Below are 556,325 nucleotides of genomic sequence, written 5' to 3' on the forward strand. Positions count from 1 at the left end.
ACTTCCAACTCAATTAATTTCTCAAGCAAAGGTTAAAATATTATCTATTGTAACCGATTTGGAATTGGAAGCATCTAACTCATTAAACAATAGTTTTAATCCATTAACACAAAGCTTGTATACTATATAATAATCCTGGGAATTATGCAACACCATCAACACAATTATCTTCTAGCTTAGAGCATTTTAATCCGTACACATATAAAACTTATACTCCATATACCGCACAAAGACAGTCTGTACAAAATGTTATGATAGAAAATAGATAGGTACCAAGAACTAAGAAGTAAGACCAATACATAATTTTCTTTCCCCTGAAAGTCATAGACAATCAAGTTGGACTACTAATCAATAATATAATTTATATCAAGTATTAGGTATAATATTATTGTTAAAAGGTATTATGATTTTTTTTTGTTCAATTAATTGTTTTATTTTACATAAAGGATAATAATATTTATTTAATTTTTTTGATAATACTGTTATTTTTTACAAAGGAGTCAACTATAATTTTATACTATTAAAGAAAATTTAAATATATAGTTCTACCTAATATTTTGTTCTCATATCTAAGTACAAGTAATGTATTATTTATTAATACCTACTGCATTACTATAGGTATATCCAAATCAGTTACAAATATTAGAATTTATACTACTTACCTATATGTAAATTAAATATTTTATGAGGCAAGTGTATATATATTTATAGTGTTCATAATAATATGTATATCAGTATATCCTATGTGTAACGATTAATATTTAACAAATTATTTTAAATTATTTAAATAGAATAATTTACAAAGGTAAGTGGTAAATACAGAATCTACATTAATATAGTATCTAGTAACTATTATTCATTTGATTATATGAATATAGGCATAATATTATAATAATTAATAGGTGCCTACCTCAAAGTAGAAAAATTTTCCCAAACTATTTCAAATTTCACATGAAAAAACTTAATTTCAATATATCCCAACATCAAAATAGCACTCAGAATATAATATATTGTATAATGTATATTATACATCTACTGCCGAGACTAACTGTTCAACTGAACATACTTTTTCTTGCTTGAAAAGAATAAAAAATTATCTCTGATTTACGATGTCACAGGATAGATTAAATGCACGTCTTGTTATACTAATAAGTATTGAACATGAATTAACTAATCAGTTATCATAAAACGGCATCATTGAAGACTTTGCGAAAAAAAAAATCAAGACGTAAAACTATAATCTAAAGAATGAAGAATATGAAAAATTTTTGTATTTTTTTTTTTTTTAATACGCTTAAGGAGTTTTCATTCATTAATAAAAGTATAAATAAAGAATTGATTTTATGTTTTTATTTTATTAATGATAATTTTTTTAATATGGGGTGTGTATGATTTTTACGTATCACTTATAGAAGTAAAATATCAAATGTAAATTAGGACAATTAGGTGGTAAATTTATATCAATCTATGGGTGGCGAAAACCTTAATCCGGCATTGTAGTGACCACAAACTCTTCCACTAGGGTATAGGAACTGGTATTCTATTGCAGTATTATCGTACTCACTTAATTGGTATCCGTGTCAAATACAAACACCATCGGCGGCCTGACGGTGACAGCTGCTCCATCCTCGAGCAGATTTTTATATTAACTATTTATATATTAATAATACGTAACACACATATTCAGCGCCTACAGCACGCCGCCATTGTCCAAGTGCATGTATACCACGTTAACCATGGTCCAGTCACCGGTCTCAGAGTCGGGCCGTGTGGCGGTAGGCATCTGAGTCCGGGTTACAGCGACCCGAGTGGATCGGTAGTGCAAAATACTAATGCACGTTACGGCCAAGCAGATGACGCCGTCGTGTCTCATCGCCATCCGGGCAGTCACCACGTTACGGGCCACGTACTCACCCGACTCGCAGAATTTTGTCCACTTTAGGAGTGTCCCGCTCATAATGTGCGTAAACCGGGACACCGTCAACAGAAACCGAAGCGATATCATCATCACCGTTGCTGCGGTCATCACCAGTAGTACAGTAGCGGATCTGAAGATCATTTGAGGAGGGGCGAATTGGTCTCATAGATTGATAGGTAATAACTACAAAGACATAACCGAATACACATTTACGATTTTCATATTAAAAAAAATACATTTTTTGTATCATTTATTCATAAGTTTAATGTTATAGCTATGACTTATGAATTTCATATTCTTTTTATCATACGGCGCTATAGTTTAAGTAAAAAAATTTCCTAGGGAGGGGTCATCGCCACGTCGCCCCCCCCCCTCAAATCCGCCACTGCAGTAGTATTTATACAATATAATAAATGAGATAATACCTATAATGTGGACGATGTTTTTAAAATTACGATGATGATTTTCATCAATATACAATATAAAATACGTATGCGGTATGCGACTATGCGAGTCAATCTGCTGTTACAAAAAGTCTAATTTTATAGTGCAGGGATCATCAATAATTTTTAATGAAACTGAAGAATACGCAGCCCTGATGGTAACCTTGCAAAGTGTTGTGTCGCAATGGGTGATCGCATATGTTTGATGGTATGTCGTTAAAAATGATCGTCTGTAGGCTGTCGTCACTTTTCAGTTGTTGATTTATGCGAAATCGCGATGACGTTTCCGATGACTTGAGAAATCTAATACAGCTGAAATATTTAGACCCGCTTGCACGGGCCGAGTTTGTGCATTATTGAGTTTCGTTTTAAATATTGTACGAACTTTATTGCGCAGGCATAAGGTGGAGGGCTGAATAAGCAGATCGTGTATGAAGAACACTTTAAAACATAGTACCTACCTAATATTAATTCATGATAATTATTTAATTTGTTATACAAATCTGAAGTGCAGTCGCAAAATGACATATATGCAACAGCGAACTATATTTTACGACTGTTAAGCGATCGACATGAACGATTATATTTTACGTTTTGTACTTACGCTGGTTTCGATTTTTATTACCTGATTGGAAAAATTCTTCAAGAAAATTTTATTCAGAGCCCGAGAAAGCAGGCAGCAATAGGTAACTCGCGTGCCTCGTGCAATCGGTACTTTAAAACACCCTAGGTGAGATGAGAAGCCCTAGATAATAATGTTAGTAATGTTACCTTTAATTTTTATAAGAGGTCAATTTACTCTAAATTTTAAACTAACGGAGCTAAATTGGTTACCAAAACGTAGTTTATAATTTAAAGTTAAACGTTATTTTCTAAGATAGTTGACGTCGGGTACACTCAAGATTCTTAATTTTAAAACATGGTTTACGGTATCGCATTCGTATATTTTACATCGTTGCATTGAAAAAATAAAAGCTCAAAAATACTTAAAAAATTGAGACACAGAAAATATTATAATATTTGAGGGCGTCATTATAAAGTATGATATGTATATTATATAAAATTATAAATTAAAAATTAAATAAAAAAATTAAATCATAGACAATATTAACTCTGAGCTATTCGTTTTTATTTTTTTATTAATAAGTTAAATAAAAATATTACATTCAACTATTTTTAGATTCTGAACGGAGTGATGAATGTATTGATTTTACAATGATGTGTGTGTGTGTTTTTTTGTGTGTCTGTCATCACGATTTTGGGGCAGTAAAAGTGCTTCGATTTTTGACTTCAGTACCTCGTTAGATCTCGTTCCAGTCCTGTATATCTTATATCGAGGTCACAATATTATTATTAACAAGTTATAAATGTATGTTATAAAAATAAAAGACAGAGATTTATGACTGAATAATTAACAATACATTTACATAGAAGGTCATACATAGGTCACAATTTTTTTTTATAAGCATTAAAATTTCGAATTTTGACAAAATACGTAAAAATCACAAAAATTCGCAAATTGTTTTAAGCTAGAAATTCATAAAAAATTTTCTTTTTAAATCTAGGATTTGAAAATTTAATACAAGATTCCTTACAAATTTGTCAATCATCTTTATCACAAAAAAAAGGTCCACCGGAAATTAACCTAGCTTCAAAATATTTTGACTTTTTTGGAGATATTTATAGACAGCTGAAATTTTTGTTATGAAATGTCGATTAAATTTTTGGCCCAATCAAAATACTTGAAAATTTAATACAAAATGTATCATAAGTTATTCTTATTGTGATTAAAAAATTGTAAGAATACATAGGCACAATTTTTTTTTATTAGCATTTGAAGTTCAAATATTGACAAAAATTCGTCAAAACCATGAATATTTGCAAATTATTTTGTAGTTCAAAATTCATAAAATTGTCCATATTTATATCTAAGCTTAAAAAATTTAACACTAAGTTTTCCATAAGTTTTGCTTCAAATAGCTTTAGAGAAAATTTGAAGTGTAATTATAGCAAAAATGTTTTGAGCGTTTGAGTTTTAATTTTTTTTGAAAATGCGTAACGATAACGATTTATCCTCAAACCAGGTACGTATATGGCTATATGTATATCTATGATAATAATATAAGGTATTATGAATTATGATAACTACATGCAATGGTTTTGGAAAAATTGATAAACCACGCCTTATGCAAAATGCGTCCTAATTGAAAAATAAAATATTTGTTTCAAAATAGAAAATATGACAATATTTAAATATAATATATCCTGGACTGACAAATCATCTCCGTTCAGAATCGTTTTTCGTATACAATAATACCTATCATTGCATTCAAATTTAACCTACCCTAGTCAGAGGTCCATCCCACTCCCTAATGTACAGCAGAGCGACATCCACTTACCCGATTTTTGAATTCTATACTTATTAACTAATATATAGATCATATATTGGACTATATTTGAGTGCAAACTGCCAGGCTAGGTTTGGTTGACGTTGTGAAAGTAAATACTTATTTTTTTTTTTTTTTTATTATAAAGAACAAGGCCTCGACAACATAGGTCATTGGCCGCGAATGATGATTACACATAAATACTTATTATATGAGAGCCCCTGGTTAAATAATATTTTACAGTTTAGGGAGCTAATTAAATTATACATTTTTCAGGAGGTAATTCAAGGGTCGACTTCAAATGTATCTAAAATGAGAGCCAATTTAATAGTAGCCATTTTGCCTTGGTCGAACAATCACCTACTATAATAATTATTATTATACACTGAAATAAGTTTAAATTCATCTTGAATGATATTATTGTGTATAATTATTAATTTAATAATAATTTAATGTGTATAATAATACGGCGAAACGACCACTGATATCTGTCCCATTTCGAATGTATAAATAGGTTATAAATATTAATGATTTTATTATTGGACATATAGACATAGACTAATCTGTGATATAGTGTCATATAATGGTGTTTATTGGTAGTACTTTAATTAAACCATTCTAAATAGTTTCATCTGATCTTAAATAATTAGAAAATTAAACTTTTTGTATAGATGTTTAGGTAACTATATAAAATGAAAACGAGTATATCATGCAACCATATTAGATATCAATAGGTAATTAACTTTAATATTGGAAAATCAATAGTAGGTACATAAAATAATAGCTATATATAGTCTACAGGTACATAGAACGATATGTTGTTGAATAATATATAATATTTAAAATTATAATTAATTAATTATTTATGTAACTCTTTATTTTACAAACTATTATCAAATATTATGCGTACCCAACATATCATTGATTCCTTCTGCAAGATATGTACATATGACTTTACTCCTGGGCAGTGGCGTGTATAGGCATTTTCAATAGAGGTATTGGGTATTATAATTATTTATACATTTAAATGAATAGTAGTGGTGTTAATTCCAAAGTCACAAATAAAGTGATTTATATTTATCTAACAATAGTGGCGAGGTGGTTAACCCCTTCATACCCCTCCACGGGTACGCCATTACTCCCAGAGCTTTTAGAATAAGATAAAATACAAATCCAAGAAATGGTACGTTCTATATCTTCAATCTATAAAAACATAAAATATGTTCACAACTTTTCTTATAGTGTATCCTAATCATAAAATATTTTACGAGTTAACAATTTAAACATAAGCTACACTAAGCTCGAGTATTATAAAATAGCATTAGTTTTTATCGTTGTATTTTTATTTGTTAGTTAAATACAGGTATGTAATATCCGTAATATTAATATATCATTTTAATATGATATAGAAATTTATAATTTATAATTTAAATAAAAATATTATAACCATAATATTAAAAAATAAAAGGTAGTATAATTTTTAATATTATTACGTACGTTTTACATTGAAAGAAAAATTAATTTCGATAGCCTAATTTTTATCTTTTTAGATAAAAGAATATTATATTTACCCTTCCGTTAAATACCTATTTAGCGTTGTAAAAGAAACAAAACTAATAAATAATCGTTTTTTGTGACGATAAATATTGCTTCTTTGTTTCCTATATTAAATCAAAATTAATTAAAAGTTAAAAATTCAATTATTGATTAAGAATATTATTTTAGTTAGGGACCAAACAGAAAAAAATTTAACACTTCCAGTCATTTATTCAGCCGAAAAATAAATATTTATGTATAACGTTAATTTATCATTAATTCTATTATTATAAATTTGTATCAGTTCTATGTACCTATATACTACCAACTAACAATGATAATAATAATTACAATAATAGTATAATAATGATTTCAAACAAAACTATAATTCAAACGATCCACAAATAAATACTTAAACAAATAATATTATAATTGATACTATAATATATAATCTTATATAATATAAATTTATCATGATTTCTAAGTTTTATCACATTAACACATTTATAAAATTTAGATTGTCTGTAGATTCATGACAAGATAAGATGTAGATTTTTAAAACAAGCTACTGATTGTCAATTTCATTTTAATAGTACTAAACTTAATTAAGTGGACTACAAATGAATAAGTACTAAAGTACATATAATATACAGGTTGTTCCGCGAGGATTTACCTATTGTGCTATCTCATGAAATAATGGAGATATCAAAATTCTGGTTTTATAATAAGATTCACAGGGATAAGAACTACAATTATTTCATTTTTAAATTTATTTTAATGTTTTTGTAAAAAAATTAAAAAATATATTTTTTTATTTAATTATTTCCAAAAAATTAAAGATAGTCATTTTGTAGAGTTTATTTTTCTGAAAATATTGACGTTTAAACATTTTATTTTCATTAATTTCCTGAGTTTTGATATTTTTTTCTAGTTTTGAAGAAATAAAATATGATTATAAATTTTTAACTATTAGGAACACCGAAAGTATTTGTCCGACCGTATGGGAATGCTCGCGGCGCGGCGGGTCACATGTTTGATGTGGTGTTAAATAATTCACAATTTTTCTCGAAACTAAAAAAAATATTTAAAATCAGGAAATCAATGAAAATAAAATTTTGAAACGTCAATATTTTCAGGAAAATAAACTCTACAAAATGGTTATCTTTATTTTTTTTTGGAAATGATTAAATATAAAAATATAAAAATATATTTTTTAACTTTTTTACCAGAACATGAAAATAAATTAAAATATGAAACAATTGTAGTTCTTATCCCTGTGAGTTTTATTACAAAACCAGAATTTCGATATCATAATTCTTTCGGGAGATATCGCAATGGGTAAATTCTCACGGGACACCCTGTATGGTTACTTAATGTGTGCGCATGTATCTGAAATCTGAATAGGCTTATAAATATATTATTTTAATTGATATTTATATATTAAATAACTAAGATAGAAAATGCTTTGAGCAAAAAGTATTAAATTATTAAAATGAAGATATGTGTAAAAAACCAAGTGATAGTCTGCAGGTTATATCGTTCTACGCAATAATGACGACGATACAAAAAAAAAACTAAACAAAAGAAAATTATTAGATAGTGATACTTATCATCATATATGGGATATACAAACGTATTATTTTCATTTTTCTTTAATATACACAATTATATAATATCAAATATTCAAACATTGTTATTATGCGACGATTATTTTATAGATACTTAAAAATTAGAGTTATTAAAATGATTAGCATGAATATTTACAAATAATCGTACATATATTCTATACAGTGTGCTCCAGCAGCCTTTTTTTTGAGGGGGAGGGGTGAGTGTTTTGAAACTTTTCATTAAGTATCTGTTAATTGACTTAAATAATTTGCAAGGGATGTTGATATTAAGATCAATAATTTATGACAATTATAAGCAGTAAATATGATAAATATTTTATAAATATAACAAGAAACGTAACCAACTATACTTGGATAGATTTCAGCATGAGGATAAAACAATTTTTATTATCTTGTAGTTTGTCCAAACAGTCATTTGTGTGGTATTTTTTAATTAAGTAGTTACCCTATCACTGAGTTTTGACATTACGTTGAATCGAATTGAGAAATTTCTTAGAAGCTATTAGTGTATAAATATAAACATATTTATATAGGAATAAAATTTATATTTTTAAAATTTTTTTTTTTAACTGTACAATGCACAGTCACATAGTATTTTTATAAATATAACCATCTATTTTCGAAATAATATATAACCATGTGAAAAAATGGCGTTTTGGCTTATAAAAAAGTAAATTGTACTGCGCATGTACGTACCAATAGTTTAAAAATGTCCAGTTGTCTCATGCAATTTGATACTTCCTTTTAGCTCAAGAAATCTACATTAAAATTTAAGGTCACCGGGCTAAAATGTTTTGGGCTATTCTTAACTTGAACACACTGTATAATATTATCTAATATAATAATAATATAATATAATAAACCTATAACATGGTTCGTTGAGAAGACCGATAAAAACAACAACAAACAATTCACACTTTACGAACAAGAATAAATTATGTATAATACAATGAAACTTAAAAATTATGACATTGATAATATAGTAGTTATAATAATTATTGACGATTTCCAACTGTATTGCATGATGTTGTTAGATGTAAAATATAATTGCTCATACAGTTTCATGTTTGGCGGAATAGATTTATATAAAACAAAGTCTTAAACGGAACTTAGGACCGTTTATTAGATTTAAGAAATAATTAATATTATGTAGTTATATTATAACAGCTTTGTTGATCAGTTGAGTACGACTTTTTACTTGTTGCCGCTAAACAGTTGGTACTGAAAAGAACAATGAAAACAGTGAGTCAATAATTTTGTATAACATTGTGTAACGTTATACGCGTCATGATTATACATTATTTTGAAAACTTATACTAGAGATTTTGAAATAATATTATTTTAAGTATATTAAACATCATAGCAGTATATTAATTTAATAGTATTCTTACCGGATTTTGCAAAGTGGATAACTGTTTCACTACTCCAGAACCTAGTTGCTGTAGAATACCAGTACTAGAATTATTCGAACATGTACTTTGTCTCCTGGACCGGAGACTGTTCATACTGGAGCTGAGCAAGTATGGAACGCTGCTGCTCGTGTTTGGCATACTACCACCCTTAAAAGGTACAAAATATCATTCGTTTTAGTATGTACCTGATATTCTGACACACATACACATAGGCACACACACACTTAAGTACGTTTTGCAAAACGTTATTCTGTTTATAGAATATTAATACAAATTAATAAAAATGTACATCAACAAAGTTTCACATTTATATAGCAAATAAAGCATAATATAGATAGTAGGTAATATTTAGATAACATATTTTTTAAATTTTTATGGGAAAGACTGTTGAATATTTATGTTAATCTTGAAATTTATAATATCCCATTATTTCAATTTAATTAGACATTAGAAAATTAATTTAATATTGTGTACGTATTTGAATTGGTAACTGTAAAAATATAGTACGTATAATAATAATAAATATAATATTATAATTTAATATATTAAATGCACAGCTCAAAGTAATTGTTTAAACTCTATTTGTATCTACTCTATTGTTTTTTAAAGAGAAAAAGCTTTTAATTATATTTTGATGTTCTAAAAATTTCTAAGAAATGTATATGATTACCTAGTATAAAAATTGTGATTTAAAGCCGATGTACAAAACGACATAACCTACATTGCCACATTGGTAACGAAAAGATTTATTGGATGCATCGTTATTTACCTTTTGAAGGCGTAGGTGTAGGTACGTGATTTGTTTCTATAGTGAAAGGTTATTTATTTTAAACTGTCTAAAAGCCGCGATTCCTAGTTTATTTTTTATATTTATACATTTTATTTGTAGACTAAACATTACGAACTAAATATTTTTTACTTGTATCAAAATATAAATAATTTTTCAACTCAATACATTTAAAATATTTTTATCCAGTTTCTAAAAATTAGCAGTTATAATGATAACGTAGATGTTTTGATAATTGTTTATAATTGCCTTACCACCAGTCATCACCAGGTAACCTTATATGTTATACTAGTCTTTAATCTTAAATGTCGATATTCATGATCGATATATCTTATAAGTATACATCAGCCTACTACGTGATCTATCTATGGAAAAAAATGTTTAATAATTTTTATGAGTGGCGTATAAATGTGTAACGAGATGCAGGTTAATCCGTTCCAACCCAAGGACAAAAAAAAAAAAAAAAATAGTAAAAAATCGGATTCGAAATGGATAGAATGTAAAATTTATACGCCACTACCTTTATACACGGACTCTGAATATTTTAATGATTGCCTATGATTAAACTTATTGTTTCGAGTGAAGCACTCTCGTATAGCTTACATGTTTATAATTTAATGCACTTATGTAAAAAAAAATTAAATGTATGCTACCTACTTCTAATTAAAATATTTGAAATGATTGTACTCCATACATTATATTTAAATCTTGTTATTATGTTTGTCATCTATTGCATATGTGCACTTAGTGCGTAGGTACTTATACCTTATACAAACGTTATTAGTGTATTTTAAAATATTGAAATTAATTGAATTTAATGAGTTAGGTAGATATTTCCAGCAATATTTAATAATGCTATCCTATATTTCCAACAAAAACATATAGTTAAAATAAATACAACTTGCAATACCTTCATGATCATGTACTATAAAATATTAATTATTGACTATGCTGTACTATTAAGAGGACGTTTCACCCGCATGTGTTGTCTCCGTCTTACAAGTGCGTAACATTGCAAAAACTGTTTTGCGCGGGAAAGAACCGAGAAAGATACAGTTATAACTAAGAAACGAAATTTTCACCACATAAAAAGGAGATTTTTTTCTGTGCAATATCGTTTTTATTTTTTCGATATCACTTATACAAAAAAAATTCTTAATGTTTTATAATACATTAATTTTGCGTTTTTTAAGCACGAATAACTTTTTTTGTAGTTCTGATATCGAAAAAATAAAAACGATATTGCACAGACAAAATTCTCCTTTTTATGTGATGAAAATTTCATTTCTTAGTTATAACTGTATCATTCTCGGTTCTTTCCCGCGCGAAACAGTTTTTGCAATGTTACGCACTTGTAAGACGGAGACAACACATGTGGGTGAAACGTCCTCTTAACTGTAAGCAATTTGGTCATTTTTATTATATTTAGTTTGATTTAAAAGTATTATAATAAAAATAATGTCATATAGTACAACGGATACGGTTATCCGGTGGCAGGGTGTTACATATTATTACGATTTGATGGCGAGGACAAACAAGTATCGATAAAATTACAATTTAGTTGATTATTTAGTATATGCCTAACTAGAAAGGAATTGATACATAAACACATTAACTAAATGAAAAAATTTAATATTTTAAACATTTTTGGATTAATAAAATATAATTCTGTTTGAGAGTTTTAAAAAATTAAAACAAGTGTCTGGTGTAAACAAAAAATATTATATCCTATATATTAATTATTATATTTCAACAAATGTGACAGGAAATATATAAGCTCTTAATTTATATTTTGTAAAAGGTTTATAATCGATATTTTTTTTTTAGAATATAAAATCAAAATTAAAATAGGTACATAAATGTTCATATTTCAATTATCCAAGTTTGATGAAAATTGCGATAAAATATTTAAACATAATAATTATTCCCGTATTATTAAAAGAAATTATTATTATAATATTTATATTATTTTAATTAAAGCCGAAAATATGATCTCATTAGTGTAATAAATATATTATGTAATATAAAATACATTTATTCAGTTTTTTACATATATTTTTTTTTAAACCTACTTGATATTAAATTATTATTGCTACCTACTTTGCATACATTATGTATTTTATAATTAATTTTTATTTCAATAATCATATAGTTTTAATTTGAAATACTCATAAATTTAATGGATAATTATTCATGGTTGGCAAATTCTGCTCAAGAGGTTGGTAAATTCCGATCTGAATATTCCAGGTTAATTTTTAGCAAATGTTTTTAGCAATTACGCGCTTGAAACGAACAAGTGAAAAATAGTTAATATTCATAAATCATAATAGTTATAACTTGTGTGATTATTGATAATTCAATATTTATTAAAATAAAGTTATATTATTATATTATTTGTGCAATATATACCAACTTGAATAATTAATATACCTATTTTTTATTATACATTAGCTCGTTAATTGTATCACTACAATATACATTGTATATTATATATATATTTATAAATTGTTATTATATTTTAACATTAAAATTTAACATCGTTAATTTCTTCCGACTTTTAATTCAATCATTTACTAGGATAAAACTTAATTAATTTGGGAGCTATTTTAGATCATCATTGTTATGGAAAAATGTCACTTCAAACGCTTCTCTCCCCCACAAAATCGCGCATGAATTAATTGTTATGTATTTTAATTTGTATAAAAATATATATAACATTAAAGCAAAATTGGGATGATTAGTAAAATTAGAGATAATAATATTAAAGATTGATAAGTATGCTGACGTTTGATGCTTTGTATGATACTATATGATACTGTATGATACTGTATGATTTCGATGAATTTAAGTAATAATGTGATATAACTGATAGAAGGTACAGTAAAATATCGAAAGTCGATAGTGCATAGTTATATTTGATGCTATTACCTTTATTAATATTCTTAGAGCAGAAGTCAATCGAACTTCACATAAAATATTACAACCTTACTAAATATTTAAAACGTACGCAACACATTTTCCAACAAAACATAAACACTTAGGTGAGATTTAAAATGATGACTTTTTCTAGATTTAATTTTAAGTTTTTGTTGAATTTATAATGCGGTTTTTTGTTGCTTATTCATTTTTGCGGAATAAAAATAATATTATGCATTTAAGGATAAATATTAAAGATTTAAATAAATGCAATTTATAAACTAAATATAAAATATCTATCTACGAGTAACGACTCAAATATAAAATTGTCCTGCCTTCTGCGTATAACATTAAATTAATTTAAAAAATTATTCTAGAATATTTAATAATTATTATTTGTGCCAATTATCTATTTAATTTACCAATTATTATAAACGTCAGTTTTTCTTAAATAATAACCTATACGTTACACGTAAAATTTGTAGTAGAAACTAATAATGTAACATGTTATTATGATAGTAATAATAATAATAATAATAATATGTATATTATAATTCACAAGTTCTGTGAGTTATAAGTAAAATATTATTTTAGATTTTATAGCAGAATATTTCTACGAGTAATGCGTAGGTATTAATACAAATTGTATTACTTTTCATACAATCCAAATAACATTATAAAAATCAGTGAAATTGATCACATATTTACATTCAGGCATACATAATATATATTATAAAGTACAATATATATGTGTGTGTGTTTGTGTGTACACTTATTATCAGCACTTTAAATTGAATTCCATTTGGTGTGAAAAATGATCTTGGGTCGGCAGAAACTATTATTATTGTAGATAACCGTGCTGAACATTTATGTAACTTGGAAGCCCACTGGGTTAAAAATTGTATTTTGTTATCGAATTGTTCGAGGTCCGTTACACAGTGCCACAGTAGTTTATGGACATCTGCTATTAGGTGTTGGTAATTTCATTACATTTTGGATTTCCCAAATTCCCGAGGATATAAAATCAATGTTTAGACATTTTCACAAAACCTATTTGATTTAAATGTCACACATAAACTACTGACTTATCAACATAATATTCAGATCACATAAACGTATATTGTTCCAAATATTATTAGAAGCTTAATTACTAATATTAATGTTTCAGATAGATAAAAATAAAATTTTTAAAAGCAAAAAAAATTTAAATTTATATTTTATTAAAACTGTTTGCAACCCAGTAAACGTTGTTTACATTTTTTATGATTTAATTACGTTATTTTTTTTTAAGTACAACGTTTAGTATAAGATATTATATTTTTATGTAATTTATAACTACTCTGTTTTAAGGTATAATTTCTAGTTATAGCATAATAAAACTTAAATAGTGGCAAAATGCATACAATATTCCATATATCAGTAACTAAATTATGTGGTTAAATTGTAAGCTGTACACTTTTTCCTAAATGTTTAAAGAATATAATATGATGATACGTTATTTTATAGACTCTAAAATGTAAGAATACTTCACATTGGTTTTCATGTTTAGCGGTTACAACTAACTATCAATTAATATATTCGTATTATAACTTGTACCTACTCTAAAATGTTATTAAAAAAAATTGATATGATAAGAAAAAAACAGACTATTTTAAAATTATTTTTATTCTAAACTATCATAATTTTACTTGAAATATCAATTAAATAACAAAAAATACATTTATATTTTTAATTTAATGTTAGCTTTTGTATTTATTTAAGGTCATATTTTTAATATGTATAAAAATAAAAAAAAATATTATAAGTAATGATTTCAACGTTTAACTAAATGTACCAACATAAGAGAAGATGCTATCCATTTACATTAATACATTACTTCAAAATTATTATGAACTTATAAAATAAGGTTGAATATAATTAGATATTTTAAGGGTTATTTAGATATTAACTGCTAAGTACGTAGGTACGTAATGACAATGGACAATGTTAAAAGAAAATGGCCAAGATTTATCTTATTTTGTATTTCGTGAAACTTAAGTACTTAGGTAGATTGAGATTGGTTAGAGAATATTGCTTGGTATATTTACCATGATAAAACTATGTATACAGTATTACCTCTATGTCTTATATTTGTGGACATATTTTAGGTACTTTTGATTCTATAATAATTAGTTCTAAGTCTTCTAGTTGTAATTAAAAAATAAAAAATAAATGTATATATTAAATATTGGTGATTATAATATACTTAATATGTATTATAGTTATATTATAAACGATAAAAATATTGCTAGACAGATAAAAGCCAGATAAATTGATAAAAAAAATAGAAATTAAATATTACGCATCAATTTAGTATTAGAATTATTTATAAGTAAGCATAAGTCAATTATAAATATTTTATAATTTCTAATTTTTTTAAATTTTTTTATTTTGAAATTCTCGTAAAAACTATGATAGTTCGACGATTACAATATTAAAATTAAAATGTTGATACTTATTTAAGAATAAAGAGAACAAAAATACACAGTCTAAGATATTATGTTAAAATTTAAAATGTATTGCGAAAAATACGTTGTTCTCAGCACATATTGTAATAGTGTATTATTATTATTATTTTTAAATTAACTACACTCAATAATTATTTAGGTAAGTTATAGGTCTTAAGGTTAACTAAAAAATGATTAAGTTGTTGTTAATTTACCACTCTCATTTTGACAAAAGTGTATAAACACTTTTTTAATTTAATTTTCTAAATAAAACCAAATTTGATAAGTTGTTTTTTTTAAATATCATTGTATGTATTTTTTTATAAGCTATAATGGTTTTTAAACTTATGTATTCTATAAAGTTTGTAGACTTTTCAACCTTTTTAAAACATTATTTTTATTTTTTATTTTTATTAGAAATAAACAATCTATACTGTTTATGTGGTAAAAGTAATTACATAGACATGAAATGTTAAATAAGAAGCATTCAGTTTGATTTATAATTATTATAATTATTATTTTTTTAAATTATTTAAATTTTTAAAACTAAGCTTAAAGAGATTTCTAGAAAAAAAAACATAATCTAAAACAGTTAAAACAAATAGTAAGTACCCATTCCACTTAGAATCTTAAAATTGAGTCAATAGTCTATACGACGCTATAAATATTTAATTACGATAAACTTTTAGTCATTTACCCATTGACTACAATAAAAAAGTTTTTTATAATTTTTTTTTTTTAAAGCAGATTCCTTTTTTAGTGATGCAATTAATTATTTTATTGAAAATCAACTTAATAATACTCACAATCATGCTCCGTGCAAGCTGTACTCCGCGTAAGTTGCAATCAAACAATAAAATAAAATATAAAAAAAAATAACTCAAAATTGTAATTACATTTTAAAAGCATTATTAATATTGTTAAGATTAAAAAATATTTATCATAGTACTATTTTGTTGTAAAATATTATAATATTTAATAATAATATTTTACATCACTGGCTATAAGTGTAACACGACGTTACATGCTGACAATATAAATACATTGATGTTTTTAATATTTTATGAAAATATGGACTATTTGTCTACGGACTTTCTAAGTTTTGTATTTTTCTTTCTTAAGAAATTCGAAATACAAACAGTTGTCTAATTCTTTAAAAGAATATTATACTTATTGCATGTATGTATACAATAACTTAGTAAAATAGTTTCTCCTAAAATGGATTTATTCTATTGCTAAAGAAAAGAATAAAAACGTTTGCGTGTTTAAAATTATTTTAGAAATATTATGTATCAATTTTTATTGTATATATTTAAATGCTTAATGTTAAAACTAACTTATGCGAACACACACATTTTTGTAAAGGAAATGTTGAGTAAAATATTACGTATGATAATAAGATTATAAATTATTGAAAAAAAATCAGATGCATAATATTGTTGATACCTATATGGAAAATGTATTAACGTGCACCATTTGTTATATTCATCAATATTATTCACTCCACTGCAAATTTAAGAATCATTAATTTTCTAAAAATGGAATAAGTATAATATATATGTAAAAAATTAATTTAAAGTTCAATATTTTAATTTAATATTTATTAAAAATAATTAATATATATCAAGTATTTAGAAAGAATGTCTGATTTTCTCATTTTTTATTTCTAGTCTTAAGTACAATTCTTTTAGTGAATAATTAATAGTATAGTGTAAATAAAATAACTATCGATCATCAATTGTACTTTAGTACAGTAGTATCTACTGATTATAGTGCACCTAATTTAATTTACAATAATTGTAAATCTAATTGAATTTAAGAATAACCATTAGCCATTAAACACTCATTATTTTTGTTTTTATATAAACATTTAGATTTTATAAAAAAATTCAAATATCAAAATAATGCAATATTATGTAGTTAATAATTGCGATTCAACATTTAATTTTTATTTAAATCTAAAATAATGTCAAATAGAAGAAAAATCAAATAACTATAGTATTGAGAAGACACTTGTCTACGAATGAATGATGATTATTGATTAATATTGATGATGATCAAATAATAATATTTTAAATATTACACAATAATACATTTTTATTTTTTAAATATAATTAATTATTGCGATTTTAATGTTATAAACCACTTTAAGAACCTGTAACGCTGCAAGCTGTTGATTATCATGTTAATAAATTGCTTACATTCGTTAATTAAGTTATTTTACCAGTATGAGTATAATATGATGTATAAAATGTAATTATTTTAATATTATAAAAACAAAGTGTTTTTGGTGTATATTATTGACAGACTCGAAGAAAACTTTAAAAATATCATTTTGTAAAATTAATTAGATTAATTAAAGAATGTAAACGTATCAGGAACTTTATTTATAGAACTATGAATAATTGTAGTATTGATACAATAAGTGAATATAATTAATTGTATTGCATAGGTGTGTCATACACGGTTAATTAAATGTATTAAATTAATAACACATTAAAACATAACGATTGTTATATGTTTAGGAAATTTGGTTAACACAATAGAATACTATTATAAATACATTGGTTTTCAAATTTTAAATTTGTATCTCGCATGTTATAATAAAAGTATATGTATTTTAAATGTGTGGACATAAGAGATTTGAATGACAAAGTACTCGTATGTATTAATTGTTAGCCAATAGGTACATATATTTTTAATTATATAAAACAAAAAGTTCAATATGTATAATAATTTAAGCGTAAAAAGCTTCTTACCAATAATATAAAATCAATACAAAGCAATATGATATTTAAAGAAAGTCATTATTTTTAAAATGAAAAGACCAAAAATTCAATAGAAAAACATTTCTTAAAAAACGAGGTAATTCTTGAATGTTTCACTAGGTTTATGTTAATGTTCTTGAAAATGTTTGTTATAAATAATATTATTTCATTTCATCCGACGTAATCATTGAAATTCATTGAAAAATTACTATTTATTACTTAGTACGCACAACTGGCTAAAAAGCAGTACATATACATCGAATAAAAGTAGAAAAAACCAGTGTAATCAAGTTGTACGTACTTATTACCGGTAAGTTCTAACTAACGTCAAAAGCGAAAAAAAAACAATAGTAAAATAAAAAAGTAAAATAAATAACCCATCATGGATTATTTTTTTAAGTAAACAGTGTGGCATATCAAAAAAGTGTTTGGTTAAATTCTTCAACATTCTATCCTCTGTTGAATTAAGGTAAATGACGGATGATAACTATAACTGATGACTTACGCTGTATATTAATTATATATTTTATTATTATGATCAAATATCATGGTTAAAATATATATATTTGTATAGCATCATTATTAGAATAATAATTTTTTCAATTGTAAAATTTAATTATCGATAAGAAAATAATTATTTTAATTTCTGAATACTTGTTCTAGTTATAATATTATATTTTTCAATAAATTAAAATATGATAGTAGATACTTTTTTTAATAATTTGTATTTGATAATTTATTGTTTTTCTTCTTTTCAAAGTAAAATAACGAATAATCTAAACGTGGGTAGACATTATGATTAGAGTGTGCATTTAATGCAAATAACATTTCTTTTACTAAACGTCTTAAAACATTGATTTCCAGGCATGAATTCTGTAGAACTTAAAATTAAATTTTAATTATGATTTTTTTTAAATCAAATAGGTATATTTTAAAAAAAAGTTTTAAAAATGAATTAAATTTGATAAGAATTCAGATTAAATTATACCCTCCCCCATCTTCTAAATGTAACAGAAAAGATACCGAGAACAAAATTAAATATTATTCATTTTGTTTTTATTACGTATTATGCATAATCTATTTATGTACCAGAAACAACGGTATGACAAACGAAATTGTTGTCACATTCAGGCAGAATATTGCATATTATAATATAATAAACAAATCGGTCATTTTATTAATGTCTTGCTTCAAAACCAAAACGTGCGTAATTATATAATTTAAATAATATAAATATTATATATATTTAATTTTTGACTTTTTTTATTAAAAGTTATGGAATTATTCTTGAAAAAAAAAATTCTAATGAATTTTTTAATATTATGGAATATTATTAGTATCTACATTAAATTTAGTTTTTAAAAGGTATTTTAAAGAATTTAAAGAATTCAAATTAACGCTCTAGTACGTAATATATATGCATGTTTATAATCTATAGTTAGATACTAAGTTATATACATAGTTTCTAATTCGTAATTGTATTTATTTTGCGAGAGTGAGGCCATCATCATAACTACTACACTAGCAATGATATAAGAAATACACCATCCGTCATTTATCTCAAATTCGTCTCATCCTCGTTATATAATATAAATTAAACAAATTATAAAATAGAAATATCAATTTTAATCATGCTGAGTGAACGCATATAGGCCTAGCGTTCAAAATAAAGTATACACTGACAGCGGACACCGTTTAATGCAACACTCATCGGCTTTCTCATTCGTTATAATGACTTACATATGTCGATGATGGCACCGACAATGTGGACCCATCGTGTCCGTTAATCGGTCTGAAGTACTGATAGCCCTGCGCAAAAAATCAATTTAAAAGCTCGCCTGACACATATAATCAAATATCATCCACAGAAAGCACGTCATCAAAAAAAAAAAAAAAAATTCAAGACGCTGAAAATATAATAATGTTACCTATATAAAAATAATATCATCATTTTTTGGAGAAATAGATTCAGGCCAGCATATAAGATTGAATAATAACTCGCAGCGTTATTGGTTCGTTAATGCATATTACGACGACCCGTCATTCTATACAGTAGCTATACATGTATATTATATTATAATAATATATGTATTATATATACATGATATTAAATGTATATTTTTATACTTAAAATGCAACGAAAAGGCACTTGCACATAATCAAAATAAATACAAACAAGTGATAATAACATAATATAACACTTAGTATATATTATATAATATAACAAAAATATAATAATTGTAATATTATATTATAATAAAAACTAATAACAATATGATGATGATGTATCGTATAATAACGTGTGGTAAGACGCGCATTATTGACTAATATATATCTACACTTTTTTTTGTTGCATTTTTGATAATGATAACATTAAAGTCGTTAAATATAATAATAATAATATGATTATTGATTTTTATAAATATTATGTAATATCGATATTCTACTACTACTATTATACTACTACTATCACTACTACTATTATTATCGAATAATAACAATAAAAATGACAATAATAATTACCGATGGTGGGGACAGGTTGATGGTGGACCCACGGCGTTCGACGTTCGAATGTCTCCGGATTGGCAGACCGGTGCCTACCGGGGTGCTGCCGGGCGAAGAGGCACATGACGGCGCTACACGGATTTTCGGCGTATTCAACATGTTGTCAGACAGCCGACGATTCGGAAATGAACTGACTACACGCAAGAAGTTGCTGTCAGAACCGGAAGGTGATCCGCCAAACCACCAGCTACCTGTTGGACATTAAAACGAAAAACAGTGGTTGTCTTTATTAAAATAAATTTTTTTTAAGCTTCAACATCTATGGTAGCCTAATTTTAAATTAAATACAATTATTACAAAATTTTAACTTATACTCCATTTTTACATTTATTTATTTATGGATTAAATTGATATAAATAGAAATTGTATAAACTCGTATAGTCGTATACAAAGGCAAATAGGATGTAAGTGTGACATGTTTTTGGGTAATATTCTTTCATAAACAGGAAAATCTGAAACATTATTCACCTTATTATTATATCTTAAAGGATGGACATGGATATTTTTAATTTAGATCATAATATTACCTGCTTCTTGGTATCAAATTCAATTAGGATTACGTACAAAATATGACGGCGTGTCATAATATGTGAGTAAGATGTGACGCTTAATTATATATACAGAGGTAAATAAGTACCTTCAAGTAAGTTCAAATAATTGAAATAAAAAGGATAATATTAATGGTGTAGGTAAATCTTTTAAAAATAATATTATTGGTGTCACATAATATGTGTTTCTGATTTTGATAATACAATATTTTATTTCTAAAATATCTGTATAATTCTATAATTGGAAGCCGATGGATGATGAGCAACAAGCTACTTGAAAATTATGAAATTAAGACGTTTAAAAATTATTCAGAAGTTCTTGAACAGCTTATTCGTCTGAAGGAGTTTTATTCGAATAAAGGCGATAAAAAAAGGTTTTCATACGTGAGTGAATTAATTATCTTTTTTTTTTTTCCGTTAGTATCGAGAACCGGAGGAGGAAACATGGTGCCAATACTTCTCCTCCGGCCACCGTCGTTTAAGTGAATTAATTATCTATCACGAGTTGGAAATGACCAAATCAGAGTTTAAAAAATAAACACCAATACTATCATTTTTTTAAAAATAATTAAATATTAAATTTATAATGTATCACGATTTATGTATAATATAAAAATAACAATTATAATGCATATGTATAATATATAGATTTGTAGATTAATTTTATTTTTAAAACACTGAAACCTGTTTACAACGGACACCTGTCTATAACGGACAATTATTTTGGTCCCGTGACTGTCCGTTATATACAGGTTTCACTGTAAAACGAATAGTTTAATATTTCCATAACGAAAATTTATGGAGATCAATCAGCCAATTCCATTGTAATCCAAACAAGTCATAATATTCACAAAATACAAGGTTAAATATCTTTGTATAGACCAGACTCCCATACATGCACACCTACTATTATTAATGAAATTGATCACTACCAACTAATTTTTTTTTTTAAATATCCCATTGAGTTGTATGAGTACGTGCATTCATTGTGGATTCCAAAAATATGTAATTAAAAATAATAAGTGTTTTTACTACAAATTTATTTCCGGTCAAATTCAAATCTTCATTATTACAAGTGTATAGTATCAGATAATAATATACGGTAGTATACATACCGTAAAATACAATTGGATATTTAAAAACATTTATTACAACTAATTCATCATGAATAGTATGGTATACCACAAATTTGTGGTGATACTAAATTGTTATTTTAACAATGCATTCTACCTTCAAGGTTAGCATCATAATATTGTAGAAATTTTATTTTTGTTTTTACAGATATAATATTCGTACAGATTGAGCATAATTTTTAAAAAAGCGTCGACGGTGGAATTCACCCTTAAAAATAACCAATTAACCAGAAGAACATTTAACACTAAGAAAGTATAAATATTTTAAAGACATTCAATACTTAATGATGTACAAAAATAATTTTAATTATTTAAATTCAGCAGTATGTCTTGAACCTTATCAAATCATTTAACTGGTAAAATATAAGGTAAATGTCAGATGATTCCGCACTGATAGTGAAATCATTTATTCTGTTTTTATCAATAAAGGATTAACTAATATTAAACACTAAGGAAAAAAAGGTAAGTACCAAGAGAAAAAAATTTCCCAGCTAAGTTATTTTAATTTTTCTCTGTAACAATTTTTATTTCTGAGTAGTGAAAAAAATAACATTTGATGTCTTAAAAAATATTATCCTTCCTATACAGGCTTATTGCTATGTGACATGACTATGAGGTATAATAAACCAGACCTCTTAATGTTTTTATTTCAGTATGATATTGTAATAATGTGATGTCATTAGTCTAGAGACTATCTACTCAGATAATCTCTGCAGCTCTAAAAATATTATAACGGTTAAATTGTTATAGCCAATAAAATAAATAAAAAAATTAATTAACTCAAGTATTTGATGGATGCGGAAAATTGTGGTAAATTTTCTATAACAACTCGACTTGTCATTTAGGAAGCGGGATTCAATATGTTAGCACGATATCACGTTGAAATTATTAAACTAAACGTCATTACAGTCGAATGGATTTTTCATACCGAGGAAATTTGATATAATTTTGTTTCATTTGACATTTTCTTATTCGACGCTCTATTATTTGTGTCTTATTTAAGACTTAAAGCCGGATGAATCAAACCATAGGTTTAAGCAAAAATTTAATTTAAAAATGAAAATACATATGAGGCACAAATTATGTTATAGAAACTATTATAGGTACCTAGTAAACAATAACAATAATAATAACAATATATATTATTGATGCTTATGTATTTTTAAATACTTTTTTATGTTTTTAACGATTGCCATTATATTATTTTTTTGATATAACTTACCCGCTGAATTTTTTCTAACCATATCTTCAGCACTTGACGTTTTACGCGTTTCAATTTTCAAGTTTGGTATGTTGAAGTTTTGTGCATGCATGTTGTCAGAACTGTACAAATGTCTCAAAGGTCTATGTCTGTCTGGACTCTGCATGGATATTGTATCCAATTTTAGTTTATTCCGTTGGTTTCTAAAAAAAATTGTAATTGTATTTCACGTTTATAGCTCATAAGCATAATATGGGGCATAATTTATACATTATACACGTATACAATTTAAAAAATTAAAAATTAAAGGAAAAGGTTCATTCAAATTTTGTTCAAAATTAATTTTCCGAATTAAAATATTAAAAAATAGATATATTATAATCATTTTGTTTAAAATAGTTTAATATAAGAATTATAATGTATTATGTAATAACTTGCCCATTTAAACAATTAAATCTTGACTAATAAATTATAAATGCCTATATTCATTATTCACCTGTCAATCTGTTCCAACATGTCTTGTAGAACTTCAATGAGGGTTTGAAATTGTTCTAAATTCAAACCAGGATTCATTGTATGTGGAATCAGTGTTGGCATTATTTTCGTTGCTATCATATTTACTGATAGGCCGTATTTCTTGTCACGTAGAATTATACTATATATAACTGAAAAATATTTTGGGGCTTTATCGTTTACCTATATTTGCATAAAATGTAATTATAAGAGTTCTACGGTGGGTTATCCACGAAACAAAATATTTAAAATCAATAATACGGAATTGGGTTGAGTAGATGAGATTAAAATCACGAAGCGCATATTTTTATTTTTTATACGTTAACTCTAAATAATAACAATTCATATTTAGGGGCGGATCCAGCCAAAAATAACGGGGGGGGGGCAGTAGTATTTCATAGACGTAAATATAGTGGCTAGTGGTTGGGGGTATCTACTGAGGCTGTTTCCAAAAATTAATAATTAATATACACAATACATTTTATATGGATATGAAGTTTTTAGAGAACGGGGGTAGGGGCGATCGTCGGTTTATCTTACACTAACGCAAAAAAAAAATCATAAAAAATCACACTACCAAAGTGTGGTATCTATACATATTGATAAAAACCAACGACTAAACTTAACAAAATCAAAATGTCGTTACTCTTATGGCTTCCACTGTCAGATTTTTCCAGAAGACAAGAAACAATTATTAATCATCTCAAAATAGGCTACACCTCACTAACATATCACCATCTAATGACGAGAGACGACCCATCCAAATGCTCTACCAATGGTGTTCAACTAACTGTTAAGCAAATCCTAACCGAATGTACGTAGAAATCATCAAATATATCGAGAGGGCATCTCTGCCTAAATTTAAAACTCCATTCCGTGTAAGTAATTATTAAGACTATAATAAACAATCCAAAAATATATTATAAAAACATTTTTTTTTTTTTTATATAGTTACTCTAAGTCCAAATTTGGACGAAATTATGTATTATTAAATAACTAAGAATAACGATTTTAGTTATATCGTTGTAATTTAAAAATATTATTCGTTGGTACTTGAAACTTCCAAAACATATTATTTTATAGTAAAATATATTATATGCAAATAATATTAATTTAATCCATCGGTTATCGTGTTAATAATAACGACATTAATATAACATACAATATCCTATATAAACCAACAAATCGTCTCCGCTCAGAATCGATTATCATATACATTGATATTATAGTATCGTTGAATTCAAATTTGACATCACCCATTACTGGGATCCACTTGTAACCTGCTGAACAGTAGAGCGTCACCCACTTATCCATTATTTTATTATTATTATTCTTATTTTATCGTTCTAAAATTAGAATTGTCTCGGAAAATAAACTGACGGTAAAACATTACACTGAATAGTTAGGATTAAGCCTATAAGAACGTGCTTTTGTAATTATTATTTATTCGGAAAAATTGTTTATAATTGTTTCGATCCCAGAGGCATTAGCTTTCAACATCAATTTATAAAATCATTAATACCAAAAAGAAAAACGAGTGAATTTTCTTTAGAAGAGTGATAATTTAATTACTATACTTTGTTTTAACATTCACTCAACAATACAAGAAATACTCGGAAAAAGAAAAATACAATTTTCGAGTTCATAAGACTTAGAAAAAAATTATATTATATATATATACAAATAATATAAGTTTTATCATCGTTTTATAAATTTGGAATATAAACAAGTATTATAACTGACGAATTAGGTGCATGTTATCAAGAAATTGTTTATTTCGAGCTATTAAAACTTCAATATTCAAGATTTTAATTTGAAAGAGTAATATATCAATAAAATGTAACCATATATTATGTGAATATGTGTCATATGGTGAGAAGACTGGTGCAAAATACTAATATTATATATCGGTTGTAAATTGTAATAGAAAGACCTGCAAATATAAATTAATACTAGTTTAAAGTAAGTGATATAGCCACCTCCCTTTACTCAATGTTCACTTTTGACATCTCTAAGACCTTCTATATAATATCTCTAGGTACATATGCTGATACGACATACTGATAACCGACTCTCACGAAAACCACGTCACAGCCGGCAGAGCCGTCGTTAGGTTTTGCGAGGCTCTGGAAAAATCTTTAAAACTGACCACAATCACGTTTAATAAATTGTTTACTAATCAATTCAAATTAAATGTTATACTTTTATTTTTGCATACGAATTAAATATTTAAGAATTAATTTCTAAAAACTATTAAATATTTTTAGCTTACACTGTTTAGTAACTAATATTACTAATATTATTGATTTTATTGATTTTATTACAATTAAATATCATAATATTATTATTATAACAAATATTGTTTAATAAATTATTATATTAGATTTTAAACATATTATAGTTTACAAAAAATATGGTTAAAAGAGCGAGGCCCCAAAAAACTATGAAGACCGCGAGGCCCCGGCAAATGTCCAATTTGCCGGGTTCACGCGACGGCGCTGACAGCCGGTGATATGATACAAAACCGTTTAAATATGAATAACTTGTGGGAAAACAGGTGGAAAATAGAAATAAACGAATCTAAATCTGTTCAAATAAATTTTTCACTTAGAAATCTCGATTAACTATCAGTTAAGTCAAATAATCAAATAATTCCAACATCAAATTATAATCTTGGGATAACTTTAGATAAACGCTTAATCTGGAGCCCACGCATAAAACTTTAGCGTAAAACTGTTAACTTTAGACTTCACCCCCTAAGACTACTATAGAAATCCAATCTCTCTCTATTCAATAAACTAACCATATACAAGTCAATAATTTGACCAGTTTGGACATACAGTATTAAGTAAGTTATGGGGTTCTGCAAAGTCACCTAATACCAAAATGCTTCAAGCGTTTCAATTCATTTGCTTACAACTATTAACGTCCTTGGTATTTCACAAATAATAATCTTCACAAAGACTTATAAATTCCTATCCTTAATTAACTGGCAAAATTGTATTCAAAATTAAACTCTCACAGTTACTCATTAAAATAACTATCCTCCATTTCACTTCTCGGTAATGTATGCGAAAAAATTCAAAAAACAGTGGTCTAGAGACCTACTCCAATAATTATTATAATACATTTTTTTTTTTTTTAAAACGATGGATAATATCTAAAAAATATCTGGTCGGGTGGGACTGCTGATTGCTTGCTCATCCCGGTATTAATCTTGTATCGAATTTACACATTGTACTAATTGTATTTTATAGATTGCAAATACAATGTTTAATTAAATAATAATAATAATAAAAAAAAAAACTTAATGCCACCAATTTGAGATAGAAAAACGGAAAGCAGGAGCAGGAGTATCATCCATTCTCGCCGAAGCCCTTCCAACATCCAGAACACGGTTTTATTCATAATCAATTTTAATTTAATCAACCATCTATAAAATAATTGTATATTAATATTAAGCAACTTCATTCCAATGTAACTCCATAAATCTGTAGTAGCCAATGGCCTAGATGCTGAAGCTTTTATTAATAAAAAAAAAAAAAAAAAAAAAAAAAAAAAAAAAATACTTAGCGTTTGACAAAAATATGAAAACTAAATGGATGGTAAATAATTTAAGAAATTTATTAATGTTAGGATGTAAGGAAATTGCCAAAAAAAATATTTTTGAAAAAAAGTTTTTATGTTTCAAAGAATATTGATATTTAAAATAAATGAACTACACAATTAAATAAATGATTTTACCTAAAAGAATTGTTAAATTTTTTACGAGAATTCATCAACAGGACTAAAATTTGAGTATTTTTTTTTAAGCACCAATTTTCAAATTAATTAGACTTAAAATTTCAAAAAATGTTGAAATTTTAAAAATTATAGAAAATAAAATACTTTACTTCAAGAAACATTTTTACCATCAAAATTTGTCTAAAAATTAGTTTCTCAAATTCGCTTTTTTGAAAAGATTTAATACAATTTAAAATTGTTTATTTTCTCGATAAAAAAAAAAATTTATGTATATACAATTGTCATATATTGCAATTGTTGAGAAATAAATGTCTATAAATTATAAATAAAAATGTATGAATATATTCATATTAGAACAAAGGTTATTTCATTGATCAGAATTTTCTGCAGAAATCATGTGACACCTTAATAAATATTTTTTATGAATAATTATAATAATATGTTGTGATCGGTCACGCCTTCGAGGTACTATATTATCTTATATTATTTTCCAACACCATACAATTCTGCTGGCTAACATTTACAACAGATGTACGGTTTTCTTTCCTTTATTCCTTTATTTTAGAACTTATGATAATTGGTTACTATATACATAGATCCAATGTTTATAATCCATAATAATAGCTAGACCTTTTTTTTTTCGGTTTAACCAAGAGCCGGAGAAGGCACTGTTGCTCGGGGACTTATCGATTCCGCCAGTATCGACTCCACCAGTTTAGGTAGTCTAAAAACAACCTATCGATTCCGCCACCTTCCAATTTTTACCTCAGCCTAGCAAATGCTTAAAAAAATAATTAAATAATTAATTTTAATATAAATTAATTTAATCAAATATATTTTTTATAATGTGATGATGAAAAACTAATGCAATGTGAATATATATATATATTATATATATTAAATAATACAATATACATAGTTAAATAAATAAAATCGGTAGGTTGTTTTTAGACTACCTGCACTGGCAGAATCGATAAACCTTATCCCCAAGTATAAAAAGGTCTGGCGGAATCGATGAAACCCACTGTTGCTCCCATTGTCTCTCCTCCGGCCCAAATATTAGTTAGACCTAGAAGCACTAGTAAGTCATTACTTCATTGAAGTCTCAAAAAAGCCGTTTTTAAAGACGTAGAACTTTAACTTTGGAAATAGCTGATCCTTGACGGGGATGTTAATAAATTGCCTACCTAACATACCGTGTAATCGTAATATTATTGTAAACACAACAATACAGTACTTAATTAATACCAGGCCCTATTTTTTAGTGAACCCCGACACAAAGTGTGTAATCCGAAATTGAAAGTGTTCAGTTAGGATTCGAGAATTGTGTACCTACTAAATACTAATAAATAAGACTACTTGCTAGATAGTAATAGGTAGTACTGAATACATTATTTTTTTAGCCCCCCACGGTTCTGTATTATTTCATGGTACCTAGGTACATTATAAGATGTGTAGTACGAATTTTTGTGAAAAATAGGGACTGATTAATACCTATAGTTTTTAGTTCATTAGTATAAACTATAATATTATTAAATATTTTATGAAATTCAACAATTAAACAGAGTATTATTAAATGATTATGATGAATTTCAGATAATTTAACAATGGTAATATAATCAGTTTTGTTACCTGCTATTCTTGCTATCACTTCGGGATCTGTCTGATTTACTATCCAAATCAGTGGTAATACATCCTCGATAATTTGTTGTTTTTCAAGTCTGTTTAATATAATTTCTAGACACGCCAATATGTTTAAGACTATTTTCAAATCGTTAGGATTGGTTTCGTACACCATTTTGAGTTTAGGCAATACCATTCTTCTTATAGCTGTATCATCCATGTATTGAGAAACGTTGGTTACAGCCAATACAGCAGCACTCTAGTAAAGATATAATGGTTAAGACATTAATACGGATGATATAAATATTTATGAGAATAAAATATAACTGTAAGATACGTAAAAATTACACCAAACCTATCATTATTTTAAGTATTACGAGATCAGAATCAAACATTTATATACATTATGTTTTTCAACAACTTTAAACATATTATATATTTTAATATTTTCAACGAAAATAATTTTAAGTTAACTTGGTTGATTAACTATTTATATTTTATTAACACTTTATAAAATACTACAAATATGATCCTCTTATTTAGAGTAATTTTGCTGATTGTTTCGTTATATTGTACCTCTGTTAAAGAAAACATTTAAGTATGGAAACGTTTCCTTTGAAAATAATATTATTTTCAAAATAAGTAATATGAATAACACTTAAATAAATAAGTTATAATAGTTTATATTCTTGTGAGAACTATTATTTTAATATCATCGTGGACTGTGTTTTTAAATGAGCATTAGCCATTAATAAACATTTAAAACAATACTTTTAACAAAATAATATCTGACCTAAAAAAACTGAAATAAAATGCTTATTTTATAATAACCAAATAAATTAAACATTATTTCATCACAATTTTACCAAGTATCAAGTTTTTATCATGGGTTTGATAATAGAATCATTCTTTATTCCCATTCGTTATAATGTTTGCTCTCCCTTCCCTTTCCCCCTCCTCCGGAATATCAGATAAATATTAACTGAACGATTCATAGAATATCTTGGGATATATCTAGATAGACGACTCACTTGGGAAACACACATACAAATAAAAATAAGATCTTTAAACCATAGGCTTCAACAATAATTATGATTTTTAGTAAAATATAAACTATCACTACAAAAAAAAAAAAATAAATAAATAAATAAATAAATAATAATAATATGATATAATTTATAAATTTTAAAATATTAGCCTTCGGGTCTTATCTTCGATTCCTTCGATAGATTACCTGCAAGGTAAAATGTGCCTCAACAGTAAACCACTTGCTACATCTTTATTACACATTTTGACAACTTTTAATTCGATCAGATTGTATACATCATAATTCGTATTATACGATTTATTATTATTATAAAGTTAACATTTTATTTCGTCGTCTTATACTATGTAATTATCTCTAACTTTATGACACGGTTATTTAAATAATACTGTGGAAATGAACGTTTATGCAAAGATACTCAATAATAAATCGTGATGATGATGCATAATAATAATGACATGGAATCACCAGATACATAGTAATAACGTAATATTATCATAAATTCCATATAGATAAATCATAAAAATGTGTAATTTTTTCTTGCGTGAGTGTGAAATTGTTACATTATAATATTATTGTGAATATGATGCAATTTTTACCTTATGTCACAATGTTCACATTATAATATTTACTTGTTTTAATACGTTCACTGAGGCTCCATTTTGTATCCACGTAATTCATTGCTGGTCAAATTTACAGTATATATATATAGTTGAGACTTATGCTATTTAATAACCACTAAAAATCATGTTATTTTCACACGCAACAAACTGCGACATCATTATGAGTGACTCTCTGAGTTCCCTCGTATAAATCTTAAAACATTACCCAAAAAATGAGCTTGTCCAACATATACAGAAATAAGTATCCAAAATTAAAAACTCTACATGTTTTATATAGATACCCCTCACAAATCGGAATAATCGTAAACGAGAAAGTAGACACGATCGCCAACGAAGCCACCACATATATATAATCAACACATAATTTTCATTCGAATATTTTATTATAATCCATCAGAAAATAATGGAAAAATCGCAGAATTTTTTAGGAAAATCTACCTTCCTCCAAAAAATTAAGAAACGTAAAGTTATATATATAAAAAAGTAAGTTTATAAATATCAAAACAAGACTTTTTTACTGTACTCATTAATATTAATTGGTAGAAACCAAATTTAATTATTGAATTTATCAACGAGTAAATATTTAATGACATTTAAAATAAAATTACAAAAATATGTAACAATGAACGAGATTTAAACTTTCGAGATAATTTAATTCTGAATATTTTATAATATAGTTATAGAAAACAATTAAATTTCTTTTTTTTTATACAATATATTAATTCTATAAAAAAAATAGTTGCAAGCTTATACCTAAACACTTATTTTCAAATTGACACTTTATGACTTTAATCTAGTTCTCAATAATTTTCCTTCAGAAGACGAGATTGAATAAACTAATTTAATTGTTAGAATAATACTGTCCAAAATTTGAGCTCATGATTATGTAATATTTGCATATAATCTTAAAAAGAAACTGCCACGTTGCCAAGGGTTACATTAAAATATAATCATTATAACAATACAAATATATACATATATATTTAATTTAAAAAAAAATAAATTCTCAATCTATACGTCTATACCCCATTAATAGGTAGTAAGTAAATTAGAGAATAAAAGCAAAAATAATAATACGTTAATGATAACATGACAAAGGAGGTCATCCAGTGATAGAACCCAATAATATAATTTTTTTTTTATACACCATTAATAGATCAATAAATCTCGACACCATTTTCTCTTTAGACGACGTATGGGATTGCCAGAAAGTGAGTTGGATGTTCAGCGATTAAGGGGTTATAGTAAGTCTGAACGTCTGAAGTTAAGAATTCATTTATTTTTTTATAATGTCTAGTGGCTAATTAGTTTATTACTATTTCTATTTTAAAGTAATTTTGAAGCGTGGAATGGGGTATGTATTTTGGAGCAGAAAAAATAATGCATAGAATGATGGATTTGAATGCTTTAAAAGTACCTATGTAATTGGTAACCCCCAGTTTTGGATTTCGTTCGTCTTAATGAGTCTTAATAGGGATTTAATAGGGAACCTAACCTTTGTGGATTTAATATTATTGATTATAAATCAATCATGAAGATGTCCTGTTAAATACCATAATTCACAATACATAATAATATTATACATTAATATCTACTGTCGTTGTCACAAAATCTAATAAATTTAATTTCTAATTTATACATATTATGACATTATTACAGTGCTGTTGGAGGATTTAATAATTCCATATAATACAAAGGTATCTATTTCTTTGTTAGTTGTACAGAAAACAGATTGAAGCATACAGTAAGAATCCTGGGTAAAAGGCCCCGCTGTTGGTGAAAATCCCTCAGGGCTCTAAGAAACGTGAATTGAACATACAAATGCTCAAACTTGTTGTTCGCCAAATCACGGTGACGTAGAAAAGTATTTATTTTTTTCTCTTATTTTCCATTTTATTTGAAATATGCAATTATATATATATTACTTCTACGAGTTGTAGGTTCAAAATAATTTAAACACTTTAAATTACAATCTTACACACAAATAAACGACACTAAAAATTACACGATAAAAATTTAATATTATAGTTGTTAATAATCTTAGATTCAGAAGTCTTATAGTTATTTTTTATTGTTATTATACTTTTTTATAATTATTTATTTGGTACATATGTTATCATAATTTTTTGGATTGAAAAAGCCTTTCTGTGGTTCATTATATTATAGCACTAGCAATCGACGAGAAACTGAATTAACATTCCTAGATAGTTGATGAAAAGTATTTTTTCGTTTAAAATGTTCCTCAATGTATATGAATATGTTAATTTTTTACCTAGTAATGTTCCAAACGATCGACTTTGACGTTTAAAATGTCAGAAATGTGGTAGTATCCAATTGAGTTTAGGTAAAATCATCATGTAAATACATTATTGTATTACGTAGTTACAACATTATGATAATATCATATTAATATATTTAACAAACGAAATATTTAGATATTCGATGTAGGTACCTATATTATTATTTAGTGGATATTCAATGTTGTTTCTAGTTAACTACGTGAAACTAATTAATATTTGTACAATGTTTCTTGGTATTTGATTATAATCTGAAGTAAAGTAGGTTGGCAGTTCAATTCGTATTTTAGGTAAGTATGTTAATCATTTAAATTACTTTAATTTGATGTTTTTTTTTTAAAAATATTAGCAGAAATTTATAGATTATTTAAATAATAGACAGCTTTTAGACATAATATATTGAATTTTTTTTTAACTTTTTATAGTATCATAATATTTATAATAAATAAGTTTATTCAATAAAAAGAAAATTTAGCTATTCTATATTTGTATTTAGTACTTAAAATTATTACTTGTTAACTATGTGGAATTAATTACCATTTATTAAAAATGTTTCTTGATATTTTATCATCTAAATCATGGTAAAATTGTAGTTTGTGGCTTATTTATTTACATTACCTAAATCGGTATGGCCATAATATAGATTTAAGTCTAAATATAAACACTTTACACCAACTTGTGCTGCTGGAACAGAAATTTCTATTTTAGTGAGTTCATAATATTTTAATTTTATTGACTTCTACCACCTAAAGTAGGATATTACCCAAAATATTTATAAACAAATTGTTATAACTTTCTGAAATAATAAAAATGTTATTGGCTTCCTCAACGGTATAGTATCTACAATATACCTACATATATATATTTTAATACAATAATAGTTACCTAATATCCGTACAGAGATTAGGTATTATTGATAACATTGAAATTGGAATTTATATTATTTTATCATGTGATACGACCAAAGCACTATTGTGGTACTATTAAAGGTTTCGGTCCAAATTTTCCAAAACGTTTTGGTCCAAAACTTGTATTTTTTGGTACAATTCCAGTCTTTGAATTTAAGTTTGTTTTGACGAAATGTATTATGTATTAAAAAATGCTATTTTTTACAGTTGGTTATTTTGTTTTAAATCTAAGAATGTTAGTAAAATTTTGTTCTAAACTTATTATAAAAATATAAAATGATACAATTACACTATTCACATTGTGATCACTGCTGTGTTACATCGGTAGCGACTTATAATTTCGTAACAATAAATATTATTATATTATGTGGGACCGCATTTGAATGAAAATACATTTAGTTTTTTGGAAGTATCAGCAAATTTTTTAATTTACAACATCCGTTTCTTACATTATTATGATAATTAAAAACAAACTTTTTACTTTGCGTTAAAAAAAAAAAATATTAGGTAATTTTATTCTTTTATAGTTCACAATTTTTACTGATATAATTAAACTTAATTGGAAATTTAAAAAACTTTATTCAGGTTATTTATCATTTCAAGGGCGATTAACGATTAATGACTGTTGTGCATCATGGGCTCAAACCAGTAGCAATTAATTGGCGCTGTTACATCGTATTCACGTTTATTTCATTATGAACGTATTTATACAGGTCAAAAATTGTTAAAACAATATTTTGGTAATTTTCAGGACATAATTGTGATTAAAGTTAATATTTCTATTTTTTTGGTGCAGTTTTGAACAGTTTTTATGGTATTTAAATCCAGAACCTAATTATAATATGCTATGCTTCTGCAAAATAAGTTTGGCATATGATAATACATTTTTTTTTTAAATTAAAAAGTAAATTAGCAATAGTAATATTATATATAAAAATATAAATTATTAAATATTGTTTGAAATACTGGCAGACAAAACTTTTTTTTCAGAATTAAATTTTTTATAAGCAATGATTTAACCCATTTAATGACAGTGACCTTATTCAGTGACATATTCAATGGATGATGGTCATTCTGAATAAATGGTTTTCCATTGTTTTTTTATATTATTTACCAAAATGTATAGATATAAACGAGACATAGGTAATATAACATTGGCATAAGTGGAAAATATAAATCTTGTTAATTGGTTAAGTTTATTTGACAGTATTTTCAATAGTTTTATTTTATGTGAAGTGTATTGTTCGGTGCACCATTTGTAACATCGTCAATCCATTTTATAAAATCGTTTTCAGACCTATATTATGATCTTTTATACTTATTGGTTACATATCATTAATTGATACGATCATTAAGATGATATTATTTTCAGTTTTTTGGTTGACCTCAACAACTGTTAGGTAAAACGTAAAATTTGACATTTAATATTGAATTTGACATAAAAAATTGTGATTGTAGACAATTATTTATCTCATCATTAATATAAAAAGTCTCAGATTAATATTATCTAAGATATAATTAATTATTTGATATCAAAAAATCGTAATTCTGAACTAATAATATATCATTATTGTGTGCATTGGCGTGGGTCGGCTTTGCTATATCCCATATGTAGAAGACTACTCGGAATTTTCAGCAACAAAATCCTATCCACGCCACACATGCAATATGTGTTCCAAACCAATCATTTCTCATACAAACAGACAATGGCCATAGATGCTGGGATTAAAATAAATAAAAAAATAAAATAAACTTATTGTCTTTTTTCATCTACTCTTTTATTTTGAAATTCAATTAGTTAGATCAATATTCTTGTAATATTCGATATATATATATATATATATATATATATATATGTATGTATAAATAAACAACATAGGATATATTATATAAATAATGTAATCAGTTATGAAAGTGCATTATACTGTATTTCTACGTCGAAAGCAACAATGTTTTTTTTTCATTTATTGACAGGGAGCTGGTAAATATTTTTATTTTGTATAATTTTCTAATAAAATATTGTTTGTGTTTTTTTTTCTGTACAATTGGTATTATTTTTAAGTTAAAAATATATTTAGTCAGAGTTTAACGTATTTCGTTTCCATAGAATATTATGCTTAAAATATTCATATTATTATGTACATTATGTTAGATATAGATGTGCTGTCTCCTTTTTGAACTTTATCTGATTAATTAAAAAAATGTGCCAATATACTAAAATTTTATTTCAAATAATGATTTTAAATTTATTTTTTTTAGTGCATCTAACTAGTTATTAACTTCAAAAACAAAGTTATGGATTTGCAACATATTCGATCATTTTTTTGAGTAGATTATCAACTTCTTAGAGATGTATTGGAGTTGTTTACATTTAGAATTTTGTCACAATATTTCTCTACAAAAGTACATATTTAACTAATATTATAATGTTTTTATTAGTGAAATTTTTCGTTTAATTTTTTTTGGGATAAAATGTCAGGATTTTGTACTTAATTGAAAAAAAAAATGTGATCAAACATATATTGTATTCTTCTTCTCAAAAAACTTATATAAGCTATAATATTCCTAATAATAAATAAAATTATTAGTGTTTATAGCAAATTAACCATTTAATCGAAAAATATAATTGTCTGATTAAATTAATGTATAATAATATTATAATAATTGTAAATAGTATCTAACACATTTTAACTAATGACCTTTGCTGCTGATTCTTATATAAGATAAAAAAAAATATACAATATATGTATATAAATGTGCAAGCAATGAATACAATACTTAAAAATATCTAAATTAATATAACAAAAAGAAAAACATAATAATATATACAATATACAAATTATATAATATTGGTTTTTTTTTTTTTGTTAAATATTTAATCAAATTTATCGAACTTTAATTTTCTTTGTTTCTTTTTTTTTTAAATATTATCTTTTCATTATTTATAATAATATTCATCTGAATATAATATTAGTTTTTAGAACAAAAAATAATTATAATACAAATAAACTTTGCAAAACACATTAAAATTATTAAAAATTATCACAATTTCTCACAACTTTTACAATAAATTTAACAAAAATAAAAAATAAATATGAAAAGCAAGATATAGAATACCGAAACCAAATATGTATTAGGAACTCGTCTTAATCTACTCACTACTTCAAAATAAACTACTCATTGAAGTATTTTTAATTATTAGACTATTAAGTAAAATAATAAATCTCAGTAATTTAAAGTTCCTTAAAGTATTAATTTAAATTTATTTATTATCTTAGGTATGTATTAAATAATATATGATGTTCGTGTTTTTTTATACATAAATAAAATCATTTAAAATACCAATTAATTCGACATTGATTCTAAACAAAATTAATAGAATTTGATCAGTCATATATATATTATAGCATACTATTTTGTGCCACAGATTTGATTAAAAATAGTTTGCATTTTCTAACATTGCAACAATGGTGGATGAAGGTAAGTCATATTTTCCAGTTATTTATACAAAGTTCTCTCTTCAATAATCATGAGTGAAATAATTCATTTTGAAATACCACATTATTATTATAATCACCCAATATCGTCTCTTTGTACATTTTCTCTCTCAAAAAAATATACAACGTTTAATTACATCGTAATTAAAAATAATCTGTTAATCTCAGGTAGGTGTATACAAACATAATCATAGAATTCTACGTTATTAACTCCAATTTCAGTTTAAAAAAAAAAAAAAAACTGAATATTTTTTATTTGTAACATGATGCGTAACTTAAATTGTTGTTCTTTGATAATTTGACACCGACTTATATGATGACCAGCAAAATGTTGATCAAACAAATATCATTGATAATTTATTATATTTTCCTTTTAAGTGATCATAAATAGGTTTATTGAATTGTTAAACTATAGTTAAACTACACAGCAAAATCCACATTAAAAATAACGTATTATACTCCATTTTTATAGTTAACTTTACCATAATATTATAATTAGGTAGTTAACTTGTTTTTGAATACCTAACCAGTTGGCTTAGTATTTATTAAAAACAATTTTTAAATAATAATATTTAACTCTTAGGTTTTAATTTCATGCATCATATAATCACAATTAAAACTTACCTGTACTTCTATATCTGAGAAGTCAAATGCTGTGTACAATAATGGAAGTACTTCTTTTCTGATGTCGTCTCTTGGTGTCTTTTCTAATATCACATGCAAGTTTTCCAATAATATCACTTGCACAGGGACATGTTTTGGACCATTGAATATTTTGCTAAAAATTATGGCTAAATAATTATATATATAAAAATAAATCTAACTGAATAACAAATATTAATATAATACCTCATAGCAGGTAACATGAGTGTTTCGTAGTCCTCAAGACTGGACTCTTGTATTAAGAATATTACTGGATGTAGGACAGCTGCCGATACGTCTGGTTTTAACATTTCATGTTGTAAGAACGGCCAAACTCTTTGATACCAAATTTTCTGTGAACACAGATATATAATTATATTAGGTCTGCGTATTAAAATTAATTATATTTTATTTTTTACAGAGTGAGTATAAAATGTAATATTTTATTTTAAAGAAAGAAATATCCAAATTTATCCAGTAAATTTATCTCGTTTCGATATTTAAAGTTTAATTTTCAAGTGCTAAAAATATAAAACGTTAAAGAGAAAAATATTTAAAAAATGAGGAAAAATACATTATACAAACAAGATCTCTGTAAAAACATAAAGATGGTACTAATTTTACTTCATATGAATATTCACAAGATATTGTGTAATTTAGCAACTCATGCATCATGACATTAAGAAAACAAAAAACATGATTATAATTTTATCAACAAATCAAATTAAATTTATGAAGCTAGTATAAAACTTATAAATCAATTTCACAGTTCTTTTTAATTATATGTTATAATGTTTGTTATTGGTAAGTAAGTCTGAATATTTTGTATTAAGCCTTCAAGTTATTAAACCAAGAAATTCATGACAAAGAATTCGTTTTTTTTTATATTTATAGTATTTTAGTAAAGGATACAATTATTAGTAAGATTATTATACGTATGTTCTGATATTTCTTAATAAATATAAACATTTTTTAATATTCATTGAAAACCATTAAAACACGTTTATATAACAATAATTATTATTAAAAATGATGTTATCACATTTTTCTACTCTAATATAATATGTTTTTCAAAAAAATAAAAATGAGTATAGGTATATTAAACCAGGTTATTAATTGTACCTAATATAATTTATATGTGTGTTTCTTATCACACATTTTTAAATCTACATTCGTCCACGTCTCATTAAAAGACGTTATAACATCATTATTATACAATAAACATTTAATTCACACACACATATATTATATATATATATATATATATAATTTAGAGATGTTACGAACCATAATATTTAAGATCGAACCGAACCCGAACCGAACTTTTCTTTAAATGAACGAACTCGAACAGATCCAAACCTACACACTTTTAATCGAACCCGAACCGAACTCTTTAAATATTTTATCGAACTCGAACCAAACATTAAAAGTTAAATTGGATATTATTTTATTTAATATTTATTTATTTATTTATTTATCATTTAGCCACCATACCTCAGAATTATTGAATAAAGATTTTACTACTATTTACTTAAATACTTTTAATACTTTAATACCTACCTAGTTAATAATTATTATGCATGAGATTTTTAATTTTTAATTATTAATATGATGATAACTTATAAGAAAAAGCGAAAAACATCAATATTTAAAACAAGAAAACATTAAACAACTAATATATATTAATCTATTAATTATTAATTATTTAATAATAATTTATAATTTTAGCCGTTACTCCATCGACTTTCATTTTTATTTCTCTGGTTCGATAATCGAACGGAACTATTAGATATTTGGTTCGGTTCAATTATTTGGAATTTCCAGTTCGGTTTTCGAACCAAACCGAACACTCAGAGTTCGGTTCGGTTTGAAAATCGAACAGTTCGTAACATCTCTAATGTATATATATATATATAAAGCTCGTTGTAATTCATTAGTGGTGGTCAAGTTATTTTGTTAGGTAGGTAGGTAGGAGGATTATGGCTGATTTTTAAAAGGCACTATTTGATTATTAAAAATATAATTGATAGTTGTCTTATTCAAGTTCTATCCAGCTTAATAGTACTCATTTTACTAACGATGAAGTATATTTAGTTCAATTTCATTTAAATGGTATAAATATAGAATAATGTTGATCAAATAAAAAAAAAATAATGATAATAATAATAACAAAATATAAAGATATGTGAAGTTTTGTGATCACTCCCAAGGGACATGCAGTTTTTATCTCATTATCCAAGTTTTTAATATAATTTGTGTCATCGTTATATTAACAAGCACTATCTGAATCTTATTTCATAGGACGTTTTAAAACTTTTAGTGACAATTAAAATAATATAATGGTAGGTACATTGTTAAACAATTCAACAAAAGGTGGAAAGTAGGTATCTAACCTATATCTGTTTTGCTGTACAGTAATTGCTGAGTTTACTTTCATCATTGAATAAATCGTTGTAATATATGCGTGAAGTTTGAATTTAATGATACATCGTTGCATAAGTATAAAAAGTGATTTTGACCAAAGGCTGTATATTCAGTCTAAATTATCAAGAATGTTTTTATTATATATTTAATTATTTATTTATTTATTTAATATAAACAAACGTCAGTCTTAAAACATAATAATATTACATTGTGTGTGAAAAATGTATTTATACGTAAAACATAATTTATAGTTAAATATATACTTAAAATTAGAGAATGAGTAAAATAATAATGCTAAAGTAGATATAGAATACAAATCAAATATACAAATTAATATTCAAATATAATCAAAGACAAAAGTATTACCTGCAGTCATAAGAAGGTTAGCAGGAGAGTTCAGATATAATTTTTTGTTGAAAGAAGTGGATAAAAGGGTTTTGGATCTCTAGTATTAAGGTAATTCATTTTAAAACGGATTAAAGAGAGAATTTCAGGACAATCTATTGAACCTAATGTTAATTTTTGTAAATATTTTGAGAGTAAAGTGTACGACGGTCAGAGAGTAGAGAAATATTAAAAAATTTAAAACATTATTATATGTGCCGTGGGTAGGTCTGTTTATGTTAAATTTAAATGAGATAAAACGTAAAAAAATATTTTGGACAGATTCTAGCGTAAGAGCTTGTTTCGACGTACTATTTATCCAGATGAGGGGGCAGTACTCTAGATTAGAACGGACAAGAGAGATGTAGAGGAATTTTAAGGGAATAGTATCTGAAAATGCAGCACAAGAACGTTTAATAAACCCCAAGTTACGAAAATCTTTATTTTTAATCATTTCAGTATGTAGAGAAAAATTTTATTTACGATCAAAAATTATACCCAAATCTTTAAATTGATTAACCAGCTCGATATTTGTGCTAGAAATTGAGTACTGAGAGTTAACGAGATTTTTAATTAGGTAAAATTTCATAAATTTACATTTTTGTATATTTAATAATAGATTATTCTCATTACACCACAAAATAAGGTTATTAATGTCTAATTGCAAATTAAAAGCGTCTTGTTCTGATTTAATAATTTTTACTAATTTTGCATCATTAGCAAATAGAAGGATATTAGAATTAGTGATGACATTAGGTAGATCATTAATAAATATATAAAAAAGAATAGTTGACAAGTTGAGGTACACCAGAAGGCATATTAAACTGTGTAGAGGTAAAATTTAGATATTTAATGATTTGGTGGCGTCCGGATAGGAATGATTGAAACCAATTTAGTAGAGAACCTGAAAAACCAAATATTTGTAATTTTCTAATAAGTAATGCATGATTGACCTGGTCAAATGCCTTAGAAAAATCAGTATAAATAATATCAGTTTGCGCATTTAATTCAAAAGTATTAAGGATTATGTTTTTTACCACAGCTAAATTATTACAGGAAGATCGTTTGATCTATATTGATGATATTTTGATAGTAAGAAGGAACAGTATCTTGATAATTTTGAGGAGATAAAGTGTGCAAATAATTTCGGGATAATAGATAACTTAGAGATAGGGCGATAATTCGAAATTAATGAAGGGTCACCTTTTTTTTAAAATTGGGTAAATAAAAGAAGTTTTCCAAATTGATGGGAATATACCTTTTTTGAGAGACAACTTAAAGATATTTGTTAATACTGGAGTTAAGATAAATCTACAGTTATATAGAAATAAAGAGGGTATACCATCCGGGCCTACATTAGAGTTAAGTTTGATATTAGAGATTAAATTAAGGACATCTAATTCTGTGAAGGAGATAGAATTTAGATTTATATCGGAATTTAAATTAATTTATTGATAAGTAGAATAAAATTTTGCCCAAAACATTGAATATTAAAATGTTATTGTATAAATAAAATGTATGCCAAAAATCACATGTGACTATTTAGGATTAATATTATTAAATTAGAACAAAATAAACTAAAATCAGTAAAAGGTATCCGTTTAGATATATAATTTCGTCCAAATTTTAATTTAAAATGTCTATAAAATTGTAGTTGTATTTATATTTATTTTTATTAGTTACATGGTTTAGGAATTGTGAGGAATTTTGTACTACATTTTCAAGCTATTTGACTGAACAATTTTTTTTTTTATTAATATTCATAGAAAATCAAAACTAAAAAAATTATAATGTCAAATATCTAATATCTTAAAAATAGTCAACATTTAATTGAAATTATACTGCGCAAATAATAATATTATTTTAGTCCGAATTTCAATTATAAAGGGTTATTTGTTTTCTAGTCACACCAGAAAACGAAATTGAGTTTGCGTCAAAATTTCCGTTTTTCCGTTTTCCCTTATTTTTTTTTTTTTGTTGATCTTCTTTATTTTGTTAAAAGTAAAACCTATTTGATATAATTTACCGGAAACCAGAAAACACCATCAGGGTTTAAAATCAAAACTTTAATGTCCTAAAAGGAGATTACTGATTACAGATAAAAAAAAAGTACATCATTATGTACATATCATCAATGTGTTCAATTCATTTGTCGCTTTATTTGAAATTAAAAGTAATAATCAATCAATTTAATGTTTTTATTATTATTATTTTATATGGAAGTGAATAATGGCATAAAAATGCCGAAGTTTGTTAATGTTTATACGAATGTTTGTAAAATATTACAGTTATTACAAATGTTATCAATTAAATAAAATGTTAATAAAAACCTTTAATTTGCATGTTAAGCATTAATAATTATTGTGTCTTGCGGTGTTGGTATTATTGTATAATTGCACATACAAATATATTTTATATTTAGTATTTTAGTATAATATTACGTATAATTCATCAATATTTTACGGCATTGTTCAAGCCGTTCAAGGAGTATTTATCTAAGTATAAAACACATTGGTTGTATCATTACATTTTATCTGTTATTGTTATCAAACCGCATAATATACATGGACTTTGAAGAACAAACAAAGTCTATACATAACGCTTATTTTCTATAATTATACATAATATTATGAATTATATTACTTATAAAGATATTTATTATGAATTGGATACCATTATAATATGTGTTACACGCGTATCAGTGTGCATTAATTAATTGATATTTGATATATATTAACATATAATAATATATTTTATAATAAATCTCATCATGAAAAATATTTTTAAATAATTCAATTTTAAAAACATATAACTTAAGAACTAAAGTAACCGAGAGTTTATATTGAATAGCGATTATTCAATGAGAATTTTTATCTTTACATTGTGCGGATCATTCAAATGAATTTCAAACACAAGCTTCTAGCAATTTAATATATGAAATAAAATAATGAAAATCACTATGCATGAATTCGAAGAAAAATAATATTTTATCTATTTTAATTTAAAAGTTATATTATATGTCATATTATATTTTTTAATGGAATGATTTATAGTGAATATTTCGTTATAATCTACTAATGTTTTTAATATACAGTTGTGTTCACGGTAAAACGTTAATTCGATAAAAATACAAGGATTTTATAATAATAATTTAAAGCCTATGATAATATTCTTTTATATAGGTATCTACTTTGGTAATACCCTCATGACCTCATGTTATAGTTAGATTTTCACAACCATTATACAATACATATTACAATACATTTGGTATGGAAAAAAATATTGATTTCATATAGTGTAATAACTTGTATTTTATTTTTATAAAATATGAAGCTAACATATTAAAAAATATTTAATTTAATTTTTTTTCAAAAAAAAACATTAATAACTGTATACATATACCTACATAACACAATTTATCTTAGCTGTTATGAAAAAAAGGACTACAATACTTTTTGGCTTTTGCTGTTAAATGGTTATTGTAATAAAAATATATTTTGTACCATGATGTAGTAGAGTAATAATTACTTTTAAAATGTTTAGTAAGTAAGAAAAACAATGGGTTGATTGTAGGTACTACGTGGTGTTTATTCTAGCATTTAATACCTTTGTGTTCTTAGACTACCTGGTATAAATATTAGTCTTTGTTAACATTAAAACGAGATTCGTATTTGGCTGATTTATTTTACTGACGATGATAATATTTTATGAAAAATATAATACAAATAAAATATTAATTTAATTAACTTACAATTATTTTGAAAGTAGTTAGATATATATGATGTATAATAAATAACCATAATAATAATATGTGGTTAAACAATTTTTTATGCATCGGTAAACATAGTAAGTTGGAAGCGAGTTGAATAATATTATGATTAGCTATATCTATAAGGTTGACGATATTTAATAATATTTAATGTTATATTGCATTCAAAAATTGAATAATAATTTAACTGGAACATTATTCATAATACCCATAACGCATAATAAGTAGGTATGTGGTTTTATTACAGTATTTAACAATTTTGTTCTTCTTAAACACCACATACATTGGCGGATTGGACTTATTTCTTTTGTCTCACGTTTAATATGTTCCACTACCCACCCTAATCATTTTTTTCACTACCTTTAAAATAGCTCATTTATAGGTCTTTATAATGGATAAGTAATCTTTGAAAAATCGTTCAAACTACATTTTTAAATCATTGTCAAGATATCCTTTTAAATATTTGTGTGATTAAAATAATGGCTGGTACCGAAATGGTTCCCGAGCCTACGTCTCACATGCCGAATTGGTTCCTATTTGAAAAAGGTAATTTATTAAGTTGAACCGAATTAGTTCCCATTTAAGAATAGGTGTTTTATTAGGTAGTGCCAAATTGGTTCCCGGAAAATAAGAATTTATCATTTTAAATGTATGTTAAAATTATAAATGCATTACATCAGATTTGTATTACCCCTATGGAAGGGGGTTAGAATACTTCCACGGCTCTTCAGTCTTTCGTAAAAAGCGACAAATGAGGTTGTGTCTGGTTGACAGTCGGTGTAAAATAGGTAGTATAGGAGTGGCTCCAATAGTTGAAAAATTGTGTGAGAATAGGTTAAGATGGCTAGGACATGTTTTAAGAAGAGAAAAAACTGAGGCAGTTTCAGTGGCAAAGAACATGAAAAAGAGGAAGAAGAATACCGAAAAAGAGATGGTTTGAAGTTATAGAGTGCGATATGAAAATGACTGGCGTTTGTGAGGAGGATGCTAAGGATCGTAGTAAGTGGAAATTGAAGACGAGGGTGGCTGATCCAAATAGTTGGGAGAGAAGGTAAAGAAAAAGAAGAAGACTCTAGACTGGGTTTATTCGAATACTTGCCGTTTAAAATTTATTACACTTTATGAACCTTTTCTATAAGTTATAAGATACCTAGGATTATTTATTTAGTAGAACATCACACCTCGTCGTCTAAATTGTAATAAATATTATCATTAAAAATTTTTTACATTTTTGTTGATAATAATCTGTTGATTTTTCCATTTGGTCCATTTTATCAAAATAGACAAAAGGTAATATTTATCATACAACTATTGCGTATACTTAATAATGATAACTATAAATTATACTTTTTAACATTATTATACCCACGCGTTATTTTATATCTTTTTTTTTTAGACTTGAAACTATTACAGTTCCAAATTAATTATCTCATTGAAATTATTAGTAGATTATTATTATTGTTATACTTTTTAGGGATTAATAAAGCCTATAGGTATTGCGTTACACGGCAGCTCCATTTCATATTTTTGACGTGACGTCACGGCATTTGACGTGCGAATATACGACGTATTTTGTTATTGATAAAACCTCTTAATCTACTGCTTCTATATTTAGTGTACAGCCTAAAACTAGAGCAACTTCGGAAGACAGTATATAATTATGCATATCTCAAGCAATATTGTTACGAAATAATATAATTCGGCGAAATTAATGAGATTATATTATCTTGTTGCTAGTTATCTACTAAGCCACGCATAAGGAGACTTCCTAAATAATGATAATAGTAATAATAATAATCATAAATTATAATTACAATTGATCGTTTTCAACGTCATCGTCGTTGTCTGCTGATCTGTGATCATCGCATAAACTGATATTCGTCATATTATTAATAATAATAATAATATATCGTAATGGGTTATATTATACTACAAGAGGATTAAGTCATATAAAGTATTTATATTCACATAATTATTATATGTTTTATTTTAATATTGCTTTTTATAATGCTGACTTTTTACTAAAACACGATTATTATTAAATTAATAAAATTGTCTAATAATAATATTCTGCACAGTCTAAATTAATTGAGATACAAGAAAAAAAATTGTGAAATTTATTTTTAGTGTGATGTTAGGAGTGTGATAATTTTTAACATAATTTTTAACGATACAGATATTAATAGTTAGGTACATAAGTAGATTCCGATTTATAAATTATATTTTCTCTATTGAGTAAAAATGAAAAATTCATTTATAATTTTCAGATTATTTTTATCCTTCCTTTTATTCATTTTTTCTTCACCATATTCTGGGTAGGTTCACTTTAAATCCGAATTCTAACCAAATGTCTGATCCTTCCATAATATTAAATATTAATATCTTATAGTATTATTCTTATTCACGCACAACCCTTCGTTTTCTTTATGTTAAAAAGTAAATACGCATTATGTAAAATTATTTTTTACATTTCGTATACAAACGACAAACCTAACCATAATATTATGGAGATTTTTATTTTATCATTAAAATATATTTATTTTTTTCTTTGCCCACCGACATGGTTAGATATAATTATTTCACTTCAATCGATGTACGCGTAGACATAATATAAGAATATTATCCAACAATAAAATGAAATGAAATATAATATTGTTGGTTTAGATGACGTCATTTTAAAATTGTTAAAATAAAACTGATTATAAATAATTGTAATGGGCATGTGTACATATACCTTAAGTGTGTGCTACAAATCCAACAATTCGCAAATAATTTCTATATTATATGAAATCTATCAAATGAAAATAACAATTTATTTTGTATACAACAATTAAAAATTCAATAGATACTGTATAAAATATTCAATCACGAACAGTTTTTTAAAAGTGTGTGAGTATGTTTTAGTACACAAAACCATAATAAAATTACTTGAAATCGTCTTACACTTTCTACATTAGCAGTCTCATTATCCTTTTCACACCTGATATTTATTAGGTTTTAGGTTGGTTGGTAGATCATCAATATATGTATACATATGATATAAGACGTAATATATGATATATTTTTATTTTTAGGAATTTGTTAAGTTATAACTGATAAAAATAATTTAAATGAATACTTGTATTTACATGTAATGTGTAGGCATCAACTCTATTAGGTCTAAATAAATCAATTCACAAATAATTTCTTTAGTATATTAGATCTATCAAGAATTAATTGAAAATAGTAATTTATTTTGTTTACCACGATACCGTATAAAATATTATACAAACGCAAGCAGTTTGTTAAAAGTACGCAACCATATAATAAACTGTCCCAAAATTATCTAACACTTATTACGTGCGCAGTCCTACGCTTTTTAGCCCACTGATATTTATTGGGTAGGTCAATAGGTTACCTATATACGTGCATAATACATATTAGATAGGTACAGCAAGTTCATCTGCATTCGATTTCACACATGCAGTGAGTAAATAACGTAAGTATCCGCCAATGGCATCACACGTAAGTAAAAATTGAAATAGCCAACTACTCAAAATTATATATTTTTTATTTTAAAATGTATTATATATTGGAAATTTTCAAATTTTCAGTTTTATATACCTATACCCTTTTCATAAAAAATACAACATCACAATTTTTTACATTAAGGACCGATAGCCGATATTTTAATAACATAGTGATTTGTACAAGTAGGTACCTACTTATATCTGAACCGTACCTATCATAATATCATATCCTTCATTCATTTCTACGTACGGTTAGCGTGAATAACAATATTATGCTGTACAGGCTCATACTGAACTACAGTGTTCATATAGCCTTTGTCGTTTTTATATTTAGTCAATAAAAGTTTATTTTGATCTCATATTTTAAAAATAAATGTATGAAAAATCAGAAGTCATTGAACACATTTTTAATCATGACACAAATTTTACATTTATACGGTGATCTACGGCGGATCTTTCTAAAAATTTAATATTACATATTAATGAAAAATTATGAGTTGAGTATTAAAAATATTTATAAATATGAATGTTTTATGTACCTACTTAAGTTATTTTTGATATATGAAATAATTATTAAAATACTGATTATAAAAACATGAGAAAAAATGTATTCAAAAGAAAAGAAAATTAATAGGAATTCTGTGATTTCTAAGTACTCCATCATCAAGCGGTCTGTATTTAATAAAAGTTTAAGAATCACTGCATTAATAAATTATAATAAAAAATAAGGATCTATTACAGAGTTTGTAATATAGTATCTTTCACGACTTATGTACTACTTCTAGCAACGTAGATAATAAATATTTACATATTTACATACTTAACTGTAAGTATATGTAGCAACTATTATGTGGCTAAAATTGTTATCAAATATTCAAATTCAAAAACACTCTACACAAATAATATAAAAGTATACAACATTTGTAAGAAACACAGAATGACGTAATTTGAAAATTAAAATCGATATAGTGAACGTGCACAAGAATTTAATTGTTCATTTTTTATACTCATGTTTCTTGTCCTGAAAAAAATATTGGGTACGGCATCACTTTTACATAATGAACCATCAACAACCGATCATTGGCCATCATCTACCGACATTAAAATACTATATCTAACTAAAAATTCCCAATACTCTGAACTTAAAGGACAAATTAAGAACCGCACAGTAGCAAATAGAACAATTGGATGAATGGAAACTCATCTAGAAACAATAGTGACGTTTACTGAACTTGAAAAACAAACATGTATTTGCAAAATTTAAATACTAAACAGTATACTATTCAGGACTTTTGATTTAAAAAATATAATACGTATACATTCAAAACTTTATAATCTTGGGAAACTTCAATTGCCAATGTATATCTTGGAGATGTGTAACCTCTCTGATGCCTGAGGTATAATTGTAAAATAAATACTTTCATCGCTCCACTCAGAATTTAAAATATTTTATCATCGAATTATATTTATAATACCTAATTTAATTTTGGTGTCTTTATGACAAAATATAATATTTTTATACTTAGATCAGAACTTTATTTCTAACTTTTATTATACGTTAATAATTGGTATTTTAGATACTTTTGATCGTCGAACTTATAATATAACTAAATTATTATATTTCTTAATTGACATGAGTACATAACTAATTAATTATTTTGTTTTTATATTCTGATTGTGACCAGTTAGAAATAATTATCACCAACTTGCCCAGGCTTACTAAACGTGACATAATATTATTATGTTCTACGTAGTCTAATGCATATATAGTATACGTAGTGTGTATGCACGTGGCATTTGACGTTTTTGCATTTTGTCAGTTTGTTCCAGGCGGATAGTCGTCGTAGTAATTCTCTAGACAGCCAACACGCACAGTGCACACGCAATCGGCCGGACAAAGTCGCAGCTGGGTTTGTAATCTGCGAGTCTACGGTACGGACTGCCGCCGTACGGTATCCACGTATTTCTGCTCCATTCTCGCAAAGCAACATAATAATTTAATAATATAACAAATTATGCCCGAACACGATATCGCGTAACCGTGAAGATGGCCGACTAAGTTATCTGCTACGTAATAACAAAATTAATGCTGCTTCCAAGGTCAACCAGGATGATGTGAAAAACTATTTTAACAATTTTATTTATAACTTATATAACATTATGTATAATAATGATAACAATAATAATAAATTATACAAGATATTCGTTCACATTTTCCGAAAATTGTTGATGATTTAGTGGTTAATTTTAAAACAACTCTAACTAGGAAGAAATATCCGAAATAAAATGTTCGGGGTACCTAAATAGTAAAATGTATTATCTGAAATAAAAAATGTCCGTGGAAAAATTGTTCAAAAGAAACTATTTACTGTTCTCCATTAGAATCAAAAATGAAAATAATATGATAAAATGTATAAAAATGAGATAGATTGGTAAGTAAATGCCAGCTATTTAAAACTTAAGTTGTATTTACAACATTGAAAATAAAACAATAGATAAATATATACATATTTATTAATAAAAAATTTTCCTTATCTACTACTTTATTATTATATATTTAATTAAAATACAATTTGATTTCAATTTTTTTCTATAAATTTACAACTAAACTTTTAACAAATGAAAGTTTTCAAATTATTCTTTGACCTAATTTAATTTTGCAAATATAATATACTAAATATTATGTTCTTTTTTAATTCCATTTGAAACTCTCATTTAATTTTAGATATTTTTAAGATCGGACAGTTTTAATATTTTTACCATAAACATTTTACTTGGCATAATTTCACTGCGTATACATTCTTCTGGATATTTTAACCATAGAAATAAAAATAGAAAATTTTTTCGAATATTTTTATCGTCGGTAATTTTTACTTGAAATCTTTTGTTGACCGATTGACCACCATCCCATACAAATATTTAAAACATTTTGAATTGATTTAGCATTACTAATAGAACCTAGGATAACTCACCGTAGAAAATGTTTTGATACTATTTTGTACATTTTTAATCAATTAATAAATAAATGTGTTGTAAAATTCCTATTTGATGTAGGAATATGAAATAAAAACTCATGGTATATTAAAATCTCTAACTATGCTGTGTAGATCAATTTAACTTTGAATGCTTACTAATGACAAAGTAACAACTTGAAGTACTGAAATTATTTTTGACTCAATTAAATTAATAAATTACATAATCAAGAAAAATCACGGGTAACACAGTGACAGCTTTAAAAATAAATCAAACTTAGTTCTAAATAAAATTGCTAGTTTCAAAATGATAAGCGAAATTGTTAATTATTATGACGTGGTGAAAGAGGATAATTTAGTTATCAGTTGGTACTCGTAGTGGTTAGACGTGTGTTTCTGGTTTCATGTGTTTCGTGCGATTAATTTTCAATTTTCAATTACTTGTTTACAGCTTTTTTTGATAACTTCAATTTAAATTTATAAGATATCTGCTGATACCGAGTGTATATTTTTAGATACTTGATTCGATGAATTGGATTTACTTATAAAATGTGACGGATGTGCTACTCTTGTTCATAATAAATGTTCGGGACTTACTACATAGGAAATCAAATGTATGTCTTTAAAAAATAGAATTTTATAGTATTTCTGCGCTGGTTGTGAAAATGGTCTTAAAGAAATGCCTAAATTAAAATTATTAATAAGTACCAAAATTACTTGTTGAAGTTGAAGGTTTGAAAATTCTCACTCATTTAATTCTAATCATTAATTTTATAGTGAGTTTATTATTAATGAAATTAATGATCATAGTCGAGCAACTAATCTCTCATTTTTTATAATATTGAAGAATGTGACTCTAATCAATCAGATGAACGTATTGCTCATGATTTTAATCAGATTAAAAATACTATTAAATTTATTGGTGTGGACTCTGAAATTGTACCGTTGAATGTTATTCATTTGGGTCGTTATCAAAGTGGAAAATTGCGCCCAATTAAAGCTGTATTTTCGATGTTATTAAATACTTTAGATATTTTAAAAAATAAACGAAAACTCTCTACTTATGTCCCTCCTTTTTTGATTAATATTATTTCGGATGGTATTCTGCTTCAAAGAGATTCCATGAGGAAGATGCGTGAAGAGCTGGCTGCCCGTTCATCCAATGGCGAAAGTGGATTAATAATCAAATTTATTATAGGAATCCCACAAATTGTAAAAGATGCAGAAGTTTCAATATCTAATCCCTAGAATTTTTTAAACTCCAAGTAATGTACCAACATTTTACAGGTGTTAGAACTAAATTTCCCTTTTCCGTGATTCGATTAGTAATTTATGTTGTGATTTATTATAATTATCTGAAATTTGGTTTAATTAGTAACATGGAATTAGGGCTTTGAAATTATAACGTGTTTAGAGACAATAGAGACAATATGTTAAATAGTAGAGATAGTGGTGTTTTATTCACAGTTAAGAATAATTTTGATTGCTCTTTAATAAATGTTTATTATGTTTTTGGAATTCAACACATTTTTGTGCTATTTAAGTACAATAAAATTAGGTAATATATTATTAGATTGTGTGTACATTTGTACATACCTCCATATTCACACAGGGATATATATATATATATATATATATATATATATAAAGCACAGTGAGATAGTTGAAAATATTATTTATTATTACTCTATTTTAAATGTCCTAATTATCGGTGATTTTAATTTGTTTGGCTTCCCTTGGTCGGAATATGCTTTGTATAATAATCCGGTTGCTAATGTGTTTATACAATCTTATTTATGTTATTTAGGTCTAAAACAAGTTAATAATGGATACAATTTCCGTAATGAAATTTTAGATTAAGTTTAACTAATACAAATATTGATAACATACGAGCGGGTTGTACACTTACATTTAGAATTTCTAGTACGTATACACGAAATTCTGATTTGTTTCATATACCTAATTTTAAAACAAATAGTGGAAAAATTCTTTTTTTTTCAAGAGACATTTGTAACGTCAATAGAATCTCCACAGGATTTTTTCGCTTTGTCTCGTCAAGTATTTAAAACTAAAACTTTGTTATTTTTAAAACATGGTACCTAATTATTTAGTTTAGTTTTGTTTTATAGACATATTATATTTTGTCTTTTTATTTCTTGCCATTTTTATTTTTATTATTATCACTTATCTATTAGTATTCATATTGTGCCAATTCATATGTATTGTTTTTCTTTCTTTGTTAAAGGGATTAGGCCCGTTGATTTTAAATAAATAAATAAATATCAGAAGTTGATGGATTTTTTTTCGAAATTTTTAGACGATGGTTTCCTGGCCAAGAATATGTGAAATATTTTTCATTAGCAAACACCGATAGTGCAATTTCTTAGAATTCCTTAGATTAATTTAAATTATTCCATTGAATATATTATTCAAAATTGTATTAATTAATTTGTATTATAGTTTCTGAGTTAAATCGAATGACTAATAGATGCATACAAATAAGTAATACAAAAGTACTAGTACCATTTAAGTTAAAAGTAATTTCAAAAATTTACAATAATCAATAATAATAAGTTACCATATTTGATATTTTGTTTTTATTGTAAATTAAATTTCTTTTTTAATTTTTAGGAGTTTATTAGCATATTTTAAATTATTTTTGACACCATGTTCAAGTATTTTTTGCGGTATAGGTAATAGTTATAATAGTACGGTAATTTATAAGATTCTTAATGTATTTTCACACACGGGCCCTGATAATAACTACGATAGATTATTCATGAATCATGACACTTGATAGATTGAATGTAAAACAATGTGTGTTAAGAACAGGATGTTCTATTTAGAGATTGTCATACTGTGATACTAATTTTCACCTAAGTGTTTGCCGATAAAACATGAATACAATTGTAAATTTGTAAAACAATATCCACGATAGACCGTGATTGATATAAATTATTACTGACTTGTCTAGTACAAATATGAAATATTTAATATTTCCAGGAAGTCAAACTTAAAACTAATTGAATATTACTACATGAAAAATATGCTACTCAGCTGTTTTGTATAACAGGTATAAAAAGTAAGGTAAATATTTAAAATCTGTTTCCAAAAATACCTATTTTTTAAATACTTTTTCTGAGGTACAGCAATATTTGGTTGATAAAATTATACTTGTGTACCACGATTAAAGATATATCAGCTTTTTAATCGTGTTGTATACTACAGTGATACAGTAATATAAATTATCAACAATTATTTAGGTATGTCCATGTCAGGTTTCATCGAACATATTTTAATGACAGGATTATAATCTATAAACAGTTGTGTTGTTTTTATTTATTTTACAAATAACTACCTATGTTATTGTTCATCTATATTAATATTTGTATGGTTACAATTGGACTTGTATATGTAATATAATTATTTTGTCAATTCATAATTATATTAAAACGTCTCTTTTATTCAAACTATTTCAAGTTGTAAAACCATTTAATTATAAACTTGGTAGCAAACTGATTAACGATAAAAAATGGTACGTGCCATAGCTACATGAATCAGAACATCATTTTATTTAAGAGTTAGGACACGTGTCCGATAATCATACTAATCATATTATAGTTTAAATATATATATATAATATTGTATTATAAAGGTACTTTTAAAAGATTGACCTGTCGTAGAACGTACCTTTGGAATGAATGGTAATGACTCTTTCAGCGTTATCTTGTAGAACTGACATTTCTGTACTAAATCTTTCATATTTATAATATCCAGTGTTTGAATAGTTTCCACAAAACGATCGCTGTAAAAAATAGAATATTTATGTTAGTATTATACAAGGGATAAGGATATACCATCCTTGTGTTTATACAAGGCAGTACAATTAATATTGTTTAAACAATACGTGTAAAAATATTTTTGATTTACCATTTTTGTACGAAAAACTTCACGTAACATACGAGTAGGTACTACTAATATAAAGTCGTATTTGAGGGGGTTCGGGAGAAAATGTATTTAACTTAATAATTTATATTAATTTATCATATTTCCCTAATCATATTATGTTAGTTGTAAATTATGTTTGAATTGCTATACACTTACTGTATTATACATAATTATATAAATATATGATTGCGTGAATTTAAATTTTGTTGGAATTTATTTTGCTACTCGTATAAACATGTAACAAACGATATTTTATTCACGGGTGGCATTATCAGGTTTTACTTCAACATCAGAAACCACTTTTTCTACTATTAAAATATAAAAAAATATTGTATTACATTATTAAATCAGATCTAGTTATTAGTTTTTTTATTAGAAATTATCAATACTTATTAATATTATCAGGAAACCTCGACAAAACAACGTCATCGCACAAATTGCTCCCTAGGGCACCAAACCAAGCATAAAACTGCAAATTGGCGTTCTGTAGACCCAATAATTTTTATTATTTCAGTGATTTTACTTATCATCAATCATAATTTTAAAACATTATTTGTGTTTGTACATTAATTGTATTTTTTACGATATTTTAATTTGTTTTTTTTTAATATTAATATAATCTTAAAATGTTTAGCACACATGGCGCTATTGCAAGTAATAGTTTTTTTTTTTATTTGTGTGTAAGTGAGAGTGCCTATGGGAAATATTTAAAAAAGGTACCCATAAAAAGAAATATTTAAATATTGTAAATTTAACATCGATATTCACAGATAATAAGTATATTTGCTCGAATATCAACGCTAAAAATAACAGATTGATTCAGCTAATCGTGAATTTGGTATCTTGATTGTTTCAGAGTGAAAACAATCGTGTGCTGATATAATCTCTACAAGTAAAATATCAATATAATTTAGAACAAATTGTTTTGTAATAGGACATTATAAAAATTTCAAGCCGGCATTCAAAAATATGCTACCTATTTAAATATACTTAAGAATTCGAACAATTAAAATGTGAATAAATACATAATTAAATAATAAAGTTAGATTGTTAAAATTGTTAAATCATCCTGGATACATTATGTACGGTATCAACACATATTATATAAAACAAATTTAATCTGTGGTATCAAGTTGTTTAATTAAATCAATGATGATATTTAAATAATTAAGTTATTAATTATTTCTACTGAGTTATAATATTTAAAAAAATTGGTGAAATATAAGTCACTTAAATTTTCCAGCAGTATTTGTAGTTAAAATACTCTGTTGGATTATGATTTGATTTTTGATTCAGATTCTTACTATGGAGATTAATGTTAAATATATACATTCTGCAGTTGAAATTAATATTATATTTCACATTTTTTTGCTTTTAAATGGAAAAAATAACTACTGCAACTAAAAAACTTTTTTTGCTCATTTGAGTTTCAAGAGGAATTCATAATTGAAAATAATTCATTGTAACAGATGCATTAGATATGAACTCAAGGTAAAACATTATAATATATGAAAATGATTTTGAGCCATGCATATTCTGAATGAATCAGCATCTATTTCTAAGAAAAGTTGGAGAATTTTTAAGTTTACATTATAGTATCTTTATATTAATACTATTTTTTTTTTTTTTAAAGTTGAACTAATTTAAGTAGAAAAAAGAATATATATTGTTGTGAACCCAATACATTCCTACCAGAATCTAAACAATATAGAAAAAAGATACATGTCTATCTTTATATATAATATTAAAATAAGGTTTAATTATTTCATTTGGGATACAGAATTAACATTTTTAAGTTACCAAAAATTTATCTTTTTCATCGCAATATAGGTCTCTCTTTCTTTTTGTATATTTATGATTTTTCTTTTGTAGTAAATTAAGTTTTTCATCCCTTATTTTAAAAAGATTGATTCACAATATTATGTGACTACAATAGTACCAAAATCTAAATAAATTAAATGAAACGAGTGACAAGGAGAAAAAGTATACATTCTTTGAAACTGTAGTTTTGAACAGTTTTTTTAAGGAAGTAATGCTCAAGCTATTCCAACCACCATTAGAGATTTCGCAATAATAATGAAAAATAATATAATACACATTTTTCTTTTGTAAAATTAAAGCTATATAATGCAACATGACAATATTATTTACGATTTTATAATAAATAAACGTCATTATATATTTATCATATTCGTACTTATTATTGAATTTATAAATAAAAATTACTTGGTATAGTTTATAATACATTTTAATAAATAGTTTAAAAGAAAAAAGAACAATCATTTTGAATTACTTGTAGTAGAATAAGGAATGCGATTATTGATCCCTCACTAAGTTGGGTCGTTTGGTACTTTTAGATTAGCTGAGGACTTTCATACAGGGACAGGTATTTCAACAGTAATTTTAAAAGGGACGCTAGCGTTTACTTTACAGGTCCGTTTAAATTTTACCATCCTTCTCTTTAAAACTGTGTCAAAAGGTCACCTTTACTTTTTTCAAAAAATTATATTTTTATACATAATGGTATGCATGTACTGTACTTGTATCTAATTAATATTTGTTCACAGAGTACACAATATATTCAACATGATATATTTTTTACTGAAAATTGGCAACCAATGAACTGTAACTATATTATTTCAATTGGTTATTATACTGTAATACATATTAGTTGCAAAAAAAAAAAATTGGTTTACGTTTTAAAATTGTAAGTACGTGGTTTTGTTGAAAATTATAGAATTTTTTTCATATTGAAAAACGACGTCGAATTAAAATAATTCTTAAATATTCTAATATAATTACACAAAACAAAATATAATAATACTCAAAATATTTAGCTATAAATTTCAATATTTCATTATATTATTATAATAATTAAAAATACCGAATAATACGTGATGATTATCGTTTTAAATCATATATAGGAAATTCGTGAAAATATAGTTTCCAAAAACAAAATAATTGTACATTAAAAATCGTAATTTAATCAATAAATAATAATCTTGGTATACAATTATTATTTAATTTTCTTAACGCCATAACCTCTGTTGATATATACAAGTATTGCAATTTGACAATGAATATTCAGAAAATGTACTTAAAAAAATAATTATAATAATAAATCTTCATTAGACCATCATCATTATAAGCTAAACCATAATTATTAATATCGTGTACCGACCTACCAAAATTTGTGGCTTTATTTTATTTTTGATATTATAAGTATTAAATCAACGTATGTAGTATTAGTATTACGGTAACCACCCATAATACTACAAATTTTCAAAATCAAGTTGGTCACTGGTCAGTCCTATATTATTATAATTTTATATATAATTTTTTATTCAAAATAATCTATTTATTTTGTTTGTGATTTTGAGTAGTTATTGAACTAATTGTTTTAAATCGTATAATTATAATACATAGTTTTAAATTAATCTTTAACTCCGTTACTGGCTTAATATTTAAACATTATCGTCATACCAATTAATTATTGTTTATTTGTGAAGAAAAATAAAATTTATTTCTTAATTAATACCTATTAATTGTTATTAGTAATTTATTTTTAGAATACTTGATTGTACGTAGTAGGTGTTTCAATAAATAAATAATGGTATTATATTTATTTTAGTTTCTGAGTGGAACAAGGAGTTATCGATTTTACTATGACTATTTAAATTTTTAATTTTAACTGTGCTTGGAACCACTTTCTCAGTACAAAAATGCTTTAACCATTAACTTCATAAGAAGTATTAAATTGGATCTTATTTGAACTTTGGGAAAATCAAAAGTTGAAATTTCCCAGTAGGTACTTATTGAGATAACTGATAAAACACAAATAAAACTATAAAAGTATAAATAAATTAAATAAATAAATAATATAATATATACATTTATTTTGAAATTATTTTAATACGATTATTAAAACAATTGTGTGGTAAATATTGGTACCAGAATAGGTAAGAAATATATCTGCTCAAAATTTTTTTCTTCGTATAAATTAGGTACAGATTTATTATTGAATTGACATAATTGAAGACATCTACTATAGTTACTTAATTGTTGAAGAAGAACACTTGACACTGATAACTGAACACCCAAGTGAAAAAAAAGAATAACTGAACACCTACTGAATGGCTGTTTAATTTTGGTATTGAAATATTAATTAGAAATGTAGCTTGGTGTGGCTCGGTGTCTACACTCAGTTGCGTACGTCTCTGCCAGACTTTTATAAAGTATTTTTTGAACACAATCATATGAATCATAAATGTCGTTCTTAAAACACTAAGTAATACTTATGGTTTCCCTGACATTATGTAACCAATGGCTATTCGAAATAAACGGTAGCAGTTTTAATTTTGTAACTTGGATCTCAGAGTCCATATTAGGTCCCTTTTCAAAAATTGTATTCTGTTCATTTATTATTCACGAGTTTAGAAACTAAACCGATTTACTCTAGTGAAGTTAATGCAATTAAACCGAAAAACTTCAAGCACAAGCAAATTGCTCATCTCAATTGGATATGTCCACAAAGCAAGGCACAGTAACACCATGGATTGCCTGTGAATTTAGCTACACTTAAAACAAAATACACCGTAGAGCACCTTGTTCGTTTAATTTCTAGATAATTCGGCTATGTACAGCTAGTGTAATTTAAAAAAAAAAAACAGATTTAAAAGTTAAAATCTTTTAGGGAGTGTAATAATTATTAATACTAATTAATAATGGCTAGGTATGAAAAAAAAAAATACGACTGAATATTCATGTCAGCGACGGTTGTCAACGTTCTTGTATGTGTATTAATAAATTGAATATTATAACATATTATTTTCCGACCATCCGATCTGTTCCTTTTAGGACATAACTCAGATTTTTGAGTGAAGATGTTTTCAGTTACAATATTAGGTCTGCTTTTTGGCGTATTTTTAGAATCAATGTGTAAGATTGTGTTTTTGAATCACGTACCCCCTGATCCACAGTTGAAATTGAACTATGTAACGGAAAATTGGAGGGGAATGACGTATATGGCTGATTCAAAAGTTCGATCGTCACGGCCATCGATTTGTGACTGTTTACGTGTCGTCAGTTCACACGTATCTGAATACCCTCATCCACTCGTTGGTTCGCAGGTAACCAGATGCCGTCCACCGTACCTCGACGATTCGAAAGTAACCGGTTACTTCCCATCACACATCGACTGTCCACAAGTTACCGTATTCCGCCCGTCATCGTCAACTATCTATTCAACGACATGTCCGTCTCGGCGCACTATGACTCCATGGCTGAACCACCGGACATCACTAGCGTGCACTACAAGCCGGATTTTACCGTCATACACCGGATACCGGAATTTTTCGTCACCTACCACTTGCCGGACTACACTTCCACCGTACACGACTTATCGGACTACGCTATCACCGTGCTTGACATGTCGATCTATGTCACCATCTTGTACCACGTCTTGTAGGACGCTGCCACCGTTTACCACGTGTCGTACGTTGCCACTTTGTACCACTTGTAAGACACTGCCACTCTGTACCACGTGTCAGACGATGTCAACGTGTATAGCATGTGGGACGACACGAATTCCGCCGCTATTAGTTTTAAATGTCGAAATTCCTCAAAGGCCTTATCACACGCCTCCACCAGCATAATGATGATTTGAATACAAAGTTGAATCAATTAATTATGCATTGTATATAATATAATAATTAATAATTTTCAGACATTAGTAAAAGTTAATGCTAATTAAGAATTCATTTACGATAAGCGTTAACCGAAAAAATATATATAAATACTTTAATTTATACAGTTCTATAACTATTTATAATCATTGATAATAGGCAAGTAAGCAATAAATATGATTTTTTTCTGTAATTTATTATTATGTGTTATATTTGGACATTTGGTTATGACGAAGCTTACACGTGTTACCGTTCGGTCATTAAACTATAATTAAATTTATTATCCATAGACGTAAGACATTCTATGCATAATACATAATAAGGTTTGATTTGGTATGATGTTTAATTGATTGGATTTAATTTTTTTTTTATCAATACAAATATTTTTTGAATATTACTGGTCAAGTGGTCAAACATATTATTCCGCTGTAAAAAACTTAAACATGATGTGCAAAAACAAATACTACTACAACACAACTATTTTTATTTTTAACTCCAGTTTTTTTTTTATTTTGTTACTTTAAAAAAAACATACAATATCAATAAATAATAATCGATTTGACAAAACTATCATGTTTAAAGTGCAATTTGACAATGAATATTCAGAAAATGTACTTAAAAAAATAATTATAATAATAAATCTTCATTAGACCACCACCATCATCATCAATTGCAATACGAACTAATTTTATCAAACTGTACCCACATTAGAAAAACCATTTCTAAAACTAAATTAATTTAAAGTATTTACTAGTTATAACTATTAAATTATTATTAATAACGTTAAATATATGAATATAGTGTTTTACCAGAAATAAGGAGTATGCAATAAATTTTTGACAAACGGTCTTGCATCCACGTCCTTGCTCAGCATTTTGGTTGCCATTTCTTGTAATTGTGCTGGGAGTTTAGGCAATACATTATGGATTTGATTTTCTAACTAAAATAAAAATAAAAATATAAACACAATTTATACGCATTTAAAAACAATTTTCTCTTTTAAAGTAAATAAAATGACTGGAAAATATTTTGAGTTCATGGTTACAGTATAGTAAATTTATAGCAATGTAAATTCACACATTTCTACGAATTATAAAGTTGATGTGATGTTTATTGATTATGAATAAATTAATATTATTAAAAGTCAGTTTATTGTGTATGTTTTGATTTATAAAAAAAAATCCAAACTCTGCAAACTAACCTAACCGTAATATTATATGTTAAATAAGATAACTTACTGCAAGGTTAATATTTTTAATTTATTTTTTTTGACCTAGATTCTCCCCAACAGCCTTTAAGTTGTTGAGCGTTGCTGAAAAAGGTATTCTAATTCAATTCAATTGTTATTCTAATAATATATTAGAACATTTTTTATAATTTTATTTAAAATACGATTGTAGATTTTATATAAATTATATAAAGTATTAAGTAACTACTCAGCAGTAATTTTTATTATCTATTTACGAATTTTCGTACCATAATGATTTTGACTAAGTCACTTTAAAAAATATATAAGCATAAAAAAATGTTATGTTAATATGATAAATATTTATTTCATTGAATATATTATTTTTCATTATTTGTGTGATACTAAAAGTAGTCTACATTTAAATTCCAAATTGCAGTGCAGATTTAATTAATTATTACGGGTTTCTTATTGTATTAACTGAAATTAATCTTTTGTAAACGTATGAGTATTTAAGTTTTGAATATTGGATCAACTGCGTTAATTTTAAGACCCTAATTTTTGAATTTTTGTTTTGAATTAAAAAAAATGTATGACACCATACGCTCAATACAAAATAAAATCCCAATGTCACAATTATAAAAGTTTATTCAACTGCTAAAGGTTATTGTAATTATGAATATAATTATTAATTTAATTATGAATGTATTACATTGTATTAAAATAATAATAATTAGTTCTATGAAACTACAAGAACATTGTCGCATGACATAATCGATTAAAATTTGAATTATATTATAAAGTAGATTAATTAAAAGATTTTACATATATTATATTTTTAGTCAAACTGTGGAATCCTTAAATATTGGATTTTTTTTGTTTTTACCTCTGAGATGAATAAATAGAAAAACTGACACATTTTATCACACATAATTTATCATTCATCAGAAGTCATTCATACAATTTATATAAAGAACAAAGAGTCAACATTTGGACACTCGTAAATTTTAACGAAAGTACCAAAATTGATTAAATGGTTATATTTAATAATATTATTACACTGTTACGTATTAAATAATGTTTATATATATATATATATATATATATATATATATATGGTGGGGGATTGTCCTACCATACGCAACGTATGTGCCTCGCATGACATTTAGTTTACGCATGTTGTTTCTACAATAAACACGTTATAATCATTCATACCTAATAACTGTAGTTATACTGATTAACGTTTAATTGCTGCATTCATATTAATGCAACGATTCAACAGCACAATAATTATTATAACCAAAGTGCGATGAACATCATTGTGTACAGTAAGAAATTAAAACTTAATAATCAAAACTATTGTTCATGTAATTTGTAATACACTGCAAGTGTAACACTGGGATGCAAAGTGCTAATGGTTTTATACATCAGTTACCAGTAACAACGCTCAGCATAAATATACTAAAGAAGTTAAATCTGAGTTAAAATAAAATTTAAATAAAGGAAGTAAACGACCTTAAAAATTAGACTAAATTAAAAAAACACCGAGTTTATGTTTATTCAAGAGGCAACGATAACACTTTGAAATATCTATTGATTTATTTTAACGAGTTTTTTATACGAAATAATAATATGATTTTAAAACCCTAAAACTTTTCATTTTTTAATTAAAGTCAAAATAATGTTTTTATTACTATAAAATAATCTTTAAATATAAAAGGTTTTCGAAAATATTGATAAAGTAACTATATTTTACCACCCTGTCTTGATTCAAAAAAAAAAAAAAAATGTGTATAATTAAATTTTAAATTTCAAATTTGCATTATTATGTTACTTTATATTTATTTATATTCCATCGATGATTATCAAACATACATTATTATGAATAACAATAAAACACGTTTTATATTATTTTTCATTTCGTAATTAACTGTTACATTATGCTTTCGACCATTTGAGAATCTTAGTTGGTAAATTTATTATAATTTAATATGTTTATATAAGTATAAGTTGCAAAAAATACTGCATACCTATATTTTATTGTATATTCGAATGATTAATGATATAAGTTGTATTTGCGTATTTTTAGAGGTACGCTTCCTTTTCAGGTCACATAATTATTGTGAACTCCATGCAATAATCTGTTTAACCTATATCAATGAGCCAAGTATATTACATCCAGATTATTTTTTAAATTTATTTTGTCTGTAAATATTATATTTGGGTTAAAAATATTAAATTTCTTAACAAATCTTATTGTTTATATAGCTGAATTTTATAAGTAGTGCGTTATATTATTTATTTCATTATTCAACGCATTTATTTGCCATAAATAAAAAAAGTTTTTTCTTTACACATTTTGTCTGTGTTATACAACTGATATTTTGAATGCACATACATTTTACATCGATTTTATTATTATTCCAAAAGAAAATTGTTTGGTAATTAAAAATTGTAAAATCTTGTTTTAAAATTAATTTGACAATAATATCAAACAGTAATCGTAATTTGTTTTCTTCATACCAGTTATTATCACTATTAGCATTTACATTTTTAATTACAACTCACCACGTCTAATTGTTTCATGTACGTTGAGCTGCTGTGATTCGCTTGTATCAGTGGTCGACCGTTATTGAATATCGCAAATATAACCATTCCCAACGAGAACATATCGCTGTGAGAACTACAATATGAAGACAATTGGACTTCTGGAGCTAGAGAAAGCATACATTAAAAAAAAGAATTAGGGACAAATATATTATTTTATAAATTACGGCATAAAATGATTTTTTAAGCATAGTTTACCACATGATTCTCTTTAATAGAACATTTATTCAAATATTGATTTTTAGAATTGTTAAGTATACTTAAATTCCATAGTTTCAAATTTTTTAAATTTTTTATTACTACTTTACCTACAATAATATAAACTTCTATTTTTTTAAATGAAAATCTCTCTTTTCTACTTCAAGTTGTTATGTTTTTCTGAATGATTTTATTGTATTTTAATCAAAATTCTATTGAGTAGTTTCTGAATTATTTTCAAATTAATACGAAGGATAATAATTATTGTTAAAAATTGTTTTACAAGGGTATAGATATATATTGTAATATTAGATGTATTATTTAATATACTTGTATAATTTTTAAGAAATAGTTTTATTGATAGATCAATAGTAATAACTAACAATGTAAAATCATCTAAGCTCTCAATCTACTAATAATATTACCAAAAAATATATTATCCTTAGTACACAATGTTGTATAATTCAACAATTATTTGCTCAAATTTTGATTTTGATCCATAAAACGGTACTTTAAATCAATTAAAACTTGTAGTGTCACGTAGAATCCATAACCGTACTAATTTAAGTTATTTGATTTATAATATAATACAGCATCCCTATAATATTATTATGAATAATTTATATAATACCATCAGACTCACCTATATAATCCAAATCGGGTTGCGCCATTTTTGGTAGCCTAGACGTCCACGGAGTACAAGTAATCCGCTCTCTAGCCTCAGTCTGAACTGAAAAACAATTATTTTTATAATGAAAATAATAATAGTAAATGCATTGTTAACTTTAAATATAAGTACGTTTTAAATAATTTTTAGTGTTATGTATATATTCGTTTTGTTGATATTGTTTGAGTAATTCTTTTTCAACGTTAGACAAACGTGAAAAACGCTGTTCAAACATATATTTTATAAATTATAGTTAAATATTTAAAATAATGTAAAATTATTTCACTTCAAAACGTTTATAGAACACTCAATATACTAAAATCTCAATAAAAATTAAAATAATCGTATATATGAATCAATAATTGATTTATCCTAAGTATAATATGTTATAGTCTGTACTTTAAATTTAATTTAAGCTTTTAAAAAATGATATGACTGTAAAGTCATTCAAAAATGACAATTAGGGAAACGATGCATGTATTACTTTACACTCAAGGGATAGTGTTTCTTATACTCGTCCAAAGGATGACATTTAAAAAGCCTATACTTAGCGTTGACATTTGTTGAACTTTGTTAATTTTATAAATATACAATTAAGTTTTGATGAAACGACAAATTATCAAATTAACAAGAACTAACTTAAACTAACAAGGTACAAAATTTTTACCATTTTAGAGAGGAGTCTCTATGAAAATAATATTCTAGAGCCAAAAATATCACAAAATTAATTGATTTCATTAATAATGTATTATGCGCTATGAAATATCAGTGGTTTTAAGTAGGTACTCGTGATGCAGAATAAAAAAGTGACTGATTAAGTTATATCGAGTAAACATATATTATGCTTTTGTAAATGTTCGTTTGAAATATTATGCTTTTTTGTGTGAATTTGATATTATTCACAAATATTTTACCGACAAAAATGTATAATTTTATGATTCAATGTTGATAGAATTACGATTCAACAACAGATAGAACTGACAAATATATGTGATAATTAATTCAAATTCTAGTTGCAAACTCTCCGTTGTTATCCTTTTGTAACCAACTGTGACAAATAATTAAAATGAACATGTTTCTATTACGACAGTAAAAGTTTTAACGACAAAAGTATTCCGTCCTTTTTCCACCCTTTACTCTCCACGGGGAAAAGTTATAAAAACTTTTATTAAGAAGTCTATGGATATCAGCAGTGTTGATATTTGGCAGTAAACGGCTTAGGTGCAACCAATATCCAACTAAATAATATTTTTTATTATTATTATTATACAGTTATAAATAAACAACAGGAAATGTATTCAATAATAAAACGCATTAAATGCCAAGCTATCTTTGGGGATTTTAGTGTTACTTTGAACAATTCATTGCTTCCGAATACAATAATAATTTTAAACAGTATGAAAAAACACACCCTCCGAGTTATGTTCCTTGTGTCTGAACGTAATTTATAATCCTATTATAAAATATAATCAATATTGTTAATGTTTTACTGCCTAATCAAATTATTTAAGTTCCAATTGTCATTATTGTAATATGACTACTTGTATATGAATACCTACTTGCCTAATATCTCATAGCTAAACATGTATTATATTAAATATAATATTTACTTTATGATATTATGAAGTTCAATCATTTTCACTTCATAGGTAAATGATAGAATTTAAAAAAAGATGTTAAATCAATATTGTTAGTGTCGAAAAGTTTTAGTAAACAATGACAATGGTCAACGGCAGCATCATAAAGATTTTTTTTTCTCACAGATTTGTTTTTTTTATTTAGAAGAATATATTTACAATCTATTTTTACAATAATCAGTAAGTATGACGAAACAATTTTATTTATATGACATTAAGAATATTATAAAAGGAAGGCCCTCAGTAGTGCCACCTAACAAGAAACATTAAGTTAATTATTAGGTATAGTTTTAATTGTTTTTTTTTTTTTTGTATTTTATGCTTTGAGCATGTCTCGGGGCCACAGCCTTTTTAGTATTTTGGGAGCGTGTGTTGCAGAGGATAATTTTTGGATTAAAGGGTTGTAATGAGTGTGGAGTTTGGAAAAGAATTTGGTATAATGGGTTTTGGCTAAATCGTTAAGGGTAGGTAGATTTAAATCTTTGTGGAGATTTTTATTTGTTACGTACCAGGGGACGGAGGTTATTAGGCGTAGGCATATTGATTGAAAAGCTTGTAGAGTTCTAGTGTTGGAAGGCTTTGAAGACCCCCATAGCTGAATGCCATAGAGCCAGACCGGGCGGATTATCGCTTTATATACATATTGTCACCTTGTTTGTTAGGGATAGTTTAGATTTTAAAAGGGATCTAAGGAGGTGCAGCCTGGAGTAAACTTGTTTCCGCTTTAGTTTTAGGTGTGGACCCCACGTAAGACGTTTGTCAAATGTGAGCCCTAAGTACTTAACTTCGTTTGCTGAAGGAAGGACTTTGTTGTTGAGTGTAACTGGAGGGTAGTCAGAGTTTCGTAAAGTGAATTTTACGTGAATTTATTTGGTTTCGTTTATTTTTATTTTCCAACGATTTGCCCATAAGTTAATCATGTTAAGGTGGTTTTGGATCCTTAATCTAGCAATTTCAGGATTGTGATGTGACGCCGATATTAGAGTATCGTCAGCGTATGTGCCAATGAACGTGTAAATCATATAAGATTAAATTATCAGCAGTATTGGCATTTATAGCAATGTAAGTTATGAATATTGCACTGGCAGATATAACGAACACAAAAATATTATCTATATATTATAAGCATACGATTCTAAAACAAGACCAACAAAAACAAATTTAAAAAAAAGTTATTTGATAAAAAAATATATAATTATGCGTAACATTTATTCATGAAAAAATTATTTCTATTAAATTTTCATCGAACATTAAATTATTTTTATGTTAACTGAAAGCTACCAAGAAGTTTTAAATAGGGGACTGAAGTAAAAAACATAAATTCAATTTTCAATATAATCATTAATTATATTATAAAGGGTTCCACAACGGTACTATTTTTGGTGGTTACAATAATTATGAAATTAGTTTTATGTTTAAAGATTCCATATCTTTGAAACATCAAATTCTTTTTCTTATATGTGCAAAAACTTTTGGATAATTGCTGTTATTAAAAATAATGTATTACTTTTGTCAACTAAATAATAGTTATATAATTAGACCTTATATTGCGTAGATTAATCTAAAAATAGGTATCTAATCAACTACATGATCCATCTAGTTGTTGTTTTATTATTATTAAGTATACAAACTTTTGGCGTAGGGAAAGTAGCGCGCCCGTCGCCCAATGTACCTTAGTACATTTCAATAGCCCTACCCTGACCTTAATTGGTTGGGGTAGTCTGGTGCTCCAGGTTGGGGGACAACCCTACATCAGAAAAAAAAGTATGTTAAGAAACCACAAAATAAGCCTCGGAATTGGATTAATGGACAACGACCGGAACTGGAAAATGGAATAAAAATTGGTACATGGAATGTTAGGACCTTAAACAAACCTGGAGCGTTACAGTACTTACTGGACGCTATTAAAAAATATAATACGAACATATTAGCTCTGCAAGAAATTAGATGGCCAAATGACGGAAATATGAAAAAAGATGATAAAACCATATTCTATAGCGGAAGAAAGGATGGAAGACATGAAAATGGTGTGGGATTTGTAGTGAGCGATGATACGCTACCACAAGTAAAAGAATTCACGGCAGTAAGTGACTGAATATGCTATATCCGACTCACAGGTCACATTTTTGATAGCATTATCGTAAACGCATATGCACCAACTGAAGAGAAAGAAAAAAATATTAAGAATGAGTTTTACGATGAACTAGGACACATACTTGACACAACACCAAATAGCTGTATAAAAATATTAATAGGTGACTTTAATGCAAAAATAGGAAAAGAAGATATATATAGACCAACGATTGGACCAAATAGCTTACATGACGTAAGTAACGATAATGGAACCAGATTGATCAACCTATGTATAACGAACGGTTTTACCCTTAGTAGTACATACTTTCCAAGGAAAGATATATACAAACAAACTTGGATAGCACCTAATAGAATAACAAAAAACCAAAATTGATCACGTTATGATACAAAATAAGCATAAAGGATGCATAAAAAGTGTCAGGAGCTATAGAGGTGCAGACGCCGACTCGGATCATTACCTGGTAATTACAAAACTTAAAATTAGGCTATCTGAAAGATGGAAAAAGGTAAAATATGTAAAATTCGTAAAATACGATATAGAAAAACTGTCAGAAAAGAAGGTTCTAGAGGAATACATCTGTAAAACTCAACAAGAATTACAAAAATCCAACAGTAATGTAGATGAAGATGCAGAACGGATATGGGACAGAATCAAGACGGCGGTAGTCAATAGTGCTAATTATTGCCTAGGAATAAGAAAACAAGAAAAAAGAAAAGAATGGTTTAATGATAGGTGCAAGGAAGCAATAGACAGAAGAAACCGCATACGAGAAAAAACTATCAAGGACCCAAGTGACATAAATATGGAAAGATATAAATATACTAAAAAAGAAACCAATAAAGTACTAAGATGTGAAAAAAGATTAGCGGAAAAAAGAAAGATTGAGGAAATTGAAGAAAATAAAAATAACTCCAGAAGATTCTTTAGCAAAACTGCCAACATTAAATAGGGATATAAACCGCAGACTAGGATCCTAAGGAATGAACTAGGTGAGTTAGTAACAAAAGAAGAATCTGTAGTAGAAGAATTTAAAAAACATTTCGAAAGATTACTAAATAAAACACCACCAATACCAACACATGAAGATATATCTATGCAATATAGTACAGCGGAACCATATATTAAAACTCCAACAAAACAGGAAATCTATAACATCATAAAAAAACTTAAAAACAACAAATCATCTGGAGAAAACAACGTAGTTGCGGAATTATTAAAAAATGGAGGAAATACGATTAAAGATGAAATTTGGAAAATGATTAAGGAAATTTGGGAAACCGAAGTAATGCCAGGAGAGTAGAACACGGCAATACTATGCCCAATATTTAAAAAAGGAGACACCTTAGACCCAAAAAATTACAGAAGAATCTCATTATTGGATACTTGTTTCAAGATATTGTCAACGCTCCTTTTGGAAAGAATAACGCCATATGCAGAGGGTACCATCGGAAGATACTAGTGTGGCTTTATAAAGGGGAAATTCACTATCGACCACATTTTTACCTTAAGACAAACAATGGAGAAATACTACGAATTTGACATGGACTTATATATGATATTTGTTGACTACAAACAAGCTTATGATAGTGTGAACAGACAGGAATTATGGAAAGCAATGTTACATTTTGGAATTCCCAAAAAATATGGAAATTTAGTAAAGATGTGTAATGACAAGACCTGTACTGAAAGTACGTTTTCTTCAGACACTATCACCAGCCTTTGAGGTTAATTCTGGATTACGACAAGGAGATGCCATATCCCCAACATTGTTCAATCTGGGACTAGAAAAAGTTATTAGAGAAGCTTATGAAGACAGAAGAATGGAAGTTATTGGTGAAGAAACTATCTTAGCATATGCTGATGATATAGTTCTTTTAGGGAATACGCGAGAAGAAATTTCCCACTCACTCTCTAAACTAATAGAAGCCAGCAAAAACATGGGTTTATGTATCAACGAAGAAAAAACTAAACTTATGATACTATCCAGAAGAAACGTAGATCAATCAAACCTGAAAGTGGGAAGTATGAATTTTGAAAAGGTGGATAATTTCAAATACTTGGGTGTTAATATAAACAACAGCAACAACATGCATAAGGAGATAAAAGAAAGAATGTCAAATGGAAATAGGTGTTACTTCAGCATAAACAAACTATTGAGATCAAAACTGCTATCAAGAAAGTCTAAAACCACTTTGTACACAAGCTACCTTAGACCAGTAGTAACCTATGGGTGTGAGACCTGGTCCACAACAAAAGATAATAATAAAAAACTTGCTATATGGGAAAGAATAATACTAAGAAATATATATGGACCAGTGTCCAACGACAACCTAGGAATATATGAAAAAAGACACAATGAAGAACTGTATAACCTGTATGAAAAACCAAATATACTCACATATATAAGATGTAAACGCCTAGAGTGGTTAGGACATGTATGGAGAGCGGATGGAGATTTATTAAAGAATGTTCTGATACGAAAAATAAATAAAAAACGTCCACTTGGAAGACCAAGAACAAGATGGAAAGACACAGTGGAAAAGGATATGAGACTAATAGATGAGGATGCAACGTTAGACTGGACTTTGAACAGAGAAAAATGGAGAGGCTTACTAGTGGCAGCGCAGGTCCTTAATGGACCGTTAAGCTGTTGAACAACAAACAAGTATACAAACTCCTTCTTGTTTTACTTAACTTGAACCATTGATAATATTTAATAGCAACAATATTGTATTCGTATTTTTGTTTTGATATCACGTTGTTATGTGAATTTGAAATAAAAATAATAATTATATATTATTAAAAGTAAACTTTAATTATTTTAAATAGAAAATTTATATGCGTGTTTTTATAATTCCCTAAATTAAACATCTAAATAGGTGAAAATCAAAATGGCTAAATATTAAATACAATATGTGCAGCAAGGGATTTAACTCGTTCTATAGTGGTTATGGCTTCAATGATTCTAAGAACAGCCATTGCTGAAGTTTACATATTGAGAAACTTTAAACTGTTATAACGTGCGCAATACGCGTTAGATTTATACCATTACATTGTATATAAATTAAACTATACCAAGTACCAACGAGGTTATTTTGAAACATTATTTTGTCAAGGAAATACAATTTAATTATTTCTCTTATACCTACTTATATAAATAATACTGTTTGATGGTCAATAATTATTAATAGAATACCTTGTGTTGACAAAGACCAATATACTACCCACACAAACTTTAACTCTAATATGGTATTAATTAATAGCATTTTACGTCAACCAATCATGTTTGTTTTAAGAAACTATAAATACTTTGGAATATAATATTATAGGTGTGATACACGTGAGTCACAGAAAATATTATATAGTTAGTACATTCAACATTTATTCATGTTGTGTTCAAATTAAATGACAAAATATTAAGACACTAGGAAATATTAATTATGATGATTGTGTTTATCTTTAACAGGTAAATTAATTATTTTAATATAACAGATTTTATGAAAAAAATTCATAGCTAAATGATTTTATGGATGTGAAAGTGAGGAGGGTTATTTGAATTATCACGACATAGCTCGTGTATATATTTTTTAGTCCAAAACCTATTTTTATGGAACTAATAATCACACTTTCATAATTAGAGAGTTTATACCTATATCTCTTGTATATTATTATGTTAGGTAACCTTAATAACGGTTAAATAGACTCCAGATTTAACACTTGGGATTAATTCCGGTGCTGTTTCCACACATACGCAATTCTCTTGTTCTCGGACCAGAGTATCAATCACCATTACATCATGATGGCTTAATATCGCACATATATAATATAGTAGCTCAAATGATAATAGTTATGTATTTGTGCGTATTAAAACTTAATCCCCATCTACTTAATAATTCAAATGGTGGTCAGAGCACAAAACAAACAGTGTTGGTTAAGATGGTTAAGTTGTTGGATAAAGTGAAACCGGCTAAGCAATGACTGTTTTAGTAGGTAAGTAAAAGATAATAATTAAACAATCCACATTAGATGAATTATAGAACAATATTTAAAGAAATAATTATTATTTAAGTTAATAACAAAAAAAAAACTTATTATAAGTTAGTTTTATATTATAGGTTTTGAAACACCAACAATAATTTATAACTACATATTTTATAAACAATATATTTATATTTGCATAAGCTGCAGTATTCGTGAAAATACATAATTCATAATAATTGAGAATATGGTTGTAAAAATATTAGATTGTTTTTGTTGTCTTTTGATTAGTTATTGAACTAACAGCATGAGATGGGATCCATTATACGACTAACTTAAATTTGATAACATAACATAACTTCAAATATCATCCAATATGATTTTTTTTTTATTGATGTTGTAGAAATTTTGTATTAAAAATACTACTGTATAGCTGTCAAACTATTACCAAGTAAAATTTTAATATTAGAAAAATTCATACAAAAAAATACCAAGCAGTTATTATAGATGTATAAGATTAAGTATTTACAATGTTTTTTTTGTTTCTCATTTCTATTACATATTATTATATGACGTCAAACTTATATGTATTTACTAAATTTTTAGTTAGTTTTATTAGTTTTGGGGTAGTATATGAGTGAATAATGTTATTGTATTAATTAAATTATTAATTTACTAACAAAGAATACTTAATTAATATAATAGTAAATGTTGGCATTTTTAATTCTTAACTTATTTTAGTTTGTACACATAACTAGTTAAAAAAGTAAGTTATAATTATTTATTTAACGGTATTATTAGATCTGAGCTACTTAATTTTGAATATTTTGCAAAAGTTAAAAACATCTTAATAAAATGCCGATAAAAATGTGGGTAAATTTTTAGTTTATGCTTTTTTGGATGCTTGGTTATAGATTTTAAGTCTACTTTAAGATGTAGCGATAGCTTTTAAAGACTTATTTGTGACCAATGCTACAACTCATTATGACGTATTAACGTATATTTGACGTTTTGATTTTACAGTAGGTCAGGTACTAACTGTAGGAGCAAAAATTAGGTGTCATTTGTTGGAAAATGGTGCTTAGCCTGACTCAGTACACTTATATTCTGGGCATATAATAGTATAAACTATTTGTATCATATAGTTTATTAATATTATTAACTTTTAAAACGATACCGTATTTCATGGTATAAGTAGACAATAGCTCAAAATATTTTTTAAATGACAACTTTAAGGTATAAAAATATACCTATGTAGGTAGCAGTTGTAAGTCTCGCAAATAAAATGTTTGAATATTAAAATAATCGTAATAAATATTAGATAAAATACATTTTAATTCCCACCAATTTTGAATTTTAATTGAATTTAAAATGTTTATAGATAAAAATAGTGTTTTAATATTTTTTAGATGTTTAGGTTTTAGTAATAATTACGAAAAATTCAATTTCAAAAATGAATACAAGGTTTATCAGTTTTTCTTGATAGAGAATATTAATTTTGTACATCTAATAAAACATTAAAATTTGATACAACATTCTTCATGACTTTATTTAATGGATATGATTAAAAAAATAGTTCCAAGATCGACGCGAGAAAATCGAAAAATAAACAAATCATTTCGTTACACGATCAAGATAGTTTATTACATTTCATTTTTCTTTACGATAATATTATTGTTATTATATTATTATACCCATAGGCCATATCCTGTTATATGAGCTTTCATTCAGAATGTCGATTGTAAAAAATTTTAGCCAAATATCAAGCAAGGTACTTTTATTTTACATTCACAGTTTTTATCCGAAATGATAACAAATATTTTGTGGAATGTTTTTTTATGTGTAACTGTATACCTACAGAAACGTATATTTATGTTGTATTGTTATTATGTAAAAACTATATAAAAATATTAAGTTATTATAGGATCTTCATAAATTGCAATAAAAGTAAACAAAATATTTTACCATGATGAAATCTTAACTTTTTTTTGTACTATTGATTTATTTAATCATTTGAATATATTACAATTATGTTTGTATTTTTAACAATGTATCTTAAATTCATTAATATTAATGTAAACAAAATTATTACCAATAAAAATATTTAAATTATGAATGTGAATGTAAATATACACAATTATATGAAATTAAGTTTAAGACAAAGGTGATATATTTAGAAAATCATAATTAATGAGGAAGTGGGTTTAATATAGGCTGTTATTCATTTTTACCTAATTTAATTGTGGAAAATTCCCTTGAGTTAAGTAGAATCATATATTAATTTTTTGAATTTGACTTTGATTCAAAGTCTAAGAAAAGTAGAGTCACTTGTTATGCATAAACTAGTAAGAGGGTTTTAAAGATATTTTGAGAAGTTTATTTAGTGCTGTCTTAAGATTTTAAATTTTAAATTGAGATTTAATGATCTAAATTTGACTTACATATGCTAAGAGTACCTATCATTATTGATTTATGTACAATTTTCTTTACCGGAACTACTGTGTTTCCAGAAAAAAATGTTAATTTATATTTTTCATGTGCGAAGTATAAATATTTAAGACATTATTATGGTGTTATATGATGTGTTTGTAATAACTACAGATAAGAAAAACAATTTTGAATATAGGCTGATCTCAAAATAAGTAAATGTTATAATATGCAATTACAAAATAATATGCATCAATTTGTATTAAGTACAGCTCCATTTTTATGAATCAAAATTAAGTCATCGTCGTAGAAAAAGGTTGAGAAACACTATCTAGTATTTTAGACTATAAATTGTAAAGTTTAGTAGTTAGTAATATGTATTATGTGCAATATATTTTAATGTTGAATTCTTTGAACTAGGAGGATATAATATTTTTATTCTTCTATTGGTATGGGTTTATTGTGTTTTTTATGTATTTTTTTCAAGTTATTCTTGTATCAAGAATGACTATTACTATAGTTACAGCATTTAAATTTTAAATGATACAATAAGGGAAAAAGATGCTATAATATTACTATCATTTCATAATATTATAGTATAATTGAATATAATTTATTATATATTTAGTACGTTTTATCTGTAAATAAATAATTCATTTATCGCTCGCGATATTTGCTTTAGACTATAATTGATTGACTATTTGACTAAGTTAGACTCAGCACACGTAATTTTATAGGTAAAAATAAGATCGTTTATGTTAAAATAAATAAAACTTAGCCTTGGAAGTCATTTTAGAAATTAATCTATCTTTATGATTGAGAATTCAATACCTAATAATTCATGATTAAAATTTCGTTTAATTTATTTTTTAGATATACGTGTTAAAATAATTTATATAAGTATGCTGTTAAGGTGGATTCAGATGATTGACGCATGCAACGATTATACTATATTTATTGAAACTCATGAATTTTAAATTATGTAACCTGTGTACATTTATTAATCACTTAATCATAGATTAATCGTTTAATATTGTTAAGTAGTTTAATATACGTAAAGCAATTTGTATTTATGTCTAGCAGAAAACATATATATAAATTTAAAAATAGTAATTAATATAAATTATACCTGCCAAAAACGTTTTAGTTTATACTAAAAAAAAAAAACATGTGATAGTATATTTGCAAAAAAAAAAAGATAATACTACAGGAAACAATGGGCTTACGTTGCATGTGTAAAAAAACGTTGAATTCAGGAAAAACTACCAGGATTTCTCGACATATATACACAATAAAATAAAAACCAACCTTGTAGGTAGTTACTTTTTTCCAGAAACAATTACGTGGTTTCCATAACGGGTGGAACAGAAGAAACAGTTCACACGCGTTATTTGAAAAAATTCGTTTCGAATGTGCACATCAAACGAATATTGTATAATACAAACATTGTACAATATAATAACGAAAAAAATAACATGCAGTGAAGTAGTAAATCAACGTAGTTTACTGGCAATTAATGTTATAACATTCTAATAACACCACATCGATACAGAAATTCATTTTATAATATAATATTATTATGTTTGCGTACGAATAAATCGTTTGAGGACCATATAATTATAATTTATACGACTGATAAAGTTTTGGCTATATGCTAGCGTTCAAACTTTATGCGTGTCATTGAATTGACGAATCACAATTTAAAATTTAAATCCTCTTGTATTGATACGCAGAGCAACTAAATGACAATAGAATACATTTTACACATATTTTCAAAACCAAAAACCAGTAAAATATAAGTATTAATATAATATATTATTTATCAGACTAAAGGAAATATTATGTTAAGCACATAGGTAACTATATTATTGTTATATATCAAACAAATAACAATATCACGGTTAATATAATTTGATAACATTATAGCGAACAAATGCTGTTTCACCAGTCTATAAGAATTAAATATTATGACACATTATATTACTACTAGTTTGCAAATCGTGAATTGTTATTTTGCCTTAATATTATTTAAATTTATTGTATTTTTTTATTGGTAGGAAAAGTAATTCTACTCAATTCTAATCGAATTGATCCATACCACTCGATGGCTGATGTTATGTAAATAATAAAAAAATGTGCCCAATGAGAATTGATAAAAACAATGATGAAAAAATCACAATTATTTTTTAATAAAAAAAAAATATCCGTCTACTAGACCCTAGGTCAGACTTTTGGACAATGTTCTTACGATGGCTGTGATGTAGTATAAAGAAGATAACAGCCATCTCTTCATGTATAACAATTTTAAAATTAAATATGTGTGTATTATTTTGATAAAACAATATCAACACTTATAACTTATCATTGATAACAATTGTTTTTCAAGGGAATTATAGATATTATGATTAGGCCACTACCAACATGTGTTCAAAATTAAATCGAGTGAAACTATAATATAAATTCTACATAGATAGTCCTTTACCGACGTAAAGATGACTTAACACCTCTCTACTTACTGTTCTTTTGCGTGCGTCGAGTAGATTGACAACGTAAACACGCATAGTAACACTTTGCTAACATTTTTTGAATAAATTTTGACACAAACTTTGACGACCCAGTGAAAAGACCATTTTACGGGATACTTTATGTTATGCTCCTTCATAAAATTCGATTTTGCTTTTTGAATGAAAAAAAAACTTAATTTTAAGTATATTAGCTAGGTGTGTAGACGTGTAGTGATTTATACATATCTACCATATTTGTACTAAATAAATCATAAACAGTGGTAAATTGTGTAACATAATAATATCACAGATTATATAAAACCAGATGGTGCACTTCTTCGATTTACTGATAACACGAACCTACCTCAAATCAGTAGGGTCACATAAGAGAAATAAATTAATGTACAACAACTTTTACCATAATTTTTAATTATTGTATCAAATAATATTTAATACATCATAATATAATATTATATCATATATAATTTATATGTACTTTGAGCGTCAATGGCTCAATGCTAATGGAATTCCAAAAATCATATAAAATTTTGCGTAGCTTTAATTCAATATAATATGGATTAGTCTGTTATAATCTTGGGGCTTATGTTTATCAAATCTACTTGTATTTTTTAAAACTTTTAAGAGATATTCATGTTAAGCACACAAATACTTCCCCAACATTTTTTGAGAAGTGTTTTTTAAATATTTAAAATATTTTTTTGTGCATATTATTCCAGAATACTAAATTTGTTTTCTCTTTTTCGATATTTTTATTTACACTTCAAGAAATAGTGACTCTGTTACACAATTTAAAAATATTTTACTGTCTACATCACAAAGACAAGGAGGAAATACATTATTTTTAAAATAAAAACAAATTTTGGTCTGTGGCAGGAGTATTAGCTTATTTATTATAATGTTCTTCACAAGTTCAATACACAAAACATAAATAAATAAAAAAAATTATAGGTAGAGAAGATTAAAATCAGATTCCGTAAAAGAAGCCCGACTTTTAATTTTTAAATTTTACGTCCAAAAAATAATTCGAAAAGCTAACTAAATGGGCATGGTTTAACATGAAATATTATACTAAGTTTTACAGATATAAAAAATCGGGTATCTTACAGAATCAAATATGAAAAATATTTTCTTTATTATTAAATAAATATAAAATAATTGGTGCAAAAATAAATTATGAAGATTAAATAAAAAAGTTTAATAAATAAAAAAATTCACACTCGGCATACCGCGTGCGTTGAGCAATGAGCAGCAAAACAATAACAGTAATTCGGTACAGTATATTTAAATATATATTTATATAATCTGTGGTACAAAGGCTGAATAGTGTCAAAAAAGTCAGTGATGTGTAGTTAATAAACAATAATTTCATATAAAGCCTTATTTTCCCTATCCGTGGTGACACTGATTTGAGGTAGGTTTTGATTTTTCGCATTTTTGAGAATTACATGGGCCGAATAGGGAGTGCACCATCCGGTTTTATATAATCTGTGATAATATTATGTATGTAGTGTAATACATGCCCACAATATTTATTTTGTATGGTGTTTAATATTTTGTTTATTCTGAACTAATATTACCTATATAATGGTATTATTTTTTTCCCTTTTTTAAAAGTTAATTTAAACTTAAACTTACTAGAATAAAGCTGAAAATTTTACTAACATCGTTGTATTAATATCTTGATAAAAGGTTTTATATACACGTTTATTTATATAAAATATAATATTAACGGTCTATTATTGTGAGTTCATATTATTTCGTAGTTTTTTTCATGATCATGGTATTTTTTTTTTCACTCAAATTCCACCAAATATGTAGATTGTAGATATATGTTCAATATTATATTTCTGAGTCTATGCGAATTTTTATGAGAAGTGCCATGCCAGCTCACATGCATTTGAATTCACTTTAATGTGTTTGAAAATGCTCAAAAACACTAAACTATTACGTGACATAATTTTTTTGGTAAAACGCTTTGATATTCAAAATCATTCTAAAAATACAATTAATAGTTTAAGTTGTATAATTTGTATGCTATTATAATATTATAATAATGTTCAATACGGTTTTATGTTCAATGCTATTCTCAAACCATGTATTTAATTATTTTATATCAACCTATTATTTGTTGAATGCATACTTATAATAGCTTTATTAAATAGATAAATATAGATATATACATACATATATATATATATGTATTTTTTAAAAGTAAAATGGTAAATATTAGTTATTACTGACCTGTGGGAAACGTTCAGTGAAACCACTAAATTCCCCATATGGGACCATGCAAATTAAATCCAGGTATATTATATTACCCACCTGTTCGTTGATGGAGGGTGGTGGATATGTTACTAGAAAGTAGAAAAGTCAAAACGTATTAAATATTCCCAATTTAAGGCATTTACTTTCATTAAATATTAATTAGGTATTTAATACTATTCAGAAAATGCAATGATATCAAAGTCACTATATTCGTACACTGTAAAAATGTATACATGGAAAATTATATAATATGTTAGCGTAATGTATGTAATACGTTATTTCATTAAATAATTAGTTATTCTATAAAATTCCTAAATATGTTCGTTCATATATAAATTACACGGTTTTACTAGTTAATATATAAAATATCGATTGGGTTTTCGTTAATGAGTGAAATTTATATTATTAGGTAGATGACCGGGACTGGATTAGATAACATACAGGATTTGTTACCATTGTCATTTTATTAATAACAATAATAAGATAAGATAGTATTGAACTACACCATTCGGCATAGACTAGACTTATTTGTGTGACAGTGTAGATATCGCGAGTTTAGCTTAGTTAGTTTGATAATTTTTATTTTTGTATAGTGTAATAACTAATAAATGTGCTTTAAAATGAAAAACAAATTTAATGCAATTATAAAAATACAACAACAGAACGTAATAACAGCACATTTTTGCTGAAAAGAAAATATGATTTCTTAATAAGTGAAGTGAAATGTATTAAAACAGGAAAAAAATAATTGTCACGTGATTATTGGTTAGTACAACATTATGATGTGATAGAAGTGCAAGGTAATGAAAAACTTTTACGTCCAATAAAAGAAAATTCTGGTATTATATTTTACGCCCATGACGAAGAATTATATTATGATATTTTACTTAACATTAACCTATCTACTGGATATGATGATAGAGATATAATGATGTATGAACTGAAAAAAAAATATAAAAATATTACTCAATCAAACGTCAATTTTTTTTAAATTTATGTGAATCATGTGTAAAAAAATAAAAAAAGTGAAAAAAGAGGTATCATGATAAATCCTATGATTTTTTTTCTGAATTTAATTGTAGATGTCAATTAGATCTTATTGATTATCAAAGTCAAGCTGATGGTGAATATAAATTTGTGTTAATGTATCAAGATCGTTTGACTACATTTTGTATTTTAAAACCATTAAAATCGAAAAGAGCTGAAGAAGTATTGTATTATTTCATAGATATTTTTACGGTGTTCGATGCTCTAAGTGTACTACAAAGTGACAACGGTCGTGAATTCAGAAACCAAACAATAGATTCATTAAAAGAAACGTAGCCTGAATTATCTATTATTCAATGCAAACCTAGCCACAGTCAATCCCAAGGATCAGTGGAGAGGGCAAATCAAGATATAATGAATATGATAATTACCTGGACGAAGGATAACAACATAACAAAATGGAGTGAAGGTCTAAGGTGTATTCAATTTATGAAAAATAAAGCTTTTCATAGGGGGATAGGACAACATCCTTATGAAGCAATGTTCAGATGTTTCCCAAAAGTAGGAATTTCTTCAAATACACCAGACAATATTTTGAAAGTATTGAATACTGACAAAAGTTTAAATAATAACATTAACGAAGATTTAGAGAAAAATAAATGTAAAATATGCAAACATATATTTATGGGAAATTAAGAAAATTCCAAGGAAAAATTGTGTCAACTTTGCAAAAATAAAGAAAATATTTCCAATAAAAGAGAAGAAGCAAAGGAATGCTTAGAACGTTAAGCTAAAAGAATGAAACTCCAATCAGATATGTCTCATCCACATGCTCTTCAATGATGTAACGTACGAGTAAAAATTCCAGATGTAGACAGATCAAAATGTGGTCCACAATCTATAATTGCAATTGTATTAGAACAAACAACCGACGGATTTTATCGCTTAGGTAATTTTTTTTTATTAATGAATTTTTTTATTTATTTACTAATAATTCAAACAATTTTGTTTTAGGAACTAAATACGGTATACTAAAACAACTTTACGTGAGGTAACAATTTAATTTATGCACGGAAAAGTTTATTACGCTTCGTGACGTTCCAGATGTAGATATTTGCCTTCCAATAACAACCGAATCCCAATCACTAGGACAAGGGTTCTTTAAATATATATGCCAACAAAAGGGCACCACAAAACGGTGCATATGTTTAAAAAATAATTTACTATGTAATTTTAAATGTCACCCAAAAATTTGGCTGCATCCGAGTTCCGTCTCAATTATAAAAATTGAATTTTTAGATATACTAGTTCCGTCCAGGGTTTTTTTGACGGATATACCAATTCCGTCCCGTGGAAAAATCGAATTCAACAATATCACATTATTTAGATATAAAGATAATATGATATCAGTTATCGCACAAAATAATCGACTTTAATAATATCATATTATTAAATTATTTATTATTATTATTTTATTATAATATTTAATTTATTAGAAATAAAGATAATATGATTTCAGTTATTGAACCAAATAAACTTTTCAGTCGTTATTTTTTGTGCGTATCCGTGCTTCGTTAATATATATTAAAAATGGATAGTCTACAATATATGTACAATGAAAAAGGTAAAATGTTAATTATTAAAAATGAATTTAAATTTTGTTTTCACAAAGAGTTGAATAACGATATTGAACGATGGAAGTGCATTCGAAAACAATACAAAGCATATATAAAAATTGGAAAGATAACTAAATTTATAATAATTAAAGAGCGGTTATTTAAGTTCTTTAATGCTTAAAATATAATGCTAATATGTTCTTAAAAACGCTAAAATATATATATACGACTAAATTATAAAAATTATTAAGGACGGAATTAGTATATACCTTTTTTTAACTGGGACGGAATTGGTATATACCTTTTTTTAACAGGGACGGAATTGGTATAAAAAAAGGTTCTCGGGACGGAACTCGGATGCAGCCAAAAATTTCCTGTAATAAATAAATTGTAAATTGTAAAAAAAAGAAGTGGATGTCGCTCTGCTGTACATTAGGTGGTGGGGTGGACCTCTGACTAGGGTAGGTTAGATTTGAATGCAATGATAGGTATCATTGTATACGAAAAACGATTCTGAACGGAGATGAGATGATTTGTCAGTCTAGGATATATTATAGATAGTTAAAAATTTTCAAATCTTTGATTTAAAAAAAAAATTTTGTATAAATTTCTAGCTTAAAATAATTTGCAAATTTTCGTAATTTTTACGTATTTAGTCAATATTTGAACTTCAAATGTTAATAAAAAAAAATTGTGCATACGTATTTTTATAATTTCTTAATTACTATAACTTATAAGAATAACTTATGAGGAACTTTGTATTCAATTTTCAAGTATTTTGATAGGGCCAAAAAAATTTTATCAACACTTAAAAAAAAATTTTTCAGAAAAATTGAAAATTTCAGTTGTCTATTTATACCTCAAAAACAGTCAAAATATTTTGAAAATAAAATCATGTAAAGAAAATGCCGATCTAAATAACTGGTAAAATTTTCAAGTATCTACGACTTATACTTTTTTAATAATAACAAATGTTTAAAATAGTTTGAGGATATATCGTTATCTTTACGCTATTTGGAAAAAATTTAAAATTCAAACGCACTTAAAATTTTTCCTATAACGACGCTTCGAGTTTTCTCTATAGCTATTTGAAGGAAAACTTATGGAAAACTTAGTGTTATATTTTTAATTCTTAGTTATAAACAAAAAAATTTTATAATTTTTCAGCTTCAAAATTAGGTACTTGCAAATTTTCGCGTTTTCGACATATTTCGTAAAAATTTGAACTATAAACGCTTATAAAAAAAAATTGTGACTAACGATTTTTAATTTTTTTTAGCTACAATAAGAAAAACTTATAAGGAACCTTGTATTAAATTTTCAAGTTTTTTTGGTCGTCTAACATTTTTTTACCGACATTTCAAAAAAAAATTCTCAAAAAAATTGAAAATTTTATTGGTCTATAAATAACTCAAAAAAGTCAAAACTTTTTGATAATTTAACTGTATATATATAACACTAACATATACATTTTGTGAAAATTTCAAGTATTTACAGTGATTAGTTTTTGAATTACAACCATACAAAAATATCGATTTGGTCGAAAACTGGTTTTGCGTAAAAATTCTAATTTTTCTGCCATTTTTTTTTTTGTTTTTCTCTATTTTTTTGAAAACTGTTGGAAAATGTTTACTTTTGACCTCTATAATGCACCAAGGATCTTCAATTTTACATCGGAAACCACCCCAAAGTTTGAAATCGAAGCATTTTTTCGACTAGTTATGCTGTACACAGATACAAAAAAAAAAAACACACATCTTTGTAAAATCAATACATTCATCACTTTGTTCAGAATCTAAAATAATTTAATAATTATAACTATAATAATAGATTTTTTTATTTTAATTTGTAAATTGATTAAGATTTTATTATTATTCTAATAAATTGATGTGAAATAAATTAACATTAATATTTTATATATTAATGTAAGTCGTTTGACTTAATACTATAACATTTGATTTTTTTTGTAATTTGTAATTTGATTAAAACTTTTGTTCAATAGTAATTTTAAATACATTAACTAAAACGTTTACTGTTAGTTTATAAAATATCTAGTTAGTGTGTAGAATAACTAGTTGAAGTATGTATTTATGGATTCATTTAATACATTAACTGAAAGTACCCGTAATTCTATAGAATAACTAGTTATTTTATAGAATTACGGAATTTCATAGATTAACGCTACCATACACAAAAAAATACAATTGAAATATTGGTTTGTCTAAGATAATATTTGAATTTTCTTATGGCTGAATAAATTTTGAAGAGGCTTTTGCGGTCATATAGAGAATTTTTTGGAAAGACAGAAACATAGGCTACTTTTTATCCCATAATTTATAACTCTTAAATGTAGGTTAACGGATGAACTGTGTTACTAAAATACGAAGGTAGTGGTTGCTATAGGTTACGAAGAATAAGAAAAACAATTTGCTAATGTAATTATTATTGTTTAGTTGTCACAGGCAAAAAAAAATCTACCTTTAAAAATATAATTTTGTTGAAATATACCAGGCGCAGCTTAGATCTGTTACATCGACACCTACTTTTGTGAACTATGTTGCTCAAACAGAAGTACACCAAGCCGAACACGTTTAATTGATTTTTTTCTAGGTAAAGGCAAGTTATATATTTCCAGTAAATAATATGATGTATTTTGAACAAAAAAAATAATAAATTATGCGTAATTCAATAAAAATAGTTGTTTTATTTTATCAAAACTTAACAATTAAAGACTAACATTTATTTATGGTGATTTTAAGTTTATCTAAATATTATATTATTATGTTAAATGTTGTCTATTATAATACTAGGTAAGTAGGTACTTAGCTCATGCAAACTATTATTTTATGTTTTGAATTCCTGTTGATGTTTGTTGAATTCCTTAGACAAAGCATTAGAATGTCTATCAAAAAACATTAATTTCTGAACTGAAAAACATTTGTAACACAAATACAAATCATAGCTTATTATAATTTAATATTGTGTATATGGACCAAAAATAGGATAATTATAAATTACTATATTTAAGCATTTTGGGAAAATATTATTAGGAAATTACATTTTATTTAATTAATCAAAGTAGGTAATTCAATTAATGTCTAGAGAGGCTGAATTATCACATGCATCCTAATCTTAATTTAATCCATACAATTTTTTTGTCCACATTAATTTGAATTAAATTGAAAAAGAGTCAAAATATTGATAAATTAATAATAAATAACTAAAAATAAAAAATTGATATTCTTGACTTTGTTCTGATGTATGAATCTAAAATACATTAAAAAATGTTTTTGAATATGTATAATATATATATATATATATATATATATATATATATTTTACTTTTATTTGGTGTGAGCAATAAACGTATACAACTACATTTAGTTAAATAATATAATACCAAGTTTGATTAGTTTTAGTAACTATCTTATTTTTATTACATATATATATACATCAAGATTCATCAAGCATACTTACCCCTAGTTTTCCTTTAATAATACATTTATTCAAATTCTGACGTCTGTAATCTCTTTGCAATCTTAAGATCCAGGCTTTCAATTATTTACATGATAAAATAATACAACTTATGAGTCACACTATGAAGATTTGGGAAAAGGTAATTGAAGTGAGACATCTGTTTTAAAAAATCAGATTGGTTTTATGCCTGGCAAGTCGTCAATAAATCCAATATTTTGTATAAGACAAGTGATGGAAAAGTAGAGAAAGAAAAAAGGATGTTATGTATGATTTTTATTGATCTAGAGAAGGCCTACGACTTAGTTTCTAGAGAGGTTTTGAAATGAGCGTTGATGAAGAAAAGGTTGCCAAAGGCGTATGTAAATATAATTGAAGAAATGTATGAAGAGGCGAACACAAGGGTTAAAAGTCTTGTTGATGAGACTGAGGAGTTTAGAGTTGGAATTGGAGTGCATCAAGGTTAAGCATTGAGTCCGTACTTGTTTTCTTTAGTAATAGACGAAATTACAAAGTATACAATGTGAGGTATCATGGTGCATGTTGTTTGTGGATAAAGTAGTATTGGTTGGAGAGAGTCTGGAGGAGGTGAAATATAGACTGGGAGAATGGAGGGTAGCGCTTGTGAGTAAAGGGTTAAAAATTAGTAGAAATAAAAATTTGTATATCGAGTTTAATTTCCATCTTGATAGAGTTCAAAGAGTAAATTAGAATAGACATGTAGTGAATATAGTGGGCTAGGTAGTGGGACGATGTTGATAGTTTCAAGTACTTAGGATCCGTATTGCAAAATAATGGTTGTTTTGACGAAGTTATTATGTAGAGGATTAAGTGTGAATGGATGAAGTTGAGAGGAGCATCAAGTTAAAAGGTAAATTTTATATGGCAGTTGTAAGGCTGACCATGATGTATGGATCAGAATGCTGGGCTAAAATAAAACAATGAAGAGGAAAATGAGTGTATTATGGAGATTATAATGTTAAGGTAGATGATTGGAGTGACGAGAGAGGAGAGAATAAGAAATGAGTTTATAAGAGGAAGTATAGGAGTGGCTCCAATTGTTGAAAAATTTCGTGAAAATAGATTGAGATGGCTAGGACATGTTTTAAGAAGAGAAAAGAGTGAGGCAGGTTCAGTGATAAAGAACAAGAGTGTGTATGGAAAAAGAGGAAGAGGAAGACCAAAAAAGAGATGGTTTGAAGTTATAGAGTGCGATATGAGAATGACTGGTGTTTGTGAGGTGGATGCTAATGATCGTAGTAAGTGGAAATTGAGGACGAGAGTGGCCGTACCTAAATAGTTGGGAGGGTAAAATAAAAGTAGAAGATGGCATTACATTTTTATCAAATTTTTTGTTGGCACACCAAGTCTTGGTAATATAAAATTCGAAAATTATGGTTAAATGTCCGTGAATGAGTTCCGTGCATTTTTAACATTTAATGACGATAATATTATTTATAATTTTACAAATATCATCGTTGTTAATTATCATAGATGCATATAAAGACTAAAGAGACATTTTGGGGTACCCTTGGGGGAGCCAATTGACAAAATACAAAATAATTGTATAATTTTCATCGTACATTACGATGACAGAATTAAATATTGTAACTATTCAAACTCAAAATAATACATACTCTCTATAAAGTTATGTATTATTAGAACATCTAATTTTTTTCCTCACGTGTTCAGCTTATTAGATTTTATTAAATTCGATGATGTATATAATATTGCGGATTGATGAATAATGTTGTTTTTTATTGAAAAAGATCCTATTACAATATTTAAATTTGCGTTTTCAAAAAATTATAATTTATATTGAATACTATTAAGTACCTAGATACAATATGTACGTGTTACAAAAATTGGAAATGGATATTATTATTTACCTATCAAAGCATCTGCGCTGTTACGTTATCACCGCTTTGTGATTACAACTCGAATGAAATACGCGTGGGTGATTCGTACACCCATGCCAATCACTAAATAATTAGGTTTTTAATAATTTGTTTTGGGCTTTATTGCATGAAACATAAAATCATTTTAACGGGTAATGAGATCTGTAAAACGGTTACATAATAAGACTTGAAATTATGCATTCATCCGGTAGTTCCCATTATTAATATGCAAGAGTCCAATACATTTTACCGAGAACTTACTCGGTTTCTCGTCAAATAATAATACTGAAATCAATTTTCTTTTTTGTCATTAATGAGATAAAATATTCAGTAGGTATGTAAAATATAATCGATGATGGCAGATGTCATTGGTTCGGATTGATGAGCAGATTTGACAAACGAACTAACGGTACATCCGTGGAATTGTGTGTTTTTATTTTTCAATATCAATCCACTGAACAATAATAAAGGCATTTATATATATATATATATATATATATATATATATATGTATTTATATTTAAACATATTTTTGCAATAAATATAAACAACATTGTTATAGGCGTATACAATTATTGTATATTTATTGTAATTAATAATCTGTTTTAAATTTTAATTATATTAGTCGATTGAGTTCTGTTTCATTGATATCAACATACTTCACTATTAGTTTGTTAACTTTACTGAGGTGTCTATTATTAAACATGCAACAATCAGTTGTATGTAATAATAAATACATTATTAGATAACCAGATTATAATTTATAATTAATTATACATTACAATTTATACCGAATTATATTATTCATAAATCACAGGTAATTTTTTTTTTCATTTTTTTCATTTTTTAAATATCGTATATAGGTAAATTTCAAGAAAGAATAATAATCTAAAACTCATAAAATCTATTATACATGCATAATATTATATGTCTTTTAGACTATTTATCTATTGTACATATAATAAAATAGTTTTATAGAAATTCCCTAAATTAATCTTTATGTGTTTTAAATTAATTTAGTTCACTTAAAACTAATATATGTATAAAATATGCAATAAAATAGTATTGGTTTTATCAAAAAATTGATAAACATTTTCTAACATTTACTAATAAAATTCATTGAAATTATCAGAAAGTTTTTATAAAGTCCTAGAAAAGTAAGAAACAACAGATAAATATAATAATTGTATACATACCTAAAGATTTTTATGTAGATTAAATACTCAAGTATTATTTTTAGTTTTTTCTATTGTAATTTTGCAGGAAAGCGATTAATAGGTTTTACAATAAATCTTATTAATAATATTTAGAGTTATTATCAGTAAAAATAGTCAATAATTTCGAAAGTTGTCCAACAGAGTCTAACAAATTAAGAATTAAGGTCAACAAAATTATAAAAGGTTTTGAATATTATTTCAGAATATCAGTGGTATAGAATATAATTTAATTGTATCGCAAAATAATATTTCACTACCTACTAAACTTTGTATGTATTATTAGACTTATCGTTAAGAAGCTTTTTTTAGGAAGAGAACTCTCACGTATACACCAACTCTAACTGCAATTTATAGAATAGCAGAATGTGTGTTTTTGACATTCACACATATCGTACCTATTGAATAACTCCAATTTATCTCCACGTTACGGTGCGTAAGTACATCGATTAAAATTTACTACCAACAGTGCTTAACAGCATCGAAAAGTAATAGAGGATACAATAAAGTCATGAGGTTTATTTGATATTCCGTAACAATATCATTAGCGTACTTTCAGCTGCATAGTAAATTTCATTCATATTCATTTTAAAATGCGATCCGTTGAAAGAGAGCTTGTTAGAAAATATTAAATATGCTGTGCTCTACATATTAAATGTGTGATTCATGTGCATGTGTAAGTATATCATTAAGACATAGCAAAGATCTATTAGGTTTATTGACAGCTGGTATAAGCAATTTTGTGTCGATATCTTCAGGCAAATTTATTTAAATAGTGCAATAATTGTTAATCATTTGATTTCAGCTATCGTGCGTAAACGGAGAAAACATTTTTACTCGTATTTTAATTACGCACGTGCTTGACACGACTGAGTGGGTCATGATTTAATGTGATCTAAATCACATGAATAGATGTAGTTGAGATGGCATACTCGTATTTTATCGTTATCCTCAATTTATAGATAGGGCGGCGTTTCCGAAGAGAAAGACCCAAGGGTTTGTCCGCGTATGAGTATGATATAATATAATAACAATATAAATTTTAGAAATTCGTATTTACACATTTTGGTTTAGAATGTAGACCTTGACACATGTCTTAAACTGCCAAATTGTGTTAAAACATCGTACAAAATAAATTGATTATATGTTCCCATTATTAATTAAATGCATGATAGTGATAAGTAGTACGTTTCAGCTATAAGCGGAGTTATCCTACACGTTCAGTGGGTGCAAATATTTTTGTCCCTCCCCCCTACAAAAAATAAAATAAAATACAAAATTAATACTATGCTTTATTATATTAATAATATTACATCACAATAATAATTTATTATATCAATGACGATCACAATATCATACAACGTTCGAATTCCACACTTATTATATTTGCATTTAGGAGGTGCCACCGCATACCCTGCACACCCCCTGGCTCCTCCAACAGTTCTAGCATATATATATATATATATTTTTTAAATAAAAGAGAATCATGTACAAATTTCCATGCAAAACGAAAATATTGGTGCTTAAGGATATTATAATATTTTATCATTCATTTTATTTTTACAAGCATTTTAATAGTAGTATCGCTAGTTATAACTTCGCCTTTAAATTGTTCGATTACAGATATTTACCATATTATGATAAAATTAAACGCTGTATAGAATACATTTAGTCTACTAAATAATCATTAAAATCACATTCAATGCGTGTTTGGACACCGTTGAAGCTACATGTGTATTTAGTTATCTCGCTTCAATTTACAGCTCACAGCATTACAGTATTACATTACAGCGGAACTGCTGTGCCACTGCTTATCGGTAACGTATATTTCTTAGTATACTACATACGAGTATATTATCGATATAATTTGGCCACAAACGACAGCAATGGGTAGTCAAACTGCTAACTCAAAAGTATTGAGCCTGATGACATACCGTATTCATTTATCCAAAATCTCCCACCAAATAGAAAAACACAATTACTAAAAATATACAACTTTATCTAAAACAACGGTGTATTCCGAGACCAGTTGCGAAATGCTATTGTTATACCTATTCCAAAACCTAAAAAATAATAAATTTGACATAGCTAATTTTCGACCTAACTCACTCATAAACACAATGGGAAAAATAATGGAAAAAATGGTTAATAAACGTCTTATTTGGCATTTAGATATATATATATATATATATAATTTTTTTTTACTGAAGTACAATATGATTTCTACCGAAATCACTCCATACTAGACACTCTCTTAAAACTACAAGCCGAAATAAGAAATGCAAAATGTAACAAACAACATCTAACATCTTTGTTTGATTGGCCTAGATATAGAAAAATCATACGAAATGGCATGGCATGACAGAATCCTCAATATAATCTAAAGGGCAAATATAAATGGTAAAATGTTCCTCTTTTTGAAAAATTTTCTAAACAATTACACAATACAGGTCAAAGCACTTTCAAAGTATCAAACATAATATAAACAACTGAAAACGATATTTCACAAGGATCAGTCATAAGTTTCACAATGTTTCTAAGAGCTATAAACGATATTTTCTGCAAAATACCAAATCCTACAAAAAAAATTATCTTCGCCTACATCTGTTACATATATTGAAATGGTAATAACATAGAAACTACCTACACTAAAAATCTTACAATTCACATACTCGAAACTGGATTTAAATTTTCCCCTACTAAAAGTCAATATATCGTATTTAACTATAAAGCTGGATTAAATCAACAACTATACCTAAATAATCAACCAATTGCTAAATGTAAAAACATTAAAATACTTGGGAATAATTTTTTATGACAATCTCAAATGGACATCTCATCTAAAATAATTTAAAAGTTCCTGAAAAAATAAAATTAATGTAATCAAAATTTAGTATTATCACATATGGGAAGCAAATCAAAAGCCACTTCTAAGTATATACAATTTGTTAATCTTATCCAAAATAAAATATGGCCCACTTATATACAACACATACAAACCTAACCTAAGATACTGGACCCAATTCTCAACGAAGGAATTTGTCTGGCAATTGGAACCTTTAGGACAAGTCCAATCAACAGCATTCTCAACTACGCTAGCGAATTACCCCTTTGACTCCAAAGAGACTAAGACACACTAACATACATTATAAAAAGGAAAAGCAAAACCAACTACATAGGATACAAAAACATTTTCAATAATCATACTGCATTTCTGACAAACGTGGAACACAAAAAAAACCCTCGGTACAAGATTTATTCATCAACTTACAATAATCAATGGATGCACACGTCTCAGTTGTAAATAGAATTTCGTTTCAAGTTTCTCCTATCTAGAAATGGGAATTTAAAACTTAATTCAAAACTTCTCAACTTCAATAAAAATGAAACAAATCATGTCATAATTTATTTTCTGTTCATTCAGTTCAAAAACACAATCCAACAATCGTTCCCTAATCGCATCAAAGTATGCATTTAAATCTGAAGATGGTGTAGGCTTTGCAGTAGTTGATACAATCATCCAATACAAACTCCCGAAAATAACCAGCATACGAGTATATTCAGCTGAAAACGAGGCTATTTTTGAAAGAGTATTCTCGTAAATACTTAAGAAACGAACGATATACTAATAATCAGCGACTCCCTTAACTCCTTACTAGCACTTAAAAACACACCCTCAAAAAAAGAAATAACCTCAAATATTTAAGCATCCTTAATCTAAAAAAAAACATTGAATTCATGTGGATCCCATCTCACATTGGTATTGCAGGAAATGAAACAACAGGTAAATATGCCAACTAAGCAACAAAAACCATTCCTAACCCTACAATAACCAACATGCCTACAATTGACATTAAAAACTTTATCAAACAAAGAATCCTTTCATCTTGAAAAAATTACTGGAACTCAAATACTCAATACCATCGTCTAATAAACTAAGAAATATTTAAAAAAACAATTAAAAAAATGGAATACACCCTCTAATTTTAACCACCGCCAAGACATCGCAATCACCTGCACTAGAATCGGACACACTTCCTTATCCACTCATATCTAATTAGTAAAGATCCCCAATCAATATGCGAAATTTGCAACACTTCATTAACTATCAAACACATAGTAGAGGAGTGCTCTCAATATTCTACAACTCACACCGACCTCAATTTGGCACCTACCATAGCAGAAGTGCTTTGCAAAGTCAAACTCCAAAAATAATAGAATTTTTAGTACAACTAACATAATTAAAAAATTGTAACCTCAAAACTTGTATATATATATATATATATAAAGTAACACTAATCTTAAGAAAAACACCATGTAAAAATTAATGTCAGGATAATAAACTAAGTTGTTGAAGCCTTATTTTTTTTGAAAAAAAATCTAATCATTAATATTAGATTGAAATCCATAGAGTGAATTATCAAGTTTTTTTAAACTAAAATATTAATTCATTTTTGTGGACATGATGATTTAAAAATTATTATTATTTATGAGTTATAACACTAGATATTATTCTTAATCAGTATACATATTGAACACAATTTCTTAATATTTTTTGTGTTTCAATACTTAACATGCTTTATATCTTTAACTTTAATATTAAGTTAATGAAATGAATATATTATTAATATATCATTAATAGATTATGTTTTTTCTAATAAAATTAATTTTGAGGATCTAGTAATTTAAGAAATATTACTTCCTCTATAACATTGGGCATTCCCACCTAGTAAAAATAATTGAGCATGTTTTTCCAATATTATTTGTTTGTGTTGTTTAAACAACATGTTATATTTTTTAAATGTTTTATATTAAGTGCATGAATTTAATACATAATTGTTGTATATGAAATTTCACTGAATAGCAGCTTATTAAAGTATACGATTGAAACATTTTTTCACACTTGATTACTTTCAGAACTATGATACTTAACTTAATAATTTAGGTATTAAATTGTTATGAATAATCTTATAATACTAGTATGTTTAGGTTTTAAATTATTGTATTTGGTTTGTGTAAAAAATCAAGCATAATGGATTATTAATGGAGAGTTTATACAAAATAGTTTAAGTTAGAAACTGGTCTACTATTCACTAATATTTGAAACACATTTGAACGACATTCTGATGTATAGGTATGAATTCATTATGTCATACAAAACGGCTGTTTGATTAATTGAAAAAAATATTTTTTTCCGATATAAATATGACCTTTAATTTGTCATTTAAACGAAATGCATAAAATAACGATACCTATTATTTACAAATATGTGACAATTATAAAGTCCCATACGTCACAATGAATTATGCTGATAATTCTCTTATACAAATTATTAATTATTTACCAAACTTCTGTCTAATAAAATAAAAATGACGAAAATGAACTGTAACAAAACAATTTAATTTGACATGTAGGTACGAGAAAGATTTAAAATATTCATTAGTGGCTTAGCGTGGCATAGTTGCTGTGTACACTAATGAAACGCCCGCTGCCACTTGTTTCCAGATGGGTGACCACCCGTCTTAAGACCCAAGTTCTTAATGGCGAGAAACTTTATTACACATACACATGTTCCATAACAACTATATCATCCCTCACATAATTTAAAAAAATATTCTAAAAATAACCACCCAATAGCCTATGTTGCCGTGGGTTAATGAATAATATAAATAAATAAAAAAATGTATATACTTGTTGATATAATATTGTATAATGTGAAATATTAATATTATTTATATTATATTATTGTACTTTCACATAAGAGATCTATTTATTTCATGAACATAATATAGTATGCCTTGCAATAGTACTATGTATGTATATTATTATACATTGTATTTTGACATTGTTTTGTTCCTGGATATAACATAGTACTATTAATGGTTGGTTAATGGTATTTTCATCACTCTTATCTCTTTAAAAAAGTTTATGACCGAGGAAAATTCAGTACATAAAATAATGTTAATTATTGTTTATAGGTTGAAAATTATGTGAAATGAAAAAAAAAGTGTAAATGCTACCTAAATTATGATTTTATATTTTATGTAGCTATTTATATACATTTTTGCTTGCTGTTTTAGCCTTAAAAGCTTCACGAAGGTTATACTTTATATATTATATAAGGTTCACTACATAATTTTTGTAGTCCACAGTGATATGTTTTTAAATATTTTAGAAGAACATTTTGCGATTGTAAGTTTTTAAACTTGTAAGCCCAAAACACATTTGAAAACTATGATTAGAGATATTTTATATCCTAATGGCCTCTCCATCTGTGGCTGAATAGTGATGTAATTATTCTAAAGAGGTACACTTAAAGTGAGTACTTATTTAATAGTTAAGCACAGTTAACAACACTAATACGTGAACATGGGTTCAGAGACATATATAAACTATAATATTCTAAAATAAAAATTTATGAGCTTGTAATTATTTAAACAATTATACAATACCATTCAATGCGAAGAATGAATTTTTTGTTAATTGAAAATAAAAATTTTAATATAATGCATAAAATATCAAAAGATAATTTGTTTTATCAATAGAAAACTCATGTTTATTTTGCATATACCTACATAACTGCCAATTGACGTTGTAAGATTAAATAAACAATCATGTTTATACATATAAAATATTACAATATACTACTAATGCATATATATGCTAAATAAATAATAGATACATACCAATGAATTCGAGACCACTAAGTTTCCAGGTTCCAGTTTTTGTTACCAATATACTGCTCGGACAAACATTATGGTGGTGGACTTGAGGTGATAAGAAATCAAGGGCTTCAGCAATCTGAAAATCGTTTGATTACAATTGTATTTATACATGGAAAATAATTTAAATTCTTGATACTAGTTGGATATTATATAACGACGAAATAATATATTATATATTTTTTTGGGCTATAATAGTTAATAAGAAATTTCAGTTTCTATAATAATCAAAGTAATTTTATTTATTTGTGTTCGATGAACCTCTTCTCACTGTAGAAAAGTATAAAATCACAAATTTGTATAGAGTAATGGATTCATTCTTAATTTTACAGTTTTTGAAAATTCTTTTAGAATATCATATAGAAAAATAGCAACAAATTTATTTTTATTTTTATTGATCTTTTGACAAACTCGGCAGCAGGGGCATTTAGTTACAAATTTTAATTATTTACAATTTTCATATAATTTACATTATATGTTACATGATTTACAATTACAATTATATTTTTTCAAAAGCTTAGTAAGTTTTAAAAAAGTTTAGATTTTCTTATTTAGATTCGGATTTAGTCCGAGAATTTCATCAAATCGACATCTGTTTGCCCCTGTTAGACAGATGAAATTCTGTAATGACGTGTTTCACTGTAATCTGTGTGAGTTTTTATTGCAAGCTTCACAGATAGGAGGTTCATCTTTTGACATAAGGAATGTTTGAGTTAGTCTGGTGAGTGCAATTCTTAGAAGATTTATTGTAATTTCCTCTTTTCGGTTTCAGTTAAAACTATTCATATTTCAGTGTACTGTTTTCATTAATTTTTGATTTTTTTATGTTTTTATATAGCTCTTTCTAAAATAAGGTTTATTATTGAGTATGTTTTTATCGTGTGTTATATCAAGTAATGAATTAAAGAATCTAGTGAGTCTGATTTTTATGCTTAAGAACTTGATCTTAGGCCCGATTGAGTCCAGTATGTCAATAATTTTCATTGGTGTTAGGTTAAATGATTTTAGAACATTTTAAGTGTCCTCTACGCCTGTCGTTAGCGAAACCAGCTTTTATAAAAGTAATCAGTGATGGTATTTTAATTGACAAATTAGCAATAGCGTTTGATATTTTTAAGGTATAAACGGCTGTACTATGGTTAATATTATTCATTTGGGAGGATTTATTAGATGGTGAAATGTTATATTTGAGTTATTTTATGACAATGAATGACTGTTGAGTATTGTTCTATGTATTTTTATTTGCGAAGTAGATGCAAAGTCTATTATCGGATATTCGAGAGGCGAATCTTATATTGATTGCCGAAGTCAATTAGCTAAATGCTTTAATATATTGGTTACGCACGTACTGAATTTTTATTTTATAATAATGTTATTAAGATATTTGTTTAGATTTAATTTATAATTTTTGATTTTATCTTTTATTAGGTATCAGACTAATAAATATATTCACAACATTAAAGAAATAATCGTTTTTTTTTTTGTAACTTACTGTTCAATGTTTAAATTATAAAATTGTAAAAACATCTTAATTAAACAAATTTTGGTGAACTAAAATCTACTTAAAAAAGGTATTTCAGTTGCAATAATATATTATTTCTTTTATTTAAAATTGAAATTAATAATACATTTAATTTCACAGACGTAAAAACAGAAATAGTAGAATATTTACTTGATCATATTTTTTAGAAGTTTTATGTATAAATTATTAATTCTTGAATAAGCATTGATTAATGATATTTATTTTGATTATATTTGTTAACCTTTTTTATAATTAGTTTTTTTAGGAATCTATTTACAATGACTTACTCATTTAAATAATAATTAAAATAAGTAATTTAAGTCCGGGGTAGGTACTTTTGTGTTTGCATTCAGAAGTAAATAAATCTGTAAGTAATATTTCTTATTATTATATACCATAATTATACTACAAAAGGGTTTCCAAAAATAGATTATGAGTTTAAGAAAATATTATATAAGCACTTAATTTATATACATAACTTATGCTGTTACTCGTATAATAAAGCACGAAAATCTGAAAATACTAACTGCATAATAATTACAAACATTTACTAGAAATTTTTCAATTAATAACATTTAACTTATATGTACAGTACTTATAAAATTAAACAAATTTTTTTAACTTTTTTTTGCTAGAAAAGTATTAAACTTTTAAACCAATGAATTCATTTTTTTTTTGCTGTGCTCTTTTCTGTATATTCAACACTAAAATTTAACCAAACAAACAAGTTAAAACATTTTGATACACGTTCTGTATTTTATTTTTATTTTATCAAACTCCGGTCTGTGGTGGATACTATATTACTAACATCATCTTTTTAGATAAATATTTTCTTAATTTCCACTTAAAGATACATTATAGTTTTCAAAATGCTGAAAGTTGTATCGTTACTAATATTTTCATAAATATGAAAAATAATTTTTGTTCTTTGTTTTGATGTTTTAGAAATATACGATTTCTGGCAAAAACAAAGAAGTTACTTCTAAAGCGAATGATTTATTTTTGTAATGGAAAAAATCTGATTTTAGAAGCTTAAAAGTTTTCAATATTTTTTTGTAATACTCTCAGGCTTAATAATTTTAAAATAGATTAAATAGATACATAATATCGTTGCACCAAAATAAAAATTATAATAACTTTATACATTTAGCATTCAATTATTTTTATAACGTAATATTAATACCTAATGCAATACACGTCGTAATCAATTATCAAAAATCTATATCCTTAGGTTTAATCAAAATAAGTTTAATACATATTTTTTTGCGTTTGAACCATCATCATATTTACTACATTATTGAGTAATAAAAACAAAAATAAAACTTAAATATCTGAAAAAATATTATTTTTCTATTAAAAATAAAGCTCTGAATATAAATAATTACATTATATTAGTGACAGTAAAAAAATCATTCAGTCAAGGGGAATTAAGAATTTCTTTTTTATATGAAAAATATAAATTTTTTTAAATCTTTTAAAATAAAAATTACCTACGTAATATATAAGTCAAATGTTGGCCATTTGTTAAAATATGATATCTATTACTAGTGACCACGGTTATCTACTCAAAGTTTAGATAACCGTGCTAGTGACTAATGCAGTTTTTTAACTTAATTAATCATAACTTCATTTTATATGATGTTATAATTTCCAGGACCATTATAAACCAAGTTATACTCGACTAACATTTTTTTTTCTTCAAATATTTCGATTGATGATATTTTATATCAATATCAAAGTATACAGTGATTGATGCTTAAGTATTATATTGAACAAATTTAAAATTATTTGTTCAAACACTACTTTCTAAAAAGGATTTACAGTAAAAGAAAAAGCTTTGTAAGACCTAACGAAAAGAATTCGTTTTACCAAAAAAAAAAATCATCGCAGAAGGAGATAAAGATAAATCAGAAACACTTTGAATCTAATACGATAACTATTGACGTTTCTTATATCTTTCAGTATTCGTGATAGAAACTAGAAAACGTCACGTTATAAGAATAAAGAAAACATTTTGCGTATGTAATAGCTTAAGATTACCAAAGTTATGTTTAGGTTGCGTATTCCCTAAGGGCCAAACTTGTTGAGCTATCAATTTAAATTACAATATCTAGAAAAGCAAGCTTTTGTCGTTTGTCAATATAGTTTAGAAGTGAATTTAATGAGCATAATCTGTGATACGTGGGTAAACACGATATTATTTACTGCACTAATACCAAATACAAATACATAAAGTTTAATATATTATGATAATCGGTGTTCTATTTTATTTATAAATATATATTTATGACAAGTTATTAAAATATTAAATTTTTCATTTAAAAAATATTGTTCATAATATGTAAAATCAGAAGTCGAGCGAAAATGAAAAAATAAAACATAGTATACAACAGTTAGGAAATCTAAATTTATAATCTTTACATTATACTTGTACGTCTAACACAAACATTTTAATGTTAAATGACTAGAAGGCCCTGCCGCTTGTTTGCTGCGCTTGCTAACCTCCACCAACCGTTATCAAGTAACCACACTCTGAACATCAAAAGAAGGGAAAGCAAATAGATTATTATAAACTTTGATGTTTTGCCTGTATTGATTTCGCCATCAACGTGATACAGTAAATCTCTCAAATCTTGCGAATACGCATTGTGTTCAAAGAGTTTAACTTTTCCATGATGAAAACGAGTGTTTGTAGATCTACTCTTTAAATTTTTAAAAGGGAGAGCACTACAATATTGATATTTTTCTGTCATATCACTGATATATTAATATTCAGGCTCATCTGTTTGCTCATTCTCTAATTTTTATCTCTTTGATTTCATGTAGAAATACTTGTCTCGTTTTCTTTTCGCTTATTTTTTATTATATTTTTAATTTTGTTCTTTTTTTTATATAATGCGTGTGCATTACATTTGATATCTGAAGCCCTTTTTACCCAACTTAAAATAAAAATTTTAATGGAACTCTAATACTGGTATTTGGTTGTCTTGGTAATTTTTTGACGAAATTATTTTTAAAAACTTTGTGTTTCAAGACATAAGGGATACTGCTGCAGACAACAGTGAATAAGACATATATAAACACAAAGTTTATGTAATGATATTTTTTTAACGATTTATGACGTACCGACGTACCATTATAAATTATAAAAACATTTTTTTAATGATATTTTGAATAATTTAGTAAAAATATTCTGTTTAACTATTACTATGAAAATTATTTACATCAAATTCCGTATTTAACCATATAAATATTTTTTTTATTATCATTGATAATAATTGCCTTGGAGACCAGTGGCTACAAAAATGTTTATATAATTATTACATTAAGAAATACATTTTTACATATTGGACTGTTGGGATATATTTTCTTTTTAAATTTTTATTTAAGGATTGGAACGAAAATACTTGTATATTTTCCAAGCTTCGTTCCTCTTAAAATAATAAATACCTCATATATACAAGCGAATACAAATACAATATATTATAATACAATAATTATAAACAAATAAATTTCGCCTCAGAAACTGTCTGATAATTCATAGTCTCTAGATCTTTAGATGTCAGAATATATTTATTAAACTTCAAATATAGAAGATAACAATTAATAGGAACCACAATAAAATAAATAAATCTATATAATTGACAGATAAATAGTCTTAAAAAGACCACTCGTATGAGCATACTTTGCAACAATACATATATATATATATATATATATACGTACACATTCATTTGCACAAATTCTAATCTTTAAAAAATATTATATAATATAATCCTAATCTTTGATGAAATCCATGCTGTCAGATCCTTATAAAGTACCAACATAAATTATATTCACTTACGGATACAGCTGAACCAATAGTTAATAACAAAAATAATGTCTACTCAATTGCGATAGGGTATTAACTATTATGATATAAGTCTCTCATAAAATATTAATGTGCATCAATAAACACCAATCAGAGACGTGTCTATTTCAGAGAAGGTCCACGTACATCATTCGCAGCCATACGAAGTAAGTGAGCACAAGTATTTATTTTAACAGTGAAAGACGAGGTTATTATCCAACTCGCAACCAATAATATTTACCAGTAGAATAATAACTTGGAAAATAGGTGTTTTGTAGGCTACTGTGTCATCCGTTTATACATCATGATCTGGTCTATCTCATAAAATAATTACCCACTTATTTTTACTTCCTATCTTAATTTTCACCCCATATCTTATACTACTACACTAAATTGAAACATATAATTTGAGTAATACAAAAAATATATCAATCATATATTATAGTTTAATATATTATACATTTATGAATCATATGATATGGATATATTTTTTAATTGTATTATGATGTTCTGTATCCTTAGGAATTTGAGAACACTAATGATACCCGCAGTGTTAAAATTTTCAGGTAGATAGAGTTTATTGTACTTCAGTCGTACTAGTAGATATTTTATGCATTCAGTTAGAAAGCGTTTGAGCATCAGAGGATAGTGGCAGGTTAGAAATATAGGTGGTTCTACTTTCTTCATCAGGAAAGCATGTGTTAATCTGGTATGAAATATGCCAAGCCTATATTTATGGCCAGATATTTTTTAGTGAATGTGTTGTTATCCGATGGAACGATATGATTTTTGATTTGATCTAATTTGTGTTAGATATTTTCCATTCATTTTACCAGAAATTGAGGTTTGGTTTATTTAACCGAAAAATATAGAAACTCTTATGTTCATAATTCATAGTACATTTTTATTCTTAAGTACAAAAGTATACTGTGGTTAATTAATTTCATTGGGTTATTAATAAATTGATAAATAATTTTAAAAACTACGATTAACTTACATATTATATTATCAAGGGATAGAAAATAATTTTAATTTGAAATATGAATATCCGTTTACTATGTTGAGCCTTATTGAGTATCAATCATCGTTCAATTAAAAGATACCAACAATTTAAGTATAGAAACAACAAAAATTAGATAAAAAAACAAATTTTGTTATTTAAAACTTTATAATTCACTAAAATGGTTTGTAGTTCTTGCTTCCCAATACAGGATACGCAGACCTATATTTAATTTATATTTAAGGCTTTTGTTTACAATATAGACAAATGTGCCGTATGAATGAATTCCCACACAGATTTATGTAGAGATTTATCAGTACTTAAATAACTCGTAAATTCTTGACGTAAACATAAAAATAATCATCAACTTTAATCCTAGCCAAACCAGTGAATAACAGCAAAATGGTTGTAATAATCCTAAGCCCTGAAGTTCATACGAAAGTGTTACAGTGGATCATCTCGTGTCAGATCCATTTCCATCACAGTCTAAGATCTAAGAAGACTTAAGTCCAATATAAATCTCCTGTTCGCACTTTTTAGTTGAATTTTCATATACTCAATTCTAAATTAAACCTCGATTCTTATTGAATCGTAACCATTCACATTTATTTTGATTTAATTTGTTCATAGGCTTACTCTGTCATCTTTGACATTTCTTATTTTTGATATACGCTGTAGTTTTTAAGTTATAATGCTGCACTACAATGAAACATAATAAAAATTTCTGGACCGTCCATGACTATAGAATATATTAGTTACTTCATGTTAAACCAATTTGGTTATCAACAACGACAATAATGTACTACTCAACTATCACAGTGTTCGATGTAAACTCGGAGGATAATGTGTTATGAATTGTCTTGTTATTTATCATATAAAATAATATTGTCGAGATAAAAAAATTTCAGTTATTTCCTACCACTTTTTTAACGTTTTGAAGTAGTAGATCATTAACAACAGTTCAATATTCTAAACATAACTATAATTAATATATATATATATACATATATAATTGAATGTGTTCTAATTGACCAATTACAGTGTAAACTATGACAGCCAGATACTTGAAATATTCATTATACATTCGTATGTAAGTCATAAATGTGTACTAAGAAAGTATTTTCTGAAATTTGAATTGTAAAGAGATGTTTACATAAAGGTTTTTATATTTATGATTAAAAAAGAAAATATTTGTTATATACGAAAAGTTGCCATTTGTTAATCGGGTAAGTCAGATAAAATCATACATCAAATCGTCACGTTCATTAGGTTATTATATTTCAGAACAAATTTGATAGCATGTATTTATATAATGAATTTTTCTATGTTTGTTACGTATAGACAAAAAAGATAGCTGGCCATTTTTTATTAAAAAAATCAGAGATTATTCTTAGAGGTTTCAGAAAAGGTTAGAATCTAGTTTGTACCACAGTATATATTATGAGCTAAAATATTTGAACTGAGGTGCACTGAAATTGAGATACACCAACATCATGACACCGTAATTTATATTTAATGATTTTTATCAGGGCTTTTAGTCAAATTACACAGCTAGTATATATAGCGGCTGAATAGTATAATAATAAGATCTGAAAAAAAAATGTATAAATTATATAATTTATATGGAAAATAAATAGTAAAATTTAAAAAAATTAATTACGTTTTAATTAAATTTAGGTACTCCAAAAAACTGTTGATATTTTAAACAATACTAAAAATCAAACTAAAATATTTAGATAATTTTTTTACCATCAAAATTGTTTTTATATTAAGATTTAAAAATTAGCAATTTTTAAAATATTATAAATATAGTTTAATTAATTGTTTGGTCAATAAAATCAGTAGAATGCAAACAAACAAAAATACAATCATACCTTTGAAATTGTAAAAATAAATGTGTGTTTACAGCCGCGATGTATGCTGTAGACACATGGGTTTTCACAAATGTAATGAAATCGTTTTATCGCAGTTATACATTTAAAAAAAATTATGACGAATATTTTTTGAATATAAATTACACAAATAATTTGCAAATATTTGATCAATATCTAAAATAAATGGGATATTATGTATTAAATTTATATATTATACGTATTTGATTTAAAAGGAACATTTTAAATCACTTTGAGATTAAAATAAACAATATATATATATATATATATTTATATATATATATATATATATATATATATATATATATAATATATATATAATATATATATAATATATATACATATTGAGGTCCTTTTTATGACTTTTTATTTTAACAAAATTCTATTGAGTATAATTTAGTTGAACAAAAGCAAAACAAAATTAGGTATCTAATGTTAAAATTGTGTTGTCTTTTTTATGCTAAAATACAAGAACATATTTTTTCCAAAAACTTTGTAAAAATGGATAATATTAGAACTTAAATATGTTTTATTGATACAAAAAAAATTATACCAAAAATATTCGGATATCGGATATAATATTTGTTATGAATGTTATAATTAGGTTTAGGCATTTAATATTAAATTTTTATTCATACGATAAAAAAAAAGGTCGGAATAAACTACATTCAGGGTTTATATATAGCACGAATTCTTGGACTTGATAGTTTACAAAGTATTTGATGTTTTTCAACCTGAAGGTTGATTTACAACTCCAATTCTCCATTTTGACCATCAGCTTACTTTTTCTTTAAATTCCTTAAAGGTTTTTATATTTGTATCACATTTTATTTGTCCTATATAAAGTTTCATGGACGTCCTGCAGTTTTATTTTCTCCATCATACACTCTAATATAATATTATGCATCTCTTCCAGTTGTCTCATGGCATGTTCAACCATTTTCTAGCGCCTTTAATAAAATTTAATAAAACCTCTAATTGCAACCACGAGTGTTTTTTTCTCTTGCAGTGCTAAGTACTTCTTCTTTTGTTTTCCACTCTATCCTACTTAATACTTTCATACGTCTCCAACACCACATCTCAAACGCTTTTAGTTTTTTTTCTTTTCAGCACTATTTATTAACCATGTTTCACATTCATATGTTGCAACACGCCATCCATATGTTATAAGACATCTCACCTTGATATTGAGTGTAACTTTTTTGAAGTGAGTAATTTGTGTTTTTACTAAAAGCAGTTTTTGTCTTTTTGATGATACTATACGTTGTTTTATCACTCATACACATTTACCATAAGATGTGATTTTGCTCCTTATAGTTATACCATTTCATCTACTTCTCTAGTTTTTGACTATCTATGTATACATCGGTTTTTATTTTCAGGTAACTGACGATAGCGCAGTCTTAGACTTTTATTTTTTCACTATTTATTTTAACTTTTGATGTTGTAATTCATTGATTTCTTTAACTGCAAACTGAATGTTCCCCTTCACTCTCTGCTATTACCACAACGTCATCTGAAAATCGTATCATTAGAACAATTTCTCCACCAAATTTAAATACCAATATCTTATCTTGTTAACTTTGCGTTTACTGTGTTTATAAATGTTTTTACGTAGCAATTAAAAATTGAGGGTGATAACGTACGTCGTACACCCTTGTCGGACTCTTTTTTTTATTTGAACGCTTGCAGTGATTTCTCCTTTTTTAATGCAAGCTCATTGATTTTTTAGAGACTGTAAATAATTTATAAGTCATGTTGTTCAACGCCTATTTCTTGTAATGTGAGCAGCATTTTATTCCAATTTATTTTTTCTTTTGATCTGTTTTTCAATTAACACTTGCAGTCTTAGAACTGCTAGTTATGTACCTTTTTGTTTTCATAATCCATATTGATTATTTTTTAAGTACTTTTCAACTTTTCCTTCTATTCTTCGATTTATTATTTTTGTTAGGATTTTTGAGATATGTATCAGAAAACTCAGTGTTCTAGACTCTTCACAGAAATTTGCTTCACTTTGCTCTGATACAGTTACAATTATGCTGTTATAGTAATCATTCGACACCTCTTCTTTATCATATATATCCCGAGTTAGGTGATATAAACTCCTCTTATCTTCGTGCTAGCATACATTCTGCTGTTATATTATCGATCCCAGGTGATTTATTTTGTTTCAAGTCATGGAGCACTAGTTCAAATTTTGATATTAAAATGTGTAATTTCATTTCTTTTTAATTTGTTATTATTTCTTCTAACTGTTCATCGTTATAAAGCTCATCAATATACCTTCTCCATAGTTTTACTATGGTCGCAACTTCAACCAATACCTGGTTATTTTTACATGTACATATTTTACAGCTGGGGTCATTCTATAAATTCGTGTGACACCGATAACATTACCATTACATCATCGTGTTATATCTATATCCATCAATATAATTATATTAATTAATCAATACTTCCTATGTCGAATTAAATCAAAGTCACATGACGTATAAATGTACCGATATTACATAGAGCGTGGATTTATCTCTAGTATTAGTGCAATTTCATTTTCTTTTTCCGACAAATTGTTGGATTTTGTGGTACGCATAATCTATTTTGTTAACTTTCAATAGCTTATCAATTTTACCGAACTGTTGTTCCAACCACTCGTCTTTGGCTTTTCAATTAATATTATTCCTTAGTTGGCGATACTTTCGTTGACATTCTCTTGTTTTATTGTTTTATATTTTAGTCTTTCTAATGGTCTCTACGATTAATTCATACTCTATTCTAAAAGTTTAATTTCGTTTTTCCTTATAATTTGTTATTATAATACTTTATTAATATCATTGTTAACTGTGCACTTCATAGTCCGTAAAAAATTCTACCTCTTAAATTATGCCTTCCAAAAAAAGATCGATCAGTAGCTGTACACTTCAAGCACAAAAGAAAATGGCAATACGAGCTTCAGAAGCAATTGAACAAAAAGATACAAGATCGGAAACCGACAGACTGTGGTTATATTTTACAATTTTTATAAAAAAACGTATACCATATCATTTATCATGGCATGGTGTTTCGTCGCTTACTATAGACGCGTAGGTATTGATTATATTTTAAACGCAGTCGACTGGTACACGAAAACCGACTTACCTGTCTGATTCCGTACTTAATTTCAAAGTCCAAAAAGTTGTACTCTCTCGCATGTGCAGGCCGTGGCATGGCAGTAGTGGTGATGATAGACGCTCCAGTGGACGGTGGCCCATTGACGGCTCGACCACCAATGGACGCCTGGTACGCGAGTATGTTGGCAAGACTGGCTATCACAGGCTCGGCGGCAAATGCGAGAGTGTCGTTGCAGTCCTCCACGGAATGCACCACCTTGAGGATGAGTTTTGGCTGTCTGAGCATCTCCAAGTAGTGCACGCTCTTCTTCAATATCTCCGTCACAGTCTCCTTCCGTCTGGGTTTGTGCAGCTTATCAGCCAACTTTTTTTCGAAAACAAATATCGATACTTCCTGTAATCAAAATACCGCGATGCTTAAATTAGAATAATTTATTATACTACGTGGTCAGGTACGAGCGCACTCATTAAGTAGTCGATGGTAGTGGTTTTTGGGTGGTTTCACATGGAATAATATTTTGGTTTATACAAATCGATGGATTTTATTGGGTTATAATTATGGGGGAGGTATTATACAAAAACGATTTTACTCGGTGACTTTTACAGCTCAACAATTATGTTGATAATACACAATCATATTGATAACTATTATAGTTATGTTTATGTTTTATTTAATATGTGTATAATAATATTTATTTTTCTTATTAAACACATACAATATTATAATAACCAATAAATAAGTAAGTAATACTTTCAAATATAGTTAACTGTTTTACATTAAATTTAGATGATTTAAAAATGTATTATATATATATACATATTATGAGTAGTACCTATATCATTTGCATGTAAATTAATACAAAAAATTATCTATAACTTTTTATTTTCTGATCTTTCTGATGAAAGTACATATTTGTTTTGTTTTTGATTATCCTGTCGACATTCGATGAAATTCATCTAGAAAAATAGTGGACACAATGTTATATACAGAGTGTCCCAAAGAGATCTGACATTCTGACAAATAAAATAACTTTTGTTCTAATCAATATTTTTTAAAAATTTCTTTTAAATATAATCCATAGACACTTGCGTTACATTTTTAGAATACATTTTTTATTTTTTGTTTTTTAATACTGAAAATAAAAAACTTGAAAATTGATAAATTTTTTTTCAAAATATTCAATATAGCCAATTTGTAAATCTGATTTTTAGAAAAATGTATAAGGTAAAAACACTTATTTAAGTCAAATGGCTGATTTTTAAAATATTAATATTTTCGTTAAGTAAATTACGATCTAGTTTATGTTAGAAACCTTGTAATTTCAAATAATAATAAAGTTTTTTTTAAATATTTTATAAGAACATTTTTAAATAAGTGCATGTTAAACTCTAATTATTTTTTTATTGTATTTATTTTAATAATATGTGATGTATAAACTATAAATTACTATAATTTACCTAACAAAAATATTGATATTAAAAAAAATTGTAAAAAATCAGCTTTTTGACTTAAATAAGTGTTTTTACCATATACATTTTTCTGAAAATCAAATTTACAAATTGGCTATATTGAATATTTCAAAAAAAAATTATCAATTTTTAAGTTTTTTATTTTCAGCATTAAAAAATAAAAAATGTAGCGCAAGTTTCTATGGATTATATTTAAAAGAAATTTTTAAAAAATATTGATTAGAACAAAAGATATTTCATTTGTCAGAATGTCAGATCTCTTTGGGACACTCTGTATTATTAATTTTGATAAACTCCGCACTGTAGTGAGTACTGTATTTTCTAAATATACAGTTCAATACTTCACAATACATTATTATATTTAGCATTTTTATAGTTTTATCGTTAATACTATTTTCAGGAGCATGAAAAACACATTTTTTTATCCTGATTATGATATTGTTATTTTTTTATGTGATTTCTGGCAAAAATAATGAAGTAATTTCTCATAATGAATAATTTTTTTTGTGTGTTAAAAACTAAATTTGCTTTTCAAAGTATGATATTTTTCAATGTTAGTTTGAATTTTTCTTTGCATAAAAATTTTTAAAAACAATTAAATAACCTATACAATAATGCGATTCAAGTAGTTGATGAGAGTATCGAAAAGAAATATTTAAACGCAATTTTGTAAAATATGGAATTATCGTAAACTCTCTGGAAGTGTATTTCCGCCCACTGCTTGAGTTTAAAATTACTGGTATTGATAATTCTTCGAAAATGATAAAAATATTTGATCTAGAATCAACTATTAAAAATAAACAATAGCTATTTCCGGTAATATTAATTTAAAAAAAATATGTATCTGAATAACAACAAGCGTATTCTCAATACTTTTAAATTTAAATACAGCACAAAAAAACAGGTGCAATATAGTGTACTCGATCATATTATTTCTATAATACGTTGTTTTGATAAATATAAATAACATACAATATGTCAATAATAACAAATAAATATAAAGCGGGTGTAACTTTTAAGTACTCATCAAAAAAAATATTACAATAATTGTGAGTTGGACTGCATTGGAGTAGATTTAAGCTTTATTATTATTGTTCGAAACAATTTAATATCGATGATGAATATCAATAAATTTGAAGTACTTAACCTATAGAAATATGATTAATTTGCTATTTGTAACATAAAATATAATTATACAGTGTGTTTAATTAACTATTTTTAAGGTGAATTTAATATTATTAAATTGGTAAGTGTTTTTTTTTCCTTTAAATGTGAATATCTAGAATTGTCTTTAAATGTCACAAATTGTTTTCAATAAGTGTTTATATTTTCCCACTGAATCACAAGGTACATAAAATTAATAGGTATTCAAAAACCACGAAAAACAAGAGACAATATTTTTGACTAAGAAGAAGATTGTTTGCAAACTAACTTGTATTATTGATATTTATGAGTTTTTTAGCGCAAAGTTTTATTGTGAAACAACAAACAAACAAAAAGTCAAATTTATTTTAAACGTAAGTTTTTCACACACCCTTCATTTATATAAAATGTTTTTTATTATTCAATATTTGCATGGTCATTTGTTATATGAGGTTGTCAACTTACGCTTGAATGTATAATGTAGATTTATGTTAACTTTGAAACATAAGAGACAAATAAATGCATTAAAATGTAGTTTTAATTGTAATGGTTATCTTATGCTTATCATATTTAATAAAGAAAAACTTAAAGTATTTTAAAAATTAAAATTATTAAAATAATCTTATACCAATTATTAAATGCAACATAAAATAATATATTTGATAGTTTAATCACACGATACATATTATTGAATAAGTAAACAAAGTGAGAGGGTAAATTTTAAATTGTTACTAAATACTTTCATCCATTAAAAAGTGAATCTTTTTCGACTTGATTCTAACTCACAACAAAATATGTAAATATATAACTACTTTCATTAATAATTTAGTTTTAAGGGTTTTATTAATAAGATACTAATTAGATTTATATAATGGTAGAGCCATTAATGAGTTTATAATATTTAAAAATTAAAATACTTTAATTTATTAACATAACTTACTAGGTTAATGATTCATTAGCTTAATTTTATGTCAACTAATTTATCTCTATCTTAATTTAAAAATATCAATTCATATTATATTATATTTTTTTGTTTAAGTTTCAAATTACTTTAATTATTAATTTTTATATTACTAAAATACTTATGATTATCGCCGTATATAATTTCGAGTTCATCAAATGTAAAAAGGCTATTAGAAAAATAAATATGCTACGCATTTTTAATAATGAAGTATTTCGTGTTTTTATTTGTATTTTGAAGATAAAAACTAGCCTATCATAACTAACTAGTTAATTATTAAACATATAAATTGATATAATATATTGAAAAGTACTATAATATTATACACTTTTTTTCGTTCATTCCTCACTCATTACACTGCTGTAGTATCATTTAAGCAATAGCTACTTAGTATTTACTCTGAATGGAAAATTTAAACTAGTAAGTGATGAACAGTGTAATAGGCAAATTTACATTTGAATTTAAATTTAAATGTAATGAGAGTTTCATAAGATCTACAGTCATTAAAATAGATCCATATAATAATATGTTCATCAACATTCATAATGTTTATTAAAAAAATACTATCTTAGTGATCATCGTTTATTTTAAAAGACGCTTAATGAAATACTTATTTTAAATTAACCTTATTTATTAGCTCAATATGTTATGTTAAAGTAATCGCATTTTTTTTTAAACAAAATTGTAAACATAATTAATATACTTACTCAACAAATTTAATAACTAATTTTTTTATTTAATTGAATAAAAAATCGTGGGATTTATATGACATCAGAGGGTGATTCCCAAAATCATACAGTTTCAGACCTTCGTATTGTACTCGTATATGATTTATGCTTAAACAATATCAATTTTGGAAAATATAATAAAGAATTGTAAGTGTGACAAATAAATGGAGCTTATAATCTAAAATTATAATATTCTTACGCACGGGTCTCTGGTACTTTTAAAGAAGGGCTGTGACAATACAATACGACTGTTTTTACATTTGCTTTTACAATTGTCTTCCGTGTAGAATCTTCTCGTTATTATGATAAGTTTTCTATTAAAAATGTCATCTTAATATTGACTTTCCACGAATTGTACGTGGGTAGAACTGTTTACAACATAATATCATATTGTATAAGTAGAAATACGGAATCTGGTTCGATCGAATACGTAGTGGTGATGCACATTTGTGTCTTGTGGTTAAAAAATAATTGACATTATTATATAATAAAGTGTTATTACGTAGGTATTATGAATTGGAGCCAAATTAATGAATAATAACTATTAGATACCATACATAAGGGTCCCGCAGCTGGTTTTTAAATGTTACGCAATTTTATAAAATTTTAAAATTACATTTCTTACAGCTGAACTTGGTTAACATTTGACTTGAAGCATATTACCTACGGTTTATTAATTTAAAAAAAAATTGGTTGATTGTAAGGTACATGATCATTATTTCCGTTGGGTATAGAGTATATTTCTGTGAACAAAACGAAGATGGTACCGGGTGTGGGTGTCTTAACGGTACTCGTCCACGTAACTATAATAATGGCATTGTCCTATCACTGACGACGGTTCGTATATGCGACAGTCACATAATATAACCAGATATCGAATACTTACGGTATAGGTACGCTAATGAATCCTGAAGTGATATCATCAGTCACCGATTTATTATTGTTGTACGTGGAAAATTATTTTACCTACATTATACGGTATCTAATTGAAATAAGCAGATCAATTAATAATATCTAGTTTACTTACAATTAATGTACGAATTGGTCAATTATCATTGTTACCCTTAGATTTGATTACCTCAAATGTTCTATGCACCCAAATGAGTTAAATATTATTATAAAGATAATGATTAATAATGTTGGTGTATGATGAACGACAATATATTTATTATATTAACAAGTGAATTTATTGGCCTACGTTGAGTTCGTACTGTTATATATAATATAATATATATATAATGACATCAAGTAAAAAAAAATTTTAATTAATCACTTAAATTAATGAACTTGACATTTTAAAGTTAATGTTTATATAGGTAAATTATTTTTTTTTTATACAAACTAAAATTCAACTTTTCATTATTTAACTCCGCAGAGAATTGTGTTTATAAACATTTTTACACAGTTTTTTCAGTTCAAGTATGCTCACCTCGTGACATTTTTTACTACCTTTCATATTTTTTTTTTTTTGATTTTTTAAGAACAGCAATATCATCTATTGATCAATAATTAAGCAAATTGTTTTTATGACTAAGGTCTTAATTATTTTGAAAGGATATACAACTTATTTTGAAATTGTTGATTTATATAATTTATTATATTATAAACCAATAATACAATTTAATCATTAAAATATTGTCTAATTATATCTATATTAAAGATATTTGCTGTGGCAATAATGAATATAAATTGTTCTTATTTCAACTTTTTAGTTTCTTTGTTATTAAGATATCTATAAAAAATTACTATTTTGTCCATATAATTGGTAAGTAGGATAGGTATTGTAGTCAATTAATAATTTATTTAGCATACAAAAGGAAAGCTTAAAAAAATATTGTTTGTTTGCTTAAAATGTTTATAAGCATAAAAGTCCTTAATTTTATTTTTATTTACTTACAATGGCAATTTTATTTATTTCAAATGATATCATAATAAGATAGATTAATAGAAATTTCAAATATTTAATTTAAACTAATATGTATTTATTTAACTAATAATTATGAAATTAAAATCTTCAGTACTATGAATGTTATACTACATTAATTTAATTTTGCGAAGTAAAATACAAAATTTCATTTTTGTGTTTTCGTGACTTCTAAATTTGCAACTTGTCTAAAATAGCTAACATGTTTTTGATTTTGTTTACATAATTTATTCTTCAATTACAGATATTAATGTTGTACATAATTATTACAATAATAACATGTTACTATACTTCCATATTAAATTAATTTACATTACACGAAAAGGAATTCCTAATTTAGTATTACATGCATGACATAGACGGTCTTTAATATGTAAACAAACTGATCAATATTTATGTTGAATAATTCAAAATTAGACATGTGTACCTATTATGTATACTTAAAAGTAAAGTGTTTAAAAAATAATGTTCTAATAAAAAAAATTTTTAAAGATGAAATATCGTTCATACAAATTATTATTATACCTATAAAACAATAATAAAACCAATTAAATTTAACCTTAAATTATAATTCGTTAATTAATTTAAAAATATGTACTTAACTATATAATATAGTATGTGTATTCAATAATGTCCATCTCCACATTATTTCATAGTTCTCACTATGTATTTTTTCCATACACAGCTTCATCAATAGTTTTAGAAAAAATGTAATAAAAATCACATAGCATTAATATTGTTTCAATTTTATATTTTATGGTTATATTGTTTTTAGTTCATACCATTTGGTAGTAGAATACAAATTGCATTATACATATTATGGTGGCCCATCAGAAGCGCACATATTAAAGACGCTGGAATTTTTTTATTTTTGGGTTGGCAGCACTGTGTCAATGTTTTTTTTATCTTATAACATCCCTAATTTGCTATCGCAAAGCAGTTTTTGGCATTCGTCGTCATGGAGAAGTTTAAAGTTGAACAACGTGTAACAATGGTAAAAATGCATTACAAGTGCGGAGAGTGTATCGCGGAAACGTTGCAAAAGCTTCGAATGAAACAATGTGCCTTCGAGAGCGGCCATAACTCGTTTGTTAGAAAAATTCGAGAAAACTGGATCAGTTGTGGACAAGAAGATCGTTGGAAGTTTTCGCAATGTTTCTACGACACACACTCTGCAATTGAATTGTATTTTCACTATTGTTACGCGTTGCTCAACTGTGCTCTCCATGACGACGAATGTAAAAAACTGTTTTGCGATGACAAATGGGGGATTTTATATGATATAAAAAACATTGGAACAGTGCTGCTAACCAAAAACAAAAAATCCGGCCTCATTATAAAATGAGCACTTCTGCTAGGACATCCTATAGTTGAAGAAATATTGGTGGGAACAAAGATAATATTTTTTGTTATTAGTATTATTTCATAATATTTCCTACCAGTATTATTTATAATCAAACAAAAGCTATAAGATAATTTTTTGAAAATCTAAAATAGTTTAGTTCAGAAGAATTAAAAATATTTAGTTTGACTTTTTAATAAACTCTTCCGTAAAAACTTTTTACACGAATTGAATGATGTTGTATAAATATGTATAACGGCGCATTATATAGGCAATTCTGAGACACTTAATATTGTCATGCTTTGGTGATATTAATATTATTATAATGTGGTTGCCTGAACGATTTTGAAATCTTTATAAAATAAACAGGTAGTTAATTAAACTTAATTATAGCGTAAACATTTTTAAAACTTAAAATTATAAGCACGTATAATCTAAAATAAAAATTACTTTTTCAGTAATCACTCGTTGTTATGACAACCAACAACAGTCATTCTATTTTTAATAATACATTAATACTATATTTAATGTAAAATAATGTTGTATTCAGACTTCCTACACTTTTAGAAAACGTATAGTCACGTGTATAGTTTTATATATATTTAGTTTTACATGGGATTATAAAATAAAAAAAAAACATAATCAACTATTAATAAAACTGTTATTGAGGAAATATTATAATATCAATGCATAAATTACGATGAAAAAAATAAAAAAATGTATTTACTATACCTACATAGATATTAAAACATTATTTCATTATAATTTTTCAATTAGAAATCATCAATACATTTTAGTTTTTGTAGCAGGGTAAAACACGATATGGGATTAATTGTATTGATTTTTGTGCATTTTTATTTATAAAACAACATTTTATTTTTCAAAATGGTTATAAAATTGTCATTTTAAAATTAAATTTCAAACTCGAAAAATAATTATATGTTATCGTTAAATAATTATTATGTAAGAAGACAAGTGGTTTTTTTTAGTATGGTTCGAAATTATATTTGGTTAAAATTTTCAGTAGTAGAGAAATAAACACTGTTCACAAAATAAAAAATATTATTTTATGCTTGGTGTCATGGATATAATATACGAATCGTTTGAAAATATTATATTCTACAACAACTTTATATGTAATTGAAGTAATTAATGAGGTAGCTCTTGGTTACTACACTGCACTTGTATAATAATTACCATTATTATTTTGCGAAAGCGAATGATTAAGATCGTATAATAATGTATGCGTGCGAGTTGGAGTACATAAAGAGACGGCGCGTGGAGGACCACCATCTGAGCGTCATAGTTCATTGTGAGGTCGTGAAGGGGGTGTGCAACCCCTTGCGTCTGACGGTAGTGGGTAGTGGTGGTGGTGGTGGTGGTGGTTGGTGATTATTATTCGGAAATATAGAAAGGTGGTGGTAGCACGACGTCGACGGTGGTGGCGACGACCACGATGACTTAGACTTACGGTCCTTTGCGTGCCACAGTGCATTTTGCGTATATACAATGGAGGCGCGGCGGTCACCATGTTTTGCATTGCTAACACGGAATAACGTAATGGGTTATAAATCTTGTTAGATCGCGTCAAAAGTCACGGATGGTGGCGATGGGGTGGATCGTTGTGCTGCGGGGTGGTGAACGTTGTGAGTTTCCGTACGACGATTATACCGTGGGACCGGAGGAATTTAATTTCGCGTCCGGACGCCCTCCTATCAACCCCACGCCATGCCACCCTTACACTACCAAGGTATATACACTATATACACAAATAGCGCTCACACTGATAGTCGGGTGCCGAGTTATTATCCCTTCGCCTATTAATACTGTGGTTTCCCCGTACACGCTGTGTTATTGTATTCAGAGGGTGAAACGACAAAAACCCCAGCCGGTTTTGCGACGACCGCCTATTCGTTGAAATATAATGAAAACCACATACAAACACTTTTCCAAGGACATATAAATATAATATGATAGATGAAATGTAAAATCGGAGAAGTGACGTCATAGTGTATGTACCTTCTACACGATAGTCGACTGTTTAAGCTTCCAAACACACACGCGCTGCAGGTTTGTTGGTATCTGACAATGTAATATTTATTTATGAGACGATAGCAAAATGTATTTACAAAAATATCCAAAACCTACCTAGGTGCTCAGCACTTTTTGTTTGGGTACAAGTGATTCGTAAAAAGTGTGCGTGAAATTGTTCGATTCTATACTATTGTAGATTATTGTAATATTATTCATAATATGTTTCTATACAGGTGAAACTGGCGAGCATATTCTTTGACTCCAAAAACAAAATCTGTTTAACGCTTTAAATAATTTACAATCATTCCATGCACATTTCAACAAACAGTATTCTGCATATCCCATACTAATTTTAATATAATTGTAAAAATTTTAATTTCGAGTGTTTAAATTTTAATTAATGATGAAACTAGGTACCTATCTGTTTACAAATCATTAGTTCTAAATCGCACATAAGAAACCAATAAGATACATCATTTAAAATCAGGTTACTTAACACGTAATATATACAATAACAAATTACCTATCTGTTATACTAAAAGCATTATTCATACAAATTTCTAAAAACCCTACGTATATACCAGCTACATTATAGTGAGGTACGGTACGCCAAGATTTGGTGGAAATGGAAATTGTTGTATTAGAGAAACGAAAAATTTTCAGTGACATGATTATAACTTAATTATTATATTTTCTTTTCTATGTTTGATGAGATTTTATAAAAATATACACAATAAGATATGCTAAAAAAATTTATATATGTTACTTATAAGTTACAATTCTAAATATTGTTCGTAATCCCGTATTCTATTTAATATTTTACTAAAATTGAATAACGAATACAATTCGTATGTGATTAATATTTATGTAACTAGGCAGAAATAACCTCTAAATATGCGTGGATATGAATATAGTAAAACGGTAATTTGGAATAAAATTTTATTACAATCATAACATAATATTAAATATACAATATGAATGTAAAACCACTTAATTTCTAAAAAAATTCTTACCTAACCTAACTAACTGAAAGCCAAATGCCATAAGTAAGAAGATTATTATATTGTGGAATTTTTATTTTGCTCTCATGAAAAGTAGTAAGACTATCACTAAGTGTCATTCGTCTTTTAATTACAATAATCGTTTGTGTATATGCCTAAATAATATAATTTATAATTTATATTATGTATAAATTCGTAATATTATACTTGCTGGTCAACAGTGTTTTCCTATTTTTTCATTAATTAATCAACCCTAAAAACTGGTAAACTACAGTGGCCATCCCTGCACACTAATACTAACAATTTTTTGTACAATATTACGCTACTATTGATTCCAATTTGTAGGAATCGCAGGGTTATTATTATAGTGCAACGATGGTCAAATTACGTCTCGCGTTTAATAGCAAGACCTAAAACATTTTTACTAACACAATAATTAATAATAGGCAGGTATTATATGGAAACAAAATTATCACAATATACAACATTTAATCTGAAATTAATGCACGTTATTGTATTGTTTAGCATTTTTCATATCTTAATGTATTTGATATTGCCTTATCTCATTTACGAGAATTTAGAACCTTTTTTTTTTCTACAGCACTCTCCTCTTACATAGTTTTCATTTTACTGTACGTCTTGTGACACCCTTATCATCCCATATACACTTCTTTGCCCATGAAAATTGTGACCCTAATATGATTCAAAATGTACATTATTCATTATTTTATGTTCAATGTAACGGTGTTGAAAAAAAAATAAAAAAAGGAAAGATATAATTTTAAATCAGCAAACAGTAATAAGTTATTTTTTTCTTACGGGTAACCAATGTTGTAAGCAGAAATAAATAAAAATGTAGTTATCATCATTTACAAAACTAAATAATAGTAATTACAATTTTATTTCATTCGAATAGTAGTACCTAACCTAACCATTTATATAATATATAATTAATATAAAAATACTTATTTATTTCTACTAAATAATTTCAATAATTTATATTACGAGTATAATCTGTAACTAGTGGTTAAAATTTATAAACAAAAGCAAAATTTTAATCTTTTATCATAAATCTTAAAATCCTTATGTAAGCTCTTGTATAAAATGCGAATAATATTGCATAACTCTTTTCCAGCTGATAGAAAGGTACCGTTAAAATTTTGAGTCCTTAGCTATTGCATACTTTAGGCTCTATATTGATAAGTCAGACAGTTAGGACACGTTTAATGACCTATATACATAGAGCATAGTTGATTAGCAAACACATGCAGCGTTAGGTACAAATTTCCGCCAAAAATGTGTTTAAGTCACGCATATTATGTCCAACCGTCTCCTTAGTAAACCTTTATAATAAGACTACGCCCATCATCATTAGTTACTGAAACTGTTAAATTTTCGATATACCGATCGGTATTTCTTGTCTTATAATCTCGTTAATTAAAAATAAACACCATCATCTATCTAAGTTTCATTAACTTTACAGTAAAAAATCGGTTTCTAGGTAGTTAATGGTTAGGGTTTATTTTACAATTTGTTGGGGCCGGAAACATATAATGCTAATATGCGCACTCCGGACACCTTTGTTGCTCACCACTAACACCTAGGCAATAAAAATATGGAGTACTAGCTGGGTGTGTGGTGATGTAATAGCTGGAACAGCAGTGGTCGGGAACGCCAGGCAAATACTGTCGAGCTATGTAGTACGTGTTAAGGATTGTGTGTATTTGTGTATGAATGTGTGTATATTAAGACAAATAATAATAAAATGGTAACAAGGTTTTTGGTAATAGTTGCTGTTGCTGTTTAATACACAATAATAATAATAATAATAATAATAATACAAATATGTAATAAAGCCACAGCAACACAAATGTATAAAAATATAATAGGTATGTATAATAAATTAAAGCCCTTATGGGCTATGGCTATAACAGTATATAATATATGACGGCCCTTCTGGCCAAGCAAATTACAATAATATGACGGCAGCTATTAGAGCTGTAGCCCATATAATTCAATATATTATCAAGTATAAATGATACTAAATAATATATATGTATAATAAAATTCACAGCAAAATTAATAGTAAAAATAAAAGTATAACTCACGGTAGATATTAGATCTACGTGAAAATATAAAAATGTTAGCCCTTCTGGCTCAACAGAATAATACAAAATATACAGCCCTTATGGCGCAATGGAATATAACAATAAATAGTAATATAAGTTGTGTACGGCCCTTGTGGCATGGTAGAATGTAATATAATAATAAGTGTAACGAATATAATGATAATATAAAATAAATAACTCACAGGTTGTCGGTGCACTGCTGGCCAGCCGCTACCTAGCTATATAATACAAAAATAATACACACGACAACAGAAACACAATTCTTTAAAAGGTTAGAGAAAATAGGTAACTATTGATGATGCTCGTATGAGTATAATATAAAACTGGCGTCTTCACCAATTACAATAATAATAGGGGGTGGAGTGGCCGAGCGGACTAAGGCGCCGGTTCAAATCTCGGTCACGGGCGGCATCGCTATTTGGGCATTTCGCAATGTCTGGAGAGAGAGACCGCCGGCCCCCAACCGGGCATGGCAGAAACCCACGGGTGCCCATTCAAAATTCTGCCAAAAACCCACGAGTTAAAACCTTAAAGTTCCTTCCCCTACAGTTCCCCAGGCTAATGACCTCAGTTGTCGAAGCCTTAACCATAAAAAAAAAAAATAATAATAATAATAATATATAACGTCGCTCCAACAATTTAATACTATAATTTAATTTGTAATACGATTGAGCCCTTCTGGCGCGAACAATTATGATAAAAAACAATGTTTGACAATATTATAGAAGATAATAAAATAATATTTTTGCACACAACAGTGCTAACGCGACGACGTTTGATACGAGACAAAAAGTCGCGGCGGCCGTGTTAATTAATATCCGCGTAGCCGGTGCGGCGGCATACGATAACGGGGATATCTACATATTATATAATTCACACGGGACAGAAATAAGAACATACAAAAATAAAACAATAATTACAACGGTGATTATGTGTGTGTGTGTGTGTGTGTGTGTGTGTGTGCGACCAGCTATTCTCCGTGCCCGATATATTAATTTAAATGATATTGCTCGTAAATTACGTTGCGGCTGCAACACAATTATTTAAACATTTTTACATAAATTATGTAGTTTTTTTGTGATTCTAACTGAAAAAAAAACGATGAACTTACCAAAATATTCGATATAATGCATGCCAACAAGGGCTATCTTATATTATAATTCAAACTAAAATACAAGTTATCTCAATAAGTGATGAACCAAAACTATAACCAAGTCATTTGCAGTCTTTTTCTTGGTCTTGCAAAACTATTGGATTTTAAGTCTGCGAGACTGCAATTCCAAGACAAATTTGTTTATCATTAATTTCAATAAACAAATACACAAACAACAGTATCTATATCATGTATTCAAAAAGACAACACAGCCTATATCGATATAGTATAAAAACCCGTAATGAACATTTAGATGTGAATTAATTATCTTAAAATACGAAATCAACTATAAATTAATTCAATGACTAATAAGTAAAACTAAAAGTATTACGATGAATTACATGTTTTCATAAAAGCTTAACGCCGATTTCAAATTATATGACATAATGTAATTTGTGCAGAGATAAGTGGTGTAAATAAGTAAACAACAGTTTTAAGATTTTATGTATAAAATACATTACTGTATTCGATATTTTTTTGATTAGAGTGTTATATATAGACTCTATCTTAAATCTGATACTACCAATAAGATTCCATGCGAAATTTTGAATAATCTGTTGATGGATACTCATTTCGACCAAAATGTAAAAATAATGGTTTTGTTTCTTAATTAAGTGGCAAGATTAGGTCAAATTAACAAAATCTGTACAATGTCTGTAAGTAATTTCGAGTAATTACACCACAGTAATCATGCCTTTAATTCTAAATAGAACCTTGTCGTTTCAATTAAACTTTATCCGTTTGTCTATCGTATTCTCGTCAGGTTTTTAAAAAAAAGCATCTCGTGGCTTAATGGCCATCGATAAGTACAAATAACCGTTATAATATCATAACGTAGTACAGTTTTTTTTTCCAGAAGGTTTCTACGAGTATGCTATATGGCATGACAAATATGAGCACTGTTGTTCGTCGATAGATCCGTCACTATAGCCACCAGATATTTTATATAAACTATAATTACATATTTCAGAATTCATTGGTGGCCTTTACTTTACTGCAACGATTATATTAAGACTTCAATTTATTATTGGTCTACATCACAAAAAATAAAAATGAATTATTGCTTATACTATTTATAATTCATATTGTATTAATTGTAAAACGAATTTCAACATAGCACTGTGCTACTTTCTATACTTGTCATTTTGTTATGAATAAATTATAAAAATAATAATTTAAAAAAATAATCTAATTTTACAATATCACGTTAGTTAATGTAATTTGTTGACAATACAAATATATAATGTTCAAATATCTGATGTAAAATATTTTTTTGTAGAATTACACATACAATAAACTTTTATCGATTTGTTATTTATTTCGTGTTTATTTAAAAACCAACAAAAATACATTTTATTTATTAGTATTTTACACGAATAAATAGTACACTTCATTAAATGTGATTTTATTTTTTTATAATACTTCAACTGAAACGCAATTTAAAATTACTAAATCAAATTATACATAATATAGGATATAATAAAACGTATCTTAATAGAAGTATATTTTAAATATAAAATATAAATTATAGATCACCCCATCAATAGTTGATGAACATTCAAAACTCATTTTCAATATTGTCAGTTTTTATATTTGCAAGATATTTCATGTAGGTGAAACATTGTTTTAATTTATTATTTTAACTAGATTTATTATGAATTCGATTTGTGTAGAGATTAATTAGTATAATTTAATAGTAGTTACCAATCATTGAAATATTTCAATTAATTGGATTTTTGTTGTAAAAAAAAACAACATTCCAATGAGTATATACAATTTAAAGAAAATAATACGATTTTTTTAGTAATTTTTCTTCATTTCTTGTATCAAAATCAACGTATCGCAGAAATACAATCAGAATTCAATTTATTTGAGTGGTTTAAGTGTATTACCGTACACAACAGAATTTATCTTTAAAAATGATTGGTAATATATCCTTTAGCTCTTTAAATATTATAACTATACCATCGACTTTCATGCCTTTTTAAATTTATTACTTATCATAATAATTATAACACAATATATTGTGAATAAGAATGTTACCACTTTAAAATCACATATTGATGTCAACTCATATATTTTTAAAACAGTCACTTTTAAATTTGAATTTAATGAAATTATATGTCAGTTAGCCATTTACAAATTATTCATTTATTCTGATTTATCAGATTTAGTTTTGATCATGGTACAAATTAAAATATTATAATTGCAATCATAATTATTTTTTCATTAATGATTCAGCGATACGCATATTTTAATATTTTAGTTTAATTTTTGGCAACATTTTCAGAAACAGTGAATTTCATTTTCACAGTAAACTATATGTGTAGGATATAATATAGATTCTGTATTACATATGATTTCTAAAATAAGTTTGAACATATTTTCGAACACTTGTATATATGACACAATATCGTTATCATAATATTATTATAGATATTCATGCAATAAATTAAGTGCTTTGCAATGTACAACTTTTCAAAAATCGGTTGAAGTAGAAAACAATATACTAACTAATTGAAAATAAACAATTTATTTTGACATAATTTAAATAGTGCGCATAGTATGTGGAAGTAAAATTGTACACTAATATGCATGAAAACATAAAATCTTAGTGATGGATTTCATGTAACTTTACCTTGTTATATATCTTCATAATAATATTCAAGGCACCTAATTATACTAAAAAAAACACGATTTTGGTTCATCATCCTAAAAATTGAACATATTGTGTTAAAATAGTATATTTTAGATTGAATTATGTGAAAAATAATTCAAGCGATATATGTACATAATCATAATTCTGAAAATAATAATTGTTAACTGCAATTAATGTATTAATTCTGTAGTAAATCGAAAATAATGTGGTTGCACAATATACATTAAATATTATATATTATTATTATTGTATTTATCTTCTTTTCATTTCTATGTGATTAACCAACCATATATATTGCGCACACAGTCTAAATTATTACCCTCTCATGTGCATACGAACGCAAATACACATATACGTATAAGGAATCCTATTATATAGTAGATTAAATTACCCTAGTTTGACCGTTAATTTGTCAGGTATTCAATGAATGGAGAAGTAAGAAGTAGATGTAATGTTAATTCATTTATAATATAATAATGTTAATCAAAACCGCAATAGTGATATATTATTGATATTAAGTTAACACATTTATTATTTTCTAACACAATGCTACTTTAAATATACATTAATTAGCTTTCCACGTATGACCATCATCAAAATTGCACGCAAGGGGAGTGGCGTTGTGTCCAAGAGCCCGATGGCGTATTTCGAACCGTAACTGAATTCAGCCATACAGGTATGCACATCACCCAACACGTATATGCACGACAAAACAGGCTTTAGGTACGTTATCATAATTTACAAATTTTTTGAAAATTTGACTTTGTTTAAGTTTTATTGTCCTGTATCTACTGTTTTATTGTTTCTTTCGAGTTTTGTTAGGATGTCCAAGACAATTAATTGTAATTTTGATGTATTTCCTAAAGTAATCAGTACCAGTTTAAATGATTCTATAATTCTTACAAAATTTACTTTAGACGAAAATATTACATTCAGTGAGCTATGTAACAATTAGTTTCAGCATTTCTCTACAGAAACCAAAACTAACTGGGTTGTGTATAAAACTTATCCTAATAAACAGTGACACGCGTATATGAAGGATTATGTCTGTGAATATGCGTCAAAATATTTTGTCTTTCCGTGGGGTGTGACAAAAATAGAACTATGAATAAGAACTGAATAAACAATAGATCCGTTTAAAAAAAAATTGCTTGAGTTTAGATATAAAAAATAACGTGACCAATGCGAGATCTCATTCATTTTTATTAGTATTTTATTTTACATCAAATTATTATTGACTTATGTGTTTGTCTAAAGATTATTGCGCGTAGGATGGTGCATACCAATGTGTATGTCCGAATTCAGTTACGGTTCGTAAATACGCAGCCCGATAGTCGATGGGTGTTCTCTAAGCCGATGGGGTAATTTATTTAGATAGGGTCAAAGGACATAATAATATCTGACCGCAGATGTCTATTATCGTACGAACATATGTGTGACTGTATATATAATAGTATAGGTATAGACATGCGTTGAGTTTGTATTAGGTATTATGATGATGCCACTATCATAGTTAAGAGTGGCCATCATTATAATTTTAAATGTAATTCATCAAAAAATATAACATAGTAACTTACTAACTTATTTGAATCATTAAAGATGTTATGAAAATGAATCCGTGATTAATCTTAACCAACGCAGTCAAAATAAATCATGGTTCAATTTCATCTGTTCAATGTTATAATTATTGGTTTAATATACCAGCACCATCAAAGCAGACATAAAACTGTCTTAATATCTACCACAGCTTAAAAATGTATTATTGTGCGTACCTCTTGAACGTTAAAATGTTTAAAATTATATTGATATATTCACTATAGTAAATAGTTTTATCGTGTGACATAAACACTGACACTTTGACTTTAGACTTAAAAATATATCAGCGCACTATTAATATATTTTTATGTAATTTTGAATAATAATATTATCATTCATTATAAAAATCATTAAGAATACAATTGTTTTGTAGGATCAATTTGTCAAAAATTTGATTCATTGTTTCAAAAGAATACAATGTGCATTTAAATTTACAAACATTTTGTTGATATTTTCATTTTCGAATATAATACTATGTAGGTACTGTAATAATTTAACAGTGATAAAATATAAAATCGATATGCCCAACGACAAAAAAATATTATTACTCTCTATAATTTTTGCAATAAGTGATTTAACTCGAGATTACATAAATGTCATGAAAACGATTTTAAGTTACGATTTTTATCTATCTACGTTACGAGTGGGTCGCCCCGAATATTATCGCGCTGACATCCTCTTAATCGATTTGGATAGAAGATATCAATAATTAGAAGCTGATCACGACTAAAAACACAATGAACGGAAGTCGTTATGGGATCATTAATTAGTGTATGTTGTTTTGAATTATTATTATTATCTGTGGTAAGCGAACACGCTGTCCTTCGTCACGATGGCATAAAGGTCATACCTTATACCATGACCAAAGGTATAGGTATAAGTGAGGTGTAGCCGTGTAGGCGTGACATCTACGAGCAGGGATAACCCGACTAAATGGTTATTTTTCACACACGCTTACTTAAACTAAAAAATGTAATTGTACACACTGGATGTTTACTATGCAGGTTATTACGACGTGACGAGAATAACGTTACCTACGTTAAGCTCATAGTAGTTATAGTATCAACCTATAAAATAATATGCCCACTCAGAAATTTTTCAAAAGCTTCTCTTTGGCGTTATAAATAGGGAAATTTGTATATAGTTAGAATATCTCCAGGTATAACGCTAAATATTTTGTTAAAACCTTTTTAGATATTATTGATATTCATAATGATTATAACAATAAAACGTAATATTATTATTACGATCAGTTGGTGTTGGTTATCTTGAGGACTATCATCTCATACAATACGTGTCTGTGCTTATCGTCTATAACTTTATTAATATATCAATAAAAGTTTGTATTCTTCTTCTTCTTAATATTATTTTTTAATTTAGTTGTAATCTCCGCACCGCTTTGTGTTCGGAATAATTAGTTTCAAGATTATTCCTGAGGGTTTTTACTTTATTATTATTATTATTATAATTTCCATTACATGGATATTATATCAGCTGCCTTTGATGTCTTCATTCGATGTACATATTATAGTTGCTAGATTGGGAAATCGAAATCTTGTGTAGTCGCGCGAGATAGAATTTGAACAGCCCGCAGAGTAGTAAAACGATATAATTTAACCGTAAACCAAACCATCGTTTTATCGATAGATATACTTATCGCCAACGTCCATACCCACAGTAAGTGTATTTTATAATACTATTATAAAATACTATTATAAACAGTATTATGTTGGTTTATACTATTATAAAATAAAATAAAATTTGTATTATATCGACACAGACAGCTTAACTCAAAACCTATAATATAATCTTGATGATTTACTGAAACTTTTTTTATTTTTATATATTTTAGTTTTACTGTAATCGTAAAATAGACAAGAAATGTTCAAATATGTTAGTCACATAAATCAGATTATGAAACTGGTAGGAAGTTCTTTTTTTATTGATTAAAACTTTATGGCACACAAACTTATTTAGTTAGTCAGTAGATTAGTTAACGAAACGGTAACAATGGCGTATTCAGGGTTTTTCTTGAGAGGAAGGGAAGCTGATCATTTTTTACGCAACGGTTGTTCACCTAGGTTTTCCCATAAATTTAACATACAGATGCCAAAGTTTTATTTTAGATTTTGGTTTAGCACAGCTATAGATAACTGTAAAATGTAAATACAAATATATTTATGTCCACGAACAAAGCTACTTAACAAAATAAGATGATAATTAAAAATCAGTAAACTATGATTTAAAAATTTTGAAACAATTTTCATAGACCATAAATTATAAATATAATTTTAAATTTTATTAACATCTGTTGCAGACTCTCACATCCTCTAGTAACGTAGGTAGTAATAAAATCAAAAACACTCATTATTTATAGTTTATACACATCTTGACTCTTGAGCAACCCGTATATTAAATTGAATTTGTATTGACCATTTTTTTGGGGTTAACGGATGATTGAACAATTTATCGTGACTAAATCGAACATTGAATATTGAAATTCTAAGACGAATACTGTAATTTATTGCATTTTAGATTTTAATTGGATTGATGAATGGAGTATGTATGTTTCTTTTGTGTCTGGATTTTTTAGTAGGAAAAAATTGCTTTAATTTTCAATATTGGTCAGATTTCTGGTAATTTTTTCTATATAATATTATGATCTTGTAGGATCGTCATATGGGGGTGAACCATTTCCAAAATACTTATAATATTTATTAAACAAAAAAAAAATTCAAATGAGATAAGAACGGGAATTTTTACGCAAAACCAGTTTTCGACCAAATCAATTTTTTTATATGGTTGTAATTCAAAAACTAATCACTGTAAATACTTGAAATTTTCACAAAATGTATATGTTAGTGTTATATATATACAGTTAAATTATCAAAAAGTTTTAACTTTTTTGAGTTATTTATAGACCACTGATATTTTCAATTTTTTTGAGAATTTTTTTTTGAAGTGTCGGTAAAAAAATGTTGGACGACCAAAAAAATTTGAAAATTTAATACAAGGTTCCTTATAAGTTTTTCTTATTGTAGCTAAAAAAAATTAAAAATCGTTAGTCACAATTTTTTTTTATAAGCGTTTATAGTTCAAATTTTTACGAAATATGTCGAAAACGCGAAAATTTGCAAGTAATTTTGAAGCTGAAAAATCATAAAATTTTTTCTGTTTATAACTAAGGATTAAAAATATAACACTAAGTTTTCCATAAGTTTTCCTTCAAATAGCTATATAGAAAACTCGAAGCATCGTTATAGGAAAAATTTTAAGTGCGTTTGAATTTTAAATTTTTATGAAATAGCGTAACGATAACGATTTATCCTCAAACGATTTTAAACATTTGTTATTATTCAAAAATTATAAGTCGTAGATACTTGAAAATTTTAGCAGTTATTTAGATTAGTATTTTATTTACATGATTTAACTTTCAAAATATTATGACTATTTTTGAGGTATTTATAGACAACTGAAATTTTCAATTTTTCTGAAAAATTTTTTTGAAGTGTCGATAAAATTTTTTCGGCCCCATCAAAATATTTGAAAATTTAATAAAAAGTTTCTTATAAGTAATTTGTATAGTGATTAAAGAATTATAAAAATACATGTGCACAATTTTTTTTTATTAGCATTTGAAGTTCAAATATCGACAAAAATTCGTCAAAACCATGAATATTTGCAAATTATTTTGTAGTTTAAAATTCATAAAATTGTTTGTATTTATATCTAAGGTTAAAATATTCAACACTAAGTTTTACATAAGTTTTTCTTCAAATAGCTATAGAGAATATTTGAAGCGTCATTATAGGAAAAATGTTTTAAATTTTTATGAAATCAGGTATATGTATCTATGATAATATATAAGGTATTATGGATTATGATAACTACGTGCAATGTTTTTGGAAAAATTGATTAACCATGCCTTATTCAAAATGCGTACTAATTGAAAAATAAAATATTCGTTTCAAAATAGAATATATGACAATATTTATATATAATATATCCTAGACTGACAAATCATCTCCGTTCAGAATCGTTTTTCGTATACAATGATACCTATCATTTCATTCAAATCTAACATACCCTTGTCAGAGGTCCACCCCACCACCTAATGTACAGCAGAGCGACATCCACTTACCCGCTTTTTTAGCTTTAAGTAGGTACATTAAAAACCATAAGCCATATAACACAAGTATAGTGCCAATTCACATTTAATTTTTACTTATTTTAATAAAAAAATAAAAAAATAATGAATTATGATTACTATTAAGGTAAATAAATTGTATATTTGATGCAAATACTTCCATAATACTTTCAAATGAGCATTATGTACATATTTATCATTGTTTTATGCCTAAGACTTATGATAATACAAATTAATTAATTTATGTAAACAGTATTCATATTCCTGGAAACCATAGATATTGTTATTAAAATAGGTAGTATAAATATGAATTATCTTAAAACTGATTACTTAATACACTGATTTTTTCTTTCAAATAATGGTGGAAATGTTATCATTATTTATTTGCGTAATTTAATTTTTAGCACCATTTGACCATTTGTCTATTTGCTCCATAATAATAATTATAATAGTATCCAATTTAACGGAAAAGTAAAATTATTCTTTATTTTTTGAATTACTATTATTAGGAAAAAAGTGATAAATTTTCATCAAGTTTATTTACAAGATTATATATAAATATTTCATTAAAAAATGGTGAGCAAGTACGTACCATATACATAAAGTAAAGCTTAGTTGTCGAGTTGGTCATTGTAATGAATGTATTAAATTTAAAATGAAAAACCATCATATACAATAAAATGAATCTGAACTATCTCGGCCCAGCATACATTTCTAAATATAGTTAATTATTTAAATTATTATTGTTTTAAAATAATTTATTTTTAATTTAATTAAATTTTTTCTGAAAGCATTTTAAAATGACATAACATCTAAATTAATTTAACAATATACTTAAATGCCTACTTTAAAATCACTCTTTTTTAAATAAAAATAATAACTAAAATTGTGGTGAAATATTGTAAAAATTAGAACTTTTAAGTTTTCATAAAAAAATCGTACTTATTACTATTATATTATAACAACTTATGAGGAACGTTGTATTACATTTTCCTGACGATTTGAAACGTTTTATATTTTTAAATTGATGTTCATAAAGTACAATTTTAAACATCTACTTATATAAATAGCTAAAAAAGAGACAAAATATTTTTTAAACTATTTGTATGTAAAAAGTTATTATAAATATTTGGTGAAAATTTCAAATACTTATTTATGGTTATTCGTTTTTGATTTACAACAAAATAAGGAATGGTTTCAAGAAAAATTGTTGGCTTACTCGTGAATTTATATCTAAAAATTTGAACTTCAAATACTCATAAAAAATTAATTTGACTTTCCAGTAAACTTTCACAATGTTGATATTAAAAAAAGCTTATGAGAAATTCTATACTTTGCATTTTAAATCATAGACACAAATCAATTTGATTTTAGTGGCTATTTTAATGACGACTGGCAAATTTCAATAATATGATATTTCAAAAATATTAAATTCCCTTTATCATCACAAAAGATATATTGACGATGAAAACGTATGCACTATTTCATCTATTCGTCGTATACGCAGACACAAAAAAAAAAATAAAAATAAAAATTGTAAATAGCTGGAGATAAAAAATTTAAATTAGCTGGAAATAGCGTTGTGAAATGTTTGGATAATATTATACAAGTAGAGTCCATTTAAACAAAGTTAGAATAATTATGATTAAGATTATTAAATTTATTTTTATTTTAGCTAGTTTTACAAATAAAAATGTTTGTATTATGGATTGAATACACTTAGTTTTAAATTTTAAGAAACTGTTTAAGAAATATAACCAGCTATCAATATATAAAAATAAAAACATTATCCAATATATTATTATAATTTATTATTGCATGCACTAGACTAAATAAAAATAAATATCATTGTATTTGTGCTATCTTATAAAAATCATTTTGGTAGCAATATTTTCCCGAATCTTACAACTGTGCGCTATAGAAACTTTGAAATGAAAATCACTATACTATATTTACACATATTTATTTTTAATATTCTATTTAAACGTTATGTATTAAGTATGATTTGAGCGCTAACTATTAAAGTATAAATATTAAGTACCTAAATTTTAAATATTTATAAAGTTAACCTAATTAATTTATTGTTAATATGTAACTATTTTATTCCAACCTGGTAAATTAAAGAGACTTCTCAGCTTCATATAGTAGAGGATTCAATCTTCCGACTTTTTCTTAAATTTTATTCATTTTTTTGTCTTTAAGATTAAATCTAAAATAATTTTGTCCTTCGGCTTTGAAGAAACAGCGAAAATGCAATAGAAAAATAAGTGTACGTTTAAATTATATTTAAATCACGTTGTCTATAGTGTAAGTTTATTTAGAAATTTAAAGTTCTTATATTGTTCATTTTTATGACGTTTACTGAGCACGGAGATCCAGAAAGTCTCAAACCGTATACACTTTTTTGCGTTTTATCAGAACAGCATCTAAAAATATGAGTATAATTGGATTGATAGACATTTTTTATAATATCGAATACACTGAACTACAGCTAGTTCGTTTTATACAAGAAATCCTCACCAATTACTTGCCATAATTTTATATGCTCTCAGGAATCAAGACTTCAAAGGAAGCTGTTACTTAACCAGTTGGTCTGTTTGGAAAGTCCTTATGATACAAATAAAAATACTTAAGTAACAAGTTAAAACTTAAAAATAATAAATAAATCGGGTAAGTGGGTATCGCTCTGCTGTACAGTAGGTAACAAGTTAGTTCACTGTAAATTGTAATGTATAATATTAAATTTGAATTCGTGGATATAGCATCATTGTACACCAAAAATGATTCTTAACGAGGCGATTCGTAAGCTTAGCATATTTTATATTATATTTATATTATTATGCATTTTTTCATTTATAGTAGTTTATTTTTTTTATGCTCAAGGAGATCAATATACAATGATTTTACTAAATATTTTTAACAAGTAAAAAGTAATATCCTTACTAGGATCTTATCTAACTATGATTTCGGTGAACCAATTCATTTATGGCTAACATCGTATTTAATAAATCGAAAACAATTTGATAGATTACATGATAATATTATATCTGACATCATTGACCCTTCATCTGGTGTATCCCAGGGTGCTATTCTTTTACCGTTATTGTTTTCTGTATTTTTAAATAGTGCAGCCTCTGTTTTACGTCACACACGCCGTTTTATACTTTTAGATGACATGAAACTTTTTTTACGTATTCACAATGAAAATTGTGCTAGTCTCTTCCAATCTGGCCTCAACAATTTAGTTCGTTGGGTGAATCCTTAGGTCTGTCATTCAATATTTCTAAATGCTTCAAAATGTCTTGTTTTCGTACACCCTCTTCCATTACTGTCAATTACACTATCCATGACATACCAATCCCAAATAAATTCTCAGTTTGTAACCGGGGCTTTAATTTTTTCTCAAATCTATCCCCTAGGCTATACATATAAGAGATCTGCAGTAAACCTCTGAAAATTCTTTAATTAGTTACACATATTTACTCTGAATTCAAATGAAAAATTGAAAAATTGGAACGATTATTAAAGATTCTCTTTTGCACCTAAGTCCAACCTACTTTAGAATATGGATCTGTTATTTGGGACCCTCAATTACTTATAGGGCTATAGACGCTTTAATGATAGAAAGGGATCAACGGAAATTTCTATCATTTGCTTCCATTTTACTAAAAGTACCATGGCCTCCTCATGATTATGATTATAGCCTGTCCATATTGCTTCAAATTTATCTAGTCTTACTGATCGTAGACGTGATGCTAATATTTCATTAAAAAAAAAAAAAAAAAAACTATTATCTAACGCAATCAACTGCCCTATTCTATTCTCTCAAGTAAATTTTTACGTTCCACTGAATTCCACTAAAAACACTCCTTCATTTTTAATTCCATTTTCCTCTTCTAATTATTTATCTAACTACCTTATTAACCATCATATGCTAATTACTAATGAAGACCCCAATTATCCTTAAAATATTGTTCAACTGGGTATTTGCTAATATTATTTTAAACATTATAACTCTTGGTTATTAATGGTAGATTGTTAATTTTCTCATGTTTGTAACTACTTAACATTTAATTTATTGTTAATACCTATTATATTACATCTCATTTGTTTTGGGCTCAAGCCTGTGTCTTATTAAAATAAATTAAAATATAAGTAATATAAAGGTTCAATAAAAATTTCATGTATATGCATGATCATTTGTTTTAGATTATCCCCGAATCTATAGTTGATTTTGTCAAAACTAATTTTGTGTAGTTAATTACCATTTATATTTTTTTTTCTACTTTCCTTATTTTCATCATTTTTTTTTTTTTGTTTTGTTTTGTTCTTTTTCTTCTCGACACTTACAAACTTCTGAGAATTTTAAATGTTGACCTCCTGTTTGCAACAAATGGATTTATTTTTCCATCAGAAAAGATATTGAAGTTGAAATTCAAAGCATTATTTCAACTACTTATCGTGTACACAAATACAAAAAAAAAAAAAAATACAAAACACATAACATCGTAAAATCAATACATTCATCGCAACGCTCAAAATCTGAAAATGAAAAAAAATTTGTAACCAGTAAGATATCAAATACAATTTTTTTATAAACTGGTTTAGTTGGAACAATTATAATATCAGTTTTTATATTATATTAAATAAATTATATTACGTTTTATATATTATATAATTTTCATATCAGTAATTAATTAGAAATTAAATGCACTTTACTTTACAACAATGTTTATAAACTAAAGTTTACTCAAAGAAAATTAGTTAGGTACAGAGTTTTAAAAATAATTTTAGAATTAATTTGTTTTTTACAGGTTCGTTATATGTATACATTCACGCTCGTGAATAAATATAAGCAGTTTAAATGTTTGACATTTACTTCCCACGTATAAACTCATAAACCCACACACTCGTCTGCGTACACGTCAAACAACGTATCTTCCTCAATTTTGTCTGAGACTCGTAAAATTATTTAAAATGATTTACGACAACCTTTGGTTTTACAATATATAACTGGAGTAAATTGTTTTTAACGAAATTACGTTTGTTATTTTAAGTAATTTATTTCTTAAGACGTATATCAACCTACCAAAAAATTAGCTTAAAGATAATATTATTTAAACGTCATGTTATAGTATGCAATATTCAGTCTTTAAAATTATATTATATTAATATTTAATTGTACCGTGCAGCCGATATAATCTTTAAAGGATATTTTGTCAATAGTAATTACGTCAAAATCCGGATACACTAATGTAGATGAGTTTTAAAGATGTAACGACATGCCCAAAACCATGAAATATTATATTGATGATACAAATTATTAATTAAATATACCAATTTTAGACATTTATGCAATTCTTAATAAATGTGTTTATTCAACATACATAATATACATTAGGTACGCAAATCTTCTTGGTTTAAAAAATGTTTTGATTACATTAATAATTAATCAATATATTTTGCTGAAATGTATTCTAATTTTAGATATTTAAATTATTAACTACCCCGTTAAGATATTTTTAGTTTGTCCAATTTTTATGTTTTCACAGCATTTTGAAATAAGTTATTCAACAAACTATAAAATATTATTATAAAAGCGCAGGATTGGCATTACTAAAGACATTATATAACAATTTTCTGTTGTAGATTACATATATAATTAAATATACCTTACTTTAATTGTATAGTTGATAATGATTATTAAATACCTATACCATAATTCTATGTATTTAATATAATTATGGTTTAAATATAGGTTATACACTTCATGAGTTATCGCTTCAATATTCAGATGCTTATAATTTATCTATACAATATTTGTTTTTCAAACAAATTTTATTGTTAATCTCAAATATTCTAGCTTTGAGCTTTTTAACATGCAAATTAAAAAATACAATAAATTTCATTTTTAGAGCGAACAAAATGTTAAAATTTTGCATACATTTATTTTTAGTTTTAAAAGCAATTATTAAGATTATTGTTTTAAAGCAGTTAAAGGTAAATTTGAAATAACAGTATTATGTTTACAAAATTAAATTAAATCATTTAAATATACAGTCATAGAAAATTTGAAGTTAATTTATATTGGTATGAAAAATAAGTGAGTTATAAAATGAAGATAGTTCAGTAAAATAATAGCTACTTGTTTACTTCTAATATTCTCTTTTTATATTAACAATACATATAATAGTTAAATACGTTTCAAGCAAAATAAAAATATATGATATATTATTATTGTTCTGAAATTTATTTTATAAGCTTTATCGTATATTTTATATAATTTATAAAAAAAAACACTGTCCAAAGTTGGAGAATATAGCTACAGTCAGTGGTAGAGTCATCTATTTTTATAAAAATGTCGTTTCTTGTCACATTATTTAAGGTTAGCGAAAGTGACGAAAACATACTATAGTTATCTTATAAATTCTTATTTAGACATATCACCTTTTGGCATTTTTCTGTTTGCTAGATTACCAGATGCCTGGGGGAGAATTCCCATTTTTATTAAAGTAATGAATTTGAACAAAACAAATGGTGTTTTTGTATTCTCACTGCTTCAGAGAAATCTGAGCAGTGATATGATTACTAAATAGAAAGGAATCAAGATATATTTTATATTCTCATCAACTACTCCAAAAGTAATAGTGTAAGTATACAACTATTAATTCATTGTAGTATTTAAAATCTTCTAAATATTTCGTGTGTTTTGTTAAATTAAATGTATTTGTATTTGTATAAGCTAGTTTTATCTAAAAATAAAAATAAAATAATATATTATTGTGAAATTACATTCATGGGATGAGCAAATTGATTATTTTTTCTATGCATACATTAGAAATATAACACTAGCTAAAACAATTCTAATAGACTTTGGATTTTAACACAAAACATCTAATCCAGCTATAAATCTAGATATAATAGTTTTTCTGGTTTAATTTACATATACATGAGTGTCACAGTTCACTATAATATTCTAATCCTTCTAACCTCGGGGCTTTAATTTTCTGAATAATTAATGAGATAAAAATATACATAATACGTAGTATGTACAATGGTATATATATTTTAGATTTCATAAAAAAATCAGGAAAAATCATTATTAAAATTTGTATTTTATGATAAGCTGCAATTTATTTGCTCATCAATATACGCAAATACTATGACAATCTAATACCTAACTAGGTATTAGATTATGATTGTCATAATAACTTTTGAATTTCACCTTTATCATATCATAACTTCTGATAACATTTTCAGTTATTATTATTATTATTATTGTTAATATTGCAATAATGTAATAAAAATACTACTTAGGTGAACATGAAGACTTTTATTACGACAATCATGTTTGAAATAAAGACAGTTTATCATAATAATATTCGTCAACTGATGCCAATAAATTTACGTTTTGGTCTATAGCAGATAATTTTTGAAATGTATGATTTATTATATTTTCTAAACAGGTATGTATAATATGATACCACTCAATAAAATATCTCGTGGGAGTGTTTTTATTGTACATTATTTCCAAGGGTGTAGATAACATATATAGATTGACAAAATATATCTTTAGGCATTCCGTAAATTGCATTTATAATATTAAATATTATTGTGTGACAAGTAAATATTTAATAATAAAACATTTAGACAAGTATATATTGGATGTATTTGAGAAGAAAATATAACATTAACTTATAATATAATAGTACCAAACTTAGTTTTTATTTCAAATGTAAATTTTTATCTTTCAGTTTTAATTTGTTTCAATTTGTCAATGACTTTTATATTTTAAATATTATATTACGCGTAAATAATTTTTGTTATTCATTTATTTTCATTTATTTTATGTTTATATTGTAACATGCAATATTTATCAGTCTTTACAATTATTGCATTTAATATAAGTACTTACGATTTTGAATTTTAAAATGTATCAAGATCTTTATTTTAAGTATTTATAATGTAATTTGATTACGTTTTATTAATATTAAACTTACTACAAAATTTGATGTCTTAAAGTATCTATAAAAATATAAAAATTAAATATTTGAATGATAAAGATAGTATAAATCAAATTGTAACAAAATATTCCGAACAAATCAATGTTACAATTACTTTGGGAACTTGTTCAATATATTACTGTTAGAATTGTTTTAATTCAATTTCGAGAGTTTATTATGGAAACCGGACAAAGGACAAATAGTCCAATTTATCTACTTGACCCTTTAGAGGTATTTCGAATTAAATTAAATTTTCACGTTGGTAAATTTAACATTTAGGTGATGAACATTTTCCTCATTAATGTACCTATTATTGAAAAAGCACATTATGTACGTCCAGTCAATTCATTGTGTTAATTTAAGTAAAAGTAAAATGTTTCGATTCATATGAATAATATTTTTTAAGCTACAACAAAATAACCAAAGTGTATTATTTGTTTTATTTTTGAATAACAACCACTCATAAAAAAATTATATGAAATAACTAGGTTAAACATTTTTTTATCAGAACGTCAATAATACATTAAGCTAATAATATTAACAGTTTAATTGTATACTGTTTGGTTTAAAATAATGTACCTACATGAATGAGAAGCGTAAATTGTTTAAAAAAAACAAAATGTATTATACCTAACACAACCCATTCATGGAGAATCTTCATATTTTATTTTATTCAAAAACTATAGATACCCATGTTCAATACTATAACCAAGGTCTAATATTATCGGTTTATTTCAAAATATGGCATAATTACTAATGAAATACTAGTGAATACGGTTATCTTCATTTTAATAGAATTTAATGCGAATGTTTCTGAGAAACTATATTAATAAATGACACTGTGATTTAATTTAGAATTCATTATGTTACGTTAGACACAAGTTTAATTAACCTTACATAAAACAAAATACCAATTATTACAGAAATAATAACAACCAATTCAATCACAACTTACATAGATGCTAATAAACAACAATATAAATAGATCAACTACCACTGTATACAGTACATGTGTACGCCGATTGATGTGGTCTTGGAGTGAAGGAGGCCTACATTTTATTCGTGAGATAGAATCTTATTTAATCATAAGATTCATTTCATAAGTAGGGTGAATAGGAATATTTATGATCGACGTAATTGGATTTGATGGAATAAAAATATGGCTATATTTATGCAATTTGGTGAAAAATGTTTCGACTTTGAAGTTAACACTTGAAGAAAAATCTGATGGTAAATTATATTAAAATGTCTAACATTAAAAAAAATAATATTGAAAGCTGTGGTTCTCTATTTTCTTACGAAAATTTAGATGACACATCCAAACGAATCTCTCATATTATTTGGGTAATCTTTCCGACATCTCACTCGAATATGTTCAGCGTGTATCCATTATCTTCTTGAAGAATAAATTTAAAAAAAAAAATATTAAGATTAACTTTTCCATATTTTATTTTTATCTAAAATTTAAAACATAATAATATGAAATCTTCTACTCTTTAAAAAAAATGTTTTTGATGATTTTGTCCTAAGACGGTCAAAATCAAGAAATTTTGAAATTTTATCTTCTGTGGACTTCACTATAAATTCAAATCTGTTTTCTGAATTCTTTTCGGTGCATTAAAATATATCAGTAAATTGGTAAATACGGTATGGAGCTTTTAAAAAAACTTTTTTTGATATTGTATTATTAATTTCTTGAAAATGCATTTTGATCTCTTCTTCCACACTGTGTGGGCCATGTGCCAAACAAGCTATTTGCAGAATTTTTGTAAAGTACTTGAATAGACTTTCTTGATTTCACCATACATGGTGTTGCATTAGACATAAAAAGTATAAAACGTTGTCATGAAGTATGCCTTCAGGCCATAATATAAAAGAGATCTGTCAAATAATTCAGCTATAATAGAGTGGTTGACTTTGTCTAAAACCTTTGAATCGAGTAGAAATAAAATATTTTTCCAGGGTTGTCTACTTCCAATGTACCATTATAACATTGGATATATATTGCCCCTCGATGTCAGTAGTCTCATTTATTGACATCCATCATTTTTGTTTCTGACGTAATGTCTAATTTTATTAATAGTATTTGTATAGCATTGATAGATTTTGTTTTTTAGAAGCACAGATTCGTCAGGAATAATTCGTTTTGTATATCGATGCAGAAAATAGAGAAATATTGGTATATTTAATTTAGTGAAAGAGATATTTGCGGACAAAAAAACATTACATAGTTCTTCGTTAAATGATGACTTCACTAACATACCTGTAACTAAAAGCTGAGATTTTGGCTTTTCTTGTTGATTTCTAAGATTAAGTTTCTGAATACATATGTTTATTTCTAGTGATATGTTGTTGAACATTTGTATTTTTTCGGAACAAACTTTAACACTACATACCTTCACAAATAAGTATAGCATTATCATAAGAAAAAATGTTTTCACCAAATTCTATTACAAAATTGTGAAGACGAGCATTATACAATAAATAATTTTTGGCATTTTGTAAGTCACAATAATTGGTAAGAATACTAAAATATACGGTGTTACAATGAAAACCAAATTGTAATTCAGAGTACCTAGTTTATTTCGAGAGCAAATGCATATTTTTGTGTTTGTTTTCGGCACAACATTACAAGATAAACTAACATACTAATCTAATACATACCATATGGTACATGACAAACTTAACACACAAGGAAAGATTTTCAAGAAATGATTTAACGATTATCTAGGTAATTTTAGAACATGCTATATCATTATCTAAATTAGACCGATAAATATATCCATAAATGAAATATGTACATTTGAGTTAAATATTTTACGATATTTCATGGTATTCAGTAGAAAATTCATTAATCAATTTTAAATGATATTTATTTTTTATTCAAAAACCAATGACTATAGACACTTGAAATTCTCACAACCTATTTATATAAGCATTTTACATACGTGATGAAATTTTCAAAATATTTTAATTTTTTTGTGTTATCAATAACAATGGAAAAGTTTTACAATTATTATTTTCCAGTTAGAAGTTCATAAAAATTATTCTTTTCATAACTAAATTTAGAAATTTCAATAGAAAATTCCCACTAAATTTTTCTACTTCTATCAAAACAAAAAGCGTATTACAAAGTTATGATATTTATAGCTATGAATATTTTGATTTTGATTTTTTTTAAACTTCTATATTATATAATTTTTACAAGTATGCTAGGATTAAACGGAATCGCTTTCAAATATAACTATTTATTACTGAATTCAAATATAACTAATCAATTACAATGACATGTTCAACTACAATAGAGCTGAAGCTGCAGTACCAAATTTTTTACCTTCAAATTTTATTATTTTTATTTTCAGTATTAAACAGTGGACCATTGGTTAATACAATACTATTCTCCTATATTGTCATAAAAACACAAGAAGTAATTATCTGAATGATCTCAACATTGCTCTTGTTAGTGATCGATACGAAAAAAAATTGGACGAATAAGAAATTATAATAATCAGTAGTTATTTCCTTTTTGTATCGTTACAATAAATAATAATACACGTGTTCGGTACCGACTCTGGCGGCCACAATATTTTAATTTTTGTCCCGGGTATACATCGATAATTCGATCAAAGCTTCTGGAAGAACCCCACCACCCCACCAACGGACAGCTCTCCAGCCAGCCACTGCGAGCCGAGGCCTGTCGCCATGTGACTTTTGTCCAATCGTCTGTCGTCGTATGACATGTGCCTTGCCGACTGTGCCGAGTCCGTTTTCCTTTATTTTCAAGTGTCGGAATAATATTAACATGCCATCGGTGGCATACTACGTGGACGGAGATTAGTCACCGGAATTCATCTCCTTCATTATTTGTATTATACTCACGCGGGTGCATCTGGCGTCAATAAAGCGATATATACCACGCGCGGGCGTAGAGCAGTTTCCTTCGAAATTGCGTTTACAGTTACGTATTTTTAGTTTATATTTTTTTTTCCTCAATCGGACTGTTGGCTAACGAGTAACCAAACACTTTTTTGAAACGAAGTTAAAAATACCAAACACGTTTTAAGGTTTGGTGCACATCTGTGTATATGATGTAGCGTGATGGTGTTTTTTTCCCTTTTTTTTTATTCATCCGCACTATATTTTATACTAAGCATACTGTATATTAAATTATACGATATTAATTTTTCGTAATTTAAAAATACATAGGTAAGTACTAATTTTTAGGTACATAATTTATAAACAAAATATTTATGTGTAAATGAAAAAAATGCATATCTATATACGTCTCTGACATTTTTTCACATTTACCATTTTCGTTCTTTAAATCATTTATATAAGTGACATAAAATAATGTATCAAATTATATAACAGGGCGTATCGCCGAGTTTTGTCTTCATACCACTCACCCACCTATAGTGAGCATATAATTATATTATAATAAACTTCTCTAGCAACTGCCTGTGGTTACTTTAATTTATATAAATATTTTAATTTTTTGATGGTGAATAAAAAAGTTTATAAAATATTTACATAAATTAGCCGTTTTAAAGTTGTATAAAGCGTGAAAATAAAACTTTTAATTATTGATTTGACTTAAACAAGTCATAAAAATACTTCATTGGCTCTCTAATATACAGTCATAAACTTACAAATACTGTTCAAAACCATTTTAACTAGAATTATAAAGTTCATCATGTGAAACCCATGAACATAATATTATAATATATATTTATATTATATGTATGCATATAAACTATAATTTGTACCTACCTTTAAAGATGAAATAGATAATAGATTACATATATTTTGATTAGTATTTTAGTTTGGTAAAGCTATACGTATACCTACACTTTGCTTACTCCGTTACTCGTAACGATACTCATAACAGCGATGAATCGTACAAGTTTCCAATCTAACAGTAATGTACACAAAGCGTATTAAGAATAATCCTGTAGTCTTCATTAATGGCTATAATTTGATACTAAATAATATATAAACATTGTTTCCTATATTATCAAACACTTCCTCCCATTCTTTCGTTTTTTTAAGCATTCCACACGATTGATGAAAATGTTATGGTAACTTTTACCATTAAATCTTATCGTTTTTTATTAAATGTTGAAAACTTGTTTTCCGTTATAAATTAATAATACGAGTATAAATATTGTTTTTACTCATTATCCATTATACTAATCGACGCTTTCGTTGCACGTTGGTCAGAATTATCTAAGACGACAATGCGCATAACAATTATTAATTTTTAGTGTAGTCAAAATTCTCTATATATATTGTATTTAGAACCTGTTAGTCAATTATTTAGCTGACACAAGAACCAACCAATAAATTGTATATTTCCACTAACCACATATCGTTAGCTTAATAATGGTATAGCTTCCTATTGTCGATATTACCATTTATTTTTATCCGATACAGCTTTCGAAAATCAATTATCCGAAATACCATTATTCTGGTTAAAATTAAACGATATGGAAATATAAGAGTTCTGCATTGGAATAAATACGAGTCCAACGACATTCGAATAATAATAATTATGCTATAGCTATTATTATATTTCTTACTTTATAATACAATAATATTTATATTATGCAAACAGGATACATCTGAAACGTTTTGTTATTTATTGTTGTATTGTAATAATTAAAGGACATTTCATAAAATGAAATATTTTGCGTATACCTATACTCGGCACGGAATAAGATCATGACCAGTCGCGCATTCAAAACAACTTTCTCCACCGCACCGCCCACCATAGTGGCAGTTACCGGCTTTGTATATGGAACCAATGAGAAATCGGCTGCGCGTAACGGACGCTAACCGGTCCGCCGCCTGGTCATGATCTTATTCCGCGCCGAGTATAAGTATTTCATTATTTTTATAATAATTGGTATATTTTTTTTCTGAAATCTTAACATAAAAACTGTTGTTTTCGATCTAAATTAAATAAAGCTCTTTAACTCGCATACACAACTTAAAAAAATAAATAGTTATCATCTTGACCAGCCTAACTAATTGTATTCAAATGTATTTCACTACAAGAGATACAATGAAAAATCAATATTAATCATAATATCGTATTTTTTCCAAAGCAAATAAAAATTCACTCTCAATAATTTTAGATTCTAAGCGAACTAATAAAAATATTGATTTTACAATGATCCGTGTTTCTTATTTATATATTTTTTTCGTATATCTGTGTACACGATAAGTAGTCGAAACAATGTGTTTCAACTTCAGTGGCTTTCTCGATGAGAAAGTTAATCTAGTTGGTGTATTGGGAGGTGAAAATTCTTAGTAATTTACAAACGCGCTGAGAAAACAACATAAGAAAAAATTGACATTTTTACACAAAATCGGTTTTTAACTAAACAATTGATGGTATAGCAATATCAGAAAACCTATCATAAGGTGTATAAATTGTATATGATATAATTAAATATTTCACCGACGATATTTTGTAATCAAATACCTATATTATCACACTGTTACATCATTAAACAAGGATACATATTAAATTCCTTCTTACCTATCTACATCAAAGTTTATGTCATGGTGAGATATTTTTCTTCGTGTGTGCGAATAGGTTAATAGGATACTTTAAATAGGATATCTGAATTGCTGGTAGTAAATATGTAACTAGATGCTGATTGCTACAAATCTCATTAAAAAATTCTTAGAAAATGGTGTTGTGTTCGTAATAATAGCAGGAAATGGAAACTTCAGCATATTATAAATCCTACTCATTATTTTAAATGATTTATCCTCAAGTTCATTATAATTCATCAATCATCAGTAATAAACAATTTAACAATTTAATAGAAACTAGTAAAAATAATGCTCATAATAACATTGAAAAACAATCCTTTGAAGTCAAATAATTATTAATTTAAAGGTTACCATTGAGTTTAATATTTTATTTATGTGGTTCAACAATAATTTTCACAGTATATACCTTTTGGTCCACTATTAATTAATTATTTAGATCTTTAGTGTAAGTTTCAGAATTTTAAATTTAAGGGTTTAAACTTAAACGGTGGCATGATTTTATAATTAACGGTTGATTGAAATAATAAAATGTTTCCAAATCCAAATAATAATGCCATCATGTTCTTGTTATTAAACATTTATGAAATAAGTCAAAATAAATAAATATAAAAATAGATTATTATAAGAACATTTATATTTTAAGTTCTGCGGTTAAGTGCAGCAATATATATATCATGACAACTAGTTTTCAAAAATAAAATTTTCAATAAATCATTTAACGAGTATAAAACTAATCATCATAGGTCGAAACAGCATAGTACCTACAAAATAAAATAAATTGTAGGCATATTTTTAGTTTAACATTGCATACTTGATACAGTTGATACTAAAAAAATTGAATGCTGAATATAATAAAATTGTTTCATTAAATTTTTTTAAATGATACCATACAATTATTTTAAAATATTTTATCGCAAAACAATTTAAACTGGAGAACAATTAAAATCAAATGTATTATTTTTAGTAGCATGATATTATGATATGATTAAAATCATAATAAATTATTTTTTAACTCTGCAATTGAAATTATCACCATTATATATTTTTTATGTTCAGTGCATCCAAATTGCATGTCAAAAAATTAACATTAAATTCAAGTGTATGAACCACCAAACGAACAAATAATCAATACAAATCGTTAATATTTTTTTATATTCTAAGCAGAGCGATGAGGAATGTATTGGTTTTACAATGATGTTTATTTATTTTTATTTTTTATTCCGTAAACACTTTTCCCCCCTCTAAACTTGCTCAAAATTATCAAGTGTAACATCTTTTCTGAAAGTTAATGTTCTTGATTTGGTACTTTAGAAAAGTCATTTTTCGATTTTCGAAACGGTACTCGAAATAATAGCAGTTAAAGAAAAAAATGTACGATTTCACGATGTTATAATATTAAATAATTACGGACGACGTTTTCTACTAAAAATATTGCTTTAAATTTAAAAATGACAAGAGATATTTTTTGTTTTATTTTGAATTTTGTTCCTTACGGTTTAAAGCTCGGAAAATTTTAGCAATTTTTGTGCTATTTATAGACATTTTAATTATGGGAGATTTCTGTTGTAATTTGGTTAAAAACATTTGTAAAAACTTGAAATTTTGGTTGTTTCCCTATATTAGCCTTACATAGACATGGTAAAATTTTCAAAACATTTGAGCAACTTTTTAAATCTAAGATTTTAATTTTTTTAATAATCTATAATATATCCTAGACAGATAAACCATCTCCACTCAGAATCGCTTTTCATATACAATGATATAATATCATTGGATTAAAATTTAATTCCATCCATTACCCGCTTTTTTATATTTTGGGTGGTTTTTTTATAAAAATAAGTAAATTTTACTTAGTTATATTATCACTTGATTAGAGTAAGGTTTTTTTTCAGTTCAGGTAAATACAAATTAATATACGTAAATACAGAAAATCTATAAAATCGATATTCTCTAAAAAGAATTACGGGTAAAAAAATTTTTTTCATCTTTAATAATAAAAACTCGTAAGAAACCTTGTATTAAATTTTCAAGTATTTTTGGTGATCCAACATCTTTTTACCGACACTTCCAAAAAAAAAAATTCTCAAAACAATTGAAAATTTTAGTGGTATATAAAGAACTCAAAAAAAGTCAAGATTAAATGATAATTAAACTGTATATAGATAATACTAATATAAACATTTGGTGAAAATTTCAAGTATTTACAGTGATTAGTTTTTGAATTACAATCACATAAAAAAATCGACTTGGTCGAAAACTGGTTTTGCGTAAAAATTCCCGCTTTTCTGTCATTTTTTTTGTTTTTCTCGATTTTTTTTTAAACTGTTGGAAAATGCTTACTTTTGACCTCTATAATTCAATAAGGATATTCACTTTTCCATCAGAAACCACCCCCAAAGTTTGAAATTGAAACATTATTTCCACTAGTTATGCTGTACACAGACACATACAAAAAAAAAACACACATCACTGTAAAATCAATACATTTATCACTCCGTTCTGAATCTAATATTCAAGTAAAGTTTTTCTGAAATAAGTAATTATTATTTTTATTATTTTTATTGATGTATAATATAGTCATATACTCATATAGGCCATCAGACAGTTACATTACATTTTTACAAGAATAATTAATTTTTTGATCTAGTTAAAGTGTGGTATCTAGGTGGTGTTAAATTATGTAGATTTGAACTTTAAGAATATTATATATATGGCATTTAGTTATATCATATTTGTCCGTCATCCTAACACCAAAATATACCTACTTATTCCCTTGCCACAAGAGAGTAAACTTGGTTTTGTCACTGCGTAGAAGATTTAATACAATTCTTTATTTTCTGTTTAAACTCATGTTTTTTATTTGGTGGTTTTATTTCATGTAATATTTTATCCATAATTATTGACATTTGCCAAACATGCTGTTTTTATATAACATATTCTGTGTCAAAAAATTATAATTAATGAATTAAAGGTTTCCTATTATTAGCTAATAGCTCTATGGCTATTTAATTTTTTCTTTAAGTAAAATCAATTTTTTTAGTTTTAATAGTTCTATTATTTTGCTGTGGATTTTCGACCCAATCATAGAAGATACCTGTAATAATATTGCAGAAAAACTATTTAAAGTATACTTTGTGATTCATTAATTGCTGAATATTTTATATGTTTCTCATCAATTATGGTATGTATATTATCTTAAGGATAGGTGATAGGTGAAGATCGATCATCTATCGGAGTTTGAAAAGAATAGTTTTATTGGAGAATATAAACGAGTATACTTTTGAAGTAATTTATTATGTGTTAGTATATAAGGAGTTTCCTGTTGTTAGATTACAACGCATAGTTCTAGGTTTATTTCGTATACAATTTTCTATATAGCTTCTGAAATTTATTCTCTGGTTACTATATAATGCGAATGTATTGGATTTTCATTCATTAGTATTTTTAGCTCATCGTTTAATAATTATGATGAATAAACTATTTCAAAATTCTAGCTCAAATTATGTTAGTAGATTCTCAGCATTGTTCACTAAAAACGTTTGTTATTTATAATAAGTATTATATATTTTTTGTTCTCCTTAAACAACATTAATAGTACACATTTTTTTCAATAGGAAAATATTTTTTGATTACATAAATTATGAGTACTACAACATAATATTTTATAAAAAAAAAAAAAAATAGCAAAATGAGTTTTTAAAGAGTTTTGTGAACTTGATCAAAAGTTTTATTGCACAACTATAACAAATAATACTGTCCCATATTTATTGTTTGATTTATTTTTGCATTTCCTCAAAAATGTCAAAAATAAATAACTAATATTTTAATAAAGATTAATTGTCATATATTTATGTATAGATATTTTTTTTTTAATGCATAATATTCAATAATAATTAATAGGGCAATGAATTGTATGCATTTGCAAATTATTATTTTCTAAATTAAAAAGTAACTAGGTAAGACATCAATTCAAGTCTTAACTTAATGTGTTGGTATCCAAAATTAAATGTTGCATATTTTAACATTTTTCTAAAATATAATGCATATTTATGAAAAAAATAGTATTAAGTTATTAATATTAATACTTTAAGCTATGTCCTACCCACGAATGTGAAAAGAAAAATCTTTGCGGAAAATCGACGTACATTTTTATTTGAAAATGCATTCAAGTCTTTAGTAGTTAACTGTGACTCTTCATGTAACTTTGAAATATTATAAAAATATATCAAATTTGTTTTAATTGATTTTTGATCATGCATTTTTATTTATATGAGTGAATGTTCAAAATGCAAGATACAATTGAATACATCATACAAAATACAATTGATTTATATAAACTAGGCACTTAATATATGCTAAATAAATTTGATTAAAAAATGTATTTTTGTTTACATGTTTTTGCATATTTGAATGAAAATCAGTGCATATATGCATGCTCAATATTTCGTATATATTTAGTGCATATAATTCCAGGCCCTATAATAATTAATATTCAAGTGTTTTTATAATATAGCAAGTATTATTTCATAGATATATTATTACGGTACTTAAATCTTTCATCTCAATAATTGTAATTTTAAGGTGATACTTGATTCCATGATACCGTTAATTAGATTGTTGTAAAATGCATTTTGCCAATTTTATTTCTAAAAAGTCATTAAGTTAAAATATTTACAACACAGGTATTTATTATTAGGAAATATATAGTTTACCATCTATCATAAGTACCTACTGTTATAACATAAATATATAATAATATGATAATATAACCTGAGATACTTCATAATCGTATTCTGTTTAGAGTTTGTGTCGATAATGATTTTATTGACCTATATAAGTAGTACGCGTTACTTAATCGTTATGTTCACTAGTAATAATGGGTGACTTACTTTTCCGTCCGGTTTTCGGAACCCTTCGTACACCTTCCATATGAGCTCTGGACCAGCCGAGCATACAAATTTACCAACCTCGAACAGATTGAGGATATTGTTGGTGGACAACACTTGAGCGCCCTGGCTAACAGACGACGTGCCCGACTTGAGTTTGGAAAACATTGTGCCAGCAGTTGATGGCACCGATGGCAGACTGCTGCCTCGCCGGAAGTCTGACCAACCTATCTTGTCGGATATTTGGTTTAGCTCAAGAAATAGCCTAACACTGACTTGAAGAATTTTGTTGAACGTTAAACGCCGTTTGGTGTCGATACGTATTTGTCACTGAAACATCAAAAAAATTGTGGCCCATGAATATAATTTGAATTTTGAATGGAAATAAATTGATTATAACAAATGAGATGAACGGTTTTACAAAAAAATAACAACGATTTCTATATTTCAAATACAGTATCATGCCTCGTACTTCTGCCAATATAAATGTAACCACTGTGATTGAAAGCTGTGTTTGATTTAAATAATTAATCTAGAAAGTGAGATTTATAATATAATATAGTATACAGATAAAGTAATAATATAATGAAACAAAAGGTTGTTCTAAACAGATAACATATAATGTATTAAGTGACCGTTTATTTTGACGCTAGAATTCATAATATATCGAACGGCATCAAGATTATAGAGTTGATATTTACGGTATAAATTTGAATTCAGTCTTGTGGACATAGGACCGTTTTAACTCGCTCAAATTGAAAGTTTAAGAGGTGGACGTGCTGTGACGCTGTGTTATACATAGTTGATCCCGCAGATCAAAAAGCAACACAAGTTTGTCTCTGGAATATTCTATATTCAAATATCATTAGCATATCTAATGTAGGGGAGATGTATTTTCATCGAGTAATACTTTCAACAATTCAGCATCATTTGTAAACATCTGAAATGAAAATGTGTAAATACACAAACATTCTGACAGTTTAATTTCCGGTAGACATTGGTAACTTACACTATTTGCAATTTATTGTGGTTATTAGTAATGTTCATCGATTATTAGCTTAGTTATTACCTTTTTAGATTAGGAGTGATGTGAGATATATGCATTAGTTTTAAAATAGTGTATTAATATTTACTTCCGCAGAATATGTATAAGGTAAAAATAAATTTAACAATATATCTTCAACATTAAATTGTTTAGAAAAATCATAATTTTCCCACATTAAATGTACATATTTCGTTAGCTTTTGATACAATTTTAAGAACAACAAAGAGAGATTACAGAATGATAATTTTTAACTATAATTTTAAAAAATAAATTATACCATGTGGTTTTTTTTATTATTAGGTTGCACTTCGAATTACTTTTCAAATGGTTTGATTCATAATTATTCACCACCATCCTTACCTAAGACAATTAATGAAAAATGTATATTGAAAGTAACGCCTGGTAATTGCTAACACTTTATCAATGAATATTCATCATTGATCATTGTAACCCTTTAATTAAAAATTAAAAGAATAAATAAAATTGTTTTTTTTTTTTTTAGTAGTAAAGTATTTCAATAACTTGAAATACTTACCAATAGTATTTTTATTTGAATAAAAATATATTAAGGTAAAGTACTGAACGGTTATTTCAAATAAATTTAAAAAAAGCGGGTAACTTAGTATCGCTCTGCTGTACATTAGGTGGTGGGGTGGACCTCTGACTAGGGTAGGTTAGATTTGAATTCAATGATAGGTATCATTGTATACGAAAAACGATTCTGAACGGAGATGATTTGTCAGTCTAGGATATATTAAATTTAAATATTGTCATATATTCTATTTTGAAACGAATATTTTATTTTTCAATTAAGACGCATTTTGCATAAGGCATGGTTAATCAATTTTTCCAAAAACATTGCACGTAGTTCTCATAATTCATAATACCTTATCTTATGTTATCATAGATATACATATAGGTACCTGTTTTGAGGATAAATCGTTATCATTACGCGATTTCATAAAAATTTAAAACTCAAACGCTCAAAACATTTTTGCTATAATGACGCATCAAATTTTCTCTATAGCTATTTGAAGCAAAACTTATGGAAAATTTAGTGTTGAATTTTATAACCTTAGATATAAATACGGACAATTTTATGAATTTTTAACTACAAAATAATTTGCAAATATTCATGGTTTTGACGAATGTTTGTCAATATTTGAAATTCAAATGCTAATAAAAAATTAATTTGAATTTCCTGTGGACATTTTTTTGTGATAAAGTTTGAAAAATTTGTAAGTAATCTTGTATTAAATTTTCAAATCTTAGATTTAAAAATAAAATTTTTTATGAATTTCTAGCTTAAAACAATTTGCGAATTTTTGTGATTTTTACGTATTATGTCAAAATTAAAAATTTTAATGCTTATAAAAAAAAAATAGTGACTATGAATTTATTTTATTTTTCAACTGCTATCGTAACAATATGTTAAGAGCCTTGTAATAAATTTTCAAGATTTTCTACCTAAAAAATATTTTTTTATCGATTTAAAATTAAAAATAAGGAATTATGATCGAAAATTACATATACCTATGAATAGTTTAACTTAAATCAAAAATTTTTGAAAATTTCATGGTGGATAGAATATTCTTATATAAACATTCAGTGAAAATTTCATGTATCAATGGCCATTTGTTTTAAAGTTACATCAAAAATCAAAATCGATTTTGTCGAAAACTGATTGTACGTAAAATTTCCTGTTTTTCCCTTAATTTTTAGTTTGTTTAACCCAATTATTTAGAAAAATATTAAGAATTTTTTACTTTTGACCTCTCAAATTACTAACTAGATTAACTTTCTGATCGAATAAGGCACTGAAGTCAAAAATCGAAGCACTTTTACTTCCCCAAAACGTGATGACAGACACAAAAAAAAATTCATGGTTTTGACGAATTTTTGTAAATATTTGAACTTCAAATGCTAATCAAAAAAAATTGTACCTATGTATTCTTATAAGTTTTTAATCCCTATAAGGATAACTTATGAGAAACTTTTTATTAAATTTTCAAGTATTTTGATGGGGCCAAAAAAAATTTTATTGACACTTCTAAAAAAAATTTAAAATTTCAATTGTCTATAAATACCTAAAAAAGTCAATATATTTTGAAAATTGAATCCTGGTGTCAAAATTGGAAAGTCAAAATAAACGAAACCAAATCCTGCCACATCACTTTTACCCTTAAACAGCAAATTTGCCCTCAAATTTCTTTTAATAACATCACAATTCCAACCTCACCAAACACAAAATACCTAGGTATATATTTTGACAAAAAACTAAACTGGGCCCACCATACTCATAACATCAAAATTAAACTAAACTCTCGTCTTCGTTCCCTTAAATTCTTCTTTAACGCAAAATCAAAACTTACACTTCACACTAAACTAAACCTATATAAAACCCTCCTTAAACCCATTTGGATGTATGGCATCCAAATATGGGGCTCTGCAAAAAAGTCACATATAAATAAAATTCAAATAACCCAAAATAAATTATTTCGTTTAATAACAAAGGCTCCTTTCTATGTATCCAATCAAACTTTACACTCAGACCTAAAAATGAACACAGTGTCAGAAACCGCTACCAAGTCTTACTCTCGTTACCACAACTCTCTCTTCGACCACCCTAACATCCTAGCTAAAAATTTAACCAATCCAATGCCTGGCAACCCTCCCAAAAGATTGAAAAGAAAGTGGTGCCGGGACCTACTTTTATAATTTAACCTTACGACTCTGACCTGGAGTGTCACCAGTGGGTGGCTTCTCTTTCATATTTTTCTGGCTGTAATCTTAATTTGTTAACACTTAAGCTTATTATACATAACTTGTATAGATTGTTTAACTCAAATAAAAAATAAAAAATAAAAAAAAAAAAAATATTTTGAAAATTAAATCATGTAAATAAAATACCAATCTAAATAACTGCTAAAATTTTCAAGTATCTACGACTTATACTTTTTGAATAATAACAAATGTTTAAAATCGTTATCGTTACGCTATTTTGTAAATATTTAAAATTCAAACGCACTTAAAATTTTTCCTATAATGATGTTTCGAGTTTTCTCTATAGCTACTTAAAGGAAAACTAATGGAAAACTTAGTGTTGTATTTTTAATCCTTAGTTATAAAAACAAAAATTTTTATGATTTTTCAACTTCAAAATTACTTGCAAATTTTCGTGTTTTCAAAAATTTTTTAAAATTAAACTGCGAAAATTTCAAGTATTTATAGTGATTAGGTTTTGAATTACAAGTTACAACCATATAAAAAAATGACAAGCGGAGTAGTGGACAAAAATTTTGCGGGGTTACCGCGTACCACTCCACTCTGCCAATCTAAACTTTCATATATGTAAAAAAATATTTTGAAAAAAGTCAATAATTTTTTAAATAATAAGTGTTGTTTGATAAAAGAATCACCCTGTATAACGATATGCTCGTATATTTTGATCTTAGCCTGTCAGTGTATGTGATCCTTTAACTTGATAGTATATATTTCATGGTACCTATTCTCTACACATAGTAGTTAGTGAAACCGTTTTACTATACCGTTTCTATTGGTCGAAATGAGAACATTAAGTGTTAGCTGTATTCAATATTTAATAAAATATCGTTCTCTTAATAACATTGAGCACCTGCCAAAATAAAATACACTTTGATGAATTAAAAACATTAAAATTCACTTTTTTAGGAATTAATATTTGTATTTCTAATTCATATATTACCTTACCTACCTAACCTATATCTTTGTAATTGACATTGATAATTGCACGTTAAAACACAAAATATATATTTTATATATCTACACCAAATCAATGTAAATTAAATATGAAACCCACCTTATTATTATAACTGATAATCTCATTATACTACATTTATACAATAATTAAATCATCCATAATTTCTTTGTATAAAACATTTATTATACCAATTCTGAATTTATCATTCTATAACATCTACATTTATAATGTCTGTAATATTACGTATATAATGTTATGTATTTAATATACATTTCTTGATAAAATTTGACGTTATATAACATTTCTAAGAATTCCATTGAAACCTTGATTCAGAACACTATTTCAGTAACATACATTGTTACTTCTGCTTTATAAAGTGTTTGTGTGTGTATATATTGTATTATATACAATATAGACTTCAAAATAAGTTGAATTTATCCATTACGATTAGAATTCAATTTCAAAACATTTCTATTCCCAGTTTGTCAGTTTCCAATACCATATTTTCTATACACCTAACTATCTATATTTTGTCGCCACTACAATGGTTTTATTATTAAAAATATTACAGAAAATAATGAACGCTCTAAAACAAAAATTTAATAAAATCTATTGTGTATATATTTCCGAAATCTTATAAAAACTAGCAATTATTTTTAATTAGGGTATTATAGAAAAAGGATTCATTTAGTTCAAGACACTAATGTTTTCAGTTAATGTATTTTGTATTTATTTTTTAATGTTTAGAATACAAATAATGCGTATTTATACGCGTTATTAATACTGCTATTATGTTTATTAATATAAACAATCAGAGTACATCATTTTTTTATAAATTTATTTAATAGTACAAATATTTTTCTGTTATAATAAGAAATCAAACATATAGGTTTTCCATATCCATATATACAAAAAATATGCCATTAAAAAATAATAATCTTTTTTTCCATGATTGAATGTTTTATGAAAAATAATAACTATACTCAAATATTATAACCCAATACTTTTTTCAACATTATTTTTATAAAAACTTAAAGATTTTTTCATGTTATAAAATAACACTATTTACTAAAAATGATTTTTTATATCTATTAATTTTTTTTTTAATAATTAATCTTATATCGTTTATATAATATTAAATATCATTGATGTTTTTAAAATGTTATGTTTGAAAGATTTCATACTGTGATACATACATATAAGTTTTGTGAAACACAATTTATTATATAACAGTATAATAATGCTAACACAATAAATGTTTTTGTGTGAGTGACAAATTACCGGTAAATGTCCACATCATTTCTTTGTAATGTTTACATGTTAAAATAATGGTCTTCAAAAAGAGAATTGCACGTGTTGTAATTACCGTGATTAAACCCAAACATACAATGAAGGGACAAATATATTATTTTTAAACAGCTACAATGACTGCAACTACATATAATATAATAAAATAATTTATACACGCAATATGTTTTGGTTAGTATGTAGTCATATATGTAACATATAGTTAATAATAGTTTCATGGTTCAATAATATTTAATTTTTTATCGTTGTTGGGACGTTGCTGATTGTTAAAAAAGTATATGTAAAGATTTAAAAAAGTTTACTCGCTGTGTCCTTCTTAAAATTTAAATTGTTTTGTTAAAACCTTTTGGTGTTAAGCCCTACAACAGTGGAAATCCCTTTTCATCAAATCCCTGACATAAAAATATATAAACTGAATACTCACACAAAATACCACAGCTGAACTTGGTCTCATGATACTCATGTAGGTACCACCTAAACTTATAATATTAGATTATGCGTAATACTCTTGTCTTGTTTGGTTGGAGTTTTTACAACTTAAAATTTTCATCTTAAAATATTTTTTCATAATATTATTATTGTCTGTTATAATTGAATAATTTTAACAAGAGTCGTATAATTTGGTATACCTACAATAATATAATAATTATGCGTGATGTATATTATTATGTATCACTATATAAATGGCTCTCCAAGGCATGTCAATTCGTATTTAAAAGCTTATACTTGTTGAAATCACTACAGTAACCAAAATGTTTTTGACATATTATTGGTAAAATTTTCTAATTTTATTTTAAATTCATGGTTTACTTTTGCAGACAATAGTTTTAAAAAGTTTCCAAGGTTTCAGGTTTATATATTTTTATTTGGAAACAACTTTCATGAGTTGTTCTAATAATGTTATTATTGTTTTGATTAAATGATTAAATTTATTATTTTTTATTATTTTTTGTTTATTAAATTTTTTATTTAATCTGTTACAAAAATAGCAATAAGAACAATTGAGGAAGTATTAGAAAGTAGTAGAAAAAAAACTAAAAATAAAATAACAAGGTTGTTAACTACATTAACAACATTAACAAAAAAACATGAGTATTAAAATTTAATTATTCAGTAGGTTTCTACTCCATTTGCGCTTTAGCCGATAGGGAGGATTTCCAGAGATAGTCAAGGAAGATATGTCGTGCATGAGTGGGTTTCTATGATTTAAAAGACGGTTATGGAATCTTTTGTAGTGTGTTTTAGCCACGTCTGCAACAAGGGGTATGGAGAGGTCGTGATGGAATGTGTGATTGGAAACGTAGTATGGTGCTTTAGTAATTTGTCTTAGAATTTTGGATTGATAGGTTTGTATTATATTGATATTAGTAGGTTTTGCTGATCCCAATAGCTTTATACCATAGACCCATGTTGGTTTAAGTAGCACTTTGTAAATAAGGGGCTTGTTATTCAGATGAACATGTTTGGAGGTCAGTAGGAGTCTTAGTTGGCGGCAACGATCATTGAGCGTTAACCGTTTGGAGCGTATATGAAGTGCCCAGTTGAGCCGGCGGTCTAGGGTTAGTTCAAGATATTTGACGTTTTAAGAGTAAGGTAGAGGTTGATTATTTAGGAATAGTTGTGGACATTCTCTGGGGCGTAGTGTAAAGGTAGAGTGGAGCGACTTTGTTTGGTTTAATTTTAGGCCCAATTCTGTGTACCACGAGGCTAGTAGGTCAAGAAGGGTTTGCATAATGGAGGCAGCTATGTCTGGGTCAGAGTGGTATGCAGTGCTTTATCGTCCGCAAAGTCGGCTACTTTTGTGTTTTGAGTAGTGAGTTAATTCGTGGTCTAGATATTAAAAAGGAGTGGTGCCATAACTGCACCTTGCGGGACACCAGCTTCTATTTTAGAAATATTTGAAAGAATTGTTCTTGAGCGCACAGAGAAGTGGCGATTGCTAAGATATGATTTAATAAATAAATACAAGTATGGAGGTGAAAATGCTTTAATTTTGTGGAAGAGCCCTTGGAGCTCTTAGTGCCAAACACGATCAAATGCCAATTCAACGTCCAGGAACACTCCTGTGCATATGAGCTTTTCTTCAAGAGAAAAGGAGAGCTTATCTACAAGACGGTGAATCTGATGTATTATTGAATGATTATGCTTAATCCCGAATTGAGTATTGGGAAGGATTTTTTCTATAATCGGTAGGAGACGTTTAAGAATCAGTTTTTCGGAAATTTTTGAGAAGTAGGGTAAGAGGCTGATTGGTCTGAACGATTGAGGCATATCTGCTGGCTTTCCTGGCTTATGGATCATTATTATTATTGAATATTTCCAGAGTAAAGGAAAGTAGATCAGCCTTATCATAGAATTGTAAATAAAATTGAGGAACAGTAACGCTTTTTTTGGGAGATGAATTGTAATTTCAGATGTGATTAAATCATACCCGGGAGATTCGTGTTTGTGATTTATTAATTAGGTATAATGAGGAGATATATGTTTGAGTGGCATTGTCATAGGCAGAGGAGAGTCAAGAGATGCGTTTATTTCATCAACTTTGATGGGGCTGAGTAATGCGTAGTATGGTTTAAAAGTCGATGAGAGGTATTCGTGGAAAATTTCTGCCTTCTCTTCATCGCTTGTTGTCCAGGTACCGTTTGGATTTTTAAGGATATAGATTTGTTGTGGAGTTCTTTATATTTTTTTCTTAGCTTTCCATATCGAGTTGTATTTTGTGGTAAGAGAGGAGAGATGTTTATTAAAACTCTCTGTTCGAATTTTAGAGAGGGTGCGTTTTAGTTTTTGCATTAGTCAATTATGGCGTTTGTCAGAGAGTTACTGAGTTCTTTTCCAGATAGCTTTGGCACGACGCTTGATAGCAATTAGATGTCTAACGTAGGTAGAGAGGTTTTGATTTGTTGATTTTGGTGGTATTGGAGTAGACGACGGCCAAGCGGCTGTTTGGATGGAAGTGGAAAACGAGTTAATTACATCATCAATATTAGACGGAGATTTAAGACGAGTTTTTAGGTTTATTTGTTTATCTAGAATAAGTTGAAAGTGTTCCCAATCCATATGGCCATTCGTGAGGGATGGAGGGAGATGTTTAATGGGGGGGGGGGGGTAATATGTCAATTGTCAGAAGAACAGGAGTGGTCTGAGCAGGGTTCATTTATGCTTGTTATATGACAGTTAATACTATTTGAGATTTTCGTTATGTAAATATCAAGTATGTCGGGTCTTTTTCTTGGTGAATTGGGCCAATACGCAGGAGAAGAGGGTGAGAGTATTTGATATTGCTGGAGTGTTATGATGTGATGTAGGAGGTTGCCACGAAGGTTGTTTGTATGGCATCCCCATTGATTTTGCTTAACATTTATCCCCCTATTATAAATTTTTATCTGAGATAATTAAAATAGTCGTTAAATTGATGATTTGGTGTTATATTGTAACGTGGTTGACAGTATGCTGCTGATATTGTAATAGGTTGATGGTTCAGTGTTAAAGATATGGTACAAGCTTTTTGGTAATTAGGTAAAGGGTAGAATTGGAGTGTGGATCTGACAATTCTTTTGTTTTGTAATGTGGCTAGTAATTCATTTTTATGTCTATTAAGCCCGTTTACGTTCCAAGTGAATATGAGGTGAGAGTTGGAAATATATGAATTAGGGATTTTGTTGGGTGGCAAGAAATTTAGTTATTAAGGAGGTAAGGAGAGTGATCAGGGGATTAATGATGGACTTGAATTCGTTTATAAAATTTGAAGGAGCATTATTCTCAATGGGAGGTGGATTTGTTGGCGAGCTATGTGTGGTGTAGTTACCTGAAACATTTACATAACATGTACCCTGTGGATTTGGTAGTGGATGGTTGACTGTTGGGCTGTTTGGCTGGGATGGATGTGGAGTGGGCTGGTGTTGTTGATAATTTTGATTGAGTTTGGTAGTGGTGGATGGTTGACGGTGACGGCTTTTAAGTTCTCTATGCACGGTGCAGCCTTTGTAGTTGGCTGGATGATTCCCGCTCCATACGGCGCAGATAGCAGGAGTGTCTGGTGATTTTTGCATGTTAAGGTATACGGCGCATTTTACGCAGCATGGAGCATAAGCACAGTATGCCCTAGTATGGCCGTATGATTGTCAGTTTAAACACTGGGGGATTTCCCGGCGTTTGTGTGGTTCTTCGACGTTGATTTTTGTGTGCAAGAGTGACGTGACTTTGTAGAAATCTTGGTTGCTTGAATCCAGTTCAAGATCAACAAAAAACAAAGGGAGAGGGTTTTTAGTTAGATTGTGTCTAATGTTTGTGACTTGTTTAATTGCGAAACCGATTTCCTCAATTTCTGAAGAGATTTTAGATACTGAAGTAGTGGGGTGGAGGTTCCTTATAACAACTCTATACGGTTTTTCAGATCGGAGCTGATAAGTGTTGAACGCTGCATTGTTTTCCTTTAGGAAATAGATTAGAGCTCTGTAGTCTTCAGGTTTTTCCGTTTGGATCTTTAGGTGGGTGGATGACGATTTGTATACAAAACTTTTACGTCCAATTAGGTTTGTGATTTCGGTAAGTACATCTGTGAAATTTTTTACCTCTTTAATAAATATGGGTGGTGGCAATATTTCCTTCACAACGGATGTGTGTGCGATACTATCCGTGGATTCCTGACTGGGTGACCAGTGTACGTCGTTGTTCTCAAGATTATCGTCAAGGTCGGCGAGTACATTGTAGCGTTTATGTAATAATTTTGGTTTTTTTATAGAAACACTTCGCAATGTAGGTGTTGTAGCCTTGTAGACGAGGTGAGTAGGGATCTTTTGTTGGGATAGGTTGTTATCGAATTTCCACTGTTTCTAGATATAACTTGATTATTTTTAATTTTAATTGGTGTAACAGTTTTATCTGGCTTTGTGCGCGAGACGGCCGACATGGTGCTAACCGAACTTTTTAATTAGAGTTCAAAGGTCACCGCAGCGACGGTGCCTTGGAGGTACGTGATAAGAGTTAATTGGTATTTTATTTTATTTTGATAGTAGAGAAGAGTGAATTCTAGTAAGGTGTGTGCGTAAAATAATATAAAATAATATTTACTATCCTCTGGAGGAGTTTGAAAGTGGTAGCAGCTACGAGTCAGCCGTCATTTTTGTAACTGAGATTTTATATGAATAGATAGAAAGAAGCACGGAGAGAATCCGTTAGGATTTGGTAACTTATTCTACGCAGCACGGGAGTTAGCGTAAAATGCGTGTGCACTGAACGTCTGCGATGTCGTGACTGAAATGTATAATTAATTATTATTCCGTTGATTAATAGTTCTAGTATATACTTAATATAATAAACCCCCTTTGTATAAAACATTTGTAAAACGACTATAATATATAATATGAACAGCGACCATAAGTAGTTAGACTTAGGTACTAAAATTATACTATTAAAAATGTATAAAATAACATAATTATTGTGAGAATAACTTAAAAATTTTAGAAAGACAGTTTTCATAAAAAATAATTTCCATTAATACAAGTTACATAAAATAATATTATATATACTATCTTTATAGTAGATTATAGTTAATTTTAAGTTAATTTGAAAAAATCAAACTTTTATAATAGTATAATACATATAATATTATCTTTCACAATATTTTGAATACATAAAAAAATCATGCTTAAATAATCAATAAACAATTATTATTTTGAAAATTTTTTAATGAGAAAAATAAAATTTATATTTAAGTACTACTTTGTCATAAACATTCATTGAACATATTAAACGATAAATGATAGTTATACTTATCAATAAAATATGCGAATTGAATTACAAGGGAAATTTTAATTTCAAGTAATTCACGTATAATCGATAATTATTATTATGAAACAATTTTAATCGAAAATTTTCCATATAGTAATAACATGCAATAGGTACTGAATTTGATTATGATTCCTGTATATTGGACCGTAATGGATTTTTAATTTTTCTCTCACAAGAGATATTTTTATGTACGTAAAAATTAAAATAAACATAGGTAACTATAAAATTTACCGAGAAGAATAAATTAAAAAATATGTATTTTAATAACGATTTACCAAAGTATAATTTACATACAAAACAGATAATTTAACTATCTGAAATGGACATCATTATACATTACATTACATAGATTTATGTATAATATAAAAAATGACATGTATCATTGAATACGTAAACGGTTCTGAATGGAGATGATTTGTCAGTCTAGGATATATTATATTACCTATATTTAAATTATAATATATTTATATACACTCACAAGTATTTTCTATATTGACTTTGGAGTTTTTTGCTTACTTAAAGAAAAAGTTATTGAGAACCTTGTGTTAGGATTTTAATCATAGATATAAATCACAACAATTTTATGAATTTTAAACTTCATAGTTCCATGCAAATTTTTATGATTTTGACATACTTCGTAAATATTTGAACTTAAAATGCTTATAAACTAAAATTGTGACAAACGATTTTTGATTTTTTTTTTTTTTGCTACGATAAGTACAACTTAACATAAACTTTATATTAAATTTTAAAGATTTTTTAGATGACCAGATTTTTTTTATAGACATTTCAAAAAAAAAAAAACCTTAGAAATTTGAAAATTTCAACTGTCTATGTCTTTGAAAAGTTCAAAATATTTTGAAAATTTAATTGTAAATAGATGAGACTAATATAAACATTTGGTAAAAAATTCAAGTATTTACAATGATTCATTTTTGAGTTACAACAAAATAAAAAAATTGATTTGGTCAAAAACTGATTATGCGTAAAAATTTCCGTTTTTTCGTTGCTTTTCTAAGGTTTTTCTTGATGCTTTAAAAAACTACTGGAAGTACCAACTCGATAAATTTTCAATTTCAAAGAGAAACTGAAGTCAAAAATCAAAGCATTATTTCTACTCCAAAACATGATGACAGACAAAAAAAAATTTTTTAAAAACATACATCATTGTAAAATCTTTGTTTGAAATATAAAAGTGATTATAATTTTGGTATTGGATTATTTTTTTATGATTAATATTATTATTATCATAATAATTATTTTAATTGAATCAATAGGATGAACATCAGCACACTGAATTTTTTCACAATATTATATAAGATTTTAAAACATCACAATATATATTCATAACCATGGAAAATTAAATTTAAAATATAGGTACCTAAGTTAACGTCGATATTCAATTTCCATGTAAGTATATAATTTCTTGTTTTTATGAACGTATAACTAAAGTAAAGCAAAATCTACAATGAAAAACGGGAAAAGATATAAAGTATAAACCTAAAACTATACACCATAAATTGTATTTGACATTATTTGTGAGTTGACCAACCAGAATTGTCACATTCAAGATAAAATTATACATGGTTAGATAATTTTTATATTTAATTTGACTGTATTTTTTTTTTTATGTCATAACCAGCTGTTTCATGGTTCCAACAGTTATTTTATTTATTGCAGAATAATAATTGAAAATTACAAATTTTGGATTTTAAGTCCGACGAGCTACAGTTTAGTACACAACTAATGACACTGCAATTATCATTAATATTATAATTTTCTATGTTTATATTAATTCGTAATTTGACACAACAGTCGATGTTAATGTCATTATATATATATATATATATATCTGTCTTATTTATTTTATTTTTATAAATGTAAATAATATGTTATAAATTCAAGCAATAAATAATTTAAACATAACACCTACTATAAAATCTTAACAGCTAAAAAATAGAATAATTACATACATTTATTTTCTAGTATATCCTTATACTATAAAAATATTTTTTTTCCAAGAATTTAAGGTGATTACATTTAAAAAAAATTCCAAAATCACACTATCATAAATTATTTTGTAGTTAAAAATGCATAGCAAATTTTTAAGTTTAGTTCGTGCGACTCCATTGCACGTACAATTCCATGTATGCTGTTCTTAATGAAATAAATAAAAAAAAGTTAAATGTAAATACTCCATAGTTTTGGATCTATATATAATTAAAATATTCTCACAATTTTATAATACGTAATATTATTATCATAACCTAACTAAATACGAGATTATAGCTCAGTCGATATAAGTATTAGCTGTCATTAATTCAATTGCTTTAACTAATTTGGCTGAAATAAATAAATAATAATAACTTGAATAATAAACTATATCATCTAATATAATAAAATATGTAAAATTAAAATTCAATTTTATGCTAATTTTGTTATGAAATATTAATGTACCCTTTTTATTTTTTTCTATATTTAAAATAAGGAATAATGTGTTATAAAAAAACAATCTATAAAACGTTCAACCTTAAGGCTATAAATATAATTTGACAGTAACTATATAAAATAAAAGATTAAATTTGTTTTAGATGAAAAAAATGCTACCTTCTGTCACTGTTTATGATTAAAAATTAAGCTATAGAGCTATTAAATTTAAATATTGAACTAAATCATATTATAGTAAGCAATTTTTATAACATTTAAGGTTCAAATTTGAATTGGGTAGGCACTTAGTTGTGTCACCCAACTATAAAAAATAAATAAAATTAAAATTACCTGAATTTAAAAAAAATGTATTCAAATAAAAAATATGTAATGTTTTATCGAGCTCAATAAATGGCATGTAAAAAATTCCTGTCGAAAAAAAAGTTCTATTGTTAAACATTTGATTTGATTGTTTAAAATTTTTTACCTATTTATTGTAATATTTAATTATTATATCATATATTTTATATTATGCCTTGTGTTTTTGTACTCGTATATTATTAGAGCGTAAACAAGATTTAACATAGCTTTCATTTAATACATTTTTCTATAATAATTGTGTAAGTGAAAATAATAACAACTATATATTTTAATTCTCAATAAAATAAAAAATAAAAATACTTTTAAAAGATAATTAACTATAAATAATAGTTACACGGCGTCTTGTATAGACAAAAGTGGTACATGACCATTGACCATCATGGGTGTCTACTATCTGAATATAACCTCATAAATATTATCATGCTCGTCATAATATTATTAAAATAATGTGCTGTTCTTTGAAAAAAATATCAAATTGCATTTTAATACTAAATATATTTTGGTTGAATCATTTAAAGTATCTTGCAATGGACTGAATAGTAAAGGGCATAATCCAATGGAAATCGATTGTCCGTAATACGATGGCCACTTTTATCCAATGCTCTAGGAGCCATATTTGTAATATCCATAGGGACGGGTATTTACGAAGTCTTTGACAAACTTGAACACCAAAATATTATATTGATACTGTACTAAATTGAAAAATAATAATATTTAAACGTCAACTGTGATGTTGAAGAAAAATAGACAAGTCAACTTTTTAGGCATATATAAAAGATAATATGTATTTTATTTATTTTTACATGATATTTTTTGGACTTGATACCCTATAATAGTACAGTGAAATCTCCTTTAACGGACAGTTCCCAAAAGCGGACACCTCCAAATAACGAACGGAATTTTGGGAACGGTGAAATGTGTACTCACTGTACTTCCCCTCTTAATAGCGGAGACCTCCAAATAGCGGACGACATTTAAGCGACCGAGAGTGTCCAGTATTTAGAAGTTTCACTGTATTTTAAAGATTAATAAATATCATTCTATACCTACTTATAATGTGTATTATATAGATTTTTGACTACGAAATAATTTATCAGAAATTCTTACTTTAAAATTGAAATGTCCTTAAAAATTATCGTATATTTAGGTACCCTCTAATAATTTTTTTCTTGAAGAAATTACGAATTACGAAAAACCTTGAATTTATATTCAAGTTTTTTGATCTTATTTGTTTTTTATTGTTATAAATATAAAAATAAGTCTCAAATTTAAAATTTATGTATGCGAATCAGAAAAAAAATCTTTTTAAATTTATATCATGTATAGAAAATAATAATCATTTGGTGAAATATCAAGTATAATATCTGGTTATTTTGTATTGAACTACAGCCGAGTGTAAAAATATAGTTTTGTATAAAATTTTTCATTTTCTTTACTTTTTACTGGGCTTTTTTTGATTTTGATGCCTTCAAATAACAGCTATATTGTTTTTCCTACCAGAAAAGGTATTTGAGTAAAATATCAGATTTTTTTACAAAAGTTTATTCAGATAGTTTATAAAAATACGCATGCAAAATTATGAAATCAGTACATTCATCACTCCACAGTCTAAAATGTAAATATTTTATATTATTTTAATGATTGGAATAATTTTAATATTTTATTCGCTGCATTGGAGTTGAGGAAACAACATAGAAAGTAGTAATCATGTGAATCGTTAAGTTTAAACCTAACGTTGAACAAGTTCCAATAACATTTAAATATTTAATATAGATAACCTTTTTCTTTCAAAAAAGGTTAAATAATTTAATTTCCAGTAACATTACATAATATGATTTGACTGTAGAAACATTATGTGAGATTTATCATTATAATTGTCATAGTAATATAACTGAATACCTCGTACACATTTTTCATGTTTTTTTTTAAACCATAGTTAAAATAATATATGAAATTTGTTTGAAAGATAATACATACTATATGTATTATATATAAATAAAATATCAAAACAAACAGTTTTTTTTTTTTTTGAAACAGAGATTTATTAATACAATTATTACCTATAAAATGTATACTAAATACATTTCTAATAACCATTGAGGTATTTTTTTTAATTTTTCTTATGTGTAATATGTAAAAATAGATAAAAATATTATGAAATAAAAAATAATTCATAACATTTTAACTCTAAACGAACTGATAAAAATGTGTATTTTTATGTCCATTTTCACTTTTTGTGGCAGAAAAAATATGATTACACTTTTATACTTATACTTTGTTTTGTAACAACTTGAAACGATGTATAAAATACATATTATGACTTATGATAAGACACCCTCTTAGTATTATATTATAGGGCTTGTTAACTAAATGTTAATTTACTAAAATCTATACAATATTATAGAGATTGTAGGTAAAATTTGACTACAAAAGGCAAAAAGGCAATGAGTATTTCAATATCGGTGTAATGCGCCAATTATAGCATATTATGTGTATATACGGAGCAGATTATTTCCACTCGGTTGCTCAATGACGAGTGTAACATGACGATACTTACGTTTTTACTTTGTTGTTTGTTTCGTCGTCAAGATTTTACGATTTATAAAGTTTTTTTCACCTATAGCACCTATATGCATGACGTTGATATTTTTTGTAGATAAAAAAAATATATACAACATATGCAGGTATAATTTGTATTTTGTAATAATAATTGAAACGAAAATTGGTAAAGCCAAATACGTTTAAATAATATAAAAGGATACTTATCACTTATAAATAACTTCGATACACATAGAATTTTTTGAATGTTCAATATTTATCAAGTAAATTGAATCAATTTGTGGAGATATTGAAATACAACAATAATATTTTGTATTGGATAAAATATTTTACATTTCATGGTTTAAAAATGAAGTTTTTAGAGTTTGAGTATTATTATAAAATTAACGAGACAAACTTTTATAATCTATCATTATAAAATGTTAATATTTTAAAATTCCCTTACAAAATTTGTCAGTAAAATCTGTCTGCACGTATTTTACGTATCTACCTATATATTATAATTGATCTACTTGATTAAATATTTTGCACACAATCTGCACAGTCATTAAATATGAAATAAATAAAAATAAGACGTTAAATTTAGAATGTCGTGAAACCAAACCAGTATTGAAGTATTAAATAAAATGTATTTGTATTAAGTATAAACAGATAGTATTACGAAGCACACATCAAAATGTACTTGTGTTGGATAATAAATAAATAAGTATTATTATCATTATTGCTTAATTTGTGCTTCATATTATAATTATGTCACTCAGAAAGCACAAATTGAGACGATAACCAGAATAGTCAGTTTGTATGATCTACTTAACGATCTACACAAATCTTTTATAATTAGCAAATATTTTTCCACCGCTTTATTTCATTTCTATTCTCAATATAAATTAATTTATTAAAATTACATTGAGTATTTGACTAAGCTTTTTATTTGCTTTCCATTTGTATCGCGTTTATTTAGTACGACCAAATCGTTGGAAAGTTTTTATTTAAAAAAAATTGCTAATTCAATAATTAATAGCTTCCAAAAAAGAAATAACTAGTGACCCAATAGTAGATTAAAATTGGGGGATAGTAGCATCGATTTCCAAAATGGAAATAACAGTTATACGAACATGTAAGTTTTTCTTATTTTATTACGAACCAAATCCATGTGTGTAATATGTTTTCTCCGCAGATACAAGCACCCAAAACATCATGAAGTTAATTTTGCGTTATGAATTTGTAATACTAATATTATTTTTATTATCATGTTCCATGTTCACTGGCAATGCATTGACTATTTTATTAAGTTATTTATGTCTGTATTTAGAACACAATTAAAATTATAGTTATTAATTACTATAGTTATACATTTAAGAATTTCAATAAAACTTTTTTGTCCATCAAAAAACATTGCATATGATTATTTATTAATTTTTCTCTCGTCCCTATTGTTCCAAATACTATTTCTTCTATCTTAAAATAACAATAAATAAAATAAAAATCCATGAGCATTACGAAGCCTTAACTTACCATAAGGTTGGGGTGACTATTCAAAAAGCCGATCCAGAAACGTGCTCACGGTGAGTTCAGCCTTATATTTTTTATGGACGTACAATGACAAGTACAAATATAAACAAAAACTCCAATCACGTAATTTTCTCCAACACTTCCGCAACATACATCGTCAACAACAACTGAATAACTTACCGCACAAAGTCTAAAATCCCATTTTTCTATTACTCACGCTATGTATTATTGACAAAAAATATACAAACGTACGTAACCATCCACCTTTTTTATTCTCTTGTTTTTAGAAACCAAGTTGTACGGTTGAAACAACTTTTGCCTTCAGTGTGTAGACACATTCAGTTACAGCTTTAACACAAATTCCAATGGCGTAACATATATTATATTTTTCCAATAGCATCACCTCTTTGATTTCAACTAAGTAATGCATACATTTTATATATTATATTATATGTATATTGTCTCTTATCATTTTTAATAATTGATTTTCTATGAAATCCAACACCAAAACTTTTTTATTCATTAGATATTATTATTAGGTATTCGTGCTTAAGATAAAAAAACAATTTATAATTTACAAAAATCCACTTTCATGTTTTTTCACCCACTTAAGTATATCGTTAGTAATTAACTAATTTATAGCTTATTTACATTATTATTACAGCTGGTGTTATAAAACTATATTTACCTGTTTATTTAAAATAACTGCATGTTTAGCACATTATTAAGTTTTAATTTTAGTGACTTAGATAAAATAGGTAACTGTGAAAAACTTATCTAAATGAAATCAGTTTTTATACACAGTGTATATTGAAGAATGTTATCTTTATAAAGTATCCATAAAATATATAATCTTATTACAAGATGTTGGAAAATACATTTAAAAAAACATACCAATGTGATTTAAATGGGTTTTGATATTTGTTGGTAAAACGCGTAAAAAAACTTACATGAATGACATATGTAGCCTGAGTTTTTATTCATACATTCCTTATATTTGTTATTTGAAAACCATCAACTTCCTTTTTGGATATTTATTGAAAATCTGACATTTAGATTTGAATGAATTTTTTTATTTATAATACAGCTTTGAGGTTCACATAAAACCAAATAGTAATATTTAATAATTAAATAAGTAGTATAATATGTATACTGGAGTTATCGAAGAATTAATTTTTGTGACGAATTTGTATCTACTAATTTAAACATATTAACTGCAGTTTAAATTTCAAAATCATTTGTTTTTTGTCTAGTTTTATAGAAATTCTGATGTTTTTTGAATCAAAAAGTTTTACGACCTTAATAAAATATTTACTCTAACACTCATACTATGAAATCCATTAAAGATAAAAAAAAAGCATTTATAAATGAATAGAAATGTATCCACTGTGTAATCAAATTCCAAACGTATCATGATAATCAACCAAATTAATGTTATAAAAACTATTTATTATTAAATGAACAAAACACATTTAAATATGATGGTTAATATACTTGTGTACCTATGTGGTGGTGTGCATCAAAATATAACCCAAACTATAATGTATGTATTATTGTAATCTCTAAAATACTTGTATAAGCATTACATGAAAAGAAACAATAAATGAAAAGAAAGCTGAAGCTCTGAAGCTAAACGAACGATCCATCAAAATGACGTATTATAATAATAATTTATGAGAAGCAGTATGGTTTGAAAACGTTCTAGTTCAAAAAAATGAATACTTTTTAATATCATGAAAATAATGTAGAAAATACAAAGATGAGGTTAAAAAAAACCATCAAAGCGTTAAGCCTGTTACCTGAAATGTAATTATCAACGAACAGTCGGTAATCAAATAAACCGAAATCAAAGAATTCACACAATAAAGATTTTCCAACCATCTAAAACGTTATAAAATAAAATAACACGTATTTGTTATGCCAAGCTTGATTGGTCAGTAAAGCTGTCTATCAAGCGCAACAGGTGATAATCAATTTCGAGATACTTAAACTACAAAATATACATCAAATAAACTTCCAAGTGTTTAATTATTGTAATATAATAGTTACCTATTACAATGATTTTAGAATATTCGATTATTTAATTTATTATGTCTCAAAAGTAAATAAATAAAACAATGATACATCATACATGACGTAGTTTGCATTATATTTTGACGAACACGACTATAACGAAACCACAATTTGAATAATAATGATTAATTATGGCTCATTTTAGGATTCCATGCAATAAGTCAAGAATACTTCCGGCTCTCGTTGTGTGCGTTTATTTGTCTGTGGTAGTCTGTCGTGACTTTTGTCGACATGGTTACCGTCACAGTTATTGATTTTTATAAAACTATTTTTATTTTTTATTTGGTAAACAAACCTAGACCCGATATTATTTTCATTGCTATTATTGTGGTCTTTAAATCATATTATCTTAATTATGATCTCGTACACCAATAATGATTATAAATGATCACCTAACCTAACCTAACCTGCAAAATACCTGCAATTGGTATATTTTAAATTTTATTTTTGTATTTGAGAGTTAAACTTCTGCAAAATATTAAATATAAATAAATAAATATTAGTATAAGTTTTTAATTACAAAAAATTAAACAAGCATTAATAATTTCTAGATCCTTATCAAATTAATCCTCAAAAATCACATATAAATCAAAAATTTTTAGAAATTGTAAAATAATTCTGTAGTGATAGTGCGTTATTAATCATGAACTAGTCATAATTGGCATCAATTTATTATTGATTATCTGCTTCCGTCGATAATTTATTTTCAAAATAATCTTAATTTAGATTTAAAGAAGATCAAAGAATGTGTAAGTTAGGTTTTAATGTGACGTAAAGTTTATGTGTGACAATACTTTTTTAATCAGTATAAATATTGTTTCAAGTATTGCGTTTATTTAGGCTTCTGTTAAACAATTTGATCCAGCTAGTATATTTTAATTAGGTAGTTAAGCATGATACAAGTTTGGTTTATACTAGAGCAAAAATATCATATTATATTTATACAAAAGAGTTTATGCATAAGAGCATATCCAACGGCTGCCAAAGGGGAAACTTTCCCCCTACATAGTTAACAAACATATTAATGTTTAACAATATTTTAAATTTTGGTAAAAAATGTTGAAATACACTTGGTTGATTCCCTGATGAAATATCTAGATAGATCCTTGCTTATACAGATTGTAATCGAACATTATTAAAATTTCAGATAATATAATTATAGTTTTATACAGTAAGTTAATTCTTGCTTTTCAGTTTTCTATAGCACGAATTAAAGGAATTGGAAACCAACCGTTTCTAATATAGGAGCTAAAAACAAGCGATTTTTCAGTAAATGTATGCGCATTGTATTAATTTGTACATAATGAGTAATCATTATTTGTTGAGGGGACGAAGTGGCCGAGTGGTCTAACGCGTGGCAAATAAAGACGTGTGGCAAATAACGTAGGTATGACTATTTTCGTGGGTTTTTGTCAGTCCTGCCGATATAGACCCACCTAACCATGCGATGAGACTTCTGAAAATTAATTTGAATTCTATAATAATAATTATATTATGTCATTATAGATTATAATAAGCAAACACTATTTAATAAAACAAGCGCACGCGCACACACATATATACACTCATCTTTATCTGATCATGGTGAGCTCACACAGACTCACTTTTCGGTGAACGACTGACAACGCAGGCTAGAGACACCTCTCCTGTTATCCTATCAATAATTTTAATCAAGTTTTATCAAATCAAAATTTAAATTATTTTGACTGATTATAGCACAAAATGTTTAAACAGACCTAAATCTATAATAAATGTAAAGTATTTTTTATTTAATTAAACTGAGATTTCCAAAAATTGGTTAAATTAATATGTGTATACAATAATATAGGTATGTTAGTGCAAAAAAAAACATACTTTGCAGCACTCAAAATGCCACAATGGAGATAAACCTCTTAAATTGTAACCTTAAATAATTATGATGATTGTTAATAAATTCTCTTCGGAGCGTATAGTTATCAAATAAATAAATTATAAATGATGATAATAAATCTTTATTGGTCCTGCATGATTAGGTAAGCACCTATGATATTAGCTTAGTTTGCTTTCATAAAGTGTGAACTATAACATTTGGGATTGCTAGTCTATTCTAGTCTAAACTAGCTGATGCTAAAACATTTCAAATAATCTAACTTAGCTTACGTATAGGACAGACTCATAATTTATTCATTCCGGAATCGGATTTCACGGGTAACGTGGTATTATTATATGGATATACAATAATATGATCCGTTTAGTTTTAAAATATAATTCAGTGCCCAGTTAATTTACTAAATTTGATATAAATTTGTTTAACTGGCATTCAAACCATTTATTTTCTAATAATATTATTTTACCTAATGAACATAAATTTTATCTATTATCAAAGAAATTAATTCAATTTTGTTCCATTCACATAGACATAATATGTATATATGTATGATCAGGAAATAGGTGAATAATATATATTATGTACACGCATATATATGTAATATGTACATAATACATATAGTATAGATATGCACATGCATCTTTAAATTTGGGTTTTGTTGTGCGATACAATAGCAGCTGCCTGCGAATGATTAATGAATAATCCTATTTTTGAATTTATATGAAAATATCATTGGACCATTTTTTTTGTGATCTGAAAATGCGATTCGTTTCATGTTCGATATAAATATTCGCCTCATTACGTTTAAAGAGCTTAACAATTTTATACACCGATAGCCACAAAGTCAATTTGCTTTTAAACTGGTCTTTCCTGTTATTCCCACTACAACGTAGGTACCATTCACAAACTTATATTATGATTAATGACTAATTTTTAGGGAATTATTCATTGTCAAACCATTAAAATATAGCAGTTAATATATTTAATTAAATGTGTTAATACTAAACAAATTATAATAAATATATTTTTTATTGTTTTATTTATAATGAAAAATTATAACGTTTAATCAACTCGCACAAATGATATTTAGATACGTAGTATAATGCAGTATGCTTCACAGTTCACGCCTTCAGATTGGGGCGTTTGTTAGTAATGTTAGTATAGATGGTTTAACAAAAAGGCCTGTCCAAAAAAAAAAAATGCTAATTCAACCTATGACAAAACTTTTTAGTATTATATGATAAGTAAATAATTAAAAAAATATATTCATGTCAGAAAATACTCAAAAATCATATTTTTTTTAAAGTTATTACGTTCCAAATTAATTTAACCAAAAAAATTCTAAAAAATAAGCTACTTGTCTTATTTAAATATTTTTAACAATAAAATGTTTATTATAACCAGATTCATACATAGGCTATTTTGAATTTATCCAAACATTTTTTATTAAATTAAAATTTTTTTATTCTCAGTGCTAAAAATAAACATAAAAAATGATTATACATGTAGCGCTAAGGTCATTTAATGAACGAAAATAAAATAAATAAAAAATATTAATTTGAACAAAAGTTATTCCAAAATTCGGTTTTATCTATTACACTTAGTATATAATACCAATTATTCACTTTTTTATTCGGTTTTTTTTATATATTATTTTGAGCTACCTACTCAAGTATTCAAATAATGCCCCAGAACCTGCATCAATTTCCAATTCATTGAAGTGTTGCACGACACTTGCACATATTTTTACATCTCTAAAATATGGTTTCGTACAAAAAAACTCACTTTAAAACAAAATTGTTCACTCAATCAAAATCTGAAATAAACAATTCTTCTCACGTAGCTACTAATTTAATTTAATTTACTACACATATTTTTTTATGTTATTCTACGTAGACTTAGTAGATATATTTTATATTCCTAACGATTGAATAATGGTTTTATAATAATGTGTGCGGATGTTTTTTTTTACTTTTATCAGAGTAACTTAACTCATCACTTAACTACGGAAATAATATTATTAATTTATAAATAATTTATTTAAAAAATATCATTGTTATTTAGTAGGTATTAAAATTTTCCACACACACAGTATATTTTTATATTGGTAAAAGTTTAAAAAAGTAAAAGTTTTTGTTCGAAAGTATGGTCGATAATAGTAATTAAATGAGTATTGTGTTTCAATAAAAGTAATAAACGCATGTGTTGGACGTTGGATTTTTTTATCGAGTTTAGCTTATAATATAATTTTCAGTGAATAATGGAAATATTTTTACCATGGCATGAGCAAAATACGGAAGTCAATACAATATAATCTATTTAAAATACATACATATTTATAATTATGATTGAAAACTTAATATAAACTTTATAATTTAATGCTATTTAGTTTATCTGTAATTCGTAGATAATCAATCACGATGACATATAAAAAAATTGATAAATATTAAATAATATAAATTTACGCGTTTAATTTAAAATTATAAAAAATTAGAACGCACTATAATAATATTATTAATAAACAAAATGAATTAAATCCAATGAATCAAAGAGACATAAATGATCTTAAAAGCATCATTATTTATTGAATTTGAACCTAAGGGGTAAGGTTCCTCGATTTATTGAACGTTCGCTGTATTTTCAGTATCATAATTTTAAAACTTATAGTGGTCGAGAGATAGGATCGTTATAATTTTACCGACATACGTATTAGGTATATTTATTTTATCGATTTTTTTTATTTTCACTGAAATCTCTAAAGGTAAATATGTCAAAGTACAAAAATTCTATGTTTTTACGATAATAATACCAAAGCAGTACTAAATTAAATCAGTTTAAAATATGAATTATCGTCCCCGGAAAATTATTTTTTATTTAAATTCAAATTTCAAAGATTTAATTTTTACTTTCCGTACAAATTATATGTAAGTTACCTACCTATACACCTCTTTAGTTTCTTAGTAATTTAATTTAATACAACAATTAGATATTTATTATGTGAAAATATGACAAACCACCTCGGATTCTAAAAAAATGTGATATTGTAATAAAAACGTTTCTGAAATAATTATAATAATAATAGTATTTGTATAACCATAGTAACTCATATTACTTCGGGTGTCGAGTCATTGGGAATAGGTATTAGCGGAAATGAAAAATCAGATTAAGGGCTGAAAATCCAATTATGAAAACGATCATAATATTATTACAAAATACGTAACGTCCACAGCTCTTATTGCGAAATATGGTTCAATTAACTTGGTTCGAGAAAAAAAAAACTAAAACTCAACTTTATCTTTTTTGTTCCTATTTAGGGTTCATCGGAATTCATGCAATTGCTCTAAAATTAATAGTAATTTAAAATTTATTTCAATAAAAATTACAGTGATCCAATTGATACAAAATCATTACGCCAAGACTGAGTTATAGTCGACAACAATGGACGAAATGAGCAAGGATTTTTTTTTTTAACAGAATCCGGAGACAACTCACTTATCCGCGTTCCAATATAATTACAAAACGAGGAAATAATGTGTAATGATGAAGCGTGAAACGTGAAACGTTCGTTGACAAACAAAAGAAAGTTTTTATAAAATTTACACCTACTGTATTTTTTCAACGTAAAAATAATTGTCTAAATAATGCTTGTCTTAGGTACATATCAAATTATATATAATTCTTGTAATTACTCGTTTTATAATAATTAATGATGAAAGACTAAAACAAACTATTTAAACCACAACAGTTTTAAAATATAAGAAACGTCCAGATGAGTGATCAATTGCGGCGAAAGAGTGCAATCCGATTATAAAAGACGCGCGTCATGCTTTCATTTATATTCTTATATACCTATTCATTAGAATTCGTGACTGTGTCTCAAATCAATCGTAATTTAAAATTAATTTAAATCAAAATTACAGTGGCTCAATCAATGCATAATCTTTTTTTTATTAACTTCCAATAACAACCCAGTCACCCTCGTCTCAATATAATAATATTATAACGTAGTACAATTTATTATTATATGTGTGTATCATACGCTTGCGTAAATATCAGTAAGGGAACAATGACGTTTTATTTGGTGTGGTTTTATGACTGATGTCATCACTAAAATGTTATAATACTCTTGGTGACATCTAAAAATTATGTTATTCTGTAATTATAATGACCTAACATTCACGAAACATGAGGTGATTTACAACGACAAAACAACATAATATCTCGGCTTGTTATTATTTTTTCGATTTATGCATCTTATAACTCTCGAAGGATGATGATGATTACGATGATAATATTATAATCAATATAATTAATTATCATAACAACGACGTCAATGTTTAAACAATATTCAATTTATACAAGCACCCAATACTGCATAATACAATATTATAGGTACCTTAATATTTATCAATGTGAATAAAGAATATATACAAAAAAATGTTACATTTGTTGTTTTTGTTATTTTCTTTATACACTAAAACCTCCTTTAACGGACAGAATATTTTGAACGATGACATATGCATTAATTTTATTTCCCCTCTTAATAGTGGATACCTCCGAATACTGGAAGAAATTTTGGTGACCAACAGTGCCCGGTATTTAAAAATTTCAGTATAGTTATATTTGTTATTATCGTATACAACTTGGTAGTTACATTTTCTATAAAAAATATTAATTTTTTTAGTCGCTTATTTATTGGATTTATTAAAATAAAACAAATATTGAATACTGAATACTGAATCACCAATACCTACTCCATTATTTAAAACAATTTAAAGTTTGAATGAGCAGAAAAGTAGTGTGAAAATGCAAGGTGCTTTGCCACTCCACTTATCAATAAATTTAAAATACTTTTAAAAAATAAAATATTGGATGAATCAATAATTTTTTAATAGTTCAATATTTTCTTAAAAGTATTGTAGTTTAAAATCTAAAAAATAAAGCAAAGTAATATAAAAAAATTAATAAATAATGAATATTCTTAGGTAGTTATTAAATCAATATTCATCACATCATTTTAAATCTTGAAAAAATTCAAAAAACTAAAAATTCGTATAATATCTTTTAAAATTAAAATTAAAATTAAAGATTTTTTTTTTTATCACTTAAGAATAATTATCTAAAAGCATGTATTTTGATATGAACTATAAACTATAATTATTGTTGTAATGATTATCATAATGATAAACGACTAAAAAAATGTATAAACGAACGACAACAATTAATTTTAAATCTAAAAAAATGTTCAGGTATACGGTTGATTGCGACATTTACTTTACCCATTTCTTTACATCACATGCGTCATGAGAGCTTCGTTATTCAGGATTATTTATTTGATTCGTTATTGTTGTTATTATACACTTGCTTTACACTTTATCAGAAAACGTACATAATTGTTTTTGTCGCCACGTGCATTTAACTACCAACTAGTTTATATAGCTAGTTGTGGTAGTTACCTCTCAAATTATAACGGTATTGCCTTGATCAAATTGCCTATATATTATTTTCTTTATATAGATAAATTAATTATGTTGACGGCAAAATTAACAGTCATTATTCCGTGACGGATACTCATGACTAAATTCGATAACCAAACAAAATACAGCAAACAGCAAGCTATACAATTATTATCTAGTTATAACCACTACAATAACACAAATATAATTGATATAATTACTTCAAATAAATAAAATTTAGATACACTAATATCGTAGATATTATATTATATTTAATTTTGTTGTAACGACTAACGAGTAAATAGCTTCAACCACTTTAAAACGTTGAAATAATAATAATAATAATTCTAGTTTAAGAAAGGTTAAATTAGGACTTACTAGTGGAATCAATTCAAATTCGATTTGCAACATTTTAAAATATTAAAATATGACATAAAAGCTCATTTACCCTAATGGGTTTCGTTATTGAAATTAAAATAAAACTAAGAAAATGTGAATTACATTTATTATTATAACTTAATTATTAGATAAAATAAAGACTATAAATGTTGATAAATTTCAATCAATGTCAAATATTTTTTATTATAGATTGTGGTATAACTTTTATTATTCCAATATAATGTCATAACCTGTCATAAGTGAGTTCAGGACAAATTTTAGTTTCAAGAGAGACACATTATTTCCTCATTAAGAGTCTTTTAAACATTTAAATTAACATTTAAAAAAACTGATATACTTATATGTTAACTGTGTTTTCAACCAATTTCAAATAACTTGGTTAAATATGTTGTAAAATAAAACAAAATGTAGAAACGCAATGTTATGAACTTATGAATGTTTCAATAATTATTGTAATTAGATTAAATATTTAAATATTAATCAGTCAAAGTATTTAATTTTATAAGTATGTTTATTTATTTTTCTTTTATAATTAAAATAAATATAATATAATATGCAAGTCTAAACTTCTTCGTACAATACTGGACTCAATTACTGCGAGCGAAAAAGTTATTTAAATGAAAATATACAACAATCTTAATTGTGTGCAAGAATATAAACCGTTGTTATTTTGAATGTTTAGTTATTAAATATTTGAAATTTAATACTATAAAATATATTTTATCAGTTTTTGTAATTTTATAAAATGTGAAGTGAGATATTCATCAACTCTAACAATTGAATTCGATCATTTATGATTAAAGCACATTTATTCGATTCAAAGTCATCATTCAAATATTTAACAAAATGTATATAATGACATAATTTAAATAATACATCAACAAATAAGTATATTTTGTAATTCTTATAGATTATTAAAGCATCTGTTACAGTAAACTTACCACAAATATAATTTATATTGTTTACTTTATCTACCTACAGTTAATAGCTTCATAATATAATTTTATTTAAGTCTAAGAACTTAAAATCCAACTTAATTTTGAAGATATCTATTAGTGCTAACTATTATATTATAATATGACGTTATAATATTTCTTTAATTTGTAAATGCACTGTAGAACTTTATTTTTTGTTGTTATTTGAAACTAGTCAACATCATTCAAACTTAGTCTTCACATTAGTTATACGATTTAATTTTTGAGTAAAATTTCATATTTGTTAATTTAAAAAATTGAATTTTTCATGTGAGTACTTGGTGGAAATTATGTTTGATTTTCCATTGCACTCGATAGCGCCAATGGAACTTGCTATTTCCGTTTCCTATTATATGCCAGTAACCGGAAAATATGTCTCGAATTAGAATTAATCATTTATAGTACTTCGTTCTCATCAAAAAAAAAAATGCGATCATTCTATAATAATATATACTAACCAAAACAATTACTAATTAACAATGATTATTAGATTATGACATCCTAACGGTATAAAGAATGTCGTAAGAAATTGTTCATTTTTAATTTAAGTTTACTATTATTAAAAAATCTCGTCGTAAAATATTATTATTTTTAAATATTCAAAGAGAGGTAAATTTATTATCTTTTAGAAGATGGAAAACTTACACGACGTTTATTTTTTTTTATTGTACATGCCTTATCGAATAATTATGTTACCCTTTTTGTATCAACGAACCGGAAAATAGTAAAAGTTCATGTCGCGGTAATTATGTTGCTAATATTGCATCGACCTGAATAAATACATTTTGGACCTTCGGGCCGGATGGTGTTGTGTATTAAAAAGAATCAATTATTATGTCGATTGCAAGTAATCTTGATTATGAATTGTCTAATGAAAAGTCGTCTCAGCTACGTTAGTACGTCGTCGTGAGCAAATTAAAGCGTCTCTTACGAGGGTGTCCACGTTCGTCGATCGGTTTGTTGAATCGGTTTCTAATGTTGCCGAGGCAGTATCTAGGCTTGCTATGCTCCCGAGAATCATGACCCTGCAGTTCGAAGACGTTCAAGGGTGGATCGAAGAGCTGGATACCAAACACGACGAAGAACATATTGTTACCCGTGACGAATTCGAGTCGCGGTACCACCACATTGCCGGCCAGTTGCCAGTTATCCCGTTGTGTGAAATCATCGTCTACAGTTCAACACGGCAGCGATTCGCTTAACGCGTCGTTACAAAGTACGTCTATATTGTCGCGTACGCGATCGCTTTTACCTGCGTTACCATTAGAATCATTCGACGGCGATTATGCAACATGGTAACGGTTTTTAAATTGTTTTATGTCACGTGTCGGAGGAGGCTCGTCCGTGTCAGAATCGGACAAGTTTCACTATCTTAGATCGTGTTTACGTGGCGCGCCTTTGGATTTAATCGACGCACTGGAAATCAATGACACTTCATACGAGGAAGCGATTCGAGTGCTTAAGGAATGGTACGAGAGAAAAAGATTAATTACGGAGTCCCACGTTAGGTCACTGTTGGATATGCCAAAAATAACGGGTTCAACGTCATTAGAACTTCGGTAGCTTTTATCTAAGTTCACCAAGCACATCGAAGCTCTCCGCTCGCTAAAGCGTCCAGTTCAGCACTGGGACGACTTATTGATCGGTATAATACGTAGTAAATTGGATCTACGTACATTGGAACAATGGGACTTATCAATCAAGGTAACTGATGAAGTGCGGATGCATTCATGGCGTGTTTACGTAGATTTATTTCTAGAAGCGGACTACCATCACATATTTGGTCCGATAATGGTACTAATTTCGTCGGTACTCAACGAATATTGCGTCAATATTATACAGCGCAACGTACTGGTCATACAGTACATGAAGATTTAGCGTCCGAAGGTTTACAATGGATTTTTATACCACCAGGAGCGCCCTATTTCAGCGGTCTACGGGAAGCGGCAGTAAAATCTTGTAAGTACAGTCGCCGGCATTAATCTAAACTTTGAAGAGTTATGTACAATACTTACTCAAATTGAAGCATGCCTCAATTCAAGACCTCTTACTGCCTTATCTCCTGATCCATCCGAGTATCGAGTGTTGACACCCAATCATTTTCTACTTGGAGGGTCTTCAGAACTTTTACCAGAGCCTGACGTGACCGATGTTCCTAGCAATCGTCTTAAGAAGTGGATAATGCTTCAAAAGCTCCAACAAGGGTTCTGGCGAAGATGGCGATGAGTATTTATCCTCACTTCAAGGGCAAACCAAATGGCTGAAGAAATCTGCTAACATCCAAATTGGTACTTTGGCTATCCTCGTAGAAGATAACGTTCCGTCCCTAAACTGGCGAATGGTCCGAATCCAAGCAGTCCACCCAGGTTAGGACGGAGTCGTGCGGGTTGTAACAGTGATAACGGCTAACGGATTCCTGATGAAGAGACCTGTGACTAAATTATGTCCACTACCCGATGACGTCTGATCGGATTGAACACAGTGCTTCAAGGGTGCCGGGATGTCGCGGCAATTATGTGCTGCAATCTACCTTTTGTTTATTATTATTATTATTATTATTATTATGTGTAATTGTATAGGTACGCGATTTTGCATATCAGCTGATTGCTGAATTATTTATAATTATTATGATTTAATCATACTGTTACGGTTAATTTTTGGTGTGGTTAGGTATTATCGTATCGCGTGTGTCGTGTGATATGTTTGTTTTTTTTTGTATTCGTCATTGTATTGGATTTTTATACGTAGTTTTTGTTGTAGTAACATTTTTTTTTTGGTTTTTCATATATGTACTTGTTCGTCGCACGGGACGACAAGATCACTTGTAGTAATTTATTTATATTTATAATTTATAGTGTTCCAAGTGTCAATACAACACCGTTTATGGTTTGTTAATTATTATAGACACATATTTTTATACAGTCCACTAGTTATTATTTTATTAATACGAAAGGTGTCGGTTGCTAATATTGCATCGACCTGAGTAAATACAGTTCATAACACGAGCATAGTGAATAGAGACGAGGTACAAAAGTATAAATGATGACTAAGAACTTTTCACACCTTCAGAACAATTCGTCTTTTTAATGTTTTATTATATTCACTCCAAAAAGGTTTGCCTTTCGGCTTTCTATAGAACGCGTACAGTAAGTTAGACTATAGTTTATTTCTCGTATTCACAGTGTATAACTTTTATAGTATTTTAAAATAAATTAAGCACTAAAGTGCATTACTTAGGTAATTATTTATTTTTTTTTTTTCAGATAAAATCACAAAAAACAACTGTATATCAGTATTTTATGAGTCAGTAAAATTTCATTGTGTACATTTAACAATAATTTCGATAATTTTAAAATACAGTTTGAAAATAGTAATTACATAGCAGACATTTTAAGACAGTTTAAGGTACTTAATTTAGTTTATGCGAACAAACATTCTGGAATATTACAATAAAGTTAATTTAAGCAATGTGAAAAAAATTATGGAGCCTAAATGTAATCATAATCCTAAACTACATATAGTACTCAAACTGTTTAAGCCAAATGTGATTTCAAAATTAAATAAAAAAAGTCTCATGAGTGTATGATACGGAGTTTAGACATTTAGACGTTTACGTGTGCGCACCAAGAAATCTTGTAGAATTTAATTTTAAAGTATTCTAGCTTTTCTTGCAGGACATGAAGTGGGTATGTAATAATAAATAAAAATATATTTTAATCGGTTTCCCAAATTTTAACTTAAGTTTTTATTACCCATAACGAGTTTTTTTAAATTCGCCTATTTTTACCCAAACAAACTGGATGAACAATGATTTTCTTACCCTCGCAAGACACTCGAATCACAGGCTGTATTATTGTTTTCTTGTATGCCTGTGTCTCTTTAATGTGTTCATCCATTGTTCTAAACAAAGCTCGAACGCTTAAAATTTGTGCTCTGGATTTCCATTTGATTTAAATGTCCCGATAACCGAAACCAACTTAGGTGATGATCAATTCAAACAGTTATAAGATCTGGTTTACAAGATGATATCATTATTTCAATCGCTGTCATTATATAATATCTCTTTGGAATGTTTCTTTGAGGGTAATTATTTTTTTCTTGCTTACGTGACCTCGAAAATCGGTAAACTTTATTAAAACTGTTAGAGTCGTTAACATAATTTCGGAACTGTTGTATCGACTATGAATATTGGGTAGGTTCAGATAACTTAGCGGGAAATTATAGTTAGGTTAGGTAGGTTAGTATTATAGTGAATGTGTTTGTGCGTGGGTTTGTGGGTATGAATGAATTCGATGATTTGTGCCCGATCACTTTAAGGTATAAACGTGGTAAGACGCAATGTAATATGTAGGTAGCAATAATACTAATGTTAAAATACGTCTTTCGTCGGGCGAGACAACAACTGATGATCGTGCATCGCTACTATTATTGTATCCACCTACGATTGTGATACACCAGACATGGTGACGATAAAGATGACACTAATGAAAATGAGTGGGATGAATATAATTAAATCAGTTACGACTTTTCACGGATCATACATGAAATGGACCATTGAAAAAAGAGGTTCACATTTAATTGACATGAAGCTACACGACTACGGAATACGTGACGTACCTACCTACTATACATGATGTACTAATCTGGAGGAGTATATTATACGCTGCACAGTTCATCAGTCAACAAGACCGTAATAAAATTCAAATATAAAATATTGTATAACATTAGGTATTATTATTAATATTATTTTTGTTATCAAGTACCTACACGCACCGGGGTGTATGGTTATTTTATTCGTACGCGATGACACATTTTTTATGGTGTCGTGATAATTTTGTTTTACAAACTTTATAATTATTAATAATAATTTTGTACAATAACTTTTATAAAGTAATTTTGACGCAATAATATTTTATTAATATTTTAAGTGTTCAAATATATAATTTATCTCGTTATTTGTGATCTAAATTTGGTAACTTAGATCGCCATTATTTAGGATCAGAGTGGCTTATTTATTTTTATTATAAATGTACTTAGCCTACAAATTCAACATCGTCGGTAAGTCATTATAAAGTTTTTTGAAAATATTAAGAATAAATTTCACTATTCAAAATAGATTTAAATTCATTGGATGTGGATTTTTTTTTACTCTCCCTGGATAAATATTAGTTTTCAAATACAGCAAACAAATTTTTTTGTTTATATGAATGCGTTTCAAGTGTCTATTAAAATTTAGATAAACAAAAATACATAATGCATAATTATTATGACAGTTCATACTTTTTGAGCATATTTTATACAAAAAATGTTTAATATAATAACCAACGATATCGATTTAATGCAGTTATTCGATTACTTTATAGTTTTGGTACAATTTTTATTTCGTAAAATTAATTTTTTCGAACAAATTTGAAAAATACTGATAAATACCTTTATTATTGTAATTATATATCAATTGCTATCATTATTTTATATGTTAGCGTTAGTCACGCACATATAGTATAAAAGTACAGTAGTACACGTTATTAAAATTTCAACGTGTCGTGTTTTTATCCAGTTTTGAGCATTCGTTTACAACCCAAAATATGAACAAAATAGTTTTTTATAACACCCTTGTGTAACTTTTTTTTTTCATTTCCAAGCTTCTTTATTACTTTTAAGTTACAGTACGTCTATGACGTCATTATATGTCAAAAACTAAAAATCCGTAAACGCCCTAAGGAATTATTATTATGAACTTGTTGATGTGATTTAATCATTTAAATAAACTACAACGAAAAAAAAATACCAAATAACAATAAAATGACACAGCACAATCAGTGTAATAATAATGAAAAACATATTTGATGTATTTGAAAAATGAAATAGCATTTAAATAGAAATCTATGGTAAATAATGAATTAACAATTAACCATTATAACACACTGACTAATATAATTATAGTATACGACACGGTGAAAGTTTGGTTTACTCCTAATTTAAACGCTTCAAAGTAAACTCTGGTATTGGGTTTAATGTTATTATAAGGCATGTGCGGTATGTTGTCTCGCCAATAGAAAATACTTAATAAAATTAACACTCATCATTCATTTTAAATTCAAAATATTTCACTCAAAGAAGACACCTCAGATTCAGACACGGATCTGGGCATATAATTAACCAAAAATTAGTAAAAATTTTAAAAAATTGATAGTTAAAAATTTTAAATACTATGTAAACACATGATCAAAATTGTAAATTTATGACATTGTAAAAATACTAGGTGAATTGACACAATAAATTTAATGAATTAAAAAAAAAAATTCAAAATACCTAAAAAATCAAAATACTTAAAAATCAAACATGCTGTGCAAAAACATAAGTTTATAATATTCATTAACAAAAATAAATCTCATCCCCGTGAAAAATATTAACCAAAATCTCGTATTTCAATTGCAGAGAAAATTATTTAATTTTAAATTCACTAAAGAGAAGTACGTAGGCTATATTATTATATTGTTGTATAACCTCATTAACAGTATGTTACCACTACCTGACTACTTAATAATTATGACTATCACAATCTTTTATGTAGTTGTAGATTTTTACCAGTGTAATAATTATAAAATGTTAAACACGAAATTCTTCTATCATAATTTAATTCTGATCGATTTCTGGCATGATAATTTTAGTATACGAGTTTTTATCGTAACTGTATTCTCCTGACACAAGTTGCATATAAAAATATTCTATAATATTAAAAACTAACACTCAACATTCTACTTACGAGAACATGATTTAAGCGATAGTATGAAAATATTCTAATTTTAAAATTAAATGAATAAAATTTATATGATTTTTGTATAGAAAAATGAAAACTACATTATCTTAGTGAAATATAATTATAATATGAATTGCATTTCAATTATTACCAAGTGTTGATTTTTTCAAAATATATAATACATAATTATTACATGTATGTATATATATATATATGAACAAGCGAAATATTTTTCTCTCTACTAAACGGAATTGACTATTTCAATTAGTATTATATTAATATGTTAATCACACGCATATTACTATGTTATTTCTTCAAATACTTATTGAGGTATATGTAAGATTATACCTATCAAAATATCATGGCATAGTGGATTATTGTACAATATGTTAAAATTAACTTAAATTGTAATAAATAACCCAATCATGCATATTTTCAACCTTATGTCATCCAAACTTATATTAACCTCAACCGTGGACTAAAATGAAAATCCGTGTTTTATCAAGAAAACAGTTCGTATTTCCTAATATCAATATTATCGACTATCGTAAGACTTAATAGTAAAACGTTAAGTTTTTTTGTGTTGCAAAAGAGGCTGGGATGCCCAAAAATAATTTTCTAGGAAAATCAACAAAATCAATTAAGGTAGAGTAACAAAACCTTTTACAAAACTTTCTACCGCTCACTGGTTGGTGTAATCGTGTCGTCCTTTTCTAAGTGCTTGTGTAGTGTGGACCACGAGTGCGTACGCACGACTCGTCTCATAAACGAATCTCCGAAGCGATTTCTATGACCAATAATTGTTGGCATTACATTTGTGTGTGTGTGTGTGTGTGTGTGATGTTTTCTGATGAAAATGGGAAAGTGAATCTACTTTTAAAATTCTCAATAGTTTTCAAAAGCACCGGAAGAACAAAAGAAAAATTAAGGAAAAACAGGAATTTTTAAGCAAAATCAATTTATGAGAAAATCAATTTTAAAAATTGGAATATTGGTGTAATTCAAATTACCGTAGACATATTCAGTTTTCAGAGGATATATTATAATATTGACATTAATTTCCAATACTTCAAATCGTTTTATATTATTCATAGACATTTTCAATTTTTCAATTTTTTTTCTATAAATGACTATACAATTTTGTTCGTTTGTTGTATATATAACGAAATTATAAAATATTAAAATAACATACGAAGCAGAAATCTGCAATCAAGCAGAGTCATCATAATTGCTACCACTACATAAGGCGACGTCTGCGGCGGGAACGAGGCTTTTTGTTTTGTTTCGCTTATTGTCGTAGTCAACGAGCAGTATTTTTAAAGTTTCATTTGATTATTTGTTTTTTGATATATTTTATTATATTTAATTCCTTTTTTTTTTAAAACCAAGTGTCACTGTTTTTCTTTACTCCTTTTTTAGAATATTTTATCTTACGAGTGGATACGGAAATGTTGTGATGAATAACACTTTTAAAAACAGGCAGTAAGACACTGTAGTACTTATTTTCTCGTCCAGCACTCGTTATCGTGGTCAGTCGAGAAAGAGTAAAACTTTGTCTAGGTTTAAGATATCTCACCCTCGAACATCCAGTACTCGTTATCGTGGTCAGTTGTTCGGGAGTAAAGTAACCTTAAAGTTGTATAGTGTAAATTATGTTGGACTTCTATTTAATTATCTTTTGCGCAGCACTTGTTATCGTGGTCACCAAAAGAACTTAAATAAAACTCATACAGCAGGTGTCGATAATTTACTTGTTCGAAGGTTAGAGAATTGGAAACCGAAAATATATCTGTTATATACGTCAAGCCTTTGCGTGGCGTATACGACAGTTGGGTAAAAAAGCTTAAACATTTAATTCCAGGAGCCTAATATATTGTTATAATTGTAATTAAAAAACATCAAAAATACATAGTAATCATTTACAGTAATAACTAATGACCTACGTTTAACCTACTGTATAGTAGAGCGACATTCTCTTACCCGATTTTTTCGTTGTTGTGTAAAATGCTCAACAAGAAATATATTTACATTGACAAATTGTATGTGATATGTGTGACAAATTAATTTGAATTTGTTCACTTTTTATTTAATGTTATTAATTTTGGTGTTCAAACAAGTTTTAAAAAAAATTGTTTCTATCTCACTTTCACTCTCGTGTTTTCTTAAACTCACTCATCAATTAGTGGCCAGTAGTTAGTATAGCTTATTATTTATATTATTTCTTCCAAGAAACATTTTAATTGAATCACATTATTTAAAAATTTAAATTTATCTTCTAATTGGCATATAATTCGTAGTAATATGTTTATTAATAATCAAAAACTAGAAAAAAGTTACCCCAAAAAATACGCCAAAATATACCTTTTTTATTTATATATACTTAATTTAGTCAAGTTTAAAGTTAGAAATTATGTTTATACATTTATTTTCAAATTGATTTTAATTATTGCACTTTTAATTTGTTTTATTTAGAGAGGTCATAATATTACATTCAAGTTTTTTCAGTATTTAGTTGATTTCCTTACATTTTATCCGATTATACAAATTATAGTGATGGACTTTCTAACGTATTAAAATTAATATCATAACTAGAAAAATAATGGGTACTCGGATTTTATAATTTAAAATTTTATTTTAATCGAAATTGTAGTAAATTGTCGCTATTTTTAATATACACAAGTTCAAAAGTTAAAATAATTATTTCTATATATTTTTTATTAGGTTTCTTTTTATTCCAAGTTACGGTATCGCAAAAAAAAAATATGAACAATCTTAATATTGAAAAATTTTTGAAATGGGTTCTATATTTAATGTTTTTGTAAATATTCGATGTTATTGTATAATCATGATATTCTAATGATACATAATTAAAAATATTGTATTCGTGAATTGATTCGAAATAATTATTTCCTAATTAAATCCTTGGTTGAGACTAATGTATTTTTTTTATCACCATTCATTATGATTATTATCATTAACATGATATTTACACAAATTATTCATACCTATTGTGATAAATTATTTTAGTAAAATTTATTAAAGTATTAAAGAGAAAATGTTCTTTCATTAATTTTAATTACTTTTATCAAAATGCATACTTATTATCAGTTTTGATTGAACTTTTTAATTCTTCAATATTCTTAATATAGATTATTTACTACTTAAAATATTTTATTAACGGTCACAAAATTATTATTAAAACATTAGTGTTACTTATTAAATAGTTATTTTTTGATAAAAAATATCTAACGACATGCAAAAAAAATAAGAGCTACAGTTTATTTTCAATTTAAAATAAAGTGCACTTTAAATAATTAGTATAACTAAAACAATATTTTGATTATGTTAATATATTAAAATGAAATATTATAAAAAGAAAATTTTTCAATTTCCTATTTCTATTTTATTCTGTATAATTTTTATGAAATATCTTCAAATATTGTCATATCTATTTTAATGAAGGTGGTAAAGTATACACCGATGTGAATACTAAATACGATTTGCACAGTATTAAATTGAAATTTATATCAGACTAACTTTGAAAAAAATAAAATTTTCAACTTTCTTGAATTTTAATAACGTTAAAATAAAAGATATATTGTAGCACATATTTTTCATGATAAATTATCCCTATATCTGACATTTAAACCGTTATCTTATTTAAAATTTTTATAACTATATTCATATATATATTATTTAATTTTATAATTATATTGTGAAATTATAGCTAATACAATATTTATTTCACATATGGATAAGTAAAATAAAATGAATGAGAACGTTTTTCTCATCATAATATAATGACGTTTTTTGCGTCGTTTGTGTTTTAACCATACCGAAAACTAACAAATATGTTACAACTAGATACTAAAATTTGATTCTAGCATGTGCCTCATCATTGAATAAGTCATTCTAATATATTAGTTAAATAGTAATTCGATATTGTATTAACAATAAAACACATAATAGCTGACTGCATAATCTACAACCAAGAACGAGCCGAACATAAGATATCATACAACCTTGACTCCACACTCGGGCCTATTCATGAAAAAAACCTAGACATAATTAATTTTTTAAGAAAAACAAAATTTTTCAATCTTATATAATAAAAAAAAGTGTAATACATATGTAAAAATGTAATAAGTGTAACTAATGGCCTTTGCTGTCAATGTTGCATATGTTCAATAAAAAAAAATTTTAAAAAAATAGTAATTCAAATAGGATTTAAAATTTTACCTAAATCGTTAAAGACAAAAACGATTCTGCGCACATATCGTCGATAAGTCTACATTTCCCAATAAACCGTCCTTAAAGTTGTCGACTCCTTGAAGAAAAATATTACTAAACAAACCTTGGCATATAACATAATACTTTTGTTACCTTAAAATGAAAAACAAGAGAGCAAAAATCAAAAAGTAACAAACAGAAATAACAATTTATTTTTAATTTAGTTTCTGGCATAAAAAAAAAAAAAACAAATATTTTATTGAATAATTTAATCCAAATGAAATTACTGTATTAATTTTATCATTTCAGAAAGTATAATCACATAGTGTTATTAAATATGTAGTATCAATTAATATTGACAAAACATACTATACATAAAAAAATTAATTAAAACTTTTAATAATAATACTTACCTACCTACATACCACGAACACTTCAAATTTTAATTATTGGATCCCTAGTTTAATTTTTCCTATCAATCATATAATATGACTATTCACCGTCGCTAAGTTGTTCCATTATGTTTTATTTAATACCATAATATTATCCTTTGTTCTAAGTGCGTCACGTAATTTATGAACGGAAACCAAAGTTTTTTTTTGTGGTGGAAAAATGGACAGTGGAGGAAAACGCTATCTTGATTTTGGAAGAAAATGGAACCGCCCAAATTTTCCTTCTCATTTTAACAGAATATGAGTTAGGACTATCTATAATCTATTTAACCAAAGGTGTAATTAAAAACATTTTTTATAGTTCTTTTTTTTTTAGTTTCATTATTATGAAAAATATAATTTATCAGAATTTTACAAGTAAGATAATACAAATAAAAAAAAATACAAATACAAATATAAGTACGATATCACGAATTATTATTATTTTTTTTTTTTTTTTAAATATTTGTTCTTATTCAACCTCAAATAATTGTTGACCCGGCTAGTATAGTACCTAAAATAATTCCCAGCCCTTCTCGGATGAAGTTAAAACAATTTTAGATTCGGAACCTCTACTAGGATGCAGCCAGAACAACACAAGGACAGGTATATACGATCAGGAGTTTTAGGCATCAAAGTCAAAACATTCTGGATCGCTGATAGATTAAAGACGCGATTCGGGGCCTGCACGGTCAATATATACATGCCAATCAACTTGACGATCATCATACGACGTGTAAGCAATACTCATAATATTGACTTTTTTAAATTGTGTTAAATTTATGAAACCCTACTTTTATTTATGTATTTTTATAAAAAACATAATTCTCAAGATAATACATATAGGTGTACTATGCTTTTATTCCAGTTATTATAGTAACTATAACATTTTTTTTTACCATACATTCATAACACGCTATTAATCTATTCAACTAAACTGAATGATTAAGTATCAGAAGTGGGTATAATCAGTGCGGGAGTTACCCCTTTCCGCCAAAAGTATACCTTTTCTTTTCTCCCAATTCTCTTTTCCGCCAAATCATAAATTTTTCGATTCCCTCTTCCGGTTTTTGCCACCCATAGGCTGAAAAAATTTACGGTTGCGGTTTATTTTGAACATTTAATAGATATCGGATATTGTTTCACGTCATACTTTGCTCAAATAGTATGTTTTTATATTTTAAGTTTGAAAATAATATTTCAACGTAATTTTCGCGTCATACCATAAAAAAATTTGTTATTTCATTTCGATCTTTTAAATTTTCCGCCCAACCTAAGCGGTAATAAAGCCCTGGGTATAATAGTAGTTAAGATATAACATTATTTATTGCTTAGAATAAACGAAAATATTAATTTTATACACTTTATAAAACAAATACAAACTAAGTATAATCGATAACTGCAGTCTTTTTTTAAATGTTTGCATCTAATATATATAATTTTATGTTTATAAATATAGGTATTATAATATAATAAATGAGATAATTGAGTTTGAAATTAAGATATATAAATTAGTATTTTTGGTTTATTATTTGTTTACCCAAAATTATGATAACATAATAAATAAATATTATTATCACAGTTATACCGTTGTATAACAACGAATACAACCACTGGATATTTTCTAATAAAGTAATATCGTGTTTGGCTATCGTAAATCGTGTATAAATATTTTATACACGCTATAAAGAATATTGTGTTTTTCAATTTATAAACATCAATAATTCTAAATAATTTTTCAATATTTAACAGAATAAATCGTTTAAAATAAATATGACTACTGATAAACACGTGTAAATTAAAATTAAAAAAACTGCAATATCCTAAATACTTATAAAATTATCTAAAATAGTTATCACAAATAAATTATCTATATAAATATCCATTGTTATTTTACTGCAGCTATTTTGTTTTGTTTAAAAAACTTTCCATAAATTATATGGTTATTACTCGTATAAGGGTAGTGGGTACATTATGTTATACACCGTACCTATATCTGATACGTTTAAATTTATTTTGTTTTTTTTTTTAATCATTTGATTATTAAAGCTTAGGTAAGTAATATAATATATAATATATTATGTTGTACCAACATTATACATGACTTTTTCCCCGTTTAATCTGACAGCAGAAGAGGCTCCGTGTGAACAATACTGCTCCTCTGCTGCCATCTTTTATTAATATTTACAATACATTTATAGAGTCACTTACTCAACACATTATACGTACAATCACGGTTTCATCACTTAACAAAATAAAAAATATAAATACAATAATGAATAAATAAATAAAAAACAATTTTGGATAGTCCGTCAGTCTTTTCACCGTCCGCTATCGTGTGCATCTGCATTTGAGGGCTCTGTAAATAGGAGCGGCTGCCAATAAATTGACCTTTCTTTCGGCCCCAGCTATCATATTATATATGATTTAAATAAATTAGATTTAAACATCGTATTTCATTGAATTGCATTGACAAATTATAAATTGTCAATTGATAAACGGCCTTATTTTCCCTGCTATTGTATTTACATTTTTTTTATTTTGATACGGCGCGACTTTCTAATGTGCTGGTCATGAAAAGAATAATCAACAATTATTAGTGGTATTACAGTATATTTATTATATGCAAGAATAAATAATATATTTACGATGGATGGGGACAGTGAGTGTCAAACGGTTGCGTCGACCGGCCAAGCCAAGCGATTTAGCACAGTGATCACTCGTGTCGACTAGCAAGAAATGCTAGTCCTAGATATAAAATTATGACCTATGAGTATGCCGTTCGCTCGGGGATGTTACAAGAGTGTAGCTAAGCCTCTGACCGGCAAAGCGGCTACTGATCGGTAAGAAAAAAACCCATGACTGCAGTACTTCAACAAATGGCCGAAAGGAATGATGGACGATATAGCGGTGGTGATCGTACGGTTGTCGGCTGCACGACGGCTATGTCGTTTCGTCCAACCGGCCTAGTCCTCTGGTTTCTCTTGCGGTCTGGTGACGTTGCGTTTGATGTCCTTCGTGCTCCCCGGTGACTCGGGTTCACAACATTCGTCGACCGGTGGACTGTATCCCCGATGTTCTGATGAAATCACGGACTTCAGAGATGATGTTTTAGTCAGTGGGTCGGTAGTCCGATGTGGAGTCGGTGCGTGTGACCGGATGTTACAAGCCCGCGACAACACTAATAAGGAATTGATTGCCGGTCACAGCTGTCTGCGTCGCTCGTCCGGACGATTAACTTCGCTCATTAAAACTGTTTCGGTAGGTATTCTGTTCTTCGAGTATTTACTGTAGTCTTGAATGTTTGACGATTAAAAGAATACTGATAGTGAAGATCATCCTCATGTTGAAAACGTCCGATGCATTACTATTCTATTCTCCGTACCGACTAGTAAACTATGTATGTACGGTTGTGTGTGGATGTGTTTACTATCGATACGGATTGCTCTGGTATTTGGATAGTTTTTAAGCTAGCTATTATTGAGGGATTGGTCTTATTATTTTTGTTGCTGTCTTCCCTACCCGATGGGATAATTACTGTAGTCGTTCGGTGTCCTTGTGGGTTGTAATGTATCCCCTAATTCGACACTGTGGTGTGTTTTGTGAATGGTGATGAACTCTGATTCGTAATCCTGAAAAGGACTGTTTTCACTATGCGTGGTCACGCCGTTAGAATTTCTAAATGCAAATAAGACACTAATAGCAATATTATTACATATTAGTTTATATGTTTATATGAATATATAAATAAATAACAAATTACTATTGACAATTTGACAATATTGTCTAAAAAAATCCAATTATAATTTGACAAACTTGCGAATCATAAATCGAAGGATTCGTTGGCAGTGTTGGCACTGCATTTCAAAATGGACGACATATTATTTTTCTCAACAAAAACATATAGTTAATCTTTATTAATGGGCATACATTAATTGTAAAAGTGTGACAATATGACACCATATATTATTATATATATTATATTTAATATATGAGCATATAGGTGATGGAAAATAACTGCATGTAAGCAAAGCGTTTTTGTCCTAGCTGCTGATCCCATCACTCGTTGATTACAATAAAAACTGCTTATAATCTCACTGATTAATTATAACACTATATTCGCAACAAATCGATGTGAAATGCATGTTCTAGTCTTAAAATAATTTCCTTTTAGAATTTTTATGTTTATCCTCTCAAAAAGTAGGAATATACCTACATTTTATATACACTGTAGGTAATATAAAGTTAATAATATGTTGAAAATTGAAAGAAAAAATTATTTTATACTCACATGAACGTAAGCCATTCTATTAGTTGTATTTTGATTTTGTAAACGCAATAACTTGTGTTTATTTTTATTTTTCTATATGTACGTTTTATAGTACAAAAAATGATTTAATCTTCATCATTTGTGATACAAAATTTGATCTTATTGGTTTTTTTGTGACCATTTTATTTTCTGTATAACTGACAACAAAAAAGGCTCTGTGTAAAAATACTACTCTTGTGCTGCTCATTGACTCATTGCTTCCTATTTAATTAAAACATCATAATATATAAATATGCATTCCTAAGGATTAAAAGTAATACAATGTATGTCATTTATTTTCCTTGCAAAAATTATAAAAAAAAGTTGAATTTAATTGTGTAACTTTTTTGTGTCCGTCTGAATTTAAAATATAGACCAAATTGAATATTCGTACTCAACATAATGATTATAATATTTTGTTTAAACCAAAAAATATTACAGAATATTATTACATAGGTTATATTACATTCTAATATAATTTAAATTATTGTTCTCAAATATTATACCTACTCAATGATATTTTAAAAATATTTAGACTAAATTTTAATTTTTTTGTAGACATTTAAAATTTTCGATTTTTTTTTAGTTTACATAATATTAAATTAAAAATAAATTACTTGTGTCTGAATCACCGTGGGTATCCAAAATAAAATAAATACAAAACTTAGCTCTCTTTGGAAATAATATATCCAACCTATAATGTATAAAAGTTACCTTTTTAACTTTTTAGAAGATTACAAAAACTCTCATGAAGTGTACGCTTGCGCATCTAAAACACAAGACAGAGTAGAGATATCTATAATACTTACAAGCCTATATAATATACATCATATTAACGACTGAAGCAAAAGAGATTCTTGAGGTGATAAAAACTGTTATAAAGTAAGAACACTAAAAATGTTTAATACTCGGAGTAACTACCTGAGCTTCATCAATAGTATTAAAAACAAAATTCAAACCAGAAGACATAATATCTATAATTTTACAGAACAAATTAAACAAAGCCCATTCAAATAATAATAAAAAATTACTTTCATTTGGATCCCCGGGCACATGGACATCAAGATAAATGAGATAGCTGACCAACAGGCTGAAAATTCTACAAATAATATGACTATTTAACATTCTCGACACCTACTTTCCGACTTTTTTATGATAATATTAGTAAATCTTGTAAATCGCTATGTTGAAATTTATAAGCAAAGATGATTATAGTTTTCGTATCGTATTTTGTTATTATTTTATTTCAAAATGTATTTTGATTTTGTGTCTGTCCGTTCACTTCTTTACGCTGTAGTGTACTTGAAAGTAACATGAATATAATAATTTTAGTACTTTATTATAAATTTATAACATCTTATTAAATATGTCTTAAATTATATTTAAATATAAATACACAGGTCAGTTAATACTCCAATGTGATCATATGGGGTGTAGAATAATACAATATATAATATAATCTACATAGGTTACCTTACACATAAAAACACTCCAAACTATCCACAAAACAACAGACATGCTCTAATGGAAATATTTTCCTATACGTTACACCATCATGTCCGTCATGAATAAAATTACGAGAGCATCATCTTTTTTTGACATTTCGTTCAACCAATTTTTATTGAAAGTATAAAAAGAAAACATATTACAATAATCCTGTTCAAAAGTAGGTAAAACAAAAATAGAGTCTCTTATTAAAACTTCAAGACACGTTGTCCACACCAGAATTTACTACGAATGTCAACGATATCACATATTATACAGGTTGTTATATTATGTTTATTGGTTATTCAAATATCCAGTGATATAATTGTATATCTTTTACCTTCTATATAATTAACCAAACTCACTTGTTAATTTATTTCATCTTCAAACATATTATTACTATCCGTATTTATTTTTTAAATTCAAAATTGAAGTATCCAAATTAAAATAATGCAATTTAAGCATTTATTATATCCTGGTTACTTAATTACTTATCAATAATAATAACATAATATTATATACCTACTAAAGTACTAACACATATAAGCAATGTGCGATCAACCTTAACCTCGTCTACAACAATAAAATGTGTGAAAATAAGCAAATCTCAATAGGTATTTTATTTATTTTGTAATAGATGTATAATACACAATAATACGTCAACACAATGTAACGACAAACGCTAAACAAATTTAATTTAGAAATAATACATTATAGTAATACGACCGAACATCTATCTCAACCTCGAAGAGATGTCATCCTAACCTACGTGGTAGGTATACATCAACAACTTCTTATCGTATTGCACTATACTTATTTCGAGAAAAGTAAGTGAATTAAAACATATTATTCATCTGAAGTTTGTACAATATAATACACATATTAAACACTAATATTATGTAGCACATATAGTAGTATAATCTGACACATATTTTACAAAATAACACAACAAACCACTAAACAACATTTAAATGACACCAGGACGTGAAAACACTAGCGAAAACCCGTGATAGTCCACCATATCGTATTACACACAACATACACTCTTCCGTTTTGAAATTTACATTGCATTATTAAATGTTAGTTATTAGACAAAACTATATTTCGTATAACGTAAATTAACTTACGATAAATCGGTTATCAAGTTTGATTTAGTATAAAAGTTGTGTACACATTTTCATTTAGTTTAAATACCTAAATGTCAAATTAAACTAAGGACAATACTATCGGCGGTGCTCATGCAATAATAAACAGTAAACGAAAACAACCACATGGATGCAAATATCGACACAGATCGCGTACTTATTTGAATTACCAGCTTGTTGGCGTACAAAACCTAGGTTGTAATTTAAACGAATTAAATCATTTATCCATTACTACACTGAATAAAGTATACGCAACTAAATTCCATCATTTTTTGTCGAAAATTGAAGGTAAGTTGTTAGCGCAACATAGTTTTTAATCCATTGACGACCAACATTTACAAGACGTAGAACAAGTAGGCTAATATTGAGTGGTGTGTTTATAAAGTCAGAGTAATATTTTCGTTAAAAAAGTACATATTATTTCGTTCTAAAATTAATTTAAGAACTGAACCGTTGCAAATAGCGTTTTTGTTGTTACAAGTTACAATAGATCATTTGAAATTGTTTTTTAACTGTGATCTACTTTTTAATGATGATATTATGTGTGTCGAAAAGTGGTGAGCAAGTAAATAATAAATTACGTTTGTTTATATATAGACTGTACTCCAAATTTGTGTATATTATATTACTAATAAATAATAATAATAAGAAACTACGGAAACGACACGGGAGATGCGTTGCACACTACAACTGTTGTATGCTTTCCATGGTCAGTTATAAGCCACTGTATAATCTACGTACGTTCACGCGTCGATAGCAAATCGATCATGATAACTGACGATCGTCGCTATAATATTATTGATCATAATAAAATATATTTATTCGAAGTTGCACACCACTCGGTACATAACAATGTGAAAATTAATAAATCTTGTAAATCGTGAAGTTGTTTGTTGAAAATGAAAATGAGTCTTTTAATCTGCGTTTTAGTGTACAACAACGTTGGTAAGTTATCATTGGTTATATTAATTAATATATAATTTATAGTTTATTTTTGTCTTGATCTTCCTATATTTTAATTTTTTATTAATATACTTATATAGTCTATATTCATTCATTCGTTGTTGGTATAGTACTTTGGTGTGCACTTGAATGTAAAACGAATAAAATACCTAATATACCTTTTAACTAAATGTATTGGTTATTGTATTTATTATAAAATATTAAAATATAGAAAGAAAAAATGGATTACACAGAAAAATAAAACAGCTATAATTGAGCTTATGTATGTAACCACACTACAAGGATTTTACCAACTCTATTGATTTCGTTCAAGTAAAAGGTAATAAAACGTGTATAGTAAGTAATAATATTATTATATTTTATAGGTACATATTAGGGTGCTCTCAAAGTTTATCAAAGAGTGGATAAACATATATATTCCCGTTGGTTGCTTAAGTTTTTAAAATAAAAAACTTCGCTTTATATAGTTGGTAAGTTAAATTATTTGGTTGCTCCCATAGTGATTACTTAACCCAAACGTTTGCTTAACACTACTCCGACCTACTAGAAACTTTTTAAGTATAAATAATAATTTATCTTTTCGTCGGAAAAAGAGAAGAGTGCACACACACTCAAGCACATACCTACATACACACGACACACATTTAAACCAAATGCGGAAGTCACACTATACTATGATAATTAATAATGCTTAGAATACACCTAATATTCGCAGTGACTTAGTGCAATATAAATATAAAATATGTTCACATTATATCTAATATAAATAATTACGTTACATAAGACACAGTTAAACTAACGGGCATAGAGCAATTCCATATAACGTCTCAAGCAAACGATACACATCAAAATGTATAGAGACGATGACATAATTCACATTCGTATTATTATAACCATTGAACGAAAACAAAAGTTTCCCACTATCGCCTAGTAAAATCTCTAGACACTTCGTTCGCAACTGCAGTTTGTATACCGTGTTTATTTTGCTAAACAAACGAGAACTCGCATTCAATGGACATATGTATATGATAACAAACGTTGAACATGTGCACATTGTCATTTCCTTAATTTATGACAGTTCACAGAATCAGTTTTAAATTCAATTATCATGGTAATATTATGTCAAGGAAATTCTTAACAGCACAATCACAACACCTACAACTAGAGACTATAGTCTCTATCAAAAACCTCCCAATCTCTCGACTTTTCGTCGCCATTTCTAATTCCAGTATTTTCTACTACAGTAGGTACCTCGGTAGATTTTTATCTGATTAAAATGAGTTTTTGTTTACGCGGTTTATACAATGATGCGTATTTTTGTTTTATATGCAAAATAAAATCGTTTTAACATCCTGACAAATACATACGAAAGTAATAGAGATATAACATATATTTTATTTATCGAAACCGACAAATATGATAAACGTGGTGACGTTGTCAGTAGTTTAACCAATGGTTAACGATTAACTACATTAACGTTATTAGCATCATCGCATTATAGTATTGGAAATTTAATATTAAAGGTTCCTTAATAACCTTATAATACAATCAATAATCGTAATTCTTATTGCATCAAGGACAATTCGTATATTTCTAATCATACAATGTCCTTCCTATTGCTCTTTTAGAGTTGTAAATGAAAATATTATGTTAAACTGTGAGGTTATATTATATTACGTATGCTAAATTAAATTTTATATTCAGAAACCGAATATTTCCACTATAGTTTTGACACATAAAATCGAATATTTAATAAACTTTTTATTAATACTATCATTATTTATAATATTGTTTAATGTTTCGATAAGATGAGTCATCATGATTATTGGCTTCACTACTAACATCAATTAAACTTGAATTGCTTATGAATGAATAACTATTGAATTTCATAGATTAAGTTGATTATAATCATAAATATTTTATAGCCAACTAAGACTATTATCGTAACGGAAAAACAATTAATTACAAAACTGAGGTGTTTACTTGAAATAGGATCTAAATTATGTAAATACAATGATGTCCATGATCATTTATACTATATTTATATAATATATAATAGTTAGATAACTATAATGTAGATAAATGCGATATATTACTCTTGTGTGGTGACTGGTGAATTATCAACTGTTAGTGTAATTATTGTTATTGCATTATAGGATTTATCATTATTTTTTATCTGAAAACCAACCCCACAGAAAAAACTCGTTACACTTCTAACATACGAAAAATCATATTTATTAAACGTGTAATTATAAAAGTCACTCTAAAGCATAGTAGATTCAGAATGTTCCTTCTCGTTCTGCTGGTCACGTTAATGATAACGCATATCATAAAAGAACATAGTCCTGATAATTTTGAAATGTTCAATGAGTTTTAGAACACCAAAAGCCTTGAATCTAATATGTTACCATAAAGATTAGGTTTGGCATAAACCAAACTCGATTATGAAGATTGATAATATATTTACAGCTCTAAAAAGTGACTTAAATTTTCCACAAATCAGAATTTGAAAAATTTCGTTATTAAGGGAAAATAAAGGCAAGTATACTTGATTAGAATCACACTGCACTATTCCATTTATCAATGTTTAAAAATTCTACCATAGCAAAAATAGGTAGTGTTGTGTTTAAAAGTGCGAAAACCCAAAAAATATTTCAAAAAAAATAGTATGAAAATAATCAAATTTTCAATAAATATGAAAAAATATAGAGTGTGATTCACAAAAACCACTCAGATTCCAAAGCTATTTATCATTAGTTTTTTTTAAATATAGGTATTTAATATATAAGTATATATAGTAATGCAATATATGTATAATGCCACTTATATTAAGCGTTCCATCTATCTGATGGCTTCTTCACAACAAACTAGTAAAATCGATTTATGTACATTATATTTCACCACTTTTAACTAGTTGTAAGTCTAAAAAAAGTTTATATAAATATTAGATTTGTTGTATTGTCCCTAAAATTACGTATGAAAATAAATGATATTACCTATTGGCTATTATGTATATTGTATTAATGGTCAATAAAATATTATGTGCATTTAAAATACATTATTTGTTCAATTGCTAAAAGTGCTCTATTTTGATGGTATATTTTAATTTATTGTCTAATTTGAAATTCATGAACTGTTTACATATTATATAGGTAGCATTTATTTGTAGCTCAGCTCAACATAAGTATGCTTGTAATTAATTTACGATTCTAAATAAAACTTTTGGAGAATTTTTATTTAATCTTGTCAATAAAATTAAAAAAAAAAAACAACAACAATAGAATCAACTACAATAGAAATATATATTCAAACAGACACTTTAGAAAAATGAACGTTCGAGTGCACTAACAATTAGAAATTACATCCTTAGTAATAATTAATTGTATCTATAATTGTGTTATAGTACCTATAGCTATAGTGAATACAATTTAGGTTAAAATGACAATAATTTATTGATGAACGTTGTGAATGGTTTTCGATACTAAACTCACGTGTTGGTCAAGTTCAGTCTTGGCTTGTCAATAAGTATAAGTTAATTTAGTAAATTACTTTTATATATAATGTCTTGATAGTAGATTTACTTTGGTTAAGAAGGAGGGCAGTGAAATATTATCATCCAATAAGTAAAACATACAGACATGATCGTCAACAATGCACTTAGATGATGGAGCCTTGTATAAACTCTTCCCCACCAAAAACAAAAATACGTATCAGTTATTGTTACAAAAGTTATATATTTGAATATGGCATGTCGTATACGCGTGCTATATGACATATTTAAATGCTACTATTGAAAACTGTACATTATTAGTATTTTATCGCTTCAAGCTAAATAAAGATAACTAAAAAAGTCATCTCGTCTATTAATAAGTTTATATTAAAATGTATAAAAATGTTTCATACAATGTACCTATCTTAATATTCTACTCAGTGAACTAGGGGATTATATTTTAATATATTTACATTTTCCGTACACGATTTACATATTATTAGAACAGTTTATATTATTATTTATTAATATTATCATCATCACTAAATTATTATTCAATTATATTATTACTACACATGAATTATATTTTATGATAACATACAAAACTCAGTATGAAAATAGTTGGAGGATAATGACCACGTCATTGGATTACATTTTTATAAGATTAATGCGTTTAATATCGCGTAGGTATCAATATAATACTTGTTGGACCACTCACCTGTTGCCGGGCCAAGTGGAAAGCGTGACGATCGGTACGAACGAGAGCACGTACGCTCGCAGACGATGGCAAATTACGAGAATACGGCGAGATCGACAAAAGTATGAACTAAAGGTGGAGGAGCGAATCTAAAATCAACGAACACAGCGCACTAGGTGGAAGGGTAGACTAAATATGTAGAGACGTACCATAAGGATTCGATCGAGGGGATATACGTATTTCCGTTCCGGTGTTCAACCGGTGACTGACTGGCAATTACGATGCGGCATGAACATCACGGTTCAAAGGCTGGCTGGTTGGCTGCCGGGCGGGACTGTCGACTGGCTGGCTGGCTGACGAACCGTTGCGCGCGCCTAATTTTAGAGTACTAACAACAAGTTGACCTGTGGCGCTGTTCGCGGCGGTGAGAGAAAGCCCTTCGACGGATTTTTATATTTCATCCCTTTACTACTCCACACTCTCCGGTTAGACTCCCGTCTCTTCCCAACACCACCTACACCATTACCGTCGACACTCCCCACCCTGCTCCAAACTCACCTACTCTCTGTGGTTCGCCATCACACACACAATGCGTACCGTCGAAGAGCTACACCTACCCTCTCTCTCCACTCTTTTTCCATCATCGTTTACCTGGCCGAGAGAGACATGTTAATCAATATACGATCCTACCATAACCTCCACCCCTATGTCGTCTTACTGCAGTCCCATAACAATCGAAAACTACCTTTATTATTGTTATTATTACCGTTTTTATTTTATTTTCTTACCCCTTCCTGGACAATTTACATTATGAATTGGAATTTACTTGTACAGTAGTAACAGAATATTAAATTTTATGTTTAATTTAAATTTTTAAATATTTAATTTAACCTTTTTATCGTCAAACATAATTATAACACATTTTGTACGTATTTATCACGGTCGTTTTAATTGTAATTTATTATCGTGTGTACAATAATATCCAGAAATGTACGACATTTTGATGCAAAAATGCTTACGGTCGATACTCGATAGTCAATACTGACTTTAATGTATTTAAATTTTAATCTATACTATAGTATTATTTGTAGGTATATATTATAAATATGTAATGTTCACTTAATTTACTCGAAAAGTGAAAATTTACGAAATACGTTTGAAATAATTATCTAATTTCTTACCGACAGATAATAATTACTCTATTAATCAGTCCAATTACCTATGTGCAATTTGTTAAAATATTAAAGCCCCGGAGTGGGAGATGGCGGCACTTGTTCTCCGGACACCGTGAATTTCCCGGAGAAAAATGTCGCCCGATATTCGAGGATCGAACCCGGTCCGGCTGAGCCACAGCCGACGCGTTAGACCGCTCGGCCACCTCGTCCCCCAATACAATAATTTGTTAAAAATTTTAAAATATTGATATCGGTAACATAACGATTATTCATACTTCAGCCCAATATCATCGACGCAATTAATATATATATAACCTTTTTTGGACCTCAATATCGTCCGGCGCAGTTTATGTATTACCTTAATGAATTCCAATTTTTTTTTTCTTTACTTGTGATTTCTGGCACAATTCGCACAATATTACTTATATGTTGGAATAATTTATAAAATAATAAATAATTCCATGTTTTTTTTTCAATTGGATATATATTATTAGTTGAATTTGGATTAAAATAGATATTACGAGTACATTTTGAACATAACATGATTATTTTTACCGAAAATATGTCATTAATTTTAGTATGAACTATGAATACACTTTGAATATAATATAATTATAGTTAAAGTGGTATATATAAAACTGGTCGATCACCTCAGTGATGCCTCTGAGAGGAACAGTTTTCAGGATACCAAACCTATAACTCGGGGTTCGAGGCTACCGCGTTGGCAGTGAACGCCGCCCGGTGAGGGCACACCATAAGCTCGCGACACATGGCCCAAATCTCGGTAAGACCATAGCTGAGGCTTACTACTGACTAATTATTACTGACTTGTGCACTCACACGGTGGTCGCGCACCGGCTCCAGTCGTTGCGCGGTCGACGGCGGATTGGTTTCGAAGTAGTGGTAGCAGAAGATACTGGTTAAAAGACCTTCGCTTGGTCTAGGGGAAGGCTGCCGAGTGAGTATCTCCTTAGCGCACACCCAGCCTACCGGCGGCGTTATATGCAGATGAGATTAGGTTAAGCTGTATATAGGTTGCCCGAGACCAAAAACGGTAAGCAGTGAGGATAGTTCAGTACCCAATCAGGGTGGCGAAGGGCATGTTCACACCTCAGCCTACAGTACGAGCGCGCTCTCTCCCGACTTCGATGTAACGGGGATGCGCCCCGTGATGTGGTCCTTAGACGACGTGCAGCCGACGGACGGCGGATAAGACTGTCGTATGGTGATCGTAAACCTCCGTGGCTCTGACTAGCACACAGTGTTAATGTAAGGTCTGTAGTTGTAGCCGCAAGGCACAAAACCTGGGGATCTTGGTTTCCAAGATAATTTTTGGGATTTGGAAAACGGTCGGGTATATTACATGTATAGTAAGTTTTAAATGTTAAAAGTGTTTACTCGACTTGAGACTTCATATTGCTTAGACTGCATACTATATATACTATTAGGTAATCTCAGTATTTAGTTCAAGAAAGAAGCCTCCAGTTAAACACTTGAGGTTGTTCGCAGTAGAATTTCCACCATAACTATAGTATATATACATGTTTTGATATCTGCAGAATCCGTTATGAATATTTTGAAAGTGTGATACCAGCAAAAAAGAGCTGATGAATTTTAAATCAAGTAAAACTTTACAATCACATAAATGTATGACCTGAATTGGTGCATCAAATTATGCAACATTTATGTGATGCTCTTCCCATATTTTAAATATTAAACAACACTTAAAATATCCGTACATAACTTGATAATTATATCATAGACTTGTATAATTGTTGATAAGAGATGTGTTAAGTCACAACTAAATGTGTATGAGTATAGATGTGTTTACAAATAATTGATAATACAAAATAGTAACACGATTACAGGTAAAAATAAGTTGCTGACTTGTTATATAATACACAAATTAAATAATATTTAGGGATACAAAAAATATATATAAATCACAGTAACATCAAGGTATAAGTATAATTATATTATTGTCCTTATGGCCAAAAAAATAGCAATATAATATAACGACAGCTATTAGAGCTGTAGTTTTAGTTATACATAATATACCATTACATTTAATATATTTATAATATATTATGAATTATTACTTATAGATATACAAATGCATACAGTTATAATTTAACTACCGATGTAGTTATGTTTTTTCCAAATATGATGCTAAATAATATCAATTTTAAGGTGAATTAATTAGTTAAATCATTTATGTAGTACACATAGATAAAGTAATATTTACCATTGCGTGTTAAGTTTATAGCTTACATACTGCTATAAAAATATTAAAATTTATATCAATATTTTGAAAACTGTATTGAAATACTTTACAACGCGAAATACTTTCAAAAAATTTAAAAAAGAAATAATTATAAATTTCTAAATTTAAGGAAATATATCTATGTAAAAATCAATTGGGCACAGCTCTGCTGTAGAGTTGTGCATTCACATTATAAGGAATATAATATCGTTCTCGACAGGAAGTTTAAGTTTTTATCATAATATATGTTTAAAATATTTTTATTTTTATTTATAATGTTTAACATGCTTTAATAATATTGTATTACTTGACTGTAATATGTCTATGTGATAATTGATGTCAACTAATTTACAGCTTATGTTACAGGGTCGTCATATAGTGAGTATGATCAACTTTATTGTATATGCATACATTGCATAGCAAAATCTTCGTTTTTAAACATTAAGAGTAGACTGTACAAAGGAAGGATAATGATTTATGGTACTGATACGAATACTCAACGAAATTATATAGTACTATAGTACTATCAATTATACTGTGTGGACAATTTATTCATCTTCTGTAACAATTAAATTTAAACAACCAAGTGCAAACGTTTTACATGAAACTGATTTTAAAACGAATATTGTGACTAGGTGAATATATTATATATATGTATAAATGAATTACTATCTGTCTGTCCTTTATACATTCCTAAACGGCTAGACGGATTGGGACGAAATTTGGTACAGAGACATATTAGACCTATGTGCAGAAGATAGGCTAAATAAAATAGTGATAAGCCCAACTCCGGGAGATGCCTAAACAGACATTTTGAGATTGACGATGGAAATTTTTGTATATTTATAAGTAGTTTCTATTATTGAGGATTGATGTTAGTGCGAAAGGAATTACTATCTCTAAATTTGTAATTATTTGTTTCCATATAGCACGTCATGCGTCTATGATATTATAAGTTTTTATTGATATTTTTTTATTTTTGTTTCTTTTTTGTTATAATAACGTCATTTCTATGCAGTTATGCCTCTTAAAAAGAGATTTTTGAATATTATGAATTTTATTATGATAAATAAAAGTTGCCAAGATCTGGTTTCCATGGGAAATTATAAATTATGTTAAATATATATTGGTTTATAATATTTATCTCATTGTACATTATTGGGAAAACAGATTAGCACTGGGAGCGCTGGTTTAACTATGGATGGGTGGTTACCCCACTGCATCGATTCGGGACTCCTTATCAGTTTGTCGTTTTGGTGTTATTTTCAATTTAAAAATTATTTTGTATTTTTTGAATTTTTTCTTTCCTTATTTAATTGCATCAATATTTCAGTTTACAATAATTGGTTTGATGTCTCTGTCATTGGTTGATGTATTTACTTATGCCAAATGTGATGTTAGCTCTTGAAGTGCCATTGAAGGTGAGCAAATATGAATGGGTCGTCAAATTATTGTATGTGGCAAAATTGAAATGGTAATTTAATAATTTTGAAAAATAAATTGATTTTTCTTATTATTATGTATTTATTGTTATAATAATAAAGTTAAACTTTTAGAAGAACACTATACAAATTAAAGCCTTAATTTTACAAACATCACATTTAAATGATTTGCCACATGAAGTGTATGGTGAATTGGTAAATCATTCTTTAAGTATTATGCCATTTACTTGTAGTTGCATAGCTTGCGCTTCAGAATACTGTAAGCATATAGTGGCTGTACTTCTGTTTTTGAACAGGTGAATAATTATATAAATATTAATCATACCTAAGTATATTATACTCAAATCTGTTTGAGTTTTATTGGGTTTTAAATAAAAACATTTCAAAAGTTCTTTATTAAGCTCTTTTCTCCTCAAATCAATTGAAGAGTAATATTATCAATAGTCTATATGTTTTATTAGATAAGATTCAAACATTTAAAGAATCTTATACTTTTTTTAGATTTTATAGGTTCTTGTAAAAGCTATTATAAAATGATAAAAATCATTTATATAACATTTTGTTTGTTTCAAAATTTATTATTTATGTTTTACTTATGATATTAGAAATAAAATTGCTGATATGAAAAGTTTGTCATCAACTGACATAAAATGTCAATGGTCAAAACTAAGGCAGCCAACATTAACCAAGTAAAAACCATTACCCGTGGATACATTTGATTGTTGCTACAAAAAAACTAAAAAAATAAATATTGATATTGATGCAGAAACAGTTAGGTTGGTGTATTAATACTAATAAATTATAATATAATTCATTTTCAATAAAATACTGCACACATATCACTATATCAGTATTTGGCAGGATAAATCATCTATCCCGAATCGGTTAGTTAAGATTCTCTCCACCAGAATGCGTTTCGTTAATCTGTTTTCCCAATTGTTGGGTGGAAAATTCTGTCAAAAATACTGAACATTAGGTACATAATAATAAACTAAATTGAATAGCGTTGTAAAATTATTACTTAGTATTTTTTAACCGTTATCTATCCATATATATATATAAATATACTGCTAGTATAATCACAGGTAACGAATTTAACATACAATTTGAGGCATAACAGAATTAAGATTTTTAACGGGCTACGAAGTGCACGGGTTCAGCTAGTTACTGATAAAATTTAATATCAGTAGTTCAAATATACGATGTAATAACTAATCTGTACAATCATTTTTACAAACTCTTAATTGGTCACGGATGTGATGAATTTCACTGTGCCGTTCAACCGACTTTTAACGTTTTAACCTCCGTTAAAGATACATTTAACACGTTTAAAATGCGACTCCTTTAACGAACTGCTAAGTGAAATAACGATTCGTTTAAAGTTTATTGTGACCGTTGACAAACGTGATGGTATCGGTATGGTAGTTTATCATTTTTTAACTAAATATGAGATATAGGTACCACTATTATATTAAATACGTATTGCATTATTTTATCATAATGACTATCTGTTTACTAGTATAATATTTGTATCTCTATTTGTATGCAACAGTTATATAAGTCGAATAACTTAAAGATTTTAAAATGTTTGACGTTAATATTTTAGTTTAAACAAGAAAAAATGAGGAATAAATGAGATGAGTAGGTCACTAGAAAAAAGTACTTGAATTTGAAAAGATGAATATTAATCATGAACCATTTAAAAAACGATTTTTAACGGAATTTGGTGTATAATAGGTGGATACTGGGTACTAATGTCAAATGTGTACAAGTTACACTACAGTACTTAAACTGTTTATAGGATGTATTAAACTTTAAAGTGCTCAAATAATGAATCTCGTATTTTATTGAACACAACAATGAATAACCGCCATTCGTATTCAAATTTAAAGTCATACATTCTTTAAAAAACGAATTCAATTGAATTAAATAAAAAAAAATTACAAATTACAGTTCAAAAATATAAGTACTTGTATCATATAAAATAAACTAGTTAGGTACTGGGCGTGTTTGAAATATTGTTTATTTTATACTTATACAACCTATAAGTACTATGATTATATTATGAAAATCACTTGTTTCAGGAAGAAACCGAGGTTAGTACATGCCAAGTATTACAATAGGAAATTACAATATCAAGATACACTGGCAATTATATAGTTTTAAATAATGATAGTAAAATAACAAAAATTATTTATAGTATTATAATGATATTATAATTGTAACTCGATACCTAGATCATTCGACACCAAAAACCAAATATTTAATAAATTATACAAAATATAAAATCCTATAAATATATTATTATATATGACAATATTACAATTTATAATGGTCTATAATTTGTTATAATAACGTAGTTGAGCAGAAAATTCAAAATTCAAAATTCATTTATTATTGGATATGCGTTATTTATCACGCCTCATGATATTTTTTTCCGATTAAAATCTAACACAATATCTACTATAAAATTTCGGTAACAAAAAAAATCGATCAGAATTATTAAAAGTGAAATTTACTATGAAGGATTAAATTTAAAAACATATCAAAGTCTTGTAACTCATGCGATTTATTCATACGGAATGTTTGAATCACGAATTTCGTTTGATGTGATAAAATATTTCACACGTATCGAATACTTGTTCAAAATCATGTAATATGACCCACAAATAAAATATAGGCCTTGAAAAAATATTATGGGATATAATAAACGAAAAAAGTGCGTGATATGACTAAATTATATAAAAAAACTATAAGTATGTTCTAAAAATATCGAATTTCGATTATCTACCGTCAATCAGTGAAGTGAGTGTTGATTTTTCTACCAATACCATCCTATACGTTATAAAAATGAGTACCTCGATTGAGCAAGAAGATTTTTCATTATGCGTCCGGCTGTTTTTTTAACATCGTATGACACGGCGTGTTGTATAGGCAATAATGATACACCATCACATTTGTATCGCGATTATGATAAATACGTACATATAAATATGCATTATAATATTACCAGTTATGAGTGGATGACTGCCGCAACGAAATCAAAATGTATAGGTAATTACAAAATATTTTATGAATAATAATAATAAAAAAAAATTTAACCATAATTTTACTTAATACGAAACATAACGCTGTATAAACTATAAAAATCATTGGTTTTAATATTTTACAAGTATTTCAAATTTCAATGATTAATTAATATCATGGAAAATATTATTAACTTGGCGCTAAAAAAAAAAATCACTTTAGAATAATATGCGATTTGTATAAAAATAATATTATTATGATCTTATATTATTATATTAAAGTTTTATAGCAAAAGTGCAAATGTTATGAATGAAAAAAAATTATATTTTCAGCCATAAAGCCATTTTTCACATATACAATATACATTGTATATATTATAATACTAAAACCAGAGAAAATTTCAAGTTGTCGAAGGGTTATTTCTTTCTGGATTTATTAAAACAAAATAACCAAATTCAATGTTGTTTAAAAAATTTTTTGCGTAAGATAACACTACTCTTACCAATGGTTTTTTGGGAAATTCCAAAAACACCCACTCTATAATACCATTAGTGTTCGATATTCACAATCTATATACAAGCTGCTCACAACTTTTTGAGTACTCCTTTTATATGGGTTCAGCATGATCACACAAAGTTCGTTTTTAATTTTAATGGATCCCCAAGTAAAGCCCATCACTGGACTTTATTTGTAATGAATAGTATAAATTGTAAATAAAATATATTCTCTACTGATATTTTAATTAAAGTTAAACACAACAGGTAAAAAATACAAAATATTGTTAAACATATCAGTTTATTGTTTTCATCATATTACACTTAATAATATAATATAAACCTATAGGCTACAGCATATTTATTTATTGGATTGAAAGTAAAATATTTCTAAGGTATATTCACTAGATATAATAGGAACTAATTTAGCATGTAGCTAAATAAAACTCGGCTTAAAATATATTAATGTTAATTATATGTTTACATGTTGGGTCTCAAGGAAGTAGGTAAGTGATGATTATATTAAGTGGGAATCGGTTTAGAATCAAGAATTTGATTTACATTTTAATTTTTATCATGGTTTGTAAAGCAATATATCAAATAATCGAATATTCCGATCAATAATTTACCGAAAATATATTTTGCAATTAATACAAGTTAAACACATTATAAAAATTTATATTTTTATTTTATAAGTTCTTAAGAGTCATGCGCCAAGTACCAAAATCGATTTTGTCGAAGCCAATTTTGTGTAAAAATTACAATTTTTCCTTATTTTATTTTTTATTTTCCGAAAGCTTTTGAAAACTACGGGGAATTTTAAATTTTTACCTCCTGAATACACCAAATAGATTCACTTTCCTACCGGAAAATATACCAAAGTTGAAATTCGAAGCATTATCGACTACTTATCATATACACAAGCACAAAAAAATAAAAATAAAACACGCATCTCTGTAAAATCTTTATGTACTTATTGTATTATGTATTTCAATATTTGTTCTTTTTTCCCTTCTTCTATGTTTAAGTGCTTAAACCTACTAATAAGTAATATATTATATATTTGTATCTGTACTCTTTTCACTTTGGGATGTTAAGAGTTTAAAAATTTAAAACTTTAAATAAATAGAAAAAAATCCTTTTTTAAATCCACAAAATATTGAAAATGATTTTACCAAAGACATTATGGCAATACAACTACAAGATGCTCAAATATTAGAATTTACAGACTACCTATGTGTTAGAATCAGACATAAAAGGTGACACTGACTTTCCACCATAAATATAAGTAAAATATTTATCAACGGTATTACGCACGACTAACAATTGTAAATAATTCCATTGAAAATTACAGGATGCTTCATTTAATTCTTCACATCCAAATATTTTTGATTTCATTAAAATTTTAAAAAACATTCAAAATTACGCTTATATAGTTAATTACAGTGCCAGGGCATCAGAAACAGAAGATTGATTGAAAAAAAAGGATATATATTTATTTTTTTAATGGAAGAATTAGAAACTAAAAAAATAACCCAAATTAAATTTGTGAGGCAACTGTCATTCAAATTTCTATATCTACTTCAATATAGACTTATAATAAATATTAAATGAATAACATCTCAAACTGGATTTACTTTCGTTCAAATTTTAATCTACATCAATATAAAGTCATTTTTTTAGCGAACCAATATTTTTAATCATACCTTCAATATTATAGGTTATAACAATAATATCGACAATTCTAAGTCTGAGAAAATAGGAAAGGAAATATTAGCATACGTTTTAATATAAAAATAAAAGGGCGCAATTTACATATGAAAAAAAATACCCGAAACGCAATTTACATCATAAAAGTACATTGAGACGCTATTTACAGTCAGGCACCCAGAAAATAATAGTTCAAACGCAGGACAGCCTAGCGCACCGGGATACTGGTAAGTTTCCGGTAGCCTAACGGCCCTGACTTATTGGAACTTGCCATTGGCCTATGACGACTACGTTACATCATTTTTTAAAAATAATTAATATACATTTTTAAATTAATTTATACATAATACATATTACTATATTTAATAACCATTTCTTTATATTAAATAAAATATACCTCTTACTTATTAATATTAATTGTAACAATATTGCAAAAAGAAATTCCCACAGCAGCATAATATATCGACTATATAGAGTATATAAAATAGCGATATTTGAAAATGCTCATAACTATTGCTTAGAAATTGAACTATCGTAAAAACCAAAATACGGTCACAGATAATGTTCAGCATTAAATGTCATAATAGGTTGATTCTAATTTTTAAACTAACAAAGCTAAACTTGAACAGCTAAGTGGTCATTTTGCGAACCGTAAGATGGTGATGAGTGATGACTATATAGGGTTCGGAAGTTATAGGAGTTGCATATTGTTCTGTATGCTGTTGAATTATAGTAGATCAAGCTAAAAGTCCGAGCTATACAATATTGAGTTTAAAAATTGAAAATTAAAAATGCATATTTTGCATATTTCGATAATTTTAGAAAACAAGTGCATATAGGTATCGTCGATTTTCATTGATTTTCGCATATTTGATATTTTCTACGAAAATAATTTTTTTTTTCATTCTTAACCAATTTATTTTAAATAATTTTACATTTTTTCAGTTTCAATTAAATCTCAAACGCCAACCGGTATTTTGCCTTATTTTGCTCCTATAACTTCCGAACCCTAATGATAATCATACAATCACTGATGACAAATTTGGGTATGGCCTTCTATTAAGAGATTCTTATAAATAGTCGATTAATTTTTTTGTAATCCTCTTACATAATATAATATTAACTAAAAGGTTAGATAAATATTCACTGTGATTGTCGAGTTTTAATATTTTATACTAAGAAGCTCTAAAATAAAAAGTATGAATATGTTTGTGATTTGAGGCGGAGGGGGTGTGCTCAGCTTTTTCACCGCCATTCAATATGTCAAAATAACGGTTTTGGATCTTGATAAACATACTGAGGCAGCTACCCAGTTATAAACAAACTTAAGCCATTAAGTTAAATTAATTTAGTTTATTGTGAATAAATATAGGTACTCCAAGATAACCTTACAGGTTCTGATAGAAAAGCTCTAAAATATATCAAATTTATTTATTTTCAAGAAAAACGGGGATATAGGTATGCATAATTTGTATGTAGGTAATCAAAAACAGATCTCTAAGTGTTATATGCAGTTAAATAGTCTAAACAATGGCTAATTATTTGGAAGAACGCTTAATATATATTGATGAATATTTTTAAGTACCTACCTTCTATTAAAGATGTATTGCTAACCATTACTACGTTTATAATATGATGGTATTAAGCCATTAAAACGGTTTAAATAAAAATTAAAATTAAATCGGTTTTAAATTCTTAAACTACATAGTGCGAGCGTACGAGCGTTTAGACTTTTTAAACTGTTTTAACGCCATCATATGCACGTAGTACATGATTTTAACGCTAACATTAGAAATGAATTTGAAGTTTTGGGCAATGATTTAGATTTAGCTGATCTAAATATAGAATATACATGTTTGATGGGACATAATAGATTAGCAGGGATACGACAAATGCCATTACCTAGATTAGTGCAGTATATAGTCTGGGTCAAACAAGTTTAAAAGTATTAATATTCTACTTGCTCGCGTTACAGCTGCAAAATGTTAATGGTTTAGAGTCCAGGCATGTCAAACTCAAAGTATCAAATTTGCCAAATATATTGAAAAGCTTGGCTATACGGGCCGCACATATCTACATATTTAACAAAAAGAAATATTAAAAAAAATTCTTACCTATTCGTTATTTCGATTACAGTTTAACAGATGATAATAAGACATTATAATAATGTAAATACAAAATTAACTATTCTCTAAAAATCTAAGATAGTTGTAACACGACGTTAATATTTTATTATTTTTATTATTATATTATGCTTTTGTTCATTAATATTGGTAGCCGCTGGCCACAAAAATTAAGCTAAGGGCCATGTGTTCAACATGCCTGGTTTAAACGTTGAACAATTAATAAGTAAAAGCATTATTCTTAAATCAATAAATCGTCAATTTTTGCGTGTAGAAGCGGAAAATTTTTAAATCCATTTTATCATTATGCTCTTCAAAATTAGGACCCAAGACCAGCAATAGAGATAGCCGAAATAGGTATTACCTATATCATCGTCTAATAACAAATTTTTATCAAAAAAAATTTGAAAACCTCAAATTTAAAATAAAATTATATCAATCTACATTGTTACCATGATACCAATGATAATCACGGCCACAGATATCTATACTATAGATTAGTAATATTAGTATACTTATATAATATATTCTGTGATCACGGCGCGTAGGAATTGTTACCTTAGATAATACAACAATAGATAGGCCAATTAAGCGATTAAGCGATTCCTATATTAACAACGCATGCCGTATGGGTTTGCGAGCGAGAATGTGGATGAAAGGCAGCTCTTATAATATATTTATATTATAATTTATAGTGCTCTAGTTCTATAGTCGCTTTAGAAAAGGGTTTAATCATTATTATTTTTTCATTATTATGTAATTGTTCAGACCTCTTCGAAATCTCAAAATATAAAAATGTGAATTCTTTTGTAATGAGAACTTAATATTAAATAATGGTCTATCCATTCTTAATTTTTATATTACTCGTATTATCTATGATTGTTACCCACATTATAATATAGTCATATAATTATAATAGGTATATAAACAATACATATATATTATCTATAAACCTTGTGTGGTTGTTACCTTTGCGTAGATAACGATTAATTGATAAGCAAACGATTTCGCTCCGAACTTCATGTATGACACGCAATTATAAAATCTTGTGAACTGGTAAAATCTTAAAATAATAATAATATGATATTATAATTATTATATAGTGATATTACATTAATGATAACTGATAACATGCCGATGTGTCTACTTACGACGTGTTCGTTAGTCTGTTGACTTTGATCAGTTTGATCTACGTGAAAGTAATTCGTTGGGAAAAAACGGCGAAATGTCTTCGAACGTACAACTGTGAGCATCATTTTTTACCCCAAACTAGATTGCAGTGTTTAAAAGGAGATTTGCACCGCTGCCGCCACAGTTATGATTGTTGGACGCCAGAAGAGAACAGCCGTCTATCGGTTGTGGCCGCCGACGTTTGGTCTATGTTGTGTCGTCGTTCTGTTTTTCACAATATTAGACGATGCTAATGGACAAGCACAGCCAATACCGGCTCAAGAACAACAGCCACCACCGGCTCAACCTACTGCGCCATGGTATGAGACATTGCCAGCCGTCGCGATGGACTACAAAGTGATCATCGACCCGGGCAAAGAGGATTGTTATTTTCAATTTGTCAACCCTGGAGCAACATTCTACGCGAGCGCTCAGGTGTGGATAATAAGCATTTAAATGATTTTTGACTGCTTTGGTACTAATTAAATACATTGTTTTTAACAGGTGCTAAGAGGCGGTGATGGAATGGCTGGTTTTGCAGTCAGACATCCCAATGGCCAGATCGTTCATCCATACCAGTGGAAAGCCAGTTCAGATTACCAAGACCAAGAGTCCACAGGAGGTTATTACAGTGTTTGTATAGATAATCAGTTTTCCAAATTTGCTGCCAAATTAGTAAATTTGTACATCACTGTCATTAGGTTAGTATGATTAACATTAACATTACAATTTATCAAAGATTCCTGTAATTTTCAGGTATGATAAATGGGATGAATACCATAAAGAAATAGAAGACATGAATGTCGGTGTTGAAAATTTTACAGTAAGTCTTAAAATGAACATCTTAGTATTTTAATCAATTGCTAAAAAATTAATTTTGTAAACCATAAGCAATATTATTTACATATCAATGCTATTAAAGATCCTCAAAAACTATAATAATAAAAATGTATAAAAAAATATAACCATAATGTTATCAAATTGTGTATAATCCGTTTAAACCTATTGAATTCATCAATAGTTTTAAAATTATGAATTATACTTAATATTAAATTTGGTAGGTATGTGATAAAACATACTTAATCTACTCACTCCTATAAGAATAATAAAAATAATATTAAAATATTAAATTAACAAAATCTTTGAGTGGTATCATTACTGACTTCCAAATTATAACCAATACTTACGAGCAGTATAAGACCTATCTCTAAAATGCTATTTCTAGCTAAAAAAATTATCTAAAACTGACTGATGAGATTCTTTGATGGGTTCCTTTATGTAACGCCCTTTAAAAATTGGTGGTTGTGCAAAAATGATTGTTGTTATATTGTGTCCTTAGTATTTGATTTTAATGCTGTTTATATTTGCACAATGGGCTTATACTTTAAGTTTGAAATGGAAATATACGTAAATAAAGGTTGGATAGAGATGTACAAAAAAAGTTCTCTTCGTTTCTTTGCTATTGTGAGAACATACATTTTAAAAACTGGACCTATGATTACAATAACTCCTGAAAATTCAGTTTAATCAATTAAAATTGAGCGCAAAATACAGTTGTCACAGTCAGCACAATGTTTTATAAATAATCAGCTTTATGTTAACCTAAAATAGTAAAATATACTTAACACTTAAAACCACCACTCTCAACAAGACAACTTACAAATAGATACACAGATCTCCTCAGACAGTTCTGTTGACTAAGAATAATTAAAATAGGTCATATTTTAATTCATGTAGGTGGTTCAGTGGTTGTAACAGAACTCAATAATTATAATAAATAATAATATTATGTGCACTTTATTATATAATAATTTATATTTTATTTTGTTCTTGTTGAAGTGGTTTTAGTTTTTTTTCCATTTTCATCTAGTAACATTGTAAATGAAATATTGGTGTTTCTGATATTTAGTATACTTTGTGAAAAAATTTTATTATTTTAGTACTTTCCTGTTATAAGAGACTACAGACTACAGTCTGTTATTATTGAAACCACCACCCTAGACTACCTCTGTTATCATGACTATCACAATATCTAAACATTCCAGACACAATGAGTCACAAACCAAATTTTATGTCTACCACTTAACCACAATCATTTAAAATCTATTTATTTGCTGTTATATTATAACAATACTTTTAACTTATAGAATAGTTTAGTCATATTATGCATACCTCTACCTTCCCACCTGCCAATCTTCAAATAGTTGTCATAACTGCTTGATATACACTATATAGGGTGTCCCGCGATGATTTACCAATTACAATACCTCACAAAATAATAGAGATATCAAAATTCTGGTCTTATAATAAGATTCACAAGGATAATATCTACAATTATTTCATTTTTTAATTTATTTTATTGTTTTTGTAAAAAATATATTTTTTTATTTAATAATTTCAAAAAAAAAAAAGATAGCCATTTTGCAGAGTTTATTTTTCTGAAAATATTGACGTTTCAAAATTTTATTTTCATTAATTTCCTGATTTTAAATATTTTTTCTAATTTTGAAAAAATAAAATATGATTATAACTATTAGGAACATGGAATTCGGTCAGCCGTATGGGAATGCACACAGTGCGGCGGATTACATATTATTACAGTGTTAAAAAATAATTCACAATTTTTCTCGAAACTAAAAAAAAATATATAAACAGGAAATTAATGAAAATAAAATTTTGAAACGTCAATATTTTCAGAAAAATAAACTGCAAAATGGCTTTCTTTTTTTTTTTTTTTGAAATTATTAAATAAAAAAATATATTTTTTACAAAAACAATAAAATAAATTTAAAAAAATGAAATAATTGTAGATCTTATCCTTGTGAATCTTATTATAAGACCAGAATTTTGATATACTTATTTATTTGATGTATAAAACTTTTGAAAACATGTCCATCTATTAAATATTTGTTATTATATATTTCAGTCTACCGTGAAATCAGTTGAAAATAACATAAATCACATGTTGCAACATCAACACCATGTCCGTAGTCAAGAAAATCGTGATTATAATTTATTAGTTGATAACAAAACATATGTGAACAGATGGTCTATAATGCAAATTTTGTTAATAATGGGAACAACAACTTTACAAGTTTATTTTGTCCGTAAATTATTTGAAACTAAAACTGGAAAGTCAAAAACAAGGGCTTAAAAAAATAATATCATATTTGTGTGTATTATATTAATTATATTATTTTTTTGTAATGTCATTCCTTTTTTTTTCTAAGAATAATGTATCTTTTTATAAAGTAAAAAACATCAAATTATAATATGTGATGAATAAAAATGGTAAAATAGAAGTTTAATTTTTTTAAATACATATTTTTTATTTTTTCATTTTTAACTACAATATTTTATTATGAAATTGACAAAAAATAAAATAAAATTTAATATTTTTAAAATTGTTCAGTATTTATAAAATTAATTAATAAGGACTACTGATTAGAAATAAAGTAACAACTATGACATATTGAAAATAGTATCAGCAAATAACATAATGCATTTCTTAAGTTATTGGCATTAACATTCAAATAAGAATCATTTTATGTGATTTTAATTTTGTTGAAAGTGAATATTTACAATGTATACGTTATACTAGGTTTACAAATTTATAAATTTAACCAAGAACCTAATATATTCCAATAAACTGCGATAAATTATTAACTAACTAAACATTTTTAATATTGCTTCGATACAAAGCATTTGAAAAGAAATCAAATATTTTAATAATATCAATTAATTTAATAGAAGTTCAACATAATTTTGATGTAGGCATTTGGAATATTACTATTATATTATTATAATAGGTTTACTTAACATTTTTAAAAGAATTTCAAAAATTAATTAAAATACTTAATATAAAATGTAATAATACTAATGGTATTAATCATGATAAATGTTATTTTTTCAATTGTAAATATTCTAAAATTTCTTCCCCAATATTTATGAAGTTGGTATTTCATTATTTAAAAAAAAAAAAACAATTTACAATCCTATCATTTATTTTTTATATTTTGTTTTGTTTCATTTTATTTCATTCGTTGTGCTAATTTTTGATTTTTTTATCTACATAAATATTATTGTGACTATCATTTGATTGGTTGTCGTCAGTCACACTGTTCTGAATGTCAGTTCTCTCGCTAAAATCATTATATTCTGCAAAGTCTTCAACAACCTCTGAAGGCGGTATCACTTCATCAACATAATAATCTGTCCACTTGTTTGTTTTGTACTCTTCATCAACATTTTCAAAACCATCATAGTGTAATGACTGTTTTGTTAACCGTGATGATTGTTTGGAAAAAATCAATTTCTTCGGTTCTACATTAAACTCCATGTTGTAAGTAAGTTGTTCATCGTTGATTGTCCATGACTCCTCGCTCTCCTCTTGTGGGGTAATAGTTGTTGTAGCTAAGGACCTGTCATTGACTGCCTGACTTTGCATTGATTTTGTGCACGATTGTTTTACTATCGGAGGGAACATTTTACCTTTGCATTTATACATGTATATTTTCTCACTAATGTCTTCCTTCCGTTTTAATAATGTATCATATGTATGTTTAATGGTTGTGAGTTCCGTAGTAAATGATGTATCCATTTTCAGACTTTGAAGTTTTATCTATGTATTAAAAAATAAATATTTATTATATGATGGGTAGGTATAATATGATAATACTTATTGTTGAATTTTGAACATAAACCCTATCTTTCTATGTGCAAGTATATAGGCCATAGGGTGATTCTTTTAACATAAGATAAATATTCACTATCTGTATCTAAGTATTAACATCAAAAATATTTTCAAGCTTTATTTGTTAGCACATTTTTTACTGTTTACATTTAATAGAACCATGAGCTTGAGCTAGTTTATAGTTCTATGAATGGTACTAAATTTTAATTAACTAATAATCTTAATATCTTAAGATGAGAGGTTAATTTATGTACTAGCTTATTAGAAAATAATATTAATTTAATATTTACATTGATCTTCTGTTGTTCCATCAAATACTGTCGAATTTTATTAATGTTTGCACAAACATCTTTTAAGATTTGTATTTTGAAAGTATTCCATTTTAATAAATCAATTATTGATTCTGTTTTAGAGCTGATTTTATTCTGAAATAAAAAAAAATCATAAAACAGTACATACTACATAGTATCTAAAATGGTTGTTTCTTTATCCTATATTATAATATTTTAATAGGTATATAGGTACTTCTAATAGTCTTATTTCTTGAATAAAACTTTCCTTTGTATCTTTGGCCTTGGACTTTGATTTAATAATCATATAGTTGATTATAGTCATTTCCATCTCATCTAAAAAATTCCAATCTGTTTCAATTTTAAATTTCTTTATCATCTCATCCTTAATGGCTATCTTATAGCTTTTTAGAATGTTCTCCATTTTAATTATTTCTGTACGAAACTGTTTAGCAACTAATTTTTCATTTTTGAATGTATATATTATATCTTTTTCTTCTTTTTTTAAATCCATCACTCTATTTGTTAAATCTTGCATAACATTTCCATATAATAAGATACAACTTTTCAATAATTTATCTTTAGTAATTTGAGATTTATTTAATACAATTGTGGTTTTAATATCATTTAGTTTCAATTGTTTTTTTACCTATTATTCAAACATATAATATGTAAAAATCAATACATATACTATGATAAATAGGAGGTTAAACCAAATTATTATTTTAAAAATTGATTAAAATTAACTCCAATTCAGGTAAAATTACAGAGTACAAATTGGGAATCTAAAAAAATAGTTCTTAAACAATAATACAGAACTAAAAAAAATGTATTCATTGAATTATTTTTATGAAAATACTATAACCCAAAATGTCATTTCTATTTTGAATAAAATTGTTTAATAAGCACGAATAAAAGTTACATAACTAAAATTTGATATTATTATTGCTGCCTACTAAAATTATGTGTTGGCATTTTAAGAGGACGTCACACCCTCTGTCTCCGTCTTACAAACATAGAACATAGCAAAAACTGTACTTGCGCAGGACAACTGTTCTCCCTCAGCACTTATAGTAGACTTATCAAAAGTCTACAACACATAGTTAAGAACTTTATCTGTGTCTTAGTGCCGTTGTTTTTTTTATGATACAAACCAATAATTTTTCATAACTAAATATAAAAATAAAAACAATTTTTTTTTCTTAAGCTAATAACTTAAATTATATTTATGCCATCAAAAAGACAACGGCACTAAAACACAGATAAAGTTCTTACCTATCTGTTGTAGAATTTTGATAATTCTAGGGAGAACAGTTATCCCACGCAAGTTGCTATGTTCTACGTTTATGTTAGCACATGCGAATGTGGCGTCCTCTTAAAGATTTAATGATTAAATCAATTCACCAAAAAATTAAAAATTAAAAATTATACAAATCAATATTATAATAATAGCTAGGTATATAACCAAATTTTTCAATAATTAAATACAAATATTGATTTTGATATCTACTAAATTATTGACCTTACTCTGGTATAATAAACTTTAAAAAATGTTGAATTTCTACTGTAAGTTGTTTATGTCACTGAGATGATATTCTTTCAAAGAAGTAATTAATGTAAAGTTAATGAGCTTACATTTAAAGTCACCCAAAACTAAAAATTTAATAATTATTAAAGTAAAATTCTAACCCGATATGCTTCTAGTTCATTTATATTTTGTTTTAATTCATTCTCAATGGCATCAAATTCTTCATATATTAAACTTAAATGTGTATTAAGAACATCAATTTTTTTTTTACTGTCCTCTATAGTTTGTTCAATTTCATATCGTTTTGACCTCAACTCTAATGTAATATTAAATAATTTTGGATCGCACCCTAATGGTAATACTTTTTCGTCAAACACTACTTCTCGACATATTGCTGTAAATGATTCTGCATTTTCATTTATGAATTCAGAATCAGATTCATCACTTCCGTCAGATGAAGATGATGATAGTGTATCTAAAACATAAATAGGTATATTGCAGCAATATACATTTTTTATGGAAAATGTGAAACTTTTTTAAACAACTATTTGGGGGAAGAATTATAAAATAAATAAATAATAATATACCATCAGCATCATCAGATTTGAGTTTAGGTACTTTCAATTTCTTTTTAAAAATTTTTTTAAGATGTTTAGCAAAACCATCATTCCTAATTTCCATATCAAAAGTATGTTGAATGTCTATTAGCATATTTGATTTATTATTGATAACATCATTCAAATATTTGATTTCTTCTCGAATGCTTTGTATCTAGTAATATTTAAATGTATAGTTAGCATATTATTAATTGGTAGCAGCTAATAAAAATACATTACTTGGTTAATTTTATCGTTTTTTAAACCTGTTTTAAGGTAAACACTGTGTAAACATTCATCTTCAACTAAGTCAAAATCATTTAAAATTATTAATTCTTCTTCAAATGTTAAAGCTAATAAATCAAGAAATTTAATTCTGAGCTTGACATCTTTTCGCATTTTATTCAATTCCGTTAAATCATCATCAAACTTATTAATTTTTGTTAACATAGTTTCATGCAAATGCTTATGTCTATATTTTAATTGTTCTTTTCTCATATTTTGCATAATGATTTCTAAATGAGTAAGCTCATCAAATATTGCATTCTTATACAGAAAATGACTTTTCCCGGGCTTTAAAACCAAATCTGTCGGATCCCAATGACCAATAGGTTCAAATGAATCAATTAAACTAGACTGGAATGTAATTAGATCAAATAAATAAGCAATTAGGAACTTAGATAGTACTTACCTATTTCTTACAATACACATAGGTACAAAAAAAATTATTTGATTTTATTATTTATTTTATAAACAGTATATGAGCTAGTGTGTGCTAAATGATAGTATATAGCCTAATGATTACATAACAATAATAATATTTATATAAAAAGTTTTGCATAATTTATTACCAAATTTCCTAATAAAAATAATGAAATTTACGAAATAATAGGTAGGTGCCTAGAGTTAAGTATGAAGAGAAAGATGGCTCTATATATTGACTATCTGTATCATCCTCGTAAGAGGCCAGTGTCAGACTACAAATTAGGTAAAGTAACCAGTAGGCTTATAGGCTTTATAGGGAACCTGTAAAAATGGAAAACCATTTTTTTATTGTATGCAATAGACATTTTGATTTTGGATATTATCAAATATATTTTATATTATCAGACAACAAAAATTAACATTGTATGTTTCAAGCTTCCATCGACCGCCGGAAATATTTGACAATCAAATTGTTTTGAACCAAGTATTATAATTTTATTTACTTTATGTTAATCTATTTTTTATAGTTTATTGAGAATCATTTTTTTTTAGTTAGTAAATTTAATTAAAATATAATTAATTAATTAATTTTTTCTGTAAATAAATAAGTTAAAAAAAAAAAAAAAAATTGAGTAAACATTTCCATTAAAATTAGTTGGTGATTAATTATTATCTAAACTACTTATTTTAATTATTGAGGAGTAAAATTAAAGATGTGAGTACTGAGTAGTTAATAATATTCTAGGAGGCTTAGAAATTTCAACCTCTACTTTGTTAAATCTGGCACTGTAAAGGGCTCATAGAAAGGATAGTTGTTACGTTATAAAAAAGAAAGAACTATGTATATAATAAATTACATTAACATAACTACTGTATATAGTACACAAAAATAATAAATGTTAATATACTAGAGATGTTTGTCTGTTATTATTAATAAGAGACTATGTCATGTTCAAAAGTAATTTAGGTAGGCACCTACTTCATATTCAAAATGTATAATTAATAAAATTATAAAATTAATTTAGTTTTATATTGTATCTTACATCAATCAATTTATCCATTATAACTTCAGGGAAATTTGATGGAGTTGTTAATTCTGAATCATTAAATTCTTTTTGTATCATACAAATATCAAATTTAAATTGTTTATAATCATGTATTAAACTTATTTTACGTGGTTTAAGACATATCACTTTTTCATTAAAAGTTGTTTTCAAATTGAATGCCTATTAAATAAATGCATAATTATGTACTTAAATTTATAAGAAATGTATTTTGAAATATTTTGAAAAATGTATAAATAACCTCTTTTTTTATTTTAATGTATTGTTTAAATTTATCTTCCATTGTAATAATTTCATTTTCTTTTAGTTTAAAGTCTGGTCCGGTTTTTAAGTTCAAATAGCCAATAGTATCCCAGGCATTATCTAGCAATTCTTCTTCCTCAATATTATTATTATCTGGCTTATTATTATACATGTTTTGAATTTTAAGAATTTCTTGATTTTCAAAATGTCTTCTAGCAGCAAACCTATCAATAGCACTCTGAATTTTCTTTGGTAACGAAGAATACTCTTCAAATACATTTCGAAGAAATATTTCTGATTCAGATACATTATGTATTTGATTGAGAGCTTCTTTGGTTAGTACTATCGATCCACGTCTTCTACAAATACTGCAATGAGAGTAAGTACTAATATTAACATAATAATGATTATTTTTTCAATTTGCTAGGTAGCATAGTTAATTTAAAGTTATACTGACCTTACACTCTCTGGATCTTTTATTTCCTCAAGCCTAAGTAGAGTAGGTATAATTTATAAATTGATTAAAATGTTGAATATATTTTAGATATAATTATTAAAATTAATTACTTAGGCCGTTTTGGAAGTTTCTTGGATAAAAATTCTTCAACTAAATTACTAAATAAATTATCACGCATTTCATGGTATAACGTTTTGACTTCTACATCACTCCTGTAAATATTTAATTTAAAACATAGTTATAAGCAAAAATTATACCTATATAAAAAATTATGCATGTATAATAATAATTACACATACAAAATTGCTTTAACTGCAAACTTATTAATCACAATTGGATCGATGAAATAATTTTTTAAATACTTAAGACCTAATGAACTCTTTTCATAATCTAACGCTAGCTTCAAATGTAACTTATCCATTTCACATTGTGCTTCTTTAATAAGTGAACTATTAATCCGATTATCTAATTGAAAATATTCATCAGATAATTGCAGTGTTTCAGGTAATAACTTGTTGCTGATTAAAACTTGTTTGAACTTATCTCTCAAATCATACAATAAACAACTAATTTTATCCTTTTCTGTATTAGCTAAGTTTAAAGCTCTAAGGTTTTTTTTATGAATCTTTCTCTCTTCCAAACTTAGTTTTAGGTCTTCTTTAATAATTAAAATGTCTTTTCCCTAATTTATAAATAAATATAATTTACATTTAAGATAATTAGATAAGTAGGTAATACTATTATGTATTACTTACAACAAATACAGATGACTGAGGCAATTCTGAAATAGAAATCATATGCTCAATGACTTCATTATCACATTGAAACATAAAGCTAAAAATGTTCCCATCATCGCCACAAGTGTATAACATACAGTTATCGTGACTGAAACACATCATATTTACTGTTCCTTTTTTGTTATCGTGAATAGAATATTCAATGTAGTCACCAAAATCTGATAAATTTTTTAGTTGAACGTTTGTAAGGCGTATTCTACCATCAGCAAATCCCATCAAAATTTTTAATGGATCAGTCCCACTTGAAATTATAATTAGAATAATAATAATTAGAATATGGAGAGTTACTTATATCATAAGGTAAAAACATTGTAATTAAATAAAAATGAGAGATTCTTACAAAAATTAATAGGGTTAACTAATTTTAAGATAGCAGTAGGTATACATATGTATATTTGTGTGTATAATACTACTACAGTAAAATCCGCTTAATAGAAACACTTTGGGTCCAAGGGGAAATGTGTCAATTAATCGATTGTTTCTAATAAGCAATTTATTTCAATAACGTGCAATTGTATCAATTATCCGTGTTCCTAACAAGCGGCTTCTATACTAGCTGTAGGTATATCATTTATAAATACATTTATTACTCATGCAATAATTTATAGGTACTCTTTATGAATTACAAAATATTAAAAATGTATAACTTATAACTTATAAGTATAGATACCTATCTAAGTGTAATTATAAAAAAATTAGAAAGGGATTCAAAAAAATATAACAGAAAATTCCTCACCTCTAAATTAGGATATAATTAGAAGAGATATAAATAAAGTAAGTATTTTTGATAAATAATAGGTACTCTACCCACCCTCTCACCTACTTTTAAACATGATTCGAGTAATCAAGTCGCCTCAAAAGTCGAAAATTCAATCAAAGCCACGCCTTATTAATTTAGCACTCACTTAAAATATCAAATGCTGCCTGTATTTTGGTTTTAAGTCCTGAAGATAAACAGATGGATCTGTATAAACCACTTAAACATCCAAAAATATTAGACGTCTTAATATAGTTCAATTTTGTTAATACATTTTATTTTATTTTCCATTTAGTTAATACAGTTGACGAAATATTATACACTAAAAATAATGTTCAATTATTTCATACTTGTTTTATTATTTCCAGTGGTTATAAATGAAAATTTCATTAAACATGAATTATGCATAAATCCAAATTTTACCTTACCTACTCTAACTTGGTCAGTTTTGTAAATAAAAAAAAAAATTAAACAAAAAATGTTAAAAAAAATAATCTATCGAATATGTAGAAACAATTGTGTTTTCATTAAAAAAAAAATGTAAGTTATATTGCGCATGCGCACACCAAGTGTTAAAAATTTTAAGTTTATCCGAAAATATGTAGATGTAAGATGTTCCCTGTTACCTCCCGAAAACCTCATTTCAATACAAGGCCATCCACTTGAGACCTGACATATTTAGTGTTACCTTATATCATGATCACTAATCACACTATATACAATTTAAAATATTTTATTTTCAGTATTCAAAAATAAAAATAAAAAATATTACTATTCCGTATTCGTGTAGGTAGCACAACCATTTTTAAATGATATAAAAAAAAAATAAAAATAATGTTAAAAATTATTGATTAGCATTTGGTACAAAGGTTATTTAATTTGTCGAGCCTTCCTGTTACTACCTGCATTGAGTATACAGAATAACAGAATATATTATATATTATTTATTATTAGAAACCTGCAGATATTTATAGGATTTTACATATTCTCACTGGCTTTATGCAACTTTACGATTTCGAGGATAAAGAATCAAACAACGTAAAATGCGTTTTACAACTTCAAATTTCGGAAAAATTGCAAAACTAAGATCTACTTCCTCTAGGGCAAATACTGTCAAATAAATATTGGATGAGCTATTTTGCGGCAATGTTGCTACAAGGTTATTTATTTTTTATTAAATTTATGAATTATAAATACGAATACATGATAGAAAAAAAATAAAGTTCGATATCATTTACTTATTCACTTATTATTTAGTTCGAAATAATAATAATCAATTGATACCTATAGCTTTTTCGTTTGGATATGGAATTGAAAATTAGCCGATTGCGAAAAAATATTTAGAAATTTAACTAGGTGTAAATATTCAGTCTAGTGGTCTTTTATACATCAAAAATTAAGATTTTTGGCAGCTAACCCCGACGGTTTAATTGATATATAATGACGGAATAGTTGAGATTAAATGTCCAGCGTTCGTTACAGAAATAACACCCGAAAAAGCTTTTGAAAATAAAAAATTAAATTTATGAGTTTTAAAGATGGAATATTGATATTGAAAACCACACATAGTTATTATTTTCAAGTACAATTGGAAATATCTGAAAGAAACTACTGTTACTTTGTTGTGTGGACACCAAAAGGTATGATTTTAATAAATTTATTATTTCTAATAGGTAAATAATATTTTATTTATATTGATGGTTCTTATTTTGATATAGGGATGGTAGGTAACTGATAAAATATACAAAAATTACGATTTCTGGAAAAAATTAAGCCTTGGTTAGAGAAACTTTACATGGAATGTTTATTTCCTGAACTTATCGACTCTCGGTTTGATCGAAGACTAAAGAATAAAAGAATTGATCTAAGAACTGGACTGAATTTATAAAGATGTTATTTTATTATTTTAGTTTTATATTATAACTTTTATTTGACTCCAGTCTTACTACAAGATTATTCACTCCTCGTGCGGCACTCATCGTAACAGGTAGTGCTTACACGTATCCCGCTCGCTTATCTTTACTGTCGCGCGTGTTTATAAATCAAAGTTCAGTGTATGGTGCAATCATGCCAAAATCCAATACTTCCCAACATTCGGGCCATAAACGTACCAGCAGCGCGGCCCTGTCTCCGCGGCTAACCAACAAGAATAGATTCACCCCAATCGCAAACTATGAAGATCAAAATGATGATAACTTTGAAGAAGAGGACACGGATCTCGAAGAGGTAAAACAAAAAATTCCTCCACTGTATATATATGACATCGACGATTACATTGCGTTTCTAGATAAGATCACTCCTATGATAGTAGAAAATTTTAACATTAATAATAAAAATGTATTTTTAAAATTGAATTTATCAACTGTTAACGACTATCGTACAATTACCAAATACCTATCTGAAATTAAAATAAAATACCACACCTACCAACTTCCCGAAGAAAGAAATCTATCAGTAATAATCAGAAACATGCCAACTTCTATTCCTGAAGAAACAATATTCAAGGCCCTGGTCGAGCTAAAATACAATGTCACATCGGTCACTCGTCTCCAAAACCGTCACAAATCTCCCATCCCAATAGTCGCAGTCTTACTTGACAAATCGGAAAAAAATATTTTTTCACTTGATCGCCTCCTGCATTGCGTTATCACAGTTGAGAGTCGCAAAAGCGATTCGTCCATACCACAATGCAAAAACTGCCAACGCTTCCAACACACAAAAAATTTTTGTAATCTTCCCCCAAGATGCGTCAAATGTCTAGAAAACCACCATTATTCCGATTGCACCAAAGACATAAACACCCCACCTATTTGCGTCAATTGCAATGAAAATCATCCTGCTAATTACAGAGGTTGTAAGATATACAAGCAAATTAAAACTAAAAATACATCCAATCGTTTCAGGAACGCTCCCAAACACATAACGCAATCGTGCAATTTAAACGATAACAATAATATCAAAACCCTAGCCTATACTGTTGATCACATAATTCCCCAAAATCAAGATCCAATTCATATAACTCCAAACTCAAGCAACGCTCCAACCTATGCCGAAAAACTTAAAAAAAAAAACATTCATCATCAAAAAGAAGAAATTAACAACTCTAATATCACCAATGAGCTTATAAAGTCATTAATGCCATTAATTAGCTCACTCATCTCACAGATTATTAAAAAAGTTATCGAAAATCTACCTGCTCTACTAAACAGTATTAATGTCGTCTAATATTATAAATAATTCTAAGCTAGTCATCATAAATTGGAATGCCAATGGAATTAAACATAATCGTAACACATTCGCAGCGTTCTTATCAGCACATAATGTCGATATCGCGTGTGTAAGCGAAACACACCTAATTACTAGTGATAAAATTAAATTTAATGGGTACACCACTTATCGCAAAGATAGGCTAGCAGTACGTCCTTCAGGCGGTGTCGCTATAATAATTAAAACTAAAATTAAACATCAACAATCATATCTACCCTCATTACAAACTCTTGAAGCAGTAGCAATATCTATTTCAATTAATCACTCAATCACAACAATAATTAGCGCATACCAATCGCCGAGCTTTCAAATGTACACTAATGACTTTGAAAAAATTTTAAATAGCTATCAAAGAATTTTGTTAATAGGCGACCTAAACTGCAAACACACAACGTGGAACTGCAAAGCTACAAATGCAAACGGACGTAAATTATTCAAATATCTCTCAAATAGCTCCACGATCATGTGTGCTCCAGATACACCTACCTACTTCCCATATGATCAAAACAGAAGTTCTGATATTTTAGACGTAATTTTACAAAAATCGATCCGTTTTTCTATTAACCAAAAACCACTATTTGAACTCGATTCAGACCATTTACCTGTAAAAATTACAATAGATGCGTCTGTATCATTTTCAATACCAACCCGCAAACTCATCACTGGGAAACCAAATTGGGAAAAATTCAAACAACATATTACTCAAAACCTAATTATTCCTAAAAACATTTTAAACATTTCCAACGCAGATAATGCAGTAAAACATCTTCGCGAAATCATCTGTCAAGCGGCCAATACATGCTCAGCAAAACCAAACACGGAAACCAATTATAGCCCTAATCAACTTCCCCATTCAATATTAAAATTAATCAAATCAAAACATCAAACGAGGAGACTCTGGCAACTACATAGACTACCACAAGATCGAGTAAAATTAAATTACCTAACAAAAAAGGTCAAAAACTCACTCGAAGAACACAGAATTAACTGTTATCAACAATATTTATCTACTATACACCCAGCAGACTCCAACTTATGGATTGCAACCAAAAGATTAATAAAACCGAATTCCAATGAAATCCCCCCCTTGAAAGCGGGAGATGCTTATCTAAATACAGAAGCCGATAAATGCGAATTGTTTGCTCATACTCTTGAAAATTCTTTTACATTAAACAGCTCACTAGATAACTCTACAAACTATCTAGTTCAACAAAAACTAAGCGAGCACGATATTCATCCCCAAAATATGCTGCCATACTCAAGCCCCAATGAAATCTTAGATATAATCAAAAAATTACCAAAAAGAAAAACACCCGGACACGATTTAATCACTAATACTATTCTAAAAAATCTACCCAGAAAAGCAATAACATACTTATCCATCTTATTCAATTCCCTAATAAAAATCGGGTACTTTCCTGCTGAATGGAAATTGGCTACAATAATATTGTTCAAAAAACCAGGTAAAGATAACTCAAACCCCATAAATTACAGACCTATAAGCCTTCTGTCCTCAGTATCAAAAATATTTGAAAAAATTATTCACTCAAGGCTTACCAGTTATTTAAATGCAATAAATGCTATTCCGCATTTCCAATTTGGATTTAAATCTCACCACTCCACTACCCAACAACTTTTACGACTAACGGAGCATATAAATGATGGATTTGAAAAAAAACTACACACAGGTGCTGCCTTCTTAGACGTAGCCCAAGCCTTTGATCGCGTATGGCATGACGGACTCTTATATAAATTAAAAACATTAAACACTCCCACTGCAATATATTATCTAATTAAATCCTACCTCTCTGATCGCTACTTCAAAGTTCGAATCAATGATACTACTTCGGAAACAAAACAAATCAACGCAGGTGTACCACAAGGTTCAAAAATTTCACCATTACTTTTTAATCTATACGTTTCGGACTTCCCTACAACGAATAATACTGAAGTAGCACTATACGCTGATGATAGTGCTATATACTCAAGCGCTAAGGACGTTGAAACATTAACACAAAATATTCAAGCCCACTTGGATGAAATCCAAAAATGGGGAGAAAAATGGAAAATTGCATTAAACCCTCAAAAGAGTACAGCGGTACTCTTCTCCAACCGGCGCCCCAAAACTCCTGAAAATTTGAAATTGAACGGTAATAGTATTCCTTGGTCACCAAATATCAAATACCTCGGTGTAATCTTGGACAGGAAATTAACCTGGAATCCTCATATCACCTCCAAATTACAACAAGGCTACCAAAGACTAAAAGTTCTATACCCGTTGATTAACCGTCAAACTGCATTAAGCTGGAGATGCTCTCTTATGCTATATAAGCAAATACTACGACCATTACTTCTTTACGCATCCCCTGTGTGGGGAAATTGTGCAAAAACCCACATACATAAAATACAAATCTTTCAATCAAAAGTTCTGAGAACCATTTCTAATGCCCCATGGTTTGTACGCAACGATGCACTTCATCAAGACTTCCAGCTACCCACAATAGTTGAGTTCATAAAAAAATCAGCAATCAACTTCTTCGGCCACATCAACTCTGCTCACAGTGCGAAATATTACAAACTAAGTGTCCCTCCTTCTGTACGCCGACTCAAGCGTGGACGTCCCCACGACTTGTTGCTATAACGCCTATAACCAATTTATTTAATTTAATTTAATTTAATAAGAAATTATAATATTATTATAATATTACATATATGTAGTCATTTGTATCTTATATCACTAATGTATTTTTTTTTTTAATTGTTATTTATTTTCTAAATGTTAAAAAAAATAATGTTATTAACAGTAAGTTAAGATGACATTCGTCAGTAAAACTTTATGAATAAAAAAAAAAAAAAAAAAAAAAAACAAGATTATTATTTTAGATTCTGAACGAAGTGATGAATGTATTGATTTCACAATGATGTGTGTTTTTTTGTTTTTGTGTCTGTGTCTAGTCGAAATAATGCTTCAATTTCAAACTTTGGGGGTGGTTTCTGATGTAAAAGTGAATATCCTTGGTGCATTATAGAGATCAAAAGCAAACATTTTTCAACAGTTTTCAAAAAAATTGAGAAAAACAAATAAAAAAATGACAGAAAAACCGGAATTTTTACGCAAAACCAGTTTTCGACCAAATCGATTTTTTTATGTGGTTGTAATTCAAAAACTAATCACTGTTAATACTTGAAATTTTCACCAAATGATTATATTAGTAATATCTATATACAGTTTAATTTTCAAAAAAATTTGACTTTTTTGAGTTCTTTATATAGGCAACACTGAAATTTTCAATTTTTATGAGAACTTTTTTTTGAAGTGTCGGTAAAAAATGTCGGATCACCAAAAATACTTGAAAATTTAATATAAGGTTCCTTATGATTTGTTATTATTGAAGATAAAAAAAAATTAAAAATCGTCACAATTAGTCACAATTTTTTTTATAAGCGTTTAAAGTTCAAATTTTTACGAAATCTGTCGAAAACGCGAAAATTTGCAAGTAATTTTGAAGTTGAAAAATCATAAAATTGTTTGTGTTTATAACTAAGGATTAGAAATACTAAGTTTTCCATAAGTTTTCCTTCAATTAGCTATAAAGAAAACTCAAACATCATTATAGGAAAAGTTTTAAGTGCGTTTGAATTTTAAATTTTTACGAAAATAGCGTAACGATAACGATTTTAAATATTTGTTATTATTCAAAAATTATAAGTCTAAGATACTTGAAAATTTTACCAGTTATTTAATTTGGCATTTTCTTTACATGATATTATTTTCAAAATATATTGACTTTTTTTGAGATATTTATAGACAACTGACATTTTCCATTTTTCTGAAAATTTTTTTTTGAATTGTCGATAAAATTTTTTTGGCCCAATAAAAATACTTTAAAATTTAATACAAAGTTCCTCATAAGTTATTCTTATAGTGATTAAAAAATTATAAGAATACATATGCACAACTTTTTTTAATTAGCATTTGAAGTTCAAATTTTAACTAAATACGTAAAAATTACGGCAATTTTCAAATTATCTTAGATAGAAATTCATAAAAGTTTTTCTTTTTAGATCTAAGATTTGAAAATTTAATACAAGGCTTCTTACACAATTTAACAATAGCAGTTAAAAAATATTAAAAATACATAGGCACGATTTTTTTTTATAAGCATTTACAGTTCAAATTTTTACTAAATACATAAAAATTACTGCAATGTTCAAATTATCTTAGATAGAAATTCATAAAAGTTTTTCTTTTTAATTCTAAGATTTGAGAATTTAGTACAAGGCTCATAATATAATTTTACAATAGCAGTTGAAAAATAAAAGAAATATATAGCCACAATTTTTTTTTACATTCATTCAAATTTTAATTTTGACAACATACGTAAAAATCACGAAAATTCGTAAATTATTTTATCCTAGAAATTCATAAAAAAAAATTTTTTTAAATCTAAGATTTGAAAATGTTTAATAATCTATAATATATCCCAGACAGATAAACCGTCTCCGTTTAGAATCGTTTTTCGTATACAATGATACCTATCATTGCATTCAAATTTAACCTACCCTAGTCAGAGGTCCACCCCACCACCAATGTACAGCAGAGTGACACCCACTTTCCCGCTTTTTTTTTATTTTATATATATACTATATTTAAATGTAAAATAAAGAATGTATTTGTTTTATAATAATTAGCTTTTTTATTATAGGTACCATGTCACCGATAATAACCACTGTCCACTCGTAACTATCTGCATACATGATACACTTAATAATTAGGCGAGTAATTGAAATTGCACCACTGGGTGAATGATGGTGGGGCGGGAGTCACTCACACTGTCTAGTCTCTAGTAATCAGTTACTACACACACGTAACCATGTCTTGCACGCACGTAGCCACGTAGGTACTATAGAAATTACCTATATTTATCTCCTTAAAACCGGTCGGCATCGAATCCCCTTAACATTTTTATGATCCACAAATTTTTTTGTAGAGGAAAACTATCGAGTAGCGTTCTATGTTTTTTTTTTTTTTTTTAATAGGTACCTCATTCCTACTATAGTCAATACTATAGTAGGTACGAGATACCGAGCTATTGTACTATATATAGTAGGTATGCGTAGTATTAGTGTAGGTATATAATATACTTACAACATTGTGATCGCAGTTAGAGAAATATTATTTTTATGTGGTATTAATATGTGTGAATTCATGACTGGTCTAGACGTGTTAAATTCATATTCGTATAAATAACCAGCATCATATCCATCAATCGACACCCATATACCTTTCTCTGATGGGGTGTAAATTGCAAATAATACGGGATTTGGAAATGGGGGAATATAGATTTTTGGTGGTTCTTCGTTTTCTTCTGTAAAATCTTCAAGATATGACACTTCGTCAATTTCGGCATCGGGATTTTTCTCTCTGATAATTTTCAATTCCTCCATTTTTTTATTGAGTTTATCTTTTTTTTTCTGCTCCAAATCAAAAAAATAACGTTGACGACATATTTCTGACTTAACGCTCACTGTTTGTATTACACTCGATTCAAGTTTCAACAAAAATGATTCTGTAGTGTACGAAGGACGAGTTGTAGGAACTTTTACTTCTACAATATGTCCACTAGCGCAACTTATTAATACCATCTGTTTCTGAAATCAATATAAACATTGAAAACAATAATACATTACAGTGATTAGTGATTATTATCCCGATTAACACATAAAAACATATTTACTTCTGAAAATTCCCTCCAACGGATAAAAATGTTTTCTAGGTAATGGAATCATTTCAATAGTATACTTATATGATCTAGGAGCTAGGACTATGCACTTGCAGGAAAATACATTTTTTAAATAATATGTAAGAACATATTAAGTAGCTTCAAAGTATAAGTCTAATCTACATAACGTATTAACGTAGTACGCATCTTTAAATACATTTACCTACAAGTTTATGGTCTTTAACCTTTATTCTATGAATTTTTGTAACTTATGTTCCATAATCTACGTAGAAGTTAAACATATTGGCCATTAAAAGGGGGCTCCAGCGTATCATGTTTTAAGGAGTAATATTTAGGCAATTCACATAACATGAACATTTGGGCTATGTCTATGTGTGAGTAGTAAATGAACATTAGTGTGTGTAATCCATTATCGCGTGCCATGGACATTCGGTCGTCGACAGTATTACGAATTCCCAGAACTACGTATACCTAATTAAAATGGCAATATATCATGTTCAATTGCGCACGTTATCTTTTACTATTATATTACCTACTAAAGTACTAACTACTCGGCTTTCGCTGCAATTCGCAAAAATGTACAATTACATTATACTACACAAGAGAATCACTTTGTTATTTCATAGTTATTAACTATTACATTGCTTAACATTTTTATATACAAATACAATTATTTAAAAAAGTAGTGTTAAAAACCATCCCCGATAGGAAAAGGAAACTCACGTTCATTTACTAAATCAATTAATTCTAAAACCATATAAAAAAAAATAAAAAATAAAAAACTTAAAAATTGATAAATTTTTTTTTCGAAATATTCAATATAGCCAATATGTAAATTTGATTTTCAGAAAAATGTATATGGTTAAAACACTTATTTAAGTCAAAAGGCTGATTTTTTAAAAAATTTTTAAATATAAATATTTTCGTTAGGTAAATTATAATATAATTTATAGTTTATACATCAAAAATTATTAAAATAAATACAATAAAAAATTAATAAAATTTAACATGCACTTATTTAAAAATGTTCTTTTAAAATATTTTTTTTAAACTTTATTATTATTTGAAATTACAAGGTTTCTAACATAATCTAGATCGTAATTTACATAACGAAAATATTGATAGTGTTATTATACTTTGTATTTCCTTGAAATTTAAATATATGTGGGTTGTATTAAATTTGGAAAAATATAATTATTATTGTCGCCCATTAGTAATGTTCTATACCTATCCAATAATCTTTATCGGCTAATTGTTTCCGACTTCCGAGAATCTATGACGGCCGGTCGGCAGCCGCGAGCCGCCGCAGAAATAAACTCTCGCACGCGCAGGAACATGTCAATACTTTACGAAAAGTGAAATATAATATTCATGTTTGCAATGCTATAAAAACTACTAAAAGCGGTAGTAAATTAAACATACTTCCTGAAGGCCGATTGTAATTTTGAAAAAATGGTTGAATTTATAAACTTCTAGACTATGCTCTTTAGGAATCACTTTTTCGATTTAAAATTAGATGTGCCAAAAATAAATACAAATGTAACGTAATTATTTCATGGAATTTTTGAAAAAAAAATCGTTATTTTAAGGTCTTTTAAAATTGAAAATTGAAAATCGACTTCCTAAATAACCTAGATATTTTGTCAAAGAGTTCATACATGTATAAAAAATTAAAATCGGACATTCCAAAGTATGTGTAATTTACTACCGCTTATTGGTCTAAAACGCTTGAAAAATTCGTCTGCTGCGACCCCCTTAATTAAGATCATATTAATTAGAGTAATTTTTTATGGAACATTAAAATTGAAAATATTTTTTGAGAACTTTTTTTGTAAATAATTTATTTTATGCTATTTTTTAGGACATGGCAGGCAGGTTTCCTTTTTTTATACACAATTTATGGATTCATTTCCAATTTTGATCATAATATACATTTTTGTATATATTTACGAAAAGTACCCGTAATTTTTTACTTTTCAATAAAACTCTATAGGTATTATACATTATATTATACTTTTAAACATTAATTTATAAAAACATTAATACTAAACATTTTGAGATTCAAATGCATTTCTTAAAGTTTTTAGGGTACCATTTTCGTGTTTTATATTAGGTACATTCAATCGCGTAATATTCTAGTGATTTCTATAGGTAGATTGGTACATATAGGTAAATACATAAAAATATTTTTACTTCTGAAGGTTTCCAATGAATAAAAGTGACTTTGCCAGGTAATATGAACAATCCAATAGGACTCAACTTGATTGGTCCAGTTTCTATTTTGAAAATAAATATTGTGTTATCATCACTTCCAGATATTAGAGTTTTGGTGTTAAGGTTTATAGCTAAATGTCTGATAGAACTAGTATGAGGTTTTGAACTCTAAAAAAAGAATACGATTGTTTTTAATTTATTTGCAATCATAAATATATTAGTTTAAATGCATTAAATTATTTTAAGTTAGTACCTACAATTACTTACTTGTATTTCCACTAATTTGGTAAGATTTTGTGTTTTTTCTTCAATACATTTTTTTAATGGTACAGCGACTATTTTCAAAATTCCAGTTTGAAAACCAATAACGAAAATATCTCCTGAACTAACTATCTACACAGATTATTAGTTGAATTTTATTTAGATATTATACCATGAATTATATAATCATTATAGGTATATGTAATTATTATTTAGCAATGTTCAGTGACACATTAAAGGGTATTGGTTATAGCTATAGAGTGGCAAAAAATAGAACTGTGGAGGCATCAATGTATTGCATATTATGTCTCTGGCTATGATAACAAATGAGTATAAAGACAATGTTACAAATTACAAAATACAAAATACAATTTGACGTTCATATACCTTCAGCGGTAACCAAATTGATGAAGTGATTGGTACTTTAAAATCGTGAGTGAATACCAATTTTTTGTTTATGACATCATGCAAATGGAGCCAACCATCCAACGAAGTGGTAGCGATATAATAACCGAACGGCGATGATTGCAAAGAAGTTATTTTATTACCGTGGAACTTGGCTAGCCGTCTAAGTGGTTTCGCGTCAGCAGCCATTTCGATGTCAGCGAGCCACATTCCTCCATTACCGTCCTACAATATTATACGAATTGGACAATGAAGCCGTTAAGAGTTAAAATTCATAATTCAAATCAAAAAGTTTACGATAAACAATTAGTATAAATATTATGACGATGTAATTAAAAAAAAAAATATTTTAGAACCAAAGTTATTTTCCATTCGTCAGATCATTCTGTTACACCATGTATATAATATATAGTATAATATAGACACATATAGGTAATTGTATAATATTTGCATATCATGTATAGATACAACATAGTACATACATATAACATATCATAATAATCAATTAATTATATAGCTAAATTGTTTAAGCGTTAATTACTTACCTGAATGAAATAGTCATTCGATTCGTGGTCACTGTCATCGATCTTACACATACCCATGATTTTCGCGCTACCCACAGAATCTTGGACGTTGATCGTAAACGACGGTTCCATTTCCAGTACACGATCATTTTCAGGTGGGTCCGCTGTGTCCACTGTAGGGTAGTACCAGAATTTGATCGTACCGTCCATGCTGATGCTCGTCAACAGAGCGTCATTTTCAGAGTACAAAAACATGATGATCGGCGCTGAATGACATGGTTTCCTAAATTTCCTAGTCACTTCGATGTCAATGAGTTCTTCATCCCACACCAAAATATTACCCCAATCGCAGCCGGATACTACCTTATGTTTAATTTACAAAATCCACGGGTATATGAGTATACGTTTAAAAAACCATATTATTACTTATATGTATAGTTATATTTACATAATAAACTATTATTATGTATATTGTATATGTATAGTCGTATAAGTATTATATAGGTACTACCTAGTATGTAGTCGTATATTGGGAGTGGTTGATTATGGTTACAATCATTTTAAGGGCTTTCTTTTTCTTAGCCTTTCACTTCTATATGGGATCGATCATCGGAAAACATGCTCCTACCTATATCTCTATATAGACCTATGTCCCTCCAGTCTCCAGATATTTTTAACTTACACCAGCCGTTTTCATGTCATTCTCTATTCTATTTATCTGTCTCTTCTTCAATCTACCTCTCCTTTATTTATCTTCTCAATCATTTATATAGCCACTCTTGCTGCCTTCGAGTCACTTCTCTTCATGGCATGACCCTCATTTTATCTAAAATTGGGGACATTCCTATACACAACCCCTAATTAATCTCTTATTCTATTCTCTCTAGTCATTCCACGCATGCACCTCAGAATTCTATTTCTGAAAAATCTTTTACACGGCTCACATGAAAACACAGTTGTAAATTAAAGCACTATAACTGATAACGAATTTTAAAAAAAAGAAGGAATTTTAAATAAAACCAAAGTTTATTTGTTCTGGATTCCTACATGGTAATATTTCCTCTTATTTATTGCCAATAGGTTATATTTTATAGTGATTATATGTTCATGACTGAAATTATTTTACTTTTTCATCGGGCATCGAGAATATTCCAATGACGTTTGATATTTCTGTTTTTCCAAAGCGTCCCAGATGACCTTGAAGCTTTAATCCGGTAAATGTTTTTTCCATTTTCCAAAATTTCAAGTGCCCTGACCCTGCAGTTATCAAATGGTCAGGTATAAAGTTTGAAAATCTACAAACGTATACATCCTGATTGTGAGACTTTGTCCTCAAAATTATTTTCGATTTTTTCCAATCCCAAATTGTTAGAGTATTATCCGGTTCCCCTGCTTGTGAACACAAATATTCACCATTTTGGCTGAAAATAAAAATTTAATTTAAATTATTATACTCGAACGAGGTAAAAAATGTACTGGTTTTAAAAAGAATTGTCTATATTATAAAACAGTGATTCCCAACGTGGGCGTTACCGCCCCCTTGTGGGCATTTTTTATTTTGAGGGGAGCGCTCATCTATCATTTAAATTTTTTTTGTTTATAACTGATTGTAATGAAATGTATAACTACGTAGAATAAAATACTTAATGTAATCCACAGAATTATGTAGGTATAATATTTATAGACACTTAAATAATATCAAAATAATTATCTTGACAGGTACTTGACGTTAGGTTAGGTTTTAAATTTAAAATTAAAATTAACTAAATTGTAGCGTTAAAATGTTAAATGATATTTTGTCTTAAATTAAATAGCTTATTAAAAAATAAAACGTTTATCATTTTAAAAAATTGATGGGGGGGGGGGGGGGGTGTAAGATTTTTAAAATCTAAAAGGGGCGTTGAGTAAAAAAAGGTTGGAAAACACTGTTATAAAACATAAAAACATAGGTAGGTACACATATGTTTTCATCTGTCATTACTCATTAGGTATCAGTTCATCACCTTTTGGAGCATTCTTACTGCTTTAGTTTTCATCGAGAATTAAGATAGATGGTTTCAGGTATCTCTATTGAGGGGTTAAATCTCAAATTTAAAGTTAGAAATTCACACTAATAATTTTTTAAATGATCAGAAAAAAAATTTCACGAAAAACTAGTTTTAACAAAATCAATTTTGTTTTTGTTATGTAGGTGATTAAAAAGTGAAAAACTCTAAATAAAAATTTGAAAGTTTTTAAAATATTTATCAGCATATTTATTGCTAGTTGCTACTAAATAAAATATGTAGACAAATTCATTAAAATCACAATAATTTCAAAATTGTCTGAAATTGTTAGAAATTCATAAAAACATTTTTATTTGAAATACGATCATTTATACAAGATTTCTCATATGTTATTATTATCCAACTTATCCAAGGTATTTTAAATAAAACAAAAATGTTACCTACTATTTAGAAATTTCACTCTATTTTTCATAAAATAATTTTCTTATTTTGTTGTATTTAAAAAAACAAATTATCGTAGATACTTTAGGAATTTCAACCAAAATTTATTTTATGAATTTTTATAGGTAACAAATACACAATACAATATTTAAAATATTTTGACTCGTTTTGAGCTATACACAATACCAATTTTTAGTTTTTTTTTTCAATGAATAACAATAAAAAATGTTTGTCAAAAACCTTTAAAAATAATACAAGGATCTTGACAAGTTGATGTAGGTAATAGCAATTGAAAAATATCAAAGATACATATAATATATAAATGATTTTTTTTTGAAAGCATTTAAAGTTGAAATTTTTAGGAAGTCATAAAAATCTCGAAAAATTGTGAATAACTTTGTAGGTAAGTGTATAGTTATTAATTTATTAAAATCTTCAATTTTTATAGCTAAGAATTCAAAATGTTAAACAAGGTTGTTTATAAGTACCTAGTTTATAGGTACAGTACCCATATCATAAGCGCAATTTGGGGGGGGGGGTGCTTGGGGATGCTATGTTATACTATTATTGGTTATAAACTTATGATTTTATGTCATAGACATTAGGAGATAATTTTATCACTTTGGTCAACTTAAATCTAGCACTCCCATAAATCTAACCCAAATTGCGCCTATGAATGGTACCTATATAAACATAAATTCTTTTTTATAGATACCTAGTTTAAATTTTAAGATTTTAGTTATACCTACCTATAAGACAACCAATTGTTTTGTTGTTCGGCACTACCTTTGAGAACATTAACTATTTCAAATGTTGGCCATTCATACACAATAATCAGAGGATTACTGCAATTTTCTCCTACTGCAATGTGACTCAAAACTGGATTTTTCTAATTCAACAAAAATTAATTATTGTTAACCATTTTTTTCACAAAAACTTTAAATAGGTATAAACTTACAGCTATATGTCCTATTCCTCCATTTCCAGCACATTTTCTAAAATTCAATTTTTCTTCATTGATATCAAACATAATTATATAACTACCAGCTGCATACACAATCGTATGCTTGTCTGCAGCACATATATTAAACATTTTAGAACAGCAATCATAGCCAAAAGAATGACTTATTTATAATGCTTAAGGATTTTTAACTTTTGAAATAGTGTTACTGCACACCATTGCAGTTCCTGTAATCACTCTACAAATGTATTTAAAAAATATACACATATATAATATAATTAATTTTTTATAGAAAAAAGTAATTTGTTTTTAATTATAGACAATAACCACAATTACACATTAAAATCTATATTATGTGCAAAAATACTATTTCTAATTTCTATTAAATAAAGGATACTGAAGTTGTAATATATTGTCATCCATTGTACATCTTATACTTCTAATTGGTTTGGATATTAAATCACTACTTTCTAACAAACAATCTCGATCATTATTAATTGTTTTTTTAGTGATGATGTGTTCATCATATTCTTCATGATAAAACATTTTTTGTTTTTAAATTTAATGTCAGTGTAATTTTAAATACAGCAAAGAAATCAAATATAATAATAACAACAGTTCTGTTGCCTAGCAAATAATCCTGCTTGAGTAAACATTAAGTTTGATCAATAGGATGTGGAGGATTAAATATAAAATTATTAAGTTAAAATTATTCATCTAGAATTGTAGAATCTAGGTAATATTATAAAAAGTTATTTGCTAAATTATGCATATATATATATCATTATATTATGACACAATATAGTTCATTGAAACACAGACTCGAAGATTTTAAAAATTGTAGATATTAATGCACGACTGAGATTTTCAATTATTGGCACATTCAAAAGCAGCCCGATAATTAGTTTGTGATCTCTGATGGGAGAACTCCCATTTCAGTTCTGCAGAACTAAATTAATACCTTCTTAATAATAAAGCTCGTAACATATTTACATACACTTGATACTTCAACCACAGCATATTATATGAAATATATTTATATATATAGTCTGTGATTCAACCTTTCGCCTTTTAAATAAAAAAGCAATTTTTCAATATATACAAACACAATTCTAAACTGAGAAACCATTAAGGCTAAGACTACAGAAAGAGATGATGGATATCAATATTGCATTTAATGAAATATATCAAAGGGAAAATAGCCCAATACCTACTTGGAAACAACCAAATTACATAGTTGATACAAGCTTAACAGAATACTTGAAAAAAGAAACACCAAATACTATTTATAACAATTTATTTAATGAACTTATACACAGTTCTAAATAACAGTAGTCAGATTTACACTGATGTATCTAAAAGTGAAACGGGTATAGGACTTGCAGTAGTCCACCTCAATGTAATTAAACAGTTCAAACTTAATAATTTAAGCAGTATTTATACAGTTAAATACCTAGCACTATATATAATAGTATTTATCAACCTTTTTGATGCCACGGAACATCGAACAATAATATTTTTTTCATGCAGAACCCCTTTGAAAATTATCTTTAGAGTCCGGCCGCCGACGATTTTTCTCTCTTGCGATTTTAAACTTTTGCTGAACACAGATTAAGAAACACTGATTTAAAAGAAACCAATTAGCTCTAGAAATCAATGATACAAAATAGATATATGTTCCGACTCACTCAGTGCCTTAACTAATCTCCAATTTAAAATACTATAACTGAGCCATTGCTCTAAAAATAACCTTCTTTTCTCATCAAACAAGAACATTAGATTCGCTTGGAACTCAGGTGATTGCAACATAAAAGGAAATAGTCCCACCAATTAAATAATTACTTTTTCATCACTTTTTGACATAAATAGAAATATAAACAAAGATTGCATTGATTTGTGGTACACCAAATAGCACATCACCACAGAAAATAAGTTAAAAGAAATTAAGCACTCTGTTCAACTCTAGCTGAAATACACTGACCTAAATAAAAAAAATAGGTACTTCTTAATCAACTTAGAATAGGCCACACAAAATTCACACATGGACACCTAATGTCAAAAATAGATCCATCCCTATGCCCAACATGCAATGAACACTACTCCATCAAATACATCATCGTCCACTGTCCAAACTTCAATGAAGCTAGGAAAGACTTCCACATCCCTGACAACCTGTACAAGGCAATTGGTCTATTTTCTATAACTATCAAAACATAATTTATATCTAACGAAAATTGAGTTGTACAATGACATATAACAATGTAAAAATGTAATACTTTTGTTAAAGCTAATAACCTATGTAGTTGATGCTTAACCGATAGAAAAAAAAAAATATATATAGTTTATTGCATTCAGATTTTTAACAAAATTATATAATTTTTACATAGAAATATTATTTTTATACATTTTAAATTATAACATACAAAAGTAACAATATAATACAATTTTCTGAATATATGTGTATTTACATATAAATATACTACATATTAAAATTAAAACTTATTAAGTAAGCATGAAGTACATAAATTGTTAAACTTAACACCATGTTTAAAAATATTAACATCACATATTTAATTTGGAATCCACATACATTGCATAATTATTAATGTATAAAAACATCTACAAAAATAGACAAGATCCAATACAAGTAAACTACACTAAAAAGCATATAATTCATATTGATAGAGTATGTATTGTACATTTTGTCACTATATAGCAACTTAGTAAATTATTGTAATGTATAAATATTTCATCATATTATTTATTTATAATAAACCTATTTAGACCATAACTCAATAGTTATAAATTATAACCATAACAATTTACACTAGGTACTGAATCAAAAATTTAAAAAACCCAGTTTTAATTTTATACACTTAAGCATTTTTTTTAGTTAAAAGTCTAACTAATTGTATATTAATAGTATACACTGTGCACGTAGTCATAAAATACATTTTTAGATATTTTACGATTATTTTTATTTTTAATATTGTATTAAACAATTTGTTCTATTTGACTTTAAGGATTTCTTAATATAGTTGATATTTAGTAATATGTTATTGTATGACTATATTATTATAATCTAGCACTGTTTTACTCAAAATCTTAAAATAAAAAATAAAATATTAATACATACAATTTAAGGTTTATGCTAAAGTTAAATTTACACATAATATCATGTTAATGAATATAATTCTTAAAAATAAATTTAAAAAAAAAAAAACATCATATAATACAGGAACCGGATGTTAGACACTAGTATTGCTACACTTGCCATTAGAAAAGTAATTTATAATAATTTATTATAAAGTTGAATATAATGACAAATTGTAACATTTTTTTTAAGAATTTAAAACTATATTTAAAAGATTTATATTGTATATACTATCAAAAAGCATAAAATATTTATTGTAATATATTTTCAATGGTACTATGCATGGCATTTGTTCAACAATTAAAGACAGAGAATGTACATTAATAAAGTTAGGGAAGAATTTATAACAATTAACATTCAAATTGAGAAGCAAGCATTTATGACAAAATCAGTGAATACATTTTTTGATAATTGGAAATTAATAGAAAAAAATTAAATGATGAAAGGAATAAAGGTGAGAAAAAATTATAATATGAGAGACGAAATAGTGTGCGTAAACAGTATGCATCAAAATTGACAAAATATAATTATAATTTGTACCATAACAAAACAAGAAGAAAAAACATGAAATTGTAAAATCAAACAACAATTTTTGCTTTGTATTTTTTTCGGATTAAAATATTTTATCATTTTGTATTTTTCATCAATTTTTAAAATACAAAGTTATAACTATTTTGCATATATAATATGCCTATTTCCTAATATGAATTCAAATATTTAATGGTTTAATTAGTACCTAAATTAATAAATTAAAAAAAGTAACAATAAATAAATTATACAGATCGAATATTAAGTTTAGATGTAGATCTAGATATTTTTGGCCATCGGCAAATAACTGAAAATATATATCTATGTAATGGATTTGGACGTTTGTAGACTGTTTGTTCAATTGTTGTCTGATCATTATAAATAGCATCCATTTGATCATATAAAATTGCAATAACAAACATACCAAAGAGAGCACTTTCCATTATTAAAATTACTGAATGTAAGCTAAAATAAAACAAATAAAAATCATGTTTTGTAATTAATTATAAAATAAATATTTAGCCAAAAAATTATGAATTCAATTAAGATGTCATATTAAAAAGTAATATATACTTATTATTAAGTATAAAATATTTTATATTAAACATGCAATGTAGAAGAGCAGTGAAATTACTAAACATTTTTATTTTATTATAGTATATAGCAGGGGTTTCTTAACTTTTTTTATACTAGTCCAAACATGTGATAAGCTTTAGCACCACAGGACAAACATTTTTAGATAAGGATAGAGAAGAAATAAAATTAAAGATTAATAAGAACTATTTTTAGGAATTCATGTATCAAATACATATATTTAAAAAAAAATCAATTAACTTAAAGGTAGGTCAGTTCAAAAAGCTTATCGGGACGGAACTGAGCCGCTGTTCGTAGGTTTTAGACCCCTAGTATACATGGTGATTCTTTTAAGTGGGTACACTAATTATCTCGAAAAGTATTTACTTTTTCAAAATATTTTTTTACATGGTTTCAAGTTGTTAAAAAACCAACATTTTTATTAAAAAATTATATTTTTAAATATTTTTTAACCTTATCATTTCTTAAGTTTTTTACTTTTTTGAATGACAACATAGAGTTTTAATTTCATATTCCAAAGCAGAATATTTTTCTAACTATTTTGATTCATAAAAATCGAATTTAGAGCTAGTAGTTTTTGAGTTATAAGTATTTAAAGTTTAGATTGGCAGAGTGGAGTGGTACGGGGTTACCCCACAAAATGTTTGTCCACTACTCCGCTTGTCTAAACTTTAAATACATATAACTCATAAACTAATCGTCCTAAATTCGATTTTTATGAATCAAAATACTTAGAAAAATATTCTGCTTTGGAATATAAAATTAAAACTCTATGTTGTCATTCAAAAAAGTAAAAACTTAAATAATGATAAGAATAAAAAATATTTAAAAATATAATTTTTTAATAAAAACGTTGGTTTTTTAACAACTTGAAACCATGTAAAAAAATATTTTGAAAAAAGTAAATACTTTTCGAGATAATTAGTGTACCCACTTAAAAGAATCACCCTGTATATTGAAACAAGTATACAATAGATTACAGTATTTATATCAATTATAAAAAAAAACTTACACTTGTGTTTGTCTTGTATCCATATCATACAGTTTACACTGACGGCATTCACGCACCCATGACATTATAACTAACATGATAGTATATGCAGAAATAATACAAACAAAAAAAAGAAATTGGACAAAATACTTTTGATTTTTTTCCCCAACACAATTGTTAATCCTATGTAAAAACAAAAAAAAAAATTACAACATAAATAATATAAGTAATAAAAAAGTTACATTTTTGTTTGTTTTTAATTAACAATTACCTACCATGGACAATGATGATCCATTCGTCTAATGCAGCGCTTACAAATTCGACAGTGATGAGCTCTGGGTGGTCGGTATGCTTCACACCTTGTACACATAGTCCAATCTTCTCTTTTCACTAAAGGTTCATTAACTATATAGGTAGGTATGATCACAAACGACATACAAAGGGTCATAGATATTTGTCAACTAATAATTTACAACTATAAAATAATTGTATCTAATAAAATATTAAAATACCTTGCCGTAAGTCTGATAATGAAACATTAGTATGAGACAGAGGTACAGTTCCAGGATCAGAAAACATTGCTCGCAAATGTGATACTGTCAATAGCAAAAGAAATGTATTAAAAAGCACTATGTGAAATGGAGCCCATAAACTGAAAAATATACAAAAAATTAGTATATAATTAGTATAAAATACAAATAATAATTAAAAAAAAAATAGGTATACCTATACATAAATTATTTATTCATAGAAAAAATAAAATATTAAATTTCAAACGTAATGGAATTGGTGTAACCTATAATTTTTATCTATAAAACATCCTATGAGTAAAAACCAAATATTTATAAATGTTTTTGGTTTGGTAGACAAATTATTTTCTTAAGTTGATAAAATAATGTAACTAAAATGGTTTTATTATACTTTTAAAGTTCTATACATTACATAATCTCATTAGAATAACTTATATCTAAGTACAGAGATTTTAAAATTAATTATTTTTATGTAAAATACATTTGTTTTCCTGTTTGAACCGAAGACACCACAGGGACTACTTTCGCATTACTTCCGCGGCGCCACCATCATTTATTAACAAAAAATAGGTAAAAATAAATTTCATTTAATAATTTACATCACCTTTGTCCCTTGTGAGATACACATTTAAAATTATTTTATACATGAGTATGAAAAATAATAAACAAAAATAACATCGTCAGCTTGTAAAATACCTAAATAATTAGAAAATAATCCTAGGTTGAAATTAAGTTAAAAGAATGCAAATTTTGCACTATATTATAACGCATGCTAGTGCAGTAACAGCTCTAAAATGTAATAAATAGGTTTAAAATTAAAATGTTACCTGTCTTGCATAGTGTGCAAAACAACCCATTGTATCACTACATAGTCAGCGTATATGATTGAAGTATATGTGAATAATATACAAAAAATACCACAAGGATCATTAACTAATTTCATCATCACTGTAGTCTGTAGATTTTGAACCAGACAAATTTGAATCACATTACTTTTAAAATACTATTTTTGATTACAACCTTAAACTTTGTTCCCTTCATATATAATGATAACCAAGTTTACCTACTTAAGGATAATATGCTTATTGCCTAGTGCTACAATAGGTACATAGTACATACTATTAAAAATTAATAATTACTGATAAATTAACAAAACAATAAAACGAACTGAAGTGTTCCTTGAAATATTCATGTTTCATATAAACTATAAAGGTAAACTATGTATAATAATAATAAAAATAATTGTTATGTATTATGTAATAAATGATAATCTATGATATAATATAGATGAGTATCTTTATAGTATCAACATTGAATTTGTTTTATTTGGTGATAAGCGTTTTGAGATAATGATAACAAATGGAAATAATAAAAATTATTTTACCTCCAAGGCTCCAAAAGAAATTATAAAATGTACATTTGGTACACAATACATACAAGCATTACAAGCATTCAACAAACTGAACAAATCTGAAATCACTACCACAGTACCACATTAATAAATAACAGCGGCCGCTCCAGGCACAAAGCCCGTGGCCAAGCCTATATTTCTGGACTATCGAAAGTTGTATTATGTATGATGCGCCATTAATGTGTAATAGTTTATAAATTATAATACTTGAGTTGGTGTCAAATTATCAGTATAGTCACTATACTGTAAGATTGTGCTCACTCAATGGCTGGCCGCTGTTTATATGGCTGCATGTTACTTGCGTCCCCAAAAAAATAAATATTTTTCAGGTAGTAAATTTGACCGGTAAGTTGCGTCCCGTTTTGGGGGACGCAAGTCAGCCATATTATTATCATCGATATTATCTTCAAAAATCATTAAAATCAATAGTTCATAAATTGTACTGTATACATGTATACGATATATACATGTGTGCGAGTGCGTGCGTTACTTACAATATATAGATACAATTTATCTATGATAGGTACTTTATGATAGTATATTATATTAATAACTTATGTGGGTACCCACTATGCACTTAATTGCTCTTATCTATATGATAGTTTATTATTTAATTAATTTATTAGGGAATAAATAATAGGTAATTGTTAATTGTCAGTACGGGTACCTGGCTGCATCCGAGTTGCCGAGTTGGGTCCGGGATTTTTACAGGTACTACACTAGTTAGTAGTTGGGTTTTAATTTTTAATTTTTTTTTTGGTGAGTACTACATACTATTATTTTATGATTATGATCACGATATGATCAGAAAATTAAATGGAAAAGAGGGGATTATGATAAGAGAGGCAAATGCATTTCGAGGAGCAAAAAAAAAATGTATACCGTAGGAATACACATTGAAGACTGCAGTATGTAAACTCCAGCTCATTGTAGAATGATTATTTAGAAGGCAAATGATTATTAAAGTTTAAAATTTGTGTACACAAAAATCAACTAGAGTTTATGAATTACGAAAACAAATATGTATCGATTTCATTATGTTGTATATAGGACATGGGTAGTAAATAGTAAATAGTGAATGTCTAGTTAAAAATGAAGTTTATTTATAACTAGACATTTTATTAAAATTTAAAGGTTATTGACTTAGGTACAGAAGTAATGAACGAATATTTTACATAATTATGAATATTATTGAATTAAGTCTTGTATGGATTTTTTGATTGAGGAGGTTTTCGTTCATCGTGTATTTTGTGCATTTTAGTTGCTTCATAATTTGAAAAATTGTCACACCTTTCGAATCACTTCTGCACCAACTACTGTTATTACTTATTCTATCTATAAATATTTTTATTGTGATTATTAAATAAATAAATTACAATCGACATTGCATTGCAGATATTTTAACAATCATTAAATCCTGAAAGTTATTTTGGTTATAATTATATGTATTATAAATGATACATAATATTGAAATACTTATGTATAGATTTTAAATGATATAATTATTGCCAACATAGTTTCATTATAATTTAATACGGTAAGTGATTCTGTATTCTTTCTACAATAACTACAGTAGTATTACGTTTGTACTCAAAACGATTTTACTCGTATATAGTCATATTTTCGTATTAGCTTTCTAAAACCATATAGAATACATATTTTATAGATAGGAACGCATAATTACGCATATATTCATTATTCATATGTACAGGTTGATTCACCAAGCATTCACCACCTAACATTTCCGACAAATTACCCACTAAATAATTATTTATTATAAAATAGAGTGATTCTCGTAAAAATAATAGAAGTTTGTATCGCCACAGGAGTGCAGGATTAGGAGACTGTCTGACATTCCTTAAGTAGGTACCTATTACCAAATGGAGAAGGACTACCCTCTAGTAGCACCGTGGTTCAGCAATAAAAAAAAAGTAGGTATTATCAAAAATCTCAATAATTTTAAAATATGATTCTATAGGTAGTAAATTAAAATTTCTAAAAATCAGAATCATTTGGATAAATTCATTATCAAATGAAAAAATGGGGAGGATGTAGTGAGCATGTGAATCCTCTATAAGTACTTATAATCTGTGCGCGGTAGTTGACAGTAATAATGTTATAATAGACAGAAATCGGTAGAATATCAAGAATATTGAATATAACAAAAATAAAAACTTATATAATATTACTAGGTAGATACATAACTTTAAGTAAAGAGATAAAACTATGTGAAACAAAATATTTTGTAAAAGGTTTAGTAAAAATTATATATTGGTAGAACTTACTATAAACTATTTGGGTAATAAAAGAAGAAAATGAGCAATTATTAGGATAATAACTAGCCACTAGGGGCTAGGGCTAGGATTTATGTGCAATAAAAAATGATTAAATATCCATATGGTTTATTAAAAATATGCAATAAAAATATGCAAATAAACCAAATAAATATTATTTAAAAAACACATTTTCTATAAATTTTTTCAAATAGATACCAATTAATAAAAATAAATATGTTAAACACTTAAAATATAAAACATTAAAATAATGCTAAGATTTTAAAATCTCTAATATATTAATTGATATAAAATTGATAAAGCTACTCAAATGAATTACATGAAACAATCACATGATGTTTTAAATTTTCAAAAATGATCGATCTTCTGTTTGACCTTAGTATGTTTTTATATTTGCTAAAACTCAGTTCGATATCACATGACGTAATTTTTGCTTATTTAAATTTTGTAACTTTCCTAATAGTTAGATTTGGAAAATCTTCATCTACATCGTTGCCATTTAAAATATTACGTATCGTAGACATAGCTTTTAGCCCGGTATTTTTTTCTAACACATTTTTATATTTTTTGTCGATGTTTTCAGAGATCGGTCCTTTGTTTTGGCCAAGTTTAGATTTGGTGTTTTCAACGATTTCCAAATTGTAATGAAATATAATATAAAACATGCACTTTTGTGTTTTTGTAGTCGAAATGTACAAAAAAATTCATTTTGTTCAAAATATGCAAAAATATGCATTTTATCTCAAATATGTAAAAATATGACAAATAAAAATATCACCATTTACCTCAGCAAAGGCTAATTCGTGAGCATTATTTACAAAATAAGTAATCAGAAGTTGCAAAAAAACATACCAATGCGGCAATTCCTAGCCCTAATAATAACTGATAAATGGCCTGCAGCCATGTAGGTACCTACCATTGAATATTCTATAATCAATGGTACCTACATAGTACATACTTGTGAATTTGAATGGTTTCAGTTACAATGGCATGGTATCGTATTATCGTAAACAAGTCTTCAGTAATCAGGGCTTACAGAATTCATTTTTACCAAAAAAACAATTGAATTAGCATATACCTACCTATTTTCCTATAATTATGAGTGCTTTTTTGGTAACAATTAAAGGTATAACTATTATACTACTATATAGCCATATAGGTGTCTTTTTTTTTCCTGTTAAAAAACCAGGAACTAGTGGGAACTGTTCAGCACAATACTGCCACCACTATAGGTGTCTATAGGTAAACTTGTGTCAGCTATGAGGAATCTTGTATTGAATGTTCATGAATCATGACTATATTAGTTATATAAATTTAACATTTTATACATTTTTAATCAGTGGTTGAGTTGAGGGAGGACGCAGGGAGACTGAGTTACTGTTCATTTTTCTTCATATTATAGCGTACCCCTTTATTATATTCATCAAGGAATAGGGTTACTATTAGATTAATTTGTTTTGGACCGCTAGTTGTTCAATTTCATTTAGAGTCCATCTTTATTGTTTTACAATAATAATATAGGTAATAATAACAATAATAACAATAATAATTTATTGTAACTGTCTTTTTACGCTATCTCACATTCTCACCCCATTCAATACCTATATTAATTAATCCTGGCTATCCGTCGGTTAGTATCTTGATAAGTGGAAGAATAGTTATGTTTGGTCTATATTTAAAGCAAGTAATCGAATCCCGTCCGAGTACACAATCTAAAATTTTAGAAAAATTATAGCAACTAAATTGGCATCGATATTTAGTAATATTATTTCTGATAAGCAACACGGTTTTCGCTTTTATTCTAAATTAACCATGATTAATTTGCTAGTATATTTACCAACCTTGTGTCATTAGTTAATAAAGGAATTTAGGTAGATGCAGTAAACATGGATATAAGGAAAGCTGTTGATAGTGTAGACCTGTCTATTTTGGTAAAAAAAATTGAATATAGAGGCATATCTGGACCAATGTTAAGATGGTTCAATTCATAGTTATGTGGTAGATTTCAACAAATTAAATTGAGTAGTTCTATCTCAGTGAGTATTAAATATTAATGTTACATCTGGTGTTTCTCAAGGAGCCAAGGAGGTCATTTATCACCTTTACTTTTTTAAATATTTATTAATATTACGTTTCCAATATCTTTAAAAACTGTAAATTCTTAATTTTTGCCGACGATCTAAAACTATATCTAAGTACCAATTTATTCAACTGATGACTGTGTTAAACTGCTGTTTGATCTGAATCAGTTTTATTCATGGTGCATAACAAACGGCCTTAATGTAAATGCTGAAGTCTACAGATAACTTTTTCACGCCGAAAACAACTCTTAAAATTTAATTATAAAATTAATAGCTCTGAACTAATGGCAGTTATGCAAATAAAAGACTTAGGCATATTGGTATCAAATTATTCAAATTACACGTCTTTCAATAACCATATAAACATGGTATTTAATAAGGCATTGCGGATTTATACGCCGAAACTGTTCAGAATTTAAAAATCCAAAGTGCATTAAAGTTTTATATTTTTCTCTGGTTCGTTCGATCCTAGAACATGGCTCAGTCATTTGGAACCCTCGCCAATCTAATCTAATATCCAAAATGGAACGTATTCGGAACAGGTTATTACGGATACTTGGACACAAAACAAATAAAGTAAACTTAGGTATCTATTGAACAATTAGCATTGGAATTTGATATTGAGTCCTTAGTTAATCGTAGGAAACTAAATGATGTATTTAGCTCCATAAATTATTAAATACTAAAAATTAAAATTGACTGTCCTGAATTACTGAGCCTCATTCCTTTTAACTTCCTTTATGTTAATACTAGTGTATCACACACTTTTTACTGCCCTGCCTACTGTCAAAATTACAGTATTTTTGCTTCAAATAATAGAATGCTGGAAACAGGAAACTAATTAAATAATTTTGATTTTTTTTATGATGACTCAACCAAAGTTAAAGCGTCTAGTTTAATTTAATTTGTCACATAATACACTCTTTAATTTAATTTAATTTATTATTATCAATTAGGTAGGTATAGTTAATAAGTATAAGTGTATCATTATAACATGTAGGTACTGTACTGAGCCCGACAGGACGTATAATTATATAACTATATAAAATATAAAAATATAATAATTTAAAAAATATATTATACAGATGTCACTGGCGCACGACGATAACGAATTGCTCTTATATAACGTAACAATTTATATCATTTACCTTCCACTTAAGTTATTTACGACTGCGACGTTTACGTAATCACCGTAGTATCGTCGCGTGTGTTAACAAAATTAACTACTATATAGTGCTGCATATAATAGTATTCGGTAGACGTGTAGAACCACTGTAGAAGGTAAAATCGTTCAACCTTAGCAACTTCTATAGCCCGTAGAATATGTTCCTAATGTTCCTATGATGGAATCGTCAGGTATTTTAGTTATCTTACCTAAGTGGTTACGTATACTTTCGGTATCCGCGGACCGCAGATTCGCCGACCACCGTAACTGTTGTGAGGGGGAGATGCGACACGTGTGGTGCACTGACCCGAAAACGGAAAAATCAGCTGTGCCGTCGCGCCATTCGCCAATTGCCATTTGCCGCTAGTCCAATAGTCCATCGTATCGTCTGTTGATAACGATAACCCGTTCGCCCAAAACACCAACAGTCAACACTCGATCGTCATGTTACTGTTGTGTTGTGCGTGCCGTTAACTGTCGTCGCGCTAAACACCGTATTTTTGTAAACACGTCTATCTCAGACGCGTTACGTTGTATCGAGAAGTTCGCCTGACCGCAATACTTTGGCCGGTGCAGTGCTAGAGTGTCGTCCGAAACAGCAACGTAGCCCGGGCAATATTGTCACATCGATTTTCCGTTTTGTCCACGTCGTCAAATATGAATTCCTTTGTGATGAACAACTACAAGTAAGTTTTGTTTGCATTAGATAATATTATGTTATGTTGTGATGACTATGTAACTGTGGTGCCAATCAGTCTGGCTTGTGACCGGACTACCGGAGACATAAAAAGTTCAGTTTGGGTTCAAATTCTCAGGCCATCCCCGGGTAGGAGCTTCAGGTTAAGCCCGTTGTATTATTATGTTGTTTGCCGTCATGGCATACCGATTGACAAGGATTGAAACTACTACTGGGTATTGCCTGGACATGTTGATGGCAACTTGGATACGGGCCTGGCTTATAAGTTACAAATTATAATCAAAATAAATATATTACTTGTGATAGTGTGATCATGTTTACAAACACTTAAATCGATTTGTATTGATAAAATATTTTAATTACACTTTTGCACAGTGTGGAGTTAACATTACCTAACTATATTTTATTTCCTACACAGAATGTTGTAGGTATGATAAAGTCATATAGATACCTAGCATTATATCACATTTTCTCATATTAACTACAATTAATGTATATTTCTAGATGATTTTGTGTAGTTAGTTGGCAAGTTTCTTCACATAGATAAGTTAATAGGTATAGTTAACCTTACCTAACCTAACCTCCCTCTCCCTTGTGTATGCCTATGGCACCTACATAATTTATATATTATTTATTTATTTATGTACAATATTGATGTGCTAAAATGTAAGTACATGTTAATACAATTAAAAACATTATTAAATTTGAAAAATCATCATTAATAATATTAATATAACAAAGATTAAAAAGTTGTGTCTTTATTTACTAATAGTATGCACCTATTTAGAGAGAATATGCTCATAAATTCATAATATAGGTGGGTACACAGGTGCAGGAAGAAATGGCAACATTATATCTATGTTTAGGTATTTAGATATATTTATTAAATCTGCTTCGAAACATACATTACTTAAACTTTTATTTAGTAATCCCTAATCAATAACCTTAAAAAATTTATCTTACCTGCTTCTAAAAATATTTTTTATAAGAAAGGTTTATAAAATATGGGATAAAATATATATCATGAAAATAAATATTGACTGTAATTAACTATAATTTATAAAGTACTTGCCTACCTATAAAATTAAAAATAATTGTATTATTATATATATATATATATATATATATATATATATATATATATATATATATATAATTGTACTGATCATTACCATACAAGTCTTACAATAAGTCTATTGTTTTTAGTTAAGTTGAACTGGATTTTATTTTTAATAAAAAATGTGTATGTAATTTATATTGTATAGTATTTATTTTTTTCAGCGCATGTTTTAATCGAGGTTTTAATAGAAATTACGATTCAATCACTGTATACTCAACCAATATAGTCTACTCTCACTATGATTTTTAGTCTTATATATTGTTATAACCTAATGTGTGCATAGATTTAGTTTGTTGAGAATCTTATAAATTAAATCTTCAGTTTCACTTTCACTTTTCTTCAAACTAACAACTGCTGAAACTGTACTACCTGTTTTTTTGCTCTCTAAATCTATAGTGCTAGATAGTATCAGTGATGTTAGAGAAATTTATTTAAAAACACATGACTAATATTATTAAACATGACTTAACAATTATACATAAAACAAAATCTTAGTTTTTGTCTCGGTTTTTGTACAAAACTTATTTAGTTTTAATTTTACAAATCACTAAAATTCTAAGATTTCAGAATTGTTTTAATTGTTTTGAATAAATCAGAACTTAGAATATTTGTTCCATGGTTTGTTGTAATATTCATTTTTTTTTTTGTCAATAAATTGATCTCAAGAAAATATTAGCTATTTACTCAATGTTTATACAAATCATATGATTAGGTCAAGGTAGTTGGAAGTTACTTTCTCTCTAGAAGAAGAATTGTGTAATTATTTGAAAAGAGAATTTGTTGATGCAACTATACACTGAAACTCACTATGCATGAAAGTTAGCTATATGAAACAATCTTATAGTTTATAAGAAACAATTCTAGTAACATTTTTTCCGGAATTTTTTCTATGTACCTAACTCTTTTGTATACCAAAGCTGAAAAAAAAACCTAACATTAAAAATGTTAAAATATGTATAGACCTCGGTATAGACTGAGTAATACATTTTTGTTTCGATTCATTATATTTGGCCATTTGGGTTTTTGATTTTATTTCCAAGGTACCTATATCTGTTGTGTGTATATAGTTCAGAATTCTGCAGACTGAAAATTGCTTAAAATAATGAAAGACAATTTTTTCTGTTTAACATTTTTGTTTGATTATTTCAATGTTCTCAGTGTTTAAAAAATATAAAAGTAATTTTTTTTTACATTATGATAACTGTACCTATATATCATAGGTACCTGCTGGCTGCTGGTATAATATTTGTTTGATTTAAAAAAAAGGTTTGAAACATAAAATAGGACATGCTGATCACTAATTATATTCTTTCATTCATAGCAGTGATTCTCAAGCTTTTTTGGTTCACGGCACACTATTAAACATCACAAGTTTTTGCGGCACACTCAACACAAATGTAATGGAATAAATTACTGTTTTCAATATTTTTTACCAGCATAATTACAAATATCAGACATTTTTTGCGGCACACCAATCAAAACTAATGATTCATAAGAATATTACACTGAATATTATTTTTAAGTTATAGACAGCTGTATGGTTGAACAAATACGTCTTATCTAATGTGACCCACATAATGAGTGTACTTCATATCGTAATATTGTATATGTTTGAAACTGTTTGTGTTATATATACCAATAGTTTCCATACCAAAAAAACAGGGGCAAATTACCGACTTTTTTGAAATAACCTAAGTTGTAAATTTCTTATGTATGTATATTTTCCTTATTAATTTTTAAATTTAAATATAATTAATACTACTGTATTTTGATATTTTGCACAGTCTTTTTAATATTTTATACAAAATAAAATATGTATTTAAAAAAAAGTTTTGTTATTTTTTCTATATTTTTTATCACCACTTATACTGATTTCCGGTTATAGTGATCAAAATACTCTCGGACGGATGTGATCATTATAAGCAGCCACCACTGTAATTCATAAATTAAGTTTAAGTCTAAACATTTAAGTATTGCAATAAAATTGTCATAATTAATTGTTTTTATAAAACTATTGTCTATTTCTAATTGATAGCTGTATAATCAATATGTATGGAGTACTGTCTGATTTAATCTATTCTGTGGTACTGTTATTTATTTTTGTTTTGGTTCCTTATATTTTGATTATTGATTAATCAATAAATATTATGTGCATACAGAAATCATAACTCATAACTCAATTAATAAGTATACTGCATACAACATCTAGAGAAGACACTTCAATCATACATATGTTAAAAATATTTTAAAACATCATGACAAAATAGGTATAATATATAAATAGTTATAAATAGGTATAATTATAAATTCATAACGGCACGCATATTGTTGAAACACATTTCGTTTAAGAGGACACTATACTCGTATGTGTTGCTCCGTTTAACAAATATGCAATAGTGTTTTGCGTGGGATCAGCGTTCAGGCTGTAGTGATAGCTCCAAATTGATATAGGTATGTATAAAATAGTTGAGAACATTATCTGTGAAATATAATTTTTATTTTTTTGATATCACTTACGAAAAAAGTTCTTGTTGTTTCAAAATCCTTTTTTTTTGTGTTTTTCAAACTAGAATGACTTTCTTGTAATTTTAATGTCGAAAAAAACGATTTTTCATGGCCAAATTTCTCTTTTTTATGTGGTGGAAATTTCATTTTTTATTATGTTTATAGTCTTATCAGTTCTTCCCCGCGCAAAACAGTTTTTACTGTTTATTTATTATTATTTATTACATTTGCAAATATAGTTCTTAAAACATATTATATTAGCAATAAAACTATCATATACACGTTTTCAAATATCATTATTATTTATAACATTCCTAATACATTTACGTTTATTTATTAATTATTTTAAAGTATTAGGTACTTTGAAATAATTTTAGAGTTTATAGCACATCCCTCTATGATTTTAAAATTTTAAAATATTCCATAAAGATAGGTAATTGTTGAATTAAAATAAAATAGTTATGCGTACTAATATTTTTTCAGTATTTCTTCATTTGCCATACTAGTTTACATACTTATCTAATAGATAAATATTTTATATCAATTATCATTTTTTTATTTATTGTAATATTCTTACAACCTATTATCCTTGTTGCTTTACTTTTGTAGTTCTGCAAATGCAAAAAATTAAATTGATTTTATAGTATTAAAATAGTTATATTAATGTTAATAGAAAGTTGTTACATAATGAGTTACTCGGTAATACATAACTTCCACAATATGATCGAAAGGTTTCAAAAAGAATTGTTAAACATATACTTATACATTTTTGGGTAAATAGCTATGGTTTTTTTTTGTAATTTTAATTGAAATCGAATATTGAAATTGTTATGATTTTATCAAAATCCGGGGTTTATCGTATGATAAATGTACCTAATTTTTTTTAGATTTATTAAAACCCATCGTAATTTATATTTGATTTATGTGTATGTTGGTACTTTAAATTAATTTAGAATATTACATTAACAGACAATGCATTTAAAATTTGGGAATGAAATTCTATAATTGTAATTGATTGAAAGTCGGTGTCAGCATCTTTTTAATGTTGATGGTGACGAAGAATGTCTTTTCACGAGATGAGTGTGTTATGAAGTTAAATGTTTATGGTACTCTTTTTATAGTATTTTTGTATGTGTTTACACCATTAATATAAATTATATTATTATAACAGTAGGAATTAAAAAAACAGAACCTATTAGAGACGTAGCAGTTACATAACGCAGTACAAATGGCACACGTGTATTTTGTTTTGCATTATACGTTTATTTTAAGGCTTTCTCATAATATGTTCATATTTAAATTATTTATGTTTGGTATTCAACAAGTTTACCGTGTATATCTCCTATATACTGTAAACACCGATTCTTAACCCGGGGGTCATGAAGTCTGTAGACGCATTATAGTACCTACATACCTATAATATATATTATAAGTACTTTAATCACATTTAATGATTCCGATATTTTATTATTTTAAATAAATCACAATTCATGTTAGAAAATTCATAATAATTGGTATGAATAATGGATAATTATTTTATCGACTTCAACTTATATCTAATATTCAAACGCGTATAAAATTATTCAATAGCATAAGATGATTAAGAAATGTATAGTTTCTAATATTAAATTGCTTATTTTGTTTCATATAATTTATTTGATTTAAATAATACCATGTTAAACAAAGCATATTCAGTATTTTAATTTCATTTTAAGAAATGTTTTAATACCTAATAGGTTATAATATTCATGAATATTATACATATGCATATTGCATATACATTTCAAACCTAGTTAGTTGGTGCAATTCATTTGCCTGAAAAATTTGTTTAAGCAACATGCTATCAACTATTAATGTTTTATTTTATTTTATTTATATAAATTTGTTTCATCAATCGATATAACAATGTTCATAAACATACTGAAATCTCTAGGTGCTTATCGAAGGCTGTATCATAATAGTTGTTATAAGTATTTCAAAATATACATGTATGAGTGTGATGAGAATTACAATAAATATACCTCTGTAATACCTGTAACGTACAATTTACGGAGTGTACCGTATTATTATTTTATAGTACGACCTATATACCAATTTGTAATTATATGAAATATATATAGCAATATAGGCGATGGTGTGAATACTGCAGCGTATGCACATCTAGTCTTAGTAACATTAATTTCACCATGTATACCTAGATAGTAGATGTCTGTAATAATTAGATATGATGATTGATGACTTATAACTTACGAGTTATGAGTATACTTAATAAATTACAAAGTACTTACATACTATAAGTCATGAAAATAAGAACAAAATATATTATTCTAGCATTCAAGCCTGGGTCATTTAATTTAATATGACGTACGCTGTATGCGGATTTTATGATAATGTAATACCTTATATCTATTTCAAACACTATGAAATGTTTGCTATAAATTTGAGCAAATGTATTTGTTATTCTATTAATTTTAGGTATTATGCAAGTCCTTTAGCTGTGAAAGGTTAACTGAAGTATATATAAAAAAAAAAACACAATTATTTATTAAACTATTAATATTTCTACCTATCATATCATGTTTAAAAACACTGCTATAACATTTTATTTATTATAAATCTATATACGTCTAGGTTTAAAAATAATACAGAATCATGATACATTGGTGCCTATGTTTTAACACAACTTCAATATGGACATAGCCCAGGTGATCTCCCCTTCTTTACACGCTAATCTTGGTAGCCTGGTAAATTTGAATTCTACTATAGATAGTCTGTAACTTATATTGTTGTTCCAATTTATAGAGTATTACGTGCCTTATTTAATATATAATACTTGTTAATCTAATTTGTATGATTATTAAATCGTATTTAAGGTTAATCTAAAAAGAAAAGATAAATATATATTATATTCGGTCTATTAAATTAATAGCGTTTAACATACTATCACAGTACCACTTATTCTTTATTATTGTGACCTGCAATGAGATAATATTTAAGAAAACCGTATTAATTATTCTCTTCGACGGAGTTGTTAAAATATGTTTGAATTTTAGATATAGGAACATGTCATACGAGTGAAAATGCTATCGTGAGGTCTATATTATATACAATTTTATATACATGCATGATGTATACATGAATTTATTACACATATCGTCATATCCAAACGTTATATACGAAACAAAATATTGTAAAATCGGTAGCAATGATAAGTATTCTCGTTAGTATTTATTTGTTTGTAGAGTAATCCAGAATTTCCAGATACTATTATTTAAAACTCTAGTTTGTACCCGTTATAATATATTATAGTGCTTATATTTACAATGCCTTTTGCTTATAATAAATTTATAAACAAGTTTTATATTACTATTATTTTATATTGTTTGTTAGATTACTTGTCAACAAGAGTAGGTACTTATTATGTATAAGCAAATTTTGGTCCCCGAATAAAATTATAATGTCATACATTTATATTCTTATGAAATTGGTATAATTATTACTGATTATATTAAATGCCTATATGCGAATAAATATGAAAATCTATGTATATAAATTATATTAATATTCAGACACCTATGAATAATGAATACGTGATTCTACTATAAATCTAGTCCTTGAATTAGGAAATTTAGACCCATCGATCACATAAACGTATTCTAATACAATTTACCTAATAATTATCATCTTCAAATCTTAAATAAAATTGGTAACTAAAACATTTCAAGTTGTTTAATCTATAGAAAATGTTGTTTCTTCTTTTGACACAAAATAAAATTACCTAAAAAAATACATATTAAGCACTGAAAAAAATAACTTTTAATATTATTTTTAAATGATCTGAAACTTCCACCCCATTTCGATATATTATGTATATAATAGAATTGGGTCAAAATACAAGTATTTAACGATACTGTCAATTTTCTAGAAAGTAAAAATATTTAGTTATACTTACATATTAATACGAATTTGTTCTCCTTTTATTTAGTATCACATAATATAATCACATTGCCTATTTGCCTGAATACTTCAAAAGTTTGTTACATACGCGAAGATATTTATACGTTTAAAACATACTTTTATTTGAATTATGTTATTGTTTTAGTATTCAATTATTAAATATTCGTACCTATAGTGTGAACGTTTGTGTTGGATAATATATATATATAAACATTTAGTTTAGTATTTTTATTGAATAAATTAGCAGCAAATTAATATAGTACAGTTGTATACCAGTATACCAAATACTTATGAAAAATTTATCAATTAACCTGTACAATCATTTTATGTAAACTGTAAAGTACTTATATTGTATTTACTTTTAGATACGACATCATGGCTTATGTTTAAATATACGTTTATCCAGATTATTTTTTATTATATTTCGAAGTTTATTTTAAGTATAATGTTAATAAATAGACAATAGTAAATTATGAGTAGTAAATTTATAATATAGTAAACCATAATATTGTATTATAATAGGAAATAGTAGGTTTAGCAATAAAATAAAATACGTTGACGCCCATAAGTTGATGAGCGCGGTTATTGATTGCGTTCGATTACACGATTATATCTTATATTATTATGTTGCTTAATAAATTATTTTAAAGTACGATAAATTATAGGAAATACGAAAAAAGAGATACAGAGACATGTATCGTTGTAAAAATTCCATGTCAATACGGGGGTTTGTATAGTAACATTTTGGTAACTTTCGACTTTAGTTGTGGAACCTGCCTGTGCGTGACGTTATTCGAAAAAAACCGAATTATTGATTCATATTCAGCTCCACGTAGTGTTTAAAACGAATTAAGAACCTATACTATCATGCACATTTTATGAATAGATACTACTATCATACTCATACTGTAGTCGTATATTTTAACTTGTAAAGCGCAGACAAATTATCCTTCATAGTACATGTTTAAATTCACGACGGATACGGTACTACTAACTCTACACGGTCATATACTGCTGCAATACGTACGTCATAAAAATGATTACACATTCAGGATAATATTTATTTTTTGATTTTACTATTTTACCGGGCTATCGAATACAGTGTGCGTATATAAGCTCGTCATTTTACTAAGTATATATACATAGCCATAGAGTCGGTACTAGAAGTGGGGAATGACGACGGCATCTTTCAAGGCAAACAAAGGTTATTTCCTTGTCCCTACTATTAAAATATTCAGTCGCCAACTGTTATTATATATTATTATATATACTCGATTGCCGCGCTACTACGGCGCGCAGGCAAATACGTAGTCAAGTCCAACATAATAATATTATGCAGCTAGTACTTCTAGTAGTGGTTGCGATGAACTGTAGGCAAACGGTCCTCGTACGTTCCCGACGGATTATGCGTGATATTTAAAATCGGTTTTTATTCTTGTCGAATTCAATTCGTACAGAAACCGGACGGCTGATATACGTACAACTATAATTTATAAATACTTAGACGTATTATCGAACAACGTGCGTAAAAGTGTTCATCCTGTTGCTGCTGCAGCGATAATTCATCATGACTATAATCGATGAATCCATCGTCGTTCCCATGGACGAGCTGTCCACCGTTAAACAAGATGGCCGTTTAATGATCGATCCCGTGTCTGTTGACAGGAAATCCGGCGCGGTCAAAGTGACGATCACGCCATGCCAACCCAAGACCCTGAGTCACCTACCCAAAAGGCCACCCGTGGACATCGCCTTCTCCGATCTCATGTACACCGTGACCGAAGGCACCAAAAACAGTGAGTATATATTCAAACATTACATTTTCATACATTATAATATTTTATTCATATTTATATCCTGCGCAAATTATATGTTGTAAATCTTAAAAAACATATATATCGTATAAAATCAGCTAGTTGAGTTGGTGGATAATAAGTATGTTAGTTATATTATTGCTTATTATTGTATTTGTGTCGGCGAGGCCATTGCAGACAATTATTATTACGTTCGATACCTACTTAACCGTTTTGGCTGTTCTACCATCGATCTTTGTCACTATAATTTAGGCGCATGTTTTATTTACCTATCAACTAATACGAATCGATGGGCTTTAGAAGTTGATAGGAATGTGTTGAACGCGACACGCGTCCTTCCCAAAATGTTTCCGATTTTTTGTTTTCATTAACACGCTTATTTATAAATAATTATAACTCATTACTCTTGTGTCCTCCTTCTTATTCATTCCTCGTTACTTTATAAAACTTATTATCCTGATTATACGGTTCATATAAGAATGAAAGGCGGTAGAAATTTCGGAATAAGGTTAATTTGGTCAATTTAACTTTTATAATAATTCGATAATGACGGTGTGAGTAATAATAGTTATGTATAAATATTTAACGTAAGTGGATATAGCAAATTTGCGGTGGACATAAGGTCACACAACTGAGAATCTGAAACATGATGTTTATGACACAACGTACAATTAATTTATTTAGCGTCTGAAGTCCATCTTGATCATGTGTATGTCAGACACTCATTATATTATTGCAGTAGGTAAATTATTATTATGGCGAAGGCCGACGAATCAGCGTTTCTCATTGTTTTCTTATTAGGTAGTTGTTATTGTTTTTGAGTTCAAGTCCATTATAATATTAGTTAAACAGTAAGAAATAATGTCTCGCGTACCTACTTATACCATTGACGTATGTTATGCTAGTTCAATTTCTTTTGTTATTATTTTTTCCCCGCTGATTTTAAAATTTTAAAATAATATTAGGTACTTTAGCTATAGACCTATAGTGTACCTTAGGCTATACGTCTACTGCAGCAACATCTCTTCATTCTCTTAATTATAATTTCAAATATATTATTACCCAGTGGCAATTAATAAGTGGGAAAGGGTAGAAGGTCGAGTATCCCCTCTACTACTTGTAGCTATATCCCATTGGTAAAGTCCGTGAAAAGTATTGGATCTCTCAAACAGTGTTTTCCAAACTGTGTATTGAACGATGAAACTTAAATAAAAACATTACGCTTTTAATTACTTCCATTCATCTGTAGTTAGATATAAAATGAAGCTACGATATCAGTATTATACCTACTTCGTTAGTATGCAAATTCGATATATGTTAGTTTCTTTACGTTTTGAATTAAGTTATCAAATAAGGTTATACCTATACATAACATTAAGAACTTGAAGGTTACATATTTTAATTTGAATATCAATATATCAATTTATATATCTATAAATCAAAGTATTAGTGACTCAAATTCTTTCGTTCATACCTATAATAAATTGTAAACAAGATTTTTTCAAGAGCAAGAATTATAAAATGTTCCTCGCCAAATTTAAATTAACGTTGCGTTTCACGACCCCATTATCAATTAATATTGAATATGCAACTAAAAAAATCTGTGAATAATAGAAAAATGTATGGCTTAATAAAATAATTCTTGGACATATTTTGTAGAGGAGAGGCAATGTCTCCGTAACTATCTTCTTCAAACGACACTGCATTGTCATAATTTTTTGAAAAACTATATAGCAATATCTATATAGGTACCTATATAGAATAATAATACTAACATTTTAATTACCTTTTTATATCTTATATGTAATGGATACACGGTTTAAATATGAATTTAATTACAAACACACATACGCGTCATATATTATATATTACTAAATTATACCTACTTAACTATTCTATCATTACATTATTCATCCGAAGGCTGTAAAAGAAAATGCTTGTTTCGAATAAATTTGAAAATTTTAGAGATTGATATTGTATTTATATTCGTTTAGTTTATTAATATTTATGTAACTAAGAACTTATATTCATTATTTTATATTAATTGCCCACCTTAACAAAAAAGACAAGACGAATGTTCAGTTATAATTAAATAAGCAATATCACAACTTTGCACTTAAAGTTTAACTATATCGTCTGTATCGCAATTGGGTGATGGCCATTCTAATTGATCCATATACGTGATTTCACATACTGAATTCCGTAGTGAATTTTTATTAATAGTGATATTCAGCAAATAAATATGTTATGCAACACATTAATAATAATGATAAAATGATTTTACAAAAAATAATGGAATTTAACCCATTAGATATTGAACTGTTGATACATTTATTATACATATACCTATTTCTATTGTTTATTATGAAATTAATAATTTGATTTTTTACCCATCTGTCAATATTATTTATTATATTTATAAATTGTTTTATCATTTAATTTCAGTATAGGTAGTTAGACTTTGTATTAAAGTCTATGTATATAATGTATAATACATAATATCTCAATATCACTCAATAATACTTTAATATTTCCCATTGCTCGCAATTATCCATAATTACCGGATATGTCTCGATTTATCCATGACCAAAACTCGTTTGTGTATTTTAATAACAAATGTATAGCTCTCATTTAATATTATGTTCTAAAGACAATTTACTATTTGTGCTGTTTCTAAAAATGTAAATTAAAAATATTGAATTGTTGTAATTATTATATGAATAATATTAACATTTTTCGATGTATTTATAATTATAGGATTGTTAAAAAAAAATGTTTGATTGACTATTGCTAATTTACATACTAACACATATAGTTGTATTAAAATAGATTAAATGTAGTAGGTATAAATGATACCTAATTATTATTTTACAGTTTCAAAAAAATCTATTTCTCTTTTTTTTTTCGGAGGACAGCTTAGGTTGTTTTTTAAATCCTGAGATTAAATTATAAAATATTATTTAAAGCGTTCCCTACACCAGATTTTTTTCTAGTGTTGTACCTAATTTTAAAAAGCTTTATATTCATTTGTTTTTATTATTTTCTTAAATTATTTTTTGAAAACTTACAATTCTACCACCTTAACAGTTTTTTAAGCACCTAATACCTACAAAGATTTAATATTTTAACATTCTAGCTTTACTTAATAGTTTATAGCAACATTGAGAAAAACAAAAATAAACGGTTAAGAAACCACGCGCGAACTCAAAACAATATATTGATAACTTGTGGTAGAGATTCGTTCTGAATTGATTTTGTTATGCAGTGATAATCATATTGTTACATACTATACTGATAATTATTTGAAAGCCTGTAAATTAAGAAGTGTTTTTGTTTGTTATTCATTCAAAATCTATGTAGTATAGTAGCTAAAATTATATTTATTTTTATTTTTTACTTGTGACATCTAAAAAACGAAATTAGCATTGTTTTTAAAGCACATTAAAATAATGAGGATTATCAAGTATTAAATAACATGAGCATGGGGAATTCTTAGAGAAAATTTAGCGACTATTAATGTGTACATTATAACCACTGACTTAAACGTTGACTATTAGTTTTTTGCTTACCGAAGGAATCTTTGTCAGGCTTTAAATGCAAGGTCATGATTTGTATAGTGTCCTCGAGCAGACCGGTTGTTCTCACTGGATAATAATATTATAGCATAAAACTTTTCAGACATAAGGAGAACCCCTAATCATGTTGTCTTCTAATTCGTATTTATGCAACGGGAAGTATTTATATTTCATATTGTTTTTGTAATTTAAAGTTATTTTTTGATTACCTATTTTTGGATATGAAAATATCTAATCATAATACATGGCATGTGATAACATTATTATTCCTTCGTACATTCTTTATTAATACAAGTTTTTGTGTACAAAATATATCCATTATTTTTGAAGGTCCTACATAGCGGATGAAATACGTTCATGATATTTAATTTAAATTATTTTATGCATTTCTACTGGCGAATACCTTCTATAAAGTATATTATATAACCTCTTTTATAGAATACGTATAATCATATGCTGTTTACAACGTTATCTGATTTCAAATCATGATGCCAGTCACAATAATTATCATCGATATTCTTATAAAGTTATAACCTATATAATTCAAGTAAACATATACAATTTTTTGAACTTGGATTTTATATTAAAAAAATAGTATCGACAATCGTATGCTTATTTTTTTACTGCTGCCCTCTCCGTAAGTTACAGTTGTTAAATAATATGGCTTTTGAAATATCAACTCATTATTTAGCCTTTACCTGTTTTTTTAAATGTGTTTCATAATATGATATTTTTATTCGTAACTCACTGTACGCGGAAATGATGAAAAACTTGTTATGGCTGACCTTACTTTAACATTCACTTACTTAGTTAAATAATACGTAGTTGATAATTTTTTTTTTAAATTTAAAGCTACATAATATACATAATTAAATACTTATTCGATTTTGTTGATTACGATTAAAACAACGCTTACACTCTTGCGTTATTGGATTATGTTGAGTTTCCCGTCATGTTAGCTTTTTTCAAAATACTCTGTAATGATATTTCAGAACAAAACAAAAATTATTTGAAATTACTTAGTCAGATTTTTCAGTTTCATAATTTCAATATGTGTTGAGGTCGTTGATAATATTGAAAGGATTAGGGATCAGCAGTATCACAGTTACAAAATTTCATATGATGGGAAAGTTCTTAAAACACTCGGTAATTTTTTTAACAGTTATTATAAAAGTTGCTTAAAAAGAGATCATCTTTTAATCGACTAAAATTTAAAATGTTGATTTTTATATGTATCTATATAGTATATGTATATAGAAAATGATTCAAACAAAATCACTAGATGGTGTGACATTTCTTACGGTGTTTGGTGTATATCTTGATACATATACACTCTTACCCAATATTTTGGCTTTTAATCGCTTTAGGATTGCAAAAATCAAAAAAATGTTCAGAAAATGACTGCGTGTATGACGTGTTTTAATATTTTTAGATATTTCTTTAAAACACATTTTGATCTATGAGATGATATCGTTTACTTTAAACTGAAATATTTTGTGTTTTAATGTATATTATTTCTTTCTTTCAGCTTCCAAAAATATCTTAAAATCCGTAAGTGGCCGCCTGAGATCAGGTGAGTTGACGGCCATCATGGGACCGTCTGGTGCCGGAAAATCCACACTGCTGAACATACTCACAGGATACAAGTAAAATGATTTTATATGATAATCTTACTATTATAATTGATCATGGTTAAGTCGTTGTCTCTCATTATTTGTATTGCTTTGAATTTTACCATCGGAGAAGTAGCAGACGATTAGAGAATCCTTTTATAGTGTGTATGAATATGGTTTTTTTCACCTAGTGTTAAATTCTTTTGTTTGAAATATAGAAACTGATAATAAATATTTAGGACATATCAACTGGACATAAGGTCATACGCATGCCTGTATGCTATGTATACAGTGTTTTTAGACTATAGTTCATTACGATAATAAGTTCATTGGTTATTATTCCATATTCCTTTGTTGTTAATTCATATTTTATCACATGAGATATACATATTTTTTCTGTACTATGGCATTTGTACGTTTTGTTCAATATTGACCCATACATCCATTTATCACTGTATGTAATACAAAACATGTGCTATACAATTTCGTAATCATAATATTATATAATATTAATTAATAATTAAATGTGGGTTAACACCATGTTCCGCTTTACTTTTCAGATGTTCCGGAGTTAAAGGTTCCATCACGATTAACGGGCACGAAAGAAATTTGAGTCAATTCAGAAAATTATCATGTTATATTATGCAGGACAATCAGCTCCATGCCAATTTATCTGTAGAAGAAGCTATGCAAGTAGCTTCTTCGTTAAAGTTAGGATCAGACATATCGAAAGACAGCAAATATCAAGTGGTAAGTTGCAGTACACGTACTTTTATTATTTATTTTTCAATTATTGCCGTCTCCTACAAGCAACGAAGACAAATATAAGCACGAAACAAATATTGCTATTTTTCATATATCTAACTTTGTTTACAGATTCAAGAAATATTAGAAACATTAGGTTTACAAGAACACCGAAGGACAATGACAAGCAATTTGTCAGGTGGACAAAAAAAACGTTTGTCCATTGCTCTTGAACTTGTAAACAATCCTCCCATTATGTTTTTCGACGAGCCAACTAGGTTAGACACATTACCAGCTCCAAGATAAATGTCCGAACATTTACAAATATTAATGCATGTTAATTTATACAATTTTAGTGGCTTAGACAGTAGTTCTTGTTTCCAATGTATTTCCTTGCTGAAATCGCTGAGTCGTGGTGGCCGTACAATCATCTGTACGATTCATCAACCCAGTGCTCGGTTATTCGAGATGTTTGATCATCTTTACACCCTTGCTGAAGGACAATGTGTCTACCAAGGATCCACGAAACAACTCGTTCCTTTCCTCGGCACCCTCGGACTCGAATGTCCTAGTTACCATAACCCTGCGTCTTACTGTGAGTCAAATTCACAGTTGGGTCCTTGAATTAATAAACTCGATATGTACTAATTATATTCCTTGTGCAGTAATTGAGGTGTCATGCGGCGAATATGGTGATAATGTCCGCAAATTGGTGACGGCCATTAACAATGGAAAATACGATATTCAAGTTGGCAAACCATTCCCACAACCAGAAAATTTGAATAATGTCAACCAGAAAGAAATAATGAAAAGTAAATATTTCTGTACAATCTGTCATCGAATCAACATTTTTCAAAATTCGTTTTTTTAATTTTATTCGTTTTCGTGTTTCAGGTAGCAACTTATCTTCAAACTTTATCGAAATAGATAAATTATCAAAATCCATGGATTCTGATAGTTTATTGCAGTACTCAGGAAATCAATTTTCTAAACCTGGTAAGTGCTCATTTAATCTCGTATAAACTTTTCATGAACAGAATTCGTCATTATAATGTATGTAATTAACTTATTTTTATATTGTAGATGATGGCTCTGCTATTAATTCAGAATTGAGTTCGATTAAAACTGGAAATCTAAATAATTCAGATGAAGCAACTGATACCTTACTAAAGAACGGTTTACCAAGTAGTCAACAGCGATATGCTACATCTGAGTTTGCTCAATTTTGGATTGTTCTCAAGCGAACATTACTTTTTAGCAGAAGAGATTGGGTATGCTTTTATAAAATTTGTTAAATTACGAAAATGATTATAAATTTATTTATCATACTGTACTTATATTAATATTAACTGGTTAATCTAATTTCAGACTCTTATGTACTTACGTTTGTTTGCTCACATTTTGGTCGGATTTTTAATTGGTTCATTGTATTATGATATTGGTAATGATGGTGCCAAAGTACTTAGTAACCTTGGATTTCTATTTTTCAACATGTTGTTCCTTATGTACACATCAATGACAATCACCATTTTATCATGTAAGTTTAGTAATTCATTATTTAATAAGAAAATCACATATTAATCAAAATTTAAACCTTTTTTTCAGTCCCTCTAGAGTTACCCGTTTTGATCAAAGAAAATTTTAATAGATGGTATTCTCTCAGATCATATTATTTGGCTATTACATTATCAGATATTCCGTTCCAGGTTAGGTTATATTATATTATATCCAATCAATTTTAAAATTTTCCATACTTTTATAAATAACTATTAAATATTTCACCTTATTAAATTATTCTCATTTTTGTTTTCGGTTTAGGCAATATTTTGCGTCATGTATGTTGGTATTGTATACTACATGACTTCACAACCACTTGAAATGTTCAGATTTGGTATGTTCTTATCAGCCTGTCTTCTTATATCATTTGTTGCTCAAAGTGTTGGACTCGTAGTTGGAGCTGCAATGAATGTACAAGTAAGTAAACTAAAATTTATAGTAATAATTACATTGTTTTATTGATTTAAATCACTATTTTTTACAGAATGGAGTGTTCTTAGCACCAGTCATGTCTGTACCTTTCTTGCTTTTCTCTGGTTTCTTTGTGAGCTTTGATGCTATACCTATTTATTTGAGATGGATCACATATTTAAGTTATATCCGCTATGGCTTTGAAGGTACAGCATTGGCTACTTATGGTTATAATCGAACAATCCTTCAATGTCACCAGGTATATATACAGCATTTTATATAATGTCATAAACATGATTTAAAATCTTTTAAATTTTAGATTTATTGCCACTTCAAAAAACCGAGTACCACACTTAGAGAATTAGATATGATGGATGCAAGCTTTTCTTTGGATATTGTTGCTTTGATTATAATATTCTTTGTGCTACGTATATCTGCGTTCATATTTCTCCGATGGAAGCTCAAGTCATCGCGTTAATTAATACAAATTATTGAAAAGCTCTTCTATTATGAACAATTATACGTTAATAGTTTATTAAGATAATAAATTTATCTGTGAATGTATGTATAGTATATATACAAATCTCTTATTATTATTGCTCGGTTTTGGTTTATACAGATTTTATAATAATTAAATGTAATATTGTGATATAAACATTTTTAAGCAATATATGTATTTTGACGAAAAAAGAAAACTACAAGGCATTTGTTTTAGTAGATATAACATATCGTTTCGTTAAGTAATTGGTTACTAGTTTTCATTTGTTTATTTATTCATTTTTTTTATTTTTTTTAAATGTATTTTTTTTTTTTAATCTTTAGAACTATGACCAAATTTTAATAGATTATTTAATAACTTATTATTATCGTTTGTATTTCTTTTCTTATATATGTATACACCCATTATATACATTGTTAAATCAATTGTATTATGAAATATACTTTGATCTGATTCCTTTTATTGTCTTCAAGTACTTCATTTGTCTAATAATTATTGAATTGTATAAAAGTTTTTGATACAAAATGCAATGTGAACAATATAAAACTGTACTTGCAATAATGATATTTGTATCATTTACGGTTTTTAATATTTTATTCATTACTTAATGATATTTATATCCTTATAATTAAAATCTTATATTATTGTTCCTGAATCTAAATGTTCTATTTTATTTTTAGACTTTTATATACTTACACAATCAGTTATTATTTTAATTAAATCATTTTGCAAAATGAACAATTTTTTAATCTAATGAGGACCATAAATTTATGGTATATTTATAATTATTTTTTTTTGAAGTGTGAAAAGTTTTAGTCTCCTGATGGCATGCTGTGCTAGAGATTGGCATCAAAAGTAGTCTGTGCAGACTGTAGAGGTAGGTACAATATTGTCTTCTATAATACACTTTGTAATGTATGTACTATATAGCATAAAGTAAAAATAATGTTTTATTTTTTGAGATATACTAAAAAACTTATTTGAGTAATAATTATAAATCAAATAATATTTATACAAACATTAAGTACATGCGCATCATGGTATGTACTCAAATTGGTCCAGTGACATTGGGAAACTTTCATTTTGATGAAAAATTAGAATAAAACTAATTTAAAACTATAGCATGAAATATAGTAACACCTCTACTTGGTTAAATAATATAGAAATATTGCTTACATTGTACATAGTATAAATTGCATAATAACTATCTATCCTATAATATAATATATCTCTACATTGTGATTGAGAATTAAATATTGATTATCACTAATCAGGTATGAAAACAGTCTGACCATCTAGTAATGATTATGAAAATAAGCAATCGAATATTTTATAGGAAATAAACCCTAGGTTTATGCAATGAGTAATGTGGTGAAAATAGGAAAACGGTAATTAATATTTTTTAGCGTTTTCTCTGTTAGTGGTTTTATTTGTTAGATATGCCATGCAAGCAACAAATACATCTAGGATTGTTGTGTACATTCTAAAAATTCACCCATAAAATATACTGTTACGTCTGTAACTGTACCATATTAGACGTCCCAGAAGGAATATGTGCAATCTAAAATGCACGTGTCAACACCAAATACCGTCTAAACATCATCTATATAGGTAGTATATAATTTAAAAGGAATCTGCACGGAAATAAAAATCAGCGAGAAATGAGAATCAAGCATTAAGAATTGTCTGATGCTGAATAACATTCTAATTTAAGTAGATATAATTATTAATAAGTGTATGTCTTAGTTGCATCATCTCATTAAGTTATCGTAACTCATGATTTTTAGGTATTTATTATTTAATTGTTTTAAATTAATTAAAAGTTATTAGGTAGCTTTAAAGTGTTATTGTCGCACTCTCAGAAAACGATTTTTAAATCTTTATTGTTCTGTCGGGGTTAATTTTTCTAGTAGTTTCATCGATGTATTAGATATATACTTAAATTTATGTTAAAGTTCTATCACTTTACAAGTACCTATGTATCTATACTATCTACATAATATTTGTTAAAATTATAACTATTAATTGATTTTAATTAGTACTTAACTGAGTTATCGTTATTCGTTTGTAATATTAGTTGTGGATGTGTTAATATTATAAAACATGTCATAATTAATAATTATTTATTAATTATACGCTTAACCAACGATTTTGTTTTTTTTTTTAACTTTTTGATGATAAAGAAGATGGTTGTTTTAAAACGTTAATTTTTTTAAACAATAAGTCAAAAACTTATAATATTAGATAACTGAACAAGTGATGAATCTGACCTTAAAAACTGAGTACGAGCGATCTACGTCCTTATAGCTATTATTGTAGACAACAAGGACTAAAGAGGATAATTTCTTCCGAAGGTATCAATAATAATACTTCCGAATAAAAATTATATGGTTACAATTTATTATTGTATTTATTGATTTTAAAATAGTAACGCAGAAGTCGTATGATACGAAGACCTTCAAAACACAAAATTTTATTTTTCTGCGCTAAAAACAATAAAATTATGGTTTCAAAATGTAAATAACATGCTAAATGCATATTATGAGATGACTAAAAGATAAAATATTATTGATTTTGTTCATATTTTCTCAAAATCTTTTTGAATTATTCGACCTACGAATTATTACCACCCAGTAAATACTTATTGAGTAAATAATGTCCCCAGGGTACATCTGCAATTTTATTATTTATTAGGTATGTATAGAAAATTAAAGGCTATCAGTAAACTTACTTGAAAATTTAATGCGTCAAATTATTTTGTTTTTTTTTTTTGAACCAAAACTAAAAATAACATTTACTTTTACACTGTTATTAATTTATAACGCCCAATTTTATTAATATACTGGCAACTTAAATTAAAATTTAGGCAGGGTCGACTCTAGATTTTTCAATGCCCGGTGTAGGTAAGTTTCTATTATTTCGGCGTTCTTTACCCTCTTTTTAAATATATAAATGGACAACCACGTCCACGTGCCCTCCTGATTTGTGCCGTCGCACTCGTCGATCTAATCTAAAGCCGGACCTGATTGTAGGTATCAATCTGCGATTGCAGTGGTTCTTATATAGGCAGTGGCATATTATTATCAATTTTTATATAAGGGGGGCAAATATGATAATGTATAATAATAGAATAGTAAAATTACCTACCTGTATATTTTACTTTGAATAAGGTAGGTACTTATATATTTATTTATTCAAATGGTTTTAAAAATCTATAGATATATAATCATAATAATGAATTTATAATTAATATTTATAATAATTACTTACTGATATTTTAAATTTTTTTAAAGATTTAAAGATTTTTAGATAAAAAATTATAACAATTGTTCGGTGATTTAAAATATTGGGAGATCAAACGACCTATCTTAATAATTATTGACGGGGACTGGTGAGCAATCCGCGGGATAAAAAATTCACGATTAGGTACACGTACTCGTATTTGGTATTTATGTGTTTAGCGTATATTGTACAAGTCACAAAGTAAGTATTATGGTACCTAATTATACCTATTATCCACCTTATTAGAACACAAATATAATTTTTGTATAGTCAGAAGAATACAAAAATGTCACTGCAACACTTAGTCCAATATTTACTTATTAAATACAAATTTTAAAATGTTGAAAGGTATAATAGTTACAGACAATTCAATGCATCGAGCTATTATATGAACATAATTGAAAAGTCTTGACCGTACAATACACTCGTCCTGAGATATTACTTAGGATAATATTAACTATAGGTAAACTACTATAGGGTATATTACAATAAGACATCGCAATCAAATATTTGACCGAGAATCGTCTAGTCATTTCGGCGATATTTGCGATATTGAGCGCAGTGCCGCAGTTGGCACGATAATGGAAAATTTCGTACCTACGTCAGAAAAGGTTGTTTGTGAAAACAGTTCTAAGCGAGCACCATAAAATGTTAATAGACTTTTCCTATGACCGAGCCGTTAGAGTACAATGTACTTTGCTCGAAATTTTCTCAAGTCAATTATCCATTCAAAAAATGACGTCAAACATTTAACATGTACGAGTTTACTCTTCCAATATATTACATTAATTAAACACAGTGCTATTCACGTATAGGTAATTGGTCATTGACCCCGTTGAATAAATTATTATTTTAATTTTTAAACGATATTTATTGGCGTCCGCAATTATTAACTTGTACCCATGGTAGTTGGGTAAATATTACTATGCAGTATGCACCTATAAATAGGATGACTATACCGTCGACGTCGCTGTTTGAATACTTGTATCTGACACCTGTTGAAGGGTTTTTCGCGGCAGGTAGGTAACAAATATGCGTCATGACGTATTATTGTAGTAAACGATTGAATGATTTGAAAAATGGAAATTTGTATACCAACTTGTTGCTATTTAGGAAAAACCGTGATGGTAGATGCGTTTGTTCGTTAGTCATTTCTAATGATTCATTCGTGTATTGAGAATTTATTATAAAATAATCGTTGCTGTTAAATATTTTTTTAATTATTTTTTTAAAGTTTATTAAGGCTTCAACAACACAGGTTTTTAGCCTACTTTAATCAAAATTTATATAAGAAAAAGAAAGGAAAATATATATATGTGTACATTAAATTTTGGAATACATTTTACTACATTATTATAGACTAAATTTATAGTTATTATTTACAATGGGTAATATTTAGTGTTTAATGTTTATATTATGGAAAAATGTACTGATTGCAGCTGTGTTTTCATTTTTGAAGGCTTGATAGAGTGATGCAGGATTTTGGAGTATCTTGATTTTTATTTATTTATTTATCGTATGGCAAAAACACCACATCGTTAACAACTAACACATAAATACAAAACACACTCACAAGTAACTTCACACAAAAACACAAAACATAAATCAGTCACAAGTTAGAGTACCTATAGAATAATGGAATAACAATAACAAAGGATAATGGTCCCAATACACATATTTAATTCCATATTTATAAATTTGTATAATTTGGCGTAGATAGAGATTTTGTATTCTTAAATTTGGATATCCAATTTCGAGATCCACTCAACTGTTTCTTATATATAGTATCTTGATGTTAAATATATGCAGAATAGTGTACACACAAATATAATATATTCAATTACAATAATTAATGTAAATGTATTAAACACTCTCTAGTCTCATTTGACAATAAGCCAGAGTATTCAAACTTCAAACTGTGCGTGGCGGGCTTGCGACTCCTAGGGGCGTCACGGAAGTTGAGAAGGGAGCCGCGTTAAAGAACCGGAAACTAAAATGAATACAAAATTACAACGACGAACGCGATTGCCACGACGATTGATCGAAATTTCATGACTAACAATAATCACTTTAATGGTAATTTATATAATATGGTGAGATATGCAACAGTTATAATGCTGAAAAAATCATAGACATACGTCTATAGAAAAAATACTTTTATGCACCTAAAAAAAAATAAAAATCCATTACATTCTTTTAAATTTTTAATAATTTTACATAAATTCTAATGTAAATTTTTACGGTAGTGTACATTTAAAAGGATTGTAAAAAAGCTTTATTAATTTTTTTTATAGGTTTAGATTATAATAGGGTATAGCATTTATTTGAATATTTTATTCAAGTATACTTGTCACTACTCACCTGTGCATAATTATTGAAGTTTATTAAAAAAAAATCATGTAAAAAGATGTAAACATTTTAAAATAATATTTGAACTTCACAAATAATAATATTTGGACTCACAAATGAACCAAAATTTGAAAAAATATAAAAAATGACATTGAAATTCAAAATTGTAAAGAAATACAAAAAATTAAAAAATTAAAACTTTTGTTTTTATATACCTAGGGTAAATTTTAAGAGAGCGATAAAAACTGAGTGTCAAAAATAGTTTGTTGATGAATTTCTCGTCAAAGTGTTGGCAGGGGGATGGGTATCGAAAAGTTTAGGTACATGCCTCTCGTAATATTTGACTTTATTACACTACCCTGTATACCAGTTTCTGAGAAAATACCGTGATGATTGACGCGTTTGTTTCTTAGTCATTTTTTCCTGATTCATCCGAATACTAAGAATGTATAATATGCTCTATTAAATTTCGTGCAACATAATGGACTTACAAATATATACTAAATTATAGTATTAATGTATGTAAATTCAATACTTATTAAACGCTCACTAATAGTAGCTGGTATAAGCATACCGTCAAGCGTCAGCATAAATCACAGTTCAACGACTTTTGAACGTTTTATTCCCCTTTCAGCACACACTTAACCATTTATGAAAGAGTTGGTAGTCATGCTGTTGCCATAAATAGTTACAATATAAGTAGTTAAGAACAATAAATTGAGTAACAAAAGGAGTCCTATCTCGTCTGGGATCATATAGGTGTGCTCAAATTTCCTCTAAAGTGGGGTCCAAACATAAAAAAAAGTCATGATATCTACATTGTGAAAACAAATGATAACTCGGTGGTAATCACGGTTTTGGCGTTTTGCTTACCGTGAAAATAATAATGATACAAAATAATCACCATACCTTATACTATTGTATATAAAAATAGAAACAGGTCTCATTTCATAAAATGCCATCTGAATATTAAATTAACAGATCGATGATAATTAATAAAAGTTTGTGAATTGTAGACAGAATTTTGTGTGTTTTATTTACTTATAACTCTTTTACAATCACTGTTATCATGACGACTCTAATAAATTAAATATAAAAAAAAAATTCAACCCGATTGCAAATGTATATAATGTAAATGTATAGACGATAGATGACAGATGTTATGTTAAAATTACATTTACATTTACGTAGATATATGGTAAACCAATATATACATTAATTATATTTAAAAAAAAAAACACGTACCGCAAGGGGAACGTAGCTACCCCCATTCTCATCATCTATGTCCAGGATCAATAATTTGTTATAATTGAGAAAATATTTTTTTTTCAAGGTTCAACCAATGTAAAAATTATTTTCAAGTATTTATAACTTACTCAACCTTATAATAAACATTCTTATATAAATAATAAAGTTATAGTGTAAAGTATAACATTTAAATAAATAAAGTATAGTTTTCTATAAATTAGCGTTTCACATTAAATTTCTAAATAATTTCAAAACAAATTAAAATTATACTGTTGGTGTACATGCGTGTCATTGTATATCATAAGTTATAGCCAGTTATTTGAAATTTAGGAATAGTCCTTAGTTGGTATAACTGTAGCACTATACGAAAACACTGTTCTAAATTATCATTAGCAAATGAAGTTTAGTATTTAGTTTTTATAACTATTGTGTGAAACATAATTTTTTCACATAAATAGGATATATAGGGTAATCTGAAGTATGTTTATAACTATATAATATACTAAATATAACAATAAGTTTTAACAAATAGAGAAATCAACTTTTAAATCATTCAAGATGAACGTTTGGTGGGCTATGCTATACCTATCTACTAAGATACTAAATAATGAGTATTCTTATTATTAATTTATTCTTTACTGTGGCATAATCAATGGTTTTTTTATAACTACAATTATTATTTATTAATTAATTTTATTAATTTTATTTATGAATTATTAGGATAATACCGTGCAATAAGGGAACGATGATAAAAAAAGCTGGTAAGTCGTGGATGTTGCTCTACTGTAGTTGCTGTTCAGTAGGTTACAAATTAAATTTGAATCGAATGATATTATATCATTGTATATGAAAAACGATTCTGAGCGAAGACGGTTTATCTGTCTAGGATATTATATCATAGATTATTAGAAATTTTGAAATCTTAAATAGTTAAATTTAAAAAGTCACTCAAATGTTTTGAAAATTTTACCATGTCTAGGTAAGGCTAATACGAGTAAACAACCCAAATTTCAAGTTTTTAAGAATGTTTTTAACCGAATTACAACAAAAAACTCCCAAAGTTAAGATGTCAATAAATAGCTGAAAAATAGCTAAAAATTACTGAACTTTAAATCGTAAAAAACAAAATCCAAAATACAACAAAAAAGATCTCTTATCATTTTTCATTTGAAGCAATATTTCAGGTAGAAAACGTCGCCTATTATAAAATCGTGAAATCGTACTTTTTTCTCCTTTAACCGCTTTTATTTCCACTATCGTTTAGAAAATCGAAAAATGACCTTTCTAAAGTACCAGCTCAAGATCAGAAAAAATGTTATACTTGATACTTTTGAGCAAGTTTAAAGGGAGAAAAAGTGTTTACAGACTAAAAAGAAAAAGAAAAAGAAAAGAAATAAACATCATTGTAAAACCCATACATTCCTCCAGGCCCGTAAGCAGGGGGGGATTTAGGGGACCCCCCCCCCCCCCCCCGAAAATTGATCCTGGATACGTGCTTGCATTCCTCGCTCCACTCAGAATCTAAAATTTGTTCTTTATACCTAATTATGAAATCGTTAAATTTTGAGTTATTATATATGGACACACGATTCCCAAACAATATTTAAATATTTTAAATTTATCAAAAACATCTCTTCACATTTCACAAAATTATATTTTGACAGAAAACAGAATCGAACTTGATGGGAACTCTATCTGAGACCAATAGCTAATCCCATCAACTATTACTTGTATACAAAATGTAGGTATTAATTTATTATTATATCATTATTTCTCTTGAATATGAGTGACATAAAATCGGTATAATAAAAGGTCGGAGAGCGTAGGTACGTATTTCCATATTAGGTATATATATATTATATAGAGGCATTGTTTAAACGAGAGTTGGTTCACCTTTCCATACATTTTTTAGGTCATTTACTTTGAAGCTTACACCTTTTGATGATTTATTGTCATACCACATGGAATAATATTACTGCTTACATACTAGGTTGTTCCTTTTTATTTAATAGAATTTAGGACTGCATAGTATGACATGCATTTCCTACTTCTAATAATGTTATTTCTGAGAACAATAGATGGTATAGGCACCCCTTGCCCACTCTGTACATTATTCTTAATTTAAATAATATAATACATTCACAATTTAATACAATTATTATAGTAAACTTTTATCCTTATTATGTATGAAAAGCTAATATATAACACACTTATAACAGCCAATGACTAATACAATCAAGGCCTTGTATTTAAAATAAAAAAATAGCTAAAAAAGTAGGTATACAATTTTATATTTTTTTAAATAATAAATGATTTAATGTAAGTAAATAATTTAGATCATCGACATCTCTGGAATATAAATAACTGAGACAATGATAAAAAAAAAATTATTATCTTCAATAACCGATTACATAAAATTTGCAAAATGAATGGTTAAAAATCAACACTAAATTAAATAAAAAGAACAACAGAAAAATGTTTCTCCAACAAAGTGATGAAATATTTCAATTATTTCCATTTTTTATGAACAATATTAAATTGTGTAGTTTAGATTCATTAATTTGAGTATGTAATACAACCATTGGATCCTGTTATTGGGGCTTCAACTTTAATAACTCTAAAATAAATAGATATTCTAATGTCATTTTAAGTTTAAAAGAAATAGTAAATGGATGAAATATCAAAAAATAAAAAATAATTTGAATATTTTTGTATGATATTTTATATAGTTTACTTAAATCATTTAAATTTAAATGATGAAAATTATATTGTGTAATATGATATAATAATAAATATAAATTTAGTAATTATCCTGATATGAATAAGACATTTCTTAATAAGAATTTAAAAAAAAATAGCAATTTAAATTAGACTGATTTAAAATCTGGAGGACCAATTAATGTTCTATGGTTAAATAATGTGTTATAATTCTGGGGGTCTAAATCTTCTACCTTAATAATTGATAGGGATGAAACATACAGGTCTCACACAGTACAATGATTCTTTTCACTGATTGTTTTCTGACAGTTAAAAAATACTTATGTTAGGTACTGAGAACATCGAACGTTGTGACTCGAAACTGACTTGTTGTTTAATATGATATTATTATATTTACGGAAAAAACATTTTTCCATTTCACTATCAAACTTACACTAGTGTTTGATAGAACTTTAAGAAACTAATTAAAATTATATTGTTTTTCACGTGATAAAAATTCTTATTTATCTGCAGTTAAAATATATTGGTAGGTGTTTTATGTGTGAAGTCTAAGCCTCATGAAATGTGAAAAGAAATTTTGGATGAGTTTAATAACTTTTCGTCATCGGTAATAATTAGTAATTCGAAAATTTGGAGTTACGCAGATTAGGTACACCTATATAGGTACGCGGTTGAATTTCTTTGAGAAAATGTTTCTATTGTTTGTAGCCTTGTATAGGCTTGTACACAAATTAGCTGTAACCCACTAACCAGCAAACTCCAACCGTCTTATACGCAGTAGATACCTACCTATCCTCTGTTATCTATTTGAGCAGATATAACCGTGACATCTATATACATTATGTGCCGGCCGAATTACTATCGCGTAAAACGCTTTTATACGAGTTATACGCAAGTAATATCTATAGTAATTTATACGCGAGGACGATGGCTTTTAAAATGTTTTTTTATGTAATATTGTTTTAGCTCACGACCGAGGTGGAATGACACAATAACATAATAACTTATGGTATAAAAAAAATAGGCAACAACAAAATAATTAGTAAAAAAAATAAAACGAATTAACCTCCGACGCCACTGTTCTTTGTAGATTACTATATTATATTATATTTTTAACTACCGTAACAATCGTTACGTCATCTTCATCGACCACTTGTAGTGCGCCGTCGACCATAATAATTATAACAATATTATTATTATTATTTTAATAGTACATTATAGAAACGGATTTTCGTTGTAATATACTCGTACTTATATACGTCCTGTGAGCTATGCATAATAATAATAATATTATAGCTACAGCTATTACGCGTGCATAGTGTACCTATACCCGTAAACCGATCGTATCTGGAATCCAGTAAAAGGATAATACAATAATAATCGCGCATAAAAATCGCTCCGAAAACGAACTTTCCTGTTTGTGCATACGTAATAATACACAGCTGGATGTATAATATATAATAATAATGATTTAACAACACTGGACTTGCTATGCAATGTACCTGCCACATTATTATCTATATGGGTGTTATACGACATTATGACCATTATAACCGACCGGCTCGCACGAAAAAATAATAATGATGTTTCATGTAATAACAACACTATACACGCACACGATTGGCATATATCGTACCTATATATTATTATTTTTATAATATATACCTACGTTTCGGTTTCGCAACACTATCATTCGGTTGCACAAACCGCAGGACATGACGATGTGATGGTGGAAATTCTACTTGCACGGTTCTGAACTGCATTTGGCGTCATTTAAGGGGAGGGGGGTATTTAGCATTCGTCCGAGGTCCAATTGTAGAAGTGATGAAACTGTTGAGTTGGTTGTTGCGGTGAAAATAACATAACTATAATTTTTCTAATTTTGAGGAAATACGTGTAGTATCTATTCTGCAAGTCACTAGAAAACTCTATTGTAACAACAATCATTAATTTGGTTCAAAATATATATAGTGATTACCAAGCATGCTCTTACCTACTTTTTTATTCAATACCTAATACAATTGTTCAAAATATAATTTTTGGAATTTTTAAATGTAAACATTTTAAGGAAATTAAATTATACAATGGATAATTTTTCTGAAAATGTTGACTTAGTAGAATCAAAATTAGTACGAGTAGTTTTTGAGTTTTTCCACTTTGTGTTATAAAAATAAAAGTACACTGGTAATGGACTTATGTAAGATATGGGGACTATGACGATTTGAACATTTTAGTAATTAATATGAACCTATTAATTAATATATTAATAAAAAAAATAAATTAATATTAATCATTCATAAAAATGGTCCAAATATAATAGATAATAAATTAAATTATACATCCATTTTATATTTTTGTAAAACCATTTTGAAGGAGTATTATCCTTAGAAAGTGCAAACATTTTATAACTTCGAAAAAATGTCGGTGAGCATGCTTGGTGAATATAGACGCTGATACCATAGAAATTCTAAAAAACAATACGATTACTCTTGAATATTCATCCATGATTAAGAAAAAAACTTTTGTTTAACACTTAGATTTTCCTAAAATTTCTAGAGAAACATATAAAATTACCCCACTGAGGAAAGTACCATTATTATATAACTCCTCCGTGTCTTTTTTTGCTATAAACGTGGCTATTTTTGCGTAAAGCTCATGTATGAAGTTATGCTTTTATTATATCGGTATAATAATGTGAGTGACGCAATCTATGTACCTACCAGAGGTCTAAGACCAACCTCAATCAGACGAATCGGACGTCTGAAATGCCATAGACAAGAATTCATTCAATATTCCTATCTTCATGGCACCACAGGAAGTCTAGGTGACTACGACGGCTGTTATAATGACCACATTTCATAATATTTATAACGTAATTTGAACTTTTTGTCCAATAAATATGATGTTTCACGGGGGTTTAAGTACTTTGCAAACGGTTCACTACCATTTGGCGATACGCAATGAAAATGAAATCAAAAACGATAATAATAAGATACCACTAACCGAAAAAATATAAGTACGAAATCGAAAATAAATTAAACCACGATAAATAAAAAAATAATTCTGTTATCGAACAATTATTGGTAATTTTCTAATCCTAATACTTAATTGTCAGTAAATATCCATGCGTAAGATCAATTCTTTATGTTTTAGATGTAACTTGTACGTAATATTGTATGTTAACTTACGAATTCAGGATTATTATTTTTTCTCTAAACTAGCATGCTGCTAGTGCTTCACTTTACTAATGCACTTAAAAAACATAAAAGCATTTTAATTTTCATATGAATTATTATTAGATATCATAATAATTTTCTTAAATTGAAATATTTAGAATGTTTCATTTAAACTTTCAAGTACCTACCTTGTATATTACGCGTTTAGTATTATCAGAATTCAAAAAATGAGAAGCTATCTGTGATTTTTCTTTTTTTTCAGTTATGTATAATAATTATGTGGTTTATTTAAAGCTTTTGGCTCCCTAATATTAAAAACTGAAATTACGCCACTAGTGCTCCTGTACAGCGTGAGTTGTAGGCACCATAGTTCAGTGGGATACGACAGTGGCGAATCTAGAATGTTGATATTTTTTTAGATGTTTTTATTATGTTATTTTAGTACTCATTTTATTACTCATCTAATTGCTCCCCCATGGGCAGTCGCCCCTGGTCCCCTATTAAATCCAACACTGGTACATGCGGATAGAATAATAATTTAAATTATAGTACCATGTTCATTGTTCACGATAAACAATAATAATGATGGCCATCGTTGATTGGAAAAAAAAAATTATGAGCAGCGATAATCAGTATTATTATTTTCGCGCGCACAAAATTCTGTCGGCGTGATAGGGTTCGGTAAAAAAAAAAAAAAAACGACGGTGATACGTCACCTAACCTAACCTACGTCATAGGTATAACCATTGGTTTTGGAATTCTAATATCAATGGTATAACTACAATTTATAGTTACGACTATTATAATACAGCTGCCTAGCGCGCTATGGCCTATGGTATAATTATTGTATTATTATATGTTATATGAAGCACCAGCTATGCGTATATTATATATTATTAATAACAGGTAATATTATGATCATCGATCGTCGGTTATATTATATGACGAGTTACAGACTTCCAGTAATAATAATTCCTCAGCGAGCGTCGTATCCTCTATAATTTGTGGCCCCCGAGCGCGCGTAACTTTATTACGTTACGCATGTACCTACGCGCTGAATAATTGCGATAACACATAGTCGGTCGACGATTTCGACGTGATATTTTATTATAATAATAATAATTGTTGTTGACCAATCCGAGAACGATTATATTATTATTTATCCTCGGATATCGACCGCCATAGATCGAACCTGCGTCATTCGTGTCCGAAACTTACGTGTAATATTATAATAATTATCACCTAGCTATTATTATTATTGTTACTACGACTGGGATACCTTAAGTTGTGCGTCCGCGTAAAAATATACACGAGTGTATTATAATAGCAGGTAAATATATTATATTATACACACAGTTTTACAAGTGGATTGTGTTCTAACTCTTGAATATTTATCATCTTAAAGTTCGTGGCCAAAAATGCAAACGTAGCAGGGATCAGTTCTTTTGAAATAATTATTGTCCACCCTTCTAGCATCACTGTCTAACATGTCCATTTATATGGCCTACCACCAATTTTATTCTATTTTATTCTATTTTTTAATCTTCCCATTTTTTCTGCAAAAACGATTTGCTCAAACTGAATTTTAGGAGGGAGAGGGGGTCGTTGAAAGTATAAATAGACCCACTGTTTGATCTTAGATCAAAGAAAAATATAATTTTAGAAAACGCGTTTTTACAATCATAAATATTGAATACATTTCTCGTCTCGATTCACTCAGATCCTAAAATAATAATTATATTCGTTTAATTTTATTCGTTTTTCGTAATCAAGATATTATAAAAATATTACCTATCCAATCAAAACGTTGCATTTAAAAAAAATAAAAAAGACGTTAATACAAATACAAATATGAAGTTAATAACAATGATCAAACAAAAAACCGTAAAAAGAATCACTCTGTAATAGTCTGTAAATATATAATGTTGTTTATAATTGTTTTTTGTTACGTATAACATCACATGGATCAACTGAGTAGGTACTCGACGTAATGTGAATGATTGCGTAACAATCATGTTTTTACTATGAACATTACAACGTCGTCAAAGTGTATCTTTTCGACGTTTTTCAATTGAAAAAAAATCTAAATATTGTGTTACTGCCGGATTACGAGCTGGCGATGACGGTGGCAGTTTGTCTGCGGTGATTTTATTATTATTTAACTTTTAAACGATACATATCAACTTATTTTACGATTGTTAAGGTTTAACAGGGATAACTCAACCACGTCGTTGTAGTGTTGTACAGTAGTCAGTAAATTATACGAAAACTGGTACCTACTGTAGGATAGTACATAGTACCTATATATTATTAATCTCAACAATTAGTAATAATAAATAACAATATTTATTTAAATAGATATGCATCGGTATACGTTAGTATGCAATTAGACGATTAATTCGATGGTATAATCGTTAATTATCAACGTATTTGGAAATTTACTAAACGAATTTTTGAAAAATAACATTTTTTCTAACGATTATTTTTAATTCTTGAAATATTTTTATAAAACGTAGATTACTTCTCTAAAAAATATTTTTATCTTTAAAATAATCACACATTGTTTTAATATTTATTTTAATATCGAATCGATTATTTTATATGTTGTTAATCATAAACAAATAGTATAAAACTACTGCTGTGCAAACACATACGTATACGTTTGGGCTATTATGAATACTAACAATAGCTAATTAGTTACACCATTAAACAAATTTTATTTAATGACATACCTACCTTATTATGTTAATATATCTACGACTTAATATTTTAATTTGTCTTTTTATTTGACTTAGTAGGTCCTTTATTATGGTGTATAACGTATTTATAATGTACATTTGACAGAGGGAAAGAATTACACAAAATATACACCACTTCATAACCACGACTATTCTATATACACAACTAATTCGCCCCGGACAAATCGAATTAACCCATCAGCCTTACTCCACTCAGTCAAAACGAATTTTATTTGGTATAATAACTGTAGTTGCTATTGGTAATTACTAAGTATAATATAAAAAAAGCGAGTAAGTGGATATCGCTCTGCTGTACGTTAGATGGTGGGGTGGACCTCTGACTAGGGTAGGTTAAATTTGAACGAAATTAAAGGTATCATTGTATACGAAAAACGATTCTGAACGAAGATGATTTATCAGTATATTATATTTAAATATTGTCATATTATATTATATTTTGAAACAAATATTTTATTTTTCAATTAGGACGCATTTTGCATAAGGCATGGTTAATCAATTTTTCCTAAAACATTCCATGTAGTTATCATAATTCATAATACCTTATATTATCATAGATATACGTCATATACCTGGTTTCAGGATAAATCGTTATCGTTACGCGATTTCATAAAAATTTAAAACTCAAACGCTCAAAACATTTTTCCTATAATAACGCTTCAAATTTTCTCTATAGTTATTTGAAGCAAAACTTAGTGTTGAATTTTATAACCTTAAATATAAATACAAACAATTTTATGAATTTTGAACTTCAAAAGTACTTGCAAATTTTAGCGTTTTCGACAGCTTTCGTATAAATTTGAACTATAAACGCTTATAAAAAAAAATTGTGCCTTTGTATTCTTATAATTTTTTAATCACTATAAGAATAACTTATGAGGAACTTTGTATTACATTTTCAAGTATATTGATAGGGCCAAAAAAATTTTATCGACACTTCAAAAAATTTTTTTCAGAAAAATTAAAAATTTCAGTTGTCTATAAATATCTAAAACAAGTCAAAATACTTTTAAAATTAAATCATGTAAAGAAAATGCCAATCTAAATCACTGGTAAAAATTTCAAGTATCTACGACTTATATTTTTTGAATAATAACAAATATTTAAAATCGTTTCAGGATAATTCGTTATCGTTACGCTATTTCGTAAAAATTTAAAGTTCAAACGCACTTAAAATTTTTCCTATAATGATGATTTGAGTTTTCTCTATAGCTACTTGAAGGAAAACTAAGTGTTGTATTTTTAATCTTAAGTTATAAACACAAACAATTTTAAGATTTTTCAACTTAAAAATTACCTGCAAATTTTCGCGTTGTCGACAGAATTCGTAAAAATTTGAACTATAAACGCTTATAAAAAAAAATTGTGACAAACGATTTTAATTTTTTTTAGCTACAATAAGAACTACTTATAAGGAACCTTGCATTACATTTTCAAGTTTTTTTGGTCATCCAACATTTTTTAACCGACACTTCAAAAAAATAGAAAATTTTGGTGGTCTATAAATAACTCAAAAAAAGTCAAACATTTTTGAAAATTAAACTGTATATAGATATCACTAACATAAACATTTGGTGAAAATTTCAAGTTTTTGTAAAGTGATTAGTTTTTGAATTACAACCATATAAAAAAATCGATTTGGCGGAAAACTGGTTATGCGTAAAAATTCCCGTTTTCTGTCATATTTTTTTTTGTGTTTCTCTATTTTTTTTGAAAACTGTTGGTAAATGTTTACTTTTGACCTCTAAATAGTAAAAAGCTATAAAAAAAATTATATTCTTCACCTAATCACTATAAAAATAAAATACATAAGTATATGAATTCGAACAAACTACTCTTTATAGAGCAAAGCCAAAAAAGTAATTACCTACACGATAATAAAAGATTACTTAAATATAGATATAATTAATAATAATATAGATAGTAATAATTATCTCAATTTAATACACGAGTATGGCTTTATTAGTATCGTTAACTGTACTACTAGAGCAAAAGAAATATAAAGATCTTGTTTGGATCATGTACTTTTAAAATCTAATACATTAACGAATGTTAAAGCATTTGTTGTTCATACATCTATAACTAATCATTACTTAATACTTACAAATATAAGCAACCTTGTCTTCAATATAGGAACAACCCACCAAATCCAAAAATCATCATAAAACAAGTCGATCACTCCAAGTTATCATGCTTGTTAATGAACTACGATTGGTCACCGATATTCAGTGACTTTAATGTAAATTAGTCGGCAAGCGAATTTATTGAAATTTAAAAAAAATAAGAAAATAATTGTTCTTCAGAAAAAAAAGAATATCATCAAAACCCTAAAAAATTAAGTCCTGGGCAATTAATATATTGATTCACATTAGAGATAAACTACACCAGACCTTTAAAAATATATACATTAAATGATAAACTTAAGCAGCATTATTTAAAATATTGGAATACATTAACAAACAAAATAAAAGACGTTAAAATGAAATATTATAAATCAGAACTAGAAAAAGCTCAACATTATTCTAAACAGTCTAAACTAAACTGGAAAATTATTAAAAATGTGACAAACCGTTCTAAAATAAATTCCCATATTAAAACAAATTTGGCGAAACCCTGCACACATCAGATAAATCAAAAGAAATATTGAATTGCTTTAACGAGTACTTTAAAAATGCAGCACAAAACGTGTATAGCAAAATAAAACATACAAGATAAACTATAAACAACATAGACTATATTGATACTGAACAACTACCACAAATACTACAGAAATTTCATTTAATTGATTATGAAAAAATTATAAAAGCAATAAAAACCTTGATTCTTCTCCAGGATTAGATAGAATTTCGATAAGAATGCTCAAATAAAATATACATTCAATATACATTCATTGATTAAATCAAAATCACACATTTTTTATTTAGCCATAATAACATCTACAATTCTAGAGTGCTTTAAAATTTCAGGAATAACTAATATCACCAATACATAATAAAGGTGACAAATCCAATGTTGAAAATTATCGACCAATATCACAAATATCAAATATTGCTAAATCTTTTGAAAAACTTACTAAAAAATACTTAATCACTAGGTACCTTAAATATAATATACTGTTATCGTGTACTCAATTCGGCTTTAAACCTGGCAAAAGTACTGGACATGAAATTGGTACAGTATCAAGCTAAAATTACAATTCATTCGAAAAAAAAACTGTGCAACTGTTTATTATTGGATCTAACAAGAACATTTGATACTATAAAATATAAATCATAAAATATTACAACGACATGTTAACACTATTAGTATCAATGGACAGGCGTACAATTTATCGAGTTTATATTTAAAAAATAGAAAACAACACGTTCGAATAAACAACAAATTAAGTGAAGAAATTTCACTAACATTTGGCGTTTCTATTGTATACTCTATCGCCCACACTGTTTAATATACATATAAACCAAATTAATTATTTGAATACACACGGCCGGAAAACTAGTTTGCTACAGTACTTTTTGTTGAAGGCCAGTCTTGGGATGAAGTATTCTCTAATATAAATTCGGACTTAAGTAAAATTCAAAAATGGCTCTGTAAAAATAATGTATTCTTAAATTTAGAAAAAAATCTACATATTACCTCATTAAATAGTTAATTCGAATCAACAAAACAAAACAAGTCAATGTATACACACAAGAATGTGTGTATAAATCGAAATGTATGTAAATGCCTTTATTAAAACATGTAAATAAAAAAAAAACCTTTATTAAAAACTGTAAATACTTTTAGGTACAGAAATGTGTCATAATCTTAAATGGAATGACCACAAAAAAATTGTATCATATAAATTAAGAAAAATAATGTATGCATGCAAAAATTTACAATTTATTGCCGTTAGAAATTAAACAAAGCAACTCTCTAAAGACTATTTAAAAAAAAAATCATATACTGTCTAGTGTCTACTACATGAACAAACTAGACAATCTTATAACAAATGTATAGTATTATTGCATTATTTACTTATATTAAGTTAGATTATTATAGTATTTATTTATAATTTTAGTTTTTTATAATAATATTTATATTGTATAATATTATATTACAAAATTGTAATTATTTCATTTATTATAACCGTTTAATGCATTTATATTTAAAATTGTGAACTCACGGGCCCCCACACGAACATGATCAGTGGGGCGCATTATCTTTTTGAAGAATAAAAAAGATAGAAACAAATATACTGTTATTACTGTGAACCTGTAATAAAAGTGAGGACAAGTACCCACCGTAAGTACCCAGCAACCGTACCATCTGCACCTCTACGAAAATACCACCAACAATCATGAAGGCCAAGACGTCGAACACCGGAAACACATTTAAAGACTTAGGTAACATTAATGTTTTTAAGCAATACAAACTTGTAATTAACTTAATAGGTATTATATTGTAACGTCAGCTTATTTATTTATTAACATTTTTACAAAATAAGCCCTTTAACAAAGAAGATATAATAATAATCTAAACATCCAAAAATAGAAAGATAAAAAATAATATATAGGTACAATATAAGTTTTGCAACAAAATGCATGTGTGGTATAAACCTTTTGTACTAAAATAAAAAATAAAGATAACGCAAAATAATTTGTAAAATGAAAGCTTTTTAAATAACAAAAAAATTTGAAAAATCATCGGACAAGTCCTCAATGGATGTTTTTACCATGAGGCATGAATTATATTTATTTGTGCTCAATCAATTTCCAAATATTCAGCACTTTACCTATATACTCGTATAATAATTAATAGGTGACATCAGAGACATACTATAGATAAAGCTCTGAAATAATATGAATCATACCTATACCAGGTTCTATGCAAGATTGGATGGTAGACGATACAAGGAAGATAGTAAAACATAGTGCTTATTGACGTAAAATAATATACTCGTATAAGTAGTAAGTACCTAGCTATACATTAATAATAAAATTATTATTGTGAAAACAAAACCTTGAGTTAGGTATTCTAATAAAAATGTTTACAATAAAGTATATGTGTTTTAAATCTAAGTCCATGCAATATATTAATTGTGTTTACCACCTATAATAATACTATCCACTTAAATTGTTTTTACAATTTATAGTTAATGATCAACATGCTTTTATTAGGTATATAATATTATAGAAGTGCTTAAATTACACTTTGGTTTTATAGAATAGAAAATAAACTTCATACTTATTCTTGTATAATATGAATGTATGAATTTGATTTCATGTCGAATAACTTTTATATTATTATTGACCTATAAAGCATCACATGCAGGTATTTTTACGGGGGAGGCAGGGTTGGCAGCTGTCTTCATAACGAGATTTGTAACATGCGATGTGTTATATTTTAAGAGCTCTCGTGTACTAAAGCTTCCTATAAATATAAATTGGTACCACTCACCTCCCCTAACATAAAAATTTGGAAGCATCTATATGCATAGTATCTTAAAGGAGATATAATAACTTATAGTAATTGTCTACAGACATATTAGCTGTTGTTTCGTAAAATAAGACGAATCGAATACATTTTCTTATTAAGACGGATAAAATTGTTTACCCATAATTTGGCGACTATGTGCGATTTATTGATGAAAATTTAAATAAATTAATTATAGTGGTTCAAAAGTTAATACAAAAAATTATTAGAAGAATAGGCGGTTGTATAGCGCATGCTGGTGGCCTCAATCATATTATCCATATAATTATATGTATTTGGTAAAAATATATCTAAAATCTAAATTACTTAAGTTACAATTTAGATAATATTTTTAAAGCGAGTTTGAAATAAATTCGAATGATTTACAATGTGCACTCTGTAGTTTAATATTGTGCACTTATATATAACAGGGCTTCAAAACGTTATTTATAATATTAAAAAAGTTAAAAAATAAATAAAATGTTCATATATTATGTTGTATTTATAAGACTGTTGACTAGAGGACCGATGATAATAAAATATGCAGACACTACCTGCTTTTAGAGTCTGCGCATGTCTGTGATAAAATCCAATTTTTACTTCTGTATTTCAATTGAAATGGCTTATAACTTACTTATATATAGGTAGATATCTATATACTATATATATATATATATATATATATATATATATATATATATATATATATATATATATATACATATATATAGATATACTCGTAGATATAGGTACTTATAATACAGTATTATAATCTACTCGACACTTGTAATGATATATAATCTAAAAAAGATTTGTTAAATATAACGTCGGCTTGTTTATTACGTATTTGTCATTGACACAATAATATGATAATATTTATTATTTATCTACTAAACATACCTAAATACCACATTGAATAATATAATATTAATTACACATCATATAGGTATATAATATATCAAACACAACAACAATTCCAATCGATTGGTTTTACAGTTTTTATATTATGTAGATTTATCTATTGCGCTGTACAATAACAATTAGAATATAATATGACGAATAGGTACAATATACCTATGTATATTATATATATTTTATACATAGGCAACACCAATTTACAATGTATTGTTCCAGAACGCATTGAGTGTCAATAAGAAATTATTGTTATTATTAAGACTAGAAAGGTTATATTATATCATATATATATATATATATATACGAGTCATCATAAAATTTCTTGGACAAAAAATTGCACTTACGGTGCAGCGTGTATTATTATAAAATAGCCTAGTGTGTCACTGCCACGCATGAGAAGGTTACTCACAGCAAAGAGTATATTCGTTGACTCGTAATAATGCTCATCTGTTATATTATTGTGCAGATTTTTTTTTTTACTGAAGACGCTAACAAATATTACAATCTCAATTTTTAAATTTCGGAATAAAATTGTATTATTGTTACCAGACGTAAATATATTTTATTTTCTACGCTCTTGAAATCTCTATAGGCTAGCCAGCTCTTATCGCTGTTCAACATTTACTGTCAGCAGTGTACACTTTATACCTCCTAATTGTTTAGGGCCGCGGAAACGAACAAAACCGTTATAATAGAACATGCGCAGATAAACATAAATGTTTGTGTCGTAAATATTATAAGCTCTACTACAATATAAAATGTATAATATTATATAAACAGATATTATCATTCTTATGTTGAGCATTGCGGTGTTCACAGTCACCAAGTTCATTAAAAAAATAATATTTTTATGTTTTTTATCGTTTTATCTAATTGCCGCGGCGGCTTGAAATACAGGTATATTTACCTTCATAATATTTTGTATAACATACTTATCTACAATTCCATGAACTGCTTAAAGTATATTCCTATATAGAAATATAGGATATTTTTGTCCGAATATACGCTTGTCCTTTACCTTGTAATTTTTCATTGCAAAAATATATTATTATTATTATTATATTCAGTCTTTATTTATTATATGCATGTATTATACATAATAATATTAGCTTTTGTTTATTTATTTAAGCCTCAACAACTAAGGTTATTGGCTAACATTAACATTAATAAAGATACATCGATACATTATATAAGGTTGTACAGTATGGCTTTTTGTAGAAATGTTATAAATTTATAATGTTGCTGTAATTTTCAAGACTGGGCCCAAGTGCTTCATATTATAGATGATCCGGAATGTTTAGAGATGTTCTGACATCGGCGTAGTTGCGGCAGTGTAAAAGGATGTGTTTAACGGTAAGATCTTCCCCACAGGTTAAGCAATGGGCAGGGTCTTAACGTCTCACGAGAAAGCTAAATTAGATTTTATTATTTCGTTTCTTATACTCACGTGGTTAATATCTATATCATACCACACTCTGCATGGTTTTTAATCACAACCAGTCTCACTGTCAATAGATATAATATAATATACCTAATAATATTACGCATCTATAATCTTAAACTCGTTTAATTATCACTCTTCTTGTAATAATATTTTGTATAATGGTTAAACGGTAATTTATCTACCGTACATGAATTACGTATTAGACGTCTCGTTCATCGAAAAAGTCTATAATGTCTTTCAAATAGATAATTTTTTTTTTCATTGATATTTTTGGCAGTTTGGCACATATATGAAAGTCAATTTTAATTTATTTCTAAGCTACCTATATAATTCATATAATTATATAGGTTACTGAAATATTGAAAACCGAAATCAGGTATAGTAAACTCATTTTATAATAATCATTAAGAACATTTTCAGTTAATTCTTATAACATTGAAGTATATTTTATACATTTATACTAGGGAAATATAAATATTAAATTATTTATATTATTTTTTATCATTTTTCAAAACATATTATTAAGCACGGTTTGTAGAAATATCCTCACATAATATATTAATAATTATAATATAATGACATAAATTATAATAATGTCCATAATATATCAATATACGTGACAATTTTTGACATTGAGTCAAGTAGGTATAGCGAGGTACAGTGGTATTATAGGTTAGATAATAAGTTAATGGTAGCAAAAATCTCATTACTCAGACACAGAGACTGCTTACATTAGTGTTGCTGTGTACTTTAGAAATTACATAGGATTATATTATTTTTAATAAACTATTTTCTAGAAAAAATTCAATTATTTAAATAAAATTTGTATTCATTATTATATCGAGTTTACAGTTAAGTTATGTACTCATGTATTTTTTGTTTTCTTATTTTAAATTGTATTGTGATAATAGGTTTTCTTTTTTTATGATATCATAATGACTCATTATAATATGTTAAATTTTTATGTTTTAGATATATTTAATATGTTCCTATGAAAAATTATACAAGAAAAATAAATATTAGACCTACACAAATTATAATTTATGCATAATATGTATAAATCAATGGTAATAACCATTACATGCATGGAAATTCAAAGAGCGAAAAAACGATTTTTTTTGTACGTATAGATCATAGGGTCTAGGTATAACGGATTGTTACAGTTGTAAATCCTGACCAAATTGAAAAATATATTTACATTATTATTATCAAACACTAAATACAAAGTTATAGCAATTCAAATTTCAAATATTAACTCCTTAGTCGGTGGTCCTTACTATTTTTATTTTATTAAGGCTACCCAGTAGGTAGGTACTATAATAGTTGGTTGATAGTCGATGGTAATATAATAATAACAATTTAAAACTAATTGTGTAGATAAGTCTGAATAACAACCTTGTGGATCTTAGGAAGTCATTAGAATACAATTTTGTCTAAAAATAAAAGCGCAATGTTTATAAGTTAATAAAAAGTGACATTTATATTTTTTAAGAGCTTGGTGTATTTGTTGTTTAATACGAATATCCACAAAATATCAAGGTTTTTAGATGTTGTTTTTGATTATAAAATACATACTATTCAGAAAGATGATCCAAAGCAAAACACATATAGTTTAAATTTCATTCCTTTTTTCTGATAGTTGGTATATTACTATGTTATGTAAACACCTGAATTATTTTAGCTACTACTAATAGCTATTTAAATAGTTATTAAATAATTTTAATAATATAGATATTGCAGGAGTGCAGGATATAAGATATTATAATGTACCAGAATACTAATTATTTATAGTTAGATAATGTACTTTTATGTACTTTTGAAGAATATACGACTCCTAACTCCTAAGAACTGAAGGTAATAACTGCAGTCACACAATGTTACCATAGGTAGGTATATAGTTACATGCTGCGTGACCATAACCGTGGACATCTGCAAAAACTAACTAATCCATAGTTACCTCGTAAAATCTCGCATTGTTCGAAGGTATATTATTACGTATGTTACCTTGTTGAGGTACGCTTTAAAATCAACAATTGCATGTAAATATTTGAGCCGAAAATCAATATGCAGTATGCATGTTTAATATTGAATAATATGCATGTATCAAATAACTACTTTCAAGTTTCAATATGAAAAACAACATTGTAATGGGGAATTATTATTGTGGGATTCAGTGTTTCATTGAATAACAGTCCAACGAAAAGTATAGGTAAAGTGCATTAGTTCCGCATGCTTAGTTGTTCAAAACGGCTATAATTTTTAAGTAGGTACACAAGTAGATATTTAATTACAAGAATTAAAAAAAAAAAATTTAGATAAATAGTAAAAATTAAGAATTATTGTATAAGAGAGTCCACCAAACAACCGTTCAATGAAAAAGTATAGTGCCATGATATATTAATCACAATTTTCAAGTATTTAAAAAAAAATTGTAAAATAAATACCTTATTAAAAGTATTTAAATAAATATTCAAAATACATTTTTCTATTTTCCAGTTCTCCATGAGGTAGATATAAAACTTTGGCTGATTGAAGAATAAGCAGCAACATAAGATTCCTATATAACTTCATTGACGGGTTTTCTGATGCCCCATCGATTTTTTCCCGTATCAACTTTCGTGTCTCTCAACGTGCAACCAGCGATATCACGCCATTTGACATTTCTAAACGCTTTGTTATTATTTACAGCTAGCATAATCCAATTGACCGATTTTCGCGGTCTAGTCAACAGTGAACACCCGATTTTCATTTCTGTTGTAATCTGGTTACCTAGCTCTGCCTCAGTTCTATTGAACTCATACTGTTTGTAAATATCTACTTCTGTTATTCGACCTATTACCAAATGAAAAATACGTATTGAATTAATAAATAATATTAAAAACAAATATCTACGAAAAGTGGAATATTTGAAATAAAATATAGTTTATACTTCATACAATACGCGTATTTGTGCAACGTTTATGCCCAATGCGTATTATAATCCAGAAGTATTAAAGCTGTGCTGCGTCTCAAGTATTTGTTAAGGGACCCGTGACATAGAATAAAAAAGAACAAATGACTGCGATGACGTTAATGTATGAGCACTGAGCAGGTTCTGTTTTATTCAAAACGTACAACATTTCTCACAGTTTCCTATGTATTATAATTATTAAATTTATTCCATCCCATTTTCAACATGTTAATTAAAATAGTAAATATCATCCTACCGTTGCCTACAATATTATAAAGCAATATAAATTATTTATGATTACCAAACAGACAACGATAATATCATGTTAATTAAATTTAAATACTTACAAATGGTTATATATAAAAATACTTTGGTTGTGAAATCAGAGTAACTAATGAAAAATAATAATATATAATTCAGAATAAATTAGGTAATTGATAATTGGTTTAAATGAAAATGTATAATATAATATTGTTAACAAAGTATGCGAAGAAAATTAAAACTACTGAAGAATTCGTTAATATGTATGAATAATTATTTTTAAAATATGAACTTCATATTAAAAGTGATTTAATGTTTATTTAATTAATAGTCTTAGATTCATATGATAACAATGTAACATTTTTTTTTTTTTTTTTAATTAAGGGGAACCCGCGGCAACATAGGCCATTGGGTGTGGGGTGGTACGTTAGGGGATATTTTTGTATATTTGTTTGTAGGTTTTTAAGTGGGTAGGGTTGTAACACGTGTTTGTGTATGTGTGGCAAGGATGTTTTGCTAAAAATCCCGGGTGGTCACCCATCCGGGAGCTAACAATTTCGGCCGGTACGTACGCTCAGTGCGTTTTCGCAGATTGAGCATACGACCGCGCCTTACCAAGCCATATAACATTTTAGTGCGAAATAGAACAAGATACGCGTTTGAACAATACTGAATAATGAAATACAGTTTCGTATATTTTCAAGTTTAAATGACCCCCTATTGTCAAGTAGAATGTTAAATAGAATATTAAACATTATATTATCTAATGTAGGTTCCCATGTACCCACTTCCGGGGATATAATCCGAGTATATATACAAATGATTTATTTACACTTCTTATATTTTCAGGTTAATTGTTTATATTATATTATTGTTTTTCCAGTTTTGAGTAATGAATAAGCACTAATGAGTATGATTCTGTTTAGCTTGAAACCACTTTGCTGTAAAATCGGTCTTTCACGCATCCCAGCGCGCAACATCTTCAAGACCGGATCCACCAATGACAGTGTCCCATAGAGATGTGCAGAATCGGTGCGATTTCTCGTTGTAAATAATTTGATAGTATACTATTTTCAAGGAAATAATTTTTTATCAAACACGTTTTCAAAATGTTAAATAATCACTTTACTTCGAGTGTGACAAATAACTGTTATATGTTTTGTATTAAGTTCTATGAAAAACAACTTTATGGAACATTGGAGCTAAGTGTTTGATTTAGCTTCCAAAAAAAGAAGTTTATTATAATATATAGAGCTTGGATTTTAAAGCATAATAAATAATAAAAAAAGCACAACATTTATCAAAAAAAGCAAATGAAGCATATTCATTAAAAATTAAAGCAAAAAAAAGCATGACCAAAAATTAACAGGGATTAATTGTAAAACTGATTAAAAAAATTGAAAAATTAATTTAAATGAAAAAAAGGAATTTACTGCCATATATTTGGCAAGATTTTCAGTAGTGAAACTGATTCTATTGTCTGACATAATATTTTATACATATAGAAAACCATGCAATATAATCATTTAGTTCGTAGGTACTGCGTAATCTAGATTTTTTTATTAATTAATTAAATTAATTTTAGATTCTGAGCGGAGCGATGAATGTATTGATTTTACCATGATGTGTTTTTTGTTTTTTTTTTTTGTGTCTGTCATCACGTTTTGGGGCAGTAAAAATGCTTCGATTTTTGACTTCAGTACCTCGTTCGATCAGAAAGTGAATCTAGTTGGTACTTTGGGGGGTCAAAAGTAAAAAATTCTTAATACTTTTCTAAATAATTGAGAAAAACAAACTAAAAATTAAGGGAAAAACGGGAAATTTTACGCACACTCATTTTTCGACAAAATCGATTTTGATTTTTGATGTAACTTTAAAACAAATGACCATAGATACATGAAATTTTCACCTAATGTTTATATAAGTATATTCTATCCACCATGCAATTTTCAAAAATTTCGACTTAAGTTGAACTATTCATAGGCATTTCAAATTTTCAATCATTATTAGTTTTTTTAAAATTAATATCGATTAAAATTTATTTGTTAGGCAGAAAAGCTTGAAAATTTAATACAAGGCTCTTAACATATTGTTACAATAGCAGTTGAAAAATAAAAGAAATTCATAGTCACAATTTTTTTTTATAAGCATTCAAAGTTTGAATTTTGACAAAATACGTAAAAATCACGAAAATTCACAAATTATTTTAAGCTAGAAATTCATAAAAAATTTTCTTTTTAAATCTAAGATTTAAAAATTTAATACAAGATTCCTTACAAGTTTTTCAATCTTTATCACAAATAAAAATTCCACCGGAAATTCAAATTAAATTTTTATAAGCATTTGAAATTTAAATTTTTACAACATTGGATTTTCACTTTTAGCGATTTCCTTATTTTGGTGTAACTCTAAAACAAATTACCACAGATACTTGAAATTTTGACTAAATGTTTATATAGGCGTGTTATATATTTGATAAAATTTTCAAAATATTTAGATTTGTTTTGAGCTGTTTACTGACATTTTAATTTTTCAACTTTATTAGTTTTTTTTTCTATAAATATCGATAAAAATTTATTTGTTCGGTAGAAAAGCTTGAAAATTTAATACAAGGCTTCTAATACATTGTAACAATAGAAGTTAAAAAATATTAAAAATTCGTAGGCACAATTTTTTTTTATAAGCATTTAAAGTTCAAATTTTGACTAAATACGTAAAAATTACGGCAATGTTCAAATTATCTTAGATAGAAATTCATAAAAGTTTTTCTTTTTAATTCTAAGATTTGAAAATTTAATACAAGGCTCCTAACATATTTTTACAATAGAAGTTGAAAAATAAAAGAAATACATAGTCACAATTTTTTTTTATAAGCATTCAAAGTTTGAATTTTTACAACATATTATGTAAAAATCACGAAAATTATTTTATGCTAGAAATTCATAAAAAATTTTCTTTTTATATCTAAGATTTGAAAATTTAATACAAGGCTCATAATAAATTTTTACAATAAAAATTGAAAAATAAAAGAAATGCGTAGTCACAATTTTTTTTTTACAAGCATTCAAAGTTTGAATTTTGACAACATATGTAAAAATCACGAAAATTCGCAAATTATTTCAAACTAGAAATTCATAAAAATTTTTCTTTTTAAAACTAAGATTTGAAAATTTTTAATAATCTAGAATATATCCTAGACAGATAAACCGTCTTCGCTCAGAATCGTTTTTCGTATACAATGATATAATATCATTGGATTCAAATTTAATTCCATCCATTACAGTAACCCACTTGTAACCTACTGTACAGCAGAGCGACATACACGACTTACCCGCCTTTTTTACCATTATAGCATAATAAACATAACATAATATCTAAAATAACCGGAAAAAGTAATAAAAAAGCAAAAATAAATTGGTTCATTTGGATTAAGAATGACGTGAAACGGATAAAATATGTATAAAAATTATATTTCTTTCTTAGATATAAAAAAAAGAAGTATTTGCTTTAAAATCCTAACCCTAGTAATATATGTGAAAACCTATTAAATAAGTATAGATACTAAACCTATCACAATGTATTCTATAATTACGTACCCATATAATGCTAAAATATTTATATTTTGACTACATTTTGAAGTAAATCGATTCAGTTTCTCCTTGACCCATTGTTGATGTATATACTCATATATTATTACTACAAACAAACCAAATAAATATAGAGCATTTTTTCTATTTAGTACTTTAGAAGAAAATATGTTATTATTTGAGAAAACCGGTCGGGCAGATCATAAATTGTTGATATTCTGAATCATACAAACATGTATAAGGTCAGATGAAATGCATACTAAATAAGTTTAATTTAATTTGAAAAATTGAGCTAATAATCACACACAAATATTATTAATATCATAATTACAGTAAAAGTGGTTTGACTTGATTAAATAATGTATAATTTGATTATTTGTTGTTATCATTGACAATGAGAAAAAATTTAAAATTTTACGACAGTGACCTTCATTTGCTTGTAGTAAATATTCATTTACAAATTTCACTACCTACTTTAACTTTTTTGTTTGGTAGTTTTATTTTTTCTAAGTTATAACAATATCCAGTTAAAACATAAAGATATTTTTAAAATATATTATCGATGTATAGTTAAAATATTTCGAAGTAATAGAATTATTAATACAAATGTATAATTTAAAAAAAAATTGTTTTTAGTACTTATAGTAGATTATTCAAATAGTATTTATAGATTAGGTATACATTACTATGAAAATTTTACAACAAATGGAAAAGTCTATATTTGACATTAAGTTTCGAGTGTACCTTATTATGGTCAAGGAGTAAATCACTGTATTTATAATAATGTAGGCGTTAAATTTAAATGTGATTCTGATCGAAAAATATTGTCAACCTATATTAGGTACTTATTTTATTGTATATATTTATATTAAAATAATTTATTTATCTATTAGTAAAACAGTAGGTTGAGTTAATTGTCACTGAAAATTTTGCATTTCAAAAATATGTCATTGAGTGTATAAAATATTATAATACACGTTACATTGAGTACTCATGAATATTTTTTTGAATTATACATCAGAATAACTAAAATTGTTATTCTTTGCGTAAATTACTATTTTCGTCTAAATTGGAACTTGGAATGACTAAAAGAAAAAAATATATTTATATATCTTTAGATTTATTGGTTTCAATATAAACTACTTAAGTGAAGTTTTTGATTCACACAAAAAAAACTAAATTTACTTTGGAAAATACTTATCTAGGTATTTAATAGTTTTTCTTACAATTTCCCGCTTTTTCATGATTTGTTTTTGTTAGGTATCTTAAGATTATAGTGATGTTAAGCTTTGGTTCTCCCTCCCCCACTAAAAAAAATTTAAACCGAGGTATTTTAAGTTTCCTAAAAAGTGACGACAGGCATAATAAACACATTGTAACACGAATAGTTTTAAAAAATAACTTAATAGACATTATTATTTTATATTAATTGCCTATTTCATTTGAGAAAATGCCAATTCAACAAAATTCCAATTATTGTACAAGGCGACGACAGTGACGACTGTCGACTAGGTATATCTGATGTGTTGTGGTACGGACTTTTTTATTCTTGATCAAACTAACTGTCTAAACGCTAATTCATTAAATGATTCTTTTTGTTTGATTATAAGAATCTATTTTACTATATTTTAGTATGTTTTTTTATCGAAAAGTTACTTATTTTACTTTATAAATGAATTTACTTTTTTTTTGGAGTAACCTCAGTGTGTCGTACTGAGACGATTGTAGCGAAAAACTTTTAGAAAAGGTAACAATACACTGTTGTTGTAAAGAGATACTTATTTTCTGTGCCAGTACTCGTTATCGTGGTCGATTGAGAAATAGTAAGATTTTGTGAAGATTAATGAGATCTCACTCTCAAACATCTAGAACTCGTTATTGTGGTACAGTTGTTCAAAGTAATGTAAATCTTGTGGGTTTTTGTTAACAATTATTTTGTGCAGTACCTATTCATTAAATTGGTCACAAAAAATAAATTTAAATGAGTATTTACCACAGATTTCGATATTCACTCATCGTTTGACGGTTTGGAAATAGGTAATCGAAAAAATATCTATTTTATACTATACTTATCTATGAAGTATGGTTATTAGTCTTTATATGTGATGGCTGTCGATAACATCATTGTAAAATCAATACATTTTATTGCTTAGCTAAGGATGTTATATATTAAATATAAATATAGTATATAATATTATAACAAAATATAAATTATAAATATTATATTTATTTATTAAAAAATATAAAAATATTTTTAAGTTTACCAATGTGGCTTGTTGGCGTGGTTAATATTTATTAAGAGTTAAAAATTTATAATTTACTTGTATAGAACCTTCGGTTAAATTTTAAATACAGCGAGTAGATAAATTAAATAATGTTGCTTTTCCGATTTCTACCATACTTTTTATAAATCTTTTTTTAATAAATTACAATTAATATAATTTAAAATATACATATATTTGTGTTCTGAATAATTTATTTACCAAACATATCAAAATGCCTTATATTATGTTGGTTTAGCAATAACGTACCTATTTAAAAGTGAATAAATTGTTCGATAGGTACTTAAAAATAAAATATCATTTTATGTACCATTAAACAGCAACTATATTATTATGAGCTGTTTCGTTACAAACAGTTATTTCGGCTACGCAAATATGTAAATTTGTAAATTACACGATGGTGGATGTTACTTACTTACTTCCTACATTGAATTGCTCTTGTATCTTGATTTAAATAGTATTAAAATGGATACATTTTATTATATTTGATCCATACTGAAGAGTAAGGATCTCTATGGGAGACGAGTATTTTCGACCTCAAATGCATAAATATTAAAGAAACATTTTTAATATACATTTAAAACATAAAGTATTAACATAATTGCATAACAGTAGAATAATGTTTTTGGTATTATAATAAGTGTTATCAATTTAATTATATTTAAAATTGATTGTATTTACTGTAGTTGGAAGATACTCAAACTGTTGAGAAATGTCATCTATAATCTTAAAAAATATAATAATTTCAAAATATAATCTTGAGAGAATAGACGAATTCCTCGCCGTTTATTATAATAATTAATTAAACCCTATAAATGCTTTAATTCATATAAAAACTTTTCAATAAAAAGCAATAATTTAACAAGTTTCTATGTTATAAGTTAAACGATGATCGCATTGTTTATTAACTCCTTAGTTGATTCAAAGCTTATTAATTAATAGAATCACCCAAGATATCTGACGCGCAAATAATGCCAAGACTCTTTATACAAATAAAACTAAAACTTAGATTTTTATGAAATTGTGGGATCAAATTATAAATAAATAATTATTAATTATATTCTACACGAAGGATGACAAGGGTAAATTATATTCACTAAACACGCTCACCACCATTTTTTCTTTAAGAATGAACTTGTTGAGATCTTGACGGGTTTTGGAATTTTTAAATATACTCAGACAATTTTTTTTAATTCTTGAATTCTTTTGAACTACTTAAAGAGTATTCTGTGGTGATAAGAACTTCGGTTTTTTTCAAATGAGTATTCCCTTTTTTATTGTAAATTATTTAGTGGATAACTTAACAGCTATACCGGTTTCTCATAATTCATAAAAAGATTTAAATTATTTCGTTATATAGGTGGTCCAAAAAAATACAATCATAATCCATAGAGTATAGCACAACGATTTTCTCGATTTCAAAATTTCAAAATTTAATGTTGTCAATTTTTGAGCGGTCAAGTATTTTTAATTATACCCTTAATTATTTAATTTATTTATTTGTAGATAAATAAGAAAAAAACTCTGAGATTCTTAATATCCATCCATAATGTTATTAAAAAAATGTGTTTTTCTTATCCACTATATGCTATTAAATGGACCCATGGACACGTTTATACCTTCAATAATTATTATATGATGGTATTTCTGATGTTATGACATTCGTATTATGACTACCTAAACAGTGAACATCGTATAACATGTCTAACAATCTAATATAAACGTGCAATTGGTTAACTTCATACCTATTTTTGACCTTAAACTATATTATATATGATATATCCCATACCATAATATTAATACAATATCAATCTACTTAGAAGTATTTATTATTGCATTCAATTGGACTGTCATTAAATTGATTATAATGAAATAAATATATATATTAATTATAAGAAGTTAAAAGTCACATTCTAAAAAAAAAATTATTAACAGGATACTAAGAATAGGTGTTTTGCTCACCTTGGAGCAAGTTAGTGTAGTGCCGTTTGTATTATTATATGTTTAATAAATTTGAAAGCAATGACAAAGCATCGCATTAAAAAACAATACTGAACGAAGTTCGGTTAATTTAAGTGGTTGTGTAGATTTTGAAATTTTAAGTACTCATAAAAAAAATATTGGTAAGGAGTTTTAAAGTTTAATAAATATATATTATAGCTAAAATATAATGTTGAGTAACCTTGGATAAAAACTGCAAGTCTTAGTTGGTATAATATGAAATTACAATATGTCTTATCATAATATAAATTTACAAGTAAATTAAAGTCTGATAAAAAAAATACCATAACTCATAGACCATAACCTAATACATTTCTATTTCGTTTATTTAAAAATAAAAATATTATTCAAACATTTTTCACTCAACTACCTATTTTATTTAATAGTAGTCAGCCAGTAGCACTAGGCTAGTGCACTTCGTAGTCCGTTAAAAAATCTACTTTTTATAGTCTCAAACTGTGTGTTAAATTCGTTTCCTGTGATTATGCTAGTAGTATATTGTTATGCATACCTATATAGATAGATAACGGTTAAAATATTCTAAGTAATAATCTTACAACGATATTAAATTTAGTTTATCATAATGTAATTTTATTCGTTTTATCGAAAAAAGTTTGACAATTCATGTATTCAATTGATTGATATTTATTGATAGTAGTTTTATTATTTGAGCCTATCATTTTTTAATTTGGCCTATCTTCTACCCATAGCCGTTTAGGATTTCATAAAGGACAAACAGAAAGAAATCCATTTATATTTATATATAGATGTTATGAATAATAAGGAGTTCAAAGTTGTGTTCAATATTATCATCCGATGATCGAATTAAATACCATTCACTCATTATTTTTGTATGTTAATTTCTTTAACTCTAATATATTTCAAGCATTCTCTAAGTTTTTTCCAACGCTTGAATATTGTAAATATGTTACAGCTTCCCTAATGCTTTAAAAAAATATAAAATTTGAATTGAGAAACATTAATTTTAATAAAATTAGGTCCTGTTATAATAGATAAGTTTATTTATTATTGTAATTTAATAACACTAAATGAAAAATGAACAACTAGATCTTATCAATAGTTGTATAATATTGAAATACAATCCTTATTATAATTTAGACTTTAATATATAGGTAGTTAGTTAGAACATAGGATGACAGAAAATATGCAGATTACTATTTTGATAAATATTAATTTGGAAAACAGAAAAAAAAAAAATTCCATCGGGGCATTCCTTTTCCCATTACTTCGAACACATATTAAACATAATAATATGTACAATATTAAGTTATGTAATAATAAAAAAAACTACATTTTGGTTTTAACTTTTAAATATATTCATGGACCCAACCTAACCATCTCTCTTAAAAATATTCACAAAACATTTATTTTACTTTTAAAAAACTCAAAAAATAATGCTCACCAAAACTGGCGAACGTAAGTTAATTTAATCTGATGCCAAACATTACCTTATCATTTATATTATGATAAATTGGTTTCTATAGTCTACGGATTCTGATTTCTATTTATGAAAGCTCATTGGCAGTAAGATTGTAATAGGTTTCATCAAATCAGTGGCTATATTATTTATAATTTAGGATGGTATCATACAATAATAGATCGAAATTAATTGGATAGGCGAAACTATTTAAGCTTATACCAATAAACTAATGAAAATAATTAACTTAAGTTAGGTTAATTTAAGAGAATACAAGATTAATGAACATTACAGTTTATTTCAGCTTTCAAAAACACGTCCTCAATTCCACGAAATAGATAGTAAAGTCGAAAAATATAATACCTATTTCAGGCTGCATTACGGTATAATGTACTTTATACCACCGGACACCTCTCCCGAATGGACAGAATTTTTATGTGTCGGAAAAAATACATCTGTCTATAACTGATACTTTTAATGGTCGAGTCGTCCAGAGACTGTTCGTTATATACAGGTTTCAATATTTTGGATCACCATAATATTACCTATACCTAATACGTATTGGGTTTTTATACAGCGATTAAACAATTACATTACGTAAAATATATTGATAACATTTCGAACGTTTAATATTATTAATAAGCATCTAACGACTTTTACTGGGACATGCAGTCACAAATGCATACCGTTTAATCACGTATGCTCTTAATCTTAGTCATCATTCGAACGTTCGCGAGAATGTTAAAAAAAAAAAAAAAAAACAAATCTGTCATCGTATATGCGTTGCCATGGCTATGCACGGCGCCGGGTCTTGACGGGTGACCGGCGGAGCAGTATACCGCTGGCTATATACCTACCTACTCGCTGTTTAGACAGTGGCGCGTAGTCAGAATTGAACGGCTTGCCGAAACGCACGTTCGCCGTTCCAGTGTACGTACATTTCGCGCAATCTCGGCTTTCGTTTCCGACGAATATTTTTTGATATCGTTGATTTTTACGTTCTTTCTTTTTTTTTTTTAATTTTTTTTTTCAACCGAATAGTTTCGTTCCCGTCAATACAATTCCTTCCGACTGGGTATTTTTCAACGTACCTATATGCGTGCAGTAGTGTGTGACTAAAACGAATCGAAATATTCATCATCGTAATATCAGTTATCGCATATAAACTATTTAAATACGATAAAAAATATTATAAATATTATACTATATACATAACGAATACTATCCATACATTGTACAAACGTTTTGGACTGATGCATCAATAGCCGCCGAAACAATTTTGAATAATTTCATCAAGGTACCTACATCAATTTTCTATGAAGTTTATTGAACTCCATAATATTAAGAGTAATTTATTGAAGAATAATTATATATAGAAGACAATTAATTTGAAAACAATAAGAGGGCTAATGACCCAACCAATATGTATATATATGCACAATACAGTTCATTAAAGTTTTTAATTTAACTTCAATTTTAACTATGTATAAGAATAATCTTTTCTATTCATTTCTTTTTCAGCCCAAAACATTATTGTAGTGATTTTATATAATATTCTTTACCCTAAATTTTTATAATCATTTAAATATAAGATGATTACTAATTTATTTCATTATTATTTATACAGTCTTACTTATAGATACAGTAATAGGTATATATTATTATAGTTACATTAGTAATGCATGTAAATATTTGTTTTAAATTAATCGTTTGACCATAATGAGTAATGAATCATTGTTAAATACTAAATGAGAATGATAATTATGATAAAATATGAAAAACTGAAATCCAATAACATATCATTGTATCAAATACGAAATGGTGAAAATATAAAGAATATAGTCTATTATAATATAGACTTTACATTATACCTATATCAATAAACCAATATATTTTATGGTTTCACATGACCTAAATCTGCATGATATAGTATTCAAAACATTTAGATATTATTGTTATTGAATGTAGTTTTCGTGTTTTGTGAAAATTCATCGTAATTTCTCTTTGGTTTTCTCTGAAAAAAAACTTCTTAATTTTGGCTCTGCGTATAATACATTTACAAGTTTTTTTTTAAATTTAGTTTCAATTATTATAAAAATCTAAATAATAAAAAACAGTTATATGTCTAAACCTATAATGTTTCTCTTTATATTATAACTGCAGATTGTAATTTTATAAAATTTAAATAGTAAATTATAGAATTTTCATGTAACATTTAAGCTTATAAGTCGTTCAATATTATTAGCAGATATTTAAGAAAGATTGTTTTTGAGCCAAGTTCTATAAAATTAACTACAACTTAACTCTTGTATTATTTTAATTGTGTTTAATAAACGCTAACTAAATAAATATATACAATTATTGGTTAGTATGAATAAAATAATATTTCTAGTACACCTCATAATATTCATTATTAGTGTAAGCAATCATCGCAATTAAAAATTAGTAATTACTGGAAAAATCTATTCAATGCATTTTAGAATCATATTTTTTTTTTTAATACGTTAGTTAAAATTTACCGGACTTCTTGTAAATATTTATTTAATTTTTAAATTTTGAAACTAGATGTTTTAATTTTAAAAATAATTCTCAAAAAATTATGATCGAACATGGTTCGCAAGCTAGGTACACGTATAATTAAAGATAACAAACCTTGGTGTGGCGTTCTAATATTTAAAATAAAGACGAAAATACAACTAAGTCTTTCTTCATATTATATCCAGTAAACTCGTTTTAAATTTATTATGCAATATGTGCTTTTAGTGTAGACAGTAGTCTATAATATTATATTATATGTTTGTTATTATCGTGAAAGGGTTACGTATTTACGTTTTATGCTACACAACGTGTTACTACATTTTATTTATTTTGTAAGAATATGTCGTATAACTATTGTAATTTATAATGCTTTAAATGAGGAACGTATTTGAATAAAACGCCGATAACCGTTATTAATTTGTTTAGATCTTCATACAAAAGTATAACGTCAAAATACCCATGACAATAAGTGATTGTACATTTCTGGAATTAGAACTCTGTACATCATTATTCATATTTATTTTTATTTTTTATACTGATGAGTAAATACTAAATACCTGTGTATCCCACAATGACAGTTATGTAAAATAGGCTTTACATATCTATTAGGTAACTATAATATACTAGAATGAAGATAGCAATAGTAATTATAAATAAAGACCAGATTTATATGCATTTTAAATTGTAAAATATGCATGCAAATATGCACTAAAAAAAGTCAAAATATGCAAGGAAAAAATGCAAAACATGCAAAATAAAATTTCAATTTTTATTCAATTTTATATTTGATTTTAATCTTGCAGTGATAATTATTTATTAATTTTATTACATTTTTCATAAACAAAAAGTATCATGTATAATATAGTACAAAAATATAATTTTTTGTTAAATTGTAATTTAATTTTTGAACATTGATATATTGTAAAAAATATTTTATTAAAATTAAATAGTAGATACATTGATAATATACTGATATAGTGATATATATATATATATATAGGAAAAAGTACGAACAATTTTATTGAAGGTAGTAAATTATTAATTTGAAAAACAATAAGTTATCAAAGTAGGTATGTTCCATGTTTATTTCCGTGAAATTATGGTGGCAATCTGTAAGAATGTACTTGTATGATGAGAAACTGCGTTCAACATCCAATGATCTGTGTTTTTATTTGTATATTTGTACGGTTTTTGTTAAAATATGAAAAAATATGCAGACATGCATTAACGTCAGAATATGCAAAAATATGCAGTATAAAATTTTGATATTTAATCAATCAAGTAATGATTTCTGGACACTCATTGACTGCATGTATATGATGTTTAAAATAGCAACATGCATTTTATGCAAAATCCGGTCTTTGATTATAAATAATAGCATTATAATTTAAAATATTAAAACTGTGACAGTTTACAATTAAATTAAATATTTTAAATCGATTTGAAAAGTATATATTATATTGAAACGTATTTGTTCTTTATATTATGAGCTTCGTGACTCGTCTACTATTTACTAAATTACATTTATGACTGTGCTGTAGCTACGGTGAGGATTTAGGTGGTTCAACCCCCCCCCCACCACCACCCACTTTAACAAAGTAGAAAATGTAAAAATTTCTAGTTTATTCTAAAATTTAAAATTTTTATTTTTAAATTGTTTTTATTTTTAAACTGAATAAATACTTATATAATACTACAGTAATTTTATAGTATAGTATCCAAGGTGCATTGATAGTGCCTGTCATAGGTTGTGAAAATTGATAAGAGTTTAACTAATAAAACAAAAAAGAAACAAATTAATTCCAATCATTGAATGCATTTTAATATGTGGTTACCAGGAAATTCTTTTAAGAGACAGTATGAAAGATATATGAACCATCCCCATACAAAATACCTAGCTACGGCCTTAGTTTATGGTACTTATTTTGCATTTAATTTGGTAATTGTTATTATTAAAAATCATGAACTTTGAAAACAGTATAATATTATTGTTATTATGTACATTATCATAATATTAGTCTTTATTAGTATACCTTATTGCTTAAATGCTGATTATCATTTTAATGTAGCAAATCAATTAAAATCTTTCAAACATTACGATTCAATTAAATGAAAAATATTTACTGAGCATAGAGTAAAAAATAACGATGACATCAAATTTTTTTTCAAATAAAAACACACTTTCAATGTGGGATTTAATATATAGACGTACTTTATGCATTTTTCATGTTCATATTAAATAGATATTATTTTAATTTTGATTTCACAGTTTCATTATGATTTGTATAACTTCGTTAAAAAAAATATGTATACACAAACACATTTCGATAAAGTTTCGAAATTAACAAATTTCCTGATAAAAAAAATTAATATTATGATTTACTAATAAAATTGAGTTTTTAAAGATACTTTGTTTATCAGACGTTCAGTGAATATTTTGATTAGATAGAAGTTATTAATTAATTAATTCTTAAAGAAAAACAATTATGTTCATAATATATGCAATATATACCAATACAATTAAATCATGCCTTAACACCTTAGTCTTATTGTCTCAATAGCCTATAATAACTTACTATTAAGAAATATCATAATACTGTACATAATGATATTATTCTATTTTATAGTTAAACATATTTTGTTATATGCTAATAATAAATAATAAATTTAATACAATAATATTACCTATATAGGTTTATACTCGTATCTAGGTATTTAATGTTAAGTTTATAGTGCATCATTATTTAATTTGCATCAAATGTGTTAATATTTGAAACATATTTATAAATTAGGTACCTACCTTCTTAAAAGGTTTTTGACGGATCGTAAAATTCATAGAATGTTGAATGTTTTTTCAAATAGCTATATCAATATAAATATATGTAATCGTCAATCGGTTATAATATGAATTATATGTAGGTATCTAGTTAAGGAGTTGAAAATAAAAAATAAATTGTATCACAAAAGAAGATCAACTACCTACTTGAGAGTTATTCTCATTAATATTAATGTAATTTATAATTATATTATGGCCGTTAAATTATATTTAACGTTATTTATTCACGTTATTTTAAACAAACATATTTATCGAGCTATCTAATATCACCTATATCAAACACAAAGACCTTGTTACAATACGTATATCTATCATTGCAGACGCACAAACATATGTTATAATGAAAAAAGGACACCCCATACACGATTTTTCAGTCGTATATTTTTGGTCCTGCTAACATCCATGTCAAGGTTCACACAATACGTTCGATGATATCACATTATAGGTTATTTTTGTCTATTGTCTTGTGAATAATGGATAGTTTGTGGGGGCATAACACGTTTACGTTCGAGAAACAATAATGCTGCAATAAGATGCACTTATTAATATTTTATATTGCATACTTGCCATGAATGATATTGGTATATTTATAGGCTATAACCATAGGCATGTGCACACGTGTAGCTTGTAGGGCTCTAGCCACACTGGAAATTTTTTTCGAAAAATTTTCCAAAATAAGACTATCTCCTAATGTATTTTATATCCAACTACTAGAGTTTGGAAGTGTATATACATTAAAATACATTTTGATTTTTTATATATTTACTTTATACCTATAACACGATTTTGTTTCATCCGATGGGATAATTATTAGTTATTTTTTGTTTCGCCGATTCGTAAATATTGCGATCGCGATGTATTCGAACGATTTGATGGACACAACAAATTGTGTTTATTTTTGTTTGTACCGCGGTTAACGACCCCTGTGCAGCTGACACAGGATATTGTGCTGCAGGATATTAAACACACGCCAGCATCGGTACTTGGCCCCAATGAGGTCACCGGCTTCCTTGAAATTTCACCACAGCTACTGCTGTAAACTGTGGTTTTGCGTAACTTACCTCCGAAACGCCAGTTTGCAAGTATGAAATATATAGGTACCTACATAACAACTTAATATAGTCGTTACAATATTCACACTGGTTTCAAAATATAATATTTATTTCGTGTGTTTATATGTGTGCTCACATCCTTGACTTTCAATGCGTTTTGCAGCAGTTTAACTGGCTAAGCATCATGGTTGCTTTTTGAATACATAATATTTTTATTTTCGCTATCGTACCCGTTAAAAAAAAAAAAAAAAAAAGTAAGTATTTTATATTTATAACGATACATTTTTACTAAACATGCGTAAATTTCTAAAATAATATATATTGGGAATAAGAAACATTTTGAAACATATATAAGTCATAAAATCGTATAATGTTAAATTAGACTAAACTGTATGCAGATCTGATGTGAAAATTGTTGAACACTTCGTAGGACCTTAAACATGGTTCATTACTTAAACTATAACTCGGTTTATTGACTCATAACCAAAAAGAAAGGAGCATGTTGATTGAAGTTCTGTGTGGCTGTGACTCTGTTTTCACTAGCACGTGGACATAAAAATAATACCAGTATAGGTATGTCAAGTATACGCATCGTACATATGTTTAATAATATTATTATTTATACTATTGTAGAAAATAATAATAAATAAAAAATATTATATAATGATGGACCGTTAATAATAACTGATGTGTTATAAAATATCATGATGTTATATATAGATGCTTGAATGTTTGAAACAAAATGGCGAAAACCTTGTGTTTAAAAAAAATAACTATTTTTAAGTTCTAATATACTTATATTTTATTCAAATGTGATGTAGGTACAAAAACAAAATCCTTGATTATATAAAAATCATACATCAGGAGAGTAAGAGACAGAAGCAAAATGCATTACCTATCATAATATGTTTTAACGTAGAATATCTAAACAGATACTTACTAATGAATTAATTTGTATCTTAATTTTGCATTGCGATTAATTAGAAACAATTTAACGAGAATAGCCACATTCTGTTATATTACAATTTAGTTTGTATACAATACCATTTTATTCACTAGTGCATAAAATAAATTCAGATAATTTCAATTTAATTAATTTATACGTTTTTATCTTACATTAAAATGTTGATCTTGAAAACTAGTACTTACAGCGTGTAGGTAGTCTGGCTAAATTACGTAATATTCTTCCTGTCTTCGTATTATTCTAGATTAATGATTTCAATGTTAACAAGAATTCAAAGAAAAAAATGGTTTAAAATTGAAACTAGATATTAAATGCGTATTCTTAATATTTCGTATGTTGTTTAGTATCTATTATTGAAGTTCTTTTACACGATATTATAGGGATTGCACTAAATATTTATCGACAATTGTTAAGTTTATTTTTCATATGGTTTTTAAAATTTTTCTCTAAACTTATGAAAATATTTAATAGATACTTAAAGTGAAAAACATATCAATATAACGATATAGCTCATTGATCCTTTTATACTTAACTACTGAACAGATAGTTTTAAAATAAATATAATCTTATAATAAGCGTTGCACAAGATTAATTTGATAAAATTTGAACATCATTTCTAGTCGAATATTTTATCAACATTTGATCTTTTAACTCTTATCTTTTATTTTAAATTCAACACTCTTAATCCTTCTTTCAATTTATACTTGAGAATTAAAACATTACATTATACATAGATTAATATCATTCTATTCATTCTATTCATTCTATTTACACATATTATACAACGCATATCGAGAAATTGAAAGAAGTATAATACGTATATAATTGTTTAACAATCATGATTAGATATACTTGTCATATTATGTACTTAAGGAAAAATAGTTCTTGAAATACTGAAAAACTTAATGCATGTATTAATTCTATTGAATCAATGTTTGTAGTCTGAAAATATCCAAGTAGGTACCTATTAAAATTAGTTATTATTATTATTTATTAGTTACCTATTATTGGTTATTAATATTCAGTTGTGATATTTAAACGCTATAATTGCGTACCTATAGTATATATTATATTAAATACGATTTTTCTGCATGGTCATATTGGAAAACATTTTTTTTATAGTATTTTGTACATTAAAATCTCAGAAAAATGCGTGATAAATATTTAGGATTTTCCTATTATTTGTTTCGGATTTAAAAATCATAATACCTATAACAAGTAAACATGCAAAATATTGCTAGGCCATTTTCATATGATAAAATATATATGACGTATTGATGTACTGATAATAATCGATAAGCAGTGGCGATATTTTATTCCAAATTTAGTCAACAATTATTTCGATAATTTTTAGTTCATAGAATAATAATCAGGAAACTTTAAAACCTTGATTAACTATTAATCGTGTATTCCTGTATTTGTAAAGTGACCACAGTGTGTTTTTGAAACCTTTTCATTTATTTTATAAAGTTAGAAATTTCAATTTGTAAGAAATTTTCACACAAGGTTAGATTGTTGATTTTAATCATAAAAATCAAAAATCAGAGTTTCAACGTTTTCTTAATAACTTTTTACATTTTAATGACAGTAATTTTTTTGATTTAATGATAGTTGTGTGACCTGATTGATATCTATATAATTTGAAGTTTTGGAAATTAATACTAATTGGAATTTTGATACAAGGCTACTTTTGTATCATATAAATTATATACATAATACACTAAAAAAGAATATGTTAACTCATCATTTTTTTTAAGAAGTCGTAATATTTTTTTTTTTAATAGTCAACATTACTGTAAATTATATTATGAAAGTGTAGGTATTATTATAAATTCTGTGCAGAATCGTTGTTCAATGATCAAAGTATTAGATTAGTATTATAAATAAAAGATCAATAGGGGACAGATATGATAAATCGTTCTTTAAAAGCAATAAGGATAACATTAGAAGCACAGTTGCAGCATTCCGTATCTAGATTATAGAGTGTTTTAAACATGTAGCCATTGAAGCTATCTATTAAGGCTCGTAAGAAACATTATTTCAAAAATTCTGAAAATAAAAATAAATAATTATCAAATAAAAAATACATAATAATATGTACATATTGGCATTGTCTATTATTTAATGCAGGTATTTTTTAATAATTATAATCAATAGAATAAATAAATTTTCTCTTCATTAGTTATTGTTTATTTTTGATTCAGTATTAAAGTGGATAAAAAAAGGTATTTTGCCGCGAACTTTTGATGTACATATAAACAACTATTTAAGTTAATTTTAAATAATTAATTAACTTAAAAATTATACACTTAATTTCTTTTCAAAATAACATTTGTAAATTATAATTATAAATATAATTAACATGTTTTCAAAGCATTTAAAAAAATATATATAACAAGAAAAATTGAAATCAAAATTTTACTCATATTTAAATCATTAAAATCCACAAGCTCAAAAAAATAACTTTCATTAGAAACAGGGGTTTCAATAATTTTCAAGATGTGCTATGTACTTACATTTTATTTTATTTTTGGTGATTTTTTAGGGCGGATTTTTAAAATAAAATTTATCCATCTGAAAACAAATGTTACGGTAAAAATGTATCTAATTTAAGTAAGAGTGGTCAATGTTTATAATAAATTATCATGTGGTATTCGACATACGCTCTTTTATTTCATTTAAAATTTTATTTTCTTAATATTTAATTTATAATTGTGTTATTGTAATTCAACATATTGGTGGATTAGATTCATTTTAAATTGTTACTGACGTTACTGTATAGGCATTTAAAAATACACATCACAATGTTCAGTTTTAAAATTGCGCATAATATTATGATTAGTAATTAGTAATTACAGTAGATACACACGTCTGAAATATGCGCTTATTAGCTACGAAAGTAGGTATAAACTTTTATAGAATTATTCTTTGTTCAAATAAACTTATAGGTGTTATTATTTTCAATTATATCCGAATACCTACAAATGCCAATTTATAAGTTTAATAAGTTTAAATTTATTTTGTGTTGTCAACAAATGCGCTTTATAGTTCATAATAAATTTATAATATATGAAAGAATTCGGTTATAATGCGTGTTACTAATATGTAATTTGACGAACACTCTTTTTAATCTAAATAATTTTAATGTATAGACATTTTTCACAAGATTAATTTTAATAACATTTAAAGGTTATCAAATATAGGTATACTATTAATCACTACAATACCTATATTTCACAATTAATGAATTTTAACATTTTAAAACATAATAAGTAGGTCAATAAGCGTAATTATGTACATATGTAGTCTGTAGGTACCCATTATTTAATATGATTATTTTACTGATAAACCATATTATATTTATATAACTTTGAAAATGATAATATTAATGGAATTGTTAATTTAATATTAATTACTTTGAAAGTGTTACCATTGGCCATTGGGTGTCTTCTTCAAATTTAATCATGTTTTTATTTTCTACCTATATGCTAATTATGTATGCTAATACAGATTTTATATAACTTATTTAACATTTGAAAAAAATACTAATTATTATTATTTAAAATATATAGGTAGTAGGTACATTATGTTTAATTAATATAAAAATTCAAAATTGTGATAGCTCTGAAAGTCAATGACTGAATATGGAATTATATATTTCATAAGTGGAAATTAAGAGTACTTGAGGGATTTTCAGTCTTCCATAAATTTCCTCAGAAGGTTTAGTCCATATGGCATGTACAACATTTGTAACATTAATAGGTTAGCACATTAAAATAAACATAATATTATAAGCATCACTTATTATTTATTCATATATTTATACTTATATACCTGCATAAATGCCTGGAATCAAAACGTGAGAAGAAGATTTAAGGGCCAGTTGTACCGTCTCTGATTAAAGTTAACAGGAGTTTAATTGGCCAAATTTGCATGGTTAAATATCTGTTATCAGCTGATTAAGCGTAATCGAAGTTTAACCGTAGACGGTACAACTGGCCCTTAATCTGCTTAACTTTTGAAATAAGGAAAACTATCGATTTTCTTCCGGCCTTCCACCTTTTACACATACTACTAGACCAAATATTCGCCAACGTAGTTATACTATTGTTTAAATATACACCTTGCTACTATAATGCCTACACGGTTGCACTCAAATAATTTGACCTAACTATAAGTAGAGATAATAATAATAATAATAATAATAATAATAACTATAAGTATTTATTTTTAACAAGAATTTTTAATAGTTACTATGACAACGATTTGAAATAGTACCTACAACATAGAAGACTATCTTAAATCGTGTAAATAACGTGTTTTCAAAAATCGCACTAATGTAGCCGAGTCATTTCGAGTGATCTGTGGAAATATTTTTCGCTAACGAGCACCTACACACACACACACACACACACACACACACACATTAAGCCTAAACCTCATTTATATAAATCATGGCGTAGTAAATCTACTTCTCGGCACCACCCAACACATGTCAATAACTTGCAATAATTGCAGCACTTAACAGTTTACGGTTATAGCTGGTAAATACCTGTATAATGTATAATGGATATAATATGCGTGTGTATGTGTATATATCTATTAAAAGAGTTGTGCGCAGGTATTGCGTATTACGCGTGTGCCGTGCTATGGGTTCATTCACCATGCATTGAGCTCGGACAAACGTTAAACTCAATATTATTGCATTGTCGGAAGACCATCATCTTGCAGTACAACACCGTCGCCGTGGGGTCTGGAAAAAATATAATTCCTGTGGGTATGTGTATATAAGACATAGGGACGTAATAGGCACACTGTCGGAACAACTTGCACTGCACTCACCACTCACACACATCACACTCGTCAGACAATGACGAGTAAAACGTAATTGCATGATTAATGACCAATATCACGTGGCAAGTACCTAGTCAATGACCTATAATAATATTATATTGTTTGATATTACTGTTATTACTATTTATTTTGTTTCGTCAAGTAGGTATATACATTATATACCTATATCAGGAGCACCTACTTTGGTTTTCATACTATTTTCGTATATTGTGTATTTGTGTTCGATTCTCAACAGGTCACAATATACCCTATATAGGCAGATACACGCGTGTGAGATAGCGTTATCTCGTCGATAGTAATACCTAATAATAGTATGTAAAACAAAAATGTGCTTTAAACTGCAGCAGCAACAGCCGATATCTACGCCTATTTTTGCGCTTTTACATATTTTATTGTTGATAGATATTATTACTATCATTGCACGTTCATCTAACCGTTTGATATTCACATGACCCACATAATCCGACCGGACAATTCCTGATATGAGCAGATCTCAGCCGCAGTCGATTTACATTGTACGTCGCCGCCACTCGCCGTACGTGCAATTGATGTAACACACTCGTAAAAACACACACAACTACTAACAATACTATGACTGAGCAAGCTGTGCAATTGTGTAACGACAATGTGTATAATACAGAGTGATCCATTTAACGGACTACGTTTATTATCCAAGTCAATATGTTGATGATAACAAAGAAAAATGATTTGTGGGTATCTATAGTTTTAAATATTTATATTAACAGTGATTTTTTTTTATTACATCGGTTTTTCAACATATATTTTTGTAATTGACAGATCTTGTGATATAAGTACAGAGAGGGCTCTTTTTTCACTTCCATGCTCAAAATAATTTTTAGTAAAAAATTATTTATTCAATATTCGATACCTTACTAGAAAAGTATTCTTCTTCTGATTATAAAATGATTACATAATACCTATTATATGCATAAACTATTAAAATCATCGTTTTAAAATCTAATAAATATTTATAAATAATAAAAACTGTTTTGTAAAATTTCTTTAGTGTTTTAAATATTTCATAATATTTCTACAAAATAATGTTGTTTTCAATACACCAATTATTTCGAGGAGGAAATTTTTAGTGTAACGGTGTTATAGATTGGCCACTCTTTAAATATACATATTATATATGGGTGTACATCGGTTATTATATTATTGTTGCCTATACATTATAAAATACGTACAAACGATTCTACCGTAGCAGTACACCGCGTGCGTATACCATAATATATAATATAATATAATAATAATAATAATAAAAAATTGTTCTGTATATTTATTATTTTTGCTACAGCCGGTCAGACTAGTGAACCGAGTTGTTATGCATTGGTGGGGGAAAAATGTTTTTTCTATTACATGTTTATTTATATTTATCTGGTACTTATATAGGTCTGCTGCAATGCGTGTATATTATAAAGATAACGAGAATGACATAATATTCCGCACATCTGTTTACGAACATTCATATAAATCGGGAAGAGAGTATAGGCAGTATAGCATATATAATATATATATATATATATATATATATATATATATATATATATATATATATATATATATTATATTATATGGTAGAAATAAAAAACATACCTAAACGCTATCGGGTGTTGGGCAACGTGGACGATATTACACGCGGTCGTAGCGCGGAATAAATGCGGCCAAGTGATAGTGAAAGTACCGGCGACCACATGTGATCGTATATAATACATAATAGTCATATTACGATGAAATAGTGGCATCTCCGACGATCATAATAGTAATAATAATAATATGTATATATATATATACACATTATTACGTGCTGTTTTTATTTTGTATTTCAACTCTACCATACATAATAGTATACCCAACGAAATGTGTATGCCTATATACATAATTTACGCGTCTTATTTGTTAAACTGCGCCAGCTAATGCATACATACAGTCATTGGTCAAAAGTCAGTGTGTGGAAATCGGAGGATTTGGAGGAGTGGGAAAATATTATTTAAAACCTAATATTGTTATCAAAAAAAAAGAATCACCGTTGATCGTGATGATATGACTGGGGACTACAGAGCGAAGCGACAACGTTTTTTTTATAGATAATTTAGATACAGCTCTCTCTTTCAAATAGTATACCCACAAATTATAAAAATATAATGATTAAATAATTCGTGCCCCATAAATAATTACTCCAGATTTCCTCCTACATTTCAAAAGTCAAAAAATTCAGATCCTAAACTTACCAAAACATCCACTTCGGGGTAGACTCCATACGTTCACACCGTGATTATTTAAGTATACGTATAATAAATCTATGAAGCATTATTTACAATGTGAATCTGAAAATATTATTATTGATACTACGCACGAGTTTCTGTAGGTTTAGCTATTTTTTGTTTCAGTGATTGTTCATGCATCATATCGCTGAATCACTGGGCATTTATTTGGCTTATTTTAAGATAATTAAATATCTCGTTTGACTATACCTACATAAAAAACGAATTTATCCTAACTCCTAAGCCTATATAATATTCTGTGGTCCATCTCGTATCGTTAGGTAGACACAGATGGAATACATGATATAATTTTTCAAGCAATAAGTGATAAAAATATAATACAATAAATATCATATACACAGGTCATTATAGTAATAAACATTGTATTTGATGCATTAATCTAATTCAAATAATAAATGAATAAATACATACTAGTATAATTATTGAATACTTGATGTTGGTTATTGTGTCTTAGAACATTTGGGAGTATTTAAAAACAATGAATATAATATATTATAACTATAGAAAATGATAAAAGACCACATACTTAATATTTAATAAAATATAATTTTATGTACGACACATTGATTTCGAATAAACATATAATTTGAATATATTATTTTTAAAACAATTCAATTTTAGGTATCTAAAGTTGTCAGTTCTTTTTTAAATTAAATACTATGCATTAAACAAAAAATCATGTTTTCGCGGAGTTTTTGTCATACACGCTCAGTGAACAGTGTAAACACTTGAATGTAAGAGCTTATGATGTAAATAAAAATTTAAAAATATATGATTATATACCAGTCCTTATTATTATTTTTTATCAAAAACGAGTTTTACGATTTACCTATACCACAACAATACAAAATCTATCTTTGGGTAGATACGAGAATTTAGCATGAAATAAAAACCTGTTAGTTATGACATTTTAAATAACATATCAAAGAAAGTAACGAATGTATAAAATAGAAAATTATAATTTTTACACTATTTTGAATATATAAATGTACACATCATACTATATTTTTTGGTATAAATCTCTAAAATAATAAAAATTTTATGATTGGATACAGGATATTTATTGTTATTGATTTTTCGGAAAATCTATTATGTTTCTCTCATACTTAAGACTTTTCTTCTATAGCATATTAGAGCATATAAGAACAACTACCGAATAGTGAAATGTATTATATACTCCAAAGTTATAAATAAATAATAAAGAATAATTGGGTATAAAATAAAGCCCATTAACTATAGTTTGTATGCTAGTAAACAAAGTTTTATGAATCTACAAGAATCAAAAGCTGATAAAAAGTATCAAATGTACGTCCTAGTATATTATATTATACATATATCATACGAATTTATATAAAATATTCAAACTATCAATACGGTATTTAAACAGTAACTAATCACAGAATTTTAAAATTTTGGGTCACCTGCAGAGAAATATATTTTTCAATTTATTAGAATTTGCGGTATTTGGAATTATATTTTTAACTACTAAAATATTTGTATATTTATGTATAATACATTATAATTTCATACTCAATAAATTTAAAAATCTAAATTGATTTTTTCAAAAGTACATGAATATTTATAACTAACTATATCTGTAATATTATGGTTACTTTAGGTAGACTACTTCAAAAATATCGAACAAAATAAAATTGAAATTTTTAAATAGTTATTATTTCATTTATTTTTAATAAGATTTGATCACTTTTTTCATCGTTAAAAAACAATCGTATCAACCTAACATTTTTAAAATACTCGTTTATTTAATAATATGTATTTTGTAGTTAACGACAAAGATATATGATATAGATTTATTCAGCACCACTGATGAAGTGTATACAAGGTCTTAATTTAGATTTTCTTGTTTCCTGAATCTGAAAGTATGTAAGACGTACGTACTGAGTCGTACAGACATATAGTATTATATTTTATTCGTTAACCTTATTGTTACACGCCTCTTGTTTACCTTCAATTCAAATTTGAACTAGAAATATGAGAAGCATTTTGGTTAGTAAAAACAAGAAGGGAAAATTAAAATTATATCGTCTTAAAATATAAATGAGGTATTACATTTATAATTATTAGATGTATAATAACATTATACAGGGTGATTCTTTTATCAAACAACACATATTATTTAAAAAAAGTATTGACTTTTTTCAAAATGTTTTTTTACATAGTTTCAAGTTAGTAAAACCCGACGTTTTTATTAAAAAATTATATTTTTAAATATTTTTTATCCTTATAATTTTTTAAGTTTTTTACTTTTTTGAATGACAACATAGAGTTTTAATTTCATATTCCAAAGCAGAATATTTTTCTAAGTATTTTGATTCATAAAAATCGAATTTAGGACGAGTAGTTTATGAGTTATATGTATTTAAAGTTTAGACAAGCGGAGTAGTGGACAAACATTTTGCGGGGTAACCCCGTACCACACCACTCTGCCAATCTTTAAATACTTATAATTCATAAACGACTAGCCCTAAATTCGATTTTTATGAATCAAAATACTTAGAAAAATATTCTACTTTGGAACATGAAATTAAAACACTATTTTGTCATTCAAAAAAGTAAAAAACTTAAAAAATGATAAGGATAAAAAATATTTAAAAATATAATTTTTTAATAAAAACGATGATTTTTTAACAACTTGAAACCGTGTAAAAAAATATTTTGAAAAAAGTACTTAAATAATAATAAAAAATAAAATAAATTAAATAAAATACTTTTTAAAATAATGAGTGTTGTTTGATAAAAGAATCACCCTGTATAGTATAATATATAATAAATATGTCATATTATGCTGCACAGGAACGGCGCTAGGATTTGCGGGGCCCAGAGCAAAATTAATAACAGTCACATTACATATTACCCAAACTAACTAATCTCTGAGCAGTATAAAATATCATTTAAGAACTGCGGGGCCTTGATTATAATTTTAAAATCACGGGGCCCGGGGCAACTGCCTCGATTGCCTCCCCTCGTGCCGTCCCTGATGCTGTATCGTATCTATGTTTTAGATTAAATTTTATAATTGCATATATGTTATACAAAATAAAGAAGCATATAATATACTTTAGTCTGTAATCAAAGTGGTATGATTGCTTATGATGCAAACGTATAAAAATCAAATTCAAGACATACCTAATGAAAACATATTGGTAAAGAAATAAATCTAAGATGAGGGAAACCAAGTGCTGAATCAGGTACTGAAAAAATATATATTAAAATACTTAGAAGTAGATGACACTAGGAAACGGTTTTATAATAGCTAAAGAAAATCTACCGATACGTGAAACCTTAAGAGTAAAATGGTTAAACATATAATAAGTATGGACATATTTCCGACAATTTAGAGATGATCTAAACGTGATATAAGACACAATACCCAACACTAAATACAGCTTTTTGAACAAATGTAGAAAATTACCAAAAATTATTTTATTTAAAATAAAAATATAATGTGCCAGCCACTATTATTAAGATATACATTAAGATATTTGTATTAAAATAAATCAAAAATTGTATGTCTTTAAATATCTCAAAAAAAGCCAAAATATTTTGAAAATGATGTAACGTCTAGAAAAATCTAATAATTTAGAAATTTGGTGAAAATTTCAAGTATATACGGTTAACTATTGTAAGTAATCATATATTTTGAATTTGATGAATAACTAAAATCTATTTTTTCAAAATTAGTGTTGCGTATAAATACATGATATTAAATACATTTTCTGATTTTCCGTAATATTTTTGTTAATTTTTTGTTTCAAATGTAATAACTAATAACTAATAACTCGTAAATATAAAAAAAAATTATAAATTAGTAATAGGTATATAAAAACAATGTTTAAATTTCAGCAATAAAGAAAAGAAAAAGAAAAGAATGATGGTTGAAAAGGTTATAAATATGAATACAATTTTTTTTTTAATCGTGATTTACATACCAATAATCAATATTATAAAAACTAGATCAGTTTAATATCATTAATTATAAATGATAATTAATAATTTTGTAGTGTTTAAAATTATTTTAGATATTTATAATTTATAATAGATACACCTAATATTAATAATACTATTATTCATATTCAAACTTTGTTTATTGTATGATTTTGAGCAGAGTAGGAAGGATAGTACTAAATAACCAAACGGTTATTCGTTGAAATTATATAATTTAATTTATCATATCTGCACCGCGGTCACCGTGGCGTTGTAAACTGGTTAAATAAAATTGTAGTCTTGAATTTTGAGTATATATATTGCATACACATCACGAAATAAGTTATAATTTTATAAGTCGTTACTTGTCTTGTTGAGTATAGATTTAAATTTATAATAATAGTTAAACTAAAATATTGAAAAAAAAAAAATAAAAATTGACTTATAATTATACAACTATTATATTAGTATAAATTAAAATCAATATGAAATATATATTTGAAAAGAGGTGATAGATTAAAATTATACGTAAGCTAGTTCAGTTTTACTAATTCAACCTAAGGAACCAAAACAGTAGGTGACCCACAATTTAAAATATTTTTATTTTTATTTTTTGGCTTATATAGAAAAGTCAAAATGTTCTTAAACATTATTATTCAATAGTCAATAGTAGTATATTTTTGGTATTAATAAATTACATTATCTTTTATAATAACTGCAATTATTTTTAAACAATTATTTGTCATCACTTGTGAGTTGTGACTATATATTGCACTATGTTAATAGTTAATATACTATAGCTAGGTACCTTTATAGCAAAAATAAATAAATATACAACGAAACAATTTTTTTTTTTTGTTATGGCAAGGACGTAATTTTCATTCATCATTAATGATATTTACATAATAACATCATATAGTGTCATCACAATAATAATTTACACATAATATTATAACTCGTATAATATTCTTTATGGTTGATACTTGTAAATATAAATAATTTGTTAAGATAATGTTTTAAAAATTTAGGTTGATTGATGAAAAACTAAATTGTTATAAATTTATAATATTCGAAATTCGAATATTTAACACAATAAAAACAATTTCAAAGTTTACAGTTCGTTCTATTGTTTTGTTTTAAATCGAACTACCGAGATATTGTGTTCAAAACAATGTCGTACAAACTATTTTAAAATAATTAATAGTTTTCAATAAGAAATTTGTATTAAAATAGAAACATCTAATATTATGTTCAATGCTTAAAGATAATAATATTTTTATACTTATTTCATGATTATATTATATTATTTGAAATTGAAACTATTAAAATTCCACAATTCTAATTTTCAGATTTATTTTAAAAAATGGATCCACTTGACGATGTTGAGTATTGTGAATCCCACAATCACCTGCTTAAAAGACCACCTGTAGATATCGAATTTTCAGACTTGACTTACAGTGTACCACAAGGACGAAATGGTGAGAAATTAAAAAAATATAAATATTATTGACCTTTTTACGATAATTATTTTTTTTTTTAATTATGACCTTATCAAAAAGTATTGTGTTCGTTGCATAACTATATAATATTAAAATACAAATTTTAGACGATTATACAGTGAGATAATTAATCAAACATTATAAACATATAATTTTAAAATTGTATACACATATTGTATGTACGTAAATATAATATAATATATGATGACAGAAATATTTTAAATTGTGGTCATTTGTTTTTTTTTTTGCGTAGCAGTCCTTGTATCGGTAAATTTAAGGAAATAATATTTAACAATTAATATACGTTCATTATTATATCATTACTATTTCGATATAAGTATATAACCTATACAAATAAAAAATGCATTGACGTAGATCATTAATAATAGTAATTTAAATAATATACGATTAGTGATTACGTTGTCCTATACTCGTCAGGTAAATATATATATGGTCGACGAACCGATATCGTGAATTTACAATAATAATTTATTGCTTGTGACTTACCTACAGCTATGATGACATTTGAGAATAGTTTTTTTATTTAATGACTTAATTATTATTCAATATGGTGGACATATTTTTGGGTACCACTCTTCTATGTTTACTCACCTCAGTACAACAAGATAATAGTGTATTGTTGTATTATTTTTGTACATTTAAATAGTAAACAATCCTGTTTAAAAATTCGAACATTTTCACAGTTGATTACTAGGCTGAATAATTTACAATCATTTTTTTATACTGACCATGATTTGTTGAACACATAAAACTTAAAAATATCGACAATATCTATAGGTACTATCGCTTTATCCATTAAAAATCTTCTATAAACGGTTAACTCAAAAATAAACGTATTTATATAACTATTTAAAACACGGTAGATAATAAAACGTCATGATGGATAAAGCAAATTTGTAAAACTAGAATTAGATACAGAATTAATAGAACTAATTTTATGTTATTTGCAGGTAATTTTATCAGAATGAATTGACTTATTATTTAGCTTAAAGGTTAAAAACCCGTTTCTACATACCTTTTTAAAAATGTTTTGATTTTCAAGCGCAAGTATGACTTATGAGTTATGTAAAATATTGCATTTCAAAAATGCTCATTTAAAATGTTATAACCAAACCGTGAAAATCAAAATGGAAACATAAATTATTCTTATAATGCGTCAATTCTATCTAATATAAAACTATCATCAGGAAATTGGTTCTGTCGAATACAAATTCGCTATGTTGGTCGTTTGTAGAACGAAGACAAAACTTTTTGTCCTCCTAAAAACAATCAAATTAACGATATTAGACACATTATAAATTAAACACTATTAAGTATTAATTTCCTAATATAAATCGCGCAGTCCTTTCTCTTTTACACACGAGTACAAATTATAAAGAAAAAGTTTTGACATATTTTATATTTATGAAACGAAAATAATAATAATAATTTAAAAATTTAATCTAATAATCTAGGTGTTTTTTTAACTTATACTTGATATTTTTAAGTTACAAATTATTATAAGTATATTATTTTCAAATAGAATGATAGACCTACCTAATAATAATGTAGTTGAAGTAATTTAATATTTATTATATATTGATGATAATGATGATATTAAATTTAAAAAGTTCAAGCAGTCAAATATTCCTATATTCAAAGAAATACATTTGAGACACGATTTACTGGGATTTTAATTTAAGTACCTAGGTAAAAGGCTATTTATGTATATACTTAGTACTCACACTCTTTCTTTATTCAATTCATTCGTATACAACTACTACAAAAAATTCTAGCATTGTCATATTATGTGTAACCAACTTTATTAAAGATCAACGAAATCGGTAAATTTTTTTCAATTCTATTCTCCAGTAAAATTTTGTATAATTGTAATAAATTGTGTCTTATGAGCGTGGATGATTAAAAATAATGACGGTTTCAGATTAAAAGTTTTGAGTAAATGTAACTTGCTTCGCAGATTCCCGAGGCTCTAAAAATTGCGAGTTATTAGCTTTAGTATTAAAGAACATTGACCTCTTTAACGAAACTAGTTATTCGTTGCTAAATCTTAGGTAAAGGGAGAACATTAATAATCTATTCCTTGTTAAATAAACAGTTCGTTTAAAATTATGTTTCGAACACCTATGGTTCATTTATGTTTAATATGAAAAGTCAATAAAGTATAATGGTATTAAGTATAGTGATAAATATGTGACTTGTACCTAAATTATATAATATGAAACGAATTATTCACGAATATTATTCTAAGTAGGAATGAATGTTCAATGTTTGATACAATTTCTCAAAATATTTTATACCTTAATTATTATTTAAAGTGTGATTGTGTTTTCTAATTCATTATTTATGTAATTGAGCTGTTTTAAACTTTTTAAAGTGATAGAACCCTAATAAAATATGATATTTTTTCGAGACACTTATAAAAAAATATTTTTATATTTTCAAATGTACACTGCGACTTCAATTTATAGCTATTTGTATGTATATAAAACAAAATTGTTTTCCAAAATTCACTAACAATTGTATATTTAGTCGAGTTCATTATTATTTTTACCAATTTATATTATATATTACATGTTGTAACATAACCCTAGCAGATGACTATAATAACAGCCGAAGTTGAATTAGATCAATAAAAACGTATTTTTCTATATAATGTTTATTGCTTAAATTTCCAATTTAATTATTCTGAGATAATTTTTTTTTGGTCATTACAAAGGTGATATGCCGGATATAAAGGTCACACGCAGTCAATTTGAATGAATTAATTATGCTATGTTTTATCGTAGTATTTGTATTGTTTTAATTTCAATTAATTTATAATTGATTTTTTTATATAGTTACTAAAAAAAAATACTTAAAAAAAAAAATAATATGTTCAATAAATGCATGCAACGTAAATTTAAAAAAATACTCATAATACCTAAATATAATGTTTTAAAACGTAGTTATCTTATAAGTTAATGTTATAAATGTCAGAAAAATATAGAAGGTGTACAGGACGTTTAAAAATAATATCGACTACTAAAATAAACAAAACTAATCACTTAATATAAAAAAATACAGAATATATATATATATATTGTAAAAATTTAAAAATATAATTAAAATATCTTAATATGATATTGTTTATTTTTCCCTAACAGGATCAAAAATTATTCTTCGAAGTGTAAGTGGTTTGTTCAGATCAGGCGAACTGACAGCGATTCTCGGACCGTCCGGCGCGGGTAAAAGTACATTAATAAATGTATTAGCCGGTTATAGGTATGGATTGTTTCATAAACTTATTTATTATTAAATTATTGTAACATTATTTAACACTACTATTCGGATTTGTTAGATGTGGTGACGCCCGAGGTTCTATCATGGTAAATAGCCGACCAAGAGAAATGAGATCATTTCGAAAAATGTGTCGTTACATAATGCAAGAAGATCTCTTACAACCAGCACTTACAGTATTAGAGTCTATGGAAATAGCTTCGGATTTAAAACTTGGTTATACGATTTCCAAAGAAAACAAACTTGAATGTGTAAAAATTAACATTATTACGAACGACCGAACAACACATTTTTTACGATGATAATCATTATTTTTTTTAGATCGAAGATATCCTTAAATTGCTTCGACTTACTAAATCAAAACACACACTCATGGAGAATTTATCTGGTGGAGAAAAAAAACGATTGTCAATCGCATTGGAGCTTGTTAACAATCCCCCTGTAATATTTTTGGATGAACCTACGACGTAAGTATTTTATTTTTTTATTTATATAAATATCATTACTATTATAGCGTTACATCAATCACTTTATTAAAATTATTAAATATCAATTAACACACGTCTTTGCATAGAGCATAAATATTAAAATACTGCATTAAAATAATTATTCAACAGATAAGACACACAATATAAATATATTTAAATAACAGTTAAGTGTGTAGATAAGAGTTTATATTTATAGGTAATAAATACAACATTTAAAAAAAAAATATATATTGTTTGCTCTACTCGAGTATCTTCAATTCTAAATAATACATATTATATAGGTTATACCAATGTATTTGACACCTGAATGCTGATAGTTGATGCAAAAATGTCTAAAGTAGTATACCATCTAAAGTATAGACCGCATTGCCATTGGGAAAACTATATCTGTGTCGTAGCGTTTTGATTTTTTAATAGCACTACTCAATATATGGTGATAATCAAATAAAAAATTTATGTTGTCAAACCGATAACTATATTCATGGTATTGAAATCATAAAAACGCTCTGACATAGGTAAAGTTTTTCTTTAAGTTTTGTAAAATGTTGATCATTTTACTATTAGTATAGTGCAAGAAAATTTTCCCTCGAGAAATAGTTTTTACAACCTAACTATTTGGGTGGTGTATTTTAATTGTATATTATTTTTTTCCTTAGTGGTTTAGACGACTTATCCAGTTCACAGTGCGTGTCATTACTTAAAGATCTTGCCTATGGCGGTAGAACAATTATATGTTCTATACACACACCCAGTGCAAAATTATTTGCAATGTTTGATCACATATATATAGTGGCCGAAGGACAGTGTATGTTTGCAGGAGTCGGCCAGGATATGGTTCCGTACCTGTCATCCATAGGACTCAATTGTCCAACACACTACAACCCAGCGGACTTCAGTAAGCATTGATAAGATTGACAACGCATTAAGATCAATAAATTGGTTTTAAAAAGTTACTCTGTTGTGTTTTCTCCAGTGATCGAAGTTTGCAGTAGGGAGTATGGAGATTATTCGGAAAAAATGTCAACGGCCGTAGACAACGGTAAATGTTTGAGGTGGTTCAAAGATAATTCTGAAACAAGGAAGCCAATTATACGGCGAGCATCACAGTACGATGCGGTTTCCAATCATCTGTACGATTTTTCTAGTTCAGGATGGTCTCAATTTAACGTGCTCCTCAGGCGAATGATAATACAACATAAAAGAGACATTGTAATAAGACAATTAAAACAAAAATTAAACTATATTCTTGCTCTTGGAAAACATTTGACATTTTTATGATTTAATTTTAGACATATTTATTGTTCAAACTGTTCATGTACACATTTATCGGCCTAGTAGTCGGTGGCATGTTTTTTCAATTTGGAAATGACGCTTCCATGACTATTTTTAATTATGGTTTCATGTTTATTACCATAATCGTTTTTATGTATACACCACTTATGCCAGTATTGTTAAAATGTAAGTATCTTTGAGATTCATGATATATTACACGAGTTGTTAAACACTAAGGACATATTTAATTGCAGTTCCTACAGAAGTTCAGCTATTAAAACGGGAATACTTCAACCGATGGTATGGACTGAACGCTTATTTTTGTGCACTCACGTGTTCACAACTCCCGATGCAGGTAAAAATAATTGTTATAATAATTATGTCTAGAGCATGGATTTTTACATGCACTGAAATGTATCAAAATATGCCATTTGATATGCAGTGAAAATAGTGAAAATATGCGGTACCTAATAACTATTAAACTTGCAGTAATATGCAAAAACAATTTCATTGGCTTCAAACTATTAAAATTTGTAGAGATTACTGATGAAACTCAAAATTTGAAAAGGAAAAATATGCAATCGCATGAAAATCCGCGCTTTAAATTTACAACTAATAAGTTATAGCAAAAATATTATACAATATTATTATTAAATTTTATGTTTAAAACCATATCTATCAATTATATTATTATATATACCTTATAGATTATCTTATCGTCAATTTACATAGCGATAACTTACTTCTTGACAAATCAACCGTTGGAATGGGAACGAGGAATTAAATTTTCTGTAGTGTGTTTCATGGTGTCTTTGTCGTCAGAGAGTTTGGCGTACGCGATTTCTTCACAACTCAACGTTACGGTAAGTTATTTGAGATCTAATCTCTATATTGCGTTTAGGTGCATTAGGTCATTTTTTATCATCACTTTAGGAAAATTTTATTTTAAAAATATATAATATAAATTCCTTGAAAATACAATATGTTTAGATCGTTACAAAAAAATTAAACAAAATACTGGAGGACAACGTCAAAAAGGTTAAGTTAGGTTAGCAATTAGAAAGTAGAAATAACCGGGAAAATTATTTCACTGTATAGGGTATACTTATTATAGTACCTATAGATTTCAATTTTACCTCAGCATAGGTGGTCACTGTAAAGGATATGTTAAATTTCAACTGAATGATAAAATGATAAATAACTGTTTACGAAAAACGAGACAAAAAAGAGGGTTTAGCATTTATCTCTCAAAATATTTTACTTTTATCACATTTATATTCAGAGGACGCCACACCCGCATGTGTTGTCTCAGTCTTACAAACGTATAACGTAGCAAAATCTGTTTAGCGCGGGACAACTTTACTCCCTTTGTATTTATAGTAGAATTACCAAAATTCCACAAAGCATAGGTAAGAACTTTATCTGTGTCATAGCGTCGTTATTTTTTTGTAAACATAAATATAATTAAAGTTATAAGCTTAAGAAAATACATTTATTTTTTATTTTTTTCATTAAATTACTTAAAATTATTGGTTTGTGCTATCAAAAAAATAACGACGCTATGACACAGATAAAGTTCTTACCTATGCGTTGTGAAATTTTGAAAATTCTATTATAAATATTGAGGGAGAAAAGTTGTCCCGCGCTAAACAGATTTTGCCATGTTATACGTTTGTAAGACGGAGACAACACATGCGGGTGTGGCGTCCTCTTAAGTATTATAACTTATTACTTATTATTTTCTTAATTCGGTAGGTTGAACTGAATTTTAGTCAAACACATAGCTAACATTAAGTTACAAGTTATAACTTGGAAATAAATACTAACAAACTGTAGAATGGTGTGAATGGATGCGTGTTAGGTATAAGAATGCTCCAAATATTTTAAAAATCACATTATATATCAAAAATGATAATTTATGCAGTAACGAACACTTTTAAGTCTCTAAGGACTAAAAATAATATTTCTGGATTACACAGAACAAAATAACAAAATCCTTTTTTCAAAAATTAGAGTTGTCACGCTTTCCCAAGTTTTTGTTAGCTTTTTCCAATTATTAAGAATTGTATTCGCATTTTTGGCTATCCTAAGTATTAGATCAAATTCGCTTCTAGAAACAACTCTCAAAATTGAAGAATTTTCTATTTCAGTCATGATTAATAAATAAATTATAATTTATAAAAAATACTTACATTGACATACTAATTTTGAATACTGCTGATTTAAGTTTGAACCTTAAAAAAACGTATACCTACGTAGGAGAGGTTTATTAGAAATGTGTAGGTAATATTAATAAATCTATCTTATGTTATGTCTATAACAGATATATTATTATTTATTCATTTAAGTTATTGATATTTAAATTTAATGTAGATTATTGGCACCTAATGTTTTAGAAGTAACAATTTAATTACCTATTATGATAGGAACTTAACTGATTTATGAGAACAATGTTTAAAATAAATAATAGATCACCAATCTGACTGAATCAATGTGACAAGCTGATATAATATGTGATATAATATTTACACTTGCAAGCTAATAACCTTTGCAGTTGAAGCTGTACCATAAATAATAAAAAAAAAATAAAAATATTTACCCTATTGTTTTTACAAGTTAGAATATCACAATCCATGTTATAAAATATTAAAATTTTCTTATTTTAATTACCTACCATTAAAGTAACCCATTTAACAAATATACGAGACATTATTTATTTTTCTAGTAAATATAAAAGACGATTTTCGTCCTTCGTGAACAGTATCAATGTTTAAAAACACATGGTGTCGCCAGGGATGGAAATATGTAATTTACCCATCAATTAACGTCTATAATATACATGAACCGTGCGAAAAATGATTTCTAAGGTTTTAAATTAAATTAGAAAATAAAATATTAAGAAGCCTTTTAAAATTCAAACAAAAGTTAATTATTCAATAGGTAGATATTATACGGGTTACGGGTAGAGTTTTCTATTTCGTTACGCGTTTCCATCAAAATGGAATGCCGACAATATAAAAAAAATAAAAACAAGTTTCGTGCAGCAATTAATTCTGTGGACTGCGTCTACTTATATCATTGAACACATTACTATAGTTACTACCAAGTTACTTTGTATGTTACTAACATTTTTAACTATTAATACAATGCGCAGTTATTAGTGCACATTAATTCTTCAACTATACACAATGAAATAATACATTGATTGAGGATATATATATATATTTTTTTTTTGAAATTGTTGATATATCTATATCAAAATTTGAACTAGTAGTTTTTAAGTTTTACAACTTAGTGTACTAAGAATAATATTTCCATAGTAATGACAACGGGTTAAGTAAATATGGAGGTCTACATGATTTTAAAATATTCGTAATTAGTAATTACTATTGATTTCTCAATAAAAATATTTTTAAGCACAAAAATAGTATATCTAGTATTACATAATATAATAATATGTATAAATGATTTTCAAGGATTATTAGGTATCCTTAGTATAAACATTTTAATACTCAGAAACTATCACCTAAAGTACCATTTAGATACAAAATTTCTAAGAAAATTATCCACTAAATAATTTTCAGTAAAAAAAGGGTGGGCTCTCATTTGAAAAACTTAAGTTTGTATAGCCACATGACATTTCTTAAGCAGCACCAAAAATATCAATAATTTGAAAATGTGATCTTTAAGTGTAGGCACTCAAAATTATAAAAATCAGAATTTGAATAAATGTACTATTAAAGATATAAATTCAACCCAATTTATTTCTTTTGTCATGCATTAAAAATTATCTTGTACCTATGTATATATTTTTATTATTATAAAGTGTCCTGACACGTCATCTCAATTATTGATAAAATTAATTACATTTTTAACAGTTTATAATTGATAAATTATTACAATTATTTACAAAAAAATAAGGAATTTACATTGATAAATATAATGTATTAAATTAATGATGTTGAAGATAGGGCATCGTGAGAATGACCGCGCTTGAGTCGCTAGAGAGTAGGCTTGTCACTGAGTTTGATATTTTCGCACTTTTTGCATAGTTTAGTTTGCCAAAAATATTGATACTGAGTATTTTTTATGTGCATCTTGTATATACATTCGTGTAGATTTGATAAAAATATTTCCTTTTAATACTTTTTATAAAATAAGGGAGTCTACCCTTCTCCTCGATCATCACACGTTAATATTATGTAACATATAATGCTAGTATATTAATCATATGTAACATTCTTTTGTAAGTTTTATTATTATACAACTGTTAATCTCGTTCTACGAGACGGTTTTTCAACCAGAATGTCAAATACGAACTTCAAGTTTCATGTAGGTACCTATATATTACATACGGGACCACTCTTCACATCGAGTAAAATATTTTCTCCGCTGATGAAATACTATTTTTATATGCTGCCTTTAATCTGGCCCTATTATTAGTTATAACTATTATAGTCAACTAATAATCCTTCGAATGTAATATTGTATTATATTATTATATAGGTATTACTGTATTACAAGTTAGAACGCGCCCATTAATATCGCCATTATTACTATCAATCATTAGTTATTATATAGTTTATAACTATTAGGTACCTATTATTAATTATTATGGTAGTAAATATTTTACGTGACTACAACAGCTGCAGGAAATGGCACTATTAATAATTATTAATTCCTGTAGACTGTAGCAACGTCTGTCTGTATGACGTCTCTCTGATATAAAATATATCTAATGATATTCCAAAAATATAAAGTATAAGCTATTTAAGCTAATACTTTGTTATTATAATACCTATTACACAAGCACAAATAAAATTAAAAAATAAATGTCGAGACAAGCTACTACAATACAAGTATTATCCTCCATAAATAATTGAAAAATTATACTTTTCTAGATATTTAATAAAGTAATTATTATTAAAATTTTGTAGTATAAAAAAAAATCACAATACTTACACCACAAAATAAGACAATACTTCCTAGTTACTTAGTAATTATGTTACATTTCACGGAGTGGACTGTGGTTAGGAGCGGATTGTACAACCTATTTTTTATTTTTTGCATAGCTATTTATCTACTAGGACGGACGAACGTCACAAGCTAATGCTCGAAATTATTTTGATTTAAATTGTTATCAATGATATAATTAATAAAGATTTTTATTATTATTTCATTGGTTTAGACTACCTTCTTAGTTTTTTTAATAGTTAGTTTATAATCCATCCCTAATACATATAATATCACATTATCACGCTTGTTATCAGTCTAGTGCAGTAGTGCACAGGTATGTATCTAGTATCTACAATCATTTTTTCTATTATTAAATATACATATGTATTAGTGTTGGCATGCGTCCGAATCACGAATTAAGATACTATCACATGCAGACGATAATTATTTTTATTTCCTGTTTCAACCTGTAATAGGTATTGTTATCAATATTGGAATTTGAATAGTATAAAAATGACTTTTTTTAAATGACTGAATGTATGCGATGGAGTTGGTCAAATTGAATGAATATGATTATTTAAAATCTACATTCACTTACGTAGTAACATGTTATATTATATAGGTACTTAGAATTTAAATAATACAAAGTGGATGGGAGGAGCAGTGTGGGTCTTTGCCCCAATCGAGTCTATGTTTAATAATTTTAAAATAACCATTAGGAACGCGGTTTTTAAATTACTGGATTGAGTTCCTCTACCTGTTTGATTTTTCTCAATTCGAGCTCTGTTCGCGGTATAATAACACGTACACTTTGCCATGTGCTTACAGAACAGCGTGTTCTTCGGACCATGCGTGGCTTGCCCGATGATGTTGCTGGCGTCGTTCGGTCTGGGCTACGATGAGGACGAGATCCCCGGTCTCATACGGCTGGGCATGAATTTCAGTTACCTGCGATACGGCGTCGAGGGACTAGTCATGGCCGTGTACGGCAACGGCCGCGGTCGGCTGGAGTGTCCCAAGACCGAGGACTACTGCGATCTCCGAGACCCGTCGGCGCTGTTTAAGATGGTCGGTATGTCCGAGGTGACGTACTGGGGATCGATGAGCGCCCTTTGCGGCATGTTTCTCGCGTTCAAGGTGGCGTCGTACGTGATGCTCCGACGGAGGCTCAGCACCAAACCGTCGCTGCTGCTCAAACTCGGTTTCGTCGGCCGTTTCATCAAGGCCAACTTTAACATTCCTCGCTAAGGAACCTATATATATATAACTCTATCATAATATTTATATACATATATATATATAGGTAGTATGTACATATTATAACGATTATGACTTCAATATAAGATGCGACGGTAATACGTGTATATAGAACGCCACTTCACTGCAAGTCATAATATAAATACCAAACAGCATTTGTGATATACTTTTACTTTACAATAACTATTATACAGTAAAAATTAATAATAAAATCTATGTTTATATACGTCATCGTTGTCCTAATAATAAGGTATGTATAATATGATATACGATTTGTCAACTAATTACGTAGTGATATACCACGTATCTATTATATTATATTATGTATAAATACGCGATAATGGGGAAAAGGAATGACCGATTTATAAGCGTGTAATATTTATATAGAAATAATTTTTTGGAATTTAAATAAAATTATTTTTTTATTAATTGAAACTGTATATATTATTATGTAACTAATAATATTATCGTAATATTCATAATACGAATGTTATACACATATCTATACAGGGTGATTCAACAAGCATGCTCACCCCCTTTTTTCTTTATAATAATGCAGTTATTCAAAATTTGATTTTTAGAATCTTTAAATATAGGTACGCGCAAAGATCATATTTTCAAATTCTTGAGATTTTTTGTACCACTTAAGATGTGTCCTTTAGCGACTTGTAACTTATGTTTTTCAGTTGAGAACCCCAAGTTTTTACTGTAAACTATTTAGCACATATTTTTTTTAAGAATTTTGATGTATTAAAATTAAAATTTTAATGATAAGTTTTTGAGTTATTTAACTTTGTGATCTAAAGATAAAAGGTCCATGGTTTAGGTTTATAAGATATGACGTGGTCTACAGTGGATTTGAAAATATTTGTATTTTTAATTCGTTTATATTTAAATTTAAAGGACCTGAGTATCATAAATACTAATTTCAATAGTAGATACGTGTATTTTATATTTTTGTAAAAAAATTTTTAAGGATTATTATCCTTAGTATAAAAATTTTAATAACTAAGAAACTATTCATTCAGATTTTTAATTAGGTGACTACATCATTACGTCAAATTTTTTAAAGAAATATTCTACTAAATAATTTACGGTAAAAAATGGGGGTACTCGCGTTTGAAAAACAAAATTTTGTATCGCCACAGGACACTCCTTAGGTAGTACAAAAAATCTCAAAAATGTTAAAATATGATCTTTAAGTACCTACCTATACTTTAAAATTCCAAAAATTAGAATTTGAATAAATTCATTATTAAAGAAAAAATGGGGGGGGGGGTAAGCTGTATATTATACCAAATGTCCCCGAAAACAGGACGCACACACTGCACATAAAAATGATGTTATTGCGAGTGCAAAAAATACAAAAGTTGAAAATGTTAAGTTAAGAATTTTATAATCCAATGCCTATAGGTATTTTTAGTCTCATGTGCTGTCCCGTACATACGATTTAAAAGTATGTATCGAATACTAAGTAGATAAATATAATATAACTGAGCAGACGTGTACGTGTAGGTACTCTGCTTTTGTGGAAGTGCGGTATACAACATTTGTCTTAGGGTCATGTTGTACACCAGTCCAGTTGATTCTAGAGATTATCTAAACTTGGTTTAATAATTGAAATTAGTTCAAAATTTGCCATGGTGTTCAATGACAATGGCAGCTTAAACTAACACGGATATAGTTAAGCTAGATTTATCAGAGCGGTCAAAGGATTACACATCACTTCAATGTTTAAACTTATAGAATTATATGAGCAGCAGACTTTCATGATATATCAACAGGTAAGTACTCTTACACGTCTGACGTAGGTACTCAGTTGCAGAGCAGTGACAAGACGGTAATTTATAATAGTTATGCTTAGATGGACGTTCAAAAAAAAAAAAAATTAAAAAATAACCAACTCTGCTACACTACAGAGTGAGTCTATTACATTGTAATAAGACTATAATATATATTACCATGTAGGTATATAGTAGAACCTTAACGTGCGCGTGCATAATTAATGTATACTTTGTAACAATGCTTATTCATGGTTTAAGATTACTATCGGATGGTTTTGCTGCAGATGCTTTAGTCTCCGGCATATTTTACAATTCATAAAGTTTATTAATGATTAAAACGTTCTGACTTATAATTTATCCGTGTGAGAGTTTGCCGACACTAAATATATATAATAGCGTAGGTACGATGATTATGGTCGATTCAAATCGGTCAGAAGATAATTTTTCATCAATTTTAATGCGTGCGAAAACAAAGAAATCCTATTGTTGATTGATCATAATAATATTTAATTCATTATTACCGTGCAAAATTGTATAATTGTAAATTTGTAACCTAAGGTAGGTACGTTTAAATGAACTAAATTATGATCAACTATTCTAAAGGGCAATAAAGTACCTACTTGTATATTTTTTAGTAGGTGTCACGTACCTAGTCAAATTTTTTTACTTATATCAACTATAATAGTATCAAGCTATTTGAGTTAAATACCTGCTATTAATTTAAAAATAACAATTTTGAATATTTTATTGAATTTGTGGTGTAGAAGAAGATGTTTGAGTCCCTATAAAAATCTTATTTAGATTATATAACTCAGAATTGATAGATAACAATAGATAAAACTATAAATAGATACTCGTACTTCAATAAAAAAACCTTCTAAATTTTTATATCGGCATATCGCACAATAATTAGTATCTACTTACATCCTGACTAATACATTGTTTGAAATAAAATTTTTAAATTACTTATATTTGATTAAGCGATGATCATAAATCTTTAACTGCAGCTAAAATAATTAATAATTATATTCAAAATTATCGCTCGACGACCGACGTCAAATTTAATCCTGGTCTTTAAATAAATTCTAAATATAATATATTATAATAGAAATAATCAGCAGACACCGGCTGTAGATGAATTTATTCAAATAATATAATACCTATGTAAATAAGAAACACCTTTCTACCTATATAGTGTGATATTCATATTCAATTTTACGTCAAGCTATTTGGTAACAATCGCTGAATTCATTAAGTGCATTCTGAACATCATGTAATATATATATATATATATATATATTATACTACCTAGGGCCTAGGCATATACATCAATCGCAATTACATAACTTGAACTGTCAGTGTAATCACCTCAACCGCAGTTTGTTTGACGTTCATATATCATTATTCCTTCACTCTTGGAGAGAGATTTTAAAGCAACTGTGAGTTGTGACACTATAAAATATAATACTATGTACATAACAAAAGTACGAGCAACAAGCACGATGACCTTATGTTTTTATAGGGTGTAGAAAGGTTAGAATGTTTCACGGACTGTCGATGTCGAATCACTAGTATGAGTCCTAACCTACAACAGTCACTACGGCTGTACTATATACCTAGAAAAACTAATAGTCAATTGTCAAAAAAAAAAAAAAAAAAACAACAGAAGAAAATATCGTCTGCATGATGTACAATATATGGTAAGTGTCGGGTTCACCTCATCATTGAATAAATCACACAGTAATGGATGGTGTTAAATTTGTATATTATGATAAATCAATGTAAAAATATACTGGATGATTCTTTTACCATTAAACACTCGTTATTTCAAAAAGTAGTTATTACTATTTTGAAAAGAAAACATTTTGCATGATTAATATTTGTTAAAACATGGGTAACACTTAAAAAATGTCTATATTTTTTACTATTATTTATTCTAATTTTTTAAATATTAATTTACAGCATACAGTTTCAATTTCATATTCCAAAGCATAGTATTTCTACATACAGATTGAATTCAGGATGATTAGATTATGAGTTATAAGTATTTAAAGGTCAGATAATCAGAGTGTAGTGGTACACAGTTACTCTGTAAAATGTTGGTTTACTACTTCACTTATCTAAACTCATCCAAAGTTTGATTTTTAAGTGTCGAAATTACCAAGAAAAAATTTATAAACATGAAATAAAAACTGTATATAATAATTCAAAAAATTATAAACCAAAAAAAAAATAACACTACAGGTACTTGGTTATATTAATATGATTTATGTTATAAATTTTTTTTGTGTTTGGGTAGGTAGTGCACATGCACTTGTGCACCTATACACAAGCCGCCACTGGTTATTAGAGCACAATGGCGATTGAGACTATGAGAACTATGAGTTAAATAAGTGGTGTATTCATACATGCCTGTCTGGTGTTATTTGAACAAAACATGTTTTTAAATATGACTTAAGTAACTGATCAAGAATAATCAAATCATATAAACTAATTTATTTATAATATATATCCTCATAACACTCCAATAAATCTGATGAAAACTATATTTCATTGTAAATATCCTCAAAATGGCAACAACAAAATTAAAATATTTTTTAATATAAAAATTGTATAATACATTACTGTGTACATAGTATACAAATTACATAGTGGTCAATAATGTGATAACTATTTTTAAGTAGTATTTTGATGGAAGCTCCATTATTCTACTACATAAGAAGTATATGTTATCATGAACACCATGTATGTAAAAATATATACAAAAATTAACTTATATTTAAATACATCATTATTATCCAAAACGGAATTATTTTTAAATTATAAAACAGATCATATATCATAATTATTTAAAAATGGAAGATCAAATAGATAAAGTTCTATGTCTAGGTGCTTTTTTTGTAAGGTTATTAAAATCTTTGCTATCAACACTGTCTATCTCTTTATCCTTTAGCATTGCTATTAAATCGTTTTCTTTTGTATAATTTATTTTGGATTTGTTATCATATGATAATTGAGTATTTTGAGTAGGACTTGGATGAAATAAATTGATATTGAAATTAACATTTGGTAATTGAGGAAGTTGAGTAGTAGTATTTTGTGATGATGTCGTTGGAAGAAAACCGTTGTTAATCCTTTTATTTGTCATATATTGGTTATTGCTGGTTGTTGATTCTGAACCAATTGTAGAATCCCCAAATCCAAATAAGTATTTCATGTTTAAACTTCGACCAACTAACAATGCACTTGATAAAAAAATTGTTTTGATGATTATAATAATAACGATAGGAATCAAAATCATTTGAGCCCAATATGGTATATCCTCTAAAAAATAACAGTGATAATATTTTTATTAACATAATATCAACATAATAGTCTAAGGATAAACTTTAAATCAAAAAATTTTTGTAAAAGATTTATTTCTCGTGGAAATAATAAAAGATAAATAGAAAATATATCTTGAATGGAATATTTCTTACTTAAAACTGATTTATTGAACACATATATAGATTCTCCTAAGGCTTCTATTGGTTTCATCATCATTTTACTAACCATTTCAGCAAATATGTCAGTTAAAGCAATAGAATATTTAGGATCCAAAAAAATCGCTTCTTTGTACTTCTTGCACTCATCTAGATAAATAAATGTAAAAATACAATTTAATTAGAATAACATGAAAAATAAAAGAAGATATTACCTAAATTGTTGGGTTGAAACCAAGAAAAAGGAGACCAGCCTCTCTTTGCTTGACATTGAGAAGGCATGTACTCTAAATGAACTCTGCGATTTATTTCGGCTTTCTGTAATTACAAAACAAACAAAAACAGTGTTAACATAGGTGAAGTGTAATGCATTTTTACGGGGAGACTTTAGCCAACAATGTTTCGGTTAGGTTAGGCCCTTAGTCTCCCTTCCATCCTACACCTATAACTCTAAGCTATACAATTATCAATAAAGCTTACACATTGATTATTATTATTTTAATATTCTAATAATTACTTATTTAATACCTACTATTAATTTACAGTGAATGTCTTTACTTAAGAAATTTAATGTATTTATAAATCAATAAACAATAAAACGCTAATTTTCTTACCGTATACATGGTGTACCAGGTTGAAGCAAATGCAAGTGAAAACATAATAAATAAACCAAACGTTAGACTGAAAACATGATGAATTTTTTTAAAAGCAATATACAGTATAACAATTGAGCCAAAACCAACTGAAATCCAATACAGCACGTCTTGGTTAATCTGAAACAGTGATTAAAGTTTGATATTAATTAAAGTATTGCCCAGCCATCTTGTAATATTTAAAATCATTCTTCTTTAATTACATTTAGTGGTATATACTACTCCATAAGGATACAAATACAACCAACTAGCTAGTATAACAGCAGGCAATACCTTTTTTTAGACATAATATACTTTTACATATACTTGTGTATAAGTATGATTAGGGCATGTGATAAATGGAGAAGAAAAATATAAATATAAAATAAATAGTAGAATAGTACAGTTTGATGCTCGATTGATTTAATGTCAAGTCTTGGTAAAGGGTAATATAAGAGACAAAATATGGTGCATTTATGAATTTGAGGCATCAACATTGTACATTAAAATAACTATCAATAAACTATTTGCCATGAAACGACGATCTATTTGTTTATCTACTAATCTGTAATCAAATAAATGTTTTCTATACTTATTAAAAAGTATTTATAATGACATGTTAAATGACATTATGTTTAGTATTTACCTAATCAACTATAAAAATGTCTAATCATAAGTAACAAATTGAATGAATAAAAAGAACAGTTAGATACCAGATCATGTATTTTTAAACTGCTTTCTTCTTGAGTGGAGTTCATTTTCACTGGAGTAAATAAGCCTCTTAAAATTCGATCAATTTCTGTATAATCTATATCCTTTTTATTGACCATGTGTTTTATAAGTTCAAAATCTTGAACACTAAGGGTCACTGATGTATACAACTTCAGCTCTTTATTTTTACCATTGTTTGACAGTTGATCAATGTTCTAAAAAGAAACCACAATATCAAATAGAATACAACACTGTTCACATGCAAGTCTTTGAAGTATATTAAGTACAGATAAATAATAAATATACACACTTACATCTGTTAGCCCAGTGTTCATTAACAGTATATTGATAAATCTTAAAAGGAAAACTGTACAACGGTCATTTTGAACAGGATTATCAGTTATTGTTTTTGGTGTAGGATTTTTCATTGATTTAGACAACCTATCGTAGTTGAGCATATCTAACGGATCGACGAATTCGTTTGCTAAACATTTTAGGGTATACTCACTAGATAAACACAAAACCAAAACGGTGATAGAAATAACTCTCATTGTAATTTATACTGTTTACACATTAATAATAATAAAGAAAACGACACAATCCATAACTACTCACTACCTAACTAGTAACTAACTAAGTATCAACTACTGTAAAGTAACTTAAAAATAAAAAATATAAAATACTGCAGGTTATGTATGTTAGGTAACAAAACAAACAAACAATAACATTGTCTCAAAAGTTAAAATTACTATTTAAGATAGTTTGATTGCTTAACGATCTATGATAAGATATCATAGGATATTAATCCCGATGCCGATACTAGCGTTTTTAGTGGACTATTCTCTTTACACTACTACTTTCAGTTTTCACTAGTGTTACTTTTTCATTTTATTAATGTCTACTATACAACTAATTATCAAATATTTTAAGTAAACAATAAAATAAACATTCATTATTAACTGACTTTTAATTGTAAACAATTTTAACAAATTTTAATTTATCATCGGTACCACTTGTTATAGTGTTGGTAACTGGAAAGTTACTTTTGGAAAGTAGTTTACGTTACTTTACTCGTTACTTAGAATTTAGAAATAAATGTAATAAAGTTATTTTACTCGTTGTTCGTTACTCAAATAAAATTGTGATGAAATTACTTTACTTTCCAAATAGAAATGTATATCTACATTATTTGTTCGTTATAAACTTTTTTTTTTATTTCATAGCAATTATAATTCTGCCTAGCAATACTATAACTACAAGTACATTACGTCATTACCTATAGTAAAAAAGTAAAGTTTGAAAATATACAGTTAAATGTTAATACATAAGTCCATAACAATATTAATTCTTTATAACTATTAAAAAATAGTACTAATTAGTAATTAATATTAATTGTACTTATCAATAATAAATGATTATTATTATATAGGCCATACCCACCATAATATGGTAGGTATAATATTATGTAATAAACAGTGGTTGACTTGGGGGGGGACGCGGGGGGACTGAGTACCTCAACTAATTTTTTGGATACGCTAGCGTACCCCTACTTCTTAGGTTAGGTTATACTAGGGACTATGCTATAGGCTAGGGACGCTACATTCTAAAAGTAGCTAGAGTACCTCTACTACTTTATCTCCAAGTCAACCACTGGTAATAAATCACTCATTCATTAAATAAATCAACGTGTTAAAATAAATAAATATTTTAATTATTTAATTATTATTTTATTAATTAGAATACAATATTATTATTAATTTGTTTTTTAAACTAACTTTATATTATAAAGTATTTTCAAAGTTTCCAATTTTCAATCACTAATACGCGGTCTTTTTTTAGAACAAATTTTTTCACATGAACATTTTTTCCATTTTCTGATTGATTTAAAATTGAAAAAAAAACTTATTGTAAGTCGGCCTAATATAGAACTTATTATCTAACTTAATTAAATTATTAAAATAAACCGTTTCTTATAAATGCCAAATGGCTAAAATAATTATTTATATCTAAATACTTTGATTTATCATTTAACAGTAATTACTATAAGTACTAACCAACTAAGAACTAACCAAAATATAATGTTATTTTCTAATGTAAATTGTAAATATAGTGATACCTAACTTTGTGTACTATGTGAACCCAGTGCCGGCGGTATGATTCGCGAGGCCCTGTGCAAATTATAAACGCAAGGCCTCGCACCTAAATCCAAATTATCATATTTCATTGGTAAATAAATAATTAAAATATTTTAATAATAAAATAGTTTTTTTTTTTAAATTTGTATTAAATATTTTATATTTTTTTCACTGTCAATAGTTGTGCAATAAGAATATATATTTATAATTTTCTTAAGGGTGGCATATTTTAATTTTTATAAACAAAATTACAAACATTATTTTTATTTATTACTTCTTATTTTAACACTATCTACTATATCACAGTATTTAATTACGTAATGAAGGTAATATTATTAATTATTATTATTTATATATTATTTATTAATCCGTATGTTATTTATTACTTTTTTTATTATTATTAAAATAAGAAATAAGACTCACCAATGTTTCTTAGTTGTTATGTGAATACGGCAACGGCAAAAACGGTCGTCCGTCGACTGTTAACTAGTGTCAAGCATTCGTACAAATAATAAAATATTGGTCACTTAATTCTACCATTCACAGGAAAAAGAAATAAAAACTATCATAACATTATTATATATAGGTATTATACTAAATTAGAAGGATTTTAATAGTTAATATTATTGGAAAATCCAATTGTAGGAATTATGAACTATTTTATTTACTATCAACCGGTCACAGGGTACGTCTATATTATGGACTTTATCATAATGAACTACAGATTTGTTTTGACTACGATTTCGGTCAACCATGCATTTGTATATAATAAAATTAACGATTATAAATAATTATAATATAAGATAATAAGATATAACAGGGACGTATTTTAGAGGGGGTGAAGGGGGCGATCGCCCCCCCTGAATCCGTATTTAAGGAATCGATTATACTATGTGAAATACACAGTTAAAATTTTTTAATATGGATAATTTTATAACGAATATTGAGTTAACAATTTTGATTTTCTCCAAAAATGTTTGTTATAAAATACGAATTAGTGATAAGAAAAATTCCAGTAAAACATAATATTGAAATATCTTGATTTTGTAATTTAATAAATATGTATAGTTGTAAACTTTGTTTGTTAATTCTTTAAAAATCTTTCTGATAAAATATTTTAACAGGATACTAGTTGTACCTATGATATTAATAGGTATGTTAATTTGCAAAAATTGAAAAAAGTACATATTTTAACAATTACGAAAATAATGTGTAGTAATATGTTTTGGCAACATTGAAAAAATTATTACTTAATATTATTTGGTATCGTATAATAGTTATTTATATGGAATACCAGATACTTATACACAATATCCACAGAGTTCTATTATTATTATTATAATTATAATTATTTTATTATCACATAATAACATGATTTAAGATAGTTGTTATATCATAAATCGTAGTTAATGCCGTTATTACTGTATAGTATATTATAATTATATCCATTTCACGACCACGCATTTTTACTTGTAAAATTTGAGCTAGAATTAATGAAAAAAAATGAGTCTCCCCCCTAGAAGTAAGTCTATATACGCCCCTGAGATATAACACAACAAATTCGTATTTCATGACTGTATACTTTATTCATTAGGTATCGAAGATTTGATGATTTTCACGAAATATATTATTATATCAACGTTTTACGTTATTTTAAAATTTTCATAGGTACCCCTAACTCCTAAGCCATAAAATAGCGAGGCCCCAGAGCCGTTCCAAAAGTGCGAGGTCCTGTGCGATTGCACTCTCTGCACACCCCTCGCGCCGACACTGTGTGAACCGGCGAGTGCAGCGAAAAACAAAACAGCTTGACGTATTTCGCCTCATCGAACGCGCCGTACTGTGGCGGAACAGCATGGTCAGAATAGAATTTGTTCGCACTCACCGCACTCACCGGATTTACGTTGAACACGGCGTATTTTAAAATTAAACAGTTTTTGTACAAATGTCTAAATATTAGTATAAAAATAAATAACAATTTATAATAAAATAGAATATAAAATATAGGTGTAAATTTCAAGTTTCTAAAGCTAGGTATTCATTTTTGAATAACAACAAAATAAGAATATCAGAAAAAGAGAAATTGAGAAAATATCCAATGTTGTAATTTAAATAAAATTTAATTTGACATTATGGTAGACATTTTTTATTTGATAAGAGTAGACTAACTCATGAAGATTCAAGATCAAGACTCATGAAGATTCTGTATTGAATTTTCAAACCTTAGAATTTCTAACTGTTTAAATAAATTGCCAATTTCCATGATTTTTACGTGTTTTGTACTTACTAAGTACCTAAAGTACTACCAACTTTAAATGCTTGTTGAAAAAATTTGTGTTATTAATATTTTTTAACTATTATTGTAACGATATATTAGGAGCCTTGTATTAAAGTTTGAAGATCTTTTACCAAAAGGATAACATTTTACTGTCATTTATGAAAAAACAGGCGGGTAAGTCGTGGATGTCGCTCTGCTGTGCAGTAGGTTACAAGTGGGTTACTGTAAATGGATGGAATTAAATTTGAATCCAATGATATTATATCATTTTATACGAAAAACGATTCTGATCGAAAATTTTTTAGTTTTTATTCTATATAATAGTCGATCAAATTCTATTCGTAGTCAAAATGCTTGAAAATTTAAAACTAGTTTCCGTATAAATTTTAAATATAGCAGTTGATAAATGCATCCATGGGCACGATTTTATTCATTAATATTTGAAATATAAATTTTGACAAAATCTATTATAATCTCAAAATTGTTTACAATATTTTGTAGTTAAAATAGACATTATAGAATGTTCAATTTTTAAATATACGAATTGACAATTTTAAACAAAGGTCTTCTTAAAAACTTCATACTGCAACCAAATAATATATTATTAACTCGGTTATTTTGTACAGACATTTTAAGTTAAAATTTGGACGACATTATACTAAAAAAACAATAATAACGATTCTGTTTTAATTTTAAAATATTATTCTTAGACACTTGATACTTTCAGCAGTTACATTATAATGTATACAGTATACAAGCAATAAAATTTTTAACTACATTGTTTTTGGGAAAAATTAATTTAACCTAATACTGCAGTATAACCCTTTCAGTCCTGAATTTTTGCTTTTAGGTAAAAACATTTTTTCTTCATATTTTCATTTTAAATATTCGATAAATAGGTTACTGTTAAAATTTAAAATTTTTCACACTACCCCTTCCTAAAATTTTTGTGATGTACAATGTACATAGAATCGAAAGTACTATTCAATAAATAAAGCTAAAATGTATTGAAACAAATACATTACCTATGAGGAAGCTTTTATTACATTTTACAAGGTTTTTAACTGAAAACATTTTAATTAATATCTACTGGAAATTATATAAGGGGATTTAAAATTCAAAATATTCTTGAATAGGTATGGCTTAAAATGAAATATATAGTATAAACCTTCCTTCCTAAAATTATTGTATTAAATATTGATTATTAATTTCGCGCTCAGCTGCAGACTGCAGTGTTCGGAGAAAATTTTTGAATTATAATTTTACAAACTATAGATGATAAAGCTGGTACGGTAAATTTAATGTATTCAATGTATACTTTTATGTTAAGTAGAAATCACATTTATTTACTATAAAAGTTTTATTAATTTAAGAAAATAATTAAAATAATACTGTAAATTGTCATAATTTTATTAAAATTTAAAATAATAAACTTTATTGGATATTGTTATATTATATTACATTTAATTATTCAAATGAATAATATTCATAAACATGAATGTCTTTGGTATAAAGTTTTATTATAATATTATATATCTTTGGAATCATCATATTGGCATACTATAACACAATCTATGGCGATTGTCAAAAGTCGTTGCATAAGACGTAGTCGATTAAAGATTCTAAAATTTTAATTCGTAAAGCAGACATGAACAAAAAACATATTGCATTGCGTTTGGTTTTATTTTTCATAAATTATAATATTTTCAGATTAAAGTTTATGAAGTGTTCATACGTCAGCGTTGGCGTCGCAGTACACACACACGTCACAGATTTCGCAAAATTCCGAAAGAGTCGATATTTAAAGTAAGTTTTTTTGAAAATATTATTTTAGTGTTTAAATTCATTTATATACTTATTTATTTTATTTATTCATTAATGCTTCAATTAAATATTTTTTTCGCGAAAATTATGCTACCCAAGTACCGTTGACGCATATTTTGTTATTGAGCGAGAAATAAATAAATACGCGAGATCGAATAAATATAATATAAACGCACCTTTTCGTTTTTCAGTTTTCATCGATGGATTTTTCTTGGTTTTTTTTTTACGCTGTTAATATTTTTCGATAATAATTGTACCTGAACATTACAGTTCCATATTTTAAGTTCTTCAATAGATCAAATCCTTTTTGATAATATTTTATTGCTCGTCTGCGTTGATGTTTTTTTGCGCTATATTATATATATAATAAATACGCGAGATCCAATAATATGGTAAACACGCAGCATCGTTTTTCCGGTATGCCGAGCGTAGAATAATTATAATTTTATAATTATTATCTAGGTATGTGTTTGAAATAGTCATTTTGATTTAATCAATAGGAATACCCGTTACAACTGATAAATACTTAACTCATAGGACATAATTTTAATTTGTAACTGGTAATTTGTTCCAAATCCAACGTTAGAAGTCATAGGAAACAATTAATTTAGTATAAAATATATTACATTTTTATATTAGGTATAATAATATTATAGTTATTTGTAATCTTTATTGTTCACCTAATATTTATACCATTGGTACTTATAATGTTATAATGTTCTAATCTTGTAGGTACACCTTAAAAAAAATTGTCCACCTAGTGGTCAACTGCTTATTCTGACTATAGTGATCACCCCGTGTGCGCGTTTATGACAAATTTACTAATCAGTAACACTAGTAACAGGTGTAATAGGTTTAGGTACCTATATGTAATGGTGTACGTACTTGATAAATACACACAGGAGTACTTATTTTCTTTAAAATTTTATAGTTATTATTTTTTTTATGTAGGTACGTATAAGGTTAGGTAAATAACCTTGCTCTAATTTATTGTAATCGCGTTTATTATTTTTTTTTCGAAAACACAATATTTCAAAAACTAATATATATTTGATATAATATTCATGAATTATTGAAATAAAATAAATAAACTATAAACAATAATAATTAGGCTTTGTATAAATAATTATGAAAATTAATATGAACCGGTACCAGAATACTAGTAACTGACTTGTCGTGGGTAGGCGAAGAAATGTTATATCTTTACATTTAGGTATATCAAATTAATAAGTTCTTGAATAATATATTTAAAAATTAAATTAACACACAATAACTTTTAGGTATGTACTAATATGCACGATAAAAATAAAATATTAAACTGGTTATTTTAGCTATTCTGTAAATATATATATATCTTTAATGGCTAACATTTCATAGGTTATAAAATATTATTGAACCTTTTTACTGACTATGAGTAATTTCAGATATGGTGTTCGTCAGAGAAAATTTGAGAACTAAAAATGAAATATCATATTCAGCAGTATAAAATGTGTTAACGATGCAGTGTTTCGAAGACGAAAATTTTATAGCAGATATTGATTCAAATACAGTGTAAGTAATTTTTTATTTTTCATTAGTTGTCTTTTTATATTGTTAATTGATCAGGGGATACATTGCCCGTAATCTTTCAATTAATTTTTTTGTAACCACTGATATAACACTATTCCGGTTATTAATGAGGTCATGATAAAAATTAGGAAATTGGTTGGGTATAATATTTAAAAAAATGTTTTGAATAATTCCCTGAGTGATATTTAAATATTTTCACCGATTATCAGGTACGATGACCTGTTAGTAGTAAAGAGTCTGGGAGTGTAAGAGTGTAGAGTGTTGAGAGGGATAGTGAAAGTGTGTAAGAGAAAGAGAGAGAGGGTTTGAGAGTGAGTAGGTAGAAAAGTGAGTGGGTGGAAAAAGGAGAGGGAGAGAGAAAGAGAGAGAGAAGTAAAGGAAGAAGGTGAGAGAGACAGAGTCAGAGAAAGTTGGTGAGAATGGGTGTGGGAGAGGGTTAGAGAGTGAGAGAGAATGAGTGAATGATAGTGAGTGGTGAGGAAGAGGGGTGTAAGATAGGGTTTAAGTGTGAGTAGGTGGGGAAGGGAGAGAGCGAGAGAGTGTAGTAAAGGGAGAGGGCGAGAGCGTGAGAGTAAGAGAAAGGGGGGTGGGAGAGGGAGGAATATTTAGGTAGGATAGTTATGTTAACGATATTGCATATGTAGGAAAAAATCTTGAATTGCAAAGGTCAATCCACCATTTGACTGAAACCACGAATAGTCATAGGTTTACAACCTTGAACTTATGGGATAGAATAAAAAGAGAAGGTTATATAAAAGAGCATATCATAGACCTTTTATTATACTTAAATTATTACGCGAGTTATGAGTAGTTTAAAATGTACATAATACGCTTCCAAAAAGAGCCTATGAGATGCTCTAGATAATAATCATACTTATGGATTTTAAAAGAGGTCATTACTCATTTCACTCTAATTTTAGAAATTATTATGATCATAGTCAACGTAAAATTTACTATGTTGTGCGTAGGTCCGAGAGGTAAAAAACAAATCCACTGCCACCCTCTTAAGTTGAAAAAACTTTTGATTGTTGACTGTTAACATTCTTACAGTTCTTATAAAAGATACTTTTCAAAGTATTCAAGTACATGGTCTGTAGAGGATATCTGATGTAGGTAATACGAAAAGTAGTCCATGTGGGTTAGATCTTAGGTTAGGTTAGGTTTAGCTTAGATGAATGATAATATTCTGTATATATGGCATATAATAAACATACAATAATGTTAAATAAAGATATTGTAATAGTAATAAATTTGTCCGGAAAAAAGAAAAACAACTTTAAAATGTATAAGAAATTAAGTTACGAATTAAAAAGCAACGTTTATTACCTACTACTTTTATAAAATTATTTCAAATTTCTAATACTGGAAAGAAATAAGATCTGGTTATAGGTATTTTTCTTTTTAGAAATTCATTCATTTATAAACATTTTCATTTTAGCCGTTTAAGTTTTTGATTAATATAATTGACTATTCAAATTAAAGATCTTGAACATTAAAAAAAAAAAATCATAGTTATCTTGTAGTTATTTATCAGGTACTTCTTTAATATTTTAAGTGTCTTGCGTATTGTAATTATTATCTAAATAAACATAAAACATTCTTGAACTTTATGGAAAACAAACTTACAATACAATTTATCTCATATAATAAATTATGTTATGGTTTATACATGTTTAAAAAGTAAATTTTAGGCCTGGCGCTGTACGATGATTGACTGAAGTACCTTACTTGTTTTGATGTCAATGCATTAACTGGTGTCACTAGCTCCCGGATGGGCGACCACCTGGGTTTTTAGTGACGAAGCCTCGTCCTATTAACATGATAAACCAAACAGTAAAACCAGGATATGCGGTTGATACCTTGAAAAAAATTTGCCTCTGGATTGGTATATGAACACAGTAGTCGTACTAATGTAAGAATACCAAAAATAACATTCCTATTTGGAATATAAACGATGGGTACACAAAAAGTATAAATTGGGACTGGTGTGGCGCGGTAGTTGACCGTAGTTTTTAACGTTGTCAAGCATCGCCTGGGGTCACTAGCTCTCGGATGGGTGACCACCTGGGTTCTTAGTGACAAATCCTTTCCCTGCATACTCACGATTTCTATACAAACCGTAACTACCAACAAACTGCTAATGGCCATATAGTTGCCGATGCTTATGTTAAGAAAAGTATATATAATAATAATAATAATTATATGAATTCAATTGTACATTGTTTAAGTCTATAAAATATTATAGTTCATAGTAAAACTTTTCAAGAAAAATAATTAAAAATAAGTAGGAACGTATGTAATTTGAGATATTTTAAATGATTAAATTTTCTTCTGGAGACTTTATCTTTATCAAATATTACATAATTATCTTTAAAAAAAAATACAGACATTGCTACGTAATAAGTACCTATCACACAACAAAATATTATGTACAATAATAAATAATACATTTTTTTAGATTATTTCAGTTAAAAAATATTAAAATCGTAATAATTCAACTTTTGGTGTCTATGGTGGTTTTTAGGTACTTTATAAAAAATTAAATTGTCATGAAGCCAAATTACATTTTTGGGGCCGAAAAAGAATAATAAATATAATTTTAGTGTTGCAAGGGATAAGAATTTAAATAATAATTAATTCATATACCTATATTTCAAAGTTGTTTTCCTTTAATGAGGACGTCTCTCCTGTCCATTTAGTTATTCTTAAAATGTCAAAAAAAAAAAAAAATTATGTTCAGCAATGATTAATAGGATCATAAGTTTTTAATAATAATATTAGGTAAATTCTTTTAAACATATTAATCATTAATAATGATTCGTTATTACTCCTACAATTTTCGTCCAATCATAAGTTCGAGTTAAGATTACATATTATAGGTGTTTATGTACTTATACTTATATACACTAAAAAGATGGGCAAGAATCTATCCATAAAATATATTATCTAGTGTCACCGAAGTTCTAAAAATCTAGTAGGGTGAAAAATATTTAAAGAGGCCCAATATCTTAATATCGGAAAAAATGTCAAACCATGGCACAACCGTAACATAGAGCTCGGTGATACTGGTACCTATTATCTAAGAGGTATTCCTAAGAGGTCAACAACCATATGTGATCAAGTTGATAAACAAACAATTAAATCGGAAACCAACTAAGGATCTTTTTATTCAAAGTGTCCTAGTTTCATCATCAGTTTGTCACGTGTTACCTAAATTCTATTTAATTTTCTACTATAATTCAGATTGATATTATTGTAGTGTCCCAGCATACAGGAGGACAAACGACTGGTGTTGAGGTAGATGGATTGAGTGTAATAAGTATAACAACTTATAATTTGTGATTAATTTATTAGATATTTATTGGATTACTATGTAAATAAAACACTTTTTACTGCACAAATGATTTAGTTGCAAAATATTATAAGTCCGAATAATTAAATTGGACTGGTGTCTGGTGTGAAGGTGCTTGCTCTGACTCTGGTGGCTCACGTCTGAATTGGGTCTAATCGGGGCTCTCCTATATAGTCCAGATAGTCCTACTCCCCGTGTTTCCTCTCCTATCGATAAGATAAGTATGAGTCCATGGCCGAGTCGTGCAAAAGCGGACGTGCGTATCACTATAAGCTACCGTAGCATCCCACGCTCGTGCGGCCGTTCGGTCACATCCTACTATTCGTGACACACGCCTAATATCAATAAACCCGATGCCCTAATTAGGTATCTAAATGATTTTCTGCCAACACGATAATTTCGTACAATGAGCTTTTCTTATTTTAATATTCTACTCGTACCGGCTATCGAGATTTGATACAATGTGATCGGTGGTGAAATCATAATATACCCCAGGGAAACTCACGTACACCTACATGTATATGCGGTTTTATGTGTTTAGCGGGACGTCAGTACTAGCATTATTATTAAACCCAGTGGCGTAGTCAGCCTCCTCCTCGGAATATTGAGTGTATAGTACTGTAAACACTTTTACCCTCTCCAAATCCTAACCCTGGCTACGACACTGCCTTCCCCGCGTGACAAGCAGATGGTTAAGTATAAGTCATAACAAGGTTAGGTTAGGTACCTACATAGACTACAGTGCGTTGAAGAACGGGTGATGATAGATGAATATCATCACTGGTCACAAAACCTTTGCAATAATCTTTTCCTACTAACTATCAAGGTATACGATTATTATTAATTTTAAATTCGTGTTAATCATAAATATAAATTTAAAATGAATTAAAATTACCAAAATTTTTATCATGCTTTTAAAGCTATATTTGTGCTATACCAGTATTACCAAGTAATACCAACACACAACTTTTGTTAATCAAAATAATACGTAACCAGTACCCTGATCATATGATCTACTAATAACATTAATTTTAATATACACAATACCCATTTATTAAATTTATTATTTATTATATTAAGATTAAAAACTGAAGCCTTCAGTGGGAATACCTTCTGTAAATTTTTTTTTGCTACTCAAAATACATTTGCCTGCGGGCTCCAATAATCCCTCTCACAATTTGAAATTCTCGGCTGCCAATTTTCCCCCTTATCAATTTCTTTAACATTTTGAAATTCTAGATGGATTTTGTAATAAATATTTTTTAAATTATTTTGCTTTTTGAAATACTTTCGCCAGCGGCTGCCAATATCCCCTTTCCATTTTTTTCTTCATTTTGATACTAGTTAATATATTTGATTAAAATTCTTGATTTTTTTTTTTTAAAAAGCCCAAAAGAGGACCATAAATGAGATTCATAATAAAGGGGATTTAGATTAGTTTTATAATAGAAACAACTGCTCAGATGTTCTAAGAGTTTGCTCAGATGTTCTAGTGGTACTTGAAAATAAAATAATTGAAATAAGAATTTTTTTAAAAAACCCAAAAGTGGCCCAAAAACAAAAGTCTTATTAAAGGAGATTTTGCTCAGTTTTATTTAAGAAACAACTGCTCAGATGTTCTAAGAGTTTTGCTCAGATGTTCTATGAGTACTTGCCCTTAATATAATTAAAAAAATTAATATTTTAAAAACCCCAAAAGTGGCCCAAAAACGAGATTTTTATTAAAGAGGATTTAGATCAGGTTTATTTGAGAAACAACTGCTCAGATGTTCTATGAGTATTTTGCTCAGACGTTCTATGACTATTTGCTCCTTATATAATTAAAAAATGAATATTTTAAAAAGCCCAAAAGAGGCCCAAAAACGAGATTCTTATTAAAGGAAATTTAGATCAGTTTTATATCAGAAACAACTGCTCAGATGTTCTATGAGTATTTTGCTCAGATGTTCTGAGTACTTGCTCTTAATATAATTAAAAAATTAATATTTTAAAAAGCCCAAAATAGGCCCAAAAACGAGATTCTTATTAAAGGAAATTTAGATCAGTTTTATATCAGAAACAACTGCTCAGATGTTCTATGAGTATTTTGCTCAGATGTTCTGAGTACTTGCTCTTAAAATAATTAAAAAATTAATATTTTAAAAAGCCCAAAAGTGGCCCAAAAACGAGATTCATAATAAAGGGGATTTAGATTAGTTTTATATTAGAAACAACTGCTCAGATGTTCTATGAGTATTTTGCTCAGATGTTCTGAGTACTAGCCCTTAATATAATTAAAAAATTAATATTTTAAAAAGCCCAAAATAGGCCCAAAAACGAGATTCTTATTAAAGGAGATTTAGATCATTTTTATATAAGAAACAACTGCTCAGATGTTCTAAGAGTATTCTCAGATGTTCTAGTGGTACTAGAAAATAAAATAATTGAAATAAGAATTTTTAAAAAAACCCAAAAGTGGCCCAAAAACAAAAGTCTTATTAAAGGAGATTTTGCTCAGTTTTATTTAAGAAACAACCGCTCAGATGTTCTATGAATATTTTGCTCAGATGTTCTTTGAGTACTTGCTACTAATATAATTGAAATAAGAATTTATTTTTAAAGCCCAAAAGAGGCCCAAAAACGAGATTCTTATTAAAGGAGGTTTAGATCAGTTTTATATAAGAAACAACTGCTCAGATGTTATATGAGTATATTGCTCAGATGTTCTTTGAGTACTAGCCCTTAATATAATTAAAAAAATTAATATTTTAAAAAGCCCAAAAGTGGCCCAAAAACGAGATTCTTATTAAAGGAAATTTAGATCAGTTTTATATAAGAAACAACTGCTCAGATGTTCTATTAGTATTTTGCTCAGATGTTCTGAGTACTTGCTCTTAAAATAATTAAAAAATTAATATTTTAAAAAGCCCAAAATAGGCCCAAAAACGAGATTCTTATTAAAGGAAATTTAGATCAGTTTTATATCAGAAACAACTGCTCAGATGTTCTATGAGTATTTTGCTCAGATGTTCTGAGTACTTGCTCTTAAAATAATTAAAAAATTAATATTTTAAAAAGCCCAAAAGTGGCCCAAAAACGAGATTCATAATAAAGGGGATTTAGATTAGTTTTATATTAGAAACAACTGCTCAGATGTTCTTAGAGTTTGCTCAGATGTTCTAGTGGTACTAGAAAATAAAATAATTGAAATAAGAATTTTTAAAAAAACCCAAAAGTGGCCCAAAAACGAGATTCTTATTAAAGGAGATTTAGATCATTTTTATATAAGAAACAACTGCTCAGATGTTCTAAGAGTACTTGCCCATAATATAATTGAAATAAGAATTTTTTTAAAGCCCAAAAGAGGCCCAAAAACGAGATTCTTATTAAAGGAGGTTTAGATCAGTTTTATATAAGAAACAACTGCTCAGATGTTCTATGAATATTTTGCTCAGTTGTTCTTTGAGTACTAGCCCTTAATATAATTAAAAAATTAATATTTTAAAAAGCCCAAAATAGGCCAAAAAACGAGATTCTTATTAAAGGAAATTTAGATCAGTTTTATATCAGAAACAACTGCTTAGATGTTCTATGAGTATTTTGCTCAGATGTTCTGAGTACTTGCTCTTAAAATAATTAAAAAATTAATATTTTAAAAAGCCCAAAAGTGGCCCAAAAACGAGATTCATAATAAAGGGGATTTAGATTAGTTTTATATTAGAAACAACTGCTCAGATGTTCTAAGAGTTTGCTCAGATGTTCTAGTGGTACTAGAAAATAAAATAATTGAAATAAGAATTTTTAAAAAAACCCAAAAGTGGCCCAAAAACGAGATTCTTATTAAAGGAGATTTAGATCATTTTTATATAAGAAACAACTGCTCAGATGTTATATGAGTATATTGCTCAGATGTTCTTTGAGTACTAGCCCTTAATATAATTAAAAAAATTAATATTTTAAAAAGCCCAAATGTGGCCCAAAAACGAGATTCATAATAAAGGGGATTTAGATTAGTTTTATATTAGAAACAACTGCTCAGATGTTCTAAGAGTTTGCTCAGATGTTCTAGTGGTACTAGAAAATAAAATAATTGAAATAAGAATTTTTAAAAAAACCCAAAAGTGGCCCAAAAACAAAAGTCTTATTAAAGGAGATTTTGCTCAGTTTTATTTAAGAAACAACCGCTCAGATGTTCTATGAATATTTTGCTCAGATGTTCTTTGAGTACTTGCTACTAATATAATTGAAATAAGAATTTATTTTTAAAGCCCAAAAGAGGCCCAAAAACGAGATTCTTATTAAAGGAGGTTTAGATCAGTTTTATATAAGAAACAACTGCTCAGATGTTATATGAGTATATTGCTCAGATGTTCTTTGAGTACTAGCCCTTAATATAATTAAAAAAATTAATATTTTAAAAAGCCCAAAAGTGGCCCAAAAACGAGATTTTTATTAAAGAGGATTTAGATCAGGTTTATTTGAGAAACAACTGCTCAGATGTTCTATGAGTATTTTGCTCAGATGTTCTTTGAGTACTTGCTACTAACATAATTGAAATAAGAATTTTTTTAAGCCCAAAATAGGCCCAAAAACGAGATTCTTATTAAAGGAGATTTAGATCATTTTTATATAAGAAACAACTGCTCAGATGTTCTAAGAGTACTTGCCCATAATATAATTGAAATAAGAATTTTTTTTAAAGCCCAAAAGAGGCCCAAAAACGAGATTCTTATTAAAGGAGGTTTAGATCAGTTTTATATAAGAAACAACTGCTCAGATGTTCTATGAGTATTTTGCTCAGATGTTCTATGACCACTTGCTCTTAATATAATTGAAAAATTAATATTTTAAAAAGCCCAAAATAGGCCCAAAAACGAGATTCTTATTAAAGGAAATTTAGATCAGTTTTATATTAGAAACAACTGCTCAGATGTTCTAAGAGTATTTTGCTCAGATGTTCCATGAGTATTTTGCTCAGATGTTCTTTAAGTACTTGCTACTAATATAATTGAAATAAGAATTTATTTTTAAAGCCCAAAAGAGGCCCAAAAACGAGATTCTTATTAAAGGAGGTTTAGATCAGTTTTATATAAGAATCAACTGCTCAGATGTTCTATGAGTATTTTGCTCAGATGGTCTGAGTACTTGCTCTTAATATAATTAAAAAATTAATATTTTAAAAAGCCCAAAATAGGCCCAAAAACGAGATTCTTATTAAAGGAAATTTAGATCAGTTTTATATAAGAAACAACTGCTCAGATGTTCTATTAGTATTTTGCTCAGATGTTCTGAGTACTTGCTCTTAATATAATTAAAAAATTAATATTTTAAAAAGCCCAAAATAGGCCCAAAAACGAGATTCTTATTTAAGGAGATTTAGATCATTTTTATATAAGAAACAACTGCTCAGATGTTCTAAGAGTACTTGCCCTTAATATAATTGAAATAAGAATTTTTTTTAAAGCCCAAAAGAGGCCCAAAAACGAGTTTTTTATTAAAGAGGATTAAGATCAGGTTTATTTTAGAAACAACTGCTCAGATGTTCTATGAGTATTTTGCTCAGATGTTCTGAGTACTTGCTCTAAATATAATTAAAAAAATAATATTTTAAAAAGGATTTAGATCAGGTTTCATTGAGAAACAACTGCTCAGATGTTCAATGAGTATTTTGCTCAGATGTTCTATGACCACTTGCTCCTTATATAATTAAAAAATGAATATTTTAAAAAGCCCAAAATAGGCCCAAAAACTAGATTCTTATTAAAGGAGATTTAGATCATTTTTATATAAGAAACAACTGCTCAGATGTTCTAAGAGTACTTGCCCATAATATAATTGAAATACGAATTTTTTTAAAGCCCAAAAGAGGCCCAAAAACGAAATTTTTATTAAAGGAAATTTAGATCAGTTTTATATAAGAAACAACTGCTCAGATGTTCAATGAGTATTTTGCTCAGATGTTCTATGAGTACTTGCTCTAAATATAATTAAAAAAATTAATATTTTAAAATCCCCAAAATAGGCCCAAAAACGAGATTCTTATCAAAGGAAATTTAGATCAGTTTTATATAAGAAACAACTGCTCAGATGTTCTAAGAGTACTTGCCCATAATATAATTGAAATAAGAATTTTTTTTAAAGCCCAATAGAGGCCCAAAAACGAGATTCTTATTAAAGGAGGTTTAGATCAGTTTTATATAAGAAACAACTGCTCAGATGTTCTATGAATATTTTGCTCAGTTGTTCTTTGAGTACTAGCCCTTAATATAATTAAAAAATTAATATTTTAAAAAGCCCAAAATAGGCCCAAAAACGAGATTCTTATTAAAGGAAATTTAGATCAGTTTTATATCAGAAACAACTGCTCAGATGTTCTGAGTACTTGCTCTTAATATAATTAAAAAATTAATATTTTAAAAAGCCCAAAATAGGCCCAAAAACGAGATTCTTATTAAAGGAAATTTAGATCAGTTTTATATCAGAAACAACTGCTCAGATGTTCTATGAGTATTTTGCTCAGATGTTCTTTGAGTACTAGCCCTTAATATAATTAAAAAAATTAATATTTTAAAAAGCCCAAAAGTGGCCCAAAAACGAGATTCTTATTAAAGGAGATTTAGATCATTTTTATATAAGAAACAACTGCTCAGATGTTATATGAGTATATTGCTCAGATGTTCTTTGAGTACTAGCCCTTAATATAATTAAAAAAATTAATATTTTAAAAAGCCCAAATGTGGCCCAAAAACGAGATTCATAATAAAGGGGATTTAGATTAGTTTTATATTAGAAACAACTGCTCAGATGTTCTAAGAGTTTGCTCAGATGTTCTAGTGGTACTAGAAAATAAAATAATTGAAATAAGAATTTTTAAAAAAACCCAAAAGTGGCCCAAAAACAAAAGTCTTATTAAAGGAGATTTTGCTCAGTTTTATTTAAGAAACAACCGCTCAGATGTTATATGAATATTTTGCTCAGATGTTCTTTGAGTACTTGCTACTAATATAATTGAAATAAGAATTTATTTTTAAAGCCCAAAAGAGGCCCAAAAACGAGATTCTTATTAAAGGAGGTTTAGATCAGTTTTATATAAGAAACAACTGCTCAGATGTTATATGAGTATATTGCTCAGATGTTCTTTGAGTACTAGCCCTTAATATAATTAAAAAAATTAATATTTTAAAAAGCCCAAAAGTGGCCCAAAAACGAGATTTTTATTAAAGAGGATTTAGATCAGGTTTATTTGAGAAACAACTGCTCAGATGTTCTATGAGTATTTTGCTCAGATGTTCTTTGAGTACTTGCTACTAACATAATTGAAATAAGAATTTTTTTTAAGCCCAAAATAGGCCCAAAAACGAGATTCTTATTAAAGGAGATTTAGATCATTTTTATATAAGAAACAACTGCTCAGATGTTCTAAGAGTACTTGCCCATAATATAATTGAAATAAGAATTTTTTTTAAAGCCCAAAAGAGGCCCAAAAACGAGATTCTTATTAAAGGAGGTTTAGATCAGTTTTATATAAGAAACAACTGCTCAGATGTTCTATGAGTATTTTGCTCAGATGTTCTATGACCACTTGCTCTTAATATAATTGCAAAATTAATATTTTAAAAAGCCCAAAAGTGGCCCAAAAACGAGATTCATAATAAAGGGGATTTAGATTAGTTTTATATTAGAAACAACTGCTCAGATGTTCTAAGAGTTTGCTCAGATGTTCTAGTGGTACTAGAAAATAAAATAATTGAAATAAGAATTTTTAAAAAAACCCAAAAGAGGCCCAAAAACGAGATTCTTATTAAAGGAAATTTAGATCAGTTTTATATAAGAAACAACTGCTCAGATGTTCTATTAGTATTTTGCTCAGATGTTCTGAGTACTTGCTCTTAATATAATTAAAAAATTAATATTTTAAAAAGCCCAAAATAGGCCCAAAAACGAGATTCTTATTTAAGGAGATTTAGATCATTTTTATATAAGAAACAACTGCTCAGATGTTCTAAGAGTACTTGCCCTTAATATAATTGAAATAAGAATTTTTTTTAAAGCCCAAAAGAGGCCCAAAAACGAGTTTTTTATTAAAGAGGATTAAGATCAGGTTTATTTTAGAAACAACTGCTCAGATGTTCTATGAGTATTTTGCTCAGATGTTCTGAGTACTTGCTCTAAATATAATTAAAAAAATAATATTTTAAAAAGGATTTAGATCAGGTTTCATTGAGAAACAACTGCTCAGATGTTCAATGAGTATTTTGCTCAGATGTTCTATGACCACTTGCTCCTTATATAATTAAAAAATGAATATTTTAAAAAGCCCAAAATAGGCCCAAAAACTAGATTCTTATTAAAGGAGATTTAGATCATTTTTATATAAGAAACAACTGCTCAGATGTTCTAAGAGTACTTGCCCATAATATAATTGAAATACGAATTTTTTTAAAGCCCAAAAGAGGCCCAAAAACGAAATTTTTATTAAAGGAAATTTAGATCAGTTTTATATAAGAAACAACTGCTCAGATGTTCTATGAGTATTTTGCTCAGATGTTCTGAGTACTTGCTCTAAATATAATTAAAAAAATAATATTTTAAAAAGGATTTAGATCAGGTTTCATTGAGAAACAACTGCTCAGATGTTCTATGAATATTTTGCTCAGTTGTTCTTTGAGTACTAGCCCTTAATATAATTAAAAAATTAATATTTTAAAAAGCCCAAAATAGGCCCAAAAACGAGATTCTTATTAAAGGAAATTTAGATCAGTTTTATATCAGAAACAACTGCTCAGATGTTCTGAGTACTTGCTCTTAATATAATTAAAAAATTAATATTTTAAAAAGCCCAAAATAGGCCCAAAAACGAGATTCTTATTAAAGGAAATTTAGATCAGTTTTATATCAGAAACAACTGCTCAGATGTTCTATGAGTATTTTGCTCAGATGTTCTTTGAGTACTAGCCCTTAATATAATTAAAAAAATTAATATTTTAAAAAGCCCAAAAGTGGCCCAAAAACGAGATTCATAATAAAGGGGATTTAGATTAGTTTTATATTAGAAACAACTGCTCAGATGTTCTAAGAGTTTGCTCAGATGTTCTAGTGGTACTAGAAAATAAAATAATTGAAATAAGAATTTTTAAAAAAACCCAAAAGTGGCCCAAAAACGAGATTCTTATTAAAGGAGATTTAGATCATTTTTATATAAGAAACAACTGCTCAGATGTTATATGAGTATATTGCTCAGATGTTCTTTGAGTACTAGCCCTTAATATAATTAAAAAAATTAATATTTTAAAAAGCCCAAAAGTGGCCCAAAAACGAGATTCATAATAAAGGGGATTTAGATTAGTTTTATATTAGAAACAACTGCTCAGATGTTCTAAGAGTTTGCTCAGATGTTCTAGTGGTACTAGAAAATAAAATAATTGAAATAAGAATTTTTTAAAAAACCCAAAAGTGGCCCAAAAACAAAAGTCTTATTAAAGGAGATTTTGCTCAGTTTTATTTAAGAAACAACCGCTCAGATGTTCTATGAATATTTTGCTCAGATGTTCTTTGAGTACTTGCTACTAATATAATTGAAATAAGAATTTATTTTAAAGCCCAAAAGAGGCCCAAAAACGAGATTCTTATTAAAGGAGGTTTAGATCAGTTTTATATAAGAAACAACTGCTCAGATGTTCTATGAGTATTTTGCTCAGATGTTCTGAGTACTTGCACTTAATATAATTAAAAAATTTATATTTTTTAAAGCCCAAAAGAGGCCCAAAAACGAGATTCTTATTAAAGGAGGTTTAGATCAGTTTTATATAAGAAACAACTGCTCAAATGTTCTATTAGTATTTTGCTCAGATGTTCTGAGTACTTGCTCTTAATATAATTAAAAAATAAATATTTTAAAAAGCCCAAAATAGGCCCAAAAACGAGATTCTTAATAAAGGAAATTTAGATCAGTTTTATATTAGAAACAACTGCTCAGATGTTCTAAGAGTATTTTGCTCAGATGTTCCATGAGTATTTTGCTCAGATGTTCTTTAAGTACTTGCTACTAATATAATTGAAATAAGAATTTATTTTTAAAGCCCAAAAGAGGCCCAAAAACGAGATTCTTATTAAAGGAAATTTAGATCAGTTTTATATTAGAAACAACTGCTCAGATGTTCTAAGAGTATTTTGCTCAGATGTTCCATGAGTATTTTGCTCAGATGTTCTTTAAGTACTTGCTACTAATATAATTGAAATAAGAATTTATTTTTAAAGCCCAAAAGAGGCCCAAAAACGAGATTCTTATTAAAGGAGGTTTAGATCAGTTTTATATAAGAATCAACTGCTCAGATGTTCTATGAGTATTTTCTCAGATGGTCTGAGTACTTGCTCTTAATATAATTAAAAAATTAATATTTTAAAAAGCCCAAAATAGGCCCAAAAACGAGATTCTTATTAAAGGAAATTTAGATCAGTTTTATATAAGAAACAACTGCTCAGATGTTCTATTAGTATTTTGCTCAGATGTTCTGAGTACTTGCTCTTAATATAATTAAAAAATTAATATTTTAAAAAGCCCAAAATAGGCCCAAAAACGAGATTCTTATTTAAGGAGATTTAGATCATTTTTATATAAGAAACAACTGCTCAGATGTTCTAAGAGTACTTGCCCTTAATATAATTGAAATAAGAATTTTTTTTAAAGCCCAAAAGAGGCCCAAAAACGAGTTTTTTATTAAAGAGGATTAAGATCAGGTTTATTTTAGAAACAACTGCTCAGATGTTCTATGAGTATTTTGCTCAGATGTTCTTTGAGTACTAGCCCTTAATATAATTAAAAAAATTAATATTTTAAAAACCCCAAAATAGGCCCAAAAACGAGATTCATAATAAAGGGGATTTAGATTAGTTTTATATTAGAAACAACTGCTCAGATGTTCTAAGAGTTTGCTCAGATGTTCTAGTGGTACTAGAAAATAAAATAATTGAAATAAGAATTTTTAAAAAAACCCAAAAGTGGCCCAAAAACGAGATTCTTATTAAAGGAGATTTAGATCATTTTTATATAAGAAACAACTGCTCAGATGTTCTAAGAGTACTTGCCCATAATATAATTGAAATACGAATTTTTTTAAAGCCCAAAAGAGGCCCAAAAACGAAATTTTTATTAAAGGAAATTTAGATCATTTTTATATAAGAAACAACTGCTCAGATGTTCTAAGAGTACTTGCCCATAATATAATTGAAATAAGAATTTTTTTTTAAAGCCCAAAAGAGGCCCAAAAACGAGATTCTTATTAAAGGAGGTTTAGATCAGTTTTATATAAGAAACAACTGCTCAGATATTCTATGAGTATTTTGCTCAGATGTTCTATGACCACTTGCTCTTAATATAATTGAAAAATTAATATTTTAAAAAGCCCAAAATAGGCCCAAAAACGAGATTCATAATAAAGGGGATTTAGATTAGTTTTATATTAGAAACAACTGCTCAGATGTTCTATGAATATTTTGCTCAGATGTTCTTTGAGTACTTGCTACTAATATAATTGAAATAAGAATTTATTTTTAAAGCCCAAAAGAGGCCCAAAAACGAGATTCTTATTAAAGGAAATTTAGATCAGTTTTATATAAGAAACAACTGCTCAGATGTTCTAAGAGTACTTGCTCTTAAAATAATTAAAAAATTAATATTTTAAAAAGCCCAAAATAGGCCCAAAAACGAGATTCTTATTAAAGGAAATTTAGATCAGTTTTATATAAGAAACAACTGCTCAGAAGTTCTATGAGTATTTTGCTCAGATGTTCTGAGTACTTGTTCTAAATATAATTAAAAAAATAATATTTTAAAAAGGATTTAGATCAGGTTTCATTGAGAAACAACTGCTCAGATGTTCTATGAATATTTTGCTCAGATGTTCTTTGAGTACTAGCCCTTAATATAATTAAAAAAATTAATATTTTAAAAACCCCAAAATAGGCCCAAAAACGAGATTCTTATTAAAGGAAATTTAGATCAGTTTTATATAAGAAACAACTGCTCAGATGTTCTAAGAGTACTTGCTCTTAAAATAATTAAAAAATTAATATTTTAAAAAGCCCAAAATAGGCCCAAAAACGAGATTCTTATTAAAGGAGGTTTAGATCAGTTTTATATAAGAAACAACTGCTCAGATGTTCTAAGAGTACTTGCCCATAATATAATTGAAATAAGAATTTTTTTTAAAGCCCAAAAGAGGCCCAAAAACGAGATTCTTATTAAAGGAGGTTTAGATTAGTTTTATATTAGAAACAACTGCTCAGATGTTCTAAGAGTTTGCTCAGATGTTCTAGTGGTACTAGAAAATAAAATAATTGAAATAAGAATTTTTAAAAAAACCCAAAAGTGGCCCAAAAACGAGATTCTTATTAAAGGAGATTTAGATCATTTTTATATAAGAAACAACTGCTCAGATGTTCTAAGAGTACTTGCCCATAATATAATTGAAATAAGAATTTTTTTTTAAAGCCCAAAAGAGGCCCAAAAACGAGATTCTTATTAAAGGAGGTTTAGATCAGTTTTATATAAGAAACAACTGCTCAGATATTCTATGAGTATTTTGCTCAGATGTTCTATGACCACTTGCTCTTAATATAATTGAAAAATTAATATTTTAAAAAGCCCAAAATAGGCCCAAAAACGAGATTCATAATAAAGGGGATTTAGATTAGTTTTATATTAGAAACAACTGCTCAGATGTTCTATGAATATTTTGCTCAGATGTTCTTTGAGTACTTGCTACTAATATAATTGAAATAAGAATTTATTTTTAAAGCCCAAAAGAGGCCCAAAAACGAGATTCTTATTAAAGGAGGTTTAGATCAGTTTTATATAAGAAACAACTGCTCAGATGTTATATGAGTATTTTGCTCAGATGTTCTATGACCACTTGCTCCTTATATAATTAAAAAATGAATATTTTAAAAAGCCCAAAATAGGCCCAAAAACGAGATTCTTATTAAAGGAGATTTAGATCATTTTTATATAAGAAACAACTGCTCAGATGTTCTAAGAGTACTTGCCCATAATATAATTGAAATACGAATTTTTTTAAAGCCCAAAAGAGGCCCAAAAACGAAATTTTTATTAAAGGAAATTTAGATCAGTTTTATATAAGAAACAACTGCTCAGATGTTCAATGAGTATTTTGCTCAGATGTTCTATGAGTACTTGCTCTAAATATAATTAAAAAAATTAATATTTTAAAAACCCCAAAATAGGCCCAAAAACGAGATTCATAATAAAGGGGATTTAGATTAGTTTTATATTAGAAACAACTGCTCAGATGTTCTAAGAGTTTGCTCAGATGTTCTAGTGGTACTAGAAAATAAAATAATTGAAATAAGAATTTTTAAAAAAACCCAAAAGTGGCCCAAAAACGAGATTCTTATTAAAGGAGATTTAGATCATTTTTATATAAGAAACAACTGCTCAGATGTTCTAAGAGTACTTGCCCATAATATAATTGAAATAAGAATTTTTTTTTAAAGCCCAAAAGAGGCCCAAAAACGAGATTCTTATTAAAGGAAATTTAGATCATTTTTATATAAGAAACAACTGCTCAGATGTTCTAAGAGTACTTGCCCATAATATAATTGAAATAAGAATTTTTTTTTAAAGCCCAAAAGAGGCCCAAAAACGAGATTCTTATTAAAGGAGGTTTAGATCAGTTTTATATAAGAAACAACTGCTCAGATATTCTATGAGTATTTTGCTCAGATGTTCTATGACCACTTGCTCTTAATATAATTGAAAAATTAATATTTTAAAAAGCCCAAAATAGGCCCAAAAACGAGATTCATAATAAAGGGGATTTAGATTAGTTTTATATTAGAAACAACTGCTCAGATGTTCTATGAATATTTTGCTCAGATGTTCTTTGAGTACTTGCTACTAATATAATTGAAATAAGAATTTATTTTTAAAGCCCAAAAGAGGCCCAAAAACGAGATTCTTATTAAAGGAAATTTAGATCAGTTTTATATAAGAAACAACTGCTCAGATGTTCTAAGAGTACTTGCTCTTAAAATAATTAAAAAATTAATATTTTAAAAAGCCCAAAATAGGCCCAAAAACGAGATTCTTATTAAAGGAAATTTAGATCAGTTTTATATAAGAAACAACTGCTCAGAAGTTCTATGAGTATTTTGCTCAGATGTTCTGAGTACTTGTTCTAAATATAATTAAAAAAATAATATTTTAAAAAGGATTTAGATCAGGTTTCATTGAGAAACAACTGCTCAGATGTTCTATGAATATTTTGCTCAGATGTTCTTTGAGTACTAGCCCTTAATATAATTAAAAAAATTAATATTTTAAAAACCCCAAAATAGGCCCAAAAACGAGATTCTTATTAAAGGAAATTTAGATCAGTTTTATATAAGAAACAACTGCTCAGATGTTCTAAGAGTACTTGCTCTTAAAATAATTAAAAAATTAATATTTTAAAAAGCCCAAAATAGGCCCAAAAACGAGATTCTTATTAAAGGAGGTTTAGATCAGTTTTATATAAGAAACAACTGCTCAGATGTTCTAAGAGTACTTGCCCATAATATAATTGAAATAAGAATTTTTTTTAAAGCCCAAAAGAGGCCCAAAAACGAGATTCTTATTAAAGGAGGTTTAGATTAGTTTTATATTAGAAACAACTGCTCAGATGTTCTAAGAGTTTGCTCAGATGTTCTAGTGGTACTAGAAAATAAAATAATTGAAATAAGAATTTTTAAAAAAACCCAAAAGTGGCCCAAAAACGAGATTCTTATTAAAGGAGATTTAGATCATTTTTATATAAGAAACAACTGCTCAGATGTTCTAAGAGTACTTGCCCATAATATAATTGAAATAAGAATTTTTTTTTAAAGCCCAAAAGAGGCCCAAAAACGAGATTCTTATTAAAGGAGGTTTAGATCAGTTTTATATAAGAAACAACTGCTCAGATATTCTATGAGTATTTTGCTCAGATGTTCTATGACCACTTGCTCTTAATATAATTGAAAAATTAATATTTTAAAAAGCCCAAAATAGGCCCAAAAACGAGATTCATAATAAAGGGGATTTAGATTAGTTTTATATTAGAAACAACTGCTCAGATGTTCTATGAATATTTTGCTCAGATGTTCTTTGAGTACTTGCTACTAATATAATTGAAATAAGAATTTATTTTTAAAGCCCAAAAGAGGCCCAAAAACGAGATTCTTATTAAAGGAGGTTTAGATCAGTTTTATATAAGAAACAACTGCTCAGATGTTATATGAGTATTTTGCTCAGATGTTCTATGACCACTTGCTCCTTATATAATTAAAAAATGAATATTTTAAAAAGCCCAAAATAGGCCCAAAAACGAGATTCTTATTAAAGGAGATTTAGATCATTTTTATATAAGAAACAACTGCTCAGATGTTCTAAGAGTACTTGCCCATAATATAATTGAAATACGAATTTTTTTAAAGCCCAAAAGAGGCCCAAAAACGAAATTTTTATTAAAGGAAATTTAGATCAGTTTTATATAAGAAACAACTGCTCAGATGTTCAATGAGTATTTTGCTCAGATGTTCTATGAGTACTTGCTCTAAATATAATTAAAAAAATAATATTTTAAAAAGCCCAAAAGTGGCCCAAAAACGAGATTCATAATAAAGGGGATTTAGATTAGTTTTATATTAGAAACAACTGCTCAGATGTTCTAAGAGTATTTTGCTCAGATGTTCCATGAGTATTTTGCTCAGATGTTCTTTAAGTACTTGCTACTAATATAATTGAAATAAGAATTTATTTTTAAAGCCCAAAAGAGGCCCAAAAACGAGATTCTTATTAAAGGAGGTTTAGATCAGTTTTATATAAGAAACAACTGCTCAGATGTTCTATGAGTATTTTGCTCAGATGTTCTGAGTACTTGCTCTAAATATAATTAAAAAAATAATATTTTAAAAAGGATTTAGATCAGGTTTCATTGAGAAACAACTGCTCAGATGTTCTATGAATATTTTGCTCAGATGTTCTTTGAGTACTAGCCCTTAATATAATTAAAAAAATTAATATTTTAAAAACCCCAAAATAGGCCCAAAAACGAGATTCTTATTAAAGGAAATTTAGATCAGTTTTATATAAGAAACAACTGCTCAGATGTTCAATGAGTATTTTGCTCAGATGTTCTATGAGTACTTGCTCTAAATATAATTAAAAAAATAATATTTTAAAAAGGATTTAGATCAGGTTTCATTGAGAAACAACTGCTCAGATGTTATATGAGTATTTTGCTCAGATGTTCTATGACACTTGCTCCTTATATAATTAAAAAATGAATATTTTAAAAAGCCCAAAATAGGCCCAAAAACGAGATTCTTATTAAAGGAAATTTAGATCATTTTTATATAAGAAACAACTGCTCAGATGTTCTAAGAGTACTTGCCCTTAATATAATTGAAATAAGAATTTTTTTTAAAGCCCAAAAGAGGCCCAAAAACGAGTTTTTTATTAAAGAGGATTAAGATCAGGTTTATTTTAGAAACAACTGCTCAGATGTTCTATGAGTATTTTGCTCAGATGTTCTGAGTACTTGCTCTAAATATAATTAAAAAAATAATATTTTAAAAAGGATTTAGATCAGGTTTCATTGAGAAACAACTGCTCAGATGTTCTTTGAGTACTTACTCAGATGTTCTATGACTACTTGCTCCTTATATAATTAAAAAATGAATATTTTAAAAAGCCCAAAATAGGCCCAAAAACGAGATTCTTATTAAAGGAAATTTAGATCAGTTTTATATCAGAAACAACTGCTCAGATGTTCTATGAGTATTTTGCTCAGATGTTCTGAGTACTTGCTCTTAAAATAATTAAAAAATTAATATTTGAAAAAGCCCAAAAGTGGCCCAAAAACGAGATTCATAATAAAGGGGATTTAGATTAGTTTTATATTAGAAACAACTGCTCAGATGTTCTAAGAGTATTTTGCTCAGATGTTCCATGAGTATTTTGCTCAGATGTTCTTCAAGTACTTGCTACTAATATAATTGAAATAAGAATTTATTTTTAAAGCCCAAAAGAGGCCCAAAAACGAGATTCTTATTAAAGGAGGTTTAGATCAGTTTTATATAAGAAACAACTGCTCAGATATTCTATGAGTATTTTGCTCAGATGTTCTATGACCACTTGCTCTTAATATAATTGAAAAATTAATATTTTAAAAAGCCCAAAATAGGCCCAAAAACGAGATTCATAATAAAGGGGATTTAGATTAGTTTTATATTAGAAACAACTGCTCAGATGTTCTATGAATATTTTGCTCAGATGTTCTTTGAGTACTTGCTACTAATATAATTGAAATAAGAATTTATTTTTAAAGCCCAAAAGAGGCCCAAAAACGAGATTCTTATTAAAGGAGGTTTAGATCAGTTTTATATAAGAAACAACTGCTCAGATGTTATATGAGTATTTTGCTCAGATGTTCTATGACCACTTGCTCCTTATATAATTAAAAAATGAATATTTTAAAAAGCCCAAAATAGGCCCAAAAACGAGATTCTTATTAAAGGAGATTTAGATCATTTTTATATAAGAAACAACTGCTCAGATGTTCTAAGAGTACTTGCCCATAATATAATTGAAATACGAATTTTTTTAAAGCCCAAAAGAGGCCCAAAAACGAAATTTTTATTAAAGGAAATTTAGATCAGTTTTATATAAGAAACAACTGCTCAGATGTTCAATGAGTATTTTGCTCAGATGTTCTATGAGTACTTGCTCTAAATATAATTAAAAAAATAATATTTTAAAAAGCCCAAAAGTGGCCCAAAAACGAGATTCATAATAAAGGGGATTTAGATTAGTTTTATATTAGAAACAACTGCTCAGATGTTCTAAGAGTATTTTGCTCAGATGTTCCATGAGTATTTTGCTCAGATGTTCTTTAAGTACTTGCTACTAATATAATTGAAATAAGAATTTATTTTTAAAGCCCAAAAGAGGCCCAAAAACGAGATTCTTATTAAAGGAGGTTTAGATCAGTTTTATATAAGAAACAACTGCTCAGATGTTCTATGAGTATTTTGCTCAGATGTTCTGAGTACTTGCTCTAAATATAATTAAAAAAATAATATTTTAAAAAGGATTTAGATCAGGTTTCATTGAGAAACAACTGCTCAGATGTTCTATGAATATTTTGCTCAGATGTTCTTTGAGTACTAGCCCTTAATATAATTAAAAAAATTAATATTTTAAAAACCCCAAAATAGGCCCAAAAACGAGATTCTTATTAAAGGAAATTTAGATCAGTTTTATATAAGAAACAACTGCTCAGATGTTCTAAGAGTACTTGCTCTTAAAATAATTAAAAAATTAATATTTTAAAAAGCCCAAAATAGGCCCAAAAACGAGATTCTTATTAAAGGAAATTTAGATCAGTTTTATATCAGAAACAACTGCTCAGATGTTCAATGAGTATTTTGCTCAGATGTTCTATGACCACTTGCTCCTTATATAATTAAAAAATGAATATTTTAAAAATCCCAAAATAGGCCCAAAAACGAGATTCTTATTAAAGGAGATTTAGATCATTTTTATATAAGAAACAACTGCTCAGATGTTCTAAGAGTACTTGCCCATAATATAATTGAAATAAGAATTTTTTTTAAAGCCCAAAAGAGGCCCAAAAACGAGATTCTTATTAAAGGAGGTTTAGATCAGTTTTATATAAGAAACAACTGCTCAGAAGTTCTATGAGTATTTTGCTCAGATGTTCTGAGTACTTGTTCTAAATATAATTAAAAAAATAATATTTTAAAAAGGATTTAGATCAGGTTTCATTGAGAAACAACTGCTCAGATGTTCTATGAATATTTTGCTCAGATGTTCTTTGAGTACTAGCCCTTAATATAATTAAAAAAATTAATATTTTAAAAACCCCAAAATAGGCCCAAAAACGAGATTCTTATTAAAGGAAATTTAGATCAGTTTTATATAAGAAACAACTGCTCAGATGTTCTATGAGTATTTTGCTCAGATGTTCTTTGAGTACTAGCCCTTAATATAATTAAAAAAATTAATATTTTAAAAAGCCCAAAAGTGGCCCAAAAACGAGATTCATAATAAAGGGGATTTAGATTAGTTTTATATTAGAAACAACTGCTCAGATGTTCTAAGAGTTTGCTCAGATGTTCTAGTGGTACTAGAAAATAAAATAATTGAAATAAGAATTTTTAAAAAAACCCAAAAGTGGCCCAAAAACGAGATTCTTATTAAAGGAGATTTAGATCATTTTTATATAAGAAACAACTGCTCAGATGTTCTATGAGTATTTTGCTCAGATGTTCTTTGAGTACTAGCCCTTAATATAATTAAAAAAATTAATATTTTAAAAAGCCCAAAAGTGGCCCAAAAACGAGATTCATAATAAAGGGGATTTAGATTAGTTTTATATTAGAAACAACTGCTCAGATGTTCTAAGAGTTTGCTCAGATGTTCTAGTGGTACTAGAAAATAAAATAATTGAAATAAGAATTTTTAAAAAAACCCAAAAGTGGCCCAAAAACGAGATTCTTATTAAAGGAGATTTAGATCATTTTTATATAAGAAACAACTGCTCAGATGTTATATGAGTATATTGCTCAGATGTTCTTTGAGTACTAGCCCTTAATATAATTAAAAAAATTAATATTTTAAAAAGCCCAAAAGTGGCCCAAAAACGAGATTCATAATAAAGGGGATTTAGATTAGTTTTATATTAGAAACAACTGCTCAGATGTTCTAAGAGTTTGCTCAGATGTTCTAGTGGTACTAGAAAATAAAATAATTGAAATAAGAATTTTTTAAAAAACCCAAAAGTGGCCCAAAAACAAAAGTCTTATTAAAGGAGATTTTGCTCAGTTTTATTTAAGAAACAACCGCTCAGATGTTCTATGAATATTTTGCTCAGATGTTCTTTGAGTACTTGCTACTAATATAATTGAAATAAGAATTTATTTTAAAGCCCAAAAGAGGCCCAAAAACGAGATTCTTATTAAAGGAGGTTTAGATCAGTTTTATATAAGAAACAACTGCTCAGATGTTCTATGAGTATTTTGCTCAGATGTTCTGAGTACTTGCACTTAATATAATTAAAAAATTTATATTTTTTAAAGCCCAAAAGAGGCCCAAAAACGAGATTCTTATTAAAGGAGGTTTAGATCAGTTTTATATAAGAAACAACTGCTCAAATGTTCTATTAGTATTTTGCTCAGATGTTCTGAGTACTTGCTCTTAATATAATTAAAAAATAAATATTTTAAAAAGCCCAAAATAGGCCCAAAAACGAGATTCTTAATAAAGGAAATTTAGATCAGTTTTATATTAGAAACAACTGCTCAGATGTTCTAAGAGTATTTTGCTCAGATGTTCCATGAGTATTTTGCTCAGATGTTCTTTAAGTACTTGCTACTAATATAATTGAAATAAGAATTTATTTTTAAAGCCCAAAAGAGGCCCAAAAACGAGATTCTTATTAAAGGAAATTTAGATCAGTTTTATATTAGAAACAACTGCTCAGATGTTCTAAGAGTATTTTGCTCAGATGTTCCATGAGTATTTTGCTCAGATGTTCTTTAAGTACTTGCTACTAATATAATTGAAATAAGAATTTATTTTTAAAGCCCAAAAGAGGCCCAAAAACGAGATTCTTATTAAAGGAGGTTTAGATCAGTTTTATATAAGAATCAACTGCTCAGATGTTCTATGAGTATTTTCTCAGATGGTCTGAGTACTTGCTCTTAATATAATTAAAAAATTAATATTTTAAAAAGCCCAAAATAGGCCCAAAAACGAGATTCTTATTAAAGGAAATTTAGATCAGTTTTATATAAGAAACAACTGCTCAGATGTTCTATTAGTATTTTGCTCAGATGTTCTGAGTACTTGCTCTTAATATAATTAAAAAATTAATATTTTAAAAAGCCCAAAATAGGCCCAAAAACGAGATTCTTATTTAAGGAGATTTAGATCATTTTTATATAAGAAACAACTGCTCAGATGTTCTAAGAGTACTTGCCCTTAATATAATTGAAATAAGAATTTTTTTTAAAGCCCAAAAGAGGCCCAAAAACGAGTTTTTTATTAAAGAGGATTAAGATCAGGTTTATTTTAGAAACAACTGCTCAGATGTTCTATGAGTATTTTGCTCAGATGTTCTTTGAGTACTAGCCCTTAATATAATTAAAAAAATTAATATTTTAAAAACCCCAAAATAGGCCCAAAAACGAGATTCATAATAAAGGGGATTTAGATTAGTTTTATATTAGAAACAACTGCTCAGATGTTCTAAGAGTTTGCTCAGATGTTCTAGTGGTACTAGAAAATAAAATAATTGAAATAAGAATTTTTAAAAAAACCCAAAAGTGGCCCAAAAACGAGATTCTTATTAAAGGAGATTTAGATCATTTTTATATAAGAAACAACTGCTCAGATGTTCTAAGAGTACTTGCCCATAATATAATTGAAATACGAATTTTTTTAAAGCCCAAAAGAGGCCCAAAAACGAAATTTTTATTAAAGGAAATTTAGATCATTTTTATATAAGAAACAACTGCTCAGATGTTCTAAGAGTACTTGCCCATAATATAATTGAAATAAGAATTTTTTTTTAAAGCCCAAAAGAGGCCCAAAAACGAGATTCTTATTAAAGGAGGTTTAGATCAGTTTTATATAAGAAACAACTGCTCAGATATTCTATGAGTATTTTGCTCAGATGTTCTATGACCACTTGCTCTTAATATAATTGAAAAATTAATATTTTAAAAAGCCCAAAATAGGCCCAAAAACGAGATTCATAATAAAGGGGATTTAGATTAGTTTTATATTAGAAACAACTGCTCAGATGTTCTATGAATATTTTGCTCAGATGTTCTTTGAGTACTTGCTACTAATATAATTGAAATAAGAATTTATTTTTAAAGCCCAAAAGAGGCCCAAAAACGAGATTCTTATTAAAGGAAATTTAGATCAGTTTTATATAAGAAACAACTGCTCAGATGTTCTAAGAGTACTTGCTCTTAAAATAATTAAAAAATTAATATTTTAAAAAGCCCAAAATAGGCCCAAAAACGAGATTCTTATTAAAGGAAATTTAGATCAGTTTTATATAAGAAACAACTGCTCAGAAGTTCTATGAGTATTTTGCTCAGATGTTCTGAGTACTTGTTCTAAATATAATTAAAAAAATAATATTTTAAAAAGGATTTAGATCAGGTTTCATTGAGAAACAACTGCTCAGATGTTCTATGAATATTTTGCTCAGATGTTCTTTGAGTACTAGCCCTTAATATAATTAAAAAAATTAATATTTTAAAAACCCCAAAATAGGCCCAAAAACGAGATTCTTATTAAAGGAAATTTAGATCAGTTTTATATAAGAAACAACTGCTCAGATGTTCTAAGAGTACTTGCTCTTAAAATAATTAAAAAATTAATATTTTAAAAAGCCCAAAATAGGCCCAAAAACGAGATTCTTATTAAAGGAGGTTTAGATCAGTTTTATATAAGAAACAACTGCTCAGATGTTCTAAGAGTACTTGCCCATAATATAATTGAAATAAGAATTTTTTTTAAAGCCCAAAAGAGGCCCAAAAACGAGATTCTTATTAAAGGAGGTTTAGATTAGTTTTATATTAGAAACAACTGCTCAGATGTTCTAAGAGTTTGCTCAGATGTTCTAGTGGTACTAGAAAATAAAATAATTGAAATAAGAATTTTTAAAAAAACCCAAAAGTGGCCCAAAAACGAGATTCTTATTAAAGGAGATTTAGATCATTTTTATATAAGAAACAACTGCTCAGATGTTCTAAGAGTACTTGCCCATAATATAATTGAAATAAGAATTTTTTTTTAAAGCCCAAAAGAGGCCCAAAAACGAGATTCTTATTAAAGGAGGTTTAGATCAGTTTTATATAAGAAACAACTGCTCAGATATTCTATGAGTATTTTGCTCAGATGTTCTATGACCACTTGCTCTTAATATAATTGAAAAATTAATATTTTAAAAAGCCCAAAATAGGCCCAAAAACGAGATTCATAATAAAGGGGATTTAGATTAGTTTTATATTAGAAACAACTGCTCAGATGTTCTATGAATATTTTGCTCAGATGTTCTTTGAGTACTTGCTACTAATATAATTGAAATAAGAATTTATTTTTAAAGCCCAAAAGAGGCCCAAAAACGAGATTCTTATTAAAGGAGGTTTAGATCAGTTTTATATAAGAAACAACTGCTCAGATGTTATATGAGTATTTTGCTCAGATGTTCTATGACCACTTGCTCCTTATATAATTAAAAAATGAATATTTTAAAAAGCCCAAAATAGGCCCAAAAACGAGATTCTTATTAAAGGAGATTTAGATCATTTTTATATAAGAAACAACTGCTCAGATGTTCTAAGAGTACTTGCCCATAATATAATTGAAATACGAATTTTTTTAAAGCCCAAAAGAGGCCCAAAAACGAAATTTTTATTAAAGGAAATTTAGATCAGTTTTATATAAGAAACAACTGCTCAGATGTTCAATGAGTATTTTGCTCAGATGTTCTATGAGTACTTGCTCTAAATATAATTAAAAAAATAATATTTTAAAAAGCCCAAAAGTGGCCCAAAAACGAGATTCATAATAAAGGGGATTTAGATTAGTTTTATATTAGAAACAACTGCTCAGATGTTCTAAGAGTATTTTGCTCAGATGTTCCATGAGTATTTTGCTCAGATGTTCTTTAAGTACTTGCTACTAATATAATTGAAATAAGAATTTATTTTTAAAGCCCAAAAGAGGCCCAAAAACGAGATTCTTATTAAAGGAGGTTTAGATCAGTTTTATATAAGAAACAACTGCTCAGATGTTCTATGAGTATTTTGCTCAGATGTTCTGAGTACTTGCTCTAAATATAATTAAAAAAATAATATTTTAAAAAGGATTTAGATCAGGTTTCATTGAGAAACAACTGCTCAGATGTTCTATGAATATTTTGCTCAGATGTTCTTTGAGTACTAGCCCTTAATATAATTAAAAAAATTAATATTTTAAAAACCCCAAAATAGGCCCAAAAACGAGATTCTTATTAAAGGAAATTTAGATCAGTTTTATATAAGAAACAACTGCTCAGATGTTCAATGAGTATTTTGCTCAGATGTTCTATGAGTACTTGCTCTAAATATAATTAAAAAAATAATATTTTAAAAAGGATTTAGATCAGGTTTCATTGAGAAACAACTGCTCAGATGTTATATGAGTATTTTGCTCAGATGTTCTATGACACTTGCTCCTTATATAATTAAAAAATGAATATTTTAAAAAGCCCAAAATAGGCCCAAAAACGAGATTCTTATTAAAGGAAATTTAGATCATTTTTATATAAGAAACAACTGCTCAGATGTTCTAAGAGTACTTGCCCTTAATATAATTGAAATAAGAATTTTTTTTAAAGCCCAAAAGAGGCCCAAAAACGAGTTTTTTATTAAAGAGGATTAAGATCAGGTTTATTTTAGAAACAACTGCTCAGATGTTCTATGAGTATTTTGCTCAGATGTTCTGAGTACTTGCTCTAAATATAATTAAAAAAATAATATTTTAAAAAGGATTTAGATCAGGTTTCATTGAGAAACAACTGCTCAGATGTTCTTTGAGTACTTACTCAGATGTTCTATGACTACTTGCTCCTTATATAATTAAAAAATGAATATTTTAAAAAGCCCAAAATAGGCCCAAAAACGAGATTCTTATTAAAGGAAATTTAGATCAGTTTTATATCAGAAACAACTGCTCAGATGTTCTATGAGTATTTTGCTCAGATGTTCTGAGTACTTGCTCTTAAAATAATTAAAAAATTAATATTTGAAAAAGCCCAAAAGTGGCCCAAAAACGAGATTCATAATAAAGGGGATTTAGATTAGTTTTATATTAGAAACAACTGCTCAGATGTTCTAAGAGTATTTTGCTCAGATGTTCCATGAGTATTTTGCTCAGATGTTCTTCAAGTACTTGCTACTAATATAATTGAAATAAGAATTTATTTTTAAAGCCCAAAAGAGGCCCAAAAACGAGATTCTTATTAAAGGAGGTTTAGATCAGTTTTATATAAGAAACAACTGCTCAGATATTCTATGAGTATTTTGCTCAGATGTTCTATGACCACTTGCTCTTAATATAATTGAAAAATTAATATTTTAAAAAGCCCAAAATAGGCCCAAAAACGAGATTCATAATAAAGGGGATTTAGATTAGTTTTATATTAGAAACAACTGCTCAGATGTTCTATGAATATTTTGCTCAGATGTTCTTTGAGTACTTGCTACTAATATAATTGAAATAAGAATTTATTTTTAAAGCCCAAAAGAGGCCCAAAAACGAGATTCTTATTAAAGGAGGTTTAGATCAGTTTTATATAAGAAACAACTGCTCAGATGTTATATGAGTATTTTGCTCAGATGTTCTATGACCACTTGCTCCTTATATAATTAAAAAATGAATATTTTAAAAAGCCCAAAATAGGCCCAAAAACGAGATTCTTATTAAAGGAGATTTAGATCATTTTTATATAAGAAACAACTGCTCAGATGTTCTAAGAGTACATGCCCATAATATAATTGAAATACGAATTTTTTTAAAGCCCAAAAGAGGCCCAAAAACGAAATTTTTATTAAAGGAAATTTAGATCAGTTTTATATAAGAAACAACTGCTCAGATCTTCAATGAGTATTTTGCTCAGATGTTCTATGAGTACTTGCTCTAAATATAATTAAAAAAATAATATTTTAAAAAGCCCAAAAGTGGCCCAAAAACGAGATTCATAATAAAGGGGATTTAGATTAGTTTTATATTAGAAACAACTGCTCAGATGTTCTAAGAGTATTTTGCTCAGATGTTCCATGAGTATTTTGCTCAGATGTTCTTTAAGTACTTGCTACTAATATAATTGAAATAAGAATTTATTTTTAAAGCCCAAAAGAGGCCCAAAAACGAGATTCTTATTAAAGGAGGTTTAGATCAGTTTTATATAAGAAACAACTGCTCAGATGTTCTATGAGTATTTTGCTCAGATGTTCTGAGTACTTGCTCTAAATATAATTAAAAAAATAATATTTTAAAAAGGATTTAGATCAGGTTTCATTGAGAAACAACTGCTCAGATGTTCTATGAATATTTTGCTCAGATGTTCTTTGAGTACTAGCCCTTAATATAATTAAAAAAATTAATATTTTAAAAACCCCAAAATAGGCCCAAAAACGAGATTCTTATTAAAGGAAATTTAGATCAGTTTTATATAAGAAACAACTGCTCAGATGTTCAATGAGTATTTTGCTCAGATGTTCTATGACCACTTGCTCCTTATATAATTAAAAAATGAATATTTTAAAAAGCCCAAAATAGGCCCAAAAACGAGATTCTTATTAAAGGAGATTTAGATCATTTTTATATAAGAAACAACTGCTCAGATGTTCTAAGAGTACTTGCCCATAATATAATTGAAATAAGAATTTTTTTTAAAGCCCAAAAGAGGCCCAAAAACGAGATTCTTATTAAAGGAGGTTTAGATCAGTTTTATATAAGAAACAACTGCTCAGAAGTTCTATGAGTATTTTGCTCAGATGTTCTGAGTACTTGTTCTAAATATAATTAAAAAAATAATATTTTAAAAAGGATTTAGATCAGGTTTCATTGAGAAACAACTGCTCAGATGTTCTATGAATATTTTGCTCAGATGTTCTTTGAGTACTAGCCCTTAATATAATTAAAAAAATTAATATTTTAAAAACCCCAAAATAGGCCCAAAAACGAGATTCTTATTAAAGGAAATTTAGATCAGTTTTATATAAGAAACAACTGCTCAGATGTTCTATGAGTATTTTGCTCAGATGTTCTTTGAGTACTAGCCCTTAATATAATTAAAAAAATTAATATTTTAAAAAGCCCAAAAGTGGCCCAAAAACGAGATTCATAATAAAGGGGATTTAGATTAGTTTTATATTAGAAACAACTGCTCAGATGTTCTAAGAGTTTGCTCAGATGTTCTAGTGGTACTAGAAAATAAAATAATTGAAATAAGAATTTTTAAAAAAACCCAAAAGTGGCCCAAAAACGAGATTCTTATTAAAGGAGATTTAGATCATTTTTATATAAGAAACAACTGCTCAGATGTTATATGAGTATATTGCTCAGATGTTCTTTGAGTACTAGCCCTTAATATAATTAAAAAAATTAATATTTTAAAAAGCCCAAAAGTGGCCCAAAAACGAGATTCATAATAAAGGGGATTTAGATTAGTTTTATATTAGAAACAACTGCTCAGATGTTCTAAGAGTTTGCTCAGATGTTCTAGTGGTACTAGAAAATAAAATAATTGAAATAAGAATTTTTTAAAAAACCCAAAAGTGGCCCAAAAACAAAAGTCTTATTAAAGGAGATTTTGCTCAGTTTTATTTAAGAAACAACCGCTCAGATGTTCTATGAATATTTTGCTCAGATGTTCTTTGAGTACTTGCTACTAATATAATTGAAATAAGAATTTATTTTTAAAGCCCAAAAGAGGCCCAAAAAAGAGATTCTTATTAAAGGAGGTTTAGATCAGTTTTATATAAGAAACAACTGCTCAGATGTTATATGAGTATATTGCTCAGATGTTCTTTGAGTACTAGCCCTTAATATAATTAAAAAAATTAATATTTTAAAAAGCCCAAAAGTGGCCCAAAAACGAGATTCTTATTAAAGGAAATTTAGATCAGTTTTATATCAGAAACAACTGCTCAGATGTTCTATGAATATTTTGCTCAGATGTTCTTTGAGTACTTGCTACTAATATAATTGAAATAAGAATTTATTTTTAAAGCCCAAAAGAGGCCCAAAAACGAGATTCTTATTAAAGGAGGTTTAGATCAGTTTTATATAAGAAACAACTGCTCAGATGTTATATGAGTATTTTGCTCAGATGTTCTTTGAGTACTTACTCAGATGTTCTATGACTACTTGCTCCTTATATAATTAAAAAATGAATATTTTAAAAAGCCCAAAATAGGCCCAAAAACGAGTTTCATAATAAAGGGGATTTAGATTAGTTTTATATTAGAAACAACTGCTCAGATGTTCTAAGAGTATTTTGCTCAGATGTTCCATGAGTATTTTGCTCAGATGTTCTTCAAGTACTTGCTACTAATATAATTGAAATAAGAATTTATTTTTAAAGCCCAAAAGAGGCCCAAAAACGAGATTCTTATTAAAGGAGATTTAGATCATTTTTATATAAGAAACAACTGCTCAGATGTTCTAAGAGTACTTGCCCATAATATAATTGAAATAAGAATTTTTTTTAAAGCCCAAAAGAGGCCCAAAAACGAGATTCTTATTAAAGGAGGTTTAGATCAGTTTTATATAAGAAACAACTGCTCAGAAGTTCTATGAGTATTTTGCTCAGATGTTTTGAGTACTTGCTCTAAATATAATTAAAAAAATAATATTTTAAAAAGGATTTAGATCAGGTTTCATTGAGAAACAACTGCTCAGATGTTCTATGAATATTTTGCTCAGATGTTCTTTGAGTACTAGCCCTTAATATAATTAAAAAAATTAATATTTTAAAAACCCCAAAATAGGCCCAAAAACGAGATTCTTATTAAAGGAAATTTAGATCAGTTTTATATAAGAAACATCTGCTCAGATTTTCTAAGAGTACTTGCTCTTAAAATAATTAAAAAATTAATATTTTAAAAAGCCCAAAATAGGCCCAAAAACGAGATTCTTATTAAAGGAAATTTAGATCAGTTTTATATAAGAAACAACTGCTCAGATGTTCTAAGAGTACTTGCCCATAATATAATTGAAATAAGAATTTTTTTAAAGCCCAAAAGAGGCCCAAAAACGAGATTCTTATTAAAGGAGGTTTAGATCAGTTTTATATAAGAAACAACTGCTCAGATATTCTATGAGTATTTTGCTCAGATGTTCTATGACCACTTGCTCTTAATATAATTGAAAAATTAATATTTTAAAAAGCCCAAAATAGGCCCAAAAACGAGATTCATAATAAAGGGGATTTAGATTAGTTTTATATTAGAAACAACTGCTCAGATGTTCTATGAATATTTTGCTCAGATGTTCTTTGAGTACTTGCTACTAATATAATTGAAATAATAATTTATTTTTAAAGCCCAAAAGAGGCCCAAAAACGAGATTCTTATTATTCTCAAATAAACCTGATCTCAATCCTATTTAATAAAAATCTCGTTTTTGGGCCTCTTTTGGGCTTTAAAAAAAAATTTTTATTTCAATGATATTAGTAGCAAGTAGTCATAGAACATCTGAGCAGTTGTTTCTTATATAAAACTGATCTAAACCTCCTTTAATAAGAATCTCGTTTTTGGGCTTTAAAAATAAATTCTAATTTCAATAATATTAGTAGCATGTACTCAAAGAACATCTGAGCAAAATATTCATAGAACATCTGAGCAGTTGTTTCTTAAATAAAACTGAGCAAAATCTCCTTTAATAAGACTTTTTTTTTGGGCCACTTTTGGGTTTTTTAAAAAAATTCTTATTTCAATTATTTTATTTTCTAGTACCATTAGAACATCTGAGCAAACTCTTAGAACATCTGAGCAGTTGTTTCTAATATAAAACTTATCTAAATCCCCTTTATTATGAATCTCGTTTTTGGGCCTCTTTTGGGCTTTAAAAAAATTCGTATTTAAATTATATTATGGGCAAGTACTCTTAGAACATCTGAGCAGTTGTTTCTTATATAAAAATGAACTAAATCTCCTTTAATAAGAATCTCGTTTTTGGGCCTATTTTGGGCTTTTTAAAATATTCATTTTTTAATTATATAAGGAGCAAGTGGTCATAGAACATCTGAGCAAAATACTCATTGAACATCTGAGCAGTTGTTTCTTATATAAAAATGATCTAAATCTCCTTAAATAAGAATCTCGTTTTTGGGCCTATTTTGGGGTTTTTAAAATATTCATTTTTTAATTATATAAGGAGCAAGTAGTCATAGAACATCTGAGTAAGTACTCAAAGAACATCTGAGCAGTTGTTTCTCAAAGAAACCTGATCTAAATCCTTTTTAAAATAATAATTTTTTAATTATATTAAGAGCAAGTACTCAAAGAACATCTGAGCAAAATACTCATGGAACATCTGAGCAAACTCTTAGAACATCTGAGCAGTTGTTTCTAATATAAAACTAATCTAAATCCCCTTTATTATGAATCTCGTTTTTGGGCCTATTTTGGGCTTTTTAAAATATTCATTTTTTAATTATATAAGGAGCAAGTAGTCATAGAACATCTGAGTAAGTACTCAAAGAACATCTGAGCAGTTGTTTCTTATATAAAACTGATCTAAACCTCCTTAAATAAGAATCTCGTTTTTGGGCCTATTTTGGGCTTTTTAAAATATTCATTTTTTAATTATATTAAGGGCCAGTACTCAAAGAACATCTGAACAAAATACTCATAGAACATCTGAGCAGTTGTTTCTCAAATAAACCTGATCTAAATCCTTTTTAAAATATTAATTTTTTAATTATATTAAGAGCAAGTACTCAGAACATCTGAGCAAAATACTCATAGAACATCTGAGCAGTTGTTTCTTAAATAAAACTGAGCAAAATCTCCTTTAATAAGACTTTTTTTTTGGGCCACTTTTGGGTTTTTTAAAAAAATTCTTATTTCAATTATTTTATTTTCTAGTACCACTAGAACATCTGAGCAAACTCTTAGAACATCTGAGCAGTTGTTTCTAATATAAAACTAATCTAAATCCCCTTTATTATGAATCTCGTTTTTGGGCCTATTTTGGGCTTTTTAAAATATTAATTTTTTAATTATATTAAGAGCAAGTACTCAGAACATCTGAGCAAAATACTAATAGAACATTTGAGCAGTTGTTTCTTATATAAACCTGATCTAAATCTCCTTTAATAAGAATCTCGTTTTTGGGCCTATTTTGGGCTTTTTAAAATATTCATTTTTTAATTATATAAGGAGCAAGTAGTCATAGAACATCTGAGTAAGTACTCAAAGAACATCTGAGCAGTTGTTTCTCAAATAAACCTGATCTCAATCCTATTTAATAAAAATCTCGTTTTTGGGCCTCTTTTGGGCTTTAAAAAAAATTCTTATTTCAATTATATTAAGGGCAAGTACTCTTAGAACATCTGAGCAGTTGTTTCTTATATAAAAATGATCTAAATCTCCTTAAATAAGAATCTCGTTTTTGGGCCTATTTTGGGCTTTTTAAAATATTCATTTTTTAATTATATAAGGAGCAAGTAGTCATAGAACATCTGAGTAAGTACTCAAAGAACATCTGAGCAGTTGTTTCTTATATAAAACTGATCTAAACCTCCTTAAATAAGAATCTCGTTTTTGGGCCTATTTTGGGCTTTTTAAAATATTCATTTTTTAATTATATTAAGGGCCAGTACTCAAAGAACATCTGAACAAAATACTCATAGAACATCTGAGCAGTTGTTTCTCAAATAAACCTGATCTAAATCCTTTTTAAAATATTAATTTTTTAATTATATTAAGAGCAAGTACTCAGAACATCTGAGCAAAATACTCATAGAACATCTGAGCAGTTGTTTCTTAAATAAAACTGAGCAAAATCTCCTTTAATAAGACTTTTTTTTTGGGCCACTTTTGGGTTTTTTAAAAAAATTCTTATTTCAATTATTTTATTTTCTAGTACCACTAGAACATCTGAGCAAACTCTTAGAACATCTGAGCAGTTGTTTCTAATATAAAACTAATCTAAATCCCCTTTATTATGAATCTCGTTTTTGGGCCTATTTTGGGCTTTTTAAAATATTAATTTTTTAATTATATTAAGAGCAAGTACTCAGAACATCTGAGCAAAATACTAATAGAACATTTGAGCAGTTGTTTCTCAATGAAACCTGATCTAAATCCTTTTTAAAATATTAATTTTTTAATTATATTAAGAGCAAGTACTCAGAACATCTGAGCAAAATACTCATAGAACATCTGAGCAGTTGTTTCTTATATAAACCTGATCTAAATCTCCTTTAATAAGAATCTCGTTTTTGGGCCTATTTTGGACTTTTTAAAATATTCATTTTTTAATTATATAAGGAGCAAGTGATCATAGAACATCTGAGCAAAATACTCATTGAACATCTGAGCAGTTGTTTCTTATATAAAACTGATCTAAATTTCCTTTAATAAGAATCTCGTTTTTGGGCCTCTTTTGGGCTTTAAAAAAAAATTTTTATTTCAATGATATTAGTAGCAAGTAGTCATAGAACATCTGAGCAGTTGTTTCTTATATAAAACTGATCTAAACCTCCTTTAATAAGAATCTCGTTTTTGGGCTTTAAAAATAAATTCTTATTTCAATAATATTAGTAGCATGTACTCAAAGAACATCTGAGCAAAATATTCATAGAACATCTGAGCAGTTGTTTCTTAAATAAAACTGAGCAAAATCTCCTTTAATAAGACTTTTTTTTTGGGCCACTTTTGGGTTTTTCAAAAAAATTCTTATTTCAATTATTTTATTTTCTAGTACCACTAGAACATCTGAGCAAACTCTTAGAACATCTGAGCAGTTGTTTCTAATATAAAACTAATCTAAATCCCCTTAATTATGAATCTCGTTTTTGGGCCACTTTTGGGCTTTTTAAAATATTAATTTTTTTAATTATATTAAGGGCTAGTACTCAAAGAACATCTGAGCAATATACTCATGGAACATCTGAGCAAAATACTCTTAGAACATCTGAGCAGTTGTTTCTAATATAAAACTAATCTAAATCCCCTTTATTATGAATCTCGTTTTTGGGCCTATTTTGGGCTTTTTAAAATATTAATTTTTTAATTATATTAAGAGCAAGTACTCAGAACATCTGAGCAAAATACTAATAGAACATTTGAGCAGTTGTTTCTTATATAAACCTGATCTAAATCTCCTTTAATAAGAATCTCGTTTTTGGGCCTATTTTGGGCTTTTTAAAATATTCATTTTTTAATTATATAAGGAGCAAGTAGTCATAGAACATCTGAGTAAGTACTCAAAGAACATCTGAGCAGTTGTTTCTCAAATAAACCTGATCTCAATCCTATTTAATAAAAATCTCGTTTTTGGGCCTCTTTTGGGCTTTAAAAAAAATTCTTATTTCAATTATATTAAGGGCAAGTACTCTTAGAACATCTGAGCAGTTGTTTCTTATATAAAAATGATCTAAATCTCCTTAAATAAGAATCTCGTTTTTGGGCCTATTTTGGGCTTTTTAAAATATTCATTTTTTAATTATATAAGGAGCAAGTAGTCATAGAACATCTGAGTAAGTACTCAAAGAACATCTGAGCAGTTGTTTCTTATATAAAACTGATCTAAACCTCCTTAAATAAGAATCTCGTTTTTGGGCCTATTTTGGGCTTTTTAAAATATTCATTTTTTAATTATATTAAGGGCCAGTACTCAAAGAACATCTGAACAAAATACTCATAGAACATCTGAGCAGTTGTTTCTCAAATAAACCTGATCTAAATCCTTTTTAAAATATTAATTTTTTAATTATATTAAGAGCAAGTACTCAGAACATCTGAGCAAAATACTCATAGAACATCTGAGCAGTTGTTTCTTAAATAAAACTGAGCAAAATCTCCTTTAATAAGACTTTTTTTTTGGGCCACTTTTGGGTTTTTTAAAAAAATTCTTATTTCAATTATTTTATTTTCTAGTACCACTAGAACATCTGAGCAAACTCTTAGAACATCTGAGCAGTTGTTTCTAATATAAAACTAATCTAAATCCCCTTTATTATGAATCTCGTTTTTGGGCCTATTTTGGGCTTTTTAAAATATTAATTTTTTAATTATATTAAGAGCAAGTACTCAGAACATCTGAGCAAAATACTAATAGAACATTTGAGCAGTTGTTTCTCAATGAAACCTGATCTAAATCCTTTTTAAAATATTAATTTTTTAATTATATTAAGAGCAAGTACTCAGAACATCTGAGCAAAATACTCATAGAACATCTGAGCAGTTGTTTCTTATATAAACCTGATCTAAATCTCCTTTAATAAGAATCTCGTTTTTGGGCCTATTTTGGACTTTTTAAAATATTCATTTTTTAATTATATAAGGAGCAAGTGATCATAGAACATCTGAGCAAAATACTCATTGAACATCTGAGCAGTTGTTTCTTATATAAAACTGATCTAAATTTCCTTTAATAAGAATCTCGTTTTTGGGCCTCTTTTGGGCTTTAAAAAAAAATTTTTATTTCAATGATATTAGTAGCAAGTAGTCATAGAACATCTGAGCAGTTGTTTCTTATATAAAACTGATCTAAACCTCCTTTAATAAGAATCTCGTTTTTGGGCTTTAAAAATAAATTCTTATTTCAATAATATTAGTAGCATGTACTCAAAGAACATCTGAGCAAAATATTCATAGAACATCTGAGCAGTTGTTTCTTAAATAAAACTGAGCAAAATCTCCTTTAATAAGACTTTTTTTTTGGGCCACTTTTGGGTTTTTCAAAAAAATTCTTATTTCAATTATTTTATTTTCTAGTACCACTAGAACATCTGAGCAAACTCTTAGAACATCTGAGCAGTTGTTTCTAATATAAAACTAATCTAAATCCCCTTAATTATGAATCTCGTTTTTGGGCCACTTTTGGGCTTTTTAAAATATTAATTTTTTTAATTATATTAAGGGCTAGTACTCAAAGAACATCTGAGCAATATACTCATGGAACATCTGAGCAAAATACTCTTAGAACATCTGAGCAGTTGTTTCTAATATAAAACTAATCTAAATCCCCTTTATTATGAATCTCGTTTTTGGGCCTATTTTGGGCTTTTTAAAATATTCATTTTTTAATTATATAAGGAGCAAGTGGTCATAGAACATCTGAGCAAAATACTCATTGAACATCTGAGCAGTTGTTTCATATATAAAACTGATCTAAATTTCCTTTATTAAGAATCTCGTTTTTGGGCCTATTTTGGACTTTTTAAAATATTCATTTTTTAATTATATAAGGAGCAAGTAGTCATAGAACATCTGAGCAAAATACTCATTGAACATCTGAGCAGTTGTTTCATATATAAAACTGATCTAAATTTCCTTTATTAAGAATCTCGTTTTTGGGCCTCTTTTGGGCTTTAAAAAAAATTCTTATTTCAATTATATTAAGGGCAAGTACTCTTAGAACATCTGAGCAGTTGTTTCTTATATAAAAATGATCTAAATCTCCTTAAATAAGAATCTCGTTTTTGGGCCTATTTTGGGCTTTTTAAAAAATTCTTATTTCAATTATATTAAGGGCAAGTACTCTTAGAACATCTGAGCAGTTGTTTCTTATATAAAAATGATCTAAATCTCCTTAAATAAGAATCTCGTTTTTGGGCCTATTTTGGGCTTTTTAAAATATTCATTTTTTAATTATATAAGGAGCAAGTAGTCATAGAACATCTGAGTAAGTACTCAAAGAACATCTGAGCAGTTGTTTCTCAAAGAAACCTGATCTAAATCCTTTTTAAAATATTAATTTTTTAATTATATTAAGAGCAAGTACTCATAGAACATCTGAGCAAAATACTCATGGAACATCTGAGCAAAATACTCTTAGAACATCTGAGCAGTTGTTTCTAATATAAAACTAATCTAAATCCCCTTTATTATGAATCTCGTTTTTGGGCCACTCTTGGGCTTTTTAAAATTATAATTTTTTTAATTATATTAAGGGCAAGTACTCAAAGAACATCTGAGCAATTACTCATAGAACATCTGAGCAGTTGTTTCTTATATAAACCTGATCTAAATCTCCTTTAATAAGGATCTCGTTTTTGGGCATATTTTGGGCTTTTTAAAATATTCATTTTTTAATTATATAAGGAGCAATTGGTCATAGAACATCTGAGCAAAATACTCATTGAACATCTGAGCAGTTGTTTCTTATATAAAACTGATCTAAATTTCCTTTAATAAGAATCTCGTTTTTGGGCCTCTTTTGGGCTTTAAAAAAAAATTTTTATTTCAATGATATTAGTAGCAAGTAGTCATAGAACATCTGAGCAGTTGTTTCTTATATAAAACTGATCTAAACCTCCTTTAATAAGAATCTCGTTTTTGGGCTTTAAAAATAAATTCTTATTTCAATAATATTAGTAGCATGTACTCAAAGAACATCTGAGCAAAATATTCATAGAACATCTGAGCAGTTGTTTCTTAAATAAAACTGAGCAAAATCTCCTTTAATAAGACTTTTTTTTTGGGCCACTTTTGGGTTTTTTAAAAAAATTCTTATTTCAATTATTTTATTTTCTAGTACCACTAGAACATCTGAGCAAACTCTTAGAACATCTGAGCAGTTGTTTCTAATATAAAACTAATCTAAATCCCCTTTATTATGAATCTCGTTTTTGGGCCTATTTTGGGCTTTTTAAAATATTAATTTTTTAATTATATTAAGAGCAAGTACTCAGAACATCTGAGCAAAATACTAATAGAACATTTGAGCAGTTGTTTCTTATATAAACCTGATCTAAATCTCCTTTAATAAGAATCTCGTTTTTGGGCCTATTTTGGGCTTTTTAAAATATTCATTTTTTAATTATATAAGGAGCAAGTAGTCATAGAACATCTGAGTAAGTACTCAAAGAACATCTGAGCAGTTGTTTCTCAAATAAACCTGATCTCAATCCTATTTAATAAAAATCTCGTTTTTGGGCCTCTTTTGGGCTTTAAAAAAAATTCTTATTTCAATTATATTAAGGGCAAGTACTCTTAGAACATCTGAGCAGTTGTTTCTTATATAAAAATGATCTAAATCTCCTTAAATAAGAATCTCGTTTTTGGGCCTATTTTGGGCTTTTTAAAATATTCATTTTTTAATTATATAAGGAGCAAGTAGTCATAGAACATCTGAGTAAGTACTCAAAGAACATCTGAGCAGTTGTTTCTTATATAAAACTGATCTAAACCTCCTTAAATAAGAATCTCGTTTTTGGGCCTATTTTGGGCTTTTTAAAATATTCATTTTTTAATTATATTAAGGGCCAGTACTCAAAGAACATCTGAACAAAATACTCATAGAACATCTGAGCAGTTGTTTCTCAAATAAACCTGATCTAAATCCTTTTTAAAATATTAATTTTTTAATTATATTAAGAGCAAGTACTCAGAACATCTGAGCAAAATACTCATAGAACATCTGAGCAGTTGTTTCTTAAATAAAACTGAGCAAAATCTCCTTTAATAAGACTTTTTTTTTGGGCCACTTTTGGGTTTTTTAAAAAAATTCTTATTTCAATTATTTTATTTTCTAGTACCACTAGAACATCTGAGCAAACTCTTAGAACATCTGAGCAGTTGTTTCTAATATAAAACTAATCTAAATCCCCTTTATTATGAATCTCGTTTTTGGGCCTATTTTGGGCTTTTTAAAATATTAATTTTTTAATTATATTAAGAGCAAGTACTCAGAACATCTGAGCAAAATACTAATAGAACATTTGAGCAGTTGTTTCTCAATGAAACCTGATCTAAATCCTTTTTAAAATATTAATTTTTTAATTATATTAAGAGCAAGTACTCAGAACATCTGAGCAAAATACTCATAGAACATCTGAGCAGTTGTTTCTTATATAAACCTGATCTAAATCTCCTTTAATAAGAATCTCGTTTTTGGGCCTATTTTGGACTTTTTAAAATATTCATTTTTTAATTATATAAGGAGCAAGTGATCATAGAACATCTGAGCAAAATACTCATTGAACATCTGAGCAGTTGTTTCTTATATAAAACTGATCTAAATTTCCTTTAATAAGAATCTCGTTTTTGGGCCTCTTTTGGGCTTTAAAAAAAAATTTTTATTTCAATGATATTAGTAGCAAGTAGTCATAGAACATCTGAGCAGTTGTTTCTTATATAAAACTGATCTAAACCTCCTTTAATAAGAATCTCGTTTTTGGGCTTTAAAAATAAATTCTTATTTCAATAATATTAGTAGCATGTACTCAAAGAACATCTGAGCAAAATATTCATAGAACATCTGAGCAGTTGTTTCTTAAATAAAACTGAGCAAAATCTCCTTTAATAAGACTTTTTTTTTGGGCCACTTTTGGGTTTTTCAAAAAAATTCTTATTTCAATTATTTTATTTTCTAGTACCACTAGAACATCTGAGCAAACTCTTAGAACATCTGAGCAGTTGTTTCTAATATAAAACTAATCTAAATCCCCTTAATTATGAATCTCGTTTTTGGGCCACTTTTGGGCTTTTTAAAATATTAATTTTTTTAATTATATTAAGGGCTAGTACTCAAAGAACATCTGAGCAATATACTCATGGAACATCTGAGCAAAATACTCTTAGAACATCTGAGCAGTTGTTTCTAATATAAAACTAATCTAAATCCCCTTTATTATGAATCTCGTTTTTGGGCCTATTTTGGGCTTTTTAAAATATTCATTTTTTAATTATATAAGGAGCAAGTGGTCATAGAACATCTGAGCAAAATACTCATTGAACATCTGAGCAGTTGTTTCATATATAAAACTGATCTAAATTTCCTTTATTAAGAATCTCGTTTTTGGGCCTATTTTGGACTTTTTAAAATATTCATTTTTTAATTATATAAGGAGCAAGTAGTCATAGAACATCTGAGCAAAATACTCATTGAACATCTGAGCAGTTGTTTCATATATAAAACTGATCTAAATTTCCTTTATTAAGAATCTCGTTTTTGGGCCTCTTTTGGGCTTTAAAAAAAATTCTTATTTCAATTATATTAAGGGCAAGTACTCTTAGAACATCTGAGCAGTTGTTTCTTATATAAAAATGATCTAAATCTCCTTAAATAAGAATCTCGTTTTTGGGCCTATTTTGGGCTTTTTAAAATATTCATTTTTTAATTATATAAGGAGCAAGTAGTCATAGAACATCTGAGTAAGTACTCAAAGAACATCTGAGCAGTTGTTTCTCAAAGAAACCTGATCTAAATCCTTTTTAAAATAATAATTTTTTAATTATATTAAGAGCAAGTACTCATAGAACATCTGAGCAAAATACTCATGGAACATCTGAGCAATATACTCTTAGAACATCTGAGCAGTTGTTTCTTATATAAAACTGATCTAAACCTCCTTTAATAAGAATCTCGTTTTTGGGCTTTAAAAATAAATTCTTATTTCAATTATATTAGTAGCATGTACTCAAAGAACATCTGAGCAAAATATTCATAGAACATCTGAGCAGTTGTTTCTTAAATAAAACTGAGCAAAATCTCCTTTAATAAGACTTTTGTTTTTGGGCCACTTTTGGGTTTTTTAAAAAAATTCTTATTTCAATTATTTTATTTTCTAGTACCACTAGAACATCTGAGCAAACTCTTAGAACATCTGAGCAGTTGTTTCTAATATAAAACTAATCTAAATCCCCTTTATTATGAATCTCGTTTTTGGGCCTATTTTGGGCTTTTTAAAATATTCATTTTTTAATTATTTAAGGAGCAAGTAGTCATAGAACATCTGAGTAAGTACTCAAAGAACATCTGAGCAGCTGTTTCTCAAATAAACCTGATCTCAATCCTATTTAATAAAAATCTCGTTTTTGGGCCTCTTTTGGGCTTTAAAAAAAATTCTTATTTCAATTATATTAAGGGCAAGTACTCTTAGAACATCTGAGCAGTTGTTTCTTATATAAAAATGATCTAAATCTCCTTAAATAAGAATCTCGTTTTTGGGCCTATTTTGGGCTTTTTAAAATATTCATTTTTTAATTATATAAGGAGCAAGTAGTCATAGAACATCTGAGTAAGTACTCAAAGAACATCTGAGCAGTTGTTTCTCAAAGAAACCTGATCTAAATCCTTTTTAAAATATTAATTTTTTAATTATATTAAGAGCAAGTACTCATAGAACATCTGAGCAAAATACTCATGGAACATCTGAGCAAAATACTCTTAGAACATCTGAGCAGTTGTTTCTAATATAAAACTAATCTAAATCCCCTTTATTATGAATCTCGTTTTTGGGCCACTCTTGGGCTTTTTAAAATTATAATTTTTTTAATTATATTAAGGGCAAGTACTCAAAGAACATCTGAGCAATTACTCATAGAACATCTGAGCAGTTGTTTCTTATATAAACCTGATCTAAATCTCCTTTAATAAGGATCTCGTTTTTGGGCATATTTTGGGCTTTTTAAAATATTCATTTTTTAATTATATAAGGAGCAATTGGTCATAGAACATCTGAGCAAAATACTCATTGAACATCTGAGCAGTTGTTTCTTATATAAAACTGATCTAAATTTCCTTTAATAAGAATCTCGTTTTTGGGCCTCTTTTGGGCTTTAAAAAAAAATTTTTATTTCAATGATATTAGTAGCAAGTAGTCATAGAACATCTGAGCAGTTGTTTCTTATATAAAACTGATCTAAACCTCCTTTAATAAGAATCTCGTTTTTGGGCTTTAAAAATAAATTCTTATTTCAATAATATTAGTAGCATGTACTCAAAGAACATCTGAGCAAAATATTCATAGAACATCTGAGCAGTTGTTTCTTAAATAAAACTGAGCAAAATCTCCTTTAATAAGACTTTTTTTTTGGGCCACTTTTGGGTTTTTTAAAAAAATTCTTATTTCAATTATTTTATTTTCTAGTACCACTAGAACATCTGAGCAAACTCTTAGAACATCTGAGCAGTTGTTTCTAATATAAAACTAATCTAAATCCCCTTTATTATGAATCTCGTTTTTGGGCCTATTTTGGGCTTTTTAAAATATTAATTTTTTAATTATATTAAGAGCAAGTACTCAGAACATCTGAGCAAAATACTAATAGAACATTTGAGCAGTTGTTTCTTATATAAACCTGATCTAAATCTCCTTTAATAAGAATCTCGTTTTTGGGCCTATTTTGGGCTTTTTAAAATATTCATTTTTTAATTATATAAGGAGCAAGTAGTCATAGAACATCTGAGTAAGTACTCAAAGAACATCTGAGCAGTTGTTTCTCAAATAAACCTGATCTCAATCCTATTTAATAAAAATCTCGTTTTTGGGCCTCTTTTGGGCTTTAAAAAAAATTCTTATTTCAATTATATTAAGGGCAAGTACTCTTAGAACATCTGAGCAGTTGTTTCTTATATAAAAATGATCTAAATCTCCTTAAATAAGAATCTCGTTTTTGGGCCTATTTTGGGCTTTTTAAAATATTCATTTTTTAATTATATAAGGAGCAAGTAGTCATAGAACATCTGAGTAAGTACTCAAAGAACATCTGAGCAGTTGTTTCTTATATAAAACTGATCTAAACCTCCTTAAATAAGAATCTCGTTTTTGGGCCTATTTTGGGCTTTTTAAAATATTCATTTTTTAATTATATTAAGGGCCAGTACTCAAAGAACATCTGAACAAAATACTCATAGAACATCTGAGCAGTTGTTTCTCAAATAAACCTGATCTAAATCCTTTTTAAAATATTAATTTTTTAATTATATTAAGAGCAAGTACTCAGAACATCTGAGCAAAATACTCATAGAACATCTGAGCAGTTGTTTCTTAAATAAAACTGAGCAAAATCTCCTTTAATAAGACTTTTTTTTTGGGCCACTTTTGGGTTTTTTAAAAAAATTCTTATTTCAATTATTTTATTTTCTAGTACCACTAGAACATCTGAGCAAACTCTTAGAACATCTGAGCAGTTGTTTCTAATATAAAACTAATCTAAATCCCCTTTATTATGAATCTCGTTTTTGGGCCTATTTTGGGCTTTTTAAAATATTAATTTTTTAATTATATTAAGAGCAAGTACTCAGAACATCTGAGCAAAATACTAATAGAACATTTGAGCAGTTGTTTCTCAATGAAACCTGATCTAAATCCTTTTTAAAATATTAATTTTTTAATTATATTAAGAGCAAGTACTCAGAACATCTGAGCAAAATACTCATAGAACATCTGAGCAGTTGTTTCTTATATAAACCTGATCTAAATCTCCTTTAATAAGAATCTCGTTTTTGGGCCTATTTTGGACTTTTTAAAATATTCATTTTTTAATTATATAAGGAGCAAGTGATCATAGAACATCTGAGCAAAATACTCATTGAACATCTGAGCAGTTGTTTCTTATATAAAACTGATCTAAATTTCCTTTAATAAGAATCTCGTTTTTGGGCCTCTTTTGGGCTTTAAAAAAAAATTTTTATTTCAATGATATTAGTAGCAAGTAGTCATAGAACATCTGAGCAGTTGTTTCTTATATAAAACTGATCTAAACCTCCTTTAATAAGAATCTCGTTTTTGGGCTTTAAAAATAAATTCTTATTTCAATAATATTAGTAGCATGTACTCAAAGAACATCTGAGCAAAATATTCATAGAACATCTGAGCAGTTGTTTCTTAAATAAAACTGAGCAAAATCTCCTTTAATAAGACTTTTTTTTTGGGCCACTTTTGGGTTTTTCAAAAAAATTCTTATTTCAATTATTTTATTTTCTAGTACCACTAGAACATCTGAGCAAACTCTTAGAACATCTGAGCAGTTGTTTCTAATATAAAACTAATCTAAATCCCCTTAATTATGAATCTCGTTTTTGGGCCACTTTTGGGCTTTTTAAAATATTAATTTTTTTAATTATATTAAGGGCTAGTACTCAAAGAACATCTGAGCAATATACTCATGGAACATCTGAGCAAAATACTCTTAGAACATCTGAGCAGTTGTTTCTAATATAAAACTAATCTAAATCCCCTTTATTATGAATCTCGTTTTTGGGCCTATTTTGGGCTTTTTAAAATATTCATTTTTTAATTATATAAGGAGCAAGTGGTCATAGAACATCTGAGCAAAATACTCATTGAACATCTGAGCAGTTGTTTCATATATAAAACTGATCTAAATTTCCTTTATTAAGAATCTCGTTTTTGGGCCTATTTTGGACTTTTTAAAATATTCATTTTTTAATTATATAAGGAGCAAGTAGTCATAGAACATCTGAGCAAAATACTCATTGAACATCTGAGCAGTTGTTTCATATATAAAACTGATCTAAATTTCCTTTATTAAGAATCTCGTTTTTGGGCCTCTTTTGGGCTTTAAAAAAAATTCTTATTTCAATTATATTAAGGGCAAGTACTCTTAGAACATCTGAGCAGTTGTTTCTTATATAAAAATGATCTAAATCTCCTTAAATAAGAATCTCGTTTTTGGGCCTATTTTGGGCTTTTTAAAATATTCATTTTTTAATTATATAAGGAGCAAGTAGTCATAGAACATCTGAGTAAGTACTCAAAGAACATCTGAGCAGTTGTTTCTCAAAGAAACCTGATCTAAATCCTTTTTAAAATAATAATTTTTTAATTATATTAAGAGCAAGTACTCATAGAACATCTGAGCAAAATACTCATGGAACATCTGAGCAATATACTCTTAGAACATCTGAGCAGTTGTTTCTTATATAAAACTGATCTAAACCTCCTTTAATAAGAATCTCGTTTTTGGGCTTTAAAAATAAATTCTTATTTCAATAATATTAGTAGCATGTACTCAAAGAACATCTGAGCAAAATATTCATAGAACATCTGAGCAGTTGTTTCTTAAATAAAACTGAGCAAAATCTCCTTTAATAAGACTTTTTTTTTGGGCCACTTTTGGGTTTTTTAAAAAAATTCTTATTTCAATTATTTTATTTTCTAGTACCACTAGAACATCTGAGCAAACTCTTAGAACATCTGAGCAGTTGTTTCTAATATAAAACTAATCTAAATCCCCTTTATTATGAATCTCGTTTTTGGGCCTATTTTGGGCTTTTTAAAATATTAATTTTTTAATTATATTAAGAGCAAGTACTCAGAACATCTGAGCAAAATACTAATAGAACATTTGAGCAGTTGTTTCTTATATAAACCTGATCTAAATCTCCTTTAATAAGAATCTCGTTTTTGGGCCTATTTTGGGCTTTTTAAAATATTCATTTTTTAATTATATAAGGAGCAAGTAGTCATAGAACATCTGAGTAAGTACTCAAAGAACATCTGAGCAGTTGTTTCTCAAATAAACCTGATCTCAATCCTATTTAATAAAAATCTCGTTTTTGGGCCTCTTTTGGGCTTTAAAAAAAATTCTTATTTCAATTATATTAAGGGCAAGTACTCTTAGAACATCTGAGCAGTTGTTTCTTATATAAAAATGATCTAAATCTCCTTAAATAAGAATCTCGTTTTTGGGCCTATTTTGGGCTTTTTAAAATATTCATTTTTTAATTATATAAGGAGCAAGTAGTCATAGAACATCTGAGTAAGTACTCAAAGAACATCTGAGCAGTTGTTTCTTATATAAAACTGATCTAAACCTCCTTAAATAAGAATCTCGTTTTTGGGCCTATTTTGGGCTTTTTAAAATATTCATTTTTTAATTATATTAAGGGCCAGTACTCAAAGAACATCTGAACAAAATACTCATAGAACATCTGAGCAGTTGTTTCTCAAATAAACCTGATCTAAATCCTTTTTAAAATATTAATTTTTTAATTATATTAAGAGCAAGTACTCAGAACATCTGAGCAAAATACTCATAGAACATCTGAGCAGTTGTTTCTTAAATAAAACTGAGCAAAATCTCCTTTAATAAGACTTTTTTTTTGGGCCACTTTTGGGTTTTTTAAAAAAATTCTTATTTCAATTATTTTATTTTCTAGTACCACTAGAACATCTGAGCAAACTCTTAGAACATCTGAGCAGTTGTTTCTAATATAAAACTAATCTAAATCCCCTTTATTTTGAATCTCGTTTTTGGGCCTATTTTGGGCTTTTTAAAATATTAATTTTTTAATTATATTAAGAGCAAGTACTCAGAACATCTGAGCAAAATACTAATAGAACATTTGAGCAGTTGTTTCTCAATGAAACCTGATCTAAATCCTTTTTAAAATATTAATTTTTTAATTATATTAAGAGCAAGTACTCAGAACATCTGAGCAAAATACTCATAGAACATCTGAGCAGTTGTTTCTTATATAAACCTGATCTAAATCTCCTTTAATAAGAATCTCGTTTTTGGGCCTATTTTGGACTTTTTAAAATATTCATTTTTTAATTATATAAGGAGCAAGTGATCATAGAACATCTGAGCAAAATACTCATTGAACATCTGAGCAGTTGTTTCTTATATAAAACTGATCTAAATTTCCTTTAATAAGAATCTCGTTTTTGGGCCTCTTTTGGGCTTTAAAAAAAAATTTTTATTTCAATGATATTAGTAGCAAGTAGTCATAGAACATCTGAGCAGTTGTTTCTTATATAAAACTGATCTAAACCTCCTTTAATAAGAATCTCGTTTTTGGGCTTTAAAAATAAATTCTTATTTCAATAATATTAGTAGCATGTACTCAAAGAACATCTGAGCAAAATATTCATAGAACATCTGAGCAGTTGTTTCTTAAATAAAACTGAGCAAAATCTCCTTTAATAAGACTTTTTTTTTGGGCCACTTTTGGGTTTTTCAAAAAAATTCTTATTTCAATTATTTTATTTTCTAGTACCACTAGAACATCTGAGCAAACTCTTAGAACATCTGAGCAGTTGTTTCTAATATAAAACTAATCTAAATCCCCTTAATTATGAATCTCGTTTTTGGGCCACTTTTGGGCTTTTTAAAATATTAATTTTTTTAATTATATTAAGGGCTAGTACTCAAAGAACATCTGAGCAATATACTCATGGAACATCTGAGCAAAATACTCTTAGAACATCTGAGCAGTTGTTTCTAATATAAAACTAATCTAAATTTCCTTTATTAAGAATCTCGTTTTTGGGCCTCTTTTGGGCTTTAAAAAAAATTCTTATTTCAATTATATTAAGGGCAAGTACTCTTAGAACATCTGAGCAGTTGTTTCTTATATAAAAATGATCTAAATCTCCTTAAATAAGAATCTCGTTTTTGGGCCTATTTTGGGCTTTTTAAAATATTCATTTTTTAATTATATAAGGAGCAAGTAGTCATAGAACATCTGAGTAAGTACTCAAAGAACATCTGAGCAGTTGTTTCTCAAAGAAACCTGATCTAAATCCTTTTTAAAATAATAATTTTTTAATTATATTAAGAGCAAGTACTCATAGAACATCTGAGCAAAATACTCATGGAACATCTGAGCAATATACTCTTAGAACATCTGAGCAGTTGTTTCTTATATAAAACTGATCTAAACCTCCTTTAATAAGAATCTCGTTTTTGGGCTTTAAAAATAAATTCTTATTTCAATTATATTAGTAGCATGTACTCAAAGAACATCTGAGCAAAATATTCATAGAACATCTGAGCAGTTGTTTCTTAAATAAAACTGAGCAAAATCTCCTTTAATAAGACTTTTGTTTTTGGGCCACTTTTGGGTTTTTTAAAAAAATTCTTATTTCAATTATTTTATTTTCTAGTACCACTAGAACATCTGAGCAAACTCTTAGAACATCTGAGCAGTTGTTTCTAATATAAAACTAATCTAAATCCCCTTTATTATGAATCTCGTTTTTGGGCCTATTTTGGGCTTTTTAAAATATTCATTTTTTAATTATTTAAGGAGCAAGTAGTCATAGAACATCTGAGTAAGTACTCAAAGAACATCTGAGCAGTTGTTTCTCAAATAAACCTGATCTCAATCCTATTTAATAAAAATCTCGTTTTTGGGCCTCTTTTGGGCTTTAAAAAAAATTCTTATTTCAATTATATTAAGGGCAAGTACTCTTAGAACATCTGAGCAGTTGTTTCTTATATAAAAATGATCTAAATCTCCTTAAATAAGAATCTCGTTTTTGGGCCTATTTTGGGCTTTTTAAAATATTCATTTTTTAATTATATAAGGAGCAAGTAGTCATAGAACATCTGAGTAAGTACTCAAAGAACATCTGAGCAGTTGTTTCTCAAAGAAACCTGATCTAAATCCTTTTTAAAATAATAATTTTTTAATTATATTAAGAGCAAGTACTCATAGAACATCTGAGCAAAATACTCATGGAACATCTGAGCAATATACTCTTAGAACATCTGAGCAGTTGTTTCTTATATAAAACTGATCTAAACCTCCTTTAATAAGAATCTCGTTTTTGGGCTTTAAAAATAAATTCTTATTTCAATTATATTAGTAGCATGTACTCAAAGAACATCTGAGCAAAATATTCATAGAACATCTGAGCAGTTGTTTCTTAAATAAAACTGAGCAAAATCTCCTTTAATAAGACTTTTGTTTTTGGGCCACTTTTGGGTTTTTTAAAAAAATTCTTATTTCAATTATTTTATTTTCTAGTACCACTAGAACATCTGAGCAAACTCTTAGAACATCTGAGCAGTTGTTTCTAATATAAAACTAATCTAAATCCCCTTTATTATGAATCTCGTTTTTGGGCCTATTTTGGGCTTTTTAAAATATTCATTTTTTAATTATTTAAGGAGCAAGTAGTCATAGAACATCTGAGTAAGTACTCAAAGAACATCTGAGCAGTTGTTTCTCAAATAAACCTGATCTCAATCCTATTTAATAAAAATCTCGTTTTTGGGCCTCTTTTGGGCTTTAAAAAAAATTCTTATTTCAATTATATTAAGGGCAAGTACTCTTAGAACATCTGAGCAGTTGTTTCTTATATAAAAATGATCTAAATCTCCTTAAATAAGAATCTCGTTTTTGGGCCTATTTTGGGCTTTTTAAAATATTCATTTTTTAATTATATAAGGAGCAAGTAGTCATAGAACATCTGAGTAAGTACTCAAAGAACATCTGAGCAGTTGTTTCTCAAAGAAACCTGATCTAAATCCTTTTTAAAATATTAATTTTTTAATTATATTAAGAGCAAGTACTCATAGAACATCTGAGCAAAATACTCATGGAACATCTGAGCAAAATACTCTTAGAACATCTGAGCAGTTGTTTCTAATATAAAACTAATCTAAATCCCCTTTATTATGAATCTCGTTTTTGGGCCACTCTTGGGCTTTTTAAAATTATAATTTTTTTAATTATATTAAGGGCAAGTACTCAAAGAACATCTGAGCAATTACTCATAGAACATCTGAGCAGTTGTTTCTTATATAAACCTGATCTAAATCTCCTTTAATAAGAATCTCGTTTTTGGGCCTATTTTGGGCTTTTTAAAATATTCATTTTTTAATTATATAAGGAGCAATTGGTCATAGAACATCTGAGCAAAATACTCATTGAACATCTGAGCAGTTGTTTCTTATATAAAACTGATCTAAATTTCCTTTAATAAGAATCTCGTTTTTGGGCCTCTTTTGGGCTTTAAAAAAAAATTTTTATTTCAATGATATTAGTAGCAAGTAGTCATAGAACATCTGAGCAGTTGTTTCTTATATAAAACTGATCTAAACCTCCTTTAATAAGAATCTCGTTTTTGGGCTTTAAAAATAAATTCTTATTTCAATAATATTAGTAGCATGTACTCAAAGAACATCTGAGCAAAATATTCATAGAACATTTGAGCAGTTGTTTCTTAAATAAAACTGAGCAAAATCTCCTTTAATAAGACTTTTTTTTTGGGCCACTTTTGGGTTTTTTAAAAAAATTCTTATTTCAATTATTTTATTTTCTAGTACCACTAGAACATCTGAGCAAACTCTTAGAACATCTGAGCAGTTGTTTCTAATATAAAACTAATCTAAATCCCCTTTATTATGAATCTCGTTTTTGGGCCACTTTTGGGCTTTTTAAAATATTCATTTTTTAATTATATAAGGAGCAAGTAGTCATAGAACATCTGAGTAAGTACTCAAAGAACATCTGAGCAGTTGTTTCTCAAATAAACCTGATCTCAATCCTATTTAATAAAAATCTCGTTTTTGGGCCTCTTTTGGGCTTTAAAAAAAATTCTTATTTCAATTATATTAAGGGCAAGTACTCTTAGAACATCTGAGCAGTTGTTTCTTATATAAAAATGATCTAAATCTCCTTTAATAAGAATCTCGTTTTTGGGCCTATTTTGGGCTTTTTAAAATATTCATTTTTTAATTATATTTGGAGCAAGTGGTCATAGAACATCTGAGCAAAATACTCATTGAACATCTGAGCAGTTGTTTCTTATATAAAACTGATCTAAATTTCCTTTAATAAGAATCTTGTTTTTGGGCCTCTTTTGGGCTTTAAAAAAAAATTTTTATTTCAATGATATTAGTAGCAAGTATTCATAGAACATCTGAGCAGTTGTTTCTAAAATAAACCTGATCTTAATCCTCTTTAATAAAAATCTCGTTTTTGGGCCTCTTTTGGGCTTTAAAAAAAATTCTTATTTCAATTATATTAAGGGCAAGTACTCTTAGAACATCTGAGCAGTTGTTTCTTATATAAAAATGATCTAAATCTCCTTTAATAAGAATCTCGTTTTTGGGCCTATTTTGGGCTTTTTAAAATATGCATTTTTTAATTATATAAGGAGCAAGTAGTCATAGAACATCTGAGTAAGTACTCAAAGAACATCTGAGCAGTTGTTTCTCAAAGAAACCTGATCTAAATCCTTTTTAAAATATTAATTTTTTAATTATATTAAGAGCAAGTACTCATAGAACATCTGAGCAAAATACTCATGGAACATCTGAGCAAAATACTCTTAGAACATCTGAGCATTTGTTTCTAAAATAAAAATGATCTAAATCTCCTTTAATAAGAATCTCAATTTTGGGCCTATTTTGGGCTTTTTAAAATATTAATTTTTTAATTATATTAAGAGCAAGTACTCAGAACATCTGAGCAAAATACTCATAGAACATCTGAGCAGTTGTTTCTTAAATAAAACTGAGCAAAATCTCCTTTAATAAGACTTTTTTTTTTGGGCCACTTTTGGGTTTTTTAAAAAAATTCTTATTTCAATTATTTTATTTTCTAGTACCACTAGAACATCTGAGCAAACTCTTAGAACATCTGAGCAGTTGTTTCTAATATAAAACTAATCTAAATCCCCTTTATTATGAATCTCGTTTTTGGGCCACTTTTGGGCTTTTTAAAATATTAATTTTTTTAATTATATTAAGGGCTAGTACTCAAAGAACATCTGAGCAATATACTCATGGAACATCTGAGCAAAATACTAATAGAACATCTGAGCAGTTGTTTCTTATATAAAACTGATCTAAACCTCCTTTAATAAGAATCTCGTTTTTGGGCCTCTTTTGGGCTTTAAAAATAAATTCTTATTTCAATTATATTATGGGCAAGTACTCTTAGAACATCTGAGCAGTTGTTTCTTATATAAAACTGATCTAAATCTCCTTTAATAAGAATCTCGTTTTTGGGCTTATTTTGGGCTTTATAAAATATTAATTTTTTAATTATATTAAGTGCAAGTACTCAGAACATCTGAGCAAAATACTCATAGAACATCTGAGCAGTTGTTTCTTATATAAAACTGATCTAAACCTCCTTTAATAAGAATCTCGTTTTTGGGCTTTAAAAATAAATTCTTATTACAATAATATTAGTAGCATGTACTCAAAGAACATCTGAGCAAACTCTTAGAACATCTGAGCAGTTGTTTCTAATATAAAACTAATCTAAATCCCCTTTATTATGAATCTCGTTTTTGGGCCTATTTTGGGCTTTTTAAAATATTCATTTTTTAATTATATAAGGAGCAAGTAGTCATAGAACATCTGAGTAAGTACTCAAAGAACATCTGAGCAGTTGTTTCTCAAATAAACCTGATCTCAATCCTATTTAATAAAAATCTCGTTTTTGGGCCTCTTTTGGGCTTTAAAAAAAATTCTTATTTCAATTATATTAAGGGCAAGTACTCTTAGAACATCTGAGCAGTTGTTTCTTATATAAAAATGATCTAAATCTCCTTTAATAAGAATCTCGTTTTTGGGCCTATTTTGGGCTTTTTAAAATATTCATTTTTTAATTATATTTGGAGCAAGTGGTCATAGAACATCTGAGCAAAATACTCATTGAACATCTGAGCAGTTGTTTCTTATATAAAATTGATCTAAATTTCCTTTAATAAGAATCTTGTTTTTGGGCCTCTTTTGGGCTTTAAAAAAAAATTTTTATTTCAATGATATTAGTAGCAAGTAGTCATAGAACATCTGAGCAGTTGTTTCTAAAATAAACCTGATCTTAATCCTCTTTAATAAAAATCTCGTTTTTGGGCCTCTTTTGGGCTTTAAAAAAAATTCTTATTTCAATTATATTAAGGGCAAGTACTCTTAGAACATCTGAGCAGTTGTTTCTTATATAAAAATGATCTAAATCTCCTTTAATAAGAATCTCGTTTTTGGGCCTATTTTGGGCTTTTTAAAATATGCATTTTTTAATTATATAAGGAGCAAGTAGTCATAGAACATCTGAGTAAGTACTCAAAGAACATCTGAGCAGTTGTTTCTCAAAGAAACCTGATCTAAATCCTTTTTAAAATATTAATTTTTTAATTATATTAAGAGCAAGTACTCATAGAACATCTGAGCAAAATACTCATGGAACATCTGAGCAAAATACTCTTAGAACATCTGAGCAGTTGTTTCTAATATAAAACTAATCTAAATCCCCTTTATTATGAATCTCGTTTTTGGGCCTATTTTGGGCTTTTTAAAATATTAATTTTTTTAATTATATTTAGGGCTAGTACTCAAAGAACATCTGAGCAATATACTCATATAACATCTGAGCAGTTGTTTCTTATATAAAACTGATCTAAACCTCCTTTAATAAGAATCTCGTTTTTGGGCCACTCTTGGGCTTTTTAAAATTTTAATTTTTTTAATTATATTAAGGGCAAGTACTCAAAGAACATCTGAGCAATTACTCAAAGAACATCTGAGCAGTTGTTTCTTATATAAAACTGATCTAAATTTCCTTTAATAAGAATCTCGTTTTTGGGCCTCTTTTGGGCTTAAAAAAAATTCTTATTTCAATTATGTTAGTAGCAAGTACTCAAAGAACATCTGAGCAGTTGTTTCTTATATAAAAATGATCTAAATCTCCTTTAATAAGAATCTCGTTTTTGGGCCTATTTTGGGCTTTTTAAAATATTAATTTTTTAATTATATTAAGAGCAAGTACTCAGAACATCTGAGCAAAATACTCATAGAACATCTGAGCAGTTGTTCCTTATATAAAACTGATCTAAACCTCCTTTAATAAGAATCTCGTTTTTGGGCCTCTTTTGGGCTTAAAAAAAATTCTTATTTCAGTTATGTTAGTAGCAAGTACTCAAAGAACATCTGAGCAAAATACTCATAGAACATCTGAGCAGTGGTTTCTCAAATAAACCTGATCTAAATCCTCTTTAATAAAAATCTCGTTTTTGGGCCACTTTTGGGGTTTTTAAAAAAATTCTTATTTCAATTATTTTATTTTCTAGTACCACTAGAAGATCTGAGCAAACTCTTAGAACATCTGAGCAGTTGTTTCTAATATAAAACTAATCTAAATCCCCTTTATTATGAATCTCGTTTTGGGCCACTTTTGGGCTTTTTAAAATAGTAATTTTTTAATTATATTAAGGGCTAGTACTCAAAGAACATCTGAACAAAATACTCATAGAACATCTGAGCAGTTGTTTCTCAAATAAACCTGATCTAAATCCTCTTTAATAAAAATCTCGTTTTTGGGCCACTTTTGGGGTTTTTAAAATATTAATTTTTTTAATTATATTAAGGGCTAGTACTCAAAGAACATCTGAGCAAAATATTCATAGAACATCTGAGCAGTTGTTTCTTATATAAAACTGATCTAAACCTCCTTTAATAAGAATCTCGTTTTTGGGCCTCTTTTGGGCTTTAAAAATAAATTCTTATTTCAATTATATTAGTAGCAAGTACTCAAAGATTATCTGAGCAAAATATTCATAGAACATCTGAGCAGTCGTTTCTTAAATAAAACTGAGCAAAATCTCCTTTAATAAGACTTTTGTTTTTGGGCCACTTTTGGGTTTTTTAAAAAAATTCTTATTTCAATTATTTTATTTTCTAGTACCACTAGAAGATCTGAGCAAACTCTTAGAACATCTGAGCAGTTGTTTCTAATATAAAACTAATCTAAATCCCCTTTATTATGAATCTCGTTTTGGGCCACTTTTGGGCTTTTTAAAATAGTAATTTTTTAATTATATTAAGGGCTAGTACTCAAAGAACATCTGAACAAAATACTCATAGAACATCTGAGCAGTTGTTTCTCAAATAAACCTGATCTAAATCCTTTTTAAAATATTAAGTTTTTAATTATATTAAGAGCAAGTACTCAGAACATCTGAGCAAAATACTCATAGAACATCTGAGCAGTTGTTTCTTAAATAAAACTGAGCAAAATCTCCTTTAATAAGACTTTTGTTTTTGGGCCACTTTTGGGTTTTTTAAAAAAATTCTTATTTCAATTATTTTATTTTCAAGTACCACTAGAACATCTGAGCAAACTCTTAGAACATCTGAGCAGTTGTTTCTAATATAAAACTAATCTAAATCCCCTTTATTATGAATCTCGTTTTGGGCCACTTTTGGGCTTTTTAAAATAGTAATTTTTTAATTATATTAAGGGCTAATACTCAAAGAACATCTGAACAAAATACTCATAGAACATCTGAGCAGTTGTTTCTCAAATAAACCTGATCTAAATCCTCTTTAATAAAAATCTCGTTTTTGGGCCACTTTTGGGGTTTTTAAAATATTAATTTTTTTAATTATATTAAGGGCTAGTACTCAAAGAACATCTGAGCAAAATATTCATAGAACATCTGAGCAGTTGTTTCTTATATAAAACTGATCTAAACCTCCTTTAATAAGAATCTCGTTTTTGGGCCTCTTTTGGGCTTTAAAAATAAATTCTTATTTCAATTATATTAGTAGCAAGTACTCAAAGATTATCTGAGCAAAATATTCATAGAACATCTGAGCAGTCGTTTCTTAAATAAAACTGAGCAAAATCTCCTTTAATAAGACTTTTGTTTTTGGGCCACTTTTGGGTTTTTTAAAAAAATTCTTATTTCAATTATTTTATTTTCTAGTACCACTAGAAGATCTGAGCAAACTCTTAGAACATCTGAGCAGTTGTTTCTAATATAAAACTAATCTAAATCCCCTTTATTATGAATCTCGTTTTGGGCCACTTTTGGGCTTTTTAAAATAGTAATTTTTTAATTATATTAAGGGCTAGTACTCAAAGAACATCTGAACAAAATACTCATAGAACATCTGAGCAGTTGTTTCTCAAATAAACCTGATCTAAATCCTTTTTAAAATATTAAGTTTTTAATTATATTAAGAGCAAGTACTCAGAACATCTGAGCAAAATACTCATAGAACATCTGAGCAGTTGTTTCTTAAATAAAACTGAGCAAAATCTCCTTTAATAAGACTTTTGTTTTTGGGCCACTTTTGGGTTTTTTAAAAAAATTCTTATTTCAATTATTTTATTTTCAAGTACCACTAGAACATCTGAGCAAACTCTTAGAACATCTGAGCAGTTGTTTCTCATATAAACCTGAGCAAAATCCCCTTTAATACGAATCTCATTTTTGGTCCTCTTTTGGGCTTTTTAAAATTTTTTCATTTTTTAATTATATAAGGAGCAAGTGGTCATAGAACATCTGAGCAAAATACTCATTGAACATCTGAGCAGTTGTTTCTCAAATAAACCTGATCTAAATCCTCTTTAATAAAAATCTCGTTTTTGGGCCACTTTTGGGGTTTTTAAAATATTAATTTTTTTAATTATATTAAGGGCTAGTACTCAAAGAACATCTGAGCAGTTGTTTCTTATATAAAAATGATCTAAATCTCCTTAAATAAGAATCTCGTTTTTAGGCCTATTTTGGGCTTTTTAAAATATTCATTTTTTAATTATATAAGGAGCATGTAGTCATAGAACATCTGAGTAAGTACTCAAAGAATATCTGAGCAGTTGTTTCTCAAAGAAACCTGATCTAAATCCTTTTTAAAATATTAATTTTTTAATTATATTAAGAGCAAGTACTCATAGAACATCTGAGCAAAATACTCATGGAACATCTGAGCAAAATACTCTTAGAACATCTGAGCAGTTGTTTCTAATATAAAACTAATCTAAATCCCCTTTATTATGAATCTCGTTTTTGGGCCACTCTTGGGCTTTTTAAAATTATAATTTTTTTAATTATATTAAGGGCAAGTACTCAAAGAACATCTGAGCAATTACTCAAAGAACATCTGAGCAGTTGTTTCTCAATGAAACCTGATCTAAATCCTTTTTAAAATATTAATTTTTTAATTATATTAAGAGCAAGTACTCAGAACATCTGAGCAAAATACTCATAGAACATCTGAGCAGTTGTTTCTTATATAAACCTGATCTAAATCTCCTTTAATAAGAATCTCGTTTTTGGGCCTCTTTTGGGCTTTAAAAAAAAATTTTTATTTCAATGATATTAGTAGCAAGTAGTCATAGAACATCTGAGCAGTTGTTTCTTAAATAAAACTGAGCAAAATCTCCTTTAATAAGACTTTTGTTTTTGGGCCACTTTTGGGTTTTTTAAAAAAATTCTTATTTCAATTATTTTATTTTCTAGTACCACTAGAACATCTGAGCAAACTCTTAGAACATCTGAGCAGTTGTTTCTAATATAAAACTAATCTAAATCCCCTTTATTATGAATCTCGTTTTTGGGCCACTTTTGGGCTTTTTAAAATATTAATTTTTTTAATTATATTAAGGGCTAGTACTCAAAGAACATCTGAGCAATATACTCATGGAACATCTGAGCAGTTGTTTCTCAAATAAACCTGATCTCAATCCTATTTAATAAAAATCTCGTTTTTGGGCCTCTTTTGGGCTTTAAAAAAAATTCTTATTTCAATTATATTAAGGGCAAGTACTCTTAGAACATCTGAGCAGTTGTTTCTTATATAAAAATGATCTAAATCTCCTTTAATAAGAATCTCGTTTTTGGGCCTATTTTGGGCTTTTTAAAATATTCATTTTTTAATTATATTTGGAGCAAGTGGTCATAGAACATCTGAGCAAAATACTCATTGAACATCTGAGCAGTTGTTTCTTATATAAAACTGATCTAAATTTCCTTTAATAAGAATCTTGTTTTTGGGACTCATTTGGGCTTTAAAAAAAAATTTTTATTTCAATGATATTAGTAGCAAGTATTCATAGAACATCTGAGCAGTTGTTTCTAAAATAAACCTGATCTTAATCCTCTTTAATAAAAATCTCGTTTTTGGGCCTCTTTTGGGCTTTAAAAAAAATTCTTATTTCAATTATATTAAGGGCAAGTACTCTTAGAACATCTGAGCAGTTGTTTCTTATATAAAAATGATCTAAATCTCCTTTAATAAGAATCTCGTTTTTGGGCCTATTTTGGGCTTTTTAAAATATGCATTTTTTAATTATATAAGGAGCAAGTAGTCATAGAACATCTGAGTAAGTACTCAAAGAACATCTGAGCAGTTGTTTCTCAAAGAAACCTGATCTAAATCCTTTTTAAAATATTAATTTTTTAATTATATTAAGAGCAAGTACTCATAGAACATCTGAGCAAAATACTCATGGAACATCTGAGCAAAATACTCTTAGAACATCTGAGCATTTGTTTCTAATATAAAAATGATCTAAATCTCCTTTAATAAGAATCTCAATTTTGGGCCTATTTTGGGCTTTTTAAAATATTAATTTTTTAATTATATTAAGAGCAAGTACTCAGAACATCTGAGCAAAATACTCATAGAACATCTGAGCAGTTGTTTCTTAAATAAAACTGAGCAAAATCTCCTTTAATAAGACTTTTTTTTTGGGCCACTTTTGGGTTTTTTAAAAAAATTCTTATTTCAATTATTTTATTTTCTAGTACCACTAGAACATCTGAGCAAACTCTTAGAACATCTGAGCAGTTGTTTCTAATATAAAACTAATCTAAATCCCCTTTATTATGAATCTCGTTTTTGGGCCTCTTTTGGGCTTTAAAAAAAATTCTTATTTCAATTATATTATGGGCAAGTACTCTTAGAACATCTGAGCAGTTGTTTCTTATATAAAAATGATCTAAATCTCCTTTAATAAGAATCTCGTTTTTGGGCCACTTTTGGGCTTTTTAAAATATTAATTTTTTAATTATATTAAGAGCAAGTACTCAGAACATCTGAGCAAAATACTCATAGAACATCTGAGCAGTTGTTTCTTATATAAAACTGATCTAAACCTCCTTTAATAAGAATCTCGTTTTTGGGCCTCTTTTGGGCTTAAAAAAATTCTTATTTCAATTATGTTAGTAGCAAGTACTCAAAGAACATCTGAGCAAAATACTCATAGAACATCTGAGCAGTTGTTTCTCAAATAAACCTGATCTAAATCCTCTTTAATAAAAATCTCGTTTTTGGGCCACTTTTGTGGTTTTTAAAATATTTATTTTTTAATTATATTAAGGGCTAGTACTCAAAGAACATCTGAGCAAAATATTCATAGAACATCTGAGCAGTTGTTTCTCAATGAAACCTGATCTAAATCCTTTTTAAAATATTATTTTTTTAATTATATTTAGAGCAAGTACTCAGAACATCTGAGCAAAATACTCATAGAACATCTGAGCAGTTGTTTCTTATATAAAACTGATCTAAACCTCCTTTAATAAGAATCTCGTTTTTGGGCCTCTTTTGGGCTTTAAAAATAAATTCTTATTTCAATTATATTATGGGCAAGTACTCTTAGAACATCTGAGCAGTTGTTTCTTATATAAAACTGATCTAAATCTCCTTTAATAAGAATCTCGTTTTTGGGCTTATTTTGGGCTTTATAAAATATTAATTTTTTAATTATATTAAGTGCAAGTACTCAGAACATCTGAGCAAAATACTCATAGAACATCTGAGCAGTTGTTTCTTATATAAAACTGATCTAAACCTCCTTTAATAAGAATCTCGTTTTTGGGCTTTAAAAATAAATTCTTATTACAATAATATTAGTAGCATGTACTCAAAGAACATCTGAGCAAAATATTCATAGAACATCTGAGCAGTTGTTTCTTAAATAAAACTGAGCAAAATCTCCTTTAATAAGACTTTTGTTTTTGGGCCACTTTTGGGTTTTTTAAAAAATTTCTTATTTCAATTATTTTATTTTCTAGTACCACTAGAACATCTGAGCAAACTCTTAGAACATCTGAGCAGTTGTTTCTAATATAAAACTAATCTAAATCCCCTTTATTATGAATCTCGTTTTTGGGCCTATTTTGGGCTTTTTAAAATATTCATTTTTTAATTATATAAGGAGCAAGTAGTCATAGAACATCTGAGTAAGTACTCAAAGAACATCTGAGCAGTTGTTTCTCAAATAAACCTGATCTCAATCCTATTTAATAAAAATCTCGTTTTTGGGCCTCTTTTGGGCTTTAAAAAAAATTCTTATTTCAATTATATTAAGGGCAAGTACTCTTAGAACATCTGAGCAGTTGTTTCTTATATAAAAATGATCTAAATCTCCTTTAATAAGAATCTCGTTTTTGGGCCTATTTTGGGCTTTTTAAAATATGCATTTTTTAATTATATAAGGAGCAAGTAGTCATAGAACATCTGAGTAAGTACTCAAAGAACATCTGAGCAGTTGTTTCTCAAAGAAACCTGATCTAAATCCTTTTTAAAATATTAATTTTTTAATTATATTAAGAGCAAGTACTCATAGAACATCTGAGCAAAATACTCATGGAACATCTGAGCAAAATACTCTTAGAACATCTGAGCATTTGTTTCTAATATAAAAATGATCTAAATCTCCTTTAATAAGAATCTCAATTTTGGGCCTATTTTGGGCTTTTTAAAATATTAATTTTTTAATTATATTAAGAGCAAGTACTCAGAACATCTGAGCAAAATACTCATAGAACATCTGAGCAGTTGTTTCTTAAATAAAACTGAGCAAAATCTCCTTTAATAAGACTTTTTTTTTGGGCCACTTTTGGGTTTTTTAAAAAAATTCTTATTTCAATTATTTTATTTTCTAGTACCACTAGAACATCTGAGCAAACTCTTAGAACATCTGAGCAGTTGTTTCTAATATAAAACTAATCTAAATCCCCTTTATTATGAATCTCGTTTTTGGGCCTCTTTTGGGCTTTAAAAAAAATTCTTATTTCAATTATATTATGGGCAAGTACTCTTAGAACATCTGAGCAGTTGTTTCTTATATAAAAATGATCTAAATCTCCTTTAATAAGAATCTCGTTTTTGGGCCACTTTTGGGCTTTTTAAAATATTAATTTTTTAATTATATTAAGAGCAAGTACTCAGAACATCTGAGCAAAATACTCATAGAACATCTGAGCAGTTGTTTCTTATATAAAACTGATCTAAACCTCCTTTAATAAGAATCTCGTTTTTGGGCCTCTTTTGGGCTTAAAAAAATTCTTATTTCAATTATGTTAGTAGCAAGTACTCAAAGAACATCTGAGCAAAATACTCATAGAACATCTGAGCAGTTGTTTCTCAAATAAACCTGATCTAAATCCTCTTTAATAAAAATCTCGTTTTTGGGCCACTTTTGTGGTTTTTAAAATATTTATTTTTTAATTATATTAAGGGCTAGTACTCAAAGAACATCTGAGCAAAATATTCATAGAACATCTGAGCAGTTGTTTCTCAATGAAACCTGATCTAAATCCTTTTTAAAATATTATTTTTTTAATTATATTTAGAGCAAGTACTCAGAACATCTGAGCAAAATACTCATAGAACATCTGAGCAGTTGTTTCTTATATAAAACTGATCTAAACCTCCTTTAATAAGAATCTCGTTTTTGGGCCTCTTTTGGGCTTTAAAAATAAATTCTTATTTCAATTATATTATGGGCAAGTACTCTTAGAACATCTGAGCAGTTGTTTCTTATATAAAACTGATCTAAATCTCCTTTAATAAGAATCTCGTTTTTGGGCTTATTTTGGGCTTTATAAAATATTAATTTTTTAATTATATTAAGTGCAAGTACTCAGAACATCTGAGCAAAATACTCATAGAACATCTGAGCAGTTGTTTCTTATATAAAACTGATCTAAACCTCCTTTAATAAGAATCTCGTTTTCGGGCTTTAAAAATAAATTCTTATTACAATAATATTAGTAGCATGTACTCAAAGAACATCTGAGCAAAATATTCATAGAACATCTGAGCAGTTGTTTCTTAAATAAAACTGAGCAAAATCTCCTTTAATAAGAATCTTGTTTTTGGGCCTCTTTTGGGCTTTAAAAAAAAATTTTTATTTCAATGATATTAGTAGCAAGTAGTCATAGAACATCTGAGCAGTTGTTTCTAATATAAAACTAATCTAAATCCCCTTTATTATGAATCTCGTTTTTGGGCCTATTTTGGGCTTTTTAAAATATTAATTTTTTTAATTATATTTAGGGCTAGTACTCAAAGAACATCTGAGCAATATACTCATATAACATCTGAGCAGTTGTTTCTTATATAAAACTGATCTAAACCTCCTTTAATAAGAATCTCGTTTTTGGGCCTCTTTTGGGCTTAAAAAAAATTCTTATTTCAGTTATGTTAGTAGCAAGTACTCAAAGAACATCTGAGCAAAATACTCATAGAACATCTGAGCAGTGGTTTCTCAAATAAACCTGATCTAAATCCTCTTTAATAAAAATCTCGTTTTTGGGCCACTTTTGGGGTTTTTAAAATATTAATTTTTTTAATTATATTAAGGGCTAGTACTCAAAGAACATCTGAGCAAAATATTCATAGAACATCTGAGCAGTTGTTTCTTATATAAAACTGATCTAAACCTCCTTTAATAAGAATCTCGTTTTTGGGCCTCTTTTGGGCTTTAAAAATAAATTCTTATTTCAATTATATTAGTAGCAAGTACTCAAAGATTATCTGAGCAAAATATTCATAGAACATCTGAGCAGTCGTTTCTTAAATAAAACTGAGCAAAATCTCCTTTAATAAGACTTTTGTTTTTGGGCCACTTTTGGGTTTTTTAAAAAAATTCTTATTTCAATTATTTTATTTTCTAGTACCACTAGAAGATCTGAGCAAACTCTTAGAACATCTGAGCAGTTGTTTCTAATATAAAACTAATCTAAATCCCCTTTATTATGAATCTCGTTTTGGGCCACTTTTGGGCTTTTTAAAATAGTAATTTTTTTAATTATATTAAGGGCTAGTACTCAAAGAACATCTGAACAAAATACTCATAGAACATCTGAGCAGTTGTTTCTCAAATAAACCTGATCTAAATCCTCTTTAATAAAAATCTCGTTTTTGGGCCACTTTTGGGGTTTTTAAAATATTAATTTTTTTAATTATATTAAGGGCTAGTACTCAAAGAACATCTGAGCAAAATATTCATAGAACATCTGAGCAGTTGTTTCTTATATAAAACTGATCTAAACCTCCTTTAATAAGAATCTCGTTTTTGGGCCTCTTTTGGGCTTTAAAAATAAATTCTTATTTCAATTATATAAGTAGCAAGTACTCAAAGATTATCTGAGCAAAATATTCATAGAACATCTGAGCAGTCGTTTCTTAAATAAAACTGAGCAAAATCTCCTTTAATAAGACTTTTGTTTTTGGGCCACTTTTGGGTTTTTTAAAAAAATTCTTATTTCAATTATTTTATTTTCTAGTACCACTAGAAGATCTGAGCAAACTCTTAGAACATCTGAGCAGTTGTTTCTAATATAAAACTAATCTAAATCCCCTTTATTATGAATCTCGTTTTGGGCCACTTTTGGGCTTTTTAAAATAGTAATTTTTTAATTATATTAAGGGCTAGTACTCAAAGAACATCTGAACAAAATACTCATAGAACATCTGAGCAGTTGTTTCTCAAATAAACCTGATCTAAATCCTTTTTAAAATATTAAGTTTTTAATTATATTAAGAGCAAGTACTCAGAACATCCAAGCAAAATACTCATAGAACATCTGAGCAGTTGTTTCTTATATGAAACTGATCTAAACCTCCTTTAATAAGAATCTCGTTTTTGGGCCTCTTTTGGGCTTTAAAAATAAATTCTTATTTCAATTATATTAGTAGCAAGTACTCAAAGAACATCTGAGCAAAATACTCATAGAACATCTGAGCAGTTGTTTCTTAAATAAAACTGAGCAAAATCTCCTTTAATAAGACTTTTGTTTTTGGGCCACTTTTGGGTTTTTTAAAAAAATTCTTATTTCAATTATTTTATTTTCAAGTACCACTAGAACATCTGAGCAAACTCTTAGAACATCTGAGCAGTTGTTTCTCATATAAACCTGAGCAAAATCCCCTTTAATACGAATCTCATTTTTGGTCCTCTTTTGGGCTTTTTAAAATTTTTTCATTTTTTAATTATATAAGGAGCAAGTGGTCATAGAACATCTGAGCAAAATACTCATTGAACATCTGAGCAGTTGTTTCTTATATAAAACTGATCTAAATTTCCTTTAATAAGAATCTCGTTTTTGGGCCTCTTTTGGGCTTTAAAAAAAAAATTTTATTTCAATGATATTAGTAGCAAGTAGTCATAGAACATCTGAGCAGTTGTTTCTTATATAAAACTGATCTAAACCTCCTTTAATAAGAATCTCGTTTTTGGGCTTTAAAAATATATTCTTATTTCAATTATATTAGTAGCAAGTACTCAAAGATTATCTGAGCAAAATATTCATAGAACATCTGAGCAGTTGTTTCTTAAATAAAACTGAGCAAAATCTCCTTTAATAAGACTTTTGTTTTTGGGCCACTTTTGGGTTTTTTAAAAAAATTCTTATTTCAATTATTTTATTTTCTAGTACCACTAGAACATCTGAGCAAACTCTTAGATCATCTGAGCAGTTGTTTCTAATATAAAACTAATCTAAATCCCCTTTATTATGAATCTCGTTTTTGGGCCACTTTTGGGCTTTTTAAAATATTAATTTTTTTAATTATATTAAGGGCTAGTACTCAAAGAACATCTGAGCAATATACTCATGGAACATCTGAGCAAAATACTAATAGAACATCTGAGCAGTTGTTTCTTATATAAAACTGATCTAAACCTCCTTTAATAAGAATCTCGTTTTTGGGCCTCTTTTGGGCTTTAAAAAAAATTCTTATTTCAATTATATTATGGGCAAGTACTCTTAGAACATCTGAGCAGTTGTTTCTTATATAAAACTGATCTAAACCTCCTTTAATAAGAATCTCGTTTTTGGGCCTCTTTTGGGCTTTAAAAAAATTCTTATTTCAATTATATTATGGGCAAGTACTCTTAGAACATCTGAGCAGTTGTTTCTTATATAAAAATGATCTAAATCTCCTTTAATAAGAATCTCGTTTTTGAGCCACTTTTGTGGTTTTTAAAATATTTATTTTTTAATTATATTAAGGGCTAGTACTCAAAGAACATCTGAGCAAAATATTCAAAGAACATCTGAGCAGTTGTTTCTCAATGAAACCTGATCTAAATCCTTTTTAAAATATTATTTTTTTAATTATATTTAGAGCAAGTACTCAGAACATCTGAGCAAAATACTCATAGAACATCTGAGCAGTTGTTTCTTATATAAAACTGATCTAAACCTCCTTTAATAAGAATCTCGTTTTTGGGCCTCTTTTGGGCTTTAAAAATAAATTCTTATTTCAATTATATTATGGGCAAGTACTCTTAGAACATCTGAGCAGTTGTTTCTTATATAAAACTGATCTAAATCTCCTTTAATAAGAATCTCGTTTTTGGGCCTATTTTGGGCTTTATAAAATATTAATTTTTTAATTATATTAAGTGCACGTACTCAGAACATCTGAGCAAAATACTCATAGAACATCTGAGCAGTTGTTTCTTATATAAAACTGATCTAAACGTCCTTTAATAAGAATCTCGTTTTTGGGCTTTAAAAATAAATTCTTATTACAATAATATTAGTAGCATGTACTCAAAGAACATCTGAGCAAAATATTCATAGAACATCTGAGCAGTTGTTTCTTAAATAAAACTGAGCAAAATCTCCTTTAATAAGACTTTTGTTTTTGGGCCACTTTTGGGTTTTTTAAAAAAATTCTTATTTCAATTATTTTATTTTCTAGTACCACTAGAACATCTGAGCAAACTCTTAGAACATCTGAGTAGTTGTTTCTAATATAAAACTAATCTAAATCCCCTTTATTATGAATCTCGTTTTTGGGCCTATTTTGGGCTTTTTAAAATATTCATTTTTTAATTATATAAGGAGCAAGTAGTCATAGAACATCTGAGTAAGTACTCAAAGAACATCTGAGCAGTTGTTTCTCAAATAAACCTGATCTCAATCCTATTTAATAAAAATCTCGTTTTTGGGCCTCTTTTGGGCTTTAAAAAAAATTCTTATTTCAATTATATTAAGGGCAAGTACTCTTAGAACATCTGAGCAGTTGTTTCTTATATAAAAATGATCTAAATCTCCTTTAATAAGAATCTCGTTTTTGGGCCTATTTTGGGCTTTTTAAAATATTCATTTTTTAATTATATTTGGAGCAAGTGGTCATAGAACATCTGAGCAAAATACTCATTGAACATCTGAGCAGTTGTTTCTTATATAAAACTGATCTAAATTTCCTTTAATAAGAATCTTGTTTTTGGGCCTCTTTTGGGCTTTAAAAAAAAATTTTTATTTCAATGATATTAGTAGCAAGTATTCATAGAACATCTGAGCAGTTGTTTCTAAAATAAACCTGATCTTAATCCTCTTTAATAAAAATCTCGTTTTTGGGCCTCTTTTGGGCTTTAAAAAAAATTCTTATTTCAATTATATTAAGGGCAAGTACTCTTAGAACATCTGAGCAGTTGTTTCTTATATAAAAATGATCTAAATCCCCTTTATTATGAATCTCGTTTTTGGGCCACTTTTGGGCTTTTTAAAATATTAATTTTTTTAATTATATTAAGGGCTAGTACTCAAAGAACATCTGAGCAATATACTCATGGAACATCTGAGCAAAATACTAATAGAACATCTGAGCAGTTGTTTCTTATATAAAACTGATCTAAACCTCCTTTAATAAGAATCTCGTTTTTGGGCCTCTTTTGGGCTTTAAAAAAAATTCTTATTTCAATTATATTATGGGCAAGTACTCTTAGAACATCTGAGCAGTTGTTTCTTATATAAAACTGATCTAAACCTCCTTTAATAAGAATCTCGTTTTTGGGCCTCTTTTGGGCTTAAAAAAATTCTTATTTCAATTATGTTAGTAGCAAGTACTCAAAGAACATCTGAGCAAAATACTCATAGAACATCTGAGCAGTTGTTTCTCAAATAAACCTGATCTAAATCCTCTTTAATAAAAATCTCGTTTTTGGGCCACTTTTGTGGTTTTTAAAATATTTATTTTTTAATTATATTAAGGGCTAGTACTCAAAGAACATCTGAGCAAAATATTCATAGAACATCTGAGCAGTTGTTTCTCAATGAAACCTGATCTAAATCCTTTTTAAAATATTATTTTTTTAATTATATTTAGAGCAAGTACTCAGAACATCTGAGCAAAATACTCATAGAACATCTGAGCAGTTGTTTCTTATATAAAACTGATCTAAACCTCCTTTAATAAGAATCTCGTTTTTGGGCCTCTTTTGGGCTTTAAAAATAAATTCTTATTTCAATTATATTATGGGCAAGTACTCTTAGAACATCTGAGCAGTTGTTTCTTATATAAAACTGATCTAAATCTCCTTTAATAAGAATCTCGTTTTTGGGCTTATTTTGGGCTTTATAAAATATTAATTTTTTAATTATATTAAGTGCAAGTACTCAGAACATCTGAGCAAAATACTCATAGAACATCTGAGCAGTTGTTTCTTATATAAAACTGATCTAAACCTCCTTTAATAAGAATCTCGTTTTTGGGCTTTAAAAATAAATTCTTATTACAATAATATTAGTAGCATGTACTCAAAGAACATCTGAGCAAAATATTCATAGAACATCTGAGCAGTTGTTTCTTAAATAAAACTGAGCAAAATCTCCTTTAATAAGACTTTTGTTTTTGGGCCACTTTTGGGTTTTTTAAAAAATTTCTTATTTCAATTATTTTATTTTCTAGTACCACTAGAACATCTGAGCAAACTCTTAGAACATCTGAGCAGTTGTTTCTAATATAAAACTAATCTAAATCCCCTTTATTATGAATCTCGTTTTTGGGCCTATTTTGGGCTTTTTAAAATATTCATTTTTTAATTATATAAGGAGCAAGTAGTCATAGAACATCTGAGTAAGTACTCAAAGAACATCTGAGCAGTTGTTTCTCAAATAAACCTGATCTCAATCCTATTTAATAAAAATCTCGTTTTTGGGCCTCTTTTGGGCTTTAAAAAAAATTCTTATTTCAATTATATTAAGGGCAAGTACTCTTAGAACATCTGAGCAGTTGTTTCTTATATAAAAATGATCTAAATCTCCTTTAATAAGAATCTCGTTTTTGGGCCTATTTTGGGCTTTTTAAAATATGCATTTTTTAATTATATAAGGAGCAAGTAGTCATAGAACATCTGAGTAAGTACTCAAAGAACATCTGAGCAGTTGTTTCTCAAAGAAACCTGATCTAAATCCTTTTTAAAATATTAATTTTTTAATTATATTAAGAGCAAGTACTCATAGAACATCTGAGCAAAATACTCATGGAACATCTGAGCAAAATACTCTTAGAACATCTGAGCATTTGTTTCTTATATAAAACTGATCTAAACCTCCTTTAATAAGAATCTCGTTTTTGGGCCACTTTTGGGCTTTTTAAAATATTAATTTTTTTAATTATATTAAGGGCTAGTACTCAAAGAACATCTGAGCAATATACTCATGGAACATCTGAGCAAAATACTAATAGAACATCTGAGCAGTTGTTTCTTATATAAAACTGATCTAAACCTCCTTTAATAAGAATCTCGTTTTTGGGCCTCTTTTGGGCTTTAAAAATAAATTCTTATTTCAATTATATTATGGGCAAGTACTCTTAGAACATCTGAGCAGTTGTTTCTTATATAAAACTGATCTAAATCTCCTTTAATAAGAATCTCGTTTTTGGGCTTATTTTGGGCTTTATAAAATATTAATTTTTTAATTATATTAAGTGCAAGTACTCAGAACATCTGAGCAAAATACTCATAGAACATCTGAGCAGTTGTTTCTTATATAAAACTGATCTAAACCTCCTTTAATAAGAATCTCGTTTTTGGGCTTTAAAAATAAATTCTTATTACAATAATATTAGTAGCATGTACTCAAAGAACATCTGAGCAAACTCTTAGAACATCTGAGCAGTTGTTTCTAATATAAAACTAATCTAAATCCCCTTTATTATGAATCTCGTTTTTGGGCCTATTTTGGGCTTTTTAAAATATTCATTTTTTAATTATATAAGGAGCAAGTAGTCATAGAACATCTGAGTAAGTACTCAAAGAACATCTGAGCAGTTGTTTCTCAAATAAACCTGATCTCAATCCTATTTAATAAAAATCTCGTTTTTGGGCCTCTTTTGGGCTTTAAAAAAAATTCTTATTTCAATTATATTAAGGGCAAGTACTCTTAGAACATCTGAGCAGTTGTTTCTTATATAAAAATGATCTAAATCTCCTTTAATAAGAATCTCGTTTTTGGGCCTATTTTGGGCTTTTTAAAATATTCATTTTTTAATTATATTTGGAGCAAGTGGTCATAGAACATCTGAGCAAAATACTCATTGAACATCTGAGCAGTTGTTTCTTATATAAAATTGATCTAAATTTCCTTTAATAAGAATCTTGTTTTTGGGCCTCTTTTGGGCTTTAAAAAAAAATTTTTATTTCAATGATATTAGTAGCAAGTAGTCATAGAACATCTGAGCAGTTGTTTCTAAAATAAACCTGATCTTAATCCTCTTTAATAAAAATCTCGTTTTTGGGCCTCTTTTGGGCTTTAAAAAAAATTCTTATTTCAATTATATTAAGGGCAAGTACTCTTAGAACATCTGAGCAGTTGTTTCTTATATAAAAATGATCTAAATCTCCTTTAATAAGAATCTCGTTTTTGGGCCTATTTTGGGCTTTTTAAAATATGCATTTTTTAATTATATAAGGAGCAAGTAGTCATAGAACATCTGAGTAAGTACTCAAAGAACATCTGAGCAGTTGTTTCTCAAAGAAACCTGATCTAAATCCTTTTTAAAATATTAATTTTTTAATTATATTAAGAGCAAGTACTCATAGAACATCTGAGCAAAATACTCATGGAACATCTGAGCAAAATACTCTTAGAACATCTGAGCAGTTGTTTCTAATATAAAACTAATCTAAATCCCCTTTATTATGAATCTCGTTTTTGGGCCTATTTTGGGCTTTTTAAAATATTAATTTTTTTAATTATATTTAGGGCTAGTACTCAAAGAACATCTGAGCAATATACTCATATAACATCTGAGCAGTTGTTTCTTATATAAAACTGATCTAAACCTCCTTTAATAAGAATCTCGTTTTTGGGCCACTCTTGGGCTTTTTAAAATTTTAATTTTTTTAATTATATTAAGGGCAAGTACTCAAAGAACATCTGAGCAATTACTCAAAGAACATCTGAGCAGTTGTTTCTTATATAAAACTGATCTAAATTTCCTTTAATAAGAATCTCGTTTTTGGGCCTCTTTTGGGCTTAAAAAAAATTCTTATTTCAATTATGTTAGTAGCAAGTACTCAAAGAACATCTGAGCAGTTGTTTCTTATATAAAAATGATCTAAATCTCCTTTAATAAGAATCTCGTTTTTGGGCCTATTTTGGGCTTTTTAAAATATTAATTTTTTAATTATATTAAGAGCAAGTACTCAGAACATCTGAGCAAAATACTCATAGAACATCTGAGCAGTTGTTCCTTATATAAAACTGATCTAAACCTCCTTTAATAAGAATCTCGTTTTTGGGCCTCTTTTGGGCTTAAAAAAAATTCTTATTTCAGTTATGTTAGTAGCAAGTACTCAAAGAACATCTGAGCAAAATACTCATAGAACATCTGAGCAGTGGTTTCTCAAATAAACCTGATCTAAATCCTCTTTAATAAAAATCTCGTTTTTGGGCCACTTTTGGGGTTTTTAAAATATTAATTTTTTTAATTATATTAAGGGCTAGTACTCAAAGAACATCTGAGCAAAATATTCATAGAACATCTGAGCAGTTGTTTCTTATATAAAACTGATCTAAACCTCCTTTAATAAGAATCTCGTTTTTGGGCCTCTTTTGGGCTTTAAAAATAAATTCTTATTTCAATTATATTAGTAGCAAGTACTCAAAGATTATCTGAGCAAAATATTCATAGAACATCTGAGCAGTCGTTTCTTAAATAAAACTGAGCAAAATCTCCTTTAATAAGACTTTTGTTTTTGGGCCACTTTTGGGTTTTTTAAAAAAATTCTTATTTCAATTATTTTATTTTCTAGTACCACTAGAAGATCTGAGCAAACTCTTAGAACATCTGAGCAGTTGTTTCTAATATAAAACTAATCTAAATCCCCTTTATTATGAATCTCGTTTTGGGCCACTTTTGGGCTTTTTAAAATAGTAATTTTTTAATTATATTAAGGGCTAATACTCAAAGAACATCTGAACAAAATACTCATAGAACATCTGAGCAGTTGTTTCTCAAATAAACCTGATCTAAATCCTCTTTAATAAAAATCTCGTTTTTGGGCCACTTTTGGGGTTTTTAAAATATTAATTTTTTTAATTATATTAAGGGCTAGTACTCAAAGAACATCTGAGCAAAATATTCATAGAACATCTGAGCAGTTGTTTCTTATATAAAACTGATCTAAACCTCCTTTAATAAGAATCTCGTTTTTGGGCCTCTTTTGGGCTTTAAAAATAAATTCTTATTTCAATTATATTAGTAGCAAGTACTCAAAGATTATCTGAGCAAAATATTCATAGAACATCTGAGCAGTCGTTTCTTAAATAAAACTGAGCAAAATCTCCTTTAATAAGACTTTTGTTTTTGGGCCACTTTTGGGTTTTTTAAAAAAATTCTTATTTCAATTATTTTATTTTCTAGTACCACTAGAAGATCTGAGCAAACTCTTAGAACATCTGAGCAGTTGTTTCTAATATAAAACTAATCTAAATCCCCTTTATTATGAATCTCGTTTTGGGCCACTTTTGGGCTTTTTAAAATAGTAATTTTTTAATTATATTAAGGGCTAGTACTCAAAGAACATCTGAACAAAATACTCATAGAACATCTGAGCAGTTGTTTCTCAAATAAACCTGATCTAAATCCTTTTTAAAATATTAAGTTTTTAATTATATTAAGAGCAAGTACTCAGAACATCTGAGCAAAATACTCATAGAACATCTGAGCAGTTGTTTCTTAAATAAAACTGAGCAAAATCTCCTTTAATAAGACTTTTGTTTTTGGGCCACTTTTGGGTTTTTTAAAAAAATTCTTATTTCAATTATTTTATTTTCAAGTACCACTAGAACATCTGAGCAAACTCTTAGAACATCTGAGCAGTTGTTTCTCATATAAACCTGAGCAAAATCCCCTTTAATACGAATCTCATTTTTGGTCCTCTTTTGGGCTTTTTAAAATTTTTTCATTTTTTAATTATATAAGGAGCAAGTGGTCATAGAACATCTGAGCAAAATACTCATTGAACATCTGAGCAGTTGTTTCTCAAATAAACCTGATCTAAATCCTCTTTAATAAAAATCTCGTTTTTGGGCCACTTTTGGGGTTTTTAAAATATTAATTTTTTTAATTATATTAAGGGCTAGTACTCAAAGAACATCTGAGCAGTTGTTTCTTATATAAAAATGATCTAAATCTCCTTAAATAAGAATCTCGTTTTTAGGCCTATTTTGGGCTTTTTAAAATATTCATTTTTTAATTATATAAGGAGCATGTAGTCATAGAACATCTGAGTAAGTACTCAAAGAATATCTGAGCAGTTGTTTCTCAAAGAAACCTGATCTAAATCCTTTTTAAAATATTAATTTTTTAATTATATTAAGAGCAAGTACTCATAGAACATCTGAGCAAAATACTCATGGAACATCTGAGCAAAATACTCTTAGAACATCTGAGCAGTTGTTTCTAATATAAAACTAATCTAAATCCCCTTTATTATGAATCTCGTTTTTGGGCCACTCTTGGGCTTTTTAAAATTATAATTTTTTTAATTATATTAAGGGCAAGTACTCAAAGAACATCTGAGCAATTACTCAAAGAACATCTGAGCAGTTCTTTCTCAATGAAACCTGATCTAAATCCTTTTTAAAATATTAATTTTTTAATTATATTAAGAGCAAGTACTCAGAACATCTGAGCAAAATACTCATAGAACATCTGAGCAGTTGTTTCTTATATAAACCTGATCTAAATCTCCTTTAATAAGAATCTCGTTTTTGGGCCTCTTTTGGGCTTTAAAAAAAAATTTTTATTTCAATGATATTAGTAGCAAGTAGTCATAGAACATCTGAGCAGTTGTTTCTTAAATAAAACTGAGCAAAATCTCCTTTAATAAGACTTTTGTTTTTGGGCCACTTTTGGGTTTTTTAAAAAAATTCTTATTTCAATTATTTTATTTTCTAGTACCACTAGAACATCTGAGCAAACTCTTAGAACATCTGAGCAGTTGTTTCTAATATAAAACTAATCTAAATCCCCTTTATTATGAATCTCGTTTTTGGGCCACTTTTGGGCTTTTTAAAATATTAATTTTTTTAATTATATTAAGGGCTAGTACTCAAAGAACATCTGAGCAATATACTCATGGAACATCTGAGCAGTTGTTTCTCAAATAAACCTGATCTCAATCCTATTTAATAAAAATCTCGTTTTTGGGCCTCTTTTGGGCTTTAAAAAAAATTCTTATTTCAATTATATTAAGGGCAAGTACTCTTAGAACATCTGAGCAGTTGTTTCTTATATAAAAATGATCTAAATCTCCTTTAATAAGAATCTCGTTTTTGGGCCTATTTTGGGCTTTTTAAAATATTCATTTTTTAATTATATTTGGAGCAAGTGGTCATAGAACATCTGAGCAAAATACTCATTGAACATCTGAGCAGTTGTTTCTTATATAAAACTGATCTAAATTTCCTTTAATAAGAATCTTGTTTTTGGGACTCTTTTGGGCTTTAAAAAAAAATTTTTATTTCAATGATATTAGTAGCAAGTATTCATAGAACATCTGAGCAGTTGTTTCTAAAATAAACCTGATCTTAATCCTCTTTAATAAAAATCTCGTTTTTGGGCCTCTTTTGGGCTTTAAAAAAAATTCTTATTTCAATTATATTAAGGGCAAGTACTCTTAGAACATCTGAGCAGTTGTTTCTTATATAAAAATGATCTAAATCTCCTTTAATAAGAATCTCGTTTTTGGGCCTATTTTGGGCTTTTTAAAATATGCATTTTTTAATTATATAAGGAGCAAGTAGTCATAGAACATCTGAGTAAGTACTCAAAGAACATCTGAGCAGTTGTTTCTCAAAGAAACCTGATCTAAATCCTTTTTAAAATATTAATTTTTTAATTATATTAAGAGCAAGTACTCATAGAACATCTGAGCAAAATACTCATGGAACATCTGAGCAAAATACTCTTAGAACATCTGAGCATTTGTTTCTAATATAAAAATGATCTAAATCTCCTTTAATAAGAATCTCAATTTTGGGCCTATTTTGGGCTTTTTAAAATATTAATTTTTTAATTATATTAAGAGCAAGTACTCAGAACATCTGAGCAAAATACTCATAGAACATCTGAGCAGTTGTTTCTTAAATAAAACTGAGCAAAATCTCCTTTAATAAGACTTTTTTTTTGGGCCACTTTTGGGTTTTTTAAAAAAATTCTTATTTCAATTATTTTATTTTCTAGTACCACTAGAACATCTGAGCAAACTCTTAGAACATCTGAGCAGTTGTTTCTAATATAAAACTAATCTAAATCCCCTTTATTATGAATCTCGTTTTTGGGCCACTTTTGGGCTTTTTAAAATATTAATTTTTTTAATTATATTAAGGGCTAGTACTCAAAGAACATCTGAGCAATATACTCATGGAACATCTGAGCAAAATACTAATAGAACATCTGAGCAGTTGTTTCTTATATAAAACTGATCTAAACCTCCTTTAATAAGAATCTCGTTTTTGGGCCTCTTTTGGGCTTTAAAAAAAATTCTTATTTCAATTATATTATGGGCAAGTACTCTTAGAACATCTGAGCAGTTGTTTCTTATATAAAAATGATCTAAATCTCCTTTAATAAGAATCTCGTTTTTGGGCCACTTTTGGGCTTTTTAAAATATTAATTTTTTAATTATATTAAGAGCAAGTACTCAGAACATCTGAGCAAAATACTCATAGAACATCTGAGCAGTTGTTTCTTATATAAAACTGATCTAAACCTCCTTTAATAAGAATCTCGTTTTTGGGCCTCTTTTGGGCTTAAAAAAATTCTTATTTCAATTATGTTAGTAGCAAGTACTCAAAGAACATCTGAGCAAAATACTCATAGAACATCTGAGCAGTTGTTTCTCAATGAAACCTGATCTAAATCCTTTTTAAAATATTATTTTTTTAATTATATTTAGAGCAAGTACTCAGAACATCTGAGCAAAATACTCATAGAACATCTGAGCAGTTGTTTCTTATATAAAACTGATCTAAACCTCCTTTAATAAGAATCTCGTTTTTGGGCCTCTTTTGGGCTTTAAAAATAAATTCTTATTTCAATTATATTATGGGCAAGTACTCTTAGAACATCTGAGCAGTTGTTTCTTATATAAAACTGATCTAAATCTCCTTTAATAAGAATCTCGTTTTTGGGCTTATTTTGGGCTTTATAAAATATTAATTTTTTAATTATATTAAGTGCAAGTACTCAGAACATCTGAGCAAAATACTCATAGAACATCTGAGCAGTTGTTTCTTATATAAAACTGATCTAAACCTCCTTTAATAAGAATCTCGTTTTTGGGCTTTAAAAATAAATTCTTATTACAATAATATTAGTAGCATGTACTCAAAGAACATCTGAGCAAAATATTCATAGAACATCTGAGCAGTTGTTTCTTAAATAAAACTGAGCAAAATCTCCTTTAATAAGACTTTTGTTTTTGGGCCACTTTTGGGTTTTTTAAAAAATTTCTTATTTCAATTATTTTATTTTCTAGTACCACTAGAACATCTGAGCAAACTCTTAGAACATCTGAGCAGTTGTTTCTAATATAAAACTAATCTAAATCCCCTTTATTATGAATCTCGTTTTTGGGCCTATTTTGGGCTTTTTAAAATATTCATTTTTTAATTATATAAGGAGCAAGTAGTCATAGAACATCTGAGTAAGTACTCAAAGAACATCTGAGCAGTTGTTTCTCAAATAAACCTGATCTCAATCCTATTTAATAAAAATCTCGTTTTTGGGCCTCTTTTGGGCTTTAAAAAAAATTCTTATTTCAATTATATTAAGGGCAAGTACTCTTAGAACATCTGAGCAGTTGTTTCTTATATAAAAATGATCTAAATCTCCTTTAATAAGAATCTCGTTTTTGGGCCTATTTTGGGCTTTTTATAATATGCATTTTTTAATTATATAAGGAGCAAGTAGTCATAGAACATCTGAGTAAGTACTCAAAGAACATCTGAGCAGTTGTTTCTCAAAGAAACCTGATCTAAATCCTTTTTAAAATATTAATTTTTTAATTATATTAAGAGCAAGTACTCATAGAACATCTGAGCAAAATACTCATGGAACATCTGAGCAAAATACTCTTAGAACATCTGAGCATTTGTTTCTAATATAAAAATGATCTAAATCTCCTTTAATAAGAATCTCAATTTTGGGCCTATTTTGGGCTTTTTAAAATATTAATTTTTTAATTATATTAAGAGCAAGTACTCAGAACATCTGAGCAAAATACTCATAGAACATCTGAGCAGTTGTTTCTTAAATAAAACTGAGCAAAATCTCCTTTAATAAGACTTTTTTTTTGGGCCACTTTTGGGTTTTTTAAAAAAATTCTTATTTCAATTATTTTATTTTCTAGTACCACTAGAACATCTGAGCAAACTCTTAGAACATCTGAGCAGTTGTTTCTAATATAAAACTAATCTAAATCCCCTTTATTATGAATCTCGTTTTTGGGCCTCTTTTGGGCTTTAAAAAAAATTCTTATTTCAATTATATTATGGGCAAGTACTCTTAGAACATCTGAGCAGTTGTTTCTTATATAAAAATGATCTAAATCTCCTTTAATAAGAATCTCGTTTTTGGGCCACTTTTGGGCTTTTTAAAATATTAATTTTTTAATTATATTAAGAGCAAGTACTCAGAACATCTGAGCAAAATACTCATAGAACATCTGAGCAGTTGTTTCTTATATAAAACTGATCTAAACCTCCTTTAATAAGAATCTCGTTTTTGGGCCTCTTTTGGGCTTAAAAAAATTCTTATTTCAATTATGTTAGTAGCAAGTACTCAAAGAACATCTGAGCAAAATACTCATAGAACATCTGAGCAGTTGTTTCTCAAATAAACCTGATCTAAATCCTCTTTAATAAAAATCTCGTTTTTGGGCCACTTTTGTGGTTTTTAAAATATTTATTTTTTAATTATATTAAGGGCTAGTACTCAAAGAACATCTGAGCAAAATATTCATAGAACATCTGAGCAGTTGTTTCTCAATGAAACCTGATCTAAATCCTTTTTAAAATATTATTTTTTTAATTATATTTAGAGCAAGTACTCAGAACATCTGAGCAAAATACTCATAGAACATCTGAGCAGTTGTTTCTTATATAAAACTGATCTAAACCTCCTTTAATAAGAATCTCGTTTTTGGGCCTCTTTTGGGCTTTAAAAATAAATTCTTATTTCAATTATATTATGGGCAAGTACTCTTAGAACATCTGAGCAGTTGTTTCTTATATAAAACTGATCTAAATCTCCTTTAATAAGAATCTCGTTTTTGGGCCTATTTTGGGCTTTTTAAAATATGCATTTTTTAATTATATAAGGAGCAAGTAGTCATAGAACATCTGAGTAAGTACTCAAAGAACATCTGAGCAGTTGTTTCTCAAAGAAACCTGATCTAAATCCTTTTTAAAATATTAATTTTTTAATTATATTAAGAGCAAGTACTCATAGAACATCTGAGCAAAATACTCATGGAACATCTGAGCAAAATACTCTTAGAACATCTGAGCATTTGTTTCTAATATAAAAATGATCTAAATCTCCTTTAATAAGAATCTCAATTTTGGGCCTATTTTGGGCTTTTTAAAATATGCATTTTTTAATTATATAAGGAGCAAGTAGTCATAGAACATCTGAGTAAGTACTCAAAGAACATCTGAGCAGTTGTTTCTCAAAGAAACCTGATCTAAATCCTTTTTAAAATATTAATTTTTTAATTATATTAAGAGCAAGTACTCATAGAACATCTGAGCAAAATACTCATGGAACATCTGAGCAAAATACTCTTAGAACATCTGAGCATTTGTTTCTAATATAAAAATGATCTAAATCTCCTTTAATAAGAATCTCGTTTTTGGGCCTATTTTGGGCTTTTTAAAATATTAATTTTTTAATTATATTAAGAGCAAGTACTCAGAACATCTGAGCAAAATACTCATAGAACATCTGAGCAGTTGTTTCTTAAATAAAACTGAGCAAAATCTCCTTTAATAAGACTTTTTTTTTGGGCCACTTTTGGGTTTTTTAAAAAAATTCTTATTTCAATTATTTTATTTTCTTGTACCACTAGAACATCTGAGCAAACTCTTAGAACATCTGAGCAGTTGTTTCTAATATAAAACTAATCTAAATCCCCTTTATTATGAATCTCGTTTTTGGGCCACTTTTGGGCTTTTTAAAATATTAATTTTTTTAATTATATTAAGGGCTAGTACTCAAAGAACATCTGAGCAATATACTCATGGAACATCTGAGCAAAATACTAATAGAACATCTGAGCAGTTGTTTCTTATATAAAACTGATCTAAACCTCCTTTAATAAGAATCTCGTTTTTGGGCCTCTTTTGGGCTTTAAAAAAAATTCTTATTTCAATTATATTATGGGCAAGTACTCTTAGAACATCTGAGCAGTTGTTTCTTATATAAAAATGATCTAAATCTCCTTTAATAAGAATCTCGTTTTTGGGCCACTTTTGGGCTTTTTAAAATATTAATTTTTTAATTATATTAAGAGCAAGTACTCAGAACATCTGAGCAAAATACTCATAGAACATCTGAGCAGTTGTTTCTTATATAAAACTGATCTAAACCTCCTTTAATAAGAATCTCGTTTTTGGGCCTCTTTTGGGCTTAAAAAAATTCTTATTTCAATTATGTTAGTAGCAAGTACTCAAAGAACATCTGAGCAAAATACTCATAGAACATCTGAGCAGTTGTTTCTCAAATAAACCTGATCTAAATCCTCTTTAATAAAAATCTCGTTTTTGGGCCACTTTTGTGGTTTTTAAAATATTTATTTTTTAATTATATTAAGGGCTAGTACTCAAAGAACATCTGAGCAAAATATTCATAGAACATCTGAGCAGTTGTTTCTCAATGAAACCTGATCTAAATCCTTTTTAAAATATTATTTTTTTAATTATATTTAGAGCAAGTACTCAGAACATCTGAGCAAAATACTCATAGAACATCTGAGCAGTTGTTTCTTATATAAAACTGATCTAAACCTCCTTTAATAAGAATCTCGTTTTTGGGCCTCTTTTGGGCTTTAAAAATAAATTCTTATTTCAATTATATTATGGGCAAGTACTCTTAGAACATCTGAGCAGTTGTTTCTTATATAAAACTGATCTAAATCTCCTTTAATAAGAATCTCGTTTTTGGGCTTATTTTGGGCTTTATAAAATATTAATTTTTTAATTATATTAATTGCAAGTACTCAGAACATCTGAGCAAAATACTCATAGAACATCTGAGCAGTTGTTTCTTATATAAAACTGATCTAAACCTCCTTTAATAAGAATCTCGTTTTCGGGCTTTAAAAATAAATTCTTATTACAATAATATTAGTAGCATGTACTCAAAGAACATCTGAGCAAAATATTCATAGAACATCTGAGCAGTTGTTTCTTAAATAAAACTGAGCAAAATCTCCTTTAATAAGAATCTTGTTTTTGGGCCTCTTTTGGGCTTTAAAAAAAAATTTTTATTTCAATGATATTAGTAGCAAGTAGTCATAGAACATCTGAGCAGTTGTTTCTAATATAAAACTAATCTAAATCCCCTTTATTATGAATCTCGTTTTTGGGCCTATTTTGGGCTTTTTAAAATATTAATTTTTTTAATTATATTTAGGGCTAGTACTCAAAGAACATCTGAGCAATATACTCATATAACATCTGAGCAGTTGTTTCTTATATAAAACTGATCTAAACCTCCTTTAATAAGAATCTCGTTTTTGGGCCTCTTTTGGGCTTAAAAAAAATTCTTATTTCAGTTATGTTAGTAGCAAGTACTCAAAGAACATCTGAGCAAAATACTCATAGAACATCTGAGCAGTGGTTTCTCAAATAAACCTGATCTAAATCCTCTTTAATAAAAATCTCGTTTTTGGGCCACTTTTGGGGTTTTTAAAATATTAATTTTTTTAATTATATTAAGGGCTAGTACTCAAAGAACATCTGAGCAAAATATTCATAGAACATCTGAGCAGTTGTTTCTAATATAAAACTGATCTAAACCTCCTTTAATAAGAATCTCGTTTTTGGGCCTCTTTTGGGCTTTAAAAATAAATTCTTATTTCAATTATATTAGTAGCAAGTACTCAAAGATTATCTGAGCAAAATATTCATAGAACATCTGAGCAGTCGTTTCTTAAATAAAACTGAGCAAAATCTCCTTTAATAAGACTTTTGTTTTTGGGCCACTTTTGGGTTTTTTAAAAAAATTCTTATTTCAATTATTTTATTTTCTAGTACCACTAGAAGATCTGAGCAAACTCTTAGAACATCTGAGCAGTTGTTTCTAATATAAAACTAATCTAAATCCCCTTTATTATGAATCTCGTTTTGGGCCACTTTTGGGCTTTTTAAAATAGTAATTTTTTTAATTATATTAAGGGCTAGTACTCAAAGAACATCTGAACAAAATACTCATAGAACATCTGAGCAGTTGTTTCTCAAATAAACCTGATCTAAATCCTCTTTAATAAAAATCTCGTTTTTGGGCCACTTTTGGGGTTTTTAAAATATTAATTTTTTTAATTATATTAAGGGCTAGTACTCAAAGAACATCTGAGCAAAATATTCATAGAACATCTGAGCAGTTGTTTCTTATATAAAACTGATCTAAACCTCCTTTAATAAGAATCTCGTTTTTGGGCCTCTTTTGGGCTTTAAAAATAAATTCTTATTTCAATTATATAAGTAGCAAGTACTCAAAGATTATCTGAGCAAAATATTCATAGAACATCTGAGCAGTCGTTTCTTAAATAAAACTGAGCAAAATCTCCTTTAATAAGACTTTTGTTTTTGGGCCACTTTTGGGTTTTTTAAAAAAATTCTTATTTCAATTATTTTATTTTCTAGTACCACTAGAAGATCTGAGCAAACTCTTAGAACATCTGAGCAGTTGTTTCTAATATAAAACTAATCTAAATCCCCTTTATTATGAATCTCGTTTTGGGCCACTTTTGGGCTTTTTAAAATAGTAATTTTTTAATTATATTAAGGGCTAGTACTCAAAGAACATCTGAACAAAATACTCATAGAACATCTGAGCAGTTGTTTCTCAAATAAACCTGATCTAAATCCTTTTTAAAATATTAAGTTTTTAATTATATTAAGAGCAAGTACTCAGAACATCTGAGCAAAATACTCATAGAACATCTGAGCAGTTGTTTCTTATATGAAACTGATCTAAACCTCCTTTAATAAGAATCTCGTTTTTGGGCCTCTTTTGGGCTTTAAAAATAAATTCTTATTTCAATTATATTAGTAGCAAGTACTCAAAGAACATCTGAGCAAAATACTCATAGAACATCTGAGCAGTTGTTTCTTAAATAAAACTGAGCAAAATCTCCTTTAATAAGACTTTTGTTTTTGGGCCACTTTTGGGTTTTTTAAAAAAATTCTTATTTCAATTATTTTATTTTCAAGTACCACTAGAACATCTGAGCAAACTCTTAGAACATCTGAGCAGTTGTTTCTCATATAAACCTGAGCAAAATCCCCTTTAATACGAATCTCATTTTTGGTCCTCTTTTGGGCTTTTTAAAATTTTTTCATTTTTTAATTATATAAGGAGCAAGTGGTCATAGAACATCTGAGCAAAATACTCATTGAACATCTGAGCAGTTGTTTCTTATATAAAACTGATCTAAATTTCCTTTAATAAGAATCTCGTTTTTGGGCCTCTTTTGGGCTTTAAAAAAAAATTTTTATTTCAATGATATTAGTAGCAAGTAGTCATAGAACATCTGAGCAGTTGTTTCTTATATAAAACTGATCTAAACCTCCTTTAATAAGAATCTCGTTTTTGGGCTTTAAAAATATATTCTTATTTCAATTATATTAGTAGCAAGTACTCAAAGATTATCTGAGCAAAATATTCATAGAACATCTGAGCAGTTGTTTCTTAAATAAAACTGAGCAAAATCTCCTTTAATAAGACTTTTGTTTTTGGGCCACTTTTGGGTTTTTTAAAAAAATTCTTATTTCAATTATTTTATTTTCTAGTACCACTAGAACATCTGAGCAAACTCTTAGAACATCTGAGCAGTTGTTTCTAATATAAAACTAATCTAAATCCCCTTTATTATGAATCTCGTTTTTGGGCCACTTTTGGGCTTTTTAAAATATTAATTTTTTTAATTATATTAAGGGCTAGTACTCAAAGAACATCTGAGCAATATACTCATGGAACATCTGAGCAAAATACTAATAGAACATCTGAGCAGTTGTTTCTTATATAAAACTGATCTAAACCTCCTTTAATAAGAATCTCGTTTTTGGGCCTCTTTTGGGCTTTAAAAAAAATTCTTATTTCAATTATATTATGGGCAAGTACTCTTAGAACATCTGAGCAGTTGTTTCTTATATAAAACTGATCTAAACCTCCTTTAATAAGAATCTCGTTTTTGGGCCTCTTTTGGGCTTTAAAAAAATTCTTATTTCAATTATATTATGGGCAAGTACTCTTAGAACATCTGAGCAGTTGTTTCTTATATAAAAATGATCTAAATCTCCTTTAATAAGAATCTCGTTTTTGAGCCACTTTTGTGGTTTTTAAAATATTTATTTTTTAATTATATTAAGGGCTAGTACTCAAAGAACATCTGAGCAAAATATTCATAGAACATCTGAGCAGTTGTTTCTCAATGAAACCTGATCTAAATCCTTTTTAAAATATTATTTTTTTAATTATATTTAGAGCAAGTACTCAGAACATCTGAGCAAAATACTCATAGAACATCTGAGCAGTTGTTTCTTATATAAAACTGATCTAAACCTCCTTTAATAAGAATCTCGTTTTTGGGCCTCTTTTGGGCTTTAAAAATAAATTCTTATTTCAATTATATTATGGGCAAGTACTCTTAGAACATCTGAGCAGTTGTTTCTTATATAAAACTGATCTAAATCTCCTTTAATAAGAATCTCGTTTTTGGGCCTATTTTGGGCTTTATAAAATATTAATTTTTTAATTATATTAAGTGCACGTACTCAGAACATCTGAGCAAAATACTCATAGAACATCTGAGCAGTTGTTTCTTATATAAAACTGATCTAAACGTCCTTTAATAAGAATCTCGTTTTTGGGCTTTAAAAATAAATTCTTATTACAATAATATTAGTAGCATGTACTCAAAGAACATCTGAGCAAAATATTCATAGAACATCTGAGCAGTTGTTTCTTAAATAAAACTGAGCAAAATCTCCTTTAATAAGACTTTTGTTTTTGGGCCACTTTTGGGTTTTTTAAAAAAATTCTTATTTCAATTATTTTATTTTCTAGTACCACTAGAACATCTGAGCAAACTCTTAGAACATCTGAGTAGTTGTTTCTAATATAAAACTAATCTAAATCCCCTTTATTATGAATCTCGTTTTTGGGCCTATTTTGGGCTTTTTAAAATATTCATTTTTTAATTATATAAGGAGCAAGTAGTCATAGAACATCTGAGTAAGTACTCAAAGAACATCTGAGCAGTTGTTTCTCAAATAAACCTGATCTCAATCCTATTTAATAAAAATCTCGTTTTTGGGCCTCTTTTGGGCTTTAAAAAAAATTCTTATTTCAATTATATTAAGGGCAAGTACTCTTAGAACATCTGAGCAGTTGTTTCTTATATAAAAATGATCTAAATCTCCTTTAATAAGAATCTCGTTTTTGGGCCTATTTTGGGCTTTTTAAAATATTCATTTTTTAATTATATTTGGAGCAAGTGGTCATAGAACATCTGAGCAAAATACTCATTGAACATCTGAGCAGTTGTTTCTTATATAAAACTGATCTAAATTTCCTTTAATAAGAATCTTGTTTTTGGGCCTCTTTTGGGCTTTAAAAAAAAATTTTTATTTCAATGATATTAGTAGCAAGTATTCATAGAACATCTGAGCAGTTGTTTCTAAAATAAACCTGATCTTAATCCTCTTTAATAAAAATCTCGTTTTTGGGCCTCTTTTGGGCTTTAAAAAAAATTCTTATTTCAATTATATTAAGGGCAAGTACTCTTAGAACATCTGAGCAGTTGTTTCTTATATAAAAATGATCTAAATCTCCTTTAATAAGAATCTCGTTTTTGGGCCTATTTTGGGCTTTTTAAAATATGCATTTTTTAATTATATAAGGAGCAAGTAGTCATAGAACATCTGAGTAAGTACTCAAAGAACATCTGAGCAGTTGTTTCTCAAAGAAACCTGATCTAAATCCTTTTTAAAATATTAATTTTTTAATTATATTAAGAGCAAGTACTCATAGAACATCTGAGCAAAATACTCATGGAACATCTGAGCAAAATACTCTTAGAACATCTGAGCATTTGTTTCTAATATAAAAATGATCTAAATCTCCTTTAATAAGAATCTCGTTTTTGGGCCTATTTTGGGCTTTTTAAAATATTAATTTTTTAATTATATTAAGAGCAAGTACTCAGAACATCTGAGCAAAATACTCATAGAACATCTGAGCAGTTGTTTCTTAAATAAAACTGAGCAAAATCTCCTTTAATAAGACTTTTTTTTTGGGCCACTTTTGGGTTTTTTAAAAAAATTCTTATTTCAATTATTTTATTTTCTAGTACCACTAGAACATCTGAGCAAACTCTTAGAACATCTGAGCAGTTGTTTCTAATATAAAACTAATCTAAATCCCCTTTATTATGAATCTCGTTTTTGGGCCACTTTTGGGCTTTTTAAAATATTAATTTTTTTAATTATATTAAGGGCTAGTACTCAAAGAACATCTGAGCAATATACTCATGGAACATCTGAGCAAAATACTAATAGAACATCTGAGCAGTTGTTTCTTATATAAAACTGATCTAAACCTCCTTTAATAAGAATCTCGTTTTTGGGCCTCTTTTGGGCTTTAAAAAAAATTCTTATTTCAATTATATTATGGGCAAGTACTCTTAGAACATCTGAGCAGTTGTTTCTTATATAAAAATGATCTAAATCTCCTTTAATAAGAATCTCGTTTTTGGGCCACTTTTGGGCTTTTTAAAATATTAATTTTTTAATTATATTAAGAGCAAGTACTCAGAACATCTGAGCAAAATACTCATAGAACATCTGAGCAGTTGTTTCTTATATAAAACTGATCTAAACCTCCTTTAATAAGAATCTCGTTTTTGGGCCTCTTTTGGGCTTAAAAAAATTCTTATTTCAATTATGTTAGTAGCAAGTACTCAAAGAACATCTGAGCAAAATACTCATAGAACATCTGAGCAGTTGTTTCTCAAATAAACCTGATCTAAATCCTCTTTAATAAAAATCTCGTTTTTGGGCCACTTTTGTGGTTTTTAAAATATTTATTTTTTAATTATATTAAGGGCTAGTACTCAAAGAACATCTGAGCAAAATATTCATAGAACATCTGAGCAGTTGTTTCTCAATGAAACCTGATCTAAATCCTTTTTAAAATATTATTTTTTTAATTATATTTAGAGCAAGTACTCAGAACATCTGAGCAAAATACTCATAGAACATCTGAGCAGTTGTTTCTTATATAAAACTGATCTAAACCTCCTTTAATAAGAATCTCGTTTTTGGGCCTCTTTTGGGCTTTAAAAATAAATTCTTATTTCAATTATATTATGGGCAAGTACTCTTAGAACATCTGAGCAGTTGTTTCTTATATAAAACTGATCTAAATCTCCTTTAATAAGAATCTCGTTTTTGGGCTTATTTTGGGCTTTATAAAATATTAATTTTTTAATTATATTAAGTGCAAGTACTCAGAACATCTGAGCAAAATACTCATAGAACATCTGAGCAGTTGTTTCTTATATAAAACTGATCTAAACCTCCTTTAATAAGAATCTCGTTTTTGGGCCTCTTTTGGGCTTTAAAAAAAATTCTTATTTCAATTATATTAAGGGCAAGTACTCTTAGAACATCTGAGCAGTTGTTTCTTATATAAAAATGATCTAAATCTCCTTTAATAAGAATCTCGTTTTTGGGCCTATTTTGGGCTTTTTAAAATATGCATTTTTTAATTATATAAGGAGCAAGTAGTCATAGAACATCTGAGTAAGTACTCAAAGAACATCTGAGCAGTTGTTTCTCAAAGAAACCTGATCTAAATCCTTTTTAAAATATTAATTTTTTAATTATATTAAGAGCAAGTACTCATAGAACATCTGAGCAAAATACTCATGGAACATCTGAGCAAAATACTCTTAGAACATCTGAGCATTTGTTTCTAATATAAAAATGATCTAAATCTCCTTTAATAAGAATCTCGTTTTTGGGCCTATTTTGGGCTTTTTAAAATATTAATTTTTTAATTATATTAAGAGCAAGTACTCAGAACATCTGAGCAAAATACTCATAGAACATCTGAGCAGTTGTTTCTTAAATAAAACTGAGCAAAATCTCCTTTAATAAGACTTTTTTTTTGGGCCAATTTTGGGTTTTTTAAAAAAATTCTTATTTCAATTATTTTATTTTCTAGTACCACTAGAACATCTGAGCAAACTCTTAGAACATCTGAGCAGTTGTTTCTAATATAAAACTAATCTAAATCCCCTTTATTATGAATCTCGTTTTTGGGCCACTTTTGGGCTTTTTAAAATATTAATTTTTTTAATTATATTAAGGGCTAGTACTCAAAGAACATCTGAGCAATATACTCATGGAACATCTGAGCAAAATACTAATAGAACATCTGAGCAGTTGTTTCTTATATAAAACTGATCTAAACCTCCTTTAATAAGAATCTCGTTTTTGGGCCTCTTTTGGGCTTTAAAAAAAATTCTTATTTCAATTATATTATGGGCAAGTACTCTTAGAACATCTGAGCAGTTGTTTCTTATATAAAAATGATCTAAATCTCCTTTAATAAGAATCTCGTTTTTGGACCACTTTTGGGCTTTTTAAAATATTAATTTTTTAATTATATTAAGAGCAAGTACTCAGAACATCTGAGCAAAATACTCATAGAACATCTGAGCAGTTGTTTCTTATATAAAACTGATCTAAACCTCCTTTAATAAGAATCTCGTTTTTGGGCCTCTTTTGGGCTTAAAAAAATTCTTATTTCAATTATGTTAGTAGCAAGTACTCAAAGAACATCTGAGCAAAATACTCATAGAACATCTGAGCAGTTGTTTCTCAAATAAACCTGATCTAAATCCTCTTTAATAAAAATCTCGTTTTTGGGCCACTTTTGTGGTTTTTAAAATATTTATTTTTTAATTATATTAAGGGCTAGTACTCAAAGAACATCTGAGCAAAATATTCATAGAACATCTGAGCAGTTGTTTCTCAATGAAACCTGATCTAAATCCTTTTTAAAATATTATTTTTTTAATTATATTTAGAGCAAGTACTCAGAACATCTGAGCAAAATACTCATAGAACATCTGAGCAGTTGTTTCTTATATAAAACTGATCTAAACCTCCTTTAATAAGAATCTCGTTTTTGGGCCTCTTTTGGGCTTTAAAAATAAATTCTTATTTCAATTATATTATGGGCAAGTACTCTTAGAACATCTGAGCAGTTGTTTCTTATATAAAACTGATCTAAATCTCCTTTAATAAGAATCTCGTTTTTGGGCTTATTTTGGGCTTTATAAAATATTAATTTTTTAATTATATTAAGTGCAAGTACTCAGAACATCTGAGCAAAATACTCATAGAACATCTGAGCAGTTGTTTCTTATATAAAACTGATCTAAACCTCCTTTAATAAGAATCTCGTTTTTGGGCCTCTTTTGGGCTTTAAAAAAAATTCTTATTTCAATTATATTAAGGGCAAGTACTCTTAGAACATCTGAGCAGTTGTTTCTTATATAAAAATGATCTAAATCTCCTTTAATAAGAATCTCGTTTTTGGGCCTATTTTGGGCTTTTTAAAATATGCATTTTTTAATTATATAAGGAGCAAGTAGTCATAGAACATCTGAGTAAGTACTCAAAGAACATCTGAGCAGTTGTTTCTCAAAGAAACCTGATCTAAATCCTTTTTAAAATATTAATTTTTTAATTATATTAAGAGCAAGTACTCATAGAACATCTGAGCAAAATACTCATGGAACATCTGAGCAAAATACTCTTAGAACATCTGAGCATTTGTTTCTAATATAAAAATGATCTAAATCTCCTTTAATAAGAATCTCGTTTTTGGGCCTATTTTGGGCTTTTTAAAATATTAATTTTTTAATTATATTAAGAGCAAGTACTCAGAACATCTGAGCAAAATACTCATAGAACATCTGAGCAGTTGTTTCTTAAATAAAACTGAGCAAAATCTCCTTTAATAAGACTTTTTTTTTGGGCCACTTTTGGGTTTTTTAAAAAAATTCTTATTTCAATTATTTTATTTTCTAGTACCACTAGAACATCTGAGCAAACTCTTAGAACATCTGAGCAGTTGTTTCTAATATAAAACTAATCTAAATCCCCTTTATTATGAATCTCGTTTTTGGGCCTCTTTTGGGCTTTAAAAAAAATTCTTATTTCAATTATATTATGGGCAAGTACTCTTAGAACATCTGAGCAGTTGTTTCTTATATAAAACTGATCTAAACCTCCTTTAATAAGAATCTCGTTTTTGGGCCTCTTTTGGGCTTTAAAAAAATTCTTATTTCAATTATATTATGGGCAAGTACTCTTAGAACATCTGAGCAGTTGTTTCTTATATAAAAATGATCTAAATCTCCTTTAATAAGAATCTCGTTTTTGGGCCACTTTTGTGGTTTTTAAAATATTTATTTTTTAATTATATTAAGGGCTAGTACTCAAAGAACATCTGAGCAAAATATTCATAGAACATCTGAGCAGTTGTTTCTCAATGAAACCTGATCTAAATCCTTTTTAAAATATTATTTTTTTAATTATATTTAGAGCAAGTACTCAGAACATCTGAGCAAAATACTCATAGAACATCTGAGCAGTTGTTTCTTATATAAAACTGATCTAAACCTCCTTTAATAAGAATCTCGTTTTTGGGCCTCTTTTGGGCTTTAAAAATAAATTCTTATTTCAATTATATTATGGGCAAGTACTCTTAGAACATCTGAGCAGTTGTTTCTTATATAAAACTGATCTAAATCTCCTTTAATAAGAATCTCGTTTTTGGGCCTATTTTGGGCTTTATAAAATATTAATTTTTTAATTATATTAAGTGCACGTACTCAGAACATCTGAGCAAAATACTCATAGAACATCTGAGCAGTTGTTTCTTATATAAAACTGATCTAAACGTCCTTTAATAAGAATCTCGTTTTTGGGCTTTAAAAATAAATTCTTATTACAATAATATTAGTAGCATGTACTCAAAGAACATCTGAGCAAAATATTCATAGAACATCTGAGCAGTTGTTTCTTAAATAAAACTGAGCAAAATCTCCTTTAATAAGACTTTTTTTTTGGGCCACTTTTGGGTTTTTTAAAAAAATTCTTATTTCAATTATTTTATTTTCTAGTACCACTAGAACATCTGAGCAAACTCTTAGAACATCTGAGCAGTTGTTTCTAATATAAAACTAATCTAAATCCCCTTTATTATGAATCTCGTTTTTGGGCCACTTTTGGGCTTTTTAAAATATTAATTTTTTTAATTATATTAAGGGCTAGTACTCAAAGAACATCTGAGCAATATACTCATGGAACATCTGAGCAAAATACTAATAGAACATCTGAGCAGTTGTTTCTTATATAAAACTGATCTAAACCTCCTTTAATAAGAATCTCGTTTTTGGGCCTCTTTTGGGCTTTAAAAAAAATTCTTATTTCAATTATATTATGGGCAAGTACTCTTAGAACATCTGAGCAGTTGTTTCTTATATAAAAATGATCTAAATCTCCTTTAATAAGAATCTCGTTTTTGGACCACTTTTGGGCTTTTTAAAATATTAATTTTTTAATTATATTAAGAGCAAGTACTCAGAACATCTGAGCAAAATACTCATAGAACATCTGAGCAGTTGTTTCTTATATAAAACAGATCTAAACCTCCTTTAATAAGAATCTCGTTTTTGGGCCTCTTTTGGGCTTAAAAAAATTCTTATTTCAATTATGTTAGTAGCAAGTACTCAAAGAACATCTGAGCAAAATACTCATAGAACATCTGAGCAGTTGTTTCTCAAATAAACCTGATCTAAATCCTTTTTAAAATATTATTTTTTTAATTATATTTAGAGCAAGTACTCAGAACATCTGAGCAAAATACTCATAGAACATCTGAGCAGTTGTTTCTTATATAAAACTGATCTAAACCTCCTTTAATAAGAATCTCGTTTTTGGGCCTCTTTTGGGCTTTAAAAATAAATTCTTATTTCAATTATATTATGGGCAAGTACTCTTAGAACATCTGAGCAGTTGTTTCTTATATAAAACTGATCTAAATCTCCTTTAATAAGAATCTCGTTTTTGGGCTTATTTTGGGCTTTATAAAATATTAATTTTTTAATTATATTAAGTGCAAGTACTCAGAACATCTGAGCAAAATACTCATAGAACATCTGAGCAGTTGTTTCTTATATAAAACTGATCTAAACCTCCTTTAATAAGAATCTCGTTTTTGGGCTTTAAAAATAAATTCTTATTACAATAATATTAGTAGCATGTACTCAAAGAACATCTGAGCAAAATATTCATAGAACATCTGAGCAGTTGTTTCTTAAATAAAACTGAGCAAAATCTCCTTTAATAAGACTTTTGTTTTTGGGCCACTTTTGGGTTTTTTAAAAAATTTCTTATTTCAATTATTTTATTTTCTAGTACCACTAGAACATCTGAGCAAACTCTTAGAACATCTGAGCAGTTGTTTCTAATATAAAACTAATCTAAATCCCCTTTATTATGAATCTCGTTTTTGGGCCTATTTTGGGCTTTTTAAAATATTCATTTTTTAATTATATAAGGAGCAAGTAGTCATAGAACATCTGAGTAAGTACTCAAAGAACATCTGAGCAGTTGTTTCTCAAATAAACCTGATCTCAATCCTATTTAATAAAAATCTCGTTTTTGGGCCTCTTTTGGGCTTTAAAAAAAATTCTTATTTCAATTATATTAAGGGCAAGTACTCTTAGAACATCTGAGCAGTTGTTTCTTATATAAAAATGATCTAAATCTCCTTTAATAAGAATCTCGTTTTTGGGCCTATTTTGGGCTTTTTAAAATATTCATTTTTTAATTATATTTGGAGCAAGTGGTCATAGAACATCTGAGCAAAATACTCATTGAACATCTGAGCAGTTGTTTCTTATATAAAATTGATCTAAATTTCCTTTAATAAGAATCTTGTTTTTGGGCCTCTTTTGGGCTTTAAAAAAAAATTTTTATTTCAATGATATTAGTAGCAAGTAGTCATAGAACATCTGAGCAGTTGTTTCTAAAATAAACCTGATCTTAATCCTCTTTAATAAAAATCTCGTTTTTGGGCCTCTTTTGGGCTTTAAAAAAAATTCTTATTTCAATTATATTAAGGGCAAGTACTCTTAGAACATCTGAGCAGTTGTTTCTTATATAAAAATGATCTAAATCTCCTTTAATAAGAATCTCGTTTTTGGGCCTATTTTGGGCTTTTTAAAATATGCATTTTTTAATTATATAAGGAGCAAGTAGTCATAGAACATCTGAGTAAGTACTCAAAGAACATCTGAGCAGTTGTTTCTCAAAGAAACCTGATCTAAATCCTTTTTAAAATATTAATTTTTTAATTATATTAAGAGCAAGTACTCATAGAACATCTGAGCAAAATACTCATGGAACATCTGAGCAAAATACTCTTAGAACATCTGAGCATTTGTTTCTAATATAAAAATGATCTAAATCTCCTTTAATAAGAATCTCGTTTTTGGGCCTATTTTGGGCTTTTTAAAATATTAATTTTTTAATTATATTAAGAGCAAGTACTCAGAACATCTGAGCAAAATACTCATAGAACATCTGAGCAGTTGTTTCTTAAATAAAACTGAGCAAAATCTCCTTTAATAAGAATCTCGTTTTTGGGCCACTCTTGGGCTTTTTAAAATTTTAATTTTTTTAATTATATTAAGGGCAAGTACTCAAAGAACATCTGAGCAATTACTCAAAGAACATCTGAGCAGTTGTTTCTTATATAAAACTGATCTAAATTTCCTTTAATAAGAATCTCGTTTTTGGGCCTCTTTTGGGCTTAAAAAAAATTCTTATTTCAATTATGTTAGTAGCAAGTACTCAAAGAACATCTGAGCAGTTGTTTCTTATATAAAAATGATCTAAATCTCCTTTAATAAGAATCTCGTTTTTGGGCCTATTTTGGGCTTTTTAAAATATTAATTTTTTAATTATATTAAGAGCAAGTACTCAGAACATCTGAGCAAAATACTCATAGAACATCTGAGCAGTTGTTCCTTATATAAAACTGATCTAAACCTCCTTTAATAAGAATCTCGTTTTTGGGCCTCTTTTGGGCTTAAAAAAAATTCTTATTTCAGTTATGTTAGTAGCAAGTACTCAAAGAACATCTGAGCAAAATACTCATAGAACATCTGAGCAGTTGTTTCTTATATAAAACTGATCTAAACCTCCTTTAATAAGAATCTCGTTTTTGGGCCTCTTTTGGGCTTTAAAAATAAATTCTTATTTCAATTATATTATGGGCAAGTACTCTTAGAACATCTGAGCAGTTGTTTCTTATATAAAACTGATCTAAATCTCCTTTAATAAGAATCTCGTTTTTGGGCCTATTTTGGGCTTTATAAAATATTAATTTTTTAATTATATTAAGTGCACGTACTCAGAACATCTGAGCAAAATACTCATAGAACATCTGAGCAGTTGTTTCTTATATAAAACTGATCTAAACGTCCTTTAATAAGAATCTCGTTTTTGGGCTTTAAAAATAAATTCTTATTACAATAATATTAGTAGCATGTACTCAAAGAACATCTGAGCAAAATATTCATAGAACATCTGAGCAGTTGTTTCTTAAATAAAACTGAGCAAAATCTCCTTTAATAAGACTTTTGTTTTTGGGCCACTTTTGGGTTTTTTAAAAAAATTCTTATTTCAATTATTTTATTTTCTAGTACCACTAGAACATCTGAGCAAACTCTTAGAACATCTGAGCAGTTGTTTCTAATATAAAACTAATCTAAATCCCCTTTATTATGAATCTCGTTTTTGGGCCTATTTTGGGCTTTTTAAAATATTCATTTTTTAATTATTAAGGAGCAAGTAGTCATAGAACATCTGAGTAAGTACTCAAAGAACATCTGAGCAGTTGTTTCTCAAATAAACCTGATCTCAATCCTATTTAATAAAAATCTCGTTTTTGGGCCTCTTTTGGGCTTTAAAAAAAATTCTTATTTCAATTATATTAAGGGCAAGTACTCTTAGAACATCTGAGCAGTTGTTTCTTATATAAAAATGATCTAAATCTCCTTTAATAAGAATCTCGTTTTTGGGCCTATTTTGGGCTTTTTAAAATATTCATTTTTTAATTATATTTGGAGCAAGTGGTCATAGAACATCTGAGCAAAATACTCATTGAACATCTGAGCAGTTGTTTCTTATATAAAACTGATCTAAATTTCCTTTAATAAGAATCTTGTTTTTGGGCCTCTTTTGGGCTTTAAAAAAAAATTTTTATTTCAATGATATTAGTAGCAAGTATTCATAGAACATCTGAGCAGTTGTTTCTAAAATAAACCTGATCTTAATCCTCTTTAATAAAAATCTCGTTTTTGGGCCTCTTTTGGGCTTTAAAAAAAATTCTTATTTCAATTATATAAAGGGCAAGTACTCTTAGAACATCTGAGCAGTTGTTTCTTATATAAAAATGATCTAAATCTCCTTTAATAAGAATCTCGTTTTTGGGCCTATTTTGGGCTTTTTAAAATATGCATTTTTTAATTATATAAGGAGCAAGTAGTCATAGAACATCTGAGTAAGTACTCAAAGAACATCTGAGCAGTTGTTTCTCAAAGAAACCTGATCTAAATCCTTTTTAAAATATTAATTTTTTAATTATATTAAGAGCAAGTACTCATAGAACATCTGAGCAAAATACTCATGGAACATCTGAGCAAAATACTCTTAGAACATCTGAGCATTTGTTTCTAATATAAAAATGATCTAAATCTCCTTTAATAAGAATCTCGTTTTTGGGCCTATTTTGGGCTTTTTAAAATATTAATTTTTTAATTATATTAAGAGCAAGTACTCAGAACATCTGAGCAAAATACTCATAGAACATCTGAGCAGTTGTTTCTTAAATAAAACTGAGCAAAATCTCCTTTAATAAGACTTTTTTTTTGGGCCACTTTTGGGTTTTTTAAAAAAATTCTTATTTCAATTATTTTATTTTCTAGTACCACTAGAACATCTGAGCAAACTCTTAGAACATCTGAGCAGTTGTTTCTCAAATAAACCTGATCTAAATCCTCTTTAATAAAAATCTCGTTTTTGGGCCACTTTTGTGGTTTTTAAAATATTTATTTTTTAATTATATTAAGGGCTAGTACTCAAAGAACATCTGAGCAAAATATTCATAGAACATCTGAGCAGTTGTTTCTTATATAAAACTGATCTAAACCTCCTTTAATAAGAATCTCGTTTTTGGGCCTCTTTTGGGCTTAAAAAAATTCTTATTTCAATTATGTTAGTAGCAAGTACTCAAAGAACATCTGAGCAAAATACTCATAGAACATCTGAGCAGTTGTTTCTCAAATAAACCTGATCTAAATCCTCTTTAATAAAAATCTCGTTTTTGGGCCACTTTTGTGGTTTTTAAAATATTTATTTTTTAATTATATTAAGGGCTAGTACTCAAAGAACATCTGAGCAAAATATTCATAGAACATCTGAGCAGTTGTTTCTCAATGAAACCTGATCTAAATCCTTTTTAAAATATTATTTTTTTAATTATATTTAGAGCAAGTACTCAGAACATCTGAGCAAAATACTCATAGAACATCTGAGCAGTTGTTTCTTATATAAAACTGATCTAAACCTCCTTTAATAAGAATCTCGTTTTTGGGCCTCTTTTGGGCTTTAAAAATAAATTCTTATTTCAATTATATTATGGGCAAGTACTCTTAGAACATCTGAGCAGTTGTTTCTTATATAAAACTGATCTAAATCTCCTTTAATAAGAATCTCGTTTTTGGGCTTATTTTGGGCTTTATAAAATATTAATTTTTTAATTATATTAAGTGCAAGTACTCAGAACATCTGAGCAAAATACTCATAGAACATCTGAGCAGTTGTTTCTTATATAAAACTGATCTAAACCTCCTTTAATAAGAATCTCGTTTTTGGGCTTTAAAAATAAATTCTTATTACAATAATATTAGTAGCATGTACTCAAAGAACATCTGAGCAAAATATTCATAGAACATCTGAGCAGTTGTTTCTTAAATAAAACTGAGCAAAATCTCCTTTAATAAGACTTTTGTTTTTGGGCCACTTTTGGGTTTTTTAAAAAATTTCTTATTTCAATTATTTTATTTTCTAGTACCACTAGAACATCTGAGCAAACTCTTAGAACATCTGAGCAGTTGTTTCTAATATAAAACTAATCTAAATCCCCTTTATTATGAATCTCGTTTTTGGGCCTATTTTGGGCTTTTTAAAATATTCATTTTTTAATTATATAAGGAGCAAGTAGTCATAGAACATCTGAGTAAGTACTCAAAGAACATCTGAGCAGTTGTTTCTCAAATAAACCTGATCTCAATCCTATTTAATAAAAATCTCGTTTTTGGGCCTCTTTTGGGCTTTAAAAAAAATTCTTATTTCAATTATATTAAGGGCAAGTACTCTTAGAACATCTGAGCAGTTGTTTCTTATATAAAAATGATCTAAATCTCCTTTAATAAGAATCTCGTTTTTGGGCCTATTTTGGGCTTTTTAAAATATGCATTTTTTAATTATATAAGGAGCAAGTAGTCATAGAACATCTGAGTAAGTACTCAAAGAACATCTGAGCAGTTGTTTCTCAAAGAAACCTGATCTAAATCCTTTTTAAAATATTAATTTTTTAATTATATTAAGAGCAAGTACTCATAGAACATCTGAGCAAAATACTCATGGAACATCTGAGCAAAATACTCTTAGAACATCTGAGCAGTTGTTTCTAATATAAAACTAATCTAAATCCCCTTTATTATGAATCTCGTTTTTGGGCCTATTTTGGGCTTTTTAAAATATTAATTTTTTTAATTATTTTTAGGGCTAGTACTCAAAGAACATCTGAGCAATATACTCATATAACATCTGAGCAGTTGTTTCTTATATAAAACTGATCTAAACCTCCTTTAATAAGAATCTCGTTTTTGGGCCACTCTTGGGCTTTTTAAAATTTTAATTTTTTAATTATATTAAGAGCAAGTACTCAGAACATCTGAGCAAAATACTCATAGAACATCTGAGCAGTTGTTTCTTATATAAAACTGATCTAAACCTCCTTTAATAAGAATCTCGTTTTTGGGCCTCTTTTGGGCTTTAAAAATAAATACTTATTTCAATTATATTAGTAGCAAGTACTCAAAGATTATCTGAGCAAAATATTCATAGAACATCTGAGCAGTCGTTTCTTAAATAAAACTGAGCAAAATCTCCTTTAATAAGACTTTTGTTTTTGGGCCACTTTTGGGTTTTTTAAAAAAATTCTTATTTCAATTATTTTATTTTCTAGTACCACTAGAAGATCTGAGCAAACTCTTAGAACATCTGAGCAGTTGTTTCTAATATAAAACTAATCTAAATCCCCTTTATTATGAATCTCGTTTTGGGCCACTTTTGGGCTTTTTAAAATAGTAATTTTTTAATTATATTAAGGGCTAGTACTCAAAGAACATCTGAACAAAATACTCATAGAACATCTGAGCAGTTGTTTCTCAAATAAACCTGATCTAAATCCTTTTTAAAATATTAAGTTTTTAATTATATTAAGAGCAAGTACTCAGAACATCTGAGCAAAATACTCATAGAACATCTGAGCAGTTGTTTCTTATATGAAACTGATCTAAACCTCCTTTAATAAGAATCTCGTTTTTGGGCCTCTTTTGGGCTTTAAAAATAAATTCTTATTTCAATTATATTAGTAGCAAGTACTCAAAGAACATCTGAGCAAAATACTCATAGAACATCTGAGCAGTTGTTTCTTAAATAAAACTGAGCAAAATCTCCTTTAATAAGACTTTTGTTTTTGGGCCACTTTTGGGTTTTTTAAAAAAATTCTTATTTCAATTATTTTATTTTCAAGTACCACTAGAACATCTGAGCAAACTCTTAGAACATCTGAGCAGTTGTTTCTCATATAAACCTGAGCAAAATCCCCTTTAATACGAATCTCATTTTTGGTCCTCTTTTGGGCTTTTTAAAATTTTTTCATTTTTTAATTATATAAGGAGCAAGTGGTCATAGAACATCTGAGCAAAATACTCATTGAACATCTGAGCAGTTGTTTCTTATATAAAACTGATCTAAATTTCCTTTAATAAGAATCTCGTTTTTGGGCCTCTTTTGGGCTTTAAAAAAAAATTTTTATTTCAATGATATTAGTAGCAAGTAGTCATAGAACATCTGAGCAGTTGTTTCTTATATAAAACTGATCTAAACCTCCTTTAATAAGAATCTCGTTTTTGGGCTTTAAAAATATATTCTTATTTCAATTATATTAGTAGCAAGTACTCAAAGATTATCTGAGCAAAATATTCATAGAACATCTGAGCAGTTGTTTCTTAAATAAAACTGAGCAAAATCTCCTTTAATAAGACTTTTGTTTTTGGGCCACTTTTGGGTTTTTTAAAAAAATTCTTATTTCAATTATTTTATTTTCTAGTACCACTAGAACATCTGAGCAAACTCTTAGAACATCTGAGCAGTTGTTTCTAATATAAAACTAATCTAAATCCCCTTTATTATGAATCTCGTGTTTGGGCCACTTTTGGGCTTTTTAAAATATTAATTTTTTTAATTATATTAAGGGCTAGTACTCAAAGAACATCTGAGCAATATACTCATGGAACATCTGAGCAAAATACTAATAGAACATCTGAGCAGTTGTTTCTTATATAAAACTGATCTAAACCTCCTTTAATAAGAATCTCGTTTTTGGGCCTCTTTTGGGCTTTAAAAAAAATTCTTATTTCAATTATATTATGGGCAAGTACTCTTAGAACATCTGAGCAGTTGTTTCTTATATAAAAATGATCTAAATCTCCTTTAATAAGAATCTCGTTTTTGGACCACTTTTGGGCTTTTTAAAATATTAATTTTTTAATTATATTAAGAGCAAGTACTCAGAACATCTGAGCAAAATACTCATAGAACATCTGAGCAGTTGTTTCTTATATAAAACAGATCTAAACCTCCTTTAATAAGAATCTCGTTTTTGGGCCTCTTTTGGGCTTAAAAAAATTCTTATTTCAATTATGTTAGTAGCAAGTACTCAAAGAACATCTGAGCAAAATACTCATAGAACATCTGAGCAGTTGTTTCTCAAATAAACCTGATCTAAATCCTCTTTAATAAAAATCTCGTTTTTGGGCCACTTTTGTGGTTTTTAAAATATTTATTTTTTAATTATATTAAGGGCTAGTACTCAAAGAACATCTGAGCAAAATATTCATAGAACATCTGAGCAGTTGTTTCTCAATGAAACCTGATCTAAATCCTTTTTAAAATATTATTTTTTTAATTATATTTAGAGCAAGTACTCAGAACATCTGAGCAAAATACTCATAGAACATCTGAGCAGTTGTTTCTTATATAAAACTGATCTAAACCTCCTTTAATAAGAATCTCGTTTTTGGGCCTCTTTTGGGCTTTAAAAATAAATTCTTATTTCAATTATATTATGGGCAAGTACTCTTAGAACATCTGAGCAGTTGTTTCTTATATAAAACTGATCTAAATCTCCTTTAATAAGAATCTCGTTTTTGGGCTTATTTTGGGCTTTATAAAATATTAATTTTTTAATTATATTAAGTGCAAGTACTCAGAACATCTGAGCAAAATACTCATAGAACATCTGAGCAGTTGTTTCTTATATAAAACTGATCTAAACCTCCTTTAATAAGAATCTCGTTTTTGGGCTTTAAAAATAAATTCTTATTACAATAATATTAGTAGCATGTACTCAAAGAACATCTGAGCAAAATATTCATAGAACATCTGAGCAGTTGTTTCTTAAATAAAACTGAGCAAAATCTCCTTTAATAAGACTTTTGTTTTTGGGCCACTTTTGGGTTTTTTAAAAAATTTCTTATTTCAATTATTTTATTTTATAGTACCACTAGAACATCTGAGCAAACTCTTAGAACATCTGAGCAGTTGTTTCTAATATAAAACTAATCTAAATCCCCTTTATTATGAATCTCGTTTTTGGGCCTATTTTGGGCTTTTTAAAATATTCATTTTTTAATTATATAAGGAGCAAGTAGTCATAGAACATCTGAGTAAGTACTCAAAGAACATCTGAGCAGTTGTTTCTCAAATAAACCTGATCTCAATCCTATTTAATAAAAATCTCGTTTTTGGGCCTCTTTTGGGCTTTAAAAAAAATTCTTATTTCAATTATATTAAGGGCAAGTACTCTTAGAACATCTGAGCAGTTGTTTCTTATATAAAAATGATCTAAATCTCCTTTAATAAGAATCTCGTTTTTGGGCCTATTTTGGGCTTTTTAAAATATTCATTTTTTAATTATATTTGGAGCAAGTGGTCATAGAACATCTGAGCAAAATACTCATTGAACATCTGAGCAGTTGTTTCTTATATAAAACTGATCTAAATTTCCTTTAATAAGAATCTTGTTTTTGGGCCTCTTTTGGGCTTTAAAAAAAAATTTTTATTTCAATGATATTAGTAGCAAGTATTCATAGAACATCTGAGCAGTTGTTTCTAAAATAAACCTGATCTTAATCCTCTTTAATAAAAATCTCGTTTTTGGGCCTCTTTTGGGCTTTAAAAAAAATTCTTATTTCAATTATATAAAGGGCAAGTACTCTTAGAACATCTGAGCAGTTGTTTCTTATATAAAAATGATCTAAATCTCCTTTAATAAGAATCTCGTTTTTGGGCCTATTTTGGGCTTTTTAAAATATGCATTTTTTAATTATATAAGGAGCAAGTAGTCATAGAACATCTGAGTAAGTACTCAAAGAACATCTGAGCAGTTGTTTCTCAAAGAAACCTGATCTAAATCCTTTTTAAAATATTAATTTTTTAATTATATTAAGAGCAAGTACTCATAGAACATCTGAGCAAAATACTCATGGAACATCTGAGCAAAATACTCTTAGAACATCTGAGCATTTGTTTCTAATATAAAAATGATCTAAATCTCCTTTAATAAGAATCTCGTTTTTGGGCCTATTTTGGGCTTTTCAAAATATTAATTTTTTAATTATATTAAGAGCAAGTACTCAGAACATCTGAGCAAAATACTCATAGAACATCTGAGCAGTTGTTTCTTAAATAAAACTGAGCAAAATCTCCTTTAATAAGACTTTTTTTTTGGGCCACTTTTGGGTTTTTTAAAAAAATTCTTATTTCAATTATTTTATTTTCTAGTACCACTAGAACATCTGAGCAAACTCTTAGAACATCTGAGCAGTTGTTTCTCAAATAAACCTGATCTAAATCCTCTTTAATAAAAATCTCGTTTTTGGGCCACTTTTGTGGTTTTTAAAATATTTATTTTTTAATTATATTAAGGGCTAGTACTCAAAGAACATCTGAGCAAAATATTCATAGAACATCTGAGCAGTTGTTTCTTATATAAAACTGATCTAAACCTCCTTTAATAAGAATCTCGTTTTTGGGCCTCTTTTGGGCTTAAAAAAATTCTTATTTCAATTATGTTAGTAGCAAGTACTCAAAGAACATCTGAGCAAAATACTCATAGAACATCTGAGCAGTTGTTTCTCAAATAAACCTGATCTAAATCCTCTTTAATAAAAATCTCGTTTTTGGGCCACTTTTGTGGTTTTTAAAATATTTATTTTTTAATTATATTAAGGGCTAGTACTCAAAGAACATCTGAGCAAAATATTCATAGAACATCTGAGCAGTTGTTTCTCAATGAAACCTGATCTAAATCCTTTTTAAAATATTATTTTTTTAATTATATTTAGAGCAAGTACTCAGAACATCTGAGCAAAATACTCATAGAACATCTGAGCAGTTGTTTCTTATATAAAACTGATCTAAACCTCCTTTAATAAGAATCTCGTTTTTGGGCCTCTTTTGGGCTTTAAAAATAAATTCTTATTTCAATTATATTATGGGCAAGTACTCTTAGAACATCTGAGCAGTTGTTTCTTATATAAAACTGATCTAAATCTCCTTTAATAAGAATCTCGTTTTTGGGCTTATTTTGGGCTTTATAAAATATTAATTTTTTAATTATATTAAGTGCAAGTACTCAGAACATCTGAGCAAAATACTCATAGAACATCTGAGCAGTTGTTTCTTATATAAAACTGATCTAAACCTCCTTTAATAAGAATCTCGTTTTTGGGCTTTAAAAATAAATTCTTATTACAATAATATTAGTAGCATGTACTCAAAGAACATCTGAGCAAAATATTCATAGAACATCTGAGCAGTTGTTTCTTAAATAAAACTGAGCAAAATCTCCTTTAATAAGACTTTTGTTTTTGGGCCACTTTTGGGTTTTTTAAAAAAATTCTTATTTCAATTATTTTATTTTCAAGTACCACTAGAACATCTGAGCAAACTCTTAGAACATCTGAGCAGTTGTTTCTCATATAAACCTGAGCAAAATCCCCTTTAATACGAATCTCATTTTTGGTCCTCTTTTGGGCTTTTTAAAATTTTTTCATTTTTTAATTATATAAGGAGCAAGTGGTCATAGAACATCTGAGCAAAATACTCATTGAACATCTGAGCAGTTGTTTCTTATATAAAACTGATCTAAATTTCCTTTAATAAGAATCTCGTTTTTGGGCCTCTTTTGGGCTTTAAAAAAAAATTTTTATTTCAATGATATTAGTAGCAAGTAGTCATAGAACATCTGAGCAGTTGTTTCTTATATAAAACTGATCTAAACCTCCTTTAATAAGAATCTCGTTTTTGGGCTTTAAAAATATATTCTTATTTCAATTATATTAGTAGCAAGTACTCAAAGATTATCTGAGCAAAATATTCATAGAACATCTGAGCAGTTGTTTCTTAAATAAAACTGAGCAAAATCTCCTTTAATAAGACTTTTGTTTTTGGGCCACTTTTGGGTTTTTTAAAAAAATTCTTATTTCAATTATTTTATTTTCTAGTACCACTAGAACATCTGAGCAAACTCTTAGAACATCTGAGCAGTTGTTTCTAATATAAAACTAATCTAAATCCCCTTTATTATGAATCTCGTGTTTGGGCCACTTTTGGGCTTTTTAAAATATTAATTTTTTTAATTATATTAAGGGCTAGTACTCAAAGAACATCTGAGCAATATACTCATGGAACATCTGAGCAAAATACTAATAGAACATCTGAGCAGTTGTTTCTTATATAAAACTGATCTAAACCTCCTTTAATAAGAATCTCGTTTTTGGGCCTCTTTTGGGCTTTAAAAAAAATTCTTATTTCAATTATATTATGGGCAAGTACTCTTAGAACATCTGAGCAGTTGTTTCTTATATAAAAATGATCTAAATCTCCTTTAATAAGAATCTCGTTTTTGGACCACTTTTGGGCTTTTTAAAATATTAATTTTTTAATTATATTAAGAGCAAGTACTCAGAACATCTGAGCAAAATACTCATAGAACATCTGAGCAGTTGTTTCTTATATAAAACAGATCTAAACCTCCTTTAATAAGAATCTCGTTTTTGGGCCTCTTTTGGGCTTAAAAAAATTCTTATTTCAATTATGTTAGTAGCAAGTACTCAAAGAACATCTGAGCAAAATACTCATAGAACATCTGAGCAGTTGTTTCTCAAATAAACCTGATCTAAATCCTCTTTAATAAAAATCTCGTTTTTGGGCCACTTTTGTGGTTTTTAAAATATTTATTTTTTAATTATATTAAGGGCTAGTACTCAAAGAACATCTGAGCAAAATATTCATAGAACATCTGAGCAGTTGTTTCTCAATGAAACCTGATCTAAATCCTTTTTAAAATATTATTTTTTTAATTATATTTAGAGCAAGTACTCAGAACATCTGAGCAAAATACTCATAGAACATCTGAGCAGTTGTTTCTTATATAAAACTGATCTAAACCTCCTTTAATAAGAATCTCGTTTTTGGGCCTCTTTTGGGCTTTAAAAATAAATTCTTATTTCAATTATATTATGGGCAAGTACTCTTAGAACATCTGAGCAGTTGTTTCTTATATAAAACTGATCTAAATCTCCTTTAATAAGAATCTCGTTTTTGGGCTTATTTTGGGCTTTATAAAATATTAATTTTTTAATTATATTAAGTGCAAGTACTCAGAACATCTGAGCAAAATACTCATAGAACATCTGAGCAGTTGTTTCTTATATAAAACTGATCTAAACCTCCTTTAATAAGAATCTCGTTTTTGGGCTTTAAAAATAAATTCTTATTACAATAATATTAGTAGCATGTACTCAAAGAACATCTGAGCAAAATATTCATAGAACATCTGAGCAGTTGTTTCTTAAATAAAACTGAGCAAAATCTCCTTTAATAAGACTTTTGTTTTTGGGCCACTTTTGGGTTTTTTAAAAAATTTCTTATTTCAATTATTTTATTTTCTAGTACCACTAGAACATCTGAGCAAACTCTTAGAACATCTGAGCAGTTGTTTCTAATATAAAACTAATCTAAATCCCCTTTATTATGAATCTCGTTTTTGGGCCTATTTTGGGCTTTTTAAAATATTCATTTTTTAATTATATAAGGAGCAAGTAGTCATAGAACATCTGAGTAAGTACTCAAAGAACATCTGAGCAGTTGTTTCTCAAATAAACCTGATCTCAATCCTATTTAATAAAAATCTCGTTTTTGGGCCTCTTTTGGGCTTTAAAAAAAATTCTTATTTCAATTATATTAAGGGCAAGTACTCTTAGAACATCTGAGCAGTTGTTTCTTATATAAAAATGATCTAAATCTCCTTTAATAAGAATCTCGTTTTTGGGCCTATTTTGGGCTTTTTAAAATATTCATTTTTTAATTATATTTGGAGCAAGTGGTCATAGAACATCTGAGCAAAATACTCATTGAACATCTGAGCAGTTGTTTCTTATATAAAATTGATCTAAATTTCCTTTAATAAGAATCTTGTTTTTGGGCCTCTTTTGGGCTTTAAAAAAAAATTTTTATTTCAATGATATTAGTAGCAAGTAGTCATAGAACATCTGAGCAGTTGTTTCTAAAATAAACCTGATCTTAATCCTCTTTAATAAAAATCTCGTTTTTGGGCCTCTTTTGGGCTTTAAAAAAAATTCTTATTTCAATTATATTAAGGGCAAGTACTCTTAGAACATCTGAGCAGTTGTTTCTTATATAAAAATGATCTAAATCTCCTTTAATAAGAATCTCGTTTTTGGGCCTATTTTGGGCTTTTTAAAATATGCATTTTTTAATTATATAAGGAGCAAGTAGTCATAGAACATCTGAGTAAGTACTCAAAGAACATCTGAGCAGTTGTTTCTCAAAGAAACCTGATCTAAATCCTTTTTAAAATATTAATTTTTTAATTATATTAAGAGCAAGTACTCATAGAACATCTGAGCAAAATACTCATGGAACATCTGAGCAAAATACTCTTAGAACATCTGAGCAGTTGTTTCTAATATAAAACTAATCTAAATCCCCTTTATTATGAGTCTCGTTTTTGGGCCTATTTTGGGCTTTTTAAAATATTAATTTTTTTAATTATATTTAGGGCTAGTACTCAAAGAACATCTGAGCAATATACTCATATAACATCTGAGCAGTTGTTTCTTATATAAAACTGATCTAAACCTCCTTTAATAAGAATCTCGTTTTTGGGCCTCTTTTGGGCTTAAAAAAAATTCTTATTTCAATTATGTTAGTAGCAAGTACTCAAAGAACATCTGAGCAGTTGTTTCTTATATAAAAATGATCTAAATCTCCTTTAATAAGAATCTCGTTTTTGGGCCTATTTTGGGCTTTTTAAAATATTAATTTTTTAATTATATTAAGAGCAAGTACTCAGAACATCTGAGCAAAATACTCATAGAACATCTGAGCAGTTGTTCCTTATATAAAACTGATCTAAACCTCCTTTAATAAGAATCTCGTTTTTGGGCCTCTTTTGGGCTTAAAAAAAATTCTTATTTCAGTTATGTTAGTAGCAAGTACTCAAAGAACATCTGAGCAAAATACTCATAGAACATCTGAGCAGTTGTTTCTTATATAAAACTGATCTAAACCTCCTTTAATAAGAATCTCGTTTTTGGGCCTCTTTTGGGCTTTAAAAATAAATTCTTATTTCAATTATATTATGGGCAAGTACTCTTAGAACATCTGAGCAGTTGTTTCTTATATAAAACTGATCTAAATCTCCTTTAATAAGAATCTCGTTTTTGGGCCTATTTTGGGCTTTATAAAATATTAATTTTTTAATTATATTAAGTGCACGTACTCAGAACATCTGAGCAAAATACTCATAGAACATCTGAGCAGTTGTTTCTTATATAAAACTGATCTAAACGTCCTTTAATAAGAATCTCGTTTTTGGGCTTTAAAAATAAATTCTTATTACAATAATATTAGTAGCATGTACTCAAAGAACATCTGAGCAAAATATTCATAGAACATCTGAGCAGTTGTTTCTTAAATAAAACTGAGCAAAATCTCCTTTAATAAGACTTTTGTTTTTGGGCCACTTTTGGGTTTTTTAAAAAAATTCTTATTTCAATTATTTTATTTTCTAGTACCACTAGAACATCTGAGCAAACTCTTAGAACATCTGAGCAGTTGTTTCTAATATAAAACTAATCTAAATCCCCTTTATTATGAATCTCGTTTTTGGGCCTATTTTGGGCTTTTTAAAATATTCATTTTTTAATTATTAAGGAGCAAGTAGTCATAGAACATCTGAGTAAGTACTCAAAGAACATCTGAGCAGTTGTTTCTCAAATAAACCTGATCTCAATCCTATTTAATAAAAATCTCGTTTTTGGGGCTCTTTTGGGCTTTAAAAAAAATTCTTATTTCAATTATATTAAGGGCAAGTACTCTTAGAACATCTGAGCAGTTGTTTCTTATATAAAAATGATCTAAATCTCCTTTAATAAGAATCTCGTTTTTGGGCCTATTTTGGGCTTTTTAAAATATTCATTTTTTAATTATATTTGGAGCAAGTGGTCATAGAACATCTGAGCAAAATACTCATTGAACATCTGAGCAGTTGTTTCTTATATAAAACTGATCTAAATTTCCTTTAATAAGAATCTTGTTTTTGGGCCTCTTTTGGGCTTTAAAAAAAAATTTTTATTTCAATGATATTAGTAGCAAGTATTCATAGAACATCTGAGCAGTTGTTTCTAAAATAAACCTGATCTTAATCCTCTTTAATAAAAATCTCGTTTTTGGGCCTCTTTTGGGCTTTAAAAAAAATTCTTATTTAAATTATATAAAGGGCAAGTACTCTTAGAACATCTGAGCAGTTGTTTCTTATATAAAAATGATCTAAATCTCCTTTAATAAGAATCTCGTTTTTGGGCCTATTTTGGGCTTTTTAAAATATGCATTTTTTAATTATATAAGGAGCAAGTAGTCATAGAACATCTGAGTAAGTACTCAAAGAACATCTGAGCAGTTGTTTCTCAAAGAAACCTGATCTAAATCCTTTTTAAAATATTAATTTTTTAATTATATTAAGAGCAAGTACTCATAGAACATCTGAGCAAAATACTCATGGAACATCTGAGCAAAATACTCTTAGAACATCTGAGCATTTGTTTCTAATATAAAAATGATCTAAATCTCCTTTAATAAGAATCTCGTTTTTGGGCCTATTTTGGGCTTTTTAAAATATTAATTTTTTAATTATATTAAGAGCAAGTACTCAGAACATCTGAGCAAAATACTCATAGAACATCTGAGCAGTTGTTTCTTAAATAAAACTGAGCAAAATCTCCTTTAATAAGACTTTTTTTTTGGGCCACTTTTGGGTTTTTTAAAAAAATTCTTATTTCAATTATTTTATTTTCTAGTACCACTAGAACATCTGAGCAAACTCTTAGAACATCTGAGCAGTTGTTTCTCAAATAAACCTGATCTAAATCCTCTTTAATAAAAATCTCGTTTTTGGGCCACTTTTGTGGTTTTTAAAATATTTATTTTTTAATTATATTAAGGGCTAGTACTCAAAGAACATCTGAGCAAAATATTCATAGAACATCTGAGCAGTTGTTTCTTATATAAAACTGATCTAAACCTCCTTTAATAAGAATCTCGTTTTTGGGCCTCTTTTGGGCTTAAAAAAATTCTTATTTCAATTATGTTAGTAGCAAGTACTCAAAGAACATCTGAGCAAAATACTCATAGAACATCTGAGCAGTTGTTTCTCAAATAAACCTGATCTAAATCCTCTTTAATAAAAATCTCGTTTTTGGGCCACTTTTGTGGTTTTTAAAATATTTATTTTTTTAATTATATTAAGGGCTAGTACTCAAAGAACATCTGAGCAAAATATTCATAGAACATCTGAGCAGTTGTTTCTCAATGAAACCTGATCTAAATCCTTTTTAAAATATTATTTTTTTAATTATATTTAGAGCAAGTACTCAGAACATCTGAGCAAAATACTCATAGAACATCTGAGCAGTTGTTTCTTATATAAAACTGATCTAAACCTCCTTTAATAAGAATCTCGTTTTTGGGCCTCTTTTGGGCTTTAAAAATAAATTCTTATTTCAATTATATTATGGGCAAGTACTCTTAGAACATCTGAGCAGTTGTTTCTTATATAAAACTGATCTAAATCTCCTTTAATAAGAATCTCGTTTTTGGGCTTATTTTGGGCTTTATAAAATATTAATTTTTTAATTATATTAAGTGCAAGTACTCAGAACATCTGAGCAAATTACTCATAGAACATCTGAGCAGTTGTTTCTTATATAAAACTGATCTAAACCTCCTTTAATAAGAATCTCGTTTTTGGGCTTTAAAAATAAATTCTTATTACAATAATATTAGTAGCATGTACTCAAAGAACATCTGAGCAAAATATTCATAGAACATCTGAGCAGTTGTTTCTTAAATAAAACTGAGCAAAATCTCCTTTAATAAGACTTTTGTTTTTGGGCCACTTTTGGGTTTTTTAAAAAATTTCTTATTTCAATTATTTTATTTTCTAGTACCACTAGAACATCTGAGCAAACTCTTAGAACATCTGAGCAGTTGTTTCTAATATAAAACTAATCTAAATCCCCTTTATTATGAATCTCGTTTTTGGGCCTATTTTGGGCTTTTTAAAATATTCATTTTTTAATTATATAAGGAGCAAGTAGTCATAGAACATCTGAGTAAGTACTCAAAGAACATCTGAGCAGTTGTTTCTCAAATAAACCTGATCTCAATCCTATTTAATAAAAATCTCGTTTTTGGGCCTCTTTTGGGCTTTAAAAAAAATTCTTATTTCAATTATATTAAGGGCAAGTACTCTTAGAACATCTGAGCAGTTGTTTCTTATATAAAAATGATCTAAATCTCCTTTAATAAGAATCTCGTTTTTGGGCCTATTTTGGGCTTTTTAAAATATGCATTTTTTAATTATATAAGGAGCAAGTAGTCATAGAACATCTGAGTAAGTACTCAAAGAACATCTGAGCAGTTGTTTCTCAAAGAAACCTGATCTAAATCCTTTTTAAAATATTAATTTTTTAATTATATTAAGAGCAAGTACTCATAGAACATCTGAGCAAAATACTCATGGAACATCTGAGCAAAATACTCTTAGAACATCTGAGCAGTTGTTTCTAATATAAAACTAATCTAAATCCCCTTTATTATGAATCTCGTTTTTGGGCCTATTTTGGGCTTTTTAAAATATTAATTTTTTTAATTATTTTTAGGGCTAGTACTCAAAGAACATCTGAGCAATATACTCATATAACATCTGAGCAGTTGTTTCTTATATAAAACTGATCTAAACCTCCTTTAATAAGAATCTCGTTTTTGGGCCACTCTTGGGCTTTTTAAAATTTTAATTTTTTAATTATATTAAGAGCAAGTACTCAGAACATCTGAGCAAAATACTCATAGAACATCTGAGCAGTTGTTTCTTATATAAAACTGATCTAAACCTCCTTTAATAAGAATCTCGTTTTTGGGCCTCTTTTGGGCTTTAAAAATAAATACTTATTTCAATTATATTAGTAGCAAGTACTCAAAGATTATCTGAGCAAAATATTCATAGAACATCTGAGCAGTCGTTTCTTAAATAAAACTGAGCAAAATCTCCTTTAATAAGACTTTTGTTTTTGGGCCACTTTTGGGTTTTTTAAAAAAATTCTTATTTCAATTATTTTATTTTCTAGTACCACTAGAAGATCTGAGCAAACTCTTAGAACATCTGAGCAGTTGTTTCTAATATAAAACTAATCTAAATCCCCTTTATTATGAATCTCGTTTTGGGCCACTTTTGGGCTTTTTAAAATAGTAATTTTTTAATTATATTAAGGGCTAGTACTCAAAGAACATCTGAACAAAATACTCATAGAACATCTGAGCAGTTGTTTCTCAAATAAACCTGATCTAAATCCTTTTTAAAATATTAAGTTTTTAATTATATTAAGAGCAAGTACTCAGAACATCTGAGCAAAATACTCATAGAACATCTGAGCAGTTGTTTCTTATATGAAACTGATCTAAACCTCCTTTAATAAGAATCTCGTTTTTGGGCCTCTTTTGGGCTTTAAAAATAAATTCTTATTTCAATTATATTAGTAGCAAGTACTCAAAGAACATCTGAGCAAAATACTCATAGAACATCTGAGCAGTTGTTTCTTAAATAAAACTGAGCAAAATCTCCTTTAATAAGACTTTTGTTTTTGGGCCACTTTTGGGTTTTTTAAAAAAATTCTTATTTCAATTATTTTATTTTCAAGTACCACTAGAACATCTGAGCAAACTCTTAGAACATCTGAGCAGTTGTTTCTCATATAAACCTGAGCAAAATCCCCTTTAATACGAATCTCATTTTTGGTCCTCTTTTGGGCTTTTTAAAATTTTTTCATTTTTTAATTATATAAGGAGCAAGTGGTCATAGAACATCTGAGCAAAATACTCATTGAACATCTGAGCAGTTGTTTCTTATATAAAACTGATCTAAATTTCCTTTAATAAGAATCTCGTTTTTGGGCCTCTTTTGGGCTTTAAAAAAAAATTTTTATTTCAATGATATTAGTAGCAAGTAGTCATAGAACATCTGAGCAGTTGTTTCTTATATAAAACTGATCTAAACCTCCTTTAATAAGAATCTCGTTTTTGGGCTTTAAAAATATATTCTTATTTCAATTATATTAGTAGCAAGTACTCAAAGATTATCTGAGCAAAATATTCATAGAACATCTGAGCAGTTGTTTCTTAAATAAAACTGAGCAAAATCTCCTTTAATAAGACTTTTGTTTTTGGGCCACTTTTGGGTTTTTTAAAAAAATTCTTATTTCAATTATTTTATTTTCTAGTACCACTAGAACATCTGAGCAAACTCTTAGAACATCTGAGCAGTTGTTTCTAATATAAAACTAATCTAAATCCCCTTTATTATGAATCTCGTGTTTGGGCCACTTTTGGGCTTTTTAAAATATTAATTTTTTTAATTATATTAAGGGCTAGTACTCAAAGAACATCTGAGCAATATACTCATGGAACATCTGAGCAAAATACTAATAGAACATCTGAGCAGTTGTTTCTTATATAAAACTGATCTAAACCTCCTTTAATAAGAATCTCGTTTTTGGGCCTCTTTTGGGCTTTAAAAAAAATTCTTATTTCAATTATATTATGGGCAAGTACTCTTAGAACATCTGAGCAGTTGTTTCTTATATAAAACTGATCTAAACCTCCTTTAATAAGAATCTCGTTTTTGGGCCTCTTTTGGGCTTTAAAAAAATTCTTATTTCAATTATATTATGGGCAAGTACTCTTAGAACATCTGAGCAGTTGTTTCTTATATAAAAATGATCTAAATCTCCTTTAATAAGAATCTCGTTTTTGGGCCACTTTTGTGGTTTTTAAAATATTTATTTTTTAATTATATTAAGGGCTAGTACTCAAAGAACATCTGAGCAAAATATTCATAGAACATCTGAGCAGTTGTTTCTCAATGAAACCTGATCTAAATCCTTTTTAAAATATTATTTTTTTAATTATATTTAGAGCAAGTACTCAGAACATCTGAGCAAAATACTCATAGAACATCTGAGCAGTTGTTTCTTATATAAAACTGATCTAAACCTCCTTTAATAAGAATCTCGTTTTTGGGCCTCTTTTGGGCTTTAAAAATAAATTCTTATTTCAATTATATTATGGGCAAGTACTCTTAGAACATCTGAGCAGTTGTTTCTTATATAAAACTGATCTAAATCTCCTTTAATAAGAATCTCGTTTTTGGGCCTATTTTGGGCTTTATAAAATATTAATTTTTTAATTATATTAAGTGCACGTACTCAGAACATCTGAGCAAAATACTCATAGAACATCTGAGCAGTTGTTTCTTATATAAAACTGATCTAAACCTCCTTTAATAAGAATCTCGTTTTTGGGCCTCTTTTGGGCTTAAAAAAATTCTTATTTCAATTATGTTAGTAGCAAGTACTCAAAGAACATCTGAGCAAAATACTCATAGAACATCTGAGCAGTTGTTTCTCAAATAAACCTGATCTAAATCCTCTTTAATAAAAATCTCGTTTTTGGGCCACTTTTGTGGTTTTTAAAATATTTATTTTTTAATTATATTAAGGGCTAGTACTCAAAGAACATCTGAGCAAAATATTCATAGAACATCTGAGCAGTTGTTTCTCAATGAAACCTGATCTAAATCCTTTTTAAAATATTATTTTTTTAATTATATTTAGAGCAAGTACTCAGAACATCTGAGCAAAATACTCATAGAACATCTGAGCAGTTGTTTCTTATATAAAACTGATCTAAACCTCCTTTAATAAGAATCTCGTTTTTGGGCCTCTTTTGGGCTTTAAAAATAAATTCTTATTTCAATTATATTATGGGCAAGTACTCTTAGAACATCTGAGCAGTTGTTTCTTATATAAAACTGATCTAAATCTCCTTTAATAAGAATCTCGTTTTTGGGCTTATTTTGGGCTTTATAAAATATTAATTTTTTAATTATATTAAGTGCAAGTATTCAGAACATCTGAGCAAAATACTCATAGAACATCTGAGCAGTTGTTTCTTATATAAAACTGATCTAAACCTCCTTTAATAAGAATCTCGTTTTTGGGCCTCTTTTGGGCTTTAAAAAAAATTCTTATTTCAATTATATTAAGGGCAAGTACTCTTAGAACATCTGAGCAGTTGTTTCTTATATAAAAATGATCTAAATCTCCTTTAATAAGAATCTCGTTTTTGGGCCTATTTTGGGCTTTTTAAAATATGCATTTTTTAATTATATAAGGAGCAAGTAGTCATAGAACATCTGAGTAAGTACTCAAAGAACATCTGAGCAGTTGTTTCTCAAAGAAACCTGATCTAAATCCTTTTTAAAATATTAATTTTTTAATTATATTAAGAGCAAGTACTCATAGAACATCTGAGCAAAATACTCATGGAACATCTGAGCAATATACTCTTAGAACATCTGAGCATTTGTTTCTAATATAAAAATGATCTAAATCTCCTTTAATAAGAATCTCGTTTTTGGGCCTATTTTGGGCTTTTTAAAATATTAATTTTTTAATTATATTAAGAGCAAGTACTCAGAACATCTGAGCAAAATACTCATAGAACATCTGAGCAGTTGTTTCTTAAATAAAACTGAGCAAAATCTCCTTTAATAAGACTTTTTTTTTGGGCCACTTTTGGGTTTTTTAAAAAAATTCTTATTTCAATTATTTTATTTTCTAGTACCACTAGAACATCTGAGCAAACTCTTAGAACATCTGAGCAGTTGTTTCTAATATAAAACTAATCTAAATCCCCTTTATTATGAATCTCGTTTTTGGGCCACTTTTGGGCTTTTTAAAATATTAATTTTTCTAATTATATTAAGGGCTAGTACTCAAAGAACATCTGAGCAATATACTCATGGAACATCTGAGCAAAATACTAATAGAACATCTGAGCAGTTGTTTCTTATATAAAACTGATCTAAACCTCCTTTAATAAGAATCTCGTTTTTGGGCCTCTTTTGGGCTTTAAAAAAAATTCTTATTTCAATTATATTAAGGGCAAGTACTCTTAGAACATCTGAGCAGTTGTTTCTTATATAAAAATGATCAAAATCTCCTTTAATAAGAATCTCGTTTTTGGGCCTATTTTGGGCTTTTTAAAATATGCATTTTTTAATTATATAAGGAGCAAGTAGTCATAGAACATCTGAGTAAGTACTCAAAGAACATCTGAGCAGTTGTTTCTCAAAGAAACCTGATCTAAATCCTTTTTAAAATATTAATTTTTTAATTATATTAAGAGCAAGTACTCATAGAACATCTGAGCAAAATACTCATGGAACATCTGAGCAATATACTCTTAGAACATCTGAGCATTTGTTTCTAATATAAAAATGATCTAAATCTCCTTTAATAAGAATCTCGTTTTTGGGCCTATTTTGGGCTTTTTAAAATATTAATTTTTTAATTATATTAAGAGCAAGTACTCAGAACATCTGAGCAAAATACTCATAGAACATCTGAGCAGTTGTTTCTTAAATAAAACTGAGCAAAATCTCCTTTAATAAGACTTTTTTTTTGGGCCACTTTTGGGTTTTTTAAAAAAATTCTTATTTCAATTATTTTATTTTCTAGTACCACTAGAACATCTGAGCAAACTCTTAGAACATCTGAGCAGTTGTTTCTAATATAAAACTAATCTAAATCCCCTTTATTATGAATCTCGTTTTTGGGCCACTTTTGGGCTTTTTAAAATATTAATTTTTCTAATTATATTAAGGGCTAGTACTCAAAGAACATCTGAGCAATATACTCATGGAACATCTGAGCAAAATACTAATAGAACATCTGAGCAGTTGTTTCTTATATAAAACTGATCTAAACCTCCTTTAATAAGAATCTCGTTTTTGGGCTTTAAAAATAAATTCTTATTACAATAATATTAGTAGCATGTACTCAAAGAACATCTGAGCAAAATATTCATAGAACATCTGAGCAGTTGTTTCTTAAATAAAACTGAGCAAAATCTCCTTTAATAAGACTTTTGTTTTTGGGCCACTTTTGGGTTTTTTAAAAAATTTCTTATTTCAATTATTTTATTTTCTAGTACCACTAGAACATCTGAGCAAACTCTTAGAACATCTGAGCAGTTGTTTCTAATATAAAACTAATCTAAATCCCCTTTATTATGCATCTCGTTTTTGGGCCTATTTTGGGCTTTTTAAAATATTCATTTTTTAATTATATAAGGAGCAAGTAGTCATAGAACATCTGAGTAAGTACTCAAAGAACATCTGAGCAGTTGTTTCTCAAATAAACCTGATCTCAATCCTATTTAATAAAAATCTCGTTTTTGGGCCTATTTTGGGCTTTTTAAAATATTCATTTTTTAATTATATAAGGAGCAAGTGTCATAGAACATCTGAGCAAAATACTCATAGAACATCTGAGCAGTTGTTTCTTAAATAAAACTGAGCAAAATCTCCTTTAATAAGACTTTTGTTTTTGGGCCACTTTTGGGTTTTTTAAAAAAATTCTTATTTCAATTATTTTATTTTCAAGTACCACTAGAACATCTGAGCAAACTCTTAGAACATCTGAGCAGTTGTTTCTCATATAAACCTGAGCAAAATCCCCTTTAATACGAATCTCATTTTTGGTCCTCTTTTGGGCTTTTTAAAATTTTTTCATTTTTTAATTATATAAGGAGCAAGTGGTCATAGAACATCTGAGCAAAATACTCATTGAACATCTGAGCAGTTGTTTCTTATATAAAACTGATCTAAATTTCCTTTAATAAGAATCTCGTTTTTGGGCCTCTTTTGGGCTTTAAAAAAAAATTTTTATTTCAATGATATTAGTAGCAAGTAGTCATAGAACATCTGAGCAGTTGTTTCTTATATAAAACTGATCTAAACCTCCTTTAATAAGAATCTCGTTTTTGGGCTTTAAAAATATATTCTTATTTCAATTATATTAGTAGCAAGTACTCAAAGATTATCTGAGCAAAATATTCATAGAACATCTGAGCAGTTGTTTCTTAAATAAAACTGAGCAAAATCTCCTTTAATAAGACTTTTGTTTTTGGGCCACTTTTGGGTTTTTTAAAAAAATTCTTATTTCAATTATTTTATTTTCTAGTACCACTAGAACATCTGAGCAAACTCTTAGAACATCTGAGCAGTTGTTTCTAATATAAAACTAATCTAAATCCCCTTTATTATGAATCTCGTGTTTGGGCCACTTTTGGGCTTTTTAAAATATTAATTTTTTTAATTATATTAAGGGCTAGTACTCAAAGAACATCTGAGCAATATACTCATGGAACATCTGAGCAAAATACTAATAGAACATCTGAGCAGTTGTTTCTTATATAAAACTGATCTAAACCTCCTTTAATAAGAATCTCGTTTTTGGGCCTCTTTTGGGCTTTAAAAAAAATTCTTATTTCAATTATATTATGGGCAAGTACTCTTAGAACATCTGAGCAGTTGTTTCTTATATAAAACTGATCTAAACCTCCTTTAATAAGAATCTCGTTTTTGGGCCTCTTTTGGGCTTTAAAAAAATTCTTATTTCAATTATATTATGGGCAAGTACTCTTAGAACATCTGAGCAGTTGTTTCTTATATAAAAATGATCTAAATCTCCTTTAATAAGAATCTCGTTTTTGGGCCACTTTTGTGGTTTTTAAAATATTTATTTTTTAATTATATTAAGGGCTAGTACTCAAAGAACATCTGAGCAAAATATTCATAGAACATCTGAGCAGTTGTTTCTCAATGAAACCTGATCTAAATCCTTTTTAAAATATTATTTTTTTAATTATATTTAGAGCAAGTACTCAGAACATCTGAGCAAAATACTCATAGAACATCTGAGCAGTTGTTTCTTATATAAAACTGATCTAAACCTCCTTTAATAAGAATCTCGTTTTTGGGCCTCTTTTGGGCTTTAAAAATAAATTCTTATTTCAATTATATTATGGGCAAGTACTCTTAGAACATCTGAGCAGTTGTTTCTTATATAAAACTGATCTAAATCTCCTTTAATAAGAATCTCGTTTTTGGGCCTATTTTGGGCTTTTTAAAATATGCATTTTTTAATTATATAAGGAGCAAGTAGTCATAGAACATCTGAGTAAGTACTCAAAGAACATCTGAGCAGTTGTTTCTCAAAGAAACCTGATCTAAATCCTTTTTAAAATATTAATTTTTTAATTATATTAAGAGCAAGTACTCATAGAACATCTGAGCAAAATACTCATGGAACATCTGAGCAATATACTCTTAGAACATCTGAGCATTTGTTTCTAATATAAAAATGATCTAAATCTCCTTTAATAAGAATCTCGTTTTTGGGCCTATTTTGGGCTTTTTAAAATATTAATTTTTTAATTATATTAAGAGCAAGTACTCAGAACATCTGAGCAAAATACTCATAGAACATCTGAGCAGTTGTTTCTTAAATAAAACTGAGCAAAATCTCCTTTAATAAGACTTTTTTTTTGGGCCACTTTTGGGTTTTTTAAAAAAATTCTTATTTCAATTATTTTATTTTCTAGTACCACTAGAACATCTGAGCAAACTCTTAGAACATCTGAGCAGTTGTTTCTAATATAAAACTAACTAAATCCCCTTTATTATGAATCTCGTTTTTGGGCCACTTTTGGGCTTTTTAAAATATTAATTTTTCTAATTATATTAAGGGCTAGTACTCAAAGAACATCTGAGCAATATACTCATGGAACATCTGAGCAAAATACTAATAGAACATCTGAGCAGTTGTTTCTTATATAAAACTGATCTAAACCTCCTTTAATAAGAATCTCGTTTTTGGGCCTCTTTTGGGCTTTAAAAATAAATTCTTATTTCAATTATATTATGGGCAAGTACTCTTAGAACATCTGAGCAGTTGTTTCTTATATAAAACTGATCTAAATCTCCTTTAATAAGAATCTCGTTTTTGGGCTTATTTTGGGCTTTATAAAATATTAATTTTTTAATTATATTAAGTGCAAGTATTCAGAACATCTGAGCAAAATACTCATAGAACATCTGAGCAGTTGTTTCTTATATAAAACTGATCTAAACCTCCTTTAATAAGAATCTCGTTTTTGGGCCTCTTTTGGGCTTTAAAAAAAATTCTTATTTCAATTATATTAAGGGCAAGTACTCTTAGAACATCTGAGCAGTTGTTTCTTATATAAAAATGATCTAAATCTCCTTTAATAAGAATCTCGTTTTTGGGCCTATTTTGGGCTTTTTAAAATATGCATTTTTTAATTATATAAGGAGCAAGTAGTCATAGAACATCTGAGTAAGTACTCAAAGAACATCTGAGCAGTTGTTTCTCAAAGAAACCTGATCTAAATCCTTTTTAAAATATTAATTTTTTAATTATATTAAGAGCAAGTACTCATAGAACATCTGAGCAAAATACTCATGGAACATCTGAGCAATATACTCTTAGAACATCTGAGCATTTGTTTCTAATATAAAAATGATCTAAATCTCCTTTAATAAGAATCTCGTTTTTGGGCCTATTTTGGGCTTTTTAAAATATTAATTTTTTAATTATATTAAGAGCAAGTACTCAGAACATCTGAGCAAAATACTCATAGAACATCTGAGCAGTTGTTTCTTAAATAAAACTGAGCAAAATCTCCTTTAATAAGACTTTTTTTTTGGGCCACTTTTGGGTTTTTTAAAAAAATTCTTATTTCAATTATTTTATTTTCTAGTACCACTAGAACATCTGAGCAAACTCTTAGAACATCTGAGCAGTTGTTTCTAATATAAAACTAATCTAAATCCCCTTTATTATGAATCTCGTTTTTGGGCCACTTTTGGGCTTTTTAAAATATTAATTTTTCTAATTATATTAAGGGCTAGTACTCAAAGAACATCTGAGCAATATACTCATGGAACATCTGAGCAAAATACTAATAGAACATCTGAGCAGTTGTTTCTTATATAAAACTGATCTAAACCTCCTTTAATAAGAATCTCGTTTTTGGGCCTCTTTTGGGCTTTAAAAAAAATTCTTATTTCAATTATATTATGGGCAAGTACTCTTAGAACATCTGAGCAGTTGTTTCTTATATAAAAATGATCTAAATCTCCTTTAATAAGAATCTCGTTTTTGGACCACTTTTGGGCTTTTTAAAATATTAATTTTTTAATTATATTAAGAGCAAGTACTCAGAACATCTGAGCAAAATACTCATAGAACATCTGAGCAGTTGTTTCTTATATAAAACTGATCTAAACCTCCTTTAATAAGAATCTCGTTTTTGGGCCTCTTTTGGGCTTAAAAAAATTCTTATTTCAATTATGTTAGTAGCAAGTACTCAAAGAACATCTGAGCAAAATACTCATAGAACATCTGAGCAGTTGTTTCTCAAATAAACCTGATCTAAATCCTCTTTAATAAAAATCTCGTTTTTGGGCCACTTTTGTGGTTTTTAAAATATTTATTTTTTAATTATATTAAGGGCTAGTACTCAAAGAACATCTGAGCAAAATATTCATAGAACATCTGAGCAGTTGTTTCTCAATGAAACCTGATCTAAATCCTTTTTAAAATATTATTTTTTTAATTATATTTAGAGCAAGTACTCAGAACATCTGAGCAAAATACTCATAGAACATCTGAGCAGTTGTTTCTTATATAAAACTGATCTAAACCTCCTTTAATAAGAATCTCGTTTTTGGGCCTCTTTTGGGCTTTAAAAATAAATTCTTATTTCAATTATATTATGGGCAAGTACTCTTAGAACATCTGAGCAGTTGTTTCTTATATAAAACTGATCTAAATCTCCTTTAATAAGAATCTCGTTTTTGGGCTTATTTTGGGCTTTATAAAATATTAATTTTTTAATTATATTAAGTGCAAGTACTCAGAACATCTGAGCAAAATACTCATAGAACATCTGAGCAGTTGTTTCTTATATAAAACTGATCTAAACCTCCTTTAATAAGAATCTCGTTTTTGGGCTTTAAAAATAAATTCTTATTACAATAATATTAGTAGCATGTACTCAAAGAACATCTGAGCAAAATATTCATAGAACATCTGAGCAGTTGTTTCTTAAATAAAACTGAGCAAAATCTCCTTTAATAAGACTTTTGTTTTTGGGCCACTTTTGGGTTTTTTAAAAAATTTCTTATTTCAATTATTTTATTTTCTAGTACCACTAGAACATCTGAGCAAACTCTTAGAACATCTGAGCAGTTGTTTCTAATATAAAACTAATCTAAATCCCCTTTATTATGCATCTCGTTTTTGGGCCTATTTTGGGCTTTTTAAAATATTCATTTTTTAATTATATAAGGAGCAAGTAGTCATAGAACATCTGAGTAAGTACTCAAAGAACATCTGAGCAGTTGTTTCTCAAATAAACCTGATCTCAATCCTATTTAATAAAAATCTCGTTTTTGGGCCTATTTTGGGCTTTTTAAAATATTCATTTTTTAATTATATAAGGAGCAAGTGTCATAGAACATCTGAGCAAAATACTCATAGAACATCTGAGCAGTTGTTTCTTAAATAAAACTGAGCAAAATCTCCTTTAATAAGACTTTTGTTTTTGGGCCACTTTTGGGTTTTTTAAAAAAATTCTTATTTCAATTATTTTATTTTCAAGTACCACTAGAACATCTGAGCAAACTCTTAGAACATCTGAGCAGTTGTTTCTCATATAAACCTGAGCAAAATCCCCTTTAATACGAATCTCATTTTTGGTCCTCTTTTGGGCTTTTTAAAATTTTTTCATTTTTTAATTATATAAGGAGCAAGTGGTCATAGAACATCTGAGCAAAATACTCATTGAACATCTGAGCAGTTGTTTCTTATATAAAACTGATCTAAATTTCCTTTAATAAGAATCTCGTTTTTGGGCCTCTTTTGGGCTTTAAAAAAAAATTTTTATTTCAATGATATTAGTAGCAAGTAGTCATAGAACATCTGAGCAGTTGTTTCTTATATAAAACTGATCTAAACCTCCTTTAATAAGAATCTCGTTTTTGGGCTTTAAAAATATATTCTTATTTCAATTATATTAGTAGCAAGTACTCAAAGATTATCTGAGCAAAATATTCATAGAACATCTGAGCAGTTGTTTCTTAAATAAAACTGAGCAAAATCTCCTTTAATAAGACTTTTGTTTTTGGGCCACTTTTGGGTTTTTTAAAAAAATTCTTATTTCAATTATTTTATTTTCTAGTACCACTAGAACATCTGAGCAAACTCTTAGAACATCTGAGCAGTTGTTTCTAATATAAAACTAATCTAAATCCCCTTTATTATGAATCTCGTGTTTGGGCCACTTTTGGGCTTTTTAAAATATTAATTTTTTTAATTATATTAAGGGCTAGTACTCAAAGAACATCTGAGCAATATACTCATGGAACATCTGAGCAAAATACTAATAGAACATCTGAGCAGTTGTTTCTTATATAAAACTGATCTAAACCTCCTTTAATAAGAATCTCGTTTTTGGGCCTCTTTTGGGCTTTAAAAAAAATTCTTATTTCAATTATATTATGGGCAAGTACTCTTAGAACATCTGAGCAGTTGTTTCTTATATAAAACTGATCTAAACCTCCTTTAATAAGAATCTCGTTTTTGGGCCTCTTTTGGGCTTTAAAAAAATTCTTTTTTCAATTATATTATGGGCAAGTACTCTTAGAACATCTGAGCAGTTGTTTCTTATATAAAAATGATCTAAATCTCCTTTAATAAGAATCTCGTTTTTGGGCCACTTTTGTGGTTTTTAAAATATTTATTTTTTAATTATATTAAGGGCTAGTACTCAAAGAACATCTGAGCAAAATATTCATAGAACATCTGAGCAGTTGTTTCTCAATGAAACCTGATCTAAATCCTTTTTAAAATATTATTTTTTTAATTATATTTAGAGCAAGTACTCAGAACATCTGAGCAAAATACTCATAGAACATCTGAGCAGTTGTTTCTTATATAAAACTGATCTAAACCTCCTTTAATAAGAATCTCGTTTTTGGGCCTCTTTTGGGCTTTAAAAATAAATTCTTATTTCAATTATATTATGGACAAGTACTCTTAGAACATCTGAGCAGTTGTTTCTTATATAAAACTGATCTAAATCTCCTTTAATAAGAATCTCGTTTTTGGGCCTATTTTGGGCTTTATAAAATATTAATTTTTTAATTATATTAAGTGCACGTACTCAGAACATCTGAGCAAAATACTCATAGAACATCTGAGCAGTTGTTTCTTATATAAAACTGATCTAAACGTCCTTTAATAAGAATCTCGTTTTTGGGCTTTAAAAATAAATTCTTATTACAATAATATTAGTAGCATGTACTCAAAGAACATCTGAGCAAAATATTCATAGAACATCTGAGCAGTTGTTTCTTAAATAAAACTGAGCAAAATCTCCTTTAATAAGACTTTTGTTTTTGGGCCACTTTTGGGTTTTTTAAAAAAATTCTTATTTCAATTATTTTATTTTCTAGTACCACTAGAACATCTGAGCAAACTCTTAGAACATCTGAGCAGTTGTTTCTAATATAAAACTAATCTAAATCCCCTTTATTATGAATCTCGTTTTTGGGCCTATTTTGGGCTTTTTAAAATATTCATTTTTTAATTATATAAGGAGCAAGTAGTCATAGAACATCTGAGTAAGTACTCAAAGAACATCTGAGCAGTTGTTTCTCAAATAAACCTGATCTCAATCCTATTTAATAAAAATCTCGTTTTTGGGCTTTAAAAAAAATTCTTATTTCAATTATATTAAGGGCAAGTACTCTTAGAACATCTGAGCAGTTGTTTCTTATATAAAAATGATCTAAATCTCCTTTAATAAGAATCTCGTTTTTGGGCCTATTTTGGGCTTTTTAAAATATTCATTTTTTAATTATATTTGGAGCAAGTGGTCATAGAACATCTGAGCAAAATACTCATTGAACATCTGAGCAGTTGTTTCTTATATAAAACTGATCTAAATTTCCTTTAATAAGAATCTTGTTTTTGGGCCTCTTTTGGGCTTTAAAAAAAAATTTTTATTTCAATGATATTAGTAGCAAGTATTCATAGAACATCTGAGCAGTTGTTTCTAAAATAAACCTGATCTTAATCCTCTTTAATAAAAATCTCGTTTTTGGGCCTCTTTTGGGCTTTAAAAAAAATTCTTATTTCAATTATATTAAGGGCAAGTACTCTTAGAACATCTGAGCAGTTGTTTCTTATATAAAAATGATCTAAATCTCCTTTAATAAGAATCTCGTTTTTGGGCCTATTTTGGGCTTTTTAAAATATGCATTTTTTAATTATATAAGGAGCAAGTAGTCATAGAACATCTGAGTAAGTACTCAAAGAACATCTGAGCAGTTGTTTCTCAAAGAAACCTGATCTAAATCCTTTTTAAAATATTAATTTTTTAATTATATTAAGAGCAAGTACTCATAGAACATCTGAGCAAAATACTCATGGAACATCTGAGCAAAATACTCTTAGAACATCTGAGCATTTGTTTCTAATATAAAAATGATCTAAATCTCCTTTAATAAGAATCTCGTTTTTGGGCCTATTTTGGGCTTTTTAAAATATTAATTTTTTAATTATATTAAGAGCAAGTACTCAGAACATCTGAGCAAAATACTCATAGAACATCTGAGCAGTTGTTTCTTAAATAAAACTGAGCAAAATCTCCTTTAATAAGACTTTTTTTTTGGGCCACTTTTGGGTTTTTTAAAAAAATTCTTATTTCAATTATTTTATTTTCTAGTACCACTAGAACATCTGAGCAAACTCTTAGAACATCTGAGCAGTTGTTTCTAATATAAAACTAATCTAAATCCCCTTTATTATGAATCTCGTTTTTGGGCCACTTTTGGGCTTTTTAAAATATTAATTTTTTTAATTATATTAAGGGCTAGTACTCAAAGAACATCTGAGCAATATACTCATGGAACATCTGAGCAAAATACTAATAGAACATCTGAGCAGTTGTTTCTTATATAAAACTGATCTAAACCTCCTTTAATAAGAATCTCGTTTTTGGGCCTCTTTTGGGCTTTAAAAAAAATTCTTATTTCAATTATATTATGGGCAAGTACTCTTAGAACATCTGAGCAGTTGTTTCTTATATAAAAATGATCTAAATCTCCTTTAATAAGAATCTCGTTTTTGGACCACTTTTGGGCTTTTTAAAATATTAATTTTTTAATTATATTAAGAGCAAGTACTCAGAACATCTGAGCAAAATACTCATAGAACATCTGAGCAGTTGTTTCTTATATAAAACTGATCTAAACCTCCTTTAATAAGAATCTCGTTTTTGGGCCTCTTTTGGGCTTAAAAAAATTCTTATTTCAATTATGTTAGTAGCAAGTACTCAAAGAACATCTGAGCAAAATACTCATAGAACATCTGAGCAGTTGTTTCTCAAATAAACCTGATCTAAATCCTCTTTAATAAAAATCTCGTTTTTGGGCCACTTTTGTGGTTTTTAAAATATTTATTTTTTAATTATATTAAGGGCTAGTACTCAAAGAACATCTGAGCAAAATATTCATAGAACATCTGAGCAGTTGTTTCTCAATGAAACCTGATCTAAATCCTTTTTAAAATATTATTTTTTTAATTATATTTAGAGCAAGTACTCAGAACATCTGAGCAAAATACTCATAGAACATCTGAGCAGTTGTTTCTTATATAAAACTGATCTAAACCTCCTTTAATAAGAATCTCGTTTTTGGGCCTCTTTTGGGCTTTAAAAATAAATTCTTATTTCAATTATATTATGGGCAAGTACTCTTAGAACATCTGAGCAGTTGTTTCTTATATAAAACTGATCTAAATCTCCTTTAATAAGAATCTCGTTTTTGGGCTTATTTTGGGCTTTATAAAATATTAATTTTTTAATTATATTAAGTGCAAGTACTCAGAACATCTGAGCAAAATACTCATAGAACATCTGAGCAGTTGTTTCTTATATAAAACTGATCTAAACCTCCTTTAATAAGAATCTCGTTTTTGGGCTTTAAAAATAAATTCTTATTACAATAATATTAGTAGCATGTACTCAAAGAACATCTGAGCAAAATATTCATAGAACATCTGAGCAGTTGTTTCTTAAATAAAACTGAGCAAAATCTCCTTTAATAAGACTTTTGTTTTTGGGCCACTTTTGGGTTTTTTAAAAAATTTCTTATTTCAATTATTTTATTTTCTAGTACCACTAGAACATCTGAGCAAACTCTTAGAACATCTGAGCAGTTGTTTCTAATATAAAACTAATCTAAATCCCCTTTATTATGAATCTCGTTTTTGGGCCTATTTTGGGCTTTTTAAAATATTCATTTTTTAATTATATAAGGAGCAAGTAGTCATAGAACATCTGAGTAAGTACTCAAAGAACATCTGAGCAGTTGTTTCTCAAATAAACCTGATCTCAATCCTATTTAATAAAAATCTCGTTTTTGGGCCTCTTTTGGGCTTTAAAAAAAATTCTTATTTCAATTATATTAAGGGCAAGTACTCTTAGAACATCTGAGCAGTTGTTTCTTATATAAAAATGATCTAAATCTCCTTTAATAAGAATCTCGTTTTTGGGCCTATTTTGGGCTTTTTAAAATAATCATTTTTTAATTATATTTGGAGCAAGTGGTCATAGAACATCTGAGCAAAATACTCATTGAACATCTGAGCAGTTGTTTCTTATATAAAATTGATCTAAATTTCCTTTAATAAGAATCTTGTTTTTGGGCCTCTTTTGGGCTTTAAAAAAAAATTTTTATTTCAATGATATTAGTAGCAAGTAGTCATAGAACATCTGAGCAGTTGTTTCTAAAATAAACCTGATCTTAATCCTCTTTAATAAAAATCTCGTTTTTGGGCCTCTTTTGGGCTTTAAAAAAAATTCTTATTTCAATTATATTAAGGGCAAGTACTCTTAGAACATCTGAGCAGTTGTTTCTTATATAATAATGATCTAAATCTCCTTTAATAAGAATCTCGTTTTTGGGCCTATTTTGGGCTTTTTAAAATATGCATTTTTTAATTATATAAGGAGCAAGTAGTCATAGAACATCTGAGTAAGTACTCAAAGAACATCTGAGCAGTTGTTTCTCAAAGAAACCTGATCTAAATCCTTTTTAAAATATTAATTTTTTAATTATATTAAGAGCAAGTACTCATAGAACATTTGAGCAAAATACTCATGGAACATCTGAGCAAAATACTCTTAGAACATCTGAGCTGTTGTTTCTAATATAAAACTAATCTAAATCCCCTTTATTATGAATCTCGTTTTTGGGCCTATTTTGGGCTTTTTAAAATATTAATTTTTTTAATTATATTTAGGGCTAGTACTCAAAGAACATCTGAGCAATATACTCATATAACATCTGAGCAGTTGTTTCTTATATAAAACTGATCTAAACCTCCTTTAATAAGAATCTCGTTTTTGGGCCACTCTTGGGCTTTTTAAAATTTTAATTTTTTTAATTATATTAAGGGCAAGTACTCAAAGAACATCTGAGCAATTACTCAAAGAACATCTGAGCAGTTGTTTCTTATATAAAACTGATCTAAATTTCCTTTAATAAGAATCTCGTTTTTGGGCCTCTTTTGGGCTTAAAAAAAATTCTTATTTCAATTATGTTAGTAGCAAGTACTCAAAGAACATCTGAGCAGTTGTTTCTTATATAAAAATGATCTAAATCTCCTTTAATAAGAATCTCGTTTTTGGGCCTATTTTGGGCTTTTTAAAATATTAATTTTTTAATTATATTAAGAGCAAGTACTCAGAACATCTGAGCAAAATACTCATAGAACATCTGAGCAGTTGTTCCTTATATAAAACTGATCTAAACCTCCTTTAATAAGAATCTCGTTTTTGGGCCTCTTTTGGGCTTAAAAAAAATTCTTATTTCAGTTATGTTAGTAGCAAGTACTCAAAGAACATCTGAGCAAAATACTCATAGAACATCTGAGCAGTGGTTTCTCAAATAAACCTGATCTAAATCCTCTTTAATAAAAATCTCGTTTTTGGGCCACTTTTGGGGTTTTTAAAATATTAATTTTTTTAATTATATTAAGGGCTAGTACTCAAAGAACATCTGAGCAAAATACTCATAGAACATCTGAGCAGTTGTTTCTTATATAAAACTGATCTAAACCTCCTTTAATAAGAATCTCGTTTTTGGGCCTCTTTTGGGCTTAAAAAAATTCTTATTTCAATTATGTTAGTAGCAAGTACTCAAAGAACATCTGAGCAAAATACTCATAGAACATCTGAGCAGTTGTTTCTCAAATAAACCTGATCTAAATCCTCTTTAATAAAAATCTCGTTTTTGGGCCACTTTTGTGGTTTTTAAAATATTTATTTTTTAATTATATTAAGGGCTAGTACTCAAAGAACATCTGAGCAAAATATTCATAGAACATCTGAGCAGTTGTTTCTCAATGAAACCTGATCTAAATCCTTTTTAAAATATTATTTTTTTAATTATATTTAGAGCAAGTACTCAGAACATCTGAGCAAAATACTCATAGAACATCTGAGCAGTTGTTTCTTATATAAAACTGATCTAAACCTCCTTTAATAAGAATCTCGTTTTTGGGCCTCTTTTGGGCTTTAAAAATAAATTCTTATTTCAATTATATTATGGGCAAGTACTCTTAGAACATCTGAGCAGTTGTTTCTTATATAAAACTGATCTAAATCTCCTTTAATAAGAATCTCGTTTTTGGGCTTATTTTGGGCTTTATAAAATATTAATTTTTTAATTATATTAAGTGCAAGTACTCAGAACATCTGAGCAAAATACTCATAGAACATCTGAGCAGTTGTTTCTTATATAAAACTGATCTAAACCTCCTTTAATAAGAATCTCGTTTTTGGGCTTTAAAAATAAATTCTTATTACAATAATATTAGTAGCATGTACTCAAAGAACATCTGAGCAAAATATTCATAGAACATCTGAGCAGTTGTTTCTTAAATAAAACTGAGCAAAATCTCCTTTAATAAGACTTTTGTTTTTGGGCCACTTTTGGGTTTTTTAAAAAATTTCTTATTTCAATTATTTTATTTTCTAGTACCACTAGAACATCTGAGCAAACTCTTAGAACATCTGAGCAGTTGTTTCTAATATAAAACTAATCTAAATCCCCTTTATTATGAATCTCGTTTTTGGGCCTATTTTGGGCTTTTTAAAATATTCATTTTTTAATTATATAAGGAGCAAGTAGTCATAGAACATCTGAGTAAGTACTCAAAGAACATCTGAGCAGTTGTTTCTCAAATAAACCTGATCTCAATCCTATTTAATAAAAATCTCGTTTTTGGGCCTCTTTTGGGCTTTAAAAAAAATTCTTATTTCAATTATATTAAGGGCAAGTACTCTTAGAACATCTGAGCAGTTGTTTCTTATATAAAAATGATCTAAATCTCCTTTAATAAGAATCTCGTTTTTGGGCCTATTTTGGGCTTTTTAAAATATTCATTTTTTAATTATATTTGGAGCAAGTGGTCATAGAACATCTGAGCAAAATACTCATTGAACATCTGAGCAGTTGTTTCTTATATAAAATTGATCTAAATTTCCTTTAATAAGAATCTTGTTTTTGGGCCTCTTTTGGGCTTTAAAAAAAAAATTTTATTTCAATGATATTAGTAGCAAGTAGTCATAGAACATCTGAGCAGTTGTTTCTAAAATAAACCTGATCTTAATCCTCTTTAATAAAAATCTCGTTTTTGGGCCTCTTTTGGGCTTTAAAAAAAATTCTTATTTCAATTATATTAAGGGCAAGTACTCTTAGAACATCTGAGCAGTTGTTTCTTATATAAAAATGATCTAAATCTCCTTTAATAAGAATCTCGTTTTTGGGCCTATTTTGGGCTTTTTAAAATATGCATTTTTTAATTATATAAGGAGCAAGTAGTCATAGAACATCTGAGTAAGTACTCAAAGAACATCTGAGCAGTTGTTTCTCAAAGAAACCTGATCTAAATCCTTTTTAAAATATTAATTTTTTAATTATATTAAGAGCAAGTACTCATAGAACATCTGAGCAAAATACTCATGGAACATCTGAGCAAAATACTCTTAGAACATCTGAGCAGTTGTTTCTAATATAAAACTAATCTAAATCCCCTTTATTATGAATCTCGTTTTTGGGCCTATTTTGGGCTTTTTAAAATATTAATTTTTTTAATTATATTTAGGGCTAGTACTCAAAGAACATCTGAGCAATATACTCATATAACATCTGAGCAGTTGTTTCTTATATAAAACTGATCTACACCTCCTTTAATAAGAATCTCGTTTTTGGGCCACTCTTGGGCTTTTTAAAATTTTAATTTTTTTAATTATATTAAGGGCAAGTACTCAAAGAACATCTGAGCAATTACTCAAAGAACATCTGAGCAGTTGTTTCTTATATAAAACTGATCTAAATTTCCTTTAATAAGAATCTCGTTTTTGGGCCTCTTTTGGGCTTAAAAAAAATTCTTATTTCAATTATGTTAGTAGCAAGTACTCAAAGAACATCTGAGCAGTTGTTTCTTATATAAAAATGATCTAAATCTCCTTTAATAAGAATCTCGTTTTTGGGCCTATTTTGGGCTTTTTAAAATATTAATTTTTTAATTATATTAAGAGCAAGTACTCAGAACATCTGAGCAAAATACTCATAGAACATCTGAGCAGTTGTTCCTTATATAAAACTGATCTAAACCTCCTTTAATAAGAATCTCGTTTTTGGGCCTCTTTTGGGCTTAAAAAAAATTCTTATTTCAGTTATGTTAGTAGCAAGTACTCAAAGAACATCTGAGCAAAATACTCATAGAACATCTGAGCAGTGGTTTCTCAAATAAACCTGATCTAAATCCTCTTTAATAAAAATCTCGTTTTTGGGCCACTTTTGGGGTTTTTAAAATATTAATTTTTTTAATTATATTAAGGGCTAGTACTCAAAGAACATCTGAGCAAAATATTCATAGAACATCTGAGCAGTTGTTTCTTATATAAAACTGATCTAAACCTCCTTTAATAAGAATCTCGTTTTTGGGCCTCTTTTGGGCTTTAAAAATAAATTCTTATTTCAATTATATTAGTAGCAAGTACTCAAAGATTATCTGAGCAAAATATTCATAGAACATCTGAGCAGTCGTTTCTTAAATAAAACTGAGCAAAATCTCCTTTAATAAGACTTTTGTTTTTGGGCCACTTTTGGGTTTTTTAAAAAAATTCTTATTTCAATTATTTTATTTTCTAGTACCACTAGAAGATCTGAGCAAACTCTTAGAACATCTGAGCAGTTGTTTCTAATATAAAACTAATCTAAATCCCCTTTATTATGAATCTCGTTTTGGGCCACTTTTGGGCTTTTTAAAATAGTAATTTTTTAATTATATTAAGGGCTAGTACTCAAAGAACATCTGAACAAAATACTCATAGAACATCTGAGCAGTTGTTTCTCAAATAAACCTGATCTAAATCCTTTTTAAAATATTAAGTTTTTAATTATATTAAGAGCAAGTACTCAGAACATCTGAGCAAAATACTCATAGAACATCTGAGCAGTTGTTTCTTATATAAAACTGATCTAAACCTCCTTTAATAAGAATCTCGTTTTTGGGCCTCTTTTGGGCTTTAAAAATAAATTCTTATTTCAATTATATTAGTAGCAAGTACTCAAAGAACATCTGAGCAAAATACTCATAGAACATCTGAGCAGTTGTTTCTTAAATAAAACTGAGCAAAATCTCCTTTAATAAGACTTTTGTTTTTGGGCCACTTTTGGGTTTTTTAAAAAAATTCTTATTTCAATTATTTTATTTTCAAGTACCACTAGAACATCTGAGCAAACTCTTAGAACATCTGAGCAGTTGTTTCTCATATAAACCTGAGCAAAATCCCCTTTAATACGAATCTCATTTTTGGTCCTCTTTTGGGCTTTTTAAAAAAAAAAAATCAAGAATTGTAATCAAATATATTAACTAGTATCAAAATGAAGAAAAAATGGAAAGGGGATATTGGCAGCCGCTGGCGAAAGTATTTCAAAAAGCAAAATAATTTAAAAAATATTTATTACAAAATCCATCTAGAATTTCAAAATGTTAAAGAAATTGAAAAGGGGGAAAATTGGCAGCCACAGGCAAAAGTATTTCAAGATGCAAAATCATTTAAAAATTGTGATTCAAGATCCAACGAGAATTTCAAAATGTTAAAAAAATTGTGAGAGGGAGTATTGGAGCCCGCAGGCAAATGTATTTTGAGAAGCAAAAAAAAATTTACAGAAGGTATTCCCACTGAAGGCTTCAGTTTTTAATCTTAATATAATAAATAATAAATATAATAAATGGGTATTGTGTATATTAAAATTAATGTTATTAGTAGATCATATGATCAGGGTACTGGTTACGTATTATTTTGATTAACAAAAGTTGTGTGTTGGTATTACTTGGTATTACTGGTATAGCACAAATATAGCTTTAAAAGAATGATAAAAATTTTGGTAATTTTAATTCATTTTAAATTTATATTTATGATTAACACGGATTTAAAATTAATAATAATCGTATACCTTGATAGTTAGTAGGAAAAGATTATTGCAAAGGTTTTGTGACCAGTGATGATATTCATCTATCATCACCCGTGCTTCAACGCACCGTAGTCTATGTAGGTACCTAACCTAACCTTGTTATGACTTATACTTAACCATCTGCTTGTCACGCGGGGAAGGCAGTGTCGTAGCCAGGGTTAGGATTTGGAGAGGGTAAAAGTGTTTACAGTACTATACACTCAATATTCCGAGGAGGAGGCTGACTACGCCACTGGGTTTAATAATAATGCTAGTACTGACGTCCCGCTAAACACATAAAACCGCATATACATGTAGGTGTACGTGAGTTTCCCTGGGGTATATTATGATTTCACCACCGATCACATTGTATCAAATCTCGATAGCCGGTACGAGTAGAATATTAAAATAAGAGAAGCTCATTGTACGAAATTATCGTGTTGGCAGAAAATCATTTAGATACCTAATTAGGGCATCGGGTTTATTGATATTAGGCGTGTGTCACGAATAGTAGGATGTGACCGAACGGCCGCACGAGCGTGGGATGCTACGGTATCTTATAGTGATACGCACGTCCGCTTTTGCACGACTCGGCCATGGACTCATACTTATCTTATCGATAGGAGAGGAAACACGGGGAGTAGGACTATCTGGACTATATAGGAGAGCCCCGATTAGACCCAATTCAGACGTGAGCCACCAGAGTCAGAGCAAGCACCTTCACACCAGACACCAGTCCAATTTAATTATTCGGACTTATAATATTTTGCAACTAAATCATTTGTGCAGTAAAAAGTGTTTTATTTACATAGTAATCCAATAAATATCTAATAAATTAATCACAAATTATAAGTTGTTATACTTATTACACTCAATCCATCTACCTCAACACCAGTCGTTTGTCCTCCTGTATGCTGGGACACTACAATAATATCAATCTGAATTATAGTAGAAAATTAAATAGAATTTAGGTAACACGTGACAAACTGATGATGAAACTAGGACACTTTGAATAAAAAGATCCTTAGTTGGTTTCCGATTTAATTGTTTGTTTATCAACTTGATCACATATGGTTGTTGACCTCTTAGGAATACCTCTTAGATAATAGGTACCAGTAGCACCGAGCTCTATGTTACGGTTGTGCCATGGTTTGACATTTTTTTCGATATTAAGATATTGGGCCTCTTTAAATATTTTTCACCCTACTAGATTTTTAGAACTTCGGTGACACTAGATAATATATTTTATGGATAGATTCTTGCCCATCTTTTTAGTGTATATAAGTATAAGTACATAAACAGTAAACACCTATAATATGTAATCTTAACTCGAACTTATGATTGGACGAAAATTATATGCCATATATACAGAATATTATCATTCATCTAAGCTAAACCTAACCTAACCTAAGACCTAACCCACATGGACTACTTTTCGTATTACCTACATCAGATATCCTCTACAGACCACCCTTATATTTTAACACACTGCTGTACTTGAATACTTTGAAAAGTATCTTTTATAAGAACTGTAAGAATGTTAACAATCAACAATCAAAAGTTTTTTCAACTTAAGAGGGTGACAGTGGATTTGTTTTTTACCTCTCGGACCTACGCACAACATAGTAAATTTTACGTTGACTATGATCATAATAATTTCTAAAATTAGAGTGAAATGAATAATGACCTCTTTTAAAATCTATAAGTATGATTATTATCTAGAGCATCTCAAAGGCTCTTTTTGGAAGCGTATTATGTACATTTTAAACTACTCATAACTCGCGTAATAATTTAAGTATAATAAAAGGTCTATGATATGCTCTTTTATATAACCTTTTCTTTTTATTCTATCCCATAAGTTCAAGGTTGTAAACCTATGACTATTCGTGGTTTCAGTCAAATGGTGGATTGACCTTTGCAATTCAAGATTTTTTCCTACATATGCAATATCGTTAACATAACTATCCTACCTAAATATTCCTCCCTCTCCCACCCCCCCTTTCTCTTACTCTCACGCTCTCGCCCTCTCCCTTTACTACACTCTCTTGCTCTCTCCCTTTCTCACCTACTCACACTTAAACCCTATCTTACACCCCTCTTCCTCACCACTCACTATCATTCACTCATTCTCTCTTCACTCTCTAACCCTCTCCCACTCCCATTCTCACCAACTTTCTCTGACTCTGTCTCTCTCACCTTATTCTCTTACTTCTCTCTCTCTTTCTCTTACACACTTTCACTATCCCTCTCTATACTCTACACTCTCACACTCCCAGACTCTTAACTACTAACAGGTCATCGTACCTGATAATCGGTGAAAATATTTAAATATCACTCAAGAAATTATTCAAACAATTTTTTTAAATATTATACCCTACCAATTTCCTAATTTTTATCATGACCTCATTGATAACCAGAATAGTGTTATATCAGTGGTTACAAAAAAATTAATTGAAAGATTGCGGTCAATGTATCCCCTGATCAATTAACTATATAAAAAGACACCTAATGAAAAATAAAAAATTACTTACACTGTATTTGAATCAATATCTGCTATAAAACTTTGTCTTCAAAACACTGCATCGTTAACACATTTCATACTGCTGAATATGATATTTCATTCTCAGTTTTCAAATTTTCTCTAATGAACACCATATCTGAAATTACTCGTAGTCAATAAAAAGGTTCAATAATATTTTATAACCTATGCAATTTTAGCCATTACAGATATATATATTTACAGAATAGCTAAAATAATCAGTTTAATATTTTATTTTTATCGTGCCTATTAGTACATACCTAATAGTTATTGTGTGTCAATTTTATTTTTAAATATATTATTCAAGAACTTATTAATTTGATATACCTAAATGTAAAGATATAACATTTCTTCACCTACCCACGACAAGTCAGTTACTAGTATTCTGGTACCGGTTCACAGGGGCGGATTGGCCCACCGGGAATTCGGGAGTTTTCCCGATGGACTGGACGTCTGGACCGTAGGCCGACGTTATCTCCCACGTTTCTCAACTCGCCGACGACGCACTTGCGTGTTTTACTGTTCAGGTGTTCTAATATTAGTTTGAGTTTTTTGAAAATAATACGTGTGACAGACAACAGTTGAACAGTATGAGTGACAGAATTCCTGCTTCTAAAAGGAAAGGTGGTGCAGAAAGAAGTAGAGACAAGAAAAAGCAGCAACTCCATGAATCAGCAAAAAAATGCAAATCGATTATCGATGTTTTTGCCATTGCTAACAATAAGGTATAAAGAGATAGTAAATTTAATAATAATAACTTTTTGTAAAATGTATAAAACAATATAACTTTATGAAATAAAAATACTGTATAATTACATATAACAGGTAGTGTTGAACCTGTCAATTGATTTATGATTAAATTAACAAATTATTATTTTTTAAGTCAAAATCGAATTCAATTAAAGACCAACTATTATTTATTTTAGACCATTCTAGAAAATGTGGAAGGTGTTGATGATAGTAATGATACAAGTGATACAACTATACTTGCTAAAAAACCAACTTATAACGCTTTAAAAAACTATGAAGATAGTTCTGCTTATGATTCTCCTGAAACTTCTTCTTTAGCATCTTCCTATCAACTAGTAGCTTTAGTACAATTTGATTGCTTTTTAATATACCTATCAACTAATTAGGTATATTGCTAGCCATTAAATTATTTATTTGTATACAATTAATAAATAGCGCAAAGTAGTTAGTTAAGTAAGTAATTAAGCATCTAACAATTGAATTAAACATATTTTGTTTTGAGTAAGACATATTGATTAAAAGAAAAACTATGTTCAATGACATGAGTAAGCCTAGTACTTACTTTATACATTAACTATTAATATCTTTAAATATCTCTAAAAATATCTGTTTTGATACCTATTGCAAAAAGTAGAAGTGGCAATGTTCATTTATTTAAAATTGTTTTTTTATAAATTCAAATTTGTCATTATATTATTTATAAATCAAAATATTAACAATGTTGTATCTTAGACACTGAATTGTAGGTATGTAATAGTAACTCAACAGTAAGTACATACCTATTGTACTTGTGTTTATGTCAAAAGTTAAAAACTATTACTTTAGACCATTATTTTACTATTAAAATTTTTACTTAGTAAATTGATGGAAATATATTTTGGTTGATTGTAAATACAATTATATGATGCTTATTACTTATATTCTTAATGCTTAAGACTTAATTTTTTTAATGCTTAATTTACAGGATGTAAATAAAATTAATAATACCGTTGTAGAACTTGATTTTGGTTCAGCTTCAGCTAATACTTCTACTGACTTCAACTATTTTAAAAAGCCAAAATCATTAACATTAGGAGAAACATTCGTTTCTTAATTAATTTGAACCATAAAATATAATATTAACAATAATAATAAATGTTATTATTAGTCGAGGCTTAGTTATTAATATTTAGTAACAATTATTTGCATGTCTTTTTAGGTTGCTTGTGAAAGATCGTTTTCTATATTAAAGTATTTAAAGAATAGACTTCGAAGTACTTTAAATGAAAGCAAACTTGAAGCTTTTATGATTATGTCCATAGAAAAAGATACACTTTTCAACATAAACAACGATGAAAGAGAGCTGTCTTATTAAGTAATTTTAGTAATTTTGTAATAGACTAACCAAGTATGAGATGTTCATCAATCATAACTTTAAAAAATAAAATAAACTGAACTAAAACTGTATTAACTACTTGCTTGAATATATACTTTAACACTTACTTGAATTATATTTTTTGTGAAAAAAAATTGTTCTAAATAGTATAAATTAAAAAACAACTGATTCAGATTTTAAAATATAAAATAAGAACAATTTTAGACGGAGTTCTGAATTTCTAGAAATATCTAAGGGTGATCTTGAGGCTGAACTTAATTCAATAGAAAGAGAGTCAAATATAAAAACATTTTGCCACAATTTTTTATGTATAATACGATATCTATTATATACCTATTATAGTAAATTGGTTATTTTATGAAAATAAACAAATTTTGGTGGTTGAAACCTAAAAATTTCTTGAACTTGGCCGTAACATAACATCATTGACAACGACTGTGCGCTGGTTTATTTACATTTTTCCCGCACCAAAATGTTTTCCCAATCCGCCCCTGCCGGTTCATATTAATTTTCATAATTATTTATACAAAGCCTAATTATTATTGTTTATAGTTTATTTATTTTATTTCAATAATTCATGAATATTATATCAAATATATATTAATTTTTGAAATATAGTGTTTTCGAAAAAAAATAATAATAAACGCGATTACAATAAATTAGAGCAAGGTTATTTACCTAACCTTATACGTACCTACATAAAAAAATAATAACTGTAAAATTTTGAAGAAATTAAGTACTCCTGTGTGTATTTATCAGGTACGTACACCATTGCATATAGGTACTTAAACCTATTACACCTGTTACTACTTTACTAGTGTTACTGATTAGTAAATTTGTCATAAACGCGCACACGGGGTGATCACTATAGTCAGAATAAGCAGTTTACCACTAGGTGGACAATTTTTTTAAGGTGTACCTACAAGATTAGAACATTATAACATTATAAGTACCAATGGTATAAATATTAGGTGAACAATAAAGGTTATAAATAACTATAATATTATTATACCTAATATAAAAATGTTATATATTTTATACTAAATTAATTGTTTCCTATGACTTCTAACGTTGGATTTGGAACAAATTACCAGTTACAAATTAAAATTATGTCCTATGAGTTAAGTATTTCTCATTTGTAACGAGTATTCCTATTGATTAAATCAAAATGACTATTTCAAACACATACCTAGATAATAATTATAAAATTATAATTATTCTACGCCCGGCAACCGGAAAAACGACGCTGCGCGTTTACCATATTATTGGATCTCGCGTATTTATTATTTCGCGTTCAGAAATAAAATATATGTCAACAATATGTATTTGGGTATTATATTTTTCGTAAAGACTAGTATTTTTTTTTCAGAATTACAAGTTAATTTAAAAAGCAAGAATATTTTTAAAAAACTTACTTTAAACATCGACTCTTTCAGGCTTTGGTGGAGTCCTCGACGTGTGTACACTCCCACGCCGACGTAAAAACGCATTAGATACTGAATTGAAGTCTGAAAATATTATGATTTATAAAAATAAAATCATACAGAATGCAGTATTCTTTTAGTTCATTAGTTAATTTAATTTTCAAAGAAGTCAGTGTTTGCGATTTTTTCATTGAAATTACGTACGATTATATGTGTAACTATATTTACAGTAACTGTTGAAAATAAGAGACATGACGTATGCTAATATAGCGCAAAAAAACATCAACCCAGACGAACAATAAAATATTATCAAAATCGATTTGATCTATTGAAGAACTTAAAATATGTAACTATAATGTTCAGGTACAATTATCGAAAATATTAACAGCGTAAAAAAAACCAAGAAAAAATCCAACGATGAAAAACGAAAAGGTGCGTTTATATTATATTTATTCGATCTCGCGTATTTATTTATTTCTCGCTCAATAACAAAATATGCGTCAACGGTACTTGGGTAGCATAATTTTCACGAAAAAAATATTTAATTGAAGCATTATAAATGAATTTAAACACTAAAATAATATTTTCAAAAAAACTTACTTTAAATATCAACTCTTTCGGAATTTTGCGAAATCTGTGACGTGTGTGTGTGTGTATTGCGACGCCAACGCTGACGTATGAACACTTCAGAAACTTTAATCTGAAAATATTATAATTTATGAAAAATAAAACCGAACGCAATGCAATATGTTTTTTGTTCATGTCTGCTTTACGAATTAAAATTTTAGAATCTTTAATCGACTACGTCTTATGCAACGACTTTTGACAATCGCCATAGATTGTGTTATAGACGCTTATAGTATGCCAATATGATGATTCCAAAGATATATAATATTATAATAAAACTTCATACCAAAGACATTCATGTTTATGAATATTATTCATTTAAATAATTAAATGTAATATAATATAACAATAATCAATAAAGTTTATTATTTTAAATTTTAATAAAACTATGACAATTTACAATATTATTTTAATTATTTTCTTAATTTAATAAAACTTTTTTAGTAAATAAATGTGATTTCTACTTAACATAAAAGTATACATTGAATACATTAAATTTACCGTACCAGCTTTATCATCTATATTTTGTAAAATTCTAATTCAAAAATGTTCTCCGAACACTGCAGTTTGCAGCTGAGCGCAAAATTAATAATCAATATTTAATACAATAATTTTAGAAAGGAAGGTTTATACTATATATTTCATTATAAGCCATATTCAAGAGTATTTTGAATTTTAAATTCCCTTATATAATTTCCAATAGATATTAATTTAAATGTTTTCAGTTAAAAACCTTGTAAAATGTAATAAAAGCTTCCTCATAATGTATTTGTTTCAATACATTTTAGCTTTATTTATTGAATAGTACTTTCGATTCTATGTACATTGTACATCACAAAAATTTTAGGAAGGGGTAGTGTGAAAAATTTTAAATTTTAACAGTAACCTATTTATCAAATATATAAAAAGAAATATGAAGAAAAAATGTTTTTTACCTAAAAGCAAAAATATGGGACTGAAAGGGTTAAGCATTGTTATACTGCAGTATTAGGTTAAATTAATTTTTCCCAAAAACAATGTAGTTAAAAATGTTATACCTTGTATACTGTATACATTATAATGTAACTGCTGAAAGTATCAAGCACCTAAGAATATTATTTTAAAATTAAAACAGAATCGTTATTATTGTTTTTTTAGTATAATTTCGTCCAAATTTTAACTTAAAATGTCTGTACAAAATAACTGAGTTAATAATATATTATTTGGTTGCAGTATGAAGTTTTTAAGAAGATCTTTGTTTAAAATTGTTAATTCGTATATTTAAAAATTGAACATTCTATAATGTCTATTTTAACTATAAAATATTTTAAACATGAGATTATAATAAATTTTGTCAAAATTTAAATTCCAAATACTAATGAATAAAATCGTGCCCATGGATGCATTTATCAACTGCTATATTTAAAATTTATACGGAAACTTGTTTTAAATTTTCAAACATTTTGACTGCGAATAGAATTTGATCGACTATTATTATATAGAATAAAAACTAAAAAAATTTTAATATTTAATCCCCGCGAGTAGGTACTCATTATGAAGAAACTTATTCTTTAAATATTTTATCACAGAAAATTATGAAACAAATATTTGAAAACAATTTCAAGTAGGTTCCCACGGTTATATTAGTAATTTTTAAATAATTACAAAATAAGAAAATCGTTGAATGTGAGAATTTGTTCATTCATGTGTGAATATCCAACGTTCGAAATTTTCTTGTGCCTATAAATTGGTCAAAAAAGAATTGCAATGTTTTGAAAATACTATGATGCATTGAAAGTGCTAATAAATATAAATATTCAGTTAAAATTTCATGTAAGCACCCACTGTTTTTTTTTAAACTTATTTCACGTATAAATCTCAGTTTTCCTTAATTTTTTGTTTATTTCTCTGACACTTTTGAAAACTATTGAGCATTTTTTTACTTTTGTTTCCCTCTACAAAAAAAAATATATATATAAATTTATAAAATCACTATATTCATTATTGTTCCTCCCAGAATCGTCAGAATGTAGTACAGTTGTTGAATTTTACAGAATATAAGAATGGTGGACTATAACATTATGCATAGGAGACTATCTAGACAATAAATAGTTTTTAAGTCTAATATATAAAACCTAGTCCCAAAATAAAACAATAATATATTTACCTTAAGACTAAACATCGAATTTCTGGCTAATCCCGTGCCGTATCATTATACACACTGCTGTGCTGATGTGAAAACAACTTTGGAGTAAAAATATTTTGAATTATGAAAATAAAATTTAATAGATCACAGTATTTTTTTTATTTTTTTTTTCATTTTGCTTATTGAAATTTAATGATCGTTATTAACGCTGTTTTATTAACCATTACCAATCGCCATAGATGATTGATTAGTTACTGTTATTATATTTTATTACATCAATATGATGAATCCACCGATACATAAAAATAAAACAATTATTTAAGCCACCTTGACTTATTGTTGAATCCGAATAAATTTACGTATTTTATCGTATCAAAGAAATTATTGTGGTTAAATTTTTCTACTGAAATTGTTATTTGACAATAAAATTAGGTACTGAAATACCTTATAATTTTAAACTATTATGATGTACAAGATCGTTCCAATTATTATTTTTATTTTTGTATTTCTGAACATTATTTAAAATTGTGTATTCAGTGGCATACCCCAACCCCACTCCCCTTGCCGTTTAACTCGAAATCACCATTAAAGACATATTGTATATTATGGTAAGATAATTTGTATAGTAAAAATATTAATTTAAGTCAAATGGCTGTTTTTTTTTTAAATATCAATTATATTCTCGTTATGTAAATTGCATTCGTTTATGTTAGAAACATAATTTCAAAAAATTTAATTTTTTTTTAAATATTTTATGTGATCATTTTTATTTAAATACCATATTCACCTAGGTAAATTTATATTTTGTGAAATTATAATGTTTTTAGCATTAACGATCGTAATTTACTTAATGAGAATATTGATATTTAAAAACAAATTTTAAATCAGCCATTTACTTAAATACATTTTTTTACCATACACCTAAATTTTTCTCAAAATAAGATTTACAAATTGGATCTATTGAATGTTTCACAAATTTTTTTTTCAGTATTAAAGAATAAAAAATGTAGCGCAAGTGTCTATGAATCATATTGAAAAAATTTTTTTTTAATATTGATTAGCACACAAGTTATTAATTCATTTATCAAAATGTCAGATTTTCATGAAACGCCCTGTATTGTATTTCATATTTTATAATTTTTTACTTTGCAGTTTTTGCACTGATCACTCCACCTCCACATCCTACCTATAAATCTATAATATATTTAATATACGTTTGTAATCATATATAGATATACCTTACATATATATAAAGAGGAAAGACTGTGTTTTGAAGTGGAAATTTCATCTTGATTATATAATATTTTTAATATCTATAACTAGAAATAGTTGTTTTGTTTTGGACACTTAAATAATAGGAATATTAGATTGAAAAAAACAGAGTTTGAAAACAATGATAAATTTTGGTTTCGATATTGATTTCTGGTTTTTGAATTTAACTATTGGTTTCCATTTCACTTTAAAATACCTACTGATTTTCAGATTTCCCGGGTTTAATTTTATTTTAAAACCGGTTTTTGTAGGTTCCGGTATTAAAAACTATATTTTTTTATAGTATTTACTTTAGGTACGAAATATATAATATATTAATATATATATATATTTATTTATACATTATTATTTACTAAATAAATATATTCATAAAAGTCATATCTACTTAATACTTTCAGCATATGTACTCTACTGTAGCAGGACACCGCTAAAATAATAGTTTAAATATCAATAGATGATATTTTTTTCGAAATATCTATTTTGGTTTTTTTTTATAGTCATTTGAATTACGCAACCTTTACTTCTTATTTGTTTTATTATTTGTGATTAAAAAGCTCGAGTATTGAAGTATTAAATATACAATTGTAACTTAATATTGGAGTATGTATTATAGGTGTACGCTGAATAATATTAAATTTAAATTTTTTAAAAGACTTAGCTAAGTGTAAATTTGTTCATAAATCTATGAATTATTATATAGTGTCTATCACGCAGTCGCGTCAATAACATTATATTATATTCCGATCTAACGGTTAAAATATTTATTATTATTATTGGCTTAAAGAACCGCGGTTGTCGAGTCGTCATTATTATAATAATATCGTGCGTACATGACGACCACCACCTACATCATTATTTATTTGCGTACTTTATGATATTATTGTTATTATTTTTACGCCGGACATCAACCCGCTGCAGATATTGAGATCGCGAACGAGACTGTGCAAAAACGAACATTTAATTGTCTTCGATAAACGCAGCTATGCCGTTTAGTGGATCCGTATCAATGAATCGGAATACTCCGAAAGCAAAAAACTCTCCGAAATGGAGACCCAAGCCGTCCGTCAACAAGACTAATTTTATGGAAAAGCCGAATTTTACTACGCGGACCGGAAAACTAGTCGATGTGTTGTTTAGGCGCCGTCACTGCAACTCCAGAGACAATTTAACTCTGCTGTGCACTTACTTCGTAGCTAATAAAAGGTATTCGTAACAGGAATTATAGCCCATAGGAAACAACTTTCGTTATATTCAACAGTCAACACCTTGTGTGTAAGAAGTGGCTCCAGGCACTTGGTTGGAAGGGAGGACTAAGTCATCATTTTTCAAAAGACTTTCAATAATAATATATGTTTATTTTTATAATTTCGATTTTAACAATGTACAGCTTTTTAGAAATACGGTCTTGGAAGGATATTAAGACCTCTGGGTCTCCCACTCGGAGTCGCCCCTGGTATGTGTGATTAGATTAATCGCGTAAACAAATTTTGTATTGAGAAGAATGGAATTTTTCAACAACAGTTCTTAAAATTAAAAATAGTTGGATAAAAATTATTTTAATTAAGTTTTATTTTAAAAAATGTTTTTTTTTTGGAAAGATTTAGAATTTGGAGAAGAGTTCCTCCTTAAATATATCTCCCACTAAACTACACTTCTGATTTACATATATTTTGCAGTTTTAAATATATTATTTCTGGGTTATTTTAGTTGTATTGGTACTAGTGGCTTTTAAAATATTAAAAAAATATTTTGTCCTACATTATTATAGGCACAAAAGATTTCCAAAGGGGTCGAAATCATTTGTTGAAAATGAAACCTCTAGTGATGACTTCTATTCAGATAAATGCAAATTGTGTGCTACTATTGAAAACGAACCAAGCAACAAATTGTAAGTTACCTAAATAGATTTAAATAATTTTTACTGAACTAATTTAATGATTAAATGGTGTTAAAAATATAATGTAGGTACAAGCTTTTTAAATCCAGTAATATTAACTTTCAAACCATGCCAAAATGACTACTTTTTAATTTGAAAAAAAATATAATAATTTTTTACTTATTATCATAATCTATATAATATAAGTATGTTGATTATTGATATAGGTATTAACGACTATATGGACTATGATTATTGTTTACTATTATATTACATAATACTAGTTTATACTAGAAATCAAAATTGAATATCTACGCATAATAATCGTATAAATAGTGAACTGTCAAAGACTCAAAGACGGAATCGCTTGGGACGAACTAAAAATTCCGCTTTGTTGAATAAAAAACGGAAAAATTTCGGATTATTCAATTCGATTTTAAATTGTAGATAATGTACTATTATTCATTACATAATAATTATAGTTTTTTATGACATTTATAATCTTTATTTTATGTGTAGGTAGGTAAGTAACTATTAATTATTTACCTAATTATTATAGAATTCTCTTCCATGTACGCTCATATCGATATTTAAATAAACTTCACCGTTACACTGCATACAAATAAATTATTCAGTATACCTACGATGATTATCGGTCGTTAGGTACCTAGTGTATATAATTGTTTTTTCACAGCTTCGATAAAACTTCGTGTCCATAATATTAATCATATTATTTATACATTATTCCTTCATCTTTGTACCTAGAGGTATATTATGTACCTACGTCATTTTTGGATTTTGTTACACACACGCATGCCCTGTTTCCAGTTATTAATGCAAGGTTTTTAGTTTTTTACATGCACGACTAAACCTACAAAATCGTTTCATTTTTACGTTCATATGAAACTGTAGGAACACGCAAAGACCAAAGAAGAATTCCTGATTCGAGATATTGGATAGTAGGTAATCTGTTTTATTTAGGGTTCACCTTAAAAAGTTTTTTTCTGTGTTATGATATAATTATTAAATTATAATATTTGTATATTATGTTCTTACCGTTATTTTTTAACTAAATAGGTACTAACTAGTTTATTATGTAGCCATGTAGGTATAATAATAAGTTGAACAAATGATTAGTAGGTAGGTAAAAGTTATATTAATGCATACATCAATCAAATATATTTTTATTAAGTATTATTAATGGATATTTTATTTATTTTTATTACAGACAACAATACGATAAACCATCAGCAAAAATTAATGCGGTTCTTAAGGATCTAGGGTTTGTGTGTAATACTGATAAAATGTATACATTTTATCCATCAGAGATATACCATTATAAAGATTCTCAACAACATATTAACAGATATGGTCAGAAAAGTTTTGTTGCACCAAAACCAAAAGTAAATATATTTTTGTTATAAATTGCTAAAACATAATGGCGACTGGAAAGAACATCTTTTCAAATTATATCACATTTCTCAATGAAATATTTAGATAAGTGATAGAAGTATTGGCCAATGGGTGTACTTTGTTAGGTTTCTAAGTTATTCTTATTACTAATAAGTTATTAGTTATTTAGTTATTTGTATTTTTTATTTTTTTTTTTAAATGTATAATGTATCTGAATTAATGTTAAAAAAAACCCGTAATTTAATTACAACATAATATTTCCTATCTTACTAACATGATCTCTGTAAATTTTATTTTTAAAATTCTTTTATGAAAATTAATTATTGTATTTTAGAATTCAATAGGTAGTTCTGAAGGATTTAATCAAAATGGAATATATCAAAAGCCAATTCCTTCTAAAAAATACCCGAAAAAAAATCATTACAACAAAAATGATAAAATTGAAGTATGAAACATATTATTTTAAAATTGTTCTTTCTAGGTAATATGTATAATTTCAAATCCATATATTGTGCAAATAATTAATCGTCAATCATTTTATGAACAAATAAGAAAATATTTTCTTTTTACACACTATAGCTGAGATTTAATGTACATTATGTTGTACTGTAGGTATTTATTTTTATGTAAAATTCATAATATTTAATGCATTTAAGGAATTTTATTTTATATTTTCAAATAATTGTTGTCTTGTGAATTATGCTTTGTCTATGCATTGAATGAAATTCTATATCTACTTGAAAACTTATATCATATTATACTATTAAAATTAACTATAGAAAAAATAATTGAGTACTAGTATAGTGTTAAATAAATTTAGTTATTTACATGTATATATTAGAACTATCATCAAAATTCACTAATTCAAAAGAACATGTGCTCAAATCAATTGAATTCCCAAAAAAACACCAATAATTTCCATCAACAGTTTTCTATTAAATACTGGTCAATGAGACACTTGTTATTTGCAAATTTTGATTGTGGTATTCTACTGGACACAGGTAATATAACAATTTTTTTGTTTAAATCTTATATTTTGAAATAATGTTTATATATATAATATATAGAGAGCTTCTATTCAGTCTGTCCAGAGGTATTAAGTTATCATATAGCAAAACGCTGTAAAAATAACATAGTGTTGGATCCGTTTTGTGGAGCTGGTGGTAATATTATACAGTTAGCAAAAACTTGCAAACGAGGTATTATTATAACAATGTTACAAAATATACATAAAAAAAATATATATATATTAAAATATAATTTTAATAAAACTTAATTAATTATGTTTGTATTTAGTTATAGGGATTGATATTGATCCAGACAAGATAAAATTAGCAAAGCATAATGCTGAAATATATGGTGTTGCTCATAAAATTGATTTTGTAGTTGGTGATTTTTTCTTAATTTACCCAAAGTTAAAAGCGGATGTAGTATTCATGTCACCACCATGGGGAGGACCAGGATATTCAATTGATAAAAGCTATAGTTTAACATCTATGTGTAGTGATCATTTTGGGGGAGGTTTTGGCATTTTTGATATTGTTAAAACTATTGCGCCTAATATTGCATTTCATATGCCGAAAACCACAAATATATTAGAAGTAAGACAGATAATAATAATAAAACACATATATGGTGATCAACATGATCTAATCTTTATATATTATTTTTCAGTGTATGTGGTTGGCAAAAGATTTTGGTAAAGTGGAAATTCAGCAGAATATTATTAATGGAAGGCTGAATTCAATCACAGCATTCTATGGAGACTTCCACTGAAGTAACTGACAAACTTACAGTTTTCAGCTACTTGAAAACATTCTTTGCAGTTTTTGATTATTTGAATAAAGTTATTTCCAATTTGTTTCATTACTTTAATTAGTTTTTATTATCAATTAAAATAAGTGTAAATAATAAATCAAAGTTATATGCTAACTCTTTCACTGTTCTAGAATTATTATTATGTATATGTTCCTATATTTTACAATATTACAACTTGTTGGTAACTGTTCAGTTTTAAGAAACCTTGACTTACATTACTTTTAACTTAAATAATTAAATAATATAGATCTTAAAATTTAATTGTATGTAGCGTACACAGGTTGCTGATCAATGATCCTAAATAGTACAGCAGTGAAAATGTTAGAATATGGAAAATTAAAAATTTTACTCGAGAGATAAACATAATTTATATAATTTTTTTGTTAGCACATATGCAGTGGCACCCTAGTCTAAAATTTTACCTATGACATTAGTCACCTCCACATACAATTTTGACACCCGCCTATTGCTAATAATTACCTTACTATAAATACACCAAGTATAGTTTTTATGGAACAATATCGACTTTTAGTTTACAATTAACTGTAATAATCTAATACAATTAATTATCATAATACATTTAGAATGACAAAGGTAACCTCCTACCTAATAAAATCTACAATGACAATTGTCATATGTAAATACATATTTTGGCACCACTGCCCATATGTAAAGTTTAAAATTATATTCAAATTATTTAAATTTACTTCAATAAACTCTTGATATAAATCAGACTTATGTATGAGAAACAATACAATTACTGCAATTTAAAACTAAGTATTATAGTTTATTGACTATTATGTAAAACAAAGTTAACTCTGTAAGGCATAAGTATACATTTCAATAAAAATAATTAATCACTAAATTCATTGAACTGTAAAAATAATATAATAACAAAATCAAAATAATATAATGTCTAAACATAATGAATTTGCAGAGCTACAAAAATATTACACTTACAGCTTGGTTTTTTTACTTTGAAATCTTTAAGGTTACAACAGTACTTTTCAGGAACCTACTATACACTATACAATTAAAAAAAAAAAAAATTAATATATTCACACTTTATCGTTTCTTAATTCTTCCATTTTATTGGCAATATTTCTTTCCATTTCAGCTTCATATCGCCATCTCCAATAAGCTGCCTAAAATTGGAATGTTTAAATTATGATATCAAGGTTTAAATTTGTTTTTTTTAAATTTAATTTTAAAAAAATATTTACTTTTGAACGATCCCATAATGCACCAAATGAATCTAAGGCTGGCCTTACATCCAAAAGAGCAACTTGATATTTATTTGGTGAGTTATCTGTACTGTAATAATCAATAACATATCGTACTTCTTTACCACAACGATCTACTATCCAATCATGTCTATCAAATGGTAGTTCATATCCCATCCAATTTCGTATTCTTGCTCTTGGTGAAAAATGTTTGGCTTTACCTCCAAAGCTTTTTAACTTTGGATTCATACATTCACTTGCATGGAATGCTTCCCACTTTAGCACCTCTTGCCAAGCAAGCTCATTGTTGATGTTATGTATTTTAATTATAACATCCATATCTTTTGGTGATAAATCATCGTCTTTCCAACGCCACCCTTTTCGTAGCATTGCATTCCAAAACATCTAAAAAATGTTTAAATTAAATAAATTAAAATACAAATAATTAAGTTTAAAAAATGTTGTATTATATATTTTATGGGCAATGTTTACTTTGCCCAATCATTATATGATACTGCCCGATTATGAACTTTCTTATCTTATCAATCTTATTAATTAATTTTTTAGTTGAATATAATCAACTAAACTATTAAATTTTATGATTAGCACATTATATTTTTGATCATAATTACATTAAACCAGTGGTTCCAAAACCATTTAAGTTATGCGGACTACTAATAATGTAAAAAATAAACATTGAGGCCCACTTTCCTATAACGTATAGGTATGAAATGTAAACACACACAAATAATATGATAAATATTAAAAATATAGACACGTATAAAAATCTCTATGTTGAATCCAATTAAAATTTTCAGTCCCTTGGGACAGTTACTTGACCAGCGTACACAGCCCAGTACCACACCACAATACTCAAATAGTAAGTTAATAGCTCAAGCTACAAAGTCCAATTTACTATGGCTAAAGTGTACTTAGACTGGTCAAAGTATAACCCTGCCCAGTCAAAATAGTATTAAAATGTATTGCTTAAAAACACCGGGCAAAGTTAACATAGAAAATAGGCATATATATTATATTATATATTAGTATTATTTGTTTTACTTGAGCTGAAGGATAAACCCAAAAGTCACCTTCTCCTTCTGCTTTTGGTATAGTAGATACTTCTCGTTCTGTTGGTAATGGAAATGGTTGATCTGGTGCTGGTTTTTGATTTGGAGGTGGCATCTATGAATATAATATATAACATACATAAAGATTCAATAATTCGTTTTGAGTTATTTTAGGAATGATAATGGTTTATGAATTTATCAGAATATTAATTTTATCACAGCCAATATTTTAGGTTACTTTAAGTATATAAAACTGAAAAGATTTTAGAATAATTCTGGATAATTAAATTATTGAGAGAACAATGTGACATAATAGTTTAAAAAAGTTGATAAAAAGAGCCTATAGTGATTAAAAATGATTTCCTTTTTTATAGTTTTGGTTATAACAGTCAAATTATTACAGACAAAGTACCTATAGTCTTGTGGAAAAAACAGTATTATAATCTATGGCCCCAAAATACCAGGTGAAGTATTCTTATACCCTGCCTTAAAGGTTAGGTTAGCAATCAAATTATGTGCATCTTGAATGTGATTAGCACAATAAAAACCAAGTAAACATGCTTAATCTGGGTTATTGTAGGTAAGAAAAGTGCAGCACTAACAATAATCAGTTGGCAGACTGAATAATCTTTTTTGACAATTTAGAGTTAGACCAGGTTATACATCACATTGCACATAAAATAAATATTAGTTGGCTTTCTATCATGTATTTACATTCTACTCTTACACTAAATAATAATAATTAAAATACATACTAAATGCTCTGACACTTTTATATCACTAAAGATACACGATCTTTTAGGTATCTTTGTAAATAAATTTCAAAGAAAAAATATAACCGCACAGACACTGAAATTGAATTTATAATTTTATATAACTACCTAATGTCTCAATTAGTAAAGGCTAATCGTATAGAATGAAAAATAAACCTGTAACCATGTAGGTAAAATTTAGATAATATAATACGATCATAAATTATAAATTATAAATGTACAATTACAATACAACTAACTAAAATAGTTATCTATAAATCTCCAGTTTCTAATGATTGTGTACAATAAAAATATTCTGGGAATTTTCTTATTCTACATAACACATTATTCTCGCGGATCAATCATTTATTATTAAATAATGCAATATTCAATATATTTTCTCTCGGCTTCTATTAACGGGGACAAAATGAATGACCGGCCGGGACACCGGGGCATGCTGTTAAAACTGGGACGAATGGCAAGCCTAATTAAACGTATTCAAATTCGGCGCACTACAGCTTGTCATAATAATATGTTTACCATATTCAATGGATTAATGTCATCTGGGTTTCCCGCCACAGCACATCCAGCGGCTTTCTTGTCGTCTATTTTGACGTGCATTGGGCATTCCGGCGGTGGGTTTATACCAGCCATGTTGGTAAGGCCGTGTGGATTTTTAGGTACATCATTGTTGTTTGTTTCGTCCTGTGGAATGAACGCTTGTACCACTAGTTTTTGAGCTCCGGAAACCGTATTTCCCATGGCTACTTCTCAAAAAAAAATCTAAAAAACGTTACGTCAAAGTAAAAAATAACAATAAGATTAATATATTTTATTAAAATGTTTACTCAATCGTATTCGATGATCGGTAAAACAGTTTTATATTGGTTAAGTTAAATAGGACAACGGTTTTTGGTAGTTGGAAATTTGAAGTGATAATTTACATTTTTAGCATCTAAAACCGTAAGTTGCACACGGCGTTGTGCATTCGCGGGCCAAAATATTACCAATTCAAATTTTGAAATCCAAATTCCAAAGTGTACTTACTTATTTTTATGTCGAACTTAGAATAAAATTTCTAACCTATATATCACTATCACTTAACACTTATTAGTTATTAGTCCGTCGAAGATATCAGCTCGTGTCCATGCGTTTGATTGATAATCATCATGGAAAAGTGATTGATATGTTATCTCATAACAATAATCACTAATGTTTTGTTTATTATCGCACATCATATTATTATGCACTACCAATATAATACTTACTATATAGTTACTACTACTACAACAACAATACAACTACAACTACTCAATACTTATTAGTTATTATTAAATTTTACCGTCCATCTTTATGGTCCTTATTTTTTCTCTTTATTTCTATTTAAAATGTTGTCGATAAAATTATAAAAATAACATGTCTCGTCGTTTGCGCAGTCTAGTCCGACACTCCGATCCATCCGCCGGTCCATTGTAGTTGGACATTCTCGCTTTCGGGGAGATGAGAATAAGACTATTGCAATTATTATTATTATTATTGACGTTTGTCAATTGTTATTAACTCGTAAATCGTGTTAAGCGTCGGTGTATAGAATAAAAAACCGCTTAGCAATCGGAATTCTGAGACATTTAATCAGTCTTCTAACCGAATATCAATACCGATTATAGCGTTTTATATATAACTCATAAAAATATATGAAAATGTCCATATCGTCAAACTCGATAATTCATAAACTGTATAACCGTCAGGTAATTCAATTTTTTTTATTATTATTATTATTGTTATTCTAATAAACAATATAAAACTGTGTTCATGTGTGGTGTTTAAAACTGGTTCAAGTGATAATCGACTTCAACATCTTGTCGGTGTTATTATATATTATACAATTTATTTGAGGTATTTCATGTTTGTGTACAGCATATACATATACCTAACCTAAGCATTCATGTGAAACTTAAAGTGGTACCCATAAGTTCTTTTTAAATCATCACTGGTATTGTGGTTAAACCAATTGATCATTTATTTTACTGTATTTTTTTTTTTTAATTTATTACCTACCTATTACTATGTCATTGTTTTAACTTTGAAATATATAAAATTAATTTGATTTTTATCAGTAGATGTGTAATTACATCAAATTATTGTTAATTTCTAACTATTTCATTACAAGTACCTATCATTTGAATTGCATTCATCTCTTATTCTACATGATGATTAACTATAATAAAGTATATTAAAATAGCTTACACTTTCATTAAAAAAATATAATTAATCACAACTACTCAATAACCTATATGTTTATTGCATAAACGTTGTTTATTAGAATATTTTTTCCATAATTTGTATAAAATAAGTTTATTTTATCATTAGGAACTCCTAAATTTGGGACCTGTCCAATGTGTAATCTTCCTATAAATGGCTGGTCCAATGTGTGATCTACCAATAAAAGGCTGGTCCAATGTGTTAACTTGCTATAATATTTTGCTTGTTATATTCATACTGCAAAAGTATTTTGTAAATCTGATAAAAAAAATCATCAAATATTTTAGTTTATATTGTGTGGCATGACTGCCACCATTCTTCTTTAAGTTGGCGGTCTAATCATAATGGAGATGCACCATTTACTTTAATATTATACTTGGATTTGACTAACTTCCACAACGACTTTATTGTTTGAGTATGAGCTCTAGTATTTGGATTCACAAAATGTTCAGTATGATACCTATACTCTTTGATGAATCCATGATGAATTGATGTTTGATGGTCCTTTAGAGAACTATATGGTAGCCACTGATCGCTGTTAATCGTTTTACCAATTTCTATCTCTCTTTCTATTATTGGTATAAATGTTTGTTGATCCCTTTTTTCTACAATGAAAAATCGACGTTCAGTTTTGTTGTCTTTATTACAACACAAACCAAATACCCACGATCCCTGTATTCTATTTCCATAATTTTATTGGTTATTTTCTACCGGATTTTCAATTTTATCATTTAAAGTTTTGTCACTATTTTCATATGGTCGTGGGTCGTAATCACCACGGTTTAAGCGACCGCGATTATATTTTCGTTAAAATATAGGTATCAGCTGTTATTGATAGATCACACTTTGTACCTACAACGCTTTTTTGTAGATAGCCGTTTATCGGTAGATCACACATTGGACCGATCCCTTAAATTCTAAAAAATATTAATATTTATTCGTATTTTCCAAAATAGTATATAAGTGACTCTTTTAGGTTAAATAGACTAAGATGTGTTGATTAAAAGTCTATAAAAAAGATGTAATTAATAATTTATATTATTCTTCCTTGTTTCTAGGTTCATGGTACTTTTAAATACAAACATAATCCTCAAAACAATACAAGATATTTATTTAAAGACAATCCAGATTATGGTAAATTTTTCTTGCCAGATATTATAGAAGACATTTCTGAGTTAGTAAATCAATACAATTTTATTTATTACTCTAAATTATTTTATATTTCATTTAATATATTTTTATGTTTATTTTGTTAATTTAGTCATGTGTTTATGGGTTTGACTCGATGCGGCCGATTTTTACTGACTTATACTATAACAGACTCAGAGACTATAGTTGTTGTTGATGGTCCTCTTATGTCTTCATTGAACATGAAATATAAACTGCATTTTTGGGCTTTTCGGCCAGGCCAATCAGCTTTTAGAGTTTCAGAAATTTTATTATTTGAAAATACTGAGTTTAGTGATTTTTTAAATATTTACATTGTTCAATGGCCTAACCGGTCTGACAGAATCGTAGTTTTCGGTGAAAGGTAAATAATTTTATTGAAATAAATAATATTGTTATTAAATATTCTTTTTTATTTCTTTACACAGTGTAACATCTGAAGATGATGATTGTGACATGCACAAAATTTACATTACAGTCACTACATTACCATCTTTAAATAACTGTAAAGATTGTCAATCAGTAGCCTATGAACATAAAGATGAAGGTATGTAAACATTTTACATTATTGTTTTATTTTTATTATTATACTTCAATTATTATTTATGTGTAGATCTTTCCAAGTATTATTTGGGAAACACGTGTCTAGTTCATGGCCTTACTGTACATACATCATTCACAGTGTCACATCCTTATCCTCGACTGGAGCCATCTGTGTCATTGAAATATGATAATCATATTGTGCTCAATACGTGTAATTTTATTCACGTTTTAAATATTGATTTAGATAAGAATCCAATTTCTAAACCTGATAAATCAGAAAATATTAATGTTCCATTAGCTCACAAGTATATTTACAATATCAAATAATTAATAAACTTATATAAAGTGATACATTTTTTTTTTTTTTTTTTTTTTTTTTTTTTAACAGGCTTAGTAATGATTTGACTGAATTTGGTTATAAAATGGCAACTAAAAGTGATAATCAAGAAAGAGGTGTCAAAAGAAGACATATCGATACAAGATGTTTTGTATGTTGACTTAGATAATTCATATAATATATTTTAAATATAATTGTAATTTTTTTTTTCTTATTAATTTCAGTTTGATAAAGAACAAGATATGACTATGGCTGCTCTAAATGCCATGCCTAATTATAACAACCATCGTCTTTTAAGAATGAAAGACGCTGAAAAGGTAAACAAAATTGCAACTACAAACTTTATTTTTAATTTTTAATCTGATGTTTTTATCATTTACCTAATAGGTTTATGATTTTGATGAAAATGATGATAGTTGTTTGCTAAAGTTTAAATGGTTCAGGCGAAGAAGAATAGCAGATAAAATGTATGAATTTTGTTCGGAAGAAGAAGATATGGAAAATGTACATCCATCATCCAAAAAAAATCTTTTTCAATGCCGTGAATCACCTGGACCTTCAGCCGTTGATCAAACACCATTATATATACAAACAGACTATGAAGATGATATATTAAATGACTGTGATAGAAAAATGTTATTTGCTCAAGAATTAAATGCAATCATTGCCGACTGGGATTGTTTATCATCACCACGTTCAGTTACCTCTGAAGATAGAGAAGTTAAAAGCCCTGATAGTACCAACAAAAAAATTACCAATGTGCTCAAGCCAAGAAATAAAACTCCATTGTTTAAAAATTCCAAAAGTCCCTGTGATAAGAAAATCAGTGTTATGATTGTTCCTGATAATATTCAAGGTAAAAATATTTATAAATACCATATATAAGCGTTTTATTATACAGGGTGATTCTTTTATCAAACAACACTCATTATTTAAAAAAAGTATTGACTTTTTCAAAATATTTTTTTACATAGTTTCATAAAAAACCAACGTTTTTATTAAAAAATTATATTTTTAAATATTTTGTATCCTTATCATTTTTTAAGTTTTTTTCTTTTTTGAATGACAACTAGAGTTTTAGTTTCATATTCCAAAGCAGAATATTTTTCTAAGTATTTTGATTCATAAAAATTGAATTTAGGACGAGTAGTTTATGAGTTATAAACTTATAAGTATTTAAAGTTTAGATTGGCAGAGTGGAGTGGAACGGGGTTACCCCGCAAAATGTTTGTCCACTACTCCGCTTGTTTAAACTTCAAATACTTATAACTCATAAACTACTCGTCCTAAATTCGATTTTTATGAATCAAAATACTTAGAAAAATATTCTGCTTTGGAATATGAAGTTAAAACTCTATGTTGTCATTCAAAAAAGTAAAAAACTTTAAAAATGATAAGGATAAAAAATATTTAAAAATATAATTTTTTAATAAAAACGTTGGTTTTTTAATAACTTGAAACTATGTAAAAAAATATTTTGAAAAAGTCAATATTTTTTTAAATCATGTGTGTTGTTTGAAAAAAGAATCACCTTGTATAAGGTAAAATTGTTTTCTATACTTTATATAACTTAATATTGATAAATAGGAAATCAAACAAGTATTTCATCCCGATCTGTACCATTACAAGGATGTTCAGTAAAATTTGAAAGACAATACATAGAAGTAGATGAAGAAATTGTTTCAGTCACCACAGATTTAGATGGTAGTTTTATTAAAATTGATTTTTATGTAACCTAAAAATTAAGAAATATTTATTTTCAATTTTAATTAATTATAAATATTTTTTTTCTTTTAATTTTTCTATTTTTAACAATTACTAATATATTTTTACGACTATGAATTTACTAATTAAAATTAAATTGAAAATAAATTACACTTAAAATAATGAGTTGAATTCCATAACCTGAGTTGTATGAAATAATTTAGATTGTGGATTAAAGTTTTTGTCTTTTAGGTCAGCCGCTCGCAGATAGCGGCCAGTGGGTGCCATTTCATCCACTGACATTTTTTAGATAAAAATTTATTTTTATTTTTATTATATATATATAATTATTTATATAATAATTATATATATATATATATAATTTATTATATATAATAAAATAAATTATATTTATTTTTATTTAATATTACAAAAAAATCATTGTGCACACGGGATTCATAACTTTATTTTATAAAATTTTGGCGTTCATAAAAGCTCGCATTAATGAATTACCTACTACATAAAGCAAAAATAATGTTTTTGATCATCTCAATTCTATCAAAATAACACAATGTTGTGAGTACAGCGATTACCGGGAAACCCAAAAAAATATAGAACATATATACACTATACACTTATCCATTGACGCGCCATGTGTCTGTGTAGTGCATTTTGGTCTAAATGTCAGACGTTTATCATTTCTATAATACTATTTGTTGATTCATATTTCATGCAATGTTTAAAATTGTATTATACATTTTTTCGTATTACATTTGGAGTTATGTTTATTACGTAGATGTATAGCCAAATACATAATAAGGTGAATATCCAACTACCTTTATGAATATATAAAATACATTTAATTTTGCACCCACTGAGCTGATTTTCTGCAGGCTCCCCTGGTCATGGGTATGTTTGAATTCACTCTTAACCAAAGCATGAACCAATATTTGTTAAAGGTCATTAATTATTGCTATAAAAATGTATTAAGTTATTACATTAGTCTTTAGATTGTAATGAATTATAGTTTATAATACTAAATTGAATTCACAGTACACATATGCATTGTAATTATTATTTGTTTTTTCTTTTAAATTGCAGAAGAAGATGGTATAACAGGGTCCTTATGCGCACTTCCATTGTCTGTGCATGGATCTGCGTCTGCTCAAATGCAAATGATTAATACTGCCAAAATTGGAAAACAGGTATATTACCTAATTAAAAAAAAATATCATTAGTATAGATAATAATTACTAATTAATTATATTATAGTAAACATCTTAAGTAAGTAGTAGAATTTTAGTATTTTACATTTGTTGGAAATAGTTTGTATAACTTATCTTGAAATGTTTCTTTCACAATTATCATGGTGTTTGGTGTTTGCAATGTTTGCATTACACTATAAGTACAATTATTTATGTCAATTTTTAATGTCTTTGAGTAGTTGTATTATTAAAACACGTGCATTACAATATGTTTATAAAAATTCAAACTACATTCGATTTGTCTATTTGTAAGAAATCATTAGAATATATAATATGTTTTATTTACTTATTGATCTAATAATTTTTTTTCTTTAGGAGAAAAATGTTTGCATTATAAAACAGGCGAGTTTAGATTTTGAACATGTTAGTTATAAAGTGGCTGAGATTATTTGCAATCTAGAAGGTCATAAATTTTGGTGCTATAACGACTATGACTCTGCTATTGTTGATGTAAATATTTGTTTATTAATTTATTATGTTCAGTTTTAAATAATTTAATGATATTAATAGTTAAACTAAAAAATTCAAATATGTTATGACAGATTTGCCCATTAAATGGTGATATTTTAATTTTATTGTGCATAAGACTGAATACAGAAGAAGAGAAAAGACCCACACCCCTTTGTCAACCAGTTAATAGCAGGTAATTTGTGTTAGTTTTTCTAAGATACATTTAGGTACCTAAAATTTATGTACAACTTATTTAAATTTTAAATATATTGTAAATGTCCACTTAGGGGTTTTGAGACAAAGTGTGTAATTCTGTGGAACCCTGAGACTGATACTTGTTACCTGGAGGCTTACTTACAACTGGAAGTAGTCACGGAAGATCCGAGTCAAACGAGTTGGAATCCAGCACGTTTTGAAGCCAATATATTGCGTAAGGCATCCATGGGTTTCTTCAATGTCCCTATGGGCCGTCAAGTGAGGTGTTTATCACATGAAGTCTGGTCCAAGCAAGTTGGTAATCTGAGTAAGTATTTTTATAATGTTAAATAACCTGAAATCTCAGGTAAAAATAAGTAATCTAACAATTTTACTTGTAATAATTTTTTAGATCCGCCTTTGTTTGAAATTAGAGATGAAGATAATATGATAACTATCCTAAGAAACAGAATGGATGCGGTAGAAGAAAACAATTTAATGATGTTCCTCCGTCATAGACTGCCAATATAACTGGTAGAGCAGTAGGAGTTTATCTTAAAGTATATTAAGTTTAATTAGACCATCAAAATATTATTGAAAGATATGTGTGATAGCTATATTTTATTTTTCAACAATTATTTATTGCAATAAATATAATTTGTAAGTTTTATATCTCATCAAATGTATAATGATATTATACTTTACCTGTTTAATTTGTATTAAGGAATTAGTCCCTTGAACTCATTTATTTCTCGTTATTCTCTTTAATGTTCACGACAACTTAAAAATAATAATCAAATCTTCTTTGGAAAAGCTATTGATGTCTTTTACAAGTATATTATATTTTATTATTTCTTACAATAATGTTCAATGTAAATTTTGAGTTTAATATTAAACGCTGAATTTGTTCACATTGGATATATTTTAACTTAATAATTCTGTCTATTAGAATCTAACTTAACTTTATTTCTATTTTTCTGTGAAATATTCTTCTTTCAAGGTATGAATATTATAGTTAGAATAAACAATTAACTTGTAAAATCTTTCATTTTTTTTTGTTTTAGTTAATTTCTATAATTTGTATTGTAGATATTTAAAGTACAAAAATATTATTAAAATTATATATTATAATTAATTTTGTTATTATTTTTTATCTTCTATCCAGCTCTAAAATTAATTAAAAGTGTAGGAAAGTGAAATTGAATAAAATTATATGTTTAACTATAGGTACCTATTATTATTTATTATCAGTTATCATTAATTCACACAAAATGTCAAAATAATCAAAATTTGTGTAGTTTATATAAATATCATTATGACATATTATGTTAATTTGAAATTAATAATGCATATTAAATTAAAATTATAACAATAATAATTCTATAATCTACATTTACATTATAATATTATATAAACAATTATATTAGTTACATCCTCTGATTAATCAAAAAACATAGTAAAATAATTTTAACACTCTAATTTTATTCTGAAATAACTTAATAAATGCCTTATTTAATATTAGAATAGCAGATTGTGAATGATGATGTATATTTGTAAAAAAGTATAACTTGTAAAACATTTGACAAATCGATGTACGTATAAAATGTCTTGAGGAATATGTAAATGTAAGTGTATATTGCATAATTTAAATTTAGCATATATATTTTTAGTTTTTATTATAGGCTTTCAACTCTTAAAATAACGTACAAAAACGTAGTAACGTATATTGTTACTATATTAACAGTAATATTATACTTCATTTAATATTATGCAATGTCTGCTATGAGTCTGTGAGAATATTATCTATCCGTGGTGGCAGGTAATGCAAAAAAGTATTTTTGAGAAATGATTATTACATTATATTGTTTATATATATATATATACATTCAAATTCACGTTTGCTAATACCATTTCTAAATGTACATTCTAATTACCTCAATATTATGTTTTTTTATGTGTATTTATTATTAGTATGTACCTACCTATTAAAAGATGTATATATTTAATAGTATTTTATTATTTTAATTCTAACTATTGTGTTAGCAAAGTAATTTAAATGTATTATATGTGGTGTGCTGTTCCCGTGGACACAATCATGTGTTTAAAAATGTTCACTGTAAAGTCGATTTTACTCGAGACTAGGAATGTTAACATAAATTGATATAAAGTACTTAATAGTTATAACATTTCAGTTTGTAAAGACGTACTATACCTCAGATTTTTAAAAGGTACTGAATTGTTTTTGAGTAGGAACAATTTTTATTTATTTTTGTGAAATGATTTTTAATATTATTATTACTTACCTATTTTATCTGATAAGAATGTTCAATTATTGTAAGTTCCTTTTTGTGGATTGTTTATTTTTTATAATAATAGTCCGAAAATATTTATATTGCCTATTAATAAAAATAATATTAAATGTTACTATGAAAATTTTAAAATAATATAATATACTTAAAAATGCGTATTAATTGTATTTATATTTTATTTTGTTGTTTATTTAATGGTAAAAAAAAATATAATATATCAAAAACAAATAAATTATTTATTTTTTACCTTACAAGATACGATAAAAAATGATTGAATAATGACACTTAAAAATTGTAAATAATATAAATCGTCTAAACTGTACAAATTTGGTTTATGAGCCAATAGTCTCTTATTCCTATACGCTAATGTTTGGATGCATTAGGATTTGTTAAAAATAATAACAATTATATTTATATCTATTTACACAATACATACAAAACCATCGCGTACATAATATTATGACACTAAATTTCTATATTAAATTATAAATAATTAGGTTCGTATTGTCTTGAGGAAAAGTCAGGTGTAGCCCAATAGTCCTTTCTGGAGTTTAACCGATTCGAATAGACATCATGTTTTGATATCTCGACTGCGGACCACGTTCTCCCGACTCGTACGATTTATTGTAGTATAATATTATATATGTATATTAATATTTTTTTTTTTTTTTACTTTTGAGCAACTAATTATTATTCTTAGTCTATTCACTGGCATTCGCTTTCGGTATCGCTTTTATCTGTAACACGTATAAAAGACACAGGTCAAACGAAATTCACTATTATTGTTATTTAATCCTAACCTATGCACTATCTAGCTTAGATTGAGTGTACTCTGGGACACCCCCAGAGACTTTATTGGAGGCTAAGTCATAATTTTTAATAAAACTTTCAGTTATTTAATTTTTTTTTAAATAATTTATAATTTTGTAAAATGACTTGTCTTGAGCGGGATCGTGGATAAATACACATCTCAATTACTATAATTTTTTCTACTCTACAGGTACAGACAGTACAGTGACAACTGCGTCTCGAAAAATAAACCTTTAAATAAACGTGACCAAAAACTGTTGAAGGTACAACTGTAATGAAAGTAACTAAACCCAAATAAATTTTAAATCTGTTATAATTATTATGAAAGTTGTATATTATAAACACAGTGCGACAATAAAGAATTCTGTGCAAGTATAGAATGTCATAACATAAGATGTCTATAAATTGATTTTTATAGCGAATTTCTAAAATAAACCTATTTTTATATATATAATATATATAGGTATAAAAAAGTAATACGAGACATTCGCAAATATAGACTATTCAATATATCGTACGAAGAACATAATATAAACGGTTATAAAATATCACTATTATATTCACCTTTCTTGCCGTTGTAAGCGTGCCTCTTGAGTCTGTCGTATAAGTCTTCTTTGTTACCGTATATGCTGGCGTTCGACCTGGCCAAGCTGTTCATCTTACCGTTGTGCAGACCCTCTGCGAACACAAAAACGTCGTTTATAATTTATTACATTAATTTAACCGGTGCCGTCGATATTTTGCATAAAAAATACACTATGGTACTGTATACAGTATACACTACCGCAGTTTAGGTAAAATGGCAATAGAAACATAAATATGAATATTCTATAAATTGTTTCATCTATAAATGTTTACCTTTCATGTACGTCTCGTTGTAGAAGTTAGGCATCTCCCAGCCGTCCTCCTCGTCGTCGTAGTAATGTGCGTACGTAGAGTGATGAGACGGCGCTATGGACTCGGCGTACGGGGCCGCGCCATAGTAGAAGTTTACCTGGGACCCCGTCTGGTCATTGGTCTGGGCCATCAGCTTCTTGGGCTCTTTGACACGCTCCGATCGAGCGCAGATCATCCACACGAACAGTGCGATGACGATGAGGAACACGACGGTGGCCGCGATGCCACCGGCGATGTACGCGAAGTCGGACTTGTCCTCACAGTGGGGTCCGATGAACGACCCGACGCAACGGCACGACGGTTGACCGCGCAGGTCCTTGACGCACGTGCCCTTATTCTCACAGTAGCCGTCGCACACGTCTTTGCACACCTTACCGGTTCCGTTGAATCCGGGACGGCATTCGCATTTGAAGTCTGACGTCTCCGGTATCAGCAGACAGTCGGCGTTGGCGTCGCAGTGCTTGCCAGCCACGTTCGCCTCGCACGGGTTCCAGCATTCAGACTTGCTCGTCTGTGAAAAACATATCGTGATGATTATTTACCATAACGGAGACTGACAGAAACAAACTCGCGGCGATGGCCGTTTTCGTTTCGAATTTAGTATAATACACTTACGGCAGCCACGGTCTTGGTGCTCATGTTTGGCGGACACGGCAAACAGTTGGTCTGCTGCGTGGCGGGTTGATAAGTGCCCTTCTTGCACGAGATGCAACTATTCTGGGTCGCGTTCAAGTACGTTCCTGCAAAAACGTTATATCACTCACGGTCAGATGGGGTCCATATTACGTTGATACTATATGATTATTATATATGAGTAGGTGACATTTATTACCTGGAACGCAGACTGGCAAAGAGCATTCCTCAATGCTAGAAGCTCCTGATTGCTTGGTGGTTCTACCAGCGGGACATTGTTGACATGCCGGTTCGACACCTTGAGTTCGGTAAGTGCCTCTAGGACACGGTTCACATTCCCCTTCGATACCCAAATGCATGCCATCCGCACATTCGTCTCGACATTCCTGCAAAATGATGGCAATGAGACAACGTGACAAAAACGCGTGTCGTGTATGCGTATTATTATAATATTATGATCGTGTGACTAACCTCTCGGGACACTGCCTCTGTGGTCCTCGTAGTCTTGCCAAGGCCACACAGTAGGCATTTGAAACTTCCTTCTGATGGCTGGTAAAAGCCATAACCGCAACTTCTGCACAGACCAGCCTCGTCGTCGTAGTACTTGCCTGCTGGACACCTTTCTTTGCACTCCGATGCCGACCTAGCTCCCGTCGACACGGTCACACCTTGCCTTCCCGCGATTGCTGGGCACACTGAACACTGTAATTGACCGGATTCGCTTTGGTACGAACCCACCATGCACGGTACGCATTTTTTCGTTTCTTTTTCGTAGTAACTTCCCACGGAACACGGGACTGTAAAACGAAACGCATATATAAGGAAGTTGTAATATATAATTTAATCAATAACAACAAAAATGTATAATGTTCGTGGCAGTGTCTTACCGCAGTCTGGTGCCATAACCACTTCTCCAATGGGACAAGCATAATCAGATTCCAAGTTCAGAGAAGCTGGGTCTGGGACTGTGTTCGGTAGAATATCGTGCACGTCAAATTGATCTTCTTCCAATATGAGTTTTTCCAATAGCCTTTGAATGTTTGCTCTTTGGTTCGAGTTACTGTTGACCACGGGATCACTACAAACAACATAGTGTTAGTACTCAAACTTACGATATACGTCATATACACCATTGGTTTGACTAATACTACTAACTTGATAGCTGGGAACGAAATCTGCACCGAGTATGTGTCGCTGGCTTGCCTCTTCTCTCTAAAATGTTTAACGAAGTCATCTTTTAATTAACGAGAATTTATTCGAACAAATTTTACACACAATTATATGTATACTAAAATTTTAATATAAGCAGCATTAAAATTTACCTTATTGCGACAGCAGAATCACTTTCGTCGTTTTCTACATTTCTAGTTGGCCTCGAAGACCGATGATCACATTTCACTTCGATATTCAAATCTTTGCACTCGCGTGTTCCTTTAATGGAATACGAACAGAGGTTCCATTCTCTGTTCAACGTATTTATTGCATTTCTGACTTTTTGTTTCAGCACTCCTTGTCCCGCTTCATTACATAGTACTGACGTAGGGAATTTCATGTCGACCTTGAACACTCGTTGAGCTGGTTTAGATGCTGAACATGCAGGATAGATTGTCGGGTAAGCAGGATCTATGGTGGGTCTCCAGAAACCTTCAGCACCACACGTGTAGAATTTAGGAACTTCTTGTGAGAACCTTAATCCTGGATTACAACTGATTTCACACACTTTGAACTGTCCACCGGAACCCCAATCTTTACATTGTTGCTTTCCACCAATTGGATCTGCCAGCGTTGGACAAAATTCAGCTAAAACCAGACAAAATGCATACAAGGTTATTTGTGTGTCAAAGATTTTTAGAAAATACTAACTATAACTTTACTTACATAGAACATATATTCTAAAAGAGCATACAGCAGCATTACCAACTTCGTCAAATGCCACATATGCGATACGATAAGTTCCCCAAAGGAGTGTTTGTCCAGGTTTATGGCCGTTCTTCTCCTCAACTCTTACTACTTCAACATTATCAGTAAATCTTGGTTCATCCCAATTGACAACTGCTGAACCATTTTTCGCAATTACCCAGAGATCACCTGGACAATATTCAACTTGGGGTGGTTTTTTATCGACTTGAAGCTGTTCGCAGTTCGGTCCAGTGTATCCAGCTGGGCAAGAGTGTTGACTGCATTTCGAAGGAACGATTCTTTCAACGCCCCCTTGGATATCATCGAAACCTGCCCACGTGAGAACTAATCCTTGGTAGAGTACTGGCTCGGTTCTACAATCACGAACTTGTTTCTGCACTTCATTAGTGATATCAAGAGCCCGTCCCCAAATTTGTACTTTGTTCAGCTGACCCTTAAAACCAGCTTCTGTAAATGTTTTTCTGTCCATCCTTGGCTTTCCTAACACAGTCCAACCGCTGTAACGGAAAAAATATTTATAAAATATTTTTATTAAAAATTAATATAAAATTTAACTCACAATTCTGGTAACTTCCTGCCTGTTCCGTAACCTTCCATTTTACTTGCGATTAATCCTTCGGTGATCAAAGTTAGTGTACCTTGATTCCACACGATTGCAATGTGATGCCACTGTCCATCGTTAATAGTAGTGTATTCGTGGAAAGCCAAAAACACATCTTGAAGTTCTGGGAAAATTGATACCTCAACACCACTAGAATGAGCTTGTATAAGTACTCGTTGACCCTGTACTACATGAGGAGACCTAAAAACAATTTCAAATTAATTATATTTGTCATAAATAATATTATTTTAATACAGTATGATTGAAGATTGAACTAACGTGACACTGTAAAGCGTGAAGAATATTCCTGGTTCGTCTTTTTGTGCATATTGAACCCACATAGCAATAGTGAAACTATCTCTGGATCCTGTGAATTGGAATGGAACTGTTAAAGCTGCACTACTTAGTGTCTCGTCCGGGAAACTAAAATCGTAATCAACTTGGATAGCTGAAATATAAGTTTAACAATTAAAATTGGTTTCGAACATTTTATAAGTGTATGCTGTAATGTACTTTTTCTACAATCATCTCCCGTCAAATTAAATGGACACTGGCAATAGAACTTATTGGTAAGATCGATACAAGTAGCTGTAGGTGGACATGAGTTTTCTTTGCAGTCAACTATATCTTCATCACAATTTTTACCCATAAATCCAGGTGGACAGATGCACTTGTACCCCGGACCGTTATCAATACATGTCGCTCCATTTTTACATGTATTAGCTTGACAAGCATCAAACTCATATTGGCAACCGATTCCATCATAATCACTCGGACACGTGCAATTCAATCCAGATCCAAAATCTTGACATCTACCACCGTGCATACATGGATTACCAATACAACGTTCTGGTGCAGTCTCACACTGCTTTCCGTCAGTTCCTGATGGACATCTAGAAAAATATTGTAAGATATGATACAATCCCGTTTTATTATTGTATATCGATTTTTTTTAAATATATATAGACTAAAATTCGTATACTTACACACAGAAATAGTCTTGGAACAAATTAATACACGTTGCGTCGTTATAACATGGTTTACTCTGGCATGAGCTTAAATCGATTTCACATCGTTTTCCAGTCCAGCCAGGTGGACATTGGCAAGAGAACGTGTTAACACCATCGTAACATTTACCGTTGTTCATGCATGGTGAAGAAGCGCAATCATCAATGTTATTTTCACACATATTTCCAGTGTATCCGGAATGGCATACACACTTGTAATTGTTGTCCAAATCTAAACATTGTTCTGTACCTTCGGGACTGCATGGATCACTTAGACATTCGTCAATTCCAGCTTCACATTGAAGACCTAAGTAACCAGGTCTACAGCGACACATAAATCCGTCCAACATGTCAACACACGATCCTCCATTTTGACATGGTCCCGAAGCACAATCATCGATCAAATGTTGACATCTTTTACCAGTATAACCAACGTCACAAGTACAAGAATAACCATTCACCATGTCTGTACATTCTCCATCGTTTCCACACGGGTTACTGGCACAATCATCAATGTTAATTTCACAAGCAGCACCAGTCCATCCCGGATGACAAACACATTGATGACTGAATAATCTATCAATGCACACACCATTTTGACATGGGTTAGCCGCGCATATTTCAATTTTTGTTTCACAACGTTTTCCCGTAAAACCTGGTGGGCACGCGCACTTGAAATCATTAATGAGATCTGTACAAGCCGCTCCCAAAAGGCATGGTCGTTCTGCGCAGTCATCGATGTTTATATCACAATGTTCACCTTCCCAACCAGGCTTACATTCACATTTGTATCTACCTTGTTTCAATGCTGTACAAGTAGCTGAGTTCTTACATGGGCTTAATGTTTCCATGCATGGATCAATCTATAAATAATTAACAATTCAGAAATCAATATGTTTTATTAAGTAATAACATATTTTTTTTTTTTAACTAACCGTCATATCACAATTTTGTCCTGTGTAGCCACTACGACAAAGGCAAGTAAAGTTGCCTAACCCTGGTTCATCTTTGCACATTGCTCTTTCGGGACATGTATCGTTCCTACAGTCAGATTTCTCTTCTTGACAGTTTATTCCACTAAATCCATTTTTGCACTGGCAACGGTAACCTTGAGGAAGATCTATACATGAACCTCCATTGAAACATGGCTGAGAAGCACATTCGTCTATGTCGATTTCACAACGTTTTCCTGAAAACCCAGCTGGACAGAAACATTGTATTCCATGACCGAGTGGTACACAAAGCCCACCATGTAAACATGAACTTTCGGTGCAAACGATAGATTGACATTCATCTCGTCCTGCAGCTCCAGATCCTTTGGTTTTTGTATTTGTAGGACATCCCAAACACGCAGTTTGTCCACTTCCCGCTTGATAGTAGTTTGGAGGACATGGTGAGCAGGGCGCTAAACCAGTTTCTGAATACTGACCAGGAGGACATTTAGCTGTAACGTTAAATGTATTATGACGTGTACATGAACTATGACATGAAATTAATACCTCTGCAAAAATCTTTGTTTGGAGCAGAAGGTTGGTATGTAAACATGTTAGGTGGACATGATATACATTCCTTGAAACCAGAAGTAGGTGGCTCTGATGTATAACTATTTCTAGCACATTCGAGACAAGGAACAAGTCCTGTCGGTGAATAAGTTCCATATCCACACACAGGAATACAATCTTTCAAACTTTTTGATCCCAATTCCTTAGTGTATGTTCCATTAGGACATTTCATACAAGCACCTTGTCTAGCTGTATCTTGGTAGTAGCCACGGGCACATGGCATACACGATGTTTGTTTGATTCCAGCATAAGTTCCGGCCGGACAATGCACTAAAATGATACGTGTGAGATTAGCTCGATACACATATCAATATAATAAATAATTATTTCATACAGCATCGAGGCACTTGATTAGTGTCCATATTAAGTACTTCGCCAATATTACAAGTGAATCCTTTAGATACAGATGATCTAAGAGCCTTCAATGGAGGACATTGATTAGCTACTGCTGATATATTTAACAGTGGTTCTATAGCAGCACTAGCATATGAAACACTAAGATCAAAAACTAAATTCAAAGTTGACCCACAGAAATCATATAATTGAGGCTGTCTAACTTCTGGTAAAACTCCTAATACAAAATCAATCTAAAAAAAATAAATAAATATATTATCCGTTTAATATAATTTTAATTTGCATACAAATATTTACATGTTTTATACAGATTAATACATTAATTAGATTAACTAACATACCTGAACTAAGTTTTCATCTAATAGTTGTGGTTTAGTATCAATGAATGATACATTCATGTTAACTTTAACAGCAGAACATCTTTCTGTCAAAATATCATTAAGAGGTCCATAATGTTGGCTCAAAATGTCAGCGTATTGTCTTAAACATAAAGATGGGACTGCGCCATTAGCACGATAAATTATTGATGGCACCACGTGATAATCAGCTTGATGTGTGTCTTCAGATACACAATCTGGTACAACTGAAGAAGGTGACCATTGACTTCTTTGTTCACAAGTAAATGATTTTGTTGGTTGGCCATCGGTAAATCTAAATCCAGCTTTGCAAGTAGCTATACACTCTAAACCACTATCATCAGATGGCAGACAATTTAATGCTCCATTTGAAGGTGGCTTAAGATCCCAATCAACACAAGGAGTTGCTTGTACAGAAACCTACAATTCATATATTAGAATTATATAAATGAGATATTGTTTTTAATAAGAAGCTAATTGCATGAATTTATTTTTTTATTAATATTTATGGAAATATTACCTGGAAATAACAAGTAGCTTTGTTTCCAAATTTATCAGCTGCTGTAACTGTTACATTTTCATAATCTCCAATAGCAATCGAAGCTCGGTCTGGATTAAATGTAAGCGTGACTTCACCAGAAGCATCTGATACATTAATTCGTCTACGAGTTTCATTAAAGTTTACTACATAATTGTCTTGTTTGTTCACTAATTCAATAACGTAACTTTGGGGACAACTCAATTGTGGCGGGGTTTCATCTAAAAATAAGTATAAAACGTTATAAATATCATAATCGTAATTTTGTATTATTTATTTAGTTCTACCTGTAACTGTGATGTTTATTTCACAGATGGCTACATTTCCGTCAAAATCAAATGCAACGTATTTTACTGCTGTATCTTGGAATGTATAGAATGGTAATTTAAAACTTTGCGGTTTCACTTCAAGTCTTGCAATGCTACCACTGTTGTCAACTGGTACTGGTTCTGTCATATTAACTGGTTCTATTCCATTAGGTCCACGACGTACTATGATCGGTTGAGTTGGACAATTTTGGAATACCGGAGGTTCGTTATCTGAAATATTATTATTTTTAGTATTTTTTTTTTTTTTTTTAATTTCATGTTGTTTATAAAACTTACCAACACAAGGCGAATGACCATAGTCGAAACCTAATAAAGGTTCCACTTTTGGTTCTTCACAACCCATCAATTCAAATTTCAAACAAGCATTATCCATATAGCTAACAATTCCTAAAATATTAAATAGAATTCAAATTGTTGATGCATTTTAATTTGATATCAGTTTAATAATTGATAAGTAATTATATAGCATAATATGTTAAACGTACCTAAGATGACAAATCGTGCTTGCACATATTTTGGTAAAGTAATCATAGCCAATTCACCAAAGTTTCCAGGATCTCTCATTGTTAAATTGAAATTTGGGAAGTATACAACGAAATTTTCTTTTTCTTCTTGTTTGTAAAAGAAGCGAATTTCGGTTGGACGCCCTACGATATCATTGGTAACTACACCTTTCACGAGGATGGCCTAAAATAAAGTTTTTATGTAAATATCTATATTTATTTATTGGCGAACTTAAAATATATATATACCTTGACTCTGTATACTTGTCCCAAGTCAACGCTAACATAAGTAAATGCTTCTTGCTTACCACACCAACCAGTAACTGAATTCAAACGAATGTTACGAGCTTCATAATTTGGCCTAAAACCACATTTTGATTAGCTTTAAAAAAAAAATTTAAAGATAAATTTACCTTTCTGATGTTGCATTAATAGCTGAATCTGGAATTCTACCAGAAGTCAAACCTAATGGTTTGATAACCTTACATTCAGGCTCTCGGATACATGTAATAGGTCTTGGATTAATTAATATGTAGCCAGGTTTATTACATCCAAATTGTACTTCGGAGCCTTGTTCATAGCTTGAGGCTACTTGATAACCATCTGTAGGTCTTCCAGGGTCTTGACACACGGGACCTTCACATCTTAAATCTCCGAAATCCCAAATACCATTTGCTTGACAACGCACTACATTATCATTCTTATCGGTCTGTCCAGCAAGTTTGAATGTATCTTGACAACCAAAGAAGAAAGATGATTGATATCTAGTATCTTTGAAATTTCCATATTCAGCTCCAGCTGTAGGCATTGGTACACCACAGTCTACTCTCGGGCATGATGGAGTTGCTCCAGATAGCCAATATTCGGGGAAACCCTTAAAAGATTTTAAAATAAAATACAATTAAGTTTTAATAAAATATTAAATTTAGACTTACTGGTTTTGGATCATAAACACATTGTCTAAAGCCAGAAGTTGCAGTTCCTCGAAGAGTTCGTCCCGGGTTTTCACATTTTAATGTAACATTTTCTCTGAATGGCACGAGTACTGCATCTTTTTCAAATCGACTTACTTTAAGACCTTCAATCTTATCATCAGGAAGAGATACACATTTTGCAGCTGTAAAAATTCAAATAAATTTTACATACAGTTATATTATGTAGATCTAAAATATCAATATTAATTTTAAATTACATTGACATTGAGGTACTGTTCCATTCCATGCTCCAGTGGATGTACATAAAAGAGATGCTGATCCAGCCATCACGTATCCGAATTTACACTGGAAGTTCACTAAATCTCCAAAATGATAAGATTCTTTTGTCGAAAGAACCACGCCATTTTCAGGTGCTTGTAAATTGGGACACATAACTGGAACACAGGTCTTATTTCTTTGGTATACGTCACCATCTCTTTCTCCAGATTCAAATTCATTTATAAAAAATCCAGCAGTTCCATTCTTTACATACAGTTCATATCCAATATTACAGGAACAAGCATAACTTCCAGGACTGTTAATACATTTTTGCTGACATCCACCATTGTTAACTGAACATTCGTTCACGTCAACACAATCTAATCTAGTACAACCAACTAATTCAAGTTTTAAACAAGGAGCCACGACGTAATCTTGAATTTTTAGTTTAATATATTGAGCTTCAATGGGCATTGGAAAATTGAGCACTGACAAACTAGGTTCTAAAATGCGGAATTCCACTGGTGTACCATCGGGATTGGTATAATCCCTAAACACATCAGTCAGATTATTCGAATATTGAATTCTTATAGCTGAAGAGAATGCAATTTTGTTAGATCCTCTCATTACACCTTGTGATCTAAAGCCTCGTATTACTGTTGGTGCTTTTAAATCAATCAAAACCCAATTGTCTCCAGGTTCAACATTCGTGCCACACCATCCACGCATCGTATTTAATCTTATCATCTAAACAAACAATGAAGAGTTTTAATATTATTGTACAAATTATTTTGATGAAAAAAAATATAAGATCTACCTCTTTGGTAAATGAAGGTTCAGATCCAGATACAGTGATAGAATCATCTGAAATTCCTCCACTAATTAGACCCAGATCTCCAACTGGTCTGCATTCCATAGTGGGTGCGAAACCAGTCTTACAACGGCAGTGGAACCCTCCTAAGCTATTGACACATTCTGTCGATGATAAATCACATTGACTAGCGGCACACTCGTTTACATCTAATTATCAAAATACAATATAAGAATTATTAAAATAATAATTATCATAAAGCTAGAATCATTTAGAAATGAAAAATAAAAATAAAAATTTACCTTCACATTTTGGTACATTTAAAAAAGTTTGATTAGCTCCGCATTTTATTATCGATGGTCCCCCAGTTAATTTGAATCCCCGATGACATTGTACACGAGCTTCATCTCCATACAAGTATTTACGCGTTTGATCAATAACGAATCCATTTTGAATTTCAGGTAGTACATGACACTCCGCACCTACAACGTTATACAACCACACTCTAAAATCTCTGTTATTGTTTCAAGTCTATTAAAACTTACGAGAACAGACTGGAACTCCACTAGACCACGTTCCATTACTCATACAAAGTACTACAGGATGTCCTGATCGAACATATCCTGACTCGCACTGGAACCGCACTATGGTTCCATAACTTCGTCCGCCACCGTTTAAAACCGTGAAATTGGCATGTGGTGTTTCCGGAAGTGGTGGACATTGAGAAGCTTATTATTTTTAAAACAACCGATTAAAAAAATTGCTCAAATATACTAAATAATAATTCGTTCACTTACCTAAACATGTTGGTAATCTTTCCCATCGCCCATCTGCAAGACATGATACTTTTTCGATTGGCTCGTTGGATGGAAAGGCAAATCCTGCATAACACTGATACATTGCTTGACCTCGGTAAGTAACATTAGTTGAACCGATTGAAAACCCATTATCGATTTGTGGAACGGGACCGCAATACACCTCTTTATCATATAATAAAAATAAATATTAGAAATTATTAACATTTTATTTGTTAATATTTAACTTACCTTGACATTTTGGGATGTAGGAAATTGACCAATTACCACTAATTAAACATTCAGTCGTGATTTTTGATTTTCCTGTTGCAAACTCTTGTCCTACAGGACATGAGAAAGTAACAGTTGTTCCAAAAGCAGTGTCTCTATTTGATTCTAACGCTCCTTCACCAGGCTTCAATGTTGGACAATCTAGGAATATAAGTTGAAATAAAAAATGCTTTGCTTAAAATTTAAAATTAAATCTTACCAGCTGAGAATGTTGCATGCCATCCTTTTTGGTTGTGTAATGCGTCTGTTACAAATCGTACTAACATCTCTCCGCTGGCCGCTGTAAGTGTAATCTTAGGTGGAGTACTTCCAGTAAAACCATTATTTGGATGAAGTCTTAGTCCACTAGTACTTGCTCCATCATAAACTTGTACGTAATCAGATTGATGTAAGACAAACGAATCGAATTTCAGTGATAATGGACTCATAGATGGGTTCTTGATTTTAATGAGACATTCTAAATTGCTTGGGTAATTTGATAAACCAAAAGTAGGTGAAGCAATTGTTCCATTAGCAGCGGTTATAGTGGCTTTACAACCTTGTGAGTATTTAATTTTGAAACCTTTTTTGCTATCACCTAAACTTGTTTTGAAGTATAAATACATTTGGTTTCCGGTAGACATTAATAACCTAGGATTGTTTTCCAACGTTCCTGTTAAACGTCCAATTGGTTGACTTTTTGGCGAATCTCCATCTCTAATCAATACAAAGTCTCTGTTTTGTTGTAATTCTAAATCTTCAATCTAAAATTTGATATTTTATATAATTAAAATATAAAAATTATTTAAACAAAATATAAAATAATACCTCGAGAGTAATGATTCTTCCAGCTTGAGCAGTGATTGTGTACAAGCATTCCAAACCACCAGGATAATTATTAGGAAATCCGGGTGAAGTTAAAGGTTGTGGTTGTGTTGTTGCTCTTAAATTACCACCACATACTTGCGGTTCTGTTTTCCACGAAGCCCTTTAAAATACATTTTGATATATTAAATGCTTGTAGACGATTTAATTTTAAAAAATTGCAATGTTTACCTGAAGCCTTTACGTTCTACTGAAGCATCTGAGCTAAATTTGACAATCATGAAATTAGAAGCCGATACAAACATTTTGTTACTCAAGTCCATTTTTCCAGAAAGTGTTGCTAAATTAACTGCCTTATCTTCAGTACGACCGCCAACCAGAATTTGTACAGTATCAAATGACTTCTCCGTTTCAAATTCTTGGAACTAATAGTAAAAATATGTTAAAAAATATAGTATAAATTTATATTTTTTATGTAATTATTTCAAACCTGTAATAATATATTATGGCCTTGTGGTCCTTCCAATGTCCATTTACAATTAGACAGGGCTTCATATTTGTGTGGATAATTGGGAGATTCAACAACGTCACCGCTGTTGGCCATATAATAATGGCAGTTTGAAGTGCAATCCAGTTCATCTGACCAATCACCACAATCATTCTGCTTGTCACATTTGAATGCTGAATTGACGCAACGTCCGTTTGAGCAGTGAAACGAGCCTAAATCACAAATTGCAGTTGTGTAAAAAAAAAATTACTTTAAAATTAAACTGTCCAGAAATCTAACCTGTTGGACAGGCATTAGCTCTGCATAAAAATGGCAATAGAGATTCGCACGTTTGCAACTCCCACGACTGTTGTTCATCGGTCACAGTCACGTCAACGCATTCTCCAGATGATGGATCTGGTTGAGACAATGACCAAAATCCTAAAACGGTATCATAATTTTAAAATAATCGTTTATGAATTTCAACTAGTCGTGTTTGATTTCTGAAATTTACCGGAATATTGTGACACTAAAACTCCACCAGCGTATTCTAAAGTATTCGTTCGAAGATCGTCTAACGAAGCCAATCCCAACCAATATTTCTGATTGTTTCTATCTACTGGCCCTAGACTTCTTCTCGCCAATGACGCAGTGTAGTTATTTTCCGTGTATGACTCAATTAATACCAAGTCACTGCCATACCTATACAACAAGATACAAATTTATATATGTCATTAAAGAATTATCCAAACGTAATAGTTTAATCAAAAATACCTGTTGCACAGTTGGGCAGCATTTTCCCACGAATGCTTTATGCTGAAAAATTTGTAACAATGTAGCCCTTTGAGCTCCCATCCTATAACAAATCAGTATAAATTATAAATAATCTGTGGATTGTAATATAGGTACATAGGTAATGATTGCCTGAACAAACTGTTACAGATAATATCATAAAATTTCATCAGATTCATTTTAAAAACAGCCGAGACTACGATATCGTGGTAAATATAATGAATATATTCTAATTCTATTCACTGCGATATTGCGTACAACCTCTTTAATATAATTATATATCTGCAGCACCTATATTTCGGTTCCAAAACCATTGAGACGTGAGGTAGACTAGTTTGAACGCGAAACTATAATAGGTATAGCTGATATACCATAGATATCATAGGCAACGATACCTGCGGTTTTCAATGTATCTGTGCCGGTCTATTGAAACCGAAACCCCGCGGCTCTAAATACAGTCGAAAAACGATACAGTTTCAATCATCATGACGGAACGCAATTGATATTCAATGTGACACACATTCGTCGTGAAAGAGTTGCAGTAGCGTTGCACGTATGTAGGACTGACAACTACTATAATACATGTATATTGTATATAAAAAAGCGCAATTCCACAAAACAGGAATAGCCGAGTATTCCTTTCTTTCCATTTATTATTTTTTTTCATAACAATTTTTTTTTTTTGTAATATATATGTATATATTGTTCGTTTTCATTCGGTGAAACTTTATGAATCACGTGCGCGTTTGCTATAGAAATTGAAACTAGTCATCGGGTATACGCGGTACTGGGTTTTAGGTCAGATCCTCGTTGACGTTTTTCAAAACGTACCTATATTCCATGTTCTGAATGTACTCAACTATTTTGTACTTGCAGCCAACGACCGATGGAGAAATACCGAAAACGATGACAATAGTCGCAGTAATAATATACATCGTACCCGCCCAAAGCGGAAAACAATCGGAATGGTAATAATATGTAATACGTGTTATATTATTATAATATTTAGCGTGCGTATTATTATTATATTATTGTATGTTACTAGCGAAACAATCGTATAAATAGAATATAGACCCACTCACACGTACTCAAGCTCTCGCACCACGTATAAAGCTAACATTTTAAAATGTTTTTAGAAAGTAACGATGACTTCAAAATTAGACAAAATTAAACAATATACTTATTATATACTTAGTTGCAGGTATTAGAAAATCAATAAATATTTTTACTTTTTACTTGTATTTTGAACGTCTGCAAACAAATACAGATGGTCTATACGCCTAGAGTTTGGGATATTTTGTTTGGTACAATAGGTATTGCCTAATCAAAAATTAACTAGTAATTTTCATTTGCGTTTCGCACACATAACACGATCGTGATGAGCGGACATAATACAATAAATGTTTATTTTACCTAAAATATTATATTATGATGTTTTGTAATATACTGCATAATTTAGTAATTTACAAGACTAGTAAACGTATAAATCCGAAAATATAACAACGAAAAAAACAAAATCTATTAGCTTTCACGTAGAGGAATGTAAAATTGTACCGATAGACAATCAATTATTATATATATGCACATAATATTATAATACACATTGAGTCCAGAAATCTGTTTTTAGTAACCTATATATCCTTTATCCTTATAATACTGCAATGATTAGTAAGCGTAATATTTTTCGTTAAGTAAGAAAATAGAAATAATAATTTTAAAAAATGAATTATACGAAGAAATGAAAACGTTTATTTACAGTGGACTGATTGTTTGGTAATAATCAATAAGTAAAAGTTAAATCCATAATAATATTTTAGTAATTTCTCTAAAATCTTGTTTGGTTAACAGTTAAAAAAAATAACTTACACCGACCAATCAGTATATTATAACATTTAATGTTAAACATACTGTATAGAATATATATATTGTATACATGTTACATACTATATATTATATACATATACATATGTTATATATATATATATTATAAAAATATATTATGTACCGCAAAAAACAGCTAGAAACGTTGTGTGACGGACTTGCATTCACAACCACTATATAACACCATGTACAAGGGTGTCGTAATATCATAGACATAGAGTATAATAAAAAATACCATCGCTTAAAAATAATATAAAGTAATCTACTTGTATTATTACAATATCAAACGAATAACGATAAAGCAACACACGACTACGGTTGCACGCCGTACAGGTACAATGTACATGGTATTTAATATAATTTAGAGATGGGCGATATTAGCATTGAATTTTGATCTACGACATTGAGGATTCGTTGATTCGTAATAGGTGGATAAAATGTACAAAACCTTTATCAATTATTATATATTTATATCATCATAATAATAATATATAATAAATGTACAATCTATAATCATAAAATAGCAATATGGACACTTCTAGAAATTGTATTTTCCTTACCCGAAACTATACGTCTAAGTATATCCTAGTTTGTCCCTAATCCGCCAAGTCCGACATCGACACTTGTTTATACGTATATTATATGGAATCAAATATCAATTTTAATCGATCAATCGATGGCCCGGAGGCGACGAAGACGCGGTTTAGCCGCAAACCACGATGATAACTGTATAGATACACTTTACGGTATACTTATTTCATATTATTATTTTCGCTCCCTCTTATCGTATCTCACTCTCGCGATTCATAAGTGTATACCTAATAACAATAATAATAAACGATATTACATTTTGTCTTATAATATGATGATGTACAGTAATATTAATATTTATACCTCTCGCGGTGAATACGATGATATGATATATACAACATAATATTATTGTGCTTTTACACGACCGCGGCTGTGAAGGGGGATACCATCACATTCGTTGTTTGCGCGTGCAAAATAATATACCCATACGGGCGCTACGATATTATTATTATAATATATCATACTCGCGGCTTTCTCTTGCAAAACGATTTTGGCGGCATTTCAGCGGACAAACATCGATAATAGCCGAGGCCGAGACCCCACGCGTCCGCGGTGGCGCGCTGGTTCGCCCGCGTCACGATCCACGGCGCGCATCTCCGCCGATAGGAGAATAATAATGTATAATTAATAATAACACGCGAACGCTGCGACCGTCATCCAGTGTTGTTGCGCAACAGCGGACCCGCGGAAATGAAGATGGCCGACAGCTTAAACATATAATATAATACCTACCTATAATGCGCGACTGCTTTGTGCGCTTTATTCGTCGGGTCGACACTTGACGTGTATTATACTAAACGCGATTGCTGCCGATTCGAAAGTCTGCAGTTTGTTTCACTACATAACATTCGACGACGACGATAAAAAATTACAACGATCGGCGACTCTGCGTCACATAGGTATTATATTATTATGTAGAAGCAAACGCGCGACTATCGAACTCTATTAGTTTACCCAGTGACGTGGCGAACTAAAGAATTTTCCATTTCACCACCTTCGAGCACCTATTCTTGAACAATGAACACTGGGTTTATATCTCCCTCTTGACGGTGTCCTATAAAAATAAATAAACATTACATGGGGAAATTGCCGCTTTTATAGGCAATTTTAGAACCGTATTAAAATTTATAAGATTAATTATCATAATATTAAATGCTATTTAAAAAAAATCGAGCGCCTCTCGACTACCCGTTTTGCCACGCCACTGAGTTAAACCTATATTATCATATTATACTGCAATTACGATAATATTATTATTAGAGTATCGGTGTATTATAATATGGATAGACTATCTGAATCGCCCTTGACTGTTGCAAGTCGTCGTTGCATCTGTTTGTGGTTGCCCACTTGCCCACCATAGTGATACAATAAGCGGCATAAATGTATAATCTGGATACGGTTCCAATGTGAAGAGATGGCGGGGTTTATATGAATTTTATGTAATTTGTATTATATACTAAGTAATAAGTATATATTATTATAGGTACTTGCAATATTTACATAATATAACGTAATTGCAATTCGCAATCCGCTGACACTATTACACTACTACACTAGTACTACAGACCGTGCTTATTATAAGCAGCTTATATACACATAATAATTTATTAATATGAATATCGATATTATTCCGTGTTCGCTATCCAGTAATAAAACTAGATTAATCAATAATCGTTTAATATATGTCCTCAACAATTACGCTGTGAATGTAGACGGTAAACGATTATTTAATTTTACAAATAACAATAATAGCGTAAGTTTAGGGCCCCCACAAAGGGGGGAGGCAAAAGGACCCATGGTACAGGGGCTCTAACTTTCTAGGGCCCGGCATTCATACAAATAATTACTTCACTAAATATGAGAAAAATGTTTACCAATTGTTATTTAAGAGGGACCCGGATTTAGTTATGTACCAGAACCAAAAATATTATGTGGGGCGTCTGCGTGTGTTTGATTGGAAAAATTATAATTTAGTAGCCTGTAAGTGTTTTGTTTTAAAGTGATTTTACCATAAATTTATATATATTTTTAATTTACCGTATATTATTTATTTTGAATTTTTGCTCCATATATCTGCGGACGCGAGAAACACGTTCATAATAATGGTTTGAAGCGTTATAAGAATAACCTAATTTAAACTTATATTTAGTATATACAGTAAATGCGCAGACATTTTTATAATATATATTTACCTGTATGGATGTGTGTAAAGTGCACTTAGTATAGCTCTTTACTCGTGAATTTTTATACTTAATAAATTAATAGCTGTTTCAAATATTCATATTATACTAGTGTAACGTCGAGTACACTGCTGTATATTATTATTATTAAATGGATAACTACTTAATTCATACACAGTCCAGTTTTTCGTCTATCATATTGGACACGCAGCTGTTTTTTGATCGCAACCGGCTGCAGTGAATTACGCCATGGTCGATAAGCCTTAAATGATGTGTGTGTATTGTACTAATTATATTTATATGCACATTATCAATCGATTTTATTCGCAAATTCCAACTCACCAATATAAATACCCGCGTCATACGTTTGTTTCTATATAGATTCTAAAATATTTTATAGAACGTTCGAACTATATGCACGAAAAAATATCTATGCCGTAATAGTAATTATATACACATATTATTGTATATTTTCCTAATACTTGCCGCTACCGTAAAACTGCAGCTACGGTATTTAAGTAACCCGCCGTGGTTTGGAGATTTAGGTGAGTACTAGCATAACAATGCGGTTACGATTAAATACAGGATTTTTTTCTGGGTATTTCAGTATTTGTTTTTACCTACGTATAAAGTTTACTGTAATTCCCTGAGCAAACATAAAACACGATACGACACGTTTGCCGTGAATATGGCGTAAAATGTTTAGATGTACCTATATATAATAGTACCTATATATACACCGTTACGATTATCATTATGATGAATATAAACTATATAGAAAAAAAAATGATTTATTTAGTTGAAAAACACATTACAGCGTTATAATTAACGAATGTTATTTCTTACAACCATACGATTTTTTGTAATTTAAAATGTTGTGTTCAATGAATATAGTTTTCAGAGATAAATACCGTTATTCTTAATGATGAATATATTTATTCAATTCAACAGTTAAATTGGAACTTGAGAGCATTAAATGTTATTAATGGTAAAAATAAAAAACATATAAGTATGTGCGTAAAAAATTATTTGATACAGATCTTTAAGTCGTCTAATTTTAATTTTAAATTAATTTAAATTGTTTTATATGTATCGATGTATTATTTATATATCATAGTATCCGTCTGTTTTGTTTTATTTTTAATAGAATAGTAAAATAAAAAGCAAAAATATTTAGTACCTATATATTAAGTAGGTCGGTAATGGTAATAGTTTTATAGTACTTTATGTATAATACATAGGTATATAGACATATGATATATTATATCTTTATAGCTGCCATCAATTAATTAACATTTTATGTACCACCTATATCATATGTGACACGAAATGATTACCTATACAGGTACCTGAGTAGGAAACGGGAACGAGTAATAACATTTGGTCGCACATTTTCTCCGGGCTATTTTTCATGTTTAAAATTAACTTTAATACTCTAATAATATATATAGTGTTTTTTGGCTCCCGCAGACATTTCACATATATAGTTATATATAGTTATATATAGTTATATATAGTTATTCGCCAATCAAAATTATTAATTCGATTATTATATAGCCAAATGTTAAATGGCAAAAATGTTGAATAGTATAAAACGATTTGCTTATACACGTACTCTTCTCTCTTCTCCAACACACTTTTTTTAATGTGTGTGTATTACTGTGTTAGAGTATTTATATGATTTGTATGTTTTGTTTAATATTCAAAAAGGAATGTTTATTTTGAAAATTTCCTTTAACCCAGAATGTTTCGTGCAGACAAATGACAGGATCCCTCAGAAATGTATTACGTGCTTAGTGAATTAATAAAACGTAGTAGAAAGCGTTACTGTAAGTCTTTTCATATGATTTACGAATATGAGACCAACAATTGAGTAGAAATGTATGCACAAATAGTGGTCAAATACTATAATTATTAGACTTTTATAACTGTATAAATGTATACGGTATATATTACATTTTTATTCCTTAAACACATTGTCGGATAGGTCGGATTATGAACTACAAAGGCTCCTGCAGTGCAAAAATACATTTTGAGATGACAATATGACATTAAGATTTAAAGTAAATATTTTTATTAAAAAACAATTTTACTATGATTTACAGTACATACATTTTAAAATAAATCTTTAATCATCTAATTATTCCATATAATATAATTATTCAGATCATATTTGACATACAAAATACGTATAGTGCCCCCCCCCCCCCCAATGGGAAAAAAGCGTTGAATCTGAAGGTTGATTTAATTTATACCTGTGTAAAATTTATTTACAAAGTGCCATCCAGTAAACATAATTTAAAATATACTCTGTAATTAATTATGAAAATTCTATGTTCTATTACAACAACAAGTCATTTTTGCACGGTACTAAGTTATGATTTGTTTATGACTTTTATCATACTATGATATCCAGTGTAATGTACCTATTGAAGTATTGAATCGGTAGTTTGGTGGTTATAATATGGTTGATATCAATGCCGAAAATTGTCATATAATAAAAAGTTTTTAACTATACTCAAGATTCCGTTAAATGTGCGATAAAAATTACAAAAAACGACCGACAGCAGATATTTATAAAAAGTACTAAGAATAGTAACATGAAGACAATTATTTTACACAAATTAAATTGTAATTACTGATAATTTTATATCATAATCAATTAAAAATAGTATTTATTATAAAAAAAAAACCAGTTTAAAATAACTGTTTTAAAACTCTAATTTGAATTTTTACTAAACGAATCTTTTTTAATTGGTAAGTTAAAATAACACGACAATATAACTTAATAACTTATTACCTAAATGTTATAGTTAATATTTCGAAAGTTTCAATAAATTATTAAGTATATTTTTTTTAAGTAACTACCTATATAATTATTATAGTAGGTATCACTAATAGAGTAATAGATAACTAATATTTATTACTGCATTACATTATATTATATTGCATTGTTTGTACAGCAATAATTATATAAACCCGTAGGGTATAACTGTTTTTATGTATTGAAGATACCTACTTACACATCATAATAATATGATACCTTGTACAATAATTATTGCAAATTTTACCGAATAAGATAATATTAATAATATCGTACGACGTTCGTGTAGCTACGGTGCAAACTGCATAGATATTATATAGGTTATTGAACAAATGACAAAATAATAAAATATGCATAATGATATTATAGTGAGTGGTGTGTCGTGTAAGTTGATTAAACGATAACAATAAGCGAGTATTATTTCCGAGTCCTGATCAAGATCAATTCCTTGGTCCGATGAAACGCTTCATCTGTTTTCCGAGGAGTAACGCATCAATAGCCAATAGTCAACAGGTTATAGGAAGCCTATTAAATTGTTTAGTATTAATTAATATGTTATATAATTCTCTGTAACTTGCTAGTTCCTCGAGTAGGGATGGAAGCGTTCTCCTCTGCACTCCTTCATAACCGTTATATACTTATATTTTATAATATTATTTACATCTTTCCAATCCCCAATTCGATATAGAGACGCCCCTGATTATACATAGGTACACCTTAAATACCTACCAACTATAATATGATAATAGACCATATACGTAACGAATAACGATCATCAATCAATACTGTTTGATGCGAATCGAATTATAAATACAAATAATAATATTATATTATATTCGTCACGTGATACATATAATTATAATGGCTGTGATGTTGGTATCTTCGAGTCTATTTAGCGAAATCGATTATAATTGCTCCGTAATCTATTAAAAACTATATTAGCTACCGACAGACGCAGTTCCGTTGTAATTCACACAATAATTTCGTATATAGTTATTAGTTTATTACTGTGTAGGTTTATGACATTCAGATATGATTATATACAGCTCGAATCGTGTGTTAGTGTGTTACCTACATATCATAGAACACTGGCTAAATTAAGATGGTTTAAATGCTTATAAATGATAAATTTACACGAATTATTAATTATTATAATATTGTTAGGATTCCGGAAATCGTTATGAATCACGCTGTTTTTCTTGAAGAGCTTTTATCCATTATAATTTATATGTGGACATAAACACAAAAAATCTTCAAAATAACAAACAATATACATTACACATATGTGTGTATAATTGGCGTATATATTATATTATACATATATTTAGTATATTACCTTAATAATTTTTAGAGTGGCGAATAGTTTTACATAGATAAATACTAAAAAAAAAAACGTAACAATACAATCAACGATTTTTGCTCCAATTTAAAATTTAATTTAATTACTCGCCTGCGGGCTGCGGTGGGTTTAATATACATACCAGTTAACTACAATTAATATTTATGATATTTTTCGTTCGTGGTTATTTTAATTTACGTCTCATGAATCTATAGTTATTTTCTAATAGAATAGAATTACATTTATAATTTAATACGTTTTGCCCAATACCAGCCTCCCACTAATATATTTATTTTATTTTTTAGTAGCAAGTACGATATTAGTAGGTTCATATATTTATTATTGTTAAAGTTAGACGCGGATGGGCTGTGAAGAGAGAGAGACAAAGTCTGTAGTTGCGCTCATGATTATGCGTCTTATTAGTAATATTATATTCAACGTGAGTGAGTTACGACATGCGGTTCCCACCCTCAAAATTCCCATCCCTGAATATGATAATATACTTGTTGTACTGGCGTCCACAAAAGTTGAGCAGTCGTGTTCTATACCTACATCATAGTTATTATTGCAGTATAATATTGTAATATATTCACGAGCACGATATCATCGTCTGTTTATTAAAAATAAAACCGGGAGTTCGCGTACGTATCTATATACGACGTACGTACCCATTATCAGTTTAATATGTACACTGCACACTTGTATATATATATATATATATATATATATATATATATATATATATATATATATATATATATATATATATATATATATATATATATATATATATATATATATATTACCAACACATGGTCTGCGGTTTTTATTCGAAATTGACGCTCATATAAGCGGTACGATTAGCGAAAAAAAGTAAAAAACGGTAACTGCTAGGGATATTTATGTACATAATATATTCCACACTGCAGCACCGTGTATGAACGATAATAATAATAATATCCTACCATTATATAACGGCGAAGAGTCGGTCACGTTCGAGAGTAACAAAAAAAATAAAACAAAACGAAAAATGAAAAAAAAAAATCACAATCACATTCGGGTTCCAATACTAAACCTAGTTAATAATAATTTGTATGTTATTCCTATGTACTCGTGTAGGTACAGAGAATTTTCGACAAGACATCGTCATCGCATATAAGTAGCTCTTTCGGGCCCATATTATCGTTGTGATCGTGCAGTATAGGTACATTATATAACAATAAATATATAATATAATAATATAGTGGTGGTCGTTTCGAAATCCGAATCAATCTTTAGGTATAGAATAATAAGACGGTGCGAGGAAACCGCGACTATACAGCTCGTCTCCGGGGCGAATATGGGCTGCAGACTTCGAGGGAGCGCTGCCCCCCATCGGGTATAATAAGCATGGCTGCGGACGAATGACGATGCGCGCGCATTTAATTCTTTGTGTCCATTATTCTTTTATTATCCGTTCGCAGGGCTGCTGCTGCAGGTACATTGGTACATTGTTTGGTATATACTATAGGCACATGTACCGCAGAATAAATACAAAATATTTTCGTTATCATCGAGTCGTGCAGAGTGAAATTTTTACAATCGTTGGATTTACTACCTGTACGGTTGTTGTACTTGTACAGTGTACACAGCGTACAGTTTCTGTAATATTGGACTCGGCAGTATTCTCGTACAACGCGCCAGTATGTTTAATAATATTTATCTGTCGAGACGTATAATACCTACGCGGTTACACATGTGTATGGTGTATACAGGCGACGTCATTGTTTCATTGTGTCGGCCGCCGCCATTCACGTGAACATGGTATCCGGTCATTGTGCGGTCTATGTATATTCGTCGCCTCGGAGACCGCTCCGCAGAGCAAAAGAAGACTACGCGAGTTTTGCTTTGAACTACCGCAGCGACCTTCGCCACCGTACGGTCCAAGAAGACTCGACAATATAATATCAATATTTTATATTATGCATCATAAATTCATACACATAATAATATATTACTGTATTATAATAACTATCGTAGATACAGCCCTTATGTTATTTTATTTTTGTCTCATCGTCCGTTTGTCCCGTCGTCGTCCTCGTCCTCATCATTATTATTATACGTTTATTATTAATATTATACTACATTAAATTATATTGTTGTCGTCGTACAAAACACAACAATGAACACGTTGGTGACGAGTGACGACGGTACGGTCGACGGGCGCTCCATTCGCGTCCATCACGAATTTAATTCGGTTTCCTCGCCGCTCGCCCATCCCGTGGACCAGGTACAAGCCGCTCACCGATGTAATTACTTTAACGTATTGTTATTTGTTATTGACTGGCCGATGGCGCGCGCTGTCCGTCGTCTTCGTCATACCTATTAACTATCCCACTCACCCCACCCACTGGCTCGATGTTCGATATCGTTATCATTATTATAATATATTATACATAATCCGCTCCACCAGCGGTAAATAATATAATAATATATAGATAGTTCCATTCCATTAACTTAGGGCATAATATTTTTATAGTTTACATTCGGTTATGATGATATGATATACTGGTGTACCATAATACGCGCTACCGCCGAGGTAAATAACCGACCAATACCTCTACAATATAAAACTGTGTATAGATAATACAATATTATAGAATGCGTTAAAAATTTTTAAAAAAAATACAATTTTTTTGACGTCGAAGACTCGGATGGTTACTCGAAAAAAATAAAACGTACCCGACAGCAATTTATCAAAATCCATCATAGTAGCCAGTAGGTATAATATGTAAGACACGACTGTATACCTACTAGCTAGAAACTAATATTAAAATACATTATACATTTATACTGAAGGTAAGTAATCAGAATAACAATACACGACACACGGTTTTAGAAATTGAATATGACTGTGTAATCTGTTTATTCATCGCAGTAATTGACGATTTCGATATTTACCCAAAATAAAATGAGTAAAAACACGTGATATGAATATCATATCATATGTATGCTGTATGCACATTATTATTATAATATAATGACAATAAGTATACATTATGTTGTGTGCAGCCTATACAAATATGAGCTCTTTAATATAAATATTATTTATGCGGGTGAAAAGTTTCAAATACGACCATTGAAGTCATTGCCTCTGCTTGTATAATAATTTCTACTGAAAACGTGTTACAAGTTACAACACGTGTACGTCATAATACAGAAATAATAATAATAGTTGCTGAGGCAGACGTGAAAGGATGAAATGTAAAACTGATTATAATTTTTTTCTAGACAAGATTTTTATGAAAAAAATTGAAAAGACGCAATAATGACTGAATTTCATAATATCGTCATCATTAGGTATTGGGTTTATGTGATTATAAAATATGTAATAATCATCGAAAGAAACTCGAATACTTACGACACATGGATAGCAAAAAATTCAATTTTTGAAGAATGAAAAAATATATAGCATTGTATTTTTTATTAAACGTCATATATTTAGAGTTGGTAGGTATTAGAAACTGCTGTTTTTTTATTGATTATGTTTTTCCGTTATAAATATTATGCATCAATATAAAATAAAAACTTACCCGATGGACAAGAAAATAGCCCGGTTCCAGGAGTCTGAATCTGTAAACAAAAAAAATACAAATCATAAATTAAAATACAACTTTGATAAAATCTATATTTGGAGAAGAAAAGTGCAAAAGTTTTTCCGGTACCGGGAATCGAACCCGAGCCTCCTGGGTGAAAGCCAGGTATCCTAGCCACTAGACCATACCGGAGATGTATCGTCGTATCATAATTTAACAATATTTAAATTTTAAGTGTATTATAATATAATTTAATATTTTTGTACATTTTTATTTTGTTATAATTTTTAATGTCAAATATTAGATCTAAAATAATGTTTAAAAAATCATTACATTCTTAAATTATTAACCTTTTTTTAACTTAGATTGGTAGGTACATGTTATTACGTATGTTATTTTCAATAATAATCTATAACTCTTGATTAATTTGTACTTATTATTTATTTTATTTAAACAACTACAACATAAGAGACATTACAATACATACATTCATTACTTACTTAAAGTGAGAAGGATGTGTATCTGTTTATAAGACAGCTCATGATCGAATAATCGACTTATCACTTACTATTATCACAATTCACAGTACATGTTTAATCTAGATGTGAATCTACAGGTAGATATATATTTTTAACTAAATATTCTAGTCTAATATTTCTTTTGTATTAACATTAAAATACGTAACAGCTTATTAAATTTGATATTTCAAAGTTCAAATGACTACTGATATAGGTAGGTACATTGTATAAGAAATAAGAATGTATCAACTAACTATCAAGTATACAGGTAATTTATATCTATTAAATTTAGAAGCAATAAAAAAATATAAATACAATTTATTGGATAGGAATTATGGGTTATGGGTAGTAATAAATTAAGTACCTGCCAATAATAGACTACTTTAGCCAGTACCTATACTATATAGTATACATATATCCATATTTGTTGATTATATTTCACTAATGCACATGTTAGTAGGTTTACCTGCACTAAAGATAATATATGTAGATCTTAGTACAATAATAATACAGTCAATAAATGCAGTTATAGAATATTTGATAAATATAGGTGTTTAAACTTGGTGCTGTGATTATTTTTACACTATAAAAAAGTACAATTCTACAAAGAAGAGTACAATAATTTTATTGTGTAACTTAACCTAGTCTATAAATGTATCAAACCCAAAGATGTGAGCTCGATAAATTGTACCAACGAATAAGCTTGGTAATTTTACCGATATGTTTTCTAACCGGTTAATTTCTTTTACCATTCATAAATGATAAATTCGAATGACTCCTTAATTTCATTTTATTGTTATTAGCGTAAAAACGTTTTATTTGTGTAGCCAAGGTGCCTATACGGCTTTAAGTGGAGGCACTGTAATTTAGTGTATACTGTACCTAGCTATACCAAATACTATAATCTTAATTCTTGATACTTTTGATATTGGAGTTATAATGTTTATTTTTTAATACTAATTTCATGGTATTTATTTTCTGTTTTGACTTTTGAATGAAACATTAAACAAGTAGGTATGATTTTTTTTCCAAGAGCAATTTTTGGTTTAGTAATATTATCGAATATAGACTAGAATAGGATTATAGGTTGGTAGATTGTAAAAATGAAAATAAATATTCATCCTATATCTAAACACTTCATTAAAAAGTTTTGAGAAGCTAACAAATTGGGCACGTAAGCTTTATCTGAAAATAGAATAAAAATTACACTTAAAAAGTTTTTTTACAAATTTTACTATATTTTACCAAAATACTTTTACTGGTAAATTTCACATCTCCAATCATTAATCAAACCTAATAAATATAGATTACTGGTTCTCTTAGCATTAAAGATTTAATAATAGGTATTATGAATTATGAATACTTGTTCATTTATAAATACATAGGTATAATACCTATACTTAATTATCTTAGGTAATTGGTTAACGTAGGTCATAGACACATATATGATTTATGACTGATTTTGGAGATGATTGTGTAGTGAATTGCATTTTAAATAACTATATATGTACACACATGTATCTATTATAAAAACATTTATCACTTATAATTATATCAGGATAATCAACCATTGTAAATCGTATATTTGATTGTGTTGCTGTTCAGGGCTGTCCTGCGGGTGTGATGGGCTACAATACTTAATTGCTTTTTTATAGTTGTATCTTGTATAAGTCATTTAAATTAAACCCCTTTTAAATAATTAATCTTATTTCCAGCAGGTTCAGTGTTTTGTTTCTGTGATGGTTCTACACCGTATGTATGATTGATCAAAGATTACTGATTGTAAAAGAAAACGAAGAAAGTGGGTGGTGGGTACCAATAGGTCAACCTGCGATAATACGTGAACGGAATACATATAGGATTTGTAAAAATCAAGATGATAAGCAATTAGATATGAAATAAATGAAAAAAATTAATTGTTATAACATAATGGTATGGATATATCGTAGGTTAGGTACTATTTATAATAATAATAATATGGCAAACAGTGTTCGTTAAATGGAAGGATCAATTTTTTTTGAGATTAAATTAAGTTTTTTTTTAATGATAATAATAAATGGCAAATTTTTAAATTAAGTGATAATTAAATTGCAATAGTTATATAGAGACTAGATAGGACATTTACTTTATTTTTGGATATTTGAGGGGTGCTTTAAAACTATATCGTTTATTTATAGCCTATAGGTATATTTGTATTAAATTGCTAATGCATTTTCTTCTGATTCGGACAAGTTATTACAAGGTACAAGTTGTTATAGTTAGGTGATCTGCAGTAACACTTATTATGTACTTATGTATAGACGACATATTTTCACTTGGCAGATTCAGAATACATCAAAGGTTCAAAAAACATTTCTATCTACCTATGTTATACTATAATTACCTATACTAAAACTAGTATTTTATATATTTTTTAACGTGCCATCAACAGTCATCGAAATACGTTAAGTAGGTTAAACTAACTGCGTGTTATATACCGAGGATGTTTTATTAAACTCTTTAATTCTCCATAACTGACCGCTTTACGACCATATGAGATTGGCGGGGGCCTAAATAATACGTAAATAATATTATCAATGGAATCAACGTAGAAATATTAGGTAGGTAGATAGGTATGGGTAGACATTAGTATAGCATAGCCAATATTATTATATTATTATTATTATTTACGAGTATACACGATGGACTGTAACTAATATGGAATGTGCATTTCCAAAGTTAAATAACTAAATGGCTCTTAATAATTGATTGTAATCGCTTTAAAAAAATAATAACATAAGAATACAATCATTACATCCAAAAATATATAGAATTTATGCGTAATCAATAAAATATAACTATATATTTTAATAAGAAATAAATAAGAGAAGACATCGAAGCAATAATAATAAAACAACATAACTATATACGGCTACACCTATATTATCTACAAATTTATTTAGAAAAATGTATTTATTTACTATACGTACTTAATTATGATTAACTGAATACTTCTAAAGAAACGAAAATATAGTACAAGTTCAATTTTATATAACCAAAAGTCGTTTGAATTTAAAGATGATAATTTTCGTAAATATATTTTTAGTTTTAAGGAAACATAAAATAATTTGGGTTTTTTTCAGATAGAAATTAAATTGTTTTGGATAATTTAGCATGAAACATTAGAATTCGATTTGAAATGATCATAAATGTATATATACACAACATGTATCTAAAATACTGACTGTAGAAACCTTGAACTAATTTGATACTAAAAAAATTACTTTTTATATACTTTTTCGGGCAACATATTATAGTATCTATAAAAACAATTTTATTCCTGCCAGTCAGTAGTCGTAATAAAATACGTACTATACTTGCATACATTTGTGTTTTTTTTTTTTTAATTGAAAGAAATTGTAGATCTATTAAATTTGTCTGCCGTGTGCTTTTTTTATATAAAATCATTAAGGCCATTAGAAACTCGGAAATTCACGCGCCAAATACGGCATGTGGCGGAAACATACAATTATAGATATTCATTCTGTGCACAAACATAGAAAAAAATATTCAATTCATTCATTATTAAAGCAAAAATTTGTATAAACGAGAAAATTTTGTTAATATGAAATGTATATATATATATTTTATTGAATGTCAAATCTTAAAACGATAAATAATATCAGCACTACAATCATAATGTATAATGGTTATATATAAAATATAAATACTCTAGCTACGTTTATAATACGGTTAAAAACATATATTTAATTTTTTTTTTTTTTTTACCTAACCTGAAATGGATCTAAAATAATTATAAAGTTATCTTTATAAATTATAATACACACGGATAAGACCAAAACAATAACAAGATATTTATTACAATAAAATATAAAAATTATTTATTTAATTTTAATAATACACATTCTTTAATAAATTGAAGGACATATTTTATATTTTATGTAGGTTTATAGGGCTCATTCTGAATAAATTAAAAAGTATTTAAAACTGAAATACTACATTTATTTTTACTTGTGCACTAAACCTACAAGTATAGTAACTAACTATAGCCTGTATAGGTATCGTTTTAAAAATGATTTTATAAAAGCATATAAAAATAAAGTCAATCACATTTCATTGATAATGCATGTTAAATACTATATACTTTATTTGAAAATCCAAAAAGCACGATAAAACTATTAAAATAGTAAAGTTTCCTTACATTCGCTGACCTGGTCAAAGAGTCAAGGACAATGAGGTTCTCCGTGTAAGTAATGTTTTACATTGTTAATATAATATTGCAAAATTAGGTATGGGAGTCTACATAAAAAACTTGTGAAGTCTCAATTGTTTATGCTACCTATAATTTATATAGTAATTCATTAAATTTTTTTTTATTCATAACAATATCTATGATTGCAAATGACTACATGTCTAGATTATAAAAAAAAAATTGTATGCATTAATATATTATATTATTTTATTCGTAACTATTTGTTATGCTGTTGCATACATCATCTATTATACAGACTGTACATAACTGATATGATTTTTAACAAAGTTAAAATTAAAAATTCTATGAGCATCCATATTATAATCAATAAATTGTACCCATTGTCAGTAAAATATGCTATTGAAGTTACTTTGTAGTTTATTGACAGATTTTTTCGTTGAACATTACATTTATTATAAAATATAATTTATAAGGAACCAAAGGGTTTAATTCACAAAACAAATTCAATTAAAACCTAATACATGATCATAATATAATAGAAAAATAATAATAATATTTTGCTATGGAATTTTTGCACAAAAATAAATTTTAATCTCGAAAAACCAATTTCTGATATCCGCACAGATGATTGCAAAATATTTTTTAATTTATATTTCAAACCAAATAAGTCACGCTAATAATGTTATTATAGTTGGAGAAAGTCATTACAAATGCCTGTAAAGTATGTGCTTGAATTATACTATAGTTGTATTATACTGAGGTTAATCATTCATAAATCATATAAGTATACCTAAAATAAATACAACATACGTTTACCTACATACTAACATACTCTACCACCACTTATATCGAGATTACAAATATTCAATATTCATTACGCATATTTTTATTTATTTATTCTATTATTTATTATATACAAGTGTCAAGTATAAATATAATCAATGATAATAATATGATATTATAGGCTATATAGCTATTGCATATTATAATTCATATACTAGTAGTTGCAGAATTTATAATATAGGTACGTATTTTCTTCTTGAGATGACAAGTAAATTATTAAATTAAATTTTAATTATTAGATTAATCGTAATATAGGTACTTACAAGTTTATAGGTACTTGTCTAAAAAACAGGTACCTATAATAAATACATTATACCATATTAAATGCCTATAATACGAAATTGTATATTGTGACTGTGTATATTATGTGTGTGTTTAAGGGAAGAGGAATTAACTACAGGCGTACTACAAATTAAAGGTCTTATCACGCAAAATCGTATGGCAATAATGTGTTTTATATTCATATAGGGCGTGTAGGCCGTGTATAGTATGTGATTAGGTATATAGGAACTGTGTTTTATAGAGAAGTGTTACATCGATATATTGTTATAGATATAATAATTATGTTAAATACAATTTTATAATTATAAATGCGAACACGGGATTAATATATCTGTATGAATGATATATAATATGGTACATTGGTATACTTTAAAAGCTTAAGCACCGGTCTAATATGATGATGACGTAACACGAATTGCATATTATAATATTATATGTGTATTAAAGCACTATAGAAGGTATCCCGTGCGAGAAGATGCAGGAAAAAAAACATATTCAATCGCAAGAGTTCCTATACCTATAATACGGTTATACCACGTATGTTATGCGTACATCGCCGCCGTGTTTATCGATTATGTAGATAACCGGAGGGCACATAATATATAATATTATTATAATGCAGTTAGAGCATACAACAGTTAATTCCGTCGAGAAACATTATAGAGGTGTTTTCTTATAGATATTATTCTGTCGTGATGTAGCCGTGCCACTTTCACAGTGGATACATGGACCTAGTGGAATTGATTAATTGTACGGAAATGTACGAGTATTCGCACACTTATTCCGTAGGTAGGTACGCGGATAAATAGTACGCATGTTGCCCTGACAATAAACGTAGGTTATAGTATTATACGTAGCAGGTATATGAGTATACATTGTCGAAATATTGATCTTTTTTTAGGTGAAGGATTGTACATATTATTCTATGTACTGTAATATAAATGTAAGGAATGTATAATATGTATTATAATATATGAAATAATATCGTTGGGTGTACCTAACTTGAGGTAAAGGTTTTTGAAATTACAACAACAACAGGGCCGAACAATTTCGGACACGATTAATTTACAAGGTTAACGGCGGAGAACACGTGCAGTAGTGCCGTCTACAAACAAAATATATATTTTGCATTATTATACAACAAACAGATATACATATTAGTCTGATGGTCAATCGAAACCTTTCTATATATTAATTAATAGATCAAACACTTTACTGGCAGACTGCATTCCTACAGTTTTATACATTGTTATTCCATAAAGAAATAAACATTTTTAATTCCTAGATGGAAATTATTCTGTTTCGAAGTGCTTTGAAAATAAATGTATATATTATAATGATGGAGAACCAGAGTCTAACTTATTATTTTTCGAGATTTAGGAAAAAAATATGTATTAAATTTGTTAGTTATATAATTATATTTAAAACTTTAATATGTTTTTGTTCAATCTAATTAATTCGATAGTCTGCACGGGCTTCAATTCTATACATTATATTAATATTTTCTTTGAGAGTATAATTTCGTGAATTATGCTAACACTTTCCCCTAGAATATTTTGATTCATTCCATTTCTGGTCTTATAATAATATAAAATGTATGAATAAAGAGTACCTATATAAAAACGTTACATCACTACGTTTAATTTGAAGTGAACGTCTTAACGTAACCGCGAACCACAGTCTCTGCGGCAGTAGATTATTATATCGAATAGGCAGAATAATGGAATTGTCAATGAAATTATTATTATATTATATATTTATATCCTTAGGTAACTGGAACAATAGGTTCCTGACGTAATAATACAAATAAGTTTGTCTCCAAAAAATAAAACGTAGTCGTTATGATAAATAATTTTATAATGATTAATGAGTAAATAACTAGGTAGGTATGTAATTACTAGTAGTTAATGTACCTGTGACAAGACGTATGGAAGAGTGACGACCAATAAAATGGCCGCATATATTTTAATCCTCATGCCAGCTGGATGAATCTGTAACAAAAATATGTATATTAATAAAAAAAAACATTTCAAAAACCATAATATTAAAATTATTAATATACATCACAACCTACGCCTAAACATATTCTTGTGCATTGAAGAAATGAAGTAATAACTGGTGCGTTAAATGCTGAAATAAATGTCAACTGCAGTACCTTGCTAATATTTTATGAACTCATTTACAGTAATCAAACACCCCTCTTAGTATTATAATTTATAACTATTACACAATACCATCAACTAGCAAATTATAGTTTACTTATTTCGAAATTTTAAAATATTTTTCTCGAAATAGTAGGTAATTGATTTTTTTGAAATAGAGTTGCCAGAACTAATGTTTTACATGGTCTATGTATTTTAAATCTATTTATACTAAAACTATATTTTACGTGAGGATCTCGAAGATATTTATGTTATATTTTAGTTTATAGCTACCACATTTATTTTACTTAAATCAGGGCAAATATTTTTTGTACAATTTTGATAGGAAAAATCTTTATCCTCCACGGTCAACCACTAATTTTCAAAATCAATCTTCAAACATTCTATTAACTTATAACTGGAATACCGCACATGCATAATGATCAGCACATTCTATACGCCATATGCTATATTAAGTAAAAGCTATCTCAATGTCACAAATCGGAACGAGTATACCAGACAAAATTTCGATCATCGGTAACTGAACCGATTTTTAGGTTTTCACATAAATATATATTCAGTATTAGTTTTATGCAGCTCTATAGCTAGGAATAATAAATATGAGCGATTTGCTTATCAAAGACTTCGTAAAAGTAAGTAACAATAAACTTAAAATAATATAATATTATTTATTTATGAAATTAAACAATAGAATTACTAAATCCCTCCCCTCGAAAAAAAGCCTATGAATGTATATTTTACCAACTTTTAATGGAGTATAAAGAGAGTAATTTAAGGTTTTAAGAGCATATAAACATCTTATTTTAAACTATTGAGAATCTAAAAATCTGTTTACTGAGCCAATATAACTGAGTAATAAAAACATTGTATTGAGGGAGTAGGAAAATTATGAATATATTTATCAATAACATAATTGTCAGAAAGATTAAAAAATAAATTTTTTTAGTAATCAAAAAATTGATTATAATAATCAAAATAAAATTCATAAATTTATAATAATTAAAAACATTTGAATTTTTGTTTATTAACGTTAGTTGTAACTTTGTAAGTAATTTATAACTCAAGTTTTTATTACTCAATGAAAACAAATATATTATTAATATTAATAGGTATTTTTAGATATTAATATAGATTATAAGGTTAATATTTAACAAATATTAGAATGACTGAAAACATGATACTTAAATGTCATCGATATTAATTGTATCAATAATCTATGTATGTAAAATACATCTATCTACCATTTATCATGTAATGATATATAATATTTGTATAAGACCCAACTAACCCATTTAATGATACACTATAACTCATATATTTACTTAAAGGTCACTAGGGTGTGACATTTTATATACGTCTAAAAAACATAATGCTTAATACGACATTTACGTTATGAAATAATTGCAGATATTATCCGCACAACATGTAGGTATATGTCAGGATTCTAAGAGTACCTGGTACCTACCTACCATACTATACTTAACTATTGGTAAGTATAGTGATAAACTAATACTTCATATAATATGATGTGGAAGTAAAAGTTATTATGATTTTTACTTTATATAAGATATATATAGGTAACACGTAAAAGTATACCAAGTCACATTTATATTTTATATTAATCGTTGTTTTGGGTTCCCGAACCGTATCTATATTAATGACTATAAATGTATTGTCTTATATACAGTTACGATTATACGTTAGATTTTGTTAGACAAAGATTTAAGATATACTGTAATAATGGGTTTATATTATACTTAAATATTATTAGATATATAGGCATGGTCTGGCATATAGTATTAAAGTGATAACATCACTGGAATGAGGAGACTACCCGACTACGTGAAAGTTGCAAAAATGTATTTTTCCCCTGTTATCTGAGCTCATACAGTCATACGAAAGTTGAGAGAGGATACATAAATACATGATAAAATTCAATTGAGGAAAGTTAAATCAATATTGATTAATATACTGGCTTGCAATTGCAGTTTATATTTGCCGTCCTATATTAAGATTTGGATAGTTAGTTCATAAAATATTAAAAAAATAAGGAAATTACAATTTCAAAAATAATGATGAAAGCATATTAATTAGAAATAAAATGTATATTTTATAATTAAATCTAATTACGAATAAATTCAAAATTCCTATATCGTTATGCGCATTAATATTAAATTTATAACAAGTTCAAAATTATTTCTTTGGTAGATAACTAAATATAATGAACAGTAAAGTTGAAAATGATATTAAGCGGTATTATAATACTGCAATGTGCAAAGACAAGTGGGTAACTATTAATGCTTGCCTCATAATCGCCGGCAGTATAATATTTATAAGTATAAAATGTTCAGTTAGAATTTGGTAATGGCAGGCAATCGTCAACCTGACGTAGATATTTTTACCTCAAGTAGTAGTAGTTTTAAATAACAATAAACATAATAAGTACATATTTTCTCAATCCAGGTGTTGAGAATTACTCGAGTATGAATACAATAATGAAAGAATGTTGCCAAGGTTCAATTTATTAATTTTAGTAATTAGATGAGAATATTATTAGAAGGTCATAAACGAGGCCTATGTCAAATCATTATTTTTATACTTCATGGTATAAGATTCCAAAATATATACAATCAACCACCATAGGGACTTACTTGTTACTAGCCGCTGATAAGTTTAAAATATTATTATTATGTTAAGCAAAAATACAAGTATAATGTATAAATATATATGATGAGCAATGACCTCTCGAATTTCTTCAGTTGTTTTTAAAGTGTAAGATCTTTTAATTAATAAAATATGGCTTTTTGAACTCTTTAACTTTTTTATACTCGATTTTTTAGAAGAATATTTTGTTAACTCACAGACTTTTGAGTGAAGATTAACTTTGATACATTTCTAAAATCGAGTTTTATATTTCGTGAATATCATTAAATAAAATCTTTTAAAATATAATTTATAACGAACAGAGTTAATTCAACTCGCGTCGTAACTGTTTATTTTCATACAGAATTTAAAATCTGTAATAAATAAGTAAGATATAAAATAGTAATATACTAAATTAGGTACCTACTTATTAGTTGTTATTATACTTCATCTTCGTGTATAATATATATTTCTATATTTACCTATATAATAGTAGTTTTTATAAGCTATCTAAGTGAGAGAAAATGTATGTAATGAACTAATGACATGTACCTATATTACATTGTATTAACTATTAAGTATATTGTTTATATATCGTATGTAAAAAGAAACCAGTCCATACATAAAATATACGTTAAACATAGATTTTAGTTATTCCCCAAAATAATCAAGCATTTAGTACATCCGGTGTGCCATTATACCACAAATGTAACAAAAAGTATATATTTATATATATAATTATATACACAGGGAAATTATTGTCCTCGTTAAATAGGAAAAAAATTGTCCGGCTGTCGTCGGTATGGCCGCGACGACGATCGATCGACTCGGTCATGCAGTATAATATATAAATATATAATACCTATTAGACAAGGTAGATTTGACGATGGCAGAAAGAGGGGTGGGACGAAAATGAGTCTATATATGTTTACTTGTCCGGCGTAGTATATAATAATAATGTAATAAAATGAATAGCGTGGTCGTCGCATGAGAGATGGGCGAAAGAATGTAGGACGAACAACGGTGCCTGGCTGCGGCGACTTAATAACAACATTCCGAAACCGGGTTGGGTTCCTTTTTAAAAATACATTTTTTCAAACACATGGAAATTAATCGAGTCGTATACGCGGAAACTAGAATTTCGTGCACGCCGTCCATCATATATGTTTCATAGTTTATACCTATTAG

General features: G+C 27.7%; 14 protein-coding genes, 1 non-coding gene and 1 pseudogene across 23 annotated transcripts in view; 9 read left to right on the forward strand and 7 right to left on the reverse strand.

The window, feature by feature from the left end:
• Positions 1–5,319: 5,319 nt before the first annotated feature.
• On the reverse strand, positions 5,320–203,299 carry bma (SCY1-like protein bma). 5 transcript variants are annotated; one of them, XM_089219700.1, is made up of 19 exons: positions 202,985–203,299; positions 195,166–195,405; positions 149,924–150,250; positions 108,209–108,574; positions 96,771–96,885; positions 65,945–66,031; positions 65,065–65,210; positions 62,120–62,250; positions 55,369–55,483; positions 38,828–38,973; positions 38,603–38,756; positions 29,618–29,867; positions 24,225–24,393; positions 23,750–23,931; positions 20,805–21,037; positions 20,022–20,090; positions 16,320–16,337; positions 9,304–9,471; positions 5,320–9,133 (listed from the first exon to the last, which is right to left on the reverse strand). In XM_089219700.1, exons 3-19 carry the CDS (start codon positions 150,086–150,088, stop codon positions 9,107–9,109), a joined length of 2,541 nt encoding a protein of 846 aa, XP_089075826.1. In that variant the 5' UTR covers positions 150,089–150,250; positions 195,166–195,405; positions 202,985–203,299; the 3' UTR covers positions 5,320–9,106. The 5 variants fall into 5 exon arrangements, with proteins under 5 accessions (XP_089075826.1, XP_089075825.1, XP_015370289.2 ...); XM_089219699.1 differs by lacking the exon at positions 195,166–195,405; XM_015514803.2 differs by lacking the exons at positions 16,320–16,337; positions 195,166–195,405.
• On the forward strand, positions 81,516–82,218 carry LOC149058655 (KRAB domain-containing protein 2 pseudogene; annotated as a pseudogene).
• On the forward strand, positions 181,184–181,679 carry LOC107166223 (uncharacterized). Its single transcript, XM_015514795.2, has 2 exons — positions 181,184–181,412; positions 181,480–181,679. Exons 1-2 carry the CDS (start codon positions 181,184–181,186, stop codon positions 181,677–181,679), a joined length of 429 nt encoding a protein of 142 aa, XP_015370281.2.
• Positions 203,300–216,251: 12,952 nt separating the features above from the next.
• LOC107166225 (p24 family member logjam) lies at positions 216,252–219,685 on the forward strand. Its single transcript, XM_015514797.2, has 4 exons — positions 216,252–216,802; positions 216,872–217,068; positions 217,124–217,190; positions 219,294–219,685. Exons 1-4 carry the CDS (start codon positions 216,515–216,517, stop codon positions 219,519–219,521), a joined length of 780 nt encoding a protein of 259 aa, XP_015370283.1. The 5' UTR covers positions 216,252–216,514; the 3' UTR covers positions 219,522–219,685.
• A 116-nt stretch (positions 219,686–219,801) lies between these two features.
• On the reverse strand, positions 219,802–243,891 carry LOC107166226 (cilia- and flagella-associated protein 44-like). Its single transcript, XM_015514798.2, has 21 exons — positions 243,718–243,891; positions 243,318–243,483; positions 243,109–243,248; positions 241,039–241,333; positions 239,934–240,275; positions 239,371–239,613; positions 238,990–239,115; positions 238,702–238,890; positions 235,914–236,416; positions 226,699–226,981; positions 226,243–226,625; positions 226,054–226,155; positions 225,944–225,976; positions 225,485–225,854; positions 225,223–225,405; positions 223,715–224,110; positions 223,466–223,649; positions 223,040–223,353; positions 221,586–221,999; positions 221,351–221,485; positions 219,802–220,988 (listed from the first exon to the last, which is right to left on the reverse strand). The coding sequence occupies exons 1-21, from the start codon at positions 243,864–243,866 to the stop codon at positions 220,416–220,418; spliced, it is 5,523 nt and encodes a 1,840-aa protein (XP_015370284.2). The 5' UTR covers positions 243,867–243,891; the 3' UTR covers positions 219,802–220,415.
• A 709-nt stretch (positions 243,892–244,600) lies between these two features.
• Dnz1 (DNZDHHC/NEW1 zinc finger protein 11) lies at positions 244,601–250,375 on the reverse strand. Of its 3 annotated transcripts, none has more exons than XM_089218886.1 (5): positions 250,185–250,375; positions 249,100–249,239; positions 248,863–248,992; positions 248,609–248,770; positions 244,601–247,467 (listed from the first exon to the last, which is right to left on the reverse strand). In XM_089218886.1, exons 1-5 carry the CDS (start codon positions 250,232–250,234, stop codon positions 247,248–247,250), a joined length of 702 nt encoding a protein of 233 aa, XP_089075012.1. In that variant the 5' UTR covers positions 250,235–250,375; the 3' UTR covers positions 244,601–247,247. The 3 variants fall into 3 exon arrangements, with proteins under 3 accessions (XP_089075012.1, XP_089075011.1, XP_089075010.1); XM_089218885.1 differs by having other exon boundaries at positions 248,863–248,977; positions 249,945–250,350; XM_089218884.1 differs by having other exon boundaries at positions 249,945–250,350.
• A 6,060-nt stretch (positions 250,376–256,435) lies between these two features.
• On the forward strand, positions 256,436–275,020 carry LOC107166228 (ATP-binding cassette sub-family G member 4). 2 transcript variants are annotated; one of them, XM_015514800.2, is made up of 14 exons: positions 256,436–256,754; positions 266,013–266,143; positions 271,265–271,382; positions 271,910–272,099; positions 272,226–272,371; positions 272,450–272,688; positions 272,759–272,905; positions 272,988–273,089; positions 273,177–273,364; positions 273,462–273,630; positions 273,699–273,799; positions 273,912–274,067; positions 274,135–274,320; positions 274,381–275,020. In XM_015514800.2, the coding sequence occupies exons 1-14, from the start codon at positions 256,726–256,728 to the stop codon at positions 274,537–274,539; spliced, it is 2,061 nt and encodes a 686-aa protein (XP_015370286.1). In that variant the 5' UTR covers positions 256,436–256,725; the 3' UTR covers positions 274,540–275,020. The 2 variants fall into 2 exon arrangements, with proteins under 2 accessions (XP_015370286.1, XP_015370285.2); XM_015514799.2 differs by lacking the exon at positions 256,436–256,754 and having other exon boundaries at positions 265,679–266,143.
• A 36,259-nt stretch (positions 275,021–311,279) lies between these two features.
• LOC107166229 (ATP-binding cassette subfamily G member 4-like) lies at positions 311,280–342,114 on the forward strand. The gene is made up of 11 exons (XM_015514801.2): positions 311,280–311,718; positions 330,266–330,394; positions 333,580–333,697; positions 333,774–333,963; positions 334,034–334,179; positions 334,857–335,095; positions 335,174–335,409; positions 335,490–335,658; positions 335,727–335,827; positions 336,180–336,335; positions 341,257–342,114. The coding sequence occupies exons 2-11, from the start codon at positions 330,280–330,282 to the stop codon at positions 341,674–341,676; spliced, it is 1,890 nt and encodes a 629-aa protein (XP_015370287.2). The 5' UTR covers positions 311,280–311,718; positions 330,266–330,279; the 3' UTR covers positions 341,677–342,114.
• Positions 342,115–345,997: 3,883 nt separating this feature from the next.
• On the reverse strand, positions 345,998–349,041 carry LOC107166224 (uncharacterized). The gene is made up of 6 exons (XM_015514796.2): positions 348,609–349,041; positions 348,297–348,509; positions 347,566–347,724; positions 347,167–347,269; positions 346,949–347,101; positions 345,998–346,793 (listed from the first exon to the last, which is right to left on the reverse strand). The coding sequence occupies exons 1-6, from the start codon at positions 348,843–348,845 to the stop codon at positions 346,333–346,335; spliced, it is 1,326 nt and encodes a 441-aa protein (XP_015370282.2). The 5' UTR covers positions 348,846–349,041; the 3' UTR covers positions 345,998–346,332.
• A 142,925-nt stretch (positions 349,042–491,966) lies between these two features.
• LOC149058656 (uncharacterized) lies at positions 491,967–493,551 on the forward strand. The gene is made up of 3 exons (XM_089218432.1): positions 491,967–492,172; positions 492,374–492,541; positions 493,396–493,551. The coding sequence occupies exons 1-3, from the start codon at positions 492,038–492,040 to the stop codon at positions 493,549–493,551; spliced, it is 459 nt and encodes a 152-aa protein (XP_089074558.1). The 5' UTR covers positions 491,967–492,037.
• A 6,451-nt stretch (positions 493,552–500,002) lies between these two features.
• LOC149058657 (uncharacterized) lies at positions 500,003–502,459 on the forward strand. Its single transcript, XM_089218433.1, has 5 exons — positions 500,003–500,223; positions 500,728–500,735; positions 500,789–500,912; positions 502,125–502,299; positions 502,394–502,459. The coding sequence occupies exons 1-5, from the start codon at positions 500,003–500,005 to the stop codon at positions 502,457–502,459; spliced, it is 594 nt and encodes a 197-aa protein (XP_089074559.1).
• Positions 502,460–503,120: 661 nt separating this feature from the next.
• LOC107163778 (trimethylguanosine synthase-like) lies at positions 503,121–504,127 on the forward strand. The gene is made up of 4 exons (XM_015511356.2): positions 503,121–503,310; positions 503,377–503,508; positions 503,606–503,910; positions 503,984–504,127. The coding sequence occupies exons 1-4, from the start codon at positions 503,184–503,186 to the stop codon at positions 504,083–504,085; spliced, it is 666 nt and encodes a 221-aa protein (XP_015366842.2). The 5' UTR covers positions 503,121–503,183; the 3' UTR covers positions 504,086–504,127.
• A 766-nt stretch (positions 504,128–504,893) lies between these two features.
• Positions 504,894–508,350, reverse strand: Cchl (Cytochrome c heme lyase). Of its 2 annotated transcripts, none has more exons than XM_015511368.2 (5): positions 508,220–508,350; positions 507,713–507,955; positions 506,413–506,535; positions 505,351–505,755; positions 504,894–505,272 (listed from the first exon to the last, which is right to left on the reverse strand). In XM_015511368.2, the coding sequence occupies exons 2-5, from the start codon at positions 507,932–507,934 to the stop codon at positions 505,186–505,188; spliced, it is 837 nt and encodes a 278-aa protein (XP_015366854.2). In that variant the 5' UTR covers positions 507,935–507,955; positions 508,220–508,350; the 3' UTR covers positions 504,894–505,185. The 2 variants fall into 2 exon arrangements, with proteins under 2 accessions (XP_015366854.2, XP_015366853.2); XM_015511367.2 differs by lacking the exon at positions 508,220–508,350 and adding an exon at positions 508,021–508,213.
• Positions 508,351–508,437: 87 nt separating this feature from the next.
• LOC107163791 (uncharacterized) lies at positions 508,438–517,101 on the forward strand. The gene is made up of 14 exons (XM_015511369.2): positions 508,438–508,920; positions 510,493–510,608; positions 510,696–510,965; positions 511,030–511,148; positions 511,215–511,449; positions 511,533–511,632; positions 511,706–511,798; positions 511,869–512,337; positions 513,069–513,185; positions 514,287–514,390; positions 514,766–514,900; positions 514,993–515,093; positions 515,188–515,423; positions 515,508–517,101. The coding sequence occupies exons 1-14, from the start codon at positions 508,867–508,869 to the stop codon at positions 515,624–515,626; spliced, it is 2,268 nt and encodes a 755-aa protein (XP_015366855.2). The 5' UTR covers positions 508,438–508,866; the 3' UTR covers positions 515,627–517,101.
• A 520-nt stretch (positions 517,102–517,621) lies between these two features.
• uif (sushi, von Willebrand factor type A, EGF and pentraxin domain-containing protein uif) overlaps positions 517,622–556,325 on the reverse strand; it is a 54,726-nt gene continuing 16,022 nt past the window's right edge. Inside the window, exons 2-41 of the mRNA XM_089220170.1 lie at positions 552,246–552,323; positions 544,474–544,513; positions 532,069–532,150; positions 531,809–531,996; positions 531,595–531,735; positions 531,298–531,527; positions 531,039–531,232; positions 530,811–530,970; positions 530,203–530,746; positions 529,965–530,144; positions 529,716–529,898; positions 529,464–529,646; positions 529,221–529,400; positions 528,925–529,127; positions 528,107–528,854; positions 527,850–528,031; positions 527,328–527,788; positions 527,164–527,275; positions 526,897–527,098; positions 526,688–526,798; positions 526,370–526,621; positions 526,065–526,303; positions 525,530–525,964; positions 525,169–525,421; positions 524,772–525,104; positions 524,208–524,716; positions 523,252–524,135; positions 522,779–523,158; positions 522,545–522,713; positions 522,224–522,466; positions 521,623–522,161; positions 521,067–521,544; positions 520,900–520,956; positions 520,632–520,822; positions 520,216–520,541; positions 519,944–520,130; positions 519,727–519,851; positions 519,073–519,622; positions 518,779–518,892; positions 517,622–518,141 (exon numbers count right to left, since the gene is read on the reverse strand). Coding sequence (XP_089076296.1) covers positions 518,110–518,141; positions 518,779–518,892; positions 519,073–519,622; positions 519,727–519,851; positions 519,944–520,130; positions 520,216–520,541; positions 520,632–520,822; positions 520,900–520,956; positions 521,067–521,544; positions 521,623–522,161; positions 522,224–522,466; positions 522,545–522,713; positions 522,779–523,158; positions 523,252–524,135; positions 524,208–524,716; positions 524,772–525,104; positions 525,169–525,421; positions 525,530–525,964; positions 526,065–526,303; positions 526,370–526,621; positions 526,688–526,798; positions 526,897–527,098; positions 527,164–527,275; positions 527,328–527,788; positions 527,850–528,031; positions 528,107–528,854; positions 528,925–529,127; positions 529,221–529,400; positions 529,464–529,646; positions 529,716–529,898; positions 529,965–530,144; positions 530,203–530,746; positions 530,811–530,970; positions 531,039–531,232; positions 531,298–531,527; positions 531,595–531,735; positions 531,809–531,996; positions 532,069–532,150; positions 544,474–544,513; positions 552,246–552,308 — 10,683 coding nt within the window. The 5' untranslated portion in view covers positions 552,309–552,323 and the 3' untranslated portion in view covers positions 517,622–518,109. The remainder of the gene's footprint in view (positions 518,142–518,778; positions 518,893–519,072; positions 519,623–519,726; positions 519,852–519,943; positions 520,131–520,215; positions 520,542–520,631; positions 520,823–520,899; positions 520,957–521,066; positions 521,545–521,622; positions 522,162–522,223; positions 522,467–522,544; positions 522,714–522,778; positions 523,159–523,251; positions 524,136–524,207; positions 524,717–524,771; positions 525,105–525,168; positions 525,422–525,529; positions 525,965–526,064; positions 526,304–526,369; positions 526,622–526,687; positions 526,799–526,896; positions 527,099–527,163; positions 527,276–527,327; positions 527,789–527,849; positions 528,032–528,106; positions 528,855–528,924; positions 529,128–529,220; positions 529,401–529,463; positions 529,647–529,715; positions 529,899–529,964; positions 530,145–530,202; positions 530,747–530,810; positions 530,971–531,038; positions 531,233–531,297; positions 531,528–531,594; positions 531,736–531,808; positions 531,997–532,068; positions 532,151–544,473; positions 544,514–552,245; positions 552,324–556,325) is intronic.
• Positions 544,597–544,668, reverse strand: TRNAE-UUC (transfer RNA glutamic acid (anticodon UUC)). The gene has a single exon. It is a non-coding gene; the product is annotated as a tRNA-Glu (tRNA).

The sequence above is a fragment of the Diuraphis noxia genome, unplaced genomic scaffold (assembly GCF_037042655.1).
Source record: "Diuraphis noxia isolate RWA-SAM2 unplaced genomic scaffold, SU_Dnox_SAM2 contig0002, whole genome shotgun sequence".
NCBI classification, from domain to species: Eukaryota; Metazoa; Arthropoda; class Insecta; order Hemiptera; family Aphididae; genus Diuraphis; species Diuraphis noxia.

Excerpts from the sequence above, each read along its gene's own strand:
- bma (XM_089219699.1), bottom strand. The coding sequence starts at position 150,088 with ATGTTTTCCAAACTCAAGTCGGGCACGTCGTCTGTTAGCCAGGGCGCT. Across the intron at positions 23,932-24,224 it reads ATGTTGGAACAGATTGACAG|AAACCAACGGAATAAACTAA; the intron begins GTGAATAATGAA and ends AATTTTTTTTAG. Across the intron at positions 20,091-20,804 it reads TCAACCTGTCCCCACCATCG|GGCTATCAGTACTTCAGACC; the intron begins GTAATTATTATT and ends TTTTTTGCGCAG.
- LOC107166223 (XM_015514795.2), top strand. The coding sequence starts at position 181,184 with ATGGCGTGTTTACGTAGATTTATTTCTAGAAGCGGACTACCATCACAT. Across the intron at positions 181,413-181,479 it reads GGAAGCGGCAGTAAAATCTT|CATGCCTCAATTCAAGACCT; the intron begins GTAAGTACAGTC and ends CTCAAATTGAAG.
- LOC107166225 (XM_015514797.2), top strand. The coding sequence starts at position 216,515 with ATGATTGTTGGACGCCAGAAGAGAACAGCCGTCTATCGGTTGTGGCCG. Across the intron at positions 217,069-217,123 it reads TTGTACATCACTGTCATTAG|GTATGATAAATGGGATGAAT; the intron begins GTTAGTATGATT and ends TGTAATTTTCAG. Across the intron at positions 217,191-219,293 it reads TCGGTGTTGAAAATTTTACA|TCTACCGTGAAATCAGTTGA; the intron begins GTAAGTCTTAAA and ends TATATATTTCAG.
- LOC107166226 (XM_015514798.2), bottom strand. The coding sequence starts at position 243,866 with ATGTTTTATCATGAAGAATATGATGAACACATCATCACTAAAAAAACA. Across the intron at positions 243,249-243,317 it reads GAGGAATAGGACATATAGCT|AAAAATCCAGTTTTGAGTCA; the intron begins GTAAGTTTATAC and ends TTGTTGAATTAG. Across the intron at positions 236,417-238,701 it reads TTCATTGGAAACCTTCAGAA|AAACAGATGGTATTAATAAG; the intron begins GTAAAAATATTT and ends TATTGATTTCAG.
- Dnz1 (XM_089218884.1), bottom strand. The coding sequence starts at position 250,063 with ATGATGAAATTAGTTAATGATCCTTGTGGTATTTTTTGTATATTATTC. Across the intron at positions 248,993-249,099 it reads ATTATCAGACTTACGGCAAG|TTAATGAACCTTTAGTGAAA; the intron begins GTATTTTAATAT and ends CTACCTATATAG. Across the intron at positions 248,771-248,862 it reads ATGGATCATCATTGTCCATG|GATTAACAATTGTGTTGGGG; the intron begins GTAGGTAATTGT and ends GTTTTTACATAG.
- LOC107166228 (XM_015514799.2), top strand. The coding sequence starts at position 265,915 with ATGACTATAATCGATGAATCCATCGTCGTTCCCATGGACGAGCTGTCC. Across the intron at positions 272,100-272,225 it reads AAGACAGCAAATATCAAGTG|ATTCAAGAAATATTAGAAAC; the intron begins GTAAGTTGCAGT and ends CTTTGTTTACAG. Across the intron at positions 272,689-272,758 it reads CCATAACCCTGCGTCTTACT|TAATTGAGGTGTCATGCGGC; the intron begins GTGAGTCAAATT and ends TTCCTTGTGCAG.
- LOC107166229 (XM_015514801.2), top strand. The coding sequence starts at position 330,280 with ATGGATCCACTTGACGATGTTGAGTATTGTGAATCCCACAATCACCTG. Across the intron at positions 333,698-333,773 it reads AATGTATTAGCCGGTTATAG|ATGTGGTGACGCCCGAGGTT; the intron begins GTATGGATTGTT and ends CGGATTTGTTAG. Across the intron at positions 335,096-335,173 it reads CTACAACCCAGCGGACTTCA|TGATCGAAGTTTGCAGTAGG; the intron begins GTAAGCATTGAT and ends TGTTTTCTCCAG.
- LOC107166224 (XM_015514796.2), bottom strand. The coding sequence starts at position 348,845 with ATGAGAGTTATTTCTATCACCGTTTTGGTTTTGTGTTTATCTAGTGAG. Across the intron at positions 348,510-348,608 it reads TGAACACTGGGCTAACAGAT|AACATTGATCAACTGTCAAA; the intron begins GTAAGTGTGTAT and ends GTTTCTTTTTAG. Across the intron at positions 346,794-346,948 it reads GTTCAATAAATCAGTTTTAA|AGGATATACCATATTGGGCT; the intron begins GTAAGAAATATT and ends GTTATTTTTTAG.
- LOC149058656 (XM_089218432.1), top strand. The coding sequence starts at position 492,038 with ATGAGTGACAGAATTCCTGCTTCTAAAAGGAAAGGTGGTGCAGAAAGA. Across the intron at positions 492,173-492,373 it reads TTGCCATTGCTAACAATAAG|ACCATTCTAGAAAATGTGGA; the intron begins GTATAAAGAGAT and ends TATTTATTTTAG. Across the intron at positions 492,542-493,395 it reads CCTATCAACTAGTAGCTTTA|GTTGCTTGTGAAAGATCGTT; the intron begins GTACAATTTGAT and ends ATGTCTTTTTAG.
- LOC149058657 (XM_089218433.1), top strand. The coding sequence starts at position 500,003 with ATGCCGTTTAGTGGATCCGTATCAATGAATCGGAATACTCCGAAAGCA. Across the intron at positions 500,913-502,124 it reads AACCAAGCAACAAATTGTAA|ACAACAATACGATAAACCAT; the intron begins GTTACCTAAATA and ends TTTTTATTACAG. Across the intron at positions 502,300-502,393 it reads TTGTTGCACCAAAACCAAAA|ATAAGTGATAGAAGTATTGG; the intron begins GTAAATATATTT and ends TGAAATATTTAG.
- LOC107163778 (XM_015511356.2), top strand. The coding sequence starts at position 503,184 with ATGTGCTCAAATCAATTGAATTCCCAAAAAAACACCAATAATTTCCAT. Across the intron at positions 503,311-503,376 it reads TGGTATTCTACTGGACACAG|AGAGCTTCTATTCAGTCTGT; the intron begins GTAATATAACAA and ends TATAATATATAG. Across the intron at positions 503,911-503,983 it reads AAACCACAAATATATTAGAA|TGTATGTGGTTGGCAAAAGA; the intron begins GTAAGACAGATA and ends ATTATTTTTCAG.
- Cchl (XM_015511368.2), bottom strand. The coding sequence starts at position 507,934 with ATGGGAAATACGGTTTCCGGAGCTCAAAAACTAGTGGTACAAGCGTTC. Across the intron at positions 506,536-507,712 it reads ACATTAATCCATTGAATATG|ATGCCACCTCCAAATCAAAA; the intron begins GTAAACATATTA and ends TTATATTCATAG. Across the intron at positions 505,756-506,412 it reads GGGTTTATCCTTCAGCTCAA|ATGTTTTGGAATGCAATGCT; the intron begins GTAAAACAAATA and ends AACATTTTTTAG.
- LOC107163791 (XM_015511369.2), top strand. The coding sequence starts at position 508,867 with ATGAAAATGTCCATATCGTCAAACTCGATAATTCATAAACTGTATAAC. Across the intron at positions 512,338-513,068 it reads TGTTCCTGATAATATTCAAG|GAAATCAAACAAGTATTTCA; the intron begins GTAAAAATATTT and ends ATTGATAAATAG. Across the intron at positions 513,186-514,286 it reads AGTCACCACAGATTTAGATG|AAGAAGATGGTATAACAGGG; the intron begins GTAGTTTTATTA and ends TTTAAATTGCAG.